The sequence below is a fragment of the Anthonomus grandis genome, chromosome 9 (assembly GCF_022605725.1).
Source record: "Anthonomus grandis grandis chromosome 9, icAntGran1.3, whole genome shotgun sequence".
Taxonomy (NCBI): Eukaryota; Metazoa; Arthropoda; class Insecta; order Coleoptera; family Curculionidae; genus Anthonomus; species Anthonomus grandis.
The window spans coordinates 17,797,209-18,370,506 of record NC_065554.1 but is presented as its reverse complement, the minus strand read 5'-3'; the positions used below and the strand labels follow the sequence as shown (position 1 = coordinate 18,370,506).

At 30.8% G+C, this 573,298-nt stretch overlaps 21 protein-coding genes, 1 long non-coding RNA gene and 1 other non-coding gene across 35 annotated transcripts; 11 read left to right on the top strand and 12 right to left on the bottom strand.

Annotated features, from left to right (window-relative positions):
• Positions 1 to 10,216: 10,216 nt before the first annotated feature.
• LOC126740398 (ski oncogene) lies at positions 10,217 to 173,641 on the bottom strand. Its single transcript, XM_050446401.1, has 9 exons — positions 173,228 to 173,641; positions 159,421 to 159,857; positions 159,149 to 159,358; positions 158,331 to 158,533; positions 155,348 to 155,543; positions 18,490 to 18,690; positions 18,180 to 18,346; positions 17,953 to 18,124; positions 10,217 to 17,898 (listed from the first exon to the last, which is right to left on the bottom strand). The coding sequence occupies exons 2-9, from the start codon at positions 159,715 to 159,717 to the stop codon at positions 17,302 to 17,304; spliced, it is 2,043 nt and encodes a 680-aa protein (XP_050302358.1). The 5' UTR covers positions 159,718 to 159,857; positions 173,228 to 173,641; the 3' UTR covers positions 10,217 to 17,301.
• A 6,761-nt stretch (positions 173,642 to 180,402) lies between these two features.
• Positions 180,403 to 180,475, top strand: Trnaf-gaa (transfer RNA phenylalanine (anticodon GAA)). Its single transcript has one exon. It is a non-coding gene; the product is annotated as a tRNA-Phe (tRNA).
• Positions 180,476 to 187,251: 6,776 nt separating this feature from the next.
• Positions 187,252 to 199,791, top strand: LOC126740536 (endoplasmic reticulum-Golgi intermediate compartment protein 3). The gene is made up of 6 exons (XM_050446610.1): positions 187,252 to 187,756; positions 187,809 to 188,026; positions 191,166 to 191,291; positions 191,352 to 191,542; positions 191,595 to 191,729; positions 199,227 to 199,791. The coding sequence occupies exons 1-6, from the start codon at positions 187,463 to 187,465 to the stop codon at positions 199,427 to 199,429; spliced, it is 1,167 nt and encodes a 388-aa protein (XP_050302567.1). The 5' UTR covers positions 187,252 to 187,462; the 3' UTR covers positions 199,430 to 199,791.
• Positions 199,792 to 199,955: 164 nt separating this feature from the next.
• Positions 199,956 to 207,306, bottom strand: LOC126740537 (uncharacterized). The gene is made up of 3 exons (XR_007661937.1): positions 207,141 to 207,306; positions 204,982 to 205,218; positions 199,956 to 200,157 (listed from the first exon to the last, which is right to left on the bottom strand). It is a non-coding gene; the product is annotated as an uncharacterized LOC126740537 (long non-coding RNA).
• Positions 207,307 to 210,220: 2,914 nt separating this feature from the next.
• LOC126740077 (putative phosphoenolpyruvate synthase) lies at positions 210,221 to 238,866 on the top strand. Of its 4 annotated transcripts, none has more exons than XM_050445948.1 (28): positions 210,221 to 210,389; positions 211,193 to 211,323; positions 211,384 to 211,522; positions 211,572 to 211,743; positions 211,799 to 211,909; positions 216,264 to 216,342; positions 216,395 to 216,540; positions 216,595 to 216,707; positions 216,766 to 216,927; positions 216,976 to 217,145; positions 217,199 to 217,344; positions 217,394 to 217,533; positions 217,587 to 217,722; positions 219,493 to 219,640; positions 219,696 to 219,797; positions 224,625 to 224,712; positions 224,764 to 224,873; positions 224,930 to 225,061; positions 225,116 to 225,268; positions 225,320 to 225,486; positions 225,539 to 225,762; positions 229,574 to 229,691; positions 229,747 to 229,873; positions 229,938 to 230,092; positions 230,142 to 230,369; positions 230,624 to 230,835; positions 233,753 to 233,851; positions 233,911 to 234,103. In XM_050445948.1, the coding sequence occupies exons 1-28, from the start codon at positions 210,371 to 210,373 to the stop codon at positions 234,033 to 234,035; spliced, it is 3,852 nt and encodes a 1,283-aa protein (XP_050301905.1). In that variant the 5' UTR covers positions 210,221 to 210,370; the 3' UTR covers positions 234,036 to 234,103. The 4 variants fall into 4 exon arrangements, with proteins under 4 accessions (XP_050301905.1, XP_050301906.1, XP_050301904.1 ...); XM_050445949.1 differs by lacking the exons at positions 210,221 to 210,389; positions 233,911 to 234,103 and adding exons at positions 210,868 to 211,112; positions 238,560 to 238,866; XM_050445947.1 differs by lacking the exon at positions 210,221 to 210,389 and adding an exon at positions 210,868 to 211,112 and having other exon boundaries at positions 216,979 to 217,145.
• Positions 236,543 to 238,866, top strand: LOC126740079 (venom carboxylesterase-6-like). The gene is made up of 2 exons (XM_050445950.1): positions 236,543 to 236,682; positions 236,770 to 238,866. Exons 1-2 carry the CDS (start codon positions 236,644 to 236,646, stop codon positions 238,426 to 238,428), a joined length of 1,698 nt encoding a protein of 565 aa, XP_050301907.1. The 5' UTR covers positions 236,543 to 236,643; the 3' UTR covers positions 238,429 to 238,866.
• On the bottom strand, positions 238,658 to 313,710 carry LOC126740081 (bicaudal D-related protein homolog). 2 transcript variants are annotated; one of them, XM_050445953.1, is made up of 9 exons: positions 313,461 to 313,710; positions 303,433 to 303,769; positions 246,576 to 246,740; positions 246,388 to 246,519; positions 246,143 to 246,324; positions 246,023 to 246,090; positions 245,527 to 245,726; positions 245,070 to 245,471; positions 238,658 to 239,462 (listed from the first exon to the last, which is right to left on the bottom strand). In XM_050445953.1, the coding sequence occupies exons 2-9, from the start codon at positions 303,652 to 303,654 to the stop codon at positions 239,322 to 239,324; spliced, it is 1,512 nt and encodes a 503-aa protein (XP_050301910.1). In that variant the 5' UTR covers positions 303,655 to 303,769; positions 313,461 to 313,710; the 3' UTR covers positions 238,658 to 239,321. The 2 variants fall into 2 exon arrangements, with proteins under 2 accessions (XP_050301910.1, XP_050301911.1); XM_050445954.1 differs by having other exon boundaries at positions 245,527 to 245,702.
• Positions 247,164 to 249,057, top strand: LOC126740080 (juvenile hormone esterase-like). The gene is made up of 2 exons (XM_050445952.1): positions 247,164 to 247,306; positions 247,365 to 249,057. Exons 1-2 carry the CDS (start codon positions 247,268 to 247,270, stop codon positions 249,021 to 249,023), a joined length of 1,698 nt encoding a protein of 565 aa, XP_050301909.1. The 5' UTR covers positions 247,164 to 247,267; the 3' UTR covers positions 249,024 to 249,057.
• On the top strand, positions 298,416 to 299,578 carry LOC126740082 (uncharacterized). The gene is made up of 3 exons (XM_050445955.1): positions 298,416 to 298,733; positions 298,874 to 299,144; positions 299,218 to 299,578. The coding sequence occupies exons 1-3, from the start codon at positions 298,484 to 298,486 to the stop codon at positions 299,498 to 299,500; spliced, it is 804 nt and encodes a 267-aa protein (XP_050301912.1). The 5' UTR covers positions 298,416 to 298,483; the 3' UTR covers positions 299,501 to 299,578.
• A 12,164-nt stretch (positions 313,711 to 325,874) lies between the features above and the next one.
• LOC126740486 (outer dynein arm-docking complex subunit 1) lies at positions 325,875 to 328,624 on the bottom strand. Its single transcript, XM_050446516.1, has 10 exons — positions 328,372 to 328,624; positions 328,053 to 328,319; positions 327,809 to 328,002; positions 327,297 to 327,471; positions 327,061 to 327,243; positions 326,854 to 327,004; positions 326,706 to 326,797; positions 326,533 to 326,653; positions 326,375 to 326,478; positions 325,875 to 326,320 (listed from the first exon to the last, which is right to left on the bottom strand). Exons 1-10 carry the CDS (start codon positions 328,465 to 328,467, stop codon positions 326,273 to 326,275), a joined length of 1,431 nt encoding a protein of 476 aa, XP_050302473.1. The 5' UTR covers positions 328,468 to 328,624; the 3' UTR covers positions 325,875 to 326,272.
• Positions 328,625 to 335,892: 7,268 nt separating this feature from the next.
• LOC126740468 (uncharacterized) lies at positions 335,893 to 348,058 on the top strand. Its single transcript, XM_050446499.1, has 9 exons — positions 335,893 to 336,283; positions 336,356 to 336,628; positions 336,740 to 336,960; positions 341,045 to 341,230; positions 341,391 to 341,663; positions 341,729 to 341,982; positions 344,898 to 345,054; positions 345,322 to 345,639; positions 347,675 to 348,058. Exons 1-9 carry the CDS (start codon positions 335,988 to 335,990, stop codon positions 347,791 to 347,793), a joined length of 2,097 nt encoding a protein of 698 aa, XP_050302456.1. The 5' UTR covers positions 335,893 to 335,987; the 3' UTR covers positions 347,794 to 348,058.
• Positions 348,059 to 350,358: 2,300 nt separating this feature from the next.
• Positions 350,359 to 353,776, bottom strand: LOC126740529 (chitin deacetylase 8-like). Its single transcript, XM_050446602.1, has 5 exons — positions 353,563 to 353,776; positions 352,917 to 353,113; positions 351,543 to 351,929; positions 351,162 to 351,354; positions 350,359 to 350,611 (listed from the first exon to the last, which is right to left on the bottom strand). Exons 1-5 carry the CDS (start codon positions 353,716 to 353,718, stop codon positions 350,426 to 350,428), a joined length of 1,119 nt encoding a protein of 372 aa, XP_050302559.1. The 5' UTR covers positions 353,719 to 353,776; the 3' UTR covers positions 350,359 to 350,425.
• Positions 353,777 to 360,758: 6,982 nt separating this feature from the next.
• Positions 360,759 to 417,949, bottom strand: LOC126740252 (integrator complex subunit 2-like). 4 transcript variants are annotated; one of them, XM_050446190.1, is made up of 15 exons: positions 417,302 to 417,949; positions 412,953 to 413,210; positions 412,278 to 412,530; positions 411,981 to 412,190; positions 411,557 to 411,716; positions 406,835 to 407,117; positions 403,806 to 404,032; positions 403,408 to 403,699; positions 399,446 to 399,611; positions 399,305 to 399,388; positions 399,032 to 399,200; positions 398,779 to 398,976; positions 365,430 to 365,597; positions 363,134 to 363,347; positions 360,759 to 361,172 (listed from the first exon to the last, which is right to left on the bottom strand). In XM_050446190.1, the coding sequence occupies exons 1-15, from the start codon at positions 417,699 to 417,701 to the stop codon at positions 360,883 to 360,885; spliced, it is 3,372 nt and encodes a 1,123-aa protein (XP_050302147.1). In that variant the 5' UTR covers positions 417,702 to 417,949; the 3' UTR covers positions 360,759 to 360,882. The 4 variants fall into 4 exon arrangements, with proteins under 4 accessions (XP_050302147.1, XP_050302146.1, XP_050302148.1 ...); XM_050446192.1 differs by lacking the exons at positions 360,759 to 361,172; positions 363,134 to 363,347; positions 365,430 to 365,597 and adding an exon at positions 381,035 to 381,211; XM_050446189.1 differs by lacking the exons at positions 360,759 to 361,172; positions 363,134 to 363,347; positions 365,430 to 365,597; ... (10 more) ...; positions 412,953 to 413,210; positions 417,302 to 417,949 and adding exons at positions 370,121 to 370,992; positions 374,533 to 374,785; positions 374,843 to 375,045; ... (7 more) ...; positions 380,897 to 381,211; positions 387,063 to 387,726.
• Positions 417,950 to 418,099: 150 nt separating this feature from the next.
• On the top strand, positions 418,100 to 461,021 carry LOC126740259 (myb-like protein U). The gene is made up of 10 exons (XM_050446202.1): positions 418,100 to 418,271; positions 429,252 to 429,362; positions 429,478 to 429,645; positions 429,731 to 430,976; positions 435,534 to 435,664; positions 438,604 to 438,807; positions 445,275 to 445,470; positions 460,319 to 460,466; positions 460,646 to 460,687; positions 460,911 to 461,021. Exons 1-10 carry the CDS (start codon positions 418,206 to 418,208, stop codon positions 460,960 to 460,962), a joined length of 2,364 nt encoding a protein of 787 aa, XP_050302159.1. The 5' UTR covers positions 418,100 to 418,205; the 3' UTR covers positions 460,963 to 461,021.
• Positions 461,022 to 464,313: 3,292 nt separating this feature from the next.
• LOC126740625 (protein arginine methyltransferase NDUFAF7, mitochondrial) lies at positions 464,314 to 470,429 on the bottom strand. Its single transcript, XM_050446731.1, has 7 exons — positions 470,029 to 470,429; positions 469,820 to 469,960; positions 466,378 to 466,501; positions 466,038 to 466,233; positions 465,684 to 465,875; positions 464,751 to 464,841; positions 464,314 to 464,661 (listed from the first exon to the last, which is right to left on the bottom strand). Exons 1-7 carry the CDS (start codon positions 470,329 to 470,331, stop codon positions 464,404 to 464,406), a joined length of 1,305 nt encoding a protein of 434 aa, XP_050302688.1. The 5' UTR covers positions 470,332 to 470,429; the 3' UTR covers positions 464,314 to 464,403.
• On the top strand, positions 467,897 to 469,238 carry LOC126740626 (uncharacterized). Its single transcript, XM_050446732.1, has 2 exons — positions 467,897 to 468,297; positions 468,356 to 469,238. The coding sequence occupies exons 1-2, from the start codon at positions 468,295 to 468,297 to the stop codon at positions 468,704 to 468,706; spliced, it is 354 nt and encodes a 117-aa protein (XP_050302689.1). The 5' UTR covers positions 467,897 to 468,294; the 3' UTR covers positions 468,707 to 469,238.
• A 3,590-nt stretch (positions 470,430 to 474,019) lies between the features above and the next one.
• Positions 474,020 to 475,499, top strand: LOC126740358 (ankyrin repeat domain-containing protein 16-like). Of its 2 annotated transcripts, XM_050446336.1 has the most exons (4): positions 474,064 to 474,116; positions 474,172 to 474,744; positions 474,831 to 475,054; positions 475,221 to 475,499. In XM_050446336.1, the coding sequence occupies exons 2-4, from the start codon at positions 474,190 to 474,192 to the stop codon at positions 475,447 to 475,449; spliced, it is 1,008 nt and encodes a 335-aa protein (XP_050302293.1). In that variant the 5' UTR covers positions 474,064 to 474,116; positions 474,172 to 474,189; the 3' UTR covers positions 475,450 to 475,499. The 2 variants fall into 2 exon arrangements, with proteins under 2 accessions (XP_050302292.1, XP_050302293.1); XM_050446335.1 differs by having other exon boundaries at positions 474,020 to 474,744.
• Positions 475,500 to 475,806: 307 nt separating this feature from the next.
• On the bottom strand, positions 475,807 to 478,985 carry LOC126740517 (uncharacterized). Its single transcript, XM_050446587.1, has 5 exons — positions 478,440 to 478,985; positions 478,280 to 478,381; positions 478,136 to 478,219; positions 477,969 to 478,077; positions 475,807 to 477,914 (listed from the first exon to the last, which is right to left on the bottom strand). Exons 1-5 carry the CDS (start codon positions 478,569 to 478,571, stop codon positions 477,559 to 477,561), a joined length of 783 nt encoding a protein of 260 aa, XP_050302544.1. The 5' UTR covers positions 478,572 to 478,985; the 3' UTR covers positions 475,807 to 477,558.
• A 140-nt stretch (positions 478,986 to 479,125) lies between these two features.
• Positions 479,126 to 483,289, bottom strand: LOC126740516 (ubiquitin fusion degradation protein 1 homolog). 3 transcript variants are annotated; one of them, XM_050446585.1, is made up of 8 exons: positions 483,143 to 483,182; positions 482,820 to 482,940; positions 482,476 to 482,630; positions 480,352 to 480,523; positions 480,158 to 480,289; positions 479,956 to 480,102; positions 479,722 to 479,895; positions 479,126 to 479,274 (listed from the first exon to the last, which is right to left on the bottom strand). In XM_050446585.1, exons 1-7 carry the CDS (start codon positions 483,143 to 483,145, stop codon positions 479,723 to 479,725), a joined length of 903 nt encoding a protein of 300 aa, XP_050302542.1. In that variant the 5' UTR covers positions 483,146 to 483,182; the 3' UTR covers positions 479,126 to 479,274; position 479,722. The 3 variants fall into 3 exon arrangements, with proteins under 3 accessions (XP_050302542.1, XP_050302541.1, XP_050302543.1); XM_050446584.1 differs by lacking the exon at positions 479,126 to 479,274 and having other exon boundaries at positions 479,520 to 479,895; positions 483,143 to 483,289; XM_050446586.1 differs by lacking the exon at positions 479,126 to 479,274 and having other exon boundaries at positions 479,520 to 479,895; positions 482,820 to 482,934; positions 483,143 to 483,283.
• Positions 483,290 to 487,110: 3,821 nt separating this feature from the next.
• Positions 487,111 to 503,318, top strand: LOC126740483 (protein unc-45 homolog B). Its single transcript, XM_050446514.1, has 7 exons — positions 487,111 to 487,816; positions 493,401 to 493,891; positions 494,014 to 494,302; positions 494,390 to 494,651; positions 494,737 to 494,888; positions 497,908 to 498,484; positions 502,226 to 503,318. Exons 1-7 carry the CDS (start codon positions 487,539 to 487,541, stop codon positions 502,958 to 502,960), a joined length of 2,784 nt encoding a protein of 927 aa, XP_050302471.1. The 5' UTR covers positions 487,111 to 487,538; the 3' UTR covers positions 502,961 to 503,318.
• A 2,988-nt stretch (positions 503,319 to 506,306) lies between these two features.
• On the bottom strand, positions 506,307 to 521,139 carry LOC126740190 (putative inorganic phosphate cotransporter). The gene is made up of 8 exons (XM_050446118.1): positions 520,804 to 521,139; positions 520,460 to 520,680; positions 515,744 to 515,957; positions 512,401 to 512,499; positions 511,979 to 512,346; positions 509,947 to 510,079; positions 506,860 to 507,104; positions 506,307 to 506,605 (listed from the first exon to the last, which is right to left on the bottom strand). The coding sequence occupies exons 1-8, from the start codon at positions 520,871 to 520,873 to the stop codon at positions 506,423 to 506,425; spliced, it is 1,533 nt and encodes a 510-aa protein (XP_050302075.1). The 5' UTR covers positions 520,874 to 521,139; the 3' UTR covers positions 506,307 to 506,422.
• A 3,524-nt stretch (positions 521,140 to 524,663) lies between these two features.
• On the bottom strand, positions 524,664 to 545,459 carry LOC126740191 (putative inorganic phosphate cotransporter). 3 transcript variants are annotated; one of them, XM_050446120.1, is made up of 10 exons: positions 545,247 to 545,459; positions 529,142 to 529,281; positions 528,913 to 529,012; positions 528,615 to 528,830; positions 528,341 to 528,564; positions 526,207 to 526,359; positions 525,552 to 525,684; positions 525,229 to 525,473; positions 524,906 to 525,023; positions 524,664 to 524,852 (listed from the first exon to the last, which is right to left on the bottom strand). In XM_050446120.1, the coding sequence occupies exons 1-10, from the start codon at positions 545,326 to 545,328 to the stop codon at positions 524,830 to 524,832; spliced, it is 1,434 nt and encodes a 477-aa protein (XP_050302077.1). In that variant the 5' UTR covers positions 545,329 to 545,459; the 3' UTR covers positions 524,664 to 524,829. The 3 variants fall into 3 exon arrangements, with proteins under 3 accessions (XP_050302077.1, XP_050302076.1, XP_050302078.1); XM_050446119.1 differs by lacking the exon at positions 545,247 to 545,459 and adding an exon at positions 535,205 to 535,328; XM_050446121.1 differs by lacking the exon at positions 545,247 to 545,459 and adding an exon at positions 532,687 to 532,979.
• A 7,343-nt stretch (positions 545,460 to 552,802) lies between these two features.
• LOC126740193 (uncharacterized) lies at positions 552,803 to 554,961 on the bottom strand. The gene is made up of 3 exons (XM_050446123.1): positions 554,786 to 554,961; positions 554,530 to 554,685; positions 552,803 to 553,985 (listed from the first exon to the last, which is right to left on the bottom strand). The coding sequence occupies exons 1-3, from the start codon at positions 554,958 to 554,960 to the stop codon at positions 553,684 to 553,686; spliced, it is 633 nt and encodes a 210-aa protein (XP_050302080.1). The 5' UTR covers position 554,961; the 3' UTR covers positions 552,803 to 553,683.
• Positions 554,962 to 573,298: the final 18,337 nt, after the last annotated feature.

The window sequence follows — 573,298 nt, the reverse complement described above, 5'->3', positions numbered from 1 at the left end:
TGATGCACGAGTGTAATTTATATGAATTTTGCTCGAATTATTTGAGAATTCAAATCAAGAATGTGCAATTTTGTTGTTGCACAGAACATCAAACTTATCACATTAATAAACTGTAGTACTTTAGAGAAATAGGCGCGTTATGCTTAACTTTCTTCAGTTTCTATCAGGCAGCTAACTGTTTACAGAAGACACATTTGAACGCGGACATAAGCATTGACTGGTGTAGTAAGAAACAGCTGCTTCTAAGTTATGGAAAGAGAAATAGAGTGGTGTTTACAGGACAGGGATAGCAGGATTAGATGCTTGTATTAGGCTCCTTTAAGAATTATATTAAAAGTTCATATTAACAGATGTTCTAATTGAGTATACATATCTCACCCACATGTTGTAAAAAAATTATGGGAAATCTTGTTTCTTGTGAGCGGTATTATACTTTTATATATCTTGGAAGATTCTTAATATTTCACTCATATTTTCTGTTGCATGTGTCATTCTGCTAAGGCTGACTGTGTGGTCTCACTGCAAAGCAAAATAGTGACAGTGCTCTCTGGTCTCTTATAAAAAGCATATTGTAGGAAGGTATTTATCGATTTGAAATTTGTTTCCGTCCTGAAGAATGTCAGAGTGGTCCAGAATTTTGAACGATGATATTTTAAATTTTTTTCCCTAACAGACTCAGAGAACTACCAGTAAGGTATTCGGGAAAAAACTGTTTCCTGGCTGATTTTCTAAGTATAGGCGAACACGATTACGTAATTCTGCCAATGAAGGATTCTAGTCTATTTTACGCTGATCGAAGGACCACAGCTTTATATGGCGCTAAACCAATCAGCACAATAACTAAAACAAACTTGTAATACATAAAGATGCCCATTTTGTGTATTACAAGTTTGCTAATTCGTGGGTAACTACTCAGTTCGACCACGACTTTTCTTTCGCCACATTTCTGCGACAATTACCCAACTGGACTATATAACTGCAACTCTAAAACTTATAATTGGTCGCAAAGAGTACAGAGAAAGAAAGAGAGAGAGAAAGATTCGTCTTAAGATTTCTTAGTGTAATTTATTTATTTATTCTATGGGCAAACTGTTCAATTTTACAAAATACAAAAAACTAAATCTATGTTAACCTAATCAATAACAAAAATGTAAATGTCTACCTCATGTAAGGTGCTTCAGTCAATCGTTGAAGGGTCCACTTGTCCAGCAAATTCTTTATTGATGTAGCTGCTACGAATTTAGATATCCGATTCAGATATTCCATGGGTTCACACTTCACCGGCAGTTTTGCAGATCCTAGTCTAACAAGGTGATCCGGTTCCTCGTTTTCAGCATCACCTAAGTGCCCTGGCACTCAGACAAGCTGAACCCTGCAGCCCACTCTTACCATTTTCCCCGGGACGGTTATGCACTCCAGTATGAGCTTACATTTATGGTCTTAATCGCAGCCCTGCTATCTAGGATTTCATGTACGCATTTCAATACAGCAGAAACGTCAGCCTCGAAGGCAGCAGCATGCTCCTTCAGCGAGTATGCTCTGCTAATGTGTAGGACGCCACCACAGAACCCTGCACCAGCTCTATTATTCGATCTCGGTCCGCTTATTTAGTAGTGCAGGCCCATTGAAGTGCTGCCACTCATTAGTCATACGGAGAGAGCTCCGTACGATGTGGATCCCAAAACCAGAACACGTAACCTATGCGCAGTCCTCATTACCTCGAATTGCACTAACAGGTTTAATATAAGGCGGAAGGCTCAAGAGAGTTTCTAGCGCTCTAGTTGGCGCCGTTCGCATGGAACCTGTTATGCTTAGACATGCAAGGCGCTGGATTCTATGGAGTTGGGCACGGATTTTTGCTTTCTCTGTACATGGCCATCAAACGATAGCCCCGTAAGTAAGAAGAGGTTTAATAATAATAAATGAAGAGATCCAGAGAAGGATCTTAGGGGACTGACTCTAGGTGTTTGCCGAAAGCCCTTCTGCAGGCCCATGGCGCGCAATTCGCCTTCTTGATTCTGGTGTCTGCGTGATCGTTCCAGGACAGTTTGGAATCTAATCTGATTCCCAGAAATTGAACTGTCCTGGAGTATTGCAACTGCACTTCACACAGAGACACAACAGCTGGTGTGCCAAAATTATGTCTCCTCGTAAATAGTAAGACCTCTGCTTTTTTGGGGTTGATCCTGCCCAATTAGCAATTTTTCGACGCGACAACGTTGCATTGTTACGTTGTCTTTACTGTAGAGACAACCCCGTTTTACATCAATTTGAAAGAGATTTTTTTGGTTGTCTGAACGTTACGCAATGACTACCCGTTAACTTTCTAAACGCTTTTGCAACGTTTTTAGAGTTACTAATTTTTGGACGGATGGACGCCATAACGACAAAAAAATTAATTAGGTAGCTACTCCAAAAATACAACCTTTTTAATCCCTCTTTTGAACAGTCATTAATGTTTGTTTTGTATGTAGTTTAATGACTGATGATTATGATGTTTATGAACTCAGAATGTAATGTTAACATTACATTCTGAGTTCTCATTGCTGCTGCTGCTATATAAATCCTAAAAAATAAAACTTTAAAAAATTTACCATTGTTTTCAAACTGATGAGTTCCTTCTGTAAAGAAAGGCTAGAAAGTAGGATATAGGAATCATAAAGGAAACCTTTTACAAAAACTAAACCCAGTATTTTAAACTTTAAATATGTAAAATTTAATACAAACCTTTTCACTGCTATCTTCCGCCACTACCATTGATTCTACATAATCCTTATCAACTAAGTAAGCTAGTTGTAGGCATTTTTGCTTCCATTGCATGAGGCGACGTTGTTCCTACTGGGTTTTTGATTCGAAAAATTGTACACGTCTGCACGTCTTTGTTTTAAGTGTAAATTACTACTGCTACCATCTATAGTAAAAAAATACGTTGTAAAAACAGCAGAGTTTTATAACAGTTGCGATACAGGTGCCAGTACGTCGAAGTTTGGTCTTAAATAAACGTCGTTGCAAAACCAACTAAATTTTGCACTGAAAACAACGTTGCAACTAGTGAAAATAAGAGTAATCTCAACTTAGGTGACTGCAAATTGTTACTTGGGTGAGACCTCCGAGAGGCATCATTTGTCCACTATACGCAGAGCGCCCTCCATGTTTATCACGAGGTGGTGTAGGGCCCTGGATTTGCCCGGTGTACAACTAACATCACATTATATCACAAACACAAGTCGGACAGTGTTACCGGGGTAGATGTAACATAAATTTTAGGTTAATTCCAAGTGTACCTATCAAGTGTCCTAAAAATTTCTTAGACGTGTATATCATAGTGAGCAGATCAAATAAAATAGCCACCGAGTAGCATTTCTTGACGTTTAAATCCATACAGTTGTTCTCCAGACAATGAGTTTATCTTAATCTGACTAAAGCCTTATCAAGGCAATCAACTATAGATCTAACTTTAAGATAAAGTTTTAAGTCGTCTGCAAAGAGAAGGAAGAAACTAGGATGAAAACAAGATAATATATTATATAAGTTGAACGACAGAGATCCCAAGTGTAATCCCTGAGGTACCAGATATCTCAATTGATTAACAGCTAAGGACTTCAACCAACAACTTGTGTTCTATCAGTTAGATCGGAGTGAAGCTACTTTAACAATAGCCCATCAATTAATTCCTGCCCTTCTTAATTTGTAATTAAGACTCTCTCAAAGTTCTTGGAGAAGTTAGTGTATAGGGTATGAACTTAACACCATCCCTTCAGAGACCAATGCAGAAAACCTGTGAATATAAGAACATTTAGTTCTGTAGAACGGCCAGCAATAAAAAACTAAATTAATTGACTTTGAAGAGATCAAGTCAAAAAAAATCACGCACAACGCCTTCAAAGATCTTTGGAATGGTACCTAAATTGCCAAGAGGCCTATAATTGGTCACCTAAGAATTACCTCCTGTTTTGTAAATAGTTGTTATATAGCTAGTTTTCCAGTATGCTGAATGTAGAGATTAATTAAATGTAAAAAAGGGCATGCTTGTAAAAAGCTGAACGGTTTTAAGGATATAGAAGGTAGAGCATCAGGACTTGGACCTTTGATAAAGACCAGCACAGACAGCCTAGTGTGTTGTTTAGATATAAATTATTCATTTGGTGAGTTCACTTCATTGAGTATGATTTATCTTGTATACTTTCTTAAAAAGTATTCAGCAAATAGACAAACTATTTCTTTTCCAGGGAACTCAGTGACACCTTTATAAGAAAAATCATTGGGATTTCGCTTTTGACCTTTTTTAAAGCTTTCAATTTTTCAGAAATTTATAGTCGCTGGTAAGGAATATCTAAGTAAGCTGATTATCCTACTGTAGCTTTACAAACATTGACATAATCAACATATAACTTTGAATTAACATATAGCTTCTGTAGTTTTTTTTCCTTTTAAGAATTAATGATTTAAGTTTATTGGAAAACCAAATGGGAAACTTCTGTAATAAATATCTATTTAATAGTACAAAAGGGTCTATCCATAAGTACAATACCTCATAAAAATATTAATCACATCATTGAGAGATTTATTAGTAAATATATCGTTTTAGACAAAATCAGGAATAAACATGAGATAGTAATATAATCAACAAACGCCTATAGAACCCGTTCATTTTAAGAAAATCGAGAGGAATAAGCTTGTCAACAGGTAGTACTATCTCTTTCTAAGCCAAATAAATCTCAAGATCTTTATCGATTGTAATAACCAAGACCAGCAGACAATTTGCTTCATTTCATATATGGTTGATTTAAAATAAATTGTGCAGAGAACATAATATATTTGTCAGCACTTTTAAGGCAAAATTATTTATGAACAAACCGCTGTGAAGCAGGTTGAAATCTCCCACCAAACAAATCCTACAGTGAGGAAGTTCTTCATAGAGTTTATCCAAGCAATCAATTAAAGTTGTGAGTTAAAATTCGTAAGCAACTTCTTAGTTCTGATCAGGATTACGACTCGCGACTCGACTAACATTCTACATACTACAGTTATGTCTCGACTTTAAGCTAAACTCAATCTAGAAGTTGTTAAGTACAGATTTCATCAAAGGGATAAATGGCTAAGAGCCCGACAAATCTCATTGAAATGTATGTATTATGCTTATGAGATCAGCTTTTAATAGTTACTGACTGATTATTTTTTAACATCTGAACCTAGAAATCGATGACGCCTTTTAAGTTGTAATAACAAATAAATTGAAGAGTGGAAATTAGAAAGGGCCTAAGTGCCTTTTTTCCGAAATTCAGTTTTTTTACATAGAGACGTTCTATGTGCCATGCTTTATGTCCTATGAAAGGTTCTAAGTGCCAAAATAACATTTTTACCTTTATAAGAGTCCCTAGTAAATGTCGATAGTTTTATGTGCGCAAGCATTTTTCTTAGAAAGTCCCATTTATTTATTACCTTAGTTATGTCTAGACATTTGCACGTGTACGTTGTGTGTGATAATTTCTTGATTTGAAATACATTATAATGGAAGAAACCCAAAGAAAAAGGAGAAGTAAAGGCAGTGGTTCATTTAGAAGTGAACAGAATCGTTTAAAAATAAGTGGAAAGTCATACAAAACTTATAAAAAGAAGATAGTACCTGAAAAAAACTATCCAGAACAGCAGGTATGGAATACAAACTTATTAGCTATTTTCGCGGAGATTATTCCAAACCGATTCTCAACGCTAAGGCAGGGATTACACTAAGAAAATGGTATGTGTGTTGACGTTGGTTTGTGAATGTATTTGTAGGGTACGCCTTAGTGTTCAGAACCGGTTCGGGATGATCTCCGCGAAAATAGCTACTGTTTTCTTTTCCGGTTATAACTTTGTTTATTTTTTTGTATGATTGATTGATTAGATAGACCCACGAAAGAAGACGTTCTCTTTTTGAAAAGTACCGTGCACAAAATATGAAAACACAAAGCACTTTTCTGATAGGGTTTATAAGTGTTTGTGATGTTCAAAGAAGGCGACATGGTTCGTATGAGGATGAGCAAAACAGCAGACGTTAAGCAACAATATATTACTCCCTTCCTAATGGCCAAGGAAAATTTGAACGGGTATGAAAGAAAACATTTCAGAATACATTCGGTGTTAACGATAAAAAAGTACGGGTCCTCATTGAAAAGAAGAAAATGGGTGAGACCTGTTATAATGGTAAACGTACCAGACATGCTGCTCCAAAATTTTCTGAAGCTGATCGTCTTCTGGTAAAAAATCATGTAAACATGATACCAAGGGAAGTTGGTCATTATTCAAGGGCCAAATTCGAAAAAGACTACCTTAGTCCTGACTTAAATATCCACAGACTGTTTGAAGCTTTTACGCAATTACACTCAGATTCGCCAGTCACATACAAATTTTATAGATCTGTTTTCATCAAGGACTTTCCCAACCCAAGTTTCCACAGACCACAAGTTGATACGTGTGGCACATGTGACAAACTAGAGTGTCAAATTAAAGCCAACATTAAGTCAAGTCAATCTGCAAAAGATCAGCTGGAAATCCATCATCGAAAGGCCGAAAGGGCAAGAGCAAGATATGATTGAGTGTCAAGATCCCGAAAGCACAAAGTGTTGTTTATCCATGGATCTACAGCAGGTCATGTTTCTTCCATCATTAACACACAGCGACATGTTCTACCTTTCGCAGCTGTCCTGCTACAACTTGAGGCCAACTGCTACAAATGAGGCCTACATGTGTATGTGGCACGAAGGGGTAGCTTCTCGTGGAGCCAACGAAATTGCATCATGTCTTTTATACATTATTAACCGTGGATTGACCTTTAAGGAGCATTTGGTAATATGGTGTGATAATTGCGAGGGCCAAAATAAGAATAAAATTTCTTTGTTTACATTGATATTTTTGGTGGCCAATGGTGTTTTCCACACTATTGAACAGAAATTTCTCTTAAGTGGCCATAGTTTCATGCCCTGTGATAGAGATTTTGCTTTAGTAGAAAAAAGTATCTAAAGCATTTGTACTCTCAGACCTCCAAGCAATAGTAAAATCAGCAAGGTACGCTCCACCTTTTAATGTTGCTGACGCGGCTTTTGGAACCTAAAACAAGCGGCGGATGAGTTAAATATATATACCAAGTTAAATATCAGTAAAGCTACAATAATAACGATCGAAGCTACGAATCCTACATTTATTAAGATAAAAACTTCATTTTCTGATTTTGAAGAAGGGATGCAAGTTAATGTTTTAAAGAAAGGGAAAACTTTAGCTGGATTCAGACAGGCTAATATAATGAAGCTGCCATCAGAAAGCAAGGTGTCGGAAAATAAAAAGGTATCTCTTCGAAGCATGATTCCTTAGCTTCAAAATCCAGAACACCAACCTTTTTATAAACAGCTACTTCAGATTGAAGATAATAATGGTTTAGAACAAAAAAAGAAGTAAAATGTATTTTATGAATATTTCTATACTCAAAATCAGTTATGGCACTTAGGCCTTTTCCTAATTTTACTTGTTTAAACATTTTTATTTTGTAGTAAGAAGTTTACTTCTTTGTTTTACCTTTGTTTAGTTTGCAAATTTTTGTTAAGAAGTAGGTCTTCCGTTTCAGCTTAAATGCATAATACTTAATAAAGCTTTACCTAAAAAAGTTCTCTGACTTTTATTTAGTTTTTCTCTATTATCTCAAAACCTTTTTTTTGGCACTTAAGCCCTTTCTAATTTCCGCTCTTCAATTGATAAAAATAAATCAATGTCAATGAAGCAAAAAGGCCTTGTTGGGTTATATGTCCCAAAAAAAACGGTCTAATTTCAATAAATTAATGTGACATTTTAAATTAGCAATAGTTAAAATCAAAAGTTAAATCAATAAAATAAATATTTAGGATGCTAAATAATTTTATATTTCCTGCATAAGTATTTATAAATAATAATATTTTTATATGTCGGGATAAAAAAACAACAAATCTTTATAAATTAATGCATTTTATTTGTTTGACACATAAAATTCAGAAATATATATTTACGGTAATAATTTGTGTATATTATTATTTTTAATAATAATAGCTATGTATAACACACACAAACTTATTTATAATGAAGATAACTACATATAACAGCATTCTTACATATTTTGAGATCACAAAATATATAACTTAATAACAAATTTAACAATCTCCAAAACGGGTTACAGAATTATAATAATAATTACAAAAAAAAAAGACAGATTTTATTTTGTTGTTGTATTGTAATACGTAGGCAATAAAACAAACAAGGTTGTGACTAAGCGCTGCCGATTTACTACAATATTGCTACAAATTCAAAAAATGGCAGTCGAAATTTTTTTTAGGAACAATTTTGAATTTTTCGTTTAATCAAAAATCGGAAGCGCTTGCACAAGAATGGCTTAACAGCTGCTTCAAAAGACTTTTCAATACTGTTTTATACATTGAAATAGGTATCACAAATATGATAATTCAAAAAGGAAATTATAGCCATGGAAAACCAATTTACAACTTTCATTCACATTCATACAAAAACAAGAAAACAATATTATTGCACAATCATCTAAACTTCCTATCAGTTTTGTTTTTTTTTATGTATTTATTGATATACGACTGATTGTATTGTTTTAAACAAAATAGTCCCGAAATATTGGTCAAATTCCATTCAAACAAACCACTCGCACCCTGGAAAAGTTAAAAATGTATATACTGGGAGATGCTACGCACCACAATTTGTACTTTATTCGTAATATTGATAAAATCCTAAAGATTTTTTTGAACAATTTCAAAAAACAAACAAAAAAAAATCTCACAAATAATATTACATATTATCGTTTATCAGCCTCGAGAAAGTCGAAAATATAACTGTTAACAAGAACAACGTCGTTCATACATCAACTAATAACTACGAGTCGTTTTTAACGAACTACAAGCGATTTATTTGTACAAAAGCGAAAAATAATTCTTGAAAAAACAAATACGTTGTATGTGTCAAAATATACACACAAGATTTGTCGTCTAAGTTACACCTAACATAATAAAACTATTATGTACAACCGAACAATTAAATTATTATAATTAAAGCATTATTTGTTAAAAATGTACAAAGAGTCTGTCAATATACAGAGTGTCTTTTCGCTTTTCTAATTGACATAATAAATATTACCTTCGCGGTCTACATTGTTTTTGTTTAAAACTATTTGTTAGCAACATTAAGGGGTTTTATATATCCTAAAAAGTTAATTTTTGCGGTTTGATTAAGTTTTATATACAATGCTTTGTTTTTTGTTAAATTATGGATTCCAAGAACAAACTACTTACGTATTCAAAAAGAAACTGATCAAGCAAGATAAACTAAACTGATCAAACAACAGACCAAATAAACTTCGGTGTACTTCACGTGTGAATTAATTAAGTTGCCAGCCATATAAATTTTCGGCAAACTTATAATATAAATTTAAATTTCCCGCCCCTGGCCCGCTTCTTATTCAAAATGACATCTGAAGTCTGAAATGAATTTAAAGTTTATTTCATATGTACTATTAGATTTCTTATATAGCATAGTGAGTATAGTGTATTGACTTATTTAAATTGTAATAATAAAAAAACATACTTTGGTATTAAAAATTAGCTGTATGAATAATTTCGTCTTAACTTACTTACTGTGATGTTATCAATGGCCCTTAAATGACCAACTAATACCTAAAAAATATTTTCTTTTTAAGAATGTTTAGTAAGCAACAGTAGCACATTTTATTTTAAGTATTTTTCCTCCCTTTACGCCAATATTGGCCTTGTATGTTTCAGTTGTTGCACGTATTTTTAGAATCTCTCAATAATATTTAAAATTATGTTCTATTCATGTGCTTGGAATGTGATATAAGTATACAACTAATTTACTTATTAAACTTTATTTATTCCTTATTCCACGAATGGTTAACAAGGTTATGATTATTACTGGCGAGTTAAACTGCGTTGCTATAATTTCCCCATGAAATTCGAGGTTGTGTAGTGGAGAAACTAAAACTATCCCTAGGTTTATTTACTATCTAACTTTAAAATATTTTTATTGATATCATTATGCCTTTTTGTTTTAAATGTATAATCTTTGATGCGTGGTACCTTTTACTAATACGTTCTAACCCAGAAATAGGCATATTAATCGCTATAGGTAAATAAGTACACAAAACATAGATTTTGAGTTAACTTTTAGTGAAAGATAATTGTTTTTTTTTTGTTTAAAATGGGTAAAAGTTGTAAAAATTTACAAAAACCGTGATCGCAAGACTAACTTGAAGATGCCGTGATGCTTAAAATGGAGAATCTCAGAGAAATGTTTGAGCTAGATTTAAGATATTCAGACGTTCTTTACGCAGACATTTAGACCATATCAGTGAACCTATTAGGGCGTCCAACTATTTTAAGTAAAGAGCAGAAGAGAGACTTTATTTAGAAAATGAAATTCTATTCATAAATTGGATTGTCATTTACTTCCAAAGTAGTTCGTCAAAAAATGTATTGATTCTATAAAAGAATTAAGACTTCTAAGAAGTTTGATCAAAATGTGTAGGTTGCAGGAAAAGATTGGCTATCTTGGTTTCTCAAGAGAAATCAGATTTATCAGCACGAACAGTATAGCCCATAAAACCTGCTTCTGTTCAGAAAGTGAATAAAAAATTAATCCGAAAATTTTACGAAGCTTGATAAACTAATGAGTACATTAGCCATGAAAAACCATATTGCACCATAGCCAGTATAGACATAATCACCAGCAACGTATCTTGTCTGAAAAGGGTGCAAAACGTGTTCGAGTGAGCACGCAGAGAATGCTACTACTATTGTCTGCTGTAAAGCTATGAGGAATTCTTTCCCACCTATGATTTTGTTGTTACCCTAAATTTACATACAATTGACCATTGGTATTTCTGATAAAAATGGCACCCAAGGTGAATCTCAAAACGGAGCTTTTTAATGATTTCTTAAGACATTTTGACAAGTATAAATAAACAGGGTCTTACAGCTTCCAGTCATTTGGATTTTAGTATTCGGAAACTGCACATTAAGATTATCTGTCTGCTATCAAATACGATATATGAGCTACAGCCTCTAGATAAAGTTGTGTTCCACTCTTTTGAAGCAAATTGGGAGTAGGAGCTACTGTGCTATTGGGATACTTACTCTCAAAAAACATTAAACAAAGCAAGGTTTATAATGTTTTTTTTTCGTGTTTGACCAAAATGTTCGTTGCCGGCAAATGTTATGGATTTCAGACAACAAGTATTTTTCCTCTAAACCCAGAAGCAATACCCAATTCCGCTTTTGCTCCTTTTTTGCTAACAGAAAGAGATATGCCTGATGGACCAGTGGTACAAAATGAACTCCAATAAGAGAAATTAATCATCATCTGATGATGAAGGTACACCATTGGTTACTTTTAGATCGAAGAACAAAACAATTACTTTAAAATCTTCACTCGTTAAATTAAGTCAGACTTTTTAAGAGCTTTTGCTCACATCTGTCGACATAAATCCATTAATTAAAATGCCCAAAGACCTTTCATAAAGACGATAAATTAGATGGTGAGTCATATAAATCAAACTTAGTCGAAATTTCTTCAACGTCCTGTCACCACGAACAATTGTATATAAAAATGTATATAACAGTTTAGGAAGAGTGTATTAGCCTTAAACACAATAATGATGACGACTTTAAGTATTGTTGAATTTAATCTGTCAATAAAATGTTACTATATATACATGTTTTTATTTTTTGCAATAAAAATTATCTGTTAATATAGTTTTTGGTAAACGGGCTTTGATCGCATTATATATCTTTAAGGCTATCTAGTTTCCGTTTATGTATAATAAGAAATATTATTACTTTGTTATGCTAATTGCCTCTGCTAGTTTATACTATTCTTAGCAACACTTTCTGGTTTCATTTGTTTAATTATGTATTGAAATCCCACAATCAAAAGCATTTCTTTAAACAATTTATTTAGGTGCCAAAAAGTCTATTTCACTTTAAAGTATTATCGACTATACTGCAGTTTTTTTAATATAGGGAAGGTGTTCTAAAATGACATAGCATGTAAAATGACATAGCGGTATTTATTCTCCAACTGCTGGTGCCATCTAGTTAATAGTTTGCTTGCATGTCACAAACCAAGACCAGATATCATGTGGGCACTCTATTTGTTTTACGTTTATGATATGTAGAAAATAACCTCAAAAAAAGTATTTTTAGCAGTGTAGAAATTTTGCATGTGCTGTTTTGAAAGTCTGTTTTTATTACGAAATTGTGCTGATTTTAAAGTAAAACCAGGGTTAGTATTTAAATGTAAGTGTATACTTCAGATTCACGTTGCGCGGAAATTTCGTTTAATATGAAATAAGATTATTCTGCATTAACAAAGGACTATCTGTTACTGCGGGTAAAACGACACAGATAGGCATGAAGGTAAAATGGCATACTATGTCATTTTACAAACAAACATCAAATTAATTTAAATTTAAGGAATATTGTATTTTTTGTTTATTTTTAGCTACATTGTGGTGGGAAAACGGGAACATCATCTAGACAATCGTGGGATGAACAAGCAATGCTAAGTGCAATTAACGCTGTAAAAGGTGGCCAAATGGGGTGGCTGAAAGCATCGAAATTGTTCAATGTCCCCCAAGCCACATTAAGGCGAAGAGCAAATGATAAAAACAAAAGAGCTAAGGGCTGTCAGAAAGTTTTGGGTTGGTTTCCAACTACATTTAATAAAGACGAAGAAAGAGAGTTACTTGAGTATATACTATTATTTGAGTCTAGATTGTTCGGGATAACAACAACAGATATAAAGAAACTTGCGTATGAGTTTGCCACTAAAAATGGCATTCCAAATAGATTTAAAGATCGTAGCGCTGGACGAGAGTGGCTGAGAGGATTTCGTATGCGACATCCTGAAATATCTCTAAGGCAGCCTGAAGCTGTGTCTGCGGCTAGAGCCATGGCATTTAATAGGCCACAAGTGCAAATTTTTTTAATACGTTGGAAAATACCCTAAAAAAAAAGAAAAAATTGATGTGCATCGGATTTACAATATGGACGAAAGTGGTTTGTCCACAGTGCAAAGGCCTTCAAAAATTTTTGCCAAAACTGGAAGAAAACAAGTAGGATCATTAACCAGTGCTGAAAGAGGTCAGCATGTAACATGATGCATGAATAGTGTAGGTAATTTTGTGCCACCTGCTTTGATTTTCCCTAGGAAAAATAGAAAGGAGGAACTTTTAGATACTTTACCTCCAGGTTCTTTGGGATTATTTAACGAGACTGGATGGATTACATCTGATTCCTTTGCATTGTGGTTAAAGCATTTTCAGACTTTTGTTAAGGTTTCTCCCGACTCAAAAGTTTTATTACTTCTGGATGGGCACACTAGCCACAAATCATTAAATGCCTTGACGTTTGCCAGAAGAAATGGAATAATCCCTTTAAGCTTTCCTGCCCACTGTACCCATCGTATGCAGCCCCTGGATGTCAGCTTTTATGGTCCACTAAAGACATTTTATAACCAGGAATGTGCACTTTGGTTGAAAAACCATCCAGGGAGAGTAATAACACTACGTCAAATTCGTGAACTATTTACGTCCGCTTGCGGGAAAGCAGCTACAATTAAAAATGCCACAAGCGCATTTTTAAATACGGGAATTTATCCATTTAATCCACATATTTTCCCAGACGAGTTTTTTGAGCCGACTGAGACAACAAATAGATTATTAGAACCGACCATAGAAGAGGGAGCAGCCCAGAACAACCATCAACAAGCAATGAAATAACAGTAATTGGTATTACAGAAGAAGCAATGCGACAAAAACAAGGCAAAAGTGTCGATAAAGAAAATGAACCGAGAGGTAATCAGGCAGAAAGCAATATAAAACAAAATCAACCATTAAGAAAAAGGTTTTCTCTACAGGAAATTTCGCCAGTGCCTGTAGCAAGAGGAACCAAAAAAAGGAAGACCAGACAAACTATAACCGGAGTCTTAACAACTACTCCCAATTTAGAAGAGTTAAAGCTAAAGGAAGAAAAGAAATTGCGAAAAAATGTGCGTCAATTTAAAAAGAACCTTTCAGGTAAGACAAGTTTTGTTGCACGAAGCGAAAGTGAAGAAGATCCTTTTGCAGCCGAGGATTATGAGGATGAAGTGGCATGCTTATATTGCAACGATCTATTCAAAAATTCTCGATCCAGGGAGTCTTGGATTAGTTGTATGAAGTGCCACAATTGGGCACATTGCGAATGTGCTGGAGTTTCGGAATTCCTTATTAGCTTACTTTCTTTAACTATATTTTATAAGTTCTATTTGTGTTATCACTTGTTTTAAGTATATGTCACTTTATACACCACGACTGTGTCATTTTACAATATACATGTTTGTAAAACGACATAGTGTAACGTTTTTTAAAATGCATTTTCTTACAAGTTTTAAATAGAGTTGAAATATTTTTGTTTATGTTTGTCAATAAAGTTTATTTAAAGCAACGTGATGTATTATTTTGAGTTAATTATCTTAAATAGTTTTTTGCATAAACAAGATTTAAATAAAAAGTATGTCATTTTAGGACACCTTCCCCTATATGTGATTGCTTAGTTTTACTATTTTGGGACTAATATAATATCAATTTTTTTGGCCAAACTCTGCTCTTACATAAATAATATATTGTTACACTTTAAAATAATGTAGCTCTTTGTACTGTATCAGTTTGTAATTAAGTATCATTTTCCTAGGATAGCAAAGGCATATAATCAGCTAATAAGTATTTCTAGTTTATATTTATTTTTGAAAGGCAACGCATCTTTGATGGTATCGACTTTAAGATTATTAACATAAAAAGTACAAATTTATTTCTTTAGATTAAAATAAGTGTTCAAAAAGAAAATATATTCTGCTATAATTAATGTATGCGAAAAAAAGCATTTTAATTCTAAACAGAATTTTAAATAGAAAGCTCTTAGTCTTTCCATTTGGCGTTAAAAGATTATTATTTGCCTATAATCACAAACCTATTTTTCGCCATTTTTATTACGTTTTATATGTTCTTTATGCGGAATCCATAAAAGACAATTTGTTAATACATTCAATATATAGTATTGATATAGAAAACTTACTGGTAGTCCAGAGTTTACAATTAATGTCACGTAAATTCAATTTTCCGTTTCTTCTGTGATAGTAAATAATTTAATTTAAAACAAATAGATAAAAAATTAAAATTTCGCTTAACCAGCAAGGCATTGCCAAATAACCAAAATATTTTTAATATACATTTTTGATATAAAATTAAGCAGAAATTTTTTGCGAATGAAAAAGTTTTTTATATTAAAGTATGTGTACGAAAAAGAATTAAATTAGGTTCTTAATATTGGGTTCCCTTATATGCTGCTTTTGTTTTGTATAATCGTATTACAACAAGCGCAATTAAAAAAAATTGATTTTTGGTCTAACAATAAAATCAAGATTGCAACTGCCAAAGTGCTTATGCTCAGATGGTTCTGAAAAAAAATCACTCTGGGTTTCTTCCTTTTTCTTTTATCGGCTTAAAAATACAAAATACTTAACAAAAAAAGCACTAAATAAAAAAATAATATATTTTACCCCTATTTTAAGATTCGATCTAAAGGTACAAGACCTACAATAATGTTGAGTATTTTTGAAAGTTTTCTGTCCCACATTGTGGCAAAATAAGGAACTAAAAAGTAGGCCTAAAAGAACATTTTATTTGGAAGTATATAATAACGAAAACGCCTTAACACTGGAATGTTAAGGCTTTCAAATTTATTTTAAATTTAATAAAATTCCAATAATATAAAAAGATCTTGGGAAATTGAAATTAATTACATCCATTCAATTCTTAGTTAAGTTAAAATGAAGCATTCGTAGTATTATTGTAAAATACTTTAAGATCAAAATAAAATGTTATTACAGTTTGGCATACCAACTGTACTGATAAATTATAAGAAATATATATACTAGAGAATACCTTATAAAATAAGTCGATGCCAAATCCGTTATTTTACATGTCATTTCTCGGAATACTAGGTAGGTCAAGATAAACGATCAATAATTTATTAATTTTTCAGATAAAAATTCTAAAATTCTCAAAAGGGTAGCAAAATATTACACTGTTCCCTTTATTCTGCACCTCTTTACTTATTTACTTATTTTAGGTCACATTAGCCGTGAACCATAGAAATAAATGAGTTTCTGTTTATTATACGGACTGACATGGACTGACATAAATTTGAAACTGAATTGATAGCATTTTCATTTTTTTTCTAAAAGTAGTGTAGCAGATATATTTTAATAAGTTTAGACTCACAACACTAACTCTGACATGGAATTTTTCAAATTTTACAGGTTTTTTTACAGTTCATTAATGCATGCTCCAGGTGCATCACCACTCTGTATGTATGGACTAAAATATTATTTTATTTGAAAATAGAGACGTAGAGTAAGAGAAAAATCGATAAATACCAAATCTATAGCATCGTCCTATTTATTAATCGGTGACATATGTTTCTCTCCATTAGAGCATCAGACTAAAGTAAACAAACACAAGCATTTAATCTTGGATTAAATTCTAATCTTAGTTCAATCAGGATTAAACGGTTGTGTTTGTTTATTTTAGCCTGATGGTACTTTAATGGGGCGAAATGTGTAATGATTAATACATAAGACGATGCTGTTGAATTGATGACTAATTGATTATTTGAAATTTTTATTATCAACTGTTAAGAACATCTTTGAAAAATAATGAATGATTTCTTTGAAATCATGTAAATATTCTTAATGAAATGATGCTTTGACGGGTCGAAATATGTAACTGATAAATAAATATGATGATCAAGTCTACAGTGCTTGATGACTAATAAATTAATTAATTAATTAATGTTTTTATTCGTTAATTTGCAAGTTTGTTATCAATATCTTCGAAAAACAGTAAAATGATTTCTTTGACTTAACATGAACTCATGTAAATCTTCAATTTAATGACTATAAAAATGGATGTGATCCACAGAAAAATTCAATACAATTAAAAACGGTCAAAAACAAATTCTAAAATATTTAAAACCCTCTTATGTCGCTAACGCTCCAACTAATTAATAAAACCAGTCTACGTTGCGGCCCTTTACATATCTCTTATCTTTTAAATATCGGACAAATATTTACAACCCAAGACCCGACACGTTTAAAGATCAAGCACCATAAATAGATTAATCTCGAATTTTATCTGATCCCACGTGAATTCATCACGATAACGGATCATTCAGGTGCCGTGTTCCTAATCACTTCATCACTATTATTAGTGTTTGCGACACTGGCAGCAATACTGGCAATAATGACACTTTTCTGATTTGGAGAGGGCGACACCACCTTCTCTTGACTGATCGGCGAGTGGACGATGATTGATGAACTGCTCACTAATTCGTGTTCCCTCGAAGCAGAGGGTCGATTATTGTTTTCCGATTGTAACCGTAGTTCTTCCAATTCCTTTCTGAGCTCAAGGTTCTGAAGCTCTAGCTCAGAGTTTCTGCGTTCCAAACCAACGATCTTTTCTTGATCTTTCGCTCTGGTGTCCAACACTGCCCTCTCTCGTTCTTTTGATAAATTCTTGAAGAGCTCGATCACTTTATCTCGGATGTCTTCGCTGTTTACTGATTTGAGTACCTCTTCTAGTTTTACGTAGTCTGAGTGATGTTTTTCTGAGCTCTCCGAGGCACTGTCTTCAGTATCCGTGGACAATTCGATTTCCGGATTGTATTTTGTTTGCACTCGGTTTGGCTGTAGTACTGAGACTGTTGAGTCGATGACTTTTTCTGGAGGAGTTAATGGGGAAATCTTGATCGGATCAGGTTCATCCTTAAAATAAAGTCAGATATAAGAACCGTTCATTGTAATTTCCCAGTTACTTACCTTAACACGAGTTTCGGTGCTGGAAGAGTGAGCCTCTTCATGCTCATTCGAAGTACTGGAAGAGCACTGGGGAGGACTCGCAATCGTTGAATTCTCATGAGTCCTACCGTATCTGTGTTTCTTAGGAGTTGGAGGTGCTAGGGCAACGTTCGGTTGATAACTCCTCTCAAACCTAAGAGGAAGGTAATAATAAAAGAGTTCCAAGTTAGGTAAGAGTTATTGCTCACCTCTCTGATTCGGACATCAAAACTACCTTATCGGGATTTTGAAGTACAGGGGGATCAGTTGTGCACCTGGAAGTTAACCCCATCGCCGTTGCGCTTCTGAGTTTCTGCTCCTTGATGCTCTGAGCTACTGGCTTAAAGGCGCTCAGGTGATTCCTACTGTTAAACTCCTATAAAGTAGAAACGAGAAATTAATATTAGTAATACGTATAAAAGTAAAAACATATTAATCTTTAGGAAATCTTGATTCTCTAATATCTGATCTCTCGTCAGTTTAATGTATTGTAAAACCCCTTAAGATCTAAAGTTCTACCTGCAAACATTGATGGATATATACTGGCTCCAAGGCGTAAATCTGTTGCTGCATAAGGGCAGCTGCCGTAGCGGGAGGAATAAATGGAGGAATCCTTCCGATACCTCCGAGGTATCCATCAAGTTTTTGTTTCTTCAATGGAAGGTCTGACGTTGCTGAAACTGCAGCCTGATGGTCTTTTACCAGTTCAGAAGCAGCGATCTGAAAAAATGATTTATCTTTAATAAATGGTTCTTTAATCATGGCAAATTTATCATAATTAAAAAGATAAATTTGAAAACACGCAAACTGTTCGTGTTCTACTCTGACGGCTTAGTGCGGCTCTTATCTTAGGGGTGATTTTTCATCATTGATGTAATAAGCCATAAGGGTTAAAAGGGTATTAATAGATTTAATGAGAGGTTATTAATGTGAGTTTTTAATATTACATACATAGGGGCTAGGGTGACTGTTGTTGAAATGAATCAGAATTTTGCCTTTAAGCAGATTAGTTTCCTTAAGATTTTTGGGTGCATATTTATTAATAAAAAAAATTAATTTATTTAATTTATTTATTAAGTACCGTAAATGTCTACTGGCTGTTACAAAATATAAAATTTCGATAAGTTCGATTTTAAACTAAATAACTAAGTAATAAGAAAATTTCGAAAAAGAAAGAATATAATAACGAGAAAACAAAAAAGAGAAATCCTACTAGTGGTAACAGGTACACGAGCATTACAAATATTATAAATTATAGTAATTAAATTATTGATAATAACACATGCATATATAATCGCAACTGTTATGAGCAAGTTAACTTCTTAACTTAAAGACATATTAAATACATCAATATTAAGAATATTTATTAGAGACAAATTCCTATCGATCTATTTAATTCTATGTATTTCTTTTAAATTTTAAATAACTAAAAAATATTTTATCAGATTATACTAGCATTTAAGATATTGAAAAATACAATACAAATTAAAAATATTTTAATGTTTTCTCATGTTTTCATGTATTTCAAATATGTATATTTCTAAAATTCGTTTAAATTTAACTTCAATTCAAAAAAAATTAAATTTATCAAAATTCTTTTATTGGTTTTGGCATCATCGTAAATCAAAAATTTTATAAGAGGTAAGGATTAAAACAATCCGTTCAATCCGCCTTTTTATTCTCTAACCATATTTTATTATCCGGGCCATGCAATTCAACACTCAACTAAATGCAATTTTGTTACTGACGAATAATGTGAATTTTTCGATATGTCATGGATAAATACAGGACATTCCTGGTATATTTCTAAATTAATTTTCTAAAACAACATGAGACTAAAAAATACAACTTAACAATAACAAAATTCTTAGCCAAAAAAATGTTAAAATAGCAAAATAGCTACTGTATAACAAGCAAAATCAATTTATAAGTTTTCCGTACATATAAATGCATGCTTTTATGAAAAGTCAAATTTTGTATATAGTGAAACAAGAAATTAAAAAATGAATAACGATAAATCATATATTTACGATTTTGTGGAACATATTTTCGCTTTGGAAATTTACAACTCTTTAAAATTTATCGAAAAAATAAATAAACCGCTGAATTTATCAACATCATTTTATTGGTCTTATTATAATTGTAACTCAAAAATTTCTTAAATTTTTGGCAATACTTTTGCTAAAATTCTAAGTATATTGCAATTACAGGCTCCAATATTTATATCAATTTATTTGTAGAAAATGGATCAATACATTTTCTGAAAATAAGGTGATTTTTGGAAAAGTCTATGTAAAATAATTTATCTTATTAATTTTAGGTATATCCTTTTCCTGGCTTGTCTTAAAAATAAAAACTTTTTAATAACTTTTGAAACTTCAATAAATATATTATACATTCATACAGATTCTTATGGAAACCCACACTGAAATAGTTGCATCAGCTGTTCAAAAAACAGTAGCTCGAATAAACCTATTTTAGGGTCGAAAAAATAAAAAGGTTTAAAAAATTTAAACATTTATATCAGACATATTCTTACATTGACAAAGAGCATTCTGGTAAAATAATTTCATACTGTATTAAAAAAAAAGTGTCGAAAAATCTTTAAGAAATATAGTGAACTAATAAGAATATTTAAAAAGTAATTAAGGGTAGTATACGGTTTCAAAGCGTAATTCTTAATCAATCAAAATGCTTAAAAGCCTAATTACTTCAACCTTCTACAAAGGGTTACCATTTAAGAGCAGACTTGCTATCTCACACCCAAATTCAACAATATGTGTTTTTGCTTTGATTTAAACAAAGACGATTGGATCATAAACCATTCAATAATAATATTCACGTCGTTCTCAACGGCAGCCCCTCCACCGCCTTATATCACCATAATAACGATAGAGTAACAATATTTACCTCAACAACGCCATTTATATATATCAAAAACAAGATTAGCACCAAAACCGATCCCTGTATGACTCTGCGCAAGTAATTCTTGAGATGGATGATTTTTCCCTAAATGCAGAAGAGACGGATCCCGATTGCTAACAGTATGACTCACAATCAGCAGTAACAGTATGACTCACACAATCAAAAGACTAGATAGCTACATACCGCTGCCGATATGTAGCCTTGGTTTACATTAAACACATTTTCCAAAAAGGCGTATATAGAATCGTAAGTACCTTTCGATGCCTGAACCCAAAGCTGTCTTGTGAACAGACATTGAAGGATGAACGATGAATATGGAACGATTGTAGATAGTTCCAAACCCTCCTTTTGACAAGTTTTTCGGCAACGTTAGATAGAGATCTGGGCGATAATTATTGGGATTTCTCACCCTTAAATAACTATCAAAGAAAAAAGGAGATATGCATATGAAAAGCGGAAAATAGGCCCTGTACCCAAGACTGGTTGACAAAAGCTGATAGACCATCCAGAGCTGTATCTCACCGGTAATCGTAAACTATTTCATGTCCCTCCCTGGATTTTTTTATTCTTTATGCATAAGATAACTTTCCTTATTTCAAGCCTGTCAGTTTCAAGAAAAAAAATTGTAAGTAAAGTCAAAGTTCTAGAAGACAAGTCCTTAGTTAGACTACTTGCTACATTACAATAGAATTTGTTAAATTATTCAAGATCAGTTTCGCTTATTATAAATATAAAGAGTTTTAAATGCATATGCATTAATGTTTTTTCTGCAAAAAAATTTATGAAATAATTCACAACCCAAAAAATTGTTTCACCCTTAGGTATCTGAAATAAGTGATTCTAGTAACATTCGTAACATTCTGTAAATGTAAATCAATTTTGGTAAGCCTTTGAAATTTAAATTTAATCTTTGTTGTATCATAACCATAACTTATAAAGCAACTAAAGGGAGATATAAATCTTTTTCTTGCTTGCCTTTGGGAAATAAAGACTTGAGGTTTCTTATGTACGTAGTTTAAATAGTAAAACACAATCAATTTGATTTACTTTATTAGGTTTTTTGATATGGAAATTCAAACCTACATTACCTGGTCAGGTTACCGTAGCTTTTAAAAACCTATCTTAGGATTTAAAGAAAAAATTTGTTTTGTGATATTTTGAGTTTTTGTATATTTCTTGTAAATCATTCAAGTTGTTGGAATTTGTTTAATTGAATTAATCAAAAAAATTAAACATTTCGTTTTGTTAGCTTTGTTTTGTTAATTTTAGAAAGCTCGTTTGAAAATTAATATTCCAAAAATGTTTTTGTCAAACTATCGCTTTTTCACTTTCTAAAGATTTGATGTCATCATTTTAAAAATACCATTTAATTTTTTTTTTATATTTTCCTTAATATTGTATTTTACGTTTATATATTAATTTCCTATGGTCTTAAAGAGGACAATTTTCTATTCTAACATTACATGTACTCTTTATTGCAGAATTGCAATTTTTTTTGAAAACATCTTTATTATCTCCAATAATGTTTACATGTATATATTACAATTAAAACTCCCTAATCAATGCATGCAAGCATTGGTCACGAGAGTTACTATTTTACTTCTATACAGTAAGCCTATGCCTAAAAAAAACTAAGAATCAAAGAATATTTTAATTTTTTTGGAATAATCACTAAATGGTTGAACACATCTTATATTTTCGGGCAATTCATTAAATACCTTAAAAGCTTTTGCAATAGGATTTCCCAATCCTATGTTAGTTCTTGTATAGTTCTGATAAATGTTATTTACATTTCTTGTTGGATAATTATGTATCATATTCGCAAAAGGAATGTTTATATTATATTTTTGCTTTTTGTGGATAATGTAATATACTACATTGTTCTATTTTTAGTATTTTATTTAACTTATTAAGATGTAATTCTTGATAAAGTGTATCTGTATGAGTAGGCCTATCGTAATTAAATAATTTTATTTAATAAATTTAATATATTTATTTTGAAGAGTTTCAACAGTAGTAAAATTAGTTTGAGCACACACTCCCCAAACAGAGAGTAAATACCTAAGGTGAGACATCAAAAAAGCATTATAAATATTCTTTTAGTTCTTGCAGTTAAATTAAATTAATTTAACTTAACTATACCGTGCTTTCATTTCAAAACAATCCACCCTTAATACCTTTCTAAAAAAAAAAAAAAAACACGTCAAAGAAAGATAGATAGATATAAAGGGGGACGTTTAATTATGCATTTACTGAACTTCTGTCAATCATCTCCTCACCTCCAACAGCGTACAATTCTCTATTCAACGGTACCAAAAAAAATGAAATCGGTAAATGTGTAAGCAAATAGTTAGCGAAAATGTCTAGAAATAATGAATATTTTATTTACGCCAAACTTTGGTATTTTAAATGAATACTTTTGATGTGGTACCTACATCATTTTAAAATTCTTACATTTTTTATAATAGATCATCAAAAAAATAATTTTCCTTTATGGAGCTCAAGATCCGTGTGCTCGCAGAACCGCGAGAGCATTTAATGAAAGGTATCAAGATAAAAACGTGAGCCATAAATACGTATTAGAATTGATACGAAAATTTGAAGAGACGGGATCGATTTGCAATAAGTAAAAATATGAAAATGGAGTTGTCGATGAAGCATGCCAAGTTGAAGTACTAGGACAATTTGCTATGGATCCAACTTTGTCTATATCAAAGGCCGCAAAACTAACAAATATTTCCACTGGTTCCGTACATAAAGTTAAAAAAAAAAAAAGTTCTTTCCTTATAAAATTCATATTCTTCATGAACTCGGAGAAGATGATTTTGATAGGAGAATTCAATTTTGTGAAGTGATGTGCCAGCGAATTGACGACGATCCCCATTTATTGAAGAATATTTGCTTCAGTGACGAATCGACATTTTTTTTTAAATGGCCTGGTGAACAGACATAACTGTAAATACTGGGATAATGAAAATCCGCATGTTTTTCGGGAAGGCCATATCCAATATCCCCAAAAAATTAATGTTTGGGCAGGAATTTATGGGAATGAAATAATCAGGCCATTTTTTTTGGAATTTGACTGGCGAAATTTATTTAAACCTTTTAGAAAATGCAATATACCCTTCCATCATCCAATCTAAGGAAAATCAAGTAGATCAACATGGTGCTATATTATTGAATGAAAATAATATACATTTTCAACAGGATGGAGCTCCCGCGCACTACACTTTGGTAGTTCGAGAGTGGCTTGATGAAAATTTTCGAGAAAAGTGGATTGGCAGACGTGTTGCAATCGAATGGCCCGCGCAGTCTCCGGACCTAACCCCACTAGACTTTTTTCTTTGGGGCTACTTAAAAAGCAAAGTTTATAAAACCCCACCTGAGAGTATTGAGAATTTAAAAAATAGAATATTTCAAGAATGCAGAGAAATTAGCGGGCAGACCCTTGCCAATGTTCGTAAGGAGTTTGAAAATAGGCTTTTTTATTGTCTTGCTAATAACGGCGCACATTTTGATCATTTAATAAAATAAATTTGTTAAACTAATTAAATTTGTTTTTCTACCCTACCGATTTACACTTTAATTGCTTCTTGGTCAATCAATTTTATTTTTTTTACAACCATTGATAGCATAATGAATGGCTTTTAAAATAATGTATCACACCATGGGGTAGCCATTTGACATACCAAAGTTTGGCGTAAATAAAATATTCATTATTTCTAGACATTTTCGCTAACTATTTGCTTACACATTTACCGATTTCATTTTTTTTGATACCGTTGAATAGAGAATTGTATGCTCCTTACTATGATGTATCACACGATGGGGGTTTCCATTTGACATATTAAAGTGAGGTTAGCTGGAGGTGAGGAGGTGATTGACAGAACTTCAAAAAATGCATAATTAAACGTCCCCCTGTATATCTAATTCGACGTGTTTTTTTTTTTTTTTTTTTTTTTTTTTTTAAGAAAGGTATTAAGTGTGGATCGTTTTAAAATGAAAGCACTGTATATATAACTGCACATTATTATATATCGATTAAGTGAATTTATCCACCTATCACGTTCTAATAGAAAACATCTTAGGTATGTTCTGATGTGACTTTAAATAAACGTGTTACATTCCTGTAGTATTTAAGGTATATTAAAAATTATAAATATTCATTAGAATTCTTTGCTTAAGAGATACTGATTCCTGTATGTTAACGTCGCTAAAAATCAACTATTGAGAAAAGTTTACAACATATAAACAGTAAGTATACTTTAGATCTTATTTATTTATTTATTTTCCCAACAAAAAAAATTCATTATACAGTAAGAAGCGCATAATAATAAAGAAAAATATAATAATACTATTAACCATATAACAATACCATAATATCACTGCATGCCATTTGTCTAAGGAAGAAGAAGTCTTTATCATATTAAGAAGAAATGTAGTTAAAGTTCATCGTCAATAGAAGATTTTTTAGAAATAGTAGTTTGAAGTGACAAAACATTTAAACAAATGATAATTCTTGAGAATGTTGGTGATTGAATACTGACGTGTGATAGCAAAACACCATTATTAAACTCTTTTTCTAGATAGACACAAAAATTTTAGAAGATACAAAATTTTAGAAATCTCCTTTGAACATTCTCCAGTGCATCAACGTAAACCTGATAGATAGGATACCAAATTAAACAGTACTCAAGCTTTGAACGAATGAAGAAATAATTCAGTACCTTTAGCGATGCAACAATATCAAATGGCTTATAGTTGCGTATTATGAATCCTAAAACCCTACTAGTAGACTTAGTTGACGATCGGAAACACCTAAGACAGCTATACTTTCAGTAGGACTGAATAATTCAAGATCAATATAATAATTATAATTTAATATTATGCGTTTTTGAGCACTGAAGAGATCGTCAATAAAAAGCAAGAACAGTGGTCCTAGATTTGACCCTTGGGGGACACCAGATGAAGACATCTATAGTTCTGACTTAAAACCACTGTAGGATACATACTAAAGCCATAATGTTATATAAAGATGTATAGAAGAAACCGTCGAAAGCTTAAAAAAAAATTTAACTCATAGAGAAAGCTCGTTTTGGAGAATCTTATCTTGTAACATATCTTTAGACACTATGATCATGGAATCATGGAATCGGTCAACAAATTACTATGACTAAAATTAACCTGGATATACTTTCTTCCATTAAAGCAACTGCTCAAATAACTTTTTACACCCTCCTTTTTTTCAATCAATACACCTCACTCAACTATAGGCGGCACACGACCACACATAAAAAAAAAACCAAGAAATTCATGCAAAGCAAAACGCCAACACATCTCGTGAGAGTATACATTTATCATTGAAAACGCGAAGGCTCGTGCAACATATGCGTGTGGCATAAACTAAAAGAAAAACACCTTTTTTTTCGGCGTAGAAAAACCCTAATATTGACCCCCCATAATAGGTGCCATTATCAATATTAACACGTAGAAAAATAGAGGCGCTTTTTATATAAAAAAAATAAAATGTAAGGGTGACAGCTGGTTTTGCTGAAGGGTGAATCAGTCTACGTTTTGTCTGCTTAACATTTTGAATAACCGGTTTGGGACTTTTTGGAGGTTGAAAGGGATGATAATGGTTAATACAGGACCGAGTTTTGAGCTGATTTTTTTATATAATAATTCACGGAATCCGTTTACATTGTAGCTATAAAAATATAGTAAGTTACATACGAGTTTAGTAAATATCATACACCATATCGTAGTAAGTGAAGTAACTCATTTATCACAAATTACTAACAAAACTACGATAGAAAAAAGAATAACTTACAAAATCAAGCGTACATCTATTTGTTCTGACAAGCTACTAATACTATGAACCAGTCGTGTAATTGGTTGATTCATGCCATAGTTAGGGTGTCAGATATTTCGAGAAGGAATTCTAAGTTAAAAATTTACAACTAAGGACAGCCTATAGCAGTATTCATTACTTTATGTTAAAAACGTAAATATTTAAAATTCATTCTTCTTGACTCTAGTGCAGGCAAATTTAGATTATCTCTATGTTCGTCCCTGTAATATCCACAATACCTTAATTATCCTATTTGTTGCATAATTGATGTGGGTCTCAAATGATAATATCGTGCCCATCTAGATTCGCAAGTTTATAGTTTCTATATAATTCTAATTGGAAGGCTATTTATTAGGTAAATAAAATGTATAGATTTTTCTTGCCTTAAAATAGGAATTTTAAGGCATTTATTGATATGAAGTGATATTACTTAAATCACACCAATTTAAAAATGATTGAAGATCTTATTGTAGAAGAGCAGCGTCATTCAAAGACTCAATACTTCTAAAAAGTTTGATATTATTCGCAAAAATAAGAATATTTGAAAAGGCAAAACAAAACAGAGTTAGAATGGGAGCCTTGTGGATCCACTGATGGTACACATATTTTATCAGATAATAAGCCTGTACCTCCCTCCTAACTAAATCCTCCCTCTAACAAAATACCTCCTTCTAAACCTCCCTCTAACAAAATAAGATATCCAATAAAGAAGAGAATCAACAATATGTCAAGCCTTTAGTTTCCTAAGGGGACCTCTGATAATTGACTTGACTAAAAGCTTTAGAAAAATTGTATAGATCGAGTCAAGGTGGGCTTCTCCTTCCAAACTATTGTCTAGGTGATTAACATACAAAATCAAATTGACATCAGCAAATCTGTCCTTGATAAATCCAAATTTTTCCAGATTAAAAACAGTTTTAGGATTTGAGCTTGTTTTTCTTTTAACAATTTTAGTAATTTTGGTAACTCTGTACTGTAATTACATTCACGTATTTACGTACGCAATTTTTCCAAAGGCAAGAAAACTAAGCGATAAAATTTACTTAGACTAACTAAGTAATCAATTGTATTTAGTTTATGATAGATAACTGGCGAAAATGAACAAACATTAACAATTCTGCAATTCTAAAAAGCAAACTCAAATATAATAATATTATGCCAATTGGAAGAATATAAGTCTAAGATAAAAACAAACATCATAAACATCACTTACAAAATAAGCAAAGTTCGTTTAACTTCGTTTGTGTTAATTCTGTAGTTCGGCCCTGTCCCAAAATTGACCGGTGTCCAGTTGAGAGTCCAGACCAGATTGAGTTGTTTTTTGGTCACTGCCAAAATGCATTATCGTCACGCCATTTTATCATTATTCGCATGAGAAACGAGGGTCTTAAAGGGCTTAAAATCCGCAACCCTTTTTTTATGTAATCGCCTCGTTAAAAAAATCATCCAAACTCCACTAAAACTAAACGCAACATTTTTAAATTCATTTATTAATCATTTATGTCACATAATTTAATTTGTTTCAACAAGTGATTTTATTAATAATTTATTAATTTACGTATACTTGCAGTTCCTTAGTACATTTCCAGTTAGTGCTAAAGCATCTTTCTATGAATTGCAATGAGATGTCCTAAAGATATATCGATGATAAGAAGTTAAATTGTAATTCCTTCCATCTATTGCTTTAACGTTATGTGCATTATTCATACTTTTGCATTATTAATACGCGCTCTTATGGGAATTGTATTACCAATTTTTATTGGGATTCTTTTAGGAAATAGAGATTTTTCCGTGTGGGTCTTTTTATTTTCTATTAAATATATATAACAAAAAACCTACATTTTAAAAAATTTCCTAGATAAAATACATAAGATTTTTTTTCAAATTTTGAAAAGTTCCGTATAATGGTAAATCAAAAAAAAAACTTCTTACTCGGTTTTGAATAAACGTAAAAAGTTTTTTTTATTTTGCTTAAAAAGAGCATCGATTACAATATAATAGAAAAAATTATATTTTTCACACGTTAAAAAAAAAACTGGTTTTTCAAAATTTAAGTTCATTCTTTTCTAGGGCCCAAAGCTTTTCTATAAAAATAAAATTTTTATTCTGTTTTTTTTTTATTAGTGACTATACAAGGTAGAAATTACTTTTGTAAATTTATTGTAAATTAGGTTTAATTAATAAATGTTCGTAAAGCTTATCTTTCTAATAGTATATCTAATGATGCCTACTACGAGCGAAAAACGTGTGATCCATCAATATACCTTAAATACATAATATTTGAGACCTGTGACTTAAAGATAAATAAATAGAAATTAATTTTTATTGATTTTCATTGCAAATGCTTCGAACGTTCATAGAACTTTTAGGATTTAAGAGACAGAATTTACCCTTAATACAATATAAATATAATCGGGCCCAATACATTAAAATGCTTTAAAGTGACACTAGATGTATAGCTATTTTTCAGCAATCTTTTTTATCATTATTTTATTCAGCATTTTTAGGTGATTCTTGTTTAATTAGTTTCTATTAGTTAAGTGTTCTTTTCATTTTATTATGAATTATATATTTAAAAGAGATGTTGTGACTGTAGTAAATAAAACTGCCCATAAACATTTAATGTGTCTTTATAATATCCAGTTAATATATTTTAGCACCCCAAATTCCAGGTGTGTTTGTAAAAGTACAAAAGCTATAAAAGAAAATTGCAAAAAATATTGATAAAAACGTTTATGTTAATTTTATAGTTCGGTTCTGGCTCAAAAAATGACCGGTGTCCAGCCAGACCAACACATCTGTGCCCAATTGAGCTGTTTTTTGGTCATTGCCTATAATACATTACCGTCATGCCGTTTTATCATTACTCGCATGAGAAACGAGGGTTTAAAGGGTTCGAAATCTGCAACCCTTTTTTGTATATGTTCGTCTTTTAAAGTTTTAAAATTAATATTAAGGGGCTATTCTGTAGTAAGTTTCAAAATTTATTGGTGGGAGAACCCAAGTGGTGAATTTTGAAGGTACTTCCTGTTAAATTGTTCGGGAGAATTAAATCCTCAAAAGCATTTTCCATATTTTTGCTTCAGGAGGACCCTGTTTTGTTTTTTTAGTGGTATGACTTCAATTTAGTTGTTAAACAATTTCCTAGCTGCCTCTTAAACTGTCTGATAAAGGAGTCTTTATTTACTCTGAATTGTAATCCAGCTAACAGATAGAATGATGTTAGTATGAGGTTTTATTCAGCATCATCATCTATTCACATTTATCCTTGGGATCATATCTGACAATTTTTTCTGTCCAATATCTGATATTCCAGAGTCACGATATCCTCGTACTGCCTAAACCCCTTCTTTCCTCTATTTTTCCTTCTATTAATAGTTTGAATGGTACTTTTCCTTACCTAGTATGACCCATGCACGCTGTTTTCCTGCATTTTATCATGCTCAGTACATGTTCTGCTTCAATCCTTCTCAAAATTTTCTCGTTGGTTTTTCTTGCTGTCCATAGGACGTTTAAAATTCTTCGATAGTTATACATTTTAAATGATTTCCATTCATTCTTGTTCATTTTACTAACCTTTAATTTCCAGCCTTCCATGCCATACAACATTTGGTCTAGATCATATATAACATTTTGTGAATTTGATCTCGAAGATTAAAGTGAAAGTCAGAGTTTAAAGACATTTGTAAATATTATGGATGAGCTCTTCGCTTTTTCTATCCGATATTTGATTTCTACGTTTAAAGACCAGTCTTCACATAACCAAGTCCCCACATAGTTAAACTTTTTACTTGTTCTATATCTTGACTATCGTATGAGAGTTTCGCATTCTGGAACTCATGTGGGGGTCATTACTAGGAATTTTGTCTTTTTTATGTTAATGTTAATTCCCATAAATAGGCCGTGCATTTCAAATATGTCCAGGAGCCTTTAGAGGTCTTATTATCTGTTATCTGCTATTAAAAAAGTGTTATGTGCATTTTAGTCAATCCATGTGCCATTTACTTTGATGCCTAGTTAGTTGTTGTTCTTCGGAAATTGTTGTTCTTGGAGGTTCTTTTTAGAGTAAATCTGAAGCAGAAGTGGAGAGAGGACACATCCTTATCTTATACCTCTAAGGATGTTCTGTTCCGTTGTAATTTCGTTGTCTAAATCTAACTGCAGCTTATTAGTTCAGCATTTGAATGATTTTATTATTTTGGACCCTATCAAATGCTTTTTCATAATCTATGAAACATATCACTACATCTCTTCTCTGATCATTACAATTCTGAACCAATCTTATATTGTGATTAGTACCTCTCTTGTATTGAGACCTTTCTGTTCGGTTTCTTTTTCTGATCTTCTTGAGTAAGATAAAAAGAGATGTAAGTCAATTGGTTAAGAACTCTTCTGCGTTGTAAATCTGGTTTAAAAGCATCTGTAATTTGAGCAGCGCAGGCACTAAACCTAGTCCAACCATTTTCTTATGTTTTGAGCTTTTCAATGCTCTAGTAATTACTTCTATTACAATTGACAGCCCAGACAAGTCATCATCCAGATTATTTTCTAACTGAGGTATATCATCTGCAAAGAGATTACTAATATATTGTTCCCAAATGGGCATTTTCCGTACATTAACTTATGCCATTTGTCCTTGTTCATTTTATATGTTATGGAAAGTCTGTTTTTTATATAATCCAGCTGTTCCTTTTATTTTCTTGTGCAGGTTATACTCATCGTGTGGTTTTTGTTAATGTCCTTTTTCTTCACACTGTTCCTTCAGCACTTTCTTTTTGCCACTCTTATTGCTCTTCTTATAGTATTCACATTTACAACACTTTAATGTGCTCGGGTTAGTGTTACGAGTATGTTAAACAAGTCGAGAAGGTACAAAATAAATTCCTAAGAGTTACTACCTTTAGTAGCGATTTCAAGAGAGAAGATTATGATTATGGTAAGAATAATTAAATTACCAAAGTTAGTGTCATAAAGAACTTAATTGACTTATTTCTTACATTAAATAATTATTTCATCTATAGATTGTTCACAGTTTCTGTCACTCATTAAACTAAAGTACCTAATTATATTAATGGATAATTAAAGACTTTTCTTAGTTTCACCATACCAATTACGGTTACAATGAACCGATTCGTAGTGGAAATAGTTTAGCAAAACAACTAAATCGTTGAATTAAATATTTCTAGACTTGTGTTATAATTAGTAAGTATTTGTTATTTTTCTCGAGAGTTAGAGGTATTTTCGTAATAATGCTTGAGCCAATGTAAACAGTGATAATAAAAAATTACAAAGCTTTCTAATGGACCTTATCTCATAATTAATCTGGGTCACTAAAATAATAAATCAAGTAGTTATGAATCTGCAAAAGGTGGAAAACGTGTACTGTTTTATTTTAATATTTCTTGTTATTAAATACATATATTTTATCGTAAATTCATTCTCACTAAAACAATTAAAGCAACTTTAAATTTATTCTTTAATATTTTTTATGGCATCCTCTCGAACTTTGATTGTCCAGCCATGAAATTTAATGCAAAATGAGCCATAAATATTAATATGGACGTCCACGGCGGTGTGGTCAACGCACTCTCTTGCCAACTTCATTAAATCGATAATGCATGCACAACATCATCAACTGTTGCTACTTGAATAAATTTTCGCAAAAATATCCGCCGCTAAGAAAACTTTCGATGTCATCTCACGTTGTCTCGAGATTTCTTTTTAAATACCGCCTCTTTTTCGAAAATAGCTCGATAAATCATTTTTTAGTGGCTTTTTTTTATATTGGTGAATTCTTGGCAAGATGTCATCGGCCCCAGGCGCCGGCCTATTTTCAATTTTAACGCGTGAATAATGATCAAAATACGGCCTTTTTCATCTTTATGGTTACGTGGAAAAAATACTTTCAATAACCTTCGAAATATGGCAATTTTGGCGCCAACCGGTCATATTTATTTGTTGGTTTTGCATATTTGAATGTTTGCCGAGCACTTCTTGAAATCGTTAAATTTAATGTTGTTTAGTGAGTAAATATGATTGGTCACCACAGGTAGTAAGAAATCATTTGGCAACCGATGAAGGAAAAATTCCAGAGATTAATTTCGCCATGGAATTTATTGGAATTAAGCCCGTAGGAGGTTATTTATTTCAATTTGACCAAAAGACCTGAAAATATTCTAGGAAAATTAATGGGATGATCGATCAGTAATTTAAGTGTATGTGCAGTAATTTAAAGTCACCTGGAATAATAAATGACAATTGATACATATTCTACTAGTGTTTATGTACTGTTCTAATCTCTTCGATGTTGAGATATGGTGAATATTTATGAGAGTGCTCCATTTTAAAATTCAATTATCAAAACATTTTAGGAACATCCGTCCGGCTTTAGACTTGCTTTGACTGTTAGACCAAATTGCTTTGCCATTTTAGTTTCTGCCCTTTTTAGTTTTAGTTTTGTTCTTTTTTAGGTTAATTAGGATTTTTTTTGTGTTTATTTATAATCTTTTCAGTTTCAATATGATGGTTTGTAATGTCATTTTCTTGTTAAGGCCTGTTTCACGCAATTGCGCTATCGGTTTTATATATTCGCGAAGCAGTTCCTTTTATCAAAAATTGTTAAATTTTATTTTCTCATGTAATTATATTTATAACAATTTTTTTTTTTTTGGTAATAAACTTTTTTTGACTTTGACTATTCAATTATCAAATAGACATTCTCATGTAAAAGATTTTAAAATGAATAAGTAACAACGTGAAATCATAGTTTATAAAATTAGGTACGTATTTATTTAAAAAAATTTTAAAATCTCATTATATTATTTTTTCATTTTTATTCTATACTTTTAGCCTGAGGAAGATCTAGTAAAAACTGAAACGTTGTTCAATAAGTAATAAAACTTGTTTAATAGCGCCCAGATACGCTTAGACTTCCTATGATTTTGCTAAAATTCCAAATAATATAAGAGGTTTTGAATCACTTAAAAATATGCTTAATAGCTAAACAATATTTATGCTGTAATAAAATTTAGTATAATTTTAACGCACTGCAAAATAATAAACGAATATAATATTTTAACACGTAAATAAAAATTTAAAAAAGCTTTTGCTGGTTTTGAATATTACTCATATACTCGTAAAACGTTAGTCACACAACTACAACAAACAAGTCATTTCATATTATTAGTTAAAATAGAACTGAGCGTTCATATCCTAAGCATAAACTAATACTAACATTCTTATGATATTATACAGGGTATTACAAAAGTCCAGGTTACTTCAGGGTCGTAACATACCTACACGTTTTTTTTAGGAGAAAAATTTACATCTATTTTTTTAAGCGACGTCCTAAGGAAGAGACGATCATTGAAAGATGGCGCTGGTGAAATGTTTTTTGTCATAGTTCGTGAAAAATTAACTGTGAGAAAATCATAAAATTTGGAAAACACCAAAAGAATGACTAGGTTTATTATTATTAATCTACATTATATTATCATCACTTGGAGAACCAATATACTTTATAAACAGTAACGCGGGTAAACTAAATATTTCCAGAGCAATTTTCCAAGTAGTTTCTTTATCACCAGTATGGTTCTGCCTAGCATTAATTGATCTATTTACACTCCATAATAATATAAATACTGGATACGCGGTTAGTACAAATAACAATCAGAAGTTTTCCCACTTGTTGTCTGTTGATGATTTAAAACTTGAACAGAATCAGAGAGGAGTAAACTCTTGAATTCGTCAAAATATTCAGTAAGCCTTTAAAATATGCATGACATCAAAAACCTGCAACCATAAGGTATACTTACATTTGGAAATGCCATAAAGTACACCATTGTAAATAGGATGAATAAAATAAATAAATAAATAAATATGTCTCTATTTGGTATCAAATGCACATTACATTACATTTGCCCAATAAGGCGAAGATTAGCTAAAGCTACTTTTATCTCTTAACTCTAAAAATAATAATAGTTACAAATGTTTTGACAAACAAGCAGTAATAGTAGTATAAAAATTAATCAAAGAACAAATAGAGACAAAAAAAACTAATTAAATATATTTGTAAATCCGCAGAGAAAAGAAAATGTGCTATTGTTCCTCCAAGAACAAAGTTTTATAATCAGTTTTAAAGCGAGATATTGGAATTGAAAAGTTAATTAATAGGAATTAAAGGGATAATCCTCAATAAATAGAATTTAAAAATTGTCAGTGGCGAAGAGTGTATAGGGGCACACGTGAAAGACCTTATTTGTAGAAAGCAACAATTTTTCTAAAAAAAGAGGTTCTTTCAAAAATTCACTTTCAAAAACTTTGGTTATAGAAAATCTGCTATGCGCATAAAATTCATGGAATGGACATTTTTAATACTATGTAAACATCGATTACTTAAATCAAGAAATGATATGCATTTGATGTACCGGATTGTAAACTCACTAAACAAACTCATAGTAAGAAACAGGATGCTTCAATTTAAAAAATGCGCATTTTAGAAGAATAAACGTAAATCATTATGATTTAAATGAGCATATGCTTCAGTGTTTTTAAGAAGAACCAGGTATTAGTGCAAAATAAATTACTTTAGAAATAGAAACAAATCACATAAAAATCTGGCAAATTTTTAAAATATATCAGCTTAATCTCTATCATTACCAAAGAGTTTAAGGTTTGCTTCCTGTGGATTACTTTGCAAAAATAGCATTTTGCAATTTACTGTTGCAGAAGTGGATAGAAAATCAGAACGTCCCGTCATTTATACTGTACACCGATGGGTTAGTATTTACACAAAATAGTATAATTAACTTCTGAAGATAAAAATATTACATTTTATGACAAAATATCAAATATCAAAAAGCTTTCGAAGAAATTGTACTCGAAATCGAAATGTTTATTTCAGAACCTCAAACTTCTTATCAAAGCATCTTGTCAATACCAGTCACTCACAGAATGGGAGTTTTCAGATTAAAATGCCCTCATCCTGACTATAATGTGTGCTATATCGGTCAAAGCGGAAAGAGAATTAAAACCCGTATAAAAGGACATGCTAAATTAATAAAAAATTAAATAAATATATTTGTTACTAATATTTTTTCTCTTTTCACTAATGATAATGCATGTTTGTCGGAAGATATTGGTGTTGAATCTTATAAAAGTTGTAGAAATTAATAAGGCAATAAAATCAACTAATTAGATTTATATCAACCAACAATCTAAGTTCAAAGATAACTTGTTTTTTAATTCTTTGAGTCTTCTGAACGCCCATTTTCACACTTAAAGTTTTAACATTTTCTTTAAAATATAAACTATTAATTAATTTTTCATTTAATATTCATCGAAATGCATTACTCTTGAAAAAAGATTTGTGTGAAGTGGAATTATTAGTTGAAAGTCAAGAATAATCATCGCATTATTCAATTGAGACATCAGTAATGTTTTTCCGTTTGGTGAAATATAATTGGGGACTTAACGTAATTGTTTTTTTTTTTGGGGACAGAAGAATCATACAGACATTTCTTCGAAACATACTTACCCATATCATTTACCGATAAGCACTGTGATTTGCAAATTTTTGATCTGCTACAATTGTAATGGTTTACAAAGTAGTTAATAAAAAAACTTGAATTTGAATTTATTAAATTTCATTAAAGTTAAAATAGGGACGAGAAAATTAACACAGGCTTTTAGGGAAAAAAAACGATACAAGAGTTCAAAGAAATTAATTTAATTTAATTTTTTGCTATAACAATTCAAAGAACCAATAGTAAAAGAGATATTATTTTCAATATCATGTTTGATTGAATTATTAATTTTAATTTTTTTTAATAATTGATTTTTTGTAATGTATATTTAAAAAATATTTTAGCAGCAACTGTACACTACAAACAAAACTATCATCATCATCATCGTCTTACAGTCTAACAAATTACTACAACGTTCTGGTATTTTTTATTTAGAAAATTACCACGAAGCTATTTTTACAAGGCAAAGTCAATAAATCTCGCAGTAAAATAATAAAAATTAGGATCTCGATGACAGTTCAAAAGAATAAAGTAGTTTTGAACTGGGCCAGCTGCAAGAAATTATATTTACATAAACCATCAGACAAACAGTCTGATGTCTGGCGATCTATTTTCGGTCTATAATAAGACCTCACTACCGCAACATAACGACCGTAACAATATCTCACCGTAATATATTTAAAATTATTGTACGTTAATGGAGACTTAAAATAAGAGTGTCCAACAATTTATGCAATTATGATTTATTCGGGATAATTCGACCCACGCGGTGCACACCTGACAACTCCTCGGAAAATACGGCAAGTTTATATAAAGATGATGATGGTGATTCAACGTGTGCATCCAGATGGTCCGAATAACTAACTGAAATTTCTGCGTAACGAGCCAAAAAAAAGCGATTATTTATTTGCGACTTACTTGCTTTAATGAATCTTTTAATTTAATTGGATTTTCTGGAATTTTATCTGTTTCTCGTTATTTATACTTAGTGACCTTTTCTACGTGTAATTATCGATTTTAATTTGTTTAGAAAATTTGTCTTAGTTTATAGATATTAGAATAAAAAATACTACTTAGTACATACTGGTAGAAAACCTTGAAAACCTTGATAGAAAAAAATGCCTTTGTTAATGCCGACGGAAGTCAAAAAGTTTTTTAAAGAAGTACCTATTGCTTGCTTAAAAATATTATATTCAAACAAAAAGAAAATTGTAGGGAACACTAATTACAAAAGATCAAAATGACTCAATCAAAATACCATTAAATCCATTCTCAATACTAACGAATCGTACTGAAAAAGTTTAAAAAATGGCAAAACTCTTGGAAATGATAGAATAGGAACGTTTAAAGAATATATATCTAAGCCTCTTGTACATATAATAAATAAATGTTAAAAAAAAATTCAAAAATATTTAAGCAAAAAAAGATTACCTTCAAACTATATACACATTTCTCTATTAAACACTACCAATAAAATTATGGAAACAAAACTAAAAAGCAGAATAACGTCGTTCTTAAAAAAACATAATATCTTCAGCAAAAAAATTGAAATTTCAGAAAAAACTCTTTACGCAAGATGCTTTAATTAACCTTTTAGGAAGCATCAATAGATGATGATGAAAAAACTTTATGTGTATAAATTGATTTGGCTAATGCACTTGACATTGTGGAAAGAACCGGTGCTAGAGGAGATGCTTTTGACCTATTCAAGTCTTATTTTTCAAATAGTACATAAAGAATTCAAATTAAGGATATTAGTAAAGAAGCAAAAGTTATTTATAGTATTCCTCAAGGAGTGGTATTAAGACCCATACTATTTCTTTTTTAAATTAACAATCTGTTTTATATTAAGGCCTCTGAAAAATTGACATGTTTCGCTGATGATTCTGCAATATTTTAGAGGGCACATAGTTAAACAGCTTTAAAAAAAAACGTTAATCAAGATCTCCCTAAAATCTTTAAATGGCTTAATTAAAGGAATTCGTTATTTCCGGCGAAGAATCTATGTCTAAGCCTGTTTTGTTTAGGAATTTGCTCTAGTTCTAGAATAAGTAGATTGTCTGTAGACATTTTAAATTTACCATTGTCAACAGCCGCAACCGAAAGAAGCTTTAGTACTTATGGATGTATTTATCGGCAAAGAAGAAACAGACTTACCATAGAAAAGGTCATAATTATAATTTACTAAATAAAGATCATTTAAGAATAGTAGAAACTACTGAGGAAGAAATAGAAAAAGAAGACATCGGTTTCGAAGTTATAGACTTGACTCAATTAACGAAAAAGACAGAAGAATCAGATGACCAGGTCGGGGATGATGATGAGAATGATTTACCATTATCCACTCTATTACGTTTTCCTTTCTGACTCTATAGTTTAAAAAACAATCTTTTTGTTTTTCGTAATGTTTTTTGGAATAAAAAAAATTGTATTACTTAAAAATCTTTTTTTAAATAAATTAACAATTTTACTGTTATATTGCCGGTTTTTAAACATCACTAAATCTAATACAACAAGCAATTTTGTTGACTAAAATTGTCTAGATTTTTCCAAAAAAATTTCAAAATATATTGTAAAAGTTGGGTCGGATTCAACTTGGTAAAAGTTGACTCTATAATGATTTAAGTCGTTATAAAACAAAAAACTCTTTAAAGAGTTTTTATTATTGCTTGAACACCATATTTTTATTGATATTTATAGTTTTATTTACTTTTTGTGTTAGAAAAATTGTTTTAACCACTCACTTGGTGCATAACACCTAAATAATCTCAACTCTGCAAAATGGAAAGAGGCATATGCCGTCCATCCATAAGAAAAGGAACAAACTGGAATGTTCAAACTACAAAGATATATCTGTAATCACTATCATGAGTCATCTCTATGGAAGAATTTTTTTTTTCTCTTTGGAAGAACGTGTACGGATAATATCTGCTACTTAAAAGAGTTAAAGAAAAAAAGTCAGCCATTAACCAAGAAACCCGTTTTATGTTCATAGATCTCTAGAAAGTTTAGTCAAGGAATTGCGGAAAGTTTTACAGGAAACTAATCTTAGTCACTCTAATATAAAAGCTCACAAAAACCTGTACGATGGAACATTGTCATGAGTGAAAATCGGTAATAACTATTCAGAGAATTTCCCGGTAGATAAAGGTTTACGTCAAGGCTGCTGTGCATCATCTTTATTGTTTAAGATCTATGTAGCGCAAGCTTTGTACCAATGGAAGAGAAAGTATAACGGGAGGTGCATTGATATTGGAGACACTTGCACTCTATACTCTACAATTTGCTGATGACCAAGTTATCATAGCAAACGCTAAAGATAAGAGTATAATAACTGTCAAAATCAATACAGAGAAAACGAAATATTTCTCCATAGGAGCAGAACCATCTAACATCCAATTAGATATAGATGAAGTTATCAGTTGCAACGTTTACACGTATCCTGGTGTAGACTGAACTGGATGTTGTTAGGAGGTTACTGGGTTTATCAAGAAGAGATGGATCGAAAGGATGACGTACGACAACGAATAGAAATAGATGCTTTGATAACGACGGACACAGAGCAAAAACAGCTAATATGATACGGATATATTCAAGAATGGAAGAAACAAGACTGCCCAAAATTGATGACCTATGGAATGGGTACCACCAAACTGAAGAAAACGAGGTAGACCGAAGAAAACTTGAACAGAAAGCATAAAGAAAGCCTTGAAAACCAGAGACCTAAGAGAGGAACAGTGAACCAAAAGGTAAGTTAACATAAGTCGAACCCAACTTAAGAACCAGAAAAACTATTGCCTCCAATATAATTTTTTTATGATCCACCAGATTTTTGTATGTTTGTAACTGTAATATTTGTGGCCGACAGGTTTTTACTTTTTCTTGGTCTGACATTGCCCTAATACAGGCCGAAACGTCGGCATTACTTCAAATTAAATGCACTCACTGCACATCAAATTAACTTAGCAAGAAGCATAGAAATGTTTGGGTCACAAAAAAAACAATTTACAATTTATTTTTATATGTATTAGAAATAATGTAAAATGGGTTTTTCCATATTACCGCATAAAAAAAAGTTTTCCCATTCTCCGATTCTTTTTTCGTGCGGTGATCAAAAAACCACATCTATGACTTTAAAATAAAAATATACAGCAAGTTAGTCTAGATTTATAAGAGTGTATATCTTTCCAAATATTCGATATATAACTTTTTCGGGTTTTAATGCGTAATTTATCTTAAAGATTGTTTCGACTTGCATGAATTTTTATTGTTTCGCATCCTGTACGTGTACATTTTTTTAGTAATTTTAACATTTTTAAGTATTTTTTGTAAGTATTTTTAAAAAGTTCTAATAAAATATACGATTTCTAAAACTAATTAATAAAGTGCTTTTCTCAGATTTTAAACTCAATTTTTTACCCTTTAGCCTTGAACCCACCCAAGATGAAGCTCACAAAGGTTGAAAGGTTTTTAAATCCTCTTTAGTTCAAAATGACTACGATCTTCTAGAACGTATTAATCTGACATCGATTTATTTTATGAATTGATTTACGTGAAAGATTCGAAAAAAAAAATCTTCCCGTGTGATCTTCTTTCTTGTTAAAATAATTATTATGTGTGAAATTAGGAAAACACATAATTTTTCTTTGAAAATTTTTAATTTGAACTGCACATTTTATATTAATGCCTTAATCGCCTCAAAATAGTTTGCCTAATTTAGTTTGATAATAGTCTGTGATAACTTATTGTGTCTAAAAATAGGATCTTCTATTTTTTGTCGTATCTACCTGCAGTAATTTCTCCATTATTACATGAATATTTGTAGTATTTTTTAAAGCCAGTTTGCTCATTATAATTAACAAACGCCGTTTTATAACAATTGTTTAGAAAGAGTATGAAATGGGTTGTAATGTATGAAAACATAAATTTTTTGAATTTCATGATCACATGCATTTCATTTTTTCATTGCTGCTTAAATCCCTCTAACTTCTATATTTCTTACGTAATTTGATAATTTAACTGACTATACTTTATTTCACTACGACCCTCCACGATACATAAGCCAGGAACGGGTTATCTCTTTAATTAGCAAATATATTACATTTGTAAAAGCCTTAATTAAAATGCTCATTTTTTATTTACTTTCTGTCCCTTTTAACTTGTGCCATTTTTGTGATGGAGCTATGAGTTGAAGCTGAAAAAAATACAACCCTAATTATTCCAACTTCATATGCATTATCTACTTATCTGTAAATATCCAATTGTTGTCAATATGCATAAATTATTTAAAAACTAAAATTATATTCGCAGTAACAGTTGCCAAAATGCATTTTTTCCACAAACGACCAAAACCTAACAAAAAAAAAATAAAAACGAAGTTTTGGCTCGCGTCCCTACGCAAAACAACATTCGCCGCTTTTAGTTTCACCGTCAGATAAATTCGAAAATATATTATCTGCAATGTTACTTTATAAATATAAAGAGGCAGCGATTTGAAGAGTTGCAACGCGTGTAGCTAAAATGTCTCTTGTGGAAATTATTTTAATTGGAATGCGGGCATCAGGGACGTAGCTATAGGAAAGCAAAATGAAAACCATTAATTTTTTTTAATATATTAAAAACCAATGTTACTACTAGCCATTCCTTTTATTAATTAATCTTAGCTAACATTGATACTACCTTAGAAATTTCTTAAGAATAAAAAACCCTAAGATACCACTATCTTAAGGTTTTTCATGACTGGTTCGTAATTTCACTACCAAATATTCCTTTTTTTCTTTCCTTTCTGCTACCTTTTATGTATAATTTGCCTTTAATAAGAATTTTTTCTTTAGTATAGACACGCATAAAATTCAATTTACTTTCCAAATGTATTTTAATGTTATTCATCTCATCATATTCTAATGAACACCGGCAGAAAATTGTCCCATTTTCTGTTCTTCTAGAACAGATTTAAATGATAATCTATGATCCGTGATCGATTTGAATATATAAAACTCATTAAAATGATCGTAACAAATTTCATCTTCCTCATCACCTTCTTCGCGAATGACCTTCACAATGAATATCCGTGTCGAGTCTTCCATCGACCGCATTATATTATAATTTCGTCATATTTGCAATAACATATTAAGTTAATTTTCAAACATTTGGAATTTCTATTTTTATTATTGACAGGTGATAAAAGGCATTATTAATTCAAAAAATAATAGTTTTTTATGCGGTTTTATATCGTTGAAACTGTATTAATTTGATAAATATTTTGGAAGATTTCAAAGGAATTTAACATAAATGACACTAAATAAATATTTTTTTTTTAAATTTAAATCAATTCAGCTAGCAGTAAAAAAAGGGAAAGTTATTTATGCAACTAAATACTAAATTTATTATTCACTTGCAAATCCAAGTTGTTTGCAGACAATAATATTCTCATTTTTCTAGTTATGTCTGAATTATTACAAAATTATTTTTTCTGACGTAGTTTGACTGATTACTAAAGTGGGTCCAGCATGACTGAAAACAGGAAATTGATTTTCGTCATAATATATTTGACGCTGCTATTTTTGCCCAAATGGCTTTCAAATCGGGTTTTTCATAGATAATTTGGCTTGATACCTACGGTAAGTATTATTCCATTATGATCTTTTAGATGAGTTTATAAATATCATTTTAGATTACTGGAATTATTGATTGTTTCTTTAAGAAAGGTCTTCAAGTTTTGTCATCGTCAAAATAGTATCAGCTCGAAGTTGTTGTAGAAAAAGTAACTTTCAATTAAAAATTGTAAATAGCTTTTAACTCTGAGATAGGTTTTGCATCTTTAGAAGTATAAAATATTTATTCTTTCAGAAATATTCTGTCTTAAATTTCGTCAGCATTATAATGATATAAGCTACTAAATGAGGTATATTAGTTTTCTGAATAGAATTTGTCCGAATAGTACTAATAATTATTCCAGAAGTCTTTTAAACAGTTATGCAGATTTATTATATTGGTTTATCATCCCTAGAACCACAAAATATTGAAGTTGAAAGTTCGTGTAAGAGTTTCGCTAAATTATAACAAGGTGAACCTATACAACTTAACAACCGGTCTTAAGCTAAAGTCATTCTTATGTGATTTTTTATAAGCCATTTAGGAGAAACTGAATTATGAATTTTTGTTAATTTTTCCTCAAACTCACTAATATAACCATGTTTCCTCACCATTGTAAAGAAAGAATTTGCCTTAGTTTAGAGCATGTTGGTTGGATCATAGGTCAACTCCCTGTACGTAGACACATCGAACAACATTTCAGCAATTTTTGTCTGGTAGTCTTCTTTGTACATAATTACGGTTGCGTATCCCTTGTCCTATTTACCTATTAATAAATTATTCGTCTGTGAAAGGAATTTTCTAGTGGTATTTACTTTTTTTTATAATTGTATTTTCCCTAGCTGAATATGATAACGGGTTATTATAAAAGTTAGTTATATTATTAGTTGTTTTTGCCATAAGCGCATTCACCAACACATCATATATTATTTTCGGTAAATAGATATTTATTTAACGATTTTTTAGTAAATTTTTGGTTTTGGTATATTTATCAGCCGTATATGGTCAAGATATATTTATTAAACTATAGAATATACGTATATAATAATAGATTCTGTTTAAAAAAGGGAGAAAATTTTGACATTAAAAATTGACATGAAATTTACATATCTAGTTTTTAAACCCGATTACTACACCCCAAGTATTTGATGAAATTCTTCTGAGAAATCACTGTTTTTCGTCCACATTATCCAATCTAATAATGCTGTTTTTATACTAAATATTTATATATAAAATTATATCGAATTTAAATAATACAGTATTATTAAATTAAATATTGAATATATATTTTCTGCAAAAATAATGTTTTTCATTTAAAAAACCCTTACCCACCCACCCACCCCAAACATTTACCCAGTAAGGAATTCTTTCAAAAAATCACCGTTTTTTCTCAATAATATCCAATCTAATAGCACTGTTTTTACATTAAACATTTATTAATATACATATATATATATATATAATTATATCAAAATTAATTAAACTGTGTTATTAGATAGTAACGCCGAATCTAGCTGTAATTTATGCGTATTAATTTGTAAAACAATGATTTTTGAAAACAATTCCTTACTGTCAAGTTGTGTGGGGTGGCTGGGGGGGTAAGGGTAGGGTTAACGAAAAACGTTTTTTTGCAAAAAATAATTGTCTAGGCAAAAAATGTTGATTAGGAAAATTATAGGTGATAAAAAAATTTATAGTTTTTGTATCTGTATTTTTCTCACATAACCTTTATAGGTTTTCGAGTAAAACGCGAAAAAACCCTATTTTATTTCTCGAAAGCAAGACTTATCGCTATGAACATTGCAGTAGCTGTGCCATTTTTTATCGCAAATAAGTAGAAATTCAGTTTTGTTAAGATAAGCTATTAAATTAAAAAAAAAATCAGGTTTTTTCGATCGATTCCGTTTAAAAATGGGAGAAAATTTCAAGATTTAAAAAACTTGACACAGGATTTACATAGCTAGTCTTTACACTCGATAACTACACCTTAATTATGTGGTAAAATGACCCTGATATCACATATATGTCACTGTGTCGAATATCATATGCTTTTCATACACGTATATATTTTATGTGTTATAATAGAATATCATACAAAAAGAAATCTAGAAAAAAATTGGAATAGCATTAACGTGTATGAACCATTAATTATACGAAGTAAGATATACAAATAAAAAAAAACTCAAGAATACAAATTTGCTCAAAACTAAACAAAGATTTAAAAAGAAAATTATTTAAAAAAAATGCAGTGTTGTACTTTATTTTTATTTTTTGTACGTCGAAAAATATATCTACAAATTAAAAAAAATAAATCTACATTGGTAGTAAACTTATTTAAAAAAAATCATTCTAATAAACTCATGTTATGAACGTCCTTAAATAGTATACAATATACCATACTTAAATGTTTAACCTTTATGAAATAATAACTGTATATTATTATTATGCAATAAACCTTCTTATTAAACGTAAATAAAACATAAAAATATTATTGAATTCCTTAAGGTATATCATGCGGACATTGTATCCGATATTTATAATTGCAGTTCAACCAAAAATGAACGTTTAATTAACTATCGTGTGTTGCTTGCGAAAGTTTGATTTAATATTGCGTATTCTAAGTTCTTAATGAGAGATGGGATTAGTATCTCTTCTTTGATTGGGACATAAGTTAAGAGTGTGCGCTACAACCTCTGGAATAGATTCTTGGGTAAAATTGAAGACGAAGGTCTTGATGGGAAAAATTCATAAAAATTACTTTAAGGTTGGGTATTGTATAGATTTCCTTTCTTATAATTTAGCGAAACCCTTACACAAAAAATTGATTTTTTCAGAAATATTTTGTATTAAATCGTGTCACTAATATAATAATATCAGAATTAGGTATACCAGTTAACTAGATAAAAATTGCCCAATAGTTATTCCAGAATTCCTTTGTGACTTTTTAAATAACTGGTCTTGCTGATCGTCAAAGTGGCTGCAACAAAAGTAGTATCGCATTACGGTATTTAATAGCTCTTAAGTCTCAGATGAGCTTATCATCCCTAAACACAAGAAAAACGGATTTTTTAGGAATGTCCTGTCTCAAATTTAGTTAGTTATTATAATAATATTAGCTTCTTATTTGGATAATCAAGCATTCCTTTAAACAGTTATGCTTATGACACATATTTCTAAATAGCTGCTCTGACTGCCCAGGTACTCTAAGTAACTACTCTATTTTGAAGCTATTTATGAGATAGGAAGAAGAAAAAGAACAAAAGAAAATCTTAAAAAGATAATTTAGGTATGAAGCGTCTTTCAAATTTTTGCCATCTTTATCGCCTTCATTGCGTTTGGCCTGAATTGCCTTGAAATTCCTCTTTTCTTTGTCTTTTAATCGTCAGGTAATATTTCTATTACCCTTTTACGTTTTAATTTGTAGGAAGTTTGAACCTAATGAAGATGCTCTAATTAAAAGTTGATAGACGGTTGCGATTATAATAGCCATTCAACCCGCAAATGAAATTAATGCAGACATATTCAACAATTTAATTAAGTCATCAACAATTTCTTAAATGTTTAAGATAGATAGAATAATTAGTGTATAGTCAGAAGAGTTTTGTATTTTTGGAATATTTATTTACGTAGAAGAGAGGTCAAGAAATCGCAACACATTTTATATACGTGCAAGAATACAAATTTGCTCAAAACTAAACAAGGACTTAGGAAATAAAATGTATTTGAGAAAAATACAGTGGTATTCTTCTTTTAAATAAAGAATATTTACAATAAACCTCTTACGGATGCCACTGATAAATTTTTTCTTCTACGTCAAAAAATGCTTCCTGATGAATAAAAAGTTATTTAAAAAAAAAAACGTTTTTTAGACCTAACACCTTCCACCCTTCTAATTCCATGTATATCCGAAAGTAAGACGTTTAGAACATACATTTATTTAAAAAAAATTATTTTTTGTTGGAGAATCACCCTGCAAAGTTTGTCGGTAAAAATACCTTTATTATAAAATCCATATGAACAAATATTTAACCATTTAAATATAGGTTTTATACTGGTTTTCTATAACGAAAAATTGAAACGTTTTGTTGAGGGTACGTATATTTGTTTAGAAGCTTAATCTATTAAACACATTTTGCAAACGTCTTTAAATAAAATATACTAAACTAAAACCTTACAAACGTCACAATATACCATACTAAAACCTTTAACTTTTTTGAAATAATAATTGTGTATTAATGAACATGTAATAAACCTTCTTGTTAGAGGTAAATAAAATAAATATAATATTAAATTCCTCAAGGTTTATCAAGCGGACATTTTATCCGATATTTATCTTTGAAATTCAACCAAAAATGTACACCTTGTGAAAACTAAAAATAAACGTTTATTTAAATATCGTGTGTTGCTTAAGTGACAAACAAGGAAATATTATAGCCAAGATTAGTTTTAAGAATAAGGCATATGTGGATAGGAAAAAAGTAGAAGAGAAACGGATAACAGATGAACCAACGGATTATTATTGGCCGATTGCCGAAAAGAGTTAATAGCTATGCATCAGTAATACTTTATAGACTACTCATAGATAGAGCGTTTTCCTAGTGGTAAAACCAATGTATAAGTGGTAAGAGAGTGATTAATGTAAATGAGTTAGTAGTTCGTGGGAGAATAAAAAGAGAGATTATGGAGAATGCTTCTGACAACTATAAAGAAAATCAAATAGATATTAGCGAGGCAATCAATAGTAAGAAAAGAAAAGTTAGGAGAGATCTATGGAGATAGGCATACCAAATCGAGATTTTTACCGAAAACGTAAATACCGCTATTTTGCTATATAATTGCCTTTATCGATGCTTTCTATTATTTTTCTGTCAGGGCTTTTTAAAATTGTACTTTTTAATTATTTATTATACCTGACAAAGAAAAACAAAAAAAAATTGACAAAACATGGACGTTTGAAAAAAAAAACACAATTAGGTAAATTAGTTATCTAAGTAGAAAGTCTGCTCAAAGAGTACGTATAGTTATTTTAAGATTTTTTTGAATAGTTATGTTAATGAAAGATCCTGACAAATTTTTGCTTGTTTTTTCTTTGTCATGTAAAATTTAAAAAATATTAATTCCTGAATAATCGTAAATCATCAACATAAAATTATCAAAATCATAAGAAAAAAAATATTCATAATTTTATATCCCTTTATAGATTTACATGTATTATACGTAATTGGGCACATTGCAGAGGACAAGAGGAAGCTTGATTTTAAAGATAGTTTAAATACCTCTTATAACATTTTTGTGATGAAACATGAATTAAAATAATTTATATTGCCAAAAATTGGAAATACTCAAATCCCTAAAATAACCTTTAATTTAATAATTTAAAAGTTATTACTTAAAATAACTGTTAAAGTTTCTAAGAAAGTACGTAATATACATGTTCTGATCTCCAGGTCTGATAAGAACAAGAAAGACATTGAAGAATTAATACAGTTCTGAAGTTGCAGGCAATAGCCACTATTATAAATTAATACACACAGGTATAAAAGACTTTTGTACCTTCACTTATTCTTTTAAAATATCTCATATTAACAGACTTTTTTTCTTAACAGATCATTGTAAGCAAACAAACAGTATTAGACTTATTTTAAAGTCCCCTTAAACGGTCAACAAAACGACCACAAAAACCCGATTAGCATAACCAAAACACCCCACAAAGCAATGTCACTGTACCATCAAATCAAACTTTACTGCTCTTTGTCAAAATTAATTCAGATGGAAGAGAATTAGTCACGCTAATAAAAATAACCATTGTGACATCACAGAACATTAATTACAGGTAATTTGAAGACTCGTCCCGAGTCAAAGGGTTGATCTGAACAATGCGATGCAAAATGGTCATTTTAATAACGACTTTTCGTTAATTTCATAATTATAAATTGGAGGCTTTTTCTCACGTAAACAACGAGGAGCAGCTGGGGCTTACTTTTGAGCCCCACGTTGGACGCCAAGAAAGTTTTAATGGATTATTCATAACGCCTTGGTTGAAGAACCTTATGCATAAGGACATGCAGGAGATGTTGTGCAGTAATATTTCGGGTTTTTTTTGTTAATACGGATTTACACGAAACTGAACGATCGTAAGAAGGTGAAAAAAGACATCAGACTAGAGTCGAGGCGAGCTAAGGACGCGGCACATTATTTAAGGCCGTTCACATCGAAAAGTTATTCTACTCGGTCATGCGGAGTTGCCAGGTTTATAGGAAGTTAAATATTTATAAAAAAATATTCTATTAAAATGCTAAGAACCACTTTTTCTTTAAATCTCAGAAAAAAAATTAATTCTGACTTAGTGATTAATAATGTTTCAAGAGTCAAATTTTGCTTTTTTGAAATTTTTGTTTATTTAATATTTTTTAAACGTATATAACTTTTGTTGTTTTTGTCAAAATAAAAAAAATATTATATCTTGTGCCAACATAAAGACCCCCTTAAGTCTACTAATTTCTAATAACGCAAGACTATTTCACACTATACCTGAACTACATGATATCCCGTATGTGATTAATATTTTCTTATGAAGGGAGAGTATTAAAAAAAAATAAAAAACATGAGTATTAAGTAGGTAAAAATATTTCTGGTAATCTACTATTAACAAAGAGCTTACTAACTATTATTAAACCTATTTATATATTATTTGGAATAAAATATTTAATTTTCAAAGGTAAAAAAGTCTTAGGCAAAAAAATTGGGTTCTATTTAGCTTTCAGGCATACGATTTTAATTAAAAGAAACATGTTTATTTTTTCTAAAAAGCAGGTTATATAATATATTAGGTTCTTTTTAAATTAGCCCAAGATAAAAGGAATAACTACACTGAAATACACTGAAATATTTTTTATCGGTTTTTATAAAAAAATAAGTAAAAGCTAGAAATAATGTAACTATTAAAAAAAAATAAATAAATTAAACTTAACAAATAAGAAAACATAACATTTAAATCTTCTTAGAATATGCTGAGATGTGTTATATATAGAAGAAAAAAATTGCCTTGTAATTTTTTCTTAAATTCAAAAACAAAATGGCGGCATTTTTTACTACAGTGAGTTTTTGCACTTTTTCTGTCACATTTTTTTCAACATGAAGAAATATGTTATTGCTATATTAAAATCACTTTATGCACTTTCTTTCTTTTAAAATTAAGTCATTTCCTATTTCTTTCAAGATATTTCAACAAGTTATAAAAAGTAATGTTATTTAAAAAAAAAATTCCTTTATGTTTTTGTTGGAACAATTAACGGTATTTTTTAAATAATTTAAAAGCTAACTGTGCAATTATTATTTAAGAAGTTATTTTTCTGGAATCAATTAAAGACCATTTTAAAATTAACTACCAGTATAGTAACAAAAATACGAATAATAATAAAAAGGAGAAAAATAATAACATCCATAATTTCTCTTCAATATATAAAAATTAATTAAAAATGCAATTTTAGAATATTTCTAGCAACATCTTGTATATGCGGATAAAACATTAACGTTTCTGTGCACCTCAGTAGACTATGAATAAATAAATGGATAAGTTTTGTCTGTTTCCAAATTTACAAAATGTTTTCTCATAACATAAAGTTCCTAATTAATTGCAAATGAACAAGTTATCCAGAAACATAAATAATTTATGGTTGTAAGGGATAAAAAAGGGTTACATAGTAAATAATTAATAATTTGTTACAATTTAGGTTCTCTGTCACTTTCGGATATATCTAATCACTAACTCTTTCTATCTTTTTCACTAACTTTAATGTTATAATAATTTCAAAGTACTATTTTCTAGATTTTTAATTTACAGAGTTATTCTTTGTCTAATTGCCTAAAATAATCACTTTAATCATACAAAATGTGTATAATAGCCCTGTCTATATGTAATAGCCATTTTTTAAACTTACTTGTAAGTGATTTATTAAACTTTATTTCTTTTAACTCTCTAATTTCGACAAAAAAATATAAAATTTTAAAGCCAGGTACTCACTTGACCTATGTCCTTGTTAAGAGCCGGTACCATCGTACAGTAAGTCTAGTATTTTTTTACTTAAAAAAAAGATTTTTTTCTATAAAGGAGTGCTGGGATAAGTTATGATCCTATTAAAGATGACTTACTTCAAGATACCTTATACTCATTTATACCATCCCAGCGTAGAATTCCTACCTGCGATTGTATACTTTTGTATAATAGGGTATTTTTAAAATTGAACATACGAAAACTGTGTAATTAAATATCTCATTTAAGTTTCAAAGAATATATCTCAGAAATCTTAATTGGTTTAATATTTTTTCAGGGTATTAACAAATTTCATTCCCGAGCCTATATATATATATATATATTAGGTATTAACAATATACAGGGTGTCATTGAAATGGTGTAAAAAAATTCGGGGGGTGATAGTACTCCTAAAAATTTTAAAAAAAGTTCCTATAACTATAGGGCGGAAAATGCATATTAAGGGAGTTAGGGGCACTGAAAGGGTAAATTTAAAAAATGGTTTTTTGAAATTGTAGGCTTAAAAAATGAGATAAAATTTCGAAAAAAAATCCTCTGCCATAAATTTTGCCCCAAAATCAAATGGTGATACTGAAAAATAATTTGGAAAATCGGAAAGGGTAGTTTTTGCAAGGGTAGGGGGTTAATTCGTGAATAACTTTTTTTAGGTTATTTTTTTCGCAACGTGGGTTCATTTTTTAAAAACTACATACTTTTTCCTACAAAAAAGGTACTCTTGTTGCACATCGCCCAGAACGATGGTTTTCGAGAAAATTGAAGGCAAAAAGTTTGCTCTGATGGGTTGCTAACTGGTTAAACAACATAAACCTATGAAAGTTATGGGGTTTCAAAAGTAAACACGTAGTTATTAAATAATTAATTGAAAAATCTAAATTTCATGATTTTTAAAACATCGTATTGCTTTAAAAAAACGAAATAAACCAATTACCAAAATTCCTTATTAAATGCATACTTATTCGATTCATTAGCCTAGTTTACACCGCGAGTACCAAATATTCAGTACGTCTTACAAGCAGTTGAAATAAATGATTTAACTTTGAAAACACCCTGTATAACTATTACACCTTAAAACCCATATAACTACTTAAAAAATCCTCTTAGCTACCTGCTCGATCATAAAACTTTTTTAACGACGCATCTTAACAGCATCGAATCCACCACCTGTTCGAATAATGAATTTCCGTAATGTACCAGCTAATTTTAACCAAAAGGTGAATGTGGCAACGTGGTACTTGTAGGCCGTATCCAGAACCTCCCACAGTCCGACGGGTATCAGCATCGTGTCTGCAAGAAGTCTGTCGGAGGCTGACGACGGTGGTACTCGAGGTCATCGCACCCGGCCCAGGTTCGGTTTTATACCGAGTAGAGAGGTGAAACTTGTTATTATCGACTCTCGACCGAAATATCAGTTATGTTTTACATCAATCATGGAAATCTGGGAAGTAATTGGTGGGTATTTTATCAGATTAGATTACCTAGTGGCAACGGCATTTAAGCCTTACTCTCAGGAAAGTTTTGGTCTTTACAGTAATTAATTGCAGCTGCTTTGGGTAATTTCAGACCACTTTGAAACCATGCAAAAATAATCCAAAATAATTACTTGGAGCTTTAGAGAATTACTTTGTATCTCAAAACGTGGACAATGTATTTTTTTCCCAAACGACTAGACGGCCATAAATCAGTTTAAAATAATCTCCTGGAAATTCTTGGCAATTAATTTTTCTCATCTGTGTTGTTTTGTAGCGAAAACTCATTAATTTGTTTGGAATAGTGCATATGAACAAAGATGCTTATTTATAAAGTAAAAGACAAGGGACACGTGTTCTACTCGCTCGACAGCCCATATTTCTTATATGCCCGATGGTGAATCAGCGTCGCGACGCTTTGAAGAGAATTAACCTAAAAAGATTTTCTACAGAAAATTGTCACACTTTATGGAATTTCTAGCTCGGAAACATGTAATGTTATACATCCCTTGAGGTACCCTGTAAATTCTTTGGAAGTTTCCATATTAGAGGGTGAGAAAAGCTACTTAAGGCAAACGAGGTTTTTATGGAAAGAGCTCGATCGAAAGCCATGTAGCAACATGAGTTATTTTTTTACTTCTAGTGATTTATTAGAGGCATAATTTATGGATAAATATAAACACAAAAGGAGGTCACACCTTGGTAATTTTTATGGTAAAAACTAATGCCGTAATAGAAAAACTAAAATGAGGAGTCTAGTCTTGAGTTTAGTGTTGCTTATTCTGATTTCTGGTCTTTCAGTAAGTTATACTATTATCATAATTATTTTACAAGCCCTCAAAAAAATAACTTCTTTCAATTTAGTTTAATCATTTTCTTCAAGTGGCATGCAGCATTGCGGCAATTGTAGCATTTTGGAGTTCTTGAAAACGACTTATTCCCGTTCATTATAGAATATTCACGAAAGTTTCTTTCTTTCTATTCTTCTTTTTCCTTCTTCAATCTTACCTTAAAGAATAAGGCTCCGAGATCCATAGCATTCTCCACTCATAAGCCTTAAGTATCATATTTTTCTACGTTTTATTACTTAAAAATTCTCACGATCTCTTATCAGTATTCTTCGAAGAACTTCTTCATTTCCTATTTTTATTTTATTTTATTTATTTATGAAATCTACAGACACAAAGTTCATTTAATGATTACAATTGGTCCTTAATGACTAATAAGCACAGTAAGTAAGCACTACATATTACAAAATTTATAAAAAATAAATTCATTCTTTGCCCCTTAGATAACACAATAGGTAACTTAAAAAAAAACCAAAAAGAAAAAAACTTAAATATATTCTACATTAGATATATTTTTTAAAATTTCCCAAATGGTTCGTAAAAAATGTCAATATGAAATAGTAGGTTGGCGGCACTGGACTTTCGAAAAATTGGCGAATTTTTACCTAAATTGGTATTTGTTTTTTTATATAAAAAGTTCCTAAATTTCTATTGTTATGAATATTTACCGTTAACAGCAGTTTTTCGAGAAGAAATGAACAATCTATATTATTATGAAGGATCTTATGTGTAAACAACAAGTAGGCCACAGTTCTTCCGGAAGTAAGTTTTTTTAAATTAGATTATGTCAAAAGGTTTTCATAAGATATATCTATTAGATACATACCATGTTTTTATAGTACAAATACCGCAAAAACCTTTTTTGAAGTTTTTCCAACATTTGTTCGTAAACCGAATAGAATGGACACCTAAAATCGAGACATATTCCAATATGCTGCGAACATACACATTATAGAGAGTAGTAATGGTCTTTAAATTAGTAAAGTTACAGGCATTACGAATTATAAATCCTACAATATTAAATGCCTTATTAACAACTGTGTTAATATGAGCATCGAAATGCAACTTATTGTCGAAAACTACTAAAGTCTTTTATTTCTGTTTTACATTTTAAGATAGTACCCATTTTATAATAAATTGTAATTAATTGGCACTTTTTTTCTAGTAAAATTTACTGTAATACACTTTTCAACATTAAAAGATAATTTGTTTTGTTTTGCCCAAGGTATTACTCTATTCAAGTCATGCTGAAGGAGTTCGCAAGTCCCAGTTTGCAATACTATTAATTGCTCTATAAATTTTAAAATCATCGGCAAATATTTCACCATCACAATATTTTAACTGCAGAAGATCGTGCGATAAGCCAAATCAATCTAGCTTTCTTAACAAAATGTCATGGTTGACTCTATCGAACGCTTTAGAACAATCGGTATATATAACATCTACCTGTCCGTTAAGTCAGTCAACCACGCCATTCAGCTTCTGCAAAAATGTGATTAAATTTGTGTCTGTTGCCTCTTATTCATAAAACCGTGCTGCTTTTCAGTGATAACACCGATTATATGATTATAAATTTTGTTATATAATATTGATTCAAAAATTTTGCTTGGACAACAAATTAATGCTACGTGTCTATAATTTGAAATATCAGCCTTGTCACCACTTTTAAATATAGAAGCTATTTTTGAGGTATTCCATAAATCTGGATACATTTTTTTTCCAATATTAGGTTAAATATTATTAATAAGGGCTCAATTAGAAAATCAATACATGCTTTAAAGATATAGGGTGGTATCTTATCTGGCCCGAGCGATTTTTTAGGTTTTAATTTTTTTACGGCGACCCTAATATCTTCCACAATAATACCCTTTACAAACAAAGTCGCATTTGTCAGAGGAACCGCCGGAGTAAAATCCAGGGTGTAGCCAGAGGGATCTGATTGAGCAATACGAGAAAAATGCGAGGTAAAAGCGTCAGCGATAACCCTGCTCTCGATTATTTCCTGGTCTCTGTATAACATTGGTGTATTAGATGAATAAGTACCTGGCTTTGTTGAACTTGTGTACCTCCAGAAGTTACTAGGATCCCTAGCTATTTTTGTTTCTACCTCCTCTATGTATTTTTTATATGCCAATTTTAATGTCACTTTTTACTTTACTTCTGATATAAATGAAATTTGCTCTATCTGGGAGACTATTAGATTTTTTGTATTTTTTTCTTAATCTTTCCTTTCTTTTTAAATTTAAAATTATTTCTTTAGTAAACCACGATAGGTAATCCTTTTTTATATTCACGTGCCATTGGTACACATTTATCTAAAATATCATATATTTTTTTGTAAAAAAATATTTGTTACTTGGTTTACATCAGAACTGCTTTTTAGATCATCCCAGTTAACATTTTCAAACAATCTGTAAAGTTTTAAAAATTCTGCCTTTTTATAGTTATATTGGCTATTAAAAGTTTTTTTGTTAGAAGTATTGCTAAATTCCGGTTTGCAAAATAAAGTGGGATGATCCGGATATTTCCTTATAAAATAAGAGTCGTTTCTATTTAAAGTTAAAGAAAAATTACTCAAAACAAGGTCAAAAACCCTATTTCTGTCGTTAAGAATTTTATTATGTTGTCGCAAGTCTAACAGGTTTATCATTTGTAAATATATCCACTTTCTATGTTATTAAAAATATTCCTATTTTCTACATCTACTAAAGTGGGTATATTAAAGTCCCCTAAAATAAGAATTTTATTATTTTGGCCTTGTAGATACCTTTCTGCAGTATCAAAAAATTCACTATAAGTGTCATATGACATCTTTGGAGGTATATAAGTACTACATAAATACATGTTTTGAGAAGAAAATCATAATTTAATCCAGATATCCTTTATGTTACTATTATTGCACGATATGGGTGCAATAATGCAATAATATGTGGTCTATCATGAGTTTCTCAGCATTCTTCCTAGACATTACATCTCGAATGCTTCTAATTTATTTATAGGACTTCTAGTTTCATCTTTAAAGTTCTGTATCTTAAGTTGAAGTTTAGATTTTTATTTGTGAATAATTTTTTGAGTTTAAGGAAGGTTGCTCTTGATTATTCTGTTCTACAGCTAATCTTTTCTTCTGGGTCCCAATTTTGGCTCAACATACACCCCAGATATTTAAATTCCCTTACTTGCTCAATATTCTTCTTATTTAGCTGAATTGTGATTTGTGAAATATTGGTCTTACTCACGACCATAAGCTTCGTTTTCTTTATATTAATTTTCAGGCCTAATCAATTCTTCCGATTCAATAAATCCTTAAGATTGTTTGCATTATCCGCGACTATAACAGTATCATTTGCATATCTGATATTGTGGATATGTATAAAATAAACAACATTACTCTAACTCGCATTAACCAAAGCTCTTTATTTTACCTTCAACACGTGTTTCTAAAGTTAGTTTTAATCTTCCCCCGACGATGTATCACCGTCACGTGTCGAGAATAAAATAAAGTATTAGTAAGTAGTAAAACTGTTTTGTGATTTGAACTACTAATGAAATAAATTTTATGAAGATGAATACCTCTTCTTTAAGTTCTCAATACCATTTCCTTAAAAAACTACTTCAGATTTAATTAATCCATAGTTATGAGAAAAAAAGGAAAAGAAAGTAAATATTGTCAATTCATAAGAGAAAAGACGTAAAATAATCTAGAATTTATTCGTTAATAAAATAGGATCTTGACCGATAAGGAGACGTTCAAAATATAATATAGCTTTCAAGAAAACCACAATAATCACATTCAGATTATAAAAATAGATTAATATAGAAGGTTCTTAGAGCATCTTTAATTTATTTTTTTTAGTAACTTTAGCCTTCAGCCATTGTGCTTTATCTATGAAATATAATTTAATTTTTAATACAGATAATCTTTAGAAAACGAATCAAGACTGATATTCCTCTGAAACATTTTAAATTATTAAAGATAACTCTAGTGCTCAATTTTCCAGGACATTAGATCATTTATTATTATAGGGGCATTTTACCTCAACTGTAATTCTTAATACGACCAAGTTTTAACTTAAGAAAAATAAATGAGGTTTAAGGTTAGTGTTCTTTAAGAAAACTAGTAAGCTAGTAGCTAAAATCTTGAAAGAATCTAAATCCCAGCTCTTAATAGAATTGATTTCCAGAGCTTATTGTCATAGAAGGGCTTCTGAAAAACGAAACAAGCTACTTAACTAATGTGGAAACAATATCAGATCTAGTTCAATTCATTATTTGCATTTAATTAATAATAATACGGAGCAAGCTTTTAAGAAAATCAGTAAACAGTTCAAGTTCATCAATTGTATAAGATTACTGGTTCTTATAATACCTGGAAGATTATAAGCCTCATATTTTAAGAAAACGAGATTGCTGATTGATGAGACATTTTCAATTCTATATGAACTTATTAACACTCAGCTAACCGTTAATTTCATAAAATTAAAGCTCAAGCCTGATATGCTACAAAGGAATTATTTAACTATTAAGGTTCATCGGTAAATCAGCTTAATCTGACTCTAAGCTTTTCCTCTAAAGCTGAATTTATTGCTTAATTGATGCATTCTGAACTTTTTTAGAAAAATAGTAGGTACTGTAGACGTACTGTATAGTATCAAAAAAAGAGCTTACAAAAAACTTGGGAGAGAAGAACTCTTCATAATCTTCATAGAAAATAAGTATTTTGATAAATTCAGAATTATTTCCTAATTTAATAAAGCTAGCTAACTAGCTTTAACTAGAATGATAAATAGCTAATAATTTAATAATAATTAATCTGAGTCGCATCTGTTAAGCAAGCAAGATCCTTGATTAATGTATTAATGTGAATGCTAACAGAGCAAATTCAGGTTTAATTCTATTAAAACTCTTAATTAAAAAAGAAGCAAGAAAAAATATGAAGCGTTATTCAACTATCATGAAATGAGCTTTAAGAAGAATCATTTTGCTGGCAGTTTGGTCTATGTTCTGAATGATTACACGATTTATAAAGTTATAAGAAATTAATTAACTTAAGATAAATAAAGGCTAACATACTATTTAGAGCAATATTCTAAAAGAAAGCATAGACCAAGTTATTTTGAATAAACATGACTCGACTTTATTTAAGCTAATTTAACAACAATCAAGCAAGGTAATGATGCTTGTAGTCCAAAAAACAAGTAGTTCCAAACAGAGTTAGAAGAGTTGAAAAAAATGAAATTTATGACTCATAACTAATTTTTATAAGTAATCTAGCTATAATTCAAACGTTCTTAGTCTAGAATTTGAGCAAATACACTAAGCTTAGTATGGTTTACAAGGAATCATTCAAATATTATTCTCTGAAAGTCGACCTTTAAGATCTGAACTGCTTTGAATAAAATATCTAATAAGCTGATCTTAAAAGAATTACTTATGCTTTAATGACAAGGAGAACTTATAATCATCTGAATTTTAACACAGCTAACCATTTTTAAAATAGTAACTCTTGATATTTGCCTTAGAACATTGAAAGACTAGAATTAGCATTGCCGTGAAACTATAGGCCGTTTGTTTGTTTGCAACACCTTTAATGCAATGATGCAAAATGCTTATGTAGAAATGGCAAAAAACACACTCTATATTATCATAGAACTTGTCACTTATTTTGATAGGCGCAAATTGATACTATTCCTCTTAAATAAAATATGAAGCATTTTTTTTCTCAAAATATAATAAGATACTCTAAGTCAACATTCAAAGCTAAATGAATTTAGATAATGTCCCTATATTCGAGAAAAAGGCAACAATATCGCAACGCCGCTTGATCGCATCGTTGATTCCACCAACCCAAGTAATCTTTACCAGTGACGTCGTCAAATAATATTTACATGATTAATATTTATTATTAATAGATTTTGCTCTAAATTATAAGCAATATTACTGTTTATGAACTCTTTATCAGTTCTTTTAACGGTACTTATGTTATAATACATTTTTATCGAAATTAAATATTTTATAATTATTATAGATTTTCTTATTATTCTACGCTTATGACGACGGTTGTCCCTTGATATGATGGTATGATAATATTGGTATTTACTTAAGTAAAAAGATCGGCCTAAATTCACAAAAACACCGAAATGACTGAAATCAGTTTTTGATGCGGTGTTGCTATTTTAAATTTTTTGAAAGCGGTTTTAGGAATATGAAATTTTTAACCCTAATTTTATCTAACATCAATAAGTTAGATTAACATTATTATGTGTAGATATACAGCTGAAAATTTCCTGTTGCCAATGCTTGTAAACTTGACAACGATGTTGAAACTTGACAGGATAATCGGTGAATACGTTTGTAAACAAAACACCCCCCTTGCCTCTGTGCACATGTTGAACTCAAACAAAGTTGTTCTTTACTAATTCTAGCCTTTCAATGTTCTCAGATATTTGCCAACCAAGGTTTCTAGTGATAAATCCAAAAAAAACTAATTTAACTTGCATTTATGTCTTATTTCTCTTTGTAGCTTATCTTTGATCTTATTCAGCCGCCTCAAAGATATAAATAGGGAAATTTTTTAAGATTTAAAGGTTGTGATCAAGGTTAATCGTGATGTAGAATCTAAAGCTCATTTTCAAAACACAAGGTTCTGGATTAACATACAAAACCTCGAAAAATGATTAAGCGTACATTATTATGATTTTAATTATTATTATTATTAATTTTATGAAAACTAAGTTGTAAATCTGGTTAATTTTAAAGAGTATGGAGCGTTTTCGATAATCGAAACCTAAACCAGTTTGGATACGGAAAAAAAGAAAATCCCTGAATGTCCTAAATTCCATTCCTAAGACCTCGTTGCCGTAACAAAAATTTATCAAGGTTCATTACGCTAAAAGCTCAAGAGTAAAACACCCCAAACGCATATCTTTGGAACGGCAACCCACTCGTGTAGAGCGAAATTTTACATAATGGTTATTGTTTTACGAGTGAAAACAAAAACTGGAGCTATAAAATATAAGAGGATGAAAGTTTGTTTGTATTATAATTTTTTACTTAAGTTAGATTAAGATTTTTTATATGAAGGAAAAATAAATTTTACTTAAAGAAAAAAATGCTTATTCTAAAGTTCTAAAAAAAAACTAATATTATTACGGGAAAGTAGCAAAAAACATTTCAATATTTTTTTAGCATCTAGAGAACTTTTTAGAAAGTTTCAGACTTTTGCTGGAAAAGTACACGATTTATTTTTAAATTACAAAATTAATAAGATAATTACGGATCATGGAAATCAATTATAAATATCAAATGACAAAATAAAATAGAAATTTATGGATTATGAAAAGTGCGGATTTAAAATTATGAAATTCTTGCCAAAAATCAAAAATTTGGTGAAAAATAGAGTTTATACAAATATTTATGTTTTAAAATAATTCTTAAATATTTAGATTTCACTTTCCTATACCTTTAGGTCCTTCTGAATAAGATACTTTAAGTATTAATTACAATTTGCTGTTAAAGGCGATTAAACTTAATGCTGTTAAACTTAATTCAGTGGTATATGTACAGGATATATACTGAATGTTGCTTTAAAATAATGAAAATTATTTTAAGAACCCTAATGCATTTTAGAACTAATTTGATTTTTTTTACTTTATTTAGTCCAACATAAGGGTTTTACGTAAAAAATAATTAATTTAACAATTAATTAATATTGTAACAGAAGAAATATTAAATATTAAAAATTTAAGATTTTTATGCCTGGTCAAATTATTAATCAGTACCTATTATTGTTCCTTATATTCAGTGAGACTGTTATTTTATTGATATTTAATATTTGGTAATAAAAAATGCCTGTTGATGCTTAGAGGACATTTTCTATGTTTTATAACACCCGGTAGTTAAGAGGTTTCGGATATATATGTATTTGAACCTTCTATCCTAAAATTTCTGAAATATACATCTATCGTTTGAAAATATTAAGTTGTTCGTAAAATTAAAAATTAAAATTTTTACAAACAAACACCTCGTTCTTTTGAAATTAGTTATAAGAATTAAAAGTTGGATCACTTTACAAAAAATTTCACGATATATTTTTTTTGTCAAATAATGCTTTAAGAAATATTAAAATTTAGCAATCGTTACTTTATAGAACATTTTTTCCAGACCTTTTAGATTCAATAGGATCACGTATAAAAGATATAGAGTTCAAATTAAAGGTTGCATCTCACTTTACGAAAAAGCTTTTTTTTTCGTAAGTTTAATAGGTTTTGAGAAATTAGAATTATTGACACTTCAATGCAAAATTTCCAAAAAAAGTCAGTCTGCGAAATTCAGTACAAAAATAAAAAATTGTAGGTTGAATTTAAAAAAAAAGTCTATTACAATTTTTTCATAATATTAATGGTTTTGCAGAAGTTTCTAAAGTGAAAAAATGTCAAATAAAGATCCAAAATAATCAGGTATCAAACTTATTGAGTGCAAAATTTTAGGTAGTATTTTACTTTATTTGCTTCTAAAAATGTATTAGGGATGTATTTCATAAAAGAGATAGTCATCAGATAAACAAGAAAAATATAGAAATATAAAAAATTTACACTGCAATGCAATCTATTTATTACGACTATTTATGTAAGACTTATAGAATATATTAATGTAGGTTAAAACTCGAATTACAAGTTATTTATCTTTTGTTTTTGTAAAGAATTAACACTTCAATGGAAATTTTCTCAAAAATCTCAGCTTCTGTCATAAAATATAAAATATATAGAGTAACATTATACAGGTTCTATCTCACTTTGTTTGCTTTTAAAAGTTTAGGATATCTTTTTAATAAAATTAGGGGTTTTTGGCAAATTTACAAAAGTTATATGTGGTTTTTCCAATTATATAATATATTTTGTGCTACATTTTGCAAAAAAGTTTATCCAAGTTTATCGACAAATTAACGTCGGGAAATTTTAAAATCCAAAAGTTTAAATGTTACTTTTATATAGTTTTTTGTACTTTTTAGGTTTTATGTTAAAAATTTAGTCCATTCTTGTAGTGAGGTTCTTAGATCATAATACCATCATTTAAAAATAAAAAAAGTATGATATGATGAGGCTAAACCATGTAGAAATTCAAATTCAATTTAAATTTATTAGCAATATTAGTCTGGGTTATAGAATACTTAATAAAACATCCCACTTTTAATATAAATATTTAAAAATTTAGAGTTATTGTTGTTAAAATCCTTAACACGTAGTTTAAAAATCACACTAAAATTAAGCAATAAGCATTAAATCAACATACAATAATTTAAATCACTTGTCTAAAAAATTAATTAATATTATTAAATTAAGCTTTAGTGAGACACACGTCACGTCATTTTTGTATTTAAAAATGGTAGCTATATTTCTTACTCTCTGAGGTTTAGATATTATATAGCAGCTATTGTTGATTATACTCCTGTTGATTATATATTGATTATATACCTGTACTGAGCAAGAATCTGTACAAATAACCTGTACTGGGCTTAGAGTTTCAACAAGACTCTCTTAGAGGTTTTTTAAGCAAATTTCTAATTATTGCGACAGCAACAGTTCTTTTGATCTGATTCAATTACCCCAAACCACAATAGCTTAAGAGTAAGTAGCAACAAGTATAATAATGAGAAAGTAGAGTAGAACTCGAATTCAACCTGTTTAACAATTTTGTTACCTTGGAACTATCATAAATAAACAATGGGACAGTATACACGAAATAAAATGTCCTATAGGAAAAGCAATAGCGGTAATTCACAAAAAGAGTGCCATCTTCAAAAGTTACAACATATCTCTTAAAACGAAAGTAAGGCGCTTAGGATGCTATCTTTGTTTTTATTTTATTGTATAAGAAGAAGCTAAAAATGTGAAAGCATTTAAGATGTTGCTATGGATGATTGTATAGGAGAATATCCAGAATACCATGGAGAGGTTACATTACAATCATAAACGTGCTACGAAGAATAAATAAAAGTCTAGAAGTTATAAACACTATTAAAAAAAAATAGAATAGCTGGAGCATGTTATGAGAAATAAAGATGGATACTCTCTGCAAACCATAATACAAGGCAAGGTATTGGATAAAAGAGGACCCAGAAAAAGAACATCAACTGTTTGACCTGTTACAAGAAAGCTATAATTGCCAACATGATTGTCAATATCCGAAAATGATAGGTACCTAAAGAAGAAAAATTGGTTCATGTGCAAAATATCTCAGCAAATGATCAAATTGTGGTGACTAAGTTTCCCTAACATCAGTATTTATTTAAAAACTTTAAAAAATATGATAGCAAAAATCTATTTATTAGTATATTCATTTTCATTAACATAAAAGGACGGGTCACTGGATTTGACACAAACACTAATAACACGATCTTAGCAAAGTTAACGAGAAGTCATCAGCAAACAGTACCGAAATGATGAACTTTCGGATGAAATGTTATTTATATAAGAAATTTAGGGTGGCTTTTAAATATACTTAAATAGAATAATGAAACTCTTGCCAAACATGAAAAATTGATTCAATATAAATGTTACATTTTAAAAGATTTCGAACTCATTGTATTTTCCAAATATTGACATTGAAATTTTACAATTATTAATAATTTATTTTTAGAAGTAATATATCAGGATTCTTGTGCATCAAATTGTTTTCCTATATAACTGATGAACAACGAAGACTCATTATTCACATTTTTTGCATACAAAAATGTATTTGTATTAATAATCCTACACTGGAGACAGACTTTTCACGGTTGATTTCCCAGCGGGAGCTGATCACAGAAATAAATTCAGCAGCAAACAACGAGCTCTTTTGTCTGATGCGTTTTGGCGCCACGAATTCGCCATCACTGAGCCCAGACCGACCTATAAAATTTAATAACAGGATTTAACGTTGAATGCGAAATATTGAGAGCATTGAGATTATAGGAAACCCCTAAGTTAAGAATAAAGTGACTTCTTTTTAATCGATATAATTATTTTGGGAATTTATGCTTAAGGGGGAATATATATATATATAAGCTTTTTTTGACCTGTGCTTTTAAGCTTAAATCCCCATTATTACCCATAACGCCAAAAACACAACGTTTAGTCTCAAATGGGTACTTTAAATGGCCCGAACCGTCAAATTTATGGCCGGCAAGGGCAACATTATTACTGATAAATCAAGAGAAAGGACCGCAAATGAGACAGCAAAAGAAATTGACCTTTTGTGAAAAAAGTTGGCAGAAAAGAATAAAAGAAAACTCGCTCACCCATTCAGTATTAATGTGTGGATTATCATCTATGGATTGGCAAATCAAAATGCGAAAGAAGTACATAGAATTTACCACGACATACACACATTTCATGTGCTAAAATATTTCGAATGCTAGATGCAAGGCAATGTGACTGGGAGCTTCAATTAAAATATTACAGTGGTGGATGATCTGAAACTGTAATAAGGCTTGCAATAGAAAAAGCTATACTTAGTGGAAATTATTATTTTTTAAGTATTACAAAGACTACACTGCAGCTTCTTAATCAGCTCAAAAGCGTCGGTGCTTGAGTGAGTTTCTTGAGTGATTAATTTACATTATGCAATAGAATAATAATTTTTTACCAATTATTTACGGACAAAGCATATTTTTCTCCAAAAGCCATTATAAACCTTTAATATAACCGTTTTAAGGCTGATTGAAATTATTGGGATATAGATCATTTTCAGCAACAATTTTTGCTGATGATTTGTATCGTAGAAATTATTGGTAACTACCTAATTATCCTCTTTTTTCCAACAAGGTAATTCTTATAAACTTTTTGCGAGATCATCTTGCAACTTGATGTCACAGAACGGTCATCTGAAAACAACGCGTTAGATTATTAACTAAAAACAACAGGACATTACTGTTATTACCCGAAGGAGAATTATTGTACATCCAAAAAGCTAACGATTTAACAGTGATAGCTTAGAGTTAGACCAAACCATAATAATAGAGTTCCTCTAAAACCGCACTTTTCGTGCTTCTGCAGCAGAATTCTGTGATCTAGACAATCAAACTCCATGAATAGGTTACAGAAGACTGCCGCAACTTTATTATCACTGTTTAGTGGACATTAGACATTATAAAAGAAGTTAAAGATTAGGAAAACAACAAATGGTGCTGAACTCCGCTGGAAGAAATAATAGACCTTTTAATAACAACTAGTTTGGAAAATCAAATTGTTTCGGCAGGTTATAAGATTTTGTGAAAATATATAATATATATTCACTTTGAATAAAAGCTCTGCCATACTACTAGACAGTTGCTAAATAATTTCCTAATTAATCAAAGCAGCAATAGAATACCAAGATCACACATTTTGTCACCACGATGACCATATGTTGCAAAATATTTTGGACCTTTATTTATTTAGGAAAACCTAGCTGGTGATTTTGCAAGAAGATATTCAATTTCAACTAGGTCGAGCTCCACCCCATTAGTGGACACTCAATTTGTTGCGTCTAGATTTCTTCCTATAGGATCATCTAAGACCGATAGTTTATAAGACGTAGCCTTGGGCTATGATATAAAATTAAACAATCAGGACTGGTATAGCATTCACGAAATACATTCTTTTAAATATAGAGAACAGTTTATTTTAAAATCCTCAAAATATTTCCAACATGCACTTCATAGACTCTGTTAATGCCAGTGAAGATAAGCTCTATGACCTCGGAAGAAGTCTATAGGATCCTCCTACAGGTATACAGAAGAATATCAAGTGGACCGGCTTTATTTTAAGATAAATGGCAGACATAATATTATTTCATTTAGAAAATATGATAAATAGTTCATTTGAACAAGGCAAAGAACAGTTTTTACAAAAGGCGACAAACTCATTCCAAGTAATTACCGTTTTATCTCAAATATACCTGTCTTCTCTAAAATATTTGAACAAGTGTATGTTTACTCGTCTAAAACAACACCTTTCAAAACTAAATAATTTACTTTCTGACTGTCAACATGGGTTTTTGAAAAAAAATCCACTGAAACTGCACTCTTTTGAAAACTTATTAATTATCATTATAATTATCAGCTTGATATGAAATGGTATATTGTTGAGATTTATTATGATCTTTCCACGGCCTTTGATCTTGTCACCAAGGGTCTTCTATTATTGATTCCAAGCTGAGCTGGTCTGGTGATATCGATTATTTGACTAATAGATTAGCCTCTGCGTGTTTTACAGTATCTAAATAAATAAGAGGTAATTTTAAATGAAATTCTTCTTTTTGTACATTCACATGGTATGAGTCCACCCTTTTGCAGTATTATGATGTGACTAATTAATCCTCCAAGATTAATATACTATTCCTATTGCAAAACCCTATATTACATACGATTGATGCTGCTAAGTGAAGAACTTATGCCGCTCCCTTAATTGATAACTTCAATATCAGCTATAAATTATACTTCTATAATTCAAACTCGTTCTAAATTGGACCTCAGTATTCCATCACATACCATTACCAGGTTTGGGAGTTCACTAATATTCCGAGCAATTAAAGCACACACGTATTCCCCTTCAACATTAAAAATATAAAAAATTGTAATTCATACAAGGGGACAATCAAATAAATTTTAACCAGAAATTTGCTATACTCACCTAATAACTATTTCCTGATCCCTTGGAACATGAAAATTAAGACTTTAGAAAAATTAATCTGCACATTAGTAAGTTTATGTAAGAAAAACATCTGTCTGTAATGTCGTTTAGATTCTAGTATTTGAAGGCCAAAAATTTTACATGCTTCAAGATAATTTATATGTGAAATATATAACCTAAAGGTTAGCAGCCTGGGAAATCTATGCTGGACAGCTTCTAACAAATCAATATGGTACTGGTAATCAGGTGACCATACGACGCTGGCATATTCTAAGCATGGTCTATTATAAGAAAAATATAAATGTTTAAAAATGACAGGCCAAAAATCTTTAGTATAAAACGAAATTAGACCAAGATGCTGCTGGTAAGACTTTTTCACCATTGATAAAGAGTGATCACTAAAATATAGCTGAGAATCTAAAATTACACCCAGATCACTAACTTTTTCTAAGTTATTGATATTATTCCCATCGATACAACAGCAAAATCAAGAAAATTCATAGTACAAGTAATAGATGTTACTGAGCACTTTGATGCATTCCAATGCAGACCATTATCTGAAGACCACTTAGACAAATGGTCCAAGTCCAATGGAAGTCTTGCTTAGATAAAATTGCTTTAAAAAGTTTGCAAATGAAAGATGATTAGAATGAACCTCAGTGTTCCATCACATACCATTACCAGGTTTAGGAGTTCACCAATATTCCGGGCAATTAAAGCACACAAAGTATTCCCCTTCAACAATAAAAATATGAAAAATTGTAATTCAGACAAGAGGACAATCAAATAAATTTTAACCAGAAATTTGCTATACTCACCTAATGACTATTTCCTGATCCTTTTTAATTCGCCTGACAATTTTTAAGCAGAACACTTGTAACTCTTGTTACCCTTAGCTTTTACCTTCATTCTTTTTTTCTAGTTTAGTCTTAGATTAGTTTTATTGTATTTGAATGTGTTTTGTTGTATTTTATTATACCTTTTTGTTTTATTATCTGTTTTAAGTTTAGTTTAACGAATGTTTGGCAATGACTTGATAACTAATGTTTGATTTGTCGATTAATTTCTTTATAATTTTAACTTTTCTTGTAATTATAAGATTTTATTCTACTATAATGCACCCCATAAACAGACGGTCATTTTTATGTTTTATGGTGTTTTTCGATTATGAAAAGAGATAAAGAGATGCAGTTCTCGTGATATTATGTTTTATTTTTGTGCTACAGGGTGATTTGGAAAAAAGTGAATTTTCAGTCATCCTCTGTAAGTTTGTTATTGTCAGACATATAAAAAAAGTTAAAACCGATATGAATAGATTTTTTTGCGTAGAAGCCGTTGTCATACTCAATTTTTTTTATAACTTAACACCGTAGATATTGTTTTTAGTTATTTTATTTACATAGCTACTTATTTAATAACTTATCTCAAAATTGATCAATATTTGACGAATAGTGTATTATAAATTTTTTATGTAAAACTAAACGAAGAGTAAAAGTTAAGTAAAATATATCATTTCCATTTAAAAAAATTTACTTGACAATAAAAACTTATATCTTAATTTTTTTTCATATCAAATGCTGGGGCGAAAAAAATCGTCTGTAAATAGAGTTCGGATACCCTGTGTGTACCTTATGGGCTCTGTGAAATAAATTAAATGAAAAATCAGAGCACAAGTTTTGCCCGTTAAAAGCAAGTTTGATGTGTTTTTTCAAATTTCTCGACCAAATATAACAAGGTGATACGGTTTAAAAAAAAGATTCCCTCCATATCTTTTACTACCACCGTGGAATCTAATAAATGAAGGTCTCCTTTGTTTGTCCCCGTAATCTAGTTATTGACGTTTCGATCATCGTCAGCCCCGAAAAAGCGAGACACAGAAAAGTGAATATTTCGGACGCGTCTGCGTGACGCAGTGCGACGCGACGCCACCCACGCCCGCCACCGACGTCGACGACGACGGCTAGCCTGGATCCAGACGCCGCGTTCCCTTTCACCTCCCCCCCTCCCACCTTCCGCTCCCTAAAACCGCCTACACACCAAAATCATTTTTGATGTCCGGAAGGGTCCCGGATTCTCTTCTGTTCGATTATCCGAATTTGTATTGTGCGAAGGGCTTATTACAGGTTATTCTATTAAAGTGTGGTTGGTTCATTAGTAAATTTCGAAAAAGGAACCAATCAAGTTTTGTTGAGAAAGCGTTGAGATACAACAGGAAGAGGTTAGGAAACAAGATGTAACCCTGAGAGCCACCATCGGTAATTTAAAACCTCTACGAGGTGTGTTTATCAACGACAACCTGGGTGGATTGATTCTCGAGGAACCTTCCAAGCCAAGCAGCGAGAATTCGTGGCAAACCATAAGAATAAAGTTTGTTTAAGAGGTTTCTACGCCAGACCCCATCGAATGTCTTTAAAATATCTAGGGCTATTGCATTTTTTTCATTTTTGCTTTTGATTCGCCATATTTCTCGATAGCATTGGTCCATACATGCGTGACTCAACAGATCACTACTAAATCTTTGTTTTCGAAAATCATAATCATTCGATTGTCGCCAATGATGTTGGTGGACTCCAGGAATTTCAAAATACTCACTATAATTTGCTACAATTTAAAGATCAACAAATTTTGACGCAAAATTTAAAGTATTTTCTAGAATTAAATATTAGTATTTTTATAATTTGCCTTTCAAAGCTGTAGCGTGTTATTTTTTTTAAACCATAAAAAATTGTAAAGAGGGAGCATTTGAATTTAAAAAAAAATAAAATATTACAAATTCTTGATGTATCCCAAACAAGGAACTATAAAATTTTTAATATTATCATATTTTCACGTTCAAAGCTTTGTTTTCTGCTTAAATTCCTAAAAACTCATATGAATTAGAATTTTGAAGTGTTTCAAAAAATTCACCAAATTATTAAAGATGCCAAAAATTTTCCAGGAAAATATTTGTTTGTTAATGTTTTGACTTTCAAAGCTGTTAGCATGTTATTTTTCCTTAAATTCAAAAAAACTCAAAAAAATGAGGTATTTAAAGTTTTCCAAAATAATTCAAAAAAAAATTAAAATAATGGTTTCCATAAGAAACCCAAAAAAAAAACAATCTAAATCTTAGATAAAATTTTGAAAAATTTAAGAATTAAGCTACTTGAAAATTCCAGTTTTTGGATTTTAAAAATAGCTTTAAAATTATTTTATATATATTTATACGAGATTTCTATAACCAAGACAATAATATATTAAAAATTTTTATTTATATTTAAAATAAATTTTTGCTTTTTAATTATTTTGCATAAATTTAAATAAATATTATTATTAATAATAGTAAATAAAAACTTATAATAGATTACCTCTTCACATTTTCACCAATACACATGATACTAATTATAAGTGGAAAGGCATTAAACTTCTTTCTAGCAGTAAATTAACAAAGACTAAATTAATATTGCTAGATATTATTAAAAAATTATAAATAAATAAATAAGGGGATATACCGTCTGTTGAAAAAGTCCCGGACGCCCTTAATAATTCGTGAACGCGTCCTTTTATCAAAAAGTGTCCCAAATAAAAACTACTGATCTCTACACATTCATTACACATACATTAAAGGGATAACTTGGTTTAAACAGAAGGCATCACAACAGTAGTAGAGATCAAAGTTACTTTTTTTACATGGAATGATATAATTTTTTTTGCATTTTCCGATTTAACGCAAAAATTTAACACATCAGGCAACATATGCTATATCTAACTTCAACAGTTTAAAAAATACAATAGTTTTAATAAATTTTATGTAAAATTTAATATAAATAAAACATGCAAATACAAACCCATAAAAAAAACGATGCAACAAAAGTATTTAAACAATAAACTTATTTAATTAAATATCAAAACTGTCCCCCTTGGACGGCATAAACCTAAATTTTTAAATGCCTCTAGAGAAAGTAGTCCAGGGGTGTAAGATCAGGGCTTCTTGCCGGCTATTCAATTTTACATCTTCTGCCAATCCAACGACTTAGAAAAACCATATCTAATAATATTTTACATTAACTCTAAAATGAAAAAGAGCGCCATATTGAAACCATATTTGATGAATTTGATTCTGATTTTCCAGCAAATCCAAATATCGGGTGGCATTTAAACTATCCTCAATAAAAAATCAACCCATTATGCTATACTAATTAAACCTGCCCAAACATTTACCTTTTCAGGATACTGGGTGTTTTACGTTTTTTTTAGTGCAGAGTTTCATCTGACCAATAACTGCAATTATGTCATTCAATTGTGCCATTTAGCATTAGAAGTGTCAATTTATCAGAAACAACTGTGTTTTTTAAAAATCGATGCTCTTCATATTTTTGCATCATTATATCACAAAATTCCGGCGGCTTAGGTCAAAATCATCTTCAAATATTTGCTGTACTAAAGTGATTTTACAAGGATGAATTTACTGCGTTAAGGACATTTTGAGCCGATATAAAACAAGCATCTGACTGGTTAGCAACTCATCGTAATGATAAATTTGGGTCTTCAACCAAATGTTCTAGTATTTCTAGACTTTTTTGATCATTGCTTACGGTTTTTGGCCTCCCTGTTCGTTGACGGTCTTTGCAACTTCCAGTTTGTTCAAATCTCTGAATTGTTCTTATAACTGTAGATTTCGAAATTGGTGTGCGGTCTTGAAATATTGTATTGAAAAAGTCTTGGGTTTGTTGGTAAGATCACTCGCGATTTCCGAATCCTCAAATCATAACATACTTATTAACATATACTAAAAGCTAATTTATAACTTAGTTTAAGTGTTCTTCAATAAACAGAATCAAATATGACAGAATCTCTTAAATCTACCCAATATACAAGATAAATTTTAAGTCTTTTTTAAGCAAAATTTGCAAAATGTATGTAAAAAAGTATAATCTAAAATACCAAATTAAAATAAATATATTAACGTCTGCCGAAAAGAGAGAACAAAAACGACTATATCTGTACTCATCAAAATATTTGAAATTGAAAATAAAAACTCTATTATATGAGTTCCATTGAGGCAAAATTGAAGAAGCTAAAAAAATAAACGAAAATAAAACTGTAAATTTTTACAATATTCCAAACATTTGGCGCCCAACATAGGAAAAATAAGCTATAGTAAATCTTCCATTCTATTTTATAGCTGTCCAAAAATACCTTTTTAAAAAAAGTTTCACCCTTTGACTCTTCTCTAACCCACGCCTATGTCTCCCTTTTCCCTTGTCCCTGCACTTTGTCCTCATCAGCCCTTAGACGGCTCGTGTTTGCCCTCGATTTATTCGCAGAATCAGATCTGCTCGCGTACGCTGTTGTCGGATTTCCAAAAGGAACAAAGGGATATTATTTGCTCGTATTTCTTGGCTATTTGTTTAAGATTAAGGAAATTTGTAACGGGAATAGGCTGGGTTTAGAGGGTTGAGCATATACGAATATTGTGTAAAAGATTGATTTTGTTGATAACTAAGTGGAATAAAATTGTTGTCTTGTTCTGGGTTTATGGTAAAATGGAATTGAGAACATAAGTAAAAGAAGTAGAAAAGGAAAAAGAACAAAGAGATAAACAAAAGACAATGATAAAGAATAAGAAAAGTGAAAAGGAAATAATGACAAAGAAGCACTCACAGGTAATAAATGTATTATTAATTTAGACAATTAGGACAGCAAACATCTACCCAATCCCATAAAAGTGGCAACATCTCATTTACTCAATTTACCGGCCAGCTTCAGCTGTAATTTTCCTGGAATACATGTGCCCCCGTTATCTATAACGCTCGTTAAAATGAACTTTTTACCGGAAATGAGAGTCTCCTTATTTATGAAATTCATATCCTACGTTGAATAAAATGTGCCTTTTGTCGATACATCAGAATGTAGTCGAGGTTTAAGTGAGCTCTTTGAAAACGAGAATGACTAGTTAACTCATTTATTGTCAGCATGTCGCTGCCAGGAAGAGTTTTAGAGGCATATTATACTCGTATTTGTATAGCTTTTGATTCAATTATATTTATATAGCTTTTCATGCAAAAGCAAAGGTATTTAGGTATACAAACAAGTGCTATGTAATCGATATTACTATGGTGAAACGCATTTCCTGATCCAGGATAGCGTGAAAAGGTTAAACGCCTACACATGTGCTATATTTATCGAAGGAGTGAAGTTAAATGTAACCTTGTCATGTTAATTTTGCTTTCGTAATAGAAATGTACAATTTGTCCTAAGAAATAAATTAGCCATAATTATCTGCAAGATCTTCAAGTGGTCAAAGAAATACTTCTTTTAAGGTTCAATTATGCCGGTCTTTTCAAGAGCCAAATCCAATCAATCTGAATGTCCTGTCCCCCTAAAATACCGGAAATTGGCAGATTCTTTTCACTGTTACATCGGATTCGAATTTTTTTGTACGTGTCTTTTTTCCGCTTTCCCTCTTTTTTATATCCGGGTGGATAATCGTAAATTAAAAAATATTTCTGGGCTGAGGGCGTAAAGGAAATAAACTTGTCGCGCGGAAACGTCAGATAACAGATCCGGAGTTTTGGAAATCCGTTGGTTGAGCTTCTAAAGTTTCTAAAATGTTTTTAACTTATTCAATTAATAATACTTTATATTAGGTTGGAAAATGGAAAGAAAATGTTGGTTCTTAGTAGTTAATGAAATTTCATCTGAAAATTCTCAAACAAATTTAACAAATATCGTGGAAGACCTGGAACATCCAAATCATTTTCTCTAATCTTTTAGACTAATTCTAATAAAAAAAAATAAATAACTATGTTTATGTGCTTTTATTTCAATGGTTAGAACACGGTAATTATTTACGATATAAAAACGTAAATATTTACAATATTTTCCATACTAAAAAAAATCGCGCTTCTCGTCAAAATAAATAAATAAATAAAATAAATGATAAAAATGTAAGAGTTCTGTTAAACGAGCTCGGAATTCCTAATTATTTTGTCTATATTTTTTTTGAAACTACTTTCAATTTTATACATTACGAAACATTTTTTTAATTTTCTAACTCTTTCCATTGGGATATGTTCCAAGATTTTGGAGGGCGGTAGGGATCATATTTATACCTAAGATTGGGAACAGACCGGAGAAATTATTGAAGCAGTACCTGAGGATAGAAGTACTCGGCATAAGACCATTGCATGGCCTTCAATTAGCCTATCAGAAAAACAAATCAACTATTACTGCATTGCACGAAATAGTTCGGAATATCGAAAAGGCTTTGGAATCGAAGGAATTGATCCTGTATTCATTTAGGGACATTGAGGGTGCATTTAATAACGCTGACTTACTCCGAATAGAAACAGGAGCTGATCCTGCTTTCATCTGAATCAAAGGTCGATAAGAGCCTTGCATTCACGGATTTCAGCAAGACAACTACTTAGTAGATCCTTCATAGTGTATTGGGCTCTGGTATAGTAAAGGAAAACCGAGTATAAGATATTCAGATCGAGGCTATGCAGGCTACAATAACTCGTACGTCTATTCGTCACAGGAGCCATGAAATCAACCGCTCAGTATGGTTATACAGGGTGTCCCATTATTAATGGGAAATATTTTAACAGCAGATTCCTCTCATCAAAATAATGAGGTTATATTAAACTTTTCTAGTCCGAAAATCAAATGCAACCAAGATACATAGGGCGATATACATTAAGTTTTTTTTTTAAATTTGCTCATAACTTAAGCATTTGTTCTTTGTTTTTAATAAAATTTGGTATGTGGGAGTTTCTTTATATGCCAAATATAAATTTTTTTTTTTTTAATTCATCTCAGAGAGGACGCCACCAGCCTTATTTTAGTCTTTTTTAAACTCCATAACTTTTTTACACTTTGAAAATTAAAAATGTCGCTAGGATTTACCGTTCTCGAGATATTTGGACTTAAAACTTGCAATGCGCTCAAGAAAAAATGAATATTTTTCTACTTTAAGTTGAAAAAAAAATTAAGTAGGCTGAGTCTAACAAAAAAAAAAGAAAACAAACAAAGTCACTGTCACTAGCACTGTCACGATTTATGTTTTTCTAGTTACTGTGGCGCGTTATAGCTCACACGATTAGTTACTTTATTACCTTTTATCGCGTTATTTTTGTTAGTTATTGATAGTGCTGTTATTAATTGTTACTTGTTGCGTTAGTGTTAGTTCCAGTAGTCTTTATTTATCACTTTAGGTTAAGATGCCTAGACATCAATATTTTTCTAATTCGGAAATGCGAGATATGGTTTGTGTTTATGCCCAAGCAAATTACAGCGGTCTAAGAGCTTGTCGACGTTATGTGCAATTATATCCAAATAGGAGGCAGCCAGAATATAAACTCTTTAAAAACGTTTACCAGAGACTTGGGGAAACGGGTTCATTCAGGCCAAAGCGAGATGTTGGGCGTCCAAATAGACGTAATGTGGACCAAGAAGAAGAAGTGTTAGTCCAGGTTGCTGAAGATCCAGAAATAAGTGTAAGGCGTATTGCGGCAAGAACTGGAATTAGTAACTCCTCAGTTTTAAGAATTTTTCATAGTGAGCGTCTTTATCCATACTATTTTACCCCAGTACAAAATGTTTTGGACATAGATCCTCCTTCCAGCGAGATTAGATTTCGCCTGCTATATGCAGGAACAACAAAATCAAGATCCCCTATTTATTAATAAATGTATGTTTACGGATGAAGCGACTTTGACCAGACGGGGAATTTTTAATTTTAGAAACAAACATTCATGAGACATTGCAAATCCAAACCTTATTACTGAAAGACACTTTTAACACGAATTTAAAGTTAATATTTGGTGTGGTGTTATAGATAATTTTTTTTAGGACCTTACAAGTTACCTCCGAATCTAAACGGAGAATTATATTTAAACTTTTTAGAAACAAAACTCATTGATTATTTAGAAGAGTTGCCTTTAAATCTGCGCCGAGAGATGATTTTTATGCAAGATGACATGGAAGTCAAAGACCTTGGCCCGCACGAAGTCCTGATTTCAACCCATTGGATTTTTGCGTATGGGAATACATGAAATCTATTGTTTACCAAAATCAATAAACACAAGGGAACAATTATTAGAAAAAATTGAAACCGCTGCTGAGTTATTTTGAAATAAGCAATTATTTTTTAAGATTTGGCGGTCTTTTAATAAAAGAATTTTAAAATGTCTTGAGACAAATGGAGGCCATGTGGAACATTTGCTGGCAAATATTGATAATTTTTATTTTTAAATATTTATTTAGGTTTTATATTTTTATTTATCAATCATTTAAAGTGTAATATAGTAATTTAAATAATTTAAAATATGGTTTTCATGGATGTCTTAAAAATCTTTTATAATTTTTAAAGTATACCTTTTTGTAAGCAAAAATGATTGGAGAATGTATATTTAAAAAAAAAATAAAATTATACAGGGCGTAAAAAAGCTATGGAGTTTAAAAAACCACTAAAATGTAGCTGGGGGTGCCCTCTATGAGAGAATTAAAAAAAACTAATAAAATAAAATTTGTCATATAAAAAAACCTCCAAATGCCAAATTTAGTTAAAAACAAAAAACAACTGCTAAAGTTATAGCCAAAATTCAAAAAAAAACTTAATATTTATCACCCTGTATCTTGGTTGCATTTCATTTTCGGACTAGGAAAATTTAACCTAGCCTCGTTATTTTTATGAGAGGAAACTGCTGTAAAAATATTTACCATTATTAATGGGATACCCTGTATAACAGGAGGCAGAAAAACTGCTTTGATAGGAAATCATAGGGTCTTCCTCCCTACAAGGAAAGAATGAATGGTGGTCAAACCCAAGGTGGTTACGGGATGGATTACAAATTTGCAACGCGGATGGAAAACGCTCCAATGAGTTGGGGCAGAAATAGAGCACACAAATCCATAAAACTGGAGCAAGGATAAAACAATTTTTCAAGCGGAACTACGCGATATTGGGGACTCTGGAAATCTTATTCGAAAGAGAACACAATACGGGTTCAGATATTCTCGGATACCCCATCGGTTTTTATGGGCCTGACCGGCTACAGAGGTTCAGATTACGAGGACGGGTCAATAAGTCCGTGACTTTTTGAATTTCCCGCCCTTTAATGGAAATGGCAACTCTGCTCCTGTCAACAGAGAACTGTCAGTTGCCGCCTGTCAAAATTTGAACAAGCTGCGTCATTTAGTTTGTGTTTGACAGCTGTTGATAGCAGACTACCACCCGTTTTGAGAAGAAAATGGAAAAAAGTGAATTTCGTGTGCTCATTAAGCATTATTTTTTACGGAAAAAAACCATCACTAAAACCAAGACTAAGCTTAATAAATATTATGGGGACTCTGCACCATCCATTTCCATGGTAAAGAAGTGGTTTACTGAATTTCGATGTGGCCGTACAAGCACGGAAGATACCGAACGTTCTGGACGCCCAGTCGAGGTCACTACATCCAAAACAATCGAAGAAATTCACGATATGATTTTAGTCGATCGGAGATTGAAAGTGAGAGAGATTGTGAAAGCCATAGGCATCTCACATGGTTCAGTAGTTTCAATTTTGAATGATCATTTGGGTATGAGAAAGCTTTCCGCAAGATGGGTGCCGCGTTTGCTCATAATCGACCACAAACGCAACCGTGTGATAATTTCCCAGGAGTGTTTGGCGTTATTCAACCGCAATATGGACGAATTTTTGCGTCGTTTCGTCACCGTGGACAAAACGTGGATCCACCACAACACGCCGGAGACCAAACAGCAGTCAAAATAGTGGATTTCTCGGAGTGAATCGGCGCCCAAGAAGGCAAAGGTGGGTTTCTCAGCTAATAAAGTCATGGCGACCGTTTTTTGGGATGCACGCGGTATAATCCACATTAACTAACTTCAAAAGGGGAAAACAATCAATGGAGAATATTATACCAACTTATTGGATGTATTCAATGAGGAACTGAAAGAAAAAAGACCACATTTGTCCAAAAAAAAACTTCTTTTCCACCAGGACAATGCAAGGGTCCACACATGTGCAGTTTCCATGACAGAAATCCATGAATTAGGTTACGAATTACTTCCTCATCCGCCCTATTCTCTAGATTTAGCCCCCAGTGACTATTTCCTATTCCCAAACTTAAAGAAATGGCTCGGCGGAAAGAGATTTGCCTCCAACGACGAAATCATCTCTCAAACAAATGCCTATTTTGATGACCTCGACAAATCATATTTTTCCGAAGGGATAAAAAAATTGGAGAAACTTTGGACTTTTTTCCAAAAAGTCACGGACTTATGGACCCGCCCTCGTACTACTGGAATACGACAATACGCTCAATGACGTAGGGACACATATACGCTGAGTGAACGGTGACGCTCTTACTAAAAAACGGCTTCTGTTCGCGAACATATGATAAATAGGGCCAGGTGAAGCATAATAGATCAACAATAATCGCACTGCAAAAGGCCACCGTGAGCCAGACCTTATTGCACTACATTACTACAATTACATGGCTAGTCTAACCACCTTTTTTTTTGCACCTTTACCATAATCTTTTACTTTTCAATATTTTTAAATTTTAGTTATCCACTTTACCTCTGATTTACATACTTCTTATTTACAAATTTTTTTCCAAAACCAAATTATAAATAATTTTAATAAAAATGAAAATGGTTGCAATTTTGATTTGAGCTGCTGCGTCATATTTAGTTATTAGCTTATTATTAGCAAAATCAAGTTTTAGCCTCATATTTTTCTAATTTAGAGAAATCTTACAAAAATTAAAATAAATATTTCAAAGTTAATTGTAATGCAGCTTTTTTGTTTAGCTCTTTAAAGTAAATTATAAATATTCTTAGCAAGAATTTCTATTCTTTTATTTGCTTTAATTTTCTAGTCTATAAATGCTTAAAGCATTTATAATGCTTATAAATGCTTTTCTGAATTATTGCAAAATCTTTTTCTTGATTATTCTCTTTTACTCTCCAATATATATATACATACTTTTGATCGACACGAGAAATATGTTTATATATAAGAATTTTTGCATTTTCTTTTACTGGTTTCTAACCTTCTTTCTTTACTTCTTAAATATTTGTTTCTTACATTTAATTACTGACCAAGTATAGACTTCACCTCCTTATTTAAAGGAGTTCGAAGCAAATTACAACCATTTTAAAAATATAATAGTTTTCACAGGTCTTTTCATTTGTCAGTTCTAGTGCGTTATCTTTAAACTAAAAAAGTAAAAAAACTAGTAGTTTGGAAAGAACTAATTATAATTTTTACATTTTTCAATTAATTTTATTTTTTTTTGTTCTTTCTTCACCACAAACCTAAATTCTTTAAAATTTTCTTTAAAGAATTTTCTCCCCGATATTTTGTCAAATTCCCATTATTTACTGATAGATCTAGGGGACCAGAAGGTTCGATATGCTTATTTTCTTACCTTTGGAAACATTACATAGACTTTTTAACTTAATGATAATGCTAGTATATTTTCGGGTGAAATATATGCAATAAGTATTGGAGTATATTTTGGGGCATCGGGACTCCAATAGGTACATAATTTTATCAGACTTTATTTATCCCTTATGTAATCAGCAAAATATATATAAAAATCCATTGGATTTTGAGGTTTGTCGTATATTAAGCTTTTTTTAAAACGATAGCACTTAAATCAGATTTGCCTGGACTAAAGGACATTGTGGTATCTACGATAATGAACAAGTAGATCAAAGATGCAGTTGGTTGTGATAACATATTACTGCTTTACAAGTTTATGACACATATCCACTTATCAAGAAAAATATCTTTAATGTTTGGAATATTTCTTATCCTAATTATGCAATCCAAAATTTATATAGTACACTCGTACTTTTCCTGAACTTAATTCTAAACCATCTATCCATTTTTAAGGACTTAACAGAAATTGTTATGTAGCCGCTTTTCGAATGATAACTGGACATGATAATCTTAAGTACAAACATTTTCAAAAAAGTGGGACAGATGACGACATGTGTGATTTTTAATAGTAGAGTTAATGATTTGGAATACTAGATTTTTGATTGCGATTACAATGCAAATGGGTTCAAGTTTTTATTATCTGAGTTAGCAAAATATTATTTATTATCAATCAATATAGAATCCCCAATCTTTATGATAACCCAAGATAGTCACATTTTTAGAATAGTTATTACATTTGATGAAATGTGTGAGAGAAAGTTATAGGATATTATATTCTTTTGTTATCTGTATATGTTATAGGTATCTATTTATCCTGATCGATTGTCCTTTAGATCGGCTAGATAGCCTAGCATAGCGTAAATGTTTTAAATGGATAGTTTTTCGAATTTTATGGATTTGATGCAGTTAATAGTAGTGGCTGTATGCGCCAAGTGCAAAGCCAAATAAACAAGAAAAAAATACTTTCCTAACTGTCTTTCATATTAAACTCTCACATTCCTGCTCCGATCCTGTATCGCCGTTCTGTAGGCTGTTTATACGAGACAACATTACCAGGCCCCTGCTGCACATATAAAAACTTTATTGTCTCGTAAAATAAGATTCATTTTTTATTTTTTATTACGGCACTGGCTGCCGTTCAGAGATAAAGGCGAGATTATGGCTTTAAGTGTTCAAAGCGGTTGTAAAATACTCTTAAGCCTAAAAAAAAGTAAAAATTTTTCCGATTTAGAGAACCGTTAACATGCCTCTATATGAAACCCTTTTTACAAAGGTATTAGTTTCATATTTCCAGACAGTTATACGGGCTAATCCTCAGACTTACCACCCTATTATAATTCGAAATATGATAAAAAAATTATTTGAATGAAATATTCAAATAATAAAGGAGTCAAACGGGTCTATAGCCGTAGTAGCCCCGTTAGTTTTCTCGGTGAAGAGGTACTCGACTCTAAAGAAAATAAACATGATTATTAAATCTTGCGGATTAAGTAGGGCCAAGTAAACAATGAGAAATATTATTAATATATGCAGCTTTTATTCAGTTTAATTTATGTTAAGCTCTCGAATGTAGCTGCTTTTTATGCCGGCACGTTAAGTATATGTATTTATGTGCGCGATTATTGCTTATTACATAAATGAAAGAATGTATAAATATTTAAATCTATAACAGTTTTAGTAATATGTAATATTCATAATAGTAAAAATTAACCTTTCCGCAGTAAACAATGTCTAGAGAGGCTTTACTAGAGTGAAAGTCAATCAAGAGTAAAACAACGTGACCTGAAAAAGTTTTGGTTAATTTTTCTTCTCTTCGGAAGGATTTCTTGTCTTTCTTGAGATTTTCTCAAATATTCTTTTAGGTCTAATTTTTAAAACATTTTCAACAATCTTGGATCATGTTGAAAGATGCTGATTGGTCTAAGATCTTTTGAATTTTGGAGAATTTTAGTATTCGGAAGAAGGAAAAACTTTTCCATGGACCAGAAAAAGTAGAAGTTTCGATACAGACATGTACCGAATGTAAGAACTGTTTGTTAAACTGAAATATAAAAAAGGTTAAATCGGATCCATTTAAGTTATGCTACACCTTAACAACAAACTTACTCTTAAAAGTAAATGCCATGGTTAATACAGATATTTATGTGGCCTTCTGTTACTGATATATTTTATCAAAGCACAGTTAATTTACTAACTAGATACATTAAAATTTAACTTCAATCACATTTAAAACCAAATCTACCCTTTCATTTAACTCTGAATATTATTATTATCTTACTTTTAATTATAATGTCACCTTAAACAAGACTATGGAAATTATTCCATGTTCTAGGAAAATAAAAAAATAAATTCTATTAGAATTCTGAAGATAAATAAAGATATAAGGATTTGATCAATTTTATTCTTTTCAGGTTGGTAATATCCTCAAATATTTTTTTAGGTCTAAGCTAAATAATTTTTGTTTTTCCTATATTATGCAGCTTCAATCGAAATAAAATAAGAAGTTTAAGAGTGTACACTACGTAACAACTGTTCATTAAATTAAAATATAAAAAAGGGTTGTGCGTATCCATTTAAATTATGCTACACTTAAATAATAAACCCTACCCTTAAAATTAGAAAGTATGAATATTATAGATATTGCTAACGATATATTTTGCTAAAGCACAAATTAATTTACTAAATAGATACATTAGAATTTATCTTTGCATGAAAATCCCATTTCAAACCAAATCTACGTTTTCATCCAGCTTTAGAGTCATTTCAAATTCCAATGTCCTCCTAATTACCAAAATATCCAACCTAAGCCCGCCCCTGTTCCCGAGGGGAGCTAAGAACCGAAAGAAGAGGGGAGCCGGGGGGATACGCCACCCCCTTTTTCATTGAGATCGTCTGTTCAAGACACTCCCCGGATTTACCGAGACGAACTTCGGCCCAATTTATGTGCCCTTTATTGCCCTAGAAAGGGAGAAAGTGTTTAGTGGCGATAAAGGACCGGGCCGGAGACGTTTTATCGTATCTCATCGCCCTGTATAAAAATATATTCTAGCCAAAGAAATCCCAAGTAAAAAAAGCGGCAATTGTAATCCTCCCCCCTTTTAGTAGGGCATTTGTTTGCGTCCCTTTTGTACCTCCTCCACCCTTATCAGACTGAAGTAATTTGAAAAAAAAGAGGAGAAATAATTGTTCTTCACATATGTGCATTTTCACTGTGTGAGTGCAGCGAAGTCATTTGCCTGATGCAAGGGTTCTTAAAAGAGGGGAGATTCATCCCTGATTTTTAATAAGAGATCCACTTTTTAGTCGCATTTAATATGGATTAAAACCGTTAGGGCTTACGATACCTTTGGCCATATTTACACAATTATCAAACTTATTCCAAGAATATTGGAGTTATATATTATAGGTTAGCGTTTATTGGAGATTATTGAGTCCACACTGATTCCAATGGAATAGTCTTTCGAAATTCAAGAGTTACTATCGGGATCGCTAAAACCGTTAAAGACATAAAATCAGTTAAATTATGGTAAAACTGTGTAATTTAACAAAATCTAAATATTTCCGAACAATTAAAAAAAAAAAAACGACATATCAAACAAGAGTATTTATTTATTTCTAACGTTATTTAAAGTCGGAGACTAAACTGTTACATGGTTTTTGAAAATTTTAAGAATCTTGTAAAGCCTTTGACAGTATCAATTTTTTTTTCAATTTTGATACAATACTTATAACAAGAAAACTTTTAATAGCCAATATAAAATATATATAAACTAAAATATAAAACAGCAGATTTATAAAAAGATATGGCGAACTTTAACTGGGATGATGTAAGTAGCAGCTCTAACCTTAACAAGGTAACAATGTTTTTTACAAAAAAATATATGAGAATCTAAATCAATATGTACCAATGGCTCGTGAACGTAGACAGTATTACCGACTATCGTTTACTAAGGAAATCATTTCAAATTTAAAAAAGAACGAAATATTAAAAAAAGTACAAAAAATATATTAGTCTCACAAGATTAGTCGGCAAAATTCAGCTATATTAAAGAAAGCGTTAAGAGTGACTTAAAAATTGCTTGTAAAAAATATATAGAAGAGGTACAAAAAATATCGAAAGACCCTTAACTTTAACAAAGTCAGGTACCAATTCGTCTAATAGAACAATCTTATACAAAGATCGGGATATAATCGAAAGTAAACGTATTGCTGACGCTTTTAGTTCGGATTTTTCTGGTATTTTTCAATTAAATTTCTCTAGCTATAGTCTAGATTTTGCTCCAACTGACAAATGCCACTTCTTGAGAAAAGGATTACTACGGACAATATTAAAATTGCAGTAAAAAAATTGAAACCTAAAAGATTATAAGATATACCCTATATTTTAATTTTATTATTGAGCCTTCATCAATAATATTTATCTTGATATTGGAGAAAAAACTTTATCCAGATGTAAAACATCAAAAATAGTTCCTATATTTAAAAGTAGAGACAAAGCTGTTGGTTTAAATTTTAGACCTGTGACTTTAATATGTTGTTTTAGTAAAAAAATCTGTACTTTATATTTAGAATTTTGGTAAAAACCTATATACCAAGATATTAAAGGTTTATGCTTAAAAAAAGGATAAAAAACAGTAAAACTATTTTTTTTTCTTTTTTATAGATAATATCACCCAATTATAATCATGAAACTATGTTAAAAAAAAATTATCTCAACTTTGTAATGGTTTTTAAATTTAAAATACCGTAGCGTTTTTTCAGTTTGCTTAGGTGTAAATTAAAACATTTGATAGCCAACTGATATATTACACATTTATAATACACATATTTTATATTAAACACAATAAATTACTAGAGGATTAAGATTACTAGAAACATTTATTTATAGTGTCTTTACATCTCACTAATAATTTCGATATAAAAATCGGGACAATATTCAGACTCAACTGATCTTCTAGTGGCGAGGGCTCCTTATATATTATTAGGTAAACCGTTGTTCCGGAACATTCGCCAACTTTCTACGCGATTCCTGAGATGTAGCGAGGTGTGCCAGCCGCTGGTTCGCACCTTCGTTTTTAGGCAATAAACAAGATGTTTTGCGAATGCCGTAGAACAGTTAGTATATTCGCGACTGTTCAGATCGTTACAAAAATTTCCATCATTTTTATATTAGGTATATTACATGTTACTTTATTTTGACTACTAAATGAAAATCATTGCTTTTGTGGCTCTCTAATAATTTCTTTCCAAAATGCATTGCGTTTATCACACCTACCGACAAAAACCAGGGCAATAAAAATATTGTTTCTCTTTTAAATTCAAGACTGTCATATGGCTATTGGTTTGTCTGTTACCATTAACCTAGTTATGTATTAAAGAGCTCTGTGGGATGCCATGGAGAATAGTAATGCATTACAGTATTTACACAGATTTGTCCAAGGCATTTGAGAGTGTCAACCATACACTTTCACTGATAAATTGCATGCTTATGGTATTGGTGGTTGCTAGTTTTCCGGGTTTTAATATTACATAACTGAGTCAAAATTATACATAACTTGTCATGAATTGTCAAAATTAAGAAATATTTTTTATTTGTGGATATTAGCTTAGGTGGTCATCGTCTCCTTTTCTTTTTAATTTTTTTGTTACCGATTTGCATACTTAGAACACAATTATTACATATGTACATACTAAACACAATGATTTAAGATTACTAGAAACATTAATTTCTATTTGAAAGTGGCGCCAATAATTAGACTTGAACAGGCCCCCTAGCGGCGATGGTTCCTTATATATTACCTTAACAGTTGGTATATTAGTAGCAATTTTTATATTAGGTAAATTACGTGTGACTTATATAGTAAGTCGCCCTATGATGTTCTCCCAAAAATGCTGGAAAATTGCATTTATAATACTCATCGACAAGAACCAGGGCAATAAAAATATTGTTTGTCTTTTGAATTTAAGACTGACGTATGGCTATTAGTTTGTTTATTACCATTAATTTAGTCGCATATAGGAGAGCCCCTCTGGGGCTGAAAAAAGAGTAGTAATAAATATAATAAAAAAGCCATTGAAAAACAACAAGGTTTTATAAATAAGAAGTAAACAATTAAAAATTTGACCACATTTTTATAGAAACTGAATTACGTGGTTGACTCTGACGGACAGGTGGATGTTATAGAAACCGATTTTTCCAAAGCGTTCGATAAAGTTAACCACGACATTTTGTTGACGTAAGAAAATTATTAGTTTGGTTTATGGTATGATCTTCTCCAGTTACCTGCGGCATTTTTAAAAGCAAGACCAGTATGTAATATACAGAGAATATATAGAATAGAATTATAGAATGTATAGAAGATATACATCTTGAAGTTTTGTCGCTTTATCAGGGGTACCTCAAGGGTCTAACCTAGTGACATTACTTTTTTTAACTCTTTTAAATGATCTTCCATTAGGTTTAAAATATAGTGATGGTAACATATTTGTGGATTATTTTAATCTTAAAGAGCAAATGATAGTATAAGAGACCGCAAGTTTCTTAAGTATTACATCGATAAGGTAATGCTTTTGTCAAAGCAAAACAAATTATCTTTGAATATTTATAAGTGCATTGCCGTAAAATTTACGAGAAAAAGTTTCAATTAATTATGGTTAGAAAATGAGTACCAGTCTTTTATAATAAGAGACAGAAATAAAGGACTTTGAAATTTTTTACAATAAGTTAAATTTCAGTGCTCATATCACAGTTATCAAAAAGGCATTTAAGGTATTAGGATTTGTAATTCGTAATTACACTTCCATAGCTTTATAGGCCCTTAAGAGCTTTGTCTCTACGTCCTTTCACATTCCTTAGTAACTCAAGGACTAACAGTGCCGTCTTGTGCAGAAGACATGAACTTGGAACCCTCAAAATAACTCATCTATCTAAACATACGAAAGTATGAAAACATTTTTGATTTTTAAATGAGTCCATAATCTAAGAGCTTTAGAACACTCAGAACTGCTCTTTTTCAGTCTAAATCCAAACTGATGGTTGAAAATTGCTTATGTGTTTTAAAGTTTTTAACAATTTATTTCACCATGAGCTTTTCAAAAACTTGTTCTGCTTATAATTTATCATATATATTTGCAAGGGTTCTTAAAAGATTTTATTGCTCTATCATTAGCTTCTCTTAATCTAGTCATCCACTCTAGTCTATTGCTTGCATATTTAACAGTTTCAAATGCTCTTCATTCATCGACTGATTGATTCTTAATCATCAAATTACGCAACTTTGCCTAAATTTGAGACATTCTTGAACGGATTGAAAAGAGAAACGTAAAATATTAGTTCACGTCTGTTATATCTTAAAGAATAAAAGAGCCTTAAAAAAATTGACCCTAATACCTACTGACTTGCATTCCCTTTATTGTGGCTCTATTATGTTTAACTCACAAATAATGGAAAAAAAAAATTCGGCATTCATCGTAGGCAGGGTTCTCACGTGCACACGGGACATCCTGTAGACGGTTTTGTGCGCTCTTGACCACCCTTCGTTTAAATGGGGCCCTTTTATTCGCGAATAATAAAACACTTGTGTAGATTCAATGGGGTATGGGGAGAACTTTTAGGGTTGCGGTGTTGCCGAAAAGTTCAAATTTTTTTATATTCTATAGAACAATTTAGAATTCCGTTATAAGTCTTATATAATTCTTCTGAGAGTTGACTACTGACATACCTTTATGATTGGATAAGAGTTTTTAAAAACCTTCAGATAGACCAATTATTTTAATTTTTTTATTCGATTTTGACTTTTTGACGATATTTGAATCTATTTATAAACAGTTGAAGCTTTTTCTTATTAATGCCCTATACATAAAGAAGGAAAGGCCCGAAAGGAACAATAACATATAGTAAGATTTCTGGGTAGTTTTTCCTTAAACCTTTGTGTTTTCAGGAATGGAATTTACAGTAGGAGAAGTCAAAATATCATAGAAGTTAAAACTTTACTGAACATTGGGAAAAAATTAATCTTCGAAGAAAAAGTTTGAAAAAAACAATTATTGGAAGCACTAAAAATTATTACTTATGCATTTTATTATGCCTTAAGCATTTAAGGTGAAGCTAAGAGAGCAAGAAGGTAGTTTGAGTAAATAGAGTTCTTTTTAATTTTTCTATCTAAAAATTGCATTTTTTTAATTTAAAATGAAGGATTAAGATAATTTTTTTAATTTTCTGTTTACTGTTTTATTTATTCATTTGTTACTACATAGACAGTAGAAAGAGATAAATCGGAAGAAAAAAACTGATACATTACAAGTAACTGGCAATCCTAACTTTTAAACAGCAAAAACATTTTTAAAAAACCTAATTACACATATATAAATTTCAGAAATTACAATAACTACAAAAGTACTAACAAATAGCACAAACAAATTACAGAGGTTGATTAGGCAGGAATGACTATCAACATGTTGCTAAATTTGTGGATATCATAGACCATAAAACTTATAATAAGATGTTTTAGCTTACTTTTAATAATGTTGAAGTTATCTATTTGTTTTAACGTAATATGTAGTTCATTAAACAAGTTTACGTCAAAGTAGAACCTTGGCAGATAAAGTGCCGCCTTACATATAACATTATATTTATTAAGGTCTCTTACTTTAGATATTGTTATAGTATTACATTTTTTAAATGTTTTACGGCAGCTGTCATTATATTTAAAACCAAAATTCCTTTTTTGAAATACAAATACCCCTTGTGCCTCTGATTCTCTGTACACTTATTATCTGTAGTTTATGCTTAATGAAAATAGGATTAATTGTTTAAAGCTCGAAATAGCTCAAACAGAAAAGCCACTACATTTAATTTTATAATTATTATCCCAGACATACTGAATTAATTCAAGAGAAGCTATTTTATTAGATATATTTTTCGAATACCATGTTGCCAGAAATTAAGAATATTATATTTATTAAGAAACCGTATTATTTTAAGTCAAAACACTACTTTAAAATTTTTTACTGGGACGTCGTCAAGTCCTTTGGAAAATTAATTTTTAAAGCATTTTTTTGTATATTTTTAGTAATAACTCTCTTGAAAATTTTATGATAATTTTATAATAAATCAAAGTCATTGCTTCTTAACCAAATAAAAGATTTTAATTTATTCAAGTTTACTAGAACTTCAGGCGAAAACTCATTATTTATTAGTTACCTGATATTGTTTGAATCATAGGAAAAACTGCATCAAAACACCAAATAAAATTTACAATTGACTAATCAAACAAAATAAACGTAAAATACCATAAAAAGTGTTCGGAGAAATAAAAATTAGATAAAATTATATATTAAGTACGTATATACGTATGTACATATTCCATATGAGGCCACTGAGGTTTACTTTGAAAGGAGTTACACAAAGTTTTTACACATTATCATTAAAAATCAATCTTTTTTTCAGTATTTATTATCTTTGAATTTAAAGGTTTTTAAGATACCAAGTGACAGAATAGTCTCAAAACCCAACAAACTTTATTTCAAGAGCAAAAAATTCAAGGTATAATGAAACCAATGTTTCAATTTTCAGAACTTTCTGAAATACTTCAAAATTTCAATTTAAGAATTTAGAGATTATTAAAAAAACCTCAAATTTTGGAAAATAATTTAGATATTTTCTAATGTAGAATTTAAATTTAATTGTATATTTGCTCTACAATCTATACCTTGGATGCTTTTTTTTGCATGATTTCTATCCAACGTTTCGTCCTTAAGTCAGAATGGCCTCATAAACTTTCTTTTGTTCAATTTTACTATATTTTCATTAGATTTTACCATAAAACAGTATAATAGGTACAATTATTCCTTATATAAATATAATATCTTTCTAGTTTCTCTAATGCAGTCCATTGAAGATGATTATTGAAAATCTAATTGGACTAATTAAACCAGATAAAATTCATTATAGCCTTTATGGCAAAAAATATATTTAATAAACGGTAAATAAGACTTGTATGGTGTTGAGTAATAACATCTAAAAATCGTTTTTCCAAATATGGGTTTTCTCGTATATTTTCAGAACATTTTCTTTTCCAAATATCGATTTAAAATTTTCTTAAGAGAATATATGAGCTTAAGCGAATTTATGGTTGTGGAAAGAGATTTTTTATATCCGATGAAGTTATCTGGAAAAATTGTAAAATAGCTTTCAGCCTTTACAGTATATTTTTTATTACTTGCTGAAAACAGAAAATCTATATTAATAAGGCATTTTTTTATAAAATTATTTTACTATTTGGTTTCTTGATGTATTGGATTAATCATGTTATGTATATTAAGCTATTTTTGAATATAGACCTAGAATTTTTAGATTTTGTTTATTTTATATATAAATAAATTCAAATTTGCCAGGTCTTAAAACTCTCAGAAGTAAATCGGCATTCCATTATCACATTATCGTAAAATTATTTAGAAAATATAAATATTAAAAAAAATTTTAAAAGTGATACTGTATTTTTTAAATGAGGCAGTCAAAATTTAAACTACAAAATAACCTTCTTTAGTATTAATAGAATCTCTAAGAATACTCTGTAGATAGGAGAGAAATCAAGACATTTCCATAAAGATTTATGTAAAAATTGTTATTATCAGAAGTGTGGTATTATAGTTGCGGTCAACGGTAATCTATTTAGCTCAGACATTTCAGAACTTTTATCTGTTATATACTGAACATATGAATACGTATAGCTACCAATATATTTTATGTATGTACAACTCAACGTCTTTTTGGTAATTTTAATAAATGCTTTTAAGAAATTAGGAGTTTTTGCAGTAATTTAATAAATATAATAATCCACAGCAGAAATTCTTACCGGACTAACATTTAAGGCTTTTTTGCAGATGTTCGGCTAAATAGATCCGAATTTAAAATCATTCTTGTCAATATTTTCATATACAGGAGTTGTGATGTAATAACAGATAAAACGTAGATGTAATACCAATAAATTTCCTCTATGAAAAAATCATCGGATAATGTAATAACATGCAATTTTATTTTTGGATGCAGCATGTTTTAACATCAAATGTAAACATACACAAGGTGTTGCAAAAATAATATAATTATATTTTAATTATATTATTTTTGCAACAATAATTATACTTTATTGCAACACAAAATTGATAAATGACATTTTACGCTCTGCAGTACCCCAGATAATCGATAATTTCTGGATTCTCGATAATTTCTGGATTCTCGATAAAGTCTGGAGAAATATTTCTAATTAAATTACGAATACGATCTTTGGGGATATTAAGCGTGATTGGCTTATCTTTTATCATTTCTGACATAACCCCAAAGAAAGTAAGTCTAATGGATTAAGGTCGGGTTATCCCGGCCACTCTATTGATCCATGTGTTCTGCTCTAATCTGTTGTCAAAGAAATCTTCAACTGTGGCGTGGGGAACTGTTACATGTAGTTCTTTTATTTCTGTCTAACAAGACATGTAAATTGCGATCATTAACAAGGCTGTTGGAAATCTCGATTGCTTAATATTTGTCTGTCGATTTATTTATTATGTAGTCAGAGCCTGTGTGGATTTCTATGAATTTATTGGATTTTCATAAAAAGTTTCATTTTTTTAAGAAATAATTTTTTCTATCTGAAAATTAGTCATTCAGCCGGCTTTGATAGAAAGCCTTAAAATGTGTTTAATACATTATAAAAACAGTTCATATACGTCCGGATTATTGCAGCTTTACATCAAAGAAAATAAATAACGACAACCTTATGTACTTCTAAAAACTTAAAATGAATATAGTTTAATCTGATTTAAATATCGATTAAACTTCCGCACCTACCGCAACGGCACTCGTCTTGTTGTAACAAGTTGACTGACACTCCCTAATTCAGCAAATGATTGATGAGCTCATGCCCCTTTTCTCTTTCGATTTTCACAAAAGTCACGGCGTCGTTCTCCGGGGGTTTAATTTTATAATTATTTTAGTTCCGGTGTCAATAAATGAATAATTAAACTCGGCAAATTAATTTAAAGAGGAGAACTTCAGCGATAAAATCGTTTAAATTTACTTAACGTTACCTCACTAGTATTTTCGCCATTTATATTGTGTTTGGCAGTGAAAACCGCATTCCAGCGCGTATTTTTGCATTTCCTCGTTTCGCGATCGCAAAGAAAATGTTTCAATTCGGAAACTCGAGCGCCGCCAAGCCGTTAATTCAATATATTGTTTGTTGAACTATGCGCGATTCAATTATACATTCTCTTATGCGCGTTTGATTAAAATTCAATCATGAAACATGCAACTCTCCTTGAATTCTTTATCGAATGCACATATAGAACAATGCAAATCGCCGCATCGTCGGGCTTTATGATAATTTTTATTTCGATGAACGTGGATTAACACATCAATGCTTTTTGGTGCCGCATTGGATTATGTTGCGGATAACCCAGACGGGTACAGAATGCATTGAAAATGCTGGTTTATAGAAAATGATGGATTATAAAAGATAGAAATTTAAAGTTGCTCCTTTTTTTGGTAATATTCAGCTATGGCCTTTGTGATATACATCCATGGGATTATTTCCTCTAATTAGCTTGTTCAGCAGAGCATTCTTTTTCTGAAGATTTAGAAAACTGTCAAAAATTTAAGTTTTTTTTAGGGAATATCCAGTTTCGAATACCGTGATATTAAATTAAGTTCAATATTTTTAATTTAATTTTTAAACTTAAATAATTTATAATATTAAAAGAGCAATGAATAAATTATGATAACATATCTAACGTTATCAGATCTAAACATTTCTTTTTTTGGGCCTAGTAAAATTATGTGAAATAATCTGAATTAAATATTTAATTGTGAGTGTAGCGATAAATATCTTGACTTTTATTCTTCGAATAAAGATGCTAACGTAATTAGCGAAACACATGCAGATATAACGTAAGACTTTTGGTAAAAAAGTAAAGATCTTTTTATTGAAATATGATCAAGCAAAAAACGTAACTTTTTCCGCTAGGACGACACAGAGGCAACGCTACTTACAGGGAAAGACTTTGGATGGATAGGAATAATACGGATTTTTCACTAATCAGTTGCTATCTATTAATATAGATTTAACTTTTCTTGGTTAAACTGTCAAGACAAATTTTCTGATTTTGATCAAATGCCAAGCAATCAATGCAAGATTTTTATGTGGTTCGATTTATCACATTCAAATTATTTAAATAAAAAGTAAATAAAAAAAAAGTATAATTGCAAGAAATATACGGGGTGTCTGCGAAAGTTTGACAAATCATAAAACTGATGATACTACGAACGAAAATATGCGAATTGACCCAAATATACCTTAGTCCAAAAGTTGATAGTGTGCGAGATACAGGGGGTCAAACTTACAATTTTATTTTCTATTTTTCTTTATTGCTTGAAAAGCATTTCAAATTTTGGCATAAAAAACAGTAGTATTTGTTTTTGTTTTTAAAATTTCCAATGCATTATTTATACCTTGATGATAACACATTTTTTCACATAATAATCAACTTGCTTTGAATAATATTTGATTAGTGTTGCTATGGTTTCTAATGTTTGTCATAATTTAGAATAATAATAATATTAATATTAACATCATGAAGTATACGTTTGTTGAATATTCTGTTATGATAATATTAATAATAATAATAAATGACTTTATTAGTATCAAACAAGGTTACATAGATTAAGTCTAGCCATTGGCTACTTATACTAAAATACAAAAAATATATATATAAACCTAGAAACTGTTTCTTTAATAAAGAAAAAAAAATATTCAAAAGCCAACAAGTTTACCCGTACATGATTAATTGATCGTTCATATCCAAAAATCTTACGTTGATGTTATGTACTTCATCTCTATGTACCAATTTGTTAAATAAATAGAGCAATAATATAAAGGGTGTCCCAATAAGAGCGCACGTTTTAATTCGTAAATAAAAGTCATAATTTATTTTAAACTGAGTGTTATTTATATTTTAGTGTAAACCTAATACACTGCAATTAAACGTGAAAAATAATATCTGGCAAATGGCCGCCTCGACTTTCGTGATAGACTCTTATTCGTTTTGAGAAATTTTCAATTACATTTTCACATAATTGCGGCCCAATTTCGCTAATAATACGTCTAATTTCGTTTTTCAACTGTGGAATTGTTGTTGAGTTATTAGCGTATACCAGGGATTTTAAAAAAACCCCAAAGAAAAAAGTCACAAGGCGTTAAATCGCATGATCTTGCGGGCCAGTTCTGGTCTCCATTCCGTGAAATGACACGACCGGGAAACTTTCTTTGCAACAATTGAATTGCTTCACGTGTAGTGTGACATGTCGCACCATCCTGTTGGTACCACATACCGCCCATATCGCCATAAAAACTCAGTTAGCATATTACGATAGCATTCGCGGTTCACGGTAACTGCATTTTCAGCCTCGTCCTCTAAGAAGTACGGTCCAATTACTCCATCTGTCCAAAGTCCGCACCAAACAGTGACTCCTAATGGATGCATTTTCTTCTCATGAATGACTCTAGGCTTTTCTTCGCCCCAAATTCGGCAATTTTGTTTATTAACAAAGCCATTAAGGGGAAAGTGTGCCTTATTGGTAAACAAAATTTTTTTCGAAAAATTGACATCCATTTGTTGTTTTTGCAATACCCAAGAAGAAAATGTACGGCGCGTCGCATGGCCCACTGGCTTTAATTCTTGGGTCAATTAAATCTTATAGGCATGTAAATGAAGATCTTTTGTTAGAATTCGGTGGGTAGTGCTCTTCGAAATGTGCAACTGCTGTGCACGATGACGGATAGATGTTCCCGGATTCTCGCCAACACTTTCACGCACTGCGGCAATATTTTCAACAGAACGGCTAGTACGATGACGCACTGGTGTTTTTACATCCACGACAGAACCATTTTGTTCAAATTTATCAATTAATCTTTGGACGGTCGTGTGATTTGGTGCATCGTGTCGACCAAAAATGCCCCGCAATTTACGAACTGTTTCCGCAAAACATTCTCCATATTTGTAGTGTATTTTAACAATAATAATTCGTTGTTCGACCGTATATCATTCCATGGCTACTAATCGCAAACTGTTTAAATTATTCTTTTCGGTTTTTTTTTTGACATACTGCGATAAAAAAAGAATGCTGCGCAATTCAAAATGTGCGTTCCTATTGGGACACCCTTTATATTTCATGTACGGATTGGCAAGATGTAATAGTTCAAAACCACAAAAATTATACGCTGACAGATTCCCTAATAGACACCTGCCTAATTCAAAGACTTTTCAACGTATCGATCAGCAGTTACGAGATATTGGTAAGTAATGATTATAGCCTTATTTTAAATCAAGTTTTAAGTAGCAAAAATGATTTGGATTTTAGGTAGTTTTGCTTCAAATATGGGCCGACATAGTGGAGCTCCCAGAACTGTACGTACAACTAAAATTTAAAAAAAATGTTTTAGATGCTGTCGTTGAACATCCTACAGTTGGCGTTAGGAATGTAGCTTAAGAATTTTAAGTTTCCAAATGTACAGTAAATAACACTTTTCAAAGCAACTGCTCCATCCATACCACCTGCAAAAAGCACATGGTTTAAGCGGAAATAATGACCCTGCAAAAGTAGAATTTTGTACATGGATCTTAAGGAATTTTAATTACGACAATGGATTTACTTCGTTATTATTATTTTTGGACGAAACAGGATTAGCCGACGAAGATTCTAGGGCCCATTGAGTTACCATCTAGACTAAATAGCCAAAGGTTATTACAATTTTTGAAAAACAATTACCCAATAAACACGCTCTACCTCATTATAGTTTTAGTTAAAGAGCATCTAACTAGAGTTTATCCAGACTAGTGGATAGGAAGATCAGGAATTGTATCGTAACCGGCTAGATTTCTAGATTGAAATGCTATAAATGTCTTCTTCTCGGGTAATTTAAAACGATCCGTTTACGATACACTAGTGGAAACTGAAGGTGATTTACGACAAAGAATTTTCCACCATAGCCAGGAATTAAAAAATGATATCCAAATGCTTGGGAGAATGCAGTAAGGATTAACTCGTTGCGCTCGAGAGTGTATCAGGCAAGGTGGTGCTCCCTTTTTGTTGTGGAAATAGGAAAAAATAAGATTTTTTCGGTCAGTTGTTTTATACAAGGTAGCACAAGAAAATTATAGTAAGTTATTTACTAAAATAGTGCTGTCAGTGGCGCCCTATAGAAGTTTGGGCATAAAAAGTAAGAGAGCCTCCTTGTTTCTCATACTAGAAAACCTTCCTATACCAAGTTTTTGTCAAAACTTTGATACCCTGTATCTTGCAAGCTGTCAACTTTTGGACCAAGGTGTGTTTGGGTTATTTCACATAATTTTGATCTAGAGTAGCTTCAGTTACGAGTTCTCCCAACCTTTCGTAGACCCTCTGTATGGTATAGAAGAAAAATAATAGAAGCAACTTAATTTTTTTTAATTATCTTGTTATTTTCCTAGCACAGTAAAAAATGACTTAAAAATGTAAAAGACTAAACATCATACAAGTCTCATTAAAGGCTATTCAAAGACAACTTTTCAAAAATAAAATAATACAGATGCTAAGAAAAAGATAAAGAAAAATTCTGTAATAATTTTCACTTCATTATTAAATTTTAAATTTAAAATTGAAATTTATTAGTATAAAAACCGTCAAAAATCTTAATTTTTTAATTAAAATATCTTATATCTAAAGCTTGTGATTTCAGTATTTAATATCAATGCCACCGCAGCTCCCACAAAACATATATATATCCCTCGTAACTTCCGTTTCCAACTGTCACTTGCACGAAATTTATACCTCAAATTTCTTTTTCGAAACCATAAAAATGCCCCACTGCCATCATTATCGTAACCGGGGAGCCCCATTCCCTGTGACAAAGAGGCTGCGGCTCATTTTAATAAAGTCGCTGCAATTGACGCTTCAACCCTTCTGATTTACTTTTGTCGCGGGCTTTTTCCCTTTTCTCGTGATTCCCGTTCCTCCCTACACGCCCCCCAAGGAGATACGTAGATACGCACCAAATTGCTCCCCTTACCACTTTAAGATCAGCACAGTGGAAAGTAGTAAAGAAAAAGAGCAAAAATATATGAAAGGGTTTTTATTTAGTGCTTTTTTCGTTTGTGAATGTTGATAGTTATTCTGGCATGATAATTTAATTTTTTGTAGCTTTAAAGATTTTTGTAATGGAGGTAACTTATTAAGCTTTAATGTATTTTTTTTTAATTAATCGTCATATTTTCCTTCTTCCTAAGCTTATATTTATTACCTTGAGTGTATCTTATATATTTTGTTCATTTGTTATTGTTCCAAAATTATTATATAAAACGCCTCAGAACTTTTCGCTGTTGCTTTTATTAAGTACAAAACTCCCAGTAATCAATTAGAGTTCAATAATTAGAATTATCTGGTTTCTTTATTAAATGTAAGAGTTCTATCATTTTTTGACCTAATAAGATCTCTAATTAGTCTTCACAATGTGTGTGCCATGAATCGAGTAAATAGATATTAAAGTACTAAGTCCGATCCTCTACATTGCACCGATAGTAAATCCAGTCCTTCCTAAACACTTGGTGCATTATTAACAAAAGGAAAATATTAGAAAATTTAAATTTGAATTTGAATACCTAATACATGAGGCAAAGTCCATTAAAAAATTGAAAAAAAAAAGAATGACCACAATAAGAGAGTTAAGGTACCCCTGATCAAATCTTAAGAGCTTAGAATCTTTATCCTATACCTCACTCTGTAGAGTATAGATAAAGCTAGACATCCAGTGCAAAATTAGATCACCAATGCATAGCTTTTCTTATTTATTACATATAGTACAGTCTGATGACTCTATCGAAGGCGTTTGAAAAGTCCAAATATAGAGTGACAACTTGTCCACCCCTTTCCATACTGTCACTTCTTTCATAGAGGACCAGATTTACGAGAGAGATTAAGACGAGGTTAATCATCGTCCTAAAAACCAGTAACTGAAACCTGTTAATCAGTTTCAGTAGGATTTCCATCTTTGATCCATTGTATGGCTACCTAAACTTTGTCTAAACTAATATTCATAGATGGTATTATGTTCTTAGCTCTTTGATCTAAGGAAAGTTCTTCCATGTTAATTCTGTCAAAAAATTATAGTCGATCAGTTTTTTTTACATCTCTTTTAATTACGTGGACTTATGTAAGTTAAATGTGATAAATATCGTAAAGCTCTATGTTATTATTCTTAAATTAATCTCATCTTTCCCTGGAAGTCTACTACTACTATCTCATTGACTCCTTCAATAAAGTTTTATGCCTATTTAATCTTATATCATCTTGTATTTTCTTAGCTTTCAGATTATGGCAAATTGCAAATTATGCATTGTTTTACACTTTTACATTTTTTTTCAGTCATTGTTTAGTCATCAGCAATCCTGGGCCTCTTTCTTCTCCTATATATTGCTAGTACCTCCTTCTTTTAACTTTTTGTGACTTGGCTTGATTTTATATTGGATCTCTGTGTTAGCTTCGATATCAAGCAGAGTGGTACTGACACAGAGCATCACTGCATCACTGGATCTAGATCTTTGATTTCTTACTTTCTAATACAGTGATATTTTTTAAACAACTACTGCTATCTCTAAGTCAGGCCGGGTTCTTCTGGGACCCTCTACCCTCGTAAATTTAAATATATTTTCTAAGGGTGCATCTTTTTTATTTAGTTTTTTCTGTGAAAATCGAGATGCATATCTATTTGCTCGAAAATTAACATTTCAATTTAGTGAGCAATATTTTATATTTTTATTTCTTTGGCAAATAAAAGATTTTTGAATTTGAATCAATTTTTTTGTGACTTGACCCAATCTTATTTCATCTTGGATCTCTGAGTATGCTCTCATATTAAGCCAAGTGGTACTAAAACATCGATAACTTACACCCTTAGATCTAGAATCTAGATCTTTGATTGTTCTTCCATGATATGTTTAGTTTATGATGTTAAGTAAATTTAGTGAGGCAGTACTCACCTATGTATATACAGGTTTTTCTTTCTAACTTTTGATCCGGTCAAAGAAGGTTTAAATAGTACATGAATGAGAATGAAAGGTTTTCATTCCAGTTTGAAAAATGGAGTTATTGAAACGTGAGTACTTATAATTCCCAATTTTGTAATTGTCTTATGACTGGTTTTAAGGATATTAATTGCCCAAGTAAGGCGCAGTTTCGTTTGACGAAGCGATCTAGAGTTGTTAAAAGCTGCATAGTTGTACACATTATATTATACAGCTCGCTTTATGAAGATCTCTTAGCCTATCAGTTTTAACTCTCATTTCTTACCTTTGTGTTCAAGTGTTTCTATTTAAAAGAATAAGATGTAGAGCAAATATTTGATGTAGACTATAACCTTTATTTGTACTTGTGTAAGCTTGGTGATATAGATAGATCCAAATAAATAGATGAATTAAAAAATGTGACTGTTTCACCGGTTTACATTCCACAGTATCCCGAGCCCCCTTAACGTGGTCGTCGCCAACCCCCTAGTGCGTCGCGACGTCGACATGAGCGTCGGAGACGTCGACATCGGTCGGCGGCTGGCGTTGCTGGTTCAAGTGATCAATAAAGGCCGACTATTTGGCCGCGTTGTCATTTATTTTCCGAAAAAAATCCATATAAGAATCAGAATAACATTTCGTTCTTTTAGGAACATTGTAGAAATTAATTATGTGAAAAAGAACAATTTTGGTCTTAAAAGCTCAATCAATCAAATCAAAACAGTCTTATCACCATTTAGAAATACAAAAAAAAGACAAATATTATGTTTTAAAAACTGAATATTAATTAATTACTATTTACTGTGAATATGCTTTTCTGGTAATCAGACTTTTAATTGGAGATAAGTGGCCCTAATCTTTTTTTTTGACATGTGTTGTAAAATTTAAATTTGAGTTAATTATCTTTTTTAAACTGTTTTTCTCATAAATGGATATAGCTTCACCCCTTATAGTTATTTTGAAAGTATCCGTAACTTCAGTTACAACAAATGTAAAAAAAATAAAAATCCAAATACTCAATTTTTCTATTTCTTAACCGTTAATAACATTGTCTAGAGTTTTGAAGATGAAAAAAAGTGTGTGAAGATAAAAGAAAAGTCCTGGACAGTTGAGAAGGAAGAAAAATTAGTAACCTGAGGTATGCGGACGACAACTTAATTATTGCAGCTGACGAAGAACAACTGATACATATACTATAGTAGAACTATAGTATAGAATATGGTTTAAAAATCAACGAAACAAAAAACCTATGTAATGATCATCCAATGAGAGATATAATATAATAAATATGTGGTGAACAAATTTTATTTATACCTGTGATCGTTAGCAACCAAAGATGGACAGACTGTTCAGAGGAAATGAAGAGAAGATTGGCAATAGCCAGATCAGCAATAACTAAGCTTACAAAGATATGAAGAGATTAAACCATTACAAAAATAAAATAAAACTGTAAAAGTAAGGCTGGCTAACTTCTTGATCTTCCCAATTGCTGTTTACTCCGCTAAAACACAAACACTAAAGAAAAACAAAAAAAATTACAAATAAAAGGCCTCTATTCTAGAAGAAATAAGAATCAAAAGGCGACTACTAAACCAAATCAATGGACCATATCTTAGTTATTTTGGCCACATGCGTAGAAGAACCGGTGAGATGGAAAACCTCCTATTAAAGGGAAAATATGAGAGAAAAAAACGTTAAAAGAAATGACTCAATATACAAAGCACAAAATAGAAACACACGGAAACAGAAAAATTAAAAGACATACCTAAAGTAGTACCACTACACCCTCCGGAGGGTAAAAAAGACGGTTTCAGATGATGTTAAAGTTGAAAAACTGAAAGCATTAAATGGATTTGGACATCCTTTGTTTTTTTTTTGGGGAAAATACCTAAATATATTAAATTCGTTATGATCCGATTATTTATTATCGAAGATGTTAGTTGAAGTAAAAGAGTTTAAATCAAAGAACCCCGTTTCCCCTTCTCTTCATCTATATTGGCAAAATCATTTAGAAAAAAAAAGAATTAATATTAGTAGTTAGAACCACGTGTTAAATTGATAAAATATGATTAATAAAAAATGTTAAATATACCAGGTATCACAGTGCTTTCTGTATCATTTTTATGGTAAATGTTATATCGCAGGAATTTATTATTCCTCAAAAATTTAAAATATTTATAAAGTTTTTTGAAAATTAATCTTGCATTATAATGAATACAATTTAAAAAATATAAACTTTTTAAATAGCATTTAATTATTTTATATTAATTTTATAAAAATTTACTTTCCAATAGAAAATCCTAAATAACACAATTTATATCGATGAAATAACTACAAACTAAAAAAAAAAATATTTTTCTTCTCCTTTTTACCTAAAAACAAATTTTTGCAAAACATGTTGAAAAAATATTGAAATGACAAAACGTTAAAAGTTTTATTTATTATTCATATTTAAAGACCTTTTATTTAATCGACTACCTAAAAAGTAGATTTTCTCTATTAAGCAGCTCCGAATAAGAGAAATTTAAAAAGGCAAATATGATCTATTAAACCACCGTATTTTTTCCTTCTTTCCATCTTCATTAACCACATATTCGCTTAAGAAGAATTAAAAAAAAAATCCATAGACTATAAATTGGCTTTGGCGTAATCGAGTGGGTCGTTTGCCATTATGTTAATGAGCACGCGATTGCGGAAGAGCGCCATTACACCGGATTATCTGTGTATTTATGTCACTCCGGGTAGGATTTAAAGGTCCGGTATTTTCTATATAACCGCTATAATTTCATTTATTTTATAGCAGATATAGGGTGTCTCTAAAATGTGGATGTTTATACAAAATACTAGTACATATCTTAAACCAAAGTAAGCCTATTTAAAAAAAATCACTTAATTCGAAATTGTATTATTTCTGAGACAGAGGACGACAAATAAGAATCGCCATTTTTTTACATATCTTTACCTATTGCTCAAAAATGTGTTTTTTTTTTGAGGACAAAAAACCTGAATATTTCTCTCCAAGGCTATTGGAAGGCGCTTACTAATGGTCTTCAAATACTTTAAAATGTCCATAACTTTATTTTAATGTATTTTTTACAGAAATTTATTTATTTACGTAACTATTTTTAATTAAATAATAACCTCTATTTTTAATTAAAATGTATACTATTTGTAATATTCGTTTAGCTGGTCATTTTTAAAATATTTCGGTTTTTAGTATTCGATGCCGATTGCCACTCATATTTTCACCAAAAAGAAAACTTTCTTATTTGCTTTCAAATTAAAACTTCTTTATGTCTCACTTTTTCACATAAATAGTTGTAAATTATCCAAAATAATTTTTCGATAATTTTTAGTTGCTATTGATCATTCAATAGATTATTGGGTCAATAAACTCCTCAAAATATTAAAACACACAAAAGAAACTTAAAAAGTCTCTAGAAGCTTTAAATATGAAAAATGTATTAATTTTCTGGACACATCAAAAATGCCTGAAAGAAGTAAAAACGGCCTCAAAGATAGGCATAAAAAATTGTTTATCCAAAATCCAAGACCGAAAGACAAATTTTCTCAAAGAGCATAGAACAAAATTGCACTTTTTTTTAAGAAATTTGAAATGCCTGAAATAAAATGGAAAAGTAGTTAAATGCCTAAAAAATACGATGTTCCTAAAAATGATTTTTAATTCCTGGAGGTCATAAACATGACAAATTCTGAAAGACACAAAAACTATTCCACCTACACAAAAAGTCTGGGATACGCGAAAAAAAAAATTTTTTAATCTCTGTAAGACCAACAATTACGTTAGAAAACTAAAGATTATTTTTCCAAAAGCCTAGAGAACATAGAGTACATAGCGTCAAGTGCCTGGAATAAAAGGGATAATTACTTCACATAATGCCTGAAATATAAACTTTTGAGCTATAGGGTGTTAAAATCGTTTCTTCATCATAACTTTATTAACTTCCTAGATATGTTTATGAAATTAAGCACACACCCTCTGAGTATCAACAGCCATTGTTTGATGTATATGATTTTTTTAAAGTTTAACCAGTGGCATCCGTACAGGAACCAATACTAAATATTTTATTAAAATATTATGTACGCAACTGCTTTTCCGTAAAATAAAAACTATTTTTCTATCTATCTTTCTTTTTTGACTTTTTTTTGTCTGATATGCTAAACCCGCGGTAAAAAAAAATAAAAACATTTTTATGCAAGGTCAATTTATTAGTAAAAAAAATATTTATTTTAAAACATGTAGGAACATAAACATATGTACATTAATTTACCATTACAGTATAACAGCTCTAATGTCTAGCGATACTTTAGTATTATAGTTTATTATTAATAGTTTCTAAAAATTTCATACAGAGTCTCCTAAATTTGGTTTTAAGTGTTACCACTTTCGGCAGTCTGGAGCTCAAAAATTAAGGAATTTAGAACATAGCTTTATTCGGTCTTTAAATTACCTAAGGATAAACACCCTTAAGGATCAGCATCTTATTCTGTAACACCCTGTATATACCAGCATTAGCTAAATTTCAAATTGTCCAGCAGAGCTTAACAAAACTAGTAATTTATACATTTTTAGTGAAAATCACGTTTTTAATATTTTGTCAGCCACTGCTTTTTAAATCAATTTTAATTAATTAAAAAATCTAATAATATTTTAAATAATTTTAAATCCAATAAATCCAAAATATATTTTTCATGAATTCAATTAAAATTATTTTCTCTAAGTCTTAACTTTCATGAGAATGTGGAAGTTCTTAATTAATCTTATTTTATTACAATATCCTCAGTTTTCAAGACTAATATATTTGCATAATCTGAAAACCCTTAATGCGACCAGGTACTCCTTATTTAGATTCTCGTAAGGTTGATTTTGTAGGTTGAATAAACTAATGAAATCCATAGTATTCTAGTTTTTCTAAAAGCAAATGTGATCTACTGTATCAAAAGCTTTAAAAAACTCAAGCAGTATAGAAGGATATAATGTCTGGAATAAACTCGAGACCGATTAATATTGAAGAAGAATTATAAGAAGTAATTCAAAATATAGTCAACGTATTAAAGAACGATGCGAAATTGATATATTTATACTTTTTACGTTCTATTAATGTTTGCATTCATGTTATTGGAGAAAATGTTTAAATAATTACGAAAAGCTATCATAATATAATATACTCTAAATGAATGGTTACTCCAAGTAAACCATGTTTAATACATATTATTTCCGACCAAAAATCGACTGATACCTTAAAAATGGATAAGTTTTACGGATTGTAATAATAGTACTTCCTTGCTTAAAAAAGCTGAAGATATTGTTCCCTAACTAATTATGGCCATTTTAAACTTAGTACAGTATCAAGCGCCTTTTAACAGCCACAGTAAACAAGTATCCAGAATTTAGATTAACGTTATTGTACTAATATTTTGTCGTCAAAGAATGTTAAAAAAATTGTGTATTTTTTCTAAAACCATTTTATTTCACCATTATTTTGACTTCTGTTTTTTTTTGCAAATTTTTTATGCTTTCCAAAAAAAAATAGGATTTCTAAATTCCTTCAAAATAAGCATTAGTTTTTCCAATAACCTCCTTAGTTGAAATATATTATCGTGCCAAGCCACTTTTTTAAATTCGAAAACAGAAAAAAGTCACTGAGGACCAAATCTGGTGAATATGGTGGATGTTGTAACAACTGGAATTTAAATTCTGTAGTTTTGGCCATCGAAACTACATAGGTGTGGACCGTTTATCATAATGTAAGACGACTCTTTTTCTCTCCAACTCTCCAATGTTTTTCTTTGATTTTCTCGCTCAACCACGTCAAAGAATTTTCAAAGTATTTCACTATTTTCGCTTTTTTCAAAACCCGTTGACTTTTAAACATCTACAGTTTTAACTGTTGCTTTGTCTCTGGAGCCCAAGAAACTTCGCAGAATATTTTTTTCATACATAATTAAATCTGTTGTGCAAAATTGAAGCGATTATACCTTGTGATATGTCAGTAGCCTTAACTATTTAACGCACTATATTTTGTCAATATTTTCAAATGAGTTGCAAACATAGAAGCAGATATGCCATGAGATGCATCTAACTCAACTTGATTTCTTGTATGTAAGGCATTTGAAATGAAAATGTTCATTCAAAATTTTTTTCCTATTGTTATAAACAAATAAAACTTGCTAATTTTAATCGATGATAGAAATGGTACTGCGAAACGGATTAAGCTGAAATTTTGACAGCTTTCTGGTTAATAGTGCTACCACTAAATAACATTTCTACGTTGCTAATGCTAATTTCTACGATGCTAGTGCCAAACTCGCTAATAATAGGGGATCAAATATGCAACTCAGAATCTAGAACAGCATTTATAATTATAACTGATTCAGCAGTCTACTTACAATTGATAAAACACAAGTCACGCAAGAGGCTTATTTCTCAAATTCTCCTTACTACTGCAATAAAATGAAACAAAACTTTTTCATTTCTATGGATTCCCTGTTGTATAGAAATTAAATGAAACAAAAGTTGGATCGCTTCTAATTGAATTTAAGTTATATAACAAAAATAAGTTCAAAAATTATCTTATAGGTATCTTTAATAATCTGGACCAAAAAAAGGGACTAAAAAACAGCAACAAATTTTAGAAAACCATTTCACTTTCCATAACTGACTAGAAGAGCAAGTGGAAAAGACTTGCTATAGATCATACAGACTTAACCCACTCATACATTAAAAAAAAAATTCCTGCCCAGGTAAAACTTTTCGAACATTTTCTATCAGAATGTCGTTATTTAGAGGGAAATAGAAGAACATGAAACCTTCCTGGCAATCTTATCGAAAAGATGAAATTATATTTAGAAAACGCTACAAACATCATTCGTTTTATAAACTTTTAAATATGCATTGCGCCTGAAGCCGTTCTATTACCTATAATTCAAAAATAGAGCCTCGGGTATACTAGAGTAAACTATTCTCAATCTTTCTATAGATATAATATAAACATAAAAAAAAGATAATTTTCAGAAGAATACTGGATTAATGAGTTTGAATTACTTTTTTATAAAACCACTCCTTATATACAAGACCTACATATGTCAAAAATACCTAAATGTTTTATGCCTCAAGCCACGACCACATCCATCAACAACATTGTATTATATGCAATAATAATCCTGATTTATATTCTACTTACTTAAACAATAAAAGAAAGGTTTAACTGTGCGTGTAATGAATGCCCGTTTCCAACGCGTTACTTGTTGCACAAATTAGTGTCATTTATCTACTAATTTTTTTTTGTTTATTTCTTTATTTATTATGCTACGAGAGTGCAGTGCAGGTACTTCCGTGTGTCGATCGTAAAATTGTTTTTGTTGCTATGGCGAGGATGGTTATTTAAAGATGTTGAAGTCAGTTTTTAAACGTTTCAGTGTAATTGTGCTCTAGAATGTATTTAGAAAGTTAAAAAAAAAGAGATACGGCCCTAATGTGGATTTTGTGATTCTTTAGTAAATAAAAAAATTGTGGGAGAATGTGTGTTTTTAAATATCATTACAGTAATAAAAATCATAGATAATTTGTTAATCTTTTAAGGAACTTCCTAATTATGATATTAAGTATTCTTCTTCTGGTGCCCCCTTTTCTCATCTAAGGTACAATAGTTAATATTAATTGTTTCTTTCTTACCTTCCTTCTTTATTTTTCTTAACCTTTAGTAATCTTCTTATTTTTCCATTTTAAATTTGCTACAATATACCGTGGATTTATTACTTATAAATAAAGAGAGAAGACAAAAGATCTTGGAAAAATATGAATAAAGTAAAACTAGAGATAAAATCTGATGATTTTAATATTTTTATATCTAATTTTCTTCTTATATTTATCATTAATATATTTTATGACTTTAAAATTAGTATGAATTATGTATTCTTTAATTTACAAGCTTTAGCTCACTAAAATTCTTAACAATAAACAAATACAAAAATAATATTCTCTATATATTAAGAATAGTTTATAGAATTGTCAAGTGTTTCATACCTTAGTTTTCACAATAATCTGACTTTATTTTTTTTTGAAATAATATTTCCTTTCCTCCTGTTTGTACAGCCCTAAGGCATTTTATTTCAAAATATTTTTATGACTTGAGACTCCTGATATACATCCTGTGAACAAACGAATATTCTTAAAATATTTTAAGAATTGATTTGTGCTTACAGAAATTTTTGACTTAAAAGGAGACTGTTAAAGCTTTTCTTGGTTAAGCAGTAATTATTTATTATTCTAAACAATAGGACAATCCTTATGGTGTTGCTTTTTTATAAAGATAATCCTATATACACATCATATGCGGTTCATGTATGTTAGTCACATGCCAGATCTAATTTTCCTTGATTGCACCAGAAGAATGAAATCATATATAACTTTGGGCATCATTATCAATATTTCATTTTTCTTTCATAAAATTTTTCAATATTACTACAAAATAGACTCCTATTGCTTCAATGATCTCTGCATAGAAATAAAATATAAATAGAAAAGTAGAGATAGAATTCGTTCATCTATAATTGAAATTAATTCTTAATAGACCCTGCACGTCTGGGTCATGGTTCTCACCAACAAAATCGTCGGTGCATATCTATTTTGTTATTGGTTTCTTCATTACTCAATCTGATAATTTAATAATAATATTTTAATGGCCTAATTTATTATTTGTCAATGAAGCAGTGAAGAGTGAAAATGCTTCAAAAAAAAAAGCTCTTAACCAGACCCTCAGAGAATAACAACAATAATCCACAATAGTATAAATCCATGATCTTAAAAATCATTTTCATCCATATCATAAATGAAAACACTGCGGTTATTTCATATAAAAGATAGTTACTATACTTCAGAACTAGTCTATTCACCTCTTTTTTAGGTTTGTATCTAATCTGCAATAAAAGGAAAGTAGATTGAAACAGTGACTTAAGTATATAGGGAAACTACACATACATATTTTACTTTATTGAATAGTCAAGGACTAAGCTAAAGTTTTAAATTCCACAACTTTAGGAAGTCGATACTATCTCTAAATACTCATTAGCGATTGCTTCGCTTTCACAGGTTAAACTCCGATGGATTTCAAGTGTAGCTGGAGTAAAAAGAGCCTCCTTGTAGGTTTCTAACTATATGTTGACGTTATCAAGAAATTTCTTCTTTTTAGAGTGCTTATATATTCTGGATGTTGGCATTACTGGAAGGTTTTCTAGCTTTCGAGTCTTAACAGTATAAAAGGCTTCTTTTTTAAGTCGTGACTAGTAAAGATTTTTTTTTCCTGACATAGGCTGTTCTGGCATTTTTGGTTCCCGTTCTGATCTCCATAGAATGGTCCTAGTTATAATTTATGTTCATGCTCAAGTATGTGTATTTATTGACTTTTCTAAAAGAATCTCGCCTAATAAAATACCGCGGGTGTTTTATTTTTACTGATTATCATGAACTTTCTTTTGTTGCTTTTTATTTCCAAACCATACTATCGACTGTCTAAACACGTTTTATTAGAAGTTGTGGGGAAGCTAGATTGTCTGCAAAAATAACGGTATCATCTACATACCTTATCATCAAAAGATATATTCCAAGTACAGATTGAAAATTTCAGGAGATAGTATGCGTCCTTGCCTTACACCTTATATCATTTGTATCTCGTCTGTTGTCTCTCTATATTTCCTAACATAAGCCATCTGATTACAGTAGAGATTTCTGATGATTTGAAGATTTTGTACATTCTTTCTCTGATATCTGTTCTTTACATAGTTTAAGTATTCTACTATGAATTATAACTCATCAAGCTTATTGTTAGAAACTCGCTACAGTATTAGACTTTTTGGAATGGTAACAAATTAGGATTTTAGTCATTCTGTCGGTAAAGATCAGGGTAAGATGAGGATAAGATCACACTTTTCTAAGTCATTGTAAATTCTTTTCTTTGATCAACTTTAGCACGAATTTCCTCGGTACTTAAAGCCTTTTGATTCCTAGCATTTTTCAAAGTCTGTTTTATCAATATTTTGCCATTTCCTTTGCGTTTTTTATAGATTAAGGTTCAAATTTGAAATTAGGATTAAATTTGGCTTGACATTTCCATACATTTTTTCAGTTTCCTTTTTTCCTTTTGCTGTTTTTTTTTTTGACTTTATGTATACTTTCCTGAAGCATTTTAAGTTTTTTTTCTACATCTCCATCATTTTCATGCTCTTTCAAAAATTAACTTTTACCAAATTATTTGTGGCTATGTCGTTTTCTGAAATCGTATCTCGCTACGTATTTTTTCTACTTACTTTAGCCCTATTTCCATTCTTCCTATCAACAGGTTATGATCTGATTGCACATCTACTGCTGGATAAGTTTTTATGTGTTTGATGCTGTTTCTAAATCTCTTATTAATGAGTACGAAGTCTATTTGATTCCTAGTTCACCCATCATTCGATTTCCACGGGTACACTCTCCTAGGATGGTGTTGAGAGAATGTATTGGGTACAATCAGGTAATGTTCCGCTGCGAATATACTCGGAGTATTACTACGCTCATTTCTGTTACCTAGTCCAAAGTCTCCAATGCATTCTCTAGTTCTTTAATCACCCATAATGATTTGCCGCTTTAATGATATTTGATATTTGCTTAAAGAACTGGTCTACGTCCTCGTTGCTGTAGTCTGTGGTAAGAACATTAATTTAGATGAGATTGACATTTATATGCTTTTCATTAATTTGTAGGAAAGTTAGCCTTTTTGATATTGGCACAAAGTTGGCAACATACGTTGCAATTTGTTTGTGTGCTATAAAGCCAACATCATGCTGGAAAGTACAGAATAGTTACTCCTATTGTTATTCACTCCTGTAGCCAGCCATCTCATCTCCCTAATTCCTAAAATCTGCAGCATAAGTCGTTTCATCTCTTGAATTATGTTTTGCAGCTTTCTAGGTTACGCTAGTGTATTCACATTCCATGTACCAAATATCAAAGTTTCTAACTTTTTCTTATTCGATCATCCTCTCTTATCTAGCCATCATTATAATACTAGGGAAAACTCTAATAAGTTTTTAATATGTTTATTCCCATTTGCCTACTATATATATCCTTATGCCGTTGATAATTTTCTCATTCCTCAGGTGAGAGAGCAAAAAACAGGTGACTATAATTAGCAACGGATAATCTAAATCAAAAATAATAAAGACTGAGGATTATTTAGCTGTAAAGGAGGTCAGATATTAAAAAAGTAAATGAGGGATCAAGAAATCAAGCCTTGTAGCTCCTTTCTGAAAAGAGCCATTCTTTTTATAGAAACAAAGCAAAAGTTCAGTACTATAAAGAGAAGAATATTTGGAGCGAGGACTCAAAAAGATCCGAAGGATTCTGTTTGCTACTCTAGCTGATACTATATGAGTTAGAGCAGTTTTCATTTAACAATTTTTTTTCCTTTAAACTTTTAATAGCAACTGTCAATGATTATCTTATATTCAAGTTCAATATATTTTGTAACTTTTGATTTGATTAGATTAGACTCTAGACTAATAAGGAGCCATCTGTTTCTTGCAAATAAAATTGTAAATCCATGAATTACAATACATTATATATGAGTTGTTGCTTATCTTATGCTTTCGTAAGTCAGATTTCCATTTCAACCCATTGTCTACAAGGAAACAATTATTAAAGAATCTAGACTAAAAAAATTTTTGCTTAGAAAAAGATAACGAAGACAAATAAAAAGCAAAAAAAAAAGAGCAAAAGAGGTTAAAAAACAAATGATTTTTAAAAAAAGCCTAATAATTTCATTAATAATTGCCTAATAGCTCATGGTTGTAATTTTTTTATAAACATTTCTTCATTACAGATTTTTAGTTCCAGTAAAGTCATTTAAATTAAAATATCTTTGGACTCTGCTATAATGATCTTTTTATTTCTTTCTTCTTTTATCTCCATTTACATCTCTCATACAAGTCTTTCACTTGGCACATTTAAGAATTTCACTTTGCAAGTAACATACAATGTGAAAAATTATTTAAGAGGAATGGATGAGAATCATAAGGATTTGATTTCTTTAAATTATTTAAACAGGTTAAAAAAAAAGAATACAAAGAAGAAGACATACAATACAAATGAAAAGAAGAACAAAGGAGTAGAGAAAGAGAAACAAAGAGGAAAAATACGCTCTTACTCGTAAAGCTTGTATGAACACACACACTCCATTACATAATTTTAATTCAAGAAAATTAAACAGGAGGTAATTTTCTTAATGTTTTTTAGTATCATGAAAGCCATAAAATAGGAACTAATTAAAGCCACTAAAATTAAAATACCTTTAGACACTCTCCCATAATAATCCTTTCCTTTGTCTCTTACATTCTATTTACATACAAACCGTACACTTATTGGATACTAAAACAAACATAATCTTCGCCCAATCAGGCGGCTTTGGATCAAAGAGAAGCCGATGGGCTTTCGTTGGCCGCCAACATGCGGCCGACACATGTGGCTTGTCGCACGCATATTCAGTTGCTTTTTTCTATGATGTGTGATTTACATAGCTGATGACAATGTGTGACTTTAACTATAAAATGACACTTTAAAAAAAAAATATGTTAAACCCAATTGCTATAGATAGAACGTGTTGTTCTTTGTGGTAAAAGAGGTCAGCTTTCATCGACAGAAAGCAACAAAACGAACTACTAAAATGGCCTAAAGCACAACCAGATGAAGGCGTGCACTTCAGGATCAGACATCATGAAACTGGTAACGGTACAACGGCCGTTTTTGAATTATGACCGTCGATTGTCATCATCATCATCATCATCACGGTCGTCTTTTCTTATCTTGGAGCGAAACGGTAGCCGTGGCATCCTGTTTATAAACTATAAGGTGCAACACTATCATTTGCATCGACAAACAGACACAGAAACGAAGATGATGATGATGATGATGGCCGTGATTGCGTTTAATTGCGGTTCGGTTTTAAGTTAAAATTAGTCTTCGATGTACAGTTTTAAAGGGATAATTATGGTTGTAGCTCGATTTGTCCTGTTAATTTTTTTGATTATCTCGTTTTTGATTTGAATTTCACTATGCAAGTTGGCGTTTAACTCAGATCTCAAACTTAAGTAATATGGTAATGAAATGATAATGGTCGTATATTGTCAAGCAAAATTACGTAAATTCTAGATGACTCGGGTAATAATTAGACAACTAAATACAGTAGAGATAACGAAAAGTTGAATATTGTTAAATAAATAATGAAAAATATTTTTATTATTTTTAGATAATAAATTTAAGATACAAGTTTACAAGCAAACAAAATTACGATTTTGAGATCGAGACATTGTGTTTTTTCGTCTTGTTTCAAATTATATTAAGGTCTATTTCAGCAAAATGGACGAATTATTTCAACCCGAGTATAATAAGAAATCGAGTTGAAATAATATTCAAATTTAATAAATAATTTCAAAATATTGAGGAGATGCAGTTAACAAATATAGGGCTTAATATTCATAAGAGAGTGCATTACTGTCTTGGTATACAACAACAACAATTTAAGCACTTAGTATAATTTTATTTTAGGTTAAATGTTTTTTGTTGTTAAATTAATTGTTGTTTTATTTCTATATTTACCAATGCGTGTTAAACCCTATATGAAATAAAATTGTTAATAAAGTTTCCCTAGTATTTTTTTAAGTAAATAGATTCATTTAGTCTGTTTTGAAATATTTACAGGTGTTAATACAAAAAACGTTAACGAAAATAACGTTAAAATAATAAGGGTATAACCCTAAAGTAATGTTTGTACACTACTACGTTATTGCATTGCTAGTATTTCTGTTCATCTTGTATTTATTATATTTATATTGGGTCACATTTATTGACACTTTTAATATTGTCTTGTCAGTTTATGCACAGCCGACTGCGCCAAATTTAATTTTTTCCAAAAATTCGGGTTATAAAAAAAATATTACTTGTGATACATTATTAAAATGGAAATTTAGTGAAAATTTGAAAAATACAAAAACCAAATATGACGCCCATAAAAAAAACAAAGTTGATGTTGGATGGCAAAAGGCCAAACATTGTATTAAAAATCTAAAAACACCATCATGTAGCACGAAAAAAGTGGCAATGCAAAAGTAAAAATCATTTAAGAATCGGATGAGAAATAAGCTCAGAAAAAAATAAAATCGATTTTTAAAAATTTTGTATTTTTTCGAATACCTGCAGAACAATTCGGAATTTTAATTTTTTTTATTCGCAAATTGCTAAGCTTAAAAATTCTTAACATCTCCCCAATTTAACCATCTTCGTATCTCTAATAGTTCCGAGATCCCCATGTTAAGTGTCGAATTTAAAACACCAGGTATATCGTATGTATTGAAAATAAGAATGACCCAAATTTCGCAAAAAAAACATATATTTAGATCGTCTAAGAGATTTTATTAATTTATAAACAGGAAGTCGATCTTACAGAAAATAAAAACAAAATAAAGTATCTGACGAAGTTGAAGGTATTTGTAACGTTTTCTCAGAAATATAAGTTAAACCTAAGTTAATTAATTTTTATATTAAAATTGTACAAAGAACATAGTAAATAAACTAAGCAACGTAATTTTCTAATTAAAAACTAAAATAACAAAAAGAAACAACTCAATATAAGCATTAAATATTGAGAATAATACCATGTCCTTTTAAGTTATGCATAATTTACGTTATACTTTTTATGATTTATCATTTTTAAGTAGTTTGAATTAAAAAGGTATGTAATAAGATTTATGTAATACAGAAAATTAATGAAATTTAGATAATTTACAAAAATATAACTCTCATACTCAATATATTACTACATATAAAATTACAAACTATATTTACTGTTACACAGTAATATCCTTCGTGTCTATACATTTTAACAAGTAAGTAAATGATAGTTTTATATATATAAACAATACTTGCAGACTGCAGAAATTTCGCATATTTCTCAGAAGGCTCCTAGAGTATAAATGTGATAAAATTGAAACGAAACCATTTCATATAACTATCATTTATTGACACATTTCCAGAAACATATAACTGAGGTATCCATACCGACTTAACAAGAACTCGAACTAGGTCGTATTCCCGAAACCCCCGGAGTCCACTAACTATCGATTTACACCCCGGATTCAGGAGGTGTTCCCGGAACTATAAATTCCTGAAATTCGTCATTTATCTCGATCGTAGTTGGCCACTTTTACAGCCCGAAAGTGCACCTATATATATTTCGAGTGGACGCGCACATTAATCATTGTAAATTTTTAATTTATTAAAAGCCAAACGAAATTGAGGAATGTTGGGGAAATTGCTTTTACGGGTTTTCTAAATAAAAGAGTTTATATGAATGATATAATAGATTCAACGATGGGCTTTGCTGTTAGAAATAGCTTTATCATTTTATGTGAAACATAAGAGTTTAATCTCTGAAGTTGTTAGCATAAAGAGAACTATGTGACTCATCAAATTTGCTTAAATGTTAGATAGAATCTAAAAATTCATGATCATTCAACTCTAACTGGTACGAAATTGGTTTTTTGTAATTGCACTACTCTTTACCTTTACTTTTCTACCCTAATTAAAAAAGTGTTAAGTAACACTGTATGAAAAGTGCCTTGTTACATATTTTTAATAAGCTTTATGTTTGCTAAAACTTATTAATAGATTTTTTTCGGCAAAAAAATATTGAATAGCGTCATAGTGGCAGGTGGCAATTATGAATTTACACCTGGGCAGTAAAAATAGAAAAATAATTAAGATGTTTGTCAAGAAACTTTTCTATTAGTAATATCCATGCTATTTAAAAAAATATATATAGAAAAAACCAGTTTTAACTGAGTTAATGTGTAGGTTATCCTGAAAAATCTATTTTCGCACCTTTGTGTTAAAAAAAATGGTTTAAAACTGAATGAAGAAGTTATTTAAACATAAAAAGATTCTAAGATTTAATCTGGAAATTAAAATAGAATAACTCAAGTTAAGAAAAGTTGAAAATTACAGTGTATATACAGTTAAACCTGTGAAATGTCGTATATAAAAGAAATTAATAATAATAAGTAAGATTTTGAGATACTTAAGATATTAGGGACACTAAATTAAGTTTGCATCTAATTTCAAATTTTTTTCTTCATCTGCATCCAACATAATAAGGAAGAATAGTAGTATGCCTAGTTGTATTTTGAAACCTATAGCAAGTTCAATTTCCTATATTTCTCAGGATAAAAGAGCGTTAATTTAACCTAACACTTGTTAGGATGTATGCACTGGTATTAAAAAAAACTTAAATTTTAAAGTCGACAACCTTACTCAATTTACCTTAATATATTATAATTAATATTATAAACCCAAAGACCTGTCTGTTCCATAGAATTTGGAATTTCGAATAATCTGGAAAGGTAAAAAAATGGTAAATCACTAAGATGATTTCGGTTGATTACCAATTATTGCTTATTCCCAAATTTAACCGTGAATTGAAAATAAAAATAAAAGAGATATTCTAAAAAGGGCTTTGGCTGCCTTTACTGAAATATTGAAAAGGTAAGTCCCTAAATGTAAATTAACATGTTTTTTTTTCCTAAAAACACAAGAAATATCATTTATAAAAAGCTCTCTATGAAAATTCAGATTCCTAGACGTGATATTTTATTGGATAATATTAATAATCGATACACGCTTCTGTGACTCATGAAATATACTAATGTAAAATTGAAAGATCAAGTGATTTAAGCCATTACAGTACCGCAGCAAATAAATCTTAAAATGTTAATAAGGCTTTTAGCCGCGGTGAATTTTACGTATACCCGAGACACTCATTACAGTACAAAAACAGAGTGCAACTCGGCCATTAAGACCTCGTTAGCACCAGCAAGTCTCATCAAAATATATTTTAGATGTTGATGGCTTTTTCGCATTAGTCCCCTTTCTTGCGGTTATTATACGCTTGCGGGTTATTTTTGGCTTTTATTTGTCAAAAAATTACAGTTTTGGTACAATTTATTGTGAAAAAGGACAGTGTTTCAGATTTTCTAAGGACAAAAATTGAGAAATTTTACAATAACACATTGATAGATTAGAATTATGGATATATTTGTTGGTATCAATCCTGGATATTTATTTTTGTAAGTGAGTTTTTCCTTATTATTATTTTTTTAATATTTCTTTTTTGATTTAAATTTGGCGATTAACTCAATCTCAGACCCAAGTAACATGGAGGATGCTAATGCAGTGATGATGGTCGTATATTTTTAAGCAAAATTACATAAGAGAATTATAATTTCTAGATGATTCGGGTAATAATTAGGTAAATTAATGCAGAAGAAATAAAAAGAAGTTGGAGGAAACCAAATATATTGTCTTACGAACTCAGTATAACAATCAAATAATAAAAACATTGCCATGTCCTTTTAAGTTATGCATAATTTATTTTATGTTGGTTTGGCATAATCCATTTTTGCTAGTTGGGTTTGTGCTTGCGGGTTATTTTTGGGTTTTATTAGTCAAAACTTTGAGAGTTTTTATATGTTTTGGTGTGAAAAGACTAGTATTAAATATTTTTTCGTTTTAATCCTGTAAGAACCCTTAATAAAGTTTGTTAAGTAGTTGTTAAAGGCGCTTAGACAACAATTAAAGTGAGAACGTCGGAATTTTAAATTCAGAGAGTGCGAGGGCTATAAAGAGCTACAAACAACCAGAGGAATATAAAAAAGTACTTGATAATAACAAAAGGAGTACTTGATTGACTTGGCTCTGGAAGCTCCAGTAATAAATCAGTTTTGGAATCTAAATATTGGTTTATCGATCACATGGTTCTTAGAGCAAAATATGCAGATGATGTGCTTAAATTAGTGAATAGGGAATTCGTAGTTTGACTCTATCAGTTTTATATTCTCATAGATATATTAAATACAAAATTTTGTCCTATAGGGTAATGGTATTAATTTTTTTCTTAATAAGATCTAAAAAAACCATGAATATTTTAGTTTATAACATTTTTTTTTAAATACTTACATGCTTATTAATTGTAACTTGTCGACTCACCTGAAACAAAAAATGTTGTTATTAATATATTAACTAATTTGCAAAATAAACTTTAAAATAAAAAAAACACTTTTTTGTTTTATTAAACACGGTGAATTAGGATAAGAATAACTATTATAATTAAGAATAAGAAAAACTTTAATTAGGAACTTAATCAAAGATTGGTTTTAATTTATTTTAGGTTAGAAAACGCTGTCAATATTTCTGAAAATTTTAAACACTTAATAACTTTAAAAATAGATAAATTATTAAGTTTATAACACTAATAAAAGAATTTTGGCACGTAGTTCCAGAAAAACTCAGAGTTAATTATGAAAAATCAGTATCAAGGATGAAAATTCATGTAACCTCTAAAAAGTTTATGAATTAGTGATAGAGAGAATCATTTAAAAGTAACTTAAATACCGATATTCTTATTGTGGAATAAACTTGGATACTTCAATTTTATTTGATACATTTGAAAATGTGTTACAATAAATATACTAAATACTAGCTTAAAGTTAACAGTATAAGCAAATATTTAAAAAGAGACATAAATGTTTTGAAAAAAAATCATTAAAGTATCGATGAGTCAAACGTCGAAGAAGATATTGAAGAAAAATTTTGAACAAGAACAACAAGAAACTGGTAAAATTGACTTACTTAAAAAAGACTTACAAAAGTAAGAATAAAGTTTAATAACATATAATTCGTTCTCATATAATTCACTCGTTTCTTCTTGTTAGTATAAATTTATTTAAAAAAAAGTATAACTTTAATTTTGAAAACTTGTTTCCAGAAAACTACAACCAATAAAATAGTTCTCCCTCATTTCGCCCTATCATACTTAAAACTCACCTAATCACCATATATATAAAACCGTATGTATTAAAAAAATTAATAAAAAGATTATTAGTTAGTATATATTAGTTTGTATTAAGTAATTAGTTTAAGCATTAACGCCCTTGTGTTAAATTAGTATTATAGAATTTTTTGTAATAAAAATTTATTAAAATTGTAAACAAATTACAAAAAAATAGACTCACTGACTGACTTTATTGATTTTGATAATCAACGCGCTATTGAAATAAATAGGTCTTGATATGACTCTGAAAATGTAATCCTTCATTTTGGTTTAAGGGTCCTTCATTTTTTCCTGTAAACTACAAACGAGTAATGAAGAAAAGTATCCTTTCTCTTAAAGATTAACGACCGCAGAGAAGCAGCAACAGCAACAACAACAGCAGAAAATTCATTAAGGTCTCTGGTGCTCACCTGAAAATTAAAACCGAACGAACGGATGCTATCTATCTATGCAGGCAAAATCGTGAATTCAACAGGTTGTGCCTCGAGCGAAAAGAACCCATTTTATGGCCTACGGGGCTCCTGCAGTAACGGCATTCAGCGTACCTACATACACATAGAAGGTGCATTGTTGTTTATTTTTTTCTTATGAACTGGATTTTGCACCAGTGGCGTAATAGTTTACCACTCGCTTAAAAATACCCCATGGGCGAGACATGTCGAAGTTATAAGCTTGCCTAAGCTTTCAGTTCAATGGAAATGCTTAATCACAGTGATTTCGTAATACCCCGGGAAATGCTGCGCATTCGACCGCATGAAGCCTTATTATGTTGCGCTAATTCCACCGGATTAGAATTGAAATTATAGAGCCGAACGAGACACGAAAATGGACGCGAGAGGCGAAACATTTTGTGCTGCTTCTGTACATCTGCATTTTAATAGGCATTTTTGTGCATAACTTAAGTGTATGTACACACAACCCTTTTTTATCTAAATAATAAAAATCTATGAGGTCAAAATTATTTACGACTATTTTTCTTGTTGGGAGTTTTAAGTTTATCTAAATATAATTTGTAATATCTTTACAATGTCTTAAATAAACTAAGCCTCTCGCAAATCTCATCAATATTCAATTAGGGCCGGTTTCATATTTTTCACGCAAAAAAAATCAGGTTTGCGTGATAAATTGTTACCTTTCACGGGCGTTATTATTGCCTTTTGCCATACAAGGCGACATAATTAAAAAGTACTGCCATGGCCGCGTAAAAAGTCGTGGTTGATGATGGTAAAAGGTGTAAAATGTTGACGAGTTTTTATTTTAGGTCCACCTGGTATCATTAATCATTTTAATACGTTATGTCATAGAAAATGTTATTGATGACGTTGGTGCAGCTCATAAAGTTTTTTCCGTATCATGCTGCTGCTACAGGTTGTTAAATATTTTCTGCAACAATGTATTAGTTTTCAGTTGGCAACAAAATATTGAATATTTATTATTATATATATTTAAAGTTTCATTTATTTAAAGATTGTTCTTTTATATAATATAACCAGTTATATGATACATTAGTTCTGAAAGTCTACAAAATTAAAAGTAAAGTATATTGCACGAAAAAGCTCATTTTAAGCTTTGGGCCTTACAATATTTAAGTATTTTTTTTTGGATTATGTTAAGGAATTATTGATTTTTGTTCAAACTTTTTATGTTTAAATGAAAATCTATTTCACCTAATAAAGAATGTTAATAAAGAAAATTAGTTGTATCAAATATCACAAGTACTTACCTTTTAGTACGTACAAGTACTTACTCTACACCTTATTATTAAATTATTTATATATTCGCCCTTTTGAAATTTTTCAATACTTTTCTTTGATTCTCTTATAATGAAATTATTTGTCTCTGATTTCAAAATTCGTAGCTGACTTATCTTTATTTTTCAATTACGTTTGGTTTTACACATTTATTTCATTCGCCATTTTCATCAATTTTAAACTTTTACAGCTTTTTTTATGTATTTTATCTAATATATATTTTTTTACTTCATTTTTGTTTTAATTTTCAAACATTTCTTTCCTTATACTATTGACATTTTAGAGAAAATTAAGTATTTAGACTGCTCTTTTTTTGAATTTTTTTTTTTCAAAAAACTCAACAAATTTATGCAAGCCTTAATTTTAAAAATGTTACATATTTGATGTAATTTTATTATAATTCTTTTTGTCTTATTTTGTTTTCTGTTGTTTTTTTCATGTTCTACTAATTAATAAATATAGAATATTAAAATAAAATTATAATTAATACAAATTTACACAATAAAGACTTAACAATTAAAAAATCTAATTTAAATCACAGAAGTTTAGGAATAACTAGGAAAGTGAAACAAAGCAATTAAATGGAATATTATTTAAAATATAAACGTTTTGAATCTAAAAATTAAAAAATTACAATAAACCAGAAATTACATTTTTTACAGTGAAATTAAAAATTAAATTAAATTTAATCTAGTTATGGAAAGGTCTCAGAAGAAAATATTTTAATAATTAATACAATAAAAAATACACTAAGGAAGCACAAAAAATTAACAAAAAAATTTAAAATTAAGAAGTTATGATAAAAAAGATTAAAATATAAGACAAAATGATTTTAAGTTTTATTGCTATGGTTTTATTTCTTTTTATTTTAATTTTTTTGCCTTATTCATTTTTTCATTTCTGTAATCTAGTAGATATAAATCATTAAGACAAAATTTCATACTAATTAAAATAATAAAGATCCAATAATTAACAGAGACAAATTTAAATAGGAAGACATTGCGAAAAATCTGAAAAGTAAAACGAAGCAATTTAAAGGAATTTTTAATTTAAATATAGAGTCTAAAATTTAAAAACTAACATTACCAATGAATTTTTTTCACACAGAAATTAGATTACTTAAAAGAAAATTGCAAAATTAAAATTTAATTTCCTCTTAGGGTAAATTATCTCAGAAGAAAACAATTTAAAAATTAAAAAACTTGAGAAATTCAGAATGTATATTTAAAAATGTTTCTAAATGTAAAAAAGCTTAAAATATAAACCAGAATGATTTCAAATTTTAATTTCTATTAATGGTTTTATTTTTATTTTGATTTTCCTTAGTTTTTTTCTGTTCTGTAAATTTTTCTTGTTTACATATTTTTATAAGAATAAAATATTGGAATGAAATTTCATACAGTTCAAAGAATAAAGGTTAAAACTATTAAACTATTAAACATTTTTAACCATGAAATTCGTCTTCTACCACACTTCATTTTTCTACTACTTTTCCTTACGAGACAGTCTGCAATAAGTGAAATTAATTGTTATTTCTTACTACTTATCCCAATCACTTCCTTTTTTTTGTCAATTCTGATGAGAAGTTCGATATTTGTTATATAGTCTGTCTATGGTATTTTGAATGTTCTATGACATAACCATAACTCGAATGCTTTCAATTTCTTCGTGTACGTTCAGTAAGTGTCCATGCTTCTACCCCATAAAATAGGATAGAGAACACGAACAACGTAAAAGTCCTATCTTGGTGTGCAATTTTATGTGATGGCTTGTAAACAGATGTCTAATTGTGCTGAATGCAGACCTGGCATTTTCAATCAGAAGTTCAGAGTTCCGAAATAAGTAATACTGCTTACTCGTTCTATCGATTTTGGTTTGATTTTAAATTGATAGTTGTTAAAGCAAAGACAACAGTCTTTTCTTATAATTATTAGTTTTGTCTTTTTAAAATTAATGTCTAGGCCATATAGTACACTCTGTTATTCTACTCATGAGAGTTTGTAACGCCTCTATGCTGTCGGTAAAAACGAATATTGTTCACTCTTTCTACATTCAGGTATATTCTTGAATCTGTGTATTCTAAGGCTTATCTAAATATGAATTCTAAATATTAAACAGTAATGAAGAGAGAATGCAGCCTTGCCTTACATCCCTGAGTATCTTCATTTCCTCTGTCGTCTCATTTTCGATTTTGACAAAAGCAAAGAATTAATTCCAGTATAGATTAACTATTATGTTAATGTCCCTTCCATCCAAGTCAACAAAATACACAAACACGCCAGAGTCCAGGTCTCTGCATTCCTAAAATAAAACAGGGATGCTATAAATGGCCTCTCGTAGTGCAACTCGTAAAGCCAAAAAAAGTGTAGGTGCTAATTGCTCTTCGCAGATTCTGTAGATTCTTTTGTGTATGATTTAAAAAAATAGTTTCAGTAGATGGCTCATCAGATTTATTATTCTTAAATCTTCACACTTTTTAGCTCCTGATTTTTTAGGCAACGTGATGAACTCCGATAAGGGGTAGTTCGATGAAGAGCTATGCAGAACTACATATCTTAATAAACACATTTGTTGAAAGTCTCATGCTGTCTTTTTGAAAAAGTTTCAAGAACTCTATAATTATATTATCAGGTTCCGGGGATTTTCCTTTCTTCATGGATTTTATTACTGCTCTGATCTCGTCAATGAGGATATCTGGACATGTATCATTACCTACTTTGGGATATTAGGATCTTAAAAGAGTTGTTCTTTGTATGTGTTCCTTTGTACGTTTGTGTGTCTTTAAAGTCAGCAACATTAATTATAGGTTTTCCTTCTTTGTTGGTTAGGGTGGTCCCATGTTTAAGCTTAGACGTCCCAGTTAACTCTTTAACCGTTGAAATTATCGTTTCTTAGCTGTAGTATTTCTAATTCAATACAATTTTCTTTAATGTATTCTTCCTTGGCTTGACGGACCTTTATTTTAATGATTTTGTTTATGCTGTTATATGCATTGTCATCCAAGGTTTCTTTTTCAACAAGTCAATCTTTGATGTTCATAAATGCCGTGCTAACTTTACTTAATTGGTCTTTACCATTTGAGCCTTATTAAAATAAGAGGAGAAAAATCTACAAAAATAAAACAAAGCAACATAACATAAAATTTATTTAAACTGCAGAGTATAAATTTAAGAATCCAAAAACAGAAGATGCGAAAAAGTCTATTCACTAACAAGAAATTTAAAAATAACAAAGGAGTTACATTACTTGCAGGCAAATTGCAAAATAAAATTAAATTTGAACTGCCTATGTATCCTAGAAGAAAAAATTGTAAAAGATAATAAAAAATATCACATGAAAATATTTTACAACAAAAAGTTCAAAAAAATCATAAAAAAGAAACAAGAAAAGAACAAATAACAAATAAGTGCATAATAATATTTTGTAAATATGAACGTAAATAAAACATGTAAAAATCTGGATAAATTAGAAAAAAAATTAAAATTGATATAAGTTTTTTTTAAATAGATTAAAGTTATAAAATACCATTAAAATATAAAGGTTGCAATCAATGCTATTGAACTATAATCTAAAAATCTAGCACATAAATAGAAAATAATAGAATATTATACAGATAAACCTTTGAGAAGCTGTTCAACTGGTAACAAAATATCAAAAAAATTAAAAATTACAACTTTTGTTAGTTTTTTGTATGCACATTCAATTAATTCTTTTAATTGTTATTAAATTTGTTCAAACAAAATGTGGCAACAAAGCATAATATTATGACGATGTCAGACCAGATCATAGACATGGACAAATATTAGTACATAACGCGCCCATCCGCCATGGACCAGTGAAAGAGAGACGAGTTCACCAAACCATAAAATACGAACAGAAACGTTCACTTCACGTTTAACTCGGATTTTCTATAATACAAGATTTTAATCAGTTTCTAATGTGTAGGCAGACGACGTTAAGTAGACTTGACACGGATCGCACTAAAAATCTGCCATGTTGGTAAATAGAGAGGTATTTAACTTTCTGACTTTGCACATCACCTTTGTAATGTGGCGATGGTACATAATTCACGCTCCTGTAATAGTTACCGCTAAATGTAAATTAGATATATGTAAATTGGCAGCTATTATCATAGAAAATCTAATTTACTAAGACCCACGAAATAAGTTTCGGAATTTATTGTTCTTAATTATATGCTTCTACTAACGTTTTATGACCGACCAAATGGGTTCATTAAATTCCGAGTTTAATTGCGTATAATAAGCATGCCAGTGCGTGTCTTTTTTTGTGGGTGTTATGGTAAATTAGAGGCATCGCATATGTACATAATGAAATAATATAATATTTTTTAAATTATAAGTATTTAAATAAACACAATGTACTACCAAGATTTTTTTTAATTATTCATGTTAGAAATAGAAGTTCTAAAAATAATTAATTTAAAATATATCTTGTCAACTTAATCAAGAAATACAACTGTATAAAATCCTGAATAATTCAACTTGTTAATGATATTACTTCTTTAGTAACTTTGATATTATAATCTCTTTAAATCTAAAAGTCGTATAACTTGAAAATCTCTAATCAAGTAATTCTGAGTACTTTCTTCAGAATATTTCAGCATTTATAATTTTCATACTATAAATTTTCTTTATTATTAGATGGACTTATATAAATAATTTTTATTTTAGAAGGTTTCGTAAATCCAAATAGCAGAAGGATTTTATTTTTGGTTTCCACAAATATAGTATGATATTGAATTAAATTACTCATTATAAATGATGCACTATCAATGTTGTGTTCAATTGTAATCAATTTTGTATTATACTTTCTTTATGTCCTTAGTTTTTTTTTGCTTCTAATTTTGACTTTTCTGGTTGTGGGACACTAATTTAACTCACTATTGCTAAATTGACAAGCAGTTTCGATGATTCCGAAGTTCTCTTTGACCGAGATTGACTTCGATTTAACAATTTTTTTATCCTCGCTGGTTTCTTTGGCTTTAGTTATTGTAATTTGTTTTTATTTTTCACATTAATCATGAATCAAGGTTAAAAAAATATTAAAAAAGTAATGTTCAACTTTGACTTAAGATTTTCTAGCCATAGCTCACGTCCGATTTTGGAAAAAATCCAATTCGAGATTTTGTTAATATTATTCCCAAGTTCATTTTCCATGTTTCTTCTTCACTCTTAAGGCCACACTTGTCACCAAGATGAAGATTAGCTATTTGAAAATTCCTATTAACTGTCTAATTCGGTTATTGTCAAACTGTGATCACCATTCCAGCTTTAACATCTGATCCTGTGAAATTTATTTAGGCATCATCAGCCTGCTTATACCAGAGAGAACGAAAAAGAGTCATGCAGCTAGATATACATTTTTGTTGTATTGTTCTTGCTCTCTTTAATCTGTACATAGGTATAGTATTGTGTCATCTCTCTCTTCCCTTGTGAAAGGTGAGCTCAGGTAGTCTTAATTTATCGCAACGTCAAATATATTTCATTATGAGAACACTCAAGAGAATTTTTTTTTTTTTTAACTCGGTCTAATGGGAGATATTGCATACAATCTCTCAATAAAATCCTGTAGTATTTCTAAAATTATAATTTCGGCAACGCTGCAATCCCTCCCTAAGATAAATATGAATGACAATAAAATTTTAATATGACCGTACCATTGTTGTTGATTATTTTGGACAAGTGTTTCCTAAATTTTATTGAATATTTTAATAGAGATTACAGAATGCAGATTTTCAGATTTGGAAAGTATAACCGCAAGCGTAAGTGTCCTAGACTTTATTTGTTTATTATTTTTAAACTAAAAAATGGGAAGTGCATTGTCCATGGTACTAATGAAGATGAAATGATATATATAATATTATATAAATGATAAAATATCTTATTTTTTGTTTGACTTTTATCTGAAACTGTTTTTCTATTTTAAGTATCACACCAACGATTCATATAGGATATTGTAGCATTTTTGTGGGTTGTTTCAAATGAATTAAAACAGACGTATTGCTGAATTACCTTGCCCAATTCTAATCGCAATTTCCTTTGAGTTCCGATTATCATTTGTAATACTTATACCAAGATATTTATAGCTGTCAGTAATTTTGATAAGTTTATTTGTTTCATAGAAATGTTATCAAATTGCAGTATTTTAATTAAAGTGTGACGTTGTTCTGAGCAGTTATGTTCTAAGACACAACGCCTGATTTTAATTAAAATAAATAAAAAATCATTCATATGTTTAGCACCCGGGGTTTGAATTATGGCGGCAACGGCATCTGCGCCATCTACGTTCAACTTTCACGAAGGGAGACAAGGACGGAAAATAATCAGATGTTTTATTGGCACACAGTTGCACGTCTCTTTGGTTCTTTTTGTTTTTATTCCGTATTGATTTTTAAATAAATTCATTAAATTTAAACCGTTTTCTTTTTACTTTTTCTTACATTTTTAAGTTCGGTTAATTTTTGGTTTGTAATTCTTAAACGCACTAGGTGGCAGGGACTGTACTGTTGGTAGCGGATTGCCGTAGATCAAAGAGCCACTAATTAGCCCAAAACGCCGGCCCTCGCAAGGTCTTTGACATCGGAACTTAAACAGATAAGGGATGATAGCTTGGAAAACGCTGAAACAGAAACGGTTATCTTGATCTAATGTGCACCTACTATCAGGTGACGAACGCTGACCGAGAAATGGATTGTACGAACAGAAAAATAACTATAAGATAGATTTAACTTTCTCCGGTCTGCATAATAGTTGGCTAACCAGGATTGATCGGATAATCCTGAGATAAAATCCTGATCGCGCTCTCTGATGCCGAACTGAAACGACTCAAATCATAAGTCGGAATTCATAACCGTATTCAAATCAAGCCACAACTCTTAAAGGTAATAAAAGCCATTTTACGAAGATCAATTGTGTATGATAACCTTATGTATGATACGGCTCAGTAAGTTAAGAACAGAGTAGAAGAAGTCAAATTCAAAATCACAAACAGAGTTGGTAACAAAGCTATGAGGTAAAATAATCCTAAAAAAATACAAATATCAGAGTAAAGAGTACAGAACGACATACTTGAGTATAAAAATGGAACGTGGGTATAATATATCTACATTGAGACAAAAGTTTGAGACCAACATTTTCTTTAAAGCATTCTTAAATCTACCACGACATTGATCTAATTTCAAGAAGAAAGTGGTTAAATATTTTCTTACCTATATAAACAAATGACTTTTCTATTTGCTTACTGTGGAATATGAGCAATCTGAAACTGTAAACGAGACTAGTACCAAAAGAATTGACTCTCATAATTTCTTTTTTATGATTTTTCATTATAAAACTTAAAAGACAGAAAGCGAATAGCAATATTTTGAAGTAAGTCAAACTTATAATGAGCACATGAGCCATAACTCAGGTGAGACTCCACAAGAGCTTGATAAGCACTTTTAGCGATGTAAGAATCTAAACTATAAGAAATTACTCTAAGAGCATAGCAACCAGAAGAAACCTTATTTGGTAATTTAGTCTTGAAATTTAAGTCATTTATTTTTGAGGAATTAAAGCAAAGATTATTTGCATTCTTAATTGATTCAAGATCAATGTTCATAGTCATTTTGACATTTTTCTCACGCCATAAAACGGTGGTGTCAAACATTGTCACCTTACCTTTTATCGGTAGAAGTGGTAAGTTATTAATATATAACAAGAAGAGTGGTGGTCCCAAGACAGAACTCTTGGGAACTTCACTTGTAACTTGCACTTCCTGTGAGGAACAATAGTCAAAGTTGACCTTGCCAACACGTCCTGACAAATAGGATCTGAACTATTCCAAATATGCCTTGAAAGCCATATTTCTTTAGTTTTAACAGCAGCCTTCACGATACACACAATGGAATGCTTTGGATACATCACAGAACGACACTGCAGCCCCATCACCCGCATTGAGACTGGTGTAAAATAGCTTGAGAAGACTAAACGTAGCGTCTCCTGTGCATTTTTCTTCCTGGAATCCAAACTGGTTAGTGACCTATTCAACCTGTTCTAAATTAAAGCATTCTTTTCTTTGCCAAGCTCTCGACAACTTTGGACATAACAGGCAGAAGAGGTATGGGCCTAAAATTAGATTAATTGTTTTGATTACCGCCTTTGTGCAGAGAAAGAATCACTGCTCTTTTAAGACAGGCAGAAAATATATTCGTTGTTAAAGTGCTTATACTTTACTTCGATACGTCTCTGGAACACTAAAAACGCTTGGAAAAAGTAAAGTACTCTGTAGTTGCCAAAACAACTATACACCAAGTCAACGAGGTATTAAAATAAAAACTCTCTAAAATCCAACATCATGGAGAAATATTCTAAACGAATCGGAATTTGAATTCTAAACAAAAATAAACGTGTTATGCGCATTTTAAGTAAAAGGCGACTTTTATTTAGAATTATATTTTCTATCGATTGGGCAAGTTCAATACAAATTTTTCTAAAAAATGTGATTCTCTGAGAAGAGTTTCCCTGGTGTTTCACTTTTATTTTATGAAACGCACTGTATTAAATTTTTTAAATTTTGTCAATATTCTTTAACCTTTTCTAGGCGAATGAATTTTTCTAAGAACTTCTTAACTGCCTTCATTTAACAATAAAAAAATGTATAATTTAAGATACTGAATGATACGTGGTATCTGACCATACAAATGCTTTGTTACTCTACTTTTTTTACATTTTTTTAGAATTCTATCGAAATTCTTTCCTTTAAGAATTGAGCGTTAATTTTGAAAATTGTAGGAAGATCAGCTTATACATGGCCCAATCACTCCATTTAACTATAAAAACATATGACATATTAAGGAATTGTGTGGTGGTCCGGAGTCTCTGGCTACGTACAAGAGATTGTTATTATAATTTTTTGAATGGTTTAAAATTTATATTAAATTAAAAAATAATGACGTTTGATGAACAGTTAGCAGTGGTAGATCAAAATCTGTACAGGCTTTCATTATTGTGTAGAATACAGCAACATGCTGTGCCTCTCCTACTTTAATGGGAAACGGCCCCGAATATCGTATTTTTTATATTGTTTATGATCGTTAATTAAAAAGTCTCACTGAATCAATCAATCCCACGAAATGACCCAAATTTCCCCAGACATATCAAACATTAATACACGTTTAATTTCCTGGGCACCCGTCCGTCTATGCTATTGTTACGACTATTATTACTGCATCTGTTTATTCTACAATAGCCGATGCCAACAACAGCGAGACGCGTATATTTATGGCTCGAGGTTTTTTTTTTTAATGAGAAACCAAGGTTAAACTGGTGCAGTTTATCTATGATAGAACTGAAGTTTTAAGAGGTTGCTGGCCTATACCATAAAAAACCCTCCTGTTATGCATATTCAGGCATTTTTAAATGCTGACCTCGGTCGTAGTGGAACATATAGTGTTTCTCCTACTTAACCATTAAAAAAAAACAGTTTCTTGCACCGAGTCGAATTCGTAAAATTAACGTAAAAGGTCAGCGTATACATAGACGACGCAACAGTAGAAAAAAATAATGCTTTGGTTGCATAATGGTTGTGTATTCTGAAGGTTTTCGTTGCGCAGTACACGTAACCATGTCTGGTAGAATTTAAAAAAGCCAGCAAAAACTATGTTTATGCAGTACCATTTATTTTCATGAAAACTTAATTTGGCTTTTTATTGATAATGATTGACACTTGAACGACCCTAAACTCAATCCCCTTTAAATCGTATTATTTTAAAAGTAATTTGAATATGTATTTTTTGAACTTATTAATTTTTAATATAACTTTTAATTTCTTGTTTTTCTTTTTATCCAATGTTGGAATTTTATAAAACATTTGACCAAAAAATTAATAATTTTTTGGTTATTTTTTTTCTATTTTTTAATTAATTAATTTGTTTTATGCTATATTGATTTATTTATTTACGGGATGTCCCCAACCATTCTAACAAAATTACAAAATAAATTATAACCACACCCTAAATGTATATAATTATTCTGCGATCAACCAATATATTAATAATTAAGATATATAATGAACTTAATCTGAGTATTAAATATCCAAATTTTATATACATCAACAATATACCTATCTAAATGTATATTAATATGTAGCAGTCCAAGATATACCAATAAGATATAACTTCCAGAAACATTTAAGCACAAACTAACCATGGCAAAAAAAATGAATACAACAATATATAGTTATATAGTTTTTCCCAATTGAGTAAAAAAAATATAAAACAACTAAAAACATACCCTTAAGAAAAATAATCAAAATAAGAACAGTAAAAGCAATCAAATTTATTTGATACTTAGATACTACACATAGTACTCAATGAGTAAGCTAAGTCAAAAGCCTGATTAAATCTATTTCCCAACATGTGGAGTCGATTAATTGGCGAAAATTTACCATAATTTGTATGGTGATATTCAACTAGAAAAAGGGACGTCTCTCTAAGGATTATTGCACCTAAAGTTTATCCGCGATAATTCAGGGCAATCAATAGCATTATTAATTAACTTGTGAAGAAATATCATATCACACCTAGTTCAATAGTCAGTCATATTTACCCTTGACTTAAGTTCTAAGACGCATCTCGTACATTTGATCGCCAAGCACAAGTCCTGAGAAATTTAATTTGGACCTTATCAAGGCTGTTAATATGGTTAGCATAATAAGGGGACCAGACTATGGAAGAATAAGACATGACACTACGAATAAGTGTAAGATATAAAATAAAAATATATTGACTGATGTCTATTGATTAGATAAGCGGTGTAAAAGTAATGGTACCCCACTGTATCTTGCTAGGATCGCATTTTCCAAGAAAACGTTTCAGAAAAAAGTTGTTCAGTTCTGACGTAAAAATTCGGTAGTGACCTTATGTCTTGACCCCCAAAGTCATCTTTCAAGGTAATTTCAGTCAACTTTTGTTTTTTTAAATGGAAATTCCTATTTTTTTTTCGGAATTAGTGGGAGCGGACAATGCTCCGTTCAGATATGTTTTTAGTCTTATAATCAAAGTAACACTTCAATGTCATTTCAAGTAAGTAAGTCATTCAGTAAGTCCAACTTTATTTAACAACCTTATTACCTTCCTTCCGTAGTGCGCTGGAGCACCATCTTCCTTAAACCAAGTTTTATTAGTAGTATAGCAAGTATTTCTGGTATATTTTATTTCATCTCTTAAAAATGTTTTATTCCTACCAGCGGTTAAATTTCCTTTAATAAAAAAAGGCCCAATTAATGTAATATTTAAAATACCTGACTAGATGTTTAAGTTTTGGGGGTATTGCGTATGAACTTCAACCATCCAGTGAGGGTTTACGTTTGAATAATAATAGAGATTATGTCTACTAACATGTTCATTGAATTGTTGCCTCATCTAAAAAACTAAGTTGTAGAGTAAATTAGGGTCACTATCACATTAGAGAATTCCACACCGCGATCAAGATCATCCTCATTTTGTAATGGTGGAAATGGATACTTTTTAATATTCGCTGTATAGACATATTGTCAACTAACTCGACGTGTACTAGTATGAGGATCTTCAATAAAACATAATGCAACATCTACTTCCTTTCGTAGCTGGTGCCTGTACGGGGTCTACCTGACTTAGGTAAATCTTTAATACTTACCGTAATATTAAAACGCTTAATTGTTCTCTGAACTGAACTCTCCGAAATTTGTGTAGCATTTGCAAAAAAATTTCATTAAATAATTGTGTTACGTCGCTATAAGATCTTTGACGATCAGCCCACCCGTGCAGCATAAGAATGCATATTCTCTCACTTTTCATATATTTTGATATATTTTGTTTATTTATTTATAGTTTCTCATAAATCAATACGTTTTTTTAATTTTTTTTGTCCGAGAAAAAACTTTTGCTCTTCAATTTTTAAGCTTCTCGGTTTCGAATTTCTCTCTTTTTATTAATTTAATTTTTTTTATTAAATTTATTTCAAGTTTTCATTAGTGTCAAATAATATAAAAATATTAAATTTTTGCTAAAAAGTTAATACTTTTATTGTGTTTTTACTAAAAAGGAAATGGAATTCTTTCTTCAATTATGATTTTGTATTTTTTGGAGATAATCCGGCAAACATTCAAATAAAAAATATTGAAAGAAGAGGCAGAAACTTAAAGTTATTTATTTTGTTAAATATAAAAAAATCATTGAACTCAATTTCCATTGGTATTTGGATAAATTCCATAGTTATAATGGCTCCGCACATATCTACGTCTCGCCGTTCTACCTCTTTATTCAGCCGTGAAGTAGCCATACCAAGTCAATGCACAAAATATTTTATCATTAACGAAGAAAATAGCTGGTGCCAATGATCTTTTTTTTAAGTCGTCTCAACTCTCAGTTCATCTCTCTATAGCTATTTGGTTAATAGACAAACCACATTATTTACATAAACTATTACTCCGGGATTCTTCTATTCTTGTGAACCGATGTGAATCTGCTGCCTTCTCTCTATAACTTCTTATCCTGCTGTCCCCCTTTTCTTTTTCAGCGCTCTTTATTTTTGGATCTTTCTAAGGTATATGATTGCTTAAACTTTTATTACTAAGAAAACAAATGCTTGAAAACATGTGAATTTCAATCAAATTTTGAACCAATGCCATCACAAGAATCGTTATTTCTTGCATTGATGCAAACCATCAACATTCATAAACGTCTCGACTCCATGGCGCGCCGCACTTTCGCAACCGACTTATTTACAACAACAATGTCACAGATTGTTGTTGCGACACCCTGGTTGGCTTTGGTCTGAGATCCATACGTTTTTCAGTATACAGGATGTCGCAAGTTATATTTACTTATAACTATAAATGTGCGGACTGATTTCAAACAAAACTAGCTTTTGTTCAACGTTCATCAATCAAAACAAACAATGGCAGGTATACACACACTAACATTACTCTCTTCCCGTCATTGTCTAGAAATGCATTCACGCGGATACGGAATTAACGTTATTATACTATTGTTTTAATTTATTTATTGATTGGTGCAGATTGGCCTTTGAACGTTTAATAATAAGTTAAACAAATAAAAAGTTATCCTGGGTATCGTTTGGTGTCATTTATTGCTGGTATTCATAGAGAAAATTTTGCAAAATTTTGTTGTCTTTAGATACCTCTCTAAGATGTCATATGGCTAAGAGACGCCGAACGTCGGCGTCGTCCTCTAGGCGCCAAAAACAGACGCCACCCAAAAATAAGCCGATATAAAAGCGTGTCCCGAATAAACATGAGATATGATCACTTTAATATGAAAATAATTTAATGTCAGACATTTTGGGAGGCATTATAATCAAGAGAGTAATTATGTCGCCGAGAATTCTATCTTTGCAATTGAGAGATTTAATTAACTAAGAAATTTTGATCATCGGAGATTTCAAAAAGTCATGCTGGATGTTATGAAAAAGGTATTATATTATTAAGGTTTGGATCGTTAATTTGGCTTCAAACCAAGGTAAAACTAATTACGAAAAATTGTCTTTAATACAGATGATCTACATGAATAAAACAACAATCTAAATATACCAATAACATATTACAGACAGTCAGAGAGCTGTCGCCTAAATACACTTTTATTCAAAAAAGCTTGTTAACAAACTGATTCGCAAGTGGAGACGCTCTGGAAATGTTGAAGTCATAGTACTACTGAACCAAAGTTTACAGAATATACTATATATACATATATTATATTCTCTAAACTTTGACTGAACCATATCTAGGTAGCCGATGAAATTTGGATGCGCTGTGGCAAATCCCTTTGACGATGACGTACACATAGCATCGTTTACATAGCAGTATTATAGCTGAGATCAATTAAGTGATAGTGACAGGTTATCACAAAACAGTGATAATTTTTGTGCATTTTCATCAATAAAGAAAATAAAGTAGAATAAAAAATAAATAATTAATGGGTCAAAGTCGTGAAATAATTAGCAATTTAATAATTTTTATGCAATGGCTGGAAAAGTCAATATTCCTCTTTAAAAGGTAAGTTTTTAAAGTACACATAAATTATTAATTTGTAATAAATGTTTCCATTAATTTAAATACTAATCCACCCAAAATCCAAGAGACATCGTAAGTTTGTTTAAATTGTTTATGCTTCAAATGTTCTGCAAATGTGAAGACATTTAGTTTTTTTCACGATTTATTTCTTTTGTGTTTATACATACTTTTAAAAATTAATGTTTTTTAGATTAGCTGATGTGTAGCATAAGCATATTTCTGTATTGGTATCTAGTTTTAACTTAATATTATTATCAACAATATAACTACCGGCGGAAAACTTATTGGTTAAGCCTCATTAGGTCAAGATTTCTGGAATTTCCTGACATTGACCCGTTATTTCCCGGTAGTAAACCCGGTTCTCCACATACAGGTGAGATTATTAGGTCAAAATCAAAAAAAAGGTATAAGTACCTATTCAGGGCCTCCAAGAGCCGAAATAGGCGCCGCAACTCTTTAACCTGTAGGGCCCTGTAAGATAATATCCAAAATTTGAATTTAATCAAAAAGAAAATAATATTAACGAATACCTATATTTCTTGGTAAAATAGATACCTACATTTCTTAGTGAAATAATGTTTAGACTTCAAAATAATTGTGAGGAAATAGTCCGTACTTGCAGTGGAGTCGTAGGTTAAGGTAAAATGAAAATCTTTCAGTCTCCCTCCACTTATTTATTAAACATTTAGTTAATTGAAAATTCCCTATATGTTTCGGACACAGTAGTGTCCATCATCAGGGGGTAAAAGGTTTAAAATTGGTAACAGGGAAACGTCCCAGGGTTTGATTACATATCAAAAACCCTCCATTTATTATTATTGTTTTTAATTTTTTTATTTTTATTTATTATATTATTGGCAACATAAAAATTAAAAAAATTAAAATTAAAAACAATAATAATAAATGGAGGGTTTTTGATATGTAATCAAAACCCCTGGGGCGTGTGCCTGTTCAATTTTCAACCTTTTTTTCCCTGATGATGGACACTACTGTGTCCGAAACATGTAGGGAATTTTAAGTTAACTAAATGTTTAATAATTAAGGGGAGGGAGACTGAAGGATTTTCATTTTACCTTAAAAATAATATTAATATAGGTGAAAAAAAAAACAAAAAATAACTAATAATACAATAAAACAAAAACTTCATAAATATTATTCAGGTTTCTGCAATAAAACTAAATAATTTTTACCGCAAATATGCTTCTCGCATAATTGCGGTAAACTTCGTGCACTTAACATATTACGTAAACTTAACAGATTATGAATGTTTTATATTAAAAATGCAATCCAAAGCAATTCAAAAACAATCGGCTACAATAACAGAATTTTTTTTACTAAAATTGGTATTATAGTTATTTGAAAATATAACTAAAAGTTACACAAATTCGTAAATTTTACGGTTAAAATATGTCAAGTGTAAACTTAGTCAAAACATGGGAATTTACAATTTCGTATTAAGTTTATCTTTTTCTGTCCCTGTTGCATACTGACTCTTTCGCTCTTTTGTCTGTGCACCTCATCGGCCACTTCACTATGTTTTAGTAATAGTTCGGTTGAATAGGAACAAGTAATATTAATCCTTCCCCTGGGCTCAGGGCTAAGACTCAACGAGTGCAGTAAATCATAAAATATATCTCCCTACCTGGTGATAATTTATTATCTATAGTCCAATGTTTTCTAAACGAAATATATCGTAACCTTCATACTGCATTCTTTCAACGGCTTGAATATGAACATTGTAATAAGGGTTCCAAATACATAAACAATAATCAAGGTGTGGGTGCACCACGGAACAAAACAATAATTTGGTGGATGTTACATTAAGGAAATCTCTTGTACAACACTTAATAAAACCCAAGATTTGAAGAAACTTTGTGATAATGGAGGATATGTGATAATAGCCCATCAAGTGTAACTTCATAGGACTCTAATTTCGAACACACTAACCAACGAACTTTTGTTTATGTTGTAGACAAGCCGAATACGTTTTCTAGCATAACTAAGAACCATCAAACAACACTAAAAAAAGTTCGTTCAAGAATATGAGCTTTTGTTATAGACATCAGGAAATCTACACTTTATAATGAATTAAGAGTATTTTTTATGAAACTCGACCTACTTCTTATTAATAATTATGTTAATCTTTTGAAACCTATTATAATTACAAAACAATTTCTTTTTTTGCTACAATAGAGTTGTAGCCAAACAGATGTTGCTACATATAGCAACCACAATATATGTGATTCCGTCTCTTGAATGATTTAATACTGAAAAAGTCATAGTCTGCTCTATTGTTATAAAAATAGTCTTATTAAGCATTACAGCAACAGTAATTTTTCTCTTAAAAAAAAAAACAAAAGCTAAATTAACGTTAATGGTTGATTAGCGAGGCGTCCATCTAAATTCGCCTCTAATGAAGTTCATTGCTTTTAAACGCGATGGTTTATGAGGCGAGTGGCAAAATTGCAACATCCCACTTAAAATAATTATGCCACCATCATTGTGTCTGTTATTTAATGGACACTTCAATTACTGTTGCATTTTAAAAGTTTAGCCCCACGTTTCCCCACACCTTCGGGAGGATGAGGTAAAATGAGTATTTTTAGCAATTATGTATGTATGTACACAAACACGGTTATTTAAAGATTTTAGAGATTTACCACTTCATCATTCGAGATATTTTATCAGTATCTTTAGGAAAAGATTAAAGCTGAAGGAAGGTTGCTGTATCTTTAGGAGCATAGCTATCTCTTAAAATCTAAAGCACTACCCATCCCAAGTTACTCCTTCATACAGCAAATTGTTAACAGTGGATGAGATTCTAGTAACTAGTCAGAATATAGAGCATGGGGTAAATTTAATGGAGGTTTAGAGACTAAGCATCTTAGAGCTTTTATTTCATCTTCGTTTTTATTTGCCAATTCAAGCTTACCTATTCTTTTATCATATTTAGTTTCTATAATAGGGTTGGTTGGTTAACGATTGACATCCTTCTCTTAAAAGGAAGGTATATGAGTTGTGATAGTTTAACACCAATTATTTCAATCAATTATAGAATTGTATAACAGAATACAACTTCAGACCATTATATAGAAAAATTGATAACTGCAGGGACTTTTGCAAAAATACCTTGACACTACCTGAAATGCGAGCATTAATAATGAAAAGCTCATCGAATTCTATAGAGTAAATACTATTATCGTTATGAAATCAGAATCTCTAAAGTAGTGGAACTCAAGAGTACAACTAAATATTCTATCCCTTTATATTCAGAATACTAGTAAATAGATTAGTGATTTGCTCGTATTCTGAATTCTAGGTGTTCAAGAGTTTGAGATGATGAATATTAAGAAAAGACAAATAGAAATTTTGTTATTAAAGTTTGATTTTGGTATTGACTATTACGAAGCTATTATTAGTAATCATGTACAAAAAACTCTGAATTGGACAAGTGGTTCAATACTTTAAAACAAAGATTGGACGCAGTGATGATATTAATTGGTCCGCATGGCTTCCAGATTTTACTTTAATGAATTATTTCTTCAGATCAAGTTATGATTGTGCCTTAAGTGATAATAAATCCTAATTCAAACATAATGTATTGTAAAACATCTATTTCGAAAATGTTACGTGTGCTTGTAAGTACAAGCTTATAATTAAGAAATTATTTTTTTTGTTTGGTAATTTTAGAAAATTTGGCAATTATGTCTTACAAGATAATATTAAATTTTTCTACACTACCTGAATACCGCAATTAGTTAACATTTTAAAAATTAATAAAGAACAAAACTACGATTATTTTATTGTGAGTCTTTGCGATAAGAGTAGGTAGATAAAATACATAAATATATATACAGTATGTCCACTATAAAGTGTACCCACTCCTATTAAATTTTCATTTTTTAGCAGATTTTCAATAAAAAAATGTTTGATAGCGCTTGACAAACACTTTTTGAGCATATGCCAAGTTAATTCCAGGGTCGTACTTATGGGTAATTATGGGGCTTCAAAAGAAGTCCAATTTTAGAAAAACATATTAGAGTATTTAAAAAAAAAACAGAAACCCGTTATAAAATTTTTACTCTTCTAATGTACGGGGTTAAAAAAGTCAGGTACAGGTCAGAAAAAAATTGTATTAATTTTAATAAAAATCGTTAATTAGACCAGTTTTTCGGGCCAACCTGTATTTTTTAATTAATTTAACGATACCTAGTTGGCTTTTTTTAATTTAAAACACCTTTTCAGAAATTTATTAACATCTTTATTGTAAATTCAAACGTACAGGAGAGCTCCAAACAAAAAATCTCACTCAAAAAATTACTCACTAACAAAAAATTAAATGGTCTTAATCGTTATTTAATCTAAAGCTTAAATAAAGCTCATTTCAATATATTCGCCGAATTCTCGAATGCATTGTTCAAGTCTTCGACGATTATTGCCTACATCTTTTCGTGCGTTATGCTCCTGAAAGCTGCAGTAATGGAATCGCGAAGTTCTTTTCGTGTTTGAGGTCTATTGACGTACATTTTAGTTTTCAAGGTACCCCATAAATTAAAATTGAGGGGTGTGAGGTCAGGGGATTGCGGTGGCGAATAAACCAAAGAACTATTTTTTCCGAACCAGGTATTGTAATTTTGATTAAGCCAATTTCTAACATTCCTTGCATTATGAATTGGTTCCCTATCCAATTGTAAAGTTTTGAAGATATTCTAATAGGAGTTCGTTAATGGCATTCGAAAAATCAGTCAATATAAAGCTTAAAATGCCAGCGTTGTTTAGGTTTGCATAAAAAATGACTGATTATTTGGTCCTTTAATATACCACAAAAGGCATTTACTTTATAAGAATACTGCCTTTTACATTCTACTACCCAATTTGGATTGTTCTCACTCCACATCCTAATATTTTGTGATGAACCGTTGGTAGTAAATGTGGCTTCATCCGTGTACAACATATTTTTTTAAAAAGATGCCGTCATCTTAAAGCTACATCCCTTGTAACCACAGGCAATAATCTAATCTGGCATTTCAATCCTCGTTTTCCAGAGTATGCAGGTACTTTGATTTGAAAGGTTTTGTACCATTTTTTTAAAACTTTGGACAGCCAACTTTTTGATGCATTTAAATTTCGGACAGCATCTCTAAGAGTTGATCTTGGGTTATCTCTAAAGAAGCTAATACATTCTTAATCCCTTCTGGGTCGAAGACGTTGATGAGAGAGTTGGTTTGCAGTCGTGATGCTTCCATGCTAATTAAAATGTCTATTAATTTTAACAGCCCATTGGTGGTTGATTTGTGATAAAGTGTTTGTCAAGCCCTTTCAACATTTTTTTTTGAGAATCGGTTAAAAAACACAAATTTTATAGGGGAGATGCACTGTAAAAACATAATTAAAAGAAGTCGTTCATTTCAAAAAAATGCCAATATCTCATGTCATCCTGATCATTTTCTTTTTCTTTTTTTTCTTAAATCAATGCAATAAATATTTTGTAATTTAAAATTTGTTTTACTGCATAAATATTTTCCAGTCTGCTTTTTTATGAACGTATAATATGCAATTATTTTTCTGTTTCTGCTGAGTTCTGAGGATGACCTCATAAAGATCAAAATGTCGACTAAATATAAACACACGTTTGCCTAAGAGAGTTGAGTTTGTTAGAGTGTTTTATGTTTGGCTTGAATCCAATAACCATTTAAATGCAAATATAATATAAGGCTATAAAAACTATTGACGTATCCCTATAAATGACAGTTTAGTGAGGTTTTTGACATGTGAGAGAGGAAGAAAAATGATGGGAGTGAATCTAGTTGACAGTATATTTTTGAAATTTTTATTGATCTTCGTCCTAAAACTTGATGATTTTTGAAAGACCCTGTATCTAAAAAAGTGATTTCGCCAACGCACTCCTAACCAAAACCATATGTTCCCAGTGCATTACGATTCAACCGGAATAATATAATAAACTCTCTCGAGTGAGATCTACATGGTGATAACGTTGCGGTGCAGCCTCGTTCGAGCTACTTAAAATGCACGCAAAACTGTTTCAAATTTGGCTCGATCCGTGCGATAAGCGAATGCGTTTCTTCAGTTCGGCGAATAAGGACATTCTTCATTTAATGGGTTGGCGGACTTTAATGGCTACCGTGTGGTGTATATCCCGATTTATGAACGTGCCTTGTGTAGGCATGATCCGTTAAAAAAAGTTTGTGACATAAACTTGTTTAACGAAAGTTTACATGAGAAAAAAGTAATAGGTAATCCCATTATTGTATGAACCCATTCTGCTTTTTTTCCACTCATTTACCAAAGTCTAGATATTTCAACTGACTATAATTCACGTTGAATATATTTCAATTTGAAGCTGAAAGATATAGATTTTGCTTATACAGGGTGTTTCAGAACTATAGGATCAAACTTCTAAGAGTTATTCAGTGTAACAGTAGAAAACATTTGATTATAGGGATCCATGTCTAAAAAAGTGTCACTGTGGCACTACGGCTCTAAGACGCATTAAGATTGAGAAAAAAGATAAATTGCCTAAATAGGATTTAATGCATTTAATTTTTGCTTTTGTACATGATATCATTACAGTAATTGTTCAAAATGTCTTTTTCCAACCTCAATACACTGACTTTAACCTCGCACATGATTTCGGCGAACCTGACTTAAAAATTTGATACTCGTTTTAAATGATTTCATATGCTGCCATAATTTATTCAATAAAGTCTTGTTCTGTTTCTACTGAAGTTTCGTAGATCAAATGTTACATTTCCCTACAGGAAAAAATCTAGCGATGTTAAATCGGGTGACCTAGCACGCCAAGAAACTCCTCCAACTCTGGCAACCGTGCCCAAGCCACTGAGCCAAATTCTAACATACTTGTACAGAAAATGATCAACAATGCCTGCCCGTACGTTTACAGACCAACGTTACTAATGTTAAAAATCATCAACTATACAATTTTTAAACACTGGTGTTGACATTTTTAACAATTGTTGTGATGATTTCATATACAAAATGCATTAAATCTTATTTAGGCAATTTATCGTCTTCCTCAATTTTAACGCGTCTTAGGGCTGTAGTGACAATTTTCTAGGCATAGGTCCCATACTCAAATGTTTTCTAATGTTACACTGAATAACCCCTAGAAGTTTGATCCCATAGTGCTGAAACACCCTGTATATATGAGATCGATAGTAAGGAAACCTTTACAAAACCTTAATATTATTTAACATATTTCTTTAAATTAAATCTCTGGTTACATATTTTCAAAAAAAGAAGAACAATGTCTTCTTATACAATTTGAGATAATGTTTCCTGATATTCAGTCCTATTTCTTGAAATTAGTGAGCAAAACTTGTATTAGACGTAGTGTTTTGGGGGTAAATTGGTCAAGTGCCAAAGAAATCCTGTTTGCTATTGTCACTAGAGCCCAGAAGATAAATTAAACATAATTCGAAAAATTGGCAAGCAACAAACATTTTTTTTAAGCCGTTGACCGTATAGTACAAACCAACATGTCCAATCTATTTCTTAGTACTACATGATTTAGAACTCTTTCAAAATAAATTCTATTCCAAAGAAGAGAAGAAAACATCAAGTGGGTTTAAATCAGGGGTAATACCTGGCCATTAAATATTGCCATGTGGGTTTGTTCATAGAATGTCTCGGTATTCTATATAAGGTAATTTCAGCGACAATGTGAGATGGTCTCCAGGATAGAATATTTTGATATTGGCAAAACTGAATATTTTCTGGTAATCTAACATAAATGAGAATAAAATATTCAATAATAATAATAATAATAATAATAATAATAATAATATTTCTATTGCTTTTTATACCTCTGTTATAATTTCTTTAGCGCTTTTATTGGTCAAAGGAGTTTCTAACCTGCTAAGGCACTCCTAGCATTAAAAATTAAGAAGGTGGTTAATATTAAGATATTAACAACAAATTCATGAGAACTTTGTTCTATTATTATACTTTCTCATATTAAAAATATGCTTGCTATATAAATTATTTCTTACATTCTGATACTGATTAGTGTCATTATCAACGCTAAAAAAGTACTAATTGATACACATTTAATCCAGGACTATAACAGAAGACTATAGTTTCTAGTTCTAAGTTTAGTAGGCTTATAATTAAAATGATATTTTTTGGTCTTTGGGAATGTGAAATCAACAAGAGTCTGATAATTTATTCGTACAAATACCATTATTTTGCGGGAAATTTGAAATAAGGTGTTCATAATATTTTTTGTACTTGTTGTTGTCCTTATGTCAGCCACCATTTAAGTGAACTGAGGTTCGTATCCATGTAAATTGTAAGAATATTTTCTAAATAGTACTGCTTGTTTCCAAAGGCAAGAAATAACTTTAACTTTTTTATATTTAAAATATGCCTGGTTCCTAGTACGACGTTTATTTTAAGAAGTTTCGGTAATATTTCAATTTATATTTCTAGGAATCGAAAGAATTAATGGGCATGTATTTTGATATTTACAACTTTTATTTTGAAATACCTACTATATTTTTCTCTTTTTTTTTTGTTGACGATTTTGCAGGTTTCTAATATTAAAAATAATTTATTAACAGCAGTTTACCAAAATGTTGGATAAACAACTAATACCAAACTACTTACTTTAGGCGAGAAATTTGAATTATGATGTTCATAACAAAGTTTTTTATGACTGGTAGCAGCCTCATATAAATAATCATTTAAGTGGAGTGAGAATAATATTATTTTAAGTTATGCCGAAATTATTACATTTATTTTTATTTAGGACTTGACTAATATTGATAAAGACACTAATCATACCCTAAATATAATACTAATTTATGTCGAAACATTGACTTATGGATTAACTTATTTTAATTATCTTACAAACTATCCATGATATTCAAATGTCTTTTCCTATGGATGCCGAGGTTCCATTAGAAATTTAAACTGTAATTTCATTTACTTCTATTTTTAATGCTCAATATCTTTCTCTAGTTCACCACAATGTGGTTGAGTTAAGCATCATATCCATTTAAGTTATGCGTATATTTTATTTAAATTGCTACATTCCTGCCATGGAAAAAAATTTTAATTATTAAAAGTAACCTGGCATAAATGTATAAGGGCAATATTTAAAATGTTTTACAGAACTTTCCATATTGTGACTTTAAATAATTTTGAGTGTTAATTAGCCTATTTTTTCAGATATTGAAAATTTATTGGGGGTTATTGTCTTACTTAATTGCTGCGCTAGTTATATGGTACCAATACTATGAGATAACAAAAAAAATTGCTTTAATTTTAATTTAAAAAAAAATTATTGTTAACTCCGATATGAGGAAGAAAAGGATATGTACTTGATTTTGAATGCAGATTATTTATGAGCTGTGAATAATAACGAGTTGGCCTTTTTGGAATTGCTGAGGCTTGTGTATTAAACAAATGCGTTTAAATATGAATAAAGAAGCAAGCGTTAATATTTTATAAAAAACTCTTGAAAGGAAAAACTGCATCATTGGAGCATTTGTTACTCAAAAATCTAAATTTATGGGATCTCGCAGGTATAGTTTAAAGATATCGCTACGAACAGACTATTTAACGAACTATTCCAGGCTTTTTCTAAAACCAAATAACTCAGAACTGTAGGCAAATAAATAAATACATCTTAAACATACACATTTGAAAGTATGTTTCATAACTTAAATAGTAAAATTTTAATTTGGAGTTATTCAAAATTGCATTAATTATTAATGTATTTCATACAATTAAAATTATTATACCTTGAAGAATTAAACTTCTCTCCTGAAACGTTTATATGTATATTATATGAGACAATGCATTAGTTTTCAGCCAAAAATTAAATTTAAATATGTAAAAATGAGAGCTTGACGTAACTTCAAATCACTTTTAAATAAAATAGTTTACTTTTCTAATATTGAAATTAATTGAATAATAGAGAACTACAAAAAAAGTAAGATAAGCAACTAACATAAAACCTCTTAAAAGAAAAACTTATTAAACAATGTAAAAAAAAATTAACTAAGAAATAAAAATTTTAGCAATAAAGAAAAAAACAATAATAATCAATTTAAAAGTTACTAATGAGTCTATTATCAAAAGAAAATTCTGTTAGAGAAATTTTCCCAACATTAAGAAGGAGTGGAGAGGTGGTTTATGTTTAAATATTGATAATATATTCTTACAGTGTATTAAAGAATCATAGGAAAAAATCAAGGGGTGTCAAGTCCGGATAGCAAGCCGGCCACTTGTGTCCAAAAATACTAAGCACCAGAAACTTAAAATGATATTATATAGCTATAAAAAAAGAATTTAAATTTTGCCAAGTAGTCATTATAAAAAAAACAAAATTGCCATTTTAAGCGTTATACATAGAAAATTGACTAATATAATTCTACCTGTTATGAATTTCTTTTACTTAATCTATGGGTTCAATAAAGACACTGGGTTCTTTATATTCTCCAGATATCAAATTGAGCAAAAAGAAATGTGAGTAAATAATAAAACAATAAAGATGAATAAAAGTTTTAATTTTTACATAATTTTTTAATCCATTTAAAATCTTAACTGGCAAGTTAATATACATAGATAAGAAAAAATATTGAATTCAGTTTCATTCAGTTATTAGAGCAAAAGTTTAGAAAATTGCTTGTCGTATAGAGAAGACCTGGAAAGAATCAAATTTCAAGAACACTAAACCACTAATAGTCGAATAAATTGAAATAAAATTTTCACACATAATAACCCAGTTAAATAATGCATTTCGTAAGTACAGACTGAGCTAGAAATATATAATTTTAAGGTGATGCAGAAAATGTTTGGTTTATTCTTTAGATATGATAATCCCGTTCAGACAAAAGTATAATAAAAGAATAAAATTATAATTCTTGTGATAACTTATCATGATTTAATTTAAATTCGAGAATAATGAAATTCGTTTAAATGCAAAATTCAATAAACACAGATAACTCGGCAAGATTTAAATCGCTATAATGTATGTGAAACCTTATCACACGGTTAATTCAGAGACGCATTATATCCCAAGATAAAAATAATTTTTATACCCGTGTTTGAGTGTTTATTTAAGACTCAATAGATTTTAATCTTAAACAAAACAATTAAAATTTAAAAAAAAATTAATTAAATACTTGATCTCCTTAAGAAGTGACGTAGTAATTTTTATAAACTTTTGTTAACATTAAATAGAAATCTAAAAAGATAACTCTGTTATCGGCATTACTGTCGGACACAAATAAGGTTATCACCAAAAAGGTCATTAAACAGAGATGCAAAACAATACATGTGTGTCCGTGTGTGGTTGTGTGTTATTCATGATTGGAGTCAGATGGTATAATTTTTAAGAATGAATATAGTACACACAACGTGATAAGGAGCTTTAGTAATAATTATATTATTATACATGTTAAGTGGTATTGTTTATATAGAGTTTAATATTTAAATTGCGGATGTATAAAGTTGTTCTTTATAGAAGTAACATATAAATTAATTTAAAGTAGAATTTAAGTTTTTTTTTTATATTTGCTAGTTTATATGCAAAAAACGAACTTATGGCAAATACCTGCAAACAAAACTATGATTTTATGAAAGAAAATCAGCATTGATAGTTAAATAATTACCAGCATAAGGTTGGGATTCTGGAATGAAAGTATGAAGTCATTAAAAAGTAATAAGATACTGAAAAACTTGATGCTAAAAAATTATTAAATTTACTTCAAAACTTTTGCCTAAAAAAATTATATTAGGTGATTAATTTTTTTTTTTTTTATTATTGCTATATACACATTATTTATATTGGATACCCTGTGTAGATAATACCCCCTAAAAGTTATGATATTACCTGATTTTGTCTCAGAACTTCGCGCTATGAGGTAACATTTAAGTTAACATTTAAGTATAAAAAACGACATAAGAACATTACGAGTCATTAAAAATTACCGCAAATAGTGTTGTTCTAGCCTCCTCACAAGTTATATGACAAATAATAATTAACATGGGAAATTTAAAAAAAGTATTCATACTGGAGCGCATACACCTCACTTAAGATTTTATTAAATATTTTCTAAATGCTGCTGATATTATTATACAAGTTATACAGAGTCAGAGATAGATCCTTTAATGATTCTTAGGGGGTTTTAGTATTTTGGAAAATTTCAGCATAAATGGGCTTTAATAATTGCAAAGTCTAGTTAATGATTTCATAAAATTTCATTGTTATTCGTAAACTGTTTGACAGATGCTCTTGTTGTTCCCTTATTCAAGAAGTGAAATCCGGATGATATGTTCATGATGAATTGTAAGCCAATTTATCTTCTTTAATAATCAAATATTCTAAGGAAATATCCAATCAGATAATAGAGTAATTTTGAGCATATTTGGTTGTACTGCATATGATGATTAACATCATAGATGCTTTTAATGAGCATTGCTATGACGCAGTTTTATTTAGTGAATTTAGCACATGACAGTGTAAACCAGGAATTTTCGATCTTACAATTTTAATGACAAAAGCATTCAATATTCATACTTAAGTAACGGGTATCAAAGAGTCGAATGCAGAAGTATAGTTGCAGGAATTAAGATTGGTTTATCCCTACACGATTCTTGATCCAATACTATTTTTAATTTATACAATTTGTCCCCTCACAGTAAATATTTTTTTTTGCTGATAATGCTACAATTTCGATTATTTGCAGACCACTTAAGGCTTCTAGGTGAGGATTTCTAGAGGCACAGAAGAGAACCGAAAATTATTTATTTCTAATAAGCTGATGTTGAACAGAAGTAAGACTGAAAAAGTGGTTTTTATTCTGATAGATATTGAGTCAAATAATGTTTAAGTATATAGTTTTTGTAGAAGTCCTTGTTACAAGAATATAATGGAATTTGCAGATTGAGTACATTGTCTAAAAATTGAACAAAAATTTTCTCTTTCGTTAGCCGTCAAATTTACTATATCAACGTCTCTTTGAACTGGGATTTTAATATGACAGCATTATTTTCTTCTCCATTATATTTCTTATATCTATTAGAGTCTGAGGTATCTTAAAATAGTATTTTTACAAAAGAAATTTGATAGGTACAGTCTTTAATGGTACTTAGAACTGAGGTAACAGGTGTATAAATCTGAAAAGTAATGAATTTGTCATTTTTTCGTCATATTTCACTCAATTACTAATACAAATTTTAAAATTGTATTTGCATAAAAAAATTAAGGTTATTACATAAACATTGTTTGCTCCACTTTTTTAGACTCGGAAAATGTTGGAACTTTTAATAATTAATTTCAATACTTTATTAATACGGATAAATAATACTATGTAAATTAATATTTTAAAATATAATATTATATTTTTCACTATACACAAAAAGAGTATATCATTAAAATATCTTATAATGCTTGCATTTGAGGCTCTCAAATGACAAAATTAGATTACACATCTCGTGAGAGTAATAACATGGACACTAACATGTAAACTGATTCAATAAACATATATATAGGTATAAATCTCATACTCTCTCAGCAAAGAGACATCGTAAATACGAGTGACTTAAATACATAAAATACATACATTATTAAGCTTTATGCACATATTTACTATGGGAGTTTTGTACTTTTTGAAAAATTTTGTTTTTAGATTAAAATGTTAAAGCTTTCCAATATTAAATTTTAGCTTAACAGAAGCAGAATTAAGCTGTCACAATGTCGAAGTTTTAATCTAAATTAAATCGACGAGATTAGCAAAGTTAGGTGAAAGTTTCTTTCTGTTCTTCTCAAAAAAAGCCATTTGAATATTTGGTTTAAATCAAGTCATAAGATGTAACTTATTCAGGTAAAGTTTCTTACTCTAAATCACTAATGAATAAATCATTCATATATTTTGCGGCAGGAACATTTAAATCTACAGTGAAATAAATAATTTCATTATGATCCTTTATGATACTTCTAGAATAGCCTTAAGATAGGAATATAATGATCTTTTAATTTTTATTTATCTTTAACTCATTTGATTTCTCTACTGCGCCTTAAATAAACATGAAATTGTATTTTTATTGTTTCAGCATATTGCATATGATAACCGTCATGGAAGTTTTATTAAGATTTTTGATATCTCGTAAATAACTCAAAGAGTGCAATTTCAATCATATAAATCTCCAAGGGATTTCAAAGTCCCTATGAGAATTTTTTTACCTTGGATACAGTGAATAGTGAATAGAAAAAAAGAAGTGTCTGATTTGTAAGGAGTATTTTGCACGAAACTTGTCTTATCCATAACCCGAGGATTTCCTTTTTCCAATATTAATTTTATACTAATAATTAGATTACTATTGATGTTGATGAATTGAATTATCATATGTGAATATGTAAATAAATAGTCTGTTTGGTCTGAATTTTAGGCTCATTTACAAACTTAGTTATGGCAAATTTTAACTAATTTAATGCATCAAAAATTAATGCGAGAAAAGCCCAAGAACCAAAAGGAAACAATATATAGTAAATTCATTAATGACATGTGAAAATGAGAAAAATTCATTTTTTTAAATTTCTTGGTTTTTACCTTATTTCATTTGATACCGTGCATAATGATGATTTTATTCTAAAATAGGAAGTTTTAAATATTTTCATTTTATTCATACGATACTTCGTCAAACAGATAAACTTGAGGCAAAATCAGTTCGACTAATTTAATGATAATTTTTACTAACACTAAAGCATCTCATCACCAATTGCACACATCAGACCTAAAATTGCAACATCCCGTTTGAAATCGTTAAAAACAACACGACTGGCATTGCGCTCATACACACGTAATTAATGGCATGTTGGTAGTTTACGACCGTTCGCGGATGAACGACCTTGGTTTATAATGATCTACCGAGAAGAATGTAAGTAGTATATATATTTTCCTTCCTTTCCAATTTACTACTCTACCGCTAGTTTACGCAATGACGACTATAAAGCAGTGGTCAAGTTGAGTATTTTTAACTCACGGTTTATTTATTTTCTCTTTTATATTTAAATAAAAATATTAATACATCAACTTGACAACAATGTAAACTGCGCAGTGAATAACGGTCATGCCACGCCTTGATACTTCAACATTGCCACATTTAAATTTTGTTTAAAATGAAGGCAATACCTGTCACATGTGGTTCAACACAAGGAAAAAAAAACAAATTAAGAGAATCGTGTTTTGACTACGAAACGCGGAATCGCAATCGGAGGTGTTAATGAACGTCTCGAATAATAAAACTGGTATCGAGATTATTAATATAAATCGAAAAACCGTTCAAATATGCTAATTCGCGAGGTCAAGGAAACGTGTCTGTTTTTAAACAGGTTTTTGTTTACATTTTCTTTAATTCGATTCGTGTAATATCGTCATTATAAGTAAATAAGGCGGAGCTTAAATGTTTTCTCTGCCCCCATTTTTCGGTACATCTCGTGTTTATTTTTTCGTGTAATGAGGAAGACGCCTCTGTGGTATCCAGTTAAGTACACTGAAAAAAATCGTGCAATCGATATCCATCTTAATATATAATAAGTCCTTAAATAATTTTTTTGTAGCACGATTTGCATTTGCTTTTCAAAATAGGCTGCACTGGAACCGAAAAATAGTCACTGGTGGCAAGATCTAGAGAATACACTGGATCGTCAAGCAAATGGAAGTGCCTATCGCTGTGAAATCGGATAAGCTCTAGAAAATTCTAATCAAAGTGGAAACTCGGTCTCACTTAATTTAACTATTTATTGTGTATTCAACATATACACAGAATACGTAATGCGTGTAGTAATGGATGAGTAGGAAGGCAGAATAACCATTGGGAGTAGAGGCATAAATAATCTCAGATACATGCATGACACGCTTATTATAACATCAACAACAAGATCTAAAAAAGATATAGATGCCAGTAGCACCTACGACCTAAAAATGAGGATAAAAGGCATGAATATAGATAGAACACCTCCTAATCATTAGCAGATCCAAAGAATCATGGAATACAAAGTGGTGGAGAAATTCCAATACCTCGATGATAACAAATACAGGAAATTCTGACTGCACACCGCACAAACCAATAATTCATAGAAGTCATATTTCACATTCTTTGGACATCTCACGAGGTATGATAATGCTATGGAAACCTTGATAATTCAAGGAAAAATAGGAGGAAGCGGTCCAAGGGGCAAGTCGAAAATGAGATGGATAGACCAAATGAAGATGATAACAGAATAAGCATTAAAAGAAGCTACCCAATTTTTATAAAATAAAGATCTCTGGAAGACGACCATTATCCCAACTAGTTTACTCAAGATGCCACCGTACGAGAGGTGAACGGACTGAGGAGAGAGAGATGGCTGTGATCGTAATGAGGAGTAGAGAATAAGAAATCATCAATACATTTTGGAAACAGAAACACGGTGACTAAAATAAGGGCACTCTTTTCCTGTACCACCATATAAAAACACTGGGACCATACAGCCAAGAATGGGATTTTAATTATTAGTGGCCCAAGACAATTATCAACGAAATCTCATAACCAAAACTAGTCTAACTATCCAAATACTCAATCCATAATCGTATTATTACCTCATATCCTCTGAATATTTTTAACAAATTCGCTCCTTTTGCCTTCTACAGACTAAAATTTTTCTTATTTGTCTGTATGAAAAGCCACTGCCATAGATCTGTCTTGGCAAAAATAGGAAATCCAGCAAACAAACGATTTTAGTAAAACTGATGCTTTTAACTTGAATGAGTCTATACAATTATTGAGAAATAAGACTAATATAAACGATAAAGAGATTGCTATTCTTGGTATACTACTTGGTTCATATCCCTCAGGGTATGAACTAAGGAGAGATGAAGCAGAGGAAGATCTAAAAGATCAGGGGATCCAACTTGAGCAGCTTAAATAAGATCTTCTGGATAAAATACACAGCGATAGAGTAATCTTAAAGATTAGCAAGCAGTTTATGAATTGAAAAATAAGAACCAATTACTGATCACTGGCATAATAGAAGTTAGAGTTAAAACCGGGCTAAGTGAAAGCTTAGTACTAAGGCAGGGGACTTCATCCAACCGAAATATCAAACAAACACAAAACATTCACCAAGTTTTGGTTTTGCATTTTCAAGTTTGATGGCTCTTGGTTCTGGTGAAAAAAATTGCCTTTAACTTAAGTTTTTGGTGTACAAGAATCGAGTTGGAGACTACGCATAATAGATGCCTGCAATATGGACGAAACGTCAGTTACTGCAAATATGTGGAGCAACTTTAAAAAGGATAAATCCAGAATTGGTCATAGTACACTTCAACTACTAGTTACACAACTGTTTTATATGAAAATTAACAAATCTTGTGTTAGAATATTTGCAAATGCCTTTAAAGTTTCAGATATGGCTTTTGCTTCTGTTTGATAAAATTACCTGTAAGTCATTTCTAAGGTACAGGAGTCAATTAATCAAGTACATCATTCAATTGTTTTGGAAAAATTTCAACACTCAAAACAGTCGGAGATAGTAGAACTGTAAAAGTTTATGTGTTTCTTGATCTAGCGTTTTTTCTGTGTACAAATTTACTTTACAGTCGTATTTAAAGTAAATAAACCAGAATGTGTCTAGCCTACAATGTGTTTATGTTTGATGCAAATTACGACATTATACAACCTTGTGTGACGTTAAACATTATTTTTTCAAGTGAGTGAATTCACTTATGAATAAAATAATTAGTATTCTGCTCATAAAATGACAATGAATGTTAGTTAATATAGAAATTAATTTTTATCCAGCTGAATTATTAAGCGTACATTTTACAAAAGTATATCGAGAATCGTGACAATGAGATGCTCTACAGTAGTTTCCGGTCAAATAATTTACGCCAGGAAAAGGTCAAAGGTAACCAGGTCAAAAGAGAGGAAGTATATAATACAAACCATCGTTGTACTTATTAATTATTGGACTAAACTAAAAAACTCAAAACATTTTAAAATAAAACAAATTGTCACACAAAAAAAACGATTCCGAACCCTGGTTGGCGCAATTTCAAACAGCTGTCCGTGAAAATATCACCGCCGTCATATTTACTTGGCTATTTGTTCATTTATTTATAAACAGTACAAAAAATACAAATTGCAATTGATTTGGGAGATTTTTATAATTAAATGAATTTGAAAATTTACGAGTTTGGCAACGTCGCACCTGAAACCAGCGCTAAGGAGACTTTGACTGATGTGCCTTTACATTGTTGTCAGCCCATTATTTTTCTACTTTTTTAGGAGGACAATTAATACAATTCATGAACAATTTTGGCAAATGGAGACGAAGTTTAATTTAAAATCAAGCATAGCCATTAGAATTTACTAAAATTAATATTTTAAACTCAATTAGACACTTTTAATCTATAGATACAGCAACTTAATTTGGCAACATCGACCATACTGCTAAACAACTACTAAAATAAGCGAGTTTAAGTGTTTATTTATTTTAAATTTGGCAACCTGGCTCTCAATACAAAGATTTTAAATAAAAGGGCGTGGTCTGGCAGTTAATTTTTTTCAAAAACAAGACATGACAAGAAGATAAAATAAATACGTTATGGCTGATTGATTAGGGATTAAAAAGGTGCATACTATTAAAATCAACCGATACAATAACGAACAGATTTATTTAATTTAGATTATCCAAATCACTTTGGCAACGTCGCAGCTGATAATAAAATATTAAAGAAAATGTCTGACTGTTTACTAATGCGCATTTATATGTCATAAAAGGGGCAATAAAATCCATTGTTGTCATATTTATGAAGCTTTTATATATTTATATTCAAGACTTAATTCAAAAATTACGAGTGACAACATCGCCACTCAAAAAGTCAAGCTAAGAGGGCGTGGTCCGACCGGTAGCTTAGGTGAACATGCGTGCTATTAGCAACGTAAAATGCACTATTGTCATCTTGTTAATTATATAGAAAATACTATGTGTATCAGTTCATATTCATACATTAAAATTACTTATATTACAAGTACAATGAAGTAGCGATTTTAATTTCAAGAGTGTGACATTATATTATGCATTTTTGCCACGTTGTTTATATTGTTTTTAATTTGATTTAAAAATATTACAATGCATTTTTCGATCAAATTTAGGGATTCTTATTTATTACTATAGGCAAATAGAACATAGCCTTAAACTAACCAAACTGAATGAAATCAATATACTAATGGAAGGCTTTAATGCCAAAGTGAATAGACGTAGAGTAGGAAGTATAATTGGAGTTTACTCCAGTATTATGAGGAAAATAAAATAATAAAAATACAAAGAGTAGAAAAAATACATGGTATAAATGACCACAGCAACATTTTAATTATGTCATGATAATCATAAGTTTAAAACCCTGATAGCCAAGGTTATTACAATGCCAGATGATAATATCGAATTAGATCACAACTGAGCTAGGAGCAACGTTTCACTTTGTTTGTCTAGGCCTAGAACGAAAAATAAGAAGAAAAGATTGGACATAACACTGCTCAAAACATTCAGAATGACTACATACAACACTTAATTAATTAACCCGACACTACTAACTATATAGTCAGTGATGTTGAAGGATGTTGGTATATTATAGAAAGAGCTTTTGAAATCTCAGACAATAAGTTTCTCGTAATAGCATAACAAAAACTATGCAAAAATTGGAATGACAATAACAAGTACAGAGACATACAAAAAAGAATTAGAAAGGAAGTTCGAAGAGTAAAGGAAAAATGGCTTACTGAACGATGTGAAGATGCTGAACATCTCAGTCGTCCTACTAAAAAAAGTGAAAGAATTAACTGGGATATATAAAAAAGAAACAACAGATTATTGGAAATATTGAAATGATAGTGGATACAGAGAGAATATCGGAAATTTGGAAGGAATATATAATCAAGCTTTTCAATGGAAACTGACTAAATAATCCAATGATTTAATTAGCAGAGATGACAATACCAAGGAGAAATCAGGAATTATTGAATCACGTAAATAAAACAAGCACAAGATTAGGCCTGAAAATTAATATAAAAAAACGTTTATGGTCGTGAGTAAGACTAATATTCCACAAATAGGAATTCAGGTAAATGAGAAGAATATTGAATATATGCATATGATGCAATTAAGTATTTATGTTGAACCGAAATTAAGACCAAGAACAAGAGATTACATGTAGAATAGAATAATCAAGAGCAACATTCTTTAAACTTAAAAAACTCCTTACAAATAAAAAGCTAAATTTCAAACTAAGATACAGAACTCGAAAATGTTACGTTTGGTCAGTTCTTTTGTACTGTATAGAGACGGACAATAAAAGCAAGTTTAATAAATAAATCAGAAACATTCGAGATGTGGTGTTTAAGAAGAATGCTAAGAATATCATGGGTAGACCACATAGAAAGAATAAATAAAAAAGTTCTTGAAGATCACAAATAGAAGATAGTGAGCTTTTTGAAGTAATAAAACGTAGAAAAATATCATACTTAGAACATATTATAAGAGGAGAATGCAATGCATTGCAGTGCCTTATCCTTCAAGGTAAGATCGAAGGAGAAAATAGGGGATAAGGAAAAAGGAAGCTTTCGTAGTTGCAAAATATTAGACCATGGACATGGATAAGTAGTTTTCAAGAACTTTAAAATGCTGCAATTGACAGAAGCATATGACGGACGCCTACGCAAGAATTTGCATGGCACTCGAAGAAAAATATTTATTACCATTACGACAAATTTATTTGACAGATTTATCATCATGCAAATCAATATGGCAACGTCGCCTCTGACAAGACTCAAACTAAGGATCCGTAATTTGGTCCTAGAATGGGCAGGAATAATATGTATTGTTGCCACATTTTTAATAATTCTATAGACTTGACTGTATTATTAATTATAATTGTATTATTATACATTTATTGTTGATATTTATTTTTAAGGCTGATTATTATTGCAGAAAAATACTACCAAAGCGAAACAAAAGTGGAAAAATAATAACGAGTGCCAACGTTACTTAAACAAGGTGTGGTCCGGTGAAAACGGATGCCTTCCTCGTTGCATAACACGCCCTATTGCCAAACTATTGATATTATCTCAAATAGAAAAAAGAAGATACTCATATTCAATTGCGCCCTTGTCAAACAAACTAATTGCTCTACCAAGAAACTTGTCAGTTAATCTTTATTTAATAAGCGGTTACCCGTTCTATTTGTTAACGCTGCCTAGTTAAATATGCGTGTGTTGGATGAAATATACATGGAAAAAGATATATATTTGACGTGGTAATTGTTTTATAATTATTAAGGCCGCTCCTCAGGATGTGAAATTATTGAAGAGGACGATTTTGTGGGGACGTAAGATTATTTTTTTATATAGGATTAGTTATTAGGTATTTCTGTTTGCAAGTGCCAAAGTTGAAGGATTTAAAATGCCTCGAAACTTTTAGTTTAAGAAATTTTATAGCTGATTTTATCCATCCAATTACCAACAGTTAAAACTCAAACTTCAAAAGAAAAACTTCAGTGACGTTTCGTTTTTTAAGTATGAACTGTGCATAAGAAAATCCTAAATAGAAAATAAAAACTTTAAAACCGAAGTAGACATATAAACAAACGAAAATACATCAAAGATCTTAAACCCGGACCTGTACAGCTGAACACCTGCAAATACCTGCCTCGAAAATGTGAGTCTTAGTCCGGTAAAAATTTTTACAAGCGTTATTTTTTCAAATTTTTTTTTACGAAAAGGACTCGAAATAAGTTTTGTTGTTTAAAATTGGCTTTATAAATAGCCAAAAAAAATTTGAGACGTCCAGACCAAAGAAAATGTCGATTATCGTTGACGGCAATTAAACCTTAACGAACTTATTCCACTACTACAACGAATGTAAAATATATAACATATATATATAGTAAGCGTAATCGTAAATACGTTTTTTTCCTAGAATTTCCATACAAAAATAAAACAATACTGATAAGTAATATTTTTTGAATGATTGTCTGACGTCTATCGTACGAAAAAACTTTTTTAACGAACCCTCTATTTGTCTGACTCTTCTTATCTAGTATGTTTGCTCTTGATAGATAATGATTTGCTTAAATAAAATTTGAAAAGCTCGCTTACCTGTTTCCGTTTATTCACGTTATTTTCCACCACTAACGGTGGCGGAAACGGTACTTTTCCCTCGTAGCGATCTCGTAACTCATCCAGAATTTTCTTGAAAGTTTCGACGTTCGATTCGTCATCGGGAATGTGCAGGTACGACCGCCAGTGGCTGCTCGAGTCGAAACCCCAATGCACCGTACGATTTTCCACATTTCTGAAAGACAATCCGACTCTTTAAAAATTAGTTTTTTGGAAGGTAGGCCAGAAACTATCAGTATAGTTCCTTAGAAGAAGTAATGAAAATTAAAGCGCTGCCAATTTCAATGTTTAAAGAAAAACCGGCAAAAATTACGGTTAATACCTAATTGCTTGATAACGGACTAGAATATTATCAATTTAAAAAGTGGAAATGCCCAGAACTAAATATTATGATTCTGCAAAAAGTCTTTCATTCGGAACGCCAGGGAAGACAATTATGAATAAGCGTAGAAAAGAAACAGTACTATCAAAATGTATTAAATTATTTACTTGGAACTTTAAAACAATGGCAAAAGCACTCCATCTAAGAAATGACGAGAAAGAATATCGACATAATAAGAATAAGCTAGATGAGATGGCCAGGATGGTCAGGAAGAATAGGCAAAAAAGAAGACAGAGTATTTTATTCGGAAACATCTGATGGAAAGCTGGCATATGGAGTCGAAATGATAGTTGTATGAGCAATGTCCGACAGAGCAATGCTACTCCGAGTAAAAATTTATCCTGTAAATATAAAGATAGTCCAAATACGCCCCTACACAGAAGAAGAGGAAGTGAAAAATCTCTACCAAAGTATAAAAGACGTAATAAGCACGAAATAAATGTCGAAATGAGAAATTTTACAAGAGACAAACAAATAATAGAGGAGACAGCCTTGAGACATTTGCAGAAAACAACGAGTTGGTCGTATTAAACACATTCAACAAATTGCCAAAGAGAAGACTAAGATATACCTAGTAACATTATCCGTAACAATTTAACTACCTATGTATTACATAATAAAATGTTCTGAAACTGCTTTAATTTAGTAATCGTACACCTTCAACAGAATCTATAACTCTGAAAATTATCCCGAAAAATGGCTGCAATTAGAATTTATAGCATTGCCCAAAAAACCTGAAGCAAAAAAATTAAGAGATATCCAAAAAATGTAGTGTTACGTTAGAGATATCCATACAATTTAGTTTAAATACAGTCGGAATCAGAGACGCTCTTCGAAGTCCAATCCATTCATTTAACCCAGTGATGTAAAGACGTAAATTATGATGTATACGCATATCTAATATAATATAAAAAAGCATTTGATCGCGTTCAATATCATAAATTGATTAATGTCTTGGAAGAGACCGGCTTGGGCGATAAAGATATTCGATCTCTACTGGAATCAGATAGCATGCTTAAGACTTGACAAAGATCTAACCGAACAGATGAAAATACACCATGGGGTCAGACAGAGATGTGTTCTCGTCTTTGATATTCAACTTATATTGCGATAAAAAATTCGACGAAGCCTTTAACGGAGTAGAAAGGTGAATCTTCTTCGATACGCCGATGATACCCTGGTGGTGGTAGATATCTTGAAAGCACTGCAAAGGTTAATAGATCATACCGCGCAGTACAGTCAACAATATGGTCTCAATATCAACGTAAAGAAAACGAAACAAATGATCATCAGCAAAAGAGATATTAATGGAGATCCCCTATATGTCGACGAAACTCAAATTGAACATCTTCAACAATATTGCTGCCTTCAAATTTTCATAAATGAACAATAGAACATTTTATTGTATGGCCTAGAATCCTGGACACTCACAAAAGCCACCACTAAAAATCTGGAAGCTTTTGAGATGTGGCTATGTAGAAAAATGCTCAGAATACCATGGACTGCTTACATTACAAACATAGGAGTGCTAAGAAGAATGAAAAAAGATCTAGAAGTCTTTGTACACTATTAAAAACAAGAAAACCAAAAAACCTGGGGCATGATATAAGATATAATTATCAATATTTCTTACTGCAAACCATAATACAGAGAAAGGTATTGGGTAAAAGAGTGAAAAAGCATTATCAATAAATATGTTTCTTACTAGTGTTTCCGCCACTTGATTCTTGGTGAATATTTTGTCAAGCCTTCCTGGAACATTTAATTGTAAGGTTTTTAAAATGGTACAAAGCCAATGCAAAAATTGATGTTTCTGATGGACTTGCATTGCAGGAGCAACGCTGGACATTCCACTTGGGCTCCCGGAGATTCTTTGTGAATTCAGAGAAAGGCTTTGGTATTGCCCCTAAGGAGGACAGGCGGCAAGATGTAGAAACATAGGCTCTAGGAGCAGGAGCACACTTATATAGCCTAAAAATAGATTTTTTTGATCAATTTGTATCATAGAAGCAATGAGATCAATATAGAGCGCAACGCTAAGCATTTCACTAAGGCTGGCGGAGATTCTCTATGAATTCAGAGGAAGCCTCTAGCATCGCACATTAGAAAAAAGGCGGCGAAGTGTGGAAATATCATCTCTAGAGCAGAGGTACACTTCTATAGCCTATGTGGTGGAAAAGAATAGGCCCAAGCCAGGCATAACAATTAGGCTGGGTAGAATTCCAAATAAGAAGAAAGAATGCCCGAAATACAAGCCCTGTGTAGAGATTATCTACTAATCTGGTATACGAATGATCCACACTAGATTATCAAGCGACTTGATGTCGCATCTCTTAGTTTCTAGATGAATGGGCATAAGCAGATCTTGGTAAATTGTACAAGGAATAAGCAGATTTACAAAAAACTAATTTTCAGGCATTTTAGAAGAAATAAGTTTCAACCTGCATCCATACGTAAGGCAGAAATAGACTTTTGATATTGCATTTCAGGTAAAATTGCTAAAATTAAAACTACGCAGAAAAACAAAAAAAGAACTTTAATAGTTTTCCGATTTAACCATCATGGATTGTATGAACTTACCGATGCACGTGACAAACGAACTGCTGCGGTGAAAACCCGGTTTGACAGTCGACGCACTCGATACACTTCGCGGTTTTGCTCGTGTACAAGTCCGGATAACAGAGACCGCGCGCTTCGCCGAAACACTCGTGATAAACCGGAAACGACGTGGCACCTTTACGCGCGCGAAACGGAAGTGCCGGAACTCCGTTCCTTGGAAGATTCTGGAACGAAAAACAATTTATTAGAGTTAAATTATTTTCTAAACTTTAAAAATTGTAAATTTATAAAGTTATTGGTATTTCTGTGATATAACTTCAGATAGTATTCCTTTAGGTCGTAAACGTATCCAAAGTTGCTTCGTTTCTCAGATACAATGTGGTAAAATAACAATTACATTGAATTTTTTAGCCTCTAATTGTAGGTCATAAAATATATTGTTTACTCTTATCAAAAAACATTTACTTGAACATTTCACTTCTTCGACTAATGAAGGTTAAGCAAACGTTATTATTCTCCTCATAATAAAATACACATCTTTAAACCTATTGTGAGGAGAACGACAACCTTGCTTAACTTTTATAGTTCTACTTCTCTGGTAAGTATTGACTTCTACACTACCATTCTTCGACTTATATTATCACATTTTCGGTCACATACCACAGTGATAATATTGCCTTAATAGTAAAACTCACAGCTGTCAACTAGCAATGATTCCGTTATAAATAATTTTACTAACGCTCAAATGACTGAGATAGATTTTTTTCTTTAAATATAACGAATCACCCTCTAAAGTTTCTTACCGCAGTTAGGAATAAAAATTTAGAAACATGTCTTACCTTTGATCTAGAAAACAACAGAGCACTACAAAGCCTCTCCGCGTCAGTTTTCGTAATGAGTCCACAAGTACTGGCGGTACTGGGTAAGATCCCGTGACTCTTAAGTACGTTAATCTGGTCTAACGTACACCTGGAGCAGAATATAAGTAGTTCGTCACATTCACGGTTTATTTCGGAGAGGCTGAAATCTCGCAGCACCGAATTAAGCACCTGAAGCAAAAATAAAACGGTATGTAAGATCTCAATGAGTACATTTACTTCCGTGAACTTACCTGCGGCAAACATAACCTTTTCTCCCCACCAATATCAAAACATGATATACTTTCCCCCACTAAAATAGTCTCGCTCCTCTCACTACACGACGTATCCGAGGTGGCCAAAATGGGCACCGGTTGAACCGGAAATGGAGCAGCTGCAATCGCTTGGAATTCCTCCTCACTCGTCCCTCCTGGACTTGATGGTTCATTCTTGATTGGGTTCAAAGATAACCCAGGACCGTGAAGTGATTTCGTCGCACTATACTGGTAGTTCTTGAGGACGCTCTTTAGGTGAGGAGTTACCTCCATCATCTTGACTTATTTTCTAAATAGCTTTAGTGGGCTTGAAAGACCATTTTGAATATGGATTCTTTGAAAATGTCTTCTGGCTGGTAGTTCTGGAAGGTCGGGTAATGGTGGATGCTAGGGCTGCAGGGCATGATGGTCAAGCACTGAAATAAATAATAGGCTGGAAAATATCTGATCTCCTTATAAAGGTTGAAATTTGAGGCGTAAACATTTAGAGATCTTACAGTGGGGTTTGAAAAAAAACGTGAATAATTGGCGCCCAATGTGGGTGGAACACCTAAGCTTTTCGCTCGTAAATTCAATTTTAGCTGTTAGTGGTTACATTAATGTCAAAATTTTTAATTTTTAATGAATTTGCTTATCTCGGCTTGCCAAAAATTAGCAATAAAAATTTTGAAAATTTTTTGGAAAATGAATAAATTGCATGCTATAATATATCGAATAAAACCTGTTTTTCATCTTGTTTTTATTTACTTTAATCGTTTTTTTCTTTAAATATAGAAAACTTTTGCATATTATTTGCATTATATATTAAGAATATCTTAATTATTATTCGACAGTGGAATTTAGTGACTATTTTGAATTTTAGAAGTCGGTTACTGCAAGCATTTTTTTAAAGATAGTTTCAAAATTCTATTTACTGCATATTGAATACACATAAGTATAAAAATTGAAATAAACAAAACCTTATTTTTGAACTCAAAGTATTAATCTTCCCTTTAGATTAAATCCTATTACTTACTTCCTTAAATCACAGTATTTATGTATTCGAGTTAGGTGCAAGTTCGTAGAATAAAACAAAGTAAAAATATATTGTAAAAGGATAAAGGTGTATTTGTAAAGTAAATATATTTGCATAAGTTGCCTATTGATAATTACTGCGATAATTAATTCTCATATTTTTATGATATTGAAAAGTTGTTAAATAACCCATTTTAAAATAGTGATAAAAATTATTGTTTTTCAGGTTAAACCTCTACAGGTAAATAATAATTTGTAAGTAGTAATAATTTTTGTAAGATATCAAATTATATTATTAAAAGTAGAATCGTCACCACAAAATGATATGTTATGTACAATTTTTAGAAAATTTACAAAAACGTTTGTTCTGGATAAGAAGTTTTGTTATCCAAGGTTTTTTTTTATCTAACGGATACTATTTATTCATAATTTGATTTCTGCGGAACGTAAATTCTAAAAAAACATTAATATTTAAAAGTAAACCAAAAACTACTATAATTTAAGAGTAAGAGACAAAGTCAGTGACAAAGATAACCTTTTTTAATTAAAAAAATCCAATAATATATTGAAATGTTTTTTTTTTCAAAATTGTGATTAAAATTGGAAATTATGCTTATGCCAATATTTTAAAATAGACTTTGTTGTTTAAAAAGAATTATTCTAAAAAATATCTATGATTAGAAAACTCTAGTAGTAATTTTTAATTATATCAGTGATATTATGGCGCCCAACACTGTGGCCCTATAAATATTATATGCAAAAAAAAAATTATATTGAATATATATGATAAATATAATAAAATTTAAAGCAAGTATGTCAAGCAAACATGGCACTAATTTTTCACTGAAAATTAGAACTGTCGTTTTTGTGTCATGATAGGCTTATATGCAATCATAACCTACATTCAGATATACAAAATATTAAAGCAATAAAATAATCAAAAAATTTGTTAAAATTATAAGGAGACATAGTGAATTAAAAAAAAATATATTTTTTATTTTACCTATTATTTTTAATTCTACTTAAATCAAATTTTATTATCCAAGAAATTTTCAAGAAAATGATAAGTTTTTCTAATAATTGTTATTAAATTAAAATGTTTGCCCTTTAACAAAATCTACTTCCAGTTAATAGAATTTCGAATAAAAGCTTGCTTTCCAAAGTAATTGGATTATTATTTGGCTTCAGTCCCACGTTATGCGTCAACTTATACTGCAAAATATGAGCATTTTAAAATGTAAGTTGTAATAAAATTAAAATATTATAAGCTTCCACGAAATCCCATTTGGAATTTTTGCTTTTTATATAATATATTATTTGTATAATATTTACAACTTGAAATTTGGAGCCAAGACAATTCATAATACATTAAGTGTTACGTAATTTTTGTTTTAAACATATTATTTTAATATTTGCTTTAATATTTATGGCTAATTTTTTTGATTCATTTTTTAAATTGAGCCAAAAGTTTTTCTAATTAAGTATAAACCTTAAGTCAAAAATCATAATTTCTTCTTTATAATACATTTCAAACAACAAATTTAAATAAACCGGACACAAACGAAATTTTGCTTAACATACACTCTCTACGTCTAATATTGGTTTTAAAATAACTGTGTGTTAAAACAAATACATGACTAAAATATTTAAAAAAAAATTTTGGCTTGTTTTTGATAAATAATTTTTATAGGTTATAAATTTTTTTTTAGAGAATTGCCCCTCTTCTATAGTCTTAAAAATTATTACTATTCAATTAAAAACCTTAAATCAGAATAAGCTGTTCGTACCTGAATTTACTAAGTTTTTGGCATTAGTTTAACACCTGATATAATAAATTTTATTTGATATTTCAATGTTTATGTCTATTCATTATTATATTAATAGAATTTATAAGTTACGAATAAATACAAAACAATAAGTATAACAGACATTTAATATCTTTTTGATAATGATATGAATTTGTTTTGATCAAAATGATATTTAATATTTTGCGTCACTCAATTGCACAAAATTCAAAAACATATAACAATCGAGAATTTGCTTTATTTTTTTGATAGAAGTCTATTATCTATTGGTTCAGAGTAGGAGCAAAATTCGAAATTATTTTGTTTGCCTAAAATGTTAAAAACTAATGGAGAAATATCCTAATTAGTACAATACTAAGTCCTATGAAAGGTAACAAATAAACTGTCGGACTGTCTATTTCCGAAAGAAACTTAAGTAAGGCCAACAGCTATAATTTAAATTAAGGTAACCGACAAATGTGATTTTAGAATGATGACTCCAAATCAGAATGCTGAGATTTTACTTTGAGAGGTGTATTGTCGTCAATTATGTATACAAGTTAATAAAGCCTTGTAAATAAATTATTATGGCACTCAAAGTTTTTTATTTTACATATTTTTCATCATCAAGGTTCTGCGGTATCTCAGTCATAGCACAGGATCACAGTGGGAATCCCACCAAACAAAACTTTAATAGCTGTAAATAAGAAACCACCTCCATCTTTCACTTGTTATGACCTTTCAGTAACCATGAAAGAAAATTATCTAGAATTCCAAAAGCATTAAGTTACAATAAGTATTACATAATTAACATTGTCAAAGGCTTTCGAAAAATCCGTCAATCTAGAAGCTTCTTTGCATGTAGTCAAAAATGAAATTGATAAAAAACTAATAAGTATTTCGCAGTGGGAGCAGTTGTACCCAAATATATCTTCTTTTCCTGCATGTTAAAAGTATTGTAGAATTTTTACTATTTGTTTTGGTGCGAACTAAAATAGTCGGATGCACTTATTTACAGTCCATTTATCCAAGGGAATCTATGTGTCCCATTAAGTGAATTATTTTTTATGTGTTCCAAACATTTAAAGTAATAGTAACTTTATTTCAGGCTTTTAGAATCATATTCGTATGCACTAAACTGTCTGGAAGAAATAAAAATATCCTTCCAGGCAGTTGAGTTTGAGTCTATTCATCTATAGCTGGTAGAATGCCCTTAACTGACTGAAAGAAATATTCTACCAAGCAATTGAGTTAAAACAACTAGTGACTGGTGTCCAATGTAAGCTATAATACTTATAGTCTTATCTTTTTAAAGAGATAGGAATATTCTTCCACATAGTTAAATGAGGATTTATTCATTTTCCTATGAGCTGTTGGAATGCACTTAACTTTCTGAACGAAATAAATATATTCTTCCATGCAATTAAGTTAGACCCTTGCCCTCTAAGAATCTTACAATATTCAGGAGTCGAATAAAAGACATGTGTGGTAAAAAATATGTTTGCTTTATTTTTGAATTATTGATTATACGTTTGTGAACTTTTTACGTTGTTATTTACGTTGTTTTGTTTTAGTATTACCAACACTAAAAAAGCGATCAGATTATTTCATATTTATAATAAAGATATTATAATAAATATTATAGAACTTACAGGAACCATTTAACGTATGCTATACATGTTGGGCGCCAAAAAAGCACCATGATATATATTATAAAATTAATAATAACCTTATAAAAAAAATTAAAATTTATTATTAGATCTAGCATTGAAGTGTGTATATTATATTTACTGTTGGTTCAACAAAACCATATTAGACATCATTTATATCTACTTTAATTAAGTAATCGTTATCAACTTCGCGTAATATAAATATATTAAGACGGATTTGCAAACTCAGTTTATTGTAGCAAACACCAAATTAAGTTAATATTTTAATCCTATAAGACGTACTGAGCTAAGCATTTTTGCAAGTAAATTAATTTTGGTAAATAATGGTACTATTTGTTTTTTTTTAAATAATTTAAATTTATATAGCTGCCCAAAATGTAACATTAAAATTTTGGTTTTAATCATATATTTGCGTTCTTATAACTTAGAAAAGGCTAATTTTATGATTATTTAAGCATTCCTACTTGTTCCTAGAAAACGTGTGCCTTTGGGATATAGGTTTCAGCTTTAATACAATATTTTGCAAACTCGAATGTTTTGTACGCTATGGAATTTTTAAATTGCTACTAAAATTAAATTCGTCTTTTAATATTGAAAATTAGTATTAAGTCGCTGTCCAATAGACATCCCTTAGATTTATTTTTTGCATCTGTGTTTACAAAGTGTTTGGTACCTGGTACCTCTTTAACACCTGAAGTGCTAACATGCTAAAAAAAACATTTTTATCTCTATTTTACTACAAACCATGTAGCAACGGTCCATAGCGATGAATATATTTTGGCTTAAATATTTAATCTGAATTAATTCTTATCTACATTAATAGAGTTATTGTTATCAAGGATTTTTAGTATAACTTAATTCGCGTAATATCAATATTAAAAAAGAATAGCTAAGTCAGTATTTATTGTTGCAACAAATTAAGTAAATATTTTGATCCTACGAGCCGCACTATATATTTTTATAAGTTAAATATTGATACATTGTAAAAAATTAGTTTCTTCTTAACTCTAATTAATTTTTATTAAAACTGGAGAAGTTGATCGAAGAAATGTTGAATGAGAACATTGAATAGGAACAAATGTACATAAACAAATTAAAAAATAACAATTTTATTTTTATATTTAAGGGCTTTTGGCACGATGATTATATATAAACTGTCTTAATATAAATAAAACTCAAATTTCGACAAAAAAACGAATTCTTGGTTATTATTTAACTAGACGTAATATATTTTGGCGCCCAACGACGTCTGTACATTACAAAATAAGTTATAAAATAAAAAAGTGCATTCAAGAGGTCTAATATTCATCTTAAAAGTATGATTTTAAGTCTTTTGGCTCCAAGAGATATTGTATTTATAAATTATATATAACTATCAAAACATTGGTTAATATTTTTTGGTACAGGTACAATTCCAATAGAATTCTAAGGATAAAAAAAATCAAAAATTTTTTATAAAAATGAAACAATTGTAAAGTTGTTTCATTTTTAAAATTATCATTCTATATATTTAGTACCATTTTAAGTTTTCGTGACAACTTAATTATTGTATTTTAGATAATTTAATCCTTTAAGCACAGTAAGCCAGCATTAATATATTACTTCATTTTGGTACAGAATGACATAAATTAATTTGCCAACTTTATTTTCATTTAAAAAAATCCTTTTCTTTAATTTAAAAAAAAAACTTTTTATCTCAAGTCAAATATAATTTATGTTTATTAAAACAAGAGAACTTGACGGAAAAAATATTGAATAAGAACTTTGAATACGGATAGGTGTACATCAACAAATTTAATACACTCCAATGAGCGCAAAATATTAACTTTTAAATTTATATATCAGTCCTTTTATTATATTTGAATTTGCAAAATATCGTATCTGAATCGAAATTCACACCCCAAAAGTAGATTTGATTCGTTTTATGTTGGCACACGTTAAAAAACTGTAATCTTTAATTAGATCAGTTTTATATCGTATTTTATATTAAAAGATGTGTGTATGTCATTTAAATCATCAAAATTTTTAATATTATATTTAGGAGAGCAATAAAATGTTGTAGGGATAAATATAGAAATAAATATATAATTTGATTTTTTACTCAAGTTTGCAATTCTGTCGAAACATATTATGCGAAATTGATAACAATAAGCGTAGTTATACTTGGTGCTTTATGTGCTTTTATTGGACCGATTCACTTAAATTAAGAATGCGTTACTAGCTATACACATCTAGATTTTATTAGAAACTAAGGGTTTTTTAATTAGGTTACTATAGCTGTCTTATGCTGAAATTCTGGGATGTACTATAAAAATGTTCTTAGGTAAGTAACTTGGCGCCCAACATTTTTTGTATATTTTTTAAGAATATCTTAATTATTTTACAAACGTGTAATTTAATTTGACTGTTTTGGATTTAAAAAAAAAGTGCAAGCATTGTTTTAAAAGAAATATCAAAATTCTATTTCCTACATATCAAATACTTGATTTGCCTAATGTTATTATCTTGTATAATTAATTCTTATATTTTTATAGTATTAAAAAGTGATATCAATTTTTTTTTTATGTTTACACCTCTACAGGTAAGTACTAATTTCTAAAACTATATAAGAGCAAGTTGTTCAACAAGCTTCGCTATTTAAAGAAAAAGAACTCAAAAATATCTATAGTTAGAAAACCCAAGTAGTTATTTAATTATACCAGTGATAGTATGGCGCCCAACACCGTGGGTGTATAGATATTATGTTCTCAAAGAAAACTCCAATATTCCTTATAATATAATGAATAAGTTCGGTGCGCAACATTTTAACTAAATGTAATTTCAGGCATTTCTAAGCCTCTCCAATATTTTTCCCAAAAATACTATGAAACTTGTGTGCTTTCACGTGCCAACGCGTTGTACGCTATTTATGTAGATTGAGAACGTAATTGAAAATAATGCCTGAATTTGAACTTTAAACCATTAATCGCCAATCCACATTAGTTCATACACCTTAGTCATTTTTACCATGTTTATTTATGATATCCAGGTGTATTTTTTGTACGATAAACGTTGGAATTTTTTTATTTTAAATTTAACTAACCGAATGAAGAAAATATTAAGAATTAGAGCACCACTTTAATAAGTGACGTAAGTATTTAAGAGTGAGCGCCTACACAAGTATTTTAGAAGTGGGTTTAAGGAACGAATTCTATAATATAATCTATTATCATGTTATCGTAAATAAATTATTAAATATTCAAAAATTGTCTGTGTCTTTAGTTTCCAACCCATATTTGTCAAAAAAAAATAGATCCGGCTTACAGGTTCAAAGTCTCCCATATTATTTTTGAAGATTTAATGCATATGTAATATCCCAATTTAAAACAATTAGTTTTGTTGAACTTTACACCAATTATGTACAATTCGTATTAATTAATATTACTGGGGCCTTTAAACCATACATACATCTAAAAAATACGTATTTAAAATTAGTGCTATACAGTTCATGTAAATTCAATAAAAGATCATGAGCTTAGGGATATTATAAAACCTGTAAGTTTTCTATAGAAGATTTAACATTTTCGTCTGCTCAAAGAATATACTTAAGTAATATTTTTAATTAAATTTTTATTCTGCAATGATTTTTACAGATATATTTAAATTAGTAATATTATTATTTAACCTACTGGCTGTTATGCTGCACAAACATGGTTTAAACTTGAAGTATTAGGACAAAAAAGGACCTAAATAAATACGAAAATGTGTTACACAATAATTATTCAAATGAAATACATACGAGAGAATATTTTTAAATAGTTTTTGGAACCTTGACCCGTGTGATTTTATAATTTAGTCGAAGCTCCAAGCCGATGAGCGTGAATAAATTACAATGGCCCTGTAATATTTCAGGTTGTATGAATCTAAAAATAATCATATAAAAAATATTTCTATTAAGGCACTACATGCTGCGATTTTAACATATTTACTAGTTATTATTTGATTAAGGCGAGCATAATTTGGTACCCAGTGGGTTTTTAGAGCGACGGTCAAAGGATAATTTGTGATACATTTTTTTAAATCTATAGAACATCAATATTTTATGTGAATAAATATTGAAATTTTACGATGAAGAATAGGCTAAATTAGCATTTAATTAAATTTAAAAAAATTTTAGTGAAACTGTTTTGGCGCCCAACAACATGGAATTACCAAGTGTATCTTTTACAGCACAATTAGATTTTTGATAAAAAAGCTCTTATAATTTTCTGTTTAAACTCTAATCATTTAACATTTTAAAATCTCTTTATCCTATTTATGCTATATAGGATCTGCTGCATTTTTTTTTACCTTTTGTACATGATACCATAACAACAATTGTTTACAATCAACGCTTATCAATGTCAATTCTCAATGTCATGTTTAAAAATTTTATAGCTTACAATTTTTAAACATTTATTGCAAATGGAAAACTTAACCAATCAAGAATTGGCGGATATGCATTTGGCATACGGAGCAACAAACTGTAATGCACGAGCAGCATTGCGGTTGTATCATGAACGTTATCCCGAACGACAGCATCCTGGATACAAAAAGTTTATTGCGGTTCGTCGGCGACTCGCTGAGACAGGCATGTTTAAGACCAAGATGCATGATACTGGTGTTGCTCGAATCGTAAGAACGGTCGAATTTGAAGAAGGATTTGAGGTGCTTCAGCGAGTTGCCGATGAACCATCAAATAGCACACGTGACGTCGCTAAGAATATGAATACGAGTAACGCTTCTGTCTGGCGGGTACTACACGAGCAACAAATCCATCAAATCCATCCTTACCACTTCCAGAAAGTTCAAGGTATGACTGCAGCCGATTATCATCCTAGAGTTCTATTTTGTCGATGGCTTCTAGATCACATCATTGCACAACCAAATTTTTTACGATATGTTTTGTGGACCGATGAAGCCTCTTTCACAAGAGACGGTATTTTTAATAGTAGGAATAGCCATGTTTGGGACGAAGAAAATCCTTATGCAATTTTTCCAAGAAAACATCAGAATCGTTGGTCTGTCAACGTATGGGCAGGCATTGTTAATGATTATTTAATTGGGCCATACCTTCTACCAGAACGGTTAACAGGACCTATTTATATGCGTTTCTTGGAGGAAGTTCTCCCAGAACTCCTTGAAAATGTTCCACTAAACGTTAAACAGCAAATGTGGTTTCAGCGTGATGGAGCGCCAGCTCACTTTGCTGTACAAGTACGCGAGTATTTGGCTCAGCGGTTTGGGCACCGTTGGATTGCCAGAGGTGGAGCAGTTTCTTGGCCTCCTAGGTCACCCGATTTAACGTCGCTCGATTTTTTGTTGTGGGGACATCTAAAGTCTTTAGTCTACGAAACTCCAGTAGAATCAGAGCTAGACTTAATTGGACGAATAACAGCAGCATTTAAAATCATTCAAAACGAGGATCAAATTTTTAGTGTAGTTCGCCGAAATCATGTGCGAGGTTTAAATCGGTGTATTGAGGTTGGAGGAAGACATTTTGAACAATTGTTGTGATGGTATCATATACAAAAGGTAAATATAAATGCATCAGATCCTATTTAGGTAATTAATATTTTTTCTAAATTTAAACGCGTCTTAGGGCCGTAGTGGCGTAGTGACACATTTCCGGACATGGGTTCCTATACTCAAATGGTTTCTACTGTTGCACTAAACAACCTCTAGAAGTTTGATCCCATAGTTCTGAAACACCCTGTATTATATCTTTTAACTACGTGCACTTAGAAAATGACTTTAGAACATGTTCAGCAGTGTTAGTTTAAGTTTAGTTTATAAGTTTAAAAAAATTATATCACAATATACAAGTTTTGCATATACAAACAGTCGACAGTGGTCTAAAGCTTTTTAATTCTGTCAGATGTGACCATACACATTTTATTAATTTGTTAACTAGGGCAGATATAGATAAGCGCTGCACAATGTGGGCTCACCTAGATAAAATTTATTTACCAAAAAATATTTAAAGCTTGTTTTTGGCTAAAGTATTACTACATATTTTAAATTTAAAAAAAAGTCTAAAGCTTCTTTGTCTTAAAAAAAAATATTTAGTTCATTTCTTGTTTTTATTTAACTGAAGTAATTATATTTTATTGGGTTTACCCAGCGACTAATTAATTTCCCGAATTTAATGTTTTATTTAAAGAAACTAAATCCAAAAAGCACTTTTTATAAAATAGCAAAAGTTGATTTAAACTGATATAACCAGTCACTTTTACAATAATTTGAACATTGAAATTTGTTTGTAAAAAAATAAGAAAAGTCAGAATTTTAAAATTGAAAATAATAGAACTAAAATTCTAAATGCTTATTATTTAATTGGATCAAGTACAATTTGGTGCCCAACATCGTAGAGCTACTTTATAAAAAAACTTCAAAAAAATAACGCTAACATTATAATACTATTTTACATTCAAAGTGATCCAAAAGTCCTATATTTTACTAAATACATCAACCTAATGTAAATATGCAAATTTTAAAGAAATTCTTAATTATTACTTAACTAGGGCAAGAATAATTTTGTGCCGAACGACGTGTATTGAACAAATACACCTAAAATTTTAAGTTACAAATATACAACATTGTTTATGAAATGTCTAAAAAATTTACATTAAAGTGGTCTAAAATTAATTTTAAAAGTATAGTTTCATAAACATATAGGCCTCAGGAAACCTGAATATTACTAGAGCACATATAAGTATCAAAATAATCATCAACTCTAATTTAGAAATTCAAATGTTCAAAAAAAAAATCAAAAATTGGTAACTAAATATCAAAGTTTTAAATTAAAAAAAAGCTTTTAATTAAAATCACTATGCCAAAAGTTTCCAAAAATTGTTTGTTATAATTTAACTAAAGTAGAACTTTTTGGCGCCCAACAATGTGGATTCATGAATTTGTTTAAAACATTTTTAAAATTCAGAACTTTTTGTCCAAGTAAATATTCTACTGTTTAGAAAATGTCCACAATTCATAAAGCTTTTTGTTCTATATAGTGAATATTCTAACATATGTGTATTTAATTAGGACTGAAATTTCAAATATCAGTGGAGCAAATTTATTTTAGCACTCAGTAAGTTTTAATGTATTTTAAGTCTTGAAACTTGGATTTTAAACTCTTTTGAATTTTCCAAGAAATTTAACAGTGGAATTTTAATTATATGAGATTTGTAAAGCTGAGTTTTAATATTGAAAACTATTGTTAGATATTATTTTTTAAATGTAAGTGCTTTCGGCAGAATGAGGATATATAAACTATTTAATTTTGATGCTTAATGACGTCGATTTTTATTCGAAGACTATCACAGCAATTGTGGTACCAAAAACTATACAGTTAAATTAAATAAAGAATTATAGACAAAATGATTCAATTTTGCATTTAGAGTGGTCTAAAAGCTTTGTCTTAATATAAATAAAACTCAAATTTCAAAGGAATTCTTGCGGTTATAATTTAACTAGAGCAAGTATATTTTGGCGCCCAACGACGTGTGTTCAGCAAGTGCACCCGAAATTTAATTTTCTTTGAAAGAATACAAAATTGCATATAAAATTAAAAAAATGTGCATTTAAGAGGTCTAATGTAGGCCGAAACACTGGCAATTAAGAGAAAAAAGATATAAACGGCTTGCGCTTAAAACTTGAATAATTTTTTTTTGGTATAGGTACATCGTCACCAGAATAACAAATTAACGAATGATAATTATAAAAAAATTCTTTATAAAAAGTAAAATTTTTAAATTAGTTAAATTAACAGCATTAAATCTCTTGACCCTAGTAAATGTATCAACATTGCTATGTCTGAACCTTCAAATAATTCTTCACATTTACTTGGCTAGAGTAGAAGCTTTGGCGCCCAACGATGCGGGTCTATAAAAAATAATATAATGTTTAAAAAATTTTATATTTACAGTTTATCTTAATGCTTTTTGTTCTAGTCAATATTCCAACATACCTTTATTTAAGACTGAAATTTAAAATTTTACTGGGACAAGTACTATTTTAGCCTCCAATGCTGTGTGTTTGCATTTTAATCCTTTAACAATCAAATGTTAATTGTAAATTTCCATTCCACCTATTTTGTAAGTTTTTTGTTAGAGTTACATTAATATATTTTGTTAATATAATAATGTTATAAAATTATTATATATAATATAATAATTTTGTTATAATACGTTTGTATATACATTTTTGGTACCCAATAAAAATGTGTTTTAGAACTATTATAGTAATTTTAGCATCCAGAATTAATATTATATATTAAGATAAAATGGAAAAAATCTGTAAAATGTTTATGGGACATAAAAAGATTTACAATTTCCTTTTGCTAGAACATTTATTTGTATTAAGAATTTTAATATTGTATGTATTGACATTGAAGGCTGATTATTATTTAACTAAAACTTCAATAAAAAAAATTCAATCCTATATAACAAAAATTTAAATTTTCCATTAAAGGGACCTAAAATTCAATTCAATTCAATTGCCCTAGGAAGTATTAATATTACTAGAACTAGGTATAAGTATAAGTGACGTTAAATTTGGTCTATAATTTTAATTTACCAATAAAACTTTTGTAAAAAAATTTTATGATGTATGATCTTTTTATATTTGAAATGTCAAATTTTTAAAAACTTTTTGTTTATTCTGTACTTAAATATGTTCTAATAGTTTTTACAATTAAATTTGTTATTAAAAATTGTACAAAAAATATAAAATCACAAATAGAAATCTATCAATGTACACTTATTAAATTAAAAACTCTTTTTGTTTATTGTACCAACAAGACTAAAACTGAAGTTTTAAAGGGATTCTTATTTATTATTTAATTGAGATAAGCACATTTTGGCGCCCAACAACGTAGTTTTATAAAGCGCCTTAAAGAACAAATGTAGATGCCTAAAATTATTTTATATCAAAAATAATGAAAAAATTGTTTACGAAGGAATTTTTTGTTATTATTTAATTGGAGCAGATATATTTTGGCGCTCAACAATGTGGTATGTACTAAATGACTTTTAAAGTATACTGGGCGCCCAACATTTTTTAAATAAAATAAATAATAAAAAATCCTGTTTAAAAGGTAAAAATAAAATGTCATACACTTTTGATCTTTACACAAATTTCAAGATAATGAAATTTTAATAAGTATTTGCAATAAGCGAACCCATCCAAAATCAGTTTTATGTTAAATATCCATTTGAATTAGCGTTAGACACCTACACTTTTGGCGCCCAACAAAGTGGATCAAAAAAACCAAATCCATTATTTATACTAAATACGTACTATTAAAACAATGTAAATCCACAATAATCCTAACCACAACAGCCAGTAATCCAATAGTGACACAACACAATATAAACCCACTTTAGTAAAAAATTTATCTTCACTTTAAAAAGATGAGAAAAATCAGTCGGGTCCGCCTACTGGCCACTTGTCAGAAACAAAAGTTAAGGTCACCATTCACGACTCTTTTTTTTCCTCTCCTCTCACGACACACGCGAATATAAACTTACGTAATAAAGTCCGTTTTTGACTGACCGGATTGACGATGGTGTGGCAATTTGAACTTTTCGTGTAGACGGAGGTTTTTGTTAGTATGAGATCGTGCCGTCCTTGTTTAGCTTATTATGTTACAACACACACACACAGCAGAATATCATCAATATCATCATCGCATGTCTGGTCGACTGACTGACGTTTCGGATTGTCTGGCTTGGCTGGCTGGCATCGGCATCGTGCGACGACCGGCTAGGCTGCTGTCGTCTGCATAGTTGTCAGATATCCCAAAAAAATTTGTGAGTTTGGGAATTTTACTTTAAATTTTAAAATAAAGCTAAATTGGCTTATAAAACTGTTTTTATAATTCTATGTATTTTATTCGATTACATTAAGAAATTAAGACTTGAATGTTAAAGGACATTCACCAGCAAAGTTAAATTAATGATGTTTGAATGTTCTAAATCGTAGGGAGATGTTTCATGAAACAGAGATTCTTAAAGGCGTTTTAAGCACAGCCAAAGCATTTTCCAGTAATTTCTAAGGCAATTCTTGAATATTTCTGAAAATGTAAAACTATTAACCAAAATTAAAGGGCCACTATATTTAATGTTCTAAAAAGAATAATGCTACAATTTTTTAAAATATTTTAGTAAAATATTAACAAAATTAAAAATTTAAAGCAGTTAAAGTGAGAGCATTTCGTACATAATATTTACAAATAGGATTTTTTTTTTCATTCTGATAACATTTAAAGAATGTTTGTAAAGTTATACAGAAAAAATTGGTGAATATTTATGGAATATATTGTACTGTTAGGCAAACTGTGAATTTAAAGTCTCCATTTGTATACACAAATATTAGAAGCACTGCAAATCTACAAAACTGATATTGCTGTTCATAAAACTTTAACTTAATTCATAGCTCAATAACAATAGACATTCCTGCTACCAATGAAATAAATGATTCGATTGTTCAAGATATTCCCAGTCCATACGAATAAACAATTTAAAATAATTTAGCTGGAGAAATTAGAATAGTATCAGAAAAGCTTTTAAATTTTTAAGTACCCCATTGAGTTTTTTTTTTTAATATGCACCACTTTAATTTTAATTTACACCCACAGACGCTAAAACAAACAATTGTCTCAGTAAAATTTGGGATTTCGGTCTTAATTAAATAAAGGTCTGTTGAAATATTAACTAGGACAAAAGACTTTAACTTCACTCTAAATATAAAATTTTTTAGACATCTTATCATTTTTTTAACCCACATCGTTGGGCGCCAAAACTATATACTCCAGTCAAGTAATAGCGAAGATTTATTGGAAATTCCAGGCATAGCAATGTAAATACATTTACTCGAATACAATAATTTATTGGCATTTTGTAATTTAAAATTTTGATATTTTGTGGACAGTTTTTTATATTTGTATCACTAAAATTCTATGTAAAAATTCGAAACAATCATTAATTAAAGTTATAACTTAAAAAAATAGGCAATTCAATTTTCATTAAAAGTAGAAGAAGGTTCCTGAGATATGAATTTTGATATTGAAATATTTTTAAATTGAACATTTCTTAGTGATTTTATCAAAGATCTTAAAAAGGAATAATGGATAAATTTTCAGTTTTAAGACGAAATACAATTTTTATTAAATAGTTTTATACATTTGAAAATATTCAAAAATATAAAATTTTCTGAATTAGAAAAAAGATATGATTGGTTTTTATGGTTTTTTTAATGTTTATTTATGTTTTTAGGAAAAAAACATAGTGAATATAAATTGATATATGTTCTATTTATAAATATAATCCATATATTTTTTTTATAAATTTATATAGCAAAAATTTTTAAAATATATAAGGACTGTACCAAAGTTTAAAGTTACTTTATTAGGTCTCCAAGAGAATAATGTAGAAATATTAAGGTGGGATATACTGCAGCTTTTTACAGGAAAAACAGAGGTGCATATATGCTGATAATATTTGTAGAATTTCTTACATGAAAAAATTTAAACAAGATGAAAAAATAAAATATTTTGTCATTATTATATTTATATTCAGACTTAACAACCCAGGTCAAACTATAGTTTCATGGTAAGCCGAGTGTTTCAGGTCGTAATAGAGTAGTAAAATTCGATAAAAACAATAAAATTGTTTATAAAATTACCTATAAAAGTAACAAAAGGTAAGAATATTTTAAAAAATTTAAGGTGAAAGCTATAAGAGAGCCTAAGAAATCCATAAATAAACTAATAAAACTGTAACCAGCAGTGAAGCCAGGAATTCTTATAAAAAAATTATTTATTTATATACTTATACACTTGTAAAAGGAAACCAATAAAGAAAACACAAGTAAAATTAATGGATTATTTAAATAAATTACAAATAAAACTAGCAAAAACTACCGAAGATAACGGCGTGTAAGATGAATAAATGTTAGAATGCTTTAAAAAAATTCAATATTGTTATTACAATTCCCCAATCTCCCTTTTTATATATGGGTGTAATAATTGCTAGTTTAAGTTGCTGAAGGAATTTTCCAGACTTATTATTAATCGAATTATTAATAATGTGTACCAATAGCCTTGTGAAAGCTGTTATTGCATATTTAACTAAAGAAGTAGCTATACTTTATTTTAGCTATGTCAAAGATTTCAACATCAACTTATTAATACTTGAGTTATGTGGAATAACCGTGGAAACTGTAATATGCAGTGGTTTTTCCCAGAATTTTTGATATACCCGTAGTGAGATATTTATTGAATTTGTTTGCAGTTTAGTTTTGTTATCCTCTAGAACATTACTTTAATAACCTTTCCATAATATTTCATTTATTCCACGCAATTTTTATTTTATGTTGCCTTGCTTATGATTTTATTGCTATAGTAATTTTTCTTTTTATTAATTAACAGTTTATCATATTCTTTTTGAATTCTACTTACATATTTCTGAATATGCTATTTCTATTTTAAAACATAAAACCTATTTAAATTAATTTTGCAATCTTAATTTCCTGACCACACTGCCAAAGTTTAGATTTATTCGTATTTTTATTAATGTTAACTTTTATAAAGGAAAACGCCCATCAAACGTATGTACAGTAATATTTTAAAGAAATTCCATTGTTCATCAGGACCGATGAATTCTGGTTCATTTGCAATATACAGGGTGTTTGGCGGAGGATTAGCCAAACTTGGTGGGCATATAGATAGACTCAGATAGAAGATATTTTCTTAATAAACTTTTGTTCTAAAAGTCTCGGGTTTTTTAAATCATTGATTTTGTGTTATTTTCAGGATTTTCAAAAAATTATGCCTTTTGACATCTTTAAATTTTTTCAGTATATTTTTCACGGTTTTTTTACATTTGTATTTAGTCTGTAATGTATCCTGAATCTAAAAAAATCAATATCAAGTACAAATAATATCGAAATAATTCGTTTTGAGCTCAAAAAGTTAATACAAGTAGCAAAAAAAAGTTATGAAAGGTATCTTTAACTTGACGCAAAAAAAAACTAAAATCTATCAAGATGTTCAGGTAGTTTTAAAAACATCTCCAGTTAATACTCTTTTCAATGATATACGATGTGTAACACAAAGCCGACTAACTTGCCACAATTCATGACTTTAAAGGACAATAAAGTAAAAAAAAATATTTTTTTAATTTTATGTATTTATTTCAAAATTACAAATTTTATTAAAACTGCGCTCCCCTGGCTTTAATACATGCCCTACGTCGCCGTCGCATTTCCACTGTCGTAAGACGAAGCCGCATCTCTTTTCTAATAGTTTGAAAAGCGCGGCATCGATTCTTTGAATGGTGAAATGAGGAGATTGTGGAACATGCTATGGGATTGTTGTTGTGATAACAATAATATGTGCTAATACATATTGTTGTTGTCATTTGACATTTGTCGTGGTGTAACTTTTTAGCTTTCTTACGTACCCAAGTCGTTAATTTAGTATTGTATCGTTTCTGTAGTTGTTATTGTTATTGTTAATACTGTTGTTATTGTTGCTGTTAATTGAGTTTTTATATTGTTTTTGTGACTTTCCTTATTTTCGTATCATTATCGCCACAATGGTTGCATACACTACCGAAGAATACGCCGATATTGTCTTTGCTTATGGTAGAGCCAATGGTAATGTGCGAGAAGCACAAAGAATTTATGAGGAGCAATACCCCAATAGGCGTGTGCCCCACCACAACACTTTTGCTAACACTTTTCGTCGATTAAGAGAAACAGACAATCTAAATTTTCAAGAACCGAGGATCAATCGGAGGCAGTATGATGTTGCTGTAGATGAAAACGTAATTCGCGCATTCGATGAGGATCCCATCACTAGTACAAGGAAAGTAGCTACAGATCTGAACATTTCTACATGGAAAGCATGGTCAGTTGTCAAGGCAGAAGGAAGGCATCCTTTCCATTACACCCCAGTGCAAGGTAATTTCATACTACATCAACAACTTAATTCCGCAATTTTTACTGGCATCGTGATACTCTATTCTAGTTCTTCTACAAGCCGACTATGAGCGACGGGTACAATTTTGCCGCTTTTTGCTTCACGCAGACGTTGAAAATAACCACTTTTTAAAAAGCATCTTTTATTTTTATACCATAATTTACATTATTGGGAAAACAAAAACGTAAATCCGCATTTGACCAGAGCCAAGTCTTTCCAAACAAGATTCAGTGTTAATGTTTGGGCAGGTGTGATTGGGAGACACCTCATCGGTCCACACTACTTACCGAGAAACCTCAACGGGGACAATTACTTACATTTTTTACAAAATGATCTCCCACAATTATTGGCTGATATACCCATATTTAATGAAAACGGGCCAATCGTCTTCCAGAATGACGGGTGTCCTGCACACTATTGGGTCCCGTTAGAGAATTTCTGGACAATACTTTTCCCAATTCGTGGATCAGAAGAGCAGGTCCCATCGCATGGCCTCCACGGTCCCCTGATTTAACCCCTCTCGATTTTTACGTATGGAGACGTGCGAAAGAACTCGTGTACGAGGTGGAAATTGACAATCTAGACCACTTATTTCAAAGAATCAATGCCGCTTTTCTAACCGTCAGAGAAGAGATGCGACTTCGCCTTACGACAGTAGAAATGCGACGGCGATGTAGGGCATGTATAAGAGCCAGGAGAGCGCAGTTTCAAATATTTTTTTTTACTTTATTTTCCGTTAAAGTTATGAATTGTGGCAAGTTAGTAGGCTTTGCGTTACATATCGTATATCATTGAAAAGAGTATTAACTGGAGATGTTTTTAAAACTACCTGAACATCTTGATAGATTTTGTTTTTTTTTTGCGTTAAGTTAAAGTTACCTTTCATAACTTTTTTTGCTCCTTGTATTAGCTTTTTGAGCTCAAAACGAATTATTTCGGTATTATTTGTACTTGATATTAATTTCTTTAGATTCAGGATATATTACAGACTAAATACAAATGTAAAAAAAACGTGAAAAATATGCTGAAAAAATTTAAAGATGTCAAAAGGCATAATTTTTTGAAAATCCTGAAAATAACACAAAATCAATGATATAAAAAAAACTTTTAGAACACAAGTTTATTAAGAAAATATCTTCTATCTGAGCCTATCTATATACCCACCAAGTTTGGCTAACCCTCTGCCAAACACCCTGTTTAATTCAACATTATTTCATTTAATAAATCGATAAAAATTTGGGTTTTGTTAACTATTATCTAAAAAAAATTTAAAGTCATCTGTTATGAAATTTGATAATGACGATAACAGCAGCTCAAATTTGTCCATTAAAATGTCGTGACAGATGGACTGATATGAATTGTTATGTAAAATAATTGCCTTTAAATTACACTTAAAACATAGAATTTTAGCTTTAGAGCTTAACAAGAGTCAGATCCCTGTCAATGGCAGTTCTCATTCTTTCAGGGTCGGTATTATGCAAAAGTATAGTGGTATCGTCAGCAAAAAGTATATATAAACTTTCCAGGAACGGGGACCAGAAATGTTTGTTTTATATGTTATTTGTATTATTGTTATTTCGATCACTGACTAGTTTTAATGACATATGTCTTTCCAATATTAATTATAAGATTTTAGAATATAATGTTTTCTTTTTTTTATAATATTCCTACTATTGGTATGTATTTCTACTGTTTTTTACTGCATTGTTAACAACTTTTAAGTTTATAACCATAAAGCGATTTTTTGAATTTGAATTTGAGATACTAACGGAGCCCTCGAATCATTATATTATGTAATTTGAATACTTAATATGATAAATTAATTAACTTTTTAATTTTCCCGGTATATTTATTACTGTTTTTGTTCAAAGAAACCTTAGCATCTAACATCGGCAACGTCGCGTCTCGACCCCAGACTGTACACTTTGCGCATGCGCTCGCCGACCCCCGGGGGCATTTTATTTTATTATTATTCTTCCTCTCGCGGAAATAATCACTGGCGGGTTCTACTTCATGCGTTCGCTCACGATTCGCAGATTAAATTGCGAAAATACGGCCAAATAAATTTTATTAAAAAATAAAAGATATTTGCGTTTGAAATGCGGTTTGTGTATAGCGGTATAGACACGCGGCCCTGACCTGACAGACGCGGTGGCAATTAATCAGGAATAAAGAGTTGATTTTTTATTCGTTTGTGTCTTAATGGTTAAAAAATCTAATTGGTAAAATTGTTAAAATTTTCATGAAGACTGATTAAAATGTTTTAATTTTCAGTTTTATTAGCAATCATTAAAATAAAAGCGTGGAGTCCTCCATGTTGTCAAATTGTAAAGTCTGTCTCCTTTTCTTTTTTTTTTCTTCTATATACTGAAATAAATTAAAAAAAAAATAATTATAAATAAAAAGAAATTATACATGTAATAAAAGTCATTCAATTATCATTTAAATGAATTATATATAGTTTAGAACATTTACCCAATATAAGCCATGAGCCGAAATAGCTCAGTTGGGAGAGCGTTAGACTGAAGATCTAAAGGTCCCTGGTTCGATCCCGGGTTTCGGCAAAAATTTTTTTTGATTCCTTCATCAATATCAATAATGTATTTTAATTGTTTAATAATTATCAGAAAACGTAAATTTATAAAAAACTTAAATGTATAATTTTTTAACTGGCTATTAATTAATTTATACTATTTAATATTTAAATAACATCTAGTCAAAAGTTTTAGTGTTTCAACAGATCATGAAATAGTATTTTGTAATTTTTGTATATTAAAATGTGATAAATTGATAATAAGTAACAATTCTGTGATAAAAGGTGGAGATCTAAGACTGGCATATTCTGATATACTATTCTAATAAAATAAATATAAAAATTCAAATATTCAATGAAAATATCCTGTCCCTGATTGATGTTTACTCTCCCTTAAAACCACTAAAACAAAGAGGTCTAAACCATTGTGGTTAACACATAATTTTAAAAAAATTATAGAGTTAAAACATAAAGCTTTTAAAAAATATCTTTATCTAAAGGCTGATGATATTAGAAAGTATTACATCGATCTTAAAAATTGTGTAAATGTGGCAGTAAAGGCATAAAAAAGGCATATTATTCTTATGACATTAACAAGTGTCGAGGACCACATAAAACTAAGGACTTTTGGAAAGTCAATAACAATACACCTTTTGAAATTTCTTCTAATCTAAGAGAGCCAACACTCGTTAATAATCATTTTCTGGATAGTGTGCCTCAATTACAAATTGATCCAGATAATTTAGATATATTTCTTAATTCCTTAATCGATGGGGAGCCGTTTCATTTTAAACTAGTCTCTGAAAATGAAGTTTATAAAACCATAAACAGTATTAGAAATAATGCTATTGGGCTAGATGAGATCTCTATAAAAATGTTAAAAGCTTGCATTTCTATTTGCCTAAAACCTCTAGTGAACATTATTAATAATTCTTTATCTTCTGGATGTATCCCTGACATCTGGAAAAAAGCCCTTGTTACTCCTGTATACCTAAAGTGAACAATCCAACCAATATAAAATAATATAGCAAACAGCGTAATATATAATTGTAAAAGGTCAATTGCTGGATTATTTATTAAGCAGAAACATTATCCCAAAATTTCAGTCTAGCTTTAGACCAAATTATAGCTGTACGACAGCTCTTCTAAAAGTAACAACAGATATTGCTCTATCTCTGGATAATGGAAAATTTTGTCCCTCTGTTTTGATAGATATGACAAAAGCCTTTGATACTCTCAATATAAAACTTTTAATGGCAAAACTAAGGCACTACAATATTCAGGCAAATGGGTGGTTTAAAAGCTACCTTCAAAACAGGCAACAGGCAGTAAAGCTGACTAATGACGAGGGTGTGGTAACTTCTGGGTGGAGAAATGTAACTCAGGGAGTCCCGCAAGGGTCGGTGTTGGGACTACTTCTCTGTATAATATTTGTGGCTGACTTAATTCATAAAATAACTTACTGCAGGTACACAAGTATGCAAATGATTTGCAAATTTTTCTGCCATCTTTGGTTGGTTGCCTGCCTGAAGCCTTGGATTTAATTAATGCTGACTTAGAGAGGATCTCTGATTGGGCTGACAAAAACTCACTTTTTATTAATTCTGGTAAAACACAGGCAATCCTGTTCTCAAGAAATGAAAGTACCTTAAATAATGGAGTAACAAGTAAATTAAATATAAATGGTGTTGAATTGGAATGGGTAGATCCAGTAAAAAACCTGGGCCTTTGTATGGATAATCGAATGTCATTTAATGCGCATGTAAATAGGATTTGTCAACAGTCATATTATAAATTAAAGTCATTGTATGAATTTAAGGATATTTTGCCTGCTATTACAAAAAAATCCTTACAGAGAGTTTAGTGCTTAGTATTGCTGGATACCTAAATATTGTACATCGTCCTTTTTTAACTGAACAAAATAAATATAAAATCCAGAAAATTCAAAATTCCTGTGTTATTAAGATTTACTAGAAATTTGCCTCGGAGGGTTCATGTGAGTGAGCAGGTAAAGCAGATATATAGTCTTAATATGGCCCAAAGGAGACTTTTGGGTATAGGCTGCACTGTACATAAATTACTGAATTTTCATGAACCAGAATATCTGTCAGAATTCTTTATTCAAAGGGGAGATACACATAATGTAAATATTCGCTATAATAGCACACTGGCAATCCCCCAGCATAAGGCTGAATTTCTGAAAAGTTCTTTCATATATACTTCTGCCTGTATTTACAATGGTCTACCTGCAGAAATGAAAGATTTAGGCATGGCCTCTTTTAAGTCTAAATTAAAAAAAAAATGGAGACTGCTGATATTTTAATACGGGTGTAACTTTGATTCTGGTATTTTTAAGAAAATTGTACTATGTCCTTTTATTATTTATTTTTGTGGTTATTAAAAAACGCCTAGCGGTACTTTCCACCTTTGTATGTATATAGAATGTAATCTATTTGTTGCATACAATAAAGATTTTTTTTTTATTTTAATTTTATTAATATGATATTCAGTAGAAAAACCATTAGTTAGCTTTTATACAAACATTTTAAAAAAATTTTCTGCACACACTTCTGAATGTTCTAAATTCCTATGGGGTACGTGGGATCGCCTTGGAAGTGTTTTCTAGTTACTTGAGTGATAGGATACAAATGGTCCAGATTGATAAAACTCAAAGTGATCCTGTTAAAGTTCAGATTGGTGTTATCAGAACCTCAAGATATCGTACTCGGTCCTTTGCTCTTCATAGCCTACATAATTTCTTTAACTGATCTACAAATAAAAAACGCCACAATTAATCGTACGCTGATGACACCGTTATCCTGTTCAGGGGATCTTTGTGGCATGATGTTAAAGCTTTGGCCGAGGAAGGACTCGCAAAGATTTATTATGATTAAAGATTTATGTTGGTTTATAACCATTCAAACTAATTTTAAATATAACTAAAACAAACTTTAACCCCTTCACTCACGTCTGTAAATCGACCACATTTTATAACCATAAAGCTGGGAGGAAGGTATATCGGGGAGGTGGAGTCTACCAAATATCTAGGTATAACAATTGATAGACATCTGAAATGGGACGCACACGTGACACGACTTGCTAACAATATTCGGAGACTTATTCCGAGATTTTATACTCTCAGGCATATTTTAAGTAAAAAAATCTTACTAATGGTAGGTTACTAAAGGTACTCCACATCTCTCTTATATTCTGAAGATGTTCCAAATATTAGAACTGTGTATATTTATTCTGTGTGTCTACTTATTTATGCCAAGCCATCCTCTGCTGCAACAGTTAATCACTCCCATAAAACTAGAAATAACGTCAGTAAACATCTTGTTATAACAAGCAGTAATTCTAATATTAATTTAAGATTATTTAATTACCTAGTCCCTAAGTTCTACAACTTGCTGCCTGTTATTATTAGGAACATACATAGAAACAATATTTTTAAGCAACAATGTTTACATTTTATAATTGAAATTTTAAATTTGTTTCTGGACCTACTGTAGTTGTATTTTTATACTAAATATATTTAACCTAGTTTTTTCTTCTCATTCAAACATGTACTGATTTTAGTTAAGTTAGCTACTAATTTTAGAATGTTTAAATCTATATAGTGATTATAACTGCACATACAGATATTTATATCTAGGTGTAGTGTAGATATTAAGACAAATGTAATTAATTCTAGAATTACATATGTAACATATTGTAAATTATGTCAGTAATATATTCATTCATTCATACAGGGTGGCTCATCCACAAGCCAGCGAAGTCCAGCAAGGTTTAAGTCCATAAAGCCTTGAACTAAACATTTTAAAAATAATTCTCGGACCCGTCAACTGTTATTTTTATCAACTATTTAACTAATGGCTTCTTATTTTATTGATGCTATGATATTAAGAATTTCGTGAATCCAATACAGGTTGGTCCAGTTTCGAAAGCGGAAACTTAAATGAGTTATAGAAAATCTCAAATAAACACCAGTTTGTAATATAACGTATACTCGAAAAATGCTTCATAACAAAGTTACAGGGTGTCAAAGTTGCAATTAAAATATTAAAGTTTGATTATATTTATCAAAACTACTTAAGATATTTAATTCAAATTAAGTATATTTGGGTAGGTAGCAAAGATACATCTTTTTATTAAAATATTATTATTTCACTTCAACCAATAGCCTACGTACGGACACATATATTCGCACAATTTTGTTAAAAAAATTATTTTTCTACTCTTAAAAATTATTTTTAGAATCTTTATTAAAGCTTACAACAAAAACTCGTCTTTAAGTTTTTTTTTTATTTCATTTGCTAAAAGCGGCTTCACAAAATACTTAAAACGTAAAGGCTGTATACACCGCAACAGCTTTTAACGCTTTACGAGGCTCAGATTCCGTCTCTTGAATATTGCTCTCACATATAGAGTTCTGCACCCAAACAGACTTTGAAACTGCTTGATTTCATTTAGAAGAGGGCCATACGTACGTCTTATAGGAGATCCAGAAATAAATAGAGAAGCTTAGAAAATTGGGCGCCTATAGAAGGAAGGTGGCGGACCTGACCTTAGAACATTCTAAGGACCTTTCTAACTCTGTTTTATCGATACCATCGCGGTAAATTCTCTTCGGAACTGGACCATATCATTCCATCTAGAGCTATACACGCGATATATACTCGACAGGCAGATGCGACTTTTGTATATCGAGTGCATCTGCAGACCCCTAGAACGTCACTATATCGGGACTTGTTTTTATGGAGGAGTGCTAAGTCTATTGAATCAGCACCCAAAGCATTTATTTCCCGAAACATAACAACTTGCAGAACTTTAAGAAAAATATCCACAGACATTTTCGTAGCACTTGTGATACTCGTGTACCACAGGGTTTGTCGTTTTGTGCCAATGTATTTTGTTAAAAAAAGCTCATCTACATATAGAGCATTGATAAAAATGGCGTTTTTATCAATTATCTTATCGTTATTTTATCGTTATTTTGAAACTTATCATTTCTGAGTCTGTATTTGAGCCTGTCTTTTTATTGAGTCTGTAAACAAAATTGTAAATAACAGGAATTTAGCCTTAACAAATAAATCGCCAAAAACATTAAATAATAATTCATTTTAAACGTTTCGAGTCTTTTCTACTCAAACAAATTTTTTTTAGTAAATACCAGTTTGGTTTCAGGACGGGTCGCTATACACAAGATGCAATTTTATCCCTATATTCATATGTTTTGTCTAATTTGGAATTAAACAATAAATGTGTAAGCCTATTTTTTGATTCAAAAAGGGCGTAATAAATATTAACCTAATATTGGATAGATTTAATGACTGTGGTATGCGTGGTCTTGCCCATAAATGGATTAAATCCTACCTGGCCGGTAGATATCAAATAACGATATTAAAGAATAGACATGTTTCAGTTGCGTCCAGTCTAAGTTCCTACCACTTGTTAGTGGTGTTCCACAGGGTAGCATTTTGGGGCCACTGTTATATGTTATATTTTTTGACAGCATCTTGGACGAATTTCCTGGCAACCATATAGCTGCGTTTGCAGATGATGTTGTTATATCAACGTCGAGTGACTTAGAGGAACTATCTAGAGGTTCAACCGGGGTAGTTGACCGAATGATGAGTATCAGTAGCAGGAACAGCCTAGTGCTTGATGAAAATGATATTTTTTAGTCTTACCGATTTGAATAAAAGTTTTCTTGTTAAAATGCATAACAAAACCATAGAACAAAATAAGGTTGTCAAGTACTTAGGAATATTAATCGATGAACATCTTAGTTGGTCATATCATGTAGATATGCTTTTAAAGAAATTATCAATGTATGCCTATGTGATCTGACAGTTACGTAATAAAATCGATATTGGCCTGATACTTCTTTATTACTATGGTTATGTCCAGTCATGTTTGTCATATGGCTTAATGTGTTGGGGTAACTGTTCTAGAAGTGGTGAAGTTCTTACGGCCCAGAAAAAAATTATTAGAACTATTTTATTTAAGCCTTATACATTTTCTTATAGAACACTCTTTCCAGACTTGAAAATTATGCCATTTCCTTGCCTACTTATTTTCAACTCGGTAATGCATATAAAGCGTAACCTGTCTGACAATTCTTTGACTATGAACTCAGGGTTAACTTAAATTTGGATTTACACAAACACATAAATTAACCAAAGTGGCAAACAGCCCAGTAGTTTTTTTTTCCACTGAAATAAAGAAAATTGAGAAGGTTAATAATTTCAAAGCTTCATTGAAAAGAATTTTAATTAAAAATTCTTTTTTAAAAATTTGTATTTGTTTATTTGTTAAAAGCTGTAGTTTTCTTATATTCTTAGTCTTTAGTTAATTGTAGATTTTTATTGTTTTTTCTTAAGGCCTTTTTAAATTTGTATGTTTAGGTATTATAGTTTTATTTTTTGTTATTATCCGATACTTATTAGAGTATAATATATAATAAATATTTGGGTATTGAGTATTTCTAATACTGTCTCTGTCTGAAGGTCTTTACTTTATATAAATGACAAACTGCTTCAAGAATTTGTAATAGTCCCTTGAAATTTTCACATTTGACGAAACATTTCCCGCAATCACGTAAAAATCAACATTTAAATATACAGTAGCAGTTACAATACAAAAACTCATGATTCAATATATTTTATCACAGTCCTTCTATGTCGCCAAGAAATGTCCCCCAGAAAAATGTTGCCTTCACATAGCAACAATCGCCATTTCGAATTTTATATATCCACTCTCATTCCTTGTCTAATATTCTTGCGGTTTTAGTTTGAGGTTATGTCAGCTGTCAAATTTAATGTTGATTTTGATTGTTGATGTGGACAATTTTTTTAAATTTTATTTAATTTAGTATTTAGCAGGTATATACACCGTACGCTGCTCTTCACAGAACAGTTAAAACTTTATTGTGCCTAATATATAACCTTAAAACTGGTTTTTTAATATGTCGGTGAATATCTACTAATTAACCATACCATACTAGGTAGAAAACATGGACTTTCTAAAAAAACTAAGGAAATTCGATGCATACCCAAAAACCTTGGAAGATGTCCGGATACAAACCCTTGGGGGAGGTGCAATTTCAATAATTTCAGTTATAATTATTACCTTGCTTTTTTACACGGAACTTATAAACTATTTAACCCCAAATGTGTCTGAAGAGTTATTTGTCGACACTTCCAGGTCTTCATCTATTCAAATTCAAGTAGACCTAACAATACCGCAAGTCGCTTGTGACTTTTTAGCTTTCGATGCAATGGACGCATCTGGAGATCAACATTTACAAGTAAGTGCACATAAACTTTTAAGTTGGTTTATTTAACTATGACCCATTGTAGATATCGCATAATATTTATAAAAGAAGCCTGGACATGCAAGGCAACCCCATAGAAGAACCCAAAAAAGAAGACATTACAATTAGAACTAAAAATGTGACAAATAGTGAGACTGACAAGGAGACAGCTGTGGGAAATAAGACGGAACCTTATTGTGGTAGTTGTTATGGGGCGAGGGATGGTTGTTGTAATACTTGTGAAGAAGTTAGGGAGGCATATAGGTAAAGTAAGGATTGAATTATTGATAACTTAAGAATGTTTTATTCCTTCATAAAAAATGTCCATTCAGAGACAAAAACCAATAACTTTTTATTTTTCAGACATACATTTATGTATAAAAAAATAAAAACCTACTATAAATAAGGCAAATAATTCATAATAATTTCTCAGTATTTGTTATTTATAAAAACTTTGAAATTCACTTTCCATAAATTAAGCAATGGTGTTGTCTATGTATTGATGATGGGCCCAGAACTATTTACAATGTCTTTATCTTCTAACAGTCTAAGGTTCAATATAAATACAAGAAAAAAGATTCTACTTGACTAAAATCCTCAGATATTACATTTTCAATTATAATATGTAGTCTTTATGAAAATAAGCTGTAACTAGCTGCATTTATGATGTTGATCAAAATTAGTTAATAAAGCTGGAATTAAAAAAGTAAATTAGTTTAACAATAATCTATGGGAGATCTGCCTCACAAAGCATAAAAGTCACTAACTGCATTTAAGTTAAATCTGAGAAAATCAAGTTTTACCATTTAATTTTGTATTAATTCTCTTATACATAGTAAACTTTGCATTGATATCATTAACAAACAATACTTGTTTTTGAAAAATTAAAAGAGTGGTGATATGTAGAATTCCATAATGAATCCTTTAAACAAAAATGTCAGTTACGAACTTTTATGCTTTGGACAGTAAAGGTGTATCACAGACTTTTCTTAAAGAATTCTTAATTTCTTTAAAAAGACAGATTCTATTGTCATGCCAAAAAGTCTCATCATGGAATATAAGAAAAGTTATTGCAAAACTATTAGGGACTTTATGAACCAATTTTTTAATCCTCAACAAGTTATGTGGACTGTTATCAGTGATAATAAGAACAATAATACCATGAACAATCATTCCTTAATACCTAATGCAAACAATTCTTAAAACCACTTTCTTTATGTGCTGAAAGTGTGCTACTAAATCTTAAAAACTGTTTTTTTGCGAACTACCTATAATCACGATCACTGGAAAATAAACCTACTTTTAAATTCAAACCAGTTACATTTAAGGATATGGGCATACCAATTTCTCAGAAAAAAAATAGCAATAGCAAAAATCCCGATGGTGTTAACTCTGAGATCGATAAAAGATTTAAAAGAATAATAGTTCAGCCTTTAACAATATTAATAAACCAATCTCTTCTGAGCAACATATTTCTCCAAATCTTTAAAACCACTAAGGTGGTGCCCATCCTAGCTAAAGTTTTTAAACGCATACCAAAAAAGTCAAAGTAATGACCATTTTTAACAGACTTTTTAAACCAGTTTGGATTTCATAAAACTACTACCTTATCAAGTGATTACTTTATTAGCAACGTTTATATATACACCATTCTTTCCTGGGGTTACTTTTGCAATATTGATAAGGCCTTTGGCTAAAAGAGCAAATGTTGACGGATTATATTTCTGTGTTGGGTTATAAGGAAGACTAGGTATTCTTTTCAAAAACTAATTCTAACTTAACCCTGTGTGGACTGCAGTGTTGTTGCACGTTAAGCAGAGTATTGACTTCTCCCATGACAACATTTATAACTATCCTACTAGGAACAAAAATAATCTTGTGCTTGACTGTTGTACTACTTACTTGAGAGATCTAGAAGTGGATTCAGATATTTGGGATCAAGTCCTACAACTGAATACTTCAAATCAAATTTTAATCTCTTGTAATGTTGGTAATAACTAAATTAAATCTGTTGTAATAATTTGTTATTTTTAAACTATTGTTTTTTTGTGTAATGTCTTATATTTTAAGTTGTTTTATAAATCAAAGCTGTTTTAGAATCACAATGTAAAAAAAGAACTATATTCTGACTTGTAAAATTACAACTTTTGTATATTATTTTATGAATAGACAATGTAATTGAATACTGATTAGATAGATTTTACTATATAAAAAAATTAAAATAGAAACAAAAAATTATCAGAAAGAAAATTTAGAAAGACAAAATAGCAACAAAACTTTTAATGTTTCATTCAATATCAATAACATTTGATATGTTTTAGTCCAATTGATCGCAATTTGTCTTCTTGTCAAATTGCAATATTCTGTAATTATGGACAATTGCAGAATATATTCTGCGATTGACCATAAGTGATAAAAACGATGGAACAATTTGTATATACAAAATCGCTCTACCAATCCCATTATGTGAGCACATCAATTGTAGCGATATCTCCAGAAACAAAATATCCTAAATAGAGAATTACAACAATACTAAAAATATATTATTCAGTCTGTCAAAACAGATCAATAATTAAATATGTATTTTCTCTCTGAAATCCATACTTTATGAAAAACATTGAACTGCTTGTGAGAATACAGTGTAAATAATATGTAAAAAAGTACAATCAAAATTAAAAACCCTATTGTATAGATAGATTAAAAAGGTTTAATTTCTAATCCTTAGAATAGAGAAGATTTAATTAAAACAAGTCAAAATCAACTTCATGGCTAAACATAGAGACTTCGTCACAAGATAGTAGTTAAACTTCCCAATTAAAAGTTTATAGTGAATCTTTTTATTAACTTTTTGGAACTTTCTTTATCAAGAGACTGTGCTACTACCAAATATAAATCTTTATAAGAATAGAGTGGATAAAGAACTACAAGAGCATTCAGAACAAATGGTACAATAGAGTGCATAACATGAATCAGTTATACAAGCTTCCAATAATTTTTTAACCAGAAAGAAATACCAGAAACCATAGCCTTATCAACTTTAAATGGCTTATTGTTAATAACTTTAGACTTTTTATCTCTCTAAATTAACCCTATTTTTTATATTTTTTTACATAAAATTGATAAAGTTAAATCATCTCTAAACATTTGTATGAGTAAAAATCTTAAATGTTTTAAGATATATAACTTACTTGGTTTTAAATGAGTTTATATATATTATACATTTTTAGCTACATACAAATTACAGTGTATTAATATAATAGATCCAAAATACTTAGATGTATACAAAAAAAAAGATTCTGCTTAAAGGGAGTACTTCATTACTCTTCTAGTATTTGAAATGTGCATGCCCAACACTCAAAAATAATTTAAAAAAGTTGCTTCTCACCTTATAATTACTTTTTAGGATAAAAAGATGGGCCTTAGATAATGTAGATACAATTGAGCAATGTAAAGATGAAAAATTTAGTGATAAACTAAAATCAGCCTTCACCCAAGGCTGTCAGATTTATGGAGAATTAGAAGTTAATAGGTAAGTATTTATTAATTGAAACTTCTAGGAAAAAAAATATTCAAATAATAATTCTCTTAGGGTAAGTGGCAGCTTTCATATAGCTCCGGGCAAGAGTTTTAGCATAAATCATGTGCACGTCCACGATGTTCAGCCATTTTCATCAACAGAATTTAATATGACGCACAAAATAAATCGACTTACTTTTGGAGCAAGTATAGATAGTGAAACACATAACCCTTTAAAGAACTTTAAGGGGATAGCCAAAGAGGGTAAGCATTTTTGATCAAATATTTTACAAACGTGATGTAAACGCTTTTTTAGGTGCCACCATGTTTCAGTACCATATAAAAATAGTACCCACGTCATATGTGAAAAAAGATGGTTCAGTAATTTCAAGTAATCAGTATTCAGTTACAAAACATCAAAAATCTGTTTCGATTTTATCAGGAGAGTCGGGTAAGTGTAACTTTTATTATTTTATGATGAAATGTCCTATTAAATTAATAAAAACGTAATCTTTATTGGATTATTCTATGGGCAATATAAAATTTATTATTTATATTTAAGATTATTGTTACATCCTATTTATTCAATAAATCTTTCTATGGGGACTGATTTGGGTGTGTTGTTTGATGGTCATTTCGCACGTTAGTATTTCGTTATAGTATTTCGCTTTCTTGGTTTTTATTATTCTCAAGAATTTTTTGTTACTGCATTTAGAGTTATATATATCTTGCTCTCGTTTATAGTATTTTATCCTTTTCTTCTGTAGTTTAAGTTCCCTATTATTTTAAGCACATCAACAGCCTTGGAAGGATTGCGTGGAGACAAAACCTACATAATACCTTCAGCAGAACTAAAATCAAGGTTAAATTTAATTTCTTGAAAATTATTCAGGAGTCAAAAATAGAAGGATTTAGGCCAACATGCATATAACAAAGTTCCTTCGTTTAGCTGGCTAGGGGGGGGGGGGGGTGCCAAAGCTTGAGAATTAATTTTTTTTTGCATTAGTGTCTAAATACCTTTATCGGTTTTTGTCAAATTTGGGGTGGAGGATAACTATATGAATTAACGTATTTTGACATAAACGTTATCTTGGATTACTGCCCGGAAATTACATAAAAATAGGTTTATCATAAATAAATGTTTATCAATTTGTCACACCCCATATAAATGACTTAAATTGTGTGTCAAATATTAGCTGACTTAATTTTGAAGTTATTTCGTCTCTTGTTTAAATAATTAAATTAAAATAATTTTATTTATATACCTTTTTTCTACTTATGCCGTTTTCTCCAAATAAGCGCTAATGTCTAAGCGTATTATTTAGTTTTAAAACAAAAATATCTATGCGCTAACGTTATATTCATAAAATTAATGTAAATTAAGGCATCTCATAGTTCATATATTAGTGCGACTAATAAAATAGGTTTTGAAATGAAAAGGTTAAAGGTTTTTAAATTATTTTTTATTCGTCCCCATATTTTTATTAGTGTAGGTATTTCTATTTAGTATTTTTATTATTTTAAGTTTTTCTATAGGTATTTTTTATTTTTTTTAAGTTATATTTAAATAAATATTTTTTATTGTATTTTTGGCGCTTATTCAAATTACCAAACAGTTTTACCATTAAGCCTCCATTTTATTTTCGATGCGTGTTTTGCTAACGATGTTAGTATCTTCGGGAGAAAATTAAAACTAAACTTAAACTAGGCATACGAAAGTTTAACAATACTCAAAAATCAAAAAGTTATTCTTAATAAAGATAAAGGCCCAATCCCTTATATAGTGACATAAACAACATACAGAGGAAAAATGTATGTTGCAACAAAAAACAAAATCTTTAAGGGCAATCTGCTATATCGGGTCAGTTTCCATATCAGCAGGTCTCTTTTTACCTTTGCCATTATTAACATCAGATATGATGGCCCCAGTACTACCGACAAAGTGATACTAGTTGCTAGCCATTAAAGAAAAAAATAATGATTTACTTATCGGAATGGTATTAAAGTAAGATATAAGTACCTACCTGAATCAAAGGGGACAAACCTACAACCCCTTGAGCAATTGGGGTTTTTACAGGAGATTAGTTACTGTTTAAACTTTGTTCAACCGTGCTTCATTAGATTTTTCGCTCTATCTTTAGTATGTATATAAAGCCACTTAGTTTAAAGTTGAAGAAGTAGTCCATACTTGCAGTGCAGTTAATAAGTCAAAGGGTAACTAAAATAGTTTCGGGCATCCTCCACTAAATTTATTTGAAAAATCTTCTATCCTACATGTTTCGGACCTTCAGTTACCCTCCCACTTAGTTTAGAGAAAGATGAAGAAACCATCGTTAGCGAAACACGTGTCAAGAATAAAATAAAGAGTTTTGGTTAGTGGTAAAACTGTTTTTTTGTGATTTGAGTGTCATAACAAAGGTTCAAACCATAGACTGTCTTTTGAATAGACTGTCTATTCAAAACAGAAAATATCAAAGAAGTACATATAATTTAAAATATCTACCAATTAAGAAATCAATATAATATGGTCAAACACAAAAGCAAAACAAAAAATAACTAAATAACAAAAACCCCAAAAACGAAATTTACTCTAATATTTGTTATAAAAATGCTCAAAATATTGTCCGGCTTCTTGGATGCAGTTCGAACAATACATCTGGTGTCTTTTTAAAATAGTCTGAAGAATTCAATTTTTTTTGTAACAATTCGACCTTAGTAGTTATGGGAGAACCATAAACTCGACTTAAGAGCGCTCCACAAAAAAAACTCCTACAGCCGTCAAATCGGGGGATCTTGCTGGCCACTTTGTAGGTGCATCAATGCCTCTTCCGATCCACTTATCGAGATACGTATCGTTTAAAATTTTTCTAACGTTAATATAGTAAAGTGTGTAACCATGTGTAAACCACATTTCAGCCCAATGTTGCACGGGAAGGTTCTGCAATAAATGGGCGGTTTCAAACTAGCCGATACGACAACGATACGGTGGACGCGTTATATCATTTAATGAAACGAGAACTCGCCGATATATCGGTATCTTGTCCTGCGCGGTTTCACACACACCGATATTATCGGTGTCGTTATCGGTATCGGTATCGGTTTGCCTAACAAATACATTGCCTTAAATGAATAGTTTTACACAAAAACCGATCCGTTAAAAATATCGGTGGCTGTGTTCGATATCGTTGCGTCTGTCGGATGGTCGAGTTAAAATCGGCCAGTAAATTATCGCCCGGTTTAGTACGCAATGCAAACTAAATAGGCATATTTACACGTTCCGACTTGTCGTTATCGGTGTGTCATATCACTTTTGAAACCCAGTGTCTCACGAGTAGTTTGGCGTATTGACTGGTTGCTGGAACACGGGTTATACTTAATGTGAGTGTGACTAAATTTAATTACGACATTGTTACACTCATTGAATTGGTGGAAGCAAGGCCCTGTTTGTGGAATACATTTTCCGATGCCCACAAAGACAAGATATTGAAAAAACGTGAGTGGTAAGAAGTGCATAAATACCTTGAAGCCAATTTCGATAATTGAAATGAACAAGAACAGCAAAAAATTGGTAAGTGCATGTTTTTTCCTGTATTTATTCACATTTAGAGCCTAAGTTACAGATCTAGGCTAGTACATACCTATTTGAGCTTTAAACTTAAAGAACACTTGGCTAAACATAAAAGTAATATCTAAGTATAAAGACATTAAATAGAATCAGAAGCAGTAACTTATGCGCTAAATTTTAGGCATTTGCCATGGTAAGGATCCCTCTGGACTTCGTGCCATCTTTTTCTCGAACTAGGTTGTGCAAAATTCTGCACGCTTTAACAATATCTTTTTCGTACTCCTTACCAACATTTATGGCTCTGTGAAATATTTGCCACTTATTTATTAATATACCGAACGAACATTCTATATACCGTCGCGCTCGACATAAGCGATAATTGAAAATTCTTTTATTAATATTTAAACTATGGCCCCCATATGGCCTAAGTAAATTCTGGGAAAGTGCAAATGCTTCGTCTCCAACTAAGACGAATGGTAGATTGTCTCCTGTTGAAATGAGTGGGCTTGGGTGGGGAATATCCAAGGCATTTTGTTGCAATAATTTCCAAAACACGGTTTCTTTAAATACTGATGAGTCGCAATCCTTACCAAAGGCACCTATGTCTACGTATATAAAGCGGTAATTAGAATCCGCAATAGCCATTAGGACTATCGAAAAAAAATGTTTATAATTAAAATTCATCGATCCACTGCCTGGAAACATACAGTAACGCGGACGTCTTCCCGTCCACAACTCCTATGCAGTGCGGAAACTGAGCATTTCTTGTAAATCCATCAGCAATATCCTTCCAATTTTCTTCTATTGGCGTTGGAAGATATTCATCTTTTAAAATATTTCAAATACTATGACAAACATCTCTTATAATCTTGCTTATAGTTGAAACTCCTAATCTGTAGGCATAATGCATATCCGTGAACGTGTTTCCACTTGCCAAATATCTGAAAAAAATATCTATGTATACCATCTATTTTAGGTGACGCTATTACAACAAAGTGGCAAAATATAAGAGATGCGTTTGTTAAATCCCTTAAGAAAAAGAGTGGACACAACGAAACTATGTTTACCATGATCAGCTGCAATTTTTGTTACAAGTTGTGAATAAAGATGAAACGATTTCTAGTATTTCAGATGTGGAAGTAAACCAAGGAGAAGAAACTGAAAATTCAAATGAGGTCCCACTTACACCAGCAACATCTAAAGCCAGTTCAACAAGTTCCCATGCAAGTAAAACTCGCCAAGGCCACAAGAGGCTTGCGGACCCCATTGAATTGGAAATTAGGAAAAAACTAAATGAACCTTCCAATGAAGAAGAGTCATTCTTCAATTCCGTTGTTCCTATGATAACAACAATGTCAGAAGAGAAAAAAATTGAGTTTAGGATGGGACTACTGCAGCTAATTCAAAAAATTAAACGAAATCGTCAAATAAGCACCTCTAGCATCACCTTTTCTACTTCTCCTGTATCTGATATCTCTGCAGTCTCATCTCCGTCATATACTATTCTACAAGCAGCAAACCCATCAACGACAAACTATCAGTCGTTTTATGAAGAAGGGTCATATACATCAACGAGTAACACCTCACAAGATGTTTCACATTTTCAAAATAGTGTATGAATTATTTTTATTATCAAAGTTTAGTTTATGTAAGAATTTTTATTATGTTATTTTAAATGCAAATAAAGAATTTCCTTAATTACTTACCTTAGTGTTATTGCTAGCATTTCTTTTGGAGGTACACATAATCTCATTTGAGTATCTTGTCTTTGTAAGCTACAAGATAACTTTTCTAGAAAGTAGTCAAATGTAGCTGTGCTCATTCTAAAGTAGTTAAAAAACTTTTCATCATGTTCGCGCAATTTTTCAAACATTGTATAAAATGGTCCTTCTACATATTTTTGAGATGATATGGGATGGACCCAATATCGTCTTCGTCTGTTTTTTTGACACTTCTTTTTTCGCAAATACAGCAAATATAATAAAGACACAGCTTTTTTGTTCATATTAAATAATAAATTGTTCTGATACACTACACACACCGCACTGATCCCTGGCCTTTTATGAAAGACGGCGCAAAGTTTTACTATTTTATCGATGTGTAAGAAAGCACCCTCCGATACCGATATCGACACCGATAATATCGGTGTGTGTGAAACCGCGCTTAGGATGTTTCAAACTAGCCGTTACGACAACGGCATCTTGTCCTTACTTACACCGACATGTCGGCGAGGAGCAAGCACTCCACTCGTGTCGTTGACGATTGTTCTAGTTGTTTTGGCGATTTTAATTTTGTCAATAACTTTTTTCTAACTTTATGCGAGTAAATATATATTTTTTAGTAAGCCATGACTATGACATTGTTACACTAATAGAACTTCTTGAATCAAATCCTTGTCTTTGGGACAAAACAAATGAGAATAGTCAAAATAAAATACTGAGAAAAAACAGTTGGCATAATCAACTGTCAGCAGCGGAAAATAAAAAGACCGAAAAGCTTATTTAATCTTTTATTATGTGCGTTAAGGCTTTAATCAAAGACAGATTATCTGCCTGCTAACTATGAAATTAAAAGTTTTTACTGCCAAAACAAAAAAAATTATTCGCAAAACAGGACGCCGGACACCTTGTCCTGTCTTACTAGCAGACTGTTTTGGCTCTTGTTTGGATTAAGTATTTTTTTCAATTGGTAACCAGAAGTCACATTTAAATCGTCGGTGCGATAGCCATCTCTTAGACGTAATATAATTGTAAGTAATTGTAAGATGTAATATAATTTATAGAAAATGTGTTATCGGCAATAAAAACATAAGGCACTTTTAAGGCCATTACAGGTGTAATTAGCCTCACATCTGGAACATCCAATTCAAAACTTATTAGCCAAAATTTAGTGCCTTATAGAATAGATGAATCAAAGTCCTTCCAGGTACAGGAACTTGTACTCTGCATCGGCAATTTCCAAAAGAACTATTGAGTAGAACAACTTATAATTGAAATTTATTGCGTCTGCGTTAGGGAAATTTTCTATCCGAGTATGTTTCCCATATGAATGGCCCCTAGACACCTAGGGAAATGCGCTGATTTCACAAAAGTATCAGTGATCAATGTCCAATCTTCTTTCGTTATTTCTTTAAGAAATGATGGCCTTAATAATGTCCCATATCTGGCGACATCTTGACTTTATATTATGACTTATCAGTTTCCCGAAGTTACTAAGATCACGTCAACCTTTTCAGCAAAAGAAAATTGACCATTTTAAAAAGAAACAAAAACAATAACTGACTAATTTTAAATCACGTTCAAATAAGCTCAACTCGTATTTCAGACAGTAAATATTTTTGGTACCAAAATTAAAAAAAAAATTAGTTATTTACATTCCGATCTTTTTCAAGGTTTATCTATTCCAAATTTCCTTTAATAATTATTGGGTAGGTTAAGCATTAATTAAATTTACCTGATTTTAATTTAATTTTTTGCGACTAAACCGTACGTCGGATGGAAATTTAATTTTTTTAAGAGACAAATACTTTAAAATTAAGTCAGCTAATATCTGAGAAGCAGTTTATACTGGATGTAACAAAATTACTACCATTAATTTATGAACAACCTATCTTTTCTAATTTTCCGGGCAGTAATCCAACACGGCGCCTACATTAAAATACGTCAATTTATGTAGTTATCCTTCACCTTAAATTTGGTAAAAATCGATAAATGTATTTAGACGCTATTTAAAAAAACACATTTTTAATTTAAAACTTTGGGACCCTCTAGCGGTCAAACGAAGCAACTTTGGTATAGGCAAGTTTGCCTAAATCGGTCTATTTTTGGCCAAGGGATTTGTGGTTACAGGCTAGACACCCAGTAGTACTAGATATGATTTATTTTTTCTTTATAAACTCTTTAATGATGGCATTGATTGTCCTGAATTTATTAAGCCTTATAAACTTTAGATGCAATACCATATTTTTCAGTGGGATGCCACTATTTCTAATAAAACACCATTGCAACTATGATAGTCCTACGGTTGGAACCTTTGGTGTGACGCTCAAATTACGAGACAGTTTTACCACTAACTAAAACTCTTTATTTGTACTCAGAAGATTAAAACTATCGGAATGGTATTAAGCTAGTTTTAATCTTCTCCCGAAGATGCTAACATTGTTAGCGAAACGCGTGTTTTCGTTTAATAAAGAGTTTTGGTTAGTGGTAAAACTGTCTCGTAATTTAATTGCAATTATGGTATGCTGGGAAATGAGCCTTATCATTATTATGACATATATTACGTTCTTTAAGCTTTAATTGGTGTCTGACTAATGAATTGAATAATGACTGACTTAAATAAATATATAAATAATTTTTCAAAAATAATTATTTTCCCTTTTAGGTATGCCAGGGGTTTTCTTCCAATATGAGCTCTCGCCCCTCATGGTAAAATATACGGAAAAAGATCGCTCATTGGGACATTTTTTGACAAACGTTTGTGCGATCATCGGAGGTGTATACACAGTGGCGGGATTAGTAGACACATTTTTATATCATTCCATTAAAATGATTCAAAAGAAAATGGAATTGGGAAAACTTCATTAGGGGCTATAAGCAGTTTACGGACTACTAGTTTTTTTTTGGTGTGCATTAGTATGTTTTATTTTAAATAATTCTGAACAGATTAGGGTTATTTCTATTCATGCTGGATGTGAAACTTTTTAGAGGTTTTAAAAAAATTGTTTTACGCAAAAAATTGTCAAGAGTTTAAATTGAAATTCAGTGAAAACATTAATTCTTTGAGTAAAGTTCGTAAAAACGATTATACTTTAATCAAATATTTTAATAATTTTCTCTATAGGTTCTGGATACAATTCAGTTTTAAGATCTTGATTGAGATTCCAATGGCATTTGCCAAACCACTAGCGCATCAGATTTTATTAAATAAATTATTTATTTGCTTAAGATTAATGCCATTTAAGTTATTAAACAAGCGGAGGTATAGGATAATAATAATGTAGTAAAATTTTATACAATTAATAAATAGTATACTTCCAGCCAACTATGTACTATTATTATTGTTTGTTTTGTGATGGTGTAAATGGTTTTATATGTAAATAAAAGGTTTATATTAATAATATTGTTCATTTATTTATTAGGGTAGAGTATCACATCGTACATTCAAAATATAGATCAATTTTGACAAATGCATTCTCCACTTAGACAGTATCCTGTATTGTAGCCATCCATTTCACACATTTCTTGACAATAGAGTGGAAATTTTAAATCACAGGTTTGATACTGGAATATGTTTAGGCTGTTCTTCAAGGGAACTAAAAAGAAATTAGAATTACCAAGACAACGTTTAACTTTACGAATAGTCACATTTTTGGTAAAAAGTAAATATTGTGTTTAGGGTTAACGGGTTACATCATACAGGTTGCTTATGCTTCTATAAGAGAACTATCAAGATTTATAAGAGGATCTCCAATTCGGAAAAAAGTTTGATTTATTTTTCATAATAATCGGCTTCATTAGATCTAACATGAATTTAATATAATTTTAGCAAAATGTTAAATTATTAAAACTTTAATATTAATACTAAAAGAATAAAAGGATATATTTATTTAAGAGATACTGTAGTGAGTTTAATATTATCGGTTTAAGTTTTAAGGAAACATTACGCTTTATCCCATCTATATTTTGTTGAAGAAAATCTTTAAAATTCTAGATTTTTTCTGTATAATGAAATTAATGACGATATCCTAAATAAATGTCTCTTTTATAGTCACAGATATATGAAAACAGAACTTGCCTCGTTCTATTGTTACTTACAATTATCTTGCAATATAACTATAATTTTATTCATAACCATACATCCTTAAAGGACATTCCTAGCAAATGCTTACTACCTACACTACCGGACAAAAGTGGAGAAACAAAGTGTCTTTTGTATTTATTTTTATATTAGTATATTTGATCATTAATTTTTAATTTTTTTTAAATATAATTTTGTTTCTAGTCTTGAGTACCTCAATAAAAAATTTTAAAAAAACTAAGACAACTAATATATTTTATTCTTGTTTTTACAGGGGACAAAAGTGGAGAAAGACTATTTTTATTTATTTTTTATACACAATGTATTAGTTAGTTGTACATACAAAGACTAATAATGTGTAGCAAAACCCTTATTTTTTATAACTTCAGCACACCGACTTCGCATAGAGTTCATTAGGCTGTCAATATAATCTGCTAAAATGGAATTCCACTCCTCTTAGAGAGCTGTGAACAAATCATCCTGGTTTCTAAATTTATCTTCATTTTTTTGTCTGATTTTCCTATCTAAATGGTCCCATAGGTTTTCTATCGGGTTTAGATCCGGACTTTGTGCGGGCCATTTCGTAAGGGGCACATTGTTGTCATTAAACCATTTCTTTACTACTTTTGCGGTATGCTTCGGATCGTTATCCTGCTGAAATGACCATCGAAGCGGCATATTTTCTTCTGCGTATGGAAGCATATGATCCTGAAGAATTCTTAAAAATTGAAATCTGTCCATTTTTCCTTCAACTTTTCTTAATGGTCCTACTCCTGATCCGGAAAAGCAACCCCAAAACCATGATATTGCCTCCTCCATGTTTCACAGTTGCCCTGGTGTACTTTGGATTAAGTCTAGTATTGGCAGGACGACGAATCCATTTCATTCCATCAGATCCGAATAGGCAGAACTTACTTTCATCGGAAAATAGAACCGTTTTCCACTTTTGGGTTGTCCAATCAAGATGTTCCTGTGCAAATTGGAGTCTAGCCAATCTATTCTTTTTAGAAATGAATGGTTTTTTGGCTGGACGACGGCTATAAAGTCCAAATTCAGTCAAACGACGACGAATAGTACGCACAGATACCGAAACCCCAGGTATTTCATTATAAATTTCTGTGGCGGGCATAAAGGGATGTTCTGTTGCCAACATTTTTATTTTTCTCTCAATAACTTTATTCGTTTTCCTTGGCCGTCCATACCTTGGACGGGTAGTCACACTATTATGTTTTTTAAAAGCAGCAATAGTTTTTGAAACTACGGATCTATTACGATTAATTTGCCTAGCAATTTCACTTTGTTTTACACCAGCTTAAAATTTTGAAACAATTAATTTTCGGAGATCAATACTCAGATCTATTCTGCGAGGCATTTTGCACAAATCGTATATAACAGTTTAATACTCAACGTTAAGATTAAACTAATGATAAATAATCACTTTAAATACCAAATAAGATTTGTTTGGAATGTTTATTTACTTTTGTCCGGATAAAATAGCATAAATAATTGTTTGATCAACTGATAAGGTAAATACAAACAAGAAGGATGTGTTTTTATGCTGCAATAATAGAGCTAAATATTTTCTATTAAAAATGTAAAATAATATCTTGTATGTTAAGATGTTATTGTTAAATTTGTAAATGTTTCTTCACTTTTGGCCGGTAGTGTATATCTAACCCAACGTAACGAATTAAATAATCTTATCATGTTAAACGAAGAGTTTAAAATGGGATTTTTATAAGTTTATGTAATTTACTTTTACCTAAAAACATATCGGGAAGGAATTATATAGGAAATTTAACAGTATATCCAATATGTGCAAGTATACCTTATAGGTATGTATAAAATTAAAATTATAAATAATTCGATATTTGTAAATAACATCCAATACAATTAAAAATGAAAAAAAATTTTGTTGAAGGATAAGAAGTTCAAAGAGGGATACCTAAGTATAGTTTTTTTGGGTTTACTTTTTCTTATTATACATATTGGGAAATATTAGTTCAATAGTTTTTGCTTTATTATACGTTCCCTAAACTCCTGAACTGAAACACAGACCAATGGATTGATTTTGTTTTCAGATATGCTATGATGTATAGTATTCTATCTCTTTATGTTTTTTTTTTCAATTTGTTTGAAAATTAAAATTTGAGTGAAAAACTAGACAAATTGGTTAGAATCGTAGATGGAGTTCGCAGGTTTAGGACCAAGAAATCAAAAACTTTTTTTGAAAAGGTTTCGACGTTTATTTACGTCTTTTTCAAGGCTGTTTATTGTGAAGAAGCTTTTTTGTCGATTGGATATATACTAATGGCAACAGAACAATATATGTGATTATACTTTGAATAAGCATAACATAAATCACACATAATAGACAATAACGCGGCCAAGAGCCACAGATGAATTCCATTCTAAAGTTCATCTATGGCTCTTGACCGTGTTATTGTCTATTATGTGGTATTTATGTTATGTTTGTTCAAAGTCTAATCACATATGTGCCCATCTACATATATTGTCCTGTTGCCATTAGTAAGTATATATAAAACTAATAAACGACATAAAGCTTCTTCAGAGTAAACAGCCTAGAAAAAGACGTAAATAAACGTCGAAACCTCGACATCTTTTCAAAAAAAGAAAGTTTTTGAATTCTTTGTCCTAAACCTGCGAACTTCATCTACGCTACTTACTAAGGACGCTACTTTTAGTCAATTAGTTAGAATTGAAATTAGGTTATCTATTAGTATGAATTAGTTTATGGTAAGTTCTAATTTCGAAATTTTGAAAATCTTTTTTTATTAAAATATTTAAAAGAGGAAGCTATAAATATTTAAAAGAGGACCATCAACGTTTTTTTCAAGAGTAAATTTTATAATATACTGTTTCGAGTTAATTTAATTCAAAAAACTATTAAGGTCTATTTCGTTATGGTTTCGAACAATATCTCGGCACTATATTAACGGTTTTTTAGCAAATGTAATAATAATTTTAGATTTAACATTTTCTATATTATATAATATATAATATTCTTATTTATTATTGGTGAAAGATAAGAACCCATAGAATTGCAAAGTTTTGTTGATCAAATTCGTTATTATATTGAAAATAAGTAGTTTTTACGGAATAAGTTCTAAAATTTAGTGTTGTGCATTCTGTCAAATTATCATTATATTTCAGCCTTGTCTCGTAAATAAGTAGAACAAGTAGAACAGGTAGTATCTCCGATGGCATCGAGTCTCACACAAATTCAAAGCAAATAAAAAACCCCCCGGTCCTGCATACCTAAATCCATTGCATACCTTCAGTCTTCTTCAAAGCTACATTGTTGCAACCAAGGGAAATAAATAATAGGATAGGGAAGGGACTTATTTACTTCGACAAGGCTTCATATAATCCAGATCGAAGGTAAGTTCGTTTGATCTGTTAAAATCGTTACCAATAGTTATTAGTGTACGGAGGTAAAATATTTAAAAACTAGTTTGCAAGAGTCTGAGTAGGTGAATTTATACTACTAACTATAGGTCTAAGGAAATCTCAACTTTATTTTACGTAAATGTGATATTTTGCTATTATGTGGAGTTAATTAGACCTACCATTATCAGAAAACTGGTTTTCATGTTTTTTAAGTGTTAAGTTATAAATTTGCTATTTTATTTCTTATAAATTACTATTACTTAATTTATTAGAAATTTGTTGCCCATTTTTTCCATTCAAAATATGACTTAAAACTATTTTCCAAAAAAAATCTTAAAATCTATTATCATGATAAAATTAAGTTATCAGAGAAAATTACCTCAAAAACTTTCTTGAAATAGTTTTTTGGTAACAATTAAAGAAAATTCTGTATAAAATTTGAATTTAGAAAAGATTTATTAATAAAACATGCTCACCAGACAAAAATAGATAGACATTTTACTGATCCAATATTTCTTTAAATTAAATCAAAAGCAATGTTAAAATACGAATTTATTATTCAGACACTACCACGATATATGTTGGTACTTTATTCTAATTGTACTGATATTCTAATTTTTAATAACCCAGTCTGCCCAATTTAACATATTAGTTTTATCATCATTTTAATACTTCTTATTTTATTTAAAACAAATCTTATCTTAGTAATAAATTTGATAATAATCCCCAAATATATATGCGTATCACAATATTATTAAAACATCGATGCCTGCGAATATTCTGGTTTCTGGTTTTATTTTGTATCCAAACTGAGCAACACTGCCCAAAATATAAATTTTCATTTTATTATTACATGAAACCTTAAACATTTTAAACAAAAGTTGAAAAATTTTAATAGTACTATAACCTGAATTTAAAAAATACTTACAGGTGCCATCTCCTAATGGCTTTGATGTTACAGACAGAGCTACTATTGCAACAATTAGAATAAGGAGGCAGACTTTAGCCATTTTAGTTAGTCGTGTAAGTACTGACTGTCTGGTTTATACAGTTTGCTCCCTTTTATATTATCACCATATTTATATTATGTCTTATTTGACTTATTAAGATGTTCCTATTCAGCATAATGTTTATATATTTGAGATCCCATTGAAGAAACATGTACCTACAAAATACAAACATATAATATATATGTTCAAAAGGAAAAGCTCAGATAGATAAGAAGTTAACAAACAATCGAGGGAATAAAAAATATTTATTTATGACAGTAAAAGTGGTTACCGTATACCACTTTTACTCAATAGTAGGGTAATACATAAGGAGAATATTTTTATTCGCTTTGAATTTTTAAATGTGCTCTTAGGGACATGTTCATTGTTTTTTTTGCACTTAACATAGGATCGAAATTGAAATATGTACTTGTTCCAAGTCGACACTAAAATATTTTACTATATAAAAATTATATTAAATACCAGATTTGGTATTTTTATAAATTCTTACCAGACGTCTTAGTATTTTAAGAAATACATAAATTAACTTTTCTACTTTTAATGGAACACTATATTTTAAAGTATTTATATTTTTCTATGATAATAGTAATAATAATAAATCGTTTTTATTTAAAAAATATATATCGATGACGACAAATCACGAGGCAAAGTCTAGCTTTGCTAAGGCTACTCTACTAAATTGAAAGAAGTCGTCCATATTTTCAAAAAGACCTTGATATAACTCTACTAAAGCCTATGTTTGGTAAATTTAAATAAGACAAATAATTTAAAAATAAAATTATTTAAGCAGATATATATGCAATAACCGTAAACAGAGAACGTTTTAAAAGCCATATCATCGCATTCTAGAATATACTATTTTACCATAAAGGGCTCATAGCAAAGTAAATAATTTTTGTATCAGAGCTTTCACATGTTCCATAAATCTTAGATCAGAGTCTATAATAATGCCCAGGTTTTTCGCCATTTGTACCACAGGTAATTGATTTTCATTAATAACATTTCTAAACGGGTCTCTTAGTATACAGGTTTTACTTTTATTGCTAAAGAACATGACTGCAGACTTACTCAAATTAAGACTTAGACTATTAGCAGCGGGCAATCCTGAGATGAAACAGAATGCTTCATTCGCTAATTGTATACTTTTCTCTATAAGTCTTTTAAACCAAAGCAAAAATAAATTTAAGTATCATCAGTATACGCTAGTAGCTGACAGCTCTTAACCGACCTTGAAGATGTATGCGGTGTAAATTAAAAACAACAATTATGCTACAAGTGAACCTTAAGGAAAATCAGAATAAACAGGATTTAGCTCTGTAGTCTGTACCAACATTTTGACAGTGAATAATTTGATATTAATATTTTATACAAATTAGTTCTGTTTGAATAGAAGTACATACATATAAATTATTATTTTTTAAATTAAATTTATATTCTTTAAGTGCTTTCATGTTGTTATATAAGGTTGTCAAATAATATAAATTTGAGTAATACGTTGATTTTTTAATAAAACAAAGATAAAGATATATATTTTTTATGTGTAAGATAAATTTTTATTCCGATACTGCACGGTTTTTAATTATAAAAAAAACAACTTTACTCTTCTCAATTAAAAAAAAAACAATATAAAGATCTTATTTTTTGTCAGTACCTTGTTATCAATTACAAACTCTCATAATAATCGTATCTCAGCCGAAGGTCTTAGTGATAATTATTGAAAATAATTTTCAAGTTTTGCGTTATTGTTTGAGTTGGTTTTGCAGACGTTGCATCTCATTGACCCTCATTTCTTAACACTAAAATTAAATGATAGAACGACAAAGATACAATAAGCGCTTTTACGTAATTTGATATACTCATTAAAATTTATTCTATTTAAAATCATTTCAGATAAATCGAAAGACAAACCAAAAAATTTTAATTTTTTTATTCTAAACTTTTAAACCGTAGATTTAAACACAAAAAAAACTTAATCTAAAAGATGCACCTGTTACGCTCTATATGATAGTGATTTATTGCTGACTCCGTATAAGGCCCCATAGTATAAATGTGATAAAAGAACCTCCCTTTTAATTACCTTTTTCACTGTTCCACATTTCCAATAACGATGTACCATATTCCAATCCGTTCCATATACTTACGGATACTTTCCATAAGACCTCCATGAGAAAGAGACAGGGTAGACAAATTTTTAGCATATCTATTAATTTTTGTCCTCTAAAAACTTAAACCTAAACTACTAAAATTTAGATTGACACACACAATCTCCCGATTTAAACTTTATTAAGCTGCCTATTCTTTAAGGAAAAGTTCTTTGATAGTAAATATAGCAGTGCTATAGCTGCAGTAGCTTCTTTATGATAATTTTTGGATGCCTTATAGTTAAAGAAATGTTATTAAAATTGATAGATGTTAAGAACACAGCACATAAATACTCTTAAACGTTCGGACTAAGCTGTGCAGATCAAAGAAAATAGTTTATTGTTGATGGCAACTATAAATGTTATATCAAAAAATTGTGTACGGTAATTAAGCAAGAACAGTAATAGATTTTCATTAGTTTTTCCTTATATTAAAAATATCCGTCTTAAATGATAGCCAGTTATACTATAATGATTCTAACATAGGCAATCGGGAATCATCTCGCCTGTCGCCTAGACTTGAAGGTGCGATAACAATGGAGCGAGCGGCAGGTAGACCTCGCGACATCTCGGGGCACACGTAGGAAATTATCGAATGTTCCGGAAAATCTATCTAATACATAAGGAGCACTGGCCGCTAGGAGGCCAGTTTAAGTCTAAAGAGTGGCGCGACTTTTAAATCAAAATAAATAGTCTGTATAAATAAATGCTTCTAGTAGTCTTAAGTCATTGTGTTTAGTGTGTACGAGTGTAATATTTGTGTTACAAGTGTTTAATAAATCAATTTCTTATTTTTGTGTATCGAGTGTTTCAATGAACACCTAAACAAACTAAATAACAATGCTACAATACAAATCTTTTGGGTATTTATCGTAGATAATTTTACTATAAGTTCATCAGGCACAGATACAGCTCTCACCTCTCCTCCATGTTTAGTCAGTTAGTATCTGCAATCTTGTGAATAATGTATTGAAGCCTCAGTATTCTCTGTGTATCTATATTAGTAAGACAATTATTACAGATTATACAGACATTCCCATGATTAAAGATTTTTTCAGACTACAACACAACAGATCGAATAGCATATTTTTTGTTATTATATATTCAACCTACGCTATGTATTCCTTTGCAGTGTTAAAGAGATCCAATTAAGCTATGGTGTAATACTTTTTATTTGGATCTGAGGAAACGTTAATTTTGATTTATTGAAAATAACTTCCTCGCCTTCCCTAATTTGCCTATCATGCCTTTTTATGAGATGTCCAGGATTTCTTAAATCGAGAAAATTACAAGTTTGGTCAAAGGTCTCAAACATATATTTAAATTAAAAATATATTACACGTGTGTTGCCCCTTAAGACGTCATCAGACTTAAATAAAAATATTAAAATAATATAACCTATTTAAATTACTACGGACCGGTTACGGACACTAAAATATATTTGTTAAAATGGATTTATTTATCTGCACAAAAAAAATACAAACAAATAAAAGGCAAGATTTTTATGTGTTAAAATTAATATCTAAAATGAAATCTGCATTAGTAATTAAAAATTATTTTCTACAATCTATGAACATTTCTTCTCTAAAACGAACAAATATGAAAAAAAATCAAGGCATTGATGTGTGATATTTCTAGTTGCGTGATGTGAAAAAAATATAAATATAAAAAATGCAAAACATTTCTTTTCGCCAAAAATATGAATTTTAGAATTTTCTGCCGAAACACGCCTGCATGTATTTTAATTTATTACTAAGATTAAAAAAAAACCACATACTGTTTAACGCCCACCTCAATTACAATTTAAAAATTGCAAAAGATCTTTCTTTATTATTATTGTTAAAATTGATAAAAAAACTAGGCGCTTTAGATCAAAGAAAATAGTTTACTGTTGACGGCAGCTATAAATTTTATAGCTATTAAAAAAACTGAGTACGTTTATCAATAGCAATAAAAAAAAAGTATAGCAACGTTTTGATCATATATTTAAAACTTTTTAGGCTTAAACAGTGCCCTCACTCCGATAAACGTACTTCACTATGCAGGTTGGGGAATCAATTATATTTTGCAGTAACTCGCGGAATTTTTGGGCGTTTAAGGACTTTAAAAGTACAGTCAATGAAAAATGGTTCTATAATATGGTCGTAATACCCTCTCAAACATTCAATTTTTTAATATACTGAATACGGAACTGAAAAGTTTTGTGCTCATTTTTCCGAGACCAATATCGAACAATTGAATGATTTATGTTTCCCATGGAACAGGTTTAATGGAACGGTTTAATGGAACAGAAGAAACCTCTGAATATTTTGTAAAAAAAAAAATCATTCATTTGCTTTTTCCATTATGGCTTCCCAAAATTCCATTCTTTCACATATTTTTTCTAAATACTAAGAGTCTTATGGTTCGTATCCAGTTCCTTTCCCACACTTCTACTAGATGTTCTTAAATCAACTTTTAGGGCAATACAAACCTTTTCATCCAGTCGTTCTTGCTCCCAGATTCGTTCTATGGAAAGTTCTTTCACTTTAGTGTGGAATTTATGACAATCTTGAAAACAAGAGGATGTCTCAAAACTGGTAACCACATTTAAAATTGTTTTTCCACAAGCAATCGGTGTATTTTGAAATATCATTGAAAACATATTATTATTGTTATTTTGTAAAAAATAAAAACAGCAAATACCTTTCAGAGGACCGGAGGCGCACGGTCATCAATTAGAGGGAGCGATGTTGCCATTATTTTGGACAATGCGTAACCTTCCCCAACCTGTATAATAGAAATATTATATATTTTTTTCCTTATCAATATTCTTCTCTTGTCAGTCTCAAAAACAAAAAACCTTTTCACAACTGAAAATAGTAATACTGTAGCAGCAGTAGCGTATTTATGGCAATTTAAAAATATAATTAAAACATTTCATAGAGAATCTCCAAATACAGTTATTTACACAACAGATAGATGTTTTTATAAAAAACAAATTTTTAGCAGCTTATAATTTGATTTTATTGGCGCATGAGAGACAAGGCCAGACAATAATTGCACTTCTCTGGTCACAACAACTGATCTCATTCAAACAATGAATAAAAAAGCTGCTATATGTGTTTTATTATTAGAAGGTTTTGCGTTGTTTTTTTTGTACTTTTAAAAAACTGTTTAATTTACAATGGGTAATGTGATGTCATGTAAGTACCATTCGCTGCTTAAATTAATAAATTATAAGTTAGGTGCTTTAGGTAAACATGATTTTCTATATTTATCTCCTATAATACAATATGTTACCGTCAGTTTAATTTAACAATAAGTGTCCATTAAAGATTAAGTAACTACTTAACCTTTTATTGAATTATAGCTACACAGTCCATTTATTATCTATGCCAATAAGTATTATCTTATCAAGGCAAACAAATATTTAATGAAAATGGCAAAATACCGAATCCACTGTAAAACCAAAAATTATTTGTAAGGAAAATTTTATTATTGTTTATTGTGGAGAGTTTTTGTAACAATAATATTTTCCTGATTATACGTTAACATATTGCAAATGCATATGCAAAAACTTATGTAATAGTAAACTAAAATACATATGATTAATTCGGTCTTCATTCTGTTATTATAAATTTTATTTGAGATAAAAAATATATCTTAGATACTGGCATCTAAAATTACACAAACCAGTTGTGTTTTAGTAGCATCAATACCGTTTTCATGTAAAGTGAAAGTGGGTCCTTTATAATCTGATTTTTACGCTAATAACTAAAGCTACTTAAGCCTAAATAATACTTTTACGGACAAGGATAAAAACATGGATTTATTTAGCATTTTATCGGTTGAAGCATTTTTATTCGTGCCGTTTGTCGTTTATTTTTTAGTGTACGGGGGTGGAAGGAGTTTGTATAAAGGAAGGGGTGAGAAAAGCTTTAAGTTTTAACAAACTCAAAAGACTTTAATAGTCATTTTTAATTGTAAAAAAATATGTTTATTTCAGATATATTCTACCCTATTAAATATTACCTGGCTAAAAAAGTAGTAAAATCCGTCCAACTAAAAAGCAAAAAAATCAGAGAACCACTTTTAAGAGATGGCCTAGAACCTGAAGTAACATTTTCAACAAAACAGGTAAGTTTCAAACCGCTCTTAAAATAATCTTAATATATTATTTAAATTTATTACTTTTAGACTGCTTTCCACCAAAACATCTCAGGTTGTGATCAGAAAGGCAATGCACTAAAAATTAAATTTTTGTTATGGCCTAACAAAGTAGCGGAAGTAGTTTTAGTTTTAAAATTGGCTGATGGGAAAATCTTCACTTTTCCAGGTAAGCTATCAATCCTATCAGATAATCTGTATACCCAATATTTTTGTAGGATCACAAAAAGTTCATATTTCAAGTATAAAGGAGAATAAGTGGAAAATCAATGGGCTGATAATAGAAAAACTGGAGCCCTATGCTAGACTAAGGGTAGTTTATAATGGGCTTTTGCAAGACATTTCTTGCACCGCTCAGGAAAAAATTGAACATGTGCAGTTTAATTTTATGTGAGTCTTTTTTTTTAAAAGCACATTATTTTTATTTAAATACAAACTGTTTTAGTTTTAACTGTTGTGCTGCTCCACAATTCTTCCCTGAGGATTGCGATACTGGATTATTGGCTGAAAGTTTAGCCACGAGCAGATGGAAGGACAAGAGTTGGAAGGAATTCTTGTAAGTACAAGTTTTATTATTTTCGCAATAAACATTTTCCTAGAATATTTACAAGCAAAAATACTAATCGAAATAGGAATAGTAAGAACATTTTTTTCTTAAAGGAAGTCTTTTCTCCTTAACGTAAATGCCAATCTTGTTTTAAGAATTATGCGTTTTAATGCAATAACTCATTATCATCGCACTCAATACTTAGTTGTAATAATCAAAAGCAATAAAAAAATTTTAGAAGGCTTTCAATTTTAACATATTGTATTTTGATTATACTTTTGTAATATTTAGAATCGTATTTAAATCATAAGTGGCATAGGTTGACTTGAACTTGAAAAAAGCGTAGAAACGAAATGGAGATCTAGGCAGGAAAACATAAAAAAACCAAATATTTTACCCATGTTTAATCCTAATACATTTTTTTACAAAAATAATAATTTTCATGTATATAAAATTTTTTATTGTAAATATTATTATTTTAGGCCCATAACATATTCCTTGTGGTAGAGTTGGATTGTATGTTGTAAGAAATAACTTAGCCATTAAACTGCTGGATATCGGCGAGCAATGATATCTTAAACAAAATTGGGTGATATTTTACTATCATCATCATTGGTAGTCAGGTAGTAGAAGGTCACTTTTCTTTATCTTGCATCAACTCGAGATCGTCTTCTATTTCCGTCTCATATTCTGTTCTCTTTAAACTAAAGATTTTGTGCAGAACTTTTCATTCAAAGCACTTAAGCTTGCGTTCATTTTCTTCGTTTTCCAGTATCCAAATCTGACTCCCGTACATGACCACTGGTCGTATGACTGTTTTATATATTTTTGATTATTTATCTATTTACTTATTTTGATCTTTGGAATAGATTTTTGCTAGTAATAACTGCTTTTTAAAGCGTGCATGCATCGACAGTCGCATTGGACTCTTATTTGGACTTCGTCGGATGTACTGTTTTCCTCGTTGATTGTGGCCCCTAGGTACCTAAAAAGTGATACCCTCTCGAAATTGTTCCCTCTCATTGTAAAATTTTACCCTATTCTATCTCTTCTTGTATTTTTACTAAGACACGTTTATTTCGTTTTGTCCTCGTTAATTTTATTGCCCTAAGTGAAAATAATCGGTCAGGAGTTCCCCTAGGCCATCAATACCAAAGTCCCCTGTGGTCAATTCCGCTCCTCTTATAGCTTTTTTCAAGGCAATATTAAATGATGGGAGATTACTGGATACCTTAAGCGAATTTGACATACTCTTATCACTTTTACTCTGGAGCCGTTGACACATATATATTATGAACTTAATTAGCTTTTTGGGAATTCCTAGCTCTATCTTTGCGTCCCATACTCTTAGAATACTACTGTATGCTTGTCTAAAACCCATATTGGATCACCCTATTAAATTCCCAGCATATTGTAAATATCTAGTGGACAGTTGATCTATTTTTACGGAATTGACACTGGTAGTCTGGTAGTTTTAGGGCATTCTAACAATATGTTTGCAAGGATCTTATATGCTGTGCCGAATAAGGATTTAAGGGTATCCCTCTGTAGTTACTGCATTTTTTTCTGTGTCTCTTTTTATGGATAGGAATGATAAGGCTTTCTGTTCACTTTTCTGGTATGTTGTCTTTTCCTGGGCTTTTTTTAGCTCTTTGGTAGCTTTGATAATTTTTTCGTATGCAGGTTATTCTACCTGTGATTTTAAAATTTGGTACTCTGTTGCAGTCTGTTCATTTTGTTGATTTATGTTTAAAAGCTTGTCAAAGTACTGCTTCCATTCATTCACTATTTCATTTTTGTTGGTTGTTATCTTCCCTCTTAAGTGTGGTTACCGCTTTTAGCTTGAGGCCTTTTTTAATGTTTGCATTTTTTATGAAACTTGGTAATATTTAGCACTAATAAAATTCGATTTAAACTGGGTATTATTAATAGTCCATCCCACCTTAATGTAGTCTATAAAATGTTTAGAAAACCCTATTGGTAAAGTTATTCTATTGAGTAATGAAATTATTATCATGGGTGACTTTCATATTAATCTTCTTAGTAAATCTGGTAGCGCAGATATTCTTAACAACTTTTTGCCTATATATAATTTAGAACAAATTGTTTCACTTTCAATCTGTTCAGTTGGCACAACTGATTGCTGAAGCCTCATTGACTCTAGAATTATATCGAATCAGACTCTATTAAAAGGCTATTAAATGGTTAGCACTAATATATGCATAAAAGTACTTATTATCAGATCATTTGCTGGGAGTTAAATTGCAGTATTCCTTTCCAGGCACCTAAGGTTGTTTAATATAGAGATTTTAACAACTTTGATCATGATGATTTTTTTACTGATCTTGTAAATTTGAATTGGGCTTTAAATAGTAACTGGTTTTGTAACAAGGCTTTAAACCCCGTCGTTTATACTAAAAATTATGAAAAAATATCGTAATAATGTTTTAGCTAAACACAAGAAAACTAAAGCTTTGCATGATTGAAATGCTTACAAGGAGATGAGAAATTTATGTACACAGGCCGTAAGAATTGAAGAACAAGCCTAATTGAATTATGTAGCTCTAAAGACTAAACATTCAAAATCGATGTGGAAGACCTTGCAACAGTCAAGCAGTTTGAGTCTAATGCTTTTGAATCTATTTTGGGCCTACAGTAAAGCATTCAGTATCCTAAACCATTGGCTTTTATGTGCAAAGTCACATTATTACCATTTATCCAACGGTGCATTAGATAGTTTCAGAAACTATTTTTCAACTAGAACACAGTGGGTGCTAGTTCGTGGGAAAATGTCTGCTTCATTTCCTGTACATAAAGGAGTACGTCAGAAATCCACACTAGATCCGTACGATACACAGTAGCGTATTTTCATATATTCTCACAATAATGAGTTAGAAATAAATCGATCCAAATCAGTTGAAATTTTTTTGTGAACTATACAAGAGTAGAGGCATAATAAATAGTTTTTGAGTCATTGGTTCTTTCCTACTGGTGTTATGCAAATATTGTGTATGGCCCTGCTTGAATGTCCGGTTCAAAGCTGAACTACAAAGATTATAAAATTTTTCTTGTCGTTTCATATAACCCCTTATAATGAGAGGCCATGTAGTTTGGCTTATTAAATTCGTTAAATATGTAAAATAGGCTGAAACTTCATTAAGTAAGTTAAAATTAGAAAGCCCAAGTTCTTACATGAAAAGCTCACATTTCACCTCAGTACTCGTGACTGCCAGACACCCAAAATGCATGAAATGCAAAATGCTTATTCTGTCAATTTATGTAATTTATTTAAGCAAAAATTTTAAAATTATTAACTGTCAAAATATGAATATAAGACACATCTCGTGAGAGTATTTTTATAATTAGCAGTTTACATTTTTACAGAGCATGTGAACAAAATTCATATTTGTTTTTTTTACGTTATAATAAACACTTAAAACATAAATTTTCTTAGTTGGGCTTCGGGAGTTTTCCACCATTAATAATCTAATACTTTATTGACCGTTTTTTCAATACAGTTAAACCCTACAGATTAATTGTAGAAAAAAACTGGTTATATATACAGGGTGTCCCGAAATTACATCGCAATATTTTACCAGCTGCATCTTTGTCTAAAAATAAGAGAAAAACTTCATATACAGGAATCTTGAAAAGTGAATCGTTTTCATATTACAGGGAGTTTTATAATTCCTATTGAAGGTGGTTTTTTGTTAATATTTTCGAAACGCCCAGTCGTTATCTTTCGCAATCTTTATCGTATACTACTGTTATTGTTATTAACTAATTTTATAACATTTTATTCTAAAATATATACAGGGTCGTTTAAAATTAGTGGCCATCAAAGATAAAAATACCATAACTTTTTTTCTAGATACTTTTTAATTATTTGGATAGTAAAATTAAAAAGAACTAACATTTTCACATAAAAAAGGTACTAGAAATTTTTTGTTTGTTTGTTTTGTTTAGTATTTTCAGTTTGTTTTCTTAGCTAATAAGTTTTAATTTTCCTCAATTATTTACACATTATTTACAATTTTGAAATAACATTTTAAACAACGAAACCGTTTTTGATCTTAAAAATTAAGTATTTATAATAGTCTTATGTCATGTTTACACCTGATGATTTGTAAATTCGAAAAATGAAGACCAGGCGTTTCGAAAATATTAACAAAAAACCATCTTCGATAGGAATTATAAACACCCTGTAACATGAAAAAGATTCACTTATCAAGAATCCTGTATATGAAGTTTTTGTCTTATTTTTAGACAAAGATGCAGCTGGTAAAATATTGCGATGTAACTTCGGAATACCCTGTATATATGACTGTCCTAGTTTAATCCATTTTCTTATCAAATATTTTAGAAAAAGACGTCCAAACGGCTACGAACAATTCGGAAGTTTATTTGGCTTAGTGAAAACAGAATCGAATCCAGACGAGCAGGTATTTTCCTAACGAAAAATTAACGAAAATCTTTATAAAACGGCATTTGTAGGTATTGAACTTGCCAGCATGTCGCTCGCTTTATGGAGGTCCAGACGGTCGAAACGTTTTAGAAAAAGAAGTAAACATATTTTTGGCTGATGAGTATGGAGTGCTAATTCGATTAAATTTACTTCTATTGAAAGATAGAGAGGCACAGTAAGACTTCAATTTGTATATAATACAGAATAATTTATTAAGTTATAATTTAAGATTTAATTTTGGATATGTTTGCCATAAGAGGCAAAACGTCACTTCTATAGTTGACCAAGATATCCGTATTGAAAGACCTGAAAATTCCAACATCAACATTGCGCGAATTAAAAGTAAGTTACCTGGAAGATGCTTAACTTTTTTCAAAATAAATTGAAATTTATATTGAAGCATCTGATGGCGAGGAGTATATCTTCCACTTTAACCAGTGCGATTTTGCTGAATCCAGTCACAAGTTCCAATCTGGGTGTGAACTTACGTTAAAACATGCTCTTTGTGATGTAAATAATAACCAAGGAAAAGCTTTGCTAGAGTTCCAGTATTATAATGATAGTAAGTGTCGACTATCATTTAAATCAACATCTGAAATATCGTTTTTAGCAGCAAATATATCCATTCCGCAATTAAGGCCAATATTAAGTGAAAGTAAAGTGGAAGTTCTTCCAGAAGATTTCATTGTTAGTATTAAAAGTAACGATGCTAAAATTTTAGATATAACGGGGGGAAAAGGAAACTCGCTTGCTCTTCTATCCACCATAGACACTGATCAAGTAAGCTATCGTATCTTTAAACTGGTAATATTTAATAAATAAAATATTTGCAGTTTTTGGTCCCCGATGGTTTTATAATAACAATAAACGCCTTTAAACGTCAAGTGTTTAAACATGATTTATTGCAAGATGCTATGAATAGTATAAATGACGCTTTTTGTGGCAAAAATAGCCAAAAGCATGAAGAAGTTTGTGACGAGTAAGTGATTGAAATGTATTCCTTGCGATATTAAATAATTTCTTTACAGGGCTGTGAAGCTGTTTACAAACCAACCAATTATTCCAGAAATCGCCAAAGATATCTTAAATAATCTGAACATAGCTAAAAAAAATTCCACTGGTGATACCATTGGTGTGGTCAGTTGGGCTGTAAGATCTTCTGCTATAGGTAGGAATAAATTTCAAGAAAATATATAAGGGAATTTTTAATGTATTTTTTAGGTGAAGATTCTGAAGAATTATCTGCTGCAGGTCAAAACGAAACTATTCTGGGGTGTGTTACTGAAGAAGAAATATTGAATGCAGTTGCCAAATGTTGGGCTTCGTTGTTTACTTATCAAAGTGTGCAATATAGATGGTAAGTCGCTATATAGAATAAGTTACTTTAGCTATATCTCGGTGTCCATAATTATCCCTAGTATATTCTATCGAATTTACTATGAATTTATGATATTCGAGTCTGGTAGATTCTCCTTGATTTTGTTTACAATGGCTGCTGTGATCTTGAAGTCGGTGTTTAAAAGGACAATAAGTTTGTAGTTGACAGGATTTTCTCCATGACAGCTTCTTTAAGTTGGAGAATGATATTGGCTCTAGCGTTTGCTTGGGTAAGATTTACTTTACCTGTTCGAGTTTTAAGAATAAATTATCTGAAATCATCACGGGCTGTAAAGGTTTTTGTATAGGTGGGTTGGAATGTTGTTTTCGCCTGGTTCTGGAGAAGCTCTAGCCAGAACCTATGTCAAGTTTGCCTCAATGACATTTCGTTCAAGTAGTTTGCCTTTAATCTTTTGATATTACAGAACCATCTGTTTAGAATTGAGGTTGGAATCTGCTATTAAGCCGTTTGTCTGCTTTCTTCGTGTAGTATGTTTAGTGATGGTTACTGTTCAAAAATTTTTATTAGACTATGCTGGTATTTTTGTTTCCTATTTTTTTTGCAGCCTGTCAGTTGTAGAGTGTATTTATTGTTTAACTGTGAGCTTCATTTTTAATATAATTCTCTCGAAGTAAGGATTCGCTTACTGTAACTCCTTTTGAATCCAAAATCTGTTTTTTTTTCTTAGGTGTCTCTCTAGTTTTGTGAGTTTTTCTTATTTCTTCTCCGACACTTGCCACATACATGTTGCACATATTGATCCACATATTGCATGCTTTATGTTATATCTCTGGAAAGAGACTTTTTTTTCAGCTGTTTTGTTTGGCCTCCAGGCATGGATTCTTTTACCCAAAAGTGTTTTGGCTCGATTTTGAACTACAAAATCATCTTGTACTCATTATCACGAAAACAACGGGTTATGACGTGATATGGCCAAATTTGAAGGAATCAGAGCAGTTCGAAAATATTTTTTTTAAGATTAGAATTGGCCTCTGAATATGCTATATCTTGACTTATAATAGAGAACTACGATCTTGCGGATGGTTTCATTCGATTTCGAAGGAACCGAAAAAACCGTTGAAATTATGAAGATAGCATGCACACGTGCTTTGGGTTGATTCACATTAATAATATACAGGAATTAAACATTCTGGAGAAGTCTCACAAAAAACTTTTTGGTCTGAGCTCTTTTCTCAACGAAATACATCAGCCTGTTTTCGAAATTTGACAATATCTAAAGAAACTCTCTATTCGCCTCATTTGGGGCTCTTTTGTGGATATCTGGGGATGCGTATGCAGATTCTGGGAGTTAAGAAGCATTCATTCAACAAGTGGTGTTGTTACAGGGTGTGGAGTAGTAGTAGGAATGTTGTGCTGTGGAGACAAAAATCTCGTTGTTATTAATGGTTTCTCATAATTCACATATTTTACCACTGTTGTCTATTTTATGTTGAGATTTAGCGTCTTAGTTTAGTTGCCTTTCTTCTTTGTAAGTTTTTTCATGGGACCTAACTTAATTTCTAGAGAAATATTTTGGAAATTTTTCCTTGAGGTTCATCCACCTTGACCAAGAGGAATTTTCTCCTACACTTTTACGATAGCAAGATACAACACTTTTAGCAAACAATACAACTTGTTGATACAAAATTATTTATTTACTAGTAAAAATGAATCATTTTCTCTAAATCTGATAAATTCATCACAAATAATTTCAAATTTCGTTATTATTTCTTATTTCTTTTTCTCAAGGCAACATGGTCTTCCAATAATCACAGATATGGCAGTCGTAGTCCAAAAAATGGTACCGGCAGAAGCGGCTGGAGTATTATTTACTTGGCACCCGACAACCTCAAACCCTTCCCAAATGGTTATAACATCAAATTTCGGGCTTGGAGAGGTAATAAGTGCATTACATATAAAATATATATAATAAATAAAGTACTTGTTTATAGAGTGTAGTTTCTGGTGATGCTGACCCGGACACCTTCATCTTAAACCGAACTTATGATGGACGAGTTTCTTTATTTGATCAGATCATCGGAGAAAAAGTTAAGGTAAGAACTAATATGACGGATTTTTGAATAAACTACTTTTAGAACAAACTATAAGCATAAAAATTGTTAACAAATAGAGGACGGCTCAACCCAAGCTCTAATTATTTAATTTTTGCTAAAATACAAAGTCCCGTTTGCAGGCGGCTCTATACGTCAGGTTTGCAATAAACTGAATTGCTCTTCTTTATAGTCTGAACACATTACATGCCATACTACTTTGTCCTCAGGCAATAATAAGTGTGAGTGACAGAGTAAACAATATGCACTTTTTTAATATAGGAAGCATATTTGAGCAGAGCTTTTCGTTCAATGCAGTATGCCAAACACAGATGAGACCAGGGTTTAGAAAAGTGATTTAGGGTACACTGTCCAGAAATGTTTCTAGTGGAAATATTAATTACTCTGGTTTTGTTGCATTTAAGGACAGTTGGTTTGTGTGATTTCTCCTCTTTCGACAACGAGCCCCATCAACTTCCATAACTTTCTCCATAGCTGATCTTTATTACAATATGAAATTTTTGTATCTTATTTTTTTTATCTAACAAATTTGTTCTTTATCTAACAAATAATAAGTAAAATGTGCTGATCAGTAGGGAAGCGGCAAATCAAGAATTAAAAGTGCGTCAAGAGGCGCAATAATATTTACGTAAGACATGCGCAAATACCCTCTCCCTGAATTGACACCTGCCTAGGACGACTTACGCACTTTGCTCAAGTGCTTAGAACATTGAAAGGCATTGAACATTGAAGATCATTGAAATGGCCTTTCAATGTTCTAAGCTTAAATCACAGAAATACGTGACACATAATTACTCTGCTCTAAAGCTTTGTGTATAAATGTAACAACCTTATGAAACATATTCTGAAGCCAAATTGTGACTCAATACCGAGACTATTTGAATCGAAGAAAACCAATATTTGAATATTATTGAGTATAATGATAGTAAGGAATTGGGTCTGTATTTTGCCATCACATCCATATCCTTTTATTTAAATAAATCTAGGAACAAAACAATTTATAGGCTATGCGAAGGGATATTATACAATGATTTTTACAAAAATATATAGCCTTCTCTATCCGTATAACCCAATTTAATAATCATATTTATCCCGATGGTAATTTTAAAGATTCATCAACTTAGTGGTTTAAGTACCTTGATGATGATTGAAATCTTTGAATTTTATTGATGTTAAATTGCCACGCCAGCATCTGAGATTTTAAGAACACTGCTTTTATTAAGGATAATTAAGAAAATAATATATTTTTTTAAACTAGAGAAATGGTGCATCCAATAGAATTTTTATGGAATCTCATACAGAAGTTGCATAACGCCTTTTTCGAATCTTCACTCATTTAAATATTGAAAATTGGGGAAAGTATGAATTATGCTGCTTTATTTCGAAACTAAGTAACCACTGTATCTGAAAGGGCTAATTCCTAAACATAAATGTACTAGCATTAGAATTTTTATTTTCAAATTAATAATTGATATTTCTGGTTTATTGATTGGTTGTGGGTGAATTAAATTAAATTGTATATCCTGGAGCAATATTGTAATTTTTTGTTTGTAGTTCACATTAGTTTCTTGCTTGTCCCCTTTTTCCTTAGTTCGTTGCCTTTAGCATCCATATTGTTTTCTGTTTGTAATTAAAATATAAAAATGTATTTTAGTTAAAAATATATTTTTAAGTAGCATCACAAAAGACCATTTTTATTTAAACTGAGCTTATTTATCGGTTTTATTAAAACTGAGATGCCTATTTACTAAAAAATTAACATTTTGACATAGTAAGTAACATTTTGTTTTTTCTTCTTTGGCAAATAAAAATGATTGGAACAAACCAGAAAAAAAGTGGTTTTTTGCGGTAATTTAAAAATCCTTCATCGATCCACCAAAAACATTTTTTTATTATTGGTTTGTATATTATATTAGCACTGATTTTAAATCTTCGTAATCTCAATAAAAATAATTTTAATTTCCTACATTATTTTAAATTAAAATCTAGCTCTATAGGGGCTTAGAAAGACTCTAAGATCCGTCACTAAGAAAAAACATTTCTTATTAGCTTGAGTGCGATATTTATCTTAGCAGTGATTTTAACACTGGATTGCACGAGAAAAAAATTGCTTACTTATCGGTTTAATAATATATTTCACTAGTGATTGTAAAACTTAATTCTTAAGCAAAAAAAATATCTTGTTTGCTTTTTACTTATTTGCAATATCAGCGATTGGTTGTATATTGATTTCGGCAGTTACTTAAACCATTTTATGACAAATAATAATTATAAAAGGCTTTCTTTCTTTTTTTTACCACATCCGTGATTTTAAGGGTCCATTGACTGGTAATCAAAACAAAAATTTTTAATCTTAAACGCCATAACAGAATTATTTCAGCAGTAGTTATAATATTTCGTTACAATTATTTTATATACCGTGTTTTTACTACTGTTGTGATGCCTCCTATACAGGGTGTTGTACATTTTAATAAAAAAAGTTTTTATAAACATATGTAGGACATACAGTACCGAGCAAAAGTGCAGAAACATTTTATTTAATAAATATAAAGCCAGAGTAATCGACTTTTGCCAATAAACAAATACTCACATTATTTCTTTAGGTTCAAAGGAATGCAAAAACATATTTGGTAAAATAAGTGGTAAATAAATGGTAAAAATATATTTATACATTTTTGCAACAAAAACAATCTATTTGCTTATCTTTATTTTATAAGGAGCAAAAGTAGAGAAATATTATTAGTTCTTAGTTTATGTTTGCTTATTGAAAGCAATACACAATAATATTTTGTTAATTAATAAAGAATAACCTGTAAATATGCCTCGAGGTAATACTTTGGCGTTATGTATAAAACAGTTGATAATATCAAAATATCAATCGGGTGTTAAGCAAGCAATCATTGCTAAGCAGTTAGGATTAAACCACTCAGTTGTTTCCAAAACCATAAAGTTACACCGCATTAGGAACTCATTAATAAGTCCACCTAAAACTGGTAGGCCTAGAAAAACGACGCCTAGAGTTGACGAGAAGATTAAATCCTTAGCTCTTAAAAATCCATTTAACACAGCAGTGGATATAAAATTTCAACTAGACGATGTAAATATTAGTGTCCATACAGTTCGAAGACGTTTAAGGGACAGTGGCTTGCCGGCAAGAATACCATCCAAGAAACCCTTCATTTCGAAGAAGAATCGAACCGCCCGACTTCAATTTGCACATGACCATTTAAACTGGTCAGAAGCAAGGAATACAGTATTATTTTCGGATGAAAGTAAGTTTAATTTATTTTCTTCTGATGGCATTTTATGGGTCAGGCGTCCTAAAAATAAAAGAGTTGATCCAAAGTATACTTTGGGCACTATTAAGCATGGAGGGGGAAAAGTACAAGTGTGGGGTTGTTTCTCTGGTATGGAAATGGGCCCCATTGTCAAAATTGATGGGATTATGGATCGGTTTAAATATTTAGAAATATTAACTGATAATATGTTGCCATATGCAGAGGAAAACATGCCATTGCAATGGAGGTTTCAACAAGACAATGATCCGAAGCATACAGCTAAAATTATAAAAAAAAAATTTGACGACAAAAAAATAACTGTTGTTAAGTGGCCAGCTCAGAGTGACCTTAATCCCATAGAGAATATATGGGATTTAGTAAAAATTCGTAAGGAACATCCCGAAAAATTAAAAAAATGGAGACCAGTTGTTTGAAGCAGTTGAAGCTGCATGGCATTCTGTACCCAAGGAGACCTTAAGGAATCTGATTGAATCTATGAAAAGGAGATGCCTCGCAGTTATTAAAAATAAGGGATATGCAACTAAATATTAATTTGTTGTTATTATATATTTTCTTTAAATATGTGTTTCTCTATTTTTGCTCCCTGTTTTTTTTTAATTAATTTACATATGGCTTTATAATAAGTAGAATTATATTGTTTATGTTTTATTTTTATTATCTAGTTTGGTGTAGTATTATAGGATAAAAAAATTTTAGTTAACTTTAATAAAATAAATTTAAAAATAAAAAACAAAGTTTCTTTACTTTTGCTCGGTACTGTATGTCTTAACTTTTGAGATACAGGGTGTTAAAGTTTTCAAAAAAAAAACAGTTTCTTAATAATAACTTAAACAATATTGTAGACATTTTTATAAAGTTTGATACATGTATTATATGCATCACGACGCATTTTTTGGTGTGCAAGAAAAGTATTTTATCTGCCAGTGGCGTCCCTATAGGTCTTCTATTGAATATTTTTAGAGAAAAAATACTAAGCCGCTGTTTTTCCTTAAAATAAAAATTATTTTTAAAATTCGCTATAATTTTTTAGCAAATTTGATATCTTGGATTTTTTTCGTCCAATGCATGGTTTTTGCTTAAAAAAATAAAAACAATTATACTTCCCTAAAAAACCAGCTCATTGCCCTTAGCAACGAGCAATAAGAAACATGCATAAGGGACTCCGCGACTTTATTTGCATTAAATAAAAAAGTGATTGAGGATTTCAAAAATAATTTTTATTTTAAGGAAAAGCATTAGCATAGTATTTTTTTACTAAAATTATTCAATAGAAGACCTGTAGGGACGCGACTGGCAGAGAAAATATTTTTTTGCACATCGAAAAATGCGCCTTGATGCATAGAATACATGTACTAAATTTCATAAAAATGTCGACATGTTTAAGTTATTATTAAAAAACTTTGAACACCCTGTAAAGTTATCTTCCACTAAAGCTAATTGGTACAGATGCCTTTATGGTCGAAATCTATGAATTTATAAATTTTATTGACTTAAGAATATTTTATTGTAGGTTCTTTTATTAACCGAGAATGGAGTGAGCGAACTGGATCAAACTGAAGAAAATAATACATCTTTCGTGATGGTTAATAAAGTAAACGGTAATCTTTAAATAAATAATTTATTTCCTAATATTAATGCAATATTTGTAGGCAATTCTTGTAGTCTTACTGAAGAACAAGCGCTAAAACTGGGCAGAATTGGAGTTATGTTAGAAGAAGCGTTCGGTGGTCCAAGAGATATTGAATGGGCATTTTATAAAGTACGTATCTATTATTTTCTTTATCCGAAAAAAAACGTTTTTTTTATATATTTTAGGGCAACTTATATTTACTTCAATCCAGACCGATTACGACGTTAAATTCCTGGTCAGAATTCGAACTAACCCATGAACACGATTCTGTTATTACTTCCGAAAATAGTCTCTATACGGTAGCAAATACTGGAGAGGTAAGTAAATGTTTACAATCCAAATATTATTAAATAATTAAATGTTTTCTTAAGGTTTTTCCCATACCGTGTTCATCCTTATCACGATCTATCACACTAAAATACTTGGATGAGGGTATGCAGCAATTTATTTACAATTCTGTGGATAAATATTCGCTGAAATGTGTTTGTGTGTTTCATCATCGCGTGATGCTCGATTGTATATCGGTAATAAATAAAATAATTATTTTTTTTAAAAATTAATAGTTAAATTTTTAGTCAATTTTTATGAACTCAAGAACTAGAAATATCGATATGTCCACGAAAGTTTTAGACTTGGCCATCTTCGGTCATCCCGTTATAAATGAAAAAATAAATTTTTTGGTGAGGAAAAGATTAGGCCCCCTGCCTCCGTTTTATACACTCAGAGAAACTACTTACAGATGGTAAATAATAGCTTCATAGTAAAATAAAGTTATTACTTAAAAAAAATTATAGGTGGGCGACGAGAACTATAGCGGATGTGGTGGAACAATCGACCAATTTAGTAAAAAGCTTAGATTTTAAACTGAGAGATGACGATGACGTACAAACGATGTTTAAAAAAATTAATAAAGCTTCTTGTGCAATTGAACAGACCGGTTATTATCATGCCAGGACCACAACGGCTTCGGTGTTTTGGCAAATGGTCTGTATGGCTACCTTGGTAGGAAGAGAAAAAGGTAAAGGTGAATCAAATTTAATTTTTTTAGATAAGTTTAAACCCTCTTAGTTTGATTCCTGCCATCAAGTTTCATATCCTGAGAGGTTCTTTATAATAGTTATCGATTATGAAAAGTATTTTTTATATCTACCACTTGAATTACTATTTATAAAGGATGAGGCTTGGACAACCTTTAAAACTCCCTACCCACATCAATGTTTCCAACTTTTTCCAAGGTGATAGAGAAACTAGCAAAAGCATCGAAGCCAATAGCATATTTAGTAAGTCTAAGTGAAAACACCAGTACAAATGATGCCATATAAAGTCCAGTTCAGAGATCTATTAGAATCTTTGATGTGTCGCAGATGCCGCACTAGTAGTCCACTAAATAGTCCGTGCGCCTATGTCGTATTTATTATCGCATGATATACATGTTTAAATGGCAACATTTTATATAATTTATCTATGAAATCATTTTAAACATACGTAAAACCCCATGTTTTACATTATTTTTTATTTTTCATTCAAAAATGTTCATTTTTAGAAAATAATATCAAAAAATTGACTACGGACTAAAATCCAAGCATCTTACAAAACCTTTTAAAGACTCCCAGCAATCACAGACTCTTCTCAACTCTTTTTAGCCAGTCTATTAAACAAAGATAAAACACCTGCGTTCTGGCGATTCCTACTTTAGGCTGTGCAAGTGATTGTGTATCTCTCACTCTATCCCACTGATTTTAAGGATTACAGGGCCGTACCAAGATACATTTTTGGGCTGTTTTTGTATTACTTTCGTCGTGTTTTTAAAGAGATCTTTAAGGATGGGTCTATCGCCTTTAATAGTTGGGAGTGTGTTTTTTTTTTATTTGTGTTATTAAACTTTTGTAAAATTTTTTTGTATCTCGTGTAATTCGGTGTCCTATCTGTTTGAAATATATTACAATTTATTTTTATTTATATGTTTATTATTAATTTACTTGCTTGAAATAATTCAAATTTAATTCGAGGCTGGATTGTCTCACAAAAAATAGAAATTGCCTAAAATCTAGAGTTCAAAAAAAGTAATAAAATATAAAAATAACTCAATCTACTAAATTTAAAAAAAAATCTTTTAGAAAATAATCAAATTTTTATACTACAATATGTTAGTTCATTAAATTTAAAATAGACCCATGATGATTTTACTGCCCAAAATTGACAAAAACACATTTCTATTTTATTTGTGGTTTCACCCTACTGCCTGAAATTTAACAAAATATAACATTGAGATCACAAAGTATGGAAATCATTTAACCTGCTAACAACTGATAAATAAAATATTAATCATATTAATCTAGATTATTCAAAAGGATTTGATGGTATAGATTGTTCATTGTAAAATTAGTAGTATGTTTTTAATATTGTTGTGTTTGTCATTTAATAATATTTTCTCTGACACTAAACGTATTAATTCGGATGTGCCACAAGGGTCAATCCTAGATCCTTTCTCCTAATATACACTGTTGATTTACCAAATGTGAGGAATTCTGAATATGCTGATGACACCCAAGCTATAACCATAACTACACTTAATAAGTCAATACTCAAAAGAACATAATTTAATTATCAATTCTTACCCTAGATTTGTTATTATACCTAAAGACCTTAAAATGATTTGACCCTGGGAAAATAAATAAATCTCAATACCCAAAAAAAAGAAAATTTATATAATTTGAAGACAAACCAAAACATTTTACCCTTTTGTGTCAAAAAGTAAATGTTTAATGCCTTAATCCAGAGAATAAATAGGTCTAAGTACTTTGTACCTACAACCTATTCTCGCATCACTTGTTATAAACACCCCACTGATAGCGCTAAATACTAAACCTATTAAATGAAAATTTTTGATTATAATGATTTTATTTACTTAAATCTTATCTTTTAATTAAATATTATCTATTAACTTTCCAGAATTTCTAACTTTATAAAACCAAACCCAAAAATCCCGACATAATAATAAAATTTTAAATACAAATAAATTTTAAGGCCGGACCTGTGCAACTTTTCACGCTTCAGTGACTGCGACTGAGGTCAGACGTCTAACAAAATAGTACGTGGGTATCTGTAGTCAAATCTTACGAATCAAATGTATAAATTGAAAAAAAAATATTTAAAATATACTGAAAACACCCTCTATATTCACAAAAGAAACTTTAGCAAGACTATTAAGGTATTATTACCTATTAAATACTGATCTTTTATCGATTTAAAGTGCTTAATTGGACATTATAATTCAAGTGTGCAATACGAAATACTATAAAGATTAAGGTAAAATAAGAATCTTGCAGTCTCCCTCCACTTATTTATTAAACATTTAGTGATTTAAAATTGCCTACATGTTTCGGACACAGTGGTGTCCATCATCAGGGTGTAAAAGGTTTAAAATTGGTATTAGACATACGATAGTTGATATTAGACCAGGGTTTCATTCCATATCAAAAAACTCTTTATTTATTATTATTGTTTTTTTTATTTATTTTATTTATTTTTTAATTTTGTTTATTTACATTCTGTTGTTGACAAGCACCGAACAGTATGCTGAGATAGAAGCAAACCCTGGAACTAATACCAATTTTAAACCTCTTACCCCCTGATGATGGACACCACTATGTCCGAAACATGTACTTCACACTTTAATAAATAAGTGGAGGGAGACTGCAAGATTCTTATTTTACCTTAAACTGCAAGTATGGACTATTTCTTAAATACTATAAAGATTGCCAAATACAAACATCAACATCATTTAAATGAAACACTCGCTCCTAAGAATAGCAACGTAAATATTCATTTAGCATAATATTTTTTTAAAACTAGGGTAGTTTAACATCATACTTAAGAATAATAACGTTGTCAGTAGAAACTGCTAACGTGTAAGCGTAGTTGTAGCCTAAACATAACAAATTAGTAAAATTTTACAACTTTGCAGTCACATAATTTTATATCTAAAGTAAATCAAGTGGCATATGGTAAGTTAAAGTTACCACAAACTAATTTCACATTCGCAATACATATTGACCACCTTAAATAAAACATAATTGAGCAAATTCTTTATATACAGATAATTTAGAGACTAGTGGAATGTACAGGTTAGGAAATCGATCATTGGGCATAGAGGCGAAATATGGTTCTGGTACTCTCCTGCTATGCGTCTGAGTTTAATGGGGTTAATCACTTGCAATAAAATTTTGCAAAATATTATGCGATAGTTCAGGCATTTTAAGGGCAGGATAGCCGTTCTGTTCGAGTTGACCGATTTTAGGTCCAAATCAGGAGGGTCCGTCCTAACTGAATAGCAGGACGAACTTGGTTTTGTAGCAATTCAGGGTATTTTTACAGTTTTAAAGTAACATGAATAAAAAAGAAATTGCTCTATAATATGGTCGCCCAAAATACCAGCTGAAACATTCAATTTTTAAAGATACTAACTAAGGCATTGAAATCTTCTGTGCTCTTTTTTTCGAGAACAACGGAACGATTATTTTTCTCATGGAAAAAAGATTAATTTGAAAACAGAATATTTTATAAACAATTTTTATTATTTGGTTTTTCCATGATGGTTTCACACAATTCCATTATTCGCCACTGGTTTTCGGAAAATATCTACTAAGTTTTAAAGAGAGCAATTTTTCCAAATATTGGTAATATTTTTATAGTCCAGACCCCGTTCCTCTCTGACACTTCTACTTGATCATGTTTAGTCCTCTTCTAGGGTACTACAAACCATTTCCTTATTACTATTTTTTTGCAATAATCAAACCTAGATTTATTTATTATCTTATTTATTTTAGAATTTAATACGAGACACTATAGCGATTTTGCCAACATTCTGTCATCATGCGAGGACGTTGAGTCAGCAGAAGTTCCAATTTATTTGGAACAAATTGCCCAAATTATAAGAGACGAGGGGTAAAGCCAGTGCAATCACCCTTTTATCACAACTTTTGACTTTTTATTTACTTAGGTATTTAGAAGAGTTTTGCTCCATCAAGCCAGAACTCGGTGTACAATGGTTACAAACGAAGTGTCCAGAAGCCTATAATCTATTTGAAGAGTTCTTGAGTAAACATGGACATAGATGCGTGGGCGAGGTAAAGTTATTATAATTTAATTTATTCCTAGTAAAAAAAATATATTTTTTATGTACGTATATAGTTTGACATAATATCGGAAACTTGGTCCATCAATCCATCCCAACTAATTCCTATGTTGCAAGCGAACGTTAAACATTTCAGAGGTACCAAAAAGGAACAGAAAACTGTAGACGAAATTATTAATAATTTGGAAACTCCTGTTAATTTTGTTACTAGGTAATGATTCTAAATGTAGCTGAAAATTTTAATAATTTACATCTTATAGAAATATAGTGCGTTATGCCTTATCAAAACTAAGAGTAGCAGTTGGGAAACGAGAACAATCAAAGTCGATGTTAATCTTATCGGTTCACAAGGCTAGACTTGCCTATAGAAAATTGGCCAAGGCTATGGTGCGAGATGGATTAATTCCCTCTGAAGATTTGATTTGTCATTTTACTAACTACGAGCTGTCAGAGGTTATTAAACAGAGAAATCCGCTCTTGATAAGCAAGTAAGTGCGGAATATAATCAGTGTTACGAATTTTTATTTTTAAAAATAATAAAGCTTAGCAACATTATTGTTGGAAATCCAGCTTAGATTATAGATTTCTATTTTAATTGTATGATTTTAAAAAAATCTTTAATAAAAGAGGAATCAGTTGGATGTCTCATCCAACTGATTCCAATATTTCCTCTATCACCTAAAACCAACTAATTAAAGTTTAATAAGGAACCTACAGACTTTTTCTAATTTACTATTTTTAGAGCAATGAAACGTCAAAGACTTTATACAAAATGGAGCAAATTGAAATTTCCAGAATTGTGCTATGGAATTCCCGAACCGGAACAGGAATTATTTACTCCAATTGATCTAGTGCCTGGAACTAAATGCTTCGGAACTCCGGTGTGTAATGGGGAAGTACAGGCGAGGGCCTGCGTGATTACTCATTTAGATGAAATTGGGGAATTACAAAAAGGTAGATGGTATATTGTTCCTAATAATAATATTAGGTGGTCCATCCATTTCCTTTATAATTCGATATTCATAGTAGTATATCTAACGCATTGGAAACTTTCCAGGTATGTCTCTTAAATGTTTCTAACAGCGATCGAGTCATCAATTTCAAAGTCTTCTATGGATGTTTTAATAATGTCCTGAAATAAATTAAATATTTCTTTACTCCTAAGCATTAATTAGCAGAACATATAAAAAACACATTTTATGAATTTGTTTTTTATATTGATACATAATTAGAAAAAAAAGTTTAATTAGTTAATGTGATTTTAATTTGGATGAGGAACATATAATTGATATGTTCTAACAGTTCACCATTGGTACAAGTAAATTCCAGCGGTATTTTTTTGAATACTTGCTGCTATCATTTCCAGGAGGGGCAATTAGGGACAAGATTTACTATAATTGCAGTTACATAGAATATTGTTCTTATACGCACTTTGAAAACCAGTTAAGAGCTATTTCTTGTATGGCGGTATTGTTAATATGTTTGATATACAGGAAACGTCCCAAAGGACTTTTATGAGAAAATAAAATTAATATCTTTATATAAAAATCGTTGGCTAAAAATGAAAAGTATCACGTGAATCAAAAAAGTTTCACGGTATTTTTATTTTTTTCTTGAAAAGTACATTCAGGTACTATTCTGAAAAGTCATTCCAGAAACATTCTCTACTACACTTATAATAGAAAAAATGGTACATAACTGATTTTTCTAAAAAAAATATTTTTAAAATTCTCCTTTAGTTTCGAGTAAATTTGATTTTTTGCCTTTTGTTTTCACGATGCAAGGATTTCGGGTAAAAAAAAACATGTTTGTTTTGCAAGGAAATTCTTTATTTTCTTCAGAGAAGAATGTGACAACCCCAAGCTATTTACAACTAGTTCAACGTGAAACCAAGATGATTCCTTAGCATCTCTAGACTTCTTTGGCTTTTGATAACTTTGAAAGAGGCTCCAGAAATCAATCAGGATTCTTAAGTAATTTTCTGGTTCATGCCAGTATCTCCAAAAAACATAATTCAATCATTAATCAGTTGTGTTCGAGAGTGAACTTTAAGTATCTCTTAGAATCTTCCATGGCCACGAGTATCAGCTCCAGTCATAATTTCTTTCTAGAAGTTTGGATATTCTGCAAAGAAATTCTTGATTTCATGAGATAAGATGAAATAAGCTAACATCTTTACACTTAATCTACAGACGTGAAACCAATATGACTTATTGACATTTGCAAGTTTTGGCTTCCGGTAACTCCTCGTGAGGCTTCAGAAATCTATCAAGATGCTTAAATAAACTTCTCACCCTGTCAGTAGTTTATTTAGTCTGAGTCTTCTAAATTGCCTTTCAGGAACTTATTCATGCCCATGAACATCAGCTTCAGATCGAATTTCCCTCCAAGAAGTTTAAATGTTTAGTAAGAAAACTCTTAATTTAATTCAGGGAAAAATTAAATGAGCTCAAGCTCTTTAGACCTAGTCCAATATGTAAAACCAATACGAGTCATTGCTATTTCAAACTTTTTTGACTTCTGATAACTCTAGGAACTCAGAAATTCATCTGGATCTAGATCTTCATGTCAGAATCTATTTACGCTTTACAAGTTGCTTAAGGACATAAAATCCATGAGACAAGGACCCTTTATTCTAGTTACCTAGAAATTCTAGTTCCCTATCATGAGCCTTTTGTAAGATGTTTCACATTTTGATCCTAAACGTACTTAACCGTTTTTGTTTTCTTATAAATGATTAAGGCCATTGAACAGAGCTGAAGATTCCAACATATCCAAGATATCTACTAATTCATAATTCATCTTGCTTCAGTAAAATTATACTAATAATCATTGGGATATTCAACCGTTTTTACTTTGATGAACTCTTCAGTAAACACTCATTTTTAACAGTGAATTATGAGTTTCTCTCTCATATTATCTCCATTAATATTTTTCGTTAAGTAATGCGGATCTTGTGCAAGAAATCTTTTTGTTTCCATGTAAACTGAGGTAGAACCTGCAGAAGATGTTTTAAATTTTTTTACTCGAAAACCTTGTATCACACAAAAAAACAGGCAAAAAATCAAATTTTCTCTAAACTGAATGAGGACTTGAGAAATATATTTTTTGTTTTTAGAAAGAATAGCGGTGTACCATTTTTAATTAAAAATGTTTAGGGAAATTTTTAAAAATCTTTTAGATCAAAAAGTGCCTTTTGTTGCTCCAAAGGAATAAACCAAATTAAAATTTCAATAAAATATCTTAAGTAACTTTAACACTGTATTTCAAAAATGAAGCGTATCTCGATATATATTTATAAAAAAAAATAAGGCTTATCCAATATAAGAGCTTGTATCCGGTATTTTCAAACTTACCCTAGTTTTCTAAATCCAGGAAAAGATATATTAATCCACGCAGTGTAAATTAAATTTTTTTAAGCTTTTCGAGTTGCCTGCAACCTCAAAAATAATTAGTTGTACATCACTTATTTTAATAAGAAATATATTTATTACAAAAATACAATTTCGATTAAAAAGATATACGAAATGTAAGAACTATATAATAAAAATGATTGCGAATAGTCTAGGGCAACTAGAAAAGAGAAAAAAAATTAATAGAATATGTATGATTAATTAATTTATGATGACTCAGTAGATGGTTTTTTCAAAACCGGGAGGTACTAAATCTGAATACAACAATTGGTTTTGCGCTTCTATTTGTGATCCTTTAAAATATTTTTTCCTTAGTACCACTCATACTTTTCTGCTTTTCTTTTTGAAATATTCACATAACAAATTAAATTGAATTTTTTTTAAAACACAAAAAAATAGTTTAACACGGTAATTTATAATAGTTATACTGTAATTTTTTTAATTGACGCATATTTTAGGTGATATACTGATTACATACAGCACAGATATCGGCTGGTCTCCTTATTTTCCCATGTTATCGGGTATCGTTACTGAATTGGGTGGACTCGTATCCCATGGTAAGTAAATGTTAAAAAAATAAACCGTTACCAATTTTCCGAAAAAAAATAATTTTTAGGTGCAGTCGTTGCAAGAGAATATGGACTACCTTGTATTGTAGGTGTGAAAAATGCTACGCAGTTGTTTAAAACCGGCGATGTAGTGTATCTCTCAGGAAAGACTGGACAATTAGGCAAAATTTAACTACTCTAAAATAATCTTTTATTCTTGTCTATTTACCTACAATATTACATTAAACAGCTTAAGGCATTTTTAATTGTTTTAATTAGTTCTTGTTGTATTTTTACGGATAATAAACGCGGTATAAAAAATAAATTGTATTTACTAGATATGCATTCAAAACTATAAAAATCGGTTTCAGAACTTATAAAAAAATTAATGAAATACAAAAATATTTGGTATTAACAGATTTTACAGATATTACCAGAAAAGCAAATTGATCGTTTAAAAAACTAGAAAAGGCAAAAAAAAAACATTTTTTTTTAAATTTTGAATAATCGACATATAATAAACCTTGTTGATTTCTTCTTCAAATTTTCAATCATAATATATTTCTTCTTGGAGATTTAGATTATCAGGAATATCTTAAGTGGTAGTTATTAAATTTCTTACTGTAAAAATAAGAATTGAATTTATTACGTTCATATTAAAATAAACTATAACGAAGTACAGTATTATCCTTATTATAGTACTCAGTCCTTATCTGAGCACAATAACCCAGTTTCATACCAAATTAGGTTTGTAGATGTTATTTAGCTTATATAAAATCTATATATAGGATGTATCATGGAGGATGGTAGGTCAGACGTTTACAAAAAAATGTCATAACGGATTTTTAAAACAAATTTGCAACATAAAGAAATAATTGCTAAAATAGTTTAGTGTTTCAGCGTTGTCGCTTATATTAAGAAATAGCATCATGTTTATTATTCCAGCAATAAAACATTCTGTATGTTTTAACAAAATCTTTTTAATACTCTATCTGCATTCGTAAAAACTTGAAATTCTGGGTGTAGCACTTCTAGGCCTTCTATAATAGGTATGGTTTGTTTGAATTTTACAACTATTGTGAAATACAGTCTTTAATTTTCTTTGTGCTTCCAATCCCTGCTTGTGGTGCTGCACCTTAAAATTATATTTTAAAATAAGCAAATTATCAAATAAGTAATTCCATTACTACTAAAATGAATAAATGTTGTAAAATAAACCATGAATTGGGCTAGATTGTAGTAGATCCTTCCTATCACTGAGTGAACAGTATAACTAAATTCAAATCTAATAAGAAAATGTTAATATTAAGCCGAATACGTTGATAAATCCTAAATTCACAGGACTGTAAACTTTTATTACAAAGGGACAACCCATGCCATAACGCCACGTTAATGCATATGGCCACCATACCCCAAAACGACCGCTGCCTGGTGTCCGCCATTTTTATAGTGGTTGTATCCTTTTGATGTTGGTCACTCTGAACATTTTCAGTGTTGCCAATAAAAAATTTATTAAGTAACGGTAATTAAGTTGACGACGCCCTTACGTTTGACCTGTCACAAACTAAATTAATCTTTTTCATTGACATTGTTTTTAAACTTGCTGACTGTTTTTAATTGGCATTCTAAAATCACGACTCGACATGATCATTCGATATGACTGATTCTAAATAACATTTTCAATTGTGAGTATAGCGGATTGCCTAGTTTTCGGCGATTTATAAACGACACTATTCCTCCTTATTTAATACGTGGATAATGTATAAGCATTAATGTGGAAACACTGTACATGGAAGAAAAGTAAAACTCATAGTAGTAAAAATAGAAAGAAAATAAGTGGTTTTAACTGAATTTGTTAAGAAAATACAAGCAAAAATTTAAATGAATATCATGATTTTCATGGTTGATGGAAACTTTGTCTCATTTTAGGTGAGGATTACTTTCTTTCATAAATTTTAACGAAATTCTTAAAGAAGTACCAGAAAAATCACAGCTCTAACGCTAAACTATCTTAAATTCTTACGTATATGTAACTTTCTGTTTTGTATTTTTGTAAACATAACCTCTCAAACACTTTAATTGTTTTGTTTCCCTACAGTTGGCACAACTTAAATTTGTCAGAGTGACCAACATCGAAAGGACACAATCACGCAAAATGGCGGCGCCCTAGTAGTGGTCATTTACTTTTCATTGAATTGGCAGTCCGGGTATATTTATAAGTTCGTGGGATAATAAAAACACTTGGTTGCTTTCGCGACCGATCTTGATATATTATTATGGCAAATACTCCATTTATTGTTTTTAGATGTTTTGAAAATCCTATACCTAATTACTTTTTGACCAGATCAACATGTAAATTAACTAAATTTATTGAATATGTCAGTCCTTTGGAAATAGGGAATCTCGATTTGACAGTTATTAACGTAACGTACTAAATACGTTGTTTTTATAATGGACGTATGGACATAAATATTAAGTATCCAGGACGTATGATGCTGTTTGGGAATCGCATTATCTCTAAAATATATCATTTCAAACCCCCTTTGTTAAATTTTGGCCCTTTCTATTCAATCATATAATGTAAAACGAGGTATGTATAGTGTGATCATCAATAAAAATAGCATTAATGAAATATTTTCCATTACTGCATCGACCGATAACAAATCTAAAGTGGCCAAGATTAATATTAAGCGCTATCGGAAAAAAATAAATAAACCAACTCAAAATATTAAGTTTTTGATGCTCAGATTTGTTGCACCATTATATGTATTTACACCTGTATGTAATATTTTTCCTAAAAAATGTGGAATATCTTATTGGTTTTCACTATAATATTTAAGGTAAGTTTTTAAATCATCCTTTACTTAAGACCACATAAATTCGTATCTGTGAATAGCATCAATTAACTATTTATTTTCAATTATTAGATAACTACATCCATTGTCATCGAATTGCCAAAAGGAAAAATTGAGGGTTTAACTAACACAACCAGAAATGGAACAACCTACCACAGCTTCTTAGCTCTCAGATACGCCCAACCACCTATTGGAAAATTAAGATTTAAACCTCCAGTTCCCGTAGAACCTTGGATTGATACTTACGATGGTAGAGCAGAAAAGTTCATTTGCTACCAAGTGAAACGGGACAGTTACAAAGAAAACGAAGATTGTCTCTTCTTGAACGTTTTTACCCCGGTGGACTTAAACAGTTCTTTTACAGCTAATAGGACTGTTATGGTGTGGATTCATGGTGGAGGGTTTATAGCTGGAGCCGGCTACATGATCGAAGGAGGAGCAGGACCGAAATTTTTTATGGATCAAGGAATTGTGCTGGTTTCTATCAATTACAGACTAGGTCCCTTCGGCTTTTTGTCGACTGGTGATATTGTAATGCCAGGTAATGCTGGTTTAAAAGACCAAGTGCTTGCGTTAAAATGGGTCCAGGACAATATTGCATATTTCGGCGGCGATCCTGATAAAGTTACTATATTTGGACAAAGTGCTGGATCTGCCTCAGTATCTTACCAGCTATTAAGTCCATTATCCAAGGGATTGTATCGAGGCGCAATACTCGAAAGTGGGTCAGCGCTCTCGCCTTGGGCTTATCAAAGAAATGAAACTGAAATAACTTTTATGACTGCCCAGTTGATCAATAGCAGTTTCACAAGCCGAAACACCACTGAGGTACTTCAGTTTCTTCAAAGCGCTTCAGCTATAGATATCGACAATGCATCGTTTGTTGTATCAGCTTCATTTGATAACCCTGCCACCGCTCAAATTTCGAAAGGTTTCGTGTATGCTCCTGTAATAGAAGTTCCCCATGAAGAAGCATTTTTAACGGAAAAGCAATGGGGATTATTTGAAAGTGGTCGTTATAACAAAGTCCCCATCTTTATAGGAATGAACAGTGAAGAATCAATGACGCTAATGCATGCAAATTCGACTGAAACCTGGGATGCTTATGATAATAATCCAAGCATTATGGTGCCATATGATCTACATATAAATAATACGGATATTAAGAAGTCAATAGGTTGGGAAATTTGGAACCAATTCACTGATGGTGAGGGTTTTAATAATGATCTCGTAAAAGGAATTAGGTACCACAGCGTCCACGATTTCGATAAGGCGTCAATTAAGCAAGCTGAATTAATGTCGAATCATAGCGATGTATATTTTTATCAGTTTTCATATAGCGGATTAATGGGGTATTTTGGTTATAGATTAGCAGGCTGTGGCAACGTTTCTCATGCAGAAGAATTGTATTATTTGTTTAGCAAGTGGTATAGTAATGATATTCCTGACAATACTGACATGTCTTACTTTCCTGAAGCAGATCAAAAGGTGCATTTTAGGATTATGGCTTTGTGGACCAATTTTGCTAAATATTTGAATCCAACACCACCTTTTGTTGATGTAGATCTCTTGCAAAATGTGACCTGGGAACTTGTAAAGCCTAATGAGTTTAGATACCTGGATATTGGGAAGGATTTGATTATGATGACAGGTTATCCCAAGGAAAAAAAATACTTATTTTGGGATACTTTATACAAAAAATATGCTGTTCCGCCATTAGATACATTTTAAAGCTGTGTTTAATAGATTTTAATATTTAAAAGTTTCCATGAAAACTGAGTAATTTTAATCGATAAGAAACATTATCTAAAAAAAATATAAAGCCATTCAACGTATTTGGCTAAAAAAACTATTGTTTTTAGGTGCAGTCGTTGCAAAGTAATACGATATTCCTGGTTAAAAAAATCCTATGTAGTTGTTTAAAACAGAATGGGAAATTAGGCAAAATTTAATAACACCGTTTAAAATAATCTTTTATTCTTATTTATTTACCTAAAATATTACATTAATACATTAAACAGTTTAAGGCCTTTTTAATTGTTTTCATTATTTCTTGTTGTATTTTTGGACGGATACTGGACGCCGTATAAAAAAATATATAATTACTAAAATTGCACTCAAAACTTTAAAATATAAAAATCGTTTATAAATAAAAGAGAAGTAATGGTACACGACTTGTTTCTTTCTCCTATTTACATCATTGGTGTAATTTTACAAATAAACATAATAAAATCACAAAAACTATTCTACGGAATATTGGTAATATTGTGAAGCTAACACAAACCTAAAATAAATTAACTAAATTAGATAATAAGTACAACCTAACAACACATTGTGTTAATACTTGTAAAAACATCTTAGAATCACAGTTTTTGTTAAATGTAATTACACCTACGGTAAAACATATAGAATTTATATTAAGTACGCCGCAAAAACTACCTTACGCCATAAAAGGTAGCAATTAGTAGTATTAAAAAAAGCTTTTAAAGTACTGTACAAAAGTACAAAATAAGTAGATTTTAATAGTATTTTACCTTAAACAAGTAGTAAAATTTTGTTGGTAACCAGAAATTAGGCAATTTTTAAATATTTTGGCTTTTAAATTAAAATTTAAAAGTAACGTGCTATCGTTGCAAAAAGAAATTCAAAAGTCTTCGTCTTGGCGGAGGCACCGGGGTTTGTTGCTGTTCGAGGTTTCGCATTTTGATCTCGTGGCTTGTCAGTTTGTTTCTTAGTTGTTCGTCTAAGAGCTCTTGCATGTCCATCTAGAAAAAAATATATTTGTTATTTAATTTATTTATTTATTTGTCAATTTACTGGCAACCCAATTGAACGTAGTATTTTAAAATCCTGTTACAAAGTTGCGTTACTACGTCCCTGTCTAGGCCGGATTAATCTAATCGATTTATTTTCGTTTATATTCGTAGATAGAACATTCTGGTAAAATTATAGAAATTATACTCTATTTCAGAAGTGTGTAGAGCAATAAAACCTCATTAGGTATGCAAAAGTGGTACCTGGTGATCCACCAATATTTTATGCCACTCCCTTAGTTGGGTATTAGTTTCAATGTAAAATTCATTCTTTTCGTTGATTCCAGGTAGTGCCACCCGGTTTTGGGTCAATTTATGAGTTTTGCCCATTGTTACCCACTGATAAACATTGAAAACGGTTCGCCAAAGGCGTGCAACTGGGATCGATGAAGTTGTCAAGATCCCACATTTTGTCCTCTTGCTTAATTACATGCTGGACTGCTTTTCGCCAATTCTCTGGTGTCGCTTCCGTAATGGCTTGATCAAACAGTAGCTTAACATCTTTCATTTTAAAAGTCGTGTTTTGTCTTGCTACAAATCCTTTTACCTGCGCCCATATCAGTTCTATAGGATTTAGTTCGCAATGATATGGCGGTAAGCGCAGTACAGTTATATTATATTTTTCGGCTATATCTTCCACGGCGTATTTCATGAAACGAGTTTTGTGTAAGTTTGCTATTGCCAGCAGTTTTTTTTTTATCAAATTTGCTGCAAACGCAATACCTTTTGCAGTCAGCCAATCGATAATTTCTTGCTTTCTCCAACTTGAAGTTGGCGTCTTCTCTATTCGCCGTGAATGATAGCTTGCGTTATCCATAACCACCACCGAATTAGCCGGAAGAAATTTTATCATTTCACCAAAATAGTCCTCGAAAACGTCTGAGTTCATGTCTTTATGGTAATCTCCTGTGCGAGTCGACTCAAAGGTTAGCAGACCTTCTTTTAAAAATCCCTCTTCGCTTCCAATATGTGTGATTATAAGTCTTTTTCCTTTTCCCGAAGGTACTTTAATACCCGTAGACAGGCCTTCTATGAAAGCTTGGCGAGCACTGGTTATATTTTTGTCTTGCCACATTTTTTGGACTATATAACCTTCGTTAATCCAAGTCTCATCAAGATAAAAAACTTTCTTTTGCTCCCTGCGGTACTGCTTGATGCTTCTCAAGTATTGTCGTCTCCAACAAACAATTTCGTCGCTCTCCAGTAAAAGTGCTTTGCGGTTATGCTTTTCCCAGGCAAAATCCATATTTTTTAAAGTTTTCCATAAAAGTTTTCTACTTATCAACGGAATACTGTCATCTCGGCCAAGCTCTCTTAAAATTTTGTCTAGGGTAGGTATTTCCTTTTTAAAATAAAAAGAGTGAACTTTTCTTCGAATTATACATTTAGCATTTTCATCAAGGACTTTTGTAGGTCGTCCTGGCTTTTGCTTGGGAGATTCCACTTGACCTGCTACTTTTCTTTCCCGCAACAATTTGAAAATGGTGGACTTTCCAATTCCACTCATTCGAGAACATTTTTCAAAAATTTCTTGCACAGTAAAACTAGGGTAATCGTGTTTTATGCAATCATGTACATTTAAAATAATAACTTTTTCACTCAGCGATAGTGGAGAATTTTTAGTACATCTTTTCGTTGGACTGAATACCTCCATTTTTTAAATATTGGGATAATAATATTGTGATTACACTACAGCGTAGCAGTATATTTATAGTCTGTATATATTACCTGACCCCATTTTTGCATGTTACAAAGCGTTAAAAGATAGGTACCTATACAAAAGGATTAAAAGTATTTATTTAGTATTTAATCTCTTTTAAAATAAAGGCATTTAATCCGTGAAAATTAAATTCATAAATATTATAAGTACCTGCGCCTATGAACTACCACGAAATGTAGCCAAACAGAACGGAATTCCCCAGTTTATTGCTCTATACACTTCTGAAATAGAGTATAGTAAAAGAATCTTATTGCGCATATCTACACTAAATAATCAAAAAGTGATTAGGAATAATAAGTGATTGTAAGTGAAGTTGTGAATAATAGTGCATATAATATTTAGTGTTCAAGTGTGCTTATTTATTAAACTCCAGGGAAAATAGTAAACAACTGGTGTCAGAAATGGGATAAAAAAGAGGGCATTTTGCAACACAAAGTATTAGGAGAGCATAAGTTCAAGAGGAACAGCGGAACGAATTTTTAAATTTTCATGGTAAATACGAGAAAGTGCCGAGATGGACCAAATGAATCAAAATCGAATTCATATTCGAATTTATGAATAAAAAAAAGAGTAATGACGACAAGAAAAACAAGAAGAGGAAGAGTAACGTTGACAGGAAAAACAAGAGAAGGAAGAGGAGGATGATGAAAGAAGATACCAAGAGAAATATTACTAAAGAGAAAAGATTCCAGAAATCGGAAACAAGCTGCTTTTATGGGCAGAAAGAAAAAATAAAATGAAAAAAATAAGGAAAAATAACAGAAAATAGTAAATGGAGATCATAAGGGAATGTGTAAACAACTTAAAGTCCGAAATTACCCAGATAAGAAGGAAACCATCGCCATCGGTGGGATTGAGCTCTCATAGCATCTCACAGAATATAAAGCCTCCAAAGTTTGATGAGGAGACTTCTTGGGCAATATACAAACGAGTATAGAGAGAAGATTTGGCGACTAACATCGAAGGCAGCAAAGGTAAATTTTAGATCAGACCAGGAGTCTCTAAGAAATTCCAAGATAAAATTGCTGCCCAATATTTCGTAAATATCATTAGAGATCCAAAAACCCAACCAATACTGCGGATCACAAAGTTTAAAAACAGTCGTGAAGCGCTGGATAAAGCCCTTAAAATGGAAACTGCATATAATATGTCAAGGCCAAAGATCAAAGCTATTTCCATCAAAAAAAAATAAGGGCGATGCCGAATAGTGATGGTCTACAAAATTTTACTTTACAGAGATCATCAAGCTAATAAGGCAGGAATTAAAAGAAGGAATCCAAGTCTTTAAGTCACAAGATATTGAAAGCTGATATAGAAGATGAGTTTATTTTGGAAATGGATCTTATTAGACAGCACGGAGTGATCATTTAACAGGCTAAATATTCTTAGATTCAGTTCAGAATAATATATTTTGTCCAGTGCAAGGGAAGGCGCAGCTGCTTTAATGGTTATGGCAGAAGATTCTGTTCGATAATAGTGAGAAATCATTTTGGAAGATTGGAGAAAATTCTGGGAGCCGCATTGGATTGATTGCAAGGACAAGAAAATGCCTGTAAGTATCTTGTGGCAAAGTCACTGATGACATTCCCATAAGGATTGCCAATATCCTCCCCAATAGTCTTAAGATAAGCAAGGGTGACTTGGCGACTTTATACCAACCAGTAAAATCTGTGTACAGATAAGAAGAAACTCGACATGAATCTGGACATCTTCGCAAAGGATTGAAAACATCTTTCTTCGGATGAATTAAGCAAGGCGAAACAGTTTATCAGTGAGAACCCAGATATCTTTAAAGAGTCTAACGATAAAACTGGAGTAGTTTAGCATAAAATAAATACTGGATATGTTCAACCAATCCGCCAGCCACTTCAAAGACTACCTATTATTAAAAACTAGGAGGCAAAGTTCCTTATAAATAACATTCTTAGGGAGAGGATTACCGAGAAGTCAAACAGTCCATGGTCTTCTCCAGTCGTCTAAGTGACAAGGATGGATCTCGTAAATTCTGTGTGGATGACGTCACCAAAAAAGATAGTTACCCACTTTCTAGATTTGACGATACGCTTTCGCCTCTTTCTGGTTCAAGCTGGTTTTCGACATTGGATCTACAAATTGGATATTGGAAAGTGGACATTGAGGAAGAAGACAAAGAGATTGCGTTTTCTACTGGAAATGGCCTCTATTATTTTAATGTTATACCATTAGGTATGTGTAATTCTCCCGCTACCTTCAAGAGGTTAATAGAATTTGTACTACGAGGACCTACATAAAAGAAAGAAACACTTTTGATGAACACCTTGAAAGCCTAAAAACAGTTTTTAACTAAATCCAGAATGCCCAGCTTACATTGAACCCAAAAAAGTTCTCACTCTTTTAACAGAAAGAGAATTTTGTTGGGCATGTGGTATCGTCAAAAGGAATACAAACTGAACCGGGACAATTAAAAGCATAAATGACTGGCCGCGACCTCGTGATAAACATGAGTTAAGAAGTTTTTTCGACTCTGCACATACTACTAAAGGTTTACAAATATTGCTACCCCTTTGCATAGATTGTCAGAACATAAATCTCGTTTTCAATAGAACATGGAGTGCGACCTTGCTTTTCGAAGGCTAAAAGCTGTTTTATGTTCTAGTCCCATATTAGGATAACCGCAACAACCAGGAAAGTTTACTTTGAATATAGATGCGAGACATTGAGAATTGTAGCAGTGTTGTTAAAGCTAGAAAGAAATTATTGCGCCACTAACTATTGTCAGAGCGGTAGATTATTTCCATAAATACCTATATGGATAAGAGTTTCTAATTAGGACAGATCATGCAACCTTGAAATAGTTGTTGCAAACAAAACAACCAGAAGATCAAGTCGCAAGATAAAGAAGTTGCAGCAGTACAACTTCAACACTAAATATCGGTCTGGTAAGCTGCACTAACATCGCAGATGTTTTATCCAGGAGACCTTGCCAGCCACAATGCAAACATTGTGCCAAAGAAGAAGAACGGGAAGAGATGTGGCATGTAGTCTTAAATTTGAGGTTAGTGAAGAATGAAGTACAGCTAAGTTAATAAAAGACTAACGCAAAGACCAAGATATATCATTAATCATTATTTAAGAGAAGGAAAACGACTGACCAAGACCGAGATGGAGTGACCTTTCGTTAAAATAATCAAAAAGTGATTATAAGTGAGTAATGAATAAAAGTTTAGTGTTCAAGTGTGCTTATTTATTAAACTCATGAAAAATCCGTAACAATACAACAAGTTAAAAGTAAACAATGGTAAATTTTATCATTATGTATATAGATTTAAATAAGATATGTAGACTAAAAATATGTTTTCCTAGAGTGATTCATAGTAACAGATTAAGAGAGAAACATCCATTTATAAGATTTACTGATCTGATTATTAGACTATTCAAATTATAATGAAAATCAGATTTAAGAGTTCAATTTCATTTTAAAGCACGTTCTGGTACGGGTCCTCTTTGTTCCAGCAGTCATTCAAGAACTCATTTAAGCCCTTCATAATTTTATGTAATAAACTCCCAAAGCAAAGAGACAAAATCTTTAAAGAGCAAACCTTTAAAGAAGACAATTGGATCAGCGCTCTCGCCTTGAGCATATCAAAGAAATTAAACTTAAATAACTTACACTTACATGCCTGCCCAATTGTAGTGCCAACTCCAAGCATGCTGTATAGCAAAAGCACTTTTAATCTTATACAAAAAATATACCTAAAAACTGAAAAGTCGAAACCTGCACTCGACCTTTAATGAAGAACATCTTCAGTTACTTTCCACCCAAAAAAAACATAATTTATTGGCCCTTAACTCATCCTTACCTGCCACTGTTCCAACTGTTGACTCATCTCCACTTTCTGCTGGATCACCTCCAAGAGTTGACTATTGGCCTGCATCAGCTCTACCCTCGTCTTTGCCAACTCTACTTCTGCTTTCGTTCTTCTTTGCACCGCTGAATCCCGATCCTCCCTCGCCTTTGCGACAACTTCGTCATGGGCGAGCGAAGTATCATCCGCATCATGTCTCGCTCGATCTCTCTCTTCCAATGCCGCCTGCAATTCCACCTCACATACCGAGGCTTTACTACTGAGCTCGTTGATTCTATCCATGCGTTTTTGTAGTTCTTCGTCGCGCTCCTGGATTTCTCTACGCGCCTGCTCCAGTCTTTCTAGCAGTCTTACTACGTCCGTGTCCAGTACTAATCCGACGAGTTCTTGAGCAATCTAAGGTAAAAAATTGATTGGAGTTCAAAAGTTTCACTCTGTTTGATTTCCTTACCTCACTTAAAAGTCCTGGGGTAAACCTGCTACTATCATCTAAAGAAACAGTAGAACAATCCGAATGTAATCCACTATCGTCATCTTGGTGGCTCTTCATTTGTTGCACCAGTGATCTGAGTTGTCTGTAGACCGACATGCATTCCTGACTTAAGGTCGGTTCGGAAATGTCCATTTCTGCGAGAAGCGATCGGTGGTCACCTTTTAATAGTAGTGGGATGAGGTTAGTGATTTGTGAGTTAGTAACATTACATAGTTTATGATGGATCATATGTGGGTTTCAAGAAAGAAATCTTCAGATAGTTTTAAATTAAGCTACTGACCTATGGACCTTTTCCTAAAGATGAAAACCTCGACAGCTATAAAAACATTTGTTACGAATTAATTTTAATTAAAAGAGAAGTTGACAAGCAATCTGTGAGCGTTATTCAATCAGTTAAGTTGTGTGTGGTAACAGTGACATGCAGTTTTTTAATGTAAACGTGCTTTAAACTCACCATTTAGACGCTCCTCGATACTTAATTTTTCTTGAGGTAGCGTGTATTCCTTTAAGCTTTGCTGGTATCTAAGAAGAATTGTAATTAGCTAAATATGCTAAAGTCATAACTTCCGATTACCTCATATCTTGCTCCCTAGCATGCCTTTCTAACATCAGAATCCTATCAGACGCTTCCTCCAGTGCTGAAGCAAAATTATCACGTTCTTCAGCTGCATTTCTAAGTCTTCGCTCTAATTCTTTATTTTTATCTGCTATTAATTCCAGTTCGTCTTTGAGACCATCCACACTACTCAGATGTTGCTACAAGAACAGAGAATTTTTAATGAACAGGTAAAATAATATTTTTTAAATAAAAATAAATACCTGTAAACTAGATTTTCCTAATGAGATCTGCTCCTTATAACTATCTAATTGTTGTCGAAGCTGTGATTCTACTGACTGGGCTTCTTTTAACTGGTTCGTTAGTCTTGAGTTCTGTGATGTTAAGTCTTCCACCTAAAAATTAGCAATTTAGCACACTTTATTTTAAAATGTTATACGCTGGTGCTTACCAACTGACTTTTATCCCTTTCCCATTGTTTCAGCAAAACTTCCTTCTGCGCCAACTTTTCTTTAACTTCAGATAAATCATTTTCCAGTTCCAGTATTCTAGCATCCAGCTCCGATTCTTTGCTAGTCAGTTTTTTTCTTAGAAGGTGACGGTCTTGTTCCACGGTCTGCAAACAATAAGATTTACTACCTAATATATCTGCACGTGTCGTAAAACCGTACTCCCCGATGCACTTATGAACACGCGATTCCCCGGGAACAATTCGGCTCAATTAAAATTGCGGAAGTTGGGATAAATTGCTTAGGGGAACCACCCGCGCTAACGGAAACGCCTGAACCGCATTATCTCTGAAATATCTAATTTCAAACGCCCTTCGTTCAGTTTTGGCCCTTTCTATTCATTCATATAATGTGAAACGAGGGATGTATAGTGAGATGAAATAACAGAACATTTTTTCAAAGCATTACTAATTAAAATAATTTGTTGTTGCAAATTGGAGTAAAAATACCAATTATTACTAAAAAATATTAATGAAATATTTTTAAGTACCGCATACATAGATAACCAATCTGAAGTGGCCAAGATTGATAATAAATGCGATCTCAAAAAAATTATAAAATGATTCAAAATACTAAGTTACTGAAGCTCAAATTTGTTGTACCTGTAACGATTATGTAATATATTTTGTAAAAAATGTGGAATATCTTATTGGTTTTAACTGTAATAATTAAGGTAAGTTTTAAAATCACATGTTAGAAGCATCAATTAACCATTTCTTCTCAAATATCAGATAACTACATCCATTGTCATCGAATTACCAAAAGGAAAAATTGAGGGCTTAACCGACACAACCAGAAATGGAACAACGTATCACAGTTTCTTAGCTCTGAGATATGCCCAACCACCTATTGGAAAATTAAGATTCCAACCTCCAATTCCTGTAGAACCGTGGATTGATGTTTACGATGGTAGAGCAGAAAAGTTCATTTGCTACCAAGTGAACCAGGACAGTTACAAAGAAAACGAAGATTGTCTTTTCTTAAACGTTTTTACCTCGGTGGACTTAAACAGTTCTTTTACAGCTGATAGGACTGTTATGGTATGGATTCATGGTGGAGGATTTATATCTGGAGCAGCCTACATGATCGAAGGAGGAGTAGGACCGAAATTTTTCATGGATAAAGGAATTGTGCTGGTTTCTATCAATTACAGACTAGGTCCCTTTGGTTTTATGTCGACTGGTGATACTGTAATGCCAGGTAATTTTGGTTTAAAAGACCAAGTGCTTGCGTTAAAATGGGTCCAGGAAAATATTGCATATTTCGGAGGCGATCCTAATAAAGTTACTATATTTGGACAGAGTGCCGGATCTGCCTCAGTATCTTACCAGCTATTAAGTCCGTTATCTAAAGGATTGTATCGAGGTGCAATACTCGAAAGTGGATCAGCGCTCTCGCCTTGGGCTTATCAAAGAAATGAAACTAAAATAACTTACATGACTGCCCAAATGATCGATAACAGTTTCACAAGCCAAAATTCGACTGATGTACTTCAGTTCCTTCAAAGCGTTTCAGCAATAGATATTGATAACGCATCTTTTGTTTTAGCAGCTTCATTTGATAAAGCTGCCACAGCTCAAATTTCAAAAGGTTTTGTGTATGCTCCTGTAATAGAAGTTGCTCATGAAGAAGCATTTTTAACGGAAAAGCAATGGGGATTATTTGAAAGTGGCCATTATAACCAAGTTCCCATTTTTATAGGAATGACCAATGAAGAATCAATGCTTCTAATGGATTCAAATATGACTGAAACCTGGAATGCTTATGATGATAATCCAAGCATTATGGTGCCATATGATCTACATATTACTGATTTGGATATTAAGAAGTCAATAGGTTTGGAAATTTGGAACCAATTCACTGATGGTGAGGGTTTTAATAATGACTTCGCAAAAGGAATCAGGTATCACAGTGTCCACGACTTTGATAAGGCATCAATTAAGCAAGCTGAGTTAATGTCGAATCATAGCGATGTGTATTTTTATCAGTTTTCATATAGTGGATCAATGGGGTATTTTAGTTATAGGTTAGCAGGCTGTGGCAACGTTTCCCATGCAGAAGAGGTGAATTATTTCTTTAGCAAGTGGTACAGTAACGATATTCCCGATAATACTGACATGTCTTACTTCCCTGAAGCAGATCAGAAGGTTCATTTTAGAATTATGGCTTTGTGGACCAATTTTGCTAAATATTTAAATCCAACACCCCCTTTAATTGATGTAGAATTATTTCAAAATGTTACTTGGGAACTCGTAAAACCTAATGAGTTTAAATACCTGGATATCGGGAAGGATTTGATTATGGTGGCAGGTTACCCGAAGGAAGAAAAATACTTATTTTGGGATACTTTGTATAAGAAATATGCTGTTCCACCTTTAGATACATTTTAACGTTGTGTTTAATAAAGACATGTTTTCATGAAAACTGAGTAATTTTAATTGATAAGAAACGTTATCTGGAAAAATGATAAAGCAATTCAACATATATGGCTTTTGAATCTCAGATTTGTTGTTCCTTTAATGATTAAAAAATAATCCTTAATGATAAAAATAGATAATTTTATTTACTTTGTTTAATATAGGTTTTAAAACAAAATCTGGTTTATTCATTTTGTTTCTTTGTAGCAAAAAGCCAAATTTACATTTTCTTCTTAATAATCAGAAGATGAATGTCTTTACCCCAATGGACTTAAACAGTTCTATTACTAATTAATATAATTTCTGAGGCGTTTTGAGCACGAAGGCCTATGTTGATGAGTTTAGTCATTATTACAGGGAAATTCATTGAGAGAGTATGTGAGCACATGGAAATCGTATGCAGGATCATCCAAAGGTAATGCGTGAAAACAGGCCTCTCTGTCAATTGTGATAAATCAGAGCTCATATTTTCTACCAAAAGAATTCTCAATCCAATCCAATGTCGAGAGTTTAGATCTCCAATGATGTACCAGAAACTTCTGTATTTGGAACAGAGGTTAAGTACTTGAGGATCTGTCTCGATAGTTAGCTGACGTAAAACAAGCACGTTAAAGAAATAGTAAATAAGCTCTCCTGTCGAAATTCCAAAGGATAGTCGGCAAAAAGTGCGGTATGAGGCCTAACGCTATACATATGGCTCGGTGGTATAGTGGAGGGTTAAGAAGGTGAGGAATGAATAAAAACTCTATACTGCAAAGGCTGGATTGTCTTGGCAAACGACCGTCGCTATTAATAATCTCTTAGGACTGCCGGAGCTTCGACTGTCATTCAGAAAGAATTGCCCATTTTGCTGATCTCTGAATACAAAGTCAAACAACATAAATATGGCTAGGTGCCTCTTAGAGTGTTGCTATAATAAAAAGAGTTGCCAAACATTTTGGCTTAGCTTCGTAAGGACTTGCAATTATGGTACACAGATGGTTCCAGAATAGTTCACGCGACAACGTTCTTTCACAAGTTTCTCTAGACACAAGAGAGGAAGTAAAAAATAGACCGGAAAAGCACATTACTCGGACAGTCAGACTGTCTTAAGCGAATATGTCAAAATATTCCGATTTTTACAGAAAATTGCTTTTATTTCAGAACCCGAACTACTTATAAAAAATGCGCATATAACAGTTTTTGTATCTAGCGATAAAATCACTAATTTTGAGCAACCCTGTATGACATAGAACAAATTTTTATAGTGAAAACTAATGTACAATACTTCCGTAAATTACGTTTATAATTTAAATTTTTTGCGCATTCCAGTGCCGTAGTAATAAAAATTTATTTGGTGCTGTGTTTTGGTCAAAAAATTAAGAAAATAAGTTGCTACTATTTTTGGTTTAATTGAATCATGGTGTATTTGGTTCATCAGCTAAAATCCGTGATGCCAAATTTTCAAAAAAAAATCCATTTTCCGTTCTCCGTAAACGTCTAAGGTACAATCAACCATCAATCACCCTGTATGTGCCAGGTATCTAAATAAATCTATATAGTCTATAGTGATTCATGCAATTTACCATTTTTTAAGTAAAATCTTAATTACTTACTTATTTTGTTGAGTATTACATCACTCTTTAATTCATTATCAATTTAGAAAATATTATCTCACACGGTCAATTATTGAAAATAAGAAGAAAATAAACTTATTCACGTATTTAGAAGAAATATTAACTTAAATCTTTAGCGATACCTTTCGTTTTTTCATATTTAATTAAATATTAGTCTAATAAATTTTAAATACAATAATTTATTTAAAGTCTAACATATTTTTTTTTAACACCCAGGAGCTGAGGTTTTATCTATCGACCTCGGAGCTTGTTTGTTCCTTTCAATATCCTAACTTTATTTTTTTGAACTGAAATTGAAAAGGGCCAAGAACATATTGAAAAACCTATGACCTAATTTTAACCAACGTTTCGGTAATTAAATCTCCTACTGTTATCAATGTATATAAAATAAAATATAAAAAATTAAATATATAAAACTACTTATCTTTTCCGTACTTTTATTGTTGCCTTTTATAACAATTCATCAATACTTGTTTATAAATTTTCCAAATTGATACTTAATTAAATAGTGACGTTATACCCAACAAAATAAGTAACTAAAAGTTTGTTACTAGCTCTAGAGGGAATAACGATAATAATACTAATAATAAACACACTTTTCGGATAAATGTGCCCAAAAATACTGGCATCAGATTTTTAAGCAACTTATGTATTTTCGCTTAAACGATTGTTATATAATTATTTGAATTTTTTTTACATTTCCTACCCTGTATTAAGTTAAGCTAATATTTCACTTTTACAAAAAATGCACAGGTTATTAAAAAACCGCTGACAGTATATCTTTAATAACTTAATTTAGTGAGTAATATTAGCTTTACAAAATTCAATGATAATTTGATGAACAGGGTCTCTCTTTGTATAATGTATAAGCCAGCGTCCGTCTTGGTATACCAGTAATATTATGTAAAATATAGGACAAAATAGCATAAAAAGTTTAAAGCTCGAAACTACTCGTTTTCAACGAGTAGTTTCGAGTAAAATTAGATCAGTACTAAAGGGTCAATTACTATTGATCTGATTTTACAAAACTTCACAAAGGAATGATTTTCAAATTCAAAATAAGCTTTATTATCAAAAGATCCCATGCCCATATTGTGGACAAAGATATTAATTAATAATAATTAGATTAAAATGAGAACCTTGCAACAGCTCCATTTTGGCCAATTTTCATCTTATACATGCTTAAATATAAGAAAAAAAGACCGCACCGATTGATGCAAAAAAGAGGCAAATCCAACTATTATTTGAAAAGGTATACGAGTTTTGGGAGCTGCCCCCATTTTCGTTTGGTGAAGCTTACAGAATGAATTCCAAACTGGTGCAAGAATGCAATGAACAAGTTGGGTAAAAAATAGTCAGTTCAATTAAGTTGGGTTCCGGGACAGAGTAAAGTCGATAGAAAGCTAGCGGACCAGTTCATATGCACGAAACATCTCTCCCACAGGTCGGTTCCGAATCTTACATTAGATTGAGCAAGAAGCACATTTCTCATTTTCTGGATATCTACGAAAAAACTAAGGAAAACTTGACTAGGAAAAATTAAGCAGCTGCCGACGAGGAACTGCAGTATCGATTCATGAAAAGGAACGGATTTAACTGGAGTGCTAACAAGTTACTGTAGGCTTAACTTGAATCTCTGATTCTCTTAAGTATGGCTCCCAGCCCATACGCACTAAAACTATGGAATCTTCATACCTGACACAAAAGTAAATTAATAACCTGGACTGGCAAGCTCTACTTTCATTCATTTGGAGAATGGTCAGCAGTAACGACGAAGGTTACCGGAATTTTCGAAAAGGGAACTCTTAGGCTTAACCGCTGGACTTAAGTCCACCCAAATTACTACTAATGGGTCTACCAATAAGAATGATATAAGTTTAAATTGCTAAAAAATAAAAACGAATTGGTTAATTTCTATGATTGATGTTTCATGTTGTAGTTTATTATGTAACATTATGTTTTAAACAAAATATCATTAAGATGTCCACCTCGGCTACGGCGGAAGACGTTTAGACGATGAACCCAATTTTCAAACACTTTTTCTAACAAGTTGGGCTGAATTTCGCGAATAACCCTAGTTATGGTAACTTTCAACTCATTGATGGTTTGAGGATTGTTAGAATACACCTTCGACTTCACATATCCCCAAAGAAAAAAGTCCAGGGGAGTAAGATCACAGGACCTTGGTGGCGAAATTATTCGATCTTCAAAACGCTCTCTTAATAAATTAATTGTGGCTCGGGCGGTGTGTGATGTTGCTCCGTCCTGTTGAAACCAATTCTGTTCGAAGTCTCCACCATCAATTGCAGGCCAAAGAAAGTTTGTTATCATGTCGCGTTTGTTGTCATCCTCAAAAAAGTATGGACCGATAATTCCACCGACATGCAAACCACACCATACAGTCACTTTTAACGGGTGTAATGGCACCTAAACTAATTTCTGGGGATTGTTCTGACACCAGAAGCGGCAATTTTGCGTATTGACAACGCCACTAAGACAAAAATGGGCTTCATCTGAAAAGATGATTTGTTTCCCAAAATCGGCATTTTGTTCCAACTGCAACAGGGCCCAGTCGGTAAACGTTCTTCGCAAACCATGGTCAGCAGGCTTCAATTCTTGAGTTAGAACCATCTTATATGGATGTAGGCCTAAGTCTTTCTTCAAAATGCGCCACAGAGATATTGGTGAAATGCCAACAAAATGCCAATGAAAACAACAACTTTGTTTGAGTTCAACGCTTCTAAAGAATGGGGGATTGCAACACCGCAAGCTTAACCGAAAGGCTATTTTGTCAAAGTCAAAGGGTTTTGTGTTTACACTGGGGCATTTGTGAGGTTCTGTGTTTTTTGGGAACCCGTCTTCATGCAGTCGTGTTGTATTTAACGGGAAATAGGGGATCTTAGAAATAAGTCTAAATAAAAACTTAAATGTGAGCATGTATGTGAAATACGAGTATAAGTGAAATAGGAATATATTTTTAAATCTAAATATTGTTTTTGAAAATACCTAACTATTAATATATTATATATAAAAAAAAACGGTTTTTTGTACATGGCTTACTAACAACCTATAGTTATCTATCTATAGTTAAATTTTTCAATAAAGACATTACGTAAAATAGTTTCCGATATAGCAATACTGTCCCTTTGAAGAAGTCAGCGCCCTGTATATACAGGGTGATTTTCAACATACGCGCATACACTTGGGAAATGGTAGCTGAAAATCAATAATGAGTAATAATGAGAAAAAAATTTAGTAAAATATTTTTGGTTTCCGAAATAAATTTAAACAAATGTCAACAAAACGTGTATCAGACGAACTTATTTTGTTTATTAATAACGGATAGTAAAGAAGTCATAATGTTTGGAATTTGTTGTTTGGAATCTTTAGCAGTACTTAGTTTGTTAATGGTTTCGATCGTTATTTTCACACGAACAAAATAAAAGCGTCAAATGTAATGGCGCACATTTTTACAAAACGAAGAACTTGTCGACATAGTTTTGGTTTACGGAGAAACGCATCAGAATGCAGTGGCAGCAGCTGATCTGTATGCCCAAAGATTTCCCCGAAGATATCACCCGAGACGTGGGGCTTTCTTAGGTGTTATTCAGCGGAGTAGAGAAACTGGCAATTTGCGGCCGCGGCCTGGACAAGATGGAGGAGCTATTAGACCTAGGCACATTCTAAATCTGGAGGAGGATATTTTAGAAGTTATCGAAGAAGAACCTGGAATTAGCACTAGGACAATTGCAGCGCGATTTGCAATATCGCAATCTACAAGTTGGCAAATTTTAAGGCACGAGTTGCTGTACCCGTTTCATGTGCAGAGGGTACAAGCTCTACTTCCAAGAGATTTGCCGCTTTGAGTACACTTTTGTGAGTGGTTCTTACATCACCAGCAGTTAAGCCCAAACTTTACCATGAACATTTTAGTTACGGATGAGGCAAATTTTACGCGCAATGGAATTTTCAACTTTCATAACACTCATTACTGGGCTTTGGAAAATCCGCATATTACATGGAGAACATACTTTCAACAAAGTTTTTCTGTAAATGCGAAGACTACATGCTTCTATAATAGAAGTTGGTCATTACAAGGAAGTAGGGTAGGTTGCGGCACAGCCCCACAATTTCTAGTTTTTGTAATATGACAGGAAATAGAAGCAGCATTTTTACCTAAATTTATGCAAACATATTAGGGTTGTTTATTTTCTAAAACCTAGTTATAAGATATATGACATTTCATAATTATTTACTGAGAAATAAATTATTTTAGAAATAAAAATATTGCGGGGGTTTACAATATTAAGTCCCCGCAGCGTTGTAGATTTTTTTAAACGATAAAGAAAGTGAAGAAAAATAATTTATGTTAAGAGTCTACAAAACTGAAGAGCTTGCTAAATAAATAATATTTTTCTAATATTTCAAAACAATAAATATAATATTCTAAAAACCTTGTAACACCCCTACAAAACTATTGTTTATTACAAATTGTAAATAGTTCTCTTTGAAAACAATCGCGTTATGAAATCTTAGAGTTCATCTCAGTAGATTTTAAGATACTATATCCTCGTCAGCAATAACTGACTTTTATAAAATATTGCTTCGTCCATATCATCCTCCTTGATAAATAGCAATAATATTAGCCACGTAGTGTCTAAGATTATTGCGAGAAAGAAAAACGATAAAAGAAGTCTTTGCTTTTCCCTGGACTTTAACCACCGCATAATTTGAAATCATTGATTCAAACCTTTGCAGTAAGTTTTCTTTCTCTTTTTCGTGAATCTTGTCTTTAGATAAAAAGTGATAGTCAGAGCTACTATCATAAACAGAATACTCAGCATCGGATTCTGAAGAGGATTGTTCGTTGCCTTAATTTCTTTCTTTTCGTTATTAGGGACAGGTTGCTTAGTCACATTTTCTTTAACGCGGTTTTTTAGCTATTTCGTTTTCGGCTGCTTATTTTTCCTTCCGCTCCTTATAGGGCGTTGATGTTAGCAACTCAGATTTTAATCCTTTCCTCTAATTTCAGATTCTATTTCTTTTTTTATGTCAGCTTCTAGGTTAGCAAAATATTGGGAAAGTTGATTCTTGTTAAAGCCCATGGTTCTCTCAACCCTTGTCTTTCGGGGAACATGCAGCGAGAGCCTATTTCTTTTTAGAAAGTTACGCGTAAAATGCAAGTTGTAGCTCAGAGAAAAATTTGTGAGTGGAAAATTGCTGTGGTTAGCACATCTATATAAAAGAATATCTAAATAATAATTAGTAAATTATTGTAAGACCAAAAAATCGCTTGTCGAGATCTATACAGTGGCGTACGGTTTCTGTGTTTTCTTCTGAATTAAAAGTTGCTCGAAATCTTACCAAGTTTATTTTGCCCTCATTTCTTAAGTAGATCTCTTAATCTTGATTCATGAAACCTGATTTTTTTTACTATTTGACGAATGGAAATATACAAGCAAATAATAAATAGAAATATAAAATATTAATTTACATCATGGGGCAAAATCCCGCAACATGGGGCTTTGCATCTTTGCCTTTACCTCTTGATTGCTGCGGGTTTTTACCCCATATAACCTCGTGTAAACCAATTATTCTTACAAATTGTAGATGCCAAATTAAATGAAAACAAATCACACCAATTAAGGGTAAAATAATTAAATCATTACATAATGATGCGCTCTTCTAAAAACTAACAAATGCATGCATTATTTATTGACCAAATTTCTTATGTATGTAAAAAATAAACTAATCATTATATTCTCTGTTCCAAAATGTCTTCTTGCCGTAAAGTACTTTGAAAGCAACCTTAATACAACACGACTGCATTTAAACATGACTAAAACCTGAAATGCTTATAATGATAATTCAAGCTTGCTGGTTATGCGATATAATTTAATTTCATTATGATATGGATATTAAAAAGTCAATGGATTTGGAAAATAATTCACTAGTGGTCGGGGTTTTAATAAAAACCTTGTGCTGGATATCAGATAATATACATACCATAAATTAAGTAAGGTAAATTAATGTCACATCACAGCGAACCTTTAGATACTTTCTAACGTTCTTCCTAATAAAGAAATGTTTTCCTCCGAACTAAATTCCCCCATTTCCTAAAAATAGGTTTATTAGGCCGCCTGTTGTAAATCCAAGCTAATTAATCCATGTGTTGATTTACTACTCGTATTGCATTGACAGAGCACATATACTCCGAACCCCAGTGTTTTTCCTATTTTCGTTCAGCCTAAAATGAGATCTTATAGATTAGAAGTCGTCCTAACGAAACTAAATTGAATTTGGAAAATTTATTATCCACAAGCCCCTATTGTATTTTATATTTAGACCACAAATATAAAACAATCAGAAGAGAAAATCTAAAATAATGATTCTAGTAATCAGACCAGGTAACGTCATTCAGTACATTACCGCACCGGAAGTCTAGCACTTGTTTACCATTTAAGTACGTGAAAATATGTCCGATTTCCTCTGTTTAACTTAGATGAATACGAATGGGATCCTTTTGTTAAGTATCGGAGTGTTTTAAGAATTATTTACATTCATTAGTTTTTAATTTTTAAATATTATGCCGTAGCTATTAAGATATAATTAACTGTGATATTAGTTGAAAGTTTCTTATAATCATAACTTATTAATATGTCGTAACGTTAATATTAAATTTGTTCTCTTTCCTGATCTTTTCATTTACAATTGACATGTTTTAAAAAGATGTTTATTACTAAACACCTGTATCATTTAAGTAGTTAGTTGGCTAATATAGTTCATCATTTATTGCAAATATTTTAATATTGTGGACTAGCCTTTAGCAAGGAATTCTTTCCATATCTAGTTAAATATAATCATCATGGTATATCTTTGTTAGTATCTGACCACAAGAGGCAGAAAAGGAAAGCTGATACTTAAAAAAGAGACAAGTATAAAGATCAAAATTCCTTTCGATAAATATTAATATTCTTTAACGAGAATTTATTTCTTATTCTCAAGTTTGCGTTCAAAAACACACAACGATCTTATAATCCGGCTTTTATTCAATTAAAACCCACCAAGTGACACTGAAGTTATCGACTTTCAGTTCAGGTTCATGCAAATTATATATTGTAAATTTATACCTGTGGACTAAAACAGAAAAAGTACATTTATATTTTATCGATTATTCTAAATGTGTTATGGAGAACTGAGGTCAAGGGCGCTTAAGCGGAAAATTAAATCAATAATACTATAGACAACATGAAAAACTCTTTGCCTCATTTAATATTTACTTAGCCATTACACGTCTTTATTACATAAAATGAAAATAAGAATAACGTTTCTTGTGTAAGTAATTTTACTTTAAAGTGTGGTAATAATCGGCATGCTAGCAATAATAATAATTATTATAACAGTAAGTTGGGTGTCGATTGCTACACTTACTTCTGCAGTTTGTACAGGATTTTTCTTTATTTTATAATTAGAGGAATTTTTATTGAACGGTTTTACAGTAAATTCATCATAAATCACAATTTATTTAAAAAATTGATATTTTATATTTAGTGTTTCTGACCCCAAACAACCGTCTCAAAGTGTAATTTTGTTGGTAGGCTTCCAAAAACATACACACTACCTATATTAAAATTTTATGTTTAATAAAATTATATATTTAAAGAACATTTTAGAATATTTTTAGAATTTTTACATATTTCTGTTGTTTGACACACCAGGTTTCTCGGATCAATACAGAAGTTTATTTCTAGTGCTTATACCCAGCTTTTGACAAAATAAAAGGTGACTTCATTGAGAAGTAAAGGTTAAAAGAAAACATTTTTTAGCAGTTAAAATATTGACAGATTTCTTATGTTATGATTTGTTATGAATGTCTAGTGTTTATTTTAAATTTAAAGATGAAATTTAAAAAAAAATCTTTTCATATTTTACACTTATTTGCATTTAAGAAACATGAAACTAAATTTTGATGTAAAAAGTTTATTTTTTTGTTTTTGCTCAATGTGTGTCTACACAGGGTGTCGAGAAGAACTTTGTCATTTATAAGGATGAAAAAATGTACATATTAAATTCAATAAAATTATTGTTCATTTTGATAAAATATTAATATAATTAGGATAAATATCAATAAAAAAAATTAAAACAGTGACCTCGAAAAATTCCAAAACAAAGACATCTAATGTATTTTATATATTAATATTTAATAAAAATTATATTAATAATTATATAAAAATTTATATTTTGTTCCACATCTATAATGTCGTAATAATTCCGCATAACTACGCGCATAGAAAAGAAATAAGACGATTTAAATAATGATTTTACATGGTACTCCTTGTATCATTAATCATTTTTAATGAAGAGAAATAAAATGTGAGTCAGTATAACACAAATATCGCGGCTTCCATAAAAGAAAAGGAGAGTTCCTCAAGAATTAAATTATTAACAGACTTTTTAAGTTAATATTGTTGAAAGTATTTAGTTTTATTTTAAATATAACAGTTTAAATTTTCGTTAAATTTTTGGGTATTACAGATATTTTGTCTATATTTGCAATAAACAGCATAAAAATTTTATTAGAAATCACAGCAAAAGAGAAGACAATTATGGATTTTTTAGAATCTTGGAAAGTTTGGATTTTATTTTTTTTTGAAAACGTATTTATTAAAATAATCTGTACAACTAGAAATTCAATTTCGTGATAAATTATCATTTTATAATATTTTTTGAATTATAAATTAAGAAACAATGAAAATTTGTTTTACTGATTAGGTAATTTATAAGTAGCTAATTTTCCAACTTGGCTATTACTTGGGACTTTTTCGACAACTTTATTTGAAAAGTATAAATTAAATTAATATTTACTATTATTAAATGTTAAAATCTTTATTACTATTAGTATTTTATTAATGTTAAATTAGCGGGATCGAATTGATCAATCACCATGTCAAAGGTAAATATCTGAAAGTTCTACGAATAATTCTGCACGTTTCTAAGATAATTGGTTTTTGTATTTCTCATAATATATCTTTTTGTTTTAAGTTTGTGGTGTCCAGAGTTGTCCGAGTTAATTATTGAGATGGTAAGTACCTTTTTTAATTCATACAGTTTTCTGACTTTATTCAGTTCATAGTATTTAATGACTATATCCATTTTTTTGTCTTTCTGCCTTTCTTAGGTTGGTTATTCGGGTATCAATGACATATCTGACCAATTCCTGTCTATTAAATAACAGAATAACGGGCCTATTGCACCGTTTGCTACCGTTTTGTTAGAATTGTTGTCTTATAGTATAAACTGTAGATTTTATTTTCTAATACAGGGAAAAAAGATTTTTGCAGTATCTTTCTCTTTTTTCAATTAGATTTTTATCAATAGCAATCTCCTGATCGACTATGCTAGCTATGAAATTAAGTATTGGTGCTCTCACTGAGCATCTTCCGATTAAATGATCTAATAGGCAATAATTCTACCCCTGGTCAAAATCGCTACCATGGTGATAATTTTGACGTCTTCAAACTCGAGGTTACAAGTTAACACTAGTAAACGGACGAGCAATAACTAATCAGCTCTCAGAAAATGCTTTCTTCACAAAAACTAAGAGATGAAATTTTAAGAATGGTAAACAAAAACAAATATAAAACGTTGTCGTTGTTACCATAGCATGCTTTAAATATAGTCATTAAGTTGTGCAAAAATCAGGTTGAAGAAATTATTCCTTCTGAGAAATTAACACTTCTTGCCATTGAGTACATCAAACTAATGATTCCTCATAGCTATAACCTTGTCTTGTGCAGCTACGATAAAGCCCTCTGCTTCTATACATAAATAACCCTTTCTAAGCCATTCTGTAATACTTTGACATTTTCATTCAGATGATTCAGATAATACGGTCTGTGAAGAAGATTTGATAACCACCTCTATTGAAGTTGATTTACGCTTTCATACACAACCGCTTCTTCTGACCTATAAAGTTTGATTGCCGAGTATTTATCTTTAAGGCATATGACTTGGGATGTTTCTGTCTTTTATTTAAAAAGTATTTTCGAAGTCTAAGTAGTTGCTGATCTTATCATCTTCTGATCTCTTAGTTCTCTACCACCCATATGCCTAGGTATTTTTCCGTGAAAGCTTCTGGACAATAAACAAGATGTTTACTAAGTTGCATCCTTATTTTTTCGATTAACGTCTGTGTTATATTACTTTAGAACTCCAAATGTGTGAGTTATAGTAGGTACAATCCAACTGTTAATTGCCTTCATTTTATGTTTGCTGTTCAATTCAGTTTTAAGTATCTTTCCTGTTTTGGTTGCAATAACTTCTTTTATCTTCTGTTTGGCGTTTTTCTGTTTGATAATCAAGTTTTGTTCGAAATGTAGATATTTGTACATTTCGTTACTTAAAGATCTTTCATTTTCTAAATTCTCATAGTCTTGCATTTCTACGTTATAGAACAATCTTTGTACACTTATCTGAGCCAAACTTCATTTTGATATCGGTACTAACCCTTTATATTACCTTAAGAAGTCGGCTTATGTATTTAACGCGTACACTTTGGTATCATTAACGTAAAATAAATGGCTTAGCTTATATGTCTCCTCAGTTACAGTGAAACATGGAACCTCTTACTAAAATATATTATTCTCGATAGCGCATAACTTGATTCATTGATTATTTTACAAATATTAGCTTACTTATAGGAGCAGTTACACTAAAAACGAACAAATAGATTTTAGGCTTAGCTAAGTTAGTTATAAGTCACATTATCTTGTTTGAAAATTAATTGTTTAAAAAGCCTTTTTCGTGGTTCGCAATCATAACTGGCACAGAAGTAAGGAACTTTGTCGAACGATATTCAACCAAATCGCGGAACCGGTCTGTTTTAACGGTTGATTGGTATTGAACCCAATCTTCTACCTAATCTAAATCGAAGGGCACTTCAGGAGACAATGACACTTCGACCTAATCTATTAGGAATCGAATGTTTAGCGAAGGTCTAACCTAGACTAAACAGCTTGGAAGCACAATCATGAACTTCTATATGCAACATAGAATAAGTTAGGCTAATAATATACAGCTTTTCATCATTGGAGTATTGTTATCCCTCTAATATACAAGAGCCAACGTAACCTTTTATGATGTAACAAAGAATCCAGGAATGGTACCGCTGAAACTAGGAAACTTACAAGACATTATCGACTATTAGACCTGTACACAAATTTACGATATACTCGTATACCTCATAGTAAAACAATTCCTTATTCTACAAAAACCATACATGACACAAGAAAGACATAGAAAACTGCTCTCTATATAAAAAGGAATTCTTTAATTCTTACAATTTAGCCACACCTCCAAAAAAGAAAATAAGAAATCAAGCACTTCAGATAAATGAATCTTAAATTCAAAATACGCGAAATAAAAAGACTAATAAATGGAATATGATAAAAAGTATAACCTGTAACCTACACAGCGAAGACATTTAACAGAATGCACGGAAATTACTTCTATACCACAAAACGAAAATAATCTAAAATCATTAATTCAAGAACAAATGACTCCAATAGTTTATTTCAAAAACTTTCAAAAAAATATAAAATATTTTATATTAACAAATTATTCAAATTCAAAAAGAGGTCAAAAGACTTGATCAAATGAATTCTGAAGATAAACACTTCTTTTATCTACAAGCAGTCCTTGCAATCTCATGTAACCACAGTTTTTCAAGAATATACAATGTTTTAAAGGACATTCTAATAGCAATAACTATTTCAGGATTAAATACTTTTCATACGTCGATTCTCAGTCCAGAAGATTTACTTAAAGAAATTCAAATTATTTCCAAGGTCTAACATCCCGCAGACCTCGATTTGATTAAAATCTAGAAAACATACTTCTTTCAGACCCTTTCGAGTCTTATGTATTAAAACTACGCAAAAGGAAATAATGTTTTTTTTATAGTTGAAATTCCTATCGTAGAGAAAAACAATTACTTACTCTACCCGCCACAAACTTTTTACAAGATATTAGCTTAATCCAAATTTCCTAATTCCCAATGAGCTAAAGTATGCAAAGTCTGGAAAAACCATGTTAACAGATTACTACTAACGAGTATCTTTACTAAAACCCCCGCTCCTTCCCCCGCTGATAGACAAAGATGCACCTTGCGAAGTACACAATATCGCCAAACCCAAATCCAAATTGACTACAACAAAGCCGAAAAACTGTACTAAGAAAAGTGGATGTTAGTTATACCGCAACCAAGTTTATAGCTTGTAGTACTCTTAAAAGCCTGTTTAGACTTAAGATAGAGGACTTAGTGAATCGACTTGGAAAATGCCGCTCTGAGTAGCAATCTCCGAAGTACTGATCTGTTTTTTGTTGACGTTAAGAACCAGTTGTGTTCTCCAGTGGATCATGCATTATTTCAATAAGTTATTAATTCGCTTGTCGATTTTGTATAGTTGAAGCAATTTAATTAACCAGCTGTGTGGTACGGAATCAAATGCCTTGTGGTACGATCCATGCCACTACGCATTCGATGTTTTGTGTCTTGAGTTATGACTGTATCTATCGTAAACTGTTCTTTCGTTCCTTGTTTTTTTTCTTTTGCAACGTCTTTACTTCTAAGTGATCATTTTTTGGTTGGTCTGCATCTTTTGGTAGAACATACAGTTAGATCTTCTCTGCTACTATGGACTTTACTCTCACTTTACAGTTTAGGTCGTTAGCTTTTTACTTGAGAAAATTGTTCTGACTTTATTATCATAAACGCAGTTCCCTTGGTAAGAAATAGTACAATTGATTCACTTTGATTTATGATACTATTAATTTGCGCTGCAAGTTGTTTCTTTATTTTAAAGCTTTTTCACCAATTATTGTGAATATGGTCGCCACCAGCAGCTTTCCAATTTTAGATTTTCTTTACTGCTTTTATGATGTCTTCTTCTGTAATAGCAACTGGTTTCATTTCCATCATATGCTCACATCGGTTTTGCTCCATCTAACGCCACACGTCCCATATTCAAAATTCTTTTAGCTCATTGAATTTGGGAAAGAGTCTTCATATTTTTTAATTCCTTCGGTTAAATTCTTATGAACATTTGTTCATTATTGTAAAATTTGTGAATGTGCGTTTTTCTCTTGTAGCTTTTTTGCATCTAAGAGCTTTCCTTATTCTGCAATTCTTTGTTCAACAAACTCCAAAAAAAAATGCAAAAGGTTCAACATCTAATTAGTCTTTACACATGAGTGTTATCCATCTCAGACTCAATAACCATATAAAAATTGTGTATAATAAAATTATGTTCGTTATCTATAGTAGAATTACGCAAGAAAGTAAACAACTTGAAATTATAAATTAACTAATTTTTACACAAGATTTTCCATCTCAATAAAATGAGGCAAAGTAATTTGCAGTAATTTTTTAGTTAAGAAAAATAAAACGGTTGAATGAGAGTGGCACAAAAAACACATCTCGTGAGAGTTACCCATTTTTATACCTGATTATTAATTTTGATATTTAAAAATTATAATAAAATTCAAATATAAACACAAGAAATTTATTGGATTGATGTTCATTCAAATCATTAATAATAATATTTTTAAAATTAATAAATTCTCGATATTTACAAGTTATCAAGATAAACAACCTTATACAGGGTGGTCCAGTTTAAACGTCATTTATTTTAATACGTGATAGAGAATTTAAAAAGAAACTTTCATTATAAAATTTTTCTCAGAAATGTTTAAGTTTTGGTATTAAAGTTAAGAATAATTAATTGTTTATAAGAATAATTTATTATAACTTTTTAACAATTTTAATTAAATTTGGCACGCAGGTTATTGTAGTGAATTATCAATTACTGATGAAGCCAATTTTTAAAAAAATTGCCAGTGGTGTAACATACGAAGGGACTTGGTCTTTTTTGTCTCAAATCTGCAAGGTGAAAAAATATTTTTTTATAAAAAGTCAACTGTTAGATTCTCCATCTAATTCTGAAAAAAAGTTACTCTTGCAAATTTATGATTTAAGGCACTGTTTTTAAAACTATTTTAGTTTAATTGTACAGAAACAGCCAGTTAAAATGCTGCAATAACTTACAAAAAAAATAGGCTTGAATCTTAAAATAAACCTGTAAAAAAAATAATGACTTATGGTAACACATAGTCATTATTTTTTTTACAGGTTTATTTTAAGATTCAAGCCTATTTTTTTAGTAAGTTATTGCAGACATTTTAGCTGGTAGTTTCTGTACAATTGAACTAAAATAGTTTTAAAAACAGTGCGTTAAATCATAATTTTGCAAGAGTAACTTTTCTTTTTAAATAAAATGGAGAATCTGTATCTGTAACCCTGTATCTTTGTTATTAAACAGTTCTGAGAAAAAAATTATAATGAAAGTCTATTTCTTTTTCAATTCTCCATCACATATTAAAATTAATGACGTTTGAGCTAGACCACCCTGTATATACTCATGTCTTTGTTTTTTGTGCTGGGTACGTCAAAATTAAAAAAATAGAGAAATATTTTTTTCATTTCCAAGTCCACCTTTTCCCCCTATCATCCATCACCATTAAATCTCTCAAAAAAATGTACATAAAGTTCTTAATATCTCAAAAACCATTTAAGTTCGGTATAGGACATTACACGCATAAATTGTTTTTAGATTTTCTCATGGAATCTAAAAATATCAATGTATATAATTATTATATATAGAGTATTCCAATAAATTGCAGAGTATTCTTTAAAAATATCAAAACTATCAAAATATTTAAATTGTGTATCCGACGTTCCCTTTGCCTCATTCTAAATTTTTCAATACTTTCCGTTTATAATTGTCTGACTTAAGTCATACTCTATTGTAATTGGTATTAATTAATAAATTATTTATTAATTGGATGATGGAATCTCTCACTATTTTATGAATACAATTCATGCTATTAGCAACTAACAGGATTAGGTTGACCTCATCTGACGTCCTGTATATTTTTTAATTTGTTATAAACAGCAAACTTCACTCCATATAAAAGTTTAACTATTCCTTATTTGCCAGCATGTTGATGTGAATTTAATATTAATAAATTAAAAAAACTTGCCAAAAATAAATAATGAACTTCATTGATATGTAATACTAAATATGCAGTTAAGTAACTTAGTGCAAAAAAACCGCATTCAATAATTTGCATAATCAACTATTAACAAATTAAAAATCATTTAAACGCGATTAGCAAACGAGCAACGAAATGAATATGCACTGGGCGTTGCACAAGATACGAGTGTGGTTTTCTATTTTCTACAACAATAGACTCTTTTTTGCGAGATTTGGGTTAATTGTTTTTTATTAATTATCATAATTATTAATCTCGGCGTGTGTACGCAGTTAAGAGAATTTTGACTGATCTCGATAGTGCTAGCTTAATAGTCACCGAATTAAATTAATTTGCGGTTTGGTGTACCTATTCAAATATATTAAATTATTTTAATTATTTATTTTTAATATATTTAATCTATTTTTATACCTGATCTTATTAACCGAGCTTATTAACTCGGGAAAAATAGGAATTTAATTTTTATTGACATGCACCTGGTTATGAATCAATTGCAAAAAAAAAACATTTTTCTATATATTATTAGAAAAATAGCGTTTCAAGGTCCCAGTTCATGTCATCATTCGGTAGAAAGCCAAAAAATTGCAAAAAAAATATCTAAATTTAACCCATTTTTAAACTTGATTAATAGGCTGCGACTATATTTAATATCATTAAGTTATATAAATAATATTGTGTAAATTTGCGTTTATTATTTACTTGGGTTAGGTGTTGATATACTTTACCTTTCTTTCCAGATCAAAAATTATGATTATGACACGTTGATATACTTTGAAATAAAAAATTATTAAGCATATAAAATATCTATAAAACAACTTGTCACAACGATAAATATAAAACAAAATTTTTTGTTGTAATAGTTGTTTGATAGAGGGAATGATATTTATTAATTACTAATAATAACTCGACTGTAATGAGGTAGAATGTGCATTTGTTCGTAGATATCACAACCAGTTTTCACTTTCTTGTGGTTTTTTCAGGTCAGCAAACTGATAAGTGGGAATTTAGGTGATTACTGTTTACGGGTATGTAAGTAATTGTATATTGAAACGTCGCATTCATCTGTATATAGCATAATTATGCTAGAAAATTCATATTTCAAGACGATATACGTTCTGATTGGAATGTAAAATTGTGGTAGAAATTCTAAAAATGGCGAGAAATACACTTTTTTATCTGAAATTTCATTGTTTTATCCAATGTTAGGCAAATTTTTTTTTTAATCGTGCCTCAATAAAATAAAATGCGTTATCTGTATGAGTTTAATTACATAAGAATTCAAGAAGTCTAATATTGTAAAATTGATTGATGAAAAGCCATAGAAATTTAAAAACATTACCAAAATATAGTCATTTAGCCTTTTTGTGTTTACTTTTAATAGACTTAAAAAACGTAAAAGTTTCCATAGAATAATAAGTGTTTTCTGTAATGGAGCAAAATTGAACAATTTTAACATAATTCAAAAATTGAAATGCAGTAAAATTCAAAAAATTTGACATTTATTAACTAAAAACTTTTTTGAAGTAAAATTGTTAATTATTAAAATCTATACATACTACCATTTAAAAAACAATGAAAAAACTTATGAGAAGCATACAAAACTAAAATTTTAAAATAACGTAATTAGAAAACTAATATTTACACCGAGTTAAAAAAAATTGAAACATGAAATGCGGTATACACACCTAAATAACATGAAAAAAACATGAAAAACTGTATAGCTGTAATTTTAGAATACAGTTTAAATTAAATCACATCACTAAGTAAGCTATTATTAATGTCACTTACTTCTAAACAATATTTTAATAAATAGTTCTTAACAAGTTTGAAAAACGGCATTCAAAGCGATTGATTTCGACGTTATTTAAAAAATTTAGAGAAATAAAATACCAAAAAATCTACATCTAACTCACTTTTAAATAGGTAACAACCAATACAATAAAAAGATTTGTAGTAACCATAATTAACAAAACATTTTATACAATTGAATCCCAACGATTGAAAAAATATGTTTTATTCCATTTTGGACAAGCCTATTTATATCCGGCTGTTAAAAATTCATATAAATAAATTAGCGTGTGCAGTATTACTGTTATTTTAATTAGTTTTTATCTCAAAAAAACGTATAAATTCACAATAAAATAATATGCGTTTTCTGTAATGAAGTAAAATTCAGTTAGTTTCAGATAATTCAAAAGATAATTAAAAAATATATAATAATAATAATAATAATAATAATAATAATAATAATAATAAAGGTACTGAGCGGAAATTCGGCCAACGCTTACTTAAGCGACTATACTAAGACAACCACCATGAATGAAACCATTTAGCGCATAATTTATAAGTAATAACTTTGGGACGGAAAATCGGCTACAAAGAGCAATTACATGCCGAATTTTGCAGGTAGTACCCCCATATTTAAGTCATGTATAAAGCAGACCAGTACCGTGTCATATTAAGAGAAAACCTCATACCTGCTACAAGTCTCAATACTACCAAGGGTGAAATCGAGCACGACATTCGTAATAACCGAACTCTTGAAAACAACAACAACAGCGTAGAAACACCTGAGTTGTCAACTGCAAGTAATGACGTAGAAGAAACTCAACCTGATAACACACAAGAGGATAACAATAAACTATGTGTGAAAGGGAGAATGAACACTGCTGGAATTTACTGAGACAGACGGTCTACGTAGCAGACCAACGTTACCAAAAGTAAACTTATCTAAAAAACTCGGGACACATGGAAACACGAGACTTGAAGTTGAAACCGTCACAACCTCAAAAAAACGTGAGGTCAGATGAACCAATTCTACTTTGGGAAAGACGGCTGTGAGGAAAATTCGATACCCTTCGAAAAGATATTGGATAACTCATCGAATACAACAGTGAATATGTATTCGATGAGGATACATACCCGCGGAGTGAGGTATAGAAAGTGATAATAAGTGAGGTGATAATAGTGATAATGATAATAGTGAGGGGTAGAAAGCCAGAAAATAAATCGGCTCACTAATATCTCGATATACACTCAAGCGGCGGCACACTGTTTTCAAGCAGGCAGGAAGGACTATCTGTCGGAAGCTGAACACAGAGTTGAAACAAACGACCTAATCACACCCAAGCCAAGGGCTAATTAAAGAGTTTTAGGAAAGTCAACTTTAATATCAACTTCAATACCAACAGTGAACAACGAGAATGCTAGCTGGGTTAATGAAGGAAAGCATATTGCTCAAGGATACAGCTAGACTGAATATGAACCATTTACTGCTGAAAAAGTCTCCAGAGTTATTTAGAAACTTCTTAACAGGAAAACTGCAGCACCAGATGACGTCCAAAATTTCTGGTTGAAGAAACTGCAGAGCACAAATGAAAAGTTAACAAATATGATAAATTACATTATTTAAAATCCACAGAAAAAAGTAGGCATCTTTTATCAAAAAATCACAATAACACCGAAGACCCATTAAGGTATAGACCAATTACATGTCTTTCCGCACTCTGTAAAATCATTACATCATGTGTCACTAGGCACATCTTTCAACACTGCGAGCGCAATGCCATTATCGCGCCCCAACAGAAGGTTTGCACAAAAGTATAAATATTTATTAAATTTTTAGAGCACCTCATATCAAGCTGATGTACCAAGATCGATCTGCAAATACCTAATGGTAGCAAAATCCACACTGAGAGTGTCTCAATTAGAAGAGGTATCTTCCAAGGCCACTCACTGTGTCCATTGTGATTTTGCCTTGCAATGAACCCTCAATTCCAGCGGTTGAATTTAAAGAACTACGGCTTTGCTTTGAAGACCAACGATACCTAAGTATAACCCGGCTTAATGATATTTTGTATATGAATGGCTTAAAGCTGTATACATTAACAAAAAGTCAACTTTAGCAAATCCTGAACATAGTTCAAGAATTCTTTAATAATATTGGTATGCAGTTTGTCTGGACAAATGGCGTCTCCTCAATATAATCAAAAAACAAACACAACCGGGGGGAGGGAGAGGGTACGATATAAAGAATGGAGAGAACATCGAGGGAATTGGTACTGACGAACTCTACAAATATCGACGTGTGAAACAGGCATAAAAAGTGGACCAACAAATCATGAAGCAAGAACTAACCACAACCAACGAAGAACTTACAACCGAAGATCAGGACACTTCTGACAAGAGCACACAAACATCCCCTCACTGTGCAGAGCTAACAATGGTACCTCGACATAGAGGAAAAGGAATCATGGATATCACCAGATAGCTGGATGGCCAAATTGCTAGTATGCGATCATACTTTTAAAAATAGGCACAGACATCTTTTTTGCATCGTGCAATATATCAGATAGACCACGTAACACCTCTGCAATTTAAACAGGAAGTAGGGATACCTCATAAAAGAATCAAGTGAACTCAATCAAAAGAATATGCGTCTTTGGGAAAAAAACCTCTGCATGACCAGCATCCCAACGAGGTGAGCCAGAGTTATGTCGACAGTATCTTGTCAAAATACTGACTGAATTCAGGAAAGATGTTTCCTGAGTTTCTGAGTTTTCCCTCAAGTCATGCCAATATAAGACTACTTGAAGTACACCGTTAATGTACATCGTTAAGGACCCATCTGTATAGAGTGACAAATATCGCTATGGATGCCAAGCGCAGGAAACCATACAACACTTGACTAGAGGCTGCCAGGCATTCGCTGCGACAGAATACAAAGAGAGGCATGATTTAGTGGGGAAGTTACTGCATCAAGATTTGGCAAAGCGCCTAAAACTCATACAGTAGGACAATCTCCTCTACTACAAGTACGTTTCTGAATCTGTTCTCGAAAACAACAATGACAAGCTATATTGGGATTCCAGTCAGTATTGTTACAGACCAGCGTGTGATGCATAACAGACTAATGTCATACTTGTAGATAAGAATGAAGGCAGACAACTCTTTTTGACGTAGTAGTACCAAATAACAGCAATCTACTTGATAAACACAATGATAAGATATTTGGAAATACAGATCAAGAGATGGAAATGATGAAAATAGTTTCATTTATTATTTCGACAACTCGATATCTAGCCCGATAACTTATAAAGGGTCCCTACAGAGCTCAAGCTTTTTAATAGCTAGTAACTAGTTGGGATAAAGGAACACAATCTCATTATACGACTAAAGTTTTTACATTGCTTGCTAGGGATGAGTAAAACGATATTTAATATAATGTTTAGAAGTATAATGTTTGGAAGATCGGTTTTTTTAAATATAATATGACGCTAATTAAAACATAAAATCTGTGTAGTTTAAAAAACATATTAACCAATGTGACAGTGATATTACATAAAGTGCTTTTACTCAAACAGACAAAAATATCAAAAAATTTACAAGTCACCTACTTCTACAGAGTTTTATCTATTTCAGACTAAAAAATAGTCAAAATCAATACAATAAAATGTTTCCTGAGGTCTGTACTAACCATAATTAATAATTTTATGCAATGAATTGAAAAAAAAATCTAAAAATTTTAGACAAGCTTAGATAGGTACTACAACTTTAGGCATATATTATCAGTTTGAGTAATGTTATTTTTAAATACATTAGTTCGCAATTCCTTTTTTTTGTTAAATTACTTAATTAATATTTTTGAAAATTGGCTTGTTAGAATAATGCAAAAATTTGTATATTTAAAGTAAAAGCTTTTAAGTATTGTATTATTGTATTATTATACACAAGAGAAATTACATTTAATGTTGAATTGTTAACTTTAAATAAAACATGAAATGTAGTAGAATCGCAAGCAAATAGATATTTAATCTATTTTAAGGCATCATAATCCATCTCTGAGTGGCTTTTGGAGAAAATAAACATTTTAAGGCGGTTTGCTCTATGATGAATTAATGAAATATTGTAAAAACCTATAAAGTAGCAAACATATTTTAGCTCAATTTTTAACTAAAAATCTACTGCTATTGTATTTAACAATAAGTTATTATATTATAAAAATAATAGTAAATTAACGTTCTATTTGCTTGGGTTAAGTGTTGTTGTACTTTACCTCTAGAACAAATTTAATGGTAATGACACAATTAAATACGGTACTATCCTAATCGCAGTACAACTATTCACATGTTGTCAGTAACAACGACCAGTGATTAGGGACATTTTAGATGGTCAATGACATTTTTACACGTACATTTTCCACGTTATTGTAAAATTGTTATTCTTTTACGTGTGTTACGCAATTTAAGTCTGTTACAGTTATGCTTACATATAAATAATCATAATAAAAGAAATTTCAAATGCGTTGTTGGTACGCGTTAAAATGTATAATTTATAAGCTAGGGTGGAAAATGCCTTAAAAGTAAAAGTTTATTTAATGCGAACAATTGTATTATTTATGGGAAAGCAACTGAAGCAAATCTTGCTGCTGTCAGTTTGACCACATCAAGATCATATCCGTATAAAAAACATCAAAATATTTATATATAATTTGAATAATGAAGCTAATCAGAGGCAACAAACATGAGTAAATAACTTATAATTATTATAATTTATTAATAATTTAGAAAAATTTACATAATTAAGAATAAAGGGAGAGGATAATTTAATAATCATTATAGAAATAATTATTAAAATTCGAAATATTAGCAGATCAATATTAAACTCAACATTTTTGTTTATATAAATAAATTCAATTAAATTTGTACATAATTTTTATGTTCTTTGGAAACGGAAACGATTGCCTGGTTCTGAAGAAGGCAGTAAGAAGCTTCTCCAGAAGTTTATAGAAAAACATTTCTTATTGATATTGCTATACGACACAACTTTTTGAGAGCGAAATACAAGGAAAAGATCTGTAGTTAAATATAGAGATTTAGAAAAATAGATTCAAAGACAATAGGAAATAAGAGAAGCGCAGAGTGTTTTAATCATTATTTTTAATAACAGAAGTAATTCCGAAAACCCTAATCGGGAATATTAAAAAACAAACACAGTGTCTTGAGTTGAGATGCATTCTAGTTCCTAAGTGAATTACAACTTCTAATCCAAACATGAGCTGCTTAGCTTTAGAATTATTGTTAGTTATATTTTTGTCAGATATGATAAAAAATACTTATTTGATTAAATTTATTAACAATTTTTAGCGGGGAATAGCTTATTATCCATTAATGATTCCCTGATATACAATTGGCTATTATTATATATGTTGCGCTCCAAAATTATTGTTATTTATTAATTTAAAAAAATACTTTATTTTAAATATTTTTTATTTCTGAAACCATAGAAGTACTATGGACGGTTGGTTTTCGATGAATAGTAAACGAACGCATATCTCTTTAGACGCAAAAAAAACGTACAAAGGTAACACGAATAGTGTTTATGTTGATATTTCTCCATCCAGAATTTCATGCGTTTTACTTCAGTGGAGTTTCCATGTTCGACGTGATTTTAACTTTACATATTGAGTTCTTACAAAATAAATCCATCGCAACGAGAAAACCGCAATCTGTCAGAAGCTGACTGTGTAAGAGTTGTTACTCTTCATGAAGACGGTTATATCCAAATTACCCAAATTGTGCTTGCTGAAACATTTAATATCAACCAGTCAACCATCTCAAAAGTTTTGAGTCGGTTTGCACAAACTCGTAGCAACATTAGAAGACCAGGCCAGAATCGTGAAAGATTCTACCAATTCGTACCTTGAGGTAACGGTGTGTGACTACCAGTTTTTCAAAAATATGCGTTATTCCTGAAGCGTTAAAATTTTAAAATAAGTCAAAACGCAATCAGGAATATAAGGCCTGCTAGAGCAGCTACTGGTCCATTACTCACCACAGAGCATAGAAGACAGACAAGACTACAATTCGCTCATGAACACTTTGGCTGGAAAAGATGAAGATTGGCTTGGTTTGAGTTGGGATAGCTTATGTTAAGCGATGTATCCAGAAACTGTCTTTTTTCTGACGATAGATGTAATAGAGTGTATCGAAGGCCAGGAGAGTGATATTCGCAGTGCAATATAGTGAAAACTGTTAGTTATGGTGGCAGGTCAGTAATGGGGTGGGAAGGGATTGATATAGAGGGCCGCACAGAATTAGTACTTGTAGACAGAGGTCGGCTTACTGCACAGAGGTGCATTAAAGACATTTTAGACGATCATCTGGTCCCATTCATCCCTTATATTGTAAATGAATTGATATAAATCCACTAGAGCACATGTGAAATATCATAGGGAGTAGATAGCGACAGTTGCCAAGACTGCCAAACAACTTGAAAGACCTTTATTTGAGAGTGGTAGAAATTTGAGGTCAGTTAGACCAAGATCAAATAAAGCGCTTAATTATCAGTATGATGGATCGTTGTCAAGCCGTTATAAATGCCAGAGGGGGAAATCTCGTTATTTTATTTTTTTTTGGATGTCACAATTTATAAAAAAAATGTTGTGAAAATTTTAGGACACATTGTGTATTTTTATTTTAATTATTTATAAATTAAACTAGAAAGACGAGAAATGAGCTGGAAGGCCAAAAGTAAATATTTGAAAAGAAATGCTAAGATTATGCGTTAATTTTGGTGCGTATTGTAAATATCAATTCTATTATATATTTATAATAATATGATTTTAGTATATTATTTGTATAAAGTACATTTACAACTCTATACACTGAAGAAATTCACCATTTTGCTAAAATTTCCCATATTTAGAAGAAATAATCTTAAAAATTAAAAAATTTAAAAAAGTACCAAACCAACGATCTGTTATCTGTAATATTGTAGTAATAAATATAATAATAAATATAGTATAATAAAATATAATATAGTATTGTTGCCTAAAAAAAAACAATATTCAGTAAATTCAAATGTAATAAAAAATTTAAAAAAAATGGTAAGAATTTGTTACTTTTAGATATAATTCATTTCAGATCCAGCAATGATAAGAATCTCAACAAAATGATGTTCGTCATCTATAGTGTGAGAGATATTTAAAAATCCACCTACGTTTAGATTTAATTCAAGCCATATGATACCCAACAAATAAAAAGATGAAATAAACTGAAGCCTGTTTCCTTTAATGAGCAGAATTTCCTAAGTAATACCATTTTATGACGATTCGGACCGCAATTGAAAACTGAAATGCCAAAAAATCTTAAAACATTTATAAAAATTTGTCGTTTGCTAGTTTATGAGTTATGACTTATTTCAGACCCAAGAATTGTTGAGATCCGTAAAAATATTATGCAGTAAAAACCCAAAAAATTGTAGACGGATGAGGTCAGATTTTATAGTGGGTTGCTCCATCCGCTTGAGAAAACATTTTACAATTCGTAAAGGTTAAAAAGAGACCCAGTATAAATTTAAAAAGAGAAGGCATGCATGCGGCATGACAAAAACTGATTTTGATTAGTTGCTGGATCTGACAGAAAATCGCAATCACATATTTATCGATGGAAACCTGTTAATAAAGTGTAACTGATAATTGAGATTAGCTATTCATTTTGTAGCTAAAGCATTATTATTAAATCGAGTTATAATAAAATTACAAATATAATTTTTATGCTGCAAGTCATCGGAAGAACTATTTCTGCCTTGAAAAACCACAAGTGTGCATACTTAGATATAAGTAATTCTGATTTTCTTTGTATAGACATAAAATAGCATTTGCTCTGTTATTTCTTTAAGGGTTTAATAGTGCAAGCGAATATATTTTAGTATTTGGTCGTTTTTATTTTAAATATTGTGTCGTCTACAGAGACCATTGAAAATATAAAAGAAAATTTAACTGAAACAAATAAAATCGCATGAATAAAACTTTTGCCTGCTTCCAATTTTTTTTTTGCGGGATTAATAGGGTTTCATCCCTTCTTAGCCATGTGTAATCCGTTTTTAGACATGATCTCAATAAAAAAGATTCTTGAAAAAAAAACAATATTCTTATTTTTCAAAACTATGTTTATAGTGCATAGAATTTATGAATTTATTCAATCATATCACATGAATGCATACGCGTGGAATTTGTCGCAGATTCTAGAATTAATTATTTATATGAAACCTAATTTTTTTCTGAACTTCGTCCATTTTTTACCTGCAGTCAATTAGTTTCGTTCACATAATGTTAAATAATTTCCATAATACAGAGAATACCTAACCCAAACTCATTATAATAACCCAATAATAATTGCTTTGCACCAGTTGCAACAAAGCACTATTTGAAATCAATAAATAGGTACACCGAAGCTATTGACCTGCCATGTTAAAAATAATGACACACTGCACGCAACCAAACCAAACTAAATCGACCGTATTTGTTTTTCTTTGGTCGTCTTGTAAAGTTCAGCCGATGAAGTGTTATTTTAACTAAGTTGATCGTCATAAATCTGGATTTCTCTTAACGGGTTTAAATTTAGACTCTATTAATAGAAATTTAAAAATTGTTTCTTATTTCCAATCACTGCAACTCCCCTTAATTCGAACATAAACTCAAGAAGTTGCATGTGACTAAAAAATAAACGTGACCAGTTTTTTCTAATTTAAACGTCAGACAAGAAGCTGTAGAAAAGTTTTACACATCAGATTTTATTTATTTACTTCGATTTCCCTCTAGCAGTTTTTTCGCTAATCCCGCTTCATCCTATTAACTTCAATGACCTTTGTGTAGGCGACAAAATGTTTACTAAAATATATTGGATTTCTCTGTTAAACCTATAGAAATAACAGAGAAATTATTTTATGTGTATACAGAGTCAGTTATATAAATACTAGAAAGCTGAAAATTGTTCTTTTCTCAAAGAGGAGATTAGAGTTAGATTTTAAGCTACAGGTGGTAAAGTTTTAGAATTTTTTTTTCAATAAATTAAATTTACCCTGTAGATATTTTTCTAAAAGTTGGTACGCAGTTTTTCTGTATCTGCAGCCATTTACCAATATACCCTTCAAATTTTTATATTTCTTTCAGCAGAATATTTTTATACAAAAATACTACGCTACTAGTTAATCTGGTATTAAAAATATTTTTAAATTCTCTATATCATTTTTAACATATTTGATGTCTTGGACTTTATTCGCTAGATGCACGATTTGCATAAAACAAAATTAAAAACCATGGGTTAGATCATCTTTCTGTATCCTAATTATTATTAATTTTATTGCATTTTATTATTTTTTTGCTTCTGCATTTTTTCAATTTAAAATAAAAAATGTTCTAAGAAATAAAATAAAATATATCATTTTTATTATTTATTTAAGGAATCCTACAAGTTTACATAAGTCGTTTAAAGTGTCCACCTTCGATAAAATCCCGTCGGCTAATAATAATAATAATAATAATAATAATATTCTTTATTTAGCACTTGGCTAATACATTCAATTTGCTAAATTTAGTAGTATAAAAAATAAGTAAAACCTATAGTAATACATAAACTGTACATCACATAACGCTATTTCTAAATAAATGTTTTTTAACATTCTTATTAAATAACCTTAAATTACTTGCGTTCTTGATTTCTAATGGAAGAGAGTTAAAAGCTTGCAACCCTTCAAAAAACAATGATTTTTGCAATAAAGTTGATCTAACTCTTGATATATGATAATCATTTCTTGACCTTATATTATATTGTTGAAAGTTGGATCTTTTCTCTAAAAAATGTTGCAGATATGATGGCATAAATCCATGCTCTATTTTATAAATTAAAATTAAATTTGCATTAAGAATATTTTGCTTCACAGGAAGCCATTTTAATATTTGAAGCATCTGATTGATAGGTGTATATTTATTACCGTTAAGAATAATTCGCATTACTTTATTTTGTTGAAGTTGTAACTGATTTATATATTCCTGAGAGCATGATATAAGTAACGAGGAACAGTAATTAAAGTGCAGCAATATAATTGTATTGTATACTAACATTTTAGTCCATTGAGACAAGCAATTAGAAATTCTCCTAAAAAACCCAACATTCTTGGCAATCTTTTTAGAAATATAATTTACATGACCATGAAAATTTAATTGTTGATCTAAGAGTACTCCTAAATATTTTAGGAGTACTAAATATATTATAGACGTCGCATTGATTGGCGAACAGGTTGAAAAATGTCTGGAGCCTTAGTACAAGAAGCTATAATGCGATAACACAACTACTTCTCATTATCAATTAAATATCTATAAATCAAAGATTTTAGGTTGCCCCACAGAAAAAAATCGAACGGATTTAAGTCGGGAGACCATGGAGGCCAATGTTGGATACTCTTCGACTTATCTAAAATAACTAAAATGTGCTGAAGCACCGTTATTCAAAAAAAACATTGTCTCAGATGAATAGGATCACTTTCAAGCAGCGCTGGAAATTCATTTTCAAGAAATTCGTTATACACTTCTCCAGTCACTCTTCCTAATTCAACCACAAGTTAGTTCGGTGAATAGGAACGTAAAAATAATAGTTATGTGTTGCATGTCGAGATGGTGCATTAATATTAATCCTTGTCAGGTCCCTAAAACTCAACGAGTCCAATAAATTATAAAATATCTTCAGATCCTTATGTGCGATCGATCTGTAGAGTTGTAATATTAAGAGATTCCTTACTTTCCAGATCTTAATTAATACCATCTACAGCCCAATGTCCTCTTAACGGAATATATTGTAAAAACTTATGCTACACTCTTTTGATGGCTTGAATATGAACATTGTAATAAGGCTTCCAAACACATGAACACTAAGCAATTGTAGGTGTACAAGAATGCAGAACAATAATTTGATGAATGCTACATTAACGAAACCTCTTGGACAATGCTTAATAAATACCAAGATTTATTGCGACTTTGTGATATTGGAGAATATGTGATGTGCGTATGGAAACTGACCATGAAGTATAACTCGCAATTCTCTAATTTGAGACACACTAATAAAAAAAAAGTCATTTATATTGTAGACATGCACAATAGGATTTCTGCCACGACTAAGAATCATCAAATGACACTTCTTGACGTTTAGCTAGATAACATTTTGATCACACCATTAAACCAAGCGGTCCACATCTTATTGTAACTTACGCAATCATTCGTTCTGTAAACCCTCATATACAAACACCTTCACATCATCTGCAAACATAATGAAATTTGTATTAAAAAACAAGATGAGATATCTGTAAAATAAATGTTAAAGAGTAATGGACCAAAATGAGAACCATGTGTGTTCTACGAGTCAGATAAGAATTGAAATACATTAAAAGCTGACCATGTATATCAATAGTACTGCATTGTTAACTCAATCAAATGTGTTGGAGAAATCTATAGAAAAAGCGTGTACATGACAACCTTCTTTTAATGATTTGAGCAGGAAATCAGTAAAGGTAAGTAAGTTAAGTTCAGTTGAACGTTGCGGAAGAAATCCAAACTGTTGATGGATAAATCAGTCCTTTGGAACGGTTGACAGAAAATACAGACTAGGCTCCCGAACACTTTTGGAATGCTTACGGGTTACTTGCGACTTCTCTCCTGACTTAAAGATGGATGTAATAAAATCTGACTTCCAAAATTTAAAAAAAACTCCATGGATATATTAAAAATTATAAAAAGCAAATGTAAAAGCACAGTGTTTGATAGGAATAGAAGAAATACCATCAGAACAGCTCCAGGGACAAGAGTTTTTCATAAATCATAGATTTAGAAGTTTTATAGCAAAATAAGTTAATGGTATAGAAAAGTTTTATCAGAAAGGCCATAGACTTTATCCGTATGCATCTGTAAAAATAACTCTGCAAATAGATTAACAACTACTCCTCCCGAGGGAGCCTTATTTCATTATAAAACACTTCAGATGGAATGTCAGAATCCTTTCTTTTCGTGTTTACTCATTTCCACAAATTTTTCTAATATCTTTACGTAAAGACTCTGTAACAGTTACATAATTTAGGTAGCGCTCTCTTTTCAATGCCTTACAATCAGCTTTAAGCTTAGAAAATTGGTCATATTCATTAAACAAGCCACTTGGTATGTGGCTTTTTTCTTATTAATAACTAAGTTTCCTTCAGTTCCTGTGAAAACCAAATGGGAAATTTCATGGCAAAGTATTTTTTTTAAAGAAAAAAACAATCAAATGCTAAATAACTACGTCATCCAGTGGCTTATTTATCAACATGGTAACTGTTTGGGGATGTTCATTTTTTAACGCTAAGTTTTGAAAGCAGCTGATTGGTATAACGTTAGCATAAATACGAAGCACTTTTTAGGAATTAGCCAGCCCATAAATGAAATATATCAAACATTTCATTATTTATTCATTTGTGTATCTGTAATTTCCGCGTTTTTCCCGTTCATTAATGTGAATTAAAACAATCGAAAATAGTCAACTAATTTATTTACACACTTCACTACAAAAACACAATCACTTATGACTACTAGAAATATTTATTTTTACTGTACTTATTACAACTATTTGAATTTAAAGTTTTAAACTATATTAAAAATATATTATATTTATCTAAAGAACTTACATTTCCATGAACTAAGTGGAACTTCCCATTGAATTTCCAAGCCTTTTGTATTAATTTTTAGCACCTTAAGAGGGGCATTTAGCAGAAATATGTACATATATAAAAGATAATTTTAATCGTGAGAAATCGTACACATGCATACAATTACGTAGTAATAAAGCGCAAATTATAATACCATTGCAAATACTACGGCAGACAATAATATTTGTAAATGAATTTTACAATCAACGTGAACTTTTAAGTATTTATATAAATGTTCAAAGTAAAAAATATGATATAGTTTATTTTTTATAATTCGTGTGAACACACACTAGTTACTTCAGTTTTGTGGTAGAACTGGTGGTTCTATCATTGTCAACTAATATTCTTTTATTTCAGTTATCACTTCTAATTGCTTTAATTATAATTTGAAAATTACATATTTCATATAAAAAGTAAGAGGAATTTGGTAATTTTGGACTGTCATTTGGACTATCATTTTCCAATATGTCAATATTCTCTTGGGGTAAAGTCATTAAATGTATTTGCTGGGTCAAATAAATATTTAGAGACTATATTTAGAAAATATTTAGAAAATGCTTAACATAAGTTTTATTGGAGCCACAACTTATGATTATTATCCTAATTTATTGAAAATACAATGTTCCTTATATTTTGATATTGCGATGAATAAAAGCCACTTTTTAGCATCTATTAAAATTGTTTGAGAGCTGCTGAATCATTTTGATGACATTTGTTAAATAAATATTGCAATTTTCATAACCAAGAAAGGTAATATATAAAAGATTATTATTCCTTATTACAAAAAAAATACATGGAGCTCAATAGATTTCCTGTAGATGGAGCTCTTTCTCTTTTATTCCTCTATACTCGAAACCAGCGCCCCGCAAGTATTTATGGCTTATATCAAAGAGCTTTTCATGCTTCAAGGTTTAGGACAACTTTTCTTTTACTTATACATATTAATATTATTTATTAAATGTATTAAAGCTGTCAAGTCCGGTGATTTTTCAGGCCATTCTATCAGTCTCCGTCTGCCAATCTATTAACTAGGAAATCTACCTTTAATGCATACATCATTTTTTCTCTTGATACATCAATTCATCTTTTAAATTGAATCCCTATTCAATTATACCTTAAAAAATTCTCATTGTTTTGTATTTTTTATATCAGGAAATTGTCTTTAATTGTGTTATACCAGTCACTTCTTCAATGAGCTCATCCAGTGACAAAATAGACTTTTTTTATAAAGATGATATAATTGATTGCGCTTAGTCATTTGTTGCTTTTTTTGCGAAATTATTTACAAGAAAAATGGGTAACCTTGCGGTCGATTTGGGTTGATTGGCTTTTGTATTGAATCGAACGATCAACGTGGGTGAAAGGATAAAAAACTCGAGATTCGTTAGTCAAATTAAATATTTATTACGCAAATTTATTAATATACTAAAGATTCAGGATTATACAGGTTTAAGTTACTTAAAGATGGAACTTATACATACAAGAGATATTCATAAAAGAAGTGGGTAGGCCAGAGGTAGCCGCAGGTGTTCCATTTAGTTTTTCAAAAGGAACATCTGGACCATTTAAGACACACGCAATATGTAACACATTGCGTGCAATATGATACCGAAACTGAGTTTATATTTAAATCGGGCCTTCGAATAAATTTGAACTAATATCCGGAAATGAAAGGAACTGCCTGAATTGATTATTGTACACAACCCAAATAACCTAAAAACCAGATAAATGTAACGAGCACTCAATATTTTATGCTAATCTCATTGCAACAGATTTCTTAGAAGAAAAAATTAAACTAAAACAAAGTGCTATAGAATTTTGGGTCGTTCAAGCGTGTAGAGTATTAATTTTAATAGATTGGTTAATGTTACCTAATCAAGTTTAGTGTAATCAGCTTTAAGATTTTTTTTAATTTAAAAAGCTTAAAAAATAAGTGTTTTTAAGTGTATGTTAAAAAATTATAATGAAATAGCTTATTATTAGGACTGGTTGCAGACATTTCTGTAGTTTGTAATTTTACTACTAGACTAAAAAATAGAAACCAGAAAACAATATTTATATATGTAGGCAAATCCGCGTAATATTTTAAAAAATTTAATATTTCTATAATAAATAGTAATAGCTGAATTGTTTTTATTTATTATTGTTATTTAGATTCTGTTAAATTATTTTATCAATCAAGAAACACGCCTCTGAATTTTATCACAATATTAAAACAATACACTATGTATATATTAAGTTTTATGATTACTAAAATAAGGAAAAATCGGTGAACAAGTTAGCTCAAAGGGAGACAAGGGCAGCCAAGGCCATAAATGTCTAAGATTTATTTATTTATCGTTTAAAACATTGACAAATATCATTTAGACTGTAGGAGTGATGTGATTGAGTAATAGCCTCTCAACTAACTTCTCAAAAATCTTGCTTTTTTGCTTTTTTTAGGACAGATGGAAAGCTATCTTCTCGGGAGCACAGATTTATTAATTTTGTTAGTAAAATAAATACTAACAATTTAATACATTTTATGATCCCAACTGTTAGCCCAAAGCAGTCCTTACTCTTTTTGTTTTTCAGGTTATTTATTATCTCTCTCATTAAAAGTAGCCTCCTGAAAAGAAAATATGTTTTTAGGCCCATTCTGAATTAAAGAGAGTCAATCGGTGCCTGCAGTTGGAGAGCTACAATAACGCAGAAATCGTTAAGTTGATCTGGTGGAATATTGGGTGGTTCAGACTCCTGGCTTGGTATATTTCGCAGTTCACTGATAATGTTCAATAATGGTAATACATACATTTCGTTGGATTTGATTCAGCTGAAACTTGATCTTGCGTGATAAAATTCTAACAGATATCACTGACATATTGAAAAAATAATGATATTTTACTTTGTGTTATCGGCCTACATACAATTTTAGTCATTGGTCTTTGAAAGGATGAAAAATTCCACAAGTTGATCACAAGCAGATCAAACGTGATCAAGAAACCCGTGTTGAATATCGTTATTGGACAGTTTTGTGTCTCAGAGTTTATAAAAATATTATCGAGACAATTTCCATAACGAGTAGGCTCCATTATCAACTGGGAAAGATGAAACGATATGAATATTTCACATAGCTGAAAGGCTAAAAGAAATGATAAATTATTTTGAATGTCTGGAAGAAAAAGAAAATATACTCGAAAAATCTTAAAAAACGTAAAAAAAAAGCTTGATATATTCGTACAAATTGATAAAAGTCATAAAAAGCATAAAAAATCTAGAAAATATGGGAACTGAAAAAATTGGGAAACAGAGCGGTTTAGTTTTTAATAATTTCTAACAAATTCACAGAAGACATACAAATTTATGAGTGCCCTAAGAAGCATGAAAAATTCTTTCAAATTAACTAAAAAGATATTTGAAATAAAAAAAATAATGCCAATGCTTAGAAGAAAAAAATAACCACGAGGTTTTAAGAAATTATTTCAAACGAAAAACATAAAAAATAGAGTCTAAAAATCTAGGAAATAAAAAAGCTTCATATATTAAATTTAGAGAATAAAACCTATAGTTGACGTATTAAATTTTGATTGACTTAATCGCGTTATATAATACAGTTAAATAATTATTATATTATTTATATGTTAAAAATTTTAAAAGGCTAATTATCATAAAGACAAATTCTTCAGTTTCACGATTTGAGCTTGACTACTGATACAGCAATGGCTTTTATTATTTAAATTCCTTTTAAAGCTTCCGCAATATTTTTTTTAAAAGAGAATTTTGGCATCTAAATGATATACTACCGGGTTTAGTCACGCAAAGTTCTTGCGTTATATTTATAATAGCCGAAAAGCCAAGGAAACCAACGACCTTGACCCGGATTCTGACATTTTCGCCACAATGGGGCGATGTCGCAAACTAACATTTTTAAATCTTTTGTACAGTTACATATTATTTAAAAATTCTTTTTGTTAAGTAAGTGGAATTAAATATTGTGGTTATACTTTATTAATTAGACCAAAAAAAATCCGATATGTTAAATAAAGTGATTCTTTAACTCTACTCATAGGGATTAACTGATACGAGGGAAAGTAAAAAATCCCTGGTGGTTTTACGAAAACTAAATGACGATGAACCTTTGGTAATGATAAAAGGCAGCGAATTGAATGCACGAACTTCTGAATAGCTGAAACATCTTTTAAAGAATTTATTGTTCTATCGTGATATACAGGACCGACCACCATGACGAGTCCAAACCAAACGTCCGGTATTCTCACAAATGTGTTTGTATGACTTTCAAGACCAAAATATGTAACTGATACCTTCCTCTTGTAGTAAGCTCGCCTGATTCGTTTTTATTAAGGACGTGTCTATGTACTATGGAAATACTGTCAATGCTTTGCAAATCAGTGTTAATATCCTTATATGCCAAAGAAATATTATTAGGAGACAAAGACTAACAGACTTGTGTGTCATCCGCAAATTGACTTTAATTGTTACAGAAATTAAGGAAACTCTGCAGTATATATACAAAACAGAAGAGGACTCTGAGAGCAAAAAGAGCACACTGCCCTAATAAACATCTAGATTAATTATTTTAACTTCAGAATTTTACCCATTGTTACACTTAATTTCATACAAAGTTTGTTTTCTATTAATAAGATAATTTTAAAAAAATCCTAGAGCGGCATCATCAATACCATAATATTTTACCTTATAAGAATAAGGCAATCCAGGAGAATAAGGCAAGTGCATAAATTTGCATACCAAGCCCTGTCATCAGATGTCTGAAGTAAGGTTATAGTACTGCTACAATTCCTACGAAAATCATTATTCCTATCAAAAAAGGAAGTAAGTCGTTCAACAACAACCTTCTCAAGAATTTTAGTAGATTACTAATTGGTCGAAGATTGTTCGGTTTAGAAAGATTGGATACTTTTGAAAGATCGGGACCACATATGCATCTTTGTAGTCCTCAGGAACTGTACCTGGAGTAAGACAATGATTAGATAGAGAGGTAATGTGTCGGAGTGAAGGAGGTACTAGTAAAAGAGCATCTTTAAGGATACCTTATCGTATCCTGGTTGAGTTAGATTTAAAGCCAAAAAACATCTTTTCTACTACTTCTGTTGAGACAGGGGGAAACTAAATAAAGTTATAAAAGATTTTGTTCTTATAATAATTATAGAATAAACTAGTAGTATTATCCAAAATCTTACGAATTCTCTGTTAATCTCTAATTTGGTCTGCAGTAATATCAGGCTTGTTAGGTTGATCTTCATTAGTTGTGAAAAGACGGTATTTAATTCTGTGCTAGCAATTATTTGAATAATTTTTTGATCAGCCATGGACTCATTACATTCGAACACATCTAGTTAAAATGTAAAAGAACGATCATAATTACTTTATTCCATGTTGTGCTAAATTATATAGTTTCGTTAATGTGTATATTGAGATTAAGGTAAAAATTAACAAACTTAATATATTACAGTTGTTCAGTTAAAACCCTATAATTCATAGATTATTTAATAAATACACAATCATAATAGATATTATTATACTTAGATATATAAATTAGGTCAATTTTGCTATTTAAGAGAAAACGAACTCATAGTCTTATATAAAATGAATATATTTATTAAATATTTATTATACATAGCCAGTGGGAGTGGGTCAACAACACAACGAAGACCAAATTCGTATTGCAAATAAGGTGACTCAAGAGTTGAATTATTAGTGTTACGAGTCCGGTTTATTTACCGCAAAAAAAAATGCGTAGGAAATATATTCGTAGGTTAGCCAGTTTTTAAAAGTATCGAATAAACGGGAAAAATCCTAAAAATAATAATAATAACGCTTCTCGGTAATATCCTTAACATAAAAAGAATCAGGCTAACACAAAGCAAAGAAAAACATAATAATTAAATTCAAAGTTTAATTAGAAAATGAATGTACTGGATCTAGGAACTACCAATTCAGGTTTAAGTGGTGCTTTAATTAAAAGTCTAATAAATTAAAAAAAAAAACAAATTGTAAATTTAAAAAAAAGACAAAAAACAACTCTGTGAATAAGATTTTTTGAACAATTGATAATTGCGACTATTTTGACCAATAACAAAATACATATATTGTACTACATATGTTGCAGAAAATGTCTGTAATCCTATAGATTCCTTAGATGAGCATACTTAAAAATACTGTTTTTCCCTGTAAGGGTTTGATAGTGAAAACATCAAGAAAAGACTATTTTCTGCCTTTATCTTAGCTTAATTGTAATTTGTATATTATTTAATCAAAATTAATACATATATGGAAGAAGTATCTCATTTAAAACAATGAGGTAAATTAGGGTTTCTCAGGATGAGAAAGATGGGATATACCTATTAATGAAACCTAACTTTTTCGTTTTGACAAATATTGTCCCGGAAATAGTCCCCTTATTGCTTGTATTATTTCCGAATAAACACCTTTTTCTAAAAATTTCCGCTACATAAGAAGTAACATAAACACATATTTCGAAATAAAATAAATAAACTATTTTAAAATAATTTCCCAGATGAAAAAAATCTAAATATTAAACTTTCCATTTTTTGTGGATCAACATATATTTTTCTTATCGATGACTTTTTTCGAGGTCGTTTCTACACTTCATAGCCGAACTGTATAGTTGTTGCTATTTATTATAAAGGAATAATAAAAATTATATAAATTTTAGTTATCAAATAAAAGTGTTTTCATACAAATTCTTACATTTCTAAGATTTCTTAAAGAAACAGTTTTGAAAAATAAATATTTTCTAGAACATTTCGACAAGCTACCATAATTATTATGCCTAAGCATTATACAAAATAGGTGTATATTAAGCATTTGAAGCTAATAATAATGGATAAAAATAAATGTAAAAATATTAAAATGAGTAAGAAATTTAAATATTAATTAGAATAAAGAATGTATTGTATGTATTACTTAAAGGTACAGTTATATCAATCTACATTAATTCAAAATTAATGATGCATTTTATATTAATAGTTTTAATCGGCTATATACATATTTTACTTTACCATTGAGATATTATTTTCTTGGGTTTTTTAATTAATATTTTCATGGAATTTTGGTGGATGCTTTTAAAAAAAGTAAATATATATGCGAAACAAGCTTTATAAATCGACTGTAAATAATTATTTTACGTCTATTAAAATGTATCCAAGAGCCAATTCTTCTCATCAGGAATAAAAACAAATTAGAAGTAGAATCTACAGGCAAGAAACAAATAGATTTAGATACACAATCAATTACTATAACCACTATTTCAGCATAAAATCATTTATGTTAAATATTCATAAATTCAATAAAGATAAAGACACAATGGAAACAATAGCTGGAATCTATAGTTACGACAACAAGATTATTGACAAATTAATTAAACATAAATGTACGGCAAGTGTATGATTTTCTTATCTTGATATTGATTGACACAAAAACTGATTCATAGTAGTGTAAAAAAATCAAAAAATTTGAACGTCAGTGGTTAAAAAATATTCAATAATCGCAGAATAACATGTACAGGCATACCATTAAAAATAAAAAAGGAGTAACCATTTCCAGTAAAACCGGAAGCGAAAAAAAAAAATTAATAAATCAAAATTATAGAAGGGACACCCAGTATACTTTAGAGGGGTAAGAGTAATACGAGGAAACAAAATGGTAGCAGTATTCGCTATTTTTCCTTATCTGACATAGGAAACCATATAAATTATTTAAAAAAATTAAATCCATGGTTACAAAAAGGTCACAATAATGACTCATATCAAAAAATTTCAGTTTTTGTTCACAATAGTATCTACCACAGGCTATGTGGTACATTCACAATTATATAGACAAGATATATTGTAAATTATTCGATTTCACCTTGACTATAATTACCTCATAAGTTCACGACATGGGTGACTAATTTTTTTATGTCGGTAAGGCTTATCTGATACAATTATTTATGTATGTGTGGGTTATAATTGAAGCATATTAAACGCAATTGTCAGTGTCACTGAATATTTTTGAAAAATAACACAAAAAAATAAAACCCGATCCCAAAGCCACTTGTGAAATGTAAATAATTTCGAAACATGATTTTAAAACTTTTTAAATAGACCAAGAGCTATTTGTGTAACAAGACAGGAGAGTAATCTACTACTTCCTACAGTTGTTTTTTATGATGTTCTGTTCTTTACCTCAGTTGGTTCAATTTATTACACAAGAGAGGAAAAAGGATTTACGCCAAAGCAATATATCTTATCGTCTTGGCGAATCGCTAATTACAGTGTTATTGAATCACCAAAAACGACAGTAGATGACCGTGATATTTGAAAGGATACGTGATGATGAATTTGAATCAGGTTTATAAAGTCTGGTTTATGTTTCAGACTAAATATTTGACAATGATGCACTTTTTTTTTCAAATTAGAGCATAAACTATATCCAATTCTTGTAAAGACAAGATGGTACCAGTATCATTAGATAATAGACGAAAACAAAATATAGATATTAAAGCACAGTTCAAAAGGTATCGTTAAAAAATTCATCAAGGCTATATAATATGCCTGAGTTAATAAAAATTATTTTAACTTGCTTTTGAACATCTAATGTTTTTCTAATGTAGAGGAACACGATTGCAAATTTTTTTAGTAAGACTGTCTGGTAAGAGAGGAGGTAGGAATCGGTAGAGAAAATCAATAACCTGAGAAGTCATACGACCAGTGTTAGAGGAAGGTTTAGGACATTATAAATAAGAGTAGCCGTTTTCAAGATAAAAAGATAATAAAGAGATTTTTTTGAGATATGAAGAGGGGTTTACAAGAATCTATTAATCCCGAATCTATTTGAATCTATTAATGTATTAATCTCAGAACATAGGTATCTAACTGTTTTTTTTTTTAATTACAAAGATCCACCAACTTTTTGTTGCTTATACTCTAAAAAGGCATAACGAAGATGAGATTAACGAAATAAGAGAAAAGTGCAATCAATTCCCTAGCTCATGTCTGGCCATTCGTACTGCAAAACATCGACAAGATAATTTCGAATCGAAGGCGACTATCAATGATATTACCAAGGAACTTGCCTGTTTGAAGCACACCATCTTGATAAAATCCTAAGATCCACAAAAACCTGAGCTACTTTAGAGCTCGATCGACACTAAACTACATCGGAATTTTGGACTCTATAATATGGTGGTATCATCAGCAAACTGAACCACTTTGCTCTCCAACACTAAAACTAAACTTTGACGTACTCTAGACTTAAGGTATCTAGAATCAGACAAACACCCAGATACTGTTACTCTCTGAGTACAATTCAATAGATAGGATTCCAGCTATTGAAATGCCCCTTAAACTATATTTATTAAACTTAGACAATAGTATTACATGATCTACACAATCAAATGCCTTATATAGATGATGAAACACTGCCGCCTAGACTAGAATTTAATTTTTAACTAGAATTTAAAAACAGGGACACTCCAAAAACAGCATAATGAGTTCCTTTACCAATATACGAGTAAAATTCAAATTGATTTGCAGATAAAATGCTATTATACTTTAAAAAAAGGAAAATTCTGCTTTTCGCTCTTTTTTCATCTCAGTTTTACCTTGGAGAAGGTAGATAAAATAGAAATTGAAGGGAAATTACAAGACTCATTCAAATACCCAGCCTTATGAAGAACAATAACCACTGTCTCTTTAGATATGAAGGAAAAATTCTATTTTGCCAGGAATTGTTGGCAGGGTTGAATGGCAGAAACTAAGGCATTAAATGCTGAGTCAGGCAAATATAGTTCTAGTTTTGATATTATTCCAATAGCTCCAGATGATTTAACGTTTTTTAAGCTTTTAGTTGCATCCTTAACTTCGGTGAGATCAACAGGATGAAAGAAAAAAGAATGTTGGACTGACACTTGCTGAATATAAGGTAAGGGATTAATATTACTACTCACATGCTTGAGCAAGAAATGAGAAATATTACAATAATAATCCTTCAAAATATTTGGTCTTACCTCTGGTTCTGATTTTTTTCATGAGAATGCCTCATATCGTTAATAATTGACCAACACTCTCTCTGCCTATTTGATACCACATTTAAGTGCTTTAGCTGCTTTAATTGTATTTCTTTATATATATTTCTGATGATTTATTCATTATTACCATATTTGCACAACTTAGTCAAAAAAAAGGCGGATTTTTAGCCGAAATCTGAGGCCTGCTGTGACCCTTGGTTTTGTATTTCTCATTTTAAGCCTTTGTTTAGGGCAACACTGGTTTATCTTGTCACATAGAAAAAATAACGATGTAATAAGGACTATGATAAGAAAACTAATAAGAATACTATGCTCACTGCTATAATTTATACTCCTCTTTATAGACGGGACAAAGAGATAAATATTAAAGGCATCGTAGTATATGCTTGAAAGTTTAGTCATATTTGTTAAACAGAACATCCCCTTCATTTTCTTCGGCAGGATTTAAAAAAAAATTATACGGAATCATACTTGACTCTAAACTAACCGCATACGCGTGACACACATATGGAACATATTATAAATGAATACAAAATTACGCCTAGGGCTATCAAAAGAGCAAGTATTTAACGAGATCGTTATTATAGCTGAAACAAAACAAAAAAAGCCTTAGTCTCAAATATATAGATTGAGATTAAATGAGACGGCGTTTCTGATTTTTTTTAACCAATGAAAGATTAGTAGGTGATGTACATGTGATATGCCTATATCAAGCAGGGTAAAATTCAAGACAACTTAGGAATTAACAATATAGTTGTTAAAAACTAGTAGAGCTATTCAAACATTTTAGTTCCATGGAAACCATTTTGAATCTTTGACACCATCATCAAAAATGAGGCGAGAATGAGGGCAGAGATAAAACCCAAGTTAACCTACATATTAATTAAAACTTATTAACAGAAAGCAAAAGAGATGCAATATTTGCTGCTACTTTAAGCCGTTCTGAACTTAACCCGTGACATCATCACCAAAGAAGAGGCTAGAGTTGAAATTCATAACGATAAGTCTGAAGGAAAATCTGAGATGATCATATCTTCAGAGTTAGACAAAGCCTCAATAAAGGATTATATGAATGTAACTACAGTATCTAGTAGCCTTAATCAATCACAAAATTTAGATACGTATGGCTATCACTGAAATCTTCGAAACAAATTTATTGAACCTTGAAGAGCTATTTCTGCATATATCTAATAAGCAAAATTACAAAATTTAAGAGAAAACTGATCAGAACTTCTAACTGGATGCTGAAGATAGATGGTTGGATCAATTCAGGTTTAAATAATCTGTCTATATTTACTGAGTAACAACGTCTTTAGAAAGTCTTTTGTATACCCGACGGCCAACTTTTCAAGGCTTAAAAAATTAATTCAAGGAATTAATTCAAAAAGAAAAAAAAACGGATTGGAATTTACGAATTAAACTCCATGCTTATTTGAAAACAAAATAAAGCCATGAAAAATAGCGATGGAGATAGCCACGGCAAAGGGGCTGTTTTTTCCAAAAAATATGGAATTTCCATATTTTTTGAAACAGTAAAATTTACTGATACTGTAAATTTTACATCATTCTCTGGATTCCATTCTAGCAAGAGTAAAGGCTCTTAAAAAATTGTTGGGTTTACCAAGAAAGCAACACCTAACCATACTAGATATTATTGAAGAAGGTTGATTACGAATCGATCACACCTCATTGATCCATTAAAGATTACAATCTCTTGTTTATATTATAAACTATACATTTTCGTGTTAATATCGACTTTTATCTTTTTGAACCTTTAAAGAAGATATGGTTTCCATTTATTGCTTCCCAAGAGCCTGCAAAAAATTTATACAACTCTTCCTTTAAAATTCGATTTCAAAATTCTTAACCTTTTCATGCTCACATTAACATCGTTCCATATTAGCTATTTAACTTTACACTCGAATTGAACGTATACTTTCAATACTCAATAATATCTTGAAGGAATTTGGAATGATCTTTGTTTCAGGACTAATGATCCTTTAGCATGTGTGTGCGAGATTTCACAGGTGATTTTGGCAAGTATGAAGGCTTATATTCTGAATACTTTCAAAAGCTCTTCAGACAACAAACCGTGGTTTGATAAAAGTTGCACCAAGGGAGTCAACAATAAAAATGCTGCTTATCGGAAATGGCGTCAAGACCCAAGCCTTCAATTCGTCCGTTTCTTGAGTATTGCTCTTATATCGACCCTTGCGCCCAAACACAGTTTAAAATTACATCTTATAGGAGATCCAGATATAACTAGAAACATTGACTGATTGGCGCATAGAAAGAAGATGGCAAAATAACTCTGTCTTATAAATACCAGCACGGTAAATGCTCTTCCAAACTGGCCTCTATCAATCCACCTAGAGCTATACTCGCAAAATCTACTCGATAGGCAGATACAAGTCATAAGTGCATTTACAGAACGTCGCTATATCGGGACTTCTTTTTATGGAGAAGCGTAGTCTGTGGAATCAACTCTCAAAGCACGTCTTTCCCGAATATTACAACTTGCAGAACTTTAAGAAAAATATCCACAGACACCTTTGTAGCACTGGCGCTGCTTGTGATACTCGGGTATCATAGGGTTTGCACTTTTGTAAAAACACAGAGATTGGAGGGACACAAAGTCAATAGTCTCAAATTATGTTTTTTTTTCGTTTGTAAAAAATAAACATAGTTTGAGACCATTGAATTTGTGTCCCTCCAATCTCTGTATTTTTATTATTAAGAAGCCGAGATATCGACCTCCAAAGTTTGGGTTTTTTCGTTTTTCGGGTATACCCCCCCGTATAGATTTTTTTCACCACAAATTTTTTTTTCGAAATCGAACAAACTATACCAGCATCTCCTTTAGACCACCTACATTACGAAAATATCGGGTTATAACGAGATTCGAGCAGAACTAACTGAATGACAGCACTTTGAAAATTCGGAAAAAGTCATTTTTCGATCTCGTTTTTGAGGCCAAAAATGGGCTCCAAAAATGCGATATCTCAGCTACTATCAGAGCTACGACCTTGCGGATGATCTCGTTGGATTCAGAAAGACAAAACTAAGACAAAACCGTTGGAATTTTCCAGATCGGTTTAGTAGAAGTCGAGATATCGATCTCCAAAGTTTGGGTTTTTTCGTTTCTCGGGTATACCCCCCCGTATCGATTTTTTTCACCAAAAATTTTTTTTTTCGAAATCGAACTTGGCGAACGATTGGCGCATAGAAAGAAGATGGCAAAATTACTCTGTCTTATAAATACCAGCACGGTAAATGCTCTTCCAAACTGGCCTCTATCAATCCACCTAGAGCTTTACTCGCAAAATCTACTCGATAGGCAGATACAAGTCATGAGTGCATTTACAGAACGTCGCTATATCGGGACTTCTTTTTATGGAGAAGCGTAAGTCTGTGAGCTCAACTCTCAAAGAACGTCTTTCCCGGATATTACAACTTGTAAAACTTTAAAAAAAATGTTTACAGACACACTTTGTAGCACTGGTGCTACTTGTGATACTGGAGTACCATAGGGTTTGCCGTTTTATGCCCTTATATTTCGTAACCAAAAAAGAGTTCTTACGTTCCTAATATTAAGTTAATCTAATTATATATTTTTTATTGATAGCTGCACACAAATCAGCATTATTAAGAGATATGTGGAGTGCCTTTAATTTCCCAGTGGGTGATGATAAACAGATCTCACCCCGGCTGAAGCAAAACCATTTGAAATGTTTTGGTAAAAAATAAAATGCTTCTTTAAAAAAATTATAATTTCGATGACTACTGACAAAAACGTATAGCCAAGCAAAAAAAGAGTGAATACAAATCTAATTTGATCAAACACCATGGGGTCAGTGACCGTAGAGCCTTTGTTCAAAAATTATGAATGGCCCATGAAAGTTTTATTGCATATTTTAGTACTAATAGTAACTCCCAATAAAGTTTAAGAATTTTTGGGGTTTAATTCATACCTACATTTTTCAGTTTAATTGTTGACACACTGATACACCAAACAACTCATTATAATGGAACAGTTTATTCCAACATTTAATTCCTTCTCTTCCGCTCTTAATTTTTTATTTATTTCTGATCCTATTACGGTTTTAAAACCTTACTAACCTATCCCAAGATATGACTTAATCAATTCGTTCGATTAACGCTCTGATAAACTTACCAATTATGCATAACTGTGTCAAATTCACTTGAAAAAAAAACAATATACAAATTATTGGCTAACGATGTAACATGAATTGAATCAAATTTCGTAAAACCATACAAGCCACTTCCTTCACATGATCAGGGTGATATTATCTACTTTCTAAAGAAATTATTATAAAGACATACATGCAAGTTACCTCATTGTTTTCCTGATTATTCTGTGTCAATTAGAACAAGATTAATTCTGATGTGAACTACTGTGCGGAATTATTTACAAGGAATTAACATTTATAAAGAGGTTGTTTTTTGTTCAATTTATTTTCTTTTAAAGCATAAAGCCCATATGTTCAACCCATTGATTGGAGTCAGTAAAAGGAAATCTGTTTTATTATACAATAACGAGCTGGTTAGAGATTCGCGACCACTTAATCACTTTCTAGCTCATTTTACTTAATTATTTATCCCATGTGTTAGCTGCCAGTAATTTATTAGGTATCTCAGTAGCACTTAGCTAATTATTTTTACATGCTTCGGTAAGAATTCGATCTGTGTGCAAACTGCGAGTGCATAAGAAATCTTTAAAAATCAGGAAGCGAGCCTTCGGAATTAAAATATACATCTTTAAAGTGCCATTTCCAGTGGGAACTTTCTTGTAGATACTAATTAAGTGTAAAAAATTATATGCAGGTATATGGATAATTGCAGAACAGTAAACGATAATGAGCTGCAATAACTTTTATTATTAATGGAATTTGTGCTATACGGAGTGTGCTTCTTGTGATAATAGACTTTAATATTTAAACATGAATGTCCTTGTTAAATTTTTACAATTTTGTTTTTATGAGATTCAACATTTTTAAGAAAAGTAGGAAATGACAGTTTTAAGGGTCAAAAAGGCTCTATCAAGTCTAAAGGATCTTGTAAGGCATTATTTTGAAATAGTTGTTTTGGCTTCATATCCGAATCAAAATACGGAGTTTTTAAATTTCATATAATTTTTTTTATTAATACCTATTTGTTTTTTTTTATTTTTGCCGTACTGTATCTTCCTAATATTTAGATATTATATCATTTGGTTTAATTGGTGAACAAAAGATTTGTAAAATTCCAGTTTTGAACCTGAAGTCATTTGAATAAAGCTGGCAACAATTCCCACCCCTTTCATTCTTTAGCCATTCCTGAACTCTCTGCCTTAAATTTTAAGATGTGGTTAAACAAATTATCTAATAATTTTCCCATGAGATATTGTTCGATAAAATCTTTCATACTTAATAATATAAACTGTATTATCGAGTATGAAACTTTTATGTATATAACTTTTCAGGGCCTTATGTTGCCAAATCTGGAGTGCCACAAGGTTCAAACCTAGGGCCCTTACTTATTATTGTGTTCATTGATACACTTGCAGAGGTGCAATTCAAATTTCCTTATGACTTTAAAATTTATAACATAATTCGATCGCAAGCTGATATCCATCAACTGTAAAGTGATTTGGCTAGAGTTGTTGACTGGTTTAAAATAAATCAAATGTCAATTAATGTTAAGAAGTGTGCTGCTGTTACATACAGGCGAAAAATATATGCTTCATTGATGATTATTATATTTTAGAATAAAAAATAAAAAGGTGTGATGAAATAAGGGACCTAGGAGTTTGCTACCAAAGCAGTATGAAATTGAATGGTCATTTTAACTACATTGTTAAGAAAGCCTTTAAGTCACTGGGATTTGTGATTAGAAACAGCAAAAATTTTAACATTGAAACCATTATTAGATTATATAATGCACATCTTGAGTATGCATTGCAGGTTTGGATGCCATCAACAGAGTCTCATTCAGATCAGATAGAGAAAGTACAAAAAGTCATATATAATAATAATCCTCCCGGAAATGAAGAAACTGTTATAGAGAAGCCAATAAATAATATTGAAACCTCCAGAGATGGCTTAAAAACGCCTGACCCTGAGGAATTTGAAGTTGTTGCCGTTTCAAAATCCCCTACTACTTCAAATATCCCGCAGTCTTTTGCCCCTAATTCCAAACCTAACATCTTCCAAATACCAACTAGAGTTGAGTCGCCGAAGCCTGGTTCTTCACATGATATAACGCCAAAGCCTGGTTATTCACGTGATATACGCCGAGGCCTGATTGTCCACAGGATACCAAAAGTAATACGCTCTATTTTAGCCCTTCAGATATACGTCCAGTTCCAAAAGCTGGAATTCATAAAACTAATTTCAGAGGTCGTAAACGGCGCAAAGCCGCTATCCTAACTGATACTCCGAACAAAACAGAACTTGAATTGGAACAAGAAAAACGAAATGCCAGAAAAAAGAAACAAGAGTTAAAAAGAATCTTACAGGAAAACAAATAAAAAAGTATAAAAAATCTGCTGAAGGCGAATCAAGTGGTGATGAAGATGACCCCTTTTGCTTGGTTTGCTTTGGACTTTATTCAAAATCAAAGCCGGCTGAAGAATGGATCAGATGTACCAAATGTCACCAATGGGCTCATAGTCTCTGTGTAGATGCCGATTTGTTCTTTGTATGTATCAACTGTGACTCAGATGACGATGCTTAATGGTGTAACAACCAACCCGAAAGATATAACAACCAACCCCGTTACGGGGTTGGTTGTTACATTTGTCATTACTGACTTGTTATAACTATTAACAGTTTATTTTGTGTTTGATATATATTTATTTTGCATTATTTGTTAGTTACAAAAAAGTATAAGCTAAATAAAACTATTATAAGATGTTCATAAAGTTTCAATAAAATAAAATTATTAAAAATAGTATTTTTCTTCAAATTGTAACAACCAACCCCGGTCTCCTATTTTATCCATGCCATCAAATATTTCCATCGAATTTCAGAACTTGCTTAAACAAATTATGTATCACAAAAGTACTGCTTTTCAGCCTTAGCGTTTACTGTTCCATGACCAAGTTTTAATAACTCAAGCATTCTGGTAGTTTACCTTACTATCTTACGAATAATTTCTAAAATTAAATTATTTTTCTCATAAGATTTTCTTACACTTGGACTATGGATCCAATTAGTTCTTCTCTTTAAACCTTATTTAATTACTAGGTATTCTATATGAAAACTTAGTGTACAAATTGAAATCATTATAACCACAATCTGTCAAGCCTTAATGTTATTGTTATTTCACCCCTTTGACTGAAATAACCCCAATAACAATAATAAACAAGAAAACTAATTTAGATCAACTAGTCCAGACTAGTTACTTAGTCTTTTTCCTCATGACAAAATCTAGGTCAATGCTAATATGTGAAACTTGACATACTAGTCATTACAAACATTCATTGAGCTAGAAATTGAACATACCAAGATGGAAAGTTATAAAATCTTATAAACATTTGTTGCTATTTCAGATTTAAATGGAGAATAATGGCTTTCATACTGCACCTTGAAAGAATGCATCTTCATCTTCTTGATCTTCAATTGATGATGGATAGATGGACCTATCTCTTATGAACCAAAACTGATCTACTTTCACAATAAAAGTTATAAATATTATTATTATCCAAACGTACTAGACATGAACTACGCCTTGATATAACAATTCAAACGTCATATGCTTCAACTGTAATAATTTTAAAAGGTTTACATAAATCATAATATTTACATTAGCACATTTGTATTGAATTATATGGTATTTGCAAATACTTAGCCATTAATCAGTCTAATTAATTCAAAGCGGTAATTACTAAGAAACAAAAGACTTTTAGCAACACTTTATGGGTAACAAACAAATAAAAATTATTGGGTCGGAACTGAATACGAAACACAGAACTTAATCTAATTCTCATTTCATGCTTTAATCAAGTCTATTAGGCTAGGAAATAAACATTGAAACTGAAGTTACAATGCATAAAATCTATCGCATCATAACCCTCTAAAAATGACACATTGTCAAAGAACAAATCGTCATCATTGTCAAAATTCCAAAGTAAGATTTTAACAAAGATCATGAATGTATCAATACACCTCATTCAGGAGCTTGAAAAGTCCAATTATAAATTTCTGTTTAACCAAGTTCGCTATAAGCACCATAAAACCAAGCAGGTGGAAACTGTGAAAAAATGTGAAGGAGGTCTGGAACCGTGTAACGTGCCAACGAAAAAATCCATTTGGAATTTGTTCGGTTGTGGATACAAAAGAAAAGAAAAAAAATTAGACAAGAAAGCACAGGCTGAAGCATGTAAACACGTAGAATTCGGTGAGTCCTTAAACAAACACATAATTTGCATTTTTTCATGCATGCAGCCCGTCATGTCACAAAGTTTCACTTTTCCTTTTTAATCATTCACATAAAAACCACCGTCGTGATCAATTATAGTTATGAAGATTTTTTTATAGTGACTGAAGAGCAAGCGGAGCACGCGATGAAACAAATCGAAATGCAAGAGGGTGGTAAAGTATTTAGAACCTGTGGTACAGCTTATATCTTACAAAAAGATTACGTGGAACAAGCGGAAGGGTCAACTACGTGCAAAGAAGATCAAATTTTAGAGGAGATGACCAAAGACATTAGTCTAAAGGGTCAATGCGATCCTATGCCCCCATTTCAGTCTGTCGAATTAAGGCTGATTCAGTTGAATGAACGGAAGTTGCATCCTTTGTATAAAAAGTAAATTTTATTATATATATAAATATTTTTATTGAGGGAAATCTTGTTCTTCTTAATTGCAAACCATTTTTAGATTAATGTCGATTCCAAAACGTTCGAGTTCGTTAAAAAATAGTCAAGAATCCTTAGCAAGCTATAAAACCAGAAGTGGTCCGATACTACCGGACGAATTTCCAGCGCATTTAAAAATAAACAGGGAAATGTTTGAAAAGAAGAACATTCTTTACGAGTATAAGAAAACTGAGATACCTCAGCAGATGTTGGTGAGAATACTGGAGATGAAACAGAACGAGAGACCTCCTTTGGTAAAGAAACCTTATGTACCCTCCGCCCCAAAATGTGCAGGAAAAAAATAATAACTATTTCTGGTTATTCGTAAGAAAAATAAATGTGGGTTTCTTTATTGTGACTATATAATAAAAGAAATGACTATACTTGAAGGTGTTTTTCTTTTATTCATCATCTAAATATGGATATTTGGATTGCATCATTACTTGCACCATACCTAGACCAACCTATTAATTGTTGGTAAAAATTCCAATTATTAAAACATAATTTATATTTGCAACCTCACTCATCACCCAGATGCATTTTTTACTAATAATTTAGACGCTATTACATGGAATAATTAGGTTTCTGCGTTACAACATATTCATGATTAGATAAGCGTATCTCGACGATCGTTATTAAGACTTTTACTCGCACACGTATTGTTAATAAAATAACATTTCTGCATTCAGAATTATTTTTAGCAGAATTTTGTTTAAATTGAATGACCACTTTCTGATTCTTGCAAAAAAAAAGAAATCGCAAACAGTAACGACCGTTGAGTCTTTGGGTGACATCATACTTATGAAGATTTCATATCATATAAATAATATTTTATCAGTGAAGCATGATGTTACATATCAAAGCCAAAAATATCATTATGTACGAATCGATATTCGCGTTTACCAAACTCACATACGAAGTATCAATAAAAAACAATTAGTTATTAAACATAAGGTGCACTCGAGTGCTGATCAAATATTGCCATTACCTGTTTTGCACGCAGATTAGATCAGCTTTAGCAAATATGACTCATCCATGACATTTATGCCTTGGAACCATTTTTTTTTATACATGGTCACGCCGGTTTTATTATTTGACTTTGGGAGTTTGCATAACATTATATCTTCACATATGCATACATCGTCATATAACATCTGATCATTTTGTCTTATAAGTTTTTCCATAAAATAAATTTATTTTATTAGAATATTATCTGTTTTTTTATCTACAGATTCAGTAGGATTAAATTTTTTGTCGGTAAGTTATTTTAAGTAATTGGGCCATTTGTTACATATTTTGCGCATATAGAAAATCTTCTGTAATAGTATCGTGCCAATCTTACCATAGTCTAAAGCATTACGATTTGTGCCCTTAACGTTATTCCTTGAATTTTCAATTACTTCGGAGATCAAATATCAGTTTCGATCATTTTCCAGATACTATTTACAAGTTAGACGTAATATATTACAATATGGTATTTATTTCTCTTTGCCCATAATTTTTCGTTTGTCTTCATGTTTGATTTCAACGACGGTTCTTTTTATTCAGCTATTTTTACGATTTATTCGTTGAATGGATCAAATTATATGTATTACCAATGTCACCGATACGTCTCGGTATTTTATTTTTGATCTTCCTACCAGCTCTTGTTCAGCATCTTCTCAATTAGGAAGATTTAAAATAACTTTGACAGCGTTATTTTGCAATAATATACATATACTATTCATCTTTCTCCATATTTCGTTTTAATATTGATCCTTTTTTTTCAGCCGTTTCTTACTCTTTTTTATCTCCTTCAACCAGCTAAGTTTCAGTTACTACATGCTTGGAAGGAATGACAGTCTCATGTTAATTGTTATACTAATATATCAATGATATTTCTTACTTTTCTGGATTTAAGGTTTATTACCATCATGTTTATCAATGATCTTTCAGCAGCTCTTCTGCAGTAACAATACTAAGGAACATATTTGATTTTTATTATCAATTTGTCTTCTTCAGATTTTTCTTTGCACTTTCCTTAATTTTTGTCCAATTAGTTTTAAGTGAACACTTCACAGTCTGATATAAGCTGTTCTGTGTATATGTAACTGATATTTTTCCTTTTGTCTAGATAGCAATACTGATCTTTAATCACCATGCAACTCTTGTATCAAATGAAAGACGTTAAAGCAACGAAATAACGTTTACGCTTTTGTACAGCTGAACTCATTTAAAATGTGCTTCAGCAAGTATGATTAAACTATATTAAATGTTTTGTCCATATCAGCGCTATTTCAGAGTTTCTTTGGATAGTAGTACTTTTTATCTTTGATTTTGCTGCAGTTCTTTTGAAATATCTTCTTATAATGGACCTATTTACCTTCATTTTCTATCTTCTCTGATCTGGTAATTTTATCAAAAACATTCAACTTAGGCGGCTCGTTACCGGATATTTATTTATATATATAATTTTCACAATTATCTTTTATCCCTTATTTCGATAGGTACTATCAAAGAAATTGACCAAAATAATAGATAACAGTACCGCTTTTGTCGTCAAAAATTGATTATAGTTTTCAATGCTTGTTTTGTTCGAATACGGTTTTATGGGCCATTCATCGAAATAGTTCTCACGTAAATCTATGGGTCCAATGAATTCCTATAGTAATTGCAAAATCAATCGTGTAAAAAGAGAATAGAGATTAACTGGATGCTGAGAGATTAAATGAATGAATGACTCTCAGAGAAAGGTTATCATGCCCAAAAATGGGAAAAAATATTAAATTTTTATATCATCCTTTCCATCGCATTTTATTAATGCTGCCTGTCTTCAAATTACAATACTATATGAGATAAGCACCTGTAGTTTTTCTTGTTCCCTTTTAAAAACCCATTGAAGACTTTTTTATCATAATCAATAAACAGTTTCCAGCAATAAAATTTGATTTTCTTCATCTTTTCTTTTTACTAACTTTCTCTCTGCATGGTCTTAGGTCTCTCGTTTTATTTTTTGTATTTCTCTTTTCTATTCTTGTTTTCAATATGTTACAAAAGATAATTCTTTAGCCTAAATAAGAAGTCAAATTTTTGGAGCAGTACATTTGGAATTTTCAAAAGCGTTCTTCCGAAATCTTTACAAAACACATTTATTCGTCCAGATCTTATTTTACATGCATTTTGTATTCCCGGGCTTACATAATACTTGGGGCTTGAATCACGCTTTTTTTACTACCATCTAAACCTGAGCCCGCCTCTCTCTGAAGGATTATAGGATCTCATGGGTCGTTTTAAACTCCTTTTAATAGTTATTTTGACTGATTTTCTTACACTTACTTTAAGTACATATATTGATACTGCATTTGATTCACTTTAAGAACGTTTTCTTCTTTTTTAAACCATTTGCACAGGACTTTTTAATCCATTTGTTAAGCACCCAGGGTCGCATAAAATCCGGTTACTTGTAGCGAGCCACCATGACTCACCACTGGTTTCTATACCATTTTTAAAACCTCTTTAATGTTCTGCTTTTGCATTAAAATCACTGTTACTCGCCCGTTGAGGTAATACCCATAAATTATACATTCTCATAGGAAATATTATGTGTTGCTCGGGGGCATGATCTTATTGCAGAACATAATCCGTAAATGGTACTCAGTATTTATTTTTTTTTTAACTTTACGTTGCAGTTTCTGATGCCTCATTGTCTTTAGTTAAGAAAGCCGAACTGTGACGACGGGAAGCCATAGGTCACGATTCCGTGGTAAGAGACCTTAAAAAGATGGTTTTTCGCAACGGTACAACGAAAAAAGCGAGGAACAATAGACTTTGTGTGCTTTGTACATCGGTTCAAGAACGAGGTTCTTCTTAAGAAAATATGAGATCTCACAGTGAGATTATGCAAATAGTTTTAGCAGCGGAAGAACTTGAGTGGAAAAGTTCATAGTAAAGCAATTTCACAAAAGACACAAATTTATTAAAATAAGTATAAGAAATAACCACCAACTTATCACAAAATTTTAAAACACGATGCCTTTGTTTTATTTATATAACACACTACTGCATCACCATGACTTTTATTAGCTATTGTTTTCCGTTATTTTAATGTTAAGTTCTGCTCAAGATCCTACGAAAATCATACCCGTACATAATATGGAGCACCGTACTTAAACAATACGAAATTTGTTACCTTCTAATAGTCATTCAGGTTACTAAGTTCACCTTCGTGATGATTATAAATTTACACAACAATAGTTACCTCTAATTTCTTCGAATAATCCTCCACGACGGCCTCGTGTTGTTTCTTCAGTTTCTCGTTCTCCTCTAGCAAAGCCTTACCCAGCTCGGCGGCTAGTTGTAGATCGTTGTCCTTTTGCTGTAGCTGAGTCCAAATGTCCTCGCTGAGATGTTGAGCGTTTTGCTCGTTTATGGCACTTCGGTTTTCCATTTCTAGTACGTATTCTTCTAAAGATCTTAACATTATTTTAAAGTCTTTTTATTGTAGGAGGTTGGTTCTCTGGGGTGAAGAAAACCATTTCTGAATAGAATTGAACCGGACCCGTGGTTTATGCCTGGTTAAAAGGAACATTGTAAATCTGAAAATAAATAAAAATATATTTTTTATGAATAAATATTTATTATGTGCCTAGTATAGCACTTAGATAATATTAAAACCCAAAAACCATCCGGTTGTTTTTTTTTATCTTACTTTAATTTACCTGCCCCCAAGTTTGCCACAAATTCCAGGTGTATATTGGTTTAATGGTACTTCCGAGGGTGTAAACAGGTAAAATGGATTTATTATGAGGCAGAGACTTATTAAAGGGGGATAAAAAGAGAAATATGGTTCCTTATATTTGAATTTTTTTAGGAAGGGATTTGAAGAGGGACATAATCTGAGTGACGTATTCAGAAAATATGGAATTTCTACAAGTACTAGTGCGTACTATTGATTGAGTACCAGATCTATTAAGACTATCACATTTTAAATACAAACATAAAATTTGTAAAGACGTTGACTTTTTGAGGTTATACCATTTTTCAAACACTATATTGTATTTAATCAGTAACCGATTTTTTAAGGTCTAAAGTCAAGAAGTTATAGATGCAACTAGAATGAGGAAATATGCATATGGTATAACTACAGTTTTGTTTTAGGTGTCCCTTGATTGACAACGGTTTCCCCCTTTGACAGTAGTTAGCAGTGTATAGGTACCGGAGATGGGTAATGTTAGTACCCAAAAAAACTAAATTAACTTGGCAACATCGGCAACATCTAAACGTCGTCAGTGTCATCGGTAATGTCGAATGCGTAGATATAACAAAAGTTAATTTATATAGGTAATTATAATCTTTATAAATATTATTTAGAAACATGTTTAACATTAACTTTTTAATGTAATATTGGTATAGTTCGTTGTTTAAGTACTACTGATTGTATACCAGATTTATTTAAATTTTATCACATTTTAACACTTTTAATGTAAAGGTAACATAAATTTAAAAGAGTTGTCAATTTTGATATGTAACGTGAAATTTGTGACGATTTTCTTTACTTATGTAATTAAAGTTTAAACAGAACTCCTTGAATGACTTGGGTAATTCTCAAACCTTTTGGACAGTTATTCGCTTAAAAATGGTTGCAATTTTCGTGGTTGCAAAGTCTGGTGGGGTATCACTTATTAGTGTAATTTCTTATTCAAAGGAGCTGAGACTATATTTATTTATGCAATCTACAGACACAAAGTCCGTTAAATGATTACAATTGGTCCTTAATAAAATAATAGATTCTTTGCCCCCCAGATAACACATTAGGTACCTAACTTAAAAAAACAAAAACCAAAAAGAAAAAAAAACTTAAAAATATTCTACATTAGATATATTTTTTTTTAAATTTCCCAAATGGTTCGTAAAATATGTCAATATGAAATAGTAGGTTGGCGGCACTGGACATTCGAAAAATTGGCGACTTTTTACCTAAATTGGTATTTGTTTTTTTTATATAAAAAGTTCCTAAATCCCTATTGTTATGAATATTTACCGTTAACAGTAGTTTTTCGAGAAGAAATGAACAAGCTATATTATTATGAAGGATCTTATGTGTACATGTGTACAACAACAAGCAGGCCACAGTTCTTCTGGAAGTAAGTTTTTTTAAATTAAATTCTGTCAAAAGGTTTTTATAAGATATATCCATCAGATACACACCATGTCTCTTATAGTACAAATACCGTAAAAACCTTTTTTGAACTTTTTGCAACATTTGTTCGTAAGCCGAATAGATGGACACCAAACAATCGAGGCACATTCCAATATGCTGCGAACATAGACATTATAGAGAGTAGTAATGGTCTTTAAATTAGTAGAGTTACAGGCATTACGAATTATAAATCCTAAAATTTTAAATGCCTTATTAACAACTGTGTTAATATGAGCATCGAAATACAACTTATTGTCGAAAACTACTCCCAAGTCTTTTATTTCTGTTTTACATTTTAAGACATTACCTAGTACCCATTTTATAATTGTAATTAATTGGCACTTTTTTCTAGTAAAATTTACTGTAATACACTTTCAACAAACTTTCAACATCAAAAGATAATTTGTTTTGTTTTGCCCAAAGTATTACTCTATTCAGGTCATGCTGAAGGAGTTCGCATCTATGTAAGAAAAGAAGCCTATTCTGAAGAATGAACAAATTGAATTTGATGCACGTATGGTTATATTTGCCTACCGGAGATAGGTAAGGTTAGTATTCAAAAAAAAACCAGATTGACTTGGCAGCTTCACCTGTACCTTCTTCTTCTTTCAGCAATCTTTTGCATCCACTCTTGACATAGGCCTCACCTTGCTGTATCTATTTGGATCGGTATTATTTGCTTTCCGCTATCTCTGCTATATTGTCGATCCATCATTTCTGCAAACGATCTGCACTTCTTCTAAGTTGCCTTGGACACCACTATACTATACGTCTTGTCTATTTACGTTTGCTTGTCAAACCAACTCCATTTCTAATTTCTGACATACGATGTGCTCTATAACATCGTCGACTTTTGTTTTTTTCTCTAATTTTCTGGTTCTGTATATAATCCCTTAGGCTTACCCCTAACACAGTTCTTTCGATTGCTTGTTACATCGTTCTTACTATATTCGCGATTTTAAATGTGAGAAGTGTTGGATTTCTTAATGTTGTTCTCAATTTTCCTATAGCTGCCCATGTTAGTCGAATAGGCCTTGTTATTTCGGCTGTTTGACATTCTTTACCCAGTGTTCTAGTGTGTCCTAAATATATGTATTTATTGACTTTCTCTAACTGCTGTCCTACTATGTGTACGTCGCGTCGCCGGGATTTGATGTGAACAGTTTGGTTTTCTTTTTTAACCAATTTTTTCTGACTCATTCTTTCTTTGTAATACTGATTAAAAGAAGTCGTCGGTTAATCGTAAATTGCCTAGGTATCTAATGTCTACGCGCAGGCTCTTTTTTTCCCAATCTAGTCTTCTAAACACTGGGTAAATGACTTAGGGGATCTCCTTGTCGAAAGCCTCTGTAGATTTATTTTCATTTATTTGTTATATCTTCTTGCACTTTAACTGTGATGGTCGCCTCTTATGTTTTTAAGTAGACTAGTATACCTTGAGTCTATTCGAGCATTATTCCCTCGGATGAATGCCCATAACTCTATAGAGTCAAAAGCCTGATTAAAATCTATAAACGCGATATGAAGCAGCGTATTGTACTCGTTACACTTTTCTAAAAGGGTCCATACCATTGGAAGATAATCTACTACAGTGCTATGTGCCCTGCGAAAACCAGCCTGATCACTTGACTGATATTCATCTATAAATTGCCCTTGTAAGCCTGTTAGACAGAATCTTGGTACTTGCAGTTAAAGAGAGTATAAGGATGGGGCTGTAAGTTTATTGGACTTATTTGCTGAGATTCTATTGTGGTTGTGCCCCCCATTTTTAGTATTTCACTAGTAATTTTACCTTGACCAGGAGCTCGACCTTTTTTTAGTTGGCTTAAGGTTGTTTCGGTGAGGTTTATGTCAGGGATTTCGTCTGAGCCAACGTTCATGATATTATATTAAATCTTTATAATATTATTTGCTTATATTTACCATTTCGATTACCAACCTGTATAAGGGCTAATGTTACACAAGGTTTTATACAGTTCTACCCTGTGTATCTGCATGTAAACGATTTCAGATGTAATATAAATGAATGTAATAATAATGGTAATATAAATAGGATAAAAGAGCTTCACAGAGTTCGTATACGTGTGCGTGAACAATTACTGACGCTGTTGCCAACGCAAAATTTACAAGGAAATTTTCTAAACATTGTTCAACCAAATCGGTTGATACCCATACACATTTTAGAAAAATTAAAATCTTTTTTTTTTTTTATTTTCACATAAAGAAATGTGTGAATTAGTCATAATTAACTTTTAATATGTTATAGATTGGATGAAATACAATACAGTTTAATAGTCGAACACGTTAGTATATTGCGGAAATTCTGAGGTAAGTACGCTGTGTGGCCATATATGCAAGTTTCCTTTAAATTTGTTTCCTTTTATCTAGGGATACAACAAGTAATACTTGTTAATACAATGATAAAACGTTTATATTAAAAATTTTAACTACAATAAAATGAGTTTACATGATAGGGAAAATAAACGAGATGCACAAAGGTGACCAAACTGCAAGAGCTGCTGCTTTTATTTCTAGTCGTGAAAATGACACATCCGTTTTTCGTGTTTTAGTCTCATCCAGTATTTTTGTCCGATCTGTACGTTTTGATGGTTAAAAAATTATTGAGGATTGCGGTATGGTGTGCACCTTTTATAAATTAAGAAGATTAAATAGCAATTAGCTTTACATTATCAAGGTGAAGAAGTGGGAGTTAAAGTTGAGGACCTAGAAACTGCAAGCAATTTGCTTGATGAAATCTATCCTAAAAATATTTGTATTATGTTATACAGGGTGTCCGAGACAAGAGTCCATCCTGAAAATCTTGAAAAATAAATTGTTTAGCCAAAAACTGCCGAACACGTCAAATTTAATATTGAAGGCGACATTTATTGTCCGAAATTGCGATTTTTCTCGATGACATTCCGTCACCCCCCAGAGCCCCCATGTCTGTATTTTCTTAAATAGGAATAGGGGTCAAGTAATAGCTGTAATTAAAGGTAGTTTTATTTTCTACATAGCTCTATTTTTTTTTCTATCTTATAAATACGTTCTCAACAAATATGAATAAACGTGGCTGATAGTATTCAAAACTCTAAATCTTGCAATTTTGTTGCCTGTATAAATTTACTTTTTTTAAATATCCAGGTGTTATCTCTAATCAAGAAAAAAAATACATTCCCAAAATTCAGGTTATTTTGCCAAAAACGTCAAAATATACAGTAGATACCTGCATATTTCGACGCTTCTGTTGGTTTAATAATTTTTATTTTGGTATCGGTGTTTGTTGAATTAAGCAAAAACAACAGTAGTGCGAAATATTAGTTTAATCTAGTCCTGGTGATATTGATAACAATGATTTATATGCTGCAAGAAAGAATTGAGTTGGTGGGTCTTTATTATCAACAAAATAAGTCTGCTAGAGCAGCAGCTCGCGGTTTTTAATATAATCATATAATAATAATGGATTTGATGAGGAACAGAATCAGTACAAAATCGAAAAATTAATTGCAGCATCCTCCAGTGAGAAATGGAGTGATAGAAATTGCAGTGTTGGATTATGTTGTATCAGATGGAACCTAGTACATCTGCTTGCTGAAAAATTGCTACCGCATCTGGCGTGTCTAAAAGTACCGTTCATAAAATTTTAAAATTACACAAATATTATGCCAACAAATTCAAACTAGTACATACATGAACTAAATGAAGATAATTTTGATTGTCGTGTACAATTTTGTGAGTCCTTTAATGATAGGTTAAACTCTATTCCCGGACGTCTATTTCCCGGATGAATATTCTTTTTAGTTACATGGTGAAGTCAGTAGACACAACTGTCGATATTGGAGCGACACTAATCCTCATTTATTTTGAGAAACACATAAGCAGCGAGTTCAAAAACTTAATTTATGGGGTGGGTTTCTGGCAGATCATATTGTTGAACCATTTTTAATAATAGAAATCTTAATGCTTAAAATTACTTGAAACTTGTGCAGGATGCCATTAATCCCAGAATAACTAAGTTACTTGAAGAAGATGATAACCTTTTAGAAAATGAACTGATGTTTGAAGATGGGCATCACCTTGTTTGAAGATGGACGTATTTCCTGGACGATGGATTGGCCGGAGAGGTACCGTAGAATGGCCTAGTAGATCTCCCGATCTTACCCCTTTGGATTTTTTTATGGGATCATCTAATAACCAAAATCTTTGACCTAAAGCCTGACTTCCTTGAAGGTCTTCGAAATGGAATTGTTAACAAATGTCAGTTTTGCCGGAATTGTTCGCTAATGTGCGCAGACAACAATTGTATTTTTGTATGGAGGTCAATAATTTTTAACATTTGATAAAATAGGTGTTAGATTTTTTTATTTTTTTCATTTAAAATAAGGTTTATTTTTTTATCATCATATTCATATTTCTTGAATTTACGAAATAAAAAAATAAAAATAGGGCTACATTTTAAAAAATTGATATAAGAGCTCCGAGGGGTATGACGTCAGATAAACGCAGTTTCTGTCAATATAAAATTTGACGTGTTCGGACGTTTTTGGCTAAACAATTATTTTTCAAGATTTTTAGGGTGGACTGTTTTGTCTCGTACACCCTGTATTTATTACACTTACAAAAATTATATTATTTTGTATTATTTTCAATAAATGCATGGGAAAGTATTAATAAAGGTACGTAACTTACTAAAGAAAAGTTGATTAAAGGAAAGAAAATTGAAAGTTAATTCCGGCAATAAGGTGTTTATGGTTTCTTGCAATTTTACATGGCATTTTTTATTATTTATTTTAGATCCAATAAAAGCACCATCGTTTATTGGGGAGAAAAAAATGAATCAAGGAGGATCAAAAAATTCTAATTAAGTTTTTAGTAAAACAGAAAAGAAAAAACAAAAACAACAACTCTTTAATTATTTTTAATATATTATTTACTTAATATATTTTTAATGAATTGTTAACAACCCATTCATTTTAGCCACTGTTTCTTTAGATCATAATTTTTACGTGCTGAGGAAATAATACGTTACACTTATCTGTCAAAGTTGTCAACCAGAAGAGTAACCGCGGTTCTTCCCAATTCCACGTCTTATATGTATTCGACATACTAACTATACAGTGCTTCCATTTCAAAACGATTCACCCTTAATAATTTTCTTAAGAAAAAAAAAAAAAAACACGTCAAACTAGATATACAGGGGGACGTTTAATTTATGCATTTACTGAAGTTCTGTCAATTACCTCCTCACCTCCAGCTAACCTCACTTTAATATGTCAAATGGGAACCCCCATTGTGTGATACATCATAGTAAGCAGCGTAAAATTCTCTATTCAACGGTACAAAAAAAATGAAATCGGTAAATGTAAAAGCAAATAGTTAGCGAAAATGTCTAGAAATAATGAATATTTTATTTACGCCAAACTTTCGTATATCAAAAGGCTACCCCATGGTGTGATACATTATTTTAAAGGGCATTCATTATGCTATCAATGGTTGTAAAAAAAAATAAAATTGATTGACCAAGAAGCAATTAAAGTGTAAATCGGTAGGGTAGAAAAACAAATTTAATTAGTTTAACAAATTTATTTGTTCTTTGTTTTATGTTCAAAATGCGCGCCGTTATTAGCAAGACAATAAAAAAGCCTATTTTCAAATTCCTTACGAACATTGGCAAGGGTCTGCCCGCTAATTTCTCTGCATTCTTGAAATATTCTATTTTTTAAATTCTCAATACTCTCAGGTGGGGTTTTATAAACTTTGCTTTTTAAGTAGCCCCAAAGAACAAAGTCTAGTGGGGTTAGGTCCGGAGACCGCGTAGGCCATTCGATTGCACCACGTCTGCCAATCCACTTTTCTCGAAAATTTTCATCAAGCCACTCTCGAACTACCAAAGTGTAGTGCGCGGGAGCTCCATCCTGCTGAAAATGTATATTATTTTCATTCAATAATATAGCACCATGTTGATCTATTTGATTTTCCATAGATTGGATGATGGAAGGGTATATTGCATTTTCTAAAAGGTTTAAATAAATTTCGCCAGTCAAATTTTTTTTCAAAAAAAATGGCCCGATTATTTCATTCCCATAAATTCCTGCCCAAACATTAATTTTTTGGGGATATTGGGTAAGGCCTTCCCGAAAAACATGCGGATTTTCATTATCCCAGTATCTACGGTTATGTCTGTTCACCAGGTCATTTAAAAAAAAGGTCGATTCGTCACTGAAGCAAATGTTCTTCAATAAATGGGGATCGTCGTCAATTCGCTGGCACATCACTTCACAAAATTGAATTCTCCTATCAAAATCATCTTCTCTGAGTTCATGAAGAATATAAATTTTATAAGGAAAAAAAATTTTTTTTTTTAAACTTTATGTACGGAACCAGTGGAAATATTTGTTAGTTTTGCGGCCTTTGGTATAGACAAAGTTGGATCCATAGCAAATTGTCCTAGTACTTCAACTTGGCATGCTTCATCGACAACTCTATTTTCATATTTTTTCTTATTGCAAATCGATCCCGTCTCTTCAAATTTTTGTATCAATTCTAATACGTATTTATGGCTCACGATTTTATCTTGATACCTTTCATTAAATGCTCTCGCGGTTCTGCGAGCATACCGATCTTGAGCTCCATAAAGGAAAATTATTTCTATTCTTTCAGCTAGCGTATACACCATTTTATTAACTCACTGTTTTAACTAAAATTGAAAAATTGCACGCGTCAAACTAACAGTTTTAACAATAATAAATCGCCTGCTTTTTAAACGCCTTAAAAATGTAAGTTATTGCAGTGTGTTTTGTACCTATTAGGTAGGTTTCGCAAAAAATATAAGTGACATAAATACACATACAAAGTTATAAGACTGCAAAGATTTTTGCAAAAAATTTGAAGACACTCTTTTTTCTCGCAAATAACGGTACACACTTCATAATTCACACAACACATTAAAAAAATAAATAATTTGCTTGAATTAAATGTACTGTTTGTTACCACACATTTTAACTTCTAAATTGATTGTATTTTTTTTTGATGATCTATTATAAAAAATGTAAGAATTTTAAAATGATGTAGGTACCACACTAAAAGTATTCATTTAAAATACCAAAATTTGGCGTAAATAAAATATTCATTATTTCTAGACATTTTCGCTAACTCTTTGCTTACACATTTACCGATTTCATTTTTTTGGTACCGTTGAATAGAGAATTTTACGCTGCTTACTATGATGTATCACACGATGGGGGTTCCTATTTGACATATTAAAGTGAGGTTAGCTGGAGGTGAGGAGGTGAATGACAGAACTTCAGTAAATGCATAATTAAACGTCCCCCTGTATATCTAATTTGACGTGTTTTTTTTTTTTTTTTTTTTTTTTTTTTTTAAGAAATTTATAAGGGTGGATCGTTTTGAAATGAAAGCACTGTATGTTTCCTAACAGTAAGATAACTTTTTAAAAGTTTATTCACTTTACCACGTATCCCGCACTATTCTAATTTCTTTAAAAGAATAGAATGATTTACTGGATGGAACGCTTTTGTCAGGTCCACAAATATTGTATAAATAAAATATTTCAACAATCCAAATTTATTGCCAATTTTATTTAGAGACCTTAAAACTTAACCGTAGTCCAAACATCAAACGATCCGCATAAAATCTTGTGACAACATCGCAAATTATTTAACGTTGGATATCACAAAAAAGAGAGTGATAAACTATGTAATTAAGAATTTAGGCTTAAAAGACGTCAATATAATTTGAAATGTGCGCCGATTTTTATTTCAAATTTTTTTTCAAAATTATTTCCACAGTAAGTTATTCGTTTAATTGGAAAAGCGCAAGAGATGTATTAATTAATGTTTTTTCTGAATGACCTTAAAGAACTTAATACATATAAAATATTAATAAATAATTTTATTATAATTCTTAACAATAATATTTCTAAGCATATAGTGTCCATTGTGCGAGAAATATTGCCCAAATAAACTTATGATCAAGTTTTATTACCAGATCAAGAGTAGCCAAAAATTGGTATTGATAACGCTACATTCCACAATACAAACAAATTTCAACAATTAATTGGCCCTCACCTTAAAAGACAACCTTAAAATATAATCCTAAAATAGCACAATATAAAAATAACCAACACAATAACCACTATAGCCACAAATCCGTCTTTTATAGTTTTGACCGAATAATATTAATTAAAAACTATTGTTAAAGAATAAAATTCGTTGCTCTCGCGAGACCGTTAATAAGGCGCGGGAGAACCGAGAATAATTTTGAAAGAGCGGCGCAGGAAACCCGATGTGCCGTGAAATAATACTAAACAGAAAACAAGAAAACGCTATCGCTATTCACATGTTTTGAAAATTACCACTACCATGGTAACGAACTCACCTGGGCGCATGCGGTATGGCCCGCACGATGCGACAGGTAACAGGGGAATAGTGGGTAAATTTTTAATTCATTATTTTTCGGCACATTTTTAATTCAATATAGGCGGGTGGCCGAGACCCGTTTGCGTTCATAAACCCAATATTTTGGTATAACTTAATGGGACCTAATCCATATTTTTTTAGAGGTTATAAGAACAAAAAAAGTTATACAGGGTGTCCAAGATAAGAATCCTAAGCATGCGGATCTCGGTACCTGTTGGAGATACAGCTTCGGTTAAGTTAGGAAAAAGTTGTGCACTTTGAAGCGTATTTACATGCCGCGCTGTTGAGAAACTTCAAAAATTTCCATGGCCTGCTGAGAAGAAAGAAAGAAAGAAAGAAAATGTGCTATATTACGTAAGAATAATCTTGTGTACAAGCATCCTACAAGCTAAAAAAACAAAACACAAACACAATTTCAAAAATTGACAAAACAATGAACAAAATTAAACACAAGAAGACAAAACTTTTTGAACATACTTGAATTAAAGATAACTAAATAAAACAATCAATTACTAAATAAAGGTAAACTTGTTGACAAAACTAGAGAAGAAAAAAGGAAAAAAGAAAACTTTCCAACATGTCCAAGGTTAAAACCTATCATTAAAAAAGTCATCCAGGTTATAATATGCCTTAGCCAATAAAAGCGACTTTAATTCTCTTTTAAATTTCTTAACATCCGATATATGTCTAACACACAGAGGAACATGATTGTAAATTTTTTTACTTATGTAAATTAATGAGTTTTTGGTAAGGGAAGACGTAGGAATAGGTAGGGGAACATCATTTACACGACGAGTCAAATGGCCAGTGTCAGAGGGTAAGTTAGTTAGTTAGTTTCCAAGAGATATTTGGAAAAAACGGAAATTTGCCAATATCGATGTTATTTTTTCCTGGCTTTATTTTAAAAGATATCAAAAAACTATTGACACTTTCTCGTTGACACTTTTGAAGTAGTACGTGATGGCGCTTTTAAATTTTATATCCGACGTTTCGTTTCCGAGAAACCACCATCAACTTTATTTTTTTATATGACGCGAAAAGAAAGTACACCCTGTATCTGATTCCATTTTTTATTTTATCACATGTCACATTTTTTTTTGTTAGTTTAAAGGAAAAATACAATTTTTCTTTTTTTTTAAACATGTTATTAAGTAGGCTTTGGAAACAAATGTTTTGACACGTTGACGTAAATACCTTTTACCCTGTCACATATTTTTTATTAAATATTAATTGCCGTTGTTGTTACCGTGATTGTCGATGTGTTGTTTGTTGAGTAATTATTGTTATTATTATTTATTGTTGTCGTTATTATTGCTAAAATTGTGTTATTATCTTCAAATATACCTGGTGGTCATTATAGTCATGAAGAGAAGTTTGACATGCTGTCGTGCTACATTTTGTGCTACAAAAATACTGTAAGTACAGCAGCAATGTATCTTAATAAATTTCCAGATAGAAAGCAACCATGTAAATCCATTTTCTTAGAGTTGGCTCGAAATTTAAAAGAATATGGTTCCTTTAAAAAGCCTGTTTTATCTCGAAAAAAGGAATCTCTTGAAGAAACTCAAAAAAATGTTTTACAAGCAGTTATTGAAAACCCCGAGATATCAACCAGGCAAATTCAAAAAAATGTAGGAGTAGCCAAATCTACAGCTCAGTTTATTTTACGTAAAAACAGATATCACTCCTACAAATTTAGAATTTGCCAAGGACTTAAACCTGGGGATTTCGAACGACGTCGGCATTTTTGTGAGTGGTATACACGTGCCTGTGAAGAGGATTTTCATTTTCCATCAAAAATAATATGGTCCGACGAAAGTATGGTCACTAATAATGGTATCTTTAACCGCCGCAATAGTCATTACTAGACGCCACTAAAAAGCACCCGATTCCCGCCGGTGATCGTGTATGTTCGGAGAAAAATTCGGTCGTTTGATGTGAATGACAAAAATAACGACACAAATGTTCCCGCTTTTTTTGCGTTTGTTGGTTCTTTACTTTCGTAAAAAAGCTCCAACTAATTTGATCAATTATTGCGATTATACTGAACTTGTTTCTTTGTGAAATATTGACCATATTGTTGCTTATAGTGTTTTAAAATAATACCTGAAAAGCTGTATTTCAATTCAGCGATTTTAGCTGTAACGATGGACGGCCCTCAAAACCATCAGAATCAGGACCAAACTATCAACAAAAATATGTGCCACTTATGCAGTAAAATGTTTTCTTCCATTTCAGCTAAGAACAAACATATTAAAGTTATTCATAAGCAGCAGCTTCCAGATAACCCAAAGTCACACATTTCTTGTCCCTTATGCGAAGAGACTAAGTATTCTTGTGAGACTTATCAAAGACTTGAAGCTCATTTACAGGTAAGTCATGATATCAAAATAGAGTCCTCAACTTTCCATTTTTCCAGCGAAGAAAGATTTGAGGAATGGTTAAGAGAGCATAAAATAAGCACAAACTATGCACTTTTTCGCACAAGGAAAATTGAAGACAATATTGAAAAAGTATATTGTTGCAATCGAAGCGATTTTAGAGGTAATTTGTAGCAATTTCAATTGTTCATTATGGTGTGTGAGCAAAGGAAGGGAAGTGATTCTGTTTTAGGTGAACTCCTTGGGGGAATGTTCTTCCAATAATATTGAAGCTAGCCATAGTCTAGAAATTGAAACGTTTGTTAATGAGAAGATTACTGAAAATCAACAAGAAGCAGTACAACGATTCACAATAAGCAATCAACAAGAGAAATTGAAATTGAAAGTGTATCAAACTTTTTAAGATCTTTAAATGATGAAACTTATGATAAGTAAGTTATCTTTTTATAAAATTATATAAGATATATTAACATATACCTGTAAATGTCTAGGTGCATGAGACAACTGACATCAATGATGGAACAGATAAATAAGACAAATACAAGTAAACAAAAAATGGACAAACAAGTTTATTTTCCATCAAAGAAGAAGAAGGAGCAGTAAATAAAAATAATTAATTGTATATTTTTTTTCTATTTATCAGTATTTTTTTTATATAATAGTAGGTATATTTTTATAGGTTTAAGTATATATGTATGTATATGTGTATTATAATTTTTTATGTAAGTTTTAGGCAAATATTTAAAAAAACATTACCTATCTCATAAGTTTTTTGCAGTTTCTTCTTATGAGTATTAATGGAAACTGCGAATTGTAAATTAGTATTTTAGCATAAAATAATTAAGTTTCTTTTCAAATCAGTCATATACATTATACATGTTTTTGCAGCATTTATAAAATAAAACTTTTAATATATGATACATTTATATAACAGTATAACTAATTAAATCCATTGTGTTTTCACTTACCAAAATTAGCTCTCTACCTAGGTATAAAAGTTATTTAAAAAAATAGGTACTTATTTTAAAGAGATTAATAACATTTATATATATTTAAGATTAAAATTAAAGTACAATACTACAATATTTAATAAATTTTGTTTTCCATTTATTTATTTTTTCTAAATATACAATACCCTATTGTTTAAGTTGGGCTTTTCCTTTTGATATGTCCACATATAGAGAACTTAAAAAAATAATAGTTATTTGTATAACAAAAGGGAGCAAAGTGCATAATTTCCTTAAGTGGGTGAAGTTTAATCTAGCAAAAGCATCCACAGTGAGGAAATGACACCGCTCCTACAGTACTTCATTTTCTACTTTCATTCTTATTAATACGCACAATTTAATGTAATAAGCAAGATATAGTCAAATAAAAAAAATTAAAAATGTTCTTATAAGGTAGTAGAAAAATAAATATTTCAAATAACACTTTCTCAAAAATAAACTATAGTAATTTTAAATAATATCCAAAATCAAATAAATCCATGTACGCCCAAGGAAATTTTTTAAAATATTTATTAAAAAAAAAATTCAATTTCCATTCCATTGGATCGTTCAACCAAACTGCATTTTTTTGATACTTACATTTACATTAGGGTATTATGTATAAAATTAATAATTCAATTTTCTTGTTTGCATCCTTTATTTATATTTAATTTATTTAAAGAATCAATAATTATTATTATTCCAGAAACGCTATTTTTTATTTTAATTAAATTATTATTCCATTAATTATTTTTATTGCCAGAAACCGTTGCTTCTAGCAGCAAACATTGCTCTTTTGTTGGTTGCCCGCCATTCACATAATATTTAAATATCCGAATGGGACAGTCGGAGATCGGGAATCGGATGCTTTTTAGTGGCGTCTGTCATTACTGGGTCCAACAAAATCCGCGTGTTAAGAAAATATCTAGACATCAACAACGTTTTGGGTTTAAATTTTTATGTGGTGTGGAACTTTAAGAACCAAAATACTAGGTCCATTTATTTACCATTATTCATTAACAGCAAAACGATATCTTAATTTATTGCAAAATGATTTAGAAGACTGCTTAGATGATTTACCTCTGGCACAAGTCAATAGCTGTTGGTTTTAACAAGACGGGGCTCCTGCACATAATTCTGGGCAAGTTCGACAGTACCTTTCGCAGCGTTTTCCTGAAAAGTGGATTGGAACCTCCAGTGAAGTGTCGTGGCCAGCGCGATCCCCGGACTTAACCCCTTTGGACTTCTTACTTTGGGGATTTATTAAAAACCGAGTCTATCAACATTTTTTTGGAACTGAGCAGGAGTTACGAGAATGTGTGTCGGCTGCTTTTCAAAGTATTACGACAGAGATATTGCGTGATGTTTGAACTGCTACTGTAAGAAGATCATACTTATGTCTAGAAAATAACGGAAACCTGTTTGAACACCTGTTTTAAATTAAATTTATAAAATGCGTTAATAAATTTGCTTTTTTCGTTATTTTTAAAATGTATTCATTATTTGTTGCATATCGTTAGAAAAATCATAAAACATTTGTCTATTACTGGTTAAATTTTTTTATTTATAAGTAGTACAATGTACAATGCAAATCAATGCTTCATTTAGCTTCATCAGTCTCTAAATAGATATTAAGAAAAATGTGACAGACTCGGTAACAGGTATTTACATACGTCAAAGCATTTGTTTCCAAAGCTTACTTAAAAAATATGCTAAAAAAATAGAAAATTTGCATTTTTCCTTTCAACTAACAAAAAAAATGTGACATGTGATACATCATTGAATTTGTAATAAAAAATGGAATCAGATACAGGGTGTACTTTCTTTTCGCGCTATATAAAAAAATAAAGTTGAGGATGGTTTCTCGAAAACGAAACGTCGGATATAAAATTTAAAAGCGCCATCACGTACTACATCAAAAGTGTCAATGAGAAAATGTCAATAGTTTTTTTATATCTTTTAAAATAAAGCCAGGAAAAAATAAAATCGATATTGGCAAATTTCCGTTTTTTCCAAATATCTCAGCAGACCATGGGAATTTTTGAAGTTTCTCAACGGCATGTAAATACGCTTCAAAGTGCACAACTTTTTCCTAATTTAACCGAAGCTGTATCTCTAACAGGTACCAAGATCCCCATGCTTAGGATCCTTATCTTGGACACCCTGTATATGCCGACTTTTAGTTTTGGTCGAGACAAAAGTTACGTCAAAAAAACAAAAAATTAAGTCCAAAAATGTAATTTCCAAATATTTTCAATATCTCAATGTTTTAATAATATTTGAATTTAGGTATTTATGTTTTTCTAACTCTGTAAGAAATATTAGAATAAAACTTGGAACGCAAACATATATTTTTAAAACCAACCAGCACAGGAGGAAACAAGGGCCATCCAAAAACAGTCTAGTCTGGATCGATAACAATACTGCAACAAAAATATAAAAAATTAGTAAAGCTCAAATTATTATAAAATCAGCCTAAAATTACCTAATCTTCAAACGGATCATTGTCCATATTATCTGTTTCATTAGCTGCATTTTGACAGTTCATGTTACATTTACACTCGGGGGTGCAAAATATTCCTTCATTTTTACAGGCACATTTATAAGTGTTGCAATTTTTTTCATTGCAAAAAAGATGTAATAATGACCTGATATCATCAGAACCAGGTGCTTTGTTTGAAAACTTTGGCACAAGGATATTGTTTTCTCGCACCCAGCCATAATTCGTAGGATCCATTTTATTCAACATACCAATGTGGCTTTGAATCCAAATTTTTACCTGGAAATAACACTTTAAAGAGAAAAATATGTCAATTAGAGGATTAAAAAATGTAGAATTAATATAGTAAATACCTTTGAACATGTAGACAAAATGCATCTTCAGTTGGCGGAATCTCTTTTGCTGATTTTTTTGTTTCTTGCGTCAATTTTAACCTAATCTCATTAAGGTTCTGACAGTTTTCCCTGTGATATACTTACGAGACAAATGTTCTTGCCTTTTCTAAGATTTCGCTTGACTAAACCTTTCCAAATTCATTCAAGTTAATTTTATTAATATTGCGAAAATAAATGCCCCAAGCAGAATTTTTTCCAATTTTATAAAAGGAACTCGTTGTATCACAGTCCGTCAAAGCATAAAGAGTTGGATAAACCATCACATATTTTTTTTCCCAACGTATTCGCAATCGTATGAACTGCAATATATCTTTTTTTGTTTAATACTTTTGTGCTGTGACCCTTTTCCATATATATTTCCTTTAATTTTAAGTTGTCGTTATTCCAATAATAATAAAGTAACAATATGAGAATATCAGTGTCATCAGATTTAATCATAATTTTAGATGTCGAATAATTTTCATTAAGAAGGTGAAAGATTAACCTATAGTGTCTGCCTCTTCATGATTGCACCGTAAAACAGGGTCCTCCATGTTCGTAGAATTTGATATCTAAAATAAAAAATTATATTGCACTTTTGCATTGATTAACCACGTTAACTTTTATTTATACCTTTACACAAGTATTTTTATCTTCAAGACCTCCTGCAACTATTATTTCTTTCCTTGCTGGTAGCTTTCTCGCAGAAGCAGTCAGATGCTGTGTTATAAACTTTATTAGTGACATTTTGTTCGTCGTAGACTTTAAAAAATTTCGATAATTTGGAACATTTCTTGAGCCAATTATAGCATATGTACCTACTTTTATTTCTTCCCTATGCTGTCTTTCCAAAGCTTTTATAGAGTCCTCTATATCACATCTATAAAATATGAGCGTTATTGTGTGGCATCGTTCATTTTCCTTTAATATCAACAAAAGTTTTTTCACCACAATATCGGCAATATCTTCAAACTTTTTAAATGATCTTTCATTTAATTCTTGGAGAAGCACCATTTCGTCGATAAGATATGATTCGATCGCTTATTATCCACGTATTCACACCGCCGAGCCGAGGCAGCGCGTGGCGCGATTTTAGGCAGTGGCCCGTTTAAAGTTAGTTATTGGCGGTATTATTACTCGTAGATTAAACAATATTATATACAGGATAAAGGTAATAAAATTCCGCAGTTTTTGGTGGAAGGATAAAATAAATATCTCAAAAAGCAATGATGAAATAGCGGGTTGAATAACAAATTTGTTGGATAACAAATTTTTTGTTTTTTTTTTGCCACTGAGAGATAAAAACATGTTTTTTTATATAAAAAATAATAGATTTTAAAAATGTGATTTACTAAATTAAATAAAAATGTCTATTCTTTATACCCGTTAAAATATTGCGACCTTAACTGAGTTAGTTCCTTGGTAAATAATGTTTAAATATAAAAAATATTTCTTACCGGTTTTTCCTGCTTAAGCTGCATAACTTTTGTCTCGACCAAAACTAAAAGTCGGCATATAAGAATTTTTTGTAAAAAATATTGCAAATTAAAATATTTTTTAGGTCTCATAAAGTTATACCAAAATATTGGGTCTCTCATTAAAACGACGTCTTTAGAACGCTCCGCCACCCGCCTAATACCAGGGCTTTGAAAGCTTGGCCGAGCGAGAGAACACCGAAAAAGCTTCTACTGCTGGACATATAGATGGTGGTAAAAAAGCTAAACTATCGCCTCATGGACTGTCAAGCATCTGACCTCATATAAAATGCAGCCATTCTTCGGCTTACTTATGTATAAAGTAGAGTACCCAATTACTAACCGAGTGCCATTTATTGACCGATTTGGCCTATAAACATAACAAAATAATATTGAGCGACAAAGTATTAAAAAACAAATATTGACTTCCTAAAATCTAATATCTTATGTATTCCTACGCAGATGACACTCAAATTTATCCGTCATTTAGAACAGAAAATTTTAAAGAACCTGCCAAATTTTTACGTAATCTTGATCATTGAAACTTTCAAGGCGCGTTTACATTTTCAGAAGTGTAAGGTTTTACTGTTTGGTTAACCTTAAGAAAAAGACTAATGAAGCTTGCTATTTGTGCTCTTGGTGTAATGCCCGATTTAAATATGAGGTTTTCTGAATATGTGAATATATACTGTATTAAAAAATAATTGATTAACCTGAAATTAATATCCCATCAGAGGCACCATTTAAGTGTTTATCTTAAAAAACTGTTGTGTGAGGGCTCGGTGTTCCCATTAGAGGCATTATGGAGCAAGAATCAAGGCACATACCGCTAAAGCAAAATTTCTCTGTTCGTCTAATTGGTGGTATAAGAAAATATGAGAGAGGTCTGGGTGCAAACTTAAGGAAGCCTTTAACAGAACGTGCGTTAAACTGTATTAAGTTATGCATTAAAATGTGTTATATTCATCTTTTTTACGAGCTTTGAATAATAATTATCAAAAAAAAATAAATTAAGTTGTAATTAATTTAATAATACATATAGTATTTTTAAATTTAACAATAATTTTTTGAACGTGGCTAAAATCGAGTCTAGAAAAACTAGAGCCAAACTATGAAATTATTATAATATTTATTCATGCCAATAATTTAATTCAGATCTTACATAGGTCAAAAAAAAATAAATATAGAATAATACTATTATATTAAAGCCGACTAAATTCAAAACAATATAAAATACTTAAACATATACTACACAGTACAGTTAAAATTCCTTAGAAAACATGCTTTAAAAATTCCTCAAATGATTTTGCTAGTAAAATTTTCGTAATATATATTTTAAAATATTAAGAGGTAAACATTTTACTCTAGAAGGAAGAATGTTAAATAATGTAGAAAGCCCAAGCCCTCCTCAGTCTGCCGTAGAGAGTTTCCAACTCGACTAATAGAGCTATGTATATCATACCTAAGATTTACGTTGAAGATTAAGAAGGTTTTCCAAAATATACACTGAAGTTAAGATGACGATGCCAAACTAGTAGATGTAACCACTTTAATGTAAACGTTGGTCTAAAGTGATTTTAAGGAATTTAGCAGTAATCGCAGTAAAGCTTCCTCATTGAGAATACGATCTTAAGAAACTTCAGAATCAGTTTTTTCACCAGAAGACGAATGAAATACCAAAAAAATATTTAATCATTTTAAGTTCAAGATTATTTAATATATTATTATAATTTTAATATAATATTCAATTCAAGTTGAGTATAAATTATTTCGGTATGCCCGCGACCACTAACGGAACCGTCTGAAAAATATATTTTTTGCTGCTTCAAGTTTAAGAAAACTATACTTTTAGCTTTTCTAAGCATTAGTTCGGTAATTAATCCATTGGCCGAGATAATAATAGCAAAACAAAGGTACGAACATAAAGTCACGGTCTCATCAAATCCATGTAATTTTTTTTTAAAGCTACACGTGTTTCGCTTTTATCTTCTATGTTCCAATAGGAGCGAAACACGTGTAGCTTTAAAAAAAAATTACATGGATTTGATGAGACCGTGACTTTGTGTTTGTACCTTTGTTTTGTTTTTGTTTGGTCTCTTGGAGAAAAATAGATGACACGTTTCTATGAGATAATAATAGGTTTAATTGCAACTGTGACATGTCCTCAAATTCATCAGTATTTTTCGTTTTGACTGTGCTCAAGTATTAATAGCAGATATTTTGTTTTTAGAATTGACTAACGTTTTCGGAATTATTTTTACTTTTTTAAAATGATATTTTTTATCTTATTTTTATTTTACAATCCCTTCAATTTTCATAATGAGTCTGAAAAGGGAGCGTTTGGATTGTTGTATTGTTTATCAGTAACTAAGTTAAAAGAGACATACAGATGAGTTTTTTTTTAATGATTCACTTTCAATATGTATACTTCTAAAATGGAATTACCCCGACGTCCCCTACTTCTCATATGGGTAAAGAAATACATCTGTGCCATAGGTCAGACGCTAGAACTCTATGATTCTGCGGAAGTGTCTTATTACCTAGAGTTGCTTATTACTGCAGAGTACAGATAGGCGTCTTGTTTCACTATGAGAAACGACAAAAAAATAATTAAAAAATATATAAATCATCTTAGTCATTTTCATAATGATTTAATCATAATAACAATATACAATCTTTTCCATTGTATGTACCTTCCGCGTATTCCATCTTAGTACCGTTTTCCGTGGGTTGAACTCGTGGAAATGTTCTTTTATTTTTAATAATTCAGATATAAATGAGAATTTACAGTATATTATGTTAGCATTTTAAATCTCGCCATGTTGCCTTTAATTCTGGCAGTGTCGCATTCTCGATTCGCAAATTACTCGATAGTACCTTCTAAAAGATATGCCGTAAGCCCGCTTTATATTTATCTTATTTTCCAAAATTTTGAAAGTTATAATTAATAAGGTTAGATTACCTTGTCGATATAAGCCACGTAAAAAATATTTAATGGAGTTAAGGCCATCCTCAGGGCGATAAAAACTAAAAACCTTTTGTTGATAAACATTATACTTTACAGTCATAAAAAATGTAGTGAACTTAAAAAAATACTTATAAAATGCATGGGTTGTTTTGCTTCAGTCTAAAAAGCAAAAATCAAACAAATAAATACAATCAGTCTAAACAAATAAATATATTCTTTCCAAATATTTCTGGTGTACGTATTTATTCAAGAAATTTACATTTGACCAATACAAAACACATGACCATTACATTATCCTTTTACCCTAAAAAATTAACTTTGCATGTAACCTGTGTTCTGCCCTTAAGAATTCCCATAGAGAAAAGGTTTTTAGTGGGTCGGAACTTGAAAATGCCTCATATTATTTTAGACATTATAATGAATTACTTGTTCAATGCCTGTAATGCAGATTTCGATGAAAAAAATGGATATTATTTCTCTGTATATCGAGTATGCTAAAATACTTATCGGCTTTAAATAAAAATAGGTATAATAAAATAATTGCATAAACTATAATAGAAATTTCTACTTTCAAGAGGTGTATAACTGGAAAGGTCTTAAAAAACAGTCGTTCTACTAAAAAGAATATTTCTTGGTTTAATCTCTTATCTGTTAGCATTGGGAAATGTGAGCATGCCACAGATGTCGAGCTGTTTTTAACAACAGGGATGGTACACTCTATTACTCACAAATGTAGAAAATTAATTTATCAAAACTTTGTGTTTTTGATAAATTAATGATCAGCAGTGTTTCCATAATAAATTCAGATATATATTTAATATTTTTCAAACCAATTTCAAAATATTAATTTAATTGTTTTTTAATACCGTTGTCCCCTAGATCATCTTGATCTATATACATATTTATTGAATTTTCGTATAAAATTCTATTTGGTTTTTTTAAATTGGTTTTACACATACATTGGAGCACATTTGATAGAAAATGTTACATTCATAGATCATAATATGAGCCCTCATTATTGCGGCATTAGATCACAGAAAATAGAACATCCTACAAAAGAAGGCGTCTCTCCACCATTTTGTCGAAGTCGAAGCTGCCATTTTAATGCCAAACGATTTTTTTTTAATATGTGAGTCGCATACAAATAATAGAAAGCAACGTGTCCTTTTTTCCTTCCTCTTTTATATCAATTCTTATGAATATGGTATTGCTAAATATCTATTACCTCTTTGTTATATTCAAGGTGTACTTTGAATAATGTTTCAAATTGATTTAAAAAAATACTTAAAACCGATTTACTTTGTAAAAAAAAATTTTTTTGAAATTATAATTTTTTATTCTTAAGAAATAATTTTGACAAGTATGATAGATTACAATTTTATTAATCTAGTAAACATTACAAGCTCCTATATGTTAATAGTCATTCTGATGTTGCAAGTTTTGTACAACTATCCAATATTTCCATATTTATATTGACCAAAATTTGCAATTTTTTTAGCCCTTACTAGATCAATTCACAAGCTTTATAGGTGTCGTGATTCGAACCCAAACTACTAGCTTTGTATATCAATATAATTGCTGAAGTATATGTGTCTCGTGATTTAACTTAAAATGCCTATCATACCTAACCTAAAAACAGTCTGGCAACAATGGAATCATCATAGTATGTAAATTGAGCCGCTAATACAATATTTTTTTTTATTTTAAAATACTATTAAATCTTTGAAAAATTATTGATTTACTTCCCTACAGATAAATAGACGATTCAAGTTATAAATTAGTGAGGAGAAAGAACAGTCTTGATCTTTTTGGGATGTGACAGCATCTGAAAAGAACTTTATTACTCAGTCATCAAAATAGTTACTTTAAAATTTCTTACCGATTTTTCAGCAAAATAAAGATCCGTTATTATGCCAGACAATTTCTTCTCAATAGTTCCCAAATAAATTTTGACATTAAACAAATTAATACTGGCATTTTCACCTGAAATTAACAATAATAAAACACGATGCTATGGTTAATTGTATAACAACTCACCAAGTAGTTTCAAAATAGGTCCTTTATCGCAATTAACAATTTCAAAAACTTTTTCAATACCATTAAGAACCTTTTGTAAGTTATCTGCGGCTTTTTGTACTTCTTGTTCATCTTCTTCTGCCTAAAAGACTTTTGATTAATCAATCGTATTTAAATAAAATAAAATTACAAACCTTTTTGGTAGCCTCATCCAAATCAACTTGCAACGAACTAATGGTAGATTGTCGCTGCTTGGCCCTTTCGTTGCTAAGTTCAATTTGGTCATCTAAAATGTTCAACTTAAGAATAATGTATATCAAATATATTCGTGTTTTTCTTCACCAATCTTTTCATGCAATTCATCCATAACGTAAGTCAACGATTCAATCTCATGGCTCAACTCATTCACGTAGTTAAAAAGGGCAAAGTTCTCTTCCTCTTGCTTAAGAAACAAAGCTGCGATCCTATCCACATCTTCTTCTTTACAAAAAACCTTTCCAACAATAGCTTCATTTTAAAGTGATCAAAATAGTTTTTCTCAAGACTTACTTGAATTTTCTTCAGAGTAGTTTCATACACCTCTAGTTGATCCTCCAAGTTTTGCTGCTGCATTTCCTTCTTCAGTCTCTCTTTCTCTTCTAAGTCTTTTAATATTCTCTTTTGGCCTTTTACGCAGAGGAACTCACGCAGTGTCATATATTGGTCAAGTCTACGTTGAATTTCGCGCATCTCCTAACGTAGAAGAAAATATATTAGTATGTAATGTATGTGATAATAAGTTTCACCTCAGAATGTAATACAAAATCCACTTCAGCTCGTTTTTTTAATGCATCGAGCTTTGAACACCATTCTTCACGTTGATCGAAAGCTATGGTGGCCTGTTCTATTAAGTCAACCATGTATCTCTTACCAGAATGTATGTCTTTTAGTAGTTTTTCCCAGACATCATTGAAATGGTTCCTAAGGTAAGGAGAAAGGATTGCATTAGACCTTTGCAAAATCCTTCTAGGATACGGAATTTGATAAAAGATAAGCGTTTTCTGTATAAAAACAAGTAACCAAGGAGATCTAATGAGGGAAAACAGGAGCTTAACTAAGTCTCCCTAACGTTCACCTCATACAACGTGTGCAAAATATGAGTGCTCTTTCTTTTTCAAATTTAAAATTTTTTTCAGGATTGAAGATCTCTATCCAGAGAATTCATACTTTGAATAAAATAGATAAACAAAAGAATTATGCAGAGTTATTTAAGGTTTATACCTTCGCGTCTTGCAGGTATAAAAAGCTTATATATTACCTCTCTTTTAACAAATGATTAATTTCCTCTCTAAGCTCTTTATTAGTAGCCAAAATTGCACAAAACTTTTTCACCATATTATCAAGTCGATTTTTCAAAATCTGCAGAGTTTTTTGTCCGCTAGTTAGACGAGTTTGAAAATGGTTCTCCGTAACTGAGCTCTTTGGCCGTAAATTTTTAATATCAGACTCAAGCTGCAACAAAAATCATTAGTTCTTAAAAAACCACCTTCTATTGAACAAACTTTTTTAATTTGAACGTCCATTTCGACGATTTCCTCCTTTTCCACCCTAACCCTTTCACAATATTCCTCGTATACCTCTAAGAGCTTGTAAATCTCTTTGGATAATCTTTTATCTTTACGTTTTTGGTTTTTGCAAGTAGCAACGTTGATGTCTTCACATAATTTTGCTTTTTCTTTGCGGAGAAGCTCGATAATTCTTCGTTGCTTTTCGAGTTTTGAACTGGTTTCATCTGAGAACGCCATTCTGTCATCTTCCATTATTCGTAACTAGAACAAGAAATTAATCTAAAAAATATTTCTTTAATTCTTTTATAAGAACCTGTCTTTGTAGTCTGGCCAACTCTTCCTCCGCCATAGCGATCATTTCTTTTTCGGTTGATGAATTTGGTGCTGATCTCATCACTTGATTCATCATTTTGCAAGCGTGTTTTAATGTTAATGGTAATATTCTCGTTTGCACAATAAATGCTTCCCATTGAATTTTTAAATTGATGTTTAATCGATATCACTCGTCGCAACCAAATACGTTAAGTTAATTATTGATTAGAATTTTCCATGATCTATAAGTTTTATAAAATAACATATTAGTTTTGATTAAATGTATGTAATCAAATTAGATAATTATTTGAAAAACGTATATGTTAGAAGAATCAGTTCACTTTTGGCATCATCAAATAAAATGCTATTTATTTCCCTTATATTACAATAATAGAACAAACTTAAATATTTGATGAATCTTCTGTCTATTCATTAATATTCTTGCAATATTTCATTGGAACGTTTACTGAAAGTGATTGGATACATATTCCATGACTGTACATTGAGATCTGGTATTCAAAGACCTGATAACGACAGAAAATGACCAATTGCTGAAAAAGCTATTATATGAAAAATACAAAGAATTTGATTCATATTTTAACTGCTTTTTACTGTTTAATCTTAAACCACATTCAAGCAGACTACATGCCAAGTTTTCAAAATGAAGAAAGCTAGAATAATGGTGGTTTATTCTGAGAGTCTTTAGAAGATATTAATCATAAGAAGGAAGTATATAAGAATTTCATTTCAACAGAACGAAGTGTGCTCATCAGTATTTTCTATCAAATCCATTGCTATCAATTTAGTATTAAACCTAATCCAATCAATATTTTGACAGGTCTTCGACGTACATACATAGTCAACACGTGTGATTGTTCTTAGCCTTTCTCTTACAGCTGGTAACTATTAGATCAAAACTGTTTTTCTCAGTGAAAGAGATAGGAGAGAGAGGTATGGGAAACTGAGCTTAAGAGAAGGACGGAGACAGATTGAATCATTAAACTCTAGACTGATTAAATATTATGCATTCACAGTAAACGACAGTAATCGGCTGTGTCTGAAGAATTTCGAAGTAGTTGCAAGGCCTAATTCTTCACTGGGTAAGTCAGATTGGATTTAATTAATTATAACTTTAGGCCCAAACTCTTAGGAGAATAAGTGATTTATAAACTTGAAAGATAAATGTAGTTTCAGGATATTTATTTTTCAGACAAGAAGTAGTATGCAGTAGCAAGATAATACAAAAATAAGAATTGTTTGATTGGGCCTAAGACGAAACTACAGAAAACTGGAGAAGGATTGAATCATGGAAGTAACCCAAGGGAAGAGCCACTGAAAAAGTATAGACAGGGTCCTTAGAAGGCCTTAATTGAAAATCTAGCACAGACTCACTATATATAGGGTACTGCAGTCTGAATTGATATCTAGCTATATATTATTGATTGAGAGATCCATCCAGAGATCCAAGAGTTTCTTTATATCGCTCAATTAACTTGCAAAATATATGCTTGGTAAAGTCCAGTGCAACGATATATTAGAATGGTCACCCGTCAAAACACCAGCATTTTACTTTACATTTTACTACTCAAACAATGTAAATTGAAGGGGGATGACATTGTTTGGCAGGTGGAATGCTGATGTTTTGACGGGTGACCATTCTAATATATCGTTGCACTGGACTTTATCATTTTATCACTACGTACTCTAAGAATTGCATGTTTAACATTTATTTTAGAAAATGTTATGAAAATTAGTTTTTCTTTGATCTTCGCTTGCTTGGGACGCGAAGATGACGTTATTTTAATACACAACTAATTTATTATTGCAATTTTGTTTTTTGTGGAATATAAGTTTATTAAGTATGTTCAGTATGACTGCAGCTTTACAAAGCTGATTTATTGAACAAACTTTGTTTCCATGGCGTTACCACAATTAGCTCAGCTAAGTGAAACCTTGACTCTATTACACAAAAATACGGTAAGCATCCATACAAAGTATAACAAATTTATTATTAAGGAAAGTAAATATGTTTATCAAATTTTAAGAAGTGTATTAAAAAATGTCGTGCAATTGGCTCACACTCGCCAAATGGGTGCCGCAGGCAATCTTTGAACAGGAACATACATTCAACAACTGCAGAGAATTGAAAATGTGTTGCTTAAATGTAATTCAGAGGTTATCTACAGTGGCAGAAACTATGCAAGAGGAACAACAAAAGAATTTCACAAGTGGTTATAATCAAAATAACTCTTTGACAGAGGTAAGGGTTTTAGTAGGTATATTACTTATTGCTTCAAATATCCAGTGTATAATTTTAGGTTGGATTAATTGACATATATTTTTCTATATGACCTTGTACTTATTTTAAATAGAACACTTCATATGTTTTGATATTAAATTGCATTCTGGAAATGATGTAAAATTTTTGAATCAATAATTTCTAAACTTACGAGTACCTATATAGATATATGAGAAAATGTAGAAAAATTTTAGTTCTGGCCCTGGTTGAATAGAAGGTAGTAGAATTTTTTGATGAAGCTCTTGGAATATGAAACTCCCAACAAGTCCGGCGAGTCGATTAGATTGTTTACCAATTTATATAAACATTGCAGCTGATTTATGTCGGTCATTAAGCGATTGTACGGCAAATCTATTGAGTAAAATTTGGTATAAACAAACGATGTCCGAATATACTCTCTCGTACTTCAATCTTAGATATTTTAAAAATTTACGTTGTACATTTTCAGCGTCTTGAATCTGACACTAATAAAAAGGCAACAAAACTTGCCCATAAAGTATATTCAAGAGGAGATATATTATTAAAATGCTTTGTATTTTAAATAAAAAAATCAACCATAACTTACAATATGTGGAACAAAATATAGAGTGGTATTGAATATAACCCCCAAATCCTTAAAAACCGCTGATCTAGGAATAGGTGTAAGTATTGTCTATTGAATAACTGTAATGGATATGATTGACAACATTAAATAGTAGCGTATTATTAGTACACTAGTTGTTTATTAAGCTTAGATCATTTTGAAGTAATAGACAATCAGATTGTTGTTTATTTTAAAATATATTTCATTATTATTTTAAAAGATTATTTATGAATGAACTAAAAAATACTGGTCTCACAATTAGGCTCTGGCACACATCGGATGTGGGGATTATTTTATTCGAGCCATGACCATAGCATGCTGAATGCGTTTAGTTAAATAGTAAGCAAATTGTTAACTTACTTACCTGAACTTAAGTTAATTAAGTCGAAAATGAATTCGGTGATAGTAACTTAATTCGTAGTAGTTACCTGCCCTTTATGAATCCGTGTTAGCGAAAGATCCATGTGTTCATTCACTAACGTGGAATTTTACCATCTGATTCATCGCAACGTTAGTGATGTTACTTTAAGTAATGATGTATTCATTGGACATGAATAAATAGAGTTTATGTATCCTGATTTTTAAAAGGCGTTTGATAAAGATTGATTTAAATCGTTGTTACATATAAGCTTGAAACAGAGTTTGAATTTGACAATATATATTGTAAAAATAAATAGAGGAATATCTAGTTTAAGGCATTTTTACTTAAATCCGCTGTTCTTTTTACTCTTCTATGGAACTTCTCCATAACGTGAGTTATGTGTTTTTAAGACTTTTTAAAGTGACCTTCCCGAATTTATATTGTTGTTTTAAGTTTTGAAATAATTTTCAATCGACTCATGCATTTCAAGCCAATTGTTATTTGAAACCATTCCTGCGAGGCAGTTGATTTAATTGGCTCATTTCTCTCCATGTGTTGACTGAGATATGTCAGCACTGTCTATGTCAGCACTGCTGAAACGAGTCTATGATTCAGCAGTTACTCAAAGACACTGTTTAAATTAAGCTCATTATCTGCTGTCATAATATTTTATTTAACATGCGGATATGAGACCTAAACAGTCTATAGAAGACATCTTAAGTCCCTTGAGGCGGATACTAGGACAGGATCGACGTACAAACACCAGTACATTGGAAGAAGCCAACTATACAAGAATAGTACAAAGGATGTTTCTCGGTACTTTAAAAAAAAGAATGACGACGAAGCCTTAAGAGTGAAAAGATCTCAGAAAACTAAAAGACCGCGATATAACAAACAGCATTAAGTAGGCGGGCATCTCCCTGTACTAGTGCAAATACTGCACTAGGAAATAAAAATTTATTTGCATACAAGTAAAGCAAATAATTAAATATTTATTAATTTGAAAGCATCTTAAGAACCTCGATATAATAAAAAATTCTAGATAAATTAATGATTTTCTTGGACAGTATTTAGGTTCTGAAACAATGGCAAACAAAGACATTAGATCCTTCTAACAACAAAATAAAAAAGCTAATTTTATAGATCTTTTTTTATTTTCTCACCATTTGTGTTGGTGAGGTGAGAAGCCAATTATATTCTTTAAAATTTTTATCATTTGGCGCAGATTTGATTAATTATCAAATTTTAACAATGTATTGTCCAAAAATTCTGCTATACATTACGAATAACAATAATACATGTTACCTAAAAAACGTTTGCCCTACCACTTTTACCAAAACTAAACTCGCTAAAAGTACTAAACTCGCTAAATATAACCACACTAATAACACTTAAATGCCTTTAGAATTTTAGAACATAAATACGGGATTTACACCAGTGTATGGTCTGCGCCTCTGCCCATGCTACGATATTTTGAGAGAGAGAATAATGCTGGAAAAGCTACTGCTTTGGTCCTTCTAAATTACTTTAAGGCTTCCCAAACCATTAATCATGAGTTTCACTAGCCATCCTTTCTCACTTAGAATTCTCCGAAAAATCAGTAGGTGTGATAGAAAATTATTTAGATGGAAGGTTTTTGTTGCAAAATCATCAGGGCTCATCATCTAAAGTCACGACTTTTATAGAACATAATTTAAGTATAAATCCAAATAAATCAGCAGTACTCTACTTTGATAAAAATAAGTCGGAGCTTAGAAGGAGGATGAACTTAGCGATTTACCAAAATATTGTGCCAATTTCACTTTGTTCTAAAAATTTAGCTCTTATGGTTGTATTACTGTGATGCAGTATATGGTTCTTGTCTGACCCAAACCGAAGAAAACAGAATAAAAAAAAAAGTTCAAAAATCATATCTAAAATATCCTTGTAGAATAAAAAAGCACCAACCTGTTTCCCACAAACTTGATATAAAAAAGGGCAGAAAGTTGCATTCTTTAATTTTTTTCTCACAAAAAAATTATAAAACTAAGAAGCCGCTATATTTCACCAACAAAATTCGATATAGTATGGACATCCGATACTCTAAATCCTCATATTCCTGAGGAAGTACTATTAACCCATATAAGGTATGGGTATGCTCGGCATTAAAGTCTATGTTTGAAAGCAGCTTTTTATATATTGTACTATTATATTCCCGACAACTAAAGGATCATTAACAATTACGCATGTTAAAAGAAAAATAAAATCTTACCTTTTAAATCATAACCTTCAATCGATTAATTAGATATAATACTGTAGCGTTTTTCCCATTCGTTAAGCGTAAATTAAAACAATCGAAAATAGTTAACTAGTTTACCTACACTCTAAAAATACAATCACTCATGACTACTAAAGATATTTATTTTTACTGTATTTATTTACAACTATTTAAATCTCGCGCTAATATTCCGAATTTCACTGAAATGACAACCGACTACTATTGGCGATGCAACTCCTTATATACTCGACAGAACGCTGTTCCGGAAGATTCTCCATAATCTTCGAGACGTCGTGCGGTGTGCCACTTGTGTCCTTCCAGAATGATGCACAATCAGCTGGTTTCTGGGTGTTAACAATACCGTTACAATACATGTTAGTGTTAGGCTCGTATGTTAAGGTTAGGTTTTTGATGCCCCTCTTTTTTGAAGGGCAAGAGAAGCCTTTATTTATGTAAATTTCGATTTTCTTTTCGAAATATTTTTAATATTGTTAATTATTTTAATTATTGTGTAATTTACATAATGTTTATTAGTATTTAAGTATTTTTGTTTCGGGTGCTTGACCTGAACAATTTTATTGCTTTTCAGCTCCTTTTTGCATTTCAGGATATATCGTAAAAAATGCGTGTTTAATTATAAAATTGGTTTTAAATTATTTTAAGGCCGGGAAAAATTAAAACGGCTTTGCAAAAATTAATTTTTTATGGATAAATTCGAAAATTTATAATTTGTTTAAATTTTTTAGTTATTCTTTTATTTTCTAACTTTTTCAAGATTTAAATACTGTCCTGTCACATCATAATTTAATAAATTCGAGTTACATAGTTGTATAACAAACCTGTGTCAGCAAATATATATCATACATTTGATTGCATTGTAAAACTGATTATTAGTCTTTAGGCAAGTTAAGTTAGTTGTACTAGTTATCATATAAATTTATATTTTTAAAGCAAATGCCCGAAGCTTTTATTTAATAGGTACAGTCGGTGGTTCGGTCTTTTCAATAGGAGAAAATTCGCTCTTTTTTCTGCTTTTATACATTGGTTGGTTGGTTTGGTCATCAAACGCTACAGCCCCTGGGTATGTAAAAAAAACTGCAGAAACTTTCAAAGAACAAAAATCGTCGTACCTGTATCTGTCGGAATTCCAGGAACCCCGCACAACTGAACATTGAGAACATTTAGGATATAAGATCCTAGGATAAGCTAGGATAAATAAATGGAACGCTACTTTGCTAGCACACCCTTAAAAGTGCACCCTTGAAAGCAGCACCCTTAGCGTATCTGAAGATCCACGATATGAAATTCAGATGATGCTGTATTTAAAACACTCTTGAAAATGCCCGGCTGTGCAGACCGATATTAAGTCTTTAAAAATCCAGAAACCTGAACAAAAAAAGGGATAGTCGATAGCAGAAATCTATATAAAATGGACAACATTCCAATCCAAAGCCTTTTTCTCCTAGAACTCTACACCAGCTGTACCATATACATCCAGGACCTCCAAATTAGTAGTTAACATTACAGTAAAACTCGTTGAACTATATAGAGCTGCAAAAGCTACCATTTGACTGGAATGTTAGGACTCACAGCATAAAAGTTTTTGGACCCTTTGAATTTAAAAATATTAACTTTGACGAACTAAGAAACATCCAAACTATAAATGACAAGGACAAGAAATTGGGTGAAACTAGCCATGGACTTGTCGGTATTTCAGACGTCACTCATGAACTGTCGCCTATTTACTGCTGAAGAAGATGATGAATTTCAATAAAGAGTTCATCAATAACGCAAACACTAAAGAAGTGATTCTATTACATCTCTTGTGGAGGAAGGATTTACGCACTACCTCATGCAGACCCTGCATATTAATTGTATACCGAGCATTTCAATAGATCTAATTTGTAAATTTGATAGATTGCATTTTAAAAAAGATTATTAGTTTTTAGACTTGTTAAGTTAAATTATTTGTAATTGCTCTCGAATAATTTTTTCAAGCCAAAGCTGTCGGACTCAATTTGACTTGTATATCATAGAAGGGCCAGCGTTAAGGCAGGGCCATAGTAAGATTTTTATTGTGTTAAAAACTAAATAAAGTTTAATTTGGGCATTATGAAATGAATATTTGTAATATTCACTATAGCGCTGACATAAATAATAATGCACCATTTTTAATACAGGAAATTAAAGATATCGTCAATAACTTAGAAGATATAGTAAAGAAATTCGAGATATGCTTTCAAGATATGAAAAGCATCAAAAAGCATGTACTGCTAATGGAGAAATTAAAAGTTTTTAAAAATATGCTGCGAAAACTTATCCTTCAGGTGTGTTATATGTTACAAGGATTTATTACAAATATGGCCTATTTATATATGACCCAAGGAGAAGAAAATTTAATATTAATTTTAAGGTACGTAATAAAATATTAAGCCAATATAATAATAATAATCTAATTTATTAAAGAACTATTTATTTTTTATAGATTATCAACAGCGCACAATAACTTAATAAAACTGAATACTACCTACAGCCTATCGACGGGATGTAATAAAGTATTCAACAACACTTGTCCATACATCATGTTTCCCAACAAAGAGATCTCTGTTACAAGAATATTAAAACTTTTATCCGTACATAGAGCTGAGGATTGCTGTCACAAATTAATAGACTGTCTTCTGGAAACATATAGAATGAGTGATTCTCATAATTCGGAAGATGGAAGTAGTTCTGAGGATTCGAGCATAGAAATATATATGTAAATATAATTGTATTGCTTAAAAATAAACCTTTAGAATAAGCTATTTCAGTTTTCAATAATAATCTGTTGATAGAACTATATGTTTACTCAGAATATTTTCAATTGCAGGGCTTTAACTAAACACTTAACGCCTCCATTGGAAAATTTAAGCCAGAGTTTGACCAATAAGGAAAAATCAACAATTAATGATGATGAAAGCGTAGGTCGCTTCGCTAATATCGAAAAATTGATTTCTTTCGAAGAACAATATGCCATTAATCTTCTACAGGTCACCCAAAAGACAGCACCTGCCCTGCTGGACAGTGCGTTGCCCAAATGCAGTAAAGTTGGTACGTTAGTCGTGTTTAAAGAAAGAAATCTAAGTTTAGTCGAAATATATTGTAAGGAGATTTTAAATATAATAGATGTTATAGATAATATACCATCATGGTTTAGAAATAAACTATGGAAAAAAATGATAAACTTCTTAGTACCACTCCTCTACTGAATTTAATTTTCCAATTACTGCCTAAATCATCTTGTTAAGTTAGTTTTAAGTAGTAATTTGTTCTACTAAATATAACGGGTTATTTTTTATTACGATCCTGCATGACCGATTGGACCTATCGACGTCATATCAGAAAATAGGAATAGCATTGATTTTTTAAAGTTTCTTTATAATAATTATTAAAAACATATGATCCAAGACGTTTATACAATTTTAAGGTAAGTTATTAAGTCTAAAAGCTTGTCGTATATGCATTGGTGCTCTACAGGTACTATGTATTTTTGAAAACAATCTTTTTTTTTGTAACTTTTTTTACTTTGTATTGTTATGTTCTTTCTGCTGCCTGGAACATCCAAACTAGTAGATGGAGCATTAGGATCCACTATTTGTTTTCTTTTTACGCACACGAATGTCATAATCAGACTCACTCTTACTCGATGGATTGACGAAGTAATTTATATCGGATTTCCTATCACATTGTTCCTCTAATTTTTTATCGAACAATAGTTTCTGTACAATTACAATAGTTCCAAATGTTCTTGTGACTTTTCGTAAGCCATTTTCAAATAATTACGACAATGTAGTATCTTTGCAATAGCACACTACATATTATACACTAACAAGTCTTAATGGCACCATTACACAATTTACAATATTAAACTGCTAAGTTATTCTCCTAAACGAGGCGACGGCAGATACTAATGAACGGTAGTCCCGAGTACTTGCACTAACATTTCGAACACATTAGATGTAATAACCAGTATGGATTTTGTTCACGAGAAATACGAGTATCATATTTGATAAATCGTTTTTTCGTCATGTTCCAGTTTTCCAATTCCCGTTTTATTTTTATATTACTGCCTGAATTGATTAGTTTGGGTCACTGAATACAAGCATCATTTCATTAAGTTAATTTATGATGTTTGACTCTAAAATCAATTATCATCTCGGAAAATTGGCTCATTACAATGGTTACAATTATTTTAGTAAGTGTCTAAAATCACCTTCATATCTTCCATCTGATCCAATTTGTATGAATTGGTTTTTTCAGTTCTTCTTACACGCTTCCGAAGTTTTCTTATTACTTTATTGCTGCTATTCTGAAATTTTTTGACCCATTTGCAAGTTATACATTACTGGTATATTTTAATTCGATTTAACCACCAGGAGCGTAATTTAAAAGGTCCTTTGATTCTGGATATAATGTTCGTTAAATACTACGTTATTCTATTAATAACTGTCTAATGGCAGAAAAACCTAGGCAGATAGAGGTGAGATGAAAGAGAAAACATCTCATAAAGTTGTTAATATTGAGACGATCCAAGTAACTGTTCTTTGTCTATGCAATAATTGTCTAACAGTCAACTTAGAACTACAGGATTAAATAAAAATAGTGTTCATAAGATACTTAAATATAATAAATTCACTCGTAACAACCATGAACTGATGCAGGACTTAAATGGACATGATTACTACAGAGGAACGTAACTTATTACTCATCTGCGTCTTACTTATTAATTTACTTTTACTTTTATCTCCTGGAAAAAAGTCAGACTTTTTTCCAATAGAACCTATTCAAAACGATGTATTCCTACACGACAGTAGGCGGGGCTGAATTTAAATAGGTATATTTTGATCAATGTAATTATATTATTATCTACATATTTTTATACAAATATCTAATCCTTTGCGATATATAAAAATTCAATTAAAGTTACCATAATTTGTTATGCAATGCCACTAGTGTCCACCTAGACCTCATACCAATAAAACCGTCTTACAGTGGTCTGCAGCTGCTAAAAAGTTGCACAAAAAATTGAAAAATTTATGTTACAATTTCGAAGTTGTACGTCTTTAGTGTATAATTTTACGAAATAGATAAGGCTGGAACTTACTAGCTGGAACGTAGCTTAAAAGCAACATTATTTGTTGCTCATTTATCATATACGAAAAGTCTAATATTCTTGCTCTATTTTGTATTATGATATGGCCAGTACTTTAAAAACTAAGTTTCAGCTAATATCAGTAGCATAGTATTTTGTTATCCTCTATGTAAATTAAAAAGTGATGTTTTGAGAACATTATGTTGTGTTGGTTGTATACATAAACTTGTTTTGTTGAGTATTGGTGATTCAAAAAGTACATCATACAATTTTTTATACAGCTTTCCATGATACTGAATTAATATTGTCAATCTGTAGTAGGCACATTCCCAAGATCTATGTGGATAGTCGGAATATTGAAATATAGGTACGGTGATAAGGTCTTTAGACTTACTGAACAAGAATTTGCAATTAAGTCAAATATTTCGAAATCGTTGATAAACATTAATATGGTTGTTTGTGTAAGCGAAGAATGATGACCTAAATGTTTAGAGTAATTTTCTCTATATAGTGTCAGATTCACTTGCAAATAGTTGCTGAGTGATATTACATAAATCTGCATGACTATACCTAAATAGCAGATAATTTCTTACCTTTTATTTGTTTAACGAAAACTTGTAAATATCAATAATTCAAAATTTTTAATTTAAAGCTTATAAAACGTTCACGTTTAATTTAATTTTTCTTGTTATGTTAACGATGTGATAGCCCTTTTTGTACAAATTCCATTTGCATGCTGAAATATGACAGTAAGCAAACCTGCAGAAACACTTGATACTCCTATAGAAGTTGTTAATGATCCGAAGCAAACTCAGGACTATGATTTTGACTTTGTTATGCTATGATGAATGCTTTGCACTAGGTTACCTTACTAACCCTGTTTTATTTCAACGTTTGTATATTTTGTACGGATTATCATTTGTCTCCGAATGCTTCATTGTAATCAAAAATAATATATACATTCCAAAACGTACGCTACTCGGCGTTAGAACGACCTTATTTTAAACTACCTGATGTTATGTAATTTTCATGTTTAGTTTCGCACATCTCAAAGTAATTTTTTAATCATTTTTTCAAAATTCAAATATCGAATTCAACTTTTTAGGCCCAAAAACCCTCTGTGTACCAAATTTTGTGCATTCAACGTTATTTATGCGGATGTGCCATATCATATCTGCTATCAAGTGCAACCTTATCATTATGACAATAAGTTCGAGCCTTCTGACTCCAAACCTTACTTTTTGCATGTTCGACAGTAATTTTTGTATATCCCCACCGCCATATTGCATTTGCCATCTTGATTTCGAAATGACTTTTTCAAATTTGATTTTTCCGAACCCAAAAACCCTCGAGTGATAATTTTTCCGCTTATAAAAGCAATTTTCTTAAATCATCACAGCCATATTGGATCCGCACTTTGAACCCGGAAATCATAAGTATACAAATTTTAAAACAGTTTCATTATGATTTTTATTTTTGGCCACCTTTTTAGATGTTTCACTTTAATGTGCATCGCTCGAGAAAGTAAATTTTTATGGTAAATAAATAACTTTTGAATTTAAATTCCATAAAAATATAGTTATTCACTTTTTTGGCCCTGACCGATAACATCATAAATATAAGCAGTCATTCAGAAGGCTATGCAGGTTGGGGAATATGTATATAGTGTCATTATCTTAAAAAAAATGGTCCCGGTACACCACCCATTACTTAAGGGAAACTTTTATTTATATTCTGTAGACTTTATATACTATTTATTTCGACACGCTGAATCCTTGATATGATACCAATTTTATTCATGACAAACTATGTCAAACGCTATACTTATAGTTTAATCAATGAATATCGTAATATAATATCCTATTACATTACAACTTATTGATATTGGATTATAATTTGATAATTTTAAAAGTGTATGTATCCTTACTTTTTATATTTATACGTAAATTTGTAATTTTTTTAATTTTTAAGTACTAAAACACAAAACTTAACCATTATTAAATAAAAAAATAAAATGTAAAATCAAATATTAAAATATTTTAGGCAATCCTAAACTCATCACAAGAGTTACTGCTCAAGCTCTTGAGTACTACGAACAAATATTATGGGCCGAAGTTGGCAATTATTTAGAACACGTCATTTTATGGTGGGCTACCTGCCCGTTATATGCTAGACCTCCTAGATCCGCCCAACATCTCAGAGAATGGATAAATAATCTTGTTTCCACTGGTAGGTGAGAATAGTGACTTTAGCTCTTAATGAAGATAACACTTTAGTTTAGCCTTATAGACTAATAACTAAATTTCTACCTCTATTCTACCAATTTCTTGAAGGAATTACCTCTAGGCCCAATGAGATTGGAAAAATGAAAGAATTTTGGTTTTTCTAGCTAGCATTCCTTCAGTGATTCTCTCCGCATTAACTAGTCTAGCAGATGCACTTGGCCTTCACGTAGCTCTAACACTTTGGGACCAGAATTTTCGAGAAGTACTTATAACGACTAAGTCTACGTATAACTCACATACCGGACAGTCAATTTTTAATTTATTACAAGAACTTGTGGTGTTAAGTAATTTATGTGAGGTAACAACCGATTGGATCATTGGCGCTCCTTTAGACGAACTTCCATTGGTAGAACAAATACCAGTTTTACATAGATTAGGTAAGCAGGTACTATTCTTTACTTTGACAGAGAAGCAAGGTAAATACAATATGTACAACTTTTAGATCACAGCATTCACACGACCAGGTTATGGGTAATCAATGAATGTAGGAGTCTGGCAAATAATTGGAGTGTAAAAGAATTTTTTGAGATCACTCACGTAAACACTGTGAATTTTTTGAGCGTGCTCACGGATTTAAGACTTAACGACCACTCAATGGACTTTACCAAGAAAGGATTAGATGTTCAAATAAAAATGTGTGCTTTGATGAGAGCAAAACTAAAATCAGAAGTTAAAGTAAATATTGAAAAATTAAAGGTAAGTTTCTCTATTACTGCATGAAGCATCTACACTAAATATGCACTTAGCATCTTTACGCGGATGATACTTAACTCTATTAGTCATTCTTTTTAAATAAATTGGATGTTGCTTTATCTTCCGTCAACATCTAAAAGTTAACTCTTTCAAAATCAATTTCATTCCTTTTTAGGTAATGAATTAAACAGAAAAGTTATCTAAAATTGAATTTCCAGGTCGATAATGTTCAGATAAGCTGTCGATAAATTCCTTGTGTGACTCACGTCCAGAGTTTGGGTTCGGATATTGAAAATAATTTGCAGGTTTAAGATTATATAACTTAAAAGCGAAAAAATGCTTATTTGGCGCTGGTCTTATTATCATTTTCTGAGGATTTTTTGTCGGAAGGATATAAAAATATGATTAAGAGATTTTCGGGTGTTCAACCACTTCAATCATTGTAACGCTGTTTACACTACATGCCACATGTCTTAACATGTCCAATAGTAGAAAACTATGCATTAATATGTTTTGTATATACCTAAAAAAAGCACCGGAAAGAAAACTTTAAAAAAGATTTTTCAAAAACTTCTCTCAAAACTATAAATTTGTGAGTGAATTTAAAAAATGTTTAGTAGTTTGGTGGACATGATATCTGTCTTTATTTTCATTCGTGTCCGCTCTTATATTTTTTTTATTTACCTCTTTTAGTTATATTACCTTAACTTGTTTTATTTATAATCAGTTTAAATGGTATTTGCAAGATAATGTATATATCTATAGAATGATTTATTGTACCCTGGAATGTTGTTAGTGGTGAGGTTAGGCTAGGTTAAGGAGTTAAGCGCCATAAAGTTACATTCCAACTAGTTTTAATAAAACGGCTTCTTCGGCTTAAACAGTGCCTTTACTTCTATGATAGAGCGTCTAAAGAGCCATTTAGGACAATTTCACATCCTGCGATCTTTTGTGGTAGTTCCATTTTCTGATAATATTTCTTGAATGTTTTAGGCATTAGACCTTCATCAGACATTCTGTTCTCCTACCAAGTTCGCACTTGGTTATTGGTTACTCATTTTTCGGAATATTATGAACCAATGGCACTGCGATGTCAATTATTATTCCAAACTTCTGATCCTTCGGTCTATTATAATCTACAGTTCTGTCCGTTGTTATTAGGCTGTCCCAATAGACAGCTGCTAGGTCTGATTCTAATACTGCTGCAGGTTAATATTTGTATTATGGTGGACAATTATTTAACAATCCTTTTAATTTTGGGTGCTGAATCTTTGCTACTTGGTTGTACCTACAAAGATAATCAATAGATTCGCTGCCTGCTTCTACATTTTTACTCTCTGTTTAGTTTCAAAAAATGTTTCTCATAGTTGTGTGTTTTTACAAGTCAGTCTTAAATAGCTGCCAGGAAGTCCTCTGGTTCTGGATATAATTTACTGCACTGAGCCATGCCAAAAAAGCTATTTAGTCAATGTTTTCTTGATATAATGTTTGGGAAATTTACCATGCAAGATTTATCCGCCATGAAGTTTATTCTTCGTTTCTGGTCGTAATCTTGTTGTTGCGAATTCATCTTGACTATTCCTTGACTACTATTGGCGCTACTATAACTTAATTAGACTGTCTTCGGACTTGAGCAACCGTTGCCTTAAATTTTTCTTCTGAGTTTATACATATTTAACAGTCCCTCCCTCTTTCTCCTTCAGGGAGGTACAGCCTTGCTTTATGTGAAGATATCGGAATTTTGTGATTAGACGACGGGTTAGTCTATTCAGTTCATTCAAACTGGCGTCTGACCACTTTAAGACTCTAGAAGTACTGGTGTATTCCAGGAGTTTAATGGCCCATCTGATTTTTTTGTAAATACATAATTAATTTCTGTCTATCTGTGCTTGCTTTAGAACAACAGTATCTATGGTAAGTTGGTGTTTGCATGGAGTTTGCTGACGATCCAATGATGATAACTTGTTAAAGGGCTATAACATTGCCACACAGATCATCCAATAGACGTATGTTCCTAGAATATTCATATTTCAGAACATTTATAGAACGGAAGGTTCGTCACCTGTTTGTGTCTTCTTTAGAGCCAACATGTTTATTATTATGAAGTTTGAACTCTCTGAAGTTGTTGAGCTTATCACGTTTTTTCAAATTTTTGTCATCCAATGCAGCCCATTTCTCTCTATTAGTATCTGAATATTCTTAAAATTGTTATAGTACTGCAGCGTTTTTACCATTCGTTAGTTGTGAATTAAAACACTCGATTCATAAAAATAGTCAACTGATTTATTTACACACTTATACCAGTAAACAGGATCACTTAAGACTACTAGAAAGATTTATTTACACCACATTTATTAACTACTATTTATACCCGATTTAATATTGCGCCAATATTCCGAACTAAATTGTCAACTAGCCTACTAGCGGTTCCTTGTATATTCGGTAGAACCTTCCACGCATCTCCAGAGATGTCGTGCGGTGTGTCCACTTGCGTCATTAATAACAAAGAACAGCTGGTATTCCCGGCGTTGCCAATATCTTTCCAGTTTTTATGAAGTTTGGATCTACACAAGTACCTAACATCATTTCAAAAAAATACTCAAAAGGAAATTTTTTCACGTAGTTTATATGTTCAACAGAAAAAATTTAATGTCTTGTCTCCTTTTGATTTATAAAATACTTTCTGGATCTTCTGAAAATCGTGTTTCCTTTGCGTAGTTCATCCACTAACTTAGAAAAAGCATCATTTTATTACCATTTCTTAGGATACTTTAAACTGACATAATTATGACAACTTAAGAATGGAAATTGAACATTACCTTGTTATTTCTATATACAATAAAATTGTAGAAAAAAATTAGTTCAAAATAGCAAATTTTTAATACTTAAAAAAAATACAAAAAAAAAATGTTTTTTAGGAAACTCCTGATAAATGCGTCGACTGTTTGGCATCAATTTGCAAAATAATAAACTTAGCCAATCTACAAATGGTATTTCCGAATAAATTATCTTGGAAACTGGAACAAGACTATGAGATTGCTTTTGTACCTAACAACTATGTTAAGATTTACCTAGGTAAGTGAATGGGAAGGTTTAAGGAATTTTCTGTGTTTACCCTCATCAGGAAAAGTCTACTGACATTCCAGGAATTAACTATGATTTAACATTGAAAGGGTCAAAAATTTCAAGCATCATTTTAACATATCTTTTTCTAAAATTGTTAAATTTTTTAGAAATTACTAACACAAAAAGTATAGTACGGAGACTGGAGCCAGATCATGTGATCAAGCCTAATTCTCTATCTCAAATGACCATGGTACTAAATCCATTTTTCTCTTTTAGATAAAATGTTATTACCCGTTATAAAATCTACAGATAACGACTCAATCTGTAATATGGTCTTAACTTTAATATGCGAATCCTGGCTGGATCACATTTATAACAACAAAATTAAATTTTCTCCATGGGGCGCCTTGCAGCTTCTCTGCGATTTCGGATACGTTACCATATGGATTCAGGATTGCGACTGTATGACTGATCAAATGAAAAAACAACTCCTGAAAAATGAGGTATTGCGAAGGTGTGAAGGTGTTGGCAAATTGTTACTTAGAAGACCTGGAGAGAGATTGAAGATGACAGCTCAAAATATGCGAGCAAGTGGTAAATATAGACAAAAAAGTGTTCAAACCACTGTAGTTAATAAAGTTTATTAGTCAGTGCATATCAATAGTTTTAATGAGGTGAAAATCTCATGATTTGATTTAGTCGGTCCGTTGATAAAGACCATTTAATTTTTTGAGTTTAATACTAGTCTAAAAACCTAATTTAACACCCAGAACAGATGTTGGTGTACTGCAGCAGGAGCTTTATTCTTCAAGGTACATTGGTTCTTTTACTCTTTTGGTCACATATTTTTTATAATTTATTGTAATTAGGAATTTTTTCACAAAACTACAAAACATGTGAGACATCAAAAATTTAACAAAAAAAGAGATAAATTTAATATTATTAATTTTATAATGTTATTATTAATGTCCAAAATCTTCACTCTTCTATACAATTTTTTATCAATTCTTTGGAGCAGCATGGTTTTGGCGAAAGCAGATCGACAATAACTAATATTTTTATTATACTGACTTTTTGTCAGAAATCTGTAAAAATATAAGTGTGAGGTTTACACAATTTTCAAGGATTTCTCCGTAGCTTTCCAATAAATCGACAATTCGAGACATAGATGATAAAATTATCTATAGTAATGTATCTTCTTGAGTCACAGCGTAAAATTCTCTTTCAGTTCATTAATCAGTTTATGTTAATATAGGGGATATGAAATTAGTCAAAAAAAAAATCATTTTTTTACCAGAGTCCGACAAGCCTATTGTTGAGAACTTTGGTATCCTCTAGCTTTTACTCGTTTTAAAATTGTGACACTAGGAGATAAACTGGGAAAATTTAATTCTCTACAAATTTGGTCTATATTTCTTAATTCTTTAAAAAAATATATATTTCACCCAGAAAAACCTTAGTTTTAGAACATACATAGAATAAGTTTCACTTTTGCTAAAAAACTGGAAATATAAAACGTTTCAGGGATTTTTAGCGAGTGAGCATTACTACAATACTGCTCTGCTTACGCAAGTTGTCCTAACTGCTAAGTAGTAGTTTTGAGAAATCTCTCATTTTAATGTATTTGTATGCACTTTTTTTACTTATTTAATCCGAATTTTTTTTTCTGAAATATATGGTAAAAAAATAACACATTACGTCAATTTAGGGTTAGGTTTATTAATTCTCTTTATTCTCCAAAATATTTCTAGTTAGGACAATTTAAACAACAGAAAAATACAAAATCCGAAAAAGTGAAAAACAAATAATACCAAATCAAATAATAGCAACTCTTGAGCCTAAAACAACTTAAACAAAAATAGATGACAAGGTACATATACAGGGTGTTGGGTTCATTATTTACAAAATTGAATTGGCTAAAAGAAGAAGACATTTTTAACTCTTCTTTCAGCCAATTGAATTTGCCAAATGATGCACCAAACATCCTGTAATTTTTAAAACTATTCATTTTCAGTTATTATTGAAATCGGTAGATTTTCCCAAAATAAAAGCCTGTTTGTTAGTATATGATCCTTTAATTTACTGATTAAATTGTTTTTTCTAATTAAATTAATTCCCTTAGGAGCATTTCTTTGTTTGTCTTTTCAAGTTCATCAGTTGATGTCCATTTTCTTTATAATATAAAAATTTACAACCTCTTTCAAAATTTATTTAAATTATATTTTTTAAATAAACGCGGTCATTAAGTTTCTGTAGCTTCTGCTTTGAAGTATAATCAGTAAAAGTAAAAAAAATATTTGCAGTAATTTCCAAGACATTAACTTTCCTTGATTTGGCATTTTGAACTGAGTCTCTAAAATCAGTAAAATCATAAACTTTTTCTAAAATCTATTTAAGACAATTCGTTTTAGGAATCCTTGCAGTTTTTGCAGTTAGGCCAGAATGAATAGTACTATTTCGGGTATTTCAAATACACGTAGGCCGAAAGATTATCGCCATTTATGTGCAAAACCGTCTTAATCTTAAAAACCATTTTTGCAGTTAGGACAACTTGCCTTAGCAGGGCAGAATACCAGTAGACAATCTACCATATTATACTGGACTTATTAACTCTATATATTTTTTTTAGAAGACGATAATAACCAACACCATCAAATGCCTGCTGAAATGTACGTACCGAATCAAGAACAATGGTTGGAGTTGAGGGCTGTAAGACCAAAATCCGGATGGAATCCTTTATGTAAATAGTAGAGGACCTTATGTTTGGTACTGATTGCATATAAGGTCAAGTGCATGTTAGTACTAAGATTCTATTGTAGTCTGTAGGTCAGTGGGGGCTCTAAGTTATAAATATGAAAGGCCTTCACAGCACCAAAGAATTTTTATTAGTCTAATCTCATTACTTATTTCCACCAAAAAACAAACAAAGAAAATAGCATCTACATAAATATTATTACTGCATCTACATACTCAATCGCCTCACGATTAAATTGTGTCTACTATTTTCAATAGACAGATCTGGTAAGTGATATGCATCCCTATTGTTTTATGTTAAAGCCATTTTTCTTCATAAATGTCTTTTACGAGTTTTTTTAATATTCATTAAATTATTGATGACATTTATTTTAAATGCATTATAATAATAATCATAAAATAATAAAGGACTTTTATTTAGGGGAAAAATACAATTACAAAGTTAATAGTTTAAAGGCGAAATTCAGCGCACAAAGATTCAGATATCTAAATGCCTGTTCTTCCATCTAACCTAATTATCTATACTATATTAAGTTTCAAAATAGGAATAATATAAACGCTATAAATCATAAAAAGTACATCACAAAGCAAAAAATACAATCTGTTATATGTATCTATGTATATCATAATACATAGTCTATTGCATTGTTTTTGTTATCATCATCGGAATAGAGAAAAGAAAGTTAAAAAAAAACGAAACACCCACTAAATTAATTTATTGTTCCTGCAGTAATTTCTTAAAAATGTAATTTTTAAAGAATATAAGCTAAAAATGTTTTCGGTATTTGTTACATGTGGTGGCAGCTATTTATAATTTTTAAAATTTGATAAGAAAATGATCTTTTATAAGTCTCGGTTGGGTGAAGCGGAGGTGTTAGCCTTCCTTTATACCGGGTATTAATATTGTGAACATCTGTGCGAAATTTTATTTTATTATATAAGTAAGATGGAGATCTTACATGCATTTGGAATTTCTGAATTCTACTCTTCAGTAGTTCTTAATCATGGACCATACACTGCATCGCAATGATTAATAAACTGTAGAAATTGCAGCCCATTCTTATATTAAAGTAACGCCGTGAAGAGACCATCGGTAGAGTGTCCCGACGTAAGAGGCGTCGTATTATTAAACTCGCAGACCCTCTTTGTACCGTCCAATTAAGTTTATATGGTAAGTAGCGCGGAGACGGGTTGTTTACTACGCTGAGCAACTATGCCTAAGTCGGTTTTGCTACCAGCGCTTATGTCATAGTCGTGCGATATATTATGGAAATGGTTTGTTTCTAGGGTGTTAAAAATTAAGAAAAGGTGAAGAATGTTAAACTAAAATTAAAAATATGGATATTGGAAAATAACACCGAAATTTAGTAATACATTGTCTACTCTCTTCTTGTTAATAAATCGCAGAATATACAAAATATTAAGTTTTGGTAAATCAGATTATTTAATTTAAATTATAACTTAAGAATAATTAAAATCAACGTAACAAAAATCCAGATAGCTGTTTTGTTTTTGTGACCCAAAAATATTGCATGCTTCTTGCTAAGTGAGTTGGATCTGGGATCAAATAAAACTCAAGGTTTTTGATTTTAATACTGCCGACGTTTCGGCCTATACTAGGCCATCGTCAGGGCGTAACAATGGATATAATTGGTTTTATTTAAATTATAAAAACATAAGTCTTTTTTTTTCTTTCTCGAACTTAAAATATTATAAAATAAAATCTAATATAGACTGGTTAACATAATAATAACACTGAAGTAATATGCATGCACGTACATTTATTGCTCTAATTCTTACTCTAATTCTAATTCTAATTCTAAACTATATGGGTCAGTTGATCAATTCCTGTCATTGCTTACTTTTTGCTAATGATGTGAAATTATAAAAATTAAATTGTAAATTCTGATTATCTTTTATAAATATTCGTACATTACTTTATGTAAAAATCATCGCAGAATTACATTGGAAATACAACTTTTGCTCTGTGACCAACTCGTCGTTTATAATTTTTTCAATGCTGCTTCTGTTCTGATCTCTTGGATGCTTGAAGATCTAACTGGAGCTTCTATAGTGTTGCCTCTTTTTTATGCAGTTCACATTGACAGTATTGGATATGTTCAGAATAAATTTTTAATTTCAATTTCAGATTTAGTGATCAAAACGATCACAGTCCTTAGAAAGCTCTAAAAGAAAAGTTAGTGACCTTTACTTTCTCCATAAAATTATGAATGGTTTCATTGCTCTCCAGTTCCTTTAGAATAGATACTTTGCTCAAAGTATCTAAAGTTTATACATACATTAAAAAGAAATTAAAAAATTGAAATTAAAATCATCGAAAAGTATGAATGAAGATGACTCTCTTGATTCATTCAAGCGACTCACTAAATTCTTTTAAAAACAAGATCGCAGACTAATTTTTACTAATTTAACTGTTCTAGTCTTTTCTACTTTCATTTCCTGCTTTCAAATTATTGTATTTTTAATAATATGTTCCATAAATGAATAATGCTTGATAGTTCCTCTAAGTAATAAAAATAGTTCATCAAACTACTGTCATTTTATGTACAATACTTTTATTTTTTTATTATTAAAATCACATATTATCGATCAGTTACATAATCATCTATTGTCCTTCAGGATTACCCAACCAAGGATAATTCTGTGGGCATGGAACGCAGGAAACCATGTATCTTTCGTCTCCACTGGGGTTCTTTAAAGCACATGTGTTTTTGACGCAACCGGTATCAACTGTTTCTGCTGCGGTTTTGAATTCCGAGAGTGGAGTTGGGTTTTTCATCCATTCGATTACCTTGTAAAACAGAAAAAGTAGATAGAAAAAAATGGCAAAGAAAATTATTAAAATGGCAGCCATCAATGTTTGGAAAAGTTTTCAAAAGAATAATAAAAACTTACAGAGAGTTAGCAAATTACACTGATTTTGAAGGTTTATCAGAAAAAAATACTACTAGAAGCATATATTTTTATTACAATTTTTTTCCAAATAAACCAATATGAGCAATAAATACTATAAAACCTAATTAAAAATTTAAAAAATTAATAAAGTTGGTTTTGCCCAGGATAAAATTTAGTTTTTCATTAATTTTTGGCATTTCGTTTTTTATTTTAATGCAAATTCCTATAATGAATTTTAATGCAAGATTACGGGCCTCATGTCAATTCATTATTTTAGAAATTGATTAATATTAACTGCTTAATTAAAAATTTTACTACTATCAAATAGTCTGGTTGTCCCTGAACTTAAGTATATTACATTGAAACGTAATTCTCTAGTTACTACATGTCCATATTCAAATTTAACGCTAGATTATTATTGGTAATTACACTAAAATTTTACTTACCCTAGATTGAGATACCAAAAATATTTCTTTATCTTCCTGAATCCTATCTAAAGCGTCATTTAAGCCGGCCCATGATTCATTGACGCTTTTAAACAAATTATCTTCAATTATCAATGTAAGTGGTGCTCTATTGCTGTTTTTTACAGTTTGTATCTGGTTAACCAACCAGTCAGATATTTCCTGAGCAGTTTGTCTAAAAATTGAAGAGATTCAAACTTAAAAGTATAAGACAGAAAAATGATGTTCAAAAAAATAGAATAATTAATATTTGCTTAAATCTTTAAACTATTAGTGAGCCAGGCAGTTAAAATAATTGTTCCAATTATTTATGCTCTTAGATAAAATATATTAATTTCTTCGCTATATAGTTCAGCTACTTACGTATTACTGTCGCGGAAACAAGCGGCAATAGTAGCACACACATCTCCATCACCGGCAATCAAATCAATAATAGGAGCAATCCAAAATCCAGGGTGAGACTCCTTGGGACAGTTCGAACCAGTATCGCAGTTCTGGTCAGAAGCATAGTCTAACGTATATGGGTACAAACTAGTTTTGCTCGTCCATGAGTTATCGTATACGAATCCTTGCTTAACGAAAGCTGTGATGCTGCTATCACCGGCCAAGACAAGTTGCGGCACCAAAGTTCCCTTTACCGCGCTTTCAGGAATATTCGCGAACTTGGCGATGATTTTTTTTTGGTCTCCAAATTCACTCTCCAAAAGAGATTCGTTGGCGTTGCGCCAATACTCTTGGTGAGGGTTATTCCTAAATAAATTTAAAATAATAGGCTTATGAAAATATACTTAATTTCTCGATTTTTATATGAAATGTGACTAATCAGGGATTTACATTTTTCAAAAGTGTCCAAATTAGCTTTTTCTTCAATGAGCTATTGGGCATTCAACCATTTTGCCATTGAATTCAGCACCCACGCAAATTCACTGGTCCATCTTCACAAAAATCGATGGTGAAATGGTAAATAAAGCTTACGGCCAGACCAATCTGTCTTGTTACACTTAATATCAGAATGGTACTAAAATAAACATCACAATGTTGAAGAGTGCTTAATTGCATAGGGAATGGAGAGATAAAGACGAAATGCTAAGTGGGCGCTCACATCTCGACCATAATTCTTTTAACATTTCTTCAGGAAAGATAGACAGAATGACGAAATGGTGAGCAATAATCAAAACACAGATTAGAATGAATGAATATTGAAATGCTAAAAAGAAGAAGTGCTGAACTGATGGTGAAATGACAGTGAAAAGAGGTGCTCAAATCTATGTCAGTATTATACGATTTCTATCAATATAGAGTTGAAGGCAGAATACTGTATAGGGCACCATCGAGTTCAGCATTTCGACATGCATTATAACCTGGATTTAAATATTGCTCCCAATTTCGTCTTCACCTTTAAAGAACTCCTAAAACAACTGCTGAACTCGAGGGCAGAATGGCAAGAGGTGCTCAAATTCAGTATAAAGGGTTAAGGCCGAAATACTGAAATGAGAAATTCTTAATTCGATAGCAGAAAGGTAAGCAGCGGTAAAATCAGGTATTTAACATTGAAATGTTGAATGAAAAGCTAAACTAGATAACCTCAAGTGCAGGTAAGATATGATGTAATATGCTGTGATTATAAAAATACCGAATAGAACATAGCAGTAATGTATGGCAGTGCTCCAATACAGACGAGAGTGGTACAATTTTAAAGTAAAAATTGTTAAGCAAATTTAAGTAAAAGACACCTACGTTACTGAGTGGGCAGCTATTTCAAAACCAAAGACGGCAAGATCATGCACAATTTGGTAGTCAGTATATTCGTGGGGAAGATAAAACGTGGCAGAAATAAATTCTCCGTCTGGATTTTTTCTAGGTTCTACTAATGGTCCCCAAACATTTTTGTAGAGGTCTTGAGTTGCAGCATCTACGAAGGCCAATACCACTAACTGAAACAAAATAATTTTATTGAAAGTAATCATAAAACATAGCATAACATTTTACATTTATTCCATTGGAAATTTTGGTAACTTAATATTAAGTACTTAATTTTTAAAAAAAATTGGTTTGAAGTTCCAAAGGGTAGAGTAGTTTTGAACAGGCTATGATTCTTAGCATTGTTCTTTAATTTATAAAATTTTTGTATTTTGGTTCTTCTAGTATAAGCATTTTCTGGATTAGAGAAAGTATTTTGAAGGATGGAGTCAAACTATCTGCTCTTTAATATTAAAAATTATGACTTAAAAGTAGCTTCCCATGTTCTAGTATTGAGCTCCTAGTGCAAATTTGCAGAAAATATGTTCTACTTTAGATTTAAACTTGTAATTTTTATACTTTTAATGCCTCAAATTATTTCATAGTTTTTATTACTAAATTATTATAATTTATTTTTTGATACCTGTGGTGTGTCTTCCAAAGCTAACGGTCCATTAACGGAGGCGCATCGACAGTTATTATCAATGGTGCAAACCGAGTCGTCGCACACCTCTGCATCCCCTCGAATTTTATTAAAGATTCCTATTAACAGGACTAAAGAAAGTATTGAGAACTTCATTTTAGTCTAAAAGCCTATTTATAAGGGCGCCAAACTGAGTGTCTCAAGATCATTACTTTCCAACTTTTATATATAAATCTTTATCTAAATCCTGCTGTTTTAAGTTTAAAAAAATATAATTCAGCTCCTGTCAATAAGTTAAGACTGTTGCGATTTGGGGATTACCAATAAGCCAGTTTATATAACTTGTTATGTTACAGGTACTTAAGATGTCATAATTTTGATATATTAATTTAGGAAATTGTGTTTTTATATAATGGAAAAACCGGCAGATTTTGCATTGATACTAAACATTTAAACCACATCCTTCTAGGAGTCTAAAAATATAATAACTTAAAAAATAATTAAAACAAAATATTAATTTAGAAAGTCTCAAAAATTTCCTATAAATCACATTTTTTAGATAATTTATCAGCCGTATCACAAATTCGATATTTATCAATCAGCAGGTCATGAAATGTACTTGGACACGGATTGACTAATCTAGAGATATTAGATCTTAATATAGAACATGCGGGATAAGGAATATTGACTTTGCTAACATAGCATATATTTTTCTTTAAATTAATTAAAACATTCCTTTCACTCTTTTAATAGGCTTTGATCTATCCATATTATTATATGTTTAGTTGTTGCTAATCTGGCCATTGCCAAACTTCTCTTTATGTCCTCTAAACGGCCTTTACTTTCAGTTACCAGCACCCCAGATAAGCACATTTGGGCACCACATCATCTTGCTACGTTTTCGATATTAAATGTGTCATTGGATAGATCGGTGATCATTACGTTGTTTCTTTGTTTTGTTGATTTATAAACCATATTCTCTAATTTGTTCAGTATATTTATTAGTTGTGCTTTGCCTGCTGTAATAATCAAGGTGGCATCCACATACTTCAGATTACTAATTTTTATTCGTCCAATTGATATTCTACCTTCCCAATCGTTAATGACTTTCCCATGATGGATTCGCTATATATGTTGTAAAGGAGGCATCCCTGTCTGACACCGGGCTCCTAACAGCTCTGGACACTGTTTGCCATATTCTGACCTTGAAGTTATTGTGATGGTAAAGTGTCTTAATTAAAAATGTTGCATGCCTAGGAACACTCATTTCACCCATCACTCTCCACATAAGTGACTAGTTCACTGCGTCGAACGCTTTCGTATAGTCTAAGAAGCATAAATATAATTTTAAGTTGTGTTCCCACGCTTTTTCAAGGATCTGTCAAACATTGAGTAGCTGCTCTCGTGTACCGTGTACCTTCTCTGTTCGTCCGATATTTGTGAAAGTAGAAATGTTTTCAAACGTTCAATTATGATGTTGAGTAATACTTTGCTTGCATGTGTAATCAGAGTTACTGTTTTGTACTTATTACATTCCATCAAGATCCTTTTTTATGGATGGCGATGAATATAGATTCGATTCGATTGGCTATTTACCCGCTTTTCATATTTTAGAGCCTAACGCGTGCATTACATATTTTCCTTAGTATCCCATGACTTTAAATATTTCAGCTGTAATACCATCTGCCCCAGTTGCTTTCCGATGTTTAAATGTTGTTATAGCGTTTTCCATTTCTGATTTTAAAATCCCAACTTCTCCTTTTTGTAGTGTGGCTTGCTCTTCGGTTGTTGTCCGACTAACCGACTTATATAAATCTTTGCAGTGTTGTCTCCATACTTCCACTATTATAATTGGATCTACTATACGTTTTTGTTATTTAAAATTTGTGTTTGTGATAAATTTTTTAGCTAGATAACGTACTTTATTATACAATCTGTGCTGGGCGTGATGTTGTAGTTCTGTGCATACATTTTTTCAACGGATGTTTTTGTCCCATCTACATTCTTCTTAGGTCTATCAATTTTATTGTGTCAATGGATATCTAGTGAATGGTAGTGCAAGATTTTACTGCAGCTTTTATTCAGTTCTTCAGAGTTGAGGTTTATAGAGGTGTCCGGTCTTTGGGTGGCTCTTAAATGCTCTTGAAAAGTTCTTGTGTTGCGAGTTTCTACATTAGTATTTTTGTTTTAACATGTTTTAGTTTTTGGTAGTTTGAAAGATATTAAGGCTAATAATAGTTTATGGTCTGATGCACATAAAACACCTGGTTTCGACCTAACGTTTCTTACTGATGTTTCCGTCTAATTTCAAATAGAAAATATTACATTTGGTTTTTGTGATTTCCGCCCGGTCTTGTTCTACCTGATAACCTTCGTGGGTGGTGCTTGCTATAGCCAGATTATAATCAACTGCAAAACGGGTCACACGTTTTTCTCATTAATTTTTGATACCTAGTCCGTATTTACCAACGAACTTGGGTAAATGGTTATAGCGATCTGTCCTACCTATATTTTGATGTTTTCGCTATTAAATCCTCTATATTGCCGTATATCTCTTCAATTTCATCTTCCGCAGTTTCAATCGTTGGCACATATATTTGTGTTACTTTCGAGTGAATGACCAATATTAATATTCTACCATTAACTGCCTCGTAACTGAAACGTAAACACTTGCTGATTTTCTTATTATCAATGAAGGCAACCCCATTGCGTCCCGTTTTTTTTGCTCTAGATATATGTATATACGGTCTATTTGATGTTTCCTTGTCTCTAAAATGAGTTTCCGAAATTCCGCAGCTTTGCACGTTGTCTTTCTAGTATGTGTAGTTTTCCAGCTTGTAGTAGCCCTTGAACATTCCATGTGCCGTTATTATTGAGTTTAGCGTTATTATTTACAACATAATTATACAATAACAAAAACCTCATGGTGATAATGAAAAGTAAACCTTGTTTAAAAAAAAAAAATTTTTTAAAAATTGTTCAAAGAACCTTTATATTTTTAACTTGCACAATGTAAATTTTTTATTTAATATTATTCACCTAATAGTAGTTATATATATTTTAATTTGGAAAAATGAGTATATATTTACATTTTGAAATTACGTTATTTATTTATTGAAACTCAACCAGTGATAAAATTTGCTCTGCATTTATTGAATGCATAGCAAAACTCAGCGTTTCAAAAAAACTGTTTTGTTGGGTGACTTAAGGAATATTTTTAAAGATTTGCGTCAATAATTCAGATACAAATGTGTAAGCACTTTTGTTATCAACCCTCTTTATCTCGATAATTTTCTTTCCGGAAAAAAATTTTCACGAAGGGATTTATTAAAGTCACAATGATCCTGATATTAAAAAGTCCATATACCTTTTTAAAAAATACACCGGATATCAGGTGTCTTGGTCTCGCGAATAATCTTTGTATAATTAATTAAATAATTTACTGAAATAATTGAGAGATTAGAGCTAAATGCGTTGCTAAAAATGAACTACTTTTATGTACAGCTAACAAGTATAATTAAGTTTTTAAATTAACCTGATAGGAAACCGAAGGCTTGCGTTTAAAAGAAATTTGAAAGTATATGTTTTAATAATATGTCATAAGAATACTATACAGAAATTTTTACTCTTTCTAGAGTTTATATTTTGAAAATCGTACAAATTATAATGGCATATAATTTTATACCTTAACAGCCAGTGCAGGAAGATGTGTATTTTACAGGACAACAAAACATCATTTGCTCATCATATATTTGAGTTATCAACATTGCTGAAAACTCTAACAATATTATCATTCAAATATTTAATAGTATTGCACTGACAGCAATTAACAAATAACATAGTACTAACAATAAGATGAGCTTAAACGCAATTAGCATTACAAATAGAACCTTTTAAAAGTTTTCTTCGTCAATAAACTGAAGTTGCGGAAGACTGTAATTACCCAATATACCGGCCTGGCCAATAATGGTCTCCGGAAATTAAGTTTCAATAAAAATAGTCAATGGTCAATCAATGTACTTCAGCATTTTTTTGGTAACAGGAGATATGTTAAAGGGATATTATAAAAATGGAAAATGTGTTCATTCGAACAAAAAACTAATTTTAATTACTGGTATACCCGGTTTCAGTCACGCTATTAGAAGAAATCTAACAAATTTAATCTCACTATAGACTTTTTTAAATTTTTGCACAGTTCACCTGTGGTACCATTACGCCGTTAAGCACCTCTCTATTCGTAATGATCGCTTCCGCAATATGTATATATACGATTGGAGATTATATTTAACTTGAACTTTGAATGTTATTATACATATATTTTTAATTCAGAATATTATGGTGTCTCCGAAAACCGAAGCCCAGTGTCTACAATGTAATAACGAGATAAATTATGATTTGTCTTATTGCAGATATTGACGATGGTGATGTATAGTATAGTATATGTCTTCTGACGAAAAAGAAATAGCTGAGCCGATCCCACAACCTCAAAGGTTATCAAAAACACTGTTATTTGTCGGACAGAACGGTAGGAAATGGCTAAAACACAAATCTTATAAACATCACATAAAACGAGAAGATAATATTATTACCAAACTGTCAGATGTCTCCTGAAAAATATTTTTTTCAATAAAAGTTTTAACTTAAATTGTGACTCACACTAACCAAAAACTCGACTAAATGAGAGGCGCGTGGACGTTCTCGAGATTGTTTATCCACTAACTTTAAGAAACTAATGGCATTTACTGGCTTACTTTATTTAAAATAAGTCAATAAAGAAAGTAAAGATTTACATGCACGATACAAGTGTATTGTGGGCAAGTGATGGAACATTATCAGATTATTTCCCACCCACGTTTCCACACTCTTCTCAGACACGTTTTCGAGACTTATATACATAAGTGTACAAGCAGTTATTTTCCACATCAATACGAAATTTTAGAAACTTTCAGGGCAGTTGCTGATATCGTCAATTCATATAAAGTAAACCTGTATGTCGTCTATTTAGACGTCCTGAATATATTTGTCCTTGTTAATTCGAGGCCATTTTATATCTGCAGTATGGAGTGTATTGTGGAAAACATCCGTCTGCTCAATATCAATTATCAAATGATGCAGCTAGTATAGTTAAAAGGCTGATCAAGCCAATAAATAAATCAGGAAGAAATATAACTGCCGATAACTATTTTTCATCCACTGGATTTACTAACGGGCTTTATATAAATCATAATTTGACATATATCGGTACACTCGGCAAAAATAAGCTCGATATTCCGCCAGAGCTTCTATAAGTAAAAAGCAGGCCAGTTCATAGTACTATGTGTACATTTGGTACTGACAATATAAATGCAATCCAAAAAAATACGGGGCATTGTTGGCACAAACGCCAATAGGGCTATAGTTATAAACCCTAAAAATGCTCAATCAAAACTTCGTGGTGGATTTTGTCCATGTCGCAAGAATAGATTTACAAATAATAAATGCAGCTGCTGTGTAAAGAACATACGATTTAACAGTTTTTGTTTGTTATCAGTGATAAGAAGTAGAGGCTCATTATTGTAATAATAAGTGGTTTGTTACTCTCAGTTGTTATTTAGTATTACTTTATTACATCATTTGAAAGAACTCTCTACTTTTCACAATCAAAAAGTATTGATTGTAAAGAAACATTTCACATTGAAAATAAAGTACCTTATTCCAAATAGGCATTTTTCAGAGATATGCAAAAATTCTGTCTTGTGAGTTAAATACTACATGCGCGACTCAAAGTGGGAGGAAAATATTAGGCGATTTAATTTTGAGTACAACTAATCAATCCGGTCAAGGAATTTTGCATTATTTTTCCTGGCAATTTAGTCGTCCAAACATTATCGTCAGACATTGTATTTTGCAGATACTATCGAATGTTTCTGTTCGAAGTTTCTATATCGACCCTAGGTTAAAGGCTAATAAAAAACCACCATTTATATCACGATATAAAAGCGATTAGAATACTAGAGCAACAACAAAAACGTCAGCATCGATGCGATAAACATGGGCTTGATCCACGGAGATTAAGTTGTTACTATAATTATTAAATCTCGGATCAGGCAACTATTGTCGTTCTTCGTTTAACTTTACCAGATTTTCTGTGACATGTTACTGCATGACTATTTTGGCACCCAATAAAGAAATATGCCAAAGGAGTATACTATACAACATATCACTAGTATGGTTTTCTTATTATTATGCAGTGCATATTCACAGGCTGGAATCAGTTCAACGAAAATTTTACAAATATATTAGTTTTAAGTTGGATGGTGTATACCCTGAGGGGTTTTAGTCAGCAGTTATTGCTTTCAAGATTTGATGCACTGTCTCTACAGCAATCTGCTGTTTGTGGCAGTTTGATGTTTTAATTTAAAATATATAACAATCAAATTGATTGCTTCAGATCTCCTTAAGAGCCTTAAATTTTGCTATTAAATTTTGCCCTACATCCATACAAGAAGATACAGTGTATTTTATCATGGCACTTATGGCACCAATTTGGCCAAGAAAGAGCCCATATGTAGAGCATGCACTTGGTTCAATGATTATCAGCTAAGGATTGATTTTGATCTGTTTGGCATGACTTTCAATCATTTCAAACCTGTTATTTCGGATAGAATTAGATTGTTAGTTGTCATTATTGTTTATTATAGTTAAGTATTTAATGTAACACCTACATTATTATTAGTTTTTTATTGTACCAGTTAATGAGTTTGATATTGTTGTTTGTTGCATTGCTAAATTTATTGTATTATCTGTCCGATATTTCAATAATTGTTTTATTATTAGAATTTGTTTTCTGTTGGACAATAAAACTTTGAATATCACAGTATTCACTAACAAGCTCTACAAAATCACAGTGATCTTTCAACTAAGTGAATTGAGCGGAAAATATAGAGCATCTACACATTTAGTTTTACTAACCCATATCTATACCCAGATTTAATTTTTATAGGGAAAAACCGAAATTGACATTAATTGTACGGGCTTTTATGCTCTTTTTTTGTAGCTATAAGCACTAAGTAAACTTAATCATCACTCCGTGGTACTAAACGCCTGAGGAGTAGGAGGAAAATTAAATACTATATAATTTTAACACGTATTTTAAAAAGGACCGTCCTGATCGGACGATATACGGGCAAGGTGCTCACAAAAAATAAAATAATCAGTTTTTTTTTTACATATTTTATTGAAAGAAATCATTACAACAATAAAAAAATATAACAGTTATCGCAGGAAAATAATAAAGTCTATTACAAATCTTAATACTTTAACTGCTTGCCAATTGGACAATTATTCTTGCCTATATACAGCACAGTTTAGTACACCTTTTTCCAAAATTTCCGTAAACGTTTTTTTAGTTAAATCGCACAGCTCCGCGCTCTCCTGTGCTGAAATCTCCAACCCTCTTCCACGTTGACTGTCAAAATGGCTGGCGAGTGAGGCCTGACTTTCGCATATTTTAGCGAGTTGCATTAGTAAATTAACAATATCGTCTATTAAAGGAGGAAATGCCTCGCTAATTAAAACTAGTGATGGCAGAAGGGGCTTGAATAGTTTGACGCGTTGAGAACTGGAAATACCTGAAAAAAATATAACTTAGAGGATGTTTTTATGTTCAAATCGTAGTATGATATCCGACAGGGATGTTTGGACGTCCTTACTATACATAATTACAATATATTTCGAATTTAATTTATATGAAATCTGCTTTTACAACACATTTTTTCTTCAAATTTAATTGTTTTTGGGACGTTCAAAAAAATTAATATTTAAATTAGTATTTAAATACTAATCTAGGAGAATTTAAATATGCACTTTTAAAATATTGCAGTCTATTTATTGATATTTACATAACTAATATTATTAACAGTTGCCTAGAACAAAATTATTTTCCTCAAAGTTGGAAAACTGCAATAGGAACACCTTTACCAAAATCAAAAATTACTTTAACGACTTGCGCATTATAGCAATTTTACCTGCCATTTCTAAAATATTGGAGAACATTTTATACAGTCAGATGTACTCATATTTAAATAATAATAGTATGATCTCAGAATTGCAAAACGGATTTCGTAAGGGGTATTTCGCATCCTCCGCATTGGCTGTGGTAACTAGGTAACTAATGATATAACTGAGGCATTGGATCATGGACTTAAAAGTATTCTTATACTATTAGATTATTCCCAGGCGTTTGACACTATAAATCATGGCCTCTTGTTGGCAAAGCTAAGATACTACAGTTTTGACGTCGACTCACTTAATTAATCACTCATTAACTCATATTAATCACTCATTGCATCGTATTTCTCAAACAGGTCACAAAAAGAGTTTCTTAATGGTGTGTGCTCGGAGTCTAGTGCCATACTATCAGGAGTACCTCAGGGCTCCATCCTTGGTCCCCTTTTCTTTATTATTTAAAAGTCTGAACTTATAAGCTCTCTTCATGTCGGAAAGACATAAGGCTTTCAACTGAATCCATCAAAATTAAAGCTTATGCTGTTTGGAAAAAAAAAACAAAACATTTAAAAAATAACAAGTCAAATAACATCGACTGTCAGCTTAATTTTTCTGATCATGTTAAGCAACTTCTCCAAAGGTCATATATATCGCTTAAACAAGTATGTTCCAACAGAAACCTTTTAAGTACCAAGTTAAGGGCAATGTTATCTGAAACTCTTGTACTTTCCCACTTTAACTATGCTGCTTATATTTATGGCCCTTGTGTTAAGTTAAGTGAAACAATATCGTATTCAAAAGGTGCAAAATACATATATTCGTCTAATTTTTAATTTTTAAGAAAATTAGATCACGTATTACATAAAATTAATGAGCTGGTTAAATATGTCTAACCGTTAAACTCAACATTTGGCTGTTGCTTATGCTATTGCAGGTGTGCATGGTTTAATTACTAATTAAAAATTCATATCTAAATCTCTAAAAAATAAATTTAAAACCAATTTGAACGTCCATGATATAAATACTAGAGATAAATTTAAATATATTATTCCTCGACATAATACAAGACCACACAAAAAGTATTTTACTTATAATGCGATTAAAACATGTAATTCCTTGCCAAACAATGATTTACTACTTAATTTTTTAGCCAAGTTTAAGTCAGGATTTAGGTTGTATTTGTTTAGAGAACAGTTGAGCTCCTATTTTTTAACTCACTAGTATGGTGTGCTCCATAGGTATAACATGATGGTTGCATACGTTTGCATACAAAGGTATTTTTTTGTGTGCAGTCTTGTTGTGGTGCAGATTGTGAGTTTTATTTCTCCCCCATGTTGGTTATAAAGAAGGGAATAATTTTTTTTTTTAGTTGGGAACAGTTATTTCTTTATAACCGAAATTTAATTATTAGGGTTAAGTTTGAGTAGCCTTAGGCTAGACTTTTTTGACTAAAAGACGATTATTATTATTATTATTATTATTATTATTACTTTGTGTTTTATACTTGTGTGTTAAGGGTCAATTAAAAATATGAGCAATTTAAATAAATGTTTTCTTAAAAGTTAATAAAAGAGTTAATACATACCTCCCAGCAAGGCATATAATAAATTTAATGCGGTAACACACAAATTCAAACTTTTCGGAAGCGCATACTGAACGCATAGATGCGAGAGCAATTGTATTGCAAATATTTGCTTGCTTAAACTCGGTTGTTGCATTAACTCCTGCAAAAAGTCTAAGCAGATGTGCATGGATGGCACTCCTTTGACTACTACTTCTAGCAACTCACTTGGATAGCCCTAAAAAAAGAACAAAAAAACATTAGATATTTAAATATGTGTACCGAGTGTCTCACTAAGACGGGACATATAACAACGTTACAACTTCATACGAGGAGAAGGTATGTCTTGCTAGAGAAAAAGCTTAATTACTTGTGTTCTGCTTATTACATTAAGAAAAAGTAAAGTGCATTTTGAAGAGGTTTCATCTTGATCTTTAATTCGGTCAGCAAATTATACTGTTTTATATAATACTATCCAAAAATAATCGGAATGATGTGAAAACAAGTGCTGAAAACTATAATATATTTTACAAGAGCAGTCGGCGTGGAAAAGACGCTTTTATAGAGGGAAAGATTAGGACGAGAAAACTAAATTTATTATAAAGGAATTCACAATAACCCCCAAATTATCAAAGTAGAATATATTAATTTAATTGATGTACTCCGCGCTCTTGTCTACGATCAATAAACAACACTTTCCAAATCTAGTGTCTTATGTCAAAAAATAATTAAAAGCTTAATTTAGTTAATTATTTCAATATAGATAACAACTAATACCCCTACACTTGAGACAAAATTCTTTTAATTATAATATACGTTTATAGAACGAAACGCAAAATTATCACGAATATTGACAATCCAAAAACTGTACTAGCCCAACATAATTTTGATCGTGAACATAATTTTGATCAAAATTTTAGATCAAGAGACTAATTTGCAAGGAAGATAATTTTTAGAAAGTCTTACTTATACAAAGAAATAAACAGCCTAACGCAAACCAAAACTGTGATATCCAAGACTTAAGCATCATAAATACAAACATAACTAGTTTTCCATAAGTACATTATTAGAATTTAATTTTTTACTATTTTTTTATAAGCTTTCGGAATAATTTTGCAATTTTTTGACAGAAAAAATTAAGGCTTTAAGAAGTTATTAACTTTAAAATATAACTGTAAACTTTGTTTTTTTTTATCGTATATATTGTTTTAACTGAAAATTAGGTTGTTTAACACAAAACATTTTAAGGACTACTGTTCATAGTTTTTAAATGTTTCTATATTTAATTAATTTTTACAAAATAAGCGCATCAAACAAACATCGATTTTTTCGCCTGAGAGTGAAAGGGAAAGTATCAAAACGTGGGCACTAGATTTGAAAATTTAAACCATTGTATAATATACAATCCAAAAAAGCTGAGAGTGTTTTTTATTTATCCATTTAAAACCTGATTTAAAAAAAAAAACAAGATAATCTATGATCAAATCCTTATCACTGTGCGTTGAATACTTATATAGTAATAGTCTGGAATTATTACTCAAATAATTTTTTAAATTACTTTATCAGCAGACATTTTATTTAATTTATCATTAACATGGCCTAATTTTTTCACAAGGTTAAAATAATGAAACATATAGTTGTCAAAATGAGTCATCACTTCATATTCAATATTGTGACATTAAAATAGTCTTAGTTTTTTTTTTAATTTGACACTTATTTATGTATCCAACATTACAGCCTAGCACACCATTTATTATATTTGAATGCAAATTTTTTTTCGAGAGGTTTGACATTGAAATTTTATCTTAATATGGTACTTATTTGTAGTAATAATCCCTCTTTGATATTAAAAACCTCTTAATCTATACAAGGTGTCCAAAAGTGGTCTATATACAAGATGTCCCAGTGAAGGATCAAACTCAAACAGCGGAAAGAGGGAGTTATTTTCAATCAAAATAACTCAAAAAATGGTCAATCAAAATCACTCAATCATGCAATTGTGAATAGCTTAAAAGTTATAGCCGGAGTTTGATCCAACACTTTTGAGACATGCATATATATAAAGTTGAATGAATGTCAGCCTAAACTGCTCTACGGAATAATACGAAAAAGGGTACATTCATGTGTTTTGCCCGAGGAAAGTTATAACCATGGTGGTAATCTCAGATTCGTCATGGATTTTGCAATAACATTACGTGGATGTTGAACAATAGAATCACATGATCGTCCTCGCGCAACACCCCTTGCTTTATGGCGTCATTCGGTACTACTTACATAAAGTCGGCCGGTTTAGGCTAATAAATCACAGTGAGTAACTAACCTGAAAATGTACGAGTTTGCACAGCATTGTATCTGCAATGAAAACTTGATGCAAGTAACTGCACACTAAAGATCGAACTTCTTGCAAAGCCCATTTCCTTCCGGGCAACGTCCTATCCTCCTCCCTTTCTATAAGTGTTTCTAGTAGCATTTGTACGGCTGCGCTTTCCTGAAATAGGAATATTTTTTATACAGGTCAGAGGATAGGTTGGTCAGGATACTCCCCAAGTCAGAATTCAGAAAAATATATGTAAAATATATACTCGCTGACACGTGTTTCTGCTTACTGCCTTCTTTAGGGTGACCGCATGTTTTTTTGGTTTAGATGCTGTATTTTTCCTCCAGAACCGGTGAGCTGATTGCTCAGATTGGTTTTTCTCCCTGTAGAAGCCAATAAGTAGAAACACGGGTCGCAAGTACCACTTTTGTAATTTTTTTGCCTTCAGACTTGAGGAGTATCCCGACAATCCTAACCTATCATTTGACTATCGTCATCGAACATCGTGCTAATTTTCTTTTTAAAATTATTTATCCATACACAACTAAAGAAATTTCTATAAATTATTACATGATAACACTGTTTTTACTGTAAGTGAAACATTGCTGAGGTTATTCTTTCCATTACTTCCAATAGTTCACGGAATCCCTATAACATGTAGTATGGCAATGAGTTTGTAGTATATTAGTTACCGTCAACGACAATCTATTTTGCGGTTTCTTTCATCAGCGGTACTACCGCTCAAAGGCTCTGCCAGTGGCACCTTTGACAAATAAACCGCAAAATAGTATATTAGTGGAAGGCATAATAAGCACCCTCTATACACTGAAAGAAAAAAAATTAATGCAATTAGTTAGAATATTAAAACAACGTTTAAGACAAACAACATCCAAGGCAGCATGTGGTAAAAATTAAGTTGAATATACTGTAACGATCTTAACCGTCGCAAAATTCCCAGCTGTTCTCCATCATTCGGGAATCATCGCGGTACCGTGAAAAGTTAACGAATCTTCCGGAATAATAGCTAATATATAAGGAGCTCTTGCCGCTAGTTGGTCAGTTCAAGTATGAATATTGGCGCGACTTTTAAATGTACATAAGTAGTAATAAATATATAGAGGGGTAAATAAATGTTTCTATTCTATCACACCTAAACAAATGGTAAAAACTCTACAATACTCTAATTGTCTCTAAAAGGCTTGTTAAAGGATAGTTTAAATTTTGTTTTTATATTGTATAACTAGAATTGATTTTTTAATGAGGTCAGTAGTTTACAGAAAAAAAAATCCAGGCAACCAGAGCCATGCAAAAAACGAGGAATCAATTAATCTCTGAATCTGGTTTTGTGGGTATATTGGTCTAGATGGGAAGCAAAGAGCATAAGAAGCTTTTTCATGTAGAGAATATTCTCAATATAAATATCAATATAATCAATATACTATATACTATACAATATAATCTCAATATAAAATAGAAGGCAGTGTTAAAACTTCCAGATCTAGAAAATCACTACAAGAATCTTTTCTGCATGGCGACCCTGCCCATGCATTCTTGGCATCAGGACTGCGGCTCTATCATAAGACAACACCGAAAGGCCTGTCTGGGAAGAGACTAGGATAGTTTGTCAAACCTAGCTAGAAAAACTCCAACTTAAGCTTCTGCAGACAGCATTTCAATGAAATCAAGGATCTACACCGATACCAAAAACTTCACACCAACCACACTCTGTGGAATACTCCAAGTTAGGAAGATAATTGAATTACTCTTAGCCAGACTGAGGAACAATTTATTAATTGTAAAACACCACTGATCACTAGAAAGTACAAGACTTAATTAAGTCGTGCCGAGTGTAAGAGATATCATCACAGACTAAGCAGATGGCAGTACCATTAAAAATGAATAAATTATTCATGTAAATTAAAAAAAAAGTAATGATTGATACTCGAGGAAACTTAATAATACAAATAGAACAAAGAAAGGACAATTGGATGAAATATGAAACATTTAGAGATGCACGTTACAACGACTAACTTAAAAATTAACATTTTGTTAGCTCTTCTCCGGCGACCGTACAGCTCTCTTAGAATGAAATGAATCATTCGACGCAAAGGAAGCAAGAGGAGCTGATGGTAGGCAGGTAGCACCTGCAGCCCCTACAGAGAAATCACTTATGATTTGCTTAAGTACAAAGATGCGTTTCCAATGAAACAGCTCAATAGACTCTGATTTGAGTGAGTATTGAAGTCTACAGATGCATTATAGTCCTTGTAGATCACTCTTTTGCAGAAATAGCACGAGTATCCAAAGACCTAACTTTTAGTTTCCCTGAACAAACAGCATTTGTTGCACATATCAAACTCCAAAATTCGACATTTTATTAGCAAAAATGGATTCAATATATCCTTCTGACCTTTTTGGATAGGAAACAGTCACAAACTCGAAGACAAGTATCGGAGACTGTATAACTGGACCTTTGATTACAAACGACGAGGTAGGAGCTGCTATTAAAAGAAAGCAGAAGAAGAAGATGTCAAAACAACAGAACCTAATAACTGATTTTGAAATTTTTAAAGCTGATTTTGAACCCAAATGCAAAAAAGTGTGATGAGTACAGAATTAAAAGACTTATGAGCTACCTACTTAAGACCTTCCTAAAAATCACCTACAACAGAGTATATAAAAAATAAAGAACAAAAAACACGTATACAATTGGAGTTTCGCGATGCTCTGGCTACATGAGAAGCACTTTTTGCTATACAAGTCTTGTTCCAGGGGTGCAAAGACGTTAGCTGTGGTATATATGTATGCTTTGTGTTCTACCAGAAGGCGTTCGATAGAGTTAGACATGACGAACTTATATCACTGCTTAAAGAGGTTGGCTTAGATGATAAAGATCTGAGAATCATCAAAAATATTTAGTATAACCAAAATGTTCACATAAGAGTAGACAACCAGATGACAGAAGCAATTTTAATAGAGAGTGGAGTGAGACAAGGATCTGTGCTATCCCCCATTTTGTTTAATGTTTGCTCCGAATATATCTTCAAACAAGCCTTGGGAGAATGTGATGAAAGATAAGATACCAAATAACGGCCAACGTTTGAACGATATGAGATACGCAGACCATGCAATAATATTCGCAGGCAGTCACAATCTAGAAGGTTTACAAATACTGATGACAATATTTGACCTAAACACAAAGAATACAAAATATTATATAATATAACAATGTCATCGACTATATCAAAAAAAAAATTTCCCTCCAATATTTGTAATTATTAATATCTCTCCAAATTCAAATATTTTCAAACGAAAACATCGCGATGGAACAAGCTGCAGAGAATGCCGATATAACTATTTTCAGAAGGGCTATAGAAAATGCTACACATTCCGAATGTGTGATTGTGGTAGGAGAAGATTCTTACTGCTTTACCTCCAAATAGCGACAGGTTGCTTTTGATGAACCCCAACACACTTAAAAATGTCAAAGAAAATAGATTATTTCCTTGGGTTTAGCGGATGTGATTCAACATCATCCATCTTTAAATAGAGAAAGATAAAATTAGTAAAGCTTTTCGACAAAGATGCGGAGGTACAAAAGATTGTCGAGATATTCAAAAATTTTGATGCGACTTCAGGTGAAATTGGTTCTGCTGGTGAAAAGGTAATTGCGGCTTTATATGCCGGATCGCTTCTTTAATCTTGTTCTCTGAATAAAACATGGTTTAAACTGTCCTAAGTACAGAAGACTTTTAACTTGGCAACTCTATCTCTAACTGAAGAAACTGCTAGACTGCATGCACTGAGGGCTTTCCTACAAATTCATTCATGAAGTGGTCATCTGAAGGACCAAATTCAATGGGGTTGAAGGTTACTAAGCATGGAATGCTCCCAGTACCATCAACAGCAGAACAAGCCCCGCAAGAATTGCTTAGGAACACTGCGTGTAAATGTTTGGAGGGGTGCCGAAATGATTGTGGTTGCAGGAAGCAAGGAATGAAATGTTTTCCAATCTCCTATAATTGCAAAGGAGCAATTATAGGAGATTCTGCACCAATACAGCAAATTAAATTTATGACGAAATTCAACGAAATAATCCTACCTGATGATGCCGAGGAATTAGAACTTTTGGATGATGAGGACCCTAAATCAGATATATTACATATGCTTATGCCTTATGTATATATATATTTTTTTAAACTATAATTATTTTTTATTATCAAAATTTTCATTAAAGCGTTTTGTACCTAAGGAATTTTTTACATTTCAAACACATTTAAATCAGAATAAGCGTGTTTATGTTTAAAACCAGCAAATTATCCAAAAATTTTGATCATAATTCACAAATACGATCTGATACATGATAATATATTATAGGATTTGCAAATATCATATTATTATTTCATATTACATTTTATATTGTGAAAACGAGTAAAAAAAATTGCATTTATATTTTTTTGAATTAAAAATATCGTCGTGTTTTTGTCCTGATTGTATATTTTTCTGATAATAAGTATATAGTACTCATTCAACGTAAAATTTTATATACTTTAATTTCTAAAAGAGTAAAATGCATCGTTCAGGAGTTATTAACAAAAAATTAAAAAGTGAGATCTTAGAAAATTGTATTTTCTTTTAAGTCTGCATATTTAAAACTTCTACTTCTACTTCTATTAAATAGGAAATAAATAGTCTTTTTATTTTATTCACAACTATATTTACTCTCCATTACAACTACGTTTATGTTTAACAAACTCTATAGAAGTTAATACTAAATCCTTACAGCATTTCTCGCAATACCATCGTCGAGAATTTGCTTTTACTGCAGTCGTTTCTTCTTTTTTATCATCTGTTTCTTGTTTCTCTTTAACCTGTTCAGATTTATTAGGACAGAACTCCTCATGCTGCATGAAATCAAATAGAGAACTACCAGTGAAAACTTCTTTACAATACTTGCAAACCCATTCAGTTCTAAATACTTGTTCTTCCATCTGGTAAGTCCATTCTTCTTGAGTTAGACTATTGAAAATAACGTTTTCTGTAACATTAAAACCACCTTTTGACTCATTAGGGCGCATAACGTATTGCTCGTCAAACGGATTTTTTACTTTATCATGCAAACTGTTAAAGCTGTCAGTTGTAAATGTGTATAGTTGTTTAAGATCTGCTGGCAAAAGTCTTTTGACATTGTAAGGAACTTCCGTAGCCATATAATTAACTAGAGCATCTATAAAGTAAAACATTTCTTCTTTATCGGCTTTGGTGGGCTTGTGTAACGGATTATTTAGGTTAAAATCTAGTTTATTAATCCATTTTTTTCTTAGGGCCAGCGCACGTAGAAGTATATTTTTGCCTAGTCCTAGATATGGCACATCCAATAATAGAAAATCGTCAACTATAAACCTGGTTAGGGTATTATTCGTAGCTATGGTCTTTCCAAATAAAAGTAATGTTTGGATACAGGGCATCCGCATAACGTTTACTAGATAAACTTTTTTGGTTTCCAGAATAGATTGATAAATCAAAAGTTCATGTTTTTTTGAAATAGGCCTTTTGCTGAAATATCCTGTAAAAATAGTTAACATCAGATTGGTAAAATATATATAATTGATAGTATTATGTACCAGACATAAAATTTCCTGCAATTTTAATATTTGTGTAGTTTTTTAAGTATCTTAGGAATTTAGACTTCTTTTCTCTATATTTTCCGTCAAGAATTAAAATTGTCGACTGTATGCAAAAGCAGAAAAACAAATAAATAGATTCACAATAGAAGTATAAAGATAAATGATTTTAATACTTCTATTTCACTATAAATAAGATGCTCTTTTTACAAAATTATTAGTATTCAATTTGCATTAAAAAAATATTATTATTGCTAATAAAATTACATGCCAATCACAAAATAATGTCAAGCAGTCTTTTCAAAAGTCTATGCCAAATTTAAAATAGCAAAAAAAAATTATCAATATACTATACAGGGTTATCCAAATTAAGTGACTACCAACGGTAACTTTGTTATTAGTGAAAATACAAAGTTGTTTAAATTAGCAAACTAGTAGCATTCTTAACGCTGGTAAAAATGAGAAGAAAAAAGACAATTGAGAATCGCATTTTTGAGTTTTTCAGAAAAAGAATATTTTTTTAAAAGGAAACCCCTGTATATCCTCCTGGGACCTAGCGTCCATTTAAATCGACATGCCAGTTTTATGTTTCCAGTTTCGTTAATTTATTATTTAAGCAGCTTAGACCTCGCATCCACTACGTTGGACACTTCGGTGCTGCCGCCCAGTTCGATTCGGCCGACTTTAATTGTGCACATGTGCTGGGAATCAGTTGTTTGTTTTCTGTTGTGATGGCGGCTGCACGTGGTTCTCGTTATGATATAGCCTATTTTTTAACGTTTTGTAATGTTTTTGTGAAAGTTTTTATTTGCAAATGTTTAATAGACAAATTTAAATAACATTACAATAATAAAAAAATTAAATAAGTTTTGTATTACCCTAAGTTATTCGCGTCCATTTAAATGGACATTGGGTCTATCTCATGCACATTTTAAATTAACTCATAAAATTTATTTTAGGAATTTTTGGCAATCAATGAGTGCTTCGGCCAGGGGAGGATGACGAAAAATTGGAGCAAATACTCAAAATCATTGGAATCGATGACTCTGACATTGAAATGTCTGATGATGAAGAAGAAATTCAAACTTTGGATAATTTAATGGGGAGAGAAGAAGAAATAATTAATGAAGAACTTGTAAGCAGCAGTGAGGAGGAAGAAGAAGAAGATAGAATTCCTCTTAGTGTCCTGAGAAAAAAACTTAAAAATGGCCAAGCAATCTGTGAATCCTTTAAAGCGAAAGTCTTGGAGAAGAGATGATACTTTTGCACCTCCAAATTTTGAAGGCCCCTCTAATGAATGCAGCGCAGAGCTCCGGTATGATTGGACTGCAAAATCCTATTTAGCCATGTACTATTGTACTTTGAAGATGAGTTATTCCAAAAAGTGTGTGATTGCACAAATGCAAGGTACGTTGAACTTAAAGGAGTATCTGGGTAAAAACCACTAAAGTTTCAGCTATTGCAGATACAATGACTCGAGATAGATTTTTTGCTATAAGAAGTAACCTTAAAATCGTCATTGATGGCAGCATCGCTAAAGAGGTACGCAGGTCTGACAAATTTTGGAAAGTACGTCCTATTATAAAAGCAGTATGGCAGGGGTGTTTGCAGCTACCTAGAGAGAAAGTGGTTGCGGTAGATGAACAGATGATCCAATTTACAGGGACTTGTAAAATGAAGCAGTTCGTTAGAGGAAAGCCAAATCCAGAGGGCTTGAAAAATTTTGTTGTTCCTGCCCCTGATGGTCTTGTGGTCTAGACTTGGAATTATATCAAGGAAAAGATACTTTTCCAGATGATTCTGTAAAACGACTTGGTGTTGGACCTTCTGCTGTTGTTCGCCTTGGAAGGATTGGATATTATTTCCTGGAAGTCATGTGTACTGCGATAGATGTTTCACGACAATACCACTTTCTCGAATATCTTCGTCAACAAGGGAAATATTGCACTGGAACCATTATGAAATCTCTTGTACCAGCGGCAGCAAATTTAACTTAGGAAAAAATGATGGCCAAGATAGGTAGGGGCAGCTCGGAACAAATTGTAAGACAAGATGGCGAAATAGTAGTTGTACAATGGTATGATCTGAAATCTGTACTTTTGGCATCTACTGCTCTAGGAATTCAAATTAGCGATGAGTGTAAAAGGTAGTCTAAGAAAGGCTCTAAATACATTCAGGTTAAAAGACCTTACGTTCTTGCTAAATACAACGATTGTATGGGAGGAATAGAATTGATAGACCGAATGATTAGCTATTATAGAATTCGAGCCAGATCAAAAAAATGGACTGTAAGAGTCATTTTCCATTTCTTTGATCTAGCAATGGCTAACTCATGGTTTTTTTATCGAAGAGATAAAAAAAATGTTTAAAATCCCTCCACGCAAAATACAACAATATTTAGATTTTAAAATCGAAATTGCCACTCAACTTTTGACAAATACACCCAATCCACAAAGTGAATCCCAAGAAAACATAGGTATTAGAAGAAATCCTGAGGGAAATATCTTTGTCGATTCACCGTCATCGTCATTAGGCACCGAAAGAAAACGGAAACAACACTTAAAAAATTCGGTTAGATGTAAAAATGACTCTTGTGCCAAAATAACCAAGTTTTTTTGTAATAGATGCAATACATTTTTGTGCATTACTGGCAACAGAAACTGTTTCATGGAGTTCCATAGCAAATAAATTTAAGCTTACATTTATTTTCTGCGTTTTCATAGGTTTAGAATGAAATGTTATTGAAAAAAAAATTATATATTAGGAATGTCCCAATGTCACCCAAATGTCCATTTTAATGGACCCAATGTCATTTTAATGGACGTTATGTATCTGTCAAAGTAAGAAAAAAAATAAAAAAAGTTATTAGTAAACAATGTTTATTTATGTATTTTTTATTATATTTAAAAGCCTCACAACCCTAACTTAACAAAAACATGTCCGGGTCCCAGGAGGATATTAAGGAGAGTCACCCTGACAGTAAGCCAGCCAATTTGGACGAATTAAGGCAAAAAATTATTGAATGTATCAATTCCATTGACCTAGAAACTATTTTGGTGGTACGAAGCAGCTGTCTAGCAAAAGAGGGTGGTTAATTTAAGCCTTTTATTTAATGTTATTTGTACATATTTTTATTGAGTTATCTTTATTATTTAGGAGACTTAAAGTTTTTGTTTGTTAGAATAATCTTTTTATTTATGAGAATTTATATTTTAAATATTAGAATAGCTGCATGTAGAGCATTCGCTGAGAGCGAAAGGTACAAAATTTAGTAAGAACGCTAACAAGTACTGTACACGATGATTCTGATAATTATTTTTTAATCAGAATAGGCAACAAAAGGTTATAAATTATTTAATTGTAAAAGTATATATTGTAAAGGACATATCTGAAATATTTGTCATTAAAAAATAAGCCGACAAAGTAAGCAGACAATCAGTAGATCCTAGTACTAATTATTCTATAATTATATTTGATAATACCTGGGGGTGGAACTTCAATATCAGTATTAGATAGCTCCAAACTTTCAGGATTAGTAGCAAAATAGCTCATAGGTCTCAAAAAAACATAATTTTTCTGTTTTGTATGAAATAGTCTCTCTGATACCGTTTTTGAAGAGTTGTGCTCATCTCCTACGGCAACTTGGGGATAAAAGCCGCTAGTCAATATAATTTTAAGCATCATAAGATCCTTAAAACTATTTGCGCTTGTTTCATTTAAGAGCTTCTGCATGCTCTATAAATAAAAGAAATATGATGTATTTTAATATTTAAAAAAATAATACGATTAAACCTTAAAATCTTTGCTAATTCGAAACTCGACATCTCGTATATCAGCTTTAGAATCTTCTTTTTCAGATGATTCTCCGAAATCATACATTTCATACTTAAGTTGTTTCCTTTGATTACTTTCAGATTTATTTTTAATTTCATATTTTAAATGTTTCAGATGCTTTAATTCTCCATATCTTATGGCCCTTTCCCTACTGGATAATTCTAAAAAAATATGCCCACAACTCAGTAAAAAGCAGTAAAGGCAATTTCTATATACCTGTCTCAATTTTTGGTAGCAAATTTATTTCACTTAAAATATCTTTAAATTGCTCGATAAGTTTAGTTGCTTCATAAAACCTCTCTTCTTCTAAACATCGTTTTTTACTCCACGTGCGTGAATTTACAGAAGAATTTCTGGAACCTCCAGCAATTTGATTTGATCCTTGTTTAACGATAAGCCTAAAATTTTCAATTTTAATACTATGAAGTCTCACTTTTATTAAATCTAATACCATTCCTTATAATAATTTAGTAAACTAATAGGGTCCCCATGATTAGATTCCAAGGGACTTCTTAAATTTTGTGCTGTAGTATCTCTATAAGCATTTTGAGTTAATGGATTCTGAACACTTAGCAATGAAGCGAGAGCAATTACTGAGTTGGCGTTTTCAAAAATTGTTGATAAAATGAGCATTTTTCCAATAGACAAATTAACTGGCAATTGACTTAAGCTATCCCCTAACGGGGTGAGAGTTAGACAATCTTCTGAAAGACTAAGGGCACCTAAAATGTTAACCCTATTGAATCAAAGCCATTTCACCAAGTTATACTGCGTGAAAATATTTATATTTTAAACCATTCACGGCGTATTTTTCCTACCGGTAAATTTTAATTTCTCCAAACTTTCTTCAATAGCAACATTACTGGGTTTTTCAAGAAACGGAAAACTTTCAATATCAGACAATCCCAGAGAAATCATATGTAAAATTAATGAATCTAAAGGCACTAAGTGTATTTCCGCAGGACTAAAAAGCTCAAAATTCTTAAAGTCTTCTTCAGAATAAAGACGATAACATACTCCAGGTCCAGTTCGACCTGCGCGACCACTCCTTTGTTTTGCACTGTCCTATAAAAAATTATTGCAAGTAATTTATCAATTTTAATCTTTATAAAAATTAGGTATAAACTCACTTGTGAAATATTTGTTTCGCTCAATTTACTAACTCCAAGATTTGTATTATAAATCATTCGATTACATTTCCCAGAATCCAGGACAAACCTTTAAATAAAATTACATTTTTTTGAAGCCTAGCTTGGAATAATGAGATTATTAAGAGATTAATAATATATAAAGCCAATGTAGCAAAATGTTCACTTTGCTAATGCTAACCAGCACTGATTTTGAAAAATGCCTTAAATAAAAAAAAAAACAATTTTATAATATGCAAGTTTGGTGTAGATTACTGTCACTAGCAAAGTGACATTTAATATTCTTTTTCTAAAATTATATAGGAGCATAAATTCTTTACCTAATCCCATCAATAGTAACTGAGGTCTCCGCAATATTTGTTGAAATAATGCATTTTCTTATACCATCTGGGGGATAGTCGAAAACTTTATTTTGTTCTTCCAGTGAGAGACTACTGTGAAGTGGTAAAACTATCCAATTTTTCTTTAAACGACTAAGAAGAGGAAATCAAAAATTAAAAAATTACTAAAGGAAATATTTTATGAAAGGTAGATAGATACTTCATATATTAGAAGTTAGTCAAATGGATCACTTACAAGTAAACGGAAAGAGAGAAAAGCTGGTGGATACACAATTTTCTTAATTTTATAAATAATTTAAAATGGTTGGTAATTTTCAAAAAATGCAAGCATTTTATTCTTTGGTAATTGCTTATTTTGCCCTAGTATGCGGCATGCGTCATGCGCCATATTATGATTAATTTAAAATATACCTATTGACCTCATATAACAAAAACATATTTTAATAAAAATAAAATATCTTGGTTTTAATTGGATAATGCATTTTAATTGAAACAGTATGAATACTAGAATGGAACAAATTTATCTAAACAACTCCAGAAATCTTTATGATTTGAACATTAACAAACGAACAAAGACGAACGAATAAAGACGAGTATGAAGTGACAAAATAAGTTTTAATAAAATTGCTAACATGTATTTCATATGACTGAACTCTATTTTATATATTGTATTAAGGATGGTTTTGTTACATTTTTAACTAATTTAAAGATCTTTAATAGTACATTTAATAAATAATTTTTAATAACTCTGGCTTAGTTACCTATATTCAGTTACAGCTTCAGTCAATGTAGAAATTTCCGAGAGCCCATTTAAGAATATTAACACATCACCTTTCTGATTAGGCTTATAGTTTTCATCAATTAATTGTAATATTTGCAAATATGGAGTGCAGTTAAATTTGTCCCTTTTTCTTTCAAAAGGATCTTTCACTATGGGTCTGTAATTAATTTCAATTGGATAAAGTCTTCCAGGTACCTTAAAAAGTATATTTTTATGTGATTTTGATAATATATTGATAGCCTCTTAAAATTTATTTTACCTGAATGACTTGTATGTTCTCTTCGGAAAAGTAATTTGAAAAAAGATCTAAATTTATAGTGGCGGACATTAATATCAATTTAAGGTTAGTTTTCGTTCGAAGTACACACTTCATTATTCCTAAAAACAAAATACAAACCGTGAGAACTTAAACTACTTAGTATAAAAAGAAACATAATATAAGTAGAAAATATGTTAATAAAACTTGTGAAACCCCTAGGATTTTATATTGCGAAATTTGAACGATTTTAATAATAAAATAACCGTCTGGTCCATTTTTTACAAAAATATAGCTTAGTTCCATTCTTTTTATAAAGGAACTTTTTATGATGGATTGCTTCCAAATTGGGTAAATAATATTATTTTATTACCTATGATGACATTTTCACTTTTTTTAATAAACCATCTCGTTACGTCAGGATTTTCTGAATTCTTTGTATCATTCAACTTAATAATCTTTTGTCACTAATAGGTGTTTACATGCTACATAGTAATCGTAGTCTTGACACTCAGACGTATATATAGATTTCCTCTGTATAAATTATGAATTACACTCTGCAATCACTAGGATTAGACAGTATGACTGAGATATTATTCAAATATTGTTATGAATAGGTAATTTTTAGTTCTTGAATAAGTTATTTTAATAATACCTGCGTAAATTGCGTTAAAAGAAAAATAAATTCTCTATATGGATAAAATTTAAATTTAATTAAATGAATATATAGTAAGGTAAGCAACCAGTTATTGACATTTCACCAATCATTGACACCATTCTACAATTTTCCCTAAAATAAGAAAACGCATTTGAATTTCATATTAAATGTGAAACCTATGCAATCCTCTGTAAATCTGGCAACCCTGAACATATTTCCAGAATTTTCTGGTCAGTCATTTTGTCAGGTCAGTTCATGTTGTAAACCCGTGTTCCAAATTTTTGGTGTTTTTTGTGATCCTTAATGTAAAAAATAAGGTAAGTAAATTTTTGTGACCCATTTTAAAAATTTAGCATTAGTATGTATTGTTATTTTCTGTGGTTTATTTTTGTTTAAAAAGTTAAAAGTAGATAAAATGAATTAAAAAATCTCCCCATGTTGACACAAGTGTCAATTACTGGTTTAATGATGACAATATTTGGATGAGCCAAAACTAAATATATTTAAGTCCTTCTGCTTTTTCAGAAATGTCGCCTAGAAGAAATTATACCTCTGACCAAATGAGCTGCACTGGCGGAAGTAAGAAATGGTGTACCAGTTGCAGTGGCTGCTCTAAACCACCATGTTCCACGGACAACCCTACTTCACAAGATGCAAGGAAAGTCTGAAGTTGTTTGTACCATGGAACCCTCAACAATACTTAGCAAGCATGAGAAATTCCTAATGGTTAAATGGATTATTGAACTATCTGAAAGACATTTTCCCGTTTCAAAAATGCAGCTTTTAGATTCAGTTCAAAAAATCATCATAGAGAGAGTCAATCAGAACGGGCAAAATCGTTTACTAACAATAATCGTCCTAGCGATAAATGGTTTCTGCTATTTTTGAGGAGACATCCGGAAATTTCACAAAGAATATCACAGAATTTGACAACATCCAGAAAAAGTGTAACTTCAGGACAAATTCGTAGATGGTTTCAGGAAATAAAGGAGTATCTAACGTCCCATGATCTCTATCAAATAACTGATGACCCCAAAAGGGTATTCAATGCTGATGAAAGCGCGTTTTACCTCTCACCCAAAGAAGGAAAAGTGTTCAAGCACTTTTTATGAATATATCACCAATATATTCAATCCATGGCTCATAAAAGAGGGGATTCAAAAACCTGTTAACTCGCCATTTATCAACATTTTGCAATGATAATGGCATTGAGTTGATAGCTTTATATCCCAATTCTACACACATCCTTCAGCCTATGGACAATGCAGTATTTAGGCCCCTTAAATTAGCCTACAGAAATGAGGTACAGAATTGGAGGATGGAGAACTTTGGCAATAGGCTTCAGAAGATGCACTTTGGAGGTGTGTTTAAAAAGGCCCTGGAACACATTAAACCAGAAACCATTCAAAATGGTTTTAAATCTTCAGGTTTGTGCCCCTTTAATGTTGGCAATGTACATTTTAGTAAAATTTCTGCCAAAAATGACGATTCAAGTGACATCCCTGTAGCTGCTATGGCTTCAAACGCTACAAAAGATAAGTCCCTGCTTGCCTTGAAAATTTTTGAGAGCAGGATTGACCAAGAAAAGCTAACTACATTCAGGAACTCCTTAAACCAACATTCTTGGGATGGTCCAGTGGAAGATAAGCATTTATTCGAAATTTGAAAAAATTTGACACTAGAAACATGTTCAGATGTTGAACATGCAGAAGTAACAAATGAAAAAGGAGCCATGGACTCAGTTGCAGATAATCGATTTAGCCGTTCTCCCACTAATCTTGCTCCTGCTTCTGTTGCCGAAGATCTTTGCACTCCAACAAAAATAACTGATGATCAGCCGAGCACATCTTATAATAACACTCATGACCAGCCAAGCACGTACTTTCAAACCCTTGATGCATCAAATGTTCCAACTCCTTTTAAGAAGGCGTTATTTTGGCCCGACCCAAAACCTCAAACAAAAAAAAGGAAAATGAAGGAAAAAATTCCATCTGTTGTCAAGTTTCTAACGGAGACATTCAAATAGGAAATTTTATTTTAGTGAAGTTTCTTGGCGGCTAAAGAAAGAGCACTACATACCAATATGTTTGTATTGTGCAGGAATTAGTTGACAATGATGACATTAGGGTAATGTCAATGAAATGTTTAGGTGGAGACAAAAAAATGTTTGTGTGTGATGAAAATGATGTGTCATATATAACAAAAAATAGTGTTATTGGAGTGTTGCCTACCCCAGATTTATTATCTTCTGGTGAGCTAATTAAATATGAATTCAAATCACTTGTGGATGTTTTTGAAGTACTAAAACAAAATTATATATCAAGGCCAACGCATGTCATTGTATGTATGTGCATAGATGTTTGTATTTCAGTATGTTTAAATGAAGCTTTTGTAGTATATTTCCAAAATATACAATATCACATTACTTTTAACTGGTCTTTTATTAGTGTCTACTACTGGTTGTCAATCATTGGTTTTTTTGGATATGATGATGTCAATAACAGGTATTTTGACAAAACTGATTTTTAATATTTTTTGCAACGCATATTTATATTCGTAAAGCATTTTGTTGTATTAATTGCTTAAAGGAAACATTAAACTACATGTTGTAGCAAAATTTTACTGCAAAATGTTATATAAAAAATATTTATCATGATTTTCATGAAATACCCCCCTTGTACTGTCAATAATTGGTTATTTACTACATTGACAAATAAATGTTGCTATTATTTAGGTCAAGATTAATCAAATTTGTTTTTTTCCCAATATGAACGTAATAGCTATTATTTCAAGATCTATATTAAAAATAAATAGTGAAAACATGTTACCAATTAAAAGGTCTCCATGCAAATGCCTTTCATGAACCTCATCCAAAATAATAACATCATATGAGTCTAGGGTCTCTTTTTCTGATGCCTGTCTTAGCAACAAACCCTCAGTAAGAAAAATGATGTGTGTATCACGTCTTTTCGTTTTCTCAAATCTTATTTGGTATCCTATTACGGTTTTAAAATTTGTAAGGGTTTCAAATGCTACTCTTTTAGCTAAGGAAATACAAGCAATACGTCTCGGCTGTGTACAGGCAATTTTATTGTAGCCTGCTTCTAATACATATTGGGGCACTTGTGTTGATTTCCCACATCCTAAAACAGAATTTATTTTGTAGAAGTAATATCGAATATAATAAAATTTTATTAATAAAGGTTTACCCTATTTATATATGGCTGTATACATGAATCAACCAATTCTTTGACTTTTTTATTCATTCATAGAGGGAGCTACAGGGCAAAACAATATAAATTATATTGTAGAAAGTGACATATTTAGCAGGAAGTCAACTTAGAGTTTCATAGGAATCTTTAGTCAAGGGCAATTCGGATTTATAAGAATATCTTTGAATGTTAATTTTATTTGATTGTGTACGTAAATCATATTTATAACGGCTTAGAAGAAGCATTTCAGGCTGACAACATCTGAAAAATTTTTCACGAAATTTCAGTTTTGCAGTCTTGTTAAAAAAGTTTAGAAGTAGCAATAATAATAATCAATAAATTTATTAATTGAAGTATGGTTTCTTAGTGGACAATGCTGCATAAATGGGTAAAAGAAAAAGCATCTAAGAAAGAAGTACGGTATTTTGCATAAATATAGCATCAAGCGATGTTTTCAAAAATATTATTTGCTCCTTTATTTATTCCATATTATTTCTTTACTTTTTAAGTACACGCCTCTGTATTATTTATAAATATACCGAGATATCATAAGAATGCCAATGCAGAGTAAGGAACTTCATGTTTGTTTATTTAGACAATGTGCATAAATATAGCAACATTCTTGTTTCGCATTAATTTTATCAGTTAAATATCGATTTACCTGCTGTAAAGTTATTTTTGAATCTCAGAATTAACTTAAAATGGGTCGCTCAAAAACCGTCAATGGTGATGTAAGAAAAATTATTGTGGAGCATTACGAAAATGGTGTTAGGCAGAGTGACATTGCAAGAATCTTACGGCTTCACAGGTCAATCGTATCCAGAGTTTGCAAAAAATTTCGCCTTACTGGAACAGCTGCACCGGCGCCCATTCCTGGTAGACCCAGAAAAACAAATTTGAGGATGGATAGACAGCTGCTACGAATTTCCAAAGAAAATCCTTTTTTGTCTTCTTTCCAAATTTTGGCAAAATTAAAAGAGGGTGGAGGAGCAAACCTCAGTTCCAGTACCGTAAGGAGAAGATTACTTGATGCCAACTTACCTGCTCGTCGCCCCGCCAAAAAACCGTTACTCTCAAACAAGAACATCAAGGCTCGTTTTCACTTTGCCTATCTCATGTCCACTGGTCTGTAGCTGATTGGAAGAATTTAGTGATGAATCTAAATATAATTTATTCAGGACTGATGGAGTGATGTACGTCAGACGCCTCAGTGAACAAAGATTAAACAAAAAGTACATTGGCCCCACAGTTAAACATGGAGGGGGAAATATTCTTGTATGGGGATGTTTCTCGGCTCGTGGCATGGGACCCATAGTAAGAATAGTGGGCAAAATGGATCGTTTCATGTACAAAGACATTCTGCAAACACATTTAGTGCCATATATGGATGAAGTCATGCCAGTAACAACCATATTTCAGCATGACAACGATCCAAAACATGCTTCTCAATTTGTTAAGAGGTGGCTATCCGATGAAAAAATAAATGTAATGATCTGGCCATCTCAATCGTCAGACCTAAACCCTATAGAGAATTTATGGCATTACATTGAAACCAAAATCAGGCACCTAACATGCTCTAATACTACACGAAATATTGAATTAATTTTAATTTAGTTGGGTTATATTTTTTTTAGAATTAAAACTATTTTTTGTTGTTTTTGAATAATAAATTTGCATAAAACAATTTGGTGTTTTATTTATTATGATACAAAAAATATGATAATATGAAAATATAAACAGGCTCTAACTATTCTTGTAAATAATATATAAACCTTACTTATAAAATAAATACTAAAAGATATATAACAGGAAAGTTTTAATATTGCTATCTTTTTGCACAATACTGTATATAAATTAGGTAACTAGTAGGATATTCATTGCATTTGGTTTTATCATGATTTCATCTATGTAGGCCAATAATGATTTGTTTTGCCTAAAAATATCTTGGATTTGCTTACAGTATAGTCAAGAGAAATTAGATTTTCATGTTATTATACAAAGATATAAATACAAACTATTTGTACCTATAGACTGTAAATAATCATTTGAATTTATAGAAAATGTCATTCTTCAGAGAAGTGTCACATAATGGGAGTAGATTTGTTCAACATGCTTATCATGTCAAAACGACATCTTCTAGATTTATTAATTAAGCAAGTTTGTTTGTAATAAGCAATAATTTTTTTAGGTTTTCTTATTAGGATAATTCTTTCGAATGAAGAACCCATGCCATCCAGAAACATTGTATTTACATTCTCTTTAAATATATATAAATTAAAAAGAATATTTTTGACAAATGTATTAGCTCTGAATAGCAGTTGATTTGACTTCAATAACAGAGAAAACCAAGATCACAGAGAATAGTAATAAAAAATTGTGTTTTTTTCTTGGTAATTAACTAAACTACATAAAAAAAATGTAATTTTTAGATAATCTAGACCAGCGTTACTCAAAGTGTGCTCCGCGGAGCAGTCATAATAAATGAATGCATGTATTAAAGTGAACCATATATCTATATCTATATAGATATAGGGTCCACTTTATCTATCTATCTTTTTTTGTATGATTATTAATAAACAATTCACATATAACTGCTTTTGCTTTTAGTTTAGAGTTTATGGTTCCATTAAAAATATAGTTTTTTAAAAGGGTTCCGTCACGAAAAAAGTTAGTAACACTGATCTAGACTGTAGTCCCATGTTTGGAACCTTTGGTTCTAAAAACATTGTGTCTGAAAAAATTAGTTTGTCTGATTTTTTGCAACAGTATTGCGCCCTCTATCGATGTTGTTGGCTGTAAATTTACTATTAGGTTACATATATTTTACAAGATTGTTTTGTACATCCCACCATCTATCACATCTGTAATTTTCGAGCAATTTCTGGATCCATTTACACTTTTAATATCAAAGCTAAACCATAATGTAATAATAGTGGGCGATTTTAACGTGTCTGATTTCTCTATTAACTCACCTACAGGTAATCATGTTAGTCAAAAATCTATTGCTGTTGGTTGTTACTATTGGATTTTGTTTTATCTAACTTCACCTGTACTGTTTCGCGTAGTGACGTGCCTTTTGTCTTGGAGGATTTGCATCACCCTGCACTGGAAATTGATTTTACTGCCTCAGGCCAACTTGTCCATAATTTTCAGCTTAATAAAAACTTATCTCATTCTTTTAATTTTAGAAAGGCCAACTTCCATCTCCTTTATGACTCGATCCTTGAAGCTGACTGGTCTACTGTGTATTTATCCTCTAACGTTAATGATGCATGTGGAGCCCTATATGATATATTGAATGGCATATTTGCATTATGCAGCAACATTCCTCTTAAGCAGCAACGTAAAAGAACATTTCCAAATTATTATTCTCGAGAGTTGATTAAGAACATTTATAGGAAAGAAAAGGATTTCAAGGACTTTAAAATGTACACATGCTTTTGCACTATTCTTTGGTGAGGCATTTATACAATCAAATTTCTTTAACCATTCGTCGATGTCTGATAATGTGCCCCACTTTGACATTTCCAGCGTTGATGCTTCCCAGATTATTTTGGCCAGTAAAAAACTCAAAAATAAGTTAACATCTGGTGTAGACGGTGTACCTAGCTTCTTGGTTAAAGATTGCATTGGTATCCTGGCTGATCCGCTGACCTACATTTTCAACCTAATACTGTCAACAGAACAAATTCCTGAAATTTGGAAGACTAAAATAATACCTATTTTAAAAGCTGGGGACTCTGATTAAATCGTGAACTACAGGCCAATCTCATTACTTTGTAACTTCTCAAAAATTTTCGAAATTATCCTGAATCGGTCGCTATTTAGTCACACAAAAGAACTCATCTCTGTAGACCAGCATGGATTTTTTAGCGGGCGATCTTGGGTTACTAACTTATCCTGTTTGTCTAGCCACATCTGTGAATCACTTGATGTTAATACTCAAGTCGATGTTATTTATACCGACTTCCAAAAAGCCTTTGATCGGATAGATCACTATATTTTGCTGGATAAATTAACTCAGTATGGTTTTTCAGGGAGATTATTTAATTTATTTCATTCCTACTTGATTGGTACATCTCAATATGTGGAATATCAGGGCTTTAAATCGAAACTTTTTAACGTAACGTCGGGTGTGCCACAGGGCTCGAACCTGGGTCCGCTCCTGTTTAGTTTTTTTTATAAATGACTTGATTGAGTCTCTCACTTGTCATAGGCTGGCTTTTAAACGATGATTTGAAGCTATATTTAAATGTATATGGTTTGGAGGATTGTGTTTTTCTTCAGAACTGTCTAAATACATTGGAGGTATGGTGTGCTGTTAACAGGGTAGGCTTGAATGCGGCTAAATGTAGTGTGGTTAGTTACTCTAGATCAAAAACACCCTTAAATTTTAATTACTTTATTAATGATACTATTTTGAGTAGATTAGAGCAAATTACTGATCTTGGTATCACCTTTGACTCTGAATTTACATTCGTTCCACACTTCTACAAAATAGTCAAGTCAGCCTGAGAAGGCTTGGGTTCATAATTAGAAGTTCTCAGAGTTTTCCTTTGGAATCTACATTAAGACTGCTTTTCTGTTGCTTTGTGAGATCAAAACTGGAGTTTGGCTGCATTATATGGAACCCACTCTATCAAAATCGTGTTGGTCTCCTTGAATCTGTTCAGTGTAGATTTGCCAAGTTTTTGGCCTTCAGGCAGGATGGCATATATCCGGTAAGAGGGTTTAATCATCAGCAACTATTGGAACGCTTCAATCTACATCCATTACATCTCAGAAGAATGATCTTCATTCATTTAACATTCTTTCTGCCAAGGCGTCATACTAACATTCTGTTGAAATCGCCACTGATATATACAATATGTGCTATATTTAATCGGATCTGTCACATGTGCGATATAAATTTCTCTCTGGTTCATGTGATTGTCGATATCTGGGTGGATCATTACTCTTGGGATTAAGACCCACATGTTTAAGTTATAGTTAGTAGGTGTATTGCAGTTAATTTAATTTAATTTTGTTGAATATGTGATTATCTTGTTAAACTTTTATAATTGGGTTTTTATATCATATTAATAGTTATTTATTCTAATTTTTTGGATAACTTTTGAGATTGCGACTTTACTTTACTTTTCTTCTTTTCTTTTCATTCTTTTAGGTTTGTTTGTGTGTTTTTTTAACTATATTTTTCATTGTTTTGCAACTGTTTCCTGTTATTGGGCAAGTTGCCTGTTGGAAATAAAGGCTTATTATTATTATGTGTCAAGAGTTAAATAAAGAGTTTTGGTTAGCGGTAAAACTGTCTCCTAATTTGATCTAGAGTGTATTTAAAATAGAAAATATATAATGAATATAGAAATAAAAAAGTTTCATTTTCAGATATGTATTGCCAACTCAGTCCGAGATATTATAATGAATAGTAATAATATTATGGATTTTTTAGGTTATTGGGTAGGTAGTTAATATGAGAAACGAACTACTTCCAAGTGACTATTCATAAATGACTGAATATGACTGTATGATAGAAAAATGAAAAATATGACATATCTTTCCTACATACTTTCTTATAATATGATAAAGAACTGTAGTGCCTAGTAATATTCAGGAAACACATTCCCATTTACTACACTCATAACCAAGCTAATAAAGTAGTTAATTCTTTTATTAGTACATAAGGTTTTAAGCATCTATAAAAAATTATCTATCTAATAATAAAATGCCATTGACTGTTATTAAGCTTCTCTTTTGAAATATGTTATCAAAATTATTAACTTACCTGTATTACCCGCAATAAGCATAACTTTCGCAGATTTTAACTTATCTATTATCTCTTTTTTATATTGAAAAATAGGTAACTCTACTTGACTGGTCCTGATTTTCTTCAATTTTAAGAATTTTGACTTTTGCAGGAAATCTCTATATATTAAGATAATAAGCAAAAATTCATTAAAATCATCCGGCCGAATTGATATTTTTTCACCATGTTTACTTAAAACAGGTACTTTTTCCAATAATATACTCTTTTTCTCAGGAAAGTAAGTGTCTAACATAACATTCCGATCAACATTTGGATCTCTGGGTTTTAGTTTTTGTATGTTTAGATATTTTTCATAAAAGGTCCAAAATTCGTTTTGTTGCTTAATATTAGCCTTGTCTTCTAAAAATCTTGATAATTCTTGTTTACATTCTTCGATTTTGTTATAGGTTTCAGCAGACTGTGAAGATCTTTCCTCTCTTCTCTTCCTTTTATCACTATGCCTGTAGGAACAATAGTCAGAACTATGTTTTCTTTTATTAGCCATTTTTAAACTTCTCAGGCTTCTATATCACGCATTTCTTTTTTAAATTCGGATAATATTTCATAACTTTTTATTCGTTTTTAAATAATAGTAGAACTAGAGGAACCATAAAATAAACATAAATACAAAACATTGTCAAATGAAAATCAATTAGTAAGGTTAAGTTAACTAAAGGTGCTTTTACAGAAGCGATTTGCAACGGCGACGTCATGTGCTAATAACGCAATTGATTGTCGCGACAAATTACGCTTTTTTATTCATGCGTTTGAACCAGTGTCGTGATCACTATACAGGGCGATTAAAAAAAAAATGCCGTTGAGTTGCGTTCGAGTTTGTGTTGGAGTTAGCTGAAGACTATTCCGACGACCTGAAATAAAAGTTGCAAGAAAATTCTGTCAAAAAAAAAAAGAAAAGTCTGTAATCTAAATTAGTGGAGAATTCTGTCAATCTGGAAGCTAAATTGTTGGAAAATCCTGCAAAGATGGAAGAAGAGATTTTGGAAAACAATGGCAATTTGAAAAAGGAATTAAAATAAGACATTTTGGAAAAGTCTTTTGGCTTCTTTCATTGATAGAGGACAGGATCCAGAAAGTTTAAAACAGAATCGCAATATTAGACGTCAACACTCTTGATGAGCTGTCCTATACACCTTCAGCAGTGGACAACAAGAACGAAGAAGTATTTTTTCTCATGGCGGCACCTAAATTATGTCTACCAACAGCGACTTTGTAGCGGTCACTAAGTTCGATATCTTATTATCTGAAAAAGAATTTGAATTTTCCATCGTTCATAACGCTTTACTTGACCTTTACATTATTTGTATTTATCGATCACCGGACGCTAATGTGCTGATTTTCTGCCAAAAACTACTGAGCTTGCTGGAATCCCTACCTATAAAAAGTAATTGATTTTATGTGGTGACTTTAACATTGACTTCACCAGTGTGTGTGCTGCTCAAGAGTCTCTGCAGTCAATTTTTGATTCATTGGGTTTAGAAATGCACATCAGCTCTCCAACCAGAATAACTAAAAATAGTTCTAGCACAATCGACTGTACTGTGTCATCATTTATTCCATCATTCGTTTATTGTACTGTCTTAAATGCAGGGTTTTCTGATCATGAAGCTGCGATTTGTAGATTTTCTTTGGAATCAAAAAACAAAAATACTTTACGTCGATTAGGCCGTGTTTTTGGTGACAAGAATTTATTAATTTTCAAGAATCAGTGCCCTGAGTGCAATTGGGATTTTCTTTCTGATGATATCGATGATGAGTTTTCTAGATTTACAAGGACTTTATCAAATATTTCAGATAAGTGTTTTCCTTTGAGGCCTATAAAAATTAAACATCATAAGCCTTGGTCTACTTGTGGCTTACGTATATCAGCAAACAACTTGCGCTCATTATCGCATCTAAAAAAATTCTCCGTCAGCGACGTTTTCCACAATTACGTCAGGCGATACAGAAGAGTTTATCACAAGACAATAAAAGCTGCAAAGGATGCCTATTATAACAAAAGGCTTACTGATTCTGGTAATGACGTGTCCAAAGAAACATGGTCTATCGTTAACGAATTGAGAAATAAATCTTCCTCGCCTAGCACTATCACTACTTCACCGGAAGACCTTAACAATTACTTTTTAAATGTGGCTAAGAACCTAATGACCACCATATCACCTTCTCACGATCCACATTCGTATCTTTTTAATGGTAATCTGCACAGTTTCTTTTTCACCCCTGTATCATTCACCGACCTTCGAAGTACAATTAACGAAATAAAAAATAAATCATCATCTGGTACAGATGGCCTAACTCTCAAAATGTTTGCAAACCTCATTTCAAAGGGGAATCTTTCCAAGCTGCCTTAAGACTGCAATTATTATTCCACTGCATAAAGGAGGGGATAAAGATCAAGCCTCAAATTATCGCCCAATAGCACTTCTCCCAACTTTATCTAAGATTGTAGAAAGACTGGTTAAAGAAAGGGTTTTGTCATTTTTGCTTAAATATAGAATTCTAACACCGAATCAATTTTGATTTTTAAGAAATAAATGCACCAGTGATGCTATGTTTTCGCTCCTAAATAGTGTTTATTCTAGCCTAAACAATCAACACTCCACAGCTACAGTTTTCTGCGATTTCTCAAAGGCATTTGATTGTGTTAATCATAATATTTTAATTAACAAACTGCAACACTATGGGTTTAGAGGATCTTCTCTCAAATGGTTTAAGTCATATCTTAGTTTCAGAAGTCAACTCGTGAAGGTTGATACGACAACATCTTCATGCCAACCAATTGAATGTGGTGTGCCGCAAGGTTCAGTTTTGGGCCCTATTTTGTTTCTCCTATTTATTAATGACATGGCCAATCTGGATAACAGTGGCAAAATTTATCTGTTCGCCGACGATACCGGCTTTTCTTGGAGCACTCCAGATATCACGTCTCTGCATGCAACTATATCTAACGATTTACTTACCATTAAGTCCTGGTGCAATTCCAATCTTATGCCTTAATATCTCTAAAACCAAGGTTGTATCATATAAAAGTACCATTCAACCTTTTACTCTACAAAATACCAGTTTGGATACTGTTGAATCTGTCAAGTTCTGGGGACTAATTTTAGACAGCTCTCTAAAATGGGAATCTCATATCGACACCTTATCCACAAAGTTAAGCTCAGCATGTTTTGCCATAAGATCTATTTCCAAAGAATTAAGCTTTTTAACATCTAAATCAGTTTATTTTGCCCTTTTTGAGTCACTTCTTCGTTACGCCATTCCATTCTGGGGTTCATGCTGTGCCACTCAATTTGAGCGCGTATTCAAGTTGCAAAAGAGAGCGATACGCTATTTACTGGGACTTGACAGTACAGCTCACTGCCAAGAATACTTTAAAAAACATAGAATATTAACTCTTCCTTCAGTTTTTATATTTGAATCTGTTTGCTTAATCCGAAAGCATGTGTCAGAATTTCCAAAGAGGCCTTCTCATAACTATCCACTTAGAAAAGCAGAGCATGATATTTATCTGCCAACACCACGGTCGAAATTAGTAAAAACTTCTATACTCTATAGAGCAAAAAAATGCACAATCATCTTCCTTTTACGATTAAATCTATGACAACGTTTTTCTGTTTTCGCCATGCCTTAAAAGCTTTACTATTGGAAAAGGCTTTATACACAGTAGAAGACTTTTTTTATCTTTCCTTTTAAATACCACACACACACTGGCCCTATTTACTTTATAGTCTCCATCCCTAGAATTAGTTATACCTATATTGTGATAATAGTCGTAATTTAACTTCAACTTCTTTTACCTAATTTACATTTTTGTATTGTTTTATATTCTTTTTAATATCAACTTCTGACTTTATAAACATTTAGTTGTATAAGTAATTTGACCATGTACAATAGGTTACCTATTTTGTATAAAATCTAAATGTCTTGTGTTTTTGTGTACTGATGTGTTTATTTATTTATTTATTTATATTAGCTTTGTCTACAAAAATTCATAATTTTTTGACAATAAAGCGATTGTATTGTATTGAAGTTTGTGCCAATATCATATATAAATCTGTTGACCTGATGCGCCTCAAACCGCCTCAATTTGATAGTACTAAATAATGGAATATTTATCAAAGTCAGTTTGAGGAGGCTGCAAAAGCAAATGGTTGGTCATCCAGGGAATCACCAAGACAACTGCCCGTACGTTGGCTCTGAGAGGCGATGATGCTGCCATCGTGCAAAAAATGTCCACAAAAGAACAAGAAGTCTACGATCACCTAGTGAGGCATTTGGAGATTTTATGGCCGATATGGTCACTCACACCTGGAACATGTCTACCACGCGCAGTTGAAAAATCGTCGCCAATATTAAGGCGAGTCCTTGCAAGAATTTGAAGCCATATCCAGATGTGCATTGAAATAAGCCATTGTTTATTGGGTCAACGATCTTTAAAGTTCAATGCTATTTAATTAAAATTATAATCAAAAGCGATCACAATAATCACTATTATTCTAAAACTGACTGTCTCGTTTGAATAAAATACAACCTATTAAATGCCATACTACTTTTTTGGAGTCATTGTTTTTTCTTAAAGTTCTACTAAATCCAAATTCGAAAATTAAAAAATAAATATTGTTCGGCTAGCTAAAAATATTAAAAACTTGGAGGTCAAAAAGTCAATATGTATAAGATTATTCCTATATAAATAAAAATTATCTGGCAATTGCAAGATTTATTAAACTTTTAAAATGTCTATGAATTTTATGATCAAATTTATTATAACTGATATTAACAAACTTTAGTAAGTTAAAAATATCCCTAAAGGGACCATTTGTCAATCATAAGTTACTTTAAATTAGTATCTTTTATTATAACTTAACCTCTTTCGTTCGTGTTATTAAGACATTTAAGATCTGTAAAATTTGATCATGAGCATTTTGGGATTAGACTTTTGGGCTTTTTAAATAAAGAGAATTTAAAAGAAATTTTATTACGCAATGAGTTGTAGAAAATCAAAAGTAATAAAACAAAAAAAATACGTTAGCCAAATTAGTTCGAATTACATTTTTGTATTGGTGTTTGGCACTTCAAGCATTCCTGGATGGACCACTAATAAGTTGAATTCGAAGCTGACAAGAACAGGAACAAGGGCGAGACTCGTGTCCGGAAGTGATTCCCGGAAAGGACAATTTTGAGGGTCATTAAGGAGGTTAAGAGAGGACGTAGCTGCCAGTTGGAGTGTTGAAAATGTGGCAAAGAAGGTACTGTTCAGAAGGCGCTAGTTCCACTCCAGCCAATCCGGAAAACTAAAAAAGGTCGAATAAAAATAGGCGATCATGGACCCCTGTGTATGGGAGGAACCTTTCCCCTCTTGGCAATTGAGGATTTCACAATTATGTCATGTAATGAAGTTACAAGATTTTGTTTTTATTTTATAAAAATATTGGTTAACCCAGGCAGTATCTTACCAGAAAGCTTTGCACCGTTAATATTTAATTCCAGAATTTACCTGAAAGTAATGTGTGTTTTAAGCTTTACCTATGGGTTATAGGTGGCTTGTAATTATAAACATTGTTAATTAATAAATAAACGGTTGTACCCAGTCCTCCGTCAACTGTGTTGTGATCCCTGCTCTTCGTGATTTTTAGTCCTGGTTATTCTTAGGACAATGAGGAGCACTGAATGCCTAGAACTGATAGTTTTTCATCACTACAGTTTATGTTTTTCAGTTATTTTCATGAATTTTCTTTCATTTTATATATACTGTTTACATCTTCTTTTATACAAGTTCTGAAGCGTACATACTTTAGAAAGGCCTCCTAAAAGAAGGGACATGACTTGTTGTGCAATACATATGATAAACTATGTTACACTTTCCCATATTTTTTCCGAAAAGCCAGGTTTTCTTGAACACGTGTGGTCAACACTTGTGTCCTGTTTTCACTTAAAATACCTGGGGTTTTGAGGACTGAAATTGAGTTTGTTTACCATATAATGTCTCCTCTTGTTCATTCATGCCGTTTTCGCGATGAAGAAGTCAATTTCCTTTGAGTTTCCTCAATTGCAGTTTTTTGACCCGAATTCTAATCCCGAAAATGGTTCATAAAATTCGCGTTGCTAAATTACTGCCGTGGATATTAAAGGCGCCAGGTTTACCAGACTGGGTACCATTCCGAGTACCGACTACCATTCCGATTCCGAGACATTCGTGGAGGTCATACCATACCCTTCGAGCAATAGTACCAATAATATAAGTACTATACATATTATATATAAGTACAATAATAAAGTACCAATAATTTTTCCGTGTTTCAGTATCGTTCAATTTTCAATATTTAGGTTAATTTATGTCTTGACGTTGACAGTGTGAATTGGGTTAGGTAAGAGCCATCTGTTGACAGTTGACCGGCCGCGTATTCCAATTGCTAATAATATCGTTCCGTCCCGTTCCGTTTTATTTTATGTTGAAACTGTTGTTTGGGCCCATTCTTCTTCATGTTTTATGGGACAAGCAACATCCGCGATTATTAACTGGTGCCTGGATACTATTTTTCTTCGTGTTTTGTAGGGCAGGCAGTAGCCGCGTTTATTAATTATTATTTAGGCTTATTTTTCTTCGTGTTCATGAAATTATAATTACCGTTCATATATTAAGAGAGCAGGGGTAAATGTTGACCAATTGATTGATTTTGCTTCGCTTGATTGGGGCTGAGTTTCTGGCTTTGCTTCACGATTGTCACCCGTAACTGCTTGTATATAAACACCATAACCTCCTCTCTTTAATCATACCGCTTTTAGTCACTAGTAAAGTGCTAAATTTTCCGGTACATTTTCCCAAATAACTGTCTGTGCTAAATCATAGAAATTGGTAACTGGGGATTGTTCGATTTTAAGGAATGATTTTTCTTTAAATTTAAGAACCAAACCTGTTATCGTATTGTTTTCATGATAAAGATTCATAATAATAAGATTGCATAATAACTGGACAGTTTACTTTCAATACCTACCTGGTTTCTCTACTGTTTAAAGGCTTACCTGAGAGGCTAGAGTAGACTGAGGGCTCTTTTAATTAATTAGAGTGGCGCCCAAAGCATTTTTTGTCGGCTTTTTTCCTATAACTGTACAAAGAAATAGTGTGGGGGTTGACGGATACCCGTCAAAAGTTAGGTGGACTTACGTTAAGTAAGTACGTTCATCCAACAAACCCGCTACAATCCTTAACTGTAGACAAAGGTGTTTTTGTCAACGCACAGGTATCAGCTGCAGCCTCGCCAGAGTTAAAATCTCTTGACAGTAAAGATTGGTAAACATTTTTTATTATTTCTTTAGTATCGAAACTTGCGAGTATCGAAAAATGCCTTCTTTAAAGGTATTACAACAGGTTAGCCCACTATCAGAACCCGCCCATGATCGCCCCATTTTTGCGGTATAACGCCACAAAAAACAACTTGCTTACAACAACAGCCACTTAAGTTAACTTGTAAAGAACTTAATTAGAACTAAATTATCACACTTATTTTCTTATTATTTATATTAGCCCCTAGATAGGTACTTAGAGACGTAAATATAGGCATAATACTTACAAACCTAGCATCCAAGTTTTAATTCGGACTAAACACAGGTATAAATATATACACATATTTATATTTTTAATGCAGGTAAATATTAAATTTCTAATGCGTCTCTGACAACAAATATGAGAATTTTAGGTCTTTTTATGACCGAACAGATAATTAGGGTTTTATTGTGGTCAAAAGATCAACCTATATAAAAATATAAATGTATACACATATTTATATTTTTAATGCAGGTAAATATTAAATTTCTAATGCGTCTCTGACAACAAATATGAGAATTTTAGATCTTTTTATGACCGAACAGATAATTAGGGTTTTATTGTGGTCAAAAGATCAACAGTGCAAAGAAATATTTCTAGTAGCCTTAAGTGATCGTGTTTAGTGTGTACGTTTAAAATAAAACAGTTGGCTATTTTTATGCATCGAATATTTAAATTCACACCTAACGAACGGTAAATGCTTTAATATATTAAAACTGCAACTTTATAATAAAATAAAAGTCCGTAAGTCAAGTAGTAAAAGATATAAAATATGATCAAAACAAAACATTTGGCAACTACATTGTTCTCTATGCTATCCACAAACCATCCTTTGGGGTTATGCGTTGACAGTTGAACCGATGTTGCCACATTAAAGTGTAAACTTCATTTGTTCTAAGAGTATTTTTTTTTAATGTTTGCCATGCATTCAAAAATGTTGTATACGAGTAATGCCATTAAAAAAAAATTAACAAGAAGTTTGACAACTACGCCAGGAAGGCTTATAACACATAGAACTACGACAACTTAAGCAACCTTTACCGTGCGGCCCAATCACATGTTTGATTTTATTGCCTATTTTGCTATTTTATCCCTTGGTAATGTTGCTTTCTCATTACCAATAATTTACCAAAAAACACAATTTTTTGCTGCCTCAAGCAGGATGTAAATTCATAATTTTTATATAATTTCAGATTAAGTATCTTTATAAATCAAGGAAGCTTTTTGATTTTTAAGCCTCACCTTTTGTTTATAAAAATAATGATATTTTCAAAAAACTTGACTTCTTGAAAACTAGATTGGGTTTGAATGTAGCAATTGGCAACAAAGCAATTCATTATGCTGTGTACAAGCTATCCTTTAAGGGTGTTAACCTTAAACATGTAAAGTTAGGGACAACCCATGTTTTTTAGGGTATTTAATTTTGCAACCCCTAAAGCATTATTATGGTTCATATAAGGATTTCAGGATGATCCAATTTGATCATCCATACATATAGTATGTCTTATCAGCTTTAATTTTGTAATGCTAATGCCACAACAATCACACAAATACTCAACTCTATTCTAGCATCTATATTAAGCTTATGATTAAGTTCTATTCATACAGGATGTTTCTTTAGGGCCAAACTACTTAAATTTTACCTGAGGATTTTCTGTTTGTTTAAAATTTTCCACCCTGTAGCAGCTGGTCAGCCTCTAATGCAACACCCTGTAGATTGTTTCTTACTGTCAGTGTAAAAAGTTATTGTATTATATCAACGTTCATATCTTTTAATTTGAGCTACAGACCGGTTCGCTCTGTAGTGTCCAAAGAATTTCTTATAATGTATTTTAGGTAACAAATTCATATCAATTTTTTTATCCGTTGTCAACTTTATCGCAGTCCCATTATTATTCTCCTTATTGTTTTTCATTTTTTATTTATGTATATAATATCCGTTATGTACTTTGTATGTGACTTAAGCAGTATATTTAGTTTAATTATTGGATTTTGTTTATTTTTGATCCTTATTGCGCCATGTATAAATAGTTTAGAAAATCATTTCAATAGCGTGGGTCTTAAATGGAAATATGTATGTGAAAATCGGAGAAGTTGCATAGGGTATACAAGTACAATCCTAGTAATCTTGACTTGTTGGCAGGGTAATTTGGCAAGTGAATTCCCAACGGGAATTAATGACCTCTAGGCTAGAAAGTGAGTACCTACCAATTATCTGATGATTTTTTTTTGGGAAAATTTTTTATTGGTAGGAAAGTATATATTAAATAACTACATTTTTTTGTCATTCGTACTCCTTTGACATTCGAAATATCTTATGGTTGTATCTGCAAAGTTTTTTTTTGTAAGGTGTACAAGCTGTAGTGCACACTCTATTGTACTATTTAAAGAAGCCATAATATGCAACTTGTTGCATTTCTATAAGGTTACATGTTAACTAGTACCCAATACTTTATACCACAGTTATATACCTACGGTACACTGTAATTGTTATGTTTGCATAGATATAAAAAATATATAATTTCCTATTATCTCGAAACGTGTTAGGTTTTTATAAAATTGCAAGGACACGTAATATTTTATTACCGAAGGGAAACAATTTTTATCTAGAAATAACTTTTCCTTTTTCAACGCCTTACCCCCAAAACTTCCCTCTCGAAAATCTTAAATGGCAATAGAGGTTGAGTGACTACTTAAGTAAAGTGAGTAAAAGATATAAAATAGATTAACTGTTTAATGCAAAAGGTTTAGATATATTATGATTATCTCTATATCATCCTGACATAAACCCAACTCGAGTTAGTTTGGACTGAATTAAATAAAATGTAAAGTCTAATTTCATTTCAATGATGTTATACAATATTGTAGAGATTTTTTAGAATCCCTCATACAACAATGGAAGTCTAGGTATGAACGAGCTAAAAGGTTTGAAAAAGAATATATTTGAAAGGAAGTAACAATCGATACGGTTGTGGAAGAACTAATTATTAAGTTAGAAGAAAAGCATAGTGATACTGAAGCCGAAAAAAGACATCTAATAATCTGGAATAAAGGAACTATACAAAGCGTGACATTTGAAATCGACAAAAACCTACGCTAATTTATAAATTTCGATATAGACATTATACCGGGTGGTGCGTCGCCGAGCGGAACATAGGAAAACCCATGTAAATTTTAAGGGGGTCAATTATTGGCTTCCCTGTACATTTTATAGAAATAATGTAAGATAACTTTTTGAAGAGACTGGCAAATCCTTCTGCAAAATTTGAAAAAATTTTAATAAGCGAATCTTAAGTTATTAAATTAAATGTAATTGCAAAATTAACAAATTTTTGGTTCAGGTAAAACCAAACGGGCACCAGTAAAATGAATATTGTCACTGACGTGAGGAAAAGTGTCAATAAATCAGTGACAGTTCATATTTGAAAACAAGTATGAATTTCTCAATCGACGAAAAAATAGCCATAATTAAGTGGCATTATGCGGGAAACAGTTTTAGAGCAGTATTTGAAATGTTTTCAGTTTATTTCCCCACCAAGCCCATTCCGTCCATTTCAACTATTAAATTTATTGTATTCGGCTGTACGTCAGGTCAGATTTGACAAAGCCATATAACAAATTCTTTGCTGATGGCTGGTGTCTGGTTTTACCTGAATCGAAAATTTGGTAATTTTGCAATTACATTTAATTGAATAATTTAAGATTCGCTTATTAAAATTTTTTGAAACTTTGCACGAGGGTTTGCCAGATTGGTCTCTTCAAAAAGTTATCTTATATTTTTTCTGTAAAATGTACGGGGAAGCCAGTAATTGGCCCCCTCTTTAAATTTACATGGGATTTCCTATGTTCCGCTCGGCAACGCACCACCTGGTATAACTGTTTTTAGACAAAAGTTAATAAAATTGAATGTGAATAGATTTTTAAGTTTTATTTTTAAATAAATTATTTTTAAAACATTTTCGTGTCCTGGCGGGAACCACACACAAATTACATTAGCAAAAAATAAGGCCTCGCTTAACTCATTTATGCCGCACGTAAACGCAGCACATAGACCTTATAACATTTTTCATTCTCCGTTTCTACCGCACACGTACTCACTTTTTCACGTAAGGCCAGAGTAAATATATAATCAAATAAAACAAAAAGAGTAACATAAAGTTAGCATCACAAAATAAACATCGTGGTTGCTGTGGGGATCTCGTAAACTATCGGAAGTCAACAACCTAATTTTTTTTTTCAATTGTGTAAAAATAAAACCAAAATTGTTTTGAAAAGTAGAAAAATTCACTTCACTTATATAAATCATAATAATTTTATAAATAAATAAATAAATTTTCAAAAATTAACACTTACCTGTGCCGCAATCGCTGCCCTACACATCTCCTCTCGATCTGGTTCGCTTACCACCTGTCCGTGAGCGTCCAGGCGTGGATTGGCTTGTAAGTGTTGTGTTAATTGACTTTTTGAAGATGCTAAACTGGCCCGAAGAACTCGAAGAACTATGGCGTAAATCGGGGCGCAACGAAACACCCGTTCATCACACCGCATAACCTTAGAAAAGTTATTGTGTTAAACATATAATAATTACAAGTAAGGAAATAGTTACTTGTAATGCATCTTCGGCCACATCAATCTTGGTCATAAAAGAAAAATCATCTACTAAATTTTTAACGGTTAGAACCCAAAGTCTTCGCGGTAAAACAGTGTTTAGTCTTAGCCAAACATCTTTGTAGAGGTCTTGGAGAAATCTGGGGGTGTTTATTTCAAGAACTTTCCTAAAAGAAGTTAATATTGAAGTTGATTGAATTGATGAAATGTAATTTCGACCATAATCATTGTTTTAACTAACAACCTTCTGGGTACGAAGCATACAATTTACCTTATAAATTGAGTAAAACTTTCTGCAAATGGCCAAATATCTATTGCCTCTACCTTTAACATCATTTGAAGTAGTTTTGCACACCTAAAAATATAACAATTCTTCAGTCTAACCGCATATGGTTAGTTTAGCAACAAATACCTTGAAGGATTAACTTCGATATCATTAAAAGCTGATACAACAATAAATTCAGAAATTTGATGTGGTTTTTTCTCAGTACATATTGACATATCGTCTAGCCAGTCTTCTACTAAAGTAAGATGTGGAAAGTGTGTCGCAAGAAGCTTAAGCAAATGTCCGAAAAGACCTAAAATTTAATGCGATAATAGAAATAAAACATTCGCTGCTTATGGGGTACTACAGTAAATGTTCTGATAATTGCATGTCTAATGTAATTCGCCCTTTTGGACTCTGTAAATTACTATATTTAATTTTTGCGTAATTTCGTCGATCTGGTCAGTAAGGAAAAATTATTTATATAATTGACTTTTTTTAATGTCAAAAGGTGCAAATTTACAAGTAAGTTAAATGTAATTACGGTTAATTAAAGAACTACTTTTTTTTTGTTTTGGATTAGAAAAAAAATGTGGATTCTGGATTATATGATATATTTCCCATCTATTATTTTTTAGTAAAATTATTAAATTTGCACTAAAATGGTGGTTTGATTTCTCTGCTTATATGCTTTTGACGTTTTTACCTCATTCTGAGGATATCCTCCGGATAATTATAAATTAGTTAGCTCGTCTGCGTTTAACGACAAAAAAACATCAATAAATAAAAACATTAATTGAATATGCTGATATCCATTAATGTTTTTTGATATGATTGTTGATTGATGTGTTTATTTCTTATTAAACACAGACAACTCATTTATATACTTATTTTATTTACATCACTCAACAGAGAAACTCCAATAATAGAGTGCAAAAAATACATATAAAAATAAAATCTTCTTATCAAAATAAAATTTAATAAAATATTATAGATATAACAAAGTATTAATAAATACTTTAAAAAAAAACGAGATTATCTAAACTAAGCGAATTATTTTAATTTTGGCTAGACTACATACAGTTAAATATATCGCATTGATCCTATATAGAGTTGTTTGTATTGCTCATTAGGATGACCTCATAAGACCGACCGAAAAGTCGAATAAATATATAAACAACCATTTAAATTCAACTATATAAGTATAAAAACAGGGAGTCCAGTTAAAAATGAAACCGTTAAAGATACAGGGTGGACCAAATGAGGAAGAAGTTGTCAATCAACTTAGTGCCTATAAATAATCTATCATCTACTTCTTTTAACTCGGAATAGCAACGGATACACAGAAAAAAAGGGAAAAGTGCGTTTTGTAAAATCCTTTATATCTTGTTAATTATAAAATATACAATAACAAAATTTGTTTTTCTTATGGGTACCATATAAAATTTTTGCATTTTCAAACTTCCTTTTAAAAATGCTCTTCAAGCACGTATAGCATGTTTATGTTCGTCAAGATAAATAAATAAAATTAACAAAATTAAGATTTCATTGGTAGGAGGCTTTGATATTTGTCTTCAATTTCCTCATAGTGATGTTTGTTGTCTGTTTTAATAACCTAGGTAACTGTCAAAGTAGAATTTATTGTCAGCGTCAAGTGTGTGTAATAAAATATACTATTAAGGCTCATATAAAATTCTGTGCTATAAATCTTCTAAGTCGAAAAGAAAAAAGTTTAGAGGTGATAATTCTGGCGATCGTGGAGGACATTTAATAGTACTTCTTTTTCCAATCCATCATTCTGGAAACATCGGAACTAAATATTGTCCGAAGAATAACGTATAGTGTGGTGTAACGCCATCCTGCTGAAATATTAAAATATCATTTATATATGTGCCATTTTGATTTTCAATGATGGCTGTTAATGTTGGATCAATGGCCCTTTGTAGCAGCTCTAGGTAGCTCAAGGTAAGAAAAATGGACCGACTAAATTTTCCCCAAACATGATTTTTTTATGGGTATTGGGTGGGTACTTCACAATATACTCACACTATGCTATTTAAAAAAAAGGAGCTCTAAATAGAGAAACACGTTTTTAACAAAAACTTTGCATCGTTAATAATTCGTTCACTCATAATTTCTCAAAATTGTGATCGCCAATCAAAATCGTCTTGATTCAGTTCCTGTATAAGATGTATTTGGCATGGAGGGAAGTCATGAGCTTTTAGAGTTTTTTGAATACTACGTCGACTAACATCTGGTACAGTTTCTAATTGACGGGTATTTAACGAAGAATCGACATTAACACGCCCTAGAATAGCTACTTCCAAACCTTCGTTGCCTACGGTATTTTCAATATTGCTTTTGCGATTTACCATTTAAATAAATAAATAATTTATCCGTTCTATTAGCACATCTATTACTTCTAAAAAATATTTCAATTATTTTAACTTCTTCTAACATGGTATGCACCATCCTTAATTTCAAAAAGTAGGCTTTATCCTATTAACCACCTTACTACATTTAAAGTCAATAAGAAAAATTTCTTTTTTATTTTAAAGACAACTCTAGTTAATCCGTTTTTTTTTACTGATAATATTATCACCTCAAATAAATTAATATTAATACTAACGCGGTCTGTGATGGTAACTAATTCAACTAAACCGACATAATAAAAAATATGCTTTATATTAGTGATATATTGGATGAGTATAAAAATATTTGCTCATTTTTTAAAGAACTTTCACAAGAAAATAGTACTGAGGAAATATTTCCCTTATTAATGGCGAATAATTTAAAATCCACATCTTAAAATATTTCTTTTAAAAAGAAATAAAATCATATGCAATGTCAACCATGCTTGAAGGGAGATTAAATGATCTGTCTATCTTAAGTATTGAACCAGATTATAAAAAAAAATATTTTAACATAATATTGGATAAATTTAGAAACATTAAAACGAGACGTATGCTAGTTTAACGTTATATAATTATGCAAATAAGATTAAACTAGAATATGACTTGATGATGCAGGTATTTGTTTCATGTTTGCTATTGATAAAAAGACATGCAAGAATATATTTAATTGTGTTTATTTGTAATTTATATGTATTTACAAGCAATGTAATAAATACATAAATATTACAAATTATTATTATGTTTTTTAAGTAGATCAATCAGATTGAATGGGAAGAGAAAAAAGCGGCTAGTATTCAACCAATGTGGTTAATTGACGAGTAGGCTATAATTTTTCGAAGGCAGATTTGGTTAAATCCCTGGATTCTTCCTGTGATTGTAAAGAAAACAATAAATAAAAATACAAAAATTGTTGAAAATCATGAATTAATTAAAATTATAGCGGCAATTTTTTGTCAGGTTAATATAATAAAATTATTTTCTAGATATTCCACTTAGAATTTCTGGGTACCAGAAATGGAATGGAGCTGCGCCTATTTTTATAAAAAGGGCTGCATTTAGTAAAAGATACGCTGAATTAATTAGTCTCTAGTCTTTAGTTGTATTAAAAATTATAACTGAGAAAAGTAGTGAGGCAGATGCTATAGATTGAATTATAAAATATTTAATTATTGCCTCTGAGGTGTTTTTTATATTTCTTTTTATAAGAGTATAATTCTCAATAAATTTATTTCAAGGCCAATTCATACCTTCCTTCCATACCATGCCTTCAGAAGCTGGGTACGCCACTGATCATTTGTATGCTTTTTTAATATATTGTTTGTTTATGTAATAATTCTATTAAAAATGTTACAAAGAAAATGTTTTTCTTTCTAAAGAACATTTTTTTTCATTTAAACATAATTAAATTTAATTCGGTTTTCAATATATGGTTGTGCTATTCTAAGAATGCTGTATTAGAAGAATTATTACATACATTTCTATTATTTTCTACTTTATAAATATGTAAAAAACGAATTACTTTTTTGTTTACATGTTTGTTATAGGCAAATTTCCTGAATTAATAGATTTAAAAAAAAAATATTAAAATTGTGAAAACTTATTTCATATTCAATCTGTTTTCTGTCCCTACTACCATAATGAAAAAGTTTATACCAATAAATAATTAGGCCTATTAATCACTTAGCAATCACTTACCCGAGTATGAACTCTGATCCTTCTGGGCTTGATGCAGTAAATATTTTATAGGCAATTCAGACATAAATTCCGGGGTATATTGCTTAATTTTCCTGCCGCTCGATGTCAGCGCAGGTGCGTTGTTCAATCGACAGTCTTCGTAAAGCAAAAGGTAGTATAGTAGTAGAAGTTGAGGCGTTAAACTGGTGCTGTCGACCACAACATCTTGGTTTTCAGCGCTTAAGTCGAAGTCCATGGTGAATATAGATTGACGTTTATCAAAGTATTGACCGAAAATTGAACTTTGAAATACCTAAAATAGTATTTGTTGGTTAAAATAACATTGAATTGAGAAAAAGAGGATGCAATATGCCAAATAAACAAAACATAATGGGAATTAGTAATTTTTTTTAACTTACTTTGCGAATTTCATTTTCTGTAAGAGGTTTATTAGCTTGTTCAGCATTCTTAGCGTTAGGTAGCATAATACTATTAACATATACTTCAACAAGCATAGGTAACACCGGGTGTAAAGGGCTTACACTGGTACATATTTGTTTATAGATCCAATTCTTAATATTTACGTTATGCTTGGCAAATGCTCTTGACTTTAGAAGTTGATGAATACAATGAATTGGTAGAAAACCTGCAAATAAATTAAAAAACAAATTTTGCTATTTACGTATGACGATTACATACGTAAATAGCAAAATTTCTCGCAAAACTGCTACAAAAAATCGGAGCAGTCTCTACCGGTAGTCGCCGAAATAAACACAAATCAAATATATTACCAATTTTTGTTTTATAATGGCTTCTTAAATGTTACAATTTAAGTTTTCTATTAATTGTTAAACAGACTTATTTTGCTCTCGACATTATATACTCACATTCTTATAACGATTTCAAACTAAAGAGATCGGAAAATCGGTAAACCATTTTCATTATCTTTTTAACTTAATGCTTTGTCTATAATATACTACATAAGAATTTCGGCCCCCAAAAAAGAAATTTACCTATTGTATATAGAACAAAAACAAATAATTACTTAACAAATAAGTCGCTATAATGCGATTTTTTACGAAGCAAAACGCCGGTGCCCAAATAACATAAAAATACAATATTTTGAAAGAAATGCAGCTTAACCTCTTTAATTAGACTAATCTAGAGTATTATAAAGCGACAGTGTAGTATAGGAAGTATACAGTGACCGCCTAAAGTTCCGCATAAATTCGATAAAAATTAGAGACATGATTTTTTGAGAAAACGCTCGGATCCGTCGATTTTTATTTTAAGTTGCGCATTATTTCACATAAATTTTTGTATACAGGGTGGAACAAAAAAAAGATATGACGTCATCGGTCATTTTTTTAAATGGAATGCTATATTTTTTATTGCATTTATGAAATATAGGCGAAATTCTAAGCATATATACATTTCGAATAACACACCTTATCTCAAAACTCAACTGTTTCAGAAATATTTACCAATAAAAAAGCAAGTAAGTACGTCTATTTACAAATTAAGATAAAATGGAGGATAAAATGTTATAAACTGTGAAAACTGATCCCCATTTACTTCTTGGCAGAAAGCAAGACGGTTTACAAACTCATGTAAAACACTAACAATTATTTCGGGTGATATACGTCTAATTTCATATCATCTAATTCTCTTTTTCAATTCTTTTACGTTGTTTGGCTTCTCAATATAAACTTTACTTTTTACGTACCCCCATAGAAAATAGTCGCAGGGATTTAGGTCTGGTGACCTGGCCGGCCACTCTATTAGCCCTCTTCGTCCTATCCATCTTCCTAGAAATGTGGCGGTGCGCTGTCCTGCTGAAACCACAAATTATCTGTCGGGACAGCAGGGTCTTGTTCGTCTGGGTATAGGACAGCCAAAGCAGGGATAAGATCTTCTTAAAGAAAATTCAATTAGCGTTGTCCTGTTAAGATTTCTTCGAAAAAGTATGGCCCGGCCCTATTATTACTTTATTTTCGACGATACCAGCCCAAACATTAATAGATTTACGGTACTGTGTAGAAGCCTCAGTTGCCCAGTGTGGATTTGACACTGACCAGTACCGACAATTTTGCCGATTTACGACACCATTTAAACAAAAAGTTGCTTCATCCGAAAACAAAACTTGTAACACAAACTGACGGTTATTATTGCAAATGTCCATCATTTGCTCGCAAAATTGGTTTCTTCGATCAGGATCGTCCTCATTTAATTCGTGTATTAGTCTAATTTTATAAGGGTGGTATTCATTTGCTTTTAAGATGCGGCTTACTGACGTTCCGGCTATATTATTATCAACTGAAATTTGTGAAGTTGCATTATTTGGATTTTCTTTGACGGAAAGCAGAACGTTTAATTTTGTTTCTTCAGAAATTTTTGGACGACCTGATCTTGGCAAATCCCTAACATGACCTGAAGTTATGAATTTGTGCTCTATTCTACTAACTGTTGACTGAGAAATAAGATGGTTTAGGTATTTGGCATTAAACAGTTCCCTTACTTCTTTTTGCGTACACAAATTTATGTGAAATAATGCGCAACTTAAAATAAAAATCGACGGGTTCGAGCGTTTTCTTAAAAAATCATGTCTCTAATTTTTATCGAATTTATGCGGAACTTTAGGTGGTCACTGTATATCTAGTGAAGTATATAATATATAGGAAGTATATGCATATGTAGTGTGGGATTTTACATTGTGATTTTTGTTTTTTTCAAACTTTTGTTTATAACTACCACCCAATTATAGCAAATCTAACTGACAAAAATTTAAAAATTGATACACACTGAAATTTACATATGACTTACTAAAACACAACATAAGAAATTGCACTTGGGATACGGTTATAGAGTCACAAAATACATAAAATGCTACTAATATTTTGTTAGAAAAACTTTTTGAAATAATAAGATATCAAAAAGAACGAAAAACTTTTACGAGCCCTTACAAAAAGGTTAAAAAAAAGGATAACCGTAAACTCACAATTAAAAAAAAACAAAAAGGTTTTAATGCAAAACTCAGAGATTTTCTTTTTCATCATATACTCCTAGAAATTCTTATAAATATTTAATATTACGAGACAAAGAAATCTCTTGGCTCCATGAGTTATCATTGTGTTTGGTTATTTCGCTATAAACTAATAGACTATAATTTTACTGATTTCATAATAAATAAATTGTCTGTAACTATGTATCATGTATTAGAGGTGTTATTAATCTATAGATCTATATTTTTCTTGCATATTTCTTTTTGTTTTTTAACGATAAATGCATTTATCATTTGGTTATTGTATTGTTAACGCTATTATTTTTATCGGATTTGTATATCACATTATAGTTATTATACTTGTTTACTATGTAAACTTGTTTTATTTACTATATTGGGTGTTGTAACAATTTGTATGAATAAATAAAAGGAAAAATAAAAACTTACCAGTCATATTAGAATTCAAGCCTTGCGTAACTGGCACTTTTACGGCATGTGCTGTCACTACTTGCTCCGTAAAAATTTCCTGGGTAAACACTTGTTTCATTCTGTTCATATTGTTGTGACGAATAGCGATCTTCATACCAAGGGTAGCGCATGTCAGCTCACATATGGCGCTGAGCTGTTGACTGTGAAAATGAATAGCCATCAACAAAAGCATCTCCCCAAATGAGGCTGATACTCCGCTGGCAGATTCAAAGTAAGCTTCTTCTCTGACCAACCATTGAACCTAAAGTAGGGATATATCTTGTAAGATGGAATCACCGGAAAGTTCGGTGGATTGTTAATAATTTTAGATGATTTACGTTTTTCAAAAATATATTTCATGTGTTTTTTTTAAATCGACTCTAATCAAGGAAACTATGGCAGCTTAATGAAGCTAATAAGAAGAAGCTAAAAATTAATCTCCTCCAGTAGGTACTATCTTTTAAATTTGATTATATTCGCCTAATATAAAATTTATAATAATAATCTTGTCTTTTGTTTAATTTATTAATTATATTTTGAAACACATTACATAGATAGCGAGACTACTCTACTCTACTCTATTATTCTACGATTTACAATCAAAAAAGAAAAAACGTACACATAACATCCCACAATAATCAGAACAAAAAAACTTTTAGAAAGAACGGATTTATTTACCAGGAGTTAGCACATTTAACTTATTTTTATCCCATCGATTCTAGTTATAATAATCTTTGTTTGTAAAGTTTGGCACATCTTTCTGTTGAAAGTTTAGACTCATAACCTCTAAGCTAGAAACTAGCAGGGTAAAATTAAAATGTTGGGGACTGTTTTCATAAAGTAAGTCTCTGACCTCAATTGACATTTAGTTGTCCTTAGCGTAAGTAATGTCCTTAGCCTAGTAATGACTCGAACCACCCTGTATAAATACTTCAGTACTATAGTATTTATTTTCATTTATCTCTTCACTGATACTGGTAATCTTTGGATGTAGTAGGTATGAAGTGTAAAATTGAATGGAGCATTTAAGATTATTATAAATTGTAGTCCAGGTTTTGATGGTATCTATATTATTCCAAAGATATGCGGGTAAAGTGTTGCAGTAACGAACTGTATTGGCGGTGGACAAAAATAGCCAGAACTTTAACCCGTTTTTTCCCAAAGTTTCGATATTGGAAATGTCATTATTGTCCCGGTGTTTCAAAATCGGAACGACCACTCTCTGTTCTGAGAAGCGTGCTCTTAACTATCTTTCCGTCGCGCGGTCGTGTTAGTGTCGTTCTGGCTAGCATAAGAGAAATTTTGATGTGCGTTTTTGCAAATTTTCTGCATTTAGTGTGCTAATTACTGATTTTTTTTTTAAATTTCATAATAAAAAAGTATAATTTTTATAGTTTTGATAATTAAATTGTTCTACTGCAAAGAATTTATTGTAAGTGATGTAATTCAAGATATTCTAAATACCCAATACGAATATTATTGAAAGTTACTAAATGATTTGATTATTGTAGGTTGTTCCTATATTGGAACACTGGGAACAAACGGGGACATAATTTTCTATTTTTATTGTAGGTATTACACGACCCAAGAACTAATTGATTTCGTTGAAGATGAGTAGTTTTGGGCTGCAGATGTTTTTATAACACCTCCAAACGATGGAAGGATTATGAAGAGGATTCTGATGATGATGAAGTTCCTTCAGCTAATGTAAATCACCTTAGTGGTCGTCAAATGCAGTCAGAAGCTTGTGCTAAAATAAGGAACATTGATGGAGTAGTTTATAGGTTTGTTCTCACAGCAGTAAGAAACAAGTTTTCGACAAATAAACATGCGCAATAGAGAAAAACGCGTTCGCACAGAATCTTCTGATCGGTTTAAAATCAAAAGTTTGATATTCTTACACATATTTCTGATTGTGATCTGATAGTCAGACTTGTTTTCGGATTTATTTCAAGCAAAGTGTCAGAATTTGTGTAGCCAGTCAACACCGATCTTCGGAATATGAACATAACCTCTAAATTGTTGTTTGTATTTTGTCGTTTTGTATAGTCCCTGATATTCGTTTTGAAAAATTTTATTTTAAATTGTTGGATTAGTCTAAAAATACACATTAGGGAAATCAGTGATTTTGAATCGTCGGAAGAATCTGATCAGAATTTTGTCGATTCCGACACAGACTTTTAAAGAAGATTTACTTGAAGAACGGATAAGGCCCAAAAATCAAAACTATTTTGATCAAACTGTGTCCCAATTTAACAGAATAGAATTTCTCAACTATTTTAGAGTAAGCCCTGAAGTAGCAAATAATCACACAATCTTAAACTGTAATAATAATATACAGCTATTTTAAGGTTGTACTGTACATTTTTTTTGTTTATGTTTTATTTTATTGCTCTTTTCCCACTGGCATAAAAAAGTGAGGTTATTTTTCTTCTCCACTCAACCCGTATTTGATGTTCGCACAGACGGTTTCAAATCGATCAGAAGTTGTAATATTTTACGCATGCGCATCAAGAATGGTTTGAAAACAGTTTCAAACTTGTAAGAAATTTGCAGTGAGAACAAACCTTATATTGGTGATAATGATCAGGATAAAAATATTGAAGAAATCTTCGCAATCGATTCGTAACCAGGAACCTCAGGCCATTCTATCGTAAACGATAACTCTCCTGAATTATCTGATGGTAATGCAAGCGACGATAGCGATAATATACCTTTAGCTCGCTTGGTAAGCCAAGCTAATATAAACAGAACAAATTTAGAAAGAAGCAGGAAAAAAGTGGAATTATATAACTCCTTCCCACAATTTGTTTCTCCGAAAGAGCCTGGCGCAAACGTCGACATATTTCCAGATGCTATTGCGTGCTTTGAATCATTTTTTGATATGGAAATATGTAATTATTTAGTAGAAATGTTAAATTTGAATGCCAGACAAAAAGGCAATCTTAATTTTAGTACTGATGCAGGAGAACTAAAATACTTTATTGGTATTTTATATTTATCCGGGCATTTACAAGTTCCAAGATGGCGTATGCTTTGGGAGGTAGATACTGATACATACAATGCGAAGAAATCGGTTTGAATTGTTAACAAAATTTGCGCATTGTGTTGGTAATAATGATTTAGAACAAGACAATAAATTTGCGAAGTTTCAACCACTTTTCAACATGTTGAATGACCGATTTTTGTCTTATGCTCCGCTTAACGAAAAACTGTCTATTGATGAAAGTATGGTACCATATTTCGGAAGGCATGGAGCGAAGAATCCTTGAGAGTGAAAAATCCTGAAGAGTGAATCCTCCTGAAGAGTGAAAAATCTGGGTACCTAATACAATTTAATCCCTATCAAACAAGCAAATAGGCGCTACATGGACCTAGGATTGGGACGATCTGTAGTGATAACCCTTTTGGAGAATCTCCCAAAAAATGTCCCATTTAAAATTTATGGCGACAGATATTTTTCCTCCCTAAAATTAGTCAATTCGCTCCAGAAGATCGGAGTAGGATATACAGGCACAATCAACGGGAATAGATTAGAGAATTGTCCTTTGCGCAATAAAATGCAAGAAAAAAAGGGTACAAGAGGCAGCTTTGATTATTCTACAGACGCTAATTCTCAAATAACAGTTACCTTATGGAATGATAACCGTCCTGTTCTAATTGTAAGTAGTTGCGATCCGGTGAATCCTGTTGGTTAAGTTAGTCGGTGGATTTCCAGTGAGAAAAAAAATGCCTGGTTCCTCAGCCTTTTGTAGTCGGGCAATACAATAAATATATGGGTGGAGTGGACCGAATGGATCAAAATATACACAACTATAGAATTGGGGTTCGTTCCAAGAAATGGTGGTGGAGTCTTTTCGCATTTTGCTTGGACTGGTGCATGCATAACGCCTGGCAGTATTACAGACTTCAACCAAATGGCAAAAAAGTGGATTTTTTAAAGTTTCGAAGAGAAGTGGTGCAGGTATATTTAAGAAAATATGGAAGGCCTATTTCAACTGGAGGACGCCCTAAAATTATTTATTCCAGCCACAAAACAGAATAGGTGCGCCCTATGTCACAAAAAACTCGACTAAGATGTGTGAGAAATGTAACCTCAATTTACATGAGACTTCTTTTAAGAAATATTATGTGTCCACTTAATAATTATTTTATGATTTTTTAAATCAAACTTGACTTTTGTTCATAAAAATTAAAGTTGGTTTTATGTGTGTTTCATGTGTTCCCAGTGTTCCAAAAATGGAATATCAATTTAAAAAATAAAAAAAAATATTTAGAAACAAAAAAAACAAATTTTCACAGAAAAATATAATTAGTTAATTTGATTTTTTTCTAAAAATATAATTTTCAAAAGTTTTGCAAAACTCGGGCATAACAGGTAATTTTAATTTATTTAAACTTGGGAAAAAACGGGTTAAGTAGAGATTCTCTTGCTTTATTTTGTTATATCTGCAAAGTGTTATAACTGTTGTAACACTATATTCTTCTCCGAAATTAGAATAGAAAATATCAGTTGGTTCACCATGATCATCAGCATGGACACTGCTGGGGACTGAGATCAAAAATAGAAAGTGACAATGATTTCGCGTTTTTGATCAAGAATCCGGTCTTCGCTTGGACCGGATTGAACTTTAAAATATGCAATTGCTTTTTCTATTTTTTCTGGTTTGAACATTATAATTAATTGTAATTCCTGCTTACCCATTCAATACATCGCTTTTCATGATCCGGTTGTGTAATCAAAGAGGGGCATGCAATAAGCATGCAAAGCCCTATAGAAACAAATCGAACTCCTGCGGGCGTCGGACTAGGATGAGAGGTTAATAATTGAACTATAAGATTTACTTCTTCATCTTGAAACCTAAAAGAGATATAACTTCTATGACGATTTTCTTAGTTTATTATGAAATTATGAAAAATATCATAAGATTTATAGCAACGAGTAAAGAATACTGTTATAGGTCCATCGTTTATTAGATTGATACGTTTAAGTATATCATTAAGTATAAATATGATATCAGCAAGAAACCATATTTGAAAGCACATTACTTAAAAAGTATTGCTAAATCATTTAACGTGTTTTTTTTAATAAACTGGATTTAAAAATTTAAAACAAAATACCTACTTAATAGCTGCTATACCTCTAAGAGCACAATATAACCTTAAAAGGGCAGAAGCTTGAACAACTAATGTATTTGGAAGTCGTCCTTCCACGGAAGCATCAATAATTTTTTGCAGCCTTTTTGTAAGATCCTCTCTTAACTGCTGTAAGGCATTACTAGATGCTTCTCCCTTCTTCTTTTGGCCAGTTCGAAAGAACAGCGCTATCCAGTTTCTAGAAAATATCAATTTAGATAAAATAAAGTTGAAAGAGTAAAAAATAATTTCCATTAGTAACCTTCTTGTTACTTATTATTTGTACCTTATTGTTTGATCATTTCCGAGCAGTAAGCCGCTAACAAAAGCGACAACATCTGCTTCTCCATCTTTTTGTACATCTCCCAAAGAGAGTAATATGGCTAATGCAGGCATTCTACATAACTCTACACATTTTAATCTTACTGTTAAGGACTGAGATGGATTCATCTGGCAAAGTAAGCCTAGTGTTGTAGTCCTAATTGTACTGGAAACTGTTTCTTCTTGTTTTTCTCCTGTTTGAATTAAGTACGTACACACTAGAAAAGAGTAGGCATCAACAATTATTCCAATAAAAAGTTTAATAATTTTTAATTTATGTAGTATCAACAAATGTAAATAATACCAAATATTTTTTAGAATATTCTCTGCACTAAATGTAGAAAATATTACACAGAAATGGCTGAAAGTATTGCTTATGATAAACTTGAGATGTTTGATCTACTAAAGTTATGAGTATTCAGATTGCAAACATGTTTTAATTATCTGTTGAGATAATGAAAATGTTTGTTTGGTATTTTGGTGCCTTTTAGAATCATTACCACCAAGATATTACTAGGAAATAAACAGGAGCAAAATCTTGTTGCTTTAAAGCTTCCGAACTTAGTGCATTTCACTTTTTTTTTTCTAAACATTTTTCAAGTGTGTTATGGCCAAGTTTTATCTGTTCTTGCTAACTTACCTTCTCTAAAACAATCGGGAAAGTTTGCGACCACTCGGCAAATAATTTCAGGTCCATTATGCACATGTAGTAGGTTTTCGACCATACAAGTTATAGTAAGGGTACTAGGTAACTCAGCCAATGCTATACAAATGATGTCTGAGAGTTCTTCAGCAAATATATCATTGTCGAAAAGTTCTGAAGATTTGATGTAGGATTCATGGTCGGTTCCAGATTCCGTATTTTCCTGAATTTGGGATTGGATGTAAAGTACTTCACCTTGTGTAAAAAAAAAATATTAAATTTAGATTGCAGAAGCCACACATAAAATGTTGATATTTCTTTAGCGAAAAACCAACGTTTCATAAAATAATTTTTGATTTTAGACAACAAATTATAATGGACTGCACCAACATCCATCAAGACAGAAGAGACTGACAAGAAGGAAAATTTATGCCCTTTTAAAAGATTTGAAAAAAATAAGGTGAATGCTAAGGAATTAAAGTTAATAATGATTGAATTTATGTGTAAATATGCCACCCTAAAAACAACTGTATACTGGTTCAAGGATTCTGTAAAATTTGTACATTCAAATCCCCAAGCCTTGCTGCTGGACTCTTTTCAATGGAACATCCTGTATAATAATAATAACTATTAAAAAATGAGTAGATACACTTTTTTTGGCAAAAATATTTAAATAAAGACTTAATCTTTTTTACAGGATGCAACTAAAAATTATTCCTACATGAAATAAAGGGAAATTCATACTAATTTATACCAAATTATATTTTTAAAAAGATTTGTTAAAAGTAAAGGTAACATCTGATATCTTGGGTTTAAGAGCTTGAGGTTTAAATAGGTATACCTTAGGGTTCAATTTTAGTGCCATTTTTGTTCCTTTTCTAGTGGAATGATTTGGTTCTTCAATTGAATTTATAAAATAAAAAAGAGCATCTTTTTGATACATTTGATTAAAAAATAAGTAGCTATCAATAAAACAGAATTTAGAGGAAGTAAATTAAAATATTTAATAGGAAACAAAACTAAAACACTAAAATGATGTCAGAGCACAGGTCAAAAGGTATCATTAAAAAAATCGTCAAGGCTATAATATGCCCTGGATAATAAAAGTGATTTTAATTTGTTTTTGAATTTCTTAACTTCTAAAATTTGTCTGATACATAGAGGAACATAGTTGTAAATTTTTTTGCTAAGGTATATAAGTGAGTTCTTGGTGAGGGAGGATGTAGGGATTGGTAAGGGGAAATCGTTAACCTGGCGAGTCATATGACCAGTGTTTGAGGGAGGTTTAGGACATTTATGAATAAGAGTAGCTGTTTCTAAGATAAAAAGAGAAAAAAGAGTTAGGATTTTTTGAGATATAAAGAGAGGTTTACAAGAATCTCTTAACCCATGGGAACATAGGTATCTAACTGCCTTTTTTTGAATCACAAAAATTATGTTTAATAATCCCTTGTTGCTAAAAACCCAAAAAGGCAAGCCATAACGAAGATGGGAACGTGCTACTACCCCTCCCAGCTCATGCCCTGCCATTCTTACTGAAAAGCATCCAGAGGATAATTTTGATGCAAGATTTAGGATATGATCTTCGAAGCGAAGGTGACCATCAATGGTAATGCCAAGGAACTTACAGCTTTCTTTGTATTGCAAGAGGGAGTTTTCACTAAACATAAGGCCCTAAACGTCACACCTAAATCCCATAATAAAGGTTTTGCCCACATTAAATACAAGCCTGTTTGCAGCACACCACTCCGATAAAATCTTAAGATCCTTAAAAACCTGAGCTCTAACATTATCAAAATCTCTATAAGACTCCATAAAACGGTGGTATCATCAGCAAACTGAACCACTTTGACCTGCAGTTTTAATGAACCCAAATTATTTACATACAGCAAAAATAATAGTGGTCCTAACACTGAACCCTGAGGTACTCCAGTTTTAAGGGATCTGGAATCGGATAAACATTCAGATACTGTAACTCTTTGGGTACGATTAGACATATAGGATTCCAGCCATTGCAATGCCACACCTCTAAAGCCATAATTATTGAGCTTAGACAGCAGTATTCCATGATCTTGTGTAGATCATGGAATACTCAAATGCCTTGGATAAATCGCAAAACACTGCCGCCGCGGACTCTCCAGAATTTAAGGACACATAGACACTCTCCAAAAAGCCGAAAACAGCGTCATGAGTCCCTTTTCCCGTTTGAAATCCAAACTGATTTGCAGATAAAATGCTGTATGTTGCAAAAAAGACTTGGAGAGGATAGATAATATAGAAATTGGATGGAAATTACAAGGCTCACTCAAATCTCCACCCTCATAAAGAGGGATAACCACTGCCTCTTTCAAACATGCTCGAAAGATGCCATTATGAGAGGAATTGTTTATGGCAGAAGCTAAGGCACTCAATGCCGAGTCAGGCAAAAGGAGTAGTAATTTTGATGATATTCCCTCAGCTTCAGCTGATTTATGGTTTTTTAAGCTTTTAATTCCATCTTCAACGTCAGTAAGGCTAACAGGATAAAAGAAAAAAGAATTTTGAACTGACACTTGTTGAATATAATGCAAAGGATCAATATTAGTATTTGCATCCTTGAGCAATAAATGAGGAATATTACAGTAATAATCATTTAAACTATTTGGTCTTACTTCTGGTTCTGAAACTTTCTTGTGAGAATGCCTGAAGTCATTTATAATTGAGCAACATTCTCTGCCTATTTGAGGACACATTCAAGTGGTCACTATAATATTTAACTTTTGCTGCTTTTATCGTCTTTCTGTATAGACTATGATATTTCTGATGATAAAGAATAATGTTTGCATTAGTTGTATATTTGCACAACTTAGCCAAAAAACAGAGGTTTTTAGTTGAAGTTCTGAGGCCTGCTGTGACCAAAAGTTTTCTATTTTCCATTTTAGGCCTCTTTTTAGGGAAACAGTGATTGATCTTGTCACATAGCACATGAAATAACAAAGTAAACAGGTCAGGAGCCATTTCAACTGCATTCCAATTAACCAAAGCTGTAGTAGAAGAAAAAGCATTGAAATTTGCTCTGCTGAAAATTCTTCCTATATAATGAAATGAAGGAAATACAGTGTTGCATGGAATCCTAGTGAGAATGGCTTCATGGTCAGAAATACCAGATGAGAGTACTCTACATGACACATCATTTAAATTTGTACACAAATAATCAATAGTAGTTGCAGATGAGGATGGTATATGTGTGGGTGAAAGAACATGCATCTTTAAGTCATAAGATTCCAATATACTTAAAAGGGATGTATGATATGATAGCAAGCTTACATCAGTGAAGTTAATATCAAAGTCACCAGCCAATATAAGTTATAACTATGGAGTGTAGAGACAATTGGGATAATAGAGAATCAAGTTTGTATTACATAATCATCTTCAGGGCAGCATTAAACTTGCCCTTAAAAAAATTTCAAATAAGTATAAAGGACATATAAATTGTCTGTCTTCTCTTTAATCTTTTTTCTTTTTTGAAAAATTGTTTACCTAAACAAAATGTTATACAATAAACTTAGATGTAAAAAATACTCAAATCAGTGCTTTAAACATTGGCCTCAAGAATAACAAAATATAAAATTATTTAAGTTCATGCATAGCTCTAAAACTACTAAATATTATTGATTCATTTTAATTTGGTAATTTATTAAAGTTTTAATTGCATCCATAATTAGATTACTTAAACCTATATTACTCCTAACACAAACTTGATTTGTATAACTATGAGATCTAGTATGGTAATTACGCACATTATATTTAAACCTAATATTTACATTACTGTTCTGTTGACCATGATTAATTTTCTACCATTTTACATTGTTCAATTTCTAATATTTCCTATAACCTTTTTAAATTTAGTTCTATATAAATGTCATCTGTGTTAATAACCCAATTATAATTAGGAATTGTTTTAAGAATTTTATTTTGTAATCTTTAATCTTTATGAAAATTTGATTCAGCACACATATCTCAGACTGGCAAAAGATATTTATAATGCTTTAAAATATAAATGTGATATAATGAGTTAAAAAGAATTAATTATAGACTTTAAATTTACTTTTTTTTTTGTCAAATAGTGCCTGCTCTTAAATAAAGCAGATGGCTTCAAAATTCTTTTTAGAAATTTTTATTATGTGATGTGCTAAATCACACTGTGAATAAAGTAAAATCATAATGAAGACACTACCAGACCTATATATTTTAGCACCTATAAATTAATATTTTTCATGAAAAATTATCTGGAAATTTCAAGAAAATTCGTACTATACTTAGGTATATCTTACACATTCTGCAATAGACTTGTGCTTTTCACTTACCTAACAGTATTGTCAATCTCCTAGTCATATCACTTCTTTCATATTCTAGAGCCATACTAGTATTTGAAAGATTTCCTATCAAGATTGAATCATTACGGTTTGTGTTTCCCTTAAGTCGAAGCTGTTGCTCTTTTTTCACATCAATTTCAAGTTTATGAAAATCTATGCTAAGTAGAGCAACTATTGAATTTACTAGTTCCATGCCACTCACAATGGTTAGAATACTAACTTTCATGTCAGTGCACTTCCTAGAGATATCTAATGGTGAGATAAGACCCATTCTCACAAGGCAAGGTAATACTGGTCTTATGTCTGTATCTGAACATTTAGCGAGTTTGTCCATATCAACATTTTGTACGGCACTAAACACGCAGGGGTTCACCCCTTTTTTGAAGTTCATTTTTATTTTGATTTGATTTGTTCCCCTGTTAAGATTAGTTAGTTTTGGAGTTCCTACTTCTGTGATAGAGAACCTACTTAAAAATTGTGAAAAAAATCTTCACAAAAACAAGCATTTGGCGATTGTCTTTCAGCACAAGAAAATCTCATAAAAAAAGAACAAAACAGTGTACACAATATAAATAATTTAATAAACACAATAAAATATTTAAATAAAAATACATAGATGCAGGTTATGTTAGGTTTGCGTTAGAACAACAAAACACAAACGAGTTATATTAGGGCTACTACATAATTGCGGCGATTTCGCGCTTACGGCTGTATCACGGCGATACTAAGTGACAAATCGCATTAGACTACAGACATTTATTTTCATTATTGTCATATGTCGTTGTCAGTTGTCACACTATTGCTTGTATTTGTGAGGAAATCAAAATTGAAAAATTAAAAAGGATGTTAAAGAAAAGCAATTAAAAAAAATTAGTAGAAAAGTGTCTATTTGACAATGACCAATTTATATTTTTTAAAAAACATTGTAAATGGAGAAACGATTGAGTTGATAAAAAGTCCTGTAAGTTGCTTATTTATTTTACATTGTTTATTTTGATAAGGTCCAGGGATGAATTTTCCTTCCTTTCACCCTAAACATAGTTTAACAGTTTTCAATAGGGACTCCAGTCTACTAAATTTTATTCAAATTTAAATAAATATTCATACAATACATTCGAGTTCTATAGACATTGTTTTTATTTATCAAAAATTTTGTTTAATTGGCACCTAGAGGTTGATACCCCTGTATGTGCACTGAAATATTAATTGTATATTATTTCCTACAAATGTAAATGTATCATAATATATTAATTCATTTTCCTATTTATTCACAAGTGTGGAATTAGTTCTATTTTTCTACCCTATGACATAAGTTTAGAAAAAGTTTCATAATTATTTACAATAAAGTCCTTACACTTCTCATTAAAAATCTTAATCCTACTTATAGTTTTAATTTCATTTGGGATTAAAGTGTAAAGTTTTGGTGCTAAATAATTTGCAAATTTTATATTTATAGTTTTTTTATTTGGTGGTATAATTAAGTGTCTATTAACATTTGCTCTTGTTCGATGATGATGGTTTACGAATTTTTTTAGTGGTTTTTTTTATGTATATAGGTACAAATATAATGTATGTATAAACAGTCCAAGTTGCAGATGACTCTGTTATAAAATGATTTAGTTGAATATCACCTATCTTTCCTAAAAATTATCTTTAATATGGAGTTTTGTATTACCCGTAATGGCTGTAAATTATACTACAAGGCCGTACCGCAGCAATGATTCCACCAGAGATTTGTACACTAATTTCAGTTTAATGCAAAGAAATTCTCTAAGAAGATAAAATTTATGAATTAAGGTGTGAACTTTTTTTGTGAGATATGATATATATTCTGTTCATTTTAAATGCTCATCAATAACTATTCCTAAATATTTAGTTTTCTTTACCTCTGGTATAAAACAGTGGTTTTCTTCACTTGTCTGAATTTCAGTAAAATTTGGTCTACTTGTGCTTATTAGAGAAAATGCAATATAATTTGTTTTGGATAAATTTAGGGATACTTAATTTAAAGGAGTCTAACCATTCTTTGACAACACCAAAACCGCGCAACACTCTTTGTTTTGATCTTCCCATGTCAGTAAAAACAAGCACTGTATCATCAGCATAGGATATAATTTTACCATTTATGTTTAAATTTAGTAAGCCATTATTTATTTATTTACAGAATCCATTTACAAAAGTGTTACATAGCATACCCATACAAACATATAATATATATTCAGATACAAAACTATCTATAAATCAATGAAAGGTGTAGATGAGTTAATTAATTAAAGCCCCTATGAAATAATATTCTTTAACTGCCCCTTAAAAGATGTAATCCTAGAGTCAAAAAAGTTTATCTGTTCTGACAGACCATTAGCACTTCAAGCCATTCGTGTAATTGGCTCATTAATGCCATAATTGGTATTATGGTGGAATGGGACTGAAAATATTCCTGATTGTCTATTCAATCTGGAAGGCACCCTAAGTTTAAAAAGAGACAATAACTCGGGACAATCTATAGTAGCATTTAAAACCTTATGACTTTAATGTGGGTAAGTTTAGGTTATCCCTGACTTTACTCCTGTTTCCTGTAACCACATCTAAAAGCCGCCACCCTTAAAAATTTATTTTGAGTTTTTTCAATCTGCTCAATGTAGCAGTTATATGATGGGGACCACACAATTGAGCCATACTCCAAGATGGGCCTAACAAGAGAGCAATAAAGTAATCTAAAAGTAAACAAAGACAAATCAGTTGTAGACCGTTGGATAAAACCCAGCATTTTCATTTCCCTACCAGTCACCTGATTGATGTGACTTTTAAAAGACAACCTGGAGTCAATAAATATTCCTAAGTCAGAAACCTCTGTTTTGACACCAATTGCTACATTATTTATTTTATAAAGAAAAGCACCCTATTTCTTTGCTTAGAACAAGTAATCTTATGGCACTTATTGATATTAAGGGACATTCTATTCAAGTGGCACCAATCAAAGAACAAATTGAGGTCTTTTTGCAGGAGCACAGCATCAGAAAGGGATGTGATAAGCCTAAATAGCTTCACATCATCAGCAAACATTAGCACACGAAAATTTTCAAGTTTGGCACCAAAATTTCAGAGGAACATGTACCTCCAAGATTAACAATCTGGGTTCTACCTCTGATGAATCCCGAGATCCACTGAAGAAGAGGCCCCACAATACCTAAAGCCCTAAGCTCCTGCAAGAGTACCCCATGGTTAACCTGATCAAAAGCTTTGGAAAAATCTGTATATATTGAGTCAACCTGAAGTCCCTTCTCCAAGCAGCGGTAGAGGTAGTTGACATACAGCACCAAATTAGCATCAGTAGATCTGCCTTTTATAAATCCAAATTGCTCAGGATTAAATAAAGATTTAAAACTCCAGGCAATCCTATGACTGACCAGGCAATCAAGCAGCTTTGGCAACTCAGATTGGTTACACACAGCCCGATAATTTTTTATTATATAAGAGAATAGGACCCAATATCTGGCCTTGTGAGACTCCAATTTTAATTTTCATAGGGTGATTAAGCACTTGATTTAGTTTCAGAAATTGTTCTCTATCGGAAAGATAGCTTTTAAAAAGGTCCAATACCATGCCTCGAACGCTATAATGTGATAACACATCAAGGAGTTTTTAAAAAGCTTTCGCAAGATCTATAAACACCGCTATGACTTTATTACTGATATTAAGATTATTTGCTATTTCTACAACTAGAACATATATCACAAATTATACTTATTCTTATTGTTCCAGGAGGAAAGGGAAATATTTTGGGAACATATTCAGAAGGTCAAAATATGATAAATTAACCCATATGTTTTAATCTGATTCTTAACCATTTCTGAAATAATCGATTCTGAAGATTTTTTTTTTAAAGCAACACAAACAAATACTATTAAAAAACCAAAATTCCACTAATTTAGAATGTTTTTGAATATTTTAAATTAGTGGAATATTAATATAATAATCATTAATATATTTTAATGCAATGAGTGTTTGAATTATAAATGCCTCCAACCAGTTTGCCAGGTATTGGTTTCATTAACCTTCATTATCCTCTAATGCAGATTCGTCTGTCTCAGATTGCCTTAAACATACTTACCATCGTTTTTTTTTTTTTATTTTTTAGAGAGGTTAAAAAAATCTGCAAACAGACACCTCGGGCCGGCCCGAGGTAGTGTGGGGTTAAGGCTTTTTCCAGCCCCGACCCACTAAAAACCATTCCTCTAAGTCAAAAATTCAGGGTAAAAGCACACTGGTTACATGCTTTGTCAATTTTTCAAGGGAAAAGCACACTGGTTACATGCTTTGTCAATTTTTCAAGGGAAAAGCACACTGGTTACATGCTTTGTCAATTTTTCAAGGGAAAAGCACACTGGTTACATGCTTTGTCAATTTTTCAGGGGAAAAGCATACTGGTTACATGCTTTGTCAATTTTTCAAGGGAAGAGCGCACTGGTTACATGCTTTGTCAATTTTTCAAGGGAAAAGCACACTGGTTACATGCTTTGTCAATTTTTCAAGGGAAGAGCACACTGGTTACATGCTTTGTCAATATTTCAAGGGAGAAGCACACTGGTTACATGCTTTGTCAATTTTTCAAGGGAAAAGCACACTGGTTACATGCTTTGTCAAATTTTCAAGGGAAAAACACACTGGTTACATGCTTTGTCAATTTTTCAAGGGAAAAGCACACTGGTTACATGCTTTGTCAATTTTTCAAGGGAAGAGCACACTGGTTACATGCTTTGTCAATTTTTCAAGGGAAAAGCACACTGGTTACATGCTTTGTCAATTTTGCAAGGGAAAAGGACACTGGTTACATGCTTTATCAATTTTTCAAGGGAAAAGCACACTGGTTACATGCTTTGTCAATTTTGCAAGGGAAAAGCACACTGGTTACATGCTTTGTCAATTTTTCAAGGGAAGAGCACACTGGTTACATGCTTTGTCAATTTTTCAAGGGAAGAGCACACTGGTTACATGCTTTGTCAATTTTTCAAGGGAAAAGCACACTGGTTACATGCTAAGTCAATTTTTCAAGGGAAAAGCACACTGGTTACATGCTTTGTCAATTTTTTAAGGGAAGAGCACACTGGTTACATGCTTTGTCAATTTTTCAGGGGAAAAGCACACTGGTTACATGCTTTGTCAATTTTTCAAGGGAAAAGCACACTGGTTACATGCTTTGTCAAATTTTCAAGGGAAAAGCACACTGGTTACATACTTTGTCAATTTTTCAAGGGAAGAGCACACTGGTTACATGCTAAGTCAAATTTTCATGGTAGAATCACACTGCTTACCAACTTTGTCAATATTATTAGTTAAGTCGAGTCAAGTCACGTCAAGTTATAATTCTTATTAATAAGATAAATAAACCGAAAAATTACTTATTAAAATCTAAAAAGGACGCTTTCAAATTACAAAAATTAGGGTTGAAACGAAGCTGATACATCATAAATGTCTTTGCTGCTTATCTATGATTGGATATTAATTTATTTAGATCCCATTTAGTTGTAGTTATTAAAAACCCTTATTTCAATTATATTATGAAGAGAAAGCAATTTTAATAAGGAAATTTAACGAATAAATTTCCGACAGAAAACAAGATTTTAATAAATTCTAAATCCCTTTTTTATAAAATTAGTCTGAAAATAGCAAATTTAGCGAATAAATCTGCCAATAAATTTTTTGTTCATTGCTTTTAGAACCCCTCATAATAATGTTTGACTATCATGATATTTATGTCATATTTAGCTAATAAGAGAGGTAAATTTTGAAAAGATGTTTAAATACTATTAGGGTTTTTACTGATATCTTAACCCGCTTAATAGTTTTGGTTAAAAGCAAACAAATTCGCTGAAATATTTTGAAAAGAGAATTTTTAGTTATATGTTAATCCTGTTATTAACTTTATTTAAATGTGAATTTAGCGAATAAATTCACAAGACACTTTTGAGACAAAAAATAATGTGTTTTAAAGAAAATATTTCACTGTTGTAAAAGGTGGAAATTTAACGAATAAATTTCTCTAAGTTTTCAGAAAATTTTGAAAAAATATTAGAATTTATTAAAATCCGTATTTGTATTTATAACCCATTGGTGATTTTGTGTAGATGTGAATTTAGCGAATAAATTCACCGAAATATTTTGAAAAGAGATTTTTTAGTCATATGTTAATACTGTTATTAACTTTATTTAAATGTGAATTTAGCGAATAAATTCACCGTAACATTTTAAAAAGAGAATATGATAATTTTTATTTATATGTTAACCCCTTTATTAGTTTTATTTAAATGTAAATTTAGCGAATAAATCCACAAGAAACTTTTGAGAAAAAATATAAAAGTTTTTCTATGAAAAATTTGTGAAAAAGTTTCACTATTTTGAATAGGTGGAATAGAATAGTTGAATAGAAGTTTCCAGAAAATTTTGAAATAACATTAGAATTTATTAAAATTCGTATTTGTATTTATAACCCCTTAGTGATGTCATGTAGATGTGAATAAATTCACTGGAATATTTTGAAAAGAGTATAAGATAATTTCTATTTATATGTTAACCCCTTTATTACTTTTATTTAAATGTGAATTTAGCGAATAAATCCACAAGACACTTTTGAGAAAAAATATTAAAGTGTTTTAAAGAAAATATTTCACTGTTGTAAAAGGTGGAAATTTAACGAATAAATTTCCCTAAGTTTTCAGAAAATTTTGAAAAAATATTAGAATTTATTAAAATCCGTATTTGTATTTATAACCCCTGAGTGATTTCATGTAGATGTGAATTTAGCGAATAAATTCACCGTAACATTTTAAAAAGAGAATATGATAATTTCTATTTGTATTATCAACCCCTTAGTGATTTCATGTAGATATGAATTTAGCGAATAAATTCACTGGAATATTTTGAAAAGAGTATAAGATAATTTCTATTTATATGTTAACCCCTTTATTACTTTTATTTAAATGTGAATTTAGCGAATAAATCCACAAGACATTTTTGAGAAAAAATATTAAAATTTTTTAAAGAAAATATTTCACTGTTGTAAAAGGTGGAAATTTAGCGAATAAATTTCCCAGTTCCCAGAAAATATTGAAAAAATATTAGAATTTATTAAACTCTGTATTTGTATTATCACCCCCTTAGCGATTTCATGTAGATGTGAATTTAGCGAATAAATTCACCGTAATATTTTAAAAAGAGAATATGATAATTTCTATTTATATGGTAACACCTTTATTAATTTTATTTAAATGTGAATTTAGCGAATAAATCCACAAGAAACTTTTGAGAAAAAATATGAAAGTTTTTCTATGGAAAATTTGTAAAAAAGTTTCACTATTTTGAATAGGTGGAAATTTAGCGAATAAATTTCCCTATGTTTCCAGAAAATTTTGAAATAACATTAGAATTTATTAAAATCCGTATTTGTATTTATAACCCCTTAGTGATGTCATGTAGATGTGAATTTAGTGAATAAATTCACTGGAATATTTTGAAAAGAGTATAAGATAATTTCTATTTATATGTTAACCCCTTTATTACTTTTATTTAAATGTGAATTTAGCGCATAAATTCACAAGACACTTTTAAGAAAAAACATTAAAGTGTTTTAAAGAGAATATTTCACTGTTGTAAAAGGTGGAAATTTAGCGAATAAATTTTCCTAAGTTTTCAGAAAATTTTGAAAAAATATTAGAATATATTAAAATCCGTATTTGTATTTATAACCCATTGGTGATTTTGTATAGATGTGAATTTAGCGAATAAATCCACAAGACACTTTTGAGAAAAAATATTAAAATGTTTTAAAGAAAATATTTCACTGTTGTAAAAGGTGGAAATTTAGCGAATAAATTTCCCAGTTCCCAGAAAATATTGAAAAAATATTAGAATTTATTAAACTCTGAATTTGTATTATCACCCCCTTAGCGATTTCATGTAGATGTGAATTTAGCGAATAAATTCACCGTAACATTTTAAAAAGAGAATATGTTAATTTATATTTATATGTTAACCCCTTTATTAGTTTTATTTAAATGTGAATTTAGCGAATAAATCCACAAGAAACTTTTGAGAAAAAATATGAAAGTTTTTCTATGAAAAATTTGTAAAAATGTTTCACTATTATAAATAGGTGGAAATTTAGCGAATAAATTTCCCAGTTCCCAGAAAATGTTGAAAAAATATTAGAATTTATTAAACTCTGTATTTGTATTATCAACCCCTTAGTGATTTCATGTAGATGTGAATTTAGCGAATAAATTCACCGTAACATTTTAAAAAGAGAATATGATAATTTCTATTTATATGTTAACCCCTTTATTAGTTTTATTTAAATATGAATTTAGCGAATAAATTCACAAGAAACTTTTGAGAAAAAATATGAAAGTTTTTCTATGAAAAATTTGTAAAAAAGTTTCACTATTTTAAATAGGTGGAAATTTAGCGAATAAATTTCCAAGTTTCCAGAAAATTTTGAAATAACATTAGAATTTATTAAAATCCGTATTTGTATTATAACCCCTTAGTGATTTCATGTAGATGTGAATTTAGCGAATAAATTCACATAATTTATTTTAGTTCTTCATGCAAATTAAGCCGAATCCAATATCCAATCGTAAATAAACATGCCGAAAAAATCAACAATAACAAGAATTACGCAGAAATGGATATGCATTAATAAAAATAAAATAGTAATGCAAATCTAAAATTGAATTGATTTTATTGTTACTAGAATTGTTTCGTTTTTTAAATGTGTATTTAGCGAATAGATCCACAATACGTTTAATATTAATTAATTTAAAAATTATATTTAACAAAATGACTCAAGAATTACTACTAATAAAATGTGAATTTTTTGCTTCTGTATTAAGTATCTATAATTCAAAATAAATTGCATGCAATTCTAAAAAAAATCAGTACTTACCTTTTACCCCAACTTGACAGGAACCACATTAAAAACACACACTCACACTGACACTGTACAACCATATGAACCACAAGGGTACCACTTTTTTCCGACCCACTTCTCCCGATGGCGGAACGAGACTGACCGAAGTACCATCCAAGTGAAGCCCGAATCCCATTCCCCACCCCCGAAAGACTGCACGCTGTCAGTAGAGGGGGGTGCGCGCGTCTTTACTTTCACTTTTCGTGCGTATTATGAGTTTATTCCTTAGTCCAGTAAAATTTAAATTAAATTTAAAATAAGTTTTAAAAAAGTTATTTAAAAAAAATTATACTTTAGTACAAATCTTTTAATTTACTACACTTATAATAATCAGTGCTTGAAGGTCTGACCTCGAGGTTAAAATAATATAATTTTAAACAAAAAACGTATAACAATGATAATTAATACCTAAATATATCTTAAGTTGAATAAACTTTTTAAATTTATTTGTACATCTTATATTTTCGGGAATTGTATTATACACTTTTGACGCTTGAGAGATTGGGTCATTTAATTCCATGTTATTCCATATAACTCCTACGAAGTAGATATCTTTTTTTATCGGGCATAATAATTATGTATTTTAGCATTATTTGCATTTTTTTTTAACCAATGAAGATCTTTTATTTGTTTAGAAAGTACCTTCCGCAATACCTTCTCATCAATCCACCTTTTTTTTGGTATTTTTTATTTATTTTTTTTTGAAAAAGCTAAGTTAAAGTAATGGATAAAGATATCAAAAAGTGTGTGAGCTGGGATTCGCCTTTCGGAAAACCGCTTTTTATATAGTCGAGAAGCAGCTCTACCATTACATCGAACTTCCCCATAAATTAAAAGCATATCGGCGTATTCAGCAAAAGTGTAATCTTCCATTACTTAACCGTAATAAAAAGGGAATTAATATCATGTAAAAAATACTGACAGTGACAAATTTAAAAAATACTGACAGTGGCAATGAATTAGCATTATTATTATTATTAAAATAATTAATTCAGGTGCTGTATCTTAGTTTGGTTTTAGTCAATTTCCACAAAAACGGTGATATTTACCAACTTTTACTAAGAGCACTTTTTTTATGTAAAAAGCATAGGAACATCATAGTCTAATGCCCAAACGGGCAGAAATTAAAGTCTTAAAGAAATGGGCCTAAATTTACCAAATACCCCCCTGATTCTGAAGCCCCTGATAAATATGTTTTTTATTTAGTAGGTTCAAAAGAATAAACGTACTAACAATAATTTACCTCCCAAAATTGGTTGCGGTAGCTAAAGTAGTTCCGGAGCTATTAAAAAAAACTAGTTTTTAAAGATTATTTTCAAAGAGCTCTAGCTCCCTGAGGAAGCTTTTCCGGACCCATGTTTATATGAACTTTTGTTTTTCTTTTGACGTTTTCTATCTGCCCTAGAAGTTTGTAACATGATCAACGGAACACCGTGTATAACAACTTTACAAAAAGAATATAATTGTACAGGCCAAAACATTGAAGTTTTTAACTTACCAAAAGAAAAATCAGAAAATTATAACACAATTAATGAACATTGGAAAATAGGTCCAAACAAAGCAATTTCTTTGACAATTATTTTATTTCCAGTAGTAATCCAAAAATTTTAATATGTAAGGTTAAGAAATTAATTTCTTCTTAACTTTATAAGCTTAATTTTTGCTTTAATCTTTTATTTAGTCAAAAAACTACTACAAGTTGTTACAAAGAGGCTAACAATGAGGTTACCTAATAAATACTATATTACATTGAGAAAATAATTTTAATACAAAATACCTACATATATAAACTCGTTAAAATTTTTGTCACCTATACACTATAAAAAATTACACCTAGATAAATAATAGATCTTATATTAACTCTTCTTAATGACCTTAAGTGCATGATTTTTAAAATTTAAGTCCCGATCTATCTGTATTTTTGTTACACATTCTATCGAATTTTCTCCTATTTTTATATTTAAATTTACTGTCAGTAAAAACATTCCTTTGCTACCACCATATATTTTGTTAACCTTTAAATTATTCAAATTACACCACTCATAGACCAATTTTTAATATATGATTTAGATAAACTATCCTGTGGAATGCCAAATTCATTTATTAGTGGTTCTGATAAAGTATTATTAATTCTACCTGTTTTCTATCTTTTAAATACGTACTAAACCACTCCAAAACAATGCCCTCAAAACCTATTTTTTAATTTTGTTAATAATCTATTTCTATAGATGGTTTCAAAAGCTCTTCTTAGATCTTTTTAACTCTGTGTTAGTTTTGCAGGCAGAAAAGACCCATTAGATATATATGTCATAAAACTCTACAGGACTCATGTAGACCCCTATTTAAAGATACTTACCTTGTGTTGCTTATTTATTGTTGAGTCTGCTTGCCTTATAGATAAAAAATATAAATTTTATTTTGAAAATAATGGCTCCTCAAAACTTTACAATATCAAGCAAAACTACAATACTCCAATGCCCATCCTGAAAAGTGAACTAACGTGGAATTCTCTTATGTACTTGAGCATAAAAATTTTTAACCATCTTCCAAATTGCTTAAAAGCCTTTAAAAGTCTTCCTCGCTTTAAAAAGTCCTTAACGGAACTTCTTAAAAGCAAGTCTTTTTATAGCCTAACAGAGTTTTTTGAAGATAATTGGGAATAGCTCAATAGGATATAATTAATTTTTAGTAAAGCTGTAAAGGTTAGAATTTATGATATTACTCTAATAATATATATAGGGTTCTCCAAATGCCATATATAACCTCGCATAAAATTTTTTTAAGTGAACTTCCTTTATCATTTGTCATATTTGAGACATTCTAAGTATTTTATAGCTTATTAATAATAAAAACAGATTGGAAAAAAATCATACTTACGTTTATGCAAAATCTAATCAATTTCACAGTAAAAGTACACTGCCATTTATTCCATGAATTCACTTCCTTATAATATCAATAGCCAATTCTTCATTGCAGTTTACAATTGGAAGGAATCTATCATCAGATTATGTGATTGCCAATAGAGTTATATCCAAGAGCCAATGCGTGCTTAAGAAAACTAATGAAGGATGGGTTCTTTCTGACACTGTAAGTTTTTAAGTTATCATAGCTCTCTTTATTTTGCCTGTGAAACATAGGGCAATCCAATATTTCATGAGAGTATACAATTCAAGTATGAAACTAATTTCTATTGCTCTTGTAGAGTACCAATGGAACAATGGTAAATAAAGAAATTTTAAAACAGAGTTCAGTTGTCCTAAAGAACTCGGATGAAATTTGCTTTGGGTTCCATACATTCACTTACAAGTTTGTGATATCTCCAAACCAGCCTAAATGCCATCAAATAGAAAAGCTGATAAATCAAGAAAAAGTAAGTATAAAATAAGGTATTTTCAAAGAAAATAATGTCATTTGATTGGTAAGAAATAGTATGTATTAAAACTTATTTTTTTTAGAATGCCAAATATTCACCTCCAAATTCCCCAAACAGTTTTGATGAGCTTGGCGTAAGCGATGAAGTTTTAAATGCGTTAACAGATGAACTATTAGAAAATATAGAAACACAAGACAATATTTCTCCTAAGGAAAAAACCAATGACTGCAACACACCTTCAGATATGAAACAACCTTTAAGCACTTGTAGTGTTCCCACTAGTGAAATTTTAACATCACTGAAGAATTCATCAGAATCTCACCTCCCAATTAGTAAGGACCCGACTAGTTCAGAATCACTAAATTTGAATAAAATATTAGACCCTGTAGGGCTCTTAATGAAATCGACATCTACAAGTAATACAAACATTGAAACTCTTGAAATAACAAAGGATAAACCCCCTGACACTATAGATCGCACTATTTCTCAAAGTAGCGACGAGACCGTAACATATTCGCCATCAGAAATTCCATCTGTCCAAAAATTTGAGGATGACAGCAAAAAAATTGCTGATGTATCCAGCCAAGAAACAAAATTATTAAGAAATGAAATTAGTATGGCTCTTAACTTAATTGCAGATAAGACTCCAGATCTTGTAGATCCAGTTTCGGCTGTAGCAAGTAATTCAAATACTACTGTAAATGATTTTAAGGCAGATTGTCTGCAAAATTTAGTTGATATTGCAAATAAATATTCTGCAGAAATAAATTCTTTCGTGTCTAAGAGCTCAGAAGTGTCGGCGACAAGTTTATTAATGCAAATAGCCAATAATGTTTGTGCTACAAGCCTACCCAATTCTGACACTGGCTCTTCAAAAGTAACTAGTTCAAACACCTCTAATCCCGGCACATCATTAATTAATAAACAACTTAAACCTATTGTGTCTACAAAAGAAATAATCAGTCCAGTAAATCCTAATAAGAAATTAAAAATTTCATATGATAGTGGAAGCTCTAAAAACACGGCACAACAGATTCAGTCCACTGATTTAGGTAGTACTTCAGAACTTGTTTCATGTTGTTCTCGAAACATACAACATAACAGTAAATTGACTGAAGGCACTTCTTTACCGCAAAATGACATAATAGATCTTACATGTACTCAAGACACAGTTACAAATAAGGCAAGCAATAAATTATCATCTAAAAATCCATATTCTAAAGGAGTATTAAAACCTCATATGGGTGACAATCCAAAAATCTTTGGAAGCAGTGCCTTGCCAGTGGCTAACAATGAAATCGTTAGTACCAGTAACCCGTCTATAACAGGTACGTTTTTTGTTTAATATTTGAAATATTTTATACAACTACTAGGAGCAAAGGTAAATTTTAACTTAAACATTAAAATTATTAAGTCACTAAAACATAGTTATAATTCATTCTTTGACCAAAATTATAAACTGGTATCCTATTAGTATTAATATAGTGAAATCCTTTGGAAAAGTTACAAAAAATCTGCTTCCAACTTCAAAGTGTGTCATTCAATTTATTGATAATAATAAATATGCTGATTTTCTGATGGTTGATAGGAACATATCAATATATTATTAACACAATTTCTGATTTCATAACTTTGAGGTTACTGAAAACATCTTGTCGGATTTGCATTGTCTTATTTATTTAATGTAACACGACGTTTCGGTTGGTAAGTATCTCCAACCGTTATCAAGTGTAAAATGATATATCAGTGACTGAATAAACTGATATATCAGTTTACACTTGATAACGGTTGGAGATACTTACCAACCGAAACGTCGTGTTACATTAAATAAATAAGACAATGCAAGTCCGACAAGATGTTTTCACTGTACCATTGTCTACCACCTTCAAAAACAGTTTGAGGTTACTTTTGGTGCATAATAGTTTAGTAACCTTAAATTAGCATTGGTACTTCTCCTAGGCAATTTTATAAAATTATGGATTCTGTTTCATTGGTATGACTTACATAATTTTTACCTCATTATTCTTATAATCACAAATACTTACTTTTAATATATATAAATATTAGAAGAAATTAGTCTCAAAATATAAAATTTTTAGACTAATTTCTTAACACTAGTATGTAATTTTAATATATATTATTTTAAATATTTTTGAAGAAGTAGTCCATACTTGCAGTGGAGTTAATAAGTCAAAGGGCAACTTTGGACGTTAAAGACAAAAAAACTTACATTAAGATGCATGAGAAGGGACTATACAGGGTCTATACAAACATTAAAATCACATAATTACAAAACTAGGATAATTGTTATGTCAACAAGAACTAAGAACAAAAGAAATATATAACTTTTCAAAAAATAGGGAGCGCCCTATTTAAAATATGGTACCTGCAATTGGTAAAATTAGACTTTGTTAAGTTGGCTACAGATGGCGGTACTAGAAATGATACTTATAAATAAAATGTTTTGACTCTAATATGAGAGAAAGAAAAGGCGTTATAAATTATCATTAAAATTTAATGAATTAAAAAAATGTGTAGATGAATGATTAATTTGATCATTGACACATGTAGTATTATTATTTTGTATAGCTCTATTTATTTCTAAAATTTCAAGTAAATCCAGTTTATTACCTTTGTGGCAGAAATGTAAATATTTGGTGTCTAAAAGAGGATCGAAGTTATTGGTATTGAGATGTATGTGTCTAGCAAAATTGGATTTAATAATATTTGAAGGGCAAAGATTGTGTTTTCTAGCCTTTTCGATCTCTTTACAATGTTCAGTAACGCGAGTGGAGAATTTTCTACCGGTTTGGCCGATATAAAAAACGCCACAGTTATCACTGGAGCAGTTTAATTGATAAACACCTGATTTTTGGTCGAGGAGTATTATGTCTTTTGGGTTAACTAAGAAGGATTTAAGAGTGTGTACGGTTTTAAAGCTTGTATTAATAAGGTGAGAGCTAAAGATGTTTTTTAATTTATGTGATATCGGACCCCAAAATGGCAGTGAAAAATTTTTAGTTTCTTTAGGTTCTTTATACACTAAATTTCTGTTAAGTGATTTATTTAAATGTTTGTAATAAATTTTATTTATAAGTTTTATGAGTTTATCACAAGGAGAAGAACAGTAGGACACCACTGGACGAATAGGAATGTCTTGCTTATGGATTTTGGGAAGGCCATATAATCGGGGGGTGGAAGGGTTGGTAGGCATTAGCTTAAACTTATTAGCCCCGAAAAATTCTAAAGTGTTTGGTACCTGTTTCAGTGTATTTTTAAACTTGATGAAAAATTTCTCTAAGGGGTTAAAAGTAATATACGACAAATTGTCAGAAGACAAGAATAGATCTACTTTATCGACGTACTGAGTCCTATTCAAAATTACTAGACGATTGCCTTTGTCTGCTTTGGTCAGAGTAAGATCATCGCTCTTTATTTTACTCTTTAAGTCTTTTAAAGTTTTAAGGTTTGAATCAAATCTAGATGGTAAATTGTTGTAATAATTACTTAAACAAGAGGCCGTCTGGGACCTAAGAGTTTCCTTTAAGGGTAAATTATTTAAAACAGAATATATTTTCACAGTCGACCGCCAACAGTTCCAAATCTTGTTTTTTTGGACTTATATGAAAATTGTATTTAATTCCAGAGTTTAATAGTTGTATTTCTTTGTCTGTAAAGACGGTGTTGCTTAAATTAAGCGATCTAGGGTGAAAATTGAAATCTGGAGTATCATGTTTTGAGCTGTTTTCTTGAAATTCAGACATAAAGATAGAATCATCAAAGCTTAAGTTTGTAATGGATTTATCACCACCCTCACAAACATGTAGGATAGATGATTTTTCAAGTAAATTTAGTGGAGGATGACAGAAACAATTTTAGTTATCCTTTAAATATTTTGTTTTGGAAACCTTCTTTAATAACGCTGGTTGAGCTTTTGAGTTTTATGTTATCAAATTCAGAGCGGTTGACCGAGATTATCGAAAATGCTTTCTAATTAGTTTAAATTAAAATTAATTTAGAAGTATTAAGCCAATTTTGTATATCCTCTAATCTGTTCACATATTCTTTTACATCATTCCAAGATTGCGGAAAATATCAATACCTATTCTTAAAAATTTTATTTAGTATCTTTAAAAATAAACAGAAATCAAAAGATACTGTTATAACTATTCTATCGATATATCAAATTTTATTTGTTTATATTGAAAAGTAAAAAAGTTTTAAGGTGTACTTTTTCCTGTCACCCGGTATATAACTTATAAGATATATATGTAGAAAATATTTTATAGCAATTTTCAAACTAATAAAAGTGGCATATTAGTTTATGGATATTGGTTATTGACCCTGTTTAAGATGTTTGTCAACAATAAATCCAAATACTTAGTCAATGGAATGTTAATGTGATGAAATATAGGGCAATTTATGTTACAGTAAATGTTATATAATTTAAGTATTTATCTAACCAATCTTTCAGTTTATTGGGTCCATGTATTGTTGATTATTGATTGTTGTTGATTGACATTGAATATTGTTGATTGTTGATTTACCTGTTTTGTATTCCTAAATTCATCGTATGCTTTTAAAATTAGTTTTCTATTCTTTAGACAACTTTCAATACTTTTCATAATCCTATTTATATTTAATTCCTCCAACAAATAGTTAGGGGTACATTTTCCAAAGCCTTTGCTAGTTAAACTATAAACACTGCTAGAAATTTTTTGTTCTGGTTTAATTTCTCACTTGCTTGGCATGGTTTACGAATAAATAAAGATGATTATTATTAACTTTATTATTAGTTGCATAGTGCAGTAATCTGAAATTGAATAAGGCTTATAGAATTTTATTTACATTAGTCTTAGATATATTTAGTATGTTTATACCTAACCTTTGGTTATATTATTGCTTATTACTATTGCCTATTTGTATTTATTTATTTATTTATTTCCGGACTGGTAGTTTGAAAAATACAATAATCACTAAAAGCTAATAATTAAGAAAAGGGGGAATAACCACATATCGAAATAAACCACACCTTACATTAATATTATAAAGACTTCCTAAATAATTATAAGATCTTCCTTAAATTGAAGACTGCTTGTAACAAAATACGTCCAGATCTACATTATTCGCATTATTCTTCTCTCCCTAAATGGGGTTCGGTGTAATGAAATTTCAAACGTTCGTATTACCCGTCACTTACGAGGCGGTATGTATAAGTTTAGGTTTTGAACGAGTTCAGGGCAATCAACACAACCATGTATTATAGACTATGGTAATATCTGGATTATTTCTCTTTCTCTCTATATTCTAATATTAATATTTTTCTCAGTTATTAAGAAATGAAAAACGAACTCAGCATAATTAAGAATTTTACAAGAGATGCCTAAATTATAAGATACATATTATAATTGATTGAACTGATCGCAATCTGTTTTTAAATAGTGGAGAACAGACCACATCCTTTTACGAATCTTAAAATTTCACTTTCTCTATTACAACAATGATTTATTTAAACTACAAAAGGTAATCTGCTGTCAAACAAAATTCCCAGATCTCTAATAAGATCAACCCTCTCAATAGGTATCCTCAAAGTGATGGTGGCTAGTGAGTATTGTATGAAATAATTTAATACTATGAAACAATTCGTATAAATAATCCTGAAACCAGGTATTTCAGTTATCCAAAATAATTGGAAAATACTTAATACACAAATCAAGGCATACTTTGAATCTAATAATTTATTTTTGATCTTAACTTTTTATGCTAAAACTAAAAGATTGTATTTTTTATTGTATAGTATTTTCTTTTAACTTCTCGCTTGCGTAACACTCTTTCATAATTTGCGTCATTATTATAAATATACATGCTCTTTATTATTATTTTAGTTACGCCTGACTGTTGCTCTTTGCCCCGATCAGCCCAAAAAGCGACTTCTGCTAAGCGTAATATATTACAAGAACCAGGGCAGAATAGTGTGGCAAACTTACCTAGTGATAAAAAGGAAAAATCAAACAAGGTAGGTCTGTCTTAGGGTGTTACAAATTAGTGGGTCGGTCCGTTTACCACATTTTTATTCGATAAACAGGGTGCTAAGGAACTGCTTATAATTTTGACACCTTTAACTCTCATCTATGAATTTTCCAAAAGATTCAATGTAATTTTAATTCATATAGAACTATATATTTAGGAAAGACTTCTGGCAACTCATCGGTATTATTTACACGAATGGACGTCAGAACCATGTACACCCTACGTTGTTACTACATTATTTAAGTTGAAAATATTAGCACATATTACCAGTTGAGTGCTGTTATTCAGATAATTTTTAATTAAATCCACAATTACTTGCAAGTTTTATGTCAATTTCTGGTGATCAAATGCCTTGCCAATGTTTTTGTACTTTGCGGTACATATCTTAAAAAACATCATCATACATCTTAAAAAAGTTATTTTCTAGATACTTAAATTCAATGATTTAAAAAAATATTTTGATATTCCATATCTTTGAACATTATACAACCTCATATGTTTTATAGCATTCTAGTGTGAGGTGCAGTACTAGACATCCATCTTAAACCCGTGGAAAACCTCTAGAAATGGATATTAAAAATAATATGTATACGACAAACCTAGGATGCGCCCTACAAATCTTATTTTTACAGAAAGTAGTATCCAGGATATTAGACAAATGTATATGCAAAGTATTTCGATTCGATAATCTAAAAAACCGTGATAGATTAACGCCTACTACTCATGATTTTAACACTAGACACAAAAGCCAAAACCTGCATCCTTCCTTAAACTAAAACATCTATGTATTAATGTTATTTTCTTTATATCGGTTCTTATCTGCACAATAAACTTCCCTCCAGATTCTTTATCTTTATTCTAATTACTGCAAGCCTGGATACTTGACCAGGATAGCAAAAAGATTTACGAAATTATAAACAAAGAATACACCAGATAAGATATAGTATTTATTTTAGAGATTATATATATTATTTATTATTGAAGTTTATAAAAATAATTTGTTACACAAATTTTTCTTGAAACCCGAATTAAGAAATTCTGTCCTCTACTATGACATTTTTTCCAACCAATTTCGATCCTCACTACCGATTAGTGAATTTTTTTCTTTATTTCGATATAAATTCTTGATTAAAACGAGGCTTGAATTTGATCATTTTTTAGAAAAGAACGTATATAATTATTAAGTTAGGTAAGACTAGATTAAAATTTTATCGCAATACATTTTTCAGAATAACAAATAATAGGCATTTTCTTAGCTGTAAAAATTGAGGTGGTAACATTTGTCAAACTTTTTTGTTTTAATATTCGTTCTAGTAAATTCTATATTGTTGTAAGAAATTTGTAATGAGTTAATTTTTTTTGTCGAGTATTCGGTGGGTCACTCTTGCAGTAAATATCAATTTAGAAAATACTATAACATACACTCAGTTATTGAAAAGAAGAAGAAAATAGACTTATTCACGTATTTAGAAGAAATGAATTTAAATCTTTAACGATACTTTTGGTTATATTTAATTTAATCTAAGTTCAATAAATCTTAAATAAAATAAATTACTTAAGGTATAATAGATTTTTTTATATACTCAGGAGCTTAGGTTTTATCTATCGACCTCTGAGCTCATTTCTTCTTTTTAATATCCTACCTAGTTTTATTTTTAATATTGAAATTAAAAAGAATGAAAAACCTATTTATTGATTAAAAATACTTAATTTGAACCAATGTTTCGATAGTTAAATTTACTACCGTTATCAAGGTAAATAAAATTAAATTAAATAACAAAAAGGCTTCATCCATTTTCTCAAAGAGACCAGGTACAACATAAACAAACGAAGAAATACAACAAAGTCACGGTCTCACAAACATTTAATATCGACGACACGTGTTTTGCTCTATTAGAGCATTTCATTTTAACGCCATGTTTTTGTCTAGTTTTAGACCTGATGTTGCTCTAATACAGCGAAACACGTGTCGTCGATAATAAATGTTTGTGAGACCGTGACTTGGTTGTTTTTCTTCGTTTGTTTATTAATTAAATTACAAAGGTTAGTTTTTTTTAAATAAAGGGGCCTGTTCTACCTCTCTGTAAATTAAGTAGCTATGCATTTATATTCATTTAATATTTTAAATGCACTTTCCTTTAATTTACGTTTTGGAATTGGTTCCTTTGCTAAAATTGAAGAAGCAGCCCAGTTTTTTCTATGGTTATTATCATATGCACGTTCTGTAATTTTGGATTTTTGAAAATCATTGTATTTTATGTAATATTTATGTTCATTAATTCTTTTTGGAAATGGCTTACAGGTTTCACCTATCTAAAATTTTCCACAGGTACAAGGCATTTTATATATTACATTTTTATTAAATTCATTTTCATTGAAAGGTTTAGTTTTTGTTAATGGATATCGTAAGTTTTGCTATTTCAAAATAGCTCTTATGTTAATTTTTTTAGAAATTCTTTTGATTTTATCAGAAAAACCAGGTAAAATAAGATTTGTGGTAAAAAGTGGTTGATTTAATTTTATAAGGGGATTATATAGCAATTTTCCAAAAATTGTTTTGAATAATTGTTTTGTATCAAGACATTTTTAATAAAATCTTTTTCAGTTGTTAAATTTTGATTATTACAAATAATGTTTGCACGATCGTATACACTTTTTAGCACTCCTCTCTTTACCATTATTGGATGATAAGAATTATTAAGATTTATTGAACTTAGATTACATTAAATATAACAAAAGGGATCATTAAAGATTTAAACTTTTATTTTTAAGTTCATATTTCTAAATACGTGTATAAGTCTATTGAATGAATTGAATTTCTTCAGTATCAGCACTTTGATTGTTTATATATTTGTATTGTCATTATTATAATAGCCTGTATATTAAACACAAATAAACATTTATTTTATTCTATTTTTTGTTTAGAATTCCTATGAAGAAATGGAAAATGAACTCCTTTGCAGCATCTGTGCAAATTTATTCATAAAAACGATGACGCTCAACTGCTCCCACTCTTTTTGCCAGTACTGCATAGAGCAATGGAAAAAGAAGAAATCTGATTGTCCAGTTTGTCGAACCAAAATTTCTTCGTCCATTCGAACTCTTGTTTTAGATAATATAATCGAAAAGGTTAGTCAGGCATTTTTTTAAGAACTACTGATTTAATTACATATTATTGGGCATGAAAATATTATTTAAGTTGGATATGGGATCAATTAAAATCCAAGCTGTTCAAAACTTTTTTTCTTTTAATGCCAACGTTTTGGCCTGTATTAGGCTACTACTAGTAGACTTCAAGGCGCTACAAATAAAAAAAACATAGTAAAATACATTATGGCGTCCTGTGGTCAAATACAATATTAAAATACATTAAAACTAAAGTCTTATAATTCCATGACTATTTAAATTAGTCAAATCCACTTTTAAAAGAAAGATGAAAATCGACCATAAAATTTTAGAATTATAATTAAAATTACAAATTAAATGGGATCATTAAAATATACTTACAACAGAAAAATTAAAGCTTTTTGTTAGACTGTAAAAAGTGGAACATACGTTTTTATGACTCCAGTGCTGGTGTGTAAGCAACAAAAATTAGGAATATTTTAAGCTGGGGGTTTGAATTGTTAAAGTGTTTAGATACTGTAAGCAAAACATTAGGTTTTTTTAATTTTTCTTAATTATTCTTATAAATTTTAAGATAAGTAATATATTTGCGTATGCTATTAAATGTGGTTAAGTGATTATACAGGGGTTATTGAAGAGTATTTAAGTTTTTTTGATGTTTATCATTTCTGAGATTTATCTTTTCTTATAGTTATTTTGAATATCAATGATCTTAACCTCCTCAAAATTAAATTGGTGCAGTTCTGAGTCAGCATGTTCTGCCAGAGCTGTTTTGTTTTTTGACCCTAATAGCATATTATCAGGTTTAACGCTTCTTTTGTGTTCTGTTATTCTAGTTTTTAAATAACGACATGTTTGACCTATACAAGGTGTCTACTATAAAAACCGCAAAACTTTAAGAGGTGATTAAACAAGTCATTTGCAACAAAAAAGTCGTATAACATTTTTTCGAAAAGTTTGATTTTTGATTTTATCAAATTTCTTTGTTTTTTTTTTCATATAAACAAGAGTATCTCCGTTATTCTTACCACCACATAAAATTTAGATATACTATCTGAAAGAAAATTAAATTTGCTATAAGATGGATATATTTAAGTTTTTGAGTAATTTTTTATACCGGGTGTTATCAGAAGTTAAATGTAATATTTGGGAAATGTGCAAAATTAGTGGTATCTTCTTCGTTGACGTTTTTCTAAAATTTGTTAAATAGATACATGTTTTTTTTAGCAAAAACTACTGCATTTAATATGCTTTCCAATTATATACTTACTTTTGTGATAGCTATTTGTTTTCGCAGCAATATCATGGGCAAAGGAAAGAAAACCACAAAAATTAAAATTTTCAAATTTTATATTTCTTTATTGACCAAAATTAAAAAATCAAAATTTCATTAAACAAACCCAAAATTATAACAATTGTTCAAAATCTCTTCACTCTTGTTCAATACATTTGATGCATCTTCTTCTGACACTATCAACAACCCGTTTAAGTTCAACGCGTTTTATCTAATTCGATTAATTAGTTCGTCTCGAGTATTAATGTTAATACTATAAACATTAGATTTTAATGTGCCCCAAACATAAAAGTCAACGGGCGTAAGGTCAGGGCTTCTGGGCGGCCATCTTACCGGACCGTATCTTCCGATCCATATCTCCCCAAAGCATTGATTCAAGGAATTTTGCACAATTCTGCCATTATGGGCTGGGCATCCGTCTATTTGAAACCAAAGTTCCTGTCTAGCGGCTAAGGGGATTTCTTCCAGAAAGTCAACAAGGTCATTATTTAATAAATTTAAAAACTCATTGGAATTGAGCCGATCAGGAAGTATATAGGCCCGAAAAGGCGACCTCTCATTAATCCTGTCCATACGTTGACCCTTACCTCATGCTAAAAATGTGAAACAACAGTCGCATGAGCGTTTTCTGTATGCCATATATGGTTGTTTCTTAAATTCATTGTTCCGGCTCTTGTAACTGTTGCTTCATGTGTCCAAAATATTTTATCTATTCCCCACTCTTGCAACTTATTTAAGTACCACCTACAGAATAGAAGCGTCACCTCACCATCACTGGCAATAAATCCTGGACTTTTTTCAAATGAAACGGATTCAAATTATTTTTTTAAGAACTCAATGTACAGTGGAATGGTGAATCCCTAATGCAACATCAATGCGGCGAGTACTTCTAGATCTATCTTCTGTAATAGCTCTCATAATCGCAGGTTCTTCTCTCCAGCGTTGACCATTTTGACCACCTTCTCTAAACCTCGAAAGGAACCAGTTTCCCCACAGCGTCTGACACTTGTGCAAATGCACTTCTATGGGGTTGCCGTCTATTAGGAAAACGAAGCGCATACTCCCTTGCTGCCTCCCGCGAGTTTCCATTTGCGACACCGTAAATAAATAAGATGTCCCGATATTCAATGTTTGTGAAACTAGGCATTATTTTTTAAGCACGTTTAAATCGAATTACTTATTTAACTACTTTAAGTCGAAGTGAAAACTTAATGACAGTTCTTGTCAAATTGTAAATATCTATGCTTTTGTTTTAAAATCAAGTAATACATGGTTTGTGAATTTCCTTCTTTTGCGGATTCATTGCCATTTGCAAAAGAAGGAAAACCTGCCTTTTTTCTTAAAGAATGAATATCGCGATATGTTATTTGTTTACGGCTTCTCTAATGGAAATTTGTAGAGTTGTTGTGTTAGGGAAGATAGATCTACAAGTAATCACCGCATTTGTGCTCAAAAGATCAAAAAATATAAAATTTGAAAATTTCCAATTTTTGTGGTTTTCTTTCTTTTGCCCATGACATTGCTGTGAAAACAAATAGCTCTCACAAAAGTAAGTATATCATTGGAAAGCATATTAAATGCAGTAGTTTTTGCTGAAAAAAAAACATGTCCTTATTTACCAAATTTTAGAAAAACGACAACGAAGAAGATGCCACTAATTTTGCACATTTCCCAAATGTTACATTTAACTTATGATAACGCTTGGTATAAAAAATTACTCAAAAACTTAAATATACCCATCTTATAGCAAATTTAATTCTCTTTCAGACGGTATATCTAAATTTTATGTGGTGGTAAGAATAACGGGAATATTCTTGTTTATATGAAAAAAAAAACAAAGAAATTCGATAAAATCAAAAAATGTTAAATACCAGAAGAACTAACAACTTTTCTAAAAAATGTTATACGCCTTTTTTGTTGCAAATGACTTGTATAATCACCTCTTAAAGTTTGGCGGTTTTTATAGTAGACACCCTGTATAGACACCTTGAAAGTAAGAGCATGAAGGTTAAGAGGTGAAGGTTAAGTTGTTATGGGTTGCTGGTTCTTGTTTTAAGTTTCTATTGATTAGTTTTACAGGGGAACTATTTTTTAGAAGTAAAGTTGATGTTATTTATATTTTTGTTGTGAAAATGAGATGTGATAGTTTTAAAGCTCTGTATTTCAAGTTGTTAATCATATTGATTTTTTGTTGAAAGGGATGCATTGCCTTGTAATTGAGTAATCTTTCAGAAAACTGGTTGGTTTCTGGTACCAGTCAGTTTTTGTAATATTATTTTCAGTTGTTATAATTCAAACATCAAAAATTTAAATTTTGTTGTTATTTTCATTTATCGTTCACTTATCTTTTAAAAAAGGGAACTTCGAAATTAAGATTTCGATTGTACATTTCGTTTGTAGTTGTGACATGATTATATCTGCACATATTGGTGACAAACAGTTTCCCATACCTAGACCGAAAATCTGTTAATAAAATTTTCCACTAAAATTAAAATAATTGTTACCAAATGTGAAATTTAGAAGTTGAAAAAACTGTTCTCTTGATAGATTACAATGTGGTGGAATGTCTCACCATTTTTTGTCAATAATTTGTATGGTGAGGTCAGTTGGAATGTTTGTAAATAGAGAAATAACATCTAAAGCAGTTAGTATATAATTTTGGGGAATAATACAATTTTGGAGGTCAGAGACGATTTCAATAGAGTTCCGTGTGTAAAATATTGGTCTTTATCAAATGCATACTGTAACAATTCAGGAAGATATTTTGAAAGGTTATACAGGGTGTCTCACGACGAATAGACGCGTTCGATATCTCGGAAACTAATTTTTCAAAAATTTTGAAAATTTGGTAACATGGCACAGTCGATGGGGACTACACAACTAAAATATTTTGACAGTTGTGACGTTTCCGGTTATACCGGAAGTAGGTGTCAACTTCGTTATTTTAAATGGAACACCCTGTATATTTTTACATTTTTGGCTTCCACATAAAATTCTAGGTATATTTTATGTATAATTTCCTATACCTAAGTGTGACCGTTTTTGACATATTCTTAATTTCATGTGAAAAACTATGTTTATAAGCCCTAACATAATTACCGATTACTCCCTTTTAGTAGCCTTTATTTAATGGTTAGTCTTGGTTTTATTTTAGAGAAAGGACCACTTTAAAAGACTATTTTAATATTTAGCTAAAAAAAAGATACAGGGGGGTCAAAAACTAGCATTAAAAATTAAAATGAAAAAATCATTAAAAGTCAATTTTTTTAAATGGAAACCCCCTATTTTTATAATTTTTTCATAAAGATAATTAAAAATAAGGTTAAGTTTGTATAAGGTTATCTAGTCCAAAAATTGATAGTTTCCGAAATATTGGCAGTTTAAATTTGGCCTAATATTAAAACCCGTATAGTAACACGGCTTAAGGATTGTTGATTAGTTGGGCATGACGGTTGTCATAGTAACCGCTAGAAGCGGCAGTAAGATAATGAATTATAACAGAAATGTACACTTTTTAATTAAATTACACTTTTACGAAGAAAACTTAAATAGCAAGTAACTTATAAATTTAATGCATATAATCCATTGTCTTACTGCCGCTTCTAGCGGTTACTATGACAACCGTCATGCTAATCAACAATCCTTAAGCCGTGTTACTATACGGGTTTTAATATTAGGCCAAATTTAAACTGCCACTATTTCGGAAACTATCAATTTTTGGACTAGATAACCTTATACAAACTTAACCTTATTTTTAATTATCTTTATGAAAAAATTATAAAAATAGGGGGTTTCCATTTAAAAAAATTGACTTTTAATGATTTTTTCATTTTAATTTTTAATGCTAGTTTTTGACCCCCCTGTATCTTTTTTTTAGCCAAATATTAAAATAGTCTTTTAAAGTGGTCCTTTCTCTAAAATAAAATCAAGACTAACCATTAAATAAAGGCTACTAAAAGGGAGTAATCGGTAATTATGTTAGGGCTTATAAACATAGTTTTTCACATGAAATTAAGAATATGTCAAAAACGGTTACACTTAGGTATAGAACATTATACACAAAATATACTTAGAATTTCACGTAAAAGCCAAAAATGTAAAAATATACAGGGTGTTCCATTTAAAATAACGAAGTTGACACCTACTTCCGGTATAACCGGAAACATCACAACTGTCAAAATATTTTAGTTGTGTAGCCCTCATCGACTGTGCCATGTTACCAAATTTTCAAAATTTTTGAAAAATTAGTTTCCGAGATATCGATCGCGTCTATTCGTCGTGAGACACCCTGTATAACAGAGAACCAACAAAAACGGCAATAGGTCTAAGTGGGATATTTTCTTTGTGTATAAGTTGATCTTGGTAATAAGTACATTTTGTGGAAAATACCATTTGTGCATTTCAGGTTTTTAATCTGATTTGGTGTAAGAGAGAGATAGAAATGTTATCAATAAGTTTATTTAGTTTGTTTTGGATATTAATTGTTGGATCTTTGTTAAGAATTATGTACGTATTTTTATCGGATAAAAGTAAATTTGCTTTTTTTAGGAAGCTTTCATCTTCGATCATTGCTACTGGTATTGCCTGTGTCTGCTCTTGTTTTAATTACGTTTGGTTGATTTTTTAAAAATTGTTTTTAAATTTGTCAATCAGAATTTTGTCTGAGTTGTTATGACTTTTATTATGGGTGTGATTTGTTATTATGTTAATGATTTTGTTCGTATTTTGAATTTTTAGATTTTCATCGTTTATTTGGTCCAAAACGTATTCTGTGTCAATAATAAGTTGTTCTAAAGTTGTCTACTTTAAGTTTTACAGTCTAACGAAAGCTTTAATTTCTCGGTGGTAAGTGCATTTGAATGTTAAAGGTGTATTTGAGTAATTTACATAGTCATTGAATAATAAGAGTTTCATCTTCTCCCGAAGATGCTAACATCGTTAGCGAAACACGTGTCGAGAGTAAAATAAAGAGTTTTGGTTAGTGGTAAAACTGTCTGGTAATTTCACTGTATACCATATTTTTTTTCACTTTTGAACAGCTTGGATTTCAATTGGCCCTACATCCAACATAACCTTTAAGAGTTAACACAATTAAACTGGGTCACTACAACAACACATTAAATAACTTAAGTTAACTATAAAACCATATTTTAAATATTAACTATCTTATATTCAGATGATAGAGAGTGCTTCCGCGGATGAACGGACCCAACGAAAAGAGGCAGTGCAAGAACGTGAAAATATAGAAAAAGCTGAAAAAGAGGCGCAGGAACGAGCGCAGAGACCGCAAAGCGCCAGACGGGGCCGAAGAGGTGGCCAAAATAGGAACACGAACAATTCAAGAAACAATAATAATCGTCAGCAACCACCAGGTATTAACAACCACCAATCAGTTGTAACTCGTGCTGCTAACGTTATTATCGATTTGTCTAATCTTCCCCATAACCAGCCAATATATAACTATCGTGGCCACAATATTCCAGGGGCTAGGGTAACAGTAGTTCGAAGAAATGAAGCTGTGTTAGACCTTTTTAATGTTTTTCGTCGGCAAAGAGGGCGATATTAATTCCGTTAAGTAGTTTCACTTTCGTTATAATATCGAGGGTCTCCTAAAATAGGGCCGTAACAGCAAATTTGCAACCTTTCAGGAGAGGCAAAAACGTTTCAGAAATCAATAAGTGGTAAGATTTTAAAATTCAATGAAATATAGATGATATATGAATATTAGTATTAAAAACACTAGTGTTTAATCATATACGCCTTTATTTTATTTGAAAACATACAGACGCCACATAACTCTTTTATTGAAGATCATGACGTTTTACTAAATAAAAGACGGTTTGCTTTCTAAACTTGTTTATTTCGACAAGAACAGGATAGTATGTTTGGAAAAACCTAAAGAAAAATATTTTTATTGCCTTTCGGTAATGTTGCTTCATAGCTGCTAGCAAAATGTCATCATCGCTTTTAAAATTATTCTCTTGAGACAAATTAGAAACACAAAGCAAAGTTTGTAAAAGTCATGTGATAAAACTGGTAAAATTACATCTTTACAAAGATCTTGCAAGTCCATATATTTTCTTTTTAAAGGTTCTAAATTTTTTCGCTCTTTGACATCATGTCTATTTCATGATTATTTTCATCCCAGTGTTCATTTTTGTAAAACGTAATGGACTTGACACTCTTTTAATTTAATAGCGACCCTTCTGTAAAAATGTTAGTATTTGGTACAAATTTCTCCCTATATTTTTTATAATCCTAAAATCTAAGTTACTTAAAATTTCTACCCCACAGGGATAATTACTGTTTTTTTGCCAATGACACAACATTATACCAATTTGGCAAAAAAAACATTTTCGCATATTTTGAAGCAGTTTCGATAGCCGCATCCGTAGAATCTTATTCCGTGTGAGAGTGGCCAGCTTCTATGCAATTAATTAAATTTTTTTCTTCTGACCGCTTACTTAATTCTTACTCTTGATTCTAAATGGTCTTATACAGCACTAATTAAAAGGCTGAGAGAAGGAATGAGTTATGTTGGATCAACCGAACATCGTAAAGTCCCATTCGCAGAATCTCTGGATTTAGTATTTGACAAATTTCTTAAAGATATTGTCCTTTCGATCTTACTTTACGTTTTCTTAACCAGTAATGATCAGAAAGTCTTCAAATATTTCCCTTATTTTCAGAACCAATTAAATCAATGATGGCCCAAGCCAAAAATATTTTTTATGGAGAACTTCGCATATGAAAATAATGAAATTTTTTGAAGATTAATTACGAAATTATTAGAGGCGTTTGTAAGAATTTCTTAATTTATTTTTATTTAGGTAAATAGTGGAATATTAAACATAGTTTTTGGATATTTTTTTTTTGAAAAATAAGATTTTGTATGTGGCTTGGGCCACTTTTGCATAACCTTTTTTATACTGACTTGAGAGTAAAAATGAATTATTAAAGCAAAATAATTTATTTTTAGGTAAACGATAAGACATTTTTAAACAAAACTCAACGTAAACTCTTATTAATCATTTTCTTCTTCCTCATGATTTTCAAAAACATTCGAGTGTTCTTCAACACGAGCATTGTGAACCAGTCGACGATAAAATTCATGGTTCAAATAAAACATTTTCGTTATTGGAATATTTAAATTGGAGAATTTCAGGTTTTTATTTATCATACCGAAGCATCTGTATTCGAAACCATTGTACTTTTTCATCAGCTTCCGTTTTTTTACGATTCGTTAATGCCTTTTTTAGTTCTTTTGTTGAAGAAAAGTCGCTGGATGTCATAACTACTACTTTGAACGGATTTCTTTTTCTTGCTTCTAGAACCACTTGCATCCAATCATTGGGAACAAAAATATTTTTATAGTGTTTTTTGTTTTTTTCGACTAATCCAAAGTCCTGATCATTTGGAAGGTAGGAGTGACCAGAAACTAAAAATTTATGGTCAATGTTGTTAACTGTGTAATCGTTGGATAATACAATGTATGTACAAAGGGCAGCCATTTTGAAATTCCTATTATGACCACCGCACTGATCGCTGTACATTATTAGCTTTCTTGTGGTAACAAAGTTCTTAATGTAGTGTGCAATACAGGAACCAATTTCCTGAGGACCCCGGGATGCAACACTCTCGTCCCACAAATACATGTGTACTACGCGAGTTTGAAGATCATGAATCCCAAAACAAACGTCCAATTGTCTTTTGTAGTACGCAACTCCTGTTAAAATGATCGGCGTTGCCAATGTTTTCATTAAGTCAAATGAAATTACGGTAAGGTCATTGTCCGATTTTGCCGCTTCAGCATCGTTTCTCAGGCCTTGTCTCTGATGCAGCTCTTGTTCTGCTTTAATTGCCTCACTTTCTTGGCCATCTGCCGTAGCTGCTTTAATTTTAATATTGAAAGCATCACATTTGCGACAACTATCGGATAATGACGCGTGAAACTTTAAATTAAAATCCTTTTTAAATATTTGACGAAAAACAAACAATGAAACGGGTTGTTCAGTTTCGTTTTTATACAAATTGTACATTTTGGTTAGGTCTAGTTCTGGAGAAAGATACTTGTCATTTGGACTTTTTTTTAATGAATAATGGGACTCATAAGCTGGTAATTTATTAATAAAACTTTTCACAGCAGTGACTTTTTCCAGAGAAGTTTTATTAACTGGTATTGATTTTCCACGTTTATCAGATTGTGGTGTTCCATCAGTGCTTTTTGACTTCAATCCCCTAGTTATGCGGCCATTAGACACGCCCAATGATTGCTTAAAAAAAGTTTTGCAAACTTTTTTGTCTTCTCCTTTGTCATTTGGCAAAATGTAGCACCTGCTGTGTTCCTTTGGTTTTATATTTTCCGTGGTATAACTCCGTTCTTTGTTTAGAACTCTGACATGTCCAAAAATATAAGAAGTCTGCAAAGTGTGAGATCCCAAACTATAAAAGTGTTTGAAGAGAGTCTCGCCATTTTTGTGAAAAATTTTCTTGCCACTTCTTTGAACAAGGGCATTCTTTGGCTTCATATATCTTGGAAGAAACCACCCTCCCCTTGGTGTTCACGTATTCTTCACCAGCAGCATGCTTTCTTTTGCTAATATTTCTCTTCCACTGTCCTTCATTTTTCCTTCTTTTTGCTTCCTGAATAATTTGCTCGCAGGAAGTGCGTTCTATGTCTGTAATATAAACACAACATTAATCAATAAAACATAATATTTTATTATAAAAGTCAATAAAAACATAATAAAATAAGGAAACAAACTAACCAGAGAGCTCTCTAGCTTCACTTCCAGAAGGTACGAATTCAGAACCTGAATCCTGAAAAGGTTCTTCTATGTCTGTAACAAAAAAATGTAAATGCAAAAGTGGCCCAAACCCGGATCACCGAAACACAGTATTTTCATAACCTCAAAATACATATTATTACAACTTTAACTGCAAATGTGCAAATAAAATTTAATTATAGGTTACTTACCAGAGCGATCTTCGTCACAACCGGACATATTTCTTTGCATTTTATTTTAAAAAAAAACTTATTTTTCGAACAAAAAGTATGCTATCAAAATTACAAACACGTGGTCAAAATAATCTCAACGTCACTGAATACTAAAGCGGCCCACAATGGGTTGGGCCAGTCTTGCTCCAGCAAATATGAACGTGCTATGTACGCAAAAGTGGATTTATGTGACATCTTGCGGTAAATAGTCGAAATAGGCTTGGGCCGGTATTGCATAATAAAAATTCGATATATTTGTAGACCATTTTTGCTGTTAACTCAACTTTTTTAAAAATGTGGCTTGGGCCACTTTTGCTCTAAACGCCTCATATAGCAACGTCGGAAAAAATAAATGGTAAACCAGACTAATCAACGCTGGGAAAATATCTGCATTATAATCACTTTCATCCTTCAGCTATTTAGCAATTTTTCACAACAGGCTCTCGCATTCTTAATTAATTTTGTTACTATCGGCACAATTAGTCGAATATACCACTCACGCTCGTTTTTTCTTCTCTTTATTGGTTTATTTATTACTTTATTTATCTTCCTTGTCTGGCATTTAACTGACTGATGGCATAGCAATGGATACTTCACTGAGTCCATACTTAATTTTTTTTAGAAAGGTCTTTAAGAAAAAGGCATTGGTATCATCGGCTCACAAATTTGTAATGGATTTAATATGTCAATTAAACATTTGCAGTTAAAGGGAATTATTGGTGTTGACGGGATATGCTGGATCCAGTAAATAAGGATATGCAACACGAGTTACAGGATCTCTGAATATAGTATTTTCCAAGGTATATTGTTAACCTTTTTGATGTTTGACTGATTGTCTAATAACACTGCTCACAAATCTGCAATATGTATGACTCCAAAGGGAATGATATAATATAGATGGAACTATACAATTTCTGTTTTTTCCAGGGCAATTAGTAAGCTGAACTTAATGATTATTAGGGATGTTTTTTATAGACTCAGCCAAACAAACACCTCTCTGTTTGCCAGTTTTATACACGGTAAAATAGTATGTTGCAAGCTTTCTTTTATAAAATAATGGTTTCAATCAAAAGATGCAAATGTTTTGTCTTTTTTCGCTCTTTCAGAATGATCTACTTTTAAATTGTTGACAAAATTTTTCCTCTAAATGTGTAAATCAAATTCCTCTTCTTTTAGTAGCCTTTCATCCGCGGTTTTGAACTCAAATTTGTAGCACCCAGTAGCGGCTAGTAGCTTGTGAGAGAAGCAGTGCACAAATTTACCGAGCGTGAAAATTTATATATAAAACCATTAAAAAAGTCCATCAGAAAAAGCTACAAGAAAAAGAAAACGCTGCTTTACTAGCGAAACGGTCAATAACTCGTTTATTAACGTCTTCAATGTTATTGAGAACACTTGTCCAGGTGATAATATCCCCAACGCACTTGATCAAGGTTTTTATCCTCTTTAATATGGCGGAGCATTTTTCACCTTAAGATGTTGACATGGGTGTGGTTAAATTGTTCTCTTTCATAAAGTACTTGCAATTCTGTTTTTAGGCCGTTTTTTTAAGAATGAAACCTCTAACTGTCAGAAACCAGAAAGCAATTTGTCTGGAAAGTTTTTTTACTATTTAATAAAATGTTCTTTCACAAATAATGCGATACTTGCTTTGTCAAAATGATTTTTCAAATCTTTATCTAATTGAGAACTAAAATTTATTAATTTCCGAAAAACTAATTTAATTTTAAAATATAATGATTAATACATTTTACGAACAGTGGCATGGCTCCTCGGCCACTTAGGACGAGCCGTCACTGGTAGCACCAACTAGGAATATCTGGGCACAGAATCCAATGTTTTTAGATATTAAACTTTCTTTATAACATTTTTACTAACGGATTTTGTTCTTTTTTTTCTTTGCAGGTGTCCAAGTAAAGACAATTCATTATCACTTTCTTAAGGAAACTTTCCAAGTACGTTTTATCGGTATCTTTCTGACACCAGTGTGTACAGAACCGCTGGAAAGGCAATAATATGTCCCTCCATAATTTTCATTTGATCTTTGTGTGGTTTGCTGGAAGAACTTTTTCACGGTTTTCTGGGGATGATATTTTATTACTTGATCTATCAGACTTCATGGTTGAAGAAAGAATTTCCAAGAAAAAATTCCTTACAAGATACTGTAAGTCCTATGGTTGGAACCTTTAGTGTGATGCTCAAATTACGAGACAGTTTTACCACAAACCATAACTTATTTTTATTCTCGACACGTGTTTCGCTAACAATGTTAGCATCTTCGGGAGAAGATTAAAACTAAACTAAAACTACTTACAAATCTCCTTATATCATTAGTAAAATGTAACTAATAGAGCGGAAAAAGCAATGCAGCATGGCCAAACAAATCTTAAACACCAACTAAACTATATAATCGACTATAAGGGATTGGACCTTTATCCCTGTTAAGAATGTTTTTTTGATTTTTGAATATTGCTTAACTTTCGTATGCATCTAATTTTCTATTGTTATTAACTGGTTTAAGTAATTTTAAGTTGTCTATCCCTACAAAGTGACCAGTATTTAAAATATGTTCAGCCACACTTGATTTTTCAACTCCTCCATATTTCACATGAGCTACATGTTCTTTAAATCTGACATTAATTGATCTTTTGGTTTGTACTTTTTATCACAATCGTTGCGATTAATCTCATAGATCCCAGACTTTTCATTGGTCTTTTATATCTTATGGCTATTTTATCTTTTGGGTTTCCTAAAAGATTTCATAACTTGGCCGAACTTTAATAGACCATTCTTAGACCTAAGTCTTTGAAAACTCTATCAAAGCCTTCTAAATCTAGCCATTTTTGCTTAGCAAAAACTTCAATCTTTGTGGCAAATTGAGATTTACTTTTTAGAGATACATCAATAAACTTTGGAAAAACTGAAAGGCGTTTGCGAGATTTTAGAAACCAAATTTTTTTAACTTAAGAACCAAGTATTTTAAGATAAGTACTAAAATTAGATTAATTAAAGCAGATGTTTGGTTTCTAAAATCTTGCAAACGCCTTTCAGCTTATCAAAAGTTTATTGATGTATCTTTAAAAAGTAAATCTTAATTTGCCAAAAAGGCTGAAGTTTTTACTAAGCAAAAATGGCTAGATTTAGAAATCAAACATTTAAATAGTAAACGCATTTTAGAATTAGAAGCATACACACTTTTTAAAAAACTTACTTTTAGACAAACTGATTCAGAGTATCAAGCATGGAGCAATTTTCAAAAAAATATATTTGAGGTTATTAAACACAAATACATTAGCAAATTTTCCTCACTAAACAAAAAAAGCTAGAAAAGTTAGTGAGTGCGAAGGATAAACCACAAAAGGAAAAATCCATTAATATCGTTGAAACTCAATCCTCTCAGGCATTTAATGAGAAAGAACTTGATGTTCTCAGTCAGGGTCTAAACTTTGCACCAGTTTAAAAATAAAGAGTTTTGGTTAGTGGTAAACCAATCTCGTAATTTAAGACACTGTAAGTTTTTAAAAAATTCTTACGTATACTCTTGAGAAAACTATATTTTGTTTCAGACTTTTTACTCTAATGGTAATGTAGTTTCATTGGCGAATCCATTACTTTAATTGCCAAAATATAAGACGCATAGCTTCAACATCTAGCTGTTAATGACATTTAAATGTTTTGCAGTTATTGCACCCGAGTCACATCTTTCTAGCACAGTTTTTCCGCTTTTGCTAACATATGCTTCTCCATTATTTCTTAACAATTTTCTCATATGATTTTTTTTGTTTTCGGCGTTTTGATGAGTTACAAATTTCCTCGTTAGCTTCGTTTTCAAAGATAGTAAATCCATCTCTTGATTGCCAGTGTCATTTTGGACTACCCATAATAAAATTGGGATCTCGAACAGAATTATCGGAATCAAAATCTTGAAGATCTGAGTTTGGCGGACTTTGAAAGTCTCCAATTCCTGTAGAGAGATCAGCATAAACAGATAGGTTTATTTTATCTTGGTCGCCCGAGTTCGGCTTTAAAGATATACCTAAAACAAGCATAGAAATGTTAATGGTTAAAAACAAATATTACTTATGTAAATATTAATCAACACCAAACCATAAATTTTTAATCTTATGGTTATTTGAAAATACAATAATAAATTCGATGGTCCAACTTCACAATGGGTCCTAAGATGGGCTTCTTGGGTAAGGTCTTGAAGAGTCTCCTGATGGTCCACACAATTCTGGAGTTTACAAAATTTACGAGTTTTTTATTACAAAATTTGCTTCCAATATTAAGCATTCTGCGCGCAATATAGAAAACAAATTAACAATGAAAACTGAAGCTTAGGTACGCTTTAAAACTTTTGCCTTTATACTTTGTTATGCCCAAATATCTCAATTTTGTAAATTTTGAAGTTACGCCCCTTTTTTATGTTACCCTTGATATGCCCGTTAAGAATTTTTATTTATTTTGTCTTTAATTGCACTGGCTGATCTTTAATCATACGTTTCAGGTGTAGTTACTATTATTTTCCCAAAATATGAAAGGGATAAACCTGAGATATAATTTAATATAAGTAAGCTACAGCCAGCTGTAACTGTTTTGTCGTTTTCTTGCTGACTTTGAAATTAATTTTTTTGATTCTTTAATGTTACTTTGATATAAATATTTATTGGGTGATTATGTAATTAGATAAATCAATACTTGGTCCTTAGATTGAACGCTCAAGATTATAACGGCACTCTCTGTATAAGTGTTAACTTTTTAGCGAAACATTTCAAAAGCTATCATAAGATCACGTATATAAAATATTTAGTTGTAAAATCCAAGATCTATTTTTTCTAATTTCAGAAATATAACCATTTTTGACGTTGTAATTTAAAATTTGTGTTTGATTACTATCCAACCATTTGGCAATAGGATTCAAGAAGTTACAAAGAGTGATTCAATGTAAATGGTATACTAGAAATATACACATCGTTGGACTGAAAATTTGACAACGAGACCATATTTGAAATATTTTGGAAAGCACACTGTTGCCTCTTCTATCTACATTCTTATCTTCCCTATTTCAACATTGAATAACTGCATTGTTTGATTATTTGTTGTTGTGTGTAATAATGTGCACGTCTTAATTTTCTATCCCGGTTATGTTAGTGGCTGCTTTAGATATTGTGTGTAGGTCTCAGGATGCCGTGTAAGATGGCAAAGCATGTGTTACCTTGTTGAATATGTTTTAGATGCGAGACTTTTGACTACAATTTTTCATATATTTCATATTTATTTTTTTCATATTGGTATTTCAAAGCCGATTTGGACAAAAAAAAGATTTATTTTGATTAGAGGCACAGTGCCTTTTATGCAATAAATTTATTGTAAATTAGGTCAGTTTTACAATAACGATCAAATGACCGCCTTCATTCGACACACAAAAAGCGGCCCTTTTTCGGCCAATTTTTATAGTATTTGACAACATTTCAGGCGTAATAGCCGCAATTTCTGCTGTTATATTAACTTTTAGTTCCTTAACACTCTTCGGCTTGCTAACATACACCATACTCTTCAAGTAGCCCCACAGAAAAAAGTCCGGTGCCCTCAAATCCGGCGAACGAGGAGGCCAGTCCAAGTGATCCTTTTTCGACACGACGCGTCCTGGGAACTTGCTCTGCAAAAACTTGGTCATGGTCTTCTTGAAAATAGTTCATCAAACAATGTTTACGCATTTCCGGACAAACAAAGCCATTTTTGAAAAGACTCTTTTACACTGCTTCAACAACTTCATTGAGTAGCAGGCCCGTACTCAAGGAAATTGTTGGCCAAACTACGAATTGTCTTGCCAGAGGGTGCCGATTGTGTCCCATATTTCATACGATATGTACGCACAGTTGGACGATTAGTGTCGACGTCTTGTGTCTCTCATTTTGATTGTAAGTGCAGGAAATTTTGGTTATTTTTATATATAGAACTTTATACTTACTTTACTGTTTTCGGGTGTGTGTTCTGTGATGGTTTTTTATTACACCAATATTGCTGTAAGCATAATTATGCTAACTTGTTTTAGGAGATACAAGATGAAAATGAAGTTAAAAAAATATGCAATCAGTAAAAACAGTTTTTAGAGTAGCAAAATGCTTTTCTTTCCTCCTAAACTTTTTTTCATTTTTAGGTTTCTTGGCCGGCTACTAATTTTGAGCTAAGTATTAATTTTTGACGTCGAAAAAATCCATTTAAAAAACATTAACTTAGGGCCATAACTCTTAAAACGATGGGTTATTTTGAAGCACGGTAATTCTACGCAAAAATATCTGTTTAAAGCCGTTTACATCAGAGTGCGAGCCGTGACAGCGGCTATAAAGTTAAATGTTTCGTTATCACTCAGTGTTTTAGACGAAAAAAAAAGTTAGCTTAATTCTAGCTTAGCTAATTTGCAGCATTATTAGGTTCACAAAAAACTGCATCGTTCTATCTTTAAAAATAACCATATTAAATCAATTACCCAAACCAAAACGTGACACATTGCACTTAATACATTTAATCCAAATTTTGTTTGTTTTCTTATCATTTAAGATATCCGGTATTTAAGGAACACAAATCAGCAAGAACCGAGAATTGTTTTGTCAATTCATATGCCAACAGAGTTCCTTGATTTACTGAACGTAAACTGAAACAGTTGCACAGATGTTTTGCTCGATTACATTGAAAAAGCAACAGTGCGTTTTAAAAAATACTAAGTTTTTTTGAGAGCGTTAACAAATTACAAATCGGTGTTGCCATTTCTGCCATTTTTTGATTTTTTGTTTAAAAGATACAGTTATTTCAGGGCAATTGTTACGAGTGGCCAAATTATAATAAGCAACGGTGTATATAAATTATAATAATTAAGTGTGTTCTTTAGTTTCTTGATGTTTGGTAAATTTTGAGAATTATAATGATGATATTCCATAACGGTTGTTTTACTTTTTACGCAATTATTAATAAAACCATTTACTTTTTCAATTAAGAAAATTTAGTGAAAAATTATTTTTTCGCGGAGTACCACTGTTAGGCGATTTGGAAATTTGATCTGTATTTCCAAATCTGATTATCCAAGAATCTGCAATACTTTTTTAGGGTATGAGCCATAATAACATATATTGGGACAAGCTATGACACGTGTATTTGTTTAATAAAATATTATTTTGCTAGTTAATTAACATTTAATTAATGAATGAGTTATCAACACAAAACTATATATTCTAGTAAAATAAGTTAATTAAAACCTACTCATTTTAGACCACTAAATATTGGAACAAGTTTAATTTTATTTTATAATAAAGATTAAAATAACCTTTAGACTTTATAAATGCTGCAATTTTTTTCTTTGTGACTTGACTAAGGTCCTATCCTATTCAGGGGTAAATTCATACCAAATCTGCTGTATTCTAGCCTTAAGTTTTGCTAATGTTGGAGATTGTTTTTTAATATTTTAAAATTTTATTTAATATACATGTGTTTCATTTACCCAAAATGTCGCCTCTCGCAATATTGTTTACTAACTGTTGAAGCAGCCAACTTGTCTGTTATTAGTTTTTCGCGTTAATTTATATACTGTCGTATTAAATAATAAACAACTAAATAGTTATCACACAGTACAGTTCTTTTTATACTTAGACTTTTTACATATATTTTGGGATTATTTATCATTATTGGATTATTTAGACTCATACATTTTGGGACTATTTATGACTTAAATAATTACTTTTAAATCATTATTTTTCGAATTAGTCGAATTTTAGTTTGTCCCAATATATAGTTGTTAAAAAGGTTAAATTTTTAGTTCCACGATTGTTGCATAATACAGTATTGGCCATAATAGTTGGAACATTTAAAAATTTATTATATTTTGTGTGCCTTTTTTAATTAGCATTTTATTTTCTTTTATAAAGTTGTTGTACACGAAAAACTAGTGTTAATTAATTTAAATGTTGACGAAAATTCAGCACCAGTAGCAGTTCGGAATAAAAATTTTAAAAAAGCTGGACAAAATACTTGGAACTAAATGATTTTTATTCAAGAACAACATAAAACATAACTTATTGAAACCATAATATTATAATTAATATTTGGTATGGTAACCCTTAGCATTAATTACTGCCTGCATTCTTCTGGGCATTGATTCAATCAAATTTTCAATTATTTGTCTGTCAATGTGAGTCCAGGCTTCAACAAGCTTATGAAATAGTTCATCAGCATTTTTGACTGTTCCAGATGCCCGAATTTTGCGATCCAGATGTTCCCATAAATTTTCAATCGGGTTTAAGTCTGGACTCTGGGCCGGCCACTTTAAAACTGTGATCTTTTCTTGGTCCAACCATTCTTTTACCAATTTTGACGAATGTTTTGGATCGTTATCATGCTGGAATACAAAATTTACTGGCATAGACTCAAATTTGTAAAGGCTCCATTATATTTCGCAAAATATCCCGATACATAAATCGATCCATTTTCCCCACAATTTTATGTATTAGCCCAGTACCATACGAAGAAAAGCATCCCCATACTGTCACATTACCACCTCCATGTTGAACCGTAGGTCGGATAAACTTTTTCTTGAGTCTTTCACCTTTCGGTCGTCTTACATGAAGTATTCCATCACTGGAAAACAGATTGAACTTAGATTCGTCACTGAATAGCACTTTTTTCCAATCTTGTAGAGTCCAGTTAAGATGATCCATTGCAAATTGTAGGCGTACCTTGACATTTTTCTTCCGCAGCAAAGGTTTTTTAGCAGTTCTGTAGCTGTTAAGTCCACCAGAACACAATCGCCTTCTTACCGTTCTCGCAGAGATGCTGGAAGGCTCATCTTCATTTAATTTTTGTAAAATTTTGGAGGATGACTAAAATGGGTCATTCTGGGAAATATTTAAAATTCGCCTATCTACACGGGCAGTCGTGGCTTTAGGTCTTCCAGTGCTTTTACCTGGTACCAAATTTGCAAATATACGATATTTCTTAATTATCCGTGACACGGTGTTTTTAGGAACGTTTAGTCAACCCACTTGCACACTGGTATGTCAAAGACTGCCTGTAAAATACATATTTTATAAAAAGTTCCAAGCATTTTGTCCAGCACAAAAATTGAAAGTATTTCTTATTGTCTGAAACTTGTGTTGAAATTCTGGTATGCTTTTTTGTTTACTTATAAATATGTTTATTGATTGGATGTACAAAAATAAAATATAAATTTAAAACATTGGAAAAATTTTAAATTTTTATAAGTTCCAACTTTTATGGCCAATACTGTATATCTTAAAACAGGAATAGTATTTTGGCTAAAGGTAAAATTTAAAATATAATATAAGCATCCAAAAAATGTTTTGATTTGAATTATGATTATAGTCGATTTATTTTACCAGTACAAAAATCCGTTGATAGGTTTCTATTAATTAATATACATACACGATTTTCCTAAATCGCAGTCCTTTAAAGTTGGCAAAATTAACATAATATTCATCATTATTCTAACATATGTGAAATACTAAAAAAAAAAATAAATGCCTAATGCTCTTGAAGAGCAATAGATAATAATTTATTTAAACGGTTTAGAATCAGTTATAACCTTCTAAAGCCAATGAAAAACTCACCATTATTTCGCCATTCTGAATACATAATTAAGCAGCTCGTATACCTTTCAGAAATTTTAATATTAACTTCATATCAACTTAGAGGTTTTAGGTTTTTGAATGTTTATTTTAAATATAATTCTTACATAAATCTACGTATCTAATGGCCTGTACAGCGTGTCCACGTTTTTTGCAGCAGGACTTTTATAGGTTATAGAAAAACTGATTTAAGACCAAAAAGTCAATATAAACATATACATATGTAAAAAGCCTTCTCGAGATACAGGGTGTGGATAAGTTAATATTACAAATGGAAATTGTAGGTGTTAAGAAAATTACATGAAAAATAACTAAACCTATACAATTTCAATAATAAGCAAATTATCAAAAACATTATTAAATAAACATAATCCCAACGATAACAAAGAAGAGTATTTAATGTCTCTTGAAGGCTGTTCAGTTATTTGAAGGGCAGCATCGTATTCGCCCTCGCCTAAAAGCTTCTCTTGGGAATTAACTGAACTGGAGTAAACTTCTTGCTTAATGAAGTTCCAAACAAAGAAATCCAAAGGGGGGAAGTCTGGAGATCGAGGAAGCTATATAAATGGACTTTCATGACCGACCCACCTCTGTGTATATGTCTCCTATATTTAAACCAGGAGAAAAAAATGAATGAATGAAAAACAGTATTCAATTTCAAAAGTTTTTGATAGCTTAGTCTATAACTAATTAAATTGGCAATGTAAAGAATTAATAATCCATGAAGAGAATGGTTTTAGAGGAAGTCGATCTACAGTAACTAATCTACTAATTTACAACAACTAAACTGTCAGGTGCCTTGAACATGGGGTATCAGGTTTATGCCATATATACCGACTTTTCCAAGGCATTTGACAGAGTAAATCACTTCCTTTTGTCTGATAAATTAATAAATATAGGTTTTTGTAACGGGTTTGCAGGGTCAGTGCTTGGTTCTCTTTTTCATCGAAAGTTGATGGTAAAAATTGGTAATTTTTTGCAAAGAGTGCTTGATGTAAACTCTGGACTCCCTCAGGGACGGCCACTGTCTCTCTTTGCTATTGTTATATTTCTCAACGTCCTTAAAGATTGTTTAAAACATTGTGAATTAATGTTTGCTGTTGACTTAGAACACTGAAAGGCCATTCAATGTTCTAAGGCTGATGATCTTAAACTATTTTTGATAATTTTGAATGATATGGATGTCGATTGAATTCAGAGCGATTTAGGTAGTCTTTTTACACTTACGCCAATTAGACAAATTAGATCTCTTGATATGATTTAAAAAATCATGAATAGTTAGTTACCTAGTTTATTTGGTATTACATCACTATTTAAACAAACATCAAATTTGGAAACGTAATACCCTGTAAAATAGGTAAACACAACAATATAGATTTTACTTAAAAAAATTATGTTTTTTGAAACTTCCTACTGTCGTTCCGTTTTTGAAACACACTGTATCTCGGAAACTAATAGTTTGTACATATATGTTTTGAGATAAAACTTTTTGTCTTAAAATAAGTTTTTCTATAACATATTAAAGTGCTGTTATAAAAAACGTGAACACCCTGTGTATCTTAATTATAAATTATATTATTTGCACAGCGCCAGTAGTCGAAGTGAGTGATGAGTCAAGTTCATCAGCAAGTTCATCTAGTACGGAGTTGTCTGATAGTTCGGACAGCGACCTCACACAAAGTGAATATGATTACGACGAATATGAGGACGATGATTGGTATAGTAACGAAGATGAGTAAGTACAATACGCCTATTTATTTCATTTTTTAACACCAAAAAATTTAGTGTTTAAAAAAACTGTCTTGCTTAATAAATTAATTTTTTATTTTGACTTGAAGAGAGAGAATATGCCATTACATGAAATTTTATAAATAGAGTGAAACATCTGTAAAGATATTTGTTTTCTACTTTTAGCTATAATGGATTACCGGGCGCTTATTACGGAGGTTATGGTCGGTAAGTAATTTTGATTTTAATTAAACATGATATTTAACTTACTAAAGCCCTATATGGACAATACATTATTTTTTCTATAAAATCTAGCTAATTTAATGACTTTTTCTCTGCAACATAGTTTAAACACAAAACTAAACTGCAAAATAATTTATAAAATAAAGTCTCATAGAAATTTGCATTTTTGTTCTCCGTTTCTTAATTTCATCACAATCTTTAATTCCAGGTGCTATCGTTGTGGTGATCCAGGGCACTGGGCTAACGGTTGTCCCAATTAGTATTTAAGTAGTAATTTTGTAATGTTATATATAAATTATTAATAAATGTTATTACTTTATTTTTACTTTTTTACTGAATCAGTTGTAAAACTACCATATAAGTATGTTAGCCACTTAATAGTGCCCATAAATTAAGTTATTTAGGTTTACAGCTTTCACAAACTATTTATATCGTAATACTTTCTCTAGAAATGGCACCCGAGCATGCCTACAATCACTTCATTAAGTTAAATATTTAAAAAAAATACATGTAGCCCTAGGGAACTATAGTTATTGTTCTAGTTATCAAGTTTCGTACTAACTCAAAATAAAAGGTATGAGTAATTTCAAGTTCAATCTAAATAATTTTTCACTGAGAGAACTACTACAAAAACATACATAGTTTATCAAATTTGGGCTGGCAAGCCTATTCTATAACTTGTACTCAGTTAAATATTTCACAAAATTAATTGTTCATTATACAAGTACTGATCTAAAACCAAGATTTTAGTAGTTTTTCATAGGGTGCATCTTGAATAAATGGTAGTTGTGGGACCCTGTAAGTGTAGGTTTTATTCGTAAATTATTTATAACTAAAGTTATCCTAATTGTTATCTATATTTGTAAGTTTAGGCTAGTAAGTAGAAGAACATCAAAACAACAATATATATTTTTTAAAATATCCTTTTTTCCTTAAAGATCAAGAAAAAGATGTATAAAATGTTATTTTTGGATTAGCGAACGCATTACGTACATGTCCAAAAATATAGTACGTCTAAAAACAACCCTTTTTATGATTCTGGTCACTCGTTCAATAAGTCCTATTTGTCCAGACGTTATATAGTTCTAATCATAATTCTACATTTTAAGGTATTTATATAATATTAAAGACAACACAACTCATACTCTGGTTTTTGACTGCTTAAGGTATAAAAAATTAACCAGATATGAGAAAACTGCAGCATGTATTTCAGAGTGGGCGAGAACTGAAATTATAGAAACCCAAATAAGAATAATGTTTGAACTTTAAGAGACTCTAATGTGATGGAACCGTTTCAGTAAGTCATCTGTTAGGCTTCGTTTTTCAGCTATAATCCTGAGCTCATTTTAGGGAGGCAGATATTAGAGGGACTCTAATATATAGTATATAATCTAATATATAAATGTGCGATTCAGATACACATTTGTTCAGTGCTGGATTATCCAATGGGATAAGTAGGCTTTAGGATAGGGACCCAGGAATTTGAGGACCTTTAAAACTTTGAAATATGTACAAATCATGGCTCTTCTATAGAGCGTGTTATTTGTTTTATTAGTAATACCGGGCATAAGTCTGTTGATATAAAAACGGCAATTCTCAAGCGAGTTGTGTTTAAAAATTCAAGGTTGTAAAGCGCAGTCTTATGATAGTGCCAATAATATTTCGGGTAAATATTCAGGACTGCAAACTCATAAAAAAAAACAATTCTTTGGCAATATTTGTACCCTGTGCAGCACTGTTCTAACTTAATAGGAAGTTGTGTAGCTGAGTGTCGTCACATGTTGACACCGTTTTTTAAGTTCCTAGTAAAAATATACATTTTTTTTCCGTTTCTACGCATAGATGGTAAATAATGAGCTAAAAATAAATAGAATTTCGACTGCGGTAGTTCCAAAAAAAATATCTAGTACACGATGGTCTGCTCTAATGGATTCTTGTAGTTAGCAATTTTTTAGTATTCTTTTTGTTTAAAAGTTCATTAGAAGCGAAAGATGATGCGATTGTGATTTTTTTCAAATTTTAGGATAATGTTTGAACAGAGTTTAATAAAATAAGTAAGTCATTACAAGCCGTTGATATCGATAATTGGATTTAGCAGCGACGAGAACGTTTTGTATATTACGGAGAATTTGGGCACAAACTCTTCTACATTTATATTAGATAGTAAAAGAAAAAAGTAGAAAACCACTATTTGGCCAAAGTAAAAAAGAACAAAGTTATTTTCGGTGAAAGAGATATGCTTACAAATACTTTCTACTTTATAAAACAGTTGAGCTTAAAAAAAAGTCAAAATCATACTATAACGTCTCAAATATGTTTGGGCAATTGTGTTTAGAAAATTATTCAGATCAAGATATTTTAATGAAAGCAATAAGCACTATTATATTATTTAATAAGCACTATCGAGATGATTTAGACCAAAATTTGGTGGCCGAATTTATTCGCTTGAAATATTTTAGCCCAAAATTAAATTTGGAAGCTACAAAATCAAGGGAAACGTTAAAGTTTGTAAGGCAAATTAAAATTAACGTCTAGATTTCCAAAGGTTAATATTTCTCTAAGGATATTTTTGTGTTACAAACTTTGGTGGAAAATAATCCTTTTCTACATTACAAAGGGTTAAACCTCATATGAGAAATTCATTAGTAGATCAAAAAATCAAGTGTTTCTTTGCTAATAATAGACCACGATTTCCTCAATAAAATATGAAAAATATTATAGATCAATTTGAAGCCCTGAAGAGAGGGTTTTTTTAATTATCTTTTTTGTTGCGTTTTCTTTTAAATATTATATGTATTTCTCGCCCTAGGTTCTTTGATTTTTGTTGTTTGTTGTTAACTGTATTTTTGTTATATCTAGAATTAAAAATAGTAAATATGTGTCTTGAAGAACTCTTTTACTAAAACATTCATGAGGGCCAAAAAAATGTTTAGCCTAAGGTTCCTTTGAATTGCTAAACCGCCTCTGAATTTTTTTTCTAAATCTAAAACAGAAAAAAAATTGTTCGAAACTATTGTGAGTAATTATAAATACCGAGGAAATACCGATTGAAATATCATAAAAAAGAATTCTATAAAAAAAAAATGGAAAAATGTTAATTTTTTCTATTGTATTAAACAAAAAATAAAAAATCACAATACTGCCAGAATGTTGTATGAATCTAGCAAATAATTTCTGCAGCAAAGTGGTCTCAAATAAATAAACCGCATGAATGCCGAGTATGCTAGCTTGGGAAAAACGGTTGCAAACAAACTGCATGATTCTTCAGTATCGGTATTATTTTAATGTAATAGTACAAATCTATTTGATTAACCATAAAGGCATATACTTAATCGCAATCAATCTAAACCTAGTAAAAAATAAAATAATGAATAGCATGCGAATATGCGCACGGTTTACGCGAACATAGACGGAATATAATTGATAATTGTCATTCTTGGAAACACGGAATAAACGTGATAAAATGCTAAAATGTGGGATGCTTTGGTACTTAATAATAGTGAGGATGCGAGGGCGAATCCAAATATCGGACCGAAACTTTTGCATCTGGGTTAAACTAATTCCTGATTCTACTGCAGGAATTTGCGTCAATCTACATAAAAAAATTAAAATATTATATTATTAATTTTATTTATATTCATTAAATGTATCACAGATATAGTAACATTTTACAAACAATCGAGTTGAGGTCATATTATGTATTACGAGAATCCGACGATGGGATATTTGTCGATAATTTTTTTTAGACTAGTAGGCATCAAAGTGCAAAATTTAAACCTTTCCCCCATTTTCGACTCGTCCGTTAAAAAGTTGTAGCATTCTTGCAAATTTTCTATTTGTTTCTTATCTGTCATGTTTTTCATTAGGGCTCCGACCCTATATTCAATTCCAATTTTGTGAAGAAACTTTTTTTGCGTTACCGGACCTTGATACATGACGTCTTTATTTTTGCTAGCAATCTAAAAATTAAGTTTCAACAATATCCATAGATTAGTCATAGAAATAGTGGCGTGAATTAAATTGACTCCATACGTCATATCTTACTTACTTCCTTAATAACGCTGAAATCAACATCGGCGGTTAAGTCGGCAGAACCAGGTTGCGCCAATGGGTCTACCTGCTTATGTTTCTTAAAAGCCCTGTAATAAATAAAGTACAAAGGATCAATGGTTATAGATTATAACCAATTACAAAAATCCTTGTATACCGAAGGAAGGAGAATCATGCATTTTTAATATATTACATTTATTTAAATACTGCTTGTATTAAACTACTGTTTTACATCATTTTATTCTCCCTCCTAAATTAACCAAGGCATTGGCCAAAGTTAATTATGAGCTTCTCATTGTCAAACTCAAAAAAGTTGGACTGAGAAGATTAAGAGTACCTTACAGCAATTATAATTATGTTATTTAATAGATCAGGCAATGATATCCTTTTTCCTTATTCAATAATACCAAAACAACAACAGAGTGTATTCAAATAGAAATTTGAGAGCTTTGTTAAGAACATAAATGTATCTATAAAATAAACAAACCTACTAGCATCCTAAAGAGAGTGTACAGATTTTAATATTATTACTGTAAAGTAACTTAATAAAAAAATTAGTTGTACTTGGACAATGGTACCATTGTTTAGTTAATACTTCTTATATTTTGTTATAAGAATACTTGAAGTGGCTCAAGATAAATTATTGAATTACGTAAGCTATAAATTTTACAATAGAAACTCTTAAATTGGTACTCTTGAGAAAAGAAGAATGAAGAAAGATCTCTCTTAGCAGGGCCCAGCAAAATAACATTTCATATTATATACCTTTTTACAGACCTAATTGTGTCGATAACCTTATAAAAATTGTATCACAACAAAGTTATTGACATTGTATTCAGTAACCTTAAGTACTATATTCTTGTATTATTACATTGGATGTTTTGTAGAAATTAGGCTTTGTCCGTTAATAAACAAACAAATCAAGTTTTACCTAAATGTGTCTGTTCCAGTTCCATCATGTCCGTAATCACAAATCAAAGCTATGCCGCCATTTGATACTATACGGTTGCATATTTCTTCATATATCAGCATTGAATCTGGTGATATTTCAACATGCTGTCGTGTTTCGGTTGACTTTAGTAAAACTTTAAGCATTGGGGTATCATTCCTTGCTAATACATATCTTAAAGAAAAAAAATGTATTTTTACTACCCTTACTTTAGCAGAGCAATCAATGCTATATTAAAGAAAAGCATTTAAATGGAATTGATTAAAAAAATGTATATGGGAAATGATGTGATTCTTTTATGCAAATGATTATAAAATTTAAAAAAAACATAATTACCTGAAGTGATAATCATCTTTTGATGATTGTGTTTGTTCCAAATCAATTAAAACTTCTTTGTACCCAGCATAAGTTTTGTGAAATTTGTGAATAGGCATGGCATCAAAAAATTCATGAGCCAACAATAGAGTAAAGCTATCTGGTACATCTTTAAGCTGTTTATACCAATATACAGGAATACCCTGACGAGTCACACCTAGGTAATTATATAATTAAGTGTTATATGGATACTTTTCCTTTAAAGAAAATTTTGTTTCTTATTAGGAGTTAAATATCACCATGACAATTACATCATAATTAAATTACTAAATATATTAACACTTAAATTTTGATGTAATACCTTCTCTATAGTAGGAGCTCTTTAGGTTAGGGGCCATAGAGCTGTGTGTGCATAAAGTTTTGCTTTGAACATCACTTAAGACTGGACTTGTCTCAACTAAATGAAGACTTGTATTATGAAGGGCCTAAAAGTTACAGCAAATTATATTTTATAAAAATAGGTGAATAATAAGAAAATATAAATACAAAGAGAAGTACTTCTGAATTATTGTAAAATAATTATATACATTATGATTTTGCACAACTATTAAATATGAATAACAAATAAAAAAAGACATTTAAAATTTAATACAATGTAATTTAGAAACTTTTTTTGGATAAATCTGATAGTGTCATTAATATAATTTTATAGTGTGTTATTAATATAATCTGATAGTGGTATTAATATCATTGTAAAAATTTATACATACGAAATATTATACACTTCATGAATGTTCCTAAATTTGTTAATTTTTTTATATCATTTATTAAAGCAGACTACTAATTAGAACTTAAAACTAAAAAAAGCCTTCAGATAAAAACAAAGGAATTTCTCTCCAGTAAAGCTTACTATAGTTACAGGGAATTTCTTAATGATTAGTATTTGAGTATTCTTAATGATTTACATTTTAATCTAGTTTTGTTGTAACTTATTGTAATGTCTGTGAATTATATTATGTTTTGGCTTTGTCTACAACTTCTATGTTTATATTGACAATAAAGCATTTTTTGAGTTTGAAAATTCATATTGTCCTTAGGCATGAGGTCATCCCCTTTACATAACATAAGAAAATGGTTTTGGATTTGACTGGAATCTGAAATGGTTTATGGATATGAAATTCATGTTTATTATGCTTGAAAGTAATTATTTAGTCCGAAATTTTAACCTATTTGCATACTAAATTTTATATTTGGATGTATGGGGTTAATGTAATTTAAAATATTATTATTTAGTTATGAAATTATTGTTAATAGGGTATTGAGTTCAATATCTGAATAAAGGAATTCTACATGATCAATAAATGAGGTATCCTAAAATGAGGTGGATGATTTTAAAAAGGTATTGTATAGAAATTAATTATCTATAACTAAATTATGAAAAGCTCCTTTTGAACAAAAGTTTTTAGATATTTTATTGCTTAATATTATGGGTAAACTTAAGTAACATACAAAATTGCAAACTGCAAATAAATCAAAGAAATGTTACCCACAGAATTGTATCAATATAGAAATAAATTCTCACAAAGTTTTCTAATAACCAAACAGAATTGCAAATTAAAACACATTTTGTGTCAAAAATGTTTCTACAATATATAAAAATTATCTTATGTATATAAAAAGTACTCCACATCCTACATAAACAGGTTGTGTAAAAGATCTTGATAATACTTCACCAGGTGTATTCACTCACCCAGTATGAGATCGCTCTAGCATTCTAAATACTTTTTGTTTCAACACTTATAATGCAAATATGTTTCATCAAATAAAACCACATACAAAGAAAGTACACAAAAACATTCATTGTCCTTAAAGCTTAGCAATAAAAATATAAAAAATTTGGATCAGATTCAAAAATCACCTCATAAAATCTTAAAATTCATAAAATTGCCATAAAAAAATTAAAAATATCCTTTAATGTTTTGTGTACATTTATTAAAATTGGATCTTTTGATTTACTTCTAGAGGTAGTTTATTAACCCTTCGCTACTCGCGCGGCGCCATTCATATTGTTAGTTAGCCTAAATTCTAAGTTTGGACTGATAGCCCTGTCAGCGGTCATGTACCTTCCACATGCATTGCGATTATTTGCCGGCTTGCATGAGAATAGTCTATGTTGAAACGCAGTAAAGAAAGTTATTAGCGAATCTTTACATGTGGAGTCTGTCAGACGCCGCGCGAGTACTTTTGTTAAAATATTGTTCATCGATTATTTGGCAAAATGGTAAGTTATAACTACATATTTATATTGTTTTGTAGTGTTTGATATAAATTTTTTATAGTCGAAGAGATTTTTTGATCCACTTGTTGAAAAAGATGCAGAAATTCTGCGGAAATTAGCTGAGGACGACAGCAGTGTATTGTCGGATGCTGAGGAGAGTAGTAAAGGCGAAGAAGACGCCGTAGAAACCCAGTTGGAAAGCTCAGATACAGAACAAGAAATATCTAGTGAAGATGACGAAGAGGTGGAAGAACCAGTGGTAAATACGATATTGGGAAAAGATAAAATAACAAGATGGAAACTACAGATGCCAGTTCAGAACGTAAGAACTCGTTCACATATTTGTAACCACTGGCCGATGACAGTTTTTTATTCAATGCTAAATGTAGGGTCATATGTAATGCATATGTAATTTACAAAGGTAATCAAAATCCTATAATAGCTAACAGAAGACATTTTATAAAAACACTAGCTTTAGAACTGACAAAAGATCATATAAAAAACAGATCACAAATTGCAAGTTTACCAGATCTAAAGAAAAGAACTTGTGAAATTGCTACCGAGGCGGAACCGGATGGAGGGGAAGGGACAATAAGAAGTCCAGAATGGAGGCTTCTGGTACCCGGAAAAGGTGTTATATTTGCGGTCGGAAAAAAAATCGTATGACTACATATACCTGTATAAAGTGTGAAAATTATATTTGCCTAGAACATGCAACCTACACCTGCCACTCCTGCAATTAAAAAAATTATTGATTTTATTTTTTTAAATTTTATATTATTTTATTATGTTACTCATCGATTACTTTGCAATTTAAATTATTATCTTGAGTTAAAAATGGTTTATTTAATGTCTCTGTTATCTTGACATTTTATATTATTTGATTTTGTGGACATTACATATTATTATCTGTTCAATATTGAAATACATTTATATAAATTAAACCCAGTTTAATTCGTGAATATTTCATTATATATCATATTTAATATCTTTGTTTAATGTAAAATAAATATTTACAGTAATTTGGGACTTTTTTTTCGATAATAGAAGAGGTAATAACACATTAGTTACCTTGGCATCTCTTAGACACCACGTGAGGAACTATGACCTTCTAAGAGGCAACTTGCATATTAATTAATTCTTTCTTTTTTAAGTACTAGGTACCATATTTAGTAGATAATTTTTTAAAAATTTCTATTATACATTAAGACTGTAGACCATATTTTATTTGTGTATACTGTACTAAGACCCTTATAAACAATTGGTAAATCTTAAAAGTATCCAATAGTTTATATCCATGGTTTTATGTTATTAGGATAAGATAGATTTATATAATTAAATTGACACAATTCACACTCTACAACTATTTTGTATCCGAGAAAAAATGTCTTTAAGAAGGAATAAAAATGGAGTAGTGGTGTAGTAAATATAGTGTTATTTGGAGTAGTCTATACTTATACGTTAAGTTCATCAAGATTATTTACATGTAAATTATAGTAATTAATTTCCTTAGAACTTACTTTACCTTAAAATGGCTGAAAACTTTCAATATGTCTGAACTTAATGTCCCTCGGCCTGGTCCAAGCTCTACAAGTTGCAGTGGACGAGGTGAGCCTATTTTATGCCACTCATTAAGGAACCATACAGCTAACATTTCCCCAAATATCTAAACAATAATAAAGAAAGAAGGGAGAAATATTAAAGAATGAAATATAAATATTTATGAACGTTAACCTGTGAAATTTCAGGTGATGTGACAAAATCCCCAGATTCTCCAAACATGTCTTTGGTCATATAATACCCCTTCATAGGATTCTGTAGCACTTCTTTCATATATTCCGCAACAGTAATGGGGCCTGTGGTTTTGATTTTATTGAATAAATGTTTAGCTAAGAAGTTATCGTCTTTTTCAACTCTCCGTTTCACTGTGTAATAAGTACGAATTACTATTGCTGGTATCAATCGTCTTTTGTAAGTCCGTGCGATGGGTTGTTTTATTGAGTGAAATGTGATACATTTTGAAGCTAGGGCGGACATTTCATATAGAATTTCGGCGCAAACAAGGAGAATTTCCAATCTTTGAGGTGAGTTTAATTTGATTTTCAAATTTCAATACATAATCATAATATTGACATTAGAGCATATGGTCGGTATTTCACTTAAATTATAAAGCCGAGTATTAATTTCCATAAAAGTAGGTTCTTCACATGATGCACATGATCGAGTCTAGGTGATACATTTGTTGCGCAACAAACCTTAAGTAAGGTCCATGCGCTTGGATGCTTTATCGAATAAAACATCATACATACACCCATTTTGAAGGTATAATGCATATATCATATAGAATTTCAGCACAAATAAGAGAAATTTACAATCTTTGAGTTGAGATTAATGTGATTTTTACATTTTAATACATAATCATATGCATACATATTGACATTGACTAACGTATCGTAAAGGTCGTAGAATTATAAAGCGGGGTATTAACTTGCATAAAAGTAAGTTCTTCACATGATGCGATTTGCGACTGCAACAGTTGGCAAACCGACCGGATCCATTTGATACATTTGTTGCAAAACAAATTACATGTAAGATCCATGCGATTGGTTATTTTATCGGATGAAACATCATACATACAGCCATTTTCAGACCATCAGGATTGTTGAAGAAATTGATTGAAGAAACCCGAAGAGACATGGACTGACTATTATTTTGCAAAAACTCAGTTACTGCGTCAATGCGAACTCATAGGTAGGAACGGTGGGGCTATGATAAATAATAAATGAAAAATGACGGGTATACCATACAGCACAATTTAATCAGGAGCAAAAGTTGGTAGATATGCTACTCCAAAAGCTCTATATTTTGATTATTTGTCTACCCTAACAGTGGCGACAGTCATGACCGAAAACCACAATTTTTGGGAAGAGGCAAATGTTTTAATTGTAAACAGTTTGTGAGGTCATAATTGTAGCATAAATGGACACAATAATCAGGGATTTATCAACTCAGGATGTAAAGTTGTCATTATACGCCAAAGTGATGCCAAAAACGTTGGAATTACTGAGGAACAAAATGGTATATATCTTTACGGATATGGAGGGTATATTTGCAGCTGCGGTTTCCATTTTAGTCTTAAGTGGAAGCGCTTTGGCGGATGTTAACGGAACGGAAAGGTTTCTTAATGCAGGAGTTACGCTAAGTGCCATTTCTTCTAGACCACTATTGACTACCTTGGTTCCTTGAAAGATTTCCCTGTATCAAAGAATGTACACTAAATACATCAATTTATTGGGCTATATATCGAGCTATGTCAGAAAGTATTTTAAGTGCTTTGGTCAAATAGTACGAATACTTACAGCGTTAATCCGAAATGAAAGACGCTCGTTTTGAATGTGGCAGATACAACATATATACAGAACGTTTAACAACATAAAAGAAATTCTAATCAAAAGACCTGTTCTGGCAATATATAACCCTAAACTTGAGAAAGAGGTGCACAAGTGAATATGTCTCAAAGCTTGGGCTATAGAGGATATGTTACTCCAGAAACAGGAAGATGCAAGACGAAAACCCCTTCTAAATTATATCCATCAGACATGTAAAGAGGAGCAAAAGTTCCATTACTAAGGAACTAGAGACCCTGTCTTTCATTAACAGTCTACTTAACAGTTTCGGGTATATTTTAGCAAATTAAAATATCATGTTTACTGATTGTAGTGCCTTAAGGACATCAATGAGCAAGCCAAATCTGATTCCCAGAATAGCCAGGTAATGGTTAGCTGCACATTAGTTCAACTTTTCTGTAGAATATAATGTAGGGTCAAGAACGAGACATGTGGATGCATTGCGTCCAAATCCTGTCAACAAATGTAATGAGTTTAAAGAAAAAACGCATATCATTATAGATGTTCTTCAACTAGTTCTCAGTAAAGATAATTGGGTTTCAGCTCTACAAATGTGTATGAGTCATAAAGATAAATGAACTTAGAACGAGCCGTTCTGTTGTGTGACAGCATTAAAACGAGAGACGATACTGAGTTAAAAGTACGATGCTACGTTTAAGTAATTTTAAATTGTCTATTCCTACACGTGGTTCGCTAATGATGTTGAGGGTAGGCTTCCTTCAGTAACACTATGTGACTTTAATAACTGGGGCGGCTCTATCACTGATAAAATCATATCTGTCTAATCGGACATTGTTTTTGTTGACTTGAAGATTGTCAAATCAGGCACTAGAGAGGTGCAATATTCCTCAAGATGCATACTATGGGGACTTAATATACAGGATTGGGACAATACTCTATATTATTTTTGCCAACGACCTTCCATTCAATACCCAGAAGATACATCCCTAGTTGCAATATCTGATGGTTTTAATTTACTTAACACTAGACAAACATATGCATTAATAACACTGCTAATTAATTGTTCTCATATAATAAATTAAAGTTTATCGAAAATAAAACTCAAACTTTAGTTGTTTCATTGATAAGGAAAACTATGCATACCTGTCCTGTTAAATTCTTGGGATTGCACATACAAACTTGGGGATTATATATGGAACATCTCTCTGGTAAACTCTCACAAAATATTCATCTGCTTTGACAATTGAGGAAATGTGCATCCAGGGAAATGTTGCGTGTATGACTTAGTTTCCCTTTTTCTATATTTAGTCACATACAATATATATTTCTGATATGGGGACATTTGCGCAATTAGCTGCCTGTCGTTCGGCTTGTCGTTCGGCTCAAAAAGTAGCTGTTCTACAATAAGCCATTACACAATTTTAACAAATGGGATCCTTATACTGAGCTCTCTTTTTATATTTGAATCTCTGCGATGTATGCTAAAAAGAATTTCTAGTTATAGCGTTCATCTAGATACACATATGACACGTTACAGAAGTAATACTGACGTAAGTTCCAAGTTATCTTAGATTAACTAAAGCAGCAAATGTATGGATCATAGGTTTTCTATGATGTATCAGACTATAATGAACAATCAACTAATTTTTTAAATATAATTATCGTTTATTTTATATAATAATATTCTGTTGATATAATAATATGATTTTGTAATTATCTCAAACTTTGTGAATAATAAATAATTTTATTTGTATATCTTGGTCTTTTAATGTCACAATATTTTATATTTCACTTAAAATTATTTTATTGTAGTTGTTATGTAATTACTTGTATATTCATCTTTTATTACTTTTTATTATATTTTGCCACATACTATGGCTTTATTGTGACGAATGAAAGCATTTTGTATATTGTGACAAACATGAAATAAATTTATTTACGAATTTAATTTTTTAAAGGGGACAAAAAACAAAAAAAAACTTTGGAAAGAAGAAAGATAAAAATCCAAAAAATTAATTTCATTGGCTCTCTTTTATATTTATTTTCTTATATTCAAATGTTTGTACAAATCAAAAATTTTTTTGACATTATAAAATTGTAGAAATAATCCTAACACCAAAACACAACTTTTACGGGCCTGACTCTTTATTTAAACATTTTCCTACTTTAGTTTTTTAAATAAAACCATATTTTTTCTAGAAATTGGTGGTACTTAATGTAGAAAACGATTCGAATTTGTCGCTATATTCGGTATTCAAATTTCCCGCCACTATTGTGTGTTTCTGTCAGTGTCAGTGCCACATATGTCATTTCCAATAATGTTGACAATTGACAAATAAATAAATATAAATACAATAACAAACAAACAATTATATTACATATTTATTATTTTTCCCATGAATGCCAAATTTGCAATACTAAATTAAACACAAACAAACCTAATAATACTCGTAAGTCAGTAAAATACTCTAATAGTACTAATAATACTTAAAGAACATGTTCACTCCAGTGAATTTAAAAACCATTTATGAGTATGAAAACTGATAGAACCAATTTACTAAATAAAAACCTTCAAAAGAGAATACTAAAAGAAATTCATAAAGGAGATACATTAACCTTACAAAACCTAAAAGCAGAAAATACAAATTTCCATTGGTGCTATATTAGTTACAACAATATAGGAGACACTGCTCTACATATAGCTGCAAGACTTGGTCACATTAATATTATTGATTATTTACTGCAAAACTACTCACCATGTTGCGTTGATATAAAAAATAAGGATGATAAAACCCCATTACATGAGGCTGCTCAATTTGCCCAATATGAAAGTGTGTTACAACTTTGCTCTTATGGAGCATCTGTTAATGCATTAAAAAGGGCAGACTGGACTCCACTAATGCTTGCATGTACAAAACTGCAGCCACAAAGCTTAAATATTATAAAGGATTTGGTGCATAGAGGAGCAATTTTAAATGTTCCAAACAAAGATGGTTGGACTTGTAACCATTTGTTAGCAAGGGAAGGCATTTTGGAAGGAACAGATAAAATTTTTGAATATTTAGTGTCAGAGGGTTTAGAAGTAAGTAGCAAAACTGATGAATACCTGTGAGTATAGTACCTTCCAACAATTTTTTTAATTTTACGAACACCTGGGGAATGTTTTAGGTTTCAAGCAAAACAAAAAATGGTAGGACATCCCTTCATATAGCAGCTCTCCATGGGAATATAGGACTTGCCCCTATATTACTACAGTACATAGATATTGATACAAGAGATGGATGTGGAAATACACCCTTACATGAAGCTATTTTGGGTCAACATATTAATTTTGTGAAAATCTTGATTGAAAGAGGAGCTGATATCAATGCCACTAATAATAATATGCACAGGTAACAATTAATATTATATATTTATAGGATGTTTGTTATGTAAATTTTTGACAGAAAATTAAGAAGCAAATTTAAATATAAAAATGCTATACAAATCTTTGGATGCTACATCCTTGTGTTTAGTAGTCTGAATAAAGATAAATATTTTATTAATGTATTTTTTTAGCTGTTTGCATTTAGCATCCAGCCAGAACTACATAGAAGGTATCCATTATTTGATTGCCCATGTAAATATTACACGAATAAATGATCAAACTAAGGAGGGATATACTGCAAGTCACTGTGCTGCTAGGAATGGACACACATTAGCATTAGAGTTGCTAAGCAAACTAGGAGCAAACATTAATATTAAAGACAATTTTGGACGAGTTCCTCATGATTATCTTTCAGTGTAACTAAATGCCACAAATACTACTAGAACACTAAAATAATATTTTTATTGTTATTATTGAGTTTTACTTTCCTATTTTTGTAGCACAATACACACATGAAATGCAAGAAAAAGGTAGAATCGTCTTAACAGAAAAAAAAAACTCAAAAAATTACAAAATTTAATTAAACCCCATTTAAGTTTTATGTAGTTAGGTGCACAATTAATTTAAAAAAAAATTGTATGTGCACCTATGCAATACAAATATAATCTTAGCATTTCTACACTACTAACTACATTAAAAAACATCTTATACTTAGAGAGATGGATTTAATAAAATGAATGCTTTATATAATTTTTAAATTAAAAACAAAATATATCGTAGACGTTCTGGCAAAAATCACTAAGTCCAAAATGATAGTTTCGAGAAAAATGAGATTTAATTTTATAATTGAAAGCATTTCATTTTATAGAAAAGACTCATACTATAGAAAATATATTGTTTTATATAGTATGATACAACATGTAGCGACATGCAGACTTTTTAGAAATGACTAGATTGATTTTTGATGGACTTAGTGAGTTTTCTTGGATAAAAAAATTTAAAAAATCCCAAATAGTGAAATATTTTATTTCATCAAAATTAATTTTAAAGTACATTCTAGTTGTTGAAAAATGCATTTAGCTTATTACTAATAACAATTGATCCTAAAAAATCATAGCAAACCCAAAAAAAACAAATCTATCGCTTTCACTTTCTATGCTGGGCTCAGCATTTCTGTTCTGACAAGCTATGTTGGTAGTGACAGATACCAGTTATGAAATTCCACGGGGATTACTTCACTGGTGCATAACTTCTTCATGTCGCTATATTTCTGGACAGAAATGGGTAACATCTCAGTATATGCCCTATTTAGCGAAATGGTGGCTGATGAACGCCTGCCTTTGCCACTGATGTTTATAGAGATAATCGACTGTATCGGTATTTAACTATTCCAGAATTAGCTTTTTCTCCATTGATATTGACTGCTTTATTTTTTAAAATTGATTGCGAAAGGGTCTTGAAATCAAAAAAGTTTCTATACTTCAGTTCTTTGACATGATACGGGTAATTTTTTTTTCCCCTTTTGGATCGGGACATTTTAAAAATGTTTATCCAGTCATTTAGTGTGTAAACTGCCACATCCCTTTTTTTTTTTCAATAGCACTATGCATACTATCACACTCCATCATAGAGTGGCCAGATTCCGAAAATGTTTGTTCAACTGTAGTAACAAAGGTATTTACGTGGTGAACGAAATAGTACAGCATAGCAAGAACATTCTGATTTCTATTCTGCCCACCACACGTATCGGAAAACAATGAGACCTCTGTAACATTGATTGGGAAGACTACTAAGGTATTCGTAAAGGCATGTTGCTATTTCTAAACTATCCCGTGCTCCATTAACTTCAGTCCATGTGTAACAGTATGCGTTGTTGGGTGGAGCTCCTTCATACACAGTTAAATTATAAGCGCATAATTTCCTACTGTAATACAATGGCGAAACGTCACTGCTTAGTATTTGGAGGACACTTTGAAGATCAAACGTCGCTGTAACAAAGTGGGGGTCATTGCATGCCTTTTCTTTATCAGATCTTTTCGACTCGTTTGCATCAGCTTCTCGCCTCTTATGTTCAATGTAGGTTGACTCAAGAGTAATCTTTTGTTCCCCATTTGATGATTGGTACTTCATACAAAGCGGACACTGATCTTTTCGTGGTTTGAAAAATGAGTAATTATATTCATTACTAAACACTCGTTTGTATGTTGTCAAACTTTTCGGAATATGGCCTTTCTCCTGACTTAGTTCCTTGTAGAGGGAGTGCAATTTAGCTATCGACAATTTTGCATCTAAATATTTTCTATGAGATGACTTACTGCAATAGTGTGACTCGGTTAAAGGGAAACTCTCGATGTTGTAATAAGTTCTTCTCCAGTGATTTTGTTGGAGGGATTATGCCTACCTCGCATGTCATCTCCGTCATACAATCCTGTGGATTCACTTTTGTTTGCAAAAGCTTTATTTAGTGGTCCGTTACTTATAGAGTCTTTAAAAAAAACTTTTGGCAAACTCTCGTTGGTTTATCATTTTTCAAAAAATAAAACTCTTTGCAATTACTTCTTGCCTTGGCGGTCTCTTTTCGAAATCTTTGTCTTTGTGGAGTTTTACTTTTAACATTTTGAAGAATAAAATCTTTTTTCGAGAGTATACTTCTAACTGCCAATAACTAGAACACAACTCAAATCTCTCCTGTTCACTAAATTCTTCGGAACATCTAAATTTATATTTACTGCTATCGACAGACTGTGGAATTTTAGCTGACGTTGGTCCTTTTTTGGTAACGTAGGGTTGACCAAGATTTCTAAATTTTTTTGTAATATTTCGAGCCCATTTTTGTTTATTTGCTTTATTCCAACGGCTTTTTTTCTTGCGATTTAGAGACGAATCTAGAAATTAAGACACAAAACTTCAGTATTTCTGTTAGAAAACCGTTCACTTACCTTCAATTTCCTCATCAGTTGCAGAGCAGTTTTCATTAATTAGCTCGTAATTTTTATCTTCATCATCACTACATGCAAAAGGGTCACTACTTTCATCTTCTTCACTGATCTATAAATATTAATGTCAATCAAAATTCTGGTATAAAGTTAAAGGATGTAGGTTTTACGTGATTTTGATCATCAGTTATTTCAATATAGGACAATGATTGGACTGGATCTATCTTGGAATCTATTGCCTTTTTTTGCGTTGCCTTGAACAAAAATCAACTGCTAAATCAAAAGTTTCAACATCTGGTAGTTTTTTTACATACCTGATTATCTAAAATAGCGTCCAGCTGTGAATTTTGAGGAATTGTTGATGAACAACGTGGTGAGGGATACTCATTACAGCTCCCGTCGCGATTTGTAATAATCTAAAAGAACAAATCAATATTTACGAAATAAACTACAAAACTGCTTAAAGTTTCTTACCTGTTGTTTCAGAGTTTCTTCTAAATTTCGGGGTGCTAACGTTACAACTGATTGCACAATTACTTTCGGTTTTTTATTGTTATATGCATCTTTACCAAGTTCTAATATACGCTTGCCCCTACAGTCTTGCATTTTTAAGCTCGTTTTTTGTAAATATAATCAAAACTCACGAATATTTACTAAACAATAACATTATTGTGATTAAAATGATAATCGTAAACTCAAAATCAAATAAATCACTAAGTCCAGGCTTAACAGTTGTTGGAGATAGGCCAAAAGTCACTAAGTCCATTTAATGACTTTTGCCTGTCATAAAAAGGTTCGTGTCATTAAGTCAAAAATGCTAAAAATGGACTTAGTGACTTTTGCGTGAACCCCGACGATATTATGTTTACCAAGTATTAACAACCAAACATTTACATATCTTTTAATTTTCGGGTACTTTTTAAATATTGAGGAAATGCATTATATATTTTGGATACAGTTTTTAAGACATCTCTGTACTGATAAAAATCCAATAGCAGGAATTTGTATCGATTGATTATTTAAAAACCTTGTATTTATTTCAGGATCAACCAACTTTTTTGACAATTTATATTATTACACAATAGTTTAATGACAGATCTTAATAATTTATTTTATATTTAATACTTCAAAATCTTCAAACAGGTTAGTGGTTAGATAAATTTGATTTTTAAATAGTGCTATTATAATGTATGCTGTATAAACATGAATTGAACATGAATGAATAAACATGAACATTGAACTTCGTTCCAATAATTGGCTTTTACTATTATCGCTATGGCGTCAGCGTAGCACAGCACAATGTCATCGGCTAAAATAGAAAATATGTCTTCAATATACGTAAGCAGTATAGTCATAAATGTTGCCTAAAAAAACAAAGGCTTAACTCATATTTATGTATCTACTGAATTGTAATTAATTTTTCATACCTGTACTAGGATTAAATTTTTGTACTTGGTACTACAATGGGGTATCCCATATATTAATAAATAAACATTTGAGCATATTCAAACGTCTAATTAAAGATCTAAGAGGAAAAATTGATAGCATTAAAGATGTGTATTAAAAATATATTCTGATACCCAAAACAACATCTTATAAACTAACTTATAGCTTTTATTATAGCCAAACCTTTATATAAATATTAAATGAAAATACTTTGGAACTACTAATTTTATGTAATTATACAGAAAACATGAGAATAAATATTATGTTTGAAAATCACAAAAAATTATATACATTAGAAGTAAATAGTTACATTATGTGCGATTTCTCAGGCTAAAACCTGTCCCCTTAAAAGGCTTAAATTCATCGGGTTCTTCGGATTCATTAGCTTTTGGCTTTAACGTTTTTCTGATAAATCGTAATGTGCCTATCTCCCAGTCATAATCAGGTATTCCTCTGACATATGTTGGTTTAGAGATCAGATGTTCTGCAAAAATTAAAATTAAAAGGTACAAGTTTAAAAAAATTATAAATATTCATTAAGTACCAGCAGATGTAGATTCTTTTTTCTTTTTGCCATCCAGTCTATTGCCTGTACCTTTAAACGCGACAAAACCAGAGGGTTCTGGCATTAAATCAGAAGGATCTAGAGCCATTTCTTCATCCTCTTGTGTTTTTCTTTTAGGTTCTGGTTCTACACAAATTCTATAGCATTAAGTAATGTGTTTGAAAAACCAACTACTTTTTACCTTTGTATCCTATTGGAGCTGCAAATTCTACATTCATATCGCATTCAATAATACTTATTGCATCACCAGGTTTTGTTTCTAACACACACAACTCATAGACTTTCTGGTTATATTGAACTGCTATAACATCACCTAAATGAAACCAGTAAATTAGTGTGTAGAGGAAATACTATAATTTATAGTATCATACTTACCCTTGGTAAGACATGCAAATAGTCTAAGACAATTTTCCAATACTGCCTTTGGATTTGTGATATCAAGAAATTCTGGTGATAGAGGTTGAAACTTTGAAAATGTACCAACTGGTAAGGATACACTTTCCATCTGAACCAAGTCTCCCTCTTCAAGGTTTAAATTATGCATCATCTACAGGTAGTACAAATGATTAGAATATTTACAATTAGCATAATTTTAGCAGATGTACTATTTACTGTTACAATAAAGAAAGGTAACTGCATCAAACATTACAATATATAATAGATATGCAAATGGTTGAATAATCTAATACAAATAAGTAGCTTTTATGTTCAGGCTTTAGAAACCATCACTACTGTAAGTCTGCTTTGCAGTTTATTCTAGCCCAGGAATAGATGCATTGATGTAGTGCTACCATTTCTGTTTTACAGTATTTCTCCCAATGTAAAACATGATTTTTTACATTTATTTGCAGATGACTCCCTACATTCAAGTAGCAATAGTAATATAAATACAGCTATGTAAGATATGAATAGGGAACTTATAGAAGTCAAAAAGTTTATTTCAAGAAGCTTAAGTTAAATATTAACCAGATAAAACTTTCATATAATTATAAATATTCAGTATTGCAAAATGTAAATATTGAGATCTATGGTAATTCACTTGAAATTGTTACAGGAATTAAATATGTAGAGTTCTTTGCAGATAATTTTTTAACATTTACAGCACACATAGAAATTCTAGAGCTAAACACTGTTTATTCCTATAATACCTGGTTGATCTGTGTATTGCTGATTAAAAACACTTAAGTAATTTATAGTTTTTAACAAAGGTAGATCTGATTTTCTTTCAAAAAATGCAATCAAATGATAAAATGACAATTATTTATGCTTACACCAGTTTCATTAATCACAATAGACTGTTTAAAATGCTTTAAATTTTCAAAAGAAAAATATTTACATTTTCTATTAAAATATTTAATGTTTTTCTAGTGATTTTAGCATTGTCAGAAAAGTAAATTAATTTTAGTGTGAAGGATGATTTATTGTTTTTTGATTATCTCCATCATTTTGATTAGCTTTGCTACATGTGTTATTATTAGGATTAATATGAATTTATTTTTTATACTTCTTATACCTGTATATACAGGTTGATAGATCAGGAAGTTGCTTTAGATCAAAAATATTTTGATTATATAACTTGAGGTTCAAAGGAGCATATTTTTTCTATTTAAGTTTAGTACCATTTAAAGTGGTTTCACATTTGTTTTCTGTGTCCTTTCTCATGCTCTTATCCCATATTGAAGTAGAAAAAATTTATAAATTAAAATAATAGTTCATTTTCTAGATTATTATCCCACATGGTATAAAACTTATAAATGACCTTCCTTACTTTCTTTACAATATGCCAAGATATTATATTTTAACACATGATTTATCTTAAGTTTTCCCAGCCAACTCCCTTGTCAACACCATAATTCCGTTGCATTTCCATTATTGCCCTTTTCCTTATTTTTTTAAAATTGAAATAGTAACTAAATATTACACAAACTATAAAAAAATTACTCTGGATGATTTTATCTTGCAACTTTTATACTCCCATTAAATTAATGCTATCCCATATAAATTTGATGCCTATATCATGTAATCTACAGTTTAAACAATGGTATTCATATATAAACTACTTACCAATTGAGAATTCAAATACCTGATTACATTTCCTTTAATTAGATTGGATTAAAATGAGGATTAAATGATTTCTATATAGAAAGAACAAATTACAGTTGTGAATTAATTGTTTTTAATTTATTTTAAGGTAATAGTGGAATATTAGAATACCGGTTGAGGTAAAAAATAGCACTTTCATTTCTATATTTAAAACAAGATTAAAGTAATACTAAAAACTTAAACTTTATTTCTTTTTTGGTACTTTGTTGTGATAATATAATTTATTTGTTTTGTTTTTGTTGCAACAATATGGGTGTTGATTTCTTATTAAACTAACATTATTTTACTTCATATTACTGCATTGTATTAGGTATGCCCTATTGAAATAAACAGATGATTAATATAACATATACTTAACATATTAGGGTATACCAAATGATAAATAAAATTGCTTACCCAAAGTGGTAAATATACTTTTCCTTCATCAGCAACAAATTCTAATACACCACAATGTGTTTCTCTTCTTGTTTTTTTGTTGACTAACTTGAATAGCATTGGATAGTTGATATTAAGTCGGGTTAGCTGTTCAAGAGCACTAGGTGGCATAATAACTTAAAAATGATATAGATATAGTATAAATGTATACACATTATAATTTATAATAAAAATAAATAAATATCAGGAATGTTTGGATGAGGTATATTGAGAAAACTGGTTAACTTTAGAAGATACAATTTTAGGAAATGATTTAGGTTTGACTAAGTTTTTAGGTAAGCAAACATGTTAGGCTCGTAACTCACTTTTTCCACCTCTTTCTACATCCTGTCGTTCATTTCCTGGAAGCATAGCAACAGAATAGCATTGGTATGTGACGTTGAAGGGTCTCGGAATATCCGGGAACATATTAAATCCAAACTGAAACTGAATTGTATATTTCTCTGTAGAATAAAAATTTACACCTTCTCAACATTTACTTTACAATTACAAGACTTTTTGAATGTAAGTCAAAGCAGAAAAATTAAATAAGAAATAAGAAAACAAATAATGAGAAATAAAATATATATTTTTTAATTTCTATACCATTATAGTTCATACATGGCTAAGTATATAAATGTGTACATACCATTTTTTCTGTATTTTAGCGTTGAAGCACAAACAAAATTAATAAGGCCAATAAACTCAATTATTTGAATATTTTTCAAAAGACAAACAATGAAAATAGTAAATTTTTATATTCCACTAGATCTAACCGTATGGTTTTGACAGTTACTCAACATACGAAATGTCACTTTAGTTACATAAGCCAGTGCCTCACGTGCAACTTATCGCAGAGCTTCAATCGCGGCGATTTTTATCGTACGACATTAATCCAACGTGAAAATTATAGATTTTTTTTAGTATTCGAATAGAGAATATAAAAAATATATTTTTGTATATTTTGTATGCTAATTATTTCTCAATTGACCTCAGTTTGTAAGCTTGGTTAATTTTGTTTTGTTGGATGTAGGTAAAAAAACTACTTCAGATGATCGATTTATATTATACAGTACTTATAAACATGTAGAGAATAAAGACTATTCTATTATTACTGTCTGGTAACTTTGAATGTGCTGCTGCTCTTCTCCAGGCTGCAAATAGTGTTAAGATTTTAGTTTTTTTGTATATATCGTCCTCCTAGCTCTGATTTTAAAACTTTTAGTGAATACTTTGAGAAATTGTTAAAGCTTTTATATAAACCTAATATTTTATATGATCTTAAACTAGGTTTTTCTGAACCTTCTAGAACTCAGGGATCATCCTGTACCTTGATTGATAATATATTCACAAACGCTGCACTGTATTCAACTGAAACCTTTGAAGTAGCGTTTTCTGATCATTGTGCTCAGATACTAAGTTTTGACTTAGGGGGAAACCCAATCAGTCACGATTTAAGCAAATTTTCTATGAGTTCTAGATCCTTCTCTGATGAAAACATACGCTATTTTAACAACTTGTTGTCCAAAGAACATTGGCTGTCAGTTATTGAGACTCTGGATTTTGAAAGTAAATTTTCTTACTTCTTTGACACGTTTTCCAGTTTATTTAATATAAGCTTTCCTTATGTAAACAAATCGAAGCCATATCACAGAAAGTCTCATCAGTGGATAACACCATTGATAATTAATGAGGGCAAGCAATTGAGGCTCCTTCATACTCAACTAAAGACCGTTCATGACCATGAGTTACTGACATCCTATAGAATGAGATTGAAGGTACATAGAGAAAATATCGTAAATGCTAAAAAAGCCTATAATTCAACAAAGTTGCTTACTTCTAACAATATAACTCGAGCCTAATGGGAAATTATTAACTCAATCACGAACTTTTCAAATCGCGGAACAAAGTGTGTTCCTAATTTGGTTACTGATAATGGAAAGAAAGTTACTGGCAACCTCAATATTGCTAATACATTCAATAATTTTTTGTACAGTCAGTGCGAAAGATCACAGATATGTTTCAGGCACCCATGGGAATGAATATGCCTTTCCACAGTTTATCCCAATCTCTTTTTCTATTCCCTCTCACTGAAGAAGAAACACTTGAGATTATAAAATCTTCCTCCAGAAAAAAGTCATCCGGTGTAGACGAGGTACCTTGTTACTTATTGCTAGCACGTGCTGAACATATTATCTCTCCACTTACCTATCTTCTAAATTTATCATTTCAGTTTGGCTATTTTCCTAAAGAGCTAAAATCAGCTGTTGTCATACCTCTTCATAAAAAGGAGGAGACAGCAGAAGTGAGTAACTATAGGCCTATTGCTCTCCTCTCTGTATTCTTAAAAATTTTTTAAAAATCTTTTAAAAAAAGACTTATTGCATTTTTAGATTCTTTTGCTATATTGTCATGTCATCAGTTTGGATTCAGGTCTGGACTCTCTACATCAGATGCTATAATATCTCTTTATACAAATACATTGAATAATTTTGAATTGAAATTAAAATCTGTTGGTATCTTTTTTGATCTTACTAAAGCATTTGATACCATTAATCATGCTTCACTATTAAATAAGATCTTTCATTATGGTATAAGAGGTCCGGCTTATAAATGGCTTGAATCATATTTGACATTTTAATTTTAATTTGAATCACATTTTATTTTTACTTTTTATTAATGACTTGCCTCTCCTGGTTAATGACAGCTACATAACACTTTTTGCCGACGATACATCAGCAATTGTCTCGGGTACTGACTATCAGTCTATCCACTCAAAAGCCACCAAGTGTATAGCTGATATTGCGGGGTGGTGCCAGAAAAATGGTCTTTGTTTGAATAGTTTAAAAACCAATTTCATTGTTTTCACTCCGATTCGAGCTATTCAGGACCGGAGCTTACTCCTTAGAGAGCAGTCATCAAGTAGCCTCATCCAACAACACTCCACCAAGTTCTTGGGAATTGTAATTGATAGACATCTATCGTGGGATCCTCAGGTGGAATCTGTGTGCAACAGATTATCCCGCAGCAATTATGCCATCTTGCAACTTCGAGACTATGTGGATGCATATACACTTAAAAGCTTTTATTATGCCTCAGTGCATTCCACTCTATCCTATGCCTTATTAGCTCGGGGTAATTCCTCCAGTATTGGGAGAGTACTAATAAATCAAAAGCGCATTGTACGTACGATGTTTAGACTTTCCTTCAGAGAAACTTGCCGTGGTACTTTTAAAAAAGAAAAAATCCTAACTATAATTAACATCTATATCTTGGAGTGCGCATGTCAAGTACATAAAAATCTTTCAAACTACATGAGATCTGGAGATCTTAATTTTTATGAAACTCTAAATGCAGATAAATTATACATCCCTTTTACCCGGTTGTCGCAGGTACAGGATGGTCCGGAAATTACATCTCTCAAAATTTTTAATCATCTCCCATGTAGAATAAAGAGAGCTAACACTTTTCCAACTTTTAAGAGGGCTCTTAGGACCATGTTAGCTGACTGTCCTTTTTATTCGTTGACAGAGTTCTTTAACTGTAGATTTATTGACTAAATTAAGTTAAATTTGTTTCCTTTCATATCTTTAATTTTTTAATTTTATACTATTTTTAATAGCATTGTAGTTTTTTATTGACAATTCCTATACATTGTTATGATGTCGATGGAAATAAATGATTTGATTTGATATTTTGGTCGAATTTCGATCTCTATGAGATCATCCTTAGGACTCAAAAAGATACACCAGAACACAAATAACATCATACATTCTGGTACAGTTACAAAGGTTAAATTTTCGCACACAGATTTATTATTTTACACAAAATTAATTCTTTTGAAGGATTGACAATTAAGGTGTAAATCAAAATAAAATTTTAAAAAATTGCATCTATCACAATTTATAACATTTTTAAATCGTTACATCTACCTAAATTTTTATTCATCTACCTTGAGATATGAATTAGGAGAGAATCATCTTTCAAGCAGCTAATCTTCTTATTAATTCTTTATAAAAAAAAGTAAAAATTAAGTGCTGTAGAGCTCGTGGAGAGTTTTAGAACAAGTAGAAAGCAAAGAGTTTCTATAACAAGTAGAAAGCAAAGAGTTTATTTAAATGGTAAATATTCGGAAGACAAACTTGTTATTCTGGGAGTACCACAAGGCACAGTATTCTTGGTCCTCTTCCTTATTTAATTTACACATCTAATTTCTTACGCACTAGTGCGTAAAAAGATCTTTTTTTGGCATTAGTACGTAAAAAGTGATACTTTACGATATAAAACTTTTTTTTTTACATTTTTTAGTTGATGTCTAATATGATACTCAGATGCTCTATCTCACACATTACAGAATTTTTATAATATTCTTAGAACATTGAAAGGCCTTTCAAGACATTAGGATTTAAGTCTACTTTAAAAATAGTAAAATTTAAAACTGAACACTTTTCTTGGCTTTACTTGACCGATAGGTTTGATATACGATTTTACTACGTTTCCATGTTCCTTACTTTATTTAATCAACAGGCAGTCCCGTAAACTTATTCGTCGTTTGTCATTAAGGATTGACAATAATGACATGGTTTTTTGGAGGTTAGGTTACGGAATAGACCTAAAATATTGGAATAATATAATATTAATACAAGAAACATTATTATAATACATTAAATATATAACAACTATTTAAGTTTTATTGTACATAGTTTATTATTAAACGTAAACAACTTGTTTTTCAAAATACGTGCTATTTTAAGAAGTTTCTGTTGTGTACAATAACATTCAGGCAAAGAAAGTCAAAACACAAAATTTATTTATAGAAATTTTACCTTATCCAATACCTAAAATTAAAAATAGAAGACCTAGATACTTCGAGAAACTTTTCGAAGTTTTCATGGAACGTGTATAAATACCCACTGTTTAAGCTCTGTGCCAGATATTTACTAATTATTGGTAGAGTGAATACTCGACTGAGTACAAACCTAACTTACTTTTACAAAAGTGTAGCTTTAAACTTAAGTAGCTATATATTTATTGATTAAAAGAATATGGATATCATGGAGTGTGAAAAATATAAAGAGCAAGGCAATGCAGCATTTAAAGAAGAAAAGTGGGACGATGCCTTGCAGCTCTATACAAAAGCCATCAACAGTGTTAAAGGTGAGCCAAAAGAGCTGGCTATTTATTATAAAAATAGGGCTGCAGCATATTTAAAGAAAGGAGAGTATGAAAAGGCTGTAAATGACTGTGATAAAAGTTTAAACTTGTGCCCGAATGATCCAAAAGCTTTGTTTAGAAGATGCCAAGCACTTGAATCACTACAGAGGTAAGATATTTTTGTAGCTCGATATTTTGTGAAAATTTAGAGGCAGTTTTTGCAAAAAACTCACTAATAGTAAAGTAATAACTCTGAAATTAAGTGGTTTTAGCTATATTTAAATGATAAAAAAAAATTGGGTTGTCCAGGTTTACCAAATTTTAAACTTAAATGTATACACTACATATTATTATACCCAACCAGAATTAACTCAACTAACAAACATCATAATAGAGTAAAACAATTAACTTATTTATGAAAGGATATTCAAATTAAAGAATTCTATAGAATGAATAAAGTCACTTAAAAATCAAAATATGTTTGACCATCAATTTAATTACTTCAAAAAAAAAGTATGCAAAGGATTTAACTTAACCCATTGGTATGAGATACATCTGCATGAATGGTGGAGTCTCTAATATAAAACTACCAAAATTACTTTCCTATTTCTTTGTATTAGCTATAGAGCTACCTTGATATTGATCTTAAAAATAAATTACCTGTAAATAATTATCCTAAAATTACACCTGAATTTTCATTAAATTAGAGCCATTTAATGCTATATCTGTAAGAAATAAGGGTGAAACATAAATGAAATGTAGTATCTTCATACAATGGATAACAAACAACTTGTAAGTGTTTACATTTATTGTCACTTGCGGGTAGTGAAACAAACATTTCAATTCAGAAAAATATGACTTTACCACCCTTTTCCAGAAACATACATTTCAATTCAGAAAAATATGACTTTATCGCCCTTTTCCAATCAATATCACCCTAATTTTGATGTTGATAATAAAGCTAAATTAACTTGCTTTCCAAAATATTTTATTAAGTTAATATGTAGACACACTTTAACCTTTTAAACAGTTGCCATTTTTGGCTGTGTCAAATCACAAATATATCTCACATTATACCAGTGAAAAACCTCCTCTACTAATAAAAATCTAAATTTATGTCTAATTTATAGCTTGATTTTTTATTTGAAATCTTTGCTACATTACTAAGCCGATATATGTACTACTTAGATGACATATACCTTGACAACACTATAGACAAACCTTTTAGAATGTTAAAGTAGTGCAAAATTTACATTTCTGCATTGTGTGTAAACCTAATTTATTAACAGATTAAATGGTTTTCCAAATGTTTTTATATGCATGTAATATTATTTCTTGGAACATTTTTTTTGAAAAAGGTTTGCTAAAATCTTTAATAAACTTCAAAAGCAAATCCAATTTGCACCTTGATTATAAATAATGTACATTTACCCATATTTCAATGACTACTCAAGTAACATTAGTTTAAACTTGTAGTAAAATTAAAATCACAAAATATTGAAGTATGGGATTGAAACATGAAACATTTAGAATATAAAAAATCAGTCAATCAATTAATCAATTTATTAATGCCAATATACAAAATAGTATTCACACAAGTCAAGAATTACAAAGTTAAAGTTAAAAGTTAAAAAATAGGGTGATTTTATAAAAATTGATAATAAAATTTTTCCTAAAACACTACATGAAACTCATATTAAAACCAAAACACAGTGATTGATATACATACTATGAACAATACACAATCACAATGTCTTAAATAAAATGCAATATATAGGTAGGTACTCAATATCACAGATAGAATGTGAAGTTTAATAACTCTTCAGTTGAATAGAAGGCATTAGAGACTAGAATTTGTTTTATTTTATTCTTAAAACGTTCCAAATCTAAATCCACATAGTCGGTAGGAAGTTCATTATATAACTTAACAGCTAGAAATCCAGGACCACTCTGACACCTTGTTAAGCATTGGTAAATTGAAACTAGCCTATTTATGTTTCTAGTACCATAGTTGTGTATATCACCATGTACTTTATACCGATCCCTATTCCTGTGTACCCATAAAAGATTTTCCAATATATATACGGAAGGTAGGGTAAGTATTCCCTTCATAGAGAAAACAGATCTAGAATCCTCCCTGCAACTCAGCCTACCTAAAATTCTGATTGCCCTTCTTTGTAGTGAAAACAACCTTTTTGTTTGTGGGGCATGACCCCACGCTAGAATAGCATATCTGGCTAAAGGATGGAAGGTGCCAAAATAAGCTGTTCTTAAGCCAGACTCAGATAAACATCCAGCTAGGCGACGAAGGGCATATATAGATGTTTTTAGCCTTCCGCCAACAATATTAATGTGGGAATGCCAGTGAAGTAGAGGATCCAATAAAACTCCCAGAAACTTAACAGAAAAATTCTTTGATATGTCAGCTGGTCTTAGTAAAAATAACTTTGTTGGTCTTGTCTGCATTAAGATGCAATAGGTTCATGTAAAACCATTCCTGAATTCCCCCCTGCAATACTCTCAATTTGCTCTCTACAGTCTCAAGAGTATCTTCGGCACATGCCACTGTTTTGTCATCAGCAAAAATAGTGAATTTACCAGACGGTTCAGTTAATGGTAGGTCATCTATATAGATTAAAAAGAGGATAGGTCCCGAAACAGATCCTTGGGGCACACCTATGGTTATTCCACTTTTTGCTGATGACACCCAACCAACACTTACCATCTGATCTCTATTGGCCAGATAGAAAGCGAGAAGTTTAACACTGTTGGGACTAGAGTCCATATTTAGAAAGTTTTTGCAGCAATATGTTATGGGGCACACAGTCAAATGCCTTGCTCAGATCGCAGAACAAGACACTGCCATATTGCAAGCTATCAAAAGCATTTAACAAGTAATCAACTAAGTCTGAAATGGCCATAGTGGTACTTTTAACCTTCCTGAAACCAAACTGGCTGGATGTAAAAAGATTGTTACCCTCAAAAAATTTCACAAGTTGAGCAGCAATATATTTTTCAAAGATTTTTGAGATTATGGGCAGCAAGGAGATAGGACGGTAGTTCTCGGGTCTATCAGGACCACCCTTTTTAAAAATAGGTATTACCTTGGCTGATCGGAGCACACCTGAAAAAGTCTTCTCCCTGAAGCATCTGTTTATTAGTTATGTTACTGGGGCTATGATGATGTTTTTAACAGACTTAATTAATTTGACATTTAGCCCATAGATGTCTTTTATGAATGATACAGGAGAGAAAGAGAACACATGTTCCGGCATACCCAGAACAGAGAGACTTTGGATTGGTTCACCCTGCGACAGTGGAATATCCTCTAACAGTATCATGGGCAATACGTGAAAAGAAATTATTGAAATCGTCAGCCGTTAAAGTACTTTCATGAGATTTTTTCGTTTTTGACGTACCTACACTACCATTAACAACTTGCCATATGGCCTTAGTTGGATTAGAAGCTGATGAGATGAATTTATCATTGGCTTTTATTTTTGCCTCCTGTATAGCAGCTCTATAAGCTTTGTGAAAGTCCTTAAACTCATCAAAATGTCTGTTTTTGTACTGTCGAGACACTCCACTCAACAACTGTAGATGATCCCACATGGCCTTTAGGTTATTGTCAAATCAAGTTATTGTATTTCTCTGATCGGTCCTCACCCTATATATTTTCAGGGAAAAAGATTGAGTATATGCTTTTTCTAGAAAAGATAGAAATATTTTGAAACAGTCATTGACAGGTACACTCTCCTCTGTCACAAAATTCCAGTTATATGAGGAAACCAGTTCAAAGAAAGACAACATTCCACCTTGGGTCACAGGCCTACAAATCTTATGGTGGTGAAGACTCCCACCAATAATACTCTCAACGATCACTTCGAGCTCCTGTTCAAGATGATCTGACACCCCAATATCGAACACACTGGATTTAAAGGAATCGGTACTAAAATTTATAAAAATGTTGTCCAGACAAGCTCCAGCCCTTGTATGGTTTGTTATAGTTTAAAACCATAGCTTCCCATGATGTCAAAAAGGTCAAGGAAATTCTGCTGATCAGTATTAAAGTGGACATTAAAATCTCCCACAAATTTTTTTTTTAATGTATACCAATTTTATTTGTAATTGATTCAATTGAATTTAGGAATTGTTGGAAATTTCCTGATGGAGACCTATATATTGCTAAAACATATACATTTAAGTCATTTAAAAATGCTGCTCAACATTCAAAACATTTTTCTACACAAAACATTTTTACATCATAATCTGTTACTTTAAAACAATTCTTAGTATATATTAGATCTTCACCTCTGATCACAAATTATTAACCTTCTGGATATAACTGGTACTATGTCAAAATAATTAATGAAAATATAAAAAAACTATATTAACCTGTAAATTAAAGGTATCCAATCAATTTTATTACTCCTTCCTGGTATACAAAATAATTAAAATCATTTTCAATAAAGAGAAAGTTTTGCCACATTTGTCAGTTACCAGATCTCCTTTTTATGTTGAAAGGCTTCAGAAGTTTGTATAGTTTAATCAAAGCTTAATCTCAGCAAGGGTACAAAGATTTTCTCACTATCATGCTGAAACAAATATTCACAATCGCCCTTCTACTTTTTGGTCCTTTATTAGAAGAACACAATTAGGATTTCCAGCTAATATGAACTATAAAAGTAATTTTGTTTATGGGTCTGCTAAATTGTATGTGCTTTTGCTAGTTACTTTAAATATATCTACAAACCCTTAGAGTGAGTTCCAGATCAAACTCTAGATCTGCTTTGTGTTAATACATTCCTTCAGATGAAGTCATAATGGTCTGTAAGAATCTAAAAAAACAAATCTACATCTGGTTCTGATGGAATTTCAAGCTTTTTTTGTTAAGGATTGTTCTTGTCTTTTGAGTATACCCTTAGAACATATTTTTAATTAAATCCTGAAAGATGGTGTATTTTCAGAATAATGGAAAATTATCCCTATTCTAGACTCGAACACATTTAAGTATTATGCAATTTTTCCAAAGTGTTTGAAAGAATGTAACAATAATTTGTATTTTTAAAAGGTCAAAACAAATTATCAATTTACCAACACAGATTCTATCATGCTCAGGCTGTTATACATCATATGGTCGCCTTTAGCTTTATGTCGGGACTCTGAATCTGTAACGTTTCTATACAAACGTCTACAGGCTAAAATTTATTCCTTCCTGGACATATATTTTTTGCAACAAATATATTTCTAAGTTCCCTGTATATGCACCAGATATCAACCTACCTTTTCTCTCACTTGTGGGAGATCAAAAGTGCATAGCCAAAATCCTATTCACAAAAGGTGCTACAATTTCAATAAAATTTCATTACTTTGTAATATCAATTGTGATAGTCTCCCAAGCATAGTTATAGGCATCTACATGAGGCATTGGATTATCCTTATCCTTATTTTGTGATAATAAATCAGCATTTACTTTATTTTTAAGTTTTATAATAATATATTTTTATTTCAAAATCTTTTTTTAAAATAAGAAAACTCTATTTTAAATTGTATTTATGTTAGTACCAAATGTATAAAATAAAATTTGTTGTAAATGGCAGCTGCCTGTAAGAAATGTATGGTTAAATAAATAAAAGTATATAAATATGATTTTTATAATTATTATTACTAGGATCTAATTGTTCTAATAGAGTTCATTTTGCGACGAATACATTTTTGATTATAACCCAATTAATATAAATAAATCTTTAAAGGTATGAAGAAGCCTACAGAGATGCCACTCAAATCTTTAAAGACGATCCAACAAACAAACCTATTCAACCATACCTACAACGACTTCATCGAATTGTCGAGGAGCGAGCGCAAATGAATGCCCAAACCAGCAAAAAACTCGAAAGCATGCTCAAAATAGTCTTCGATCCAACGAACGATAAAGAGAAACGTGAAACGGCTATGCGAAATCTTCTTGTTTTGGCCAGAGAAAACGCTGGAAGCGAATATATGGTTAAAAAGAGCCCTATTGTTCAGAAGATTAAAAATCTTTTAAAAATAGAAAAGAATCCGGAGCTTTATGTAACTGGGATAAGAATAATTGGAGAACTTTGTAAACACTCAGAAGAACTTACAAATATTGTCTTAAAAGATGTTGGTATACCTTGGTTTTTAGAGATTATTGATTCCAAAAATGAAGAAGTTGTTAGTGCGGCTCAGTATTGTTTGCAGAGTATATTAAACTCATTGTCTGGTAAGTAAAAAATTAATCAACTGATCACCATATTCAAATGATTTGTATTTAGTTACAACTTCTAAAAATGTTTTTCTCTTTTACTCAAATATGCTTTACAATTAAAGTTCTGTTAATTTTAGGCATGGAAAATAAACAAGACAGCAAACCAAAAAAAGATCTTGTGGACAGGAATCAAAGTACAATTAGTAGTTTGCTAACTTTCCTAACTGTCACAATTAACCATCGGGCCATATCGGGCTTAGCCAGGGACGCAATTATTGAATTATTGACCAGAAACATCCACTACACCACTCTGAACTGGGCTGAACAACTTGTGGAAAAAGATGGTGTAAGGAAATTACTGGATTGTGCAAGTGAATTACAAGAGTACCATTATGAGAGTGCAATGAATATAACACCATCTACAAGGTAAATTGATTAAAATGTGTATAATAATATAATATATAATAAAACTATAATAATCATGACACTAAAACTATTTTATTTGGGTTTTAGGACCATTGCTGCAGTATGCTTAGCAAGAGTATATGAAAACATGTACTACGACAAAGCGAAAGAAAACTTCCTGAATAAAGTTAATGAATTTATTAAGGAAAAATTATTGACGCCCGACGTTGAAAGTAAAGTAAGGGTGACGGTGGCCATTACAGAGCTATTACGTGGCCCTTTGGATCTCGGCAACAGCATTATAGGCAAAGAGGGTATTTTGGAGATGATCCTTGTAATGGCCAATAGTGATGATGAGCTTCAACAAAGGGTAACATTTTTTATCCTTAAGAATTTCTTTTTATAGCTATGGATATATTTGAATTATTGCTTAAAGATGCGTGATTAATTTTTAGGTATCGTGTGAATGTCTTATAGCGGCCGCCAGTAAAGCTGACAAAGCAAAGACGATAGTTTCACAAGGTGCTGAAATTTTGAAAAAGTTATACAAATCGAAAAATGACCACATCAGAATCAGAGCGTTAGTTGGCCTATGTAAACTAGGTAGGTAAATTTTTTATTAGATCTACTATTAATTTTTCTTTATTTTTGTATGCCAGGGATTTGAATCAATAATTTTTTTATTTTCTCAGCTGTAATCGCTTAAAATGTAAATCATAAAAATGCAGTAATATAAAATAAAATGTACGATTTATGCTATAACGACATATGTACCCTCAGATTATTTGAGTCATAGCTGTAAATACTAAATTTCATTCCTACGAAAAATAGAATAAAAGACTACATTTGGATGGAAAAGTATTAATAAAAAAGAGAATGTACTTGGCATATAATAGAATTATAAAAAAATCATTTAATTTTTCGTAAGATTTGACTCTTATTGTTTTGACACCAGTTTAAAATGCGCTTTAATCGGGCATACGTAACGATAATATTCCAGCGATTATAATTACATTTAAACCTTAATTACCTGGATAGATTAGATAAATTTAGACACTTTCTTAAAAGATCATAAATTGATCAAAAAACGTTTAATTAAGCAACGTTTCGACCTCTATGATCTTACCCTTAGAATTCTTTTATTAAATTTAAATAAAAAAAATTGAAATAATATCTTTTTAATTTCCATGGATATCTGCTGTAAGACTTAGCGAACCTGCAGAAAGACGTCAATTAATCACAACGACATTAATAAGATAAAATATAACAGATTTAAAGCAGAAAAAAAAACAAAAGTTTAATAATAAAATGGTCGATTCTTAAGAGTGAGACTCCTCTAATACTCGTGGTATCTTTAGGAAAATGGATGATTTCTTCAATTTGAAAAAGCGAGCTCTTTTCTAACGCTGAATCTCGATTGCCTGGGCAAGATTTCTGGTAGTACAACGCTACTCACCCCAATTGATAAGTTCTCTTAGAACATTTCGACTCTTCCTAGCTTATGCACCTGTCTTTTGGCTTTGCACCTTTAATACCACTGTTACGGTGCATTTATTTAGGAATGGGGGTATTGTCAAAGAATAAATTATCAGTCTCCACTATTCCTATTTCCTTTCATAAATAGTAGCAATTTGTTCTATGGCCGTAATAAATTTAACGGAGGACGGGCTGTTTTGGATTATTAAAATTGAAAATATATTTAAATTAATTTAAATGTTTTTTTTGCCCATTAACGTATTTAATAATTGAAAATTATTAACAAAATTTAAATTATTAGGACAATTCCCATGAATTACAAAAACGGATTTTACACACGACTATCATATATTGTTTTCTTAGGGACTTGCAAATGTAAGTAATATACACTATCGCTAAAAAGTATTTGCCCACCATGTATTCTTTTTAGTATTTTAAATTAGATACAAAAATCTTATCTTTATACCTATATTTAGATTGTATCTCTTTTGTAAATTGCATATATGCTTAAACAGCATACCTATCAACTATGGTTCGTTGAAAAACACACTGAGTATTTAAAAATAGTCTTGCAAATAACAAACAATGTAGTGAAAATATGCACTTCTTCTAAAAAACTAATCTGTGTTTACAGCTCGTTTCCGATGAAATTTGAAACATTTAAAGGTGTTTAGTCTTCAAGAATTGATTTTCTGTAACATTGGTAAATAATTTCGCTTGCTTATTGACGATTGTCACCGTTTCTTTGCTGGTTTTTCAACATTCTTAAAAATGGCTAAAACAAAAAAATTATCAGTAGAAACAAAAGGTATTATCATTGGACTTCATAAGGCTGGAAAGACTAACCGTCAAATTTCGACGGATTTGGGAATTCCAAGGCGGACTGTCGATTATAATGTTAGGAAATTCACCAGAGAAGGGACTATTAGCAACAAACCTCGATCGGGAAGGCCAAAGGCAACAAGTTCAAAGGAGGATTTAAATATTATAATTACAAGCAAATGCAATCGACGCCTTACCGCCCCTGAAATCACAGCAAAAATCAACAAGGAGCGTAAAAAAGCGGTCAGTGTTTCGACAGTAAAACGGCGACTTTATAATGCTGGTCTTAAAGGACGTTTAGTTCTATCAAAACCGCTACTAAAGGATGTTAATAAGAAGAAAAGACTTGAGTAGGCCCAATCACACAAAGAATGGACCATTGATGACTGGAAAAAAGTTCTCTGTAGTGACGAGTCGAAATTCGAGGTTTTTGGAACGAAGAGGCGAGTTTTTGTTCGCCGTTATGCCAATGAAAGGGTTGCTGAGAACTGTACGGTGGCCTCAGTTAAACACGGTGGTGGTTCGGCAGTGGTGTGGGGTTGTTTCGGAGGATCTGCAGTGGGCGATCTAATTAGAATAGAGGGAATTCTTCGAAAAGAGGGTTACAAAACAATTTTAAGTGACAATGTATACTTCCTTCGGGTACTCAAATAATTGGAGAAAACTTCATCTTTCAACATGACAATGACCCCAAGCACACGTCGAAATTGTACAAGCAATATTTAGGTCAATTACAAAGGCAACATCTTCTGAAAGTTATGGTATGGCCCTCACAATCACCGGACCTCAATCCTATTGAATTACTGTGGGATGAACTGGCTAGACAAGGGCGAAAATCATGCCCCACATCAAAAGAAGACTTGTGGAGGATCATCCAAGAAGAGTGGCACAAGATACCTCAGGAAACTATGGACAAATTAATTGGAAGACTACGGAAACTCTGTGAAGGTGTTATTAAAAATCGAGGCGCACATGTAGATGAATCCAAATTTTGATTTTCTTAAATTTCAAATAAATCAAACAGATTTATTCCTTTATCAAAAACCTTATTGGAATGCATGTATTTCATAATATACGTACAAAAAAGAATATTGTACTCTATGCTCCTTTGGTATATACACTGAAGATATTTTAATATATAAATTTTTCTAAAAGTCAAATATACAATTAGAAAAAAATCTCTAGAGTAGTAAACAAATCTTTCCATTGTTTGGATATTGTAATCCCTTTACACCTATTTTAAAAATAAAATCAAATAAAAACTGTACAATTTCTGCAGATGCAATACGATAAGGTGGCTTCAATTTCGTTGTGTGTTTTTCAGGTAGCTATGGAGGTAGCGACGCGGCAGTAAAACCATTTGCGGACGGTTCAACCCTTAAACTGGCGGAGGCGTGCCGTAGATTCCTTTTACACCCCGGAAAAGACGGTGATATTCGAAAATGGGCGGCTGAAGGCTTGTCATACCTGACCCTCGATGCGGAAGTGAAAGAAAAACTAGTAGAAGATAAAGCCGCTCTCAAGGCACTTATTGAACTGGCTAAATCTGGAGACCAAAGCGTCGTATTTGGTGTAGTGACAACTTTGGTAAACTTGTGTAACGCATATGAAAAACAAGAAGTAATTCCTGAGATGGTTGAGTTGGCCAAGTTTGCGAAACAGCATATTCCCGAAGAACATGAACTGGATGACCCGGATTTCGTGACCAAGAGGATCTTGGCACTGGGACATGAAAATGTCACTACCGCTTTGGTGGTACTGTCTAAGACTGAAAGTCCCAACTCTAGAGAACTGATCGCGAGAGTTTTTAACGCGTTGGCCAGTGAACACGAACTTAGGGGTGTGATTGTACAACAGGGCGGAGTTAAAGTTTTGATAAAGTTAAGCCTGGAAGGTACCGATAAGGTAAGTTTATTGTCTATTAGTATATTTTTGTGTTGTATCAATAACGACGACGTGAATAACATTTATGATAAAAGTAATCTACTGATAATCTGGGAATATTTTATACAGGGTGTTTCTTAACCTATACGCATAAACTTGGGAAATTATTGCTAATGTTAAATAATGACTAATAGTGAAAACAAATTTAAGTAAAATATTTTTAGTTTCTGAGATAATTCTTTTTTTTTTTCACAAAAATGTAAGAACTTTATCAGGTGGAATTTTGTTTTCAAATTAAGAAGTAAACAAGTCCGGATGATGTTTATTATGTTTAGTAGTACCTACTTTGCTATCAGTTGATACAGTTGTGGTCGTATTTCGTTTTTTATTAAAATTATGCCGCATAATTTTTCAAATGAGGAACTAATGGACATGTTACTGGCATACGGGGAATCAAGACAAAACAGTGTGGCTGCAGCTAATCTTTATGCACAAAGGTTTCCTCATAGGTATCATCCGTCGCGTGAAGCTTTTTTGCGTGTGGTTCAGCGGGGTAGAGAAACTGGAAATTTGCGGCCGAGGCCAGGGCAACATGGTGGACCTAGGCGCATTTTAAATCTGGAGAATTTGATTTTAGATATCATCGAAGAGCATCCTGACATAAGCACTAGAACAATTGCAACGCAATTTGGATTATCACCAGTCACAGTTTGGCGAATTTTAAGGCATGAATTACTGTATCCATTTCACGTCCAAAGGGTACAAGCTTTACTTCCAAGGGATCATGCGCCTCGAGCGCCACTTTTGCGAGTGGTTGTTACATCAGCAGCAGTTAAACCCAAACTTTACCAGGAACATTTTAGCTACGGATGAAGCAATTTTCACACGGAATGGTATTCACAATTTTCGCAATACGCATTTTTGGGCAGTTAAAAATCCGCATGCCATTCGGCGAACAAACTTTCAACAACGATTTTCAGTAAATGTGTGGGCTGGAATTGTAAACGGAATACTTATTGGCCCTTTCATTTTGGATAATCGTCTAACTGGTGCTCTTTATTGACAATTCTTGCGACAAAATTTGCTGGTACTCCTTGAAGAAGTCCCTTTTCGCATTAGGCAGAATTTGTGTTTCTTCACGATGGTGCTCCACCACATTTTGCGCGACCAGTGCGACGGCATTTGGATCGAATGTGCCCCGAACGATGGATAGGCCGAGGTGGTCCAATTGGATGGCCTCCTCGATCACCCGAATTTAATCCGCTTGACTTTTATTTTTGGGGCCACCTAAAATCTCTGGTGTATGTAACCGAAGTTAACAATGAACAAGAATTAAGAAATCGGATATTTGCTGCCTCCGAGAAAATTCGACTACAACCTGGATTAGCTGCTGTCTGCAACTCTTGGATTAGGCGTGCTCAATTATGTATTGAAAGTCATGGAAATAACTTCGAACAGTTACTATATTAGTTAAATAAACATTTATTTTGGAGAATTTACGTTTTTTTTTAAATTTTAATTAATAAGTCGTTTATCTCCATAACTAAAACTATTTTACTAAAAATTTTTTTTATTATTAGTCATTATTTGCCGTCAGCAATAATTTTCCAAGTTTATGCGTATAGGTTAAGAAACACCCTGTATAGTTGTGGCAAAGATTGCAACAGTTTAATTTTTGAAAAGAGTACTTTGCTCTTTCTTACATTCAATTATCTTTATATTATATAGGGCTGGATAAATGTTCTTAATTAATAAACCGCAGGCGATAACAAATCCAGGTATTCGGCACCTGATGTTTGGATTAAAATTATTCTATTTTATAGTACCTCCATATGTTAGTGCCATAAGCTGTGATATAACTGCTTTTAATTTGCGTGTGTTTTATTTAAAAAAAAAATTTTTCGTCGAAAAGTTCTTTTTAGTAACCTTTCACTTTAATCATGCATAAGAGTCAGGATTGGGACTTGCATCTCAAGATTTTTCATAGCACCAGTTATTAGTACCACCCTTTTCAGTTTTTTTACAGTACACCTCTAAAAATTTAAAAAAATATATATTGGGGATTGATGTCTTCAAAAGTACTCGAAAGCTCTCAAAAAAAAAATATCGATTTTATGATTAATATAATAGATTAATCGATTTTATTTAAGCAATTTGCGCGGTGGAAAATCATAGGACAAAAAAGTCTTATTTTGACTCCAACAATACGCTCTTAAAATATTTGCACTGAATTTTGTACGTTCGTATTTCGATAGAAAATAATATTCTGAGAATAATGATAGTGCAATTGCTACTTTTTGTTTTATACTTATAGAAAAAATCGTTTTTTTTTTTAATTCTAAAATAGAGTGGCATGAATGCGTTGAGTTTCAAGTTTCAAGTTTTCATCAAGTAATCACGGAAAAATAGTTTTCGTTACATTTTATGATTTAAATCTTAGACGTGTAAAAATGTCCAAACCATTAATTTTGGCATTTATTTTATTTTTTCAAATACGACGTTATTGGGAACAACCACTTTTGAAATGCGGTTTCTTTTTCTCAATAATTTGATATGATTATTTGTTAATTCGGTTGATAAATAAGCCCATAAGAAGAAAAAAATTAAGTCATATAAATAAACGCGTTTAATTAATAGAAATACCAGAGAACGCTTTAATTTCTTGACTAGGAGGCTGCGATTTGACGACGCGTTCTTGAGTTATTTTTCAATTGACATAATATTGACAATTATTTGTTATTCAAATAAATTTGCCGTAGTTTTTAAAGGAATTTCAATGTTTTCTAATATTTGAAATGTTTGCTGACTGTATTTCTGAAAAACTGATTTAAGTAATAAAATACAAGGTAAATTATTAATTTTCCGTGGTTACTTAATTAAAAATTGAAATTTTCAATGCATTTATGGCACCTTATTTTAACTTTTAACTTAAAAAAAATATTTTTTCTATGAGCATAAAACAAAAAGTGACAAATGCAGTATCATTATTCTCAAAATATTATTTTCTATCAAAATACGTAATAATATACCAATTGCCATTTAAAACAAAAAAGTTAGTGTCACTTTCTGTTAAACGATAGGTAAAAAAAAATTATAGAATATGTCAAAAGAAGCTCTTATGACGTCTATCGATATACCAAATTTCATTTGTTTATCTTAAAAATTAAAAAAGTTATTAATTGTTCCCTTTTTCCTGTGTCACCCGGTATAATTATTGGGATTCGGTCTGTTTAAATACAATTTATTTCTTATAAAGTATATAAAGTATGTGGTATCTTTGAAAAGGTAATTGAAAGACCTTTAAAATGATGTATCCCTCGATCTCCCTTTCCAAGATTTTAGAGGTTATGTCCGCGCCCGCCAGAAGGCTGCTGGAATTTAACTGTAAACTAACCTAAAAAACGTCCTCCTCAAAAATAAATTTGACGTGTTTTTGGACATTTTAAAATTTTATACAGGGGCAGAATTATAGAGGGTGGTACCATTTTAGATTGACACCCTGTATAATTATTACATTTAAGATAGCAGTATGCATCATAGCAAAAAATATTCCAGAGGAGTGCTCAAGTAATCCCTTTAAGTCTACTAAATCCAATAATATTTCTAAAGAATTAATCCTATAGTAAACATAATACTTTTGGGTAACTTGCTTATTATCAACTAATTTAATAACAAAAAATAATAAAGGAAAAAGGAACTGGATCAATTAAAGCTAATACTAATGTTTCTATTAAAATAATAATATAAATTATATGATTTTAGGGTAAACGCCAAGCAGCTCAAGCATTAGCCCGCATAGGAATAACTATGAATCCCGAAGTTGCTTTCCCCGGCCAAAGAGCATTAGAAGTAATAAGACCCTTACTATCCTTACTGCATATGGATTGCACCGGTATGGAAAACTTTGAAGCTCTTATGGCTTTGTGTAACATCGCCCAGATGAATGAAGCGGCCAGACAAAGGATAATAAAAGAAGGAGGCGTTCCTAAAATAGAGCACTACATGTATGAAGATCACGAGTATATTTGCAGGGCGGCCGTCCAGTGCATGTGTAACTTAGTCCAGAGCGAAGATGTTATTAAAGTTTTCTTCGAGTCTGAGAATGACAGAATGAAGTTTATGGTGTCATGTTGCCTGGATCCGGATCAGGATACCGCGATGGCCGCTAGTGGTGCTCTGGCCATTTTGACCGGTAGCAGTGAAATCTGCTGCAAAAAAGTTTTCGATTCGAAAAATTGGCTTGAAGCTATTCAGTGCCTTTTGGCGAATAAGTCTCCAAGTATGCAATATAGGGGAGTGTGCATTATATCTAATATTATTAATGTTAATAAAGAGTTAGCAGAAAAACTTATGGAAAGCAATATACTTGAGATTCTTATGGCTTTAAAACTTCTGCCCGACGAAGATGGAAGTAGGAAAAAAATTAATTCAGTTATTGATGAAATATTAAAAGTTTGTGAAAAGTATGGCATTATTAAGAAGCCCGAGGAAGAATAGGAAAGCAATAATAAATATGTTATTTCATTTGTAACTTATTTTTTTATATTTTGTTTATTTTAGAAGATATTTGTTAAAGTATTTATTAAAGTATTTTTCGAGTTGTTAGTATTAAACATAATAATTTATTATTAGAATCTTTTATCTACGATTGAAATTATTAACTTGCAAAAGTTAGTAAGGGCCTTTGTTGGGTGGAGAAGTAGAAAGCGACTTATTTAGGATCTTGCATTTGTAATATTTTTGACATTTTTTCCTAAAAGCCTTTATATTTAAATTATTATACTTATATTATTTTATTAAATATTGTTATAAATATACAAACATTTTTAGATTAAATAATTTACCTTAAAAACTCTGTTATTCTTTTTGTTTTAATTCCCTATTAGAAAGTATTCTTTCTTTGATCTGCAGATAAATAGACATCGTACATTTAAAATGATAAATGCTGTCTTGCTGTATTTTATTTTCAAAAATATGAGCACTGGTCATATGAGGAACGTAGTACATAAAAAACCATATCTATATATTTTTTACTAATGCACTTTATATGACTATACTCATATAGGACCACAAACGGCTCTATCAACTTTGTTACAACTATTTACTTGGAGTGCCTTAAAATGTACGGTTGAATTAGAGAACGTCACATGTATAAATTGGAATTTTATGATATTCTCAAATATTTATCGATTAAATACCATTGAAGGAAATCAGCTTTTTCACGTTATAAGTAATTTCATATTTGTTTATATTCACGATGTAAAAATAATCCCCCCTCATTTTCAATTGATAGAATTGCTAAATTGAACTATGGATGGTGGATCACTGTTGATCTTAAGTTCGATATTATTATATTGAGATTACCGAATGAGCGCTTTCAAGATGTTATGGACAGAGGTAGAGAAAATAAAATTCTCAAATTATTTACTTATTTTATTGGGTATTACGTCACTATTTCAGTAAAATACTTTAAAAAATAACTAGCCCATATGCTCAATTACTGAAAAGAAGAAGAAAATAGACTTGCTCACGTATTTAGAAGAAATATGAACTTAAATCTAATATCTATACCGACACCTTTCGTTATATTTCATCCAATCTAACTAAAATAAATCTTAAATACCATAATTTACTTGAGACATAATATATTGTTTAATATACCCCGGAACTGACGACTGGTCTATCGACCTCTGAGCTCGTTTCTTCCTTTCAATATTCTACCTTATTTTTAAAATTGTTTTACTGAAATAGTGACGTGATAACCAATAAAATAAGTTAACAATTCGTCACAACAATATATATTTTACTAAAGCCGCTGCAGGAGTCTTATTCGCTTCTAATCCAAAAGACAAAACGGTAATATTTCTTTATAACTGAGATATAATTTCCTAATTTATAATTTCTTTCTGTTAAGATCATTGTCGACTAGATAATCCTGGAATGGGCAAAGAAAACTAAACGCTTTTCCATTTCTCTCATAGTCAAACGATTCGAAACCTCAACAGTATAAGGCTTATCTAGAATTTACATTTTAAAAAAACATTTTTTAACTTGATACGTATCCAGAGCTGCATCATCTCTGGACTGCTTGCTTTCTTCTTGTCTTTTTTTCGATAGTCACTCTATTTCTTCTTAAAGTTGCTTAGCTTTGAAATTAACAGAATCACAGAGACTCTCCAATACTGCAGATGGTTCTCCAACTTTGCCAGTAGTATCATTTTATTAATTGTTTCTTTTAAAGCATTTCTGTTCAGAAGAGTAGAAGAAAAATAAATTCGAATTTTTCAATATTTCATTTGCCGCTCCCTTCGCCCTCTCTCTAGAACCCCTATCGTTTCTAACTGATTACATCATACTATTTACTCCAGAACGAAGACGTTACTAAAATTTTTTTTGGTAGTCGGAAAATAACAAATTATCACAAATTGGTTTAACCCAGAGACAAAAAATCCAAGCCGATATACATTTTGAATCTCCACATTATAATAAGGTACTAGAGCATCCCATGCTTTAGCACAATCTAGTGTTATGTACGACAATTGCCATAATTCCGTCTATGTTCGCCACATAAGCGCCGTTTATCGCTTGTGTTTTAATTTATTCGTATCCTATTCTTCTATTTCATGTATCACTTACTTTAGATTAATTCCGCTTAAGTGTATAGTTAAGAAAATAGTTTTATACCAGCGCACGATTACTTTCAATTAGTTATGCAGGTTATGGTTATTCACATAAACGTAATGCCGTTTTTCTGAGGTCACAGAAATCGATTTATTTGTGCGCGTTTTTGCCGAACTTTCGCATTTGGGAGAGTAATTTGTGTACAGCCACTAGGAGTACTCTGTCCAGTGACAGAAGGAAGTTTAGGATGATTATATCAGTTTATGCTGTGTTTACTTAATAAATAAAACACACTATTTTTTGTACTCAGTGCATAATTGAAATTAAAAATTGCTGCCTAGCGCTTTCGGCCGAAAACCATCATCAGGGCTTAGGATACTATAAAAAGATACAATAAATTAGAACAGGAAGGAGCATTTTAGCATTAGACAAACATCGTTAAAATATAAATCGTGATAAGACACAGAATGAACAGACGAAAAAGACTCATTTATTATTAATTCACTAAAATAAAAAAAAACTTTTTCTCACAAAATAATAAAATACATTTTTTTTTCAGTAACTAATTATTCAAATAATAAAATAAGTAACCTAAATAACCCTTTTTCTTTTTAAGCTATACCGAATTTACAATATTCTTTTTAATGTAACTCAAATGCTTCTAAACTTTAGCTTGTCTTCTAGATTATAATGCTGTCCAAGGACACGTGTATTTACACGCTTACTTCTTAGATGCGGCATTTATGCCAATATTGAAGACAAAAAAAAGTCTTTAAATTCGAAACTATATTTAAAATTGTCTTTTTGCAAAGCATCGTTTTTTTTCCGGATTTAATTGATAGAAAATCGTTACGTTGTACTTCTGAATTGCCTCCATAACACTATTTAAATTCTGAACTCTTTCGAAAGAAGTATTAAACAGCCATAATACCTTAAAAAAATACGCTTTAAAACTGAACAGTACAGGTTGGAAAATTGAAGATTACGCATTGTCTTAAATAATTGTAACAGCGCTTCTTCTTGTCAATGAGCGGCCACCTCCGGTCGTCTGATAGATATTTACTGATTTATTTTTTACAGAATAACAATAATAATATTTGCATGCCTCATTTTTCTGTATGTTGTGTATTGAGAGCTCGTAGTATATAGAACTCGAGAGCTTATATAACTACTAAACTCTATAGCGATGTTTCAAGTTTGAAATGTAAATAAAAACACAATCTATACAGTAATTTTTTTAATACAAAACTATAAGGTACCAATTTTTATATACATTTTGGACCAAACAAAGTTTGATCATTCACATATCTAACGTGCTTACTAAGTTTTAAATAAATTCTAATATCCGGTGACGCTAATCACGGACTGTTTTTTAATCCTTTCAGCTCTGGCCCTACTTTCAGTTGAAGGTCCGTCCCACTTTTGTCGTGTTGCTGACGCGAATATGGCGAAAATTGTGGCACATACAAAATATATTATTGCAGTCACCAAAAATATTATTCTCCACTGGGAAGCATCTGTCTAAAAATTATAAATTTTGAAAAAAGTTATTTAATATAATAAAACTTACTTTTAATCAATTATTTCAAGCAATAAGAAGGAAAATGTTTGATAATGTTTAGTTATTTGAAATAAACATTGATAATTGACATGTAATATTGGATCCAAATAACAAAAAGGTATTTTAAATACATCATATATATTACAGTCATCAGATAGACAAACCTTCTATAACTTAGTGATCCTAGTGATTTTAAACATTTTTTTTATCTTACCTGATCTCCTGTAACAACAAACTGTACCAATACAGGTGCAAATATAGCGATTCCTTGACTAGTGCCGTTACTTATTCCCTGCAATATTCCCGAAAATCTGGGTGATAAATCAACATGATTTACACTGTATCCTACTAATGTAGCCGAATATGCGGCATTTCCTAAGGCTAGTAAAAGAACTGCTGTCGTTTTTGTGCAGTCTGTGTATCCCAGTAGAAGTAGACATATGACCATTCCATAGGCACCTAATAATTAAATGTGATAAAGTTAGCGTGTTTTAGATCATTAGCAAGATCGGGAACAAAAATAATATAAATTTTCAAGTGGATTTTTTGGTTCTTTTGCAGCACATCCAATAAACACAAATCAAGACTAATCATATTTCAAGAACATTTATTTGTAAATCAGGTAAGTAAAACATGCTAAAGAAAGAAAGGTTCATCGTTCAATATATAAGTGCGTAGAAAAAGCAAATCGATTTCTGAGAACTGGAGAAACTACCGCATGGATGACAACTATTCTGGCCTGAAAAGGCTGCAGACAAACCACATGGAGTTCAGCTTTTATTTAAATTAAATAAGTATAACCTACTACGTTACATTAATTCGTATGATGCTACAAAATTATTTAATTAACTATACATGCGAAAAACCATCCAAGTTAAAATTTTCATATCTAAGTTAGAGTAATTTGTGGTAATTTAATTAGTAATTTAAAAAAAAAAATATAATGAAGTGGGATGCAAATATTTCAGGTTGGATTGAGTTTGGTTATATTTGAAACATAAACTAATACTATTCTAGAATGGCGTGGAGGGAAATTATTCAAAAGATAACTAACACCTAACTCATTTTTTGAGACCTTTAAGTCTCTCTTATAAAGAAAATATTTATCTTGTGGGCGGAGACTTGATTTGGACTAAACTTTTCAATATTTTTATTTGTAACATTTATCGAGAGAACAGAAACACAATTAAAATATCTAAAAAATCTTTGAAATGTATTAAAAACTTGCGTAAAAAGCCTAAAATGGTTCATTACAAAAAGCCTTTAATACGGCAACATTGGTTTTTCCTTCCACACCATCTCTGTTCGAATGCGCAGGCCTACAATAGGGTTTCTTAATTAATTAAAATCTTTTAATTCTTTTAAATCTTAATTAATTAATCTTTTAAAACGACATAGATTGTAGCAAATAAATACAGTGTAAATAAATAATTCTAGTAGTCTTTAGTGATCGTGTTTAATTTGTACGTGTAAAGTAAATCAACTGACTATTTTTGCGCATCGAGTATTCTGATTCACACCTTAATGAACAGTAAAAACGCTTTAATAGGTTGGTTATACGCTACTTTTTTAAACATAAAAGATAACGTTGGCTGCACAGCGACTAAGAGAATGAAAGGACCACGTTGACTGAATGGATAATATATATCTGTGCCGGCCGTTAAAAGTCACACAGTCTGTCAATTCCTCACTAATATTAATAATATTAGATATATAGTGATTCTTCTAAATTTCATTCACTTGCAGACTTATTCTTCAGAAAACATGCCATAACTTATTCGAGCCCTTTTTTGCAGCAGATTTTGCCAATCGCCGTATCCTGATTCTGGCATGATTCTATAAAGTTAATTCTGTTATTATCCGGTTCAAAGGAAATTATAGCAACAACTTCGATCAGGCACTACTTTTTCAGATGTGACAAATTACGTCAAAAACGCGAATAACGTTTTCATTTAAATGAATGCCATGTCGAGCTATAATGATTTGATAGCAGCAATGAACTTAATGCTATGATGCATGTTTGTAGAATTAACCGCATCTTGGATTCCCCAGGGGCAGCTCCTTATTGGTAGAGGTAGGGGGCAGCTTTCATATCTTCACAAGAAGTCTTTCAAATTTAGCTGAAAAAAGGTTATGTAGTATTCGACCTTAAAAACGAGATGTCATCTCTTTAACTCAAGTCAGGTCTAAAAAACGTCGGTATTATGTTTCTTATGACTGATGCGCAAGTCCCTAATGAACAATTTCTCGTTTTCATTAACGATATGCTTGCCTCAAGTGATGTTCCTCATATGTTTCCTGATGACGAAGTAGAAAATATTATTGCTGAAGTTAGGACACGAATGAAGTTAAAGGAGCGGGAATGCTAGACACCCGAGAGAACTGTTGGAAGTTTTTTATTGACAGGCTAAGAAAGCAACTGAAATTTGTTTTATGTTTCTCTCCTGTAGGGTCTATATTAAGTAGGTTCTAGGAAATTTCTAGCAATAATAAACTGTACTCAAATCAACTGGTTTCATCAATAGCCATAAGAAACTCTTATATCAGTATCCTTAAGATTTTTACAAGATGTATAGTCCTTGCCAGAAAAATGCGTGAATCCGCAGCCAGATTTATGACATACTTAACCTCCAACGTGTATTTACAGAACGAGCGCAGATACAATTACCCCTCACCAAAACCTTACTTAGAACTAATTAATCTATAGTCTAAACTATTGAAACAAAAATCCGAGGAGTTATCCTTGAAAGTAGGAAAGTGGACCGGTTAAAAAAGAAATTGCAGTACAAGAAATAGAATCGATGTTAATAACGTTGTTATTTAACTTGAATGTAATTCATGAGGTCGGTCTATTTTCTTTTTAATGGTTTGCTATTGTTTTTAGAAATAGAGCTTTTTAAATGTTCGTATATTAAATTAATAAAGTATTTATATCCCTAACATTGGCCTTTTCAGATGCTAAGGATATGACAAGCATAGTAATCTCGGAATATATATGCTCCTCAAATTTATTTGTACTGCCATATCTGATATAAGAGTCACATATAAGCAATTAATTGGCAAACATTTGAATCATTAAGATTTTCAAAATAGCTGCTAAACTACCTAGAAATATGAATAGCATGTTCCAAGACATTACGCGTCAGATGGATTGTAATAGTTAAGCACATTTTGAGAATGCAAGCAATATGATAAGAGATAATAAAGGTTCACGGAGAGTCATTCAAAATTTTTCGTAATTTAATAAAGTTTCTATTGATTAATTACTGATTAAATGTAATTACGCAAACTATTGACATACCAAAAAGTTGGAATATTCGCCTGGCATTCAGTACTGAGACAAATCCTTTCATAATTAAAAAGTCACATAATGGAGCAAATATAAGGCCCGTAATTGTCCCTACGATGTAAGGTACTGCGCTGACTACACCGCTCTGAAAAAAAAGCAACCAGGTTAAATATATGAAAAAAGATTGCTATTAAGTAGTGTTGAGAATATTATATTAACATAATTAAAGGGTAAATGTCTAAAAAAATCTTAACAAGAAAAGCATTATTTAATAAATTAACTGTTAATATTTTTTTTATAGATTTATCCGTTTAGTAGTTCAAATTAAAAAAAAATCGGAGAATACTCGTTTATTCTAGAGAGTTAATTAGAAATATTTGTTTTTTGGTTTTTACATTTATAATAATAATTTATCTAAGGCTATTTACAAATAATAAAAATGTGCATCGTTCAGACACTGGAGATTATAAAACTAAAACTTTACCTAAATGAGGAATTAAACTTTGAAATAAATTAACGCAAAACTGTTTGGTTAATTTATTTCATTATAAAATAAAAATTAAATTATTGTACCTAATTATATAAAACTAAACCTTTTTTTTATTATTTGTGAGCTTGACGTTTTGCTTATCACTATTATCAACTAACGACATACCAGGGAAGTTTTAGTAATATCTTGTAATGTTTCAGAAAAATACTGCATTTTCAAAGTAAGTATTCCTATTAAGTCTAACTTATTATTGACCCTTTAGAATATACCCAGATACGGTATAGATAGTACTTCTATATTTTAATGTAATTTATAAATAAATTAGTGATGTTTAAAAAATAAAGAATATGGAGTTTATATGCTATGTTTTTTAAATGTCTAATATATATATTTATTGTCATTTTATTTTCAAATTAAAATTCTTTATTCGAAAGTATGTGTATATTTTTATTAAGTAGTATATATATATATATATATTTGTTTGTAGTTTAATAATAATATCAAGCCTTCTATAAAAAGAAAATATTTAAAATCCTTCATTTATTTAAATATTTATAAAATAAAGGTGACGTTCCTAAAATCTGTAATTAAAAAAAACCATTGATAATAGGTTCAAATTTAATTTCAAATTAAAAATCACTTTCTTTTTTCTCAAATTCTCTTCAATTTATATAAATACATATTTCAATTACAATCAATATCATATTTAACATCTTTTAATTAAAGACTCAATTTTAAAACTAAATTTTCTTTTTATTTATTTTATAAATGTTTAAGTTTACTAATTCAAATTATTAATTTAATTATTTTAAAACTTTTCTATTATTAAACCATTTCTGAAAAAGTATCTCTTTTTAATCAAAATTTTCTACTTATATCTTTTAAATTTTTCTTAAAAATCACTGGAAAGTTTCAAAATAAAAAAAATAACAAAATATTTATAATACCCCTGTTAATTTTTCTAATTAAAATATTAGCGAAGATTTTTTTATTATTTTAAAATTCTTCTTTTATTCAATTCTTTTTCAGGTGATAATAAATTGCTTATTTTAAATATTTGTTTTAAATCAAATACTTTTATGAAATTTTAAATAATTTTTTGAAAATTAAGTTTGAAAAGTGTTAATCGTAGTCTCGTATTTAATTATTTATGATTACAAATAAATGAAAATATTATTTTAAATGCTTATTAATTAGATATTTTGCCTTAAAAGTCTACTTTTTTTTTAAATTATAATTTTTTAATTAGAACAATCTTAAATATAATATTTTAAATTTGAATAAATAGTTATTCATTCACAAATCACTATTTTTAATCTTGGTCAAAATATTCAAAAATATCTTACATACAAAGTTCCTAATTAGTTTCTTCAGTAAAATTTCTTTTGTTGAAATATTTTAGTTCTAACTTGAGATTGCTTCAAAATTTAAGAGTTTATATAGTCATAAAAATGTATTTATAAATTTTAGAAAATATACTGCTTATAAATAGTCTGTTTATTGAACATTAATTAATGAATGAACATAATTTAGATAAATTTAAGTTTTACTTACGGTTGCTATAGTAAATCCCATGACATTTTTTAAGTACGTAGGAATCTGCGTCATCATCATCGCATATCCCCAAGATCCTCCAGTATTAGCGATAAAAATAGCCCAAACATGTTTACTAGTCAGCATTTCTTTCCAAGGAACCGGAAAATCCGTGTCTTCAGTTTGGTCTAATGATACCTCGATATATCTTCTTTCTTCTGGCGTTATATAAGGATGACTGGCTGGATTATTTTGTCCAAAAATCAAATAGAAAATGCTCCAACCAATTCCGAGACCGCCGAAAAGATAAAAGGTAGCTGGCCAACCAGCGCATGAAGAAGATATGTACCCTGCCACTATGTAGGCTATCACTGATCCAAAACTCACACCTATAGAAGTAGTTTTTTATTATATTGTATGTTAAATTTCCATATTGCTAATACCTGAATATACCAGAATACCCATAGTGGACCGTTCTTCTGTAGGTGCCCATTTTCCTAATATAGTATGTGAAGATGGAAACATAAAACCTTGGGTTAAACCTAAGGATAAAATAATGTTATATAATCCAATGATGTTAACCTAAATCAACAATAATGGCAATTGACAAATCACTTTATAGAAGTAGTACGATGATGGTCTTAAAAGAAAATTCACTGGAGCCACATTTGCGATTTGAGCAAAGCTTTAGATTGTATCTCCTTTAGAACACTTGTCTATTTATTTATATAAAAGTGTAGCGAATTCTATTCGGCAGATCACAAGTGGTTACTTTCAATGGCTCACAATCTGATTTTACAGAAATAAAATTTGGTGTCCTCCAAGGATCAGTGCTAGGAACCCTGTTTTTATTTATATATATAAATGATCTTGAGGACAGTGATCCTAGTGCTGATCTTATTCTATTTGCCGACTGTACAACTTTAATAAAAGAGGGATAGTCTTTTGGTAATTTGCACATGAATGTACACAAAAACGGGTTTCAGATTGACTTTATTCTAACCAATTAAATAAAAATGCAGATACCAACAATTGTACATATCTACACGTAATTTAGATTTGGCTAATGTTGAAGGAGAAGTTTTTGCAGTTCTGATGCAGAAGGTGTCTTTTAAAATTGCACTGTCTGCTTACTTTGCGTGTATCTATTCAAGAATCTATTATAGTATTCTAGTTTGGAGGCATGTAACTAATGTATGCCGTATTTTTTTACTTCAGAGAAAGGAGTGTAGAATACATTTGTCAAGATTAAATAATTTATCTATGCTTTGTTTATATATCTACCATTGACTATTACGTGTCAGACTATTAAACTTTTAAAAATTTACATTCTCATTTCTCTAGAAACAACACTAATATTCATACAGAATTTCATAGAATTGATCGCATAAAAAAAGTATCTTTTTACGGCCCTTTGTTAAGTTGCCACTTCAAATTAGGATATTGTCTCTCAATAAGTTTAAAGTAATGTCAAAAATATCTTGTGTCTAACGGTTTTCTTAGTATTGATCAATTCACTTTTGACCCTCTAGGTGATTTAGTAAAGTAGGCATATTATTTTATCAAGTTTATGCGATCAAATGCATAAACTTGATAAATAAAAGTGATAATGAAGATACAAAAAAAAATTAAATTAGAACTCAAAAAAATAATGAGATCACAGGCTAAGCATTTTGTTTTATTAATAACATAATTAGTTTTGTAACAGAATCAATCATAAATAAGCTTAATAACATAATCAGTTCAAAACTTGTTTTCTCTAAAACTGGTTTACTTAGACAAACTGTGAATTATAAGAACAGAAAATAAAAGAAAGTATAAAACACGAAAAAAAAAAGAGAATATTGATAAAGATTTGAAGAAGAAAATATAAAGATCAAAATAAATGGCCAAATACGTAAAAAAACTGGAATTTTATGGAATTATTGAAAGCAGACTCATTAAGAGGCAGTTCATAAATTACAAAAAATTGATGAAACAAATGTGTGATTTAACAAAAATATACAGAGTGTTCCAATGATCATGCTACAAACGTCTAAGGTAGATAGAAAACGTAAAAAAAAGAAAAGTTCATATGAGCATGGGCCCGAAAATGCTTCCTCAGGGAGCTAGAGCTCTTTAAAGATAATGTTTTTTTCGTTTTATAGTTTCTTTTGTTTTGTAGTTCCATTTTTCGTTTCATTTCATAAGACTTCAATTTCTGCCCATTTTGGGACCAGATTATGTTGCTCCTATGGCTTTTGCATAAGAAAGGTGCTCTCAGCAAAAATCGCTAAATATCACCGTCTTTGTAAAAATTGACTAAAAGTAAATTAGGATACAGCACAAAAATTAATTATTTCAATTATAATGCTAAAGTTTATTTGCCAAAAAACCATAGTGCATGTTAACAAGGTTCAAGAATTAATCAGGACTAAACTTCTAACTTTCTGTTGGACGTCCGGTCCCACAATATTGTGCAATCAAGTAATTTTAAAAATGACATAAATTTATATCTCCCATATCCAAAAATTCTTTCAACCCTTATAAAATTTCATTTTATCAAGGTTATCTTCAAAGAGCTCTAGCTCCATGAGGAAGCATTTCCAGACCCATATTCTGAATCCGTATATATGAATTTTTTTTTTACGTTTTTCATCTTCCCTAGAAGTTTGTAACATGATCAACGGAACATCCTGTATATTGTAACTATATTTTGCTCTCTGAGGTCTACTAGTTTTAAATTTTACTGACTTATAATTAATAAGGCTGTATTAATAACTCTGTTTAGGGCAACAAAGCTACTTTTTGAATATAGAATATGTCAAATTTGATGGCTTCTTGGTGAAAAAATTATACTTAGTTTCGAAAGCTTTTAAGGTTCAGGAAACGTTCTTATGTAAAACAAGTATGTAATAAATGCTCTTATGCTCTACTGGGTCCTATGCCATCATAAACTACCTTTTTTATTTATAATTACGAGAAAGGATTTATACCTGCATATGTATACAAAATATATAATGTATTTAAAAGGCCAAATATTCCTGGTCTGTTTAGAGAATACCAATACTATACACCAAGGACTCCATGCCTACGCTAAATTCAAATTTTTCATTAACAAAATAACGAATTGCTTCAAGTAATATAAATAATTTAAAAAAATGTAAATGTTATAATTTATTAAAAGGTTAGTAACTACTTGTGGCTGAAAGTAACCATACCATGCCTCTTAGGTCTGTAGGAAATGCTTTTTTTTTAGGAAAGTCTGACTACTCCTCTAACTAATCATCCCGATTTAAAGTTAAATTTAAAGTTAGTCAATTTGTTAAAAGCTTTTGACTTAAAAGCATTTCTTGCGGATAATGTTGATACAATCTCTAGAGGTAAAAACTGGTTATGGTGCTGGAATTATGGGCCGTAAGAGTTGATTCAAGTGGTGCAGTGAGTTTCAATACACTGTATTTTTTTTATTTGGGAATTTAAGCATTATGGGATGGGACCTTTTTATTTTAGACACCAGATTTTAATCTCTTTACTTCCCTGAAGATGCACATAGATGGGAATAGGTTTTCAGTAAACGGGGAATGAAGGAGACATGGGAAAAAATCATTCCTCGACTCACCACTTGCATTGAGAGGAATGACGATAAATATCTTACACCTGTACAAGTAAAAGCCATTTTCTTAAAATATTTTTTACACTTCTAATCTAGGCGTGCTTTGTATTTTTTTTTAAAATAATTGAAAATTGAATAAATAAATACAAGCTTTAGATAGCCTAACGAAAGTATTAAATAAATAATATTACCTTGAACGATCCTACAAATTATTACTCCCGTCGATCCAAGAGTTTTCGCAGCAAGTGGGATGAACATAAAAGCAACACAATTAATGGAAAAAGTACACAGTAGGAAATATTTGGGTCCATATTTTCTTCCCAAATATCCGGCGGCGACTTGAAGACATACGTAACCCCAAAAAAATGAGGATAAGATGATACTTCTGTTATTCCAGGTGTAATACTAAAAACAGAAATAGGTATTAAATTAGAAATATTTGATTTACTGTATAGCATAAACACCCAGCAGCTAACATAAATTATAAATGTTATTATAGTAATACTAAATAGGTATTTTAAAGATTGAAGTTTTCCTAGTGTTCTATGAAAATCTGCAGGGCTGTCTCAATATACAAAAAGAGTTCGCGATCTAATATTTCTGTTATGAAAGGCCGATCGAGGTAAAAGTTTAGACTTGAGAAATTTTCCATTTTTCGCCAGTTACATTCAAAGAGCAGAAACATATTTTCATAGGCCATATCTAACTCTCGTAAATATTGTTAAAATCTACTTTATATTAAGAAAATCACATCAGATAAAGTAAGAGATGACGAGACTTTCGCACGACATTTTTTTAAAAAACTTAATATTTGTCTGTTACTGTATATTATATTCAGAGCAAGATTTTTCTTCATAATACTCTGTACGTGCTCGCGAAACTTTAGTTCTCATCCAAAATTATTACTATTTTTTTGCAGATTACACAAAGGTTGAATTTAAGCCATTAATCTGAAAATTTAAACAGCTCCGAAAATACAATAATTTAATTTTCTCAGTAATTAAATTAAGATTATGTTTATATGCTAATTTATAAATTATCTTGAGTTTTCAACTAATCTTTAGAGGGAGACAAGACCTAGGAGCTCTTATAAGATCTAAAAAGTAATTGAAAAAAATAAGTTAAAGAGCACAGGAGTCAACTTATTATTTAATATAATCGCAAAGGCTTTAGAAAAATCCTACAAAATCAAAACACTGCCGAGACCCTTATCAATATCCCCCATAATATGGTCAAAATTAGAAGAACAGGGCGACTCCTTGGATAGGGTGACGTACACCCCTAAAATCTTAAATACAAAACGGGGTGGCGTGATACATCATATTGAAGCTTTTGAAAAATGCTTTTTAATGATACCATAGAAGTTTGGCTCTTCAGACAATTTTTCAATCGTTCGATGATGACCAGTCGTTTGGAAGAAGAGATCCTATTAAATGGCCACCTAAATCTCCGGACCCAACACCTCTAAGAACTATTATTTTTGAGAGTCTGGAGACTATGCTTATTATACTCAAGTCACATAAACTTTGAGTATTATTAATTTAAGGTAACTAATCCGGATATTGTATATAATAACAAGTAAATATGTAATAAATTGTAATAAATTCGCTTGTATTAATATAAATTTCCTACATTAATCGGTCGTTTCCAACCCAATCTAACCCAACCCAATACCCTTTTGAAAATATGTAGAATGATTAAACTATTTATAATGTTAAAACTATTATTTTTGCTTTAAAATTTATATTAAGTACGTACGTAGTATCTTATATATAAGAAACTATTTATTTATTTATTATCATAAGAGTACAAAGGTTACAGAGTTAAAATAAGTAGTACTATAAAACATCCTTAAAAGTGTTAAGTTCTAAAACGACCCCTACTGAAATTTGTAACATGGTTTTTGAAAGTTAATTAGTTGTACCTAAAAAGGTATATGTTAGACTATAATTTATCACATATATTGTGGAAAAAGCCTTGTTGTTCATAGTTGGTTCGATGCTGCTCATAGTAAAATAGTTGTTGCAGGCGTGTGGTTCTTTGAGGCACTCTAAGTAAGACTCTATTTAGCAGGTAATTGCATTTAGTTTGCCCGTGTAGCAGTTTGTAAAGAAAAATAACAAGGGATTCATCTCTTCGGACCTTTTAAGGTCAGAAAATTGAATTCTAGTCTGAGAAGAATATCTGAATTCTAGTATATTTGCACGATAATTTTAGTTTATCCAATAAGAACTTCGAGAATTTATTTTAAACCTGTTCCAAATAGTTAACGTAAGATGTATACAATGGACACAATATCACAGAACAATACTCTTAACAGCACAGTGACTTTAAAAGTATAGTGACTAGTAAAAGTATAATAGCTCGAGTATTACAGATATAATAACAGGTACGATGTAAGAAACCCAACATTCTGGATGATTCTAAAATAATCGCGTCAACATGTCTTTTAAAACCTAAATCACTACTAAAAAACTCGAAAGCCATTTAAACTATCAATCTTTTTTAAAACATGATTTTCAATAAAATAGGCACAAAAAATAGGTTCTTTAAGTATGTAATGGCATATAATTTTACATTTATTAACGTTAATTTCTAAACAGTTTTTGCACCAGTTGACTAGATAGTTAAGGTCTGATTGAAGTGCTAGGACAGTCTTAATTTTTACTCTAACATAACGTTTAAGATCGTCCGCATATAATAGACATTCACTGTTACAAAAATGATACAGGAATATTACAGGAGAAAATTAAAAATAACACAGGATCCAGCTGGGATCCTTAAGGCACATCCGACGTAGCATTAATTTTCACAAAACATTACCAACCTACTGCATGCGCATGTCAAAATACGACTGAATCCACTTAATGTAGGTCCTAGAAAGCGGGTGAGATTTTGGATAAGAACTCCAACGTAGTCCAAACGGTCGTTAATCTCCAGAATGTTCAGGCTTCCAAGATTAAACACGATTTTATTGCAAATGTGGTTTTGCACTAATAGGCTAAGCTCAAATTCCATTCAGCAAATCATCGCCAAAAATAAGGGTCAGATAATTGTTGTTCGTTTGGAATGTCATTTAATAATTTTAATATTTCAATAAATAGCGTCTGTGTAATTACTGTTTCGGCTGCAGGTGCGACCAAGTCATCGAGAACCATATGTCCTTGGTCCTTAGACTTCATTGTCCTTGCGACAGATTAAAGTCACCCCAAATCAAAAGTTTGCAATTTTTATGCTTGCGTTTTAGAGACTCCAAAGTTTCAATAAATCTTACAATAAAACTTAGCTCAAGCCTACCAGAAAGACCTCTAGAACAAAAACCTGAGCCAACAGCGACAAGTGTTTTACCACCCCTTTTACAGTCGAGTGTCGCATAGTTTCTGTCTGCACCATATGTTTGGTATTCTGATGCAAATATTTCTGAGCTGTAAATGTCGTCGTTTAGCCAGGTTTCAGTCATTAGGTCGTAGTTGGAAGCTCGTATTGCATTAGATACGTCTGAGGTCTTTGTTCCGAGGCCATCTACGTTTCAATATTAAGCTGAGATATAGGTCAAAATAGAGTTAGGTCATTATTTTGTTGATGAAAATGTCTGTGGGAGGTTTCGTTAACTGTGGGACACTTTGGGAGGATGACGATTAATTTTTGTTTTGTGTTTGTTTATCGATTAGTTTTTGATAGGTCATTTTTTTAATATTTAGTGAAGTAATTGTTGTGAGTGAAGTGAGTATAGTAAATCGAAAATTATTTTAGTATTAATTGTATTTACTAATTGTATCATTGAGTTCAAATCACTTTGTTAGAATTGGCCTTAAAGAATAGTAACTGCAGCCAACTATGTGGAGGTTAGTAGATGATGTAACTGTCAGTAGTTTTAGCAAGTTCAACTTTAATCACTGGTTTTCCCTTAATGGTGTAGTTTAAAAAATAAATATAATGCCGTGATTTTTTTTGTTACATTTGTTTTAAATTGTTCGCACACAGATACTAAGTTAGAAAAGTATGCATTTAGTAACACTTAGCAATTAGCGTTAAATAAGCTGTTGGTATATATATCTATTTACTAATATAGCACATTCTCTGGCACTTTTACCTTCGATAATCAGCAATTTACATTTATCTTGCCCATAAGGTTTACAGGCTACAGGTTGGTGGTCCAGTATGTGGAGATTTTTCAAAGATTGAGTCCTTTTCTGCTGTATTAACTTCTGAAATTGGTTGACGCAGTTTTTGTACTTCTAATAAGTATGCTTCATTGTCCTTATCCAAAACCTCAATTGAAGTAATTGTATTTTTATATAACTCTTCAGAGTCCCTAATTTTGCGCTCCAGCTATTTGAGAAAATGTCCCTTTCTCGTTGTTCTTCTATTTATTAATTTTGTTTTTCAAGAATTTATATCGTAGACTTAGTTTTTCTAGTTGTAAAGCAACTGCCCGTTTAGTTCTTCAGATACTTTTTTCCTGTCGTAACATTTATGTATTCATGTTCTAATTTTTTAAGGGGTTTCTAATGATATTTCTCCTTCCCTAAATAAACCTTCAATTTTGAGTTTTTTTTAAGTTGCAATAAAATTTGATTACTTGATCTCCTTTTATTTTTTTTTAAAGTAAACTTTCCATTATATACTTTACGTAATTACTGACTTCTCTGGGTTATCAACAAGATTATTATAAGAAAATTACACACAAGAATATTATTCATGGCCGATAACGATTTGTTGATTTATCGTATTTAAAGTTCTTAAAGATAGGTGCTATCAGAGACAATTTTGTAAACAATTAATGATATAAAATGGAATAAATTATCTTATACAGTATACCGGTATAATATATTTATAAAATTTTTTATTAATAAAATATAATTCTGCTGTTAAACTTCTAAACTTTTTAAATATCAGGTACTTACAGGAACGTTACAATCTGCAGGAGCAGAGTTTGGATCAGTCATAGCAACAATAGCGACACTAAGATTCGTTCTCATTGCAAATCCTATAGTTAAGCATACAAATAATAAAAGCATTTGTATATGACGAGCTCCTATCATTGGTCCTTTGTTGCTTGCGTCATAACCTAAAATATGTATCTCCCTTTCCTTGGAGTCCTGAATTTTTGTAAAATCGACTTTTGCTAAAACAAAACCAAATATAATTTAGCATTTTGTACTACGTGTTACGAAAAAAAAATGTTTTTTTTTAAAACATATTTTTTTTCCAATTATATTATATTAAATTTGATATAAATTTTACTTACATTCAGCTATAGATACTTTTTTCTCCCTATTTCTGTCGCCCATAATCGATACTTTTCTTTTTGTAGCCATATTGATTACTCAACTGTAGTAAACTTTAGAAATATATTTTTAATAAAACCTTTTAAAAGTATTTAAGTTAATAAAAGCTTTAATAAAATCTATGCACTTGTTTAGTGAGAGGAAACTTTTAAAGTACTGATATTGTCTGATACTCTTGTTCTGTTAAGAGTATAGCGCGTTTAATATAAGTTTTAGTATCTTACATGTTCAGTAAAAGGCTTTATCTCATATTATTTGTCAAATATGTCAATTTCCTGCTTATATTATGCGTACTATAGCCACTTTTAAGAGGTACAATAAGATAGTGATAATCGCATTACCATTTAATTACTAATTGATATTTGTTTTTTCCTTACGCTATCTTGAGTGTTCATCAAAATCAGAAGCGTAAAACAACAGGTTCTTTTGATTAAAAGTAGTAATATTAAAATTGAAAATGAGTAATATACTGTGTGACAGAAAAATCGCATTACATACTTAAACAGTAAGTCTAAAAAAATATTTATCTGCCTATGAGTTGGCAAAATACAACATATTGCTTCTCCACTTATTCATTTTGCGATTCAGCTGAACGTGAATTTGAGGATCCTGAGGTATGTAATTCCTTCCTGTTTAAAGGCTACAGGGTATTAATAAAGATATTTCTTCATTCCTGTTCATCAAAGGCTCATCATGGCTTGAAGAAATACTCATGAAAGAAATACTACAGAAGTTCTACCTAATTCAACTTAATCACTTCTCTTCTATGGACTGTTTTTTTTATCAGAAAATTCCAAAAACTGACTTTTACTTCTTCGACAAACTGGAATAAATAATGGAATACAATTATATTTTCAAATGAATTTCCATTTAATCTGTTTGATCACGATGGTCTGAGAAACTAGTGAGGTATATTCATTGACAAGCAAATATTTTGTATATTTATTTTTAAAGTATACAAAGACATTCTAAGTTCTATAATTCTCCTTTCCCTGGCTATGCCACTGAATAGGGTGGACAGTTATATATATATATATATATATATATATACATATATAGACTCATAGGAACACATTTAGAAATTTTGAACTAAACAGAATTCAAGCGATGTTGACCATGTAAACCATTTTACCTGATACTAATTTCCTGATACCGTAAATAATAAAGAAGAATAAAACGTGGAAGTAGAAATCAGTAATCACAAATATATTCAAAAATGGCTGAATAATAAACTAAATCAAAGTGTCTTAAATAATGATGAAAAAAAAACCAGACTTAACTTAAATTAGACTAACTTAAATTAGACTATAATTTACAACATAAGTCCAATAATCAGTTTACAATTGTATGACACATATCATTCCTTATCGTAATTATGGAAGTCAAAATTCAAATAAGTACACTTCTACTTTTCCTAAACTACATTCCAGACAATCTATTCATTTTCAAGGACTTTAATAGAAATTGTTACATAACACATTTTCGAATGATAACTGGATGGTAATCTTAAGTAGGTACATTCTCAAAAAAATAGGAAATACAGAAGACAATACGTGTAATTGTCATGGTAGATTTGGTAATTTAGAACCCTTGTTTTTTGAAGTTTTTATTGTCTTAGTTAGAAAATAATATCTATTACTAATTAATGTAGAATCCCTAATCTCTATACAACTTTTAATGAAGAAAAAGGTCAAACTAGGGCCCATGAACAGAAAATTGAGAGTATGATGGAGGAACTTAGGGAAAAGGATAGACACTTAGAGACAATTCGTAGAAATAGTCTGGTTTTTGAGAATGAAGTATTTGAAGCGGAAAGAAAGTTTTCATCGACACTTGATATTCTCAATAAAAAAAATTACGAACTTACTTACGAGATTGACAATTTTAAGACTAAGGAACATAATCTGAATTTGTTGGTAAAGTCTCTGGAACGGGAAAAAATGGATCTTTCACTTAAAATGAACAAATTAACGGATTTAAATAAGGACCTAATTACCAACATTTACGCTATAGAAAACGAGAGTCTTGTATATAAACATCAAATGTCTTTGCTACAAAGAGATGTTCATGAGTATTCTTCTATTAATGGAGGGATGGTGACTTCTATAAGAGTTTTAGAAGCAGAAAAAGAAAGCCACCTTCAAACAGGTATCAACAGTCGGTATGATTCCAGGAATGTGCGTACTGAGATCAATAAACAAAACAATAAACATGATGATTTTCGTCCAAAGCTTCTGTTTGTAGCTAGAAAATGTAATAGATTGTTTCTTAAACTTCTACGTAACAAAATGGGACATGTGTACAACATTCAATATTTTCTAAAACCTGGTTGCTTGACTCGTGATTTGGTACTAACTGCTTCAGCTCTTGCTTCCAATTTTACCAAGAACGATTTGGTGATCTTGTGGTTGAACGGAACATATTCTCCTACATCTATTATTAACGATTTTATCATTCCCTATAAAAACGATGATTTCAATGACTATTTTTCTAATATTGCTGAGAAGTTACTGGAAGCAGTTCCCAGTGACGGCGATCCATTGCAGTATCTTAATCGGAATGCAATCAACTAACCATTCTTAAATAGTTAAATATTCTAAAATAGTTTTTATTTTACAGAAAAGCAGTATCGTACATAATAGTTTTCAAAAATATTAGTCTACGTTCCTGTACGGACGCCACTAGTTTAAAAAAAATATCTCCTATATCAAAAAATACCTTAGTATGTTGATACTTAGAGGTGTGCTTAATTTCATAAACATATCTAACCAGTTACTAAAATTATGATGAAGAAACAATTTTTTTTGTAATACTCTGTAGCTCAAAAGTTAAGGAGTTTATATAGTTTATATAGCTTAATTTAAACTTTTCTTCTTAAACTCACCTAAAGATTAAAACCCTTAATCATCAGCATCTTATTCTGTAACATCCAGTATAATGTATTTAGATACCTAGCCAACACGTGTTATGGTAAGCAGGAATTCAAAATTTAGGAAAAATACATTTCATATTTACTAATAATTCCACGCATACAATTATATTTTACTACTAGTCAATTTATTTTTATCTTAAGAACTAGCCGCGGCGTACATATATGTTTTTAAATATTTAGTCTACCTGGACGAATTCCACTAACTAAAACCTTGTTCCACAACATCAAGAAACAAATGTTAACGCTCAGAGGGCTTAAATATTAGAAATTATGATAAAAAAATATTTAATTCTTTAAATTTTAATACCCTGTACTTCCAAAGTGAATAAGTTTAGGAAAGTTTGATTTTAAATTTCTTTTTAATACTACCAAAGATTCACACACTTAACAGCTCATTATTCTGCAACACCCTCTATTTACTTTTGCTGCCTACAATCCTTTAATTAACATTATAATAGTTAACTGAATAGAGTACAACGTTGCCAAGCAGCAAGTAGATAATCAACTCTCTATTGGGCTCTCATTTGCATGGTTTACTTTAAAACAAACCATATTTATCGATATTTGTGAATGAAATGTGTTAATATTCACCCAAAAACGCTGTGGAGTAATTGTGTTCAACTATATGACGTAACTCATTTATTATCACATGATCTTGAGTTAATGGAAAGCTTTTCAGTTTGGAACCTATTTGGCTGCAAAAAAGATGTTCAGAAAGAATATAACCAATAATATAAATTTTTAATTATTTTCATTACTTTAACCATTTTTTTTTAAAAGAGGTTATTAAGTATATATTAAGAATGAATATTACTTTTAAAATATTAATTTAAAATTGAATGGCATGAGTGCTTTTATCTTAATTGTACAGAGATTAGGCCTTCTTAATTGATTTTACATATATATTAAAAAAATTGCATTCGTATTACAATTGTACATACATAATAAAATTTAATTAAAAAAATACATGTAACTTTATTTCTGAATAAAATTTATTATAGGTATAGTTTTTTATCACAGGCTGCAAATAAATTTATTAGTCTTCTGTCTGGCGTTAAGGCTCCTTGTTAGTTTTATCTGCAAAATAAATAAAATTATAGATTATTGTTTAATTATATTTATATACATACCCTCTGTGTCGTTCCATTTCTGAACCTCCCCGGAACCAAATATGACATAAAATATATCCGATACAACGTATATAATAGCAGTCAGGAAAAATACTATTTTCCATAGGTTCGGATCTTGCTAAAAAAAAAACAAAAATTTTATTGGTGATGTATGTTTCGTATAATAGTGATGCTTCTATTTTAAAAAAATATTTTTAAATAGCTTAGATAGTAATATAATAGATAACACTAGCCAACTAAATGACTTCATTAAACAGAATTTATTATTACTTATGATAAAATAAAATCTTTTTGAGATAAATCAATTTTTATTTTCTACAAACCTCGTCCGTTACAATGAATTGCACAAATAGCGGCGCCAAAATCCCAGTTATATTCGAAATACAGTTCGTAATCCCCATTAGGATTCCAGCATTTCTTGGAGATATGTCCACATGGTTTACATTAAATCCGCAAAAAATGCCAGCATTTAAGCCTACTGCTATCACTAGTAGAGCTACTGCCCTGTTAGGCTGATCAGCTGGAGTTATCCCTAGGAATATTAGGGCAATGGCAGGAATAATTAGTCCTGTAAGACATAACAAATTAAAAAAGGTTTAAATATATGTTGTTTTGTATGTTTTTATTCAATAATAAATATGCTTACCAATCGAATTAAATAATTTTCTACAATTTGTAATACTTAGTATTCGCTGTACGATTAGATAATCTGAAAAGAAGCTCATGGCAAAACTAAGGACCCAAAGGACGAAATATGGTAGAGCTGATAAGACACTATTCTGAAATAGCAAAAACAGATTTTAAATAAAATGCAAAAATTTAAATTAAAGACGAAAGTTAAATTTAATATTTTAAATGATTTAGGCCGCAATAAATGAAATGTGTCAAAAATAGTTTAGGTAAGGAAAATAATCTTAGAGTTCAGTACTGTGGACATGTGTATAACATAAAAAAATTAAATAATAATTATTTTTCTATAAATTGCATACATATCTATAAGTAAAAAACTTATTTGCCACATCTCATCCTATAAACGAGTATTTTCTTAAAAACAGTTCCTATAATGCATCAAAAATTTTATCTAATCATTAAACCTGAAATTGGCCGACACTTACGAGTTCTTACAATTGCCTGTTATGACCTCATGGTCTATTATTCAAAGCGAAAACAATATTATTCTTTAGATAAATCACTCCATCATATGAAAACGTTATCATTGTGGTAAATTATTAATTTTAATGCTCATGATTTTTTAAAAGCTTTTAAGATAGCCACGAATTAACAGTGCAATTTAATCTTACCGATTTTATATGGAAATTCATCACGTGGGCCATATAATTTGGTATTTCAGTCATTAAAGTCCAGAATCCCCAATTTTGTCCACAGTGACTAATTAATATTGCCCACATCGGCAAAGAGGTTGCAATAGACTTCCATGGTATTCGGCGGTTTTCCTGAAAAATTAATTTCATTTTAGCAAACGCATACAGGATGTTAATCAACATTACATATTTTCCCATTTGATTATATTTGAAAAATGGCTTTGTATCGCAGATAAAACACATTTTTGACAATATCAGTAAATATTATCAAAAATTACCTACAAGCTTTTTTTAATTTACAAGACTTGCTTAATAATTTCTTATTTACAAATTAGATTTGAGGCATTTAAGGGAATGCGTGATGTTTTTAAAGAGTGTGTATGCTTTTTTGAAATGGAAGTACTGCAGTATTATGTAGAACACTGCAAGCTGTTGTCCTATCTTAGCAAATATGAATGCAGCTGTGTGGCTCTGAATTAAATTCAATCCCTTTTGAGAGTGTTTTGCGGTCTGGTTTTTAATTAGAAACTATCTAATTCCTTATTTGGGGTGAACAGTTAGTACTGTCCAATGATCTCAGTTCTTTAAAGCATTCAACTGGTCTTGTCTGCAAATGATAGTGCTATTTTGTGGAATTATAGAACATGTTGTTGTAGTTGTATTAAGTCAAGCTATGGCAATACCTAAATATTGTGCTTCTTCCAAGAGTTTTTAGCGATTCTTTTACCAATAAGTTCCAGAGTATGATCCCGATATTTGTTTGCTAATAAAAATCCTTTAATGAGAAACAGATTAATCCGAAAACTGTTGTTCGATCAGTATACTTTCTCTCCCATCACCGGTTTCTTTAAATCTCTGTCAAAACTTGTCTATTGGTAAAATGCAGCCTCGTGGATGTTTAAATCACATTGTATTATACTCCACACTAACAGCTCAGAGTATAATTGAATGTAATTTCAGAAAATTGTGTACATCAAACAGGTTTGTTTTGAATACTAGAGATTATAAAATAGAAAAAACTTTTATTTTGGACTTATTTTGGCTTTTACTAAACTTGGTAATAGGAACTAATTTGATATGTGTAAAATAAATTCAAAATTTTAGCATTTAAAGTAGAAGTATGTTCTTCTTCAGCACATTCTTTTCTTGTTTTATTCTTTTATTATCACTGGCCTTCGTGGTCCTCCACTTGCTTAAATATTTTCCATCGTTAAAATATAACAATGCATTTCTGTTATGTATAAAATAAACATTATAATTAAACTCTCAAGTTGTATTCAATATCGTACCATGCTTTCGGGCTACCACTAACAGTCACCAACCAACTGAAATACAAGTATAATAGAGATAAAACAATACGGAGTACCTGCGACGAAGATATATGCAAATATTATTAGCAGAACTGATGCAAACAGCTGCATTATATACCTTCAAAGAATTCGCAATTTTTTGAGACAGTACTTCTTCTGTTATCTTGACCACATTCTTTTCTAGTCGAGTTTTTCTTTCTTATTGTCATTAGTATAGGGAATTAGTGGCCCTCTTCTATTTAGAATCTATGCTTTGACTACTCGAGGTTATACCGTAGTGGTTCTACACTTCGCTTTGATGTTCCTGTTTCACAAAGACTTTCGACTGGAATACAATGGACTTGATTGACAGATTTTTCTCTAAGGAATACAATGGCCAGGCAACCAAAATGCCTAAACACTTTGTAGATGGTATCGATTTAACAACTGGTCCTCCATTCTAGTAATAATATTCTAAATATATATATTCTTCATATTTAGCAAATTCACTTCTAATTTTATCATTTCTAAACGCATTGGGTTGCCTGGTCTCTTCTTCAACTTGCTTTGATCGTCTTATTTCACGAAGGCGTTGATCAAAGGTTTATTAAGTCTGTTAGGAAAATTTCAGTAAGGAAATCGTTTAACGTACATTTAACTTCAGTCAGCTTTGATATAGCGAATTATAATACAGGACTTTATTAATCACAGTTTATGCAATAAAGGTACACGTCAAGTAGAGAAACGCCCATGGGCACAAACAAAATAATCAAAGAGGATGTATTAATTTTTTAGTTCTTGACACATTTTAACAATAAACTTACATTACTTTTCTCTTCAGTCTCTCCCAAGCTGTGTTCAATATAGTATCGTTCAGCCTCACTTATTCTAGGATGTACTCCTGGACTATTATGTGTGAATATTAAACATAACAGTGCCCAGCCAAGTGAAAGCCCTCCATAGAGATAAAACACCATGGGCCAGCCATAGCTACTTGCAGATATTATCCCTGTTATCAACATAGCTACTACCGTACCAAACGGACCAGCTGAAAAAATATGTAGTACAATAGGATAATATACATTAGAAAATGTTTACCTGCATAAACTATTGTGCCCAATCTGGAACGCTCGTCAGGGGGAACCCACCGGCTTAAAGTTTGGTGAACACTTGGGAAAATGAAACCTTGACTTAATCCTTGCAAAGCTCGATTTATCATAACCCCTTTAGAGCCGAAATGGGCGGCCATTAGGGGCACAAATAAGCATAAAGAGCCGCAAGCTGCCATGGCGCCAAGCAGAAAATATTTAGCACCTAAAACAATAGCCTTGTTAAATATATGAAGAATGAATAGTACGTGTAAATGGAATTGCAGAAATTTTTCGTTATTACTTACCAAATCGACCAGATAAATATCCCGCGCCCACTTGAGGGATTATATATCCCCAAAAAAATGCTGACAATACTATACTCTTGTCATGCCATTCTGGGTAGGTCTGAAACAATAAGAATTGAAATTAAATTAACATTTTGTGAATATTAAATAAAATAATACATTCTCCTATAAGAAAAATATATTATTTTATATACTAATATACTAATATTAAAAAATATTTTATACGTACAGGAACTTGTGGATTAACACTGGCAGTTGGGTCAGTCATAGCTACAATAGCTACAGATAGTGTCACCCGTATTCCATATGCGATAAAGGTTAACAAAAATAATACTAGGATTTGTAGGTGCCTGATTCCGATAGTTGGGACTGGAAAAAAATTGGGCATTAGTATCAGAAATCTCTAGGTATATATAAAAAATTATATTTATCGACTCTTATCAATTCCCCCGTTTTTATTAAACATCAATATAACATAATTATACAATATAACGTAATCTTATGGAGAACTTTTTCTTGTAATATCGTCTTCTCATTCATGTCAAGGTTGGCTATCACATTTCTGGATGCGTCCCTGTCTCGTGCCACATGGAACAGTTTTGTTTAACTTTTATTCCCGTCCACTCTCTCATATTACAAAACCAACATTTGTTTCTTCCTATTTCGTTCTTTTCTTCTATTCTTCCCTGCATTCTGTCAAGACCTATGTATGCTGTTTTACGGATAATAACAATTTTTAGTAGTTTTCTTTCAGGTCCAATGAGCCTTGGTACTTCATTTGATAGTCTATGTATCCAAGATATTTTTAGCATGCGCCTATATATCCACATCTCCAACGATTCTTGATGAGCCTTTTGACTGTTTGGTCAAAAGGCTAGAATCTAAGATCCAGATTCAAGACGGAAGAAGTGAGCATTATATTGCTCAACGTTATCATTTCGTATCAAACAGCACTCTGCTACCTACACGCCTACCTTTACCTCAGCCTTGATAATTGACGTTGTTGACAACTAGCATTGATATTAATAATTGTCGTAAGATTGCTTTAGAGTGAATTTGGTCATCATTGGTCAAGTTTGTTTATTTAACAATGAATTAATGGCGTTTCGCTATCAATCTTTAGGTAATTTGTCATTACCATCATAAGCAAAAATTTGGCGGGAGATTCAAATTAGATTTTCTCCTTCACTTGACTTTTTCATCTATGAATTTTCACACATTCGATATCTGCTTGATTGTTACTGGTTAAAATTCTGAACTTGGTCAAAAATATTTGTTAATTTTGCATTACATCCATGACAATACCGATCAATATCAATAGGATATTTGTCTGTTTAACTTTACGTCAGTTGTCATTTCTACCACTAGAAAAAAATTGCGAAAAATAAAAATGACATTTTGTCTTTTCCACACCTTCCTATAGATGAACGTTGATAGAACTGACAAGAGACGTCATTGATCAGTAGGCGTACAAGTTTTTAAGAAGAATTTTAGAGAATATATGGAAAATATCGAATGTTTACCATGAAGGGCTCGTCAACATTATATTGAGCCGCGGAGTTCAGAAATAATTTATATTCGCAATTTATATCATCAAAACTTATTTTGGATTGTTTCTGTAGTTGCCTTAAAAGGGCTTGTAGATAACATATTCAGCCGCTGAATCAACAGATAGTTTATATTGGCCATTTGTATCATAAAGTTTTAACTTGAGTGGAGTCATCTCTACAACTTATCCTCGGGGTGAATTTTCATTAGTCATTTTCATTATTTATCAATAAATTAGTGCCATTTCGCGGTCAATCTTAATGTCATTTGTCGTTATCGGAATTAGAAAAAACTTGGCGGGAAATTTAAATTAGATTTTCCTTTTCACTCGACTTCTGATATCTACATCTGCTCTAAATCTTCACGTTGCCATATCTTGTTGATGACTAAATGATTCTTATTGGTTCAAATACTGAATTTCTATGAGTCAAAAATATTTCCTTGTTCCTGTTATGATTACGTCTAGGACAATACTCATAGCTGTTAGTCCACAGAAGGTTTATCTGTCAACATTTACGTCATTTGTACCTATCAAAAACTTGGCGGACAATCCAAAAGAGTGTTTTTATTTTGGTAGACTTTTCTGACAAAATCAACGTTGACAGTGCACATATATGACAGTTGACGTTATTGGTAAGTCGCCTGTAAAATTTTAATTATGTAGTATATATGGAAAATTTCCAATTTTTGCCAAGAAGGGCTTGTAAATAGCATATTGAGCCACTAAGTAAACAAGTAATTATTTATAATCGCAATCTAGAGGAGGTTTGTCTCTCAGCCGTTACGTCTTTCCTCATTACAGCGGCTAAGGAACATTTGGGTTTTCCACAACTTCCTATACATCAGTATTGACAGTTGATAGAGATGACAAGTGAAAACTTCATTTTTTTCCCTTAATATTTTTTTACAGCATCAGCGTTGACAATTGATAGAAGTGGCAACTGACATCATTGACTAATCGAAAGTAGACGTAAAATTCACTATACAGGTTTTTTTGGAAATTGTAGGTTACACTAAACGACTTGAAACTGGCCTCCAACGAAGGACTAACGTTCATGATTATCACTTTATCATCTTACAAAGTCTATGATATCCTCATTCCAGCTGTAGAAATCAGAAATCGACTTTATCACGTCCAAATTACCAATGTAAACGAACCGTCCATTAGAGGAAGACATGGTGAAGTCAATCTTGTTTGTCATAGTCCCGCGACAGGTCCAGAACTTCTTAGACATCATTGTGTTACGCGACTAGTTTCTCATGAATCATGAACACTGGGAATAGGCTACTAATGGGATTCACTTATGGTGTGAGCTGGAATTTATCTAGAAGCCCTCACAGAGCTTAACGTCATTCCAAGAGGTCCTTTAATTGTTGTCAGCTATATTAATGAAATTCTGCAAGATCTTGTTTTTTGTTATGTTGATTTTATTGGAAATAACTTTACTCTGATGCATGATAACGCCAGCCCGCACACTGCGAGAATTACTCAAGAATAGTTAAACGATGTAAACATTCCTGTCTCGGAGTGACCAGGTCCAGATGTGAAGACAATTGAACATGTTTGGGACATGTCTGGGGAAAAACTACGTCGTGTTCCTGCTCCTTTAACATTAGATGAATTACAATATACTCTTTTAGAGAAATAAGATCTTATACCTCAAAATGAAATTTTTCACTTGATTTAATGTGTGACAAAAAAAAAGCAAGCAAACATTCGCGCACATGGAGGCAACACTCGATATTGAAAATGCCCCTCCGCCGTTTTTCTAGCAATACATTTAATTTTTTAATAATTTAAGGTTTCTTCGGCAAACTGTAAAATCTATTTGTTTTTGTAGTGTTGTGGCGAAATAGGTTTTTTTCATATAAATGATTGTGTTTAAGTTATTAGAACAATACCACCTCAGAAAACATTTAAAAAATGTTAAGTGCTCCGTTTTTCGTTCCGGTAAGTATATATATACAAATATTCATAAAAACTGATTATTACTTATTATATATGAGGATATCGAGCAAACGTGACTTTTCACCCTTGAAGGTTTCTTAATCTAAAATCACATGCAGATAAATCGCTTATATTTTTGCAACATTTAAATGTTCATGTCCCAGGTAAAACACATTTATATTGCACATACGTAGATAACATTTATGTAAATATTTCTAATCAAAGGTAGAAAATTGATAACAAGCAATTAACAATTTAACAAAACCCTGTACACTTACTGTAATTATCGCCAAGCGGCTGGTACTTGTATCGCCTAAACATTGTAAAGTTCGCTCGTATATTTCGTTGTCACCTCTTTGAAAGTCAAGTCAGATTCTGCCAGCATGACAAACAAACACAATTATTGATTTTGTAACCAAGTAAGCACCGGATTGATAAAAAATAAATTATATATTAAGTGTGAACGCACTAAATTTTCCTGATTTTACTGCAGAACTATAGTTAGTCAGTGGCTTTATCGCTACTAAACTCGGGTTATATTAAACAATTACATTAAGTGAAAGTATCATGATAACCTGCAAATATATAAAGTATATTATAACAATGATTTACAGTAATGTATATACTTAAAGCCGACTGTGTGTTTTGGGTTGCATAATGCAGGTTTTTAAAGCTTAAATAGCTACAGATTTATTACATTTTTCTAATTTATGACAGGGAGTGCGAGCAATAATTATAATACTAGTCCAAGTAGCATAAGCAAAAAAAGTTATTTTATGCGGCTTTTATTGCATTACTAGTGGCCAAAGCAAAAAATAAAAAGTTGTTACCGACACTCCTTTTTAATAAATATAGCGGAAAAATCAAACATAATTTAGCATTTTTTAAAAATAAAAACTTGTTAAATCTTACAAGCCAATAAATTTAAAAAAGCCAGCCGGATTAGTAAGAAAATCTGTTTTTCCTTGATTAAACTTGATTAAAATTGAAAAGCTATTTGTTACCACACTTCATAAACGTTGTGCTTATATGGTTTTCTATAAAAGAAGCTCGTTTAATTATATTAATTAAATGCCCTTTTTCTAGAAATAATTATTAATATTTATAACTATGATTCCTAGCAATATGGAATAGCGTTATGGCAGCATATTGTCATACTTTTGAGCCTTCGTATATTTTTCCAATTAGTTATTTAAGAAAATTAGGTATAAAACGCAAATGAATTAAAATAAGAAATTAACAAACATAATAGAAATCAAAGAAATAATATTTATTTGCAATTTTTTTAGATGCTATAGATACTTTATGCAAGAGACTTTATTTAGAGTTATGTGAGAAGAACAAGAGACTAAGATTAAAAAAAATAAAAATTGCATTAAAGGCACTGTGAAAAGATTATAATAAATACATTAATTTTTTTTTGTTATATCCTGCATTATTTTTAATAAAAAAATTAAAACCATACAAATTATTTCGGTGGTATATAGAGTATAGATATTCTACAAAGACACCGGAATTATTTTGGTTCTCTGAACTCACTTTTTATACATAAATATTGGGTTATTTTAACGTTATTGGATCATACAAAGAAAAAAGGAATTGAGCACTCCCTTGTAACTGATATTTTGCTTTGCTGCTTGCTGGTACTATAAAATCGACATTATTCTACAACATTGTGGCCATTATCTTTTGATTTGAATTTTCACGACTTTATAAAAAATGTTTGGAGGCTACAAAGTTTAAGAAATATAAAACTAAAATTATTAAAAATTATAATTCTCTTTTCTTGTTTTTTTACTTTAATTTTCATTAATCTTGACAATTTTTTAAAATATTTAAATTTATATTAAATTGGTTTTTTTGAACAGATTTTTTTATTGGACAGTTTCAACATATAAGAATTTGTTCCCAAATAGTTTAGATAATCAGACAACGTTATAAAAATATTTTGACTGACATATGTAGGTGTGCCGGGAATATGTTTTTAGGAATGCTGGGCAATCAAACATTCTCTAAATAGATTTTAAAAATGTATCTTATATTTCCATAAGAACCAATCTGCGTTTAAAACCAAAAGCCAAATTCCATATAAAAAAACAAAAAAACATTTCAAAACACAATTCAAAACACTTTATAAGTCCCTTTCCAATACATGTAATAATTGTGTGTTTTAATATTTCCTTTTTGTATTTTTATTACTATTAGAGCACAAAAAACAGTAATTCATCAAATTTTCGTCAACGAAAATCAAAAATCTAGTCTTGTTTTACAATTATATAGAATCATAAATAATTGCGAGTCTTATAATAACATTTATTAACAAAAATTATCAAATTAAGAGATTTCATTTATAAAATAAGTGTAAGAAAATACGAATGCGGACAATAAAATAATCCAGATATACAAAATATATGGCAATGATTCATATTCACTTTGTTTACATTAATTACATATAAAAAAAAATTAAATATGTTCGCTCTTCTAATCGTTTTTAACTTATATCCTAAACCAATTTTTAAAAGTGACACTAAACTATAATTTTTCACAAAATACAAGCAGAAAAAAATTAACAATGCAGAATATTGTAAAAAAAATGTTGCCTTGAAATAAATACACAAAACAGGTAAATTCATTTTAATAGAATATTTAAAATATACCTTTGGCCAAATTTGACTTAAATTTTGTATATAAAAGAAATTGTAACGGGTCAAATGGACTAATTTTTGATACTGTTGCCTATGAACACTGCTTTAAAGATTTTCTCTAATATTACTTTTAAATAGAGTTTCAACTTACTGCTAGTAACCACCGGTGACTTCTCAACAGGGAAACTAACCCGTCTATAAAGACCACTAAAACTACCCCCGAAGCTTTTATAAATAAACTCCTGAGTCGGTGGCATTTTAGTTTATAATTTTTAAAATCCGTAAATATCTAATATCGTGCTAATAAAACATCTAATGCTTATCACTATGTACTTAATGATATTTAAGCTACAGTAATTCTTTTATGATCTGGTTAATAAGAACAGGAATGTAGGTTAAAAGTTATGTAATAATTTATTTAATAAAGGTGCTATCAATGAATCATACATAGAAATATTTTAATTTATGTTTATAATTTTTTTCTTCCTTTATTTGTTTTCATAGACATTGTACGGGAAGACTCAATTTTGAGCATTAATTCAATGTGCAAGCCTTAAAGAACCTAGTTGGTATACATTTAGAAATTAGTAATTTTTTGAAAATCTTGCTCTAATTGATTTTTTTAGGATTAGGCCCTAATGATATTTAAAACAATTTTTTTTGATAAGAAAAGAGAAAAACGGTTTTAAGAGGTGTTCATACAAAAAGTATTTTATTCCTTAGAACAGTATACAAACATGAAGAAAAAGAGAAGAATTATGGGAATACAAATATATCACACCATATAAAAATTACATATATAAACTATAATACAAACTAGAAAGCATTATTTGTTTTTGAAATTGGAAGACCTTGGAAAACTAGTAAAATCAAATTTTCTACATTTCTTGTCTAATTTAAATTTGGCACAATGTTTTGGTTGATTTGTTAAGAAGCATCTCCAACCCTTATCAAATATAAATTAACAGCAATAACTAGACTACGGATGTATGACGTCTCATATACGTGGGAACATCAATACTGGCCTGGCTAAAGATTTCTTGGTCTTGCATGACCTAACGCTTTTAGAAATCTTTTCTTCCAATGTTGCTCTTTGCACGAAATTTTGCTTCTGTCCAATTAATGTTGTGGTTATTAGACCAAGCGTGCTCTGCTATTCCTAATGTGAAAATCTCTCCTGCTCAGGAACTCTTTCAATGTTCTGCTGTCCTGACTTCAGTTGACTCTATCTTTCTGCTGAAGGCAGGCTTGATGTTTCATTTTGCGTGTTCGGTCAATTCTTCTGATTTTCTTTGAAGTTCCCTTGATGTACGAATTCGTTAAAAATCCTGTAGGATCCTCTAATTGCTGTGGCTCTTTCCTTGTTCACTCTATTGTATTCCTAATAGTTGTTTTTATTAGTTTGCCTGGATATCCATTTTGCTGTAAGTCTTTGATGATGTTTTCTATTTCCTTGCTGAGGTCAACATGGTTGTTGCATATTATGGCTGCTCTTATAGGGTTCTAATGATTTCCACCTTTGTTGAACCAGGATAAATAAAGTTGTAGTATAAGTATTGTTTTGTCTCTGCTGGTTTGCGATAGACTAATGTATCCATTGTTGTTCAAGATCTAAGAAGAGCAGTGTTGACTCAGTTTTCTACTCCATTGTGAACTTGATGCTTGTCTAATGTTGTTAGTGAGCTCCAAGAAGTTTGTTAGCTCTGCATTGTCCATCTCTATTGCTCTATCTCTGTCTTTTGTCCACATAATAAATATGTAATCGATATATTGAAGTCACACCTTGGGTTTGGATTGAAACGTCCTTATAGCGTGCTCCTCGAACCACTCGATGTATATGTTGGCTACCACTGGAGATAACGACGAGTCAATTGGAAGTCCTTCATCCTGGGCGTAAGATGTCACTAAGATATTCTATTACAGAGTAATAACATTTCTTTATAAGTATTAACCACGTTTCAAAATTTTATTAAATTTGAGGTCTTAACATGGATTCCAGTATTTTTCCAAGTGAAAAATGCAACATGAACATTATCTTTATTGTATGCTTTGAAGAATAACTATTTTCCTATCTTTTAGGTTATCCGTTTTATATAATATATAATATGAGCCTCATAGAAAGTTCTTGACCTACTAAACATTCTAAGAAGCAAGTCTACGAAGCAAATATTAAAAAGCTAGTTGGAAGAGTTTATAATTATTGAATCATAATTCAATTTATTAAGAATTTGGATTTTATAAAGGTGCATTTCTAATATTTAAGAATTATTTGTCTAGTAGCGTGCAAATTTCCATTACATCTGAAAGTTTTTTAGTACTTAATGTGTACATCTAAAATTAATATTTCGCTTTTTATTTTGACTCTCACATGTATTCATGATGTAGGTCTCTACCTGCATGCCTCTTAAGTTCTGCCTACAAAATTGCGATTCTTCTCTTCCACTCTGATTGTTCATAAAAAACAATTTAATAAATTCTACTCTCTTGGCAATAGAATAAGTAAATACTAATTTAGAGTCTGGACTAAGCAGAATATAGATCAATAAGTAATCCAGATATACAGGGTGTTCTTTAAAGACGTGGTAATATTTAAGGGGGTGATTCCTGGATCCATTTTAAGAAAAAAAGTTCCTATGAACATATGTCCTAAACGTCTTAGCTTTTGAGATACAGGGTGTTAAAGTTTTCAAAAAAAATCACTTTTTCAATAATAACTAAAACAATATTATAGGCTTTTTCTCAGTACATGTTTTCTATGCATCAAGACGCAATTTTGATATGCAAACAAAATATTTTTTCTGCTAGCGGCGTCCCTACAGGTCTTCTATTGAATATTTTTAGTGAAAAAAATACGACGCCTTTTCTTTGCTTTTTCTTAAAACAAAAATTACTTTTAAGATCCCCAATTACCTTTTAGCAAATTTGATTTCTTGTTTTTTTTTTCGTTCGATGCATGGTTTTCACTTAAAAAAATAAAAACAATTGATTTTTTTTGAAAACTTTAACACGCTGTATCTCAAAAGTTAAGACGTTTAGGACATATGTTCATAGAAACTTTTTTTCTTAAAATGGGTCCAGGAATCACGTCCTTAAATATTAGCACGTACCACTCAGCATCTACCAGATATATTGTATTTTTAAATTAACCGTGAGTCAAATTCAAGTCATTCTAACAATTTGAAATCATGAGCATCATCAACCTAACGTAAAACTTTAGGCAGGTTTTTATTAAATAATGAAAAAACAAAGAGCTCTACATTACTATGCTGATCATCGATATTTCAGTGATATTTCTCGATTGTGGCTTCCCTGTATATGATCTGTGAATATTTTCACCACCAGTTATATCTTGTATCGACAATATTCACGACATCATTTTGTTGACCTCCTGGAAGGAATATTAAAATTAGTTTATCAATAAACTTTCCACCGTATTAATTACTTATTATCTGTTCTACACGCTTCTATTAATAATACGTATTGGTTCCAATAAAATTAAATGCTGATAAAATAGGGTATACATTATATCTAAGAAACGTAATTAATATTTTGATATAAAGGATCGAAGGTCTTGTTTTGAGAACGTAGGATAAAAAAATATTTAAAAACTATATATAGTTAACCCCAACAATATAATTTCATAATTTATTGTTGTGGTTAGCTATATAAGATATTTTATAAATACAGATATAAAAACTCATTCTTTTACTGGTAACTGATATTTACTTGACCAATTTAGAAATAACATTTTATAAAAATATATTCATTAAAGCGAAATTACGTAAAAAAAAAGTCATGGTTAACGTCATTAAAATAAATAATTATCTGTAAAAAATTGCTTCTAGCTATTATCAGCGGTGTAATTATAAAAAAGACCGCAACAACAAATACACAATGGAAAAATAACTTATCGTAGTCTACGATATTTTGGATATTTTTTCCCTGAAAATTATGCCTAAAACTTTTTTCCGATACAAAATTTTGTCATACAAAAATCCCCCTTAAGTTTTATTTTGAAATAGAATTTAATATTAGTAAAACCCATTCACTACCGAGTTATAAGATCAGTATTTTATTTATTTTTTATTATTAATGTTGTTCGGTTTATCAAAAAAATTTACAAGAAGCAAATGGATCTAAAAATTTTTGCTACTTTCTCATTACGGGCATCATTATTATAGATGGTATTGTTACAACTCACATACTATTATAAAAGACTTAATTAATTAGAATTTAATTTATATGACTCATTTTTGCAGTAATTGTAAAGTGTTTATTTAAAATTTCATATTAGAAGTTAAGTTAAATTTTATATAAAACTTATGATCTGTCTTGTCTTATATTACTTGTAATAAAATGCTAAATCTTCAGTTTTATTAGATATTTTATATGTAATCCATAACGTTGTTTCAAACTTTGTGTCTCATTTTCACAGTACACTTTTTATACTCTGGCAAGCTTAAACTGCTTAAAGCACTATATACATATTAGATAACATCTGAGATATAAGGCACATTTAAAAATTATTTGTAAGCATTAGGTTATAAGACTCCAAAGGGATTAGTAGCAATATTGAAAGAAACGAAAATTAAATTGTAGAGTCGTCACATAAGTTTTGCTCGTAATAATATTTTTTTATATTGCAAATCTAATTTTATACTCCTAAAACAGTCTTGAAAGAGCCTCACATGAATATCTTATATTCTTTTACCTTCTAATCGAGTTGAAGGAATAAAGGAAATTAATTTTTTAATAAGAATTACGACTATACAGGGTGTTACTTAAAGGTATGTCATAATTTAAAAGGGACATTCCTGGACCGATTTTAAGTCGAAAAGTTCATGTAAACATGGGTCCTAAAATGCTTAGTTTTTAAGATACAGGGTGTTTAAGATACAGATACAGTTTTAATAAATTTTTCAAATACTGTTTCAAATATTGAACTGAATTTTGGCACAGAATATTATGGCATAAAAACACATTTTTTAGATGTTCACCTACTTTTTTTTAGCAACCAGTGGCGTAGCTATGATAGATTTTTAATACAATTTTACAAAAAAAATACTACGCCATTGACTTACGAAAAAAATTATAATTTTATCTTAATTATCAATCTATTATAAACAAAAAAATCCTCCATGACTTTTGCCGTAAATCTTACCATTTGGGTGTAATCGTTAGCTAAAAAAAAGTCTTTTATGCATAAAATGCATCTTTAAAAATTATGAAAATAAATCAAGTTAGCTTTGCTCGTTGCCAGAAATTGTTTTTTGTTGTTTTACACATTATGACACTTGCGTTAGTGATTATTCTTGACAGTTTGTTTTTAGTACCCTTTGGATCTTAAAACGTGAATTGTATTAGTTAAAAAATGGTAGATTATTCTTATTTAGAAATGACGCAAATGCATTTCCTTTATGGACTTGCCAATGGTAATGCTATGGAGGCGCGGCTTTTGTATCAAGAAAGGTATCCTAATCACACTGTCCCAGATAGAAGAATATTTATAAACATTCATCGTCGTCTGGCTGAATCTGGGAGTTTTAAGGCTAATTCTGCCGAGGGCCCGTACAGTTAGGACACCGGCAGTTGAAGAGGCTGTCCTACATGCAGTCGAAGAGGATCCGACCACAAGTACACGAAAAATTGGTATGGTATTGAATCTGCTACAAGACGGTATGGGAAAATTTAAGGGATTCTTTGTTATATTCTTTTCACATACAAATGGTTCAGGCATTGCTTTTTTAGAGATTATGAACCGCGTATGAAATTTTGTAGATGGTATCTCCAAAAAGTAACACAAAATCCTCAATTTGGTGCGAACATCTTGTTTACGGACGAAGCTAATTTCTCCAGAAATGCAATAATCAATTTCCATAACAATCATTACTGGGCTCAAGAAAACCTTCATGCGATTACAGAGACACATTTTCAGGAACAATTTTCAATAAACGTTTGGATCGGTATCGTATCCGATCATTTAATTGGACCATCTTTTTTACCAGGACGCCTTAACGGACAGAATTATTGTAATTTTCTCCAAAATGATTTGCCTTTGCTTCTCGAAGATATTCCTCTTCAGTTACAGCAACAACTTTGGTTTATGCATGATGGTGCTCCAGCCCACTTTAGCATATTGGCTCGTGAGCATTTAAATAAAGTCTACCGAAATAAATGGATAGGCCGTGGAGGACCACAGTTTTTGGCCACCTAGATCACCTGACTTAAATAGCCTAGATTTTTTTTTGTAGGGACACCTAAAAACATTGGTTTATCAGATACCAATTGTGACATTAGAAGAACTAAGAAATAGAATTATTGACGGATGTGAACACGCCTGGAATTTTCGAAAGAGTTCGTGATACTATGAGAAGAAGAGCAGAACCTGCATAGAGGCAAGAGGTGGTCATTTCCAACATTTGTTGTAAATTATGTATGTATGTATTGTATTTAATTGTTGTTGCTTTTTGTTCACCAGTTTGTAAAAAATAGCTTGAAAATAAATATTTGAAAAATGTACCTAATAAAAACTAAAAATAAAATCAAACTTAACACAATCAAAAATAATCATTAATGTCAGTGTCATAATGTTTACAACAACAAAAAAACAGTTGCTGGCAACGAGCAAAGCTAACTTGATTTATTTCCATAATTTTTAAAGACGCATTTTATGCATAAAAGACGTTTTTTTAATTAAAGATTACACCCAAACGGTAAGATTTACAGCAAAAGTCATGGGGGAATTTTTTGTTTATAATTGATTGGTAATTAAGATAAAATCATAATTTTTTTCGCAAGTCAATGGCGTAGTATTTTTTTTGTAAAATTGTATTAAAAATTCATCATAGCTACGCCACTGGTTGCTAAAAAAAAGTAGGTGAACATCTAAAAAATGTGTTTTTATGCCATAATATTCTGTGCCAAGATTCAGTTCAATATTTTAAACCGTATTTGAAAAATTTACTAAAAATAAAAAAAAAATAAAACTTTAACACCCTGTATCTTAAAAACTAAGCATTTTAGGACCCATGTTTATATGAACTTTTTGACTTAAAATCGGTGCAGGAATGTCACTTTTAAATTATACCTTGTATAATGCTTATTATGTAGTATATTATTTGTTTATGTTTATTACTTTTTATTTTAATTTAAAAGTCGTATCAATATTCCGACTTAAGCTTCCCTCCTTCTTACGGACTCCGGATATATGAAAAATAGATCAGCTTACAAGAATATTAAGAATATTAAGAATCTCTCTGAAGAGACCACAGAAGTAAATCGATATTGACACCAAGAAAATTTACAACATCATGCATTGCTACAGGCCTACAATTAATTTTTATGAAAGGAGAGGAGTTGGTATTATTCGTTTTTTCAAATAACAAAAAATCAGTTTTTTCGAAGTTTAGTGTTAGTCTATTCATCTTATACTATTTCTACATGATCGGTCATTAAATAATGTCACATCTTTGGTTTCTATAAAATTTTTGAAATGGCATAGTAAGATGTTTTTTATTAAGTTGCCTATAAATAAGTCTATAATTATTTAAAAATGTTTACTGTGTACTACTTTCTTCATGATAAAATTTCTTTGTTTATTAATTATTTTATTAAAAGTTAGCATCAATTAACGAAAAGACACTCTAAATAGTTTTGTAATATTTAGGTATAGTTTATGTTTCTCTAACCACCTTTTTACCATAGTCATCCTATTTGCAACCTTGTTTTTTACTACCATGTCGAGTCTTCAAAAATAAGTCATCTGCATACGATAGTGGTAGACCACTTATGTCCAAAACTAACTTGATATACTGAGATAAAAAGAAAAGGACAAAGCACATCATAATGATAGATATACTGATTGAATTTCTTATTTTTACTAGTTACTTTCGGCCTCTAAGATAATTTGCAAAGAGATTTTCTTGATCAGATTATACATATAATCCATCATTTGTAGTAGTGTTTTTTTTTGAAAATCAAATTATTTGTTACTAAGAATTTTGTTTTTAATTAGTTTACTATACAGTTTTTATGATATTTTTAAAATTTTTGCAAAAGTTACTTATTACACTAAGGGGCCTAAAATTACCATTGTTACTAGGATCTCTTTTTAAAAATTTAGTAGTAAATTTAAAGTAACTCATCCTTTAAAGTTGTTATTCTGTTGTAACGTTATACTATCTATCTCTAGAAAACTGTTTCTATTTAAAGAGTTGATATATATTATTAGATTCACAGGAGATAGACCTATAAAATTAAGGAGAGTCGGGTAGTTGGCTCTGAAATTTTCCGTAATATCAGTGATGTGCAATATATTAATTATTAATATATTAATTCATATTCATGAATAATATTCATAATAGAAATTTTTAATTTCTGTGTCATTTTCAAAATTTTTATTATTATTTGAGTATTTAATATGGATACATTGTTTAGATTTTGTTTTAAATTTATGAGGTACCAATATTCTATACACCTTTTTAATACCTTATTTTATATCAAATTGTTTATAGTAGTAATTTATAGAGGTGGTTATTAATTTTTATAAATAGCTTCTATAGCTTCTATATTCACTTTTTATTCTCTAAAGATTATAGGTTTTTAAATGAATGGGTATCCATGATTAAATGTTTTTGTATATTATTTTGTTGTATGATTTATTTATTTATTGTGCATTAATTTTTGAGTAAAACAAAATATCAGTATGGCCTTGCTATGTTGTCATGGCTGATAAATAGGTCTTTAAAACATATAGATTATATATAATTTTTTGTAGTAGATCTGCTTTTTTATGAATATATCATCGATACAGGTTTTAGTATATTAAAAAAAATGAATAAAAATTTAAAAAATCAGCAAAAAAGGTAACAAGCTATGGCAAATATTCTATAGATTTTAAAAAATGTCAATGCAGTTTAATGGGTATTCTAGATACCGAAAAAGCTAACAAACATTTTATGTTTAAATACGCAAAATATTATTTTGTTTGCCAACTAATTTGTAATACGTCAGTTACCGCATACAGTTTAATTTATGCCGTAACAAATCTGGTTTTACTTTTTTTTCAGTCAATTTATACAGTGGATTTTCCGAACTAGCATAAAGCTGTTAAAATAATATTACATAATCATTGTTATTTTAGTTAAGCATAATGTACCTATCTAAGAACCATTTAAGAATAATTCAAAGCACAAATTGGTTGTTCTATAAAAAGTATAAACAAGAACATTTTATTGAGAACATCCTGTGTTCCAACTTACAAACAACAAGTAGACATTTTATTAATACTACAAAAAAATGTCCATGGATTGAAAACCAAAGCAGTTTGATTTATTGCTGTTTTAGAATTGATAGGCACTTTAAGATTTATTAAAATGTATTCATTTAATCAAATAATAAGAAATCATTTAGCGCGCTTATTTTATATATCAATTGCGTTTACTCAGGTGGAAAAACCTATTAAGGTAGTGACTACATAAGAGTGTACGTCTAATATAACAAAAAAATATGCAAATTTTATTTAAATGCCACAAAACAAAAAGAATAAATAATTGAGACTAAGATTTACATTATAATTTATACATTCATATATCAAAATTTGATAATAAACTTCTTAGAAATATTATTAACTTTTTTTTAAACGTGCATTTTTAATTCATAAAATACAATTAATTCGTTTTAAGATTATCCCATATTTTGTAACCTTTCCATGCCATCTGTATGATGTTATTAAAAACCGGGACAAAAGTCAAAATAAGAGGGTAAAATAATGATGGTACAATCTATTAATCTTTAGTTTAGAAATACGTGAAAAAAACCCGCATTTGAATACCCACCCCCGTTATCTTTGTGCATCCTCTTATGCTATAGTATTTTAATTATTTTAATAAATAATCAATTATTTTAAAGACATGTCTAAAGTCAAAGAGAAGAGAGTTAATATAAGATATTAGATTAGAAAACTGTTTTTCCTAATATTCTTAATAATAAATAATAAGATTATAAACACATATTTATTACTAAATTATAGGGTAAACACTGAAGTATCGTTAATTATGTAGCTAATATCGGATAGAAAATTTTAAAAAATCATTATTCGGTTGATTATTCACACTAAATTAAAGATATACATATAAAATTAAAATTCTAAATAATTAATTATTTTAACGATAAAGCTGAAGTATATTATTTACCTTCACGTTTTGAATCATCCAATTTATCACCAAATCCATTTTTCTGTTCAATTTGAGCCAACTCAAACGTTTCTTTTACCATTTTTTTACCCCAGGAAGTTACTTATTCACTTCACAATACTAATAACATCTAACCACATAAAAATATAACAAAAATAATTATATACCACTAAACATTTCCTATCGGCACCGTCGAGCGTTATAAGCGCTCGCGAGACGCAAAGTTCCGTTTATATACGAAAAAAAGATTCTAGCAGTAATTATTATTGTATTAAGCTGTAGTTTTGTTGTGGAAGAGTTCAAATAAAAACTAGGGGTCAATACAAAATGATGCATGATAAGACTCCAAAAACTTTTCCGTTGCTTGCACTAAAATATTTAACTCAATACACGTTTATCTAATGTAAAACGTATGATAATTTTATAGTGATAACATGAGTTTTGCGTACGAAATATAAAAATACGCATTATTTTTAAGCAGTGAAAAATAATATAAGTTCACATAAAGTTTGACAATTCTGAGAGCTAGTTTTGAAACATAACATTTAAGGCTTTAATTCTTTATAAAAATTGCTCTTGAGATAGTCTTAAAAAATCATATGAATTTAATGAACAGATATCAAGAGCTTAACGAAAAGATTTTGAGAAAGATAAAATATTAAAAGTTATTTTAAGAAAAAAAAAGAGCGATTATGAAAAGTGAAACAGGCATGTGTGAATCAAAAACTGAATATTTTTTAAAATAGCCAACCGAACTTAACCGAACGAGTACAATATATAAATCTAAGACAAATAACTAAAGAGACATATAATGAACCAATTAGTAAATACCTGTTAGGAAAAAAGACAATTCTAAGATTACACATTCAAAGAATCTCTTATAGCTTTGATCCTCTTTTTTTACAGTCAAATCTCCTTGTTTATATTGCTGTATTTCAGGATTCACTAAGTGTTCTTTTCTTTATGATAGTCAGAGTTCTTTTAGCCAATGTTGTTTATATTTAATAGATACCCAACGCATTTCAAAAATGTTGTCTAAATTCTTTTGGTCACTATTTTATTGACTCTTGAGTATTTTTGTATTATAATGATTCTCACAAACTTAATTTAATAAAAACAATAATTTTTCTCTCTATTGCCATAAACCATTCAAATCCTTTATTGTTGTTCCAGAAAATTTGAAACTTTCCTATTTTTCTTTAAGTATTTGTATTACATGTATAGGAATCTTGTATGTAAACTATAGATTGTGTAAATACGAATTATTATTAATTAAAACTCCCATTCCTAAATTTTTAATCGTCGATACTTTAAATTACTTTTTCAAATAGTCAAAGGTAACATACAAATAAAGATAGAGTATCAACAGAGATGATGTTTTTTTAAGCTTCAACTGCTTAAGTAAATAGAACATATATAACCTGATCTTAATGAGACACCTTTTTAAAGCCATTAACACCAATTTGATTTATTTATCTGAATCCTTTGCCGATAATGCAACTAGGGTAATGTACTCTCAATCTTTATAATTTTTTAATGGTTTTTAACAATTTAGTTTTCTAGTATAAAGTTATATATTTTTAAACTGCGTTTTTCAATAAGTTTCTTATATGGCATCAAATGCATCATCTAATTCCCAGTGACCGTAACGCATTATATAATAATATTGCAAATTATTATCTATTATTTATGGGATATTGAAGATCGTGTATTAACAATGGCTTATAAATACTTAATTATGATAAACTGAATTGTTTATAATCAGTATTCCGAAAGTTTTAGTTATTAATCTATATAATTTAAACAATTATGTAACAAGAAATGTACGATTTATATAAAATAATACTGAGCACTATTCCACATGTAATTTAATTTGAACGTAATAACATCATTAATAAATAATTCTGCATCCCAATAATTAAGAAATGAGGCAATTATTAGAGAATATTTTTACTTGCTTATTATAATTTAATAACAGTATAATTAATTAACAATTTACTAGCGGTAAATATGACAAAAAATAAAGCAGCAAGATGAAAATTTTTGCAAAAAAAACTAATTATTGTATCTTTGTTTTGATTAACTTAACGGTAGTTGACTTAATGTTTTCGGATCTGGCCTTGACGTTTATTAAAATTACCATTGCTTAAATACCCGTGGAATTATTTGATATTTCTTATGAAAACTAAATAAGATATTATCAAATTAATTTTAATATTAATAACTGTATGTTTAATTATTCTTTTATTGGTAATTGCAGAGACAGTGATAAGAAAAGTCTTTTATTTCTAAACATTCAAATAGTCTTATTTATCAGCCTATAAATATTAGTTTAAATTATTTTGGTATCACTTCTTTTGTGGATGTGAAGTGTCTGATGTAATAAGGTGTAGGATTGCTTTATTGCATATATAGAAATATATAGGAAAATAGCTCAGAGTACATTTTAAGTAAATATTGGTCAAGGATATAACGAAATGTTTGACACGTATTTTTGCATGAACTAAAAACATAAGAGATTACTAACAGTATTCTCACAAACTTTTACTTCTGTCGTTTAACTCTAAGTGCTAACTTTATTTTTTTTTAGTTGTATTAATGCTATTATTTTATAGGTCCTTTATTATTGTTATTATTTATTAGGTTCGTTTTACAAAATATGGCAAGAGTGCTTAATTTACAAAACAAGTATTTTGTCTAAACATGTTTGAATTAAATGGTTTATTTTTTAAATAGATGTCTAATTCAATAAAGGACATCCTGCATAATTAAAGTGTAGTTCTGTCAATGTAAAAACCACAAGACAAACTTTCAAATGTGTTTTTTTAATAGCCGGAAATAATATGTACCTACTACTACAAATTTAATATTCTGCTACCCTATACAATGCAAAAACCTGGTCGGAATGTTAATTGCGTTAAACAAAATTGCACAATTATTATTATGACCATCACTGTGTTATTTTCGAGGTGATTCCTAATTTACCAAGGTTAAGGTTATTATATCGGGCGAAATACTATAAATATTAATGAGTCAATTTCGAGAAATTCTATATAAACTTTAATATTTTATTTATAAGGGTTTTTATTTCCTTGTATGGTTAGAAAATTCCCTTTTAAATCCCATTAAGCATATTTTCTCCATTTGGTATTTTAATTTCAATTTTTTTTTTCGCCTATTTTTGGAATCTTATTCGTTTTTTGTAGACAATTAAAAAACAAGGCTAAAAACGATTTTTTATGGATGAAAACTGTACTTGCGACATCTTCTTGATACCACTTTAAAAATAAATCTTGGATGTATATATTTCTACACACGAAACTAATTAATACGAGAAACAGTTTAACACAAATTTAATAGATGGCGACATAAGTATTTATGTTTAAGGTTACTTATAAATAAGTGCTAAGTAACTTAATATAATATGTGTAGGTTTTTGAAAAAACAATTTTGTTTTTGGTTTTTCTGGTCAAGAAAATAAAGATTTAAACTTACTCCCTATGATAAGTAGGTATAATTTAATTGCGAACCCTTATGATATTTCAGATGAAGAATCTTCCCAGTAAGTAGGAAAAAAATTGAATGCCCGATAATTTCTTGATCTCTACCACACTTATTTTTCCATTAGTGCAGGAGTTATCTTGAAACTGTGAATATCTTGCACAGTTAAGTTACATATGATATGCAAGCTTCAACGATATTCGTGGCTGTATTACTAATATTGATTTTCATTAAATTAATGTGGCAAATAAAGTAATATTGGTAAACATAAAAGTATTAATTTTTTCTCAATATCGATTAAAAAAATTAAAAACACAGGATTGAAAAATAAATAGAATAAGCGTAATAAAATTAATAAATGACGAAGTAGCAACCTAATATAATTCTTAAAACGATTCAAAAGACGGATTTTAATTTTCCTTGCTACCTTTCTTTTTTTGAAACTACTGTCGGTGTCAGACAACAATACTTAGTAACGATTAAATAGTTCATTATCTTTACCAGAGAACCTCGAATAAATTTCCATAACCAAAATATTTGTTTTAACTACATCGGTTAAATACCTTCAGTTGAGTTGCTGCAAAACCAAGTTCTTCCTGTCACTCAAATGCTCCCTGATTTCGACCTGGAATTAGGGTATTTTGAATAAGTCGGCTGTCCTGCTCATAATACGCCTAGGGTAAAGGAATTTTTAATAAATAATTTTCCTAACCGTCTTATTAGTGGGACTTTTGATAATGAATGGCCTCCTAGTTCTTCAGATTTCTCGCCAAATACTAGTATTTTTGAGGTTATTTTGCCAATAAAGAAGGTTTGTTTGATTCTTTTATTTGAATCTTTCGAGTACTATTTTTTGAATTTTTATTAAGTTAAACAGTTACTCCCATTAAAGTTGGACGCTTACTAATGACGTAGCAGGTGAATACCAGAGCGTACGAAATGTAAGGATGTTCGTTGCCATATTTGGCCTTTAAGCACCTTTCTATGCGTAATGATCGATTCTCCAATCTATATATCTATACATAAATTGGAAACTTATAAAAGAACATTTAAATCTCTTCTTTCTAGGTCGACTGGTAATAAATAAAAAAGTAATTGGTAACAACTTCTTGGTATGCTTATAAATATTTCGGAAGCACGTGTTTTTGTATGAGAGTGAAAACTTTTTCAAAAACTGAATTATACCGGTGAACTCCTCTTGGCGTTCCATTCTTGATTGTTAACCTAATCAGGATTAGGCGTTATGGGTATTGACAAAAATCGTTTTTATTTTTTTTATGCGAAAATCGTACCTCTAGTGAAAAATGACCAAATTTTTTTATGGCATACATAAAAAAATTATTTAAAAATATTTTTTATTCCCATAAAAACCAATGGAATCTAGAGGTATCGAAAAAATATCGAAAAAAGGTTTACTTCCTAAAAAAAAAGTTCAAGATATGTATACGTTCATAGAAACCTTTTTGCTTGATTTCATTAAAGAAATATATTCGATGTATTATATTCTAGTCAGGTAGATGCAATATACTCCAATTTTCGCAAAGCCTTTGATCAAATTAACATATTTTATTCTATCAATGAAGGCAGCTGAACAATTTGGTTTTTCTAACACCTTTATCAGTTTATTAAAATCCTACCTTAGTAGAATAGCAATGTTGCTAGACTTCGCCATAAACTTGTATAGTTTTTCAAATAAATGCCAGATTTATTTATTTATTTTATTTTTATTTATATTACTACTATAGTAGACTGCACCGCCCTTCAAGCCTATATTAATGCAATTTTTCAATAGTATATAACAAATGGCCTTAATGTTTCAAAGTGCAACGTTGTGTCTTATGGGTAGCTAAAAAACCCGATTCTCTTCAATTATTATGTCAATGGTACTTCCTCAAACAGACTTGTTGAGGTGAAAGACCTGAAGGTGGTGTTTAATGTCAAATACTTTTTTGTTCCACATATGACGGAAAGCGCATCTAGATCATATTAGGTTTCTTATTAAGAAATTATAAACACTTTTCCCAGATCTCAGGCTGTTATTTTATGCCAATGTATAATTGTGATAGTCGATCAACAGTTTCAATAATAATAAAGCATCTACATGAGGCGTTGAATTATCCTTAACTTTCCTATGCCTATTTCGTGATAATAAATACACTATGAATAGTATGACTAAATAAATAAATATTGACAATTATAAAAATTATATTCTTATCATATTATTCCAGGTTCATATAACATATTTATTGATGCAATTCAGTTTCCGAAACTATACAGTAATTCAACATAATCATATATAAAGATTCAATTAAGTATATTTAAAATTAACATGTTTTTAAACATTTAATTTCTGATGAACCTACTACCAGATTTTTGTAGAATATTCTTAACTTTAAACTTCACCATATCTAGATGCTCTATAAACCCAATTAAAATATTATATTCAATCAGAAATTCAATATATTTAAATTAAAATTATTCAAATATTTTCAAGTCACAGGTATATTTTAGATTAATATTAGTCACCTTGTTTTTAATTCTAAAGAGTTATATTCTTAGTTCGTCGTCTTATATCTGGTTATAAATAATGAATGAAGGCTGAATTCGCAGGTGCTAATTAGGCCAGAGAGTTCTCGGTTCAACATCGTAAAGTGCCCCTTATAATATTTTCAAGACGTGCCCTATTATTCTAATTAATTGATCCTAGAGTTACGGTTCGTAGCATAACACGTAATATCAGACGAATTAGATAGATGTTAACCCAAGGTTAAATGTGGCTAAATGCCTTCGATGCTTTGGGTTAATATTTAATGAATATTATAATGCTATAATAAGATGTAATATAATTCCTTTAATATTTATACTAGCCTATGGAAACGTACTTGCAGTACATTAAATTATGCAAAAACTATTATAACATTACTGTAGAATAGAAAATATTTATTTATTCACAACTGTTTATATGGAAGAACGTCAAAATAAACATTAATTTGGATATCTTTATTATCGTCGTAAAAATACTATGAGATCTTGACCATTACGCTATCAATTCTGGATCATCTTTCTAATACTTCTGGAGTCTTGAAGACATATCCTTGATCCAGTATCACATTAGAATTTGACAAAATGCTTACTAGCTAGGTTTTAGCATTTTCAAAATTTATAATTATGGTATGCAAGATACCAATCAGTTCTAAACCTAAGAAAACTAAGTTCAGAAAATTGAATTTATCAACCATTTTATAAAAATTAGCGTGATGGTGAAATTACTAGTGATCCTCAACAATTTAAAAATGATTGACTTCTCTAAAACTTCCTGCTTGGTCAGGCGTTATATTCTTCTGAATACAATTTGAACTTTAAAAAAAAAAATCTTAGAGTTTTTCCTTGCACTTGCCTTTTATGAATTTAAATCTTAAAACAAGCCTAAATTTTTATTGAAGTTTTGTTTCCTCAAAATTGGTTTTCTTTATATTCATGACTTGTTTTTCATATTTAAATATTTTCAAACCTTTAACCTTTAAGTCTTGCTCTTTTTTACGTATTTATTTTAAATTTTCTACTTATTTTATATACGTTTTTTTGTTTTTTCTTAATTATTCAGTCTTAATTACCTTTATCAGATCTTTTTTTGGAAGCCTCATAGGATATTCTAGATTTTGTAACTGCATGCATTTAAGCGATCTCGTCCAATCACGTTAATCCTTTTAAATTCTATTTCGCTATAGTTATATTTAAAGAGAATTTGGCACGGATTTTCTTTCTGGTAACGCATAACTTTTATTTTCAGCCATGATACCTTATCTCCGTTTTCATCTCTTAATCTATTTTTAAAAAAAGAACTTGCCAACGATTTTAAATCAAGAAAATCTGGAAACCTTAACTCCTTACATTGATAAGGCTCACTCTTTTTATTTCTAAGTCGCTTAGAACGAGCCAATCGGAACACATTAAGTAAATCATTCATAGTGAATATAGCAACATGTTTCTTGGCAGACTCAATAGCACTATGCATAGAGTCTACTTCCATGTAAGAGTGGCCTCTCTCCAAAAAGTTATGTTTTATGGTCAGTAAATGCGTAATTTATAGTAAGTACAAAAATAAAGTGGCTATGTACTGATTGCGGTTTTGATCGCTGCAAGTATCTGAATACATGCTGATCTCTGTTACGTCTCTTGGAATTGTTCTTACCCACTCAAATAATGCAGTTCCGATTTCGGAACTCCCTCGTTGACCGTTAGTCTCCGTCCACGCGTAGCAATATGCATTCTTTGGTGTCGCTGCTTCATAGACAGTTAAGTTAAAAGCACATAATTTCATACTGTAATAAAACTGGTATATATCGGAGAAAGGAATTTGCAAAACGCTTTGTAAATCAAAGGTGATGCTAGTAAAATGCTTATCATTAGAGGCTCGTACCTTATTAGATTTTCTGCAATAATGGGATTCAAGGGTAGGGAAACTTTCAAGGTGGCTCTTAACTTTTTCTTCTAGCTCCTGGGAAGTTTTATTACTTGGTGCCTTACAACCACGTTGATCTGGTAATTTAAATAAGCCATGCTCATTTACTCTAGCAAAGGCATGGTCAACAATTCAATCGTGCTTAGAGTGTTTAAAAGAAACTTTTTGGAAACACGTATTTCGTGAGCCTATTTAAAAAAAAATATGATCTGCTTGCTTGCTTTGCTGGTCTGGTTTCAGTGCAAGGCTTCCTACACTTGGTTTTAACTGATTTTACACGGGCCAATATGTAATCTTTTTGTCTATCATAATTTAATTGCCAGCAGGTAGCACATAATTTTCTTCTATCGTCCAAACTAAAGTGTTGTGTACATTTAAACTTGCAGAGCTCGCAATCGGCATGTTTGGAAATTTTTGCACTTCTCATTTTTTTATTGGTTTTGTAAGGTTCCCCCAAAGATCTTTTCTTTTTATTTATGGCTTTTTTCCACTGATCAGAGTATGATTTTTCCACCTGCTCTTTTGTTTAGTTGTAGTAGATATATTGTTGTGCTCACCATTATGATTGTCTTCATCGTCAGTAGAATTATACTCGTCTGAACTACCTTCTTCAAATTCTACCACTTCCATAGGAGAGTGCGGATCTTCATAAAGGTTCGCATTCAGATTTTTAGGGCGAAGAATACGTTGGGTGTCTGACGTCGATGATAAATTAGTGTCAGCGAAAGTGTTGCAAAGCCCTTTTGTCTTTTCTGCCACAAGATCACATTTTATAACTGAAAATAAAACGCAGTAATAACTAATTAAGTAATTTATAAAAAATTAGAACTAAAATAGAAAAATAATTATCAATTAATATAAACACCTTAATTTACACGTACGAACTCAAAATAGAAATAGGTACAAAACACACACTTAATGCACTTAATTTATAAGCACAAAAACATATTTTTTTACTAATACAATAGAAAAAATTATACATACTTATAATAATTTATTAGTTTTGTACTTTTACTATTTTGATCAATTTTACGCTCTATTCTATGATGGGCTTTAAAAATTCTAATCTATGTTTTTTTTAAGTGTCCTGAGGATTTGAAAAACAGAACATTCCTATTCTTTTCAACCGTTATTCAGGCACAAACGTGCACAGGATAATTAAAAAAAACAAATCCTAACCTATTTACTTAATTATAACGTATATAAAAAATAATAATACTGTATACATAGAACATAACAATGTATGTACATACAGAAGAAGCTATACTTAATTATAGCAAAGAAAATATTTTTTAATTAAATTATTACAAGAATATTTACCTTCAGATACTGCTGGGGAAGAAGCTGAGGTGTTTTTATTTACAGGGGCATCCTCTGATGCTATGGTGGGATTGATAACGGTTTTTAAATGACCCAAAATATTAGCAACATTTGATATTTCGTTAGTTTGGCTTATTAATTCCTCATACAGCGGGCCTAGAATTAAACAATTTCATTTAAAAAAAAGAATGAAAAAACTTTTTACTGACCTAACCTATAAAATATAAAAATCTAATTATATCGATACAAAACTTACCTTCAGCATCAATATGAACAAGAGTTTTTGATTTTTGTAATGCCAATTTAGCAATATATCGAGATCTAGCACTCATTATAATAAATAAATCACAAAAAGCGGCAACTTCACAGCGCAAAACAAACAAAACAACTGCAAACAGTAGCATATCAATGACTAAGTATATCAAAGCCATATGCAAAAATGATTAAGTTTCGTCAGGTTAAAGTGACCATGTCTACTTGGTCACATTAAAATCTGATATGCTATAACCAAAAGTGACTAAGTAGAGATGGTCAATTTAAGCTGATATCAACTTTCACTTTAGAAAACTTGATCATTATTAACTTATTTTATGTACTTGCTTCTGAACCCTGAGGAGACTTGGTCAGTTTTTCCAGGCAAAGATATATGATTTTTTAGAGAGTTGGTCAAAAAAACAGAAAAATTGCGATTTTGGACTTTGGGACTGGTCACTTACCTTTAAGCCCACGATATTTCCTAATGTAACTAATCTACGTTAATGTAAAAATCAAAAGGTGCTCTTAGAGTGTAGCTCAGCAACATACTACATACAGCCCTACAATTAAAAATACAAGGCTTTACTTCATATGGAGACTTCAATTGAATTGTTTTTAAAAATAACTTTTTTCCTCGAATATATATATTAATTATAAAAAATATGTTATTTCTATTGATATCTCGGTGATCTCTGGGTAACCTTAAAAAATTAAACAAAAAAAAAAATCATAATTATAATTTTTATTTATAATTATGATTCTTATATTTTTTATTGACACAAAGAAATTAACATAAATCTAAGCACTGAGCTGCCAAGCTAACATTTGATTACTTTTTTATAATTTTTACTTCATAACCTTACGCTTTATTCATTTATATAAAATAGGAGTTAAAACGGCGGATTTAACTTTCTACATCTACCTTTTAACCTTAATAATACCTTATTACGGAACAGATTCAAGCTAAGGTTAAAGTTGGAGATATTCTAGCCACTAAACACTAACACATTTTAGACGTAATTAACTTTTCAAGTGCTTACACTATGGTGCGAGGTACACTTGACCTAAACGGTTGCCTTCTGTTTAGACAAATACCTTAAATTAATGAAATTCAATGTGGTTGAAGTTGAACGAAAGCACTATCCTGAGGACTCCTTGCCGTTAATTTAATCTAAAAGGATAATATTTTCATCCATTTAGAGCAGATAAAAAGGAAAAAAAACAAGTGGTGGTTCGCGTAAAGCTTAATTATGATTTTATTTTTAGTTCAAAAAAAGGATAATGAACATGTATTTTAAAATTGATGTTAAAAGTTGTGTAATTTCCCTTTTAGTATGTTGAGGATGATTAAATATGTAAAGCAGCGACGTAAATGTACACAGTTGTCTATATTATTTTAAGTTCATTCAACGTCAATTAAGATAATTATTTTAGTAGTTAACTTGAAGACTCTAAATAAAAAACATGATTTGAATTTAAGGGCTCAATTATTTTAAATTATTGTAGGTCAAGTAATCGTTGCAAGCCATAGTCCGTTCGTAAAAAAAATTAATGATTGAATATTGATTTAAATATGCAACAATTATTTGCTCGTACCGTACGAGATTTCCAGATTGAGATATTGGTATTTTATAATGATTTCAGAAAGTTTCAATAACATTGTTGCTTATTATTAAAAAAAGAATCATTAAAATAAAATGTTAAATAAGGTCTTAATGTCTGGAATTATAATTTTACCTATTAATTTAAAATACTGTATTTAATTTTACTCTATCAACATTAGTTTACATAATAATTTTGGTGGCTATAAAACAATGTTGGTAAAATAAGTGGCTAAAAATCAATATACTGGGTCGTTAGTTTATATTTTTACTACCTTGTATATTCCTCTTAATCCCATCCTATTTTTTGCCATTTACCATAAGAACACATGAATAAATTAAATATTCCATTGCGGTTATCAACACTTAAATTCAAATTACTCCCGCTTTATGATAGTCGCTACATAATAACGATGATGGCGAAATACATATTTCTAAACTACACGCCGCTATAATTTATTGTGTAAAATAATTACTCGATGTCCGGGACATGGGTAATGATTTATACTCTGGTAATATTACATATAAAATCACTTTGTAAACTGTAAATTCAAATGTGTAATAATTTAGGGTCACGCGGCGGTGAAATAAGAGTTGCGTATAAAACAAAATGTGCATTTTGAAAATATCACTTCCATAATGTTTAAAGTGTAATGGACCTATGAGAACATAGAGTTATTGTTTAGAGTATACATGCTTTATATAGGGATATCCTATAGGCTGGTAGGACTAACTTTAGAGTGGATTTATAATTTTTTTAATAATTTCAAAAATTACTCAATAAGTCTAATATGTTTTTTAATTACTAATCAAGCGGAGATTTAAAAATAATTACTATTGTAGTAATGATGCATTTTTTAAATGTGAGTTTTTTAAATAATAAATTATCTTATTATATTTATATTAATATAGTTAGAGCACAATGAACATTGAATTCTTATGTATGTGTCTGTGTATGTGTGTTTGTGTAAACGGGTGTTTTGACCTAATGACATTTTTCTACTAAAAAAACTTCCCAATTAATGTAATGGCTCGATTTCTTATTCGATGCCTGATGCCTTTTTAATTATTAATATCAATTTATTAAATTTGAATTTGGATTTTATTAATAAAGGCTATTTTTGCAACAATATAGTTATATTTTAAAGCATACTCACCTCAATTGTCACACTTGCTTTATATTAACAGCTATAACCATACTAAAATATACATAGGTAAAGACTAGCCTGGGGCTAATCAACTCAGCCTATATAGGCAGCAATTATGATAATGTTTAGATAATATGAAAACCGTAAAAGACATGAAATTTGTTTTAAGTTAGAGAACAAATAGTGATAAACAGGAAGAATTTAATTATAAGGAGATTGTTCATAACGTGAGAAAATGTGATATTGTCTTAAAGTCAGTAATGGACAAACTTAAGTGAATTTAGATATTTATTATACATTGCAACAGCATTTAGTATAAACATCAAAAGAAGGCAGCTGCAAGAACAAAAAGAAAGACATTTATTTATATAATCCATGCCAAAAATATCCAATTAATGTTGAAAAAAGATTCTTTATATTACTATGTAATCTATAGAGATTGAGTTCTATTATATATATTTTAAAATGAAAAATAAACCTCCTGCATTGATTTTAAAGCTAGAAAATACGCAACGTAAATAATGTTAGAGTGTTTCATAAGAGAAAATATTAGACTTGCGCAATTTTGTTCTTCTTTTTTAACTAATAACACTTTTATTAAGTACAATAGTTTGAGTGCAAAATATAATTTTCTAAATACACTAGATACAAAAATTTTTGTGACTTGTATGAGGGTAAATCTCACCCTGGAGGTTGTATGTCTGCAAATTACTCGTGACAGGACGGATTACTTAATTAGACATCAGATCGACTTTATACTGGTGAACAAAAAAAACGAAATAGCTGTAAGTTAGTAAAAGCTTATCCAGGAGCTGGCATACACTCAGATCATAATCTCCTTATCGGCGTGTTTAAGAAAAAGATGAAGAGTCTAAAGAAGAGTAACCTACGTAAGCTTAAAATTCATGAAGCCAAGGAAAGTGTACTAAAATATAAATACTGCACGATACTTTCAACGTACATAAAAAGATTAAAGAGTTAAATAAAATTTTTAAACGTAAACATGTGACCACCCTAATCAATAACGATAGAAAATCTATAACTAATATTGCTGACTTGAAAGATATATAAAAACATATATAGCACAACTCTTTTATGATAAAAGATATAAACCTCTCAAAGTAGATGATGATCCAGGTCACATACAGATGATATCCTCATATATCTTGCAACTTTTTGATGAATACATCATGAGGTGGTTAGCAAATGAATTTGATAAGTTATACAGTTCTGGTGAGTTTTCGCACGAGTGGTTCATATTCAGAATTCATCGCCTTGCGATTGCCAAGTGTGAAGATATTAGAACAATAAGTCTAGTTATACATCTACTTAAACTATTTTTAAAAATCAAACACAGAACAATCTACAGCACCTGTGAGCAAATAGCACTTTCAGAGATGCAGTAGGATCATCATATATAGCATCCAAGTTGTATTTCAGCAATGCAGAGTCATAAACTGTAGCGTGTTTGCATATTGTTGACTGCTAGGAGGCTTTTGACAGAGTAAAACACCGAAAAATGGTAAAAAAGTAGGCTTGAATGGAACAAAGATCAACATAATAGTCACTCTGTAATGGAATCAATCAACTTTTGTCAAAATGAGACAATACAGAAAATGAGGATACTGAGGAGTGTAAGGCAGAACTGTAAACAGGTCTTTTCCTTAGAACACACCGAATCAGAAATATTCTTGAATGGAGAAAAAGCAAACGACATTCGTTATGCAGACAATACCGTCGTTTTTGCCGATAACATAGAGGGCTTAAAAATCTCATAAATAGGATAACAGAGTGCAGTTAACTATATGCCCTGGACATAGACAATAATAATAACTGTTAGCTTATAATGAAAACAGAAGCAAAAACAGATAGAACAAATGAGTCGATCTTTTGCAGAAATACAAAACAGAGCTAAAAAGCCAGGACTGCATTCAGCAAAATAAGTGATCTATTCGTAAGCCATCACACACCAAGATAAGATTCCTGCACTGTTGCGTAATCTCTATCTTGTTTTAGGGGGTAGAAACATGGACATTTACTGAACCCACAACGAAGAAATCAAATGCATTCGAATTATGGTTGGATCGTAAAATATTGAAAGTACCATGGACAGACTATATAACAAATATCGAGGTCCTCAGCAGAATAAGCAACGAAAAAAAAGTGGTTATTACTGTGAAGCTACAAAAACTTCAATATTTGGGATACTTAATGAGAAATCAAAACAGATTTCACTTATAGCAGACTATCCTGTAACGAAAAGTACTAGGAAAATGAAGTGTGGGTAGAAAACCAATATCGTGGTCAAAAAAATTGAATCTAGTTTGGTATCAGTACACCTGAGTAATTCCAGGCTGTAATGAAAATAGTGAGGATAGCATGTGTTATAGCCAACATCTAAAACGAATAAGAACTATAAAAAGAAGTATTGTGGAGGGTTGTTGGGTGGGGTCAGAAATAAAACAGAAACCTGTTTACCTAAATGTCGACGTTTCGACTTATATAAAGTCATCCTCAGGACACTAAGTCTAGGTTTCTTAAGTTATAATTAAAATAGGAGCGTAGAGTTATTTTTAACATGGGTTAAATTGTGGGTGTTACTGTGGGCAAACTAGAATCAACAATAATTATAACTTAAGAAACCTAGACTTAGTGTCCTGAGGATGACTTAATATAAGTCGAAACGTCGACATTTAGGTAAACAGGTTTCTGTTTTATTTCTGACCCCACCCAACAACCCTCCGCAATATTGAAGATATTAGTAAAATCTTATCCAGGGTCTTATAGGGTCACAAACACAAAATTGAATATAAAAAGAAGAACTATTCTAGAAATATGCATTTTACATAGCAAGTCATTTTCAAAAATTGCACCAATATTTTTAAAGTTATTAACTATATTTAACTTTCCTGCCTACAAATAGTTGTAAATTATCAAAGGCAATTTTTTTCTTATTCTTTGAAAAAAAAACACATTACAGAACACTTGTTCGGATTTAATTGTAAGTTATTGCTTGACAAGAATATGGAAACACTTAATAAATCATTAATTATTCTATATAATCCACCAACACACCATCTGTTTAAAAAAAAAATATAAATTTGCATATCATGTGCAAAGCCGTAAACACTGAAATACGTAACAACCTTAAACATGGCTGCTACATACACTAAAAATAAGACAGGACCTAAGACAGAACCTCAAATGCATCAGAAATTATGTAACAAATATTTGACTGATTTGGATTTTCTAAGATTACAAGATGCTTCCTTTCTGAAAAATAAGTCTTTAAGTCTTATAAGTTTAATGAATTAATATTGAATCCATAACAGCCCAAGTTTGCTAAAAGCAGACTGTGTATCGAAAGCTTGAAAAAATTTAATCAATATGAATGCTGCAGCATTATTCCTATATAAAACCTTTATGATTTCTTAATATATATAAATATATGATATCTTAATATATGTTGTATATATGCATAGGAAGGGTTAGGAAAAAAAAGCAGGTAAGTCAATTTTTTTGATATATTGAGATATTGGGAGCATTCAGTTCAGAATTAGCGTAAGTATCTTTAAAAACACTTAAACTGGATAAAAAGCAGGCTAGTCAGCCGACATACGGCTTAAGTTTTACTATAAGGAAAAAAAAGCAAATAAGTCATGCGAAAAGAGGAAAAAACCAGGCAAATCAGTAATTATTATGAAACGCCGCTGCTACCATTGCCACCTGACACGGTTCCTGCTAACGCATTATTAGTGTGTCAACAGCGTTTATAGCCGTTAGATTGTTTTTCGTTTACTATTGTTTCGTTAGTTTTGTATCATCTGTTTAGCTTTGTGTTTGTGACTATACCGTAATGTCAAGCTCGGACGAAAGTGATAAACTTTATAGTGAGCCAAAAAAAAGAAAGAAAACTGGTCGGATGTCTGATGTAAATAAAAAATTAAGACTTGCGACACATGAAGCTGGTCGCCCTTGCCATTGCAAACGATTTTAAGTGTTATGATTCAATCTCTGAACATAACAAAAAAGAGATATTATGCTACTTTAACCAGTAACAGTCCCACGATGAACAAAATATGTACCTCGCTGGGCTAGTTACTGTAGGACACGTGGCACAGAGACCTCGAAAGGAAGAAGAGGAGGTGACGTTGCGTGAAATCTAGTTTTTCGTATAGAGTTCGAGTCACCGACGAGGCGGGAAATAAAGTTGATATTACTGTATGTGCAAAGGCATTTTGTTCATTACATGGCATTAGCAAAAATAAGATTTACAATGTGCAGAAAAGTTTAAAATCAATGGGTTGTGCACCTAAGGATAGAAGGGATAAGCATTCTAAGGAACACATACAGCTAAATAGGATCACTGCAGCTCTGGTTGAGAACCATATCAAAAGTTTTAAAAGTCGCCAGAGTCATTATAGCCTTAAAGATTCGGGTAAAACTTATTTGCCAGAAAGTCTAAACATAAAGAAAATGTATAAACTATTCAAAGAATTACACCTTGCAGCAGTGGTATCTTACGATACTTACCGGATGATTTTCAACACGAAATTTAATATTTCTTTTGGGTATCCCCGCACGGAGACTTGTGCAACTTGTGATGAATATACAGTAAAAGTTAAAGCTTTATCTGCGGAAACTGATAAACAACAAATTCAACAGCTAACAATAAACATTATTCTTCATAAGAAGAGGGCAGAATGTTTTTACAACCATAAGCAGAAAGCCAAAATTCAGACAAGAAAAAATAAAAAGAAAGAAGCTATTTGCATAGATTTCGCTAAAAATGTCTGCCTGCCGCAGATAGTTACCAACGATGTATATTATAAACGTCAACTTTCTATGTATTCCTTTAATGTCCACGTTCTTGCAACTGGTGAGTCCATTTTTTACATGTACGATGAAAGTGTTGTCAAAAAAGGACCGAACGAAGTGGCCTCATTCCTTTTTCATTTTATTATGAACTATTTGGATGACGAAGTTCAGGAATTGTAAATTTTCTGTGATTCTACAGGAGGGCAGAACAAAAACTACACGATATTTAGATTCATTAATTACTTTACGAACAATCGCATCCATGGCCTCACAGACATTAAAATTACATTTCCTATACGTGGACACTCATACTTGGAGTGCTATACAAATGTTGGTCTATGGAACATAAAAGCACCAATGGAAATACAAAAAGATTTCGAAAAAATGGTGGAATTATCACGATCGAAACCATCTCCTTTTACTGTGGTCAGTGTTACTTAAAGAATTGTATTGGATTGGAAGACAATGTTGCTATCAAAGTATGCCGCTAAAAGCCCTTTTAAAACGCAGCCTATCAAAGTCATACATGCTTCTTCTAGCCATAGTCGTTTGTTACAATATCGCACGACGTACTTTGGAGAAATGCTGACAGGCATTATTAGAGCACCGCGGCATAGTCAATCATTGCCAAAGGGGTTTTTTGAGCTTCCCTCTCCAGCTTACAATGGTATGTTCTATTAAATATTATATTTTTTACAAGAATCGCGTGGAAAAATATTACGTTTCAAACTAGCTAGAAAAATAAATATTACTTAGTTTTAACAAAATCTTATTTTTTTAGGTCTCCTGCCAATTTCCAGAGCTAAATTCAACGATTTGCAAAGTTTAATGAAGTTTTGTAGCCCCTCTGCTGTCAAGTTCTTTCTCAATCTACCCCATGACTAATTTAATGCAAGTTAAAATATAATTGACATTATTTTGAACTAACTAAAATCATAAATGTAGAATCGAAACATGTTAAAAGAAATTTCTTGGCCTATGGAAGAATCAAATGTAACTTGCTCAATTCGACCAAAAATTACTTAAGACACTTTTATAAATTAAAAAAATAACTTTCAATTAATTAAATGCTTCATTGTATAACTGACACACATGTTTCCATAATTATAAATTAAATATTGAACATAAAAAAAATTACTACTCCAGTATCAAAAGCAAATCCCTAAACAAAAAAAGATTTTTAATAAATACATATTCGAAAAATAAATATAGGATCCTAAATTATTTTGTTCTATGATAACAAAAAAAGTATATAAATATTTGTTATAAAACTAATGACCATGATCAGTCAGTAAAACAACTAATTATTATTACATCAGATTTATTTATTTATTTTTATAATATAATAGTTGCCATCCTTGCTCATCATTGGGGTATACTAAAAGGTAACTGCTACTATTCAATAATGTTAAAGTAAAAAATGAAAAAGTTTTTTTGATAACTTTTGAAATTTATGTAATCCTAAAAATCCCCAAACACGGAACTTATCTTTGCTGTACTTAGTACTCTTTAGGATATTTCTTTGTCGAACAGTAACCACTGCCTATAAAATATGTTGAAACGTAAATTAATGTTTAATTATTTTCATTTTTGCTTTTAATTATCATTTTCTCCATTACTACAACATTATACCTATCACTATTTTAAATTATACTTTAAAATGTAAAATGTTATTAACTGAGATTTAAGGATAAAAAGCCTTTAAAATTCAAAGTTTCTTTTAATAAAATCTTAGTAGTTCCTAAACCAGAATGAACCTACGATGCAGCCCATTAAATTTTACATTTAAGCTACTCATGCTTCACTAATCGCAGTAAGGACATTACTATATTTATTCTATTACAAATAGCTTTAACTTTAGTTCTAATAACAAAGTTTTAAAACCTTTTTTTTCTTGTAAAACAAACTGTACATTTACGTTTTTCTAATTTAAAATTTAAAACCTAAAATCGCCGTTCCGACGGTGTACTTTTAATTATCGGCATTTCTTTTGGGCCTGCCTCAGACATAATTAACTTAGTTAATTGTTTCGTAAAGTTTCCCCAAAGTTTAACATTAACTCCTAACTTATTCAATTTGATCGGATTTTCGTCCTACAGTGGTTTATTTAATGAACTATAAAAAACCGATCAGCGGTTTAAAGTTGTGTGGCATTTTACAAATAAGATTTAATAGAATTTTCGCAATAAAAGTATATGGGTTACAAGAATAACCCAAAGTTTTAAAAAGAAATTTAAATAAAGAGGTTTAAACAGAAGCAAGTATTAAAAGACCGCTTTTTGCTGGTCTCTTAAGCTTCTAACGTCCTTTACTTTTTGAGCTATTTTAAATATTTTTTTTTGCCAAAAACCAGAATAACTCATGAATTTTTTTTTCTAGAATTTGAATATGAAGCGGCTTACTTTAATGCAGCGAACAAAAGTTGATAGTTTTATAAAATATATTTGTTATAATTGCTTCATTGTGGACACGAAAAGAGTATTTCAAAGTTTTTATACTCCTGCAGCCTGAATACTTTAGGGTTTTTAGTGACTGAAAAAAATTAATTTAATTAAACTTGTCCGGAATATTCCTTAGATGAGTTTGTCCAGGGTATAAGCTCTAGTAACTCCATAATTATGAACAAAGATACATTTTAACAATTGATTAGCGAAGAACTTATTCCATAAAGTTTGGCATGGCGTTACAATCCAGGGTATTATCAAATCTTATTTCTTTTAAGTTTATGAAAAGGCGAAGGTGATTTTTATTAGGGAGATTTTTTAATACTTTTTTGAGTTTTTAAATTAATCACCTTAAAATGTTCTTTTTTTCTACATAGAGGGTACATAAAACGAGCATTATGTTATGCTTCTTTTATAGATTCTATATAATTTTGAGTATAAAAAAGAATAATTGTATTTAAAATGAGTTTTTGATAAATTTATACATTTTTTTTACTAAACATTTCAATCACGGCGCGGCGTTAAAATTTTATTATTATTTCGCATTTATTTGTAAATATAGCATTTGGATTTTTTTCTGAAGATGCTAGTAAGGTAAGCGAAATAAAAGGGTGAAGAAAAGGGTTATGTTAAGTAGTAAAACAATTTTTCTTTAACATTTACCCCAATAGTTCTAGCCGCACTATGTATTTATACTTCCTTAATATAACCAGTTTCAATATACATATTAAATATTATTTTCTATGACTGTTGATAAGGATCAATCAGCTTTACTGACCATGGTATTATTCCAGACACAATTTTAAATATTTATCTGTGGCGATGTTTAAAAGAAAAAATATTTCACAAGAAACTTTTTATTTTAAGACAAATATACGAAAATTTATTATTCTTATTTAAACTGACTTAATTATGATTCTATACGACTAAGTAATGAAATGAGCATTCATAACAACAAATAGTTAAAAAAAAACTGTATGATATGTAGGATAAACTGAAGTCATATACGTAGGATATAAATTGTCTTCTTCGACATTCCAAGAAAATGAAATTTTGCGAAAGTGGATTAAGGATGTTGTATTACTGGAGATAGTAGATGTCAAAATATAACGAATGAAGGTAAAATACTATAGTAAAATGCTGCTCGATAGCAAGGTAGTAAATGTGAACAAACTTGTATTTAAATGTCATGTTTTCGCAATTTTTTAAATAACTAACACATTGTTTTTAATTTAATTTTTAAAATTACATTTTCAATTTTAGATCCTACTTTTCCTTAACGAGCATTATTTTTACATGTTTGATTAACTTGTTATCTTGTATTATCTTCCTTTATTTAATAAATAACTAGTAATTTATTAGCGAGAATTGTCGGTCTTTTCTTATGAACGGAAAACTCTTATTAAAAAAAATAATTTTATGCAAGAATAACATACCAATTTTTTACAGGATGCCCACTAAGAAGATCCTAAGCGTGAAGATCTCAGTAATTGTTGAAGACACAGCCAAGTATTTACTGCCGTTAAAAAACTTTGGGGCCTGCTCCGATATTTTGAAAAAACAAAACAAATTTTTTAATATCAATTTTATGTTTTTCAAAAGACATCAAAAAACTAATAACCCCATTTCATTAACACTTTTGAAATGTTATATGCTAATATTTTTAAATCTTATATCAGCCGTTTGTGTTTCAAAAAAGCATCAGCAATTTTTCATATGAAAGGCTACCAAGAAATATTTACCCTTTATGTAAATCTTTTTTTTATTACGATTTCAACGATGTATCATATCACGTTTCTTTACTTAAAATAAAAAAAGGCACCTTTTCGATTTTTTTTTGGTAAATAGGCATCCATATAAACAGTTACATAGTTTTATGTAAATACTTTGCATTGATCTTATCACATATAATGGGCTGTTCTTTCTATATAATATTTGTCGATTCTGCTTTTAATGTTTGTTGCTATATAGCTAATATTGTATTAATATCGTCGAGTATGCCGGGTGACCATTAAAGCCATGAATAAAAGTTTAATATGCTGACGACATTTTGTGCTGTAAAAATACTGTTTATATAACAGAAATGTATATTACTAACTTTCCAGAAAAAAAGCAACCATATAAATCCATTTCCTTGACTTGGCTCCAAATTTAAAAGAATATATTTCATTTATAAAGCCTGTACTGTTTCGAAAAAAAGAATCTTTGAAAGAAACCCAAAATAATATATTACAAGCAGTACCCTGCAACCAAGAACCCTGAAGTATCAACTAGGCAAATCAAAAAATGTAGCTAAATGAAGCGGCATAAGTGTTAATTAATAAATATTCATATATGTATATATTTCACCGAAAATCTTGATCTAAGAATTTATACAGAATTTCGTTTTAAGGACCAAATAGGTGCATATATTTCCTTAAATATGCTTTATCCGCATCGCCAAATATGGCCAGTAGACCAAACAATAAATTTAACAAAAATATAATCTTAAAATTTAGAGGTCTTATATCTCTATCACCACATAAAACATCTCTATCTCAAACAAGTTTTTTAAATAATATTTATAAGCTGTATAATTCTGTTTATCACTCATTAAAAATATTAGGACCTTTAATATTAAAAAAGATTTTAGATATAAATTAAATATTTGATATAAATATAATATTTTAATGTTTTTTATGAAAATAATAAATATTTTAAAACCAAATTTTTTTTCTGATCCAACTATAGAAGAAAAGTGAAAATATATATAATATTGAGCGGATTTTACCTTTTACATGTTCATCGAATACCATAAGCAATCAAGGCAAACGAATATTTAGGACAGGGCTGTTTTTTATTATTTTTTATCAAATTTTCTATTTCATTATTAATTGTATTTTTTTCTAAATATTCCAAGTAAAGGCTATATAAGCCTAAGATTAAATGATCTTGGATATGACAGTTATCATATGTTATTTTTTCGTTCATAATTAAATTAAAGTACATTTTATATCGCTGACAAATTTACAAATGTTGAATGCTTTATGCACTGCATTGAAAAATTAAGCTTTATAAATTATGGAGAGTGCATAAAATGAGTAGTTGATGTATAATAGTGAAAAATAAATTAGTTAATAAAAGCAATAATTTAAAAAAAATTTTACCACGATAAATATTCAGAGAGAAGCAAATAAAGAAATTCTGAAAAATAAAACAATGCGGTTTTAAAATCCGCATGATTTTTAATGACAATAGGCAAAAGAAATGCAAACCGCTGAATTTAGAGAGTAGTTTTTGCTGTTCATTAACTTGTTGTTTTTCTGAGGTAACAGCTATTTCCTATTCGCTTTATCAAAACTAAAAAAGGTATATTAAATGGCTATATTGGCCGGTATATATCAGATTGCTTGTAACTGTAAAATCTAAATCTGAATTTAGGTAGGCATCTGAAGATGATTAAGAACGTACTAGAAACGTATCTAAATGTTTATAAATGTGACCAAAGATTTGTGTAATAAAATTTAGTATGAATATTAAGAATTAAAGTTGCATAATAGTTTCACCTAAAAAGAAGATAATAAAATATATCACAGTCATTTAAGTTATGCATAAAACTAACAAAAAGTGAATGTAAGTATCGTCAACTTCTTATTATTTTAAGTGTCTTATAGTTATGGAACCAACACCCCAATTTTCTCTTGGACAAAAATTTGTCTTAGATAATAGTTGAAGATAAAAACGATAAATAATATTAAGGTCAGCTAAAGCAAATATAAAAATGAGTATTTAATAATTACCAGTAATTGGTTTTTAATAAAAGTTGTACACTTTTATATTAATATTGTTCATATTTTATCTTATCATCATCTAATACTATGTGTTTTGCATATTTGTTCGCTAGAAAAGGAAGCTAAAATAATTAAAAATTAGTCGGCTATATTTTGAATTTAAAGCAATGTTACGTTTTCATATTCTTGAGATATATTTAGGTAATAGAAAGTTATTTATGACTATTTTTAATATGACTAATTGTTTAATTTTACCTTTTAAATTTGAATATTGCTATTGGTGATTTAGCAAACAGATTTTTTTTTGGTATTTTTAGAAAGAAGCTTACCTTAGAAATCATATAATAAAACATTAATTTTCGAAAATTTATGTAGTATATGAACCCAGATATTTCTACGCACCTATTTACTTACTGACACAAATATTATAAATATACTATGGTATTATCCCGGCCTAATCATTTTTTTATTGATCTAAATTTTTTTTTCTGTTCCTACTTCGTATTAATAAAATATAACATAAAATAGGAAACTTTTTTAAAATTGACTATTAAAATGTAATGTTTAATTTGGGAATATTGACTTATTATTGGAGTTAGGACCCTGATAGGACAATCAGGTAAAGGTGGTACCTGCCGACACGTGTATTTGCTTTTTGATTTCTTCAGGGCGGGACAATAAGAAAACCAAAGGAAGGAAAGAGAAAACACATAAGGGGTCATGGGCAGAAGGGAACAAGCAATTTGCATAATTAGCTCTAGTATTTCCTGTTTTGAAGGAAAAATACAATATCCATACTAAACAAGCAGAAGCTACCTGTATGACATACCTTAACACGAGTCAATATAGTTTTCAAGAAAAAGATTTTGCCTGGAAATTATTAAAACTATGAACGCATTTGAACAAAGGAGAGTTAGACCAATAGTTTAAAGAATATCTTGAGACCCTAACTATTATGCAAAATATTAACGTTAATATGTAAATTTTCCTACATAAGGAGAAGTCAATTTTAAATTGTTAATAATCTTATAAATTAAAACTAAATCAAAATTGTTTTACGATTCTTCAGGGATATCATAATACAAAACTTTAAATTAGCATAAAAGTTTAAAAAATTGCTATGTCTATTAAAAGGGAGTTAATATATTTACAAACTTGCATTGTACCTTTTTAATTTGGTCAATATATTTGTAATACATTGGATTCCAAACTATTTTCGCTATTTTATAGTTGGTTTATCAGTTGCATTATATAACAGTATTAGTTATGTTTAATTACCGTACTCGTTTGTAAGCTACATTTATTAAAACAGTGTTTTCTATATGTGCGTCGAAGAGTAATTTAGAGTCCAATGCCACACCCAAATCCTTTATATATTTTACATATTATTATGTCAATGTAGTATCCCCAAGATAGACATCACATTTGTTGTGCGTTTGAACTGGTTTTCTACTAAAAAGTATATAATTACATTTTTTTGGATCAATAAACAATTTATTTAAGAGACAGTATCTCCCAAAATTAGAAAGGTTTTTAGATCATCTGCATACCCAAGATATTTACAAATTGAAAAACATTGACCAATGTCATATAAAAAGACTTAAAACAATGTCGGTCCCATATAAGAACCTTCTGTGTGTACTCCTGAAGTAAGTTCAGTTCCTGACAATAGTTCAAGAAGACTTTACTTCATTTATGACGACATACTGAAAGAGATTCGTTAGGTAATTTTTAATAAATTTGAGTGTGGACATCTAAATTCTTTATGAGAAGTATGGATGATGAGCCTAATCAAAAGCCTTGGGAAAGTCGGTGTACACGCACATATTTCAGACCTTTCTCCATATTTTCATTTGCACTCTGAATAAATGGCTAGTACCGATCCTTTTTGAAAAAAGCCTCATTGGTTAACGTCGATACTTTCTTTGATCCTAAAAATAATTGATTTATTAGTAATGATTTGAATAGCTTACCAAAATGAAAAGTAAGGAAATTGGTCTGTAATTTTTAACAATTGTACCTGTATTTAAGTCTCTGGACAAACATTGCTTGTGCAAGATATGCACAGACTCGCACAAGCTAGAACAGGACTTTAGGAAAAAGGAAAGAAATTTACCTGGACCAGGTTCGCTTTTATTTAGAATCCATAAATATAAGTGCGGATTTAATGTTAATTAAGGTAAATTCTTTACATTCACCTAAGAACTGTTCAATTTTAATCATCTCTCGGCAGGGTTTCTCTTTTTATTATTCCTATATTAAATCAAGTCGTAGTTGTTTTGGAAAGTAAGAGTTTTAATCATGAAGTTGTCGTAAAATGTATTGTCAGTAAAAAGTTTTGTAGTGTTAAGAGCTGATTATTGCATTGCTCATTGGTGCACGTATTTTAATTACATGTACAGGCTAGTCTTTGAAAAATAACTTTATAAAAATTTACATTTTATATCAACAATAACAAATGAATAAAGCAGAAAGCATTTCATTACACCCTCCAATATGTTCGGAAATGAGTCTTTCAAATGGCCCGGCCATAACCATTAAAAAATCGGCTTACTAATACCCTAATAAATATCCAGAGAGAAACCAACAAAACCATTCGCAAAAATAAAACACGGTGCGCTTTTAAAATCCGTATTGTTTTGGGCGACAATGGGCAAAACAAATGCGAGACCAAATTCGGCCCATTATTTCCCATTCAAAACCGTTTAAACTCTAATGTCTCTACAAAGTTTCCATTGTTTGTTTCACTCCAATAAATTAGCCCTTTTATTTATTGTACCCCACAAGCGAGGTGTAAATATTACTGTTATTATTCCGTGTTTCTGGCCTCTCAAAGCTGCCACAACTTGCGCTCTGGCTATTATTTTGTTTTTATTAGTTCAATATTAACACTTTTACAAGTCATCGATGAATTTAACTTATTTGTTCTATGTATTAAATGGTATTTAAATCGAAATTTAATATTTAAGCTCCGTACATTTATCCGAGCCAAGAAACGTTTTAGAACGACACATTTTTAAGGCACAACTCAAATATTTACTGTGAAAAGCAGGATCTTTTTAAGTCTATAAAAGTTCTATATTACGGCTGACATATCCATTAAGAAAAGCCCTGCCACAGCTATCATTTTATATGTTTGAACTTGTAATAAAAAATCTTTAACCGTATTAAGATAACTTCTAAGCAAAATATTTACATAAAACAGTGGTGGCAATATAATAGCATAAGGTAGCAATAAAGTGGCTTTTATAAAAAAAAAGTGGGTAAAAAATATTTCTTATTAATAAAAAACTTATTAGAATACCGTCTAGATAGATTATGATTTTTTTTGCCATTTGCCAACAAAGTAAAAAAATACCATAACATTGTATAATAATAAAAAACCAGGTGAGGGAGGTTCCGCTAACCGTCTAAGTTTGTTTTGATTTTAATAACTTTAGATCTAATATAAAAAAATCTATTACTTTAATTAAAAAGAAAACAATGAGTACCATTTTAAGAAAGAGATACTTTAATCAAATTATTTTGGATTCACTTGCCTAGAAACATCATATTTTAGAACGAGCTTACCATAGAGGTAATCGGACAAGCTTAGAAGTTCCCAAAAAGGTAATGATATTTGAAAAGATCCAACTAGAACGAAGTATATCTAAACCTTTCAAATATGCCCTGATGGAATCATTCCAGCAGCGATACAACAAGAATCATAAAATCTTTTAAATAAATTGACTGAGACGATGAGGGCTGGCCTAGCTTCTGCTTACACTCCAGTGAGATGGCGTTATATCTAAGATTAATTATCCTTTAGATTAATTATTCTAATGTAATTTGCTCTTAAGGCGCATTAGCGATAAATCTTTAATTGGTCATTTTAATAGAGATAAGTTTTATAGAAACAATGTTGCATAGACTTGCGTCCTTAATAGAAAAGATTCTAGAAAACAAAAAAGTGAGACTTAAATAATATTGGTGTATACAAAGGAGATCTGGCCTATAGTCATTGTAAAAAAAAAAATTATAAATTGTCACATAACGCAAGAACCACTAAATATTCGAAAAAGAGAAACTCGAAGATCAAAATAACACAGTAGTAAAAATAAGGTAGAGCCGCGTAAAAATTTTAGGTTGGGTAGATTAGACAAATAATAGGGTAAGGACAATCTAGCAAGAGATGAAAGTCACTCGAAAGTTGAAAGAAAGGTTGACAAGCCCCATGAAGGGACAAACACATTGTTGACACACCTTGGATGTTTTAAGTAAGGCAAGTCTTTTTACCTAAGTCATTTTTATAAACAGTGAATATTACAATGAACATTTCTTGGCAGTATTCTCTAAAACAAAAAAACCATTTAATAAGAAAATCTTATCATGTCCATTTAAGTTATGCATGAACATTATAAGTAGCTGTGAGTGCTGTCAACTGATAAAAGTTTCCAATCTAAATCCTAAGATTAGAAGTAAACTCTTCAAATGAAAGCTTTGATTTTGTATACCCAAATATAAGTATATTTTTTTTCATATTTTTTTTTGACATACACATACGTTTGTTAAATGTTGTATGTTCTTCGCTTTATTACGTCTTTTTATTTTGAATATTGTTATTATAATTAATTATGAATATTGAATAATAACATTGTTACAATATAATAAATTATTTTCTTTAATTTTTTAAAAAATAGAAACAAAATTATATAAAAAAATTAAAATTTTAACAGCAGAAAATAATAAAATAG

Bases quoted from the DNA above. Each gene is read 5' to 3' on its own strand.
- LOC126740398 (XM_050446401.1), bottom strand. From the start codon at position 159,717: ATGATGGAGGTAACTCCTCACCTAAAGAGCGTCCTCAAGAACTACCAG. The intron at 155,544-158,330 runs GTAAGTTCATAC...ATTGTCTTTCAG, and splicing joins TTCGTTTGTCACGTGCATCG to AAATGTGGAAAATCGTACGG. The intron at 17,899-17,952 runs GTAAGTAACTGG...CTTTATTTTAAG, and splicing joins GCACCGAAACTCGTGTTAAG to GATGAACCTGATCCGATCAA.
- LOC126740516 (XM_050446584.1), bottom strand. The intron at 482,631-482,819 runs GTGAGTTACGAG...ATCATTTTTAAG, and splicing joins TGTAGAAAGAGGTGGAAAAA to TTATTATGCCACCTAGTGCT. The intron at 480,524-482,475 runs GTAAGCAATTTT...TACTACCTGTAG, and splicing joins AAGTATATTTACCACTTTGG to ATGATGCATAATTTAAACCT.
- LOC126740486 (XM_050446516.1), bottom strand. From the start codon at position 328,467: ATGATGAATCAAGTGATGAGATCAGCACCAAATTCATCAACCGAAAAA. The intron at 327,244-327,296 runs GTGAAACTTATT...CTTCTACGTTAG, and splicing joins ATTTTGTATTACATTCTGAG to GAGATGCGCGAAATTCAACG. The intron at 326,321-326,374 runs GTAAGAAATTTT...AGTTCTTTTCAG, and splicing joins TTTATTTTGCTGAAAAATCG to ATGCTGTCACATCCCAAAAA.
- LOC126740079 (XM_050445950.1), top strand. From the start codon at position 236,644: ATGTGGAATATCTTATTGGTTTTCACTATAATATTTAAG. The intron at 236,683-236,769 runs GTAAGTTTTTAA...TTCAATTATTAG, and splicing joins TTTTCACTATAATATTTAAG to ATAACTACATCCATTGTCAT.
- LOC126740536 (XM_050446610.1), top strand. From the start codon at position 187,463: ATGGACTTTCTAAAAAAACTAAGGAAATTCGATGCATACCCAAAAACC. The intron at 187,757-187,808 runs GTAAGTGCACAT...GACCCATTGTAG, and splicing joins CTGGAGATCAACATTTACAA to ATATCGCATAATATTTATAA. The intron at 191,730-199,226 runs GTAAGTGTAACT...TTTCCCTTTTAG, and splicing joins GATTTTATCAGGAGAGTCGG to GTATGCCAGGGGTTTTCTTC.
- LOC126740517 (XM_050446587.1), bottom strand. From the start codon at position 478,571: ATGCAAGACTGTAGGGGCAAGCGTATATTAGAACTTGGTAAAGATGCA. The intron at 478,220-478,279 runs GTATGTAAAAAA...TTTTTGTTCAAG, and splicing joins ACGCTATTTTAGATAATCAG to GCAACGCAAAAAAAGGCAAT. The intron at 478,078-478,135 runs GTAAAACCTACA...TAATATTTATAG, and splicing joins TAACTGATGATCAAAATCAC to ATCAGTGAAGAAGATGAAAG.
- LOC126740529 (XM_050446602.1), bottom strand. From the start codon at position 353,718: ATGAAGTTCTCAATACTTTCTTTAGTCCTGTTAATAGGAATCTTTAAT. The intron at 353,114-353,562 runs GTATCAAAAAAT...ATTTTGTTTCAG, and splicing joins CTTTGGAAGACACACCACAG to TTAGTGGTATTGGCCTTCGT. The intron at 350,612-351,161 runs GTAAGTAAAATT...CTGTTTTACAAG, and splicing joins TTTTGGTATCTCAATCTAGG to GTAATCGAATGGATGAAAAA.
- LOC126740358 (XM_050446335.1), top strand. From the start codon at position 474,190: ATGAGTATGAAAACTGATAGAACCAATTTACTAAATAAAAACCTTCAA. The intron at 474,745-474,830 runs GTAAGTAGCAAA...GGAATGTTTTAG, and splicing joins TAGTGTCAGAGGGTTTAGAA to GTTTCAAGCAAAACAAAAAA. The intron at 475,055-475,220 runs GTAACAATTAAT...GTATTTTTTTAG, and splicing joins ACTAATAATAATATGCACAG to CTGTTTGCATTTAGCATCCA.
- LOC126740191 (XM_050446119.1), bottom strand. From the start codon at position 535,310: ATGCCACCGACTCAGGAGTTTATTTATAAAAGCTTCGGGGGTAGTTTT. The intron at 526,360-528,340 runs GTAAGTTTATTG...TTAATTTTTCAG, and splicing joins AGACTGAAGAGAAAAGTAAT to GAAAACCGCCGAATACCATG. The intron at 525,024-525,228 runs GTTTGTAGAAAA...TTTTTTTTTTAG, and splicing joins AATTCATTGTAACGGACGAG to CAAGATCCGAACCTATGGAA.
- LOC126740081 (XM_050445953.1), bottom strand. From the start codon at position 303,654: ATGTTAAGATCTTTAGAAGAATACGTACTAGAAATGGAAAACCGAAGT. The intron at 246,741-303,432 runs GTAACTATTGTT...TATTGTTTGCAG, and splicing joins ATTATTCGAAGAAATTAGAG to ACCGTGGAACAAGACCGTCA. The intron at 246,325-246,387 runs GTATTTATTTTT...CTGTTCTTGTAG, and splicing joins TAGGAAAATCTAGTTTACAG to CAACATCTGAGTAGTGTGGA.
- LOC126740190 (XM_050446118.1), bottom strand. From the start codon at position 520,873: ATGGCTACAAAAAGAAAAGTATCGATTATGGGCGACAGAAATAGGGAG. The intron at 520,681-520,803 runs GTAAGTAAAATT...GTTTTGTTTTAG, and splicing joins AAAAGTATCTATAGCTGAAT to CAAAAGTCGATTTTACAAAA. The intron at 507,105-509,946 runs GTATGTCAATAG...TTTAATTATTAG, and splicing joins GCGAATATTCCAACTTTTTG to GTGCCTATGGAATGGTCATA.
- LOC126740252 (XM_050446189.1), bottom strand. From the start codon at position 387,588: ATGGCTAATAAAAGAAAACATAGTTCTGACTATTGTTCCTACAGGCAT. The intron at 377,350-377,413 runs GTAAAATAAATT...ATACTTTTTAAG, and splicing joins AGAACATACAAGTCATTCAG to GTACCTGGAAGACTTTATCC. The intron at 376,506-377,134 runs GTAACTAAGCCA...TCCTCTTCTTAG, and splicing joins GAAGCTGTAACTGAATATAG to TCGTTTAAAGAAAAATTGGA.
- LOC126740259 (XM_050446202.1), top strand. From the start codon at position 418,206: ATGACCAATTTATATTTTTTAAAAAACATTGTAAATGGAGAAACGATT. The intron at 418,272-429,251 runs GTAAGTTGCTTA...TCTTCATTGCAG, and splicing joins TTGAGTTGATAAAAAGTCCT to TTTACAATTGGAAGGAATCT. The intron at 429,363-429,477 runs GTAAGTTTTTAA...TTGCTCTTGTAG, and splicing joins GATGGGTTCTTTCTGACACT to AGTACCAATGGAACAATGGT.
- LOC126740193 (XM_050446123.1), bottom strand. From the start codon at position 554,960: ATGGCTTTGATATACTTAGTCATTGATATGCTACTGTTTGCAGTTGTT. The intron at 554,686-554,785 runs GTAAGTTTTGTA...GTTTAATTCTAG, and splicing joins TGTTCATATTGATGCTGAAG to GCCCGCTGTATGAGGAATTA. The intron at 553,986-554,529 runs GTAAATATTCTT...TTTTATTTTCAG, and splicing joins TTCCCCAGCAGTATCTGAAG to TTATAAAATGTGATCTTGTG.
- LOC126740082 (XM_050445955.1), top strand. From the start codon at position 298,484: ATGAATGTATCAATACACCTCATTCAGGAGCTTGAAAAGTCCAATTAT. The intron at 298,734-298,873 runs GTGAGTCCTTAA...ATTTTTTTATAG, and splicing joins ATGTAAACACGTAGAATTCG to TGACTGAAGAGCAAGCGGAG. The intron at 299,145-299,217 runs GTAAATTTTATT...AACCATTTTTAG, and splicing joins TTGCATCCTTTGTATAAAAA to ATTAATGTCGATTCCAAAAC.
- LOC126740625 (XM_050446731.1), bottom strand. From the start codon at position 470,331: ATGTCCGCCCTAGCTTCAAAATGTATCACATTTCACTCAATAAAACAA. The intron at 466,234-466,377 runs GTATTACATCAA...ATAATTACCTAG, and splicing joins GAGCTCCTACTATAGAGAAG to GTGTGACTCGTCAGGGTATT. The intron at 464,662-464,750 runs GTAAGTAAGATA...CTTAATTTTTAG, and splicing joins ATTTCAGCGTTATTAAGGAA to ATTGCTAGCAAAAATAAAGA.
- LOC126740077 (XM_050445946.1), top strand. From the start codon at position 211,010: ATGGATTTATTTAGCATTTTATCGGTTGAAGCATTTTTATTCGTGCCG. The intron at 217,345-217,393 runs GTAAGTGATTGA...ATTTCTTTACAG, and splicing joins CATGAAGAAGTTTGTGACGA to GGCTGTGAAGCTGTTTACAA. The intron at 217,534-217,586 runs GTAGGAATAAAT...TGTATTTTTTAG, and splicing joins TGTAAGATCTTCTGCTATAG to GTGAAGATTCTGAAGAATTA.
- LOC126740468 (XM_050446499.1), top strand. From the start codon at position 335,988: ATGAATATTTGTAATATTCACTATAGCGCTGACATAAATAATAATGCA. The intron at 341,231-341,390 runs GTAGGTGAGAAT...TGGTTTTTCTAG, and splicing joins AAATAATCTTGTTTCCACTG to CTAGCATTCCTTCAGTGATT. The intron at 341,983-344,897 runs GTAAGTTTCTCT...AATGTTTTTTAG, and splicing joins TAAATATTGAAAAATTAAAG to GAAACTCCTGATAAATGCGT.
- LOC126740080 (XM_050445952.1), top strand. From the start codon at position 247,268: ATGTGGAATATCTTATTGGTTTTAACTGTAATAATTAAG. The intron at 247,307-247,364 runs GTAAGTTTTAAA...CTCAAATATCAG, and splicing joins TTTTAACTGTAATAATTAAG to ATAACTACATCCATTGTCAT.
- LOC126740483 (XM_050446514.1), top strand. From the start codon at position 487,539: ATGGATATCATGGAGTGTGAAAAATATAAAGAGCAAGGCAATGCAGCA. The intron at 493,892-494,013 runs GTAAGTAAAAAA...TGTTAATTTTAG, and splicing joins TATATTAAACTCATTGTCTG to GCATGGAAAATAAACAAGAC. The intron at 494,652-494,736 runs GTAACATTTTTT...ATTAATTTTTAG, and splicing joins ATGATGAGCTTCAACAAAGG to GTATCGTGTGAATGTCTTAT.